General features: G+C 44.1%; 5 protein-coding genes across 12 annotated transcripts in view; 1 reads left to right on the forward strand and 4 right to left on the reverse strand.

Annotated features, from left to right (window-relative positions):
• The window catches only part of LOC120921142 (cytosolic phospholipase A2 delta-like), a 90004-nt gene extending 42067 nt beyond the window's left edge, over window positions 1-47937 (reverse strand). The window contains exons 1-10 of one of the 2 annotated variants that reach the window (XM_040333826.1): window positions 47792-47937; window positions 34262-34331; window positions 32088-32224; window positions 31249-31380; window positions 29721-29761; window positions 29588-29630; window positions 28331-28394; window positions 26910-27055; window positions 23889-23975; window positions 9048-9101 (exon numbers count right to left, since the gene is read on the reverse strand). In XM_040333826.1, the coding sequence (XP_040189760.1) occupies window positions 9048-9101; window positions 23889-23975; window positions 26910-27055; window positions 28331-28394; window positions 29588-29630; window positions 29721-29761; window positions 31249-31380; window positions 32088-32224; window positions 34262-34331; window positions 47792-47824 (807 nt within the window). In that variant the 5' untranslated portion in view covers window positions 47825-47937. The remainder of the gene's footprint in view (window positions 1-9047; window positions 9102-23888; window positions 23976-26909; window positions 27056-28330; window positions 28395-29587; window positions 29631-29720; window positions 29762-31248; window positions 31381-32087; window positions 32225-34261; window positions 34332-47791) is intronic. The other variant, XM_040333827.1, reaches the window with a different exon arrangement.
• Window positions 47938-68385: 20448 nt separating this feature from the next.
• LOC120921143 (acyl-coenzyme A thioesterase 1-like) lies at window positions 68386-92761 on the reverse strand. The gene is made up of 3 exons (XM_040333828.1): window positions 92172-92761; window positions 77567-77769; window positions 68386-69057 (listed from the first exon to the last, which is right to left on the reverse strand). Exons 1-3 carry the CDS (start codon window positions 92659-92661, stop codon window positions 68458-68460), a joined length of 1293 nt encoding a protein of 430 aa, XP_040189762.1. The 5' UTR covers window positions 92662-92761; the 3' UTR covers window positions 68386-68457.
• An 11622-nt stretch (window positions 92762-104383) lies between these two features.
• LOC120921145 (arylamine N-acetyltransferase 2-like) lies at window positions 104384-107718 on the forward strand. 4 transcript variants are annotated; one of them, XM_040333830.1, is made up of 2 exons: window positions 104384-104678; window positions 106827-107718. In XM_040333830.1, exons 1-2 carry the CDS (start codon window positions 104556-104558, stop codon window positions 107634-107636), a joined length of 933 nt encoding a protein of 310 aa, XP_040189764.1. In that variant the 5' UTR covers window positions 104384-104555; the 3' UTR covers window positions 107637-107718. The 4 variants fall into 4 exon arrangements, with proteins under 4 accessions (XP_040189764.1, XP_040189768.1, XP_040189767.1 ...); XM_040333834.1 differs by having other exon boundaries at window positions 104398-104762; XM_040333833.1 differs by having other exon boundaries at window positions 104399-104678; window positions 106821-107718.
• Window positions 107719-114666: 6948 nt separating this feature from the next.
• Window positions 114667-134456, reverse strand: JMJD7 (jumonji domain containing 7). The gene is made up of 8 exons (XM_040333829.1): window positions 134371-134456; window positions 131469-131622; window positions 129244-129497; window positions 126241-126297; window positions 123027-123122; window positions 120815-120891; window positions 118370-118529; window positions 114667-115086 (listed from the first exon to the last, which is right to left on the reverse strand). Exons 1-8 carry the CDS (start codon window positions 134426-134428, stop codon window positions 114953-114955), a joined length of 990 nt encoding a protein of 329 aa, XP_040189763.1. The 5' UTR covers window positions 134429-134456; the 3' UTR covers window positions 114667-114952.
• A 12843-nt stretch (window positions 134457-147299) lies between these two features.
• Window positions 147300-382416, reverse strand: MAPKBP1 (mitogen-activated protein kinase binding protein 1). 4 transcript variants are annotated; one of them, XM_040332104.1, is made up of 31 exons: window positions 382201-382357; window positions 361606-361987; window positions 289895-289986; window positions 247643-247705; window positions 242305-242362; window positions 234218-234388; window positions 230253-230390; window positions 223876-224058; window positions 222748-222908; window positions 214806-214995; window positions 204454-204600; window positions 202019-202203; window positions 201847-201938; window positions 199379-199504; window positions 195799-195869; window positions 194274-194398; window positions 193776-193851; window positions 191081-191192; window positions 190755-190818; window positions 190439-190561; window positions 186187-186281; window positions 185911-185978; window positions 178229-178432; window positions 177664-177821; window positions 167129-167256; window positions 164430-164609; window positions 160933-161017; window positions 157627-157907; window positions 154372-155256; window positions 150387-150472; window positions 147300-149203 (listed from the first exon to the last, which is right to left on the reverse strand). In XM_040332104.1, exons 2-31 carry the CDS (start codon window positions 361723-361725, stop codon window positions 148901-148903), a joined length of 4770 nt encoding a protein of 1589 aa, XP_040188038.1. In that variant the 5' UTR covers window positions 361726-361987; window positions 382201-382357; the 3' UTR covers window positions 147300-148900. The 4 variants fall into 4 exon arrangements, with proteins under 4 accessions (XP_040188038.1, XP_040188037.1, XP_040188041.1 ...); XM_040332103.1 differs by having other exon boundaries at window positions 190418-190561; XM_040332107.1 differs by lacking the exon at window positions 154372-155256 and having other exon boundaries at window positions 190418-190561; window positions 382201-382416.
• Between the last annotated feature and the right edge of the window lie 52470 nt (window positions 382417-434886).

A 434886-nucleotide genomic window follows, 5' to 3' on the forward strand; every position in this document is an offset into this window, starting at 1 on the left:
ACAAAGAACCTAGTCTGGTCACTGGAGCTCCTCATAATATAGTCTATGCATATTCTTTTAAGGTGTGGGGGGGCAAAGTTGTGTGAGCACTGGAAAATAAACTAAGTAGGGAGCCAACATGGACTAACCTTAGGCCTCCAGAGTCTTCGAGCTTTAAGGAAGATCATTGGTGACCAGCAACTTGGGGTGCTTTTAGCCTCAGTTTGGCTCAAAGCTGAAGATCCTCCTGGCTAAAAGTATGGGAAGAATAAGACAAGCTCGGATCTGCTAAATGATTATTGTATGCTCCATCTCTACAGATAAGAGTTAAGGCACATGGGCATTTTATTTCATTTAATAATTATTTCAAAAATAAGTTAGAGAGTGGACCCAGTCCGATTACCGGGCTCTCCATATAGTAACAGAGTGGGACTAAACATTTATCTTATTGTGTTTTACATTGCCTTGGTGAAATAAACCAATAAATGTGTATATTATGTCTCTTATTATCCACAGTTGGTCCCGATGGAAATGGGGGAGGACTCCTTAGTGCTGCTTATATAAAGAGCTATGAAGGGGGTGAGGAACAAGGTTCAACAAAATCTCAAAACTTTTACTAATGTTCATGTGCCAGGACTCTTATAACAATAGCATTACGGACAAATGTACAAACTTAACTAGAACTTACCCCCTTTCCTCCATAATGAAAATAATAGAACACTACACTACACGCTGCTCTTGGACATATAAAAGACAGCAAGCAGCTGTATCTTGTTCTTTGCTGTTACATTTGCTAAAAGTGTGTAAGACCCCTAAGCTCTCTCACCACACACCTATTAGAATTTTGAGGGGGCACACTTTCAGCACTGATGCTCAAGATGAAAAATAAATAAATAAATTTGTATGGTAAATATGAAGGATTGCATATTCACCTATCGCTGGCCAGAAGGTGGATCTCTAGGCTCCTAGTCAAATGTTTGCCAGGCTGATCTTGCCTGCTTTGCTGAAAACAACCTGCTGTTTACCTCAATCTCAACTTAAATAGCCAATTCCAATTTCTTTCCCCCTCTCTGGTCTGTAGGGTTTCATATAGACTTTCAAATATAGAAAGACTAGAGATAGTCTGAAGGCAAACCACTTCAACCATGAACTGGTGTTTAAAAAAACAAAACACATAGTGCTCTTTGAATCCAATGCCATGATTGTAGCTTATTAAATATATATTTATAAAATAAATATGTCAAGTAAATAAAAGAAAAAGATGTAAAACAATTTAGGAAGGCAAAGTTGAACAAAAACTATTAAAATGCAATGCAACAGTGTGTGATTGTCTTACAGTGGTTGCCTTGCCATTGAATGTTACAGTGTAGGGGAATACAGGAGGATAATAAAGGAAACTTGGATATTTTGTCAGGTATAAAAAAACAAAAGGATTTTTTTTTAATTATTCATTACTAGGTTAGTTGGGGTTTCCCAGTAGCCCTACACAGCTTAGAAACGTATCATCGTATCTTATGGTAAAATTAATGTAAAATCAGCATTAATTAAATTTAATTACATTTTTACTTTTGAATAAAGCAGTGAGGGGTAAGACTCTGTTAAGTTCTTATTGCTGTCTGTGTCCCCACTGGGGGATTGTCACAGCTCCATTTTTTCTGGTGTCTCTTGTTAGCATAACAGAAATCAATGGCCGGTCACCAGAGAAAGAGGTGATGGAAAATCCAACAATGGGTACAGCTCTTAATAAGGGAATTCCCCTCACTTTGGGGAAATTTCCTCTCATTTCCTGTTGCACCTCTGTGACCCGACGTAGAGTTAAATCTCCCTAATAAAAAACAGACCACAAATACTACCCAGACAATCAACCATACTCTACACAAAACAAAAACAGAAAAGGTTTGGCCATAGAAACACTAATATATTTTATTTGCTTTGGACAATACATTTTTTTTTCTGACAAATTTAGCTAAGGAAATGTTCTTATTAAAAAATATGCATGCCTCGGCTTCCCCCAGGGGGCAGCGAGTAAGTGGGAGTGAGACGTTGGTACCTTTGGAGATGAACAATGGGAGGAGGCCTTGCAGGCGATATAGACATGCTCCTTGAATGTAGCTCAGCGCTTGTCACAGCTGTACATAGTCCTCAGAGTGCACTTTAAACCAGCTTGTTTAGGATGGGAGTGAGATCAGACTCAAATTGTCCTAGATGCATGAGGGACCATGGGGACCTAATTCACCTCCTGTGGCGTTGCCCCAAACTACACTTGTTCTGGAGGGGGTATTGTCTATCATAAATAGGGTCTTTCAGGTCTCAATACCGACAGACCCCGAAAACCATGCATACTGGATATTTTGGACAATATCCCCGTCAATGACAATCCTAAACAGGCCATAGCTAGAGCCCTGTTTCAGGAACATTGGACATTGGAAGGCGGTTGACCCCCCAATGGTGAAAGAGTAGATTGGCCAGATGGGGGACACTATACGCTTGGAGAAATATATCTTCCAACATAGGGGACGCCCTGGGAAATTTGATAAGTTGTGGTCACCCCGGTTGGATACCCCGGGCCTCTCCCCAGTAGATCTTGTGATGGACAGATTGCTACTTTAAGTACTTATGCTAGGCTGAGAGAGAACGTGTGCAGAGTAACCGCTGTCTAGTAAGGTGCAGAGGGGTAAGTCACACTGTGTATAGGTGATGTATAGGACTGAAGTTACCCACACCTAATGCTGATGAGAAGTGAGCATTGTTTGTGCTGACCATGTCTAATGTACTGCCTGTAAATGGAATTTATGACAGAAGATGTTGTCTTTACATGCGCTGTAATGTCTTTTTTTTTCTATGTTTGTTTTCTAATACACTTCTTTGAGATAAAAAAAAAATATATATATGCATGCCTATCCTGATGCATAGTATCCTAAAGACCATCAGGAATATTCCAAAGTAAAGGAGTAAGCCACGAACTTCATGCAGGTGAAGTGGCTATATTTTATTATCGAAGGACACATTTAAATCCCTCTAGTACCCTAAAAAAGATTTTGTATGTTTTCTCCACCCCCTAGGTGTTCTGGTTTTCTCCCATATTGCAAAAAGAAAATAGAAAGCTAACAGCCTAAAAAGCACCAGCTGAGGGAATGACTTGCACTTCTGTTGAGAAATTTGGGGATGAATTTCCCCACAGTGCTTGTGTCACAGAGGTTAGTTATGGCTTGTTTTAAAATGGAATTAAAGTTAGTAAATGAAAATATGCTAGAAGTTAGGGTTTTGGAGCAGAAGGGACATGAAAAGTCTCTTCTGCCTAAAAACATCATCCACATCAAAAATTTTACTAATATTAAGTAGCCAAAAAATCTGAGTCCTCTTTTACATCAGGGTCCCTATCATATTTTCCCTTTACATAAGGGTTTCCATCAGAGTCCCCCCTTACATCAGGGTCCCCATTGAAGCCCCCATGCATCAGAGTTCCCTGTTACATAGGAGGGGGAGAAGTGAGAGATGATACTGCTCTAAAAACTGCTGATCCCTTGGCTTTGCTTCCGTCCCACTAAACCAAAAGGGTGCTGGCTATGCACAGGCGCATTGGATAGAAGAAGATCCTGGACTGCCGCACTCCTTAAAATGATTAAAAAGGTGGCTATGAGTAAGCATCACATAATGTGAAACATGTCAGCCACCTTTTTCCTGTTGTTCAGTTCATTTTGACTGCATCGCTTTGGTTGTTCTTTGGATTTCATTTGTACAATAAAGACATTGTTTTAAGGCGTGCGGCAGTCCAGGATTTTCTTCTATCCGATACACAGGAGGGGTAGTTGAAGCAGAGACCATATGCAGCCTCTACTGACCTTACACATTAATGTGTGAACAATAAAGACACGCCACTGACCCTAGCTGCAGGCTAGATAAAATCTTGTTTCAGGCTGTATATTGCCTGAAGACCAGAGTTTGGAGTCCCCTGGTGTATGGGAATTCCTCCCTTCCAATAGGGAACCCAGGAGAAGATTCCAGCCACTATAGATGGAGGGACCCGGGGAAACGCAGACTTACATCACTGAAGGACACACTACTAAATGGTGTTTTGTGATGTGCACCACCAACATCCCCCGGGCAGGCAAGCCCCACTTTACAGCATATTTAATGCATGTTAAAAATGTCTATAGTCTATAGCCTGGCCAGATTCACATAGAGCAGGGATATGCAATTAGCGGACCTCCAGCTGTTGCAGAACTACAAGTCCCATGAAGCATAGCAAGACTCTGACAGCCACAAGCATGACACCCAAAGGCAGAGGCATGATGGGAATTGTAGTTTTGCAACATCTGGAGGTCCGCTAATTGCATATCCCTGACATAGAGTGTAAAGCTGACAGTAAGTTTGTAAAAATATTAAAAAATAATCAATATAAACAGTAAACTAAAGCATTAAAAAAACATATTTTAGGCAAAAACCTAAAATAACGTGTTATCACAAGCATTGGGTACCATTTGTTCACTAAGCCAAGTTAAGCAATGTTAATGAACAGGTCGGGTTGTGAAATGTTACAAAAATACTAAATATTTTCCAAGTCTCTGGTAGTCCCTAAAATTATAGAATGGCTACTGAAGGTTCAGGATATAAAGGAAGCTGAGGAATGGAGGCACCAGTGTGCAGATACCAACACCAAGTTCTATAATATTTAGGCTTTGTGGTTAGATTTCACCTCCTCAGACATGTATAAACAATTAATACATTAATTTTAGGCATTAACTCAGATGAGTATTGCTCCTTTTTCTTTTATTTATGTGACTGGTCCACCAGGGAACAGCTAGGATGTTTTTGATCCTGTTGATGGTTTTTCTTCTGAACTGATAGGGATATTTTGCTCTCCCCACTCCCCGTAGTTGTGTATATCCCGGTATTTCTCTGTATCTCCATTCTCCATACCCTTTTCCTGGCTCCATCTCCCTTATTTCTTTACCCTTTCCCTCTACCTTACATTCCCTATGGCTGGTCCTACAATTTAATGTGTGCTTTCAGCATTATTTTGTAAATCTGTTGATGAAGAAAACCCTTTAATGTGGATTGCTTGCCTTTAAAATTATTGTGTAATAGTTGATCCTAAAATCTTATGTCGGGAATATTTGTCCTGTCCTATCTTTTTTGAAAAAATAAAGATTTTACAAACAATAATACTAAATAATGAGGAGAACGGTTACAATTACAAACTTTAAAAATAATTATAACTGGTCTGCCTATTACGTGGCCATGTATGCAAAATCACTTTTGATGAGTTACTCACTTAAAAATAATTATAACTGGTTTCCCTATTATTTAGTATTATTGCAACAATGTACATACCATAATTACCTCCTTTCACCAATATGACTTATCTCTTTTCCCTATTATGAGTGTTGAGATAAATGTAACATAAATACATTACATCACACAGGGATTACATTTCCGTGTAATTAAATATAATTATTTCCTTTAGTGTTTAGTGTCATGGAAATAGTTTTCAAATGAAAATAAAAATAAAATTAAAATATGAAATAACCTTTGTTAATCTCTGCTAAGAAATCATAAATTACAGCAACCATCAGACTGATAATAGCTCACGATCAATGCCTGAATATTTTGAATTTTTGAGTACCTGTCATCCACAGGTTACTTACTAGTGCAGGCAAACCAATCATTCTGTGGACCTGTCCTTGGAATGGCTAGTTAGCCCTCATTCTCACTTGAGCGATTTGAAATACATTTCCAGAAACACTTCAACGCTCAACACCAGATTTACATGTTGTTCTATTTGGCCCATTCACATCTGAGCAATATGCTCAGCGCTAAAAAGTACAGGATCACCTTTGAGGCATAATCACACATTTAGGATGTCAATGGGAGCACATAAAATATGTTCTTACCCCCTCCCTTTATCCACCCATTCTATAATCTATCAATAGTAAATAGGGGGAAAATAATTTTCCTGTTCTGCTTCCACCATTTAATTTTTTTTATTGATACTGGGCAAGTGTAAGACGCAAGTGCATGATGTCATGTTCTTCAGCTTGTGCATGTACTGTATGACACTACATGTATCTGTTGAAAAATAAAACCTTCTCCAAAATATCACTAGATCTCCGGGAGAAGCTTTCTTACCCCACCAAATGAATAGCATTTCGTACAACGCATGTGCAAAATGAATACATGAGGTCATACACTTCATCTTGCACATGTGCAGTAAAACAGTACTTTGAGATCTTGCAGTGTAGGTGTGAATCTAGCATAAATGGTATATATGGGAACCAAATTTGCTCTGGGTTGGGCACCTATCAACAGGGACATTGTGGGACTTAGGGCCATGTGTTTCATATCCAGACATTTTGTGATGCCCGGGAAGCACAGGGGCATCATGGAGCCTTGCTACAAGAAGCCTGGTAAAGTCTATGACAGGTTGAAAGGAATGACTGGATGCTGTACTAAGTGGTACTCACCTTTAGGGCTGTATGCTTCCAGTAATGTATACAGCCCTGAACACACAATTGCTGCATTCTGGGTGTACATCCCTGAAAGCATACAGCTGAGCTGATCACTGTACCTGTGCCACCTGGGGCATGAAAACACCAGGATGTGATGCACACGGGCCTAATCACTGGTGTTCACATGGCCTAACACAGTGGTTCTCAACCTGGGGGTCAAATGGCAATTTGCCAGGGGTCACAGAATCCTGGGCTGTTCCTGAAGCCCGCACCTCTCTCCCAGCCTTTTCGCGACCGAGCCAGAAACACAGCAACACTACCTGTGATTAGAGTTGTCATTAAAATTCCCCACTACAGTTCTCAGATCAGCAGATGACCTTGATCAAGAGCACCTAAGTTGGCCGATCAGAACTCCCCCCAGCACTGCCACTCATTTAATTCCCTCCACCAAGGAGTAAGAGAAGGAATACAAATAGAGAATACATGGAAAGGAGAGAAAAAGAGGGGGAGGAACAAAGAAAAAAGGGAGAGAAAGAATAATAGAAAGAACAAGAAAGAAGGCTAGAGAGAGGGATGGGAGAACAAAAAAAAATTAGAATAGAGACAGATAAAAGGGAAAGAAAGGAGAACAAAATTAAAGAGTGGTACATTCTAAAATGTACTATAAAGCCTTGTACACACGACCGAGTTTCTTGGCAAAAAACAGCAAGAAACTTGCTGGGAGTTATTTTTTTGACGAGGAAACCGGTCGTGTGTACATTTTCGTCGAGGAAACTGTCGAGAAACTCGACGAGCCAAAAAGAGAGCATGTTCTCTATTTTCTTGACAGGAATAGAGAAAATTAGCTTGTCGAGTTCCTCGACAGCCTAACAAGGAACTCGACGAGCAAAACGATGTGTTTCGCCTGTCGAGTTCCTCGGTCGTGTGTACGAGGCTTAAGGGGTTTTAATACTGTGGAAGGGACTCGGGGAGCGCTAAATGTCCGTAGGTTAGGGGCGCAAATTACTTGTCTTGCCTTGGGTGCTGACAACACACGCTACGAAAATAATTTTACTGTTGGGGGTCCCCACAAATTTGGAAAATGTATCAAGGGGTCACAGGACTAGAACGGTTGAGAACCACTGGCCTAACAGAACAACTGAACAGCCATAGGAACAGAAGGAGGATAATAACATTCAAATCGTCACAACTAAGTCTTGTGAATCACACTGATCATCATGACTAGTCAATGCAGCATCAAAAGCTGAACTGCTATATAACTTGCATGTCACATAGTTAAAGCTTTGTAGTTTTCAGGCTGATACAGAATAAGCTTAATAGAGCGTCATACTACTCAGTGCAGGATTGTGAACACCTGAGGAACAAGGGAAGAGAGAGCAACCAATCATGCCCCACTAGTCATTGTTCAGTGCAGGTTCAATCTCACTGGTGGTTGTGCGGCACTACAAAATTATATGTCGCATTGGATATTACACTGATCAGCCATAACTTTATGACCACCCACCTATTATTGATTAGGTTCCCCCTGTGTTACCAATCCAGCCCAGACCCATTGAGGCATGGACATCACTAGACCTCTGAAGGTTTGCTGTGGTATCTGCCACCAAACCATCAGTAACATATCCTTTAAGTCCTGTAAGTTGTGAGGTGGGGCCTCCATGGATCGCACTGCCTTTTCCAGCACATCCCACAGATGCTTGGTTTGACTGAGATCTAGAGAGTTTGGAGGCCAAATCAACAACTCAAACACGTTGTTGTGTACCTCTAACCATTCTTGAACCATTTTTGCAGTGTGGCAAGGCGCATTATCCTGCTGAAAGAGGCCACTGCCATCAGGGAATACTATTTCCTGAAGAGGTGTATTTGGTCAGCAACGATATTTAGGTAGGTAGTATGTGTCAAAGTAACATCCACATGAATGGCAGGACCCAAGGTTTCACAGCAGAATATTACCCAAAGCATCACACTGGCTTTGCCAGCTTGCCTTCTTCCCATACTGTATTCTGGAGCCATCACTTCCCCAGATAAGTGATAAACACACACCTGGCCATCCACATGATGTAAAAGAAAACATGATTCATCAGACCAGGCCACCTCCTTTAATTGCACTGTGGTGCAGTTCTGATGTTCACGTGCCCATTGTAGGCACTTTTTGGCTGTGGATATGGGTCAGCATGCGCACCCTGACCAGTCTATGGCTACGCAGCCCCATACACAACAAACTGTGATGCCCATTTTTTATGCTTTTAGCACATTAACTTCAGGGACAACATGTTTAGTTGCTGTCTATATCTCACCCACTTTCTAATGCCATTGTAATAAGATATGCAATGTTATTCACTTAACCTCTCAGTGGTCACAAAGTTAGGTCTGATCAGTGCATACTACTTATAAGCAGCCTGTGCCCCCATGATTGTAAAATGACCATGTATTTACAATGAAATAGCTGCCACCTCTTTATTTTCTGCTGCTGTGTTTTGTGTGACTGGAATGTCCATCATTTATAAAAACACAATCTGGTGGAAAATGTCATTGCAGTAGATAGCACGGCATCTCATGCATTTTTTGCAGAGGCAAAGTAAAAATTAAAGGTTTAAATGAAGAAATAGGAAACTGTACCTGAATCCAGCGCAGTGGAAGGAAGCAGCGGAAGCACCAGCAATTTGCATAAACCTAGTTGAATTTTTTAACAATTAAATACGGTCTCTGGACTGCCATAACAAAATAATAAATTAAGGTTTAAAAAATGTGTAGTTCTAGATGTCAGTTATATATAGAAAGATATGTTTGGACATTTTTCTTAATCCACCCAAAAGTATTACTTTAGGTGTAGGTGGAGCCTGCCCCACTCTAAACACCGTGGGGAACCTTTCCATTTTTCGAGCCTGACCTACTGGCCTTTAAATATAGTGGATTGTCCAACAGCAAGATATCCCTGCTAATAATCCTGACTGGTAGTAATTTATTATAAGTTGTTCCTGTCCACCTTTGTGTGTCCCAGCTCTCTCTCTCTGTTACATTTTCATAATAAAGAACAAAGTTCAGCAGGAAAAATAAGAACCCCTCATAAAGGCCATAGCATGCATGCACACCCAGGAACTCAAGAACAGAGATCTCACCAATAAAGTCCCTAAGAGATTGAGAGACTGTCACATAGATTTAAGCTGAAATCCAGGCAGATGTAGGAAATATAAAAAAATGCAGTTATGTATTCATATGTATCGTCGCACCGATTAGGACAGTGCCATTGCCGACAATTGCCGGCAAATGCCGCCGATTTGAGATGCGATTTGACATGTCAAATCACATCTCAAATTGTACCAAATCGTACCCAGTGTGAACCAGGGCTCAACAGAGAAACGTTTCATGTTCACTGATAGGCACCAAATTAAAAAGTATTTTAATTTCCAGCCTGAACTTAGCAGCATTGTAAGCAGTAAGCTCTGGAACAGTCTATGTTAACTACTTTGTAACACACACACAAAAAAGAAGTAACATGCAAGCAGTAGTTAATCCAAGTGAAACCAATCAGCTTTTGAACTAATAAATCCATTTTTCAATATAAAAATAAGCAAATACCACACAGTAATGGAAATACCGCATTTGTAATGCTTTAGTGGATTGAGCCTACCTTGGTGTTATCAAGAAACATGCAGTACACAAACACTCTCAGATTTAATAAATGTTATGAATATTCGCTTCAATTATCTAATAATGTGAAAATAAAATTTTGTTTACCTATTTTATCTACACAATTGGGTATTTAAACAGAAATTAGCTTTTCGCATGATTGGGCAGTTAAAGTGCATATTCAATCAATCTGTTAAATATATATACTCAATTCCTTCTTTCATTCTAAACATTACTTTGGGGATCTTTAGTGCCGGCTTTCTTTACTGTGCAGCTCCTAATCTCTGCACCCAATGCAGAGATACCCCCTGCCCCTACAAAGCAACAGCACACACCACAACCTCTTAGAAGAGCCCACAGCCCATGTTCCTTCTTAAGATTATGACATGCAATGTACCTCTTGGAGGAGCTATACTTGATGTATACCAACAAAAAAGACTGTAATTTACAAATTCTCTGGCAGCTATCTTATATCTATGGCATCTGTGTATTTAGCGGTTTGCCCAGAGTTCAGCTTTAAGGCCCCTTTCACACGGTCGGACTGTTCAGGTCCGCCTGTCAGTTTTGAGCTCCATGCATGCCTATGGAGTGTCGGATGTCAGCGGAGACCTGTCTGCTGACATCTGACCCGATCCACCAAAATCAAATGGATGGCGATACGTCTCCATCCGTCCATGGCGGATCGGATCGGGTGAGATCTGATGAAAACGGACATGCTGTCCGTTTTCATCAGATCTCTCCATAGGAGTCAGCGGTGCTGCACAATCCCCTCCCTGCTCAGTGAGAAGAGAGGGACTTATCATCCACCGGCTCAGCAGAGCTGGCAGGCTCCGTAGTGGAAGAGGCCTAACTCTCCATTATCTTCAGTAAGAACAACTGAGTACTGTCCGTCATACTTTTTATATTTTGCACTAACATCCAAATGTTAAGGAAAACTTCCAGAAATACTTCCTTCTTCAAAGACCTTGAAGAAGGAGGTACACCCCAAAAACGTGTCCTGAAAATATGGTTGTATCACAGACAGTACTCAGTTGTTCTTCAAAACAATGAAAATAGTACAGCTCAAATCTATATCAATTAGATCAGCATGTGGATAGACTGGTGCAAGACAGACAGGATCAGCTTGTCAGGCTCAAGTGGACTTCAACAAAATGGTGTACGTCTGGACATTTCATCCACATTCATGCAACAGCTAGTCGATGTCTGTGTGCAGATGGCCACCATTTTGTTGAACTCAATTGTTCTTGTTGCAAGGGCACTAATTGTAGTGGGTGATTCTATAAAATCCCTATTTTCAATTTAGGCTAATTCTTTTTATTATTAGAATTACTGAAATGTTCCTCTTTTCCTTATACTGTTTATTTGTTTTTATACGCATTATGCATATGTATGTATGGGAATGATCAATACTGCTTATTTTCCTTGATAAGATTTGTCAGATATGTTTTTAAAGTATATTTCAACTTGGATGGATATACAAAAGGGATAAAGGAAAAGTTCAGCTTCCATTTTCTCCTTCTGCTTCTCATCTTTCAAATGTGTGCTCCGGCCCATCCCCCCCACTGCATTCCTAGATGGCTTTTATCCCAAAACCCCCTTCTTGTTCCTTGCTCTGTATTGTCTCAGTTGTAAGCAGAAAACCACCCCTTCCCCCCTGTGTGAAGGTTGTGGAGGAAACTTACTGAGCTGACAATGAACTTTTATGTCACGTGGACTTATAAAGAGGATGTGTGTGCAGCTTTCCCAGGAATGGACTTGTGAGAAGAAACCATCCCCTATATGAACTGACCTATGAGGGTGCCATGTGCTACAGACGTCACAGGGAGAGGGGAGGGTAGAATGGGTGAGGGGTGGGTAGAGTGGGTGTGTCTGTATGATGTGAACCAATCAATGCATGTTTTGTGATTCTATGCTTTTAATAAAACTGTAGGGGCCATAGCTCAGGCTTTCTTTTGGCTGTTGAACGTTGGAAGGTGAGCATGTGAAAACCATCGGCCCGAAAAATATCCGCGGATAAATATCCGCTGGGTTGTACACACCAGCGGATTTATCCGCTGAAAGTGATCCGCGGATAAATTCCAGCGGATAGATCCTCTCGTGTGTACGGGGCCTTAGTGGCTCCCTTGTAGGCATCTATGTTACGGTCTGTTTTACATACATCCATGTGTCCATCTTATAGACATCGACCACATTAGAAACAGTCCCAATATTCACTGAATTTAAGTCAGAAACTGGGAATTTAAGATCTCTCTTTTTACAGATGTCATACTCTTAACTCATATTCACAATTGATTGTGTAAAGTTTTTCAAGTTCTGTAGAAAATTATGCCATATGTGTCTTACATTAATGTATGTGTTTATCTTATAGACATCTATGTTATGTGTCTTTTTTAATATCCATGTGTCTACCTTATATACATATATGCTCCTACATAACATACATATGTGTGTCTATACCTTATATACATCTAAGGTATTCTTTGGATCTTGCTGTGTAATACCTTACAAATCATTCTGCATATCTGTATCACATGGATAAGGTGTGTGATTGCCTCAGGCAATTTTTACAGCTAGTTAAGGAATCCTAACACTGAGTAAATGGCACAGCACGTGCGGAGAATTTTTTACACATGAGGAAACTATGTTAATTAGGGTGCAAATGAGTTTCATGAACTAAACAATTATTTTGTTTACCTCCTGTAGATGATCATCTTATAGAGAAGCAGGAAGCTATAATGATAATTCTTTGTATCTTTGAGCAGTTCTATTGACAGTACGAACCAAGGCAGAGAAAAACGTATTCGTAGGTTAATTGTTTTCCCCATTGTTCTACTATCATTATTATAGAAAGCAGCACCGGCATATGCTATATGGGTTTATCAGGAAAAGTCGACATCCCCTATGTGATCAGAGCCCCCCCAGGTCGTAAAAAAAGGTCTCCACCTCCCACATCCTCACTGTTAACAACAAGGCCACTATCCCCCTATTGCTTACACAACTTGGTAGACTGTAGTCTGACCAATTAAAGACAAAACGTCCTCCCTTTTCTATAGTAAAAAGGCGGATTCCAGATGTAATTCTTACAGCGCAAATTAGAAAAAAAAATTCTGACTAATTATTCTGAACAGCTCAAAGTAATTTTTTTTTACCAGTCTAATAAATAATACCATGGAAGATAGCAAAATAATTGAGTGTCAATGCTATACTGTCATGACACACACCAATGGGCAAATAATAAATAAATAAATAAATACAATAGATGAAATAATCTTATGTCATTGAAAAGATTGACAGCTGCACACCCAGATATGATCTCTACCCATATAAATTGTTGGATTCTGGGTAAATTTTTAGTGCTTTTAACATCTTACTAAATGAGTGGATCAGAGGACAAGATTTGTCATAAGTATTTATTATTTTTACCGTATTGAAAGGTAGTTTAAAAAAGTAAGAACTAATGACATGATATTTTTAAGGGCATACTCTACAGTTAAGCCCTTGAGGCAGTGGAACCAAAACTGCACCTTTTACCTGTTGTTTAAGACACTATGCCCCACACTGACACCAATGATGGGGCACTATTTCTACAACTGCCATCAATGATGGGGCTTTATTCTTCCCATTAACAACATACTTGGATTTTGCAAAAGCACTTGACACCGTTCCCCACACATGGCTGATGTGTAAGGTAAAGTCTATGGTCAAAACGGTCAGCTCCGGTCAGAGCCGCTGTACTAGCGATCTGATGTTAGTACCGTGATCTCCCCTGTTAAGCTGTTGTGTTCAGACAGAGGGCACGCCCACCGCCCCCTCCCCCTCTGTCAGAACACTCCATTGGCTGAGAGCGCTGATCAGCAGCCGGTCTGCTGCTGGTTTTCCATCATGCTCATCTGACAGAACGGCCAGCTTCTGCCGGACCGGCTGCCATAAACATGGGCCAAATGTCAGCCATTTTTTATTGAACCAGCCCATGTCGACCGTCATTCGGCCTGTGTGTACTAGGCTTTAGCTGGAGAGGATGGAGCATAACTGTGCCTGAAGCAGCATCAGTATTGTGTATATTACTAAGTCATTGTCCTATGCCTATGCTATTGCAGGGACCACCATATTCGCAGGAGTGTTTAGTGCTGGATAAGCACTAATTGTATGCAAAATGGTATGTAACACTTTTATAAATACCTGTCACTGCATACAATGGAATCAGTATCAAATGTATGTTAAGAAAAGGATGTCAAAATCCCAAGTCCCTAGAAAAGGAAAGAAAGCTGATTGCATATACTTATGGTACACATTTCCTCAGATTGAACACTGGCATTATATGGTAAGGTACCAGGTGCAGATTCAACTTTGCAAATCGATATTTTGTTCTGAGATATATATCACAACTTTCTCTCCCAATATAAAATGGCCATCATTCAAGGACATTAAAGCGGAGGATCACCCTAAATTTTCACTTTGGCTGAAGTCAACTACTAGCCATAGACAAGAAATAATTTGCTGTTTGTTTTTTTTTAATCGCCATCCTTACCTTTGTATTGCTGCCATTTGTGTCCTGTCAATCAACATTCCCCGCGGGGAGTGGGCGTGTATGGTCCTTTTCCCCCGACCAGCGCTATGTCTCCTGGGAGTCATGAGAATCCCAGGAGACGCGCTGTGCTTGCGGGTCACGTGACTCAGCAAGCGGGCACTATCTCGTATTGAGGGCACAGTGGAAACTCTATCTGCTTACCTTTCCTATCAGCTGCTCAGTGACCGTTCTGAGCTACAGCTAATAGGAAAGGTAGGAGTCTTTACAACGGGGCGTGAGCTTATTGTGCCGGCCGTTGTTATGGCAACAGTGTCGTGTTGACGGCGACGCTCGCTGTCAGCACTGCACATGCGCGGGATAGAGCGGTGAATGCTGGGAGGTCAGCATTCACCGTATCCCGGAAGACTACCCTGTGGGCTTCACAGTGCCCACAGTTAAAATGGAAACGACCATCGCTCGTTTTTATAAACTATCGTTTCCTCGAGAAGACAGATTACGGCGGCTAAAGGAGTGGAACACACTGGTGGAGGGGTGCTAAAGGTAAGAGCGCCAGAAGAATGCAAAAAAAAAAAAGGATAACCCGCGGAACCCCCGCTTTAACAACAACAAAACACATCTATATTATACAAAAAGTCTTTAAAAAGTCAATCCACTCAAAACTGATTTTCCAGTGTCTGACAGATGCTGGAGAGTTAAACCACCTAACAGTGTCTTATATCTCTCAGGGACCCTATTGGTGAGATATCTGTACTGAGTTATAGTGTCGGCAAACTTATTGTGGCCTTTATGTGGGGGTCCCACTCACCCCTGTTCGATTTTATAATTCATTTTATGTTCAGGAAAATGTAACTTTTAGGATATTATATTTTGCCATTTTATTGGTTGAACTAGATGGACTTGAGTCTTTTTTCAACCAGATTAACCAGGGCTGCCATCAGCGGGGTACAGGCATTACACCTGTAAGGGGCCCGAATGTCCCCAGGGGGCCCCCACGTAATCGTCATGATGCAGGAGAGAGGGGTAAAGAAGAGGGAATTACACTTTCAGTCTCTCGGGTCCCCCCCCCCCGGTAATTGGCGTGATGCGGGAGAGAGGGGAGAAGAGAAGAAGACACTTTCAGTTTCTCAGCAGCACATTCCCCCCCCCCCGGTTCTCAGCTCGTGGGTTGGAGGTCGGGGCCCAGGCCTACAGCTTAAAAAAAAGTGTAAGGGGCCCCAAAATTTCTGACGGTTGCCCTCAGACTAACTATATAATTTTGATATAATTATGTAACTGTAACTGGAGGAGAGGGAAAATGCAAAGGTGGGCAAGAATAGGCAAAACCCAGGTAACAGGAACAGAGCCTACCACTATAACAGGGAGCAAACAGCACCACTCTAGTGAGTGAGTGAGAAACTTATATAGCGCAACGTTTGCGAACTGAATCGCCTCTGGGCACTTAATATCCTTTCCCTGGCTGAACTTTTGCCCTCAGAAAAGATGGGTTTTGATTTTTTTTCTGAAGGCCAGGTAATTCACCTCCGAGCGGATGCTGGTTGGTAGAGCCTTCCATAGTCTAGGTCCTTGGACTGCAAATCTACGTTCTCCTTTGGACTTGTATCTGGCTTTGGGTATCTGGAGTAGATTTTGATTGGTGGATCGCAGAATGCGATTGGGGTTGTGAGCTTTTAGTTTTTCGCATAGATATTGGGGGACACACTTATGCGTTAGACAGAGTGCCTTGAAAGTGATTCTGTCTTTTACTGGCAACCAATGAAGGCATCTCAGTGAAGGTGAGATTGATTCCCATGTTTTTTTCCCAGTCACAAGTCGAGCGGCCGTATTTTGAACGACTTGCAGACGAGTGATTTGGTACTTTGGGAGTCCGAGATAAAGGGCATTTGCATAGTCAAGTCTGGAGTTGATAATTGTTCCCACCACGACTGCTATGTCTTCTTTCGGGATAAAGGGAATGAGACTGCGTAGCAGGCGCAGCAAATGGTGCGATCCGCTGACTACTGACCCTATTTGTGCATCCATTGTCATGTGGGTGTAAAAAATGACTCAGAGACTTTTGACTTTGGTGCTAGGGGTGATAGTTTGTCCCAGAATGGGCGGCGGTGTCCATATGGTTGTGGGAAGTCTCTTTCGATTGGCGTGTAACAGGAGAAGTTTTTGAACCGTTGAGTTTAAGGTAACTCTTCGTCATCCAGTTTTTTATTAAAGTAAGGCATTTCTCTAGTCCGAGATAATGATCCTTTTTGTTGCAGATGCGAAAATACAGTTGTGTGTCATCAGCATAAGAGTGGTAAACTTCTGATTACTGCACCTGCACCTCTCCTCCACTGTGGCCACCCGGATGTCAGCACAAGGAGCTTATCTTCACAACTTTAAGGTACTGGTAAATGTAAACTGCACACCAATGTCAGCGCTTCCAAATGTTTTTTTTAGTTTACAAGCGGAATAGTAACTTACTAAATGTCCCTGCCCCTCCTTCAAGCTTTCCATCACAATATGCTTAGTCGCAAGGAGAGAGGTAGCCAGGGAAGGGGGGTGACTTATATACTCAGTTCCATTAAAGCAACAACAATGTCATGATGCTTTTGAAAATGCTCACACTTGTATTGCATTACATTGTTTTCAGTATCTTCAGTTCAAATGTCATCATATACTAGGTGAAACTCCTGCGCTGTATAGGATATAAGTGAGGGGGAGTAGGCCGGAAAGGGGGTGATGAGGTGAGTGAAATACTGCAGCAAACAGAAAAAAATGTCCTCTCAAGACAAAGAATGATACTGTGAAGATGATGGGAGTGTCTGCGCTGTGGGAACCTGGAAAGGGAAAGGGAAGGGAGGGGAAGGTGGACAAAAGAGTGTGGACCAGTGAGGTAGTGGGGTGTGCTTGACAGAATGGAAGTGACCTACAATTGGAAATGAAATGGGTGTGATCTGACCCAGACTGTGTAGAAGGAAACACACATAGAGGTCTACAAATATAAATAATGAGTAAACCAGGGTCTCACAAAAGGACTCCTGTGATGGATGGGGGAGTAGGCAAAAAATAAATAAAAATGGCAGGACTTGAAAAAAATGTGATATGAAATCTTGTGGACAATAATGGAGTGCAATCCAACAAATATAAAGTGACAAATGAGTAAAAAGGTGTTTAAGTGTGGGAGATAACAAGCTCAAGTGAGTGAAAGTGTGTGATCAAGTAAAGTCCACACACCGTGCACCCTTCACCGATGGTGAATGAAACAGCTTACCTCCCTGTTCTTATACAGACCCAGATGTATCACTGTGCCAGCTAGCTGTTAGATGGATATCTGCTTGTCTGATCTCAATCGCGGTACATACATAAAAGAACAATGGTATAGGTGTTGTAGCTATGTCTTCTTATAGGCAAAAAGGAGACAAAATACTCAAAATAAGAGGTGGTTGGCTGTCCACTTACACAACTTACAAGAGTGTGTAGGGAGCGTGTGCCTGTCTCCACGAGCGCCGCGCTCGTATCCTTATCCACTTCCAGCTGTCAGTTTCTCCACTTAGTATCACTCGAGCCGTATGGGGCAGTCTAAAGGCGGTCACGTAGCCACGAACACCGCGCTCGTCCACCGTCCGTCAGGTGCTGCTCCTAGTATGTACTCTGTGTTCCCGACGCGTGTTCGTCACATCATGTGACTTCATCAGGGGCAAAGGCAAAGGCAAAACTTATTTTCTTTAGAGTGGAGATGGATTAGAACACCTGTCAGTTTTTATTGCTGTCTGTGCCCCCCTCGTTAAGGAGATTCTCCCTCTCATTTGTCCTGTCCACCATTATCATTGAAAGTAAAGGAAATTACCCAACTTTTGGGTTGCCCCAGAAAAGTAATAGAGGGGAAATCTTCCAATAGACACACTAGTTCTGCTGACCTAGGGGTCCCCAAGGAATTCCCTTAAAGCGGAGTTCCACCCAAAAGTGGAACTTCCGCTTAATCCACTCCTCGCCCCCTTACATGCCACATTTGGCGTGTAATTTTTTTGGGGGGGGAGTGGGGGCTTCAGGAGGAGTGGGACTTCCTGTCCCACTTCCTCCTTCCGCCGAGGGGCTGCAAAGGCGAATAGTCTAATCGCCTTTTGGCAGCCCCTCCTGTAGGCGATCGCCTGGGACACGTGACAAGTCCCAGGCGATCGCCTGTCCAATCAGATGGCGCAGCGCCGCTCGCGCATGCGCAGTGAGTGCCCGGCCGTAAAGCCGAAAGCTGTCACGACCGGGTGCCCACAATTATGATGGAGACCTCGGCGGAGAGGGGGGGAGAGGAGCGGAGCTCCGTGCGGCGCTGGATGGTGGAGCAGGTAAGTGTATGTTTATTAAAAGCCAGCAGCTACACTTTTTGTAGCTGCTGACTTTTAATAAACATAAAAAATGAGTGGAACACCCCTTTAATTTACAGCTATTCCCTCTCACTTCCTGTTTGGCTATGGGACAGGAAGTGAAGATACATCTCTGCAATGGGACACAGATGGCAAAAACAAATCTGACAAATCTAACCCTATCCTGCTCTATCCAAAATGAGAACAAAAGTTTTGCCTATAGTTCTACTTTAAGTATCCAGGACATACAGTATAAGATGTCAGGGATTGCACCAGCCACCCAGGATCCACCTCAAACTAAAATAACACTTTGGGGTGGACTGACCTTTTAAAGCCTCATTGTGCTGAGTGTCCTTCTAAGCGCTTTCCATTCCATCAACAAATTTTGCTGTGTTTAACCTACTACATAGAATAAAGCTTATACATCCATGCTGCACAAGGAGCTAATGTTCCCAACATAGTCATTCAGATACATGCACATCCTAGCAGGTCTTTGGTAGTACCCGGTTATTTTCCAGCAGGAATTTGCACTGTAGAATGTAATCAAGGCACGTGGAGGAAATCATACAAAAAGGTATGAGAAATAAATTCAATATAAACAAAGAGGAAACATTTAGTACATTTGCAGACAGTTCTAAATACCGTATTTATCAGGGTATTGCACGCTCCGGCATATAGCGAGCACCCCTAAAGTGGAACCGCATTACTGTAAAAAAAAAGATTTTAGTACTTACAGTTTTGGTGTCTTGCCCGGCTTCCATCGGCGGCCTCGTCGGGTCCGGCGTCCGTCTGCGGCTTCGGTGGTGTCCTCCTCGTCGGGTCCGGCGTCCTTCTGCAGTGTCCTCCCCGCTCGATCCCCGCTTCCCGTGCTGAGTTTGAACTACTGCGCCGGCATATACCGAGCGTAGTACACTCGTGTATAGTCGGGCAGGCTCGGCTCCTCTCGCGGTCACGTCCTGTGCGTCCTGTACGTCCAGGACGTGACTGCGAGAGAAGCCAAGCCTGCCTGACTATACACGAGTATACTGCGCTCGGTATATGCCGGTGCAGTAATTCAAACTCGGCGCGGGAAGCGGGTATCGACGTATATTGCGCACCCACGATTTTGCCCTGAATTTCAGGGTAAAAAAGTGCGCGGTATACGCCGATAAATACGGTACCACCCAAGGCATATATGCAAAGTAACATTCAGACATTATATATTTAGATAAACAGCATGGCAAAATATGTGGTCCAAGAGGTGATACAGGAATACCAGGGGCAGTTTAATGGTGAACCATAATGAGAAACTTTGATGAACCACAGCAGGAGCAAATGTGTAAAAAGTATTACTGGGCTTAGAAAAGCTTAATTAGGAGCAAAACAAAATCTTACTTTTTATTAACTGATTTAGCTTTGCTCGACTCTTGCTCAAGCCAAAATCATATACATAGTGTGACAGTACAGTTCCCTGTCCTGGTAATTGTCGGGTTCTCAAATAGGCTGGTTGAGGGGCTCCAGGGTTATTTAATGTGGAGGAATCTGTTTGATCAGTTTCCTCCGAAGTTTGTAAAATCCACTTGGGGACCTGCAGCCCGGAGATTCCATAGCGATATGGGTGGGATGGAATCTCCAATCCTGGGACCGGGTTTTGGAAACAGCCAGGAGTCTGGCTGGTTGATTGAGCAGGTGGGTCCTGGGCTTATAGCAGAGTCAGGAATAGGGTTCTGGGCTCCACCCTCCCAAGGAGTCCAGGCAAGCAAGGGAGAAGCATGCACGTCTGCATGGTGCAGTCAGAGGGCCCAAGGCTGTGGGCTGAGCAGCACGAAAGCTGAAAAGAGGTACAGTGGTTGTATAGGAACTTTGTTGTATGGCCAAGAAGGCTGCCTAAGCAGCAGTATTTCTGAAGAGAGCCAGGTGGCTCTGCATTTTCCATTGATTATTATTTCACTGCTGTAGCAAACTGAAACCCCCTGCGTGGGAATTCTGGATGGACGTTTTTTTCTTTCTTTAATAAAAGTGGGCCAACAAGCCCTTAAAAAGCACAACTGGTGTGGGACTCTGCTCACTGGTATGCTCTACACAGAAGCTAAACAACCCCCAACTTTACAATAGTTACATAGTAGGTGAGGTTGAAAAAAGACACAAGTCCAACCTATGTGTGTGATTTTATGTCAGTATTACATTGTATATCCCTATATCTTGTGGTCTTTCAAGTGCTTATCTAATAGTTTTTTGAAACTATCGATGCCCCCCGCTGAGACCACCGCCTGTGGAAGGGAATTCCACATCCTTGCCGCTCTTACAGTAAAAAAAAACCTCTACGTAGTTTAAGGTTAAACCGCTTATCTTCTAATTTTAATGAGTGGCCACGTGTCCTTTTAAACTCCCTTCTGCAAAAAAGTTTTATCCCTATTGTGGGGTCACCAGTATGGTATTTGTAAATTTAAATCATCTCCCCTCTCAAGAGTCTCTTCTCCAGAGAGCATAAGTTCAGGGCTCGCAACCTTTCCTCATAACTAATATTCTACAGACCCTTTATTAGCAGCTTTGTTGCCCTTCTTTGTACTCTCTCCATTTTCAGTACATCCTTCATGAGGACTGGTGCCCAGAACTGGACAGCATACTGCAGGTGAGGCCGGACCAGAGTCTTGTAGAGTGGGAGAATTATCATTTTATCCCTTGAATTAATCTCCCTTTTAATGCATACGAATATTCTGTTCGCTTTGTTACCAGCAGCTTGGTATTGCATGCTATCAGTGGTGTGCGCAGACTATTGCATTAGGGTGTGCACCCCAAAGCTTAAACGCACATGTGTGTGTATAAACTGTATATACACTGTATGTATGTATGTATGTATATATATATATATATACTGTATATACAGCGTCAGCTGCACTGGACAGTAATTGAATGAGAAATGCTCTGTACTGAGTTGCTTCCTATTCATTCACAAACTGAAGCCTAGTAAACACAGTTTACTAGGCTTCAGTTATGAATGAACATAGTGAGTGATCTGTACCAATCACTCACTGTGCTCATTCAAAAAAGGAAGTGGACAGTAAATGACATGAGCCCAGGCAGCAGGGGGAATCTACTCTGCACGGGGTGATTAGGGTGTGCCTAGGCACACCCCCTGCACACACCTATGCATGCCATTAATATATTAATTATGCTGCAAAAGCATGAAAGGCATGCTAAAGAAGTATACGTATCAAAACAATTACAGGTCATAATGGTACTTGAGAGAACACTTTGGTATGTGTTAAGCGTTTTACTAAAGAATTAAACTACAATAGAGAAACAAAGCAAGATGACAACCATTGTACGAAACAAATGTAGGCATTTAGAGTATGTCTCTCTTTTCTTATTTTTTTATTTTTTTACAGCAGTGATCTCTTGGGCACCAGTATTTGGTATTGTAAAAAGTTGTATGCTTGAAAAAAAATGTAACCTTCTTTCTGCTTACTGCTTTTAAAAATTATTTTACCAATGTTACATTGTTTATCTTGCTGTGCTATAACAGATGTTAACTTTAGACAACAGTACATGGACAGGTCTCTCTAGCGCCCAGGGCAAGGATGCAGAACTAGGCCCCCTCCCCCAGGGTTAGAGCATGTCGTAGAAGGGGTTTACTACCCTTTGTCCAATATCTGCCCCTTTGCTCTGCTATGTCCAGGGCATCTGCACCTCCTGCCCACCCCTTGCCCCGGCCCTATTAGGTAACCATTTCCACCAATCATAGTATTATGTGGAGTTTTTAGGTGTAAAATCATAACCAGCAAGTACCACATTTTACTGACTGGTGACTTCGCATTATGGTATGTGCTTCAACTCTAAGCATATACTCTCTGACAGAAGGGTGTAAAAATGTCAAATACTTACATCAGATGCTAAAAATATTTGGAGATAAGCTTACTTCACTTTTGAGTTGTAATTGAACCACTTAAGGACTGGAAGGATTTATCCCCTTAATGACCAGGCCATTTTTTGCAATATCGCACTGCGTAGTTTTAACTGACAATTGCGTGGTCGTGCTATGCTGTACCCAAATAAAATGTATGTCCTTTCTTTCCCCCACAAATAGAACTTTATTTTGGTGGTATTTGATCACCACTGCGGTTTTAAATTTTTGCGCTATAAACAAAAGAATTGTGTCAATTCTGAAAAAGAAGCAATATCTTTTAATTTTTGCTATAATAAATATCCCCCAAAACATATAAAAAAACAAATTTCTTCCTCAATTTAGGGCGATATATATTCTTCTACATATTTTTGGTAAAAGAAATCGCAATAAGTGTATATTGATTGTTTTTCACATAAATTATATCATCTACAAAATAGGGAATAGATTTATGCCATTGTTATTATTATTTTTTTTACTAGTAATGGCAGTGATCTGCGATATTGCGGCGGACAGATCGGACACCTTTTTTGGGAACCAGTGACATTATTACAGTAATCAGTGCTAAAAATATGCACTGTTATTGTACTAATGACACTGGCAGGGAAGGGGGTTAACGTCAGGGGGGATCAAGGGGTTAAATGTGTTCCCTCAGTGTGTTTACTAACTGTATGGGGGATTGTGTGACTGGGGAAACACACAGATCTGTCTTCCTGCATAGCAGAAAGACAGGGTCTGTGTGATCTCCCCTGTCAGAACGGAGATCTGCCTTGTTTACACAGGCAAATTACTGTTCTGTCACTCCGGGGAACGATTGCGGGTGACCAGCAGACATCAAGTCTGCCGGACCTGCTGACTGGCTCCCCCCGCTGGTCAGTAGGCACGCGCGCGTCCACAAAATAGAGTCCCTGATCTGACATACAATGACGGCGATTTGCGGGAACGAGCCGACCTGATGATGTACAATGACGGGGCTGGTCGGCAAGTGGGTAAAGTACACTGGTAAAGACATGCAAATTATTTTACCAATTCTCTGGTCTTTATCACTATTACTTTTAGTAGAAGAACAGAATAAAGAAGGCCCTTACTTGTACTGTAGAAAGGTGGATCTTCTGTTCCTGGCCCAGAGGAAGGGTCTTCACTGGAACCACTTGAAGACACTGATCGTCTGTGCCCTGTATCGGATAACAAGAGTTCATTACAATGCTAATGGTTCAAACATTTAGATGGTTCAAAAAAATATAAAGAACCTCAACTACTAAATGATATATTGCTTTGCCTACTCTCTACTGGTTAAAAACGAAGCCTGAGTAACACTAGAATGAAATTAAAGATAAGGGCATTTTCATGAGAATGCAGGATGATCCAGTTATATAAGAATGTGCACTTCTGCTGTTCAAAGCCAATATATTACTTTAGGTCTTAAATAAGTGAGGGTGTGCAAAGTCCACAAAACAAACGAGCATCCCAATGCACCATGTACACACAATGGTGTCCTGTGTGCACCTTTCAATAGTATTATTAGAAAGGGAGCATGAAAAACATAAAATATTCATGTGAATTGGTTTTAGTAATCTGTCATGGGACAGCAGATGGGAAATAACACCTAAACCAGTGTTGGCGAATCTTGGCACCCCAGATGTTTTGGAACTACATTTCCCATGATGCTGAAGTACACTGGAGAGTGCATGAGATAATGGGAAATGTCGTTCCAAAACATCTGCGGTGCCAAGGTTCGCCATCACTGACCTAAACCTTATTTTAAATAAATAGCCAGCAGACAAGTGTTGGATATTAAAGGCCGCAGTTGTTTATTTCTGGTTTCAAAAATGTAAAAAAACATTTATTCAATCAAATACAGATAGATATATATAAATACTATGGGCCAGATCCACGAAGCGTGGCGCTTCTATCCGTCCGGCGTAGTGTATCTCTGATACTCTACGCCGCCGTAACTTACAGCTTTTTTTTTGTATCCTGAAAGAATTTGTGCCATAAGTTAAGGCGGCGTAGTGTAACTTTGGCGGCGTAAGGGCGCGCAATTCAAATGTATGTGATGGGGGCGTGTTTTATGTTAATACGTCTTGACCCGAGGTAAATGACGTTTTTTTTTTAACTGCGCATGCGCCGTCCGTGGAGGTATCCCAGTGCGCATGCTCGAAATTAACCCGCAACAAGCCAATGCTTCTAGGCAAAGCCCTATTCGCAAACGACTTACGCAAACGACGTAACATTTTCAAATTTCGACGCGGGAACGACGGCCATACTTAACATAGGATACGCCTCATATAGCAGGGGTAACTATACGCCGAAAAAAGCCTTACGGAAACGACGTAAAAAAATGCGCCGAACGTACGTTTGTGGATTCGCGTAGCTAATTTGCATACTCGACGCGGAAATCGACGGAAACGCCACCTAGCAGCCAGCGTAAAAATGCACCTTAGATCCGACGGCGTACTAAGACGTAAGCCAGTCGGATCTAGCACAGCTTCAGGCGTATCTTGTTTTGTGGATACAAAACAAAGATACGCCAGAGCAAAATAGAAGTTACGCGGCGTATCAATAGATACGCCAGCGTAACTTCTTTGAGGATCTGGATATATATATATATATATATATATATATATATATATATATATATAAGCTTTGCGCTAACCTAGCCACTACAAAATTCCCAACTGCAATAAACCTAATCTTCAAAAACAAACTATTTTTATTTGTATAGAACATATCAAACAGCTAGTCCCCCTTTGTTTAAATGTTAATTTTTTATTTATTTTTTATTTATTTTTTATTTATTTTTTATTTATTTTTTAAACAAAGGTGACACTACCACTCACAAGTCGAATCCTATGTCGCATCAGTGTGAGCTGAGCCTAATGCGATTAATAAAACGTACTCTTCTGACCCTTAGTTAAAAATCAAACACTAATTATACCAAAAGATTGGAGCCACAGATACCAGGGCCTGGACAAGACTGGTAAAAAGTAACTTTTTGTCATAGTGCGCCTCCCCCAGACCGGATTTTCTGTTTTCTACTCGGGATATCATGGAGGAGTTCTGGCTATATCTAGAGGATTCCCTGCAGAGGTCTAAATCTGCTGGCCAGACTGACAACTCATGGGGCCCCCGGGCAATAGAAGATTATGGGGCCCCCGGGCTTACAGATGGCCACCACGACAGGAGGCAGTGCAGAGGCGGAGCAGCTAAAATCTCTGGATTTTCACATCAAAAGCATGTCAGTTTCGGACATATCAGGGACAGATGTAAAATAAACACAGATTTTTACATACTGTCCCTGGTTTTACTGAGCCTGGCAACCCTGATGGGGCCTCCTAGTGGCATGGGGCCCTCGAGCAGTGCCCGAGTGACTCAATGGTCAGTCCGCCCCTGCTGCTGGCGTATACGAACTTGCTCTTTTTTACCAGTTGGGGTAAGGGTCCGACTCCCCACAGTTTGTTTTTTTTCAACTCAAGAACTCCCTCTTCTTCTCTTCAGGGCCGTCTTAATAGCATCATGGGCCCCTGGGCATCATGGGGCCCCTTCAATGATGACAGTGCAGGTAAACAGACATCAAGTAGGTAGGAGGCAGACTGCCTCCCCTGTGTATCTATCACTCTCAATGCCATTATGGGGCCCCCAATTTTGGGGCAGCATGGGCTCAAGGACCAGCTGCTTTGGGGATAGTGCAGGGGCCCCCCATGCAGCTGGGGCCCCTGTGCAGTGCCCAGGTGTGCCCTCTCATTAAGACAGCCCTGCTTCTCTTTCTTGGTGAAGGTGGAAGGAATCTGGATTCGATTACTTCATTGAAATTAACATTTTTCAAATAATTGTCTTTTCTTTTTGATATGTGGACATAATTGTGTGTTTTTTTTCAATGTATTTCATTTTTATTGATGAAGTCTTTCTATATAGATTTTTTTCTATATAGATTTCCGTATGCAATTCCTTTTAGTTCCTCACTTATTATTTTTTTATTCATTTAAAACTTTTTGTATTTTTAGCACTATTATATTTCACTATTTGTAATCATTCACGTTATATAAGCGCAACTTATTTTTATATACCAAAAGATTGTCTGTGGAAAGCTACTTAATGTTTTGCTTTACCTCTAACTGGGCTATAAGTTCAGGGTCCCACTTCCTGATACAATGAAATTTGCATTTATATGTGTGATCATTGCCTGCCGCAGCCCGCAGTTCCACTCTGTCTTTCTTTTCACAAGAATCCTTCACAGATAAACAAAGATGGCCACCTACATGCATAATAAAAAAAATGTAAATCTGCAGCATTTTTTGAAAGTCCTACATTATGCATTGCTTTTCAAAAATTACATTTCAATGTAAACATAAAAATCTAAATTCAAATTGGTTTAGAGAACACAGGGCCAGATTCACAGCCGAGATACGACGGCGTATCTCTGAGATACGCTTGTCGTATCTATGCGGCTGATTCATAGAATCAGTTCCGCATAGATGGCTCTAAGATCCGACAGGTGGAATTGAATTACACCGTCGGATCTTAGGATGCAATTCTAGGCCGGCCGCTAGGTGGCGATTCCATTGCGGTCGGCGTAGAATATGCAAATGACTACTTACGGCGATTCCCGAACGTCCACGTTACCCGTCGCTCTAACTTTACGTCGTTTACGTCGAGATGCGCTACGTAAAACTAAGGCTGCCCTCTAGGTGGACTAGCCAATGTTAAGTATGGCCGTCGTTCCCGCGTCGAAATTTGAAAATTACGTCATTTGCGTAAGTCGTCCGTGAATGGCGCTGGACGCCATTTACGTTAACGTCTAAGCAAATGACGTCCGTGCGACATCATTTAGCGCAATGCACGTCGGGTAATTTTCCCGACGGAGCATGCGCAGTACGTTCGGCGCGGGAATGCCCGCCCCATTTGAATTAGGCGGGCTTGCGCCGAGCGCATTTACGTTACACCACCGCAAGTTTACAGGTAAGTGCTTTGTGAATCAGGCACTTACGCTGCAAACTTGCGGCGGTGTAACGTAAATGGATTACGTTACGCCGCCGCTGCTTATCTGAAATCTCTGTGAATCTGGCCCACAGTTTTTCTGTCAATCTCAATATTTACATTTCCTAAAGCTGAAAACCCCAAATGCTAATTTTCTTATACATGCCAGTATTTACATTTTTTCCCTAAATCTGAGAATGTCATCCGTGTGTTTTTTTCCCTGTACAGAATCCAGTAGTTAATATTAGACCCCCTCCCCAGCACCAAAATACCCCCATCCCCAGCAAAAATAGACCCCTCTCAACAATGATTTGCCCCCTGCCTGCAATAATACATCCTCCAGCAGCCAGTAACAAAAAAACCCTACCCTCTGCAACAGTTGTTCCCCCCCCCCCCCTTCTGACCAACACCACACCCCCAACAACAACAACAGATCCCCCCCAAAGCCAGCATCAATGGACCCTCCAGCACCCCATGCCAATACATTAATTCGGTGCTGGAGAACCATCACGTTCCCACTGAAAAAAAAGCCCTGAAATTTATGACAACCCACCAAGTAAATTCTCTGGAATCCTCTGCTTGTCGACAGATATTTCAAGACAGGACATCTCTCTGCACTGCAACATAAAAACAAACAAACAAAAAACATTGCAGCAAATATTCATTTTACATACAAAAGTCTTCACATATTTGACACAAGCCATCTGTAGACGATTCAAACCTCGGTGTCATGGATATGCAATAAAGTCTGGCAGATTACCTGTCTCCATCTGTTCATTAGAGGCCTGACTCTGTTCTGGTTGCCTTTTTATCACCTCTCCTTCCTGTATGGCCCCACCCAGGCCATCCCAGAAAGTCTATATTAATTGTTGCACTACAGGTCTGCAGTGCTGTTCAACCGTGTTAGCTTAAGTTCCTGTCTGCAGTGTGCTACGATTACCTTCCTGTGTAACGTTTTTGGCTCGTCCCTGACTTCTCCTGTTTGCCTGTGACCCTGACCTTTTGCCTGTCCCTCGGTTACCCTTGTCTGCCTGTTGCCCTGACCTCGGGTTACCCATTACTACCGCTTGCCCTACTTGCTGCTTCCCCTCTCTCCCTGCGGAGCGTGACCTAGGGGATCCCAGGGGTCGCAACCTGGATCCAGCTGCGCTGATGGCCATCCTCACCACTAGAGGCTCTGGTGAACACAAAGCTGGGTCTTAGACTCCGCACCCTGGGGGATCTTAAGTTTGCACTTCCTCTCTGATAGCAGCAGTCGGCTATAGGGTTCACTACCCTGTGGTGCATCCCTGAACCCAACGGGGTGCACTTGTCACCTGGCCACAGGTGACCTGACACTTGGCCAGTTCAGCAGGTACCAGCCAAGATTCAAACCATGTATAGGCAGGCTGAATGTACCCAAGTTGATCCATCGATCAACTTGGATACAACCAGCCTGTCGGATTTAGCATGCGATTATTGTTAGCGGCTATTATAGAGAGTCGACCCCACCGGGAGAACACAATGGCTCCGCGGGAGAGATATCCCCATCAACACTAACTGTGTTGATAGGGGAATGAAGTGATTTTTCTTTCCTGCAAACCGTGGTTACCAAGGATGCTACATACTCATCCCAAAAAACAAGGACACATGCATAGGATCTAACTATACACAGTAGACTTAGATGAATGACATTATATTCTGCCCCTGCCACCTCAAAATTGCTTCCAAGATGAACGTGCCTTTGCTGTTCTTTTGCATGGTAAGGTAGAAAAAGCCACTCAGGGGCTGAAAATCTGCTAAACCACTGGCATTTATTGCTTATACTTACCACAAGAACTCCATTTGTCACAATTTTCTCATGACTATGTGGTCTGAAAAAATAAAAATAATCTTTTGTTTAATTTAATATTTTTTTGTATTATAATATACAGAACTGTAAAATAAATTAAACATTTACTTACATTTCCTTTACAGTGAATTCTACTTCCAACGTCTGTTCTCCCTGAAGGGTAAGAGAATATTTAAGTATGTTAGTGATCACCAATCACCCTTCACTGAAACTGTCTATGGATACTTTAATTATTTATACAACTCAAAAATAACTTGAGACTCTGTTGATATTATTGCAAGTTAATACAGTTCAAAGCAACGTGACAAAATTCTGTACCATAATCCAAAGATATTAAAATTGGAACATTTTCACAGTTTGACAACCTGAGGTTAGCAAAACAATTTATGAATTTCAAACTTTGCTGCAGATTCCTACATTTTGTTTTTCTGAAGGAATAGCTGTTTGTTACTCTGTGTCCATGTGATGAGTGAATTTGTATGGGTGTGTCTTAATGATTATCAATCAGCTGCTGTGCCTGCAGGGCTCTAATGAGGAAAGCTGCTGTGCCTGCAGGGCTCTAATGAGGAAAGCTGTTGGGTCTGCATCCCTTTAGACATGATTTTCTAGAAGGAAAAATGTCCCTGCACCTGTGGCATCACTGAAAGGAAACATTTTTCTGCGTCGGTGGTGTCACTAGAAGGAAAAATGTCCCTGCAAATTTGGCATCACTGAAAGGAAAAATGTCCCTGCGTCGGTGGTGTCACTAGAAGGAAAAATGTCCCTGCACATTTGGCATCACTGGAAGCAAAAAATGTCCCTGCAGTGGTGGTCTCAGTTTGAGGAGGACTGATTTGGCAGTGGCATGAAGGTGGGAGGGGAGCTGGGAGGATGGGGGCTCTTGACGATGCATTTTAAGGGTCACTAAGGGAAAAATTTAAGCTAAATAGCTTCCTTTACCTTACTGCAGTCCTGTTTTCATGTGCTCACTGTTCGTTTTTGCTCTGATGTTGCTGTAATCCTTCTCTGTTCTGAACAGTCTGTTTCCTGATGAAAAAAGTCATGGGAGCTTTCTCTCTGTGGCACTAATCAAGGAGGTGTAATTACTGTGTGTCTAAAACCCCTCAGAACCAATCACTTTCGTTTTACAAACCATCACTGCCCTCTATTGGCTCTGTGTCTCTGTACTTCACAGAAACATGAAACTAGATGCATAAACGAAACTGAAACTACAGGTACATTATATGATTGATTTTTAATCATTTTTAAAAGGAATCAGTTAACTATTATGTCTCTATACCCTGTAAACAGTCATTTCAGCAAAAAAAACGTTTTCCTTTAACTAAGGGTCCCTGTGTGGCTCTGAGGGCTAGTTTGCATTACCATTAGTCCTCTGACGGGTTGATCGCTTTTCAGAGGGCTTTTGAAAGTTTGTTTTAATCGCTAAAAGTCGGCACCACTGCCCCACAACCACAAGCATCAGTTGAATGGTTCAAGTTCTGTGGGTGGTACTGCCTGCTGAATGTGACAAGGGATATAAGCCTTGCCAGGGCATGTATTTTACAACCCCATCAGCTCCCTTTTCAGCTTAAGGGAGATCACTTAGGGATAGGTAAAAATGTGACATAAACGCATGTGTTTGAGATGTGTTTGCGACTTACGGTAGGGTCCAAACAAAAAGACTTTGTCTTAGTTTCTCCAGGGTTGACATTCCCCACATCATAAGCGACAACAGATAACAGATCATTCTTGGTGATCGCATCCTCATCATGAAGCGTCAAATGTATCACGTTCTGTAAATATAAATCTCAGTATATAAAGATCAATAAATTATAACAAAAGGCTTTTACAAAACTATTTCTTGAATACAATAATCATGATTATATAATTAATATAAATAAGTGGAAGCCTTATGCCCTGTACACACGATCGGTTCATCCGATGAAAACGGTCTGATGGATTTTTTCATCAGATATCCGATGAAGCTGACTTTCATCAGTCTTGCCTACACACCATTGGTTAAAGAAACTATCGTGTCAGAACGCGGTGACGAAAAACACTACGACGTGCTGAGAAAAATGAAGTTCAATCCTTCCGAGCATGCGTCGACTTGATTCTGAGCATGCATGGATTTTTAACCGATGGACGTGCCCACAGACGATCACTTTTTTTCTATCGTTTTGTTAACCATCAGATAAGTGTAAAAAAAGTTCCTAGTTTTTTCACCGATGTATAAAAAAACAATGGAGCCCACACACGATCGGTTCGTCTGATGAAAACGGTCCATCAGACCGTTTTCATCAGACGAACCGATCATGTGTACGCGGCATAAAGGTATTGTGGAAAGAGAGGGGAAAGATTTTGCCGACTGTGGTGACCAGTCAGATTTTTTTTTAGACTTTTACCACAGTATGAATAGATAAATCGGATTGGTATAAGGGCATTTCTTTACATACTTTCAGGTAAAGGCCTACAGTGAATTACTGTATATTTAACTTACCTTGACTTTATTGCTGATGGTGAACTCAAATGTTTCATTCCAGACAGGACAACTGTTGTTTGATATGGTGCTGGTGTTTGGCACACTATTAGTGGCAGTTGGGAGCCACAAACACACGTAACAGTCAGCATTGCTCGCTGTAAACAACAAGACAGCAGTGTAAGTACATACAGACTATGTACAGACAGAGTGGAGACTGCGAGCCAACATCAGTGCCTGACCACACAAATGCACTTCTGGAAGAATAGACACACTCCTAAACCTTGTGGACAGCCTTCCCAGAAGAGTTGAAGCTGCAAAGTGTGGGCTAATTCAATATAGAACCCTACAGACTAAGACTGGGATGCCATTAAAGTTCATGTGCAGGCAGGTGTCCCAATACTTTTGACAATATAGTGTATCTTTAGGACCATATATTTGTGAGACTTCTGCACTTGATTTACTGGGTCTGAACACATAATGCAGCTATTAAAGAGAGGTTTATTCTCTACTGGTTAGACTTTATTATTTATTTTATCCTCTTTATATTTATTTTGTGGAAATGATGCTGGAATATGAAAGTGGGAGATAACACCCAAAACTCCCAGATGGACAGGAACAGAAACTGGAATATCCAAGATTTAAGAGAAACCAGAGTCAACCCTCCACACTCCGCATATAACTACATTATGGGCCAGATTCTCAGTCAGCGGCGTATCTTTGCCCGGGCGTAACGTATCCGATTTACGTTACGCCTCCGCAACTTAGACGGGCAAGTGCTGTATTCTCAAAGCACTTGCTCCGTAAGTTGCGGCGGCGTAGCGTAAATCGGCCGGCGTAAGCCCGCCTAATTCAAATTTGGATCAGGGGGGCGTGTTTTATGTAAAACTACTGTGACCCGACGTGATTGACGTTTTTGCGGAACGGCGCATGCGCCGTCCGTGGAATTTCCCAGTGTGCATTGCTCCAAAGGACGCCGCAAGGACGTCATTGGTTTCGACGTGAACGTAAATGACGTCCAGCCCCATTCACGGACGACTTATGCAAACTACGTAACTTTTTCAAATTTCGACGCGGGAACGATGGCCATACTTAACATTGGTACGCCGCACTTATGCCTTATATAGCAGGGGTAACTATATGCCGGGAAAAGCCTAACGTAAACGTTGTAACTTTACTGCGTCAGCCGCGCGTACGTTCGGGAATTCGCGTATCTAGCTAATTTGCATACTCTACGCGGAATTCGACGGAAGCGCCACCTAACGGTCAACAAAAAAATGCAGTTAAGTTCCAACGGCATAAGAGACTTACGCCTGTCGGATCTAATGGATATCTATGCGTAACTGATTCTAAGAATCAGGCGCATAGATACGACGGGTCGGATTAGGACTTACGACGGCGTACATGGAGCTGCGCCGTCGCAAGTCCTTTCAGAATTTGGCCCTGTGACTTTAAACTGGATTGATCCTTAATGCAGTTGAGTTGAGTTTAATGTCACTAAACTGCTTGGGGCTGCCTGCACATGAACTGTGTAGACACCCTAGTGCAGGCAAACTGGCTAAATGCTTTAGGAAATGTTTTATGGCCACCTTATCTGGGATTAAATATGATAAAATGCATAATTTACATTTAAAGTGCCATAACTTTTTCTGGAATTAAGTAGGCATGGCATGGCAAACTCATCTGAGCCATACCTGACCTAATGTGTCTCACATAAAATATATACTTATCTTAAAAGAACTGGCAACATTTCAAAAAACCTGAAAAGGGGATTTCTAATAAATAAAGCCTATCCACAGTCAACAGAGTACAAGTCTAATAATTTATAGATATATTGCAGCTGTATTTGTTACAGAGTCACAAAAGCTAAGTCTGTTTGCATTTAGCAGCCAATAAAACTAAATTACAACTTGGTTGTAGAAAACACTATGGCCCCACCTGCAATGACTGACAGCAATAAACAATATGTTGCAATTAAATGCACAATAAAAGGAACAAATAATGCAGTAGTAAGATCCAAAGTGTTAATATTACCCTAGAAAACAATACATCTATTTACATTTTATTTTATATTCCATTCACTTGCTGTTTATGTGGCCCTTTCTCCCCCATGCCTCTGAAAGTCATAGGCTCGTGGAAGAATTTAGGGATACTACTTCTCTGTATGTTTTAAAAGTAGAATATAGTATACTTACTCCAGTCTGCCCATGGGATGTTTGATGCTTTTATGATTTTAACAGTTAATTGGCTGAGCGCACTCTCCTCCTGTGAAAAGATGGCATGTTAGATGTGGCCCAAAAATTGCACCACTAAGCAAATTTTTTTTTAATTTAATACGAAATATTTGATTTATATTATATTATATTATTTATTATTATTATTATTGTGAGACATATATTCTGTAAGAAACAGGGTACTGGGCAAGGAATGTAGGGCCTGACACTTAACACAGTAATAAGGGCCAAAACACATTATAATTTTATTTTATGTTTATTAATTGTTAACACTGTCAACTTTAGGTAAACGACTAAATAGAAATCCTACCCACTGGGACATTGTATTCTAAAGCCTCGTACACACGACCGAGGAACTTGACGGGCGAAACACATCGTTTTCCTCGTCGAGTTCCTTGTTAGGCTGTCGAAACTCGACAAGCCAATTTTCTTCATTCCCGTCAAGGAAATAGAGAACATCTTTTTGGCTTTTTGGCTCGTCGAGTTTCTCGACAGTTTCCTCGACGAAAATGTACACACGACCGGTTTCCTCGGCAAAAAAATATCTCCCAGCAAGTTTCTTGCTGTTTTTTGCCGAGAAACTCGGTCGTGTGTACGAGGCCTGACTCTCTGCTGTCAGAATACACTGATCAGTGGGTGTAGCCAACTGGCTGCTGATCGACAAAAGTTTTGCAACATTCTCATTTGACAGTCAAATTTTGATCAATCTATGGCCAGCTTAAGTCTGCTGACATCTCATGAAGATGGCACCAAGCAGCAGTCTCGGAGCTTTTCAATGTCTACACAAACGTGGCTAGAATTAGTATAAAATATGTTGAGTACTGTCCGTGATATTTTTTTTATTTGCACTAAAATACAATTTTTCAGGACAAGCTTTCGGGGTATTGTCCCTTCTTCAAGGTCCAAGCAGTACTCGAGTACTGTACTTGAGTACTGCTTGGACCTTGAAGAAGGGGACATGAAAAATTGTATGTTGGTGCAAATAAAAAAAGTATCACGGACAGTACTCAATTTTCTCTGTCACAATTTCACTAATACGGCTACAATCACGTCAAGCATAAAATATGTTAAGACACACATAGTGCGTCAGATTGAAAAAAGAAACAAGTCCATCTTTTTAACAAAAAAAATGAAAATTTCCTATCAAATACTTCCCGTAATTTTCTTTTCCTGATAGACTCCATGGCAGCAACGCTTGGGTTAGCCTGCCTCCGTAACTACGCTATAGGACACCTCACTCATAAATCTTTGCTCTAGGCTGCTATCCCTGTTCCGTAACTAGTCTACTCCAGACATTTGGGAGGGAAATCCTGCTGCCATGGAGTCTATCAGGAAAGTATTTGATAGGAAATTTTCAGTTTTCCTGACAGACTCCATGGCAGCAACGTGTGGGAAATAACTGGCCATACACACCTGGGTGGGCAAAATGTTGAGCAAAGAACCAAAAATGTATTTAACACTGTCAACCGACAGAACTTGTAAACCAAAATGAAAGGCAGCTGGTTCAACACAGTAGTGAGAAACAAAAGTGTTGATAGAGAAGACCAAGAAGACACATAGTTTTCCTCGTCGAGTTCCTTGTTAGGCTATCGAGGAACTCGACAAGCCAATTTTCTCCATTTCCGTCAAGGAAATAGAGAACATGCTCTCTTTTTGGCTCGTCGAGTTTCTCGACAGTTTCCTAGACGAAAATGTACACACGACCGGTTTCCTCGGCAAAAAAATATCTCCCAGCAAGTTTCTTGCTGGTTTTTGCCGAGAAACTCGGTCGTGTGTACGAGGCCTGACTGTGAAGAAACCTTTCCATATTTGGAGATGAAATCTCTTTTCCTTTAGAGGTAAAGAGTGCCCCCTTATCCTCTGTGATGACCTTAAAGTGAAGAACTCAACACTATATGGACCACTTATATATTTATACATGTTGATACATAGTCTTATGGGAAGTTTTAAGATTAAGGCTTACCTGTAAGTACAAGAAATATCTCCTGAACCTACACGGTTTAGGAGATATTTGCAGAAAAGCCTGCATCGATGTCTACAGCGCATGCGCGCCTTAGACAACGGCGCAGGCACACTGAGTGTGCCACTAGTGAAGGCGATCATGCCGTCACTGCCGACTCCCGCTCATGGGCGGGAGAGACGTCATTGCTGCTCCGGCCAGTCACAGCGCCGGAGCAGCAATACCTGGAAGTCACTCCAGGTATCATGGCGGCGACGGAGGAGGTGAGCAAGGGTCACTGCAGGGGCTTCGATCTCAGGTAAGTAATTCATAATGAGCTAGTATGCTATGCATACTAGTTCATTATGCCTTTTTCTTGCAGAGTGTTTTTTGTTTTTGAGAGGGTTTACTTCCTCTTTAATAGTCTGGCAAATAGTAGGTATGGGCTTCCAGTCAATGTTGGTAAACTCTTTTTATTGCATACCCTTCAAGTAGTTTGTGCTGTTTTTTCATTTTGTTTTTTCTTTTAACATCATAGAGGGTAACTACACTCATCTAGATATAAAATGTAAACTTTGCATAACAGACACAACTTAAAGATTGGCATATTTTCTATATAAAATATATGCAACTGGCAAGTAGTAATTACTTTATGCATGAAACAACCTCAACATTTTGTGACATGCGATTCACAAGAAACATGTGATGGGAGGATGATCTTAATGGGTTATCAAACCAGTCTTACAAGAAGTATGTTGGTTTTTCAATGCAATGGAGCAATACTTTCCCGTACTAAGCCACTCCACCTTATAGCTGTAGGTGGTGAACTCCTTAATAGTTAACAGGATATCCTACATATTAATTGGAGCTTATAAAAAAAGTATATTTATTCAACAGAGTTCTATATTATGATGTTGAAATGTCATTTTTAGTTGCAATACCTATTATAATTCTATAATGAATGTAATTGTATACACAATATATCAACATAATTTCATTTCACAATTACAGAGACATGGTTCATGGATTGACTGGGAAATAATTAAATCAGGGTACACGCTATATAGAATAGACAGAGTAGGAAAGAGGGGAAGTAGAGTTACCATTTATGTCAAAAATAGCAAAGAAACCAACATTAATAAAAATAAATAAATAAAAATTACCTACTTGAAACACCTTGGTCTTTCTACAAACCAGAGAGGGATCTACCCTTAGAATTAGTGTAGTATACAGGCCCCCAGGACAGTCTGAGGGTTATTATAACCTGTTAAATTACAATATACCGCAAATGACAATGAAGGGTGAGGTTTTAATGATGAGTGACTTCACCATGCCGAACAGTGAAGAAGAACTATGGCCAAAGCTAATTTGGCCCTACTTCCCCTATGGATCACAGAAGTGCAGTTAGGCCCACACTCCCGTGACCCCTTTTCAGCCGACAGCAAACTTTAGCCTGCTGTCAGCTGACGTCACTCAGCCGTTCCAAGTGCTGGATCAATCATGACCTAAAGTCGGGATCCACCCAGCAGCCTGGACCAGCAGCTAGCTCAGCCTCTCAGTGAGCCACTGGGAGACTGAGCCAGCCGCTCCCACCCCCTCCATAGCCCAGTGCTCCAGTGAGCACTGGAGGGGCCGAACAGAGAGCCAGGGACTGACAGTCACCATGCTCTGCACAGAGCAGAGGGGAGAACTGAGTGAGCAATCTTTGATTGCTCAGTTCTCAGTGCAGATCCGGTGGGGGACAGATGCTGCATCGGATTGATGCTATCTTCACCTAACTGAGTATAAATGTTTTTGTTTTCAGCCCTTTACTTCTCATTTAACTGGAGTTTTAAAACTGTGCTTACAAGTACCAGCAGAGAAATGTTGGAGGCATTGAAAGAGGTTTCTCTAAAGAAAAAAGCCCAACCAGGGGAGAGGATCTAAACCTGGTACTGACAAATGGGGATTGAATGTCTGAGTCTGATGTACAGGTGACGGAAAATGTGGGTTCTAGTGATCATCAATGCTTTAGTTTAGTTTTAGAACAAAAATTAATACATACAAAGACTAAAGTTTTAGGGCCAGATTCACATATACTTGCGGCGGCGTAACGTATGGTCTAGTTTTCAGCGCAAGTGCCTGATTCACCAAGCACTTGCGTGTAAACTTACGGCGGTGTAACGTAAAGGCGTCCGGCGCAAGCCCGCCTAATTCAAATGGGGCGTGTGCCATTTAAATTAGGCGCGCTCCCGCGCCGGACGTACTGCGCATGCTCCGTTTTGACATTCCCGCCGTGCTTTGCACGAAGTGACGTCATTTTTTTGAACGGCAACGTGCGTAACGTACTTTCGTATTCCCGGACGTCTTACGCAAAATAAAAAAAAAAATTGAAATTCGAGACGGGAACAACGGCCATACTTTAACATGGCTCGTCTAAAGTTAAGCCATGTTAAAGCAGGCTTAACTTTGCGACGGGAAAAAACGACTAGCGACGACGTAACGAACGCGAAAACCTTCGTGGATCGCCGTAAAAGCTCATTTGCATACCCGACGCTGGAAAACGACGCAAACTCCACCCAGCGGCGGCCGAAGTATTGCATCCTAAGATCCGATGGTGTAAGTCAATTACACCTGTCCGATCTTAGGGCTATCTATGCGTAACTGATTCTATGAATCAGTCGCATAGATACTCTCAGAGATACGACGGCGTATCAGGAGATACACCGTTGTATCTCTTCTGTGAATCTGGCCCTTAGTTTACAAAAGGATAAGTTTTGCTGATGAAATGGGTGAATTATTGGAAGACAAGCATGACGGATTTAAAAAAATCTGGACCCCCGTGGATAGATCACTCCCAGCCCAACCACAGGGCGATGCACCTTTTGATTTTTACCCCTATACTGGAGCTTGAAATAGGGAAACTAGGCCCATTGTGGCATTCCGAGGCTCCTCTTATTTCCACACCTTTTTTCCTTCCCCCTCTTTCCTGCTCTCTCTGCTTTCCTGGTACCTCCACTTCTCTCCCCCATACCTCCCAACATTATGAGATGGGAACGAGGGACACCTATTAGAAAAAGTATGTAGACATAGGACACACCCCCTGCCACACCCCCTTAATTGAGAATTATACAAAAAATGATTAGTGCTTTTTTTTTTTTTTTTTTACCACTACCCTTTATACTGGCTTTTGAAATGTACAAATGCAGAAATTTAGAGATTGGATAAAAGGTTTAGCACTGGGGAACACTTTTTGAAAGATAAATAGTGCATTTTATATACAACTATATAGATTTTGCCCCTGTTCAAATCGTTAGTAAGACCTCATCTGGAATATGCAGTTGAGTTTTGGGCACCAGTTCTCAAAAAGGATATCAGGAGCTGGAGAAAGTGCAGAGAAGGGCAAGCAAACTAAATAAGAGGCATGGAGGAGCTCAGCTATGAAGAAAGATTAGAGGAACTGAATTTATTCTCGCTTAACTTAATATTTGTAATTAACATGTTACAAATATATAAGGGGTCCATATAGTGAACTTGGTGTTGAGTTATTCACTTTACGGTCAACACAAAAGACAAGGGGGCACTGTTTACATCTAGAGGAAAAAAGATTTCATCTCCAAATACGGAAAGGTTTCTTCACAGTAAGAGCTGTGAAAATGTGGAACAGACTCCCTCCAGAGGTGGTTCTGGCCAGCTCAGTAGATTGCTTTAAGAAAGGTCTGGAAACTTTCCTAAATGTACATAATATAACTGGGTACTAACATTTATAGGTAAAGTTGATCCAGGGAAAATCCAATTGCCTCTCGGGGGATCAGGAAGGATTTTTTGTCCCTGCTGTAGCAAATTGGATCATGCTCTGCTGGGGTTTTTTTTTTTTTTTTTGCCTTCCTCTGGATCAACTGTGGGTATAGAGTTGGGTAAATTGGATTGTACGATATTATTTTTAATTTTTTTATGGTTGAACTGGATGGACTTGTGTCTTTTTTCAACCTGACTTAGGCCTCGTACACACGTCCGAGAATCTTGTCAGGAAAACCCCGTCGTTTTCCCTGACGAGATTCTTGGCAAGAAACACTTGCCGCCGGAGTGTACTGACTTTCATTTCAAAAGAACCGCGGTTCTCTTGAAAGGAAAGAACGCGGTGACCTCATCGTGTACGACGAGCATGCGCTCGTCACATTCGATGCCGTCGCCGCCATCTTGCTTCACCCTACCTATGCCGTGGAAGCTACCGTCAAAGTCATTTCGAGCATGCACGGGTTTCCACGGCGACAGGTAAGTATACACACTCTCCGGTTTCTCGTTGGGAAACAGGCCGACAAGAATCTCGATGAGAAATAAGAGAGCAGGTTCTCTTTTTTTCTCGTCGAGATTCTGGCCAGATTTCCAGACGAGAAACCTGAATGCCTCGTACACACGAATGGGAATCTCGGCAAGAAGCAGTTTTCATGCTAGTTTTTGTTGAGAAACCCGGTCGTGTGTATGAGGCCTAACTATGTAAGATCAGACCAAAATGAGGGACAAATGAGGAATGAGGGACAGAGGGACTTTGTTCCAAATCAGGGACAGTTGGGGGCTATGCTCCCCCCTATTGCTGAACCGTGAACCCTGCTTCCTTCCTCATTGCTTACTGTTTATGCCTGGAAATGTGAATCGGGGCTAGGCAAGCCTCGTGGGCTCTAGCCTTATGTCTGAGGGGCATTTTTTTTTACAGCCAAGTAGCCCTCTCATGCAGGGATGGACTGGCCATCTGGACTACAGGGAGTTTCCCGGTGGGCCGATGGCTCAGTGGGCCGGCTTCAGTGACAGCGGACCGCCGCCCCTCCGCTCCTCTGTCTCCCCCTCCCCGCAGCATTCGCCTCCTCTCCCTCCCCGCAGCATTCGCCTCCTCTCCCTCCCCACAGCGTTCACCTCCTCTCCCTCCCCGCAGGGTTCACCTCCTCTCCCTCCCCGCAGGGTTCACCTCCTCTCCCTCCCCGCAGCATTCGCCTCCTCTCCCTCCCCACAGCGTTCGCCTCCTCTCCCTCCCCGCAGGGTTCACCTCCTCTACCTCCCCGCAGGGTTCACCTCCTCTCCCTCCCCGCAGGGTTCACCTCCTCTCCCCCCCCGCAGGGTTCACCTCCTCTCCCTCCCCGCAGCATTCACCATCTCTCCCTCCCCGCAGTGTTCACCTCCTCTCCCTCCCCGCAGCGTTCACCATCTCTCCCTCCCTGCAGTGTTCACCTCCTCTCCCTCCCTGCAGCGCTCACCTCCTCTCCCTCCCTGCAGCGCTCACCTCCTCTCCCTCCCTGCAGCGTTCACCTCCTCTCCCTCCCCGCAGGGTTCACCTCCTCTCCCTCCCCGCAGGGTTCACCATCTCTCCCTCCCCGTAGGGTTCACCTCCTCTCCCTCCCCGCAGCTTTCACCTCCTTTCCCTCTCCCCAGCATTCACCTCCTCCCCCTCCCCGCAGAGCTCACCTCCTCTCCCTCCCCGCAGCGTTCACCTCCTCTACCTCCCCGCAGCGTTCACCTCTTCTCCCTCCCCGCAGCATCATGTAATAAGGTAGAATGGCTAATGGCTAGTGAAGGGGGAGGGGGGCTTGGGGGGCCATTAGGGTTGGCCAACCGGGGGGGGCGGGTTTGTCTGGCTGCCCACATTAGAGAAACCTGTCAGTGGGCCGGACTGGATGAAGTCCAGGGCCAAATTTTTGTCCCAGTCCAGCCCTGCTCTCATGAATGGTAGAGATTAACATCTTCCAGCATTGGGTTTCTTTGGACATTCCATTTTCAGATCACATGACAGTTCAGAGTTGCAGAAGAAGTTGATACTGTAAAACCTCCCTCTGCCAGACACCAGAGTTAATTTAGTCGACTAAAACAACTAAAACATTTTAGTCAACTAAATGAATACTATTTTAGTCGACTAAAATACGACTCAAACTAAAACAATTGAGATGACTAAAATACGACTGAAAATAAAATGGCATTTTAGTCAAAAGACTAAAATGGGACTAAAACTAAAATGCCATTTTAGTCAAAAGACTAAGGCCCAGATTCACGTAGATCGGCGCATCTTTTTGCCGGCGTAGCGCATCTCATATGCACTACGCCGACGTAACTCTGAGAGGCAAGAGCAGTATTCACAAAGCACTCGCTCCCAAACTTGCGCCGGCGTAACGTAAATTGGCCGGTGTAAGCCCGCCTAATTCAAAGTAGGTTGAAGGAGGGATGTAAATGAACCGTGACCCCATGCAAATGAATGGCCGAACGAACGGCGCATGCGCGCGCATGCTCAGAATCAGGTTGCATATACTCCCTAAGATACGACGGCTCAATGCCTACGATGTGAACGTAACCTACGCCCAGCCCCATTCACGTACGACTTACGTAAACGACGTATAATACGACAGCTGTTCTGTCGCTGTTCCGTCGTCCATACCCTAACATAACTTACCCTGCTTTAGGTGGAATAACTTTACGCCGGACGTACGCCTTACGTAAATGGCGTAGATTACAGGGACAGGCGCAAGTACGTTCGTGAATTGGCGTATCTAGGTCATTTACATATTCAACGCGTAAATCAATGGAAGCGCCCCTTGCGGCCAGCGTAAATATGCGCCCAAGATACGACGGCATAGGAGACTTACGCCGGTCGTATGAAGCCAAAATTCAGGCGTATCTTGTTTGCTGAATAAGGCGCATAGATACGACGGCGCATCCGTGGACTTACGCGGCGTATCAGAAGATACGTCGGCGTAAGTCCTTTCTGAATCCGGGCCTAAGACTAAAACTAAATTGAAATTTGACTTCAAAATGTTCATACCTAAATACCATAAATAATAACCTATTCAATTCTACACTCCAGCAGTATATGAGTTTGGAAATTGTAGAGAAATGTTAACTAATGCATTACAATTTAATTACACCCATTAGATTTTAGACGACTAAAATCAGTTTTAGTAGACTAAAATGTACTGGAGATTTTAGTCGACTAAAACGTGGGACATTTTAGTTCACTAAAATCTACTGGAGATTTAGTCGACTAAATATGACTAAAACTAAAATAATCGCAGAAGACTAAAATGGGACTAAAACTAAAATGCCATTTTAGTCCTAAGACTAAATCGACATTTGCTGCCAAAATGAACACTGCCAGACACTGTAATCACAGCTCTGAACACGGAAGTAGCTCTCACTAACTGTTGATGGTATTCTCATTGAAGTCTGAATAGTAAAGTGTCTCCTCTAGGGGCCACTATCCCAACATATCTTCTAAGCACTGTCAAGTGGGAAAGAAATACCCTCTTGTTTTTCAGCCTAGTCCTCCCTTGATAGCAACAAAGAAAGAACTGGATAGTGTGTGGGATCCTCTGGTCCAGATTCTGAAAGGGCTTAAGACGGCGCAACGCCATGTGCGCCGTCGTAAGTCCTAATCTGGGCCGTCGTATCTATGCGACTGATTCTTAGAATCAGTTACGCATAGATAACCATTAGATCCGACAGGCGTAAGGCTCTTACGCTGTCGGATCTTAAACGCAATTTTTTTTTTGCCACTAGGTGTCGCCGACGTCGTTTTCCTGATAGAGTATGCAAATTAGCAAAATACGCGAATTCCCGAACGTACGCCCGACCGACGCAGTGAAGTTACGACGTTTATGTAAGATTTGCGACGCATAAAGTTGCCCATGGGTATATGAGGCGCAGTCAATGTTAAGTATGGCCGTCGTTCCCACGTCGAAATTTGAAAATTTACGTTGTTTGTGTAAGTCGTCCGTGAATGGCGCTGGATGCCATTTACGTTAACGTCGAAACTAATGACGTCCTTGCAACGTCATTTAGCGCAATGCACGTCGGGAAATTTTAGGGACGCGCATGCGCAGTACGTTCGGCGCGGGAACGCGCCTAATTTAAATGATCCACGCCCCCTACCCGAAACATTTGAATTAGGCGGGCTTGCGCCGGAGGATTTACGCTACGCCGCCGCAACTTTACAGGCAAGTGCTTTGTGAATCAAGCACTTGCCCGTAAAACTTGCGGCGGCGTAACGTAAACGAGATACGTTATGCCCGCATAGTTTTACGCCGAGATACGAGAATCTGGGCCTAAGTGCCTAAAGTTAGTAGAATTATGTGCACTTGTACAAGAATCAAAGAGATCCTCAGGAGTATTATACAAATATGTGGAAACTCACTCTCACTTGAGTCTGCTGACTATACAAATTCCTTTACTGGCTGCTTTCCACACGTGGAATACCCTGTCACTTTAATCAGCATGATATTAAGTATCATAAACAAAGGCCAAGCATGTTAATTAAAGATGATTATTATTCATTTAGAATAGAATATTATACAACATGTTTTAAATTCTAAGCAGCAATCAATCAAAACCTACTAAGGTTAGAGAGGATTGTTGTAAAACATTCTTTTTGTACTGATTTTTTTATTGTGACTTTATCAATTCAAGCATACATTTTAATAAAATATTTCAGCACATACAGTATCTCACAAAAGTGAGTACACCCCTCAAATTTTTGTAAATATTTTATTATATCTTTTCATGTGACAACACTGAAGAAATTACACTTTTCTACAATGTAAAGTAGTGAGTGTACAGCTTGTATAACAGTGTAAATTTGCTTTCTCCTCAAAATAACACAGCCATTAATGTCTAAACCGCTGGCAACAAAAGTGAGTACACCCCTAAGCAAAAATGTCCAAATTGGGCCCAATTAGCCATTTTCCCTCCCCGATGTCATGTGACTCATTAGTGTTACAAGGTCTCAGGTGTGAATGGGGAGCAGGCATGTTATATTTTCCTGAAACTGAGCTGCAGCACAGAGAATTTTTGAGGCGATTGCGAGCCATGCCTTTTTGTCCAACATCAGTGCCTGACCTTACAAATGCGCATCTGGAAGAATGGTCAAATACTCCCATAGACACTCCTAAACCTTGTGGACAGTTTTTCCAGAAGAGTTGAAGCTGTTATAGCTGCAAAGGGTGGGCCAACTCAATATTGAACCCTAGGGACTAAAACTGGGATGCCATTAAAATACATATGCGTGTAAAGGTAGGCATCCCAATACTTTTGACAATACAGTGTATATTAAATAGTCTATACAAAAAACTAATTAATTGTACCATTGCACTAAAACTTATCAATAAAGCAGCCTCCTAGTTGGACTATAGACCTCCAAGGACCCTGTTCCTATGCAACTAGTCAGAATCAAATCACTGACATCCAACCTAAGTTGAGTAATATTTACAAATGGCACATTTTGAACACATAACTGCAGGCATTTCCATAAAAGATAAGCTCAACTGGAAGGAGACTTAAAATGTTATGACCAAGGTATGTCTCCAAGAAACAAAAGATTTGATGATAAAATCTGATATTGTTAACTATTGTAAATGCAGACTTTTGAAATAAAAAAGTACAGTAAAACCTTGGTTTGAGAGTAACTTGGTTTGAGAGCGTTTTGCAAGACAAGCAACATGTTTTAATAAATTTTGCCTTGAAATACAAGCGATGTTTTGATATAAGAGTATTTTTATGTCACAGCTGGGTATAAAAAAGAAGAGAGGAGCCTCTAAGTGTAGCAATATGGTTACAATAATGAAGGTCCAACATTTAGCAACTTATTGCTACACTTAGAGGTGCCTCTCTTCTCTTTTATACCCTGTAAAAAAATGCTTTGATATACAAGTGCTTTGGATTACAAGCATGTTTCTGGAACGAATTGTGCTCGCAAACTGTATTAAAAAAAAAGTCTCTCTCCAAGGTGGTCTGGATGCAGTAAGGCCTCATACACACGATAGGTTAACCAGAGGACACCGGTCTGATGGACCATTTTCATCGGTCAAAACCGATCGTGTGTCGGCCCCATAGGTTATTTAACCATCGTTTAAAAAAAAGCCAACTTGTTATAAAATTAACCAATGGATTCCTAACCGATGGGAAAAAAACGATCGTTAGTAGGCACAACCATCGGTTAAAAATCCACGCATGCTCAGAATCAAGTCGACGCATGCTTGGAAGCATTGAACTTCATTTTTTTCAGCACGTCGTTGTGTTTTATGTCACCGCGTTCTGACCCGAATGTTTTTTTTTTTAACCGATGGTGTGTAGGCGCGACAGACCATCAGTCAGTTTCATCGGTTAACCGATGAAAACGTTCCATTGGTCCGTTCTCATCGGATGGACTGATCGTGTGTACGCGGCATTAGAGTTCAGCCAGCTTGGCTTGCAATTTTTAGACAGTGTAATTTTCCAGTGGCTGGAAAATGATAATTCCCCTATCAAGTCATGTATGAGAAAGCTTTTGCAGGTAAGGTGGTTTTGAAAACAGTTACATAAAAGTTGTATTACTCCAAAGACATGATAGGTTAATTGTCTTCTGTCTAAAATTGGCCCTAGTATATGAATGTGAGTTAGGGACCTTAGATTGTAAGCTCCTTGAGGGTAGGGACCAATGTGAATGTACAATTTATATGTAAAGCGATGCGTAAATTGACAGCGCAATATAAGTACCTTAATAATAATAATAAAAATAATAATGTAAAATATGGTTTTAAGGGAACCTTTAGATTGTTTTTTGTTACACATTTACTTTATATATTATATTTAGGACTACAAAAATATTTGTTAAAAAAAGTCTGTGTATATAGTTAAATAGCTCAAGCTGAATTTTATACATTGAGTGAGAAATAGCAGAGACTCATACCCTTCTCCCACTCTACCTCAACTGCTCCGTCAGATCTTTCAGTGATCGACACATAGAGGTCAGTTTATATTTTTTTTCACACAAGAGAAATACAACTGTCACCCAGGATTCACACATTTTTGTAATTGGATTAGATTGGAAAAGATGTGAATCATGGGGCAACTTTAAATGAAAACATGTATAAATAGACCCCTAAAAGGACACAACTATTGCTTTAGTGCCGTTTCTCACTACAGCGACTTGGGATCCGACTTGTGTCGCCCCAAGTCGCTCGACATGAGAAGTGAATGAAAAGCCGTCTTATTGTACACTACTGAAGTCGCTCCAACTTCAGAAAAGGTTCCTGTACTACTTCAAGGCGACTTCTATCCGATTTGTACCCATTGATTTCAATGGAAGTTGCCTACAAAGTCGGATCTCCATCCTAACTGAAGCAACTTTACAGGAAGAGAAAATAGTTCACTCAGGCAAACCCCTCCGTCCCACAGAGCTGATTATTCTGTGATTGGCCACAGCCAAAGTCGCCTGTCCTGGAGGCAACTTTAAGTCACGTTGTAAGTTGCTCCAAGTCGTGCTGAAGTTGCCTTGCAAAGTCGCCCTGTAAGTCGGGTTGCCCCTGTGTGAACCGGCTGACTTTAGATGACTCCTATTGCTCATAACATAAACTTAGAAAAATAAATGAAACAAAACTTGGCCAAAATGATAGTTCCTATTACTGATGAGGTTTGTTTTTATGCCACCCTGTGCATTTTGGAAGTCCAAGCTGCCCAATTGTTTCAGGCTGTTCATAAGTTTGTAAAGACTTATTTTGCAGGAAATTGTGACTTTACTAAAGGTCTCCAACCAAAAATGTAACAAAGTAAATGAGACTTGCCTGGTAGGAGACAGCAGATTGTCTTCGAGCCATCCCAGTCCGGTGAGAGTATGGTTTATCACATTGGAGTCAGATGTATTAAAAAGCATTCATCCACATGTCACTCCCAGTAAAAGATGCAACTTCAGACTGTAAGGAAGAGTAAGATGTAAATAAATGTTCCTCGCCACGCCTCTTTCAAAATTATAGTCCCCAGTACATAAGGACACCTCCTTAATTCTATTCTTCTATGGTCATCACTCAGCTATGGATGGGAGGAGGTGTGAGAGCACATATATTAACACAGCTAATTGCGACAGGAGGCCGACATGTTTTTCTATTGTAGTTTCCAAGTAAAGAAGGAAAACTTTATTTTAAGTACGGAGACAGTCACATACAATGAAACTGATTATAATGCAAAAATTCATAGCACAGACTTTTTGGCCTACATTTTTATTTTTTTGTCACTGACAGGTCCTCTTTAATAAAAAAAAATAATTCCATGCAATCTTGCAGTCAGGTATGACTTTCTAAAACTAAAAAATGTCTTTCTTTTATCCATGGCAACCGATGCAACCACTGTGTGAAATGTTTGCTTGCCCCATAAATATATTATTCTGCTTATATGATTGCTTTACTACATTTCCCAGCAGATTTTCTCTAGCCACTTAAAGGGATTGTAAAGGTTCGTCTTTTATTTTTCTAAATAGGTTCCTTACTTTTTCCTACAATTTCCCTTCTAAATGTTTTTTTTCTTTGTTTGAATTTCTCACTTCCTGTTTCTCCTAAGTAAGCTTTCCACCATCATCCGAGCGGTGGAAAGTAATTTAGAACAGCTTACTGAACACCTTACTGAGGAGGAACAGGAAGTGAGAAATTCAGACAAAGAAAACAAGAAAACAAAGAAAAAAAATATTTAGAAGGGAAATTGAAGGAAAATATGAGTGAACTAACAATGCACTAGCTTAAAGGGCCAGATTCACGTAGGGGAGCGGCGGCGTAACGTATCGTAGATACGTTACACCGCCGCAAGTTTTCATCGCAAGTGCCTGATTCACAAAGCACTTGCGATGAAAACTACGCCCGCGGCCTTCCGGCGCAAGGCGGGCCAATTTAAATGGGCGTGTGCCATTTAAATTAGGCGCGCTCCCGCGCCTGACCTACCGCGCATGCTCCGTTTCCGAACTCCCACCATGCTTTGCGCGAAGTGACGTCATTTTTTCGAACGGCGACGCGTGTACCGTAATTCCGTATTCCCGGATGGCTTACGCAAACAACGTTATTTTTTAAATTTCAACGCGGGAATGACGGCCATACTTTAGACAGCAATACGATTGCTGTGTAAAGTTAAGGCACCTAAAACGACGGCTAACTTTGCGACGGGAAACTAGACTAGGGGCGACGTAGCGAACGCGAAAATCCGTAACTCCTAATTTCCTAAAGCCGTAACTCCTAATTTGCATACCCGACGCTGGTTTACGACGCAAACTCCCCCCAGCGGCGGCCGCGGTACTGCATCCTAAGATCCGACAGTGTAAAACGATTACACCTGTTGGATCTTAGGGATATCTATGCGTAACTGATTCTATGAATCAGTCGCATAGATAGAAACAGAGATACGACGGCGTATCAGGAGAAACGCCGTTGTATCCCTTTTGTGAATCTGGCCCAAAGTAACCTATTTAGAAAATAAAAAACGAACCTTTACAACCCCTTTAAGCCCCGGACCATGTTGTTGCTAAATGACCGGGCCACTTTTTGCGATTTGGCACTGCGTCGCTTTAACTGACAATTGCCTGGTCATGCTACGTGGCTCCCAACCAGCCTGCTGGATTATCTTGTGATTATCACTAGTGGCTGCTATAGCTGCTAGCATTAATCACTGTCTTCTCCTGTTCTTCCCCCACTCATCCCCGCCCGCTGGGAAAAGACAATTGCTGACTCCCCTGTCAACACTGTCTGCGTTCTGTGTTGATGAGGAAATCCCAAATTTCTTTCCTGCAACCAATGTAATTTGCACAGTGTATGGCCAGCCTAATGTGGTGTACACACTATGGCCCGGATTCACAAAGCACTTACGCCGACGTATAACAAGTTACGCCGACGTATCTTGCTTACGCCGGTGTAGGGTGGGAGTACATTTAGGCTGGGTGCATGGTGCCGCTCCCATTGATTAGCCATTTAAACATGCAAATGAGGGAAATACGGCGATTCACAAACCTGCGTGCGCCTGACGCAGGCTACGCGAGGTGCGCGTAAGTTGTACGTCCGGCGTAAAGTTATTCCCCATAAAGGAGGCGCAACCTAGCAGCAGACATGCAAAGGTCTGCACCATGGAACACAAGCCGGTGTATTTTACATTGGACGTGTGTCTGGCTGGGAGTAGGTTACATTCACGCCCTACGAAGTGATACGGCGTAGTTTAGGCAGTTGTTCCGACGTGGTTGTGAGCAGGCGCAGGGGGATGCGTCCACGTCACGGCGCATGCGCAGTTTGTAATACGTATCTGTCTGGCGCTCGGCCCATCATTTGCATGGGATCCCGCCTCATTTGCATGGGTCACGCCCACTTCCACCTACGCCTTCGAATCCTACGCCACGCTAGCGCAGCGTTGGTAGCACTGGCTTGCTGAATGCAGTGCTTGCCTCTCCACACTACGTCGGCGTGGCGTACAGCATTTGCGTTACGGCGCGTAATGTGCGCCCACCTCTCTGTGAATCTGGGCCTATAAGCCTACTTGCCTGAGCAAAAAAAAAACTGACAGTTCGCTATACTAACACAAGCGATGTTAGTACTAGTGCTATTGTGTTCTGACAGGGGGATTTCCCCCCCCCCTGCTTGCAGCCATTGACCAATGTCAGTCTGTTGCTGGTTTTTCATCATGCCTGTTAAAAAGAAGCCGGATATTAGGCCAGCTTCTGTACACATTGGCTGAATGTTGGTCGGTTTCTGTTGTGTTGAGCCAGCTAATACCGGCTAATAATAATGGACTGCTAATAATAATTGTGAACCAGCCTTACAGCTGATCATGTGGTTTTGGTGGGCACTCCCTCCCACTCAGCACTCGGGAATTGAACCTGTCACATTTAACAGAAGAAGCAGTAATGTTTGCCAAAGTCCTTTGCTCAATATAACATTTCTCGGAAGAGATTGTTTTTCTCGATAAAAGGGCGTTACATTTCTCTACCTTGAACTAAGTCAAAAGTCCATCAACCTGTTAGAGATGTGTTTGTATTAACTGCTTCAGCAAATCAAAACCATAATTAGCATAATGGGATCTAGTACTGGCAAAATATGCATATTTTGGGCCAGATTCACAAAAGAGATACGACGGTGTATCTCAGATACACCATCGTATCTCGGATTTTTACTAGTCCTATCTATGCACCTGATTCATAGAATCAGATACGCATAGATAGGGCTGAGATCCGACAGTGTCACACTGTGTGACACTGTCGGATCTTTTTTTTGATTTAAAAATGGCGCCGGGGGCGTTCCCGCTGATTTACACTGAATAATATGTAAATCAGCGAGATACGCGAAATTCACGAACGTACGCGGACCCGACGCAGTGTTCTTACGTAGTTTCCGTAGCGCGGTACCCGTCGTATACTTACCCCTGCTAAAAGCAGGGGTAAGTATTGTTAAGTATGGCCGTCGTTCCCGCGTCGATTTTGAAATTTCCTACGTCGTTTGCGTACGCCGATTCACGAACACGCGCGTCGCAAGTCCCGCTCACGTCGCAACCACTGACGTCCTATTGACGTCAGTGGGAGCAATGCACGCCGGGAAATTCCCCGGATGACGCATGCGTATTTAAATCGGCGCGGGAGCGCGCCTGATTTAAATATGACACTCCCCTAGCCGCGGAATTTGAATTCCGCTGGGGGAGTTAGGATCCGCCGTCGCAAGTTTGGAGGTAAGTGTGTTGTGAATTTGACACTTTCCTCACAAACTTGCGAGGGCGGATCTTAAAACACATAGGTTACACGGATCTAAAGATCCGCTAACCTTTGTGAATCTGGCCCTGTAAGTCCATTGCACCTGTCGAATCTTCTGGCTATCTATGCGTAACTGATTCTATGAATCAGTCGCATAGATACTCTGAGAGATACGACGGAGTATCTGAGATACTCCGTCGTATCTTCTTTGTGAATCTGGCCCTTTGTCTCTTAACCACTTTAGCCCTGGAAGAATTGGCTGCCCAATGACCGGGCAATTTTTTGCGATAAGGCACTGCGTCGATTTAACTGACAATTGTGCGATCCTGCGACGCTGTACCCAAACAAAATTTATGTCCTTTTTTTCCCACAAATAGAGCTTTCTTTTGGTGGTATTTGACCAACTCTGCTTTTTCTTATTTTTTGCGCTATTAACAAAAAAGAACGACAACTTTTTGCTATAATAAATATACCCCAAAAATATAAAAAAAATAAAAAACATTTTCCCTCAGTTTAGGCCGATACGTATTCTTCTACATATTTTTGGTAAAAAATTTGAAATAAGCGTATATTGATTGGTTTGCGCAAAAGTTATAGCGTCTACAAAATAGAGGATTGTTTTATGGCTTTTTTTTTTTTTTATTAGTACTGGGAGCAATCAGCGATTTTTATCGTGACTGCGACATTATGGTGGACACATCGGACACTTTTGACGCTATTTTGGGAGCATTATCATTTATACAGCGATCAGTGCTATAAAAATGCACTGATTACTGTGTAAATTACACTGGCAGGGAAGGGGTTAACCAGTAGGGGGCGAGGAAGGCATTAAGTGTGTCCTAGGGAGTGATTCTTACTGTGGGGGGGTGGGCTACATGTGACACGACACTGATCGCTGCCCCCGATGACAGGGAGCAGAAGATCAGTGTCCTGTCACAAGGCAGAACAGGTAGATGCCAGGTAGATGCCAATATACTGTATACTCCTGCCCCAGCATTATCAATGTGAAAGCCAAATATATAAGGGATCCATATAGTGAACTTGGTGTTGAATTATTCACTTTACGGTCAACACAAAGGACAAGTGGGCACTCTTTACGTCTAGAGGAAAAGAGGAAAAGAGTAAGAGCTGTGGTTCTGGTGAGCTCAGTAGATTGCTTTAAGAAAGGCCTGGATACTTTCCTAAATGTACATAATATAACTGGGTACTAACATTTATAGGTAAAGTTGATCTGGGGAACATCCGATTGCCTCTCGGGGGATCAGGAAGGAATTTCTTTCCCAGCTGTAGCAAATTGGATCATGCTGTGCTGGGGTTTTTTGCCTTCCTCTGGATCAACTGTGGGTATAGAATTTTGGTATATGTGATTGTATGATATTATTATTATTTTATTTCTTATGGTTGAACTTGTATCTTTTTTCAGCCTGACTAACTATGTAAGCTGGCCATACTGTACAGTAGATTAATTGAAAATCAGCTGGTTCAGCAGGGGCCAGGCGAATTCTGATCCATCTATGGTCGACCCCACTCGAGAGAAGTTGATCTAAGGCCTCGTACACACTACCAAGGAACTCGTCGTAAATGAAACATCGTTTTCCTCAACGAGTTCCTTGTTAGGCTAGTGGAGGAACTCGATAAGCTTGCTTTGCATACACACGGTCAAGACAAAATCTCCTCGTTCTCAAACGCGGTGACGTACAACACATACAATGGCAGGGGCAGTTCGATTCCACTGGCAGAACCCTGGGGGCTGCTTTTGCTAATCTCATGTTACTGCGTGTTAAGTAAAAGTTTGTTAAGGGACGATTTGCACTTTTCAGTCTGTTACAGCGTGAAAAATGTGTTATCTCCATTACAAATGCTACTTTTACTCCCGTCTCATACTTTATTCTGAGCATGCGCGGGTTTCTTAGCATACACACGCTGGAGTTTCACGTCAAAAACCAGCCCGACGAGGAACACGACGAGGAAATTGAGACTCCCGTTGAGGAAAAGGAGAACTTGTTCTCTTTTTTTTCTTGTCGAGTTCCTCGACAGTTTCCTCGAAGAAAAACGGACACACGAAAAAAAAAAGCTCTGCCACCAAGTTTCTTGATGGATTCTGTTGAGTTTCTCGGTCGTGTGTACGAGGCCTCACATTTTGCTTTGGCCGCATGTACACTGGGAATGTAGCCCTGATGCATGAGGCTCTGGTGTTTAAAGCAGAACTTTTTCCATAACAACTTGATATAAATAATGTGCTTTAGCAAGAAACATACTCCACATTAATAATTATGCTATAAAACTTGTGCTGTATATTGCCCCTTGCATTGTTTCTGTTTCTTCTTGGTGGAGACTGCCATTTTGCCGAAGCCCAGAACCCCTGAACAGCAGGAGATCTTTAGTTTGTCAGCAAATTGGCTTTACAAATTTGACAGTGCCTAAAAATAGAGAGCAACTAAGCATGTGCAGAGCAGTGTGAAACAGTGTATTACTGCATTTTACACAGTATAGGCACTTGTTTTTTAGGTTATACATAGATATACCTGCCAGCATGAAGTGATCTAACAGGACTTAATTTTCTAATTAACGTTCCACTTTAATGCCGCGTACACACGCTCAAAATTTCCAACAACAAATGTTCGATGGGAGCTTGTTACCAGAAATTCCGACCGTGTGTAGGCTCCATTGGACATTTGCTGGTATTACCGACAACAAAAATTTGAGACCGATGTAAAGGTAAGCCAATGTGGTAGGAGTTGCTGTAGTCGAGGCGAAAGATAACTAGGGAGTGAATTAGGAGCATTGTGGATTCATTGGTTAGGAAGGTATGTATTTTGGAGATGTTGCAGGGGTTGGAGGCAGCAAGCTTTGGAAAGTGATTGGATGTGGGGACGAAAGGAGAGTTTAGAATCCAGGATTACAGTTGAGCCATTGATTTTGACATCAGGGTCAGAAGTGGATGTGTAGATTAAGAATAGAAGAGGTCCAAGAACAGAACCTTGGGGGACTCCAATGGAGAAAGGAAGGAGAGGAGGAGGAAGTAGAATTGTACGTGACACTGAAGGTGTGGTGAGATAGGTGGAATGAGAGCCAGTGAAGAGCGCAGTCATGGAGACCAAAGGAGTAAAGTTTTTTTTTTGAGTAGGGGGTGGTCAACCATTTCAAAGGCAGCCAAATAAGTAAGAGTACAGAATAGAATCAATTGTTTTTTGCTGTTAGTAAGTCATTTGTGGGTTTTAAAAGAACAGTGAAGTGTTGAGGGCAAAATCACGACTGAAGGGGATCAAGAAGGTTATTCTTAATGAGGTGGTCGCTCGGTTGGTTGTAGACCAGGCAGTAAAGGAGTTTGGAGGAAAAGGGGAGCAAGGAGATAGCATAGGTTGGTTTTAAGGTTGGTGTAGGTTGTTAAAATTGGTAGGGTCCAAGGGTAGGTTGTTAAAATTGGTAGGGTCCAAGGAAGGCTTTTAAAGTATGGGGGTGACTAGTGCATGTTTTAGAGAGTTGGGGAAGATGCCAGAAGAAAAGGGAGAGATTGAAGATGTGGGTTAGGGAGTGTAGGATAGAGTCAGAGGATGGCCATAGTATTTGAAAATGAACTGAGTCTGGGGGACAGGTGGTTAGGTGGGCATTAGAAATAAGTTTAGCAACCTTGTCTATAGAAACAAGGTTGAATAAGGGGAGTGTTTATTGTACCTGTTGACATGGAGTGTTATGTGGGGGGGGGGGTAGCTGTAGAGTGGGGATTTCATCACAAATTCAATCAATCTTATTTTTTAAGTGATTGGTGATCTTGTGGGCCGCAAGTGAGTTAGTGAGTGGTATATGGGTGTAACATGTAACGAAAACGTGAACTTATTCAAATCCCCCCCATCCCTAAATCCAAATCCCACCTTCTTCTGTAATTATGTCATTGGTGTCATAGACAGATTTTTTAGTTTTAAGAAGGTTAATGTAAAGTGCTGCATAAATTGTCGACACAATATAAATACCTTTATTAAATAAGTAAATGAGGACGATAATGAGATCAGTAATCTGACAACAGATGTATGGGGACATTATTTGACAATGCACTGGGGGTAATCATAAAAAAGTAAAGAATCCTTGCCATAGATAATCTTGTCAATCAAGATTGTGACATGAAATCAGAATTCACCCACAGGTTGTAGACAGGGCCGGACTTACCATTGGGCTTGACTCAAGCCCATGGGCCCCGCCCAATAGGGGGCCCCTGGAGGAGGAAGCTGGAAGAGCCACTCTTAACAAATACGACCGCCCCCCCCCCCCCCCCCCCCGCTCAGCTACTGTGATCACGCCATGGCCACCCCCTGCTCAATAACTTAGATCTGTCCCGTCCCCCCCGCTCAACAACTTAGTCGACCCCCCCCGCTTCTCGGCTACAGGGCACACCCCCCCTCCCGCTCAACTAAAGCCCAGGGGCCCCCACCACCCCCACCACCCTAAGTCCTGCCCTGGTTGTAGTGAACTGTTTTATGTCAGGACATTTAAACAAATGGGGACACCAAGAATTTTTGAAATGGGCTCATCAAAAAATGTAAATAAAAAATCTTATGATCTGTGGTCTAAGTAACATATAGGAGTAGTTCTATCTTTGTTGGACAAGGATCTGCATTATCATTATGAGACATCATGATTTACGTATTATTAGCTATAGTGTACACAAATACGGTTACTGTGTGTAGTTTAATTGAGCATCTAAATTACGAGTCACCCTCGTGCCATTAAACATCGAACTTAAGCTCAATCAAGACTATTTCCACAGGCTGGCCGTGTGAATAGGTCAAACATGTTCACACTGGAATGTCACTTCCCTCATACAGGGCAGAATGCTGACGTTACAAGTTTGATATCTCAGTGTATTAGGAACATGAATATTTAATCAAGTAATTATGTGCACTTATCATGGGCGTCATAATGCCTGGCACATGGAAGGCTGGTACGAGCCACATGGCACAGTCTTGTCAAACGAATCTGCATGCATAATAGAAACCTGTAATGAGAACATTTCTTTTTGCAGAAATCGAAAATTCGTTTTTTTTTAATCTTCAGTACGTTAAAATGCTGGGATGGGGCAATCAATAAAATAATTAAAAGTAGAACTTCACACTCTCAATGAACATTGATTATTATTAACCACTTGACCTCTGGAAGATTTACACCCCCTTCATGACCAGATCATTTTTTGCGATACAGCACTCTGTTTTTTTTTAACTGACAATTGCGCGGTCGTGCACACTGTACCCAAATTTAACGTATGTTATTTTTTTTCCCCACAAATAGAGCTTTCTTTTGGTGGTATTTGATCACCACTGCATTTTCTATATTTGTACACTATAAACAAAAAAAGAATGAAAATTTTGAAAAAAAAATGCATATTTTTTTACTTTCTGCTATAAAACACATCCAATACAAAAATGTAAAGAATCAAATTTCTTCATCAATAGAAAGAAATGTGATTTCTTCATCAATTTAGGTCAATATGTATTCTGCTACATATTTCTGTAAAAAAAAAAAATGTATATTGATTGGTTTGCACAAACGTTATAGCATATACAAACTTTTGTATTTTTTATTTTATTTTTTTACTAGTAATGGAACTGCGATATTGTGGCAGACAGTCTGACACTGACAGAACAGTGATCAGCCTTGTTTACATAGGCAGACCTCTGTTCTGTCTCTGTACTGAACAATCTGCAATGCTGCCGGACATCAAGTAGGCGGCACCCGCCGATCAGCTCCTGTTGCATTCACGCCTGCTACCCAGAGGAGGCGAATCACGTATATATTTGTGATCCAGGACAGTGCGCAGAGGTGCCACCTGTAGCAGTGAAACTGCTATAGAGTGGACCTTAAGTAGTTAATCCTTATGCTGCTAGCATTAGTAAATCGATAGAAAAGTATATCATATTTACTTGTATTAAACTTTTCTTTTACATTTGTTCAGTTACTTCCTGGTTTCCAGGCCTAGGAAAATGATGTCATACATCCCGGGAGGCTTCGGGAGAAGCAGAAATGCTAGAGGGTGATTTTTCAGAAAAATAGGCATGAATGGATGGGGGAGTTTGCTTTAAATATTAAAAATCAATTAAATAGCGTTTCTGGTTTGTGATGCTCAGATGCAGAGAGTCACGCTTTAATGTCAATGCATCTTGATGCAAAAAGTCCAAAAAAAATATGTTCAGAAGATTTACCTGGTGTAACTGATATTCGTACGGCACACAGATCAGTGAAGATGTTGATTAAAATTGTCTGACAGAGGAGCAAATAAGGGGTTGACCTGAAAACGAACAAGGTCAGGAGTCAAATGTCAATTATCAATAATGCCGCGTACACACGGTCGGACTTTTGACCGGGCAAAACTCCATCAGAATTTCCAACGGAAAAATAGAGAACCTGCTCTCTAAGTCAGTCGGAAATTCTGTCGGAAAAAGTCAGATAGGGAATATCCAATGAAAAACTCCCATCTGACTTTTTTCCATCGGAAATTCCCACCGTGTGTATGCGGCATAACTGTTTTCAGAAAAATTTCTCTAGAGCAAGCCTTAAAAAAAAAAGACTGTAAATATCTACCTCTTGCTGTCCATGCCATTGAACTCCTTTTCATTGCTGTGAAACTGAGCAATAAATTAAAGTTTAGTAAGATATTTTTCTTGACAGGGTCACTTTAGTGGCCCCGAACCTGGCCCCCGTCTCCTTGTCAGGAGCAATCATGGTTCCTCCTCTTCTTGATTGGCCCCCATAGCAAGCCGCTTTCATCCACTGAAATTCTGCCAAAGCCAGAAGATTAGGAGGTAGGACTCCCTTGTGATAAGGGAAGGGGGAAACTGAAGGCACAGATGTAAAAGCGTAAAGGGGGACTAAGGACTATGATCGGAAGGTGGGGAGGAGGGGCACTTAGGACTTTCATTTAAAGGGGAGTGGCCCGAAGACTCTGATCTGAAAGACAGGGGCAACTGAGGACTCGTATGAAAGAGGACTGAAGATGTCAAAGGAGCACAGGGAAGGGGGGGGGCCAGGCCCGGACGGCGGTTAAGGATGGGATGTGGGGTTCCAGCACCTTGTACCTCTGGACCCTTTACATTACACAGCACCTTGCACCTCTGGACCCCTTTACATTAAACAGCACCCTGGACCCCTTTACATTACATAGCACCGCACCTCTGGACCCTTTTACATTACACAGCACCCTGCACCTCTGGGCCCCTTTACATTACACAGCACCCTGCACCTCTGTGCCCCTTTACATTACACAACACCGCACTAGACATGTGCACAACAAACATTTTCGTATTTTTTTAGTTCCGTTTCGTCTGCACAACAAAAAATTTCGTATTTTTTTTGTTCCGTTTCGTCTCGTTCCGTAGATTCGTAAAGATTCGTAATTTCGTAAGACTTAAGTTTTCCTATTCGGACCCGTTCGTATTTTCGTAACAGTTTTATTTTCGTTTATACTGAATGATTCGTAATTCTGTCTAATTTATTTTCGTTGATTCGAAATTCGTAATTTTGTTAGATAAGAAATTTTGTTTAATGGATTCGTAATTTTGTACTTTCGTAAATACATAGCAACACGGGGCTAATCCATATTGAGATATACTTTCTCTTAAGCTCCGTACACACGGTCGGACTTTTTGCCAACAAACGTCAAAATAAGCGTTTTCCAAAAATTCGGACCGTGTGTACGCTCTATCGGACAAACTTTTTCGGTTTCAAAAGTCCGGCCAACTCCCTTCAGACAAAAATCCACGGAAAAGTTTGTTTGAAGTCCGATCGTGTGTACGAGGCTTTACACTGTACAATGTGACTCAGCACAAAAGAGATAATATGATTGGCTAAGATATAAAGTAATCACTCACTAACTACACTGCCCAGTGCCCATTCGAAAGAACGATACAAGTACACAAATTTACGAACGGACAAAGAAACGGATTTACAAAACACATAAATGAAAATACGAACATATGAATGAAAATACGAACAGACAAAGGATTTAAAATACGGAATGCAAATCGTTCGTTATAGATGTAATTTTCGTTCTTTTGCTTTTTCGGTGTTTCGTATTTTAGTAAGATCATACGTTCGTATTTTCGCTTGTTCGTTATTTTGCTTATTAGTAATTCCGTAATTTTCGTATTTTGGTTCTTTCAGCTTTTCGTATGCTCGATTTCTAAAGGAATGTACGAAAACTAACAAATTCATACGAAAATCCATTCGTTATGAACGGGAACGCACATGTCTACACCGCAGCTCTGGACCCATTTATATTACACAGCCCCCACAGTTTGTTACACAGACATCCCCTAACAGTTCTGGACCCCCTGCATGTTACACAAACCTCCCTACAGTGCAGACTCCCTCCCTACAGTGCAGACCCCCTCTACATTACAGACCCCTCCCTACATTACAGCCCCCTCTACAATACAGCCCATACAGACCCCCCCCCCCTACATTACAGAGACGTGACCTGCGGCCCGCCACCCACCGGGCATATGTCCTATTTGCCTGTGAAATTGAAGTGAAAGTGAAGGGGAAATTGAGGATTCTTATGTGAAAGGCGGGGACTGAGCACTCTAATGTGAAAGGGAAACAGCATTTTAGACTTGGAGCCTTGAGATTTTCCATCATTTTAAAGGTTACTGGAAAATAAAAAGGTTAAGAAACAAAAGCATAGAGAAGCACAGAGACCCAGCGAAGACATCAGTGGGACTAAAAAGTTATGTTATGAAAATGGAAACGTTCTATTTAAAAATGTCAATAACGGGTTGATGAGCTGCGAAAAGAGGGATCAGGAAACACAAAATATAAGCAGATTAAACTTCAGCTTTAAATTTCTTTGTATTGACTCATTGATACACAAGTACATCTAAAACGTAGACTTCAAAGGATTAGAAACTCGATCAAGTTTGAATAGGCTACAAATGGACCGATGCTGCTGGATTCACAGATTTTCTAGGTTTCGACCTAAAATACTAGGTAGGCAGCTTTGACAAACCCAAAAGGCCACTCTAGGCCAAGACAGAAGTGAACAAGGTCTATGAATTAGGTACACATATAATCAATTTATAAATATTGTCTGTGTCCCTAGACGTACCGTCTCCATGACTAAAAGTGAGGTAAAACCCAATATTGTCCCCAGAAAAGGACAGAAAATATTTTTTTTAAAATATAGACAACAATTCAGGAGACAGCTGTTTAAAATGGGATTTCCTCTCTCGTTCTGTAGCGTCTACAGAAAGTGAAGATAAATCACCCCAATGGCTAAATAAAAAAGTCAGGGTTTTTCGGCTACTCCATGGAAAATAAAAAAATGGCTTTATAGTACAGGCACACTTTAACCACCTCAATACAGGGCACTTTCACCCCCTTCCTGCCCAAGCCATTTTTCAGCTTTCAGCGCTGTTAGCTTTTTGCACTATAAACAAAAGAAGAGTGACAATTTTTAAAAAAAAGCAATATTTTTTACTTTTTTCTATAATAAATATCCCCCAAAAATATATAAAAAAACTATTTTTTTCCTCAGTTTTGGACGATACGTATTCTTCTACATATTTTTGGTAAAAAAATCGCAATAAGTGTTTATTGATTGGTTTGCACAAAAGTTATAGCAGCTACAAAATAGGGGATAGATTTATAGCATTTTTATTTATTTTTTTACTAGTAATGGCGGCGGTCAGTGATTTTTATCTTGACTGCGATATTGTGGCGGACACTTTTGACACTATTTTGGGACCATTCACATTTATACAGCGAACAGTGCTATAAATATGCACTGATTACTGTGTAAATGTGACTGGCAGGGAAGAGGTTAACATTAGGGGGCCATCAAGGGGTTAAATGTGTACCCTAGTAAGTGATTCTAACTGTAAAGGGAGGGGACTGACTGGGGGAGGTGACCGATCTGCGTCCCCATGTACAAGGGACACACCATCGGTCTTCTCCCCTGACAGGACGTGGATCTCTGTGTTCACACACAAAGATCCAGGGTCCTGCTCAGTTACTGGGCAATCACAGGTGCCCAGCGGACATCGCAGCCGCCGGGCACATGCATCTGGTTCCCAGTGACGTGGCGGCGTGCACGCCTCCTAGTGGCTCCGGAAGGCGAAGATGTCATATAATGTCCTCCCAGAACGAGAGGCTTATCGTCCTGCCGTCATTTGACAGTGGGCGGTAAGCTAGCGGTTAAAGGGGTTGTAAAGATTTTTTTTTTTTTTTCTAAATAGGTTCCTTTAAGCTAGTGCATTGTTGGTTCACTTACCTTTTCCTTCAATTTCCCTTCTAAATGTTTTTTTCTTTGTCTGAATTTCTCACTTCCTGTTTCTCCTCAGCAAGCTTGCCCCCATCATCCGAGCCATTCTGGCTGGGGGTTAATCAGCCTGCTCCCCGCAGGGTTGTAGTCTCAATGGAGAGGGCGAGCACACTGACTAACCCCAGGCCAGAACGGCTCAGATGATGGGGGCAAGCTTACTGAGGAGAAACAGGAAGTGAGAAATTCAGACAAAGAAAAAAACATTTAGAAGGGAAATCTAAGGGAAAAGGTAAGTGAACCAACAATGCACTAGCTTAAAGGAACCTATTTAGGAAATAAGAAATTAACCATAACAACCCCTTTAATGTGTCAATTTAATTAAAAAGCATTCTTTCAGGCCTGGTGTTGGACCTTCTCTTGTTACCAAACCCATTCACGGTCATCTTGTTCATATGACCATGGTTGACTGTGTGTGCATGTGTATACACATTATAATTCACCTGGATCTAGAATTCTATCACTGATAAAAAAGATTAATTTATAAAGCATAATCCACATAACTGATATACAGAGGATATGGTTCCATGACAAAAGATAAAGTATTTTAATAACAGCAATTATAACTTTATCACAACTTAAAATTCAACCTATGACAATTAATGAAATGCACACGGCATGTCTCCATAAATGTATACACTGCCCAATGTTGCATATGTTGTGATGCAGTAACTATGGCTCTAAATTAGTTACTGCAATATATATTTTGTTTAACACATATCCATTAATCTCCTGTAGAATCAGATAAATGGAAGCCTCCGTCACAAAAATAAACGCAATAAATAATCTCCCAAATACCACTGGCATATTGTCAAAGATTTTATCTTTTTTTAATAGGACCCTACACTATACTGTCTATGCGAGTCTTATTCATGTCTATGGGTGGCTGTATGCTGGATCTAGGCTTTCTGGGCAGGGGAAATACACTGGAATTTGCGATAAAACAATATTTCAGATGTAATTTACAATGAGAGTGAGCGCTGTGCATGATGTCATAAGCCTAGGCTTTTTACCAGACAAACAATACACAAGATACCAGCTCTCATGGGGCACAGAGAGCAGACAGTCTCATAGTTATGCCCTGTACACACGATTGGATATCTGATGGAATCTAATCCGATGGATTTTTTCGTCGGATATCCGATGAAGCTGACTTTCATCAGTCTTGCCTACACACCATCGGTCAAAAGTCCAACGCGGTGACGTAAAACACCACGACGTGCTGAGAAAAATGAAGTTCAATGCTTCCAAGCATGCGTCGACTTGATTCTGAGCATGCATGGATTTTTCGCCTATGGAGTTCCACACAGACGATCGTTTTTTTTCTATCAGTTTTTTTATCCATAGGAAAATTTTAAAACATGTTCTATTTTTTTTCATCGATGGAAAACAAACCGATGGGGCCCACACAAGATCGGTTTGTCTGATGAAAACAGTCCATCGGTCCGTTTTCATCAGACAAACCGATCGTGTGTACAGGGTTTAACTGTCTCATAGAGATTGTCTGCTCTTTGTGCCCCATAAGACGACAGTGTCCTGGACGACGATGTGCTTAATCTTGTCCGGGGCTGTAGCTGGTTGTCGGGACGCAGCCGCTAGCGTTGTGTGGATTGTATCCTGATTACTTATCTGAGAACTGCGGACCTGAAGTCTGCGATTGGCTATAGGTAGGAGCACTTCCACGAGGACCATCATTCTGCTGAGCCTGTTTGACCCCCCTGAGAAGGGCGGTCACTGGCTAGTTGGTAAGCCTTCATTTCTTCTCTTGGTGGCAGGACTCTTCACACATTGGATTCCATGTATTCATCTTCCATCAGTGGAGGTCTACATGAATTGATTGAACTTTCCTTCAATTTTTTCTCTTCAGGAGTTATTCACTTATGAACTTTGTTTCACTGTTGATTATTCATGTAGTTTTTATACTTTTATCACTTATTTATTCATAGAATTTTATGGTTGCATATTATTCATTATCCAGCACTACCCTTTTATTGTATATATTTTGTTGTGCCTTATATCAAGGTTGTGGTGTTTAGCGGCAGGATATCCGTTAAGAATACATTTATTAATTTATATATTTATTTTTCTTTTGCACCTAGCGTGAATCCCCCCCCTCCCTTTTTACCCATTCAGAAGATTTATTAGATGGAAAGTTGAAAAAATTACTGAAGGTCCGCTTTAATTTTAGTTTAGAAGATTGAGCTTTGCTACCAGTCTTTCAAGAGTGATGGGTAGCCTCAGTGACCAACACAGAGGTGCAGGGTGAAGAAGAGTTGGGTCCTCTCTTGACTTTCTATACTTAGCACAATACCCGTACAGGGTGCTCTAGCAGGTATCAGAGGCATGCAGGCTTCAAGTCAATTTGCAAGTGGAATCTATATGGAAAAAGACAGCTCCCAGAGGCAGCCATGACCCGAATATATACATCTAAAGACTTAAGGAAGTGGTACAATGGAGTGAAGGCACCTCTAGGTACCTGCTTTTGAAACTTGCTGCCAGTGTAATGTAATAAGTTTAATGACATGAGGATTTTTTTTTTAAACTAGGGAATCTGGAAAGCAGAATTAAATGGTCAGTCTAGACCAGCTTTTTCAACCAGGGGACCTTCTGGGTTCTTCAGGGGTGCCTCTGTAATATCCTTAATTATTGGCAAAAAAATTGTCAACAAGCCGACGGGTGGGTCAAGCCTGCTTTTTTTTGTTACACAAAGCCTCAGGTTTTTATTGTGTAGCATTACAACCCTAGACACCATGTGGGTCTGTGACTGACTTCCTAACAACCAATGCCATCAAAGGTTGATAAGGAGGATGTCGGGTGCCTGAGCACGCCCTTGTTTGCCCCTCCCATACCCCTCTCTGTCATCACTGGGGTTATGTTGGCTGAAAAATGGTGAAGGCTATTATATCTAAGGGAAGTTCCAAAAACATGGCCCTTTGGGGGTACTTAAGGACTGAGGTTGAGAACCACTGGTCTAGACCAGACTTTTTCAACCAGGGGGCCAAGGCACCCTGAGGTGCCTTCTGGTTTCTTCCAGGGTGTCTTGGTAAAATGTCTAAAAATTTTCCCAAATATCGTGTTCAAGACATTTTTTATTACACAAAGCCACAGGTTTTCATTGTGCAGCATTATAACCTGCGGCACCATGCAGTCCAGCCGTCGGTGTACTAACAATCAATGATATTGGTTGATAAAGAGGACATCAGGCGCCTGCATAACATTCTTGTTTGCCTCTCCCCTGTCTCTCTCCATCAGCACTGGGGTGAGATTAGTTGTGTGAGGGAGAGAAACAGAGAGAAGGGAAACATTGGTGTACTAGTCAGTACCGGTGTGCAAAGGTATATTGCCTTGTAAAAATAAATCACCTCTAATGCCGCATACACACGATCAAAATTTCCGACAAAAATTCGATGTGAGCTTTTGGTTGGAAATTCCGACTGTGTGTAGGCCCCATCTGACTTTTTCTGTCGGAATTTCTGATAGCAAAAATTTGAGAGCTGGTTCTCAAATTTTCCGATGGGAAAAGTTCTTGTCGGAAATTGCGATCGTCTGTATGCAACTCCAACGCACAAATAAACACACATGCTCGGAATCAATTTGACGCATGCACAAAATCATTAAACTTAATTTTTCTTGTCTCGTTGTAGTGTTGTACGTTACTGCGTTTTTGGTGGTCGGAATTTCAGACAACATTTGTGTGAACGTGTGTATGCAACAGTTTGAGCCAAAATTCAGTCGGGGAAAAAATCCACGGTTTTCTTGTTGGAATCTCCAATAGTGTGTATGCGGCATAAGGTTGGGTGTTCCTATGTATGTGGATGCTCCTGCATTATGTAAAACTATTTGTTTCGTTTTTTTTTACATTTTTGGATGGAGTGCCTTAAGATTGTGCAAAATGTTCAAGGGTGCCTTAACTGTACAAAAGTCTAGACTACCCCTTCCATGGCTGAGGCTGGGTTCACACTACTACACTACTTTGATCCTACTTTGCTCTGTGTTCAATGTTTCCCTATGAGAGCGTCTTGTAGCATCCTACACAAGTCGGTCCGACTTTGAAAATGCTCCCTGTACTACTTTTGGTCCTACATTGATCCTACTTCAGGCCCATTGAATATCATTGAAGTCGGACCAAAGTAGTATCCTGTTCATGAAAGTAGGATGGATGTAGGACCAATGTAGGATAAATGTAGGACCAATGTAGCAGAGCAAAGTAGGATGAAAGTAGTGTAGTAGTGTGAACCCAGCCTCAGCCTTTGAATTCAATGTTCCCAATACAGATCCAGTGGTAGCTAATCTACAATCATCTATACAAGATGACTAATCCAGATGATTTGTTTTGCTTCATTTAAAGGAGCTGAGACAGCCCCCCACATTCTGATTGCTGAGCATACCACAGACAAATTTATCAACAGATTTTGATTTGATATCTGGTATACAGAGCAAATCCCACCATACATCATTTTTACTCAAAAAAGTCTAAAATAAAAAGTCCTTAAATAAAAAAAAAATGTTGTTGTGTGTTTTTTTTTTTTTTTACTTGAACCGGAAAAACCCAACAAACTGATTAAACCGCCCAATGACCTTCTTTTCAATTTATAATTATCTTGGAACTTCACATACTTTTTGCTCATCAATGATCAGGTTTATAAACTATTACTCAATAAAAAAAAATGTTTTGACTCACTGGTTAACTATTTCCCTCAAAGCACCTAAAAGTGTAGCACATACTGCTCAGTCTAGTACATAATGTTCGTAGCAATCGGTCCCAGGTGCCTATGAATCATGTTTGATCACCCATACAATACCTCATAGCTTGCAAAAATGCAAAGAGTGGCCACCTTGGGATCGGCCTTGTCTCGCTATTGGTTGACCAACACAATGAGCAGTCTTCCTAAGGGAATGTGTTGATGGGTTTTGGGCTTGTGTTGATGGCATCAGTTTGAGATGCTTCTGAAATCATTCAGAATTCATTGTCAGGAGCATTTGACCTGTGGTTGTTCTCCTTCTGACCTGCTTCAAGCATAGATATTTGTATGGAAATGCAAAATCCTCTTAAAACAATCAAAAAACCCATCGACATGACCCAATGGTAAGTACTGAAAGCAGGAACATGTTTTTTGTTAGAGTTCTTAAGGTTGACAACCTCTAAGGGGCTCTAGTCAACATCTGGCAGGGTCTGTTGGTACCTGTTGTTCAAAGTACCGTATTTATCGGCGTATACCCCGCACTTTTTTCCCCTTAAAATCAGGGGGAAATCGTGGGTGCGTGATATACGTCGATACCCGCTTTCCGCGCTGTGATTGAACGCCGCCGCCATATACCGAGAGCGGTACACTCGGCCAGGCTCGGCTCAGCTCGCGGTCACGCCCTGTGCCCCCTCCTAGCCTTTATGCGAGAGGAGCCGAGCGATTCAGATACATTGGCGTATCTGTCCGGCCCGCGTAACGTATCTCCGATACGTTACGCCGCTCTAACTTTGGGCGCAAGTTCTTTATTCACAAAGAACTTGCGCCCTTAGTTAGAGCGGCGTAGCGTATGTGTTGCGGCGTAAGGCCGCGTAATTCAAATGGGGATGTAGGGGGCGTGTTTTACTTAAATTTCCCTTGACCCCGCGTTTTTTACATTTTACTTGAACGGCGCATGCGCCGTCCGTAAAAATCTTCCAGTGTGCATTGCTCTAAATGACGTCGCAAGGACGTCATTGCTTTCATCGTGAACGTAAATTACGTCCATCCGTATTCGCAAACGACTTACGCAAACGACGTAAAAATTTTAAAACTCGGCGGCCATACTTAACATTGGCTGCGCCTCATAGACCCAGGGGTAACTATACGCCGGAAAAAGCCGAACGCAAACGACGTAAAAAAAAAAGCGCCGGGCGGTCGTTCGTTTCTGAATCGGTGTAACTCCTCATTTGCATATTCGTCGCGTAAAAAAAAACGAAAGGCCACCTAGCGGCCGGCCTGGAATTGCAGCCTAAGATCCGACGGTGTAAGACACTTACACCTGGCGGATCTTAGGAATATCTATGCGTAACTGATTCTCTGAATCAGTCGCATAGATACGACCGGCAGGACTCAGAGATACGACGGCGTATCAGGAGATACACCGTCGTATCTCTTTCTGAATCTGGCCCTATGTGTGCATGGACACATAGGATAACATGATGGAGAGTTTATTGACAGTAGAAAAAAACTACAGCCAAAAACAGCTGCTGTAAAAACGTCCAAAAACGTCCAGTGTGCATGAGGCCATTTTAGAACCACCTAAAATAGCTTCCAGCATACATTGGGCAGATATAATTGTTGGGGGAAAAACTGGACACCCCAGGAGATAGCAGATGACTTGCAGACAAGAACAATCAAAATAGCAAATTACTTAAAATTGTATTTATTCATTGAGCATATCACAAATTGTACATTTGAGATCTTATTGACATCGGGTATTTACAGGTGGCTGTGTGCTGCAGTATTGGCTTTTAGTTGCTTTGAGAAAAATCTTAGGATCTTTTTCCATGCATCTTCTTGTGCTTTAGCATGTGCTCTAAGCTGACCTCCCCATAACATAGACATTCCCAATAGCTTGTGATAGGAAGCCTTGCACAGAGGAAAATAAGGAGGCTCCAACAGATGGCCAGCCCCAGGATAGCAGTATGATTCAACTTCCTTCTTGTGCTCTTTGAGACGTGCAACAAACTGCTTACTATATAATGCGCTGGGCCAGTTCTTGTCATCGAGACCGGATAAGAGGAGGAAGGCAGCAGAGGACCTTTCAGCCGGGATGAGGCACTCTTGAAACGCAGGGTCCATAGGGTCACACGTAGACTCTGAAATATCCACAATTCCAGCTTCTGTAAACTTAATCTTCTCAGGACTGAACCCCAAGCATGGGAGCACAAAGCCATCACATGGTAATGGGGCCATAGTGTTTGCATTGCAGCCACATATACTGACAACTGCCTTTATTCCAGGTAGGAATGTTGCCATTGTGATTGCTAGGTCAGCACCTTTAGAAAGACCTATAATTCCAATTTCTTGTTTTTTAACCTACAAAAACATTAAAGACTTTGTTTTAGTATTCCCTGTTGTACCCAAACACTTTCATCGAATTTTGAATTCTACAAAATCAGAACTAAAAAAAAAAAATAATAATTCATGGAATCACTTATTCACAATGCAAGCCTTTTTCATCACCAAGTACCGTATTTATCAGCGTATACCGCGCACTTTTTTCCCCTTAAAATAAGGGGGAAATCGTGGGTGTGCGATATACGCCGATACCCGCGCTGAGTTTGAACTGCGCCGCCGACATATACCGAGCGCAGTACACTCGGGTACATTCGGCCAGGCTCGGCTTCGCTCGCGCTCTGTGACGCCTCCTAGCCTTTATGCCTGAAAAGCCGAGCGTGCCCGAGTGTACTGCGCTCGGTATATGTCGACTCAGAGACAGCGCGGGAGGACACCACCGAGGCCGCAGACGGACGCCGGACTGGACAAGACCGCCGATGGACGCCGGGCAAGACACCGATGAGGGGCATTCAAACTGTAAGTATTTTTTTTTCTGAAATTTTCCTTCCAGGTTGGAGGTGTGCGCTATACGCGGGTGCGCGCAATACCCCGATAAATACGGTATGCTTTTTCCAGATGAATGAGGCACTGGTGATACAGCTCCGGCCTCACAGAGGCATCCTGGGAAGACTACATCATCAGTAATCCCCCCCCCCCCCCTTAAATGATGTTCCCTGTCATATGTTCTGGGATGCAGACCCAAAGTTCCAGGCAGAAAAAGGGAGGTCGCCACCATAAAAAGTATGGAGAGGAAAAGAAGAATAAGGTATGCAAGAATAAAAAGCCTGCATTTACAGTATCTCACAAAAGTGAGTACACCCCTCCCATTTTTGTAAATATTTTGTTGCATCTTTTCATGTGACAACACTAAAAAAAATAACTGCTACAATGTAAAGTAGTGAGTGTACAGCTTGTATAACAGTGTCAATTTTCTGTGCCCTCAAAATAACTCAACACACAGCCATTAATGTCTAAACCACTGGCAACAAAAGTGAGTACACCCCTAAGTGAAAATGTCCAAATTGGGCCCAAAGTGTCAATATTTTGTGTGGCCACCATTATTTTCCAGCACTGCCTTAACCCTCTTGGGCACCAGAACTTTACAGGTTGCTACTGGAGTCCTCTTCCACTCCTCCATGATGACATCACGGAGCTGGTGGATGTTAGAGACCTTGCGCTCCTCCACATTCCATTTCAGGATGCCCCTGAAATGCCCCAGATGCTCAATAGGGTTTTGGTCTGGAGTCCATCACCTTTACCCTCGGCTTCTTTAACAAGGCAGAGGTCATCTTGGAGGTGTGTTTGGGGTCATTATCATGTTGGAATACTGCCCTGCGGCCCAGTCTCTGAAGGGAGGGGATCATGCTCTGCCTCAGTATATCACAGTACATGTTGGCATTCATGCAGCCCCAGATCATGACACTCCCACCACCATGCTTGACTGTAGGCAAGACACACTTGTCTTTTGTGCTCCATACACGCTTGACGCCATCTGAACCAAATATGTTTATCTTGGTCTCATCAGACCACAGGACATGGTTCCAGTAATCCATGTCATGTGCATCATCTTTAGAAGAGATTTCCTTCTGGGACGACAGCCATACAGACCAATTTGATACAGTGTGCGGCGTATGGTCTGAGCACTGACAGGCTGACCCTCCACCCCACCAACCTCTGCAGCAATGCTAGCAGGACTCTTGTGTCTATTTCCCAAAGACAACCTCTGGATAGTGATGCTGAGGACGTGCACTCAATTAGTTTGGTCGACCATGGTGAGGCCTGTTCTGAGTGGAACCTGTCCTGTTAAACCGCTGTATGGTCTTGGCCACAATGCTGCAGGTCAGTTTCAGGGTCTTGGCAATCTTCTTTTAGCCTAGACCATCTTTATGTAGAGCAACAATTCTTTTTTTTTTTTCAGATCCTAAGATCCTTTTTTGCCATAAGGTGCCATGTTGAACTTCCAGTGACCAGTATGAGAGAGTGAGAGCTATAACACCAAATTCAACACACCTGCTCCCTATTCACACCTGAGACCTTGTAACACTAACAAGTCACATGACACCGGGGGGAGGGAAAATGGCTAATTGGGCCCAATTTGGACATTTGCAATTAGGGGTGTACTCACTTTTGTTGCCAGTGGTTTAGACATTGATGTCTGTGTGTTACATAGTTAGCCAGGTTGAAAAAAAGACACAAGTCCATCTAGTTCAACCATAAATAAAATGAAAATATATACAATCCCATGTACCCAAATCTATACCCACAGTTGATCCAGAGGAAGGAAAAAACCACAGCAGAGCATGATCCAATTCCTTCCTGATCCCAATCGGATACTCCCTGGATCAACTTTACCTATACATGTTAGTACCCAGTTATATTATGTACATTTAGGAAAGTATCCAGACCTTTCTTAACCACTGAACAACCGATGGCCGTAAATTAACGGCATGGGCTTAGTGCAGTGATATCTGAATGATGCCTGCAGCTACAGGCATCATTCAGATATCGGCATTTTCTGCTGGCGATTCTGCACACCATAAGAATGATTATAGCAGCTGTTCCGCCGCTTGATCATTCTTATGGGCGGCGAAAGGGGACGCCCCCCCCCCCCCTCCTGCCGCTGCTTTTACCAACTTACCTGTGCGATCGGTGAGTCAGTGACAGGATCCGCCGGCCCCGCTTATTGACCATAGAGATTTCTGGCGGACCAGATGGTCGCCGAAGTCTCTATGATCGCCGGAGGCGATGTTATGATGTCACGCCCGGCCTCTGCATTAAAAAAACGGCGCCGCCTCGGCTGGGAAGCCAGGATTGTTTTTTTTATTATTTTAGGCTTCCCAGCCTAGAGGTGAGATGTGAGGTCTTATTGACCCCATATCTCACTGTAAAGAGGACCTGTCATGTCATATTCCTATTACAAGGGATGTTTACATTCCTTGTAATAGGAATAAAAGTGATCACATGTTTTTTAAAAGTGTCAAAAATAAATAAATTTTGGTAAAATGAACAATACATTTTTTTTTTTTTTAAAGTGCCCCTGTCCCCGTGTGCTCACATGCAGAAGAGAACGCAAAGGTAAGTCCCGCCCGCATATGAAAACGGTTTTCAAACCACACATGTAAGGTGTTGCCCCGAACTTTAGAGCGAGAACAATAATTCTAGTCCTAGACCTCCTCTGTAACTCAAAACATGTAACCAGTAAAAAATTGTAAAGCGTCGCCTATGGGGATTTTTAAGTACCGAAGTTTGGCGCCAATCCGCGAGCGTGTGCAATTTTGAAGCGTCACATGTTAGGTATCCATTTACTCAGCGTAACTTCATCTTCCACGTTATGCATTATTTTTTTTTAAAGCATGAAACTTTTTTCCAAAAAAAACATGTTTGAAGAATTGCTGCGCAAATACTGTGCGAGATAAAAAGTTGCAATGACCGCCATTGTATTCTCTAGGGTCTCTGCTAAAAAAACATATATAATGTTTGGGGTTCTATGTAATTTTCTAGCAAAAAAAATGATGATTTTCACATGTAGGAGCGAAGTGTCAGAATTGGCCTGGTTGTCAAGTGGTTAAAGCAATCTCCTGAGCTGGCAAGAACCACCTCTGGAGGGAGTCTATTCCACATTTTCACAGCTCTTACTGTGAAGAAACCTTTCTGTATTTGGAGATTAAATATTTTTTCCTCTAGATGTAAAGAGTGCCCCCTTGTCCTTTGTGTTGACCGTAAAGTCAATAACTCAACACCAAGTTCACTATATGGATCCCTTATATATTTGTACATGTTGATCATATCCCCCCTTAATTTCCACTTCTCAAGAGTGCACAATCGCAAAAAGGGGCAAGGTCCTTAACCTGCATAATGGTCCGGGTCTTAAGTGGTTAAACTCTCCAGTTGAGTTATTTTGAGGGGACAGCAAATTTACACTGTTATACAAGCTGTACACTCACTACTTTGTATTGTAGCAAAGTGTCATTTCTTCAGCGTTGTCACATGAAAAGGTATAATAAAATATTTACAAAAATGGGAGGGGGTGTACTCACTTTTGTGAGATACGGGGCCAGATTCACAAAGAGATACGACGGTGTATCTACAGATACACCATCGTATCTCTGACTTACACTGGTCCTATCTATGCGCCTGATTCATAGAATCAGTTACGCATAGATAGGGCTAGATCCGACAGTGTTACAATGTGTTACACTGTCGGATCTTATTTTCGATTTAAAAATGGCGCCGGGGGCGTTCCCGCTGATTTACCTTGAATAATATGTAAATCAGCGAGATACGCAAATTCACGAACGTACGCGGACCCGACGCAGTCTTCTTACGACGTTTCCGTAGCGGCTTTCCCGTCGTATACTTACCCCTGCTTTTATCAGGCGCAGCCAATGTTAAGTATAGCCGGCGTTCCCGCGTCAAATTTGAATTTTCTAACGTCGTTTGCGTACGCCGATTCACAAACACGCGCGTCGCAAGTCACGCTCACGTCGAAACCACTGACGTCCTAGTGACGTCAGTGGGAGCAATGCACGCCGGGAAATTCCCCGGACGGCGCATGCGCATTTAAATCGGCGCGGGAACGCGCCTGATTTAAATAGTACACTCCCCCTAGCCGCGGAATTTGGATTCCGCCGGGGGATTTAGGATCCGCCGCCGCAAGTTTGGAGGTAAGTGGTTTGTGAATTACCCACTTGCCTCTCAAACTTGCGGGAGCGGATCTTAAATCACGTAGATCGAGCGGATCTATAGATCCGCTGATCTACATGAATCTGGCCCACTGTATTTAAACGTGCCTGTTTGTCATTAGCATTTGTAAAGGTTCTTTTTGTGTTATTTTATTATTATGATTATGGTGAAGTTCCTCTTTAAAGTGGTTCTAAAGCCTTAAAGTGGAGTTCCACTCTGTTGCGGTGTCTTCTGGTGAATGAGCGGCCCTGCCTTCTGTGTGTATCCCAGGAGGCAGCCATTCATAAAGCGATGCGTGAGTCGCGCATGCGCAGTAGGAAACTGGCAGTGAAGCTGTAAGGCTTCACTGCCTGTTTCCCTTAGTAAGGATGGAGGTGCCAGGACCGAGCGATCAATGAATGCAGCAGCGGAACTTGAGAGCGAGCCCATTTCTGTGGGGGCACCCTATGAAGAGGGAGGGGCCTGAAGTGCTGGCATGGGACCCCAAAAGGAGGAGGAGGATCAGGCCTGCTCCGTGCAAAACCACTACACAGAGCAGGTAAGTAGAACATGTTTGTTATTTCGAAAAAAAAAAAAAAAAAAAAAGATTTACAACCACTTTAAGTGCATTATCCACCAGTATGGCTATACCATGTGGGAAGTAAATATGCCTTTTTTGGAGGGGCAATTATTAATCATCTCAGGATTTGGCATCACTGCCTCATCCCAGATGACATCTATACTAAAAAAGGGGTTAGTGTATCTAGGGTAACAAGACCTCGGCGACTTCTCAGCCTGACTCAAAACCAGACTGTTATATCTGCACAACGACACATATACAACTACATCCAATGTTCATGGGCAGGGCCGGACTTACCATTGGGCTTGACTGGGCTCAAGCCCATGGGCCCCGCCCAATAGGGGGCCCCCTTTAAAAAAAAAAAAAAAAACATTTTTTTTTTTTTTTTTTTTTAGGGGTCCGGAGGCCCCCCGGGCCCCGGACGGCATCCCCCCTTTTTTTATTTATTTTTTATTAAAAAAAATGTTTTTTTTAATATATTTTTTATATATATATAAAAAATATATATATATATTTTTTATTATTATTAAAGGGCCCAGAGGTCTCCAGGGCCCCTGGATGGCAACCCCCTTTTTTTTAGGGGGTCCAAAGGTCCCCCAGGCCCCGGACGGCAACCCCCCTTTTTTTTTTCTTTTTTATTAAAAATTTTTTTTATATATATATATATATATATATATATATATATATATATATATATATATATATATATATATATATATATATAGGGCCCAGAGGTCTCCAGGGCCCCCGGATGGCAACCCCCTTTTTTTATATATATATATATTTTTTTTTACAGAGGTCCCCAGGGCCCCATGTGGCAACCCCCCATTTTTTATTTATTTTTATAAATGTTTATTTTTTTATTTTTGTTTATATATATTTTTTTTTTTATTAAAAGGCCCAGAGGGGCCCAGAGGCCCCAGGGCCCCAGATGGCAACCTCTCTTTTTTTATGTATTTTTTATAAATGTTTTTTTTTTTTTTTTTAAAGGGCCCAGAGGTTTCTTTTTTCTTTTTATTAAAGGGCCCAGAGGGACCCATGGCCCCAGATGGTTACCCCCTTTTTTTTACAGACCAAAAGTTTGGACACACCTTCTCATTCAAAGAGTTTTCTTTATTTTCATGACTATGAAAATTGTAGATTCACACTGAAGGCATCAAAACTATGAATTAACACATGTGGAATTATACAGAACAAAAAAGTGTGAAACAACTGAAAATATATTTCATATTCTAGGTTCTTCAAAGTAGCCACCTTTTGCTTTGATTACTGCTTGGCACACTCTTGGCATTCTCTTGATGAGCTTCAAGAGGTAGTCACCTGGCGCAGCGCCCCATCACTCTCCTTCTTGGTCAAATAGCCCTTCCCCCGCCTGGAGGTGTGTTTGGGGTCATTGTCCTGTTAAAAAATAAATGATGGTCCAACTAAACGCAAACCGGATGGAATAGCATGCCGCTGCAAGATGCTGTGGTAGCCATGCTGGTTCAGTATTCACTTTTGAATAAACCCCCAACAGTGTCACCAGCAAAGCACCCCCACACCATCACACCTCCTCCTCCATGCTTCACGGTGGGAACCAGACATGTAGAGTCCATCCGTTCACCTTTTCTGCATCGCACAAAGACACGGGGGTTGGAACCAAAGATCTCAAGTTTGGACTCATCAGACCAAAGCACAGATTTCCACTGGTCTAATGTCCATTCCTTGTGTTCTTTAGCCCAAACAAGTCTCTTCTGCGTGTTGCCTTTATTTAGCAGTGGTTTCCTAGCAGATATTCTACCATGAAGGCCTGATTCACACAGTCTCCTCTTAACAGTTCTAGAGATGTGTCTGCTGCAAAAGGTGGAAGAACCTAGAATATGAAATATATTTTCAGTTGTTTCACACTTTTTTGTTATGTATAATTCCACATGTGTTAATTCATAGTTTTGATGCCTTCAGTGTGACTCTACAATTTTCATAGTCATGAAAATAAAGAAAACTCTTTGAATGAGAAGGGGTGTCCAAACTTTTGGTCTGTACTGTATATATATTTTTCTTTATTTCTTCTTTTTTTTTGTAAAGGCCCCCCCCCGCTTCTCAATTTCAGGCGGAAGGACCCCCCCGGTTCTCTGCTCCAGGGGGCCCATGCCTTAAGCCACACCCGAACACTATAGCGGCACAGGGCACATTCTTTTCGTAGTATACACAATAGGATTATAAAAGACCTGGGGCACCTTTGGGTGCCTCAAGGAGAGTGGCAATGCAGCGCGCTGCGGCAAACAGTGGGTGTGGCCAAACTGCTCTTGCTGACATCATGGCTCCCCCTCAGTGATGCCAAACCTGCCCCCAGACATCGGCCCGCATCTCCCGAATGGAAACAGATTTTTGTGTGACTACCTCAGTTACTTGGGGAGCCACAGCCCAGTCTAAATAATGTGTCCGGGTTTCAGGCAGACTGAAACCCGGACACAAGATCCCAAACCCGAACTGTCCGGGTGATTCCTGGACAGGTGGCAAACCTAGCAAGGGGCCCCAAAATTCCTGATAGCCGCCCTGCGCATACCTCCCAACACGCACGGATTCTGCGGGACTTTCCCACACAGACAGCTTCTTCCCGCAGTCCCGCGAAAGGGTTAATTTTCCCGCACTGCAAGAGGAGGCAGCACGGAAGCAGGAGGAACCGGAGCGGTGTGTGGAGGACTGTGACTGCTGAAGGGAAGAAAGCCGACAGCCGGGCTAATGACAGTCTGTGGCCCCGGCTGTCGGCACAGGTGAGAGGCACTCCCCCCCCGCTCAACAACTGCAAAACCCCCCAGGAGGAACCGGAGCGGTGTGTGGATGTCTGCTTAAGGGAAGAGAGCCGACACATTCCGTGCACAGGTGAGAGGCACCCCCCCTGCTCAACAAATTTAATGCGCCCCCCCGCTCAACAACTTCAATTCGCCCCCCCGCTCAACAGCTTTAATGCTTTAATGCCCCCCCCCCCGCTCAACAACTATGATCCCCCCCTCGCTCAACATCTTCGACCCCCCCCCAATTCTCGGCTCCAGGGGGCCCCTTCAACACTCAAGCCCAGGGGCCCCCACCACCCTAAGTCCTGCCCTGTTCATGGGGATTAAGGCTCTATTCACATCTTTTTAATTGGCTTTTTAACACACTTTTTTGTGTGACCAGCATTGCATAAAAGCAGCACATCTATTCTTTATGGTGCACTGGAGAACCTTCAAAACCGGGTCATATTATTTAGAGATTGTATAGGAATACCTTTGGTTGCTGTTTTAAAAACTCCAAAGCTTCACCAAAGTAGTCCAGACGAAGCCCACCTAGATGGCTGGGGAGGTCGTCATAACCATAAAAGGCGAGTGCCATTGTCACAAAGCCATGATTGGCTAAGAGGCTGGCTCTGTGTTCCATGAGACCTCCCCCTGTTCCATACAGATCTATGATGCCAGGAAATGGGCCAGGTCCTATACAGGAGACAGAAGACATTCAACATTTATAAGTGTTTAGTGTAATTCATCTAGCTGGAAACAAATACCGTTGCGTATACCGCACACTTTTTTGCCCTGAAAATCAGGGCAAAATCGTGGGTGCGCGATATACGCCGATACCTGCTTTCCCGCGGCGAGTTTGAATACTGCGCCGGCATATACCGAGCGCAGTACACTCATGTATAGTTTGGCAGGCTCGGCTCCTCTCGCGCTCACGTCCTGGACGTACAGGACGTGAGCGCGAGAATAGCCGAGCCTGCCGACTATATACGAGTGTACTGCGCTCGGTATATGCCGGCGCAGTATTCAAAGTCGCCGCGGGAAAGGGGGGATCGAGCGGGGAGGATGCCGCAGAAGGACGCCGGACCCGACGAAGAGGACACCCGAAGCCGCAGACAGACGCCGGACCCGACGAGGCCGCCGATGGACGCCACGCAAGACATCAAAACTGTAAGTACTAAAATCTTTTTACAGGAATGTTGGGTCCACTTTAGGGGTGCGCGCTATACGCTGGAGCGCGCAATACCCCGATAAATACGGTAGATTTGATCAAGAGTTTCATCTACTAAATGTTCCTTAATATCGTTTTCTAACAATAATTAAAGCATACTAGGACAAAGGTAAAGATCCCCATGTCAGGGGGGGCGTGGCCTGGAGCGGCATGTAAGCGGACGTCTTTCCTAGCAGCTCCGTGATCCCTCTGTACAATCCTGCACCATCCTGCCATCCTGCCCCTATACACCGTCGGGTAACCTTGCTAATCCCTCGGGGGACCCCTTGGGATACTTTTCGGAGGAGTCTGGTGGATGGGAAAGAGGAAAAAACAGCCCGCGGCCAGGATGAATGTCACCACGCGCTCCGGCCATGATGGCCGCCGCAGCATCGCGCCACTCTCCTCTTTGGCATCTACGCCGGAGTTGTTTGCAGACGACCCGGAATCATCTCCCCCACCCTCTCCCAGGTCCTCCACCACGCCAGTGCTGCCTGCCCCTGGGTCGCCCAGCGAGGATGGCCTGGAGGAAGGCCCGGAGCCGGAGCCTACGCTGCTGGAGGTCCTTAAGTTACTGAAGGTAAACCATGCTGATACTATGGGAAAGATGGAGGAACTTAAGCTGGACATAACTATTATGCGCCAGGACATGCACAAGATGCGGGACCGCGTTAAGGAGACAGAGCGCCGTATCAGTGACCTGGAGGATAATGTGGGCCCCGTCCTTCCTACTGTTAAAGCCCAGGGTGTAAAACTTCGCGCAATAGAGGACAAAATGGACGATTTGGAGAATCGTTTACGCAGAAACAATCTGCGCTTGGTGGGCCTTCCTGAACGGGTCGAGGGATCCGACCCGGTGGCGTTCCTGGAGAGCTGGTTTACCCAGGAATTTGGGAAGGACTGCCTATCCCCCTGCTTTGTCCTGGAACGGGCCCACAGGGTGCCGGGCAGGCCGCTGCCTGCAGGAGGCCCCCCTCGTACTATGGTAATGCGCCTCCTTAACTACAGGGACCGGGACTCTATCCTGAGGGCCGCCCGGATTAAGGGGAGCCTAAAGATTAACAACGCATCGGTGTCCCTCTTCCCGGACTACTCCCCTGCGGTCCGGACCGCGAGAGCCAAATATCAGCATGTCAAGCAGAAGCTGAGGGAGAAGACCATCCAGTATTCTATGCTGTTTCCTGCTACGTTGAGAGTGGTACACCAGGGCCAGGTGAATTTCTTCCAAACCCCTGCCAACGCCTTATCCTGGTTTGAATCCCTGCACCAGCCTGGCCGTGCCTCGGACAGGGCATCCGATGGGTGATTCCTCTACTTTTGCTGTTTTATTTTCCATATATTCGTTTTTCTTACATGGGACAGCCCCCCTTGGGGCTTTTTTCTTTTGTTGAACTCCGCTCCACCAGAATGCCTCCGGGGCAGGAGGTTTTTCAGATACTCATCGTTACAAGAGGACTAAGGTCTCCTCAAGGTGACTGTGCTGCTATTATTCAGCCTAATACCGTTCTGTTTGAAACACGTTTATGTCAGTTAAGTGAACATTGACTGTTTCTAACTCGCTTGCTGGCGTGCCTGCGGCGGGCCATGTTCCCTGTGTCCACAGGTAGTTCGGGGTTAAAGCCAGCCCCGTGTTTTTTTGGGGGCCTGGCAGGGGTTAATTGTGAAGGGTTGCTGTTTAAGATGTGTACGTTTGGGAGTGTGATTGATTTCCTGCATGTGGTGTTGCGTGTTGTGTGCTTGTGTGTGTGGGTTTCTGGTCCTCTCGCTCCCCCCGCCTGTGCCCTGTCTGGGTCACTGTCACTTGATCCGCCTTGTGTCCCACTGTATTTAAAGCTTTAACATGTCTGTTGTAAAGTGTATTTCATGGAATGTTCGGGGGTTAAACTCTAAATTTAAGAGGGCTTTGTTGTTTGATTTCCTTAAGGCATACAACCCCCATATTTTATGTCTGCAGGAAACGCATCTCTTGGGTTCAAAGGTTATGGCATTGAAGAAATGTTGGGTTATGCATGGTTTCCATTCCACCTATTCTAGCTATGCACGGGGGGTTTCCATTTTAGTGAGGAGGGGTCTCCCTTTCTCCTGCGAACGGGTGGTGCTAGACCCCAAGGGTCGGTATGTGTTCCTCCAATGCACAGTGCATGCCACGCCACTACTGTTGGTAGTGGTATACGCCCCCCCCCCTGTAACGGCAGACATTTTTACAGACTTAAGTGTGCAATTTGCTACCTTCCCGGTTATGGCTGCCCTTATAGTGGGTGACTTCAACTCGGTGCTCGACCCTGTGCGGGACCGCCTGAGGCCCATCCCCTATGACTCTAAGCTGTTTAGTCAGTGGTGTGACTCCTTCGGTTATGTAGATCTCTGGAGGCTCAGTCATCCAGGGGCTCAGGAATATACATGCCAGTCCCGGACGTACCGTACTCTTTCCAGGCTGGACTATGCTCTGGGGACTCCGGATTTGATACCCAGTGTACAGACAGTTTCCCATTTACCTCAGACGTTGTCCGACCATTCCGCAATGACTGTGGAATTGGTGATGGGTCATAGACCCTCCTTTCGGGTGTGGCGGCTCAGTCCCTTTTGGGTCTCCGCGCCTGAATTTCAGGAACAGATCAGGCAGGATATGTCCCACTATTGGGGGGATAACGCTGGGTCGGCCTCCTTTGGTCCCACCTGGGACGCCTTTAAGGCGACGGTGAGGGGTTCATACATTTCTAACATCTCCAGTCATAGGAAATCCTCCCGGGCCGCTCTTTTGGCCCTGGAGTCCTCCCTGGAGAGGGCCAGGGCTCAATACTCTGCGCACCCCACCCCGGACTCCCACGGGGCCCTGGTGGGGGCGCACAGAGCCCTTGACCTTCACAGGGTGGATGTGACGCGGAAACAACAGCTATATTTGTCAGCTAGGATACTTGAGCATAGTGGTAAGAATGGCAAGATGTTGGCATTTCTGTCCCGCACGGAGTACGTGGATCGGACGATACCCCGTATTCAGTTGCCGGATGGCTCTGTCGCTTCGGACCCCATAGCAATAAATCAGGCCTTTAAATCCTTTTATGAAAATCTGTACGCCGCCCCTCCCCCCCCAGAAGAGGAAGAGACATTGGGATTCCTAGAATCTCTTCGGTTCCCAGTCCTAGAGGAATCACATGTTTCGATACTGGACAAACCCCTAACGGTAGAAGAGGTCACTGAGGCTATTCATTCACTTCCCCCAAATAGGGCTCCTGGGTTAGACGGCTTGCCCGCCGAGTTGTACAAAAACTACGCAGAAGAGTTGGCACAGAAGTTACACTCCTTGTTTGGGCAGGCCCTGCAGGAGGGTGAGCTCCCCTCCTCCATGTGTGAAGCCCTGATTGTGGTGCTCCCTAAGCCTGACAAGGACAAGTTGCTATGTGGGTCGTACCGCCCCATTTCGCTTCTAAACAGTGATGTGAAGGTGCTAGCTAAAGTTCTGGCCCTAAGATTACAGAAGGTCATTCTCCATCTTATTCACAGGGATCAGGCGGGGTTCATGCCTGGAAGGTGTACGTACGACAATATCCGGCGACTCTATTTGCACATTCACCAGGCTGAGGCCAAGAAAATGGGGGGTTTGGTACTGTCTTTGGACATACTAAAGGCCTTTGACACCGTCAACTGGTCGTTCCTGTGGGAGGCCATGCACCGAATGGGCTTTAGTGCCCGATTCATCAAGTGGGTCCGCTTGCTGTACACCAATCCCAGAGCCAGGGTTAGCACTAATAAAGATGTTTCAGATGTTTTTACTTTGCAGAGGGGTACCAGGCAGGGCTGTCCGCTCTCGCCACTCCTGTTCGCATTGGCCATTGAGCCTTTGGCTCTGGCGGTGCGACAGACGGCGGAGGTGGCTGGGATCTGTTACGGTTCCCTCTCTGAAAAGATATCTCTATACGCAGACGACGCCCTGATTTACCTCGACGGAACGGAGCGGTCCTTTGTCTCCCTGATGAGGGTGGTGGAGGAATTTGGGAAGGTCTCCGGGTTGAGAGTTGGTTGGGAAAAATCGGTTGCATTCCCTATAGGCCCTACGCTCGATTATTCCTACCTCTCAAGGTCCAAATTGTCCATTCAACCTACCTTTAAATACTTGGGGATAAATGTTAACGCAGACCTGTCTTCCTACGAAACTCTAAATGTTACCCCAATTGTTACACACATGGAGACTAGGCTCAAAACCTGGACCTCCTTGCCACTTAACCTTATTGGCCGGGTGAACATTTTCAAGATGATTTACCTTCCAAAATTTTTGTATGTGTTTCGGGCATCCCCAATTTTTTTGTTAAAGAAACTTTTTAAAAAACTTGACTCGATCCTTTTCACCTTTTTATGGCAGGGATCGAGCCCTCGCATGGCCAGGGCCTCTCTCCAGGCGCCTAAACTGGAGGGGGGTCTGGCTTGCCCTAACCTACGTCGGTATTTTATAGCCTCTCAACTAACGTATGTCTATGATTGGTTCCTGGAGGCCTCCCCATCATGCTCCACTGCTCTACTGACTGCTCAAGTGGGCTCCAGGGACTCGTTGGTCGACGACCTCCTCAGGTCGAGGGCAGGACGATGCTCCCGTTATGCTCCGACAGAGGTAGGCTGGTTGGCGTGGCACGAGGGCAATGACTTGCTCACTGACTCAGGCGGGGTATCTCCTAAGGCCCCCCTATGGTATAATGCAAATTTCCCTGAGCTCCTGGACCATCCCGACTCTGGGTGGTGGACCCGGGTTGGGATCACGCGTGCTTCCCACATTTTTATCAATGATCGGTTTCTCTCATTTGAAGAAATGCGGGCTCGCAGTGGGATACAGGTGAAATTTCTATTCAGATACATTTCCCTCCGCCATGCGGTTCGGGCACAGTTTGGGGGTTTGGCCCAGGGGCTCACAGAATCGCCTCTGGAGGCTCTCATGTCATACTCAGACATAGAGAAATTGGTCACAGTGTTCTATACACGCCTACATTCTGTGGGGGTTGAACCTTTTCAAATTGCCCAAAGAAAGTGGGAGGTGGATATTCCGGGGCTGTCCGAGGAGGGATGGGAGGAGGCTTCGGAGGCGTGCTTCCTTGATCTCATAGGCTCTAATGATCAATATATACAATTTAAGTTCATCCACCAATTGCACTATACCCCTGCCAGGTTGGCCCGTATGGGTCTGAATCCCAGTGCTTCCTGCCCCAGGTGTGACTCCACGGAGGCCAACTATTCACATATGTTTTGGTCATGTCCAGCTGTTTCACTATATTGGAAGGATCTATTTTCTTTTTTTAAGGACACTTTACACATCTCTGTTCCCCTCGCCCCGGAGACCGGATTGTTGGGGGTGCTAAATGACTCTGTACCTTCCACCCATGCTCGAACTTTAATACGAACTGTTCTATTCTATGCCAGGAAACTGATTTTGTTACATTGGAAAAGTGCCTCGGCCCCGAATATCCAAATGTTGTATCGTATGGTGAATAAGGTATTACCTATGTTTAAGTGTATATATAAGGGAAGGGCCTGTCCCAAGAAGTTTTACAAAATTTGGCAGCCCTGGTTGGACATAGCGGACTCCTTTTGGGGGGACACCCCTCTCTCTCAGCCATAACTGGCTGTGGGCGGGGGGGGGGGGCTCCGGGCGGCCTGGGCTGGGGGGCATGGGCGTGGGGGGTGAGGGGATACGAGGTCAGTATGGATGTATGAGGGTGTGAGTTGGAGTGAATGTCGGAGGTGTATGGTATGTTATGTTTCTATCTGTTCCTTGGCTGACAGCCAAATGTTTGTGCCGGTGTACCAGCTTGGGCTCAGGCTGGGTCACCTGGTGACAAAATACCCCTCCGTTGAGGGATGGTGCAGCTATGCCCGGGAGGGGATGGGGCATGGGGGTTTGGATTGTTTGTTTCTATGCCACCTAATGCTGACTTTGTGACAACTAATGTTCCCTTTCTTCCTTTCCGGAAGTGTATGTCAATGTAAAACCAATAAAAATTGTTTTAAAAAAAAAAAGATCCCCATGTCACATTTAAAGGGTCACTAAAGGAAAAAAAATTTTTTAGCTAAATAGCTTCCTTTACCTTACTGCAGTGCTGGTTTCATGTCCTCATGTTCATTTTTGCTCTAATCCTTCTCTGTTCTGAACACTTCCTGGTTGTCTTTTTCCTGATGAAAAAAGTAATGGGAGCTTTCTCTCTGTGGTCACTAATCAAGGAGGTGTGATTACTGTGTGTCTAAAACCCCTCAACACCAATCAGTTTCGTTTTACAAACCATCACTGCCCTGTATTGGCTCTGTACATCACAGAGCAGGAAACGGCATGCAAAAACTAAACTGAAACTGTAGGTACATTATATGATTGCTTTTTATCTATTTTTAATCATTTTTAAAAGGAATCAGTTAACTATTATGTCTCTATACCCTGTAAACAGTCATTTCAGCAAAAAAAATGTTTTCCTTTACAACTCCTTTAATGAAACAGATCCATGTGCATGACGTGAGATGAATGTTAGCCTCAGCCCAGACTCCAGCCAGGCTACGGCTCCAAGCCTCTAACGCATTTTGCTCCACCATTTGGAGCTTAATCATGGGGTTCCCCATGATTAAGCTCCAAGTAGTGTAGCGGAATGCGTTGCTGGAGTCTGGGCTGAGGCTGCCATTCATCTCACTTCATGCACATGGATCTGTTTCATGAATTGCGACATAGGGATCTTTTCCTTTAACACTGCTGCAGCTTGGAGCTAGGACACGCTCCTTATCCCTGGCTGCAGCTGTCTAGTTGGACTTTACCTCTCTACCTAAGCGGCACCTAAATTTTGTCTTTTTAGGTCATACTTAGAGCTGCACGATTAATCATTATCGTGATTTTTTTTTCCACCTTGCAATCTTAACAAAGCATTTTCCTGATTCTTTCTATACAGAGAATTCTCTGCTGAAGCCAACAGCTGTAAAAAAAACAAAAAACAGGCAGTCTGCCAAGTATCACAACATTCCTCAGCCGCTGAGATAACTATAAGCATTGTAACATTTTGTTCTTTAGATCAAATGAATGAACTTCGGTCTGTAAATGAGAGAAGTTTAACCACTTAAAGACTCAGGGCTAGATTCAGCAAGAATTTACGCCGGCGTATCTATTGATACACCGCGTAAATTCAAAGCTGCGCCAGCGTATCTTCTTTCTGTATTCAGAAAGCAAGATACACCGAAATTAGGCTAAGATCCGACTGGCGTAAGTCTCTTACGCCGTCGTATCTTAGTTGCATATTTATGCTGGCCGCTAGGTGGCGCTGCCGTCGATTTCAGCGTAGAATATGCAAATGAGCTGGATACGCCGATTCAGAAACGTACGTGCGCCCGGCGGATTTTTTTTACGTTGTTTGCATAAGGCTTTTTCCGGTGTAACGTTACTCCTGCTATATGAGGCATAGCCAATGTTAAGTATGGACGTCGTTCCCGCCTCTAATTTTAAAAATTTTACGTCGTTTGCGTAAGTCTTTCGCGAATAGGGCTTTGCGTAAATTATGTCCACGTCGAAAGCATTGATTATTTGCGACGTGATTAGGAGCATGCACACTGGGATACGTTCACGGACGGCGCATGCGCCGTTCGTGAGAAATGTTATTAATGTGGGGTCATGTTTTATTTGCATAAAACACGCCCACCTCTTCAGAATTTTAATTTGGCGCGCTTACGCCGGCAGATGTACGCTACGCCACCGAAACTTAGGGCGCAGGTTCTTTGTGAATCCAGCCCCAGCCTCACTAAGTTACGGCGGCGTAGCGTATCGATGCAGCCTTAGACACGGCTCCTTTACTTTCTAGAGCCTCAGTCTCTGCTGTGGTGCTGAGTCGCCTGATTAGGCTAAAATGCTGGTCTAGGGACCAGGCATCTAAGAAGGCTCTGGAAGATTTGCCCTTCCAGGGGGAGAGGCTATTTGAAGCCTCGCTGGATGACATTATTAAGAATGTTACTGTTGGTAACAGTAAGCTGCTCCCACAATCCAGAAAAAGTAAGGAGCCACGCTGTAGGCCAGGGACCTCCTTTTCTGCTCAGAAGCGATTTTTTTCATCCGCCCGGGTCCACAGGTAAGCGTTCCCAGGCCGACAAGGTGCCCGCTGAGGGACAGAAGCGTCCCTGGTTTCGCAAACCAAACAAGTGTGCAAGCAAATCTACGGCTGCATGAAGGTGGGGGACGCCTTCGGGAGTTTGCAGCTCGATGGACCTCCCTCCTTTCAACCAGTGGGTTTGCGAGGTGGTGTCATCAGGATACAAGATAGAGTTTCTTTCTTGTCTGCCAAACAGGTTTTTTCCCTCCAACCTTCATCTTCTTCCGGCGCATCGGGACGCCCTGTTTGGGGCAGTGTAAGACCTGCTGAGGCGCGGGGTGATAGTACCTGTGCCATCGCCCGAAAGGTTTCAGGGATTCTACTCCAATCTGTTTGTAGTCCCAAAGAAGGATGGGGTCCGTCTGATCCTGAATCTCAAGGCCCTCAACTGCTTTGTAAAAGTTAAAGGGTTCAGGATGAAATCAGTTCGCTCTGTGGTCGCTGTACTCCATCCGGGGGATTTTCTGGCGCCCTTGGACAACAAGGACACATACTTGCATGTCCCCATATGCGTCAGGCATTAGAGGTTTCTGCGGTTTGTGGTCTGGGTCGACCACTACCAATTTGTAGCTCTCCCTTTTTGGCCTGGCATCGGCACCAAGGGTTTTCACCTAGGTGCTCGCCCGATTCTGCCTTTACTGAGACAGCGAGGAATCGTAATCATGGGCTATCTGGACGATCTCCTTCTGAGAGCAGCTTCTGCTCCAGAGGAGAATGTGGCGATAGCCAGTCAAACTCTTTGGGAGTTTGGCTGGGTACTGAACCTCCAGAAGTCGGTCTTGGTGTCGACTCAACGCTTGGAGTACCTGGGCTTGATTCTGGACTCCTCCTTGGAGATTCTGTCCAAATGAGACAAGTCTCCGTTGTCTCTGGCTTGTCAGATTCGGGTGAGCCAGCTAGTCAGGGATTCCCTGGTCTGGTGGCTGAGGTCTCCTGCCCTTCAGTCCGGGAAGTCGTTTCTTCCTCTTTAGTGGATGGTGATCACGACGGATGCCAGCCTGACCGGTTGGGGGGGAGTTTGGGGCGTACAGTCGGCACAGGGTGGCTGGATGCAAGAAGAATCCCGCCTGCCGATCAATGTGCTGGAACTTCGGGTGATCAGGTGCCTCTCCACATGATCACGGAGGCTGCAGGGACTCCCAGTCAGGATCCAGTCGGACAATGCCATGGCGGTGGCGTATGTCAACCATCAAGGAGGAACGAGGAGCTAGGCTGCAGCGTTTGAGGTCGCTCACATGCTGCGGTGGGCAGAGCGACGCATGCCGGCTCTATCAGCTGTGTACATTCCGGGCGTAGAAAACTAGCAAGCAGACTACCTAAGTCAGCAGTTGCTAGACCAAGGGGAATGGTCGCTACATCCGGATATATTTTGACTACTTTGCCTGAGATGGGGCACGCCAGATGTGGATCTCCTGGCTTCTTGACTTGAATCGGAAGGAATTGAGGTCCGTGGCCAGGTTCAAAGATCCCTGGGCGGATGCGGCAGACGCATTGGTGGCTCCATGGGGGCACTATCGGCTGATTTATGCCTTCCCCCCCGCTTAAACTTCTCCCTCGTCTGCTTCGCAGAGTGGAGACCGAGGGGATTCCATGATTCTAATTGGCCCAGATTGGCCTCGGCGTCCCTGGTGTACCGACATAGTTCGGATGGTGGCGGATGTTCCTTGGCGACTGCCAAAGCAAGAGGAACTTCTGTCGCAAGGTCCTATACTCCATTCCGCTTTACAATCGCTGGCTTTAACGGCATGGCGGTTGAAAGTCAGATGCTAAGGGACCGAGGTCTGTCAGATTCGGTAATCTCCACCATGCTGAGGGCACGAAAGTCAATTTCTCTGAAGATTTATCATCGCACGTGGAAAGCCTACATCTCTATGTGTGAGGAGATGGGGTGGCGTCCGCGTACATATTCGGTTTCCAGGGTCCTGCTATTTTTTGCAGCGGGGAGTGGATCAAAAACTTGCCTTAAGCACCATTAAGGGACAGATACCAGCCTTGGCTGTCTTTTTTCAGCGATTTAATAGTTCATATTAGTTATTATTCGAATTTTACTGATTTTCTTACATTTTTTTTCCGATTTTTGGAAATTCAAAACTCCAAAATTCGAAAATCTAGAATTTAAAAATGGGAAATTTGGAAGATTTGATTCCAAATTCCGAATTTTTTGAATTTCCGAATTTTTAGAATTCCGAATGAAAAAACGAATGAAACGAAAAAAACTATATTTTTGGCAGTTCACATGTCTACTGGGGAGGAGAAAACAGGGGGGAGGGGAGCACACAGGGGGAGGGGGAAGCACACAGGGGGACACTGGGAGAGGGAGAGCACACAGGGGGAAGAGCACACAGGGGGACATTGGGGGAAGCAAACAGGGGGGCACTGGGGGAGGGGGAGTACACAGGGGGACACTGGAGGGGAGCACACAGGGGAGGGAGCACACAGGGGGGGAGAACACACAGGGGGACACTGGGGGAGGAGGAGCAAACAGGGGGGACACTGGGGGGAGCACACAGGGGGACAACACTGGGGGGAGCACACAGGGGGACAACACTGGGGGAGGGAGAGCAAACAGGGGGACACTGGAGAGGAGCACACAGGGGGACACTGGGGGGGAGCACACAGGGGGACACTGGGGGGGAGCACACAGGGGGACACTGGGGGAGGGAGAGCACACAGGGGGACACTGGGGGAGGGAGAGCACACAGGGGAACACTGGGGGAGGGAGAGCACACAGGGGGACACTGGGGGAGGGAGAGCACACAGGGGGACACTGGGGGAGGGAGAGCACACAGGGGGACACTGTGGGGGGGGGGGGACCAGAAGAGATGGGCCTTCCTCCCCGGGCCCATGGGGGGGCCCCAATACATCTGTACCCGCCCCCCCTCCCTCCAATGACAGCCCTGGTGTCTATAAAAAAGCTTAACTCACCCGATAATAATACCGCTAACGGTGCGTTGCTCCCGCCAGTCCCTACTCTCTTCTCGTCCGTCCCAGGTGATGTTGCGATGCGTACAGTACAAGCACCTGCGGCGGACGGGAGGGAAGGAGGGGCTGGCGGGGAGCAGTGCGCCATTAGCTGTATTATTACAGCCGCTTCACCACCGCCACTATTGCCGCCACCATCATTACCACCACAGCCACCATCATCATCGCCGCCACCACCACCACCACCAACACCAATGTTAGGGGTGCATCAACTGACATCAATGTTGGGGGTTGCTGCTCCATGTCATACCTGGTGACCCCAATCTGTCATAATGTCACACCTAGTGACCCTGATGTTCTTCCGTGTCATCCTTTGTGACCCTGATGTTCCTCCGTGTCATCCTTTGTGACCCTGATGTTCTTCCGTGTCATCCTTTGTGACCCTGATGTTCCTCCGTGCCATCCTTTGTGACCCTGATGTTCCTCCGTGTCATCCTTTGTGACCCTGATGTTCCTCCGTGTCATCCTTTGTGACCCTGATGTTCCTCCGTGTTATCCTTTGTGACCCTGATGTTCCTCCGTGTCATCCTTTGTGACCCTGATGTTCCTCCGTGTTATCCCTTGTGACCCTGATGTTCCTCCGTGTCATCCTTTGTGACCCTGATGTTCCTCCGTGTTATCCTTTGTGACCCTGATGTTCCTCCGTGTCATCCTTTGTGACCCTGATGTTCCTCCGTGTCATCCTTTGTGACCCTGATGTTCCTCCGTGTTATCCCTTGTGACCCTGATGTTCCTCCGTGTTATCCTTTGTGACCCTGATGTTCCTCCGTGTTATCCTTTGTGACCCTGATGTTCCTCCGTGTCATCCTTTGTGACCCTGATGTTCTTCCGTGTCATCCTTTGTGACCCTGATGTTCCTCCGTGCCATCCTTTGTGACCCTGATGTTCCTCCGTGTCATCCTTTGTGACCCTGATGTTCCTCCGTGTCATCCTTTGTGACCCTGATGTTCCTCCGTGTTATCCTTTGTGACCCTGATGTTCCTCCGTGTCATCCTTTGTGACCCTGATGTTCCTCCGTGTTATCCCTTGTGACCCTGATGTTCCTCCGTGTTATCCTTTGTGACCCTGATGTTCCTCCGTGTTATCCTTTGTGACCCTGATGTTCCTCCGTGTCATCCTTTGTGACCCTGATGTTCCTCCGTGTCATCCTTTGTGACCCTGATGTTCCTCCGTGTCATCCTTTGTGACCCTGATGTTCCTCCGTGTTATCCTTGGTGACCCTGATGTTCCTCCGTGTCATCCTTGGTGACCCTGATGCTCCTCCGCGTCATCCTTTGTGACCCTGATGTTCCTCTGTGTCATCCTTGGTGACCCTGATGTTCCTCCGTGTCATCATTTGTGACCCTGATGTTCCTCTGTGTCATCCTTGGTGACCCTGATGCTCCTCCGCGTCATCCTTGGTGACCCTGATGTTCCTCTGTGTCATCCTTGGTGACCCTGATGTTCCTCTGTGTCATCCTTGGTGACCCTGATGTTCCTCCGTGTCATCATTTGTGACCCTGATGTTCCTCTGTGTCATCCTTGGTGACCCTGATGCTCCTCCGCGTCATCCTTGGTGACCCTGATGTTCCTCTGTGTCATCCTTGGTGACCCTGATGTTCCTCTGTGTCATCCTTGGTGACCCCATTCCCATGTCATTCTTGGTTTCCCTGATGTTCCTCCAGGTCACACCTGATGAACCAGGGGTGGACTGAAAACTCATGGGGGCCCCCGGGCAATAGAAGATTATGGGGCCCCCGGGCCTACAGATGGTCACCAAGCCAGGAGGCAGTGCAGAGGCGGGGCAGCTAAAATCTTAGGGGCCAGATTCAGAAAGCATTTACGTTGGCGTATCTCCAGATACACCGCCGTAATTTTAAATGTGGGCCGTCGCATCTTTGCGCCGATTCACAAAGCGAGATACGTCCAAAAATATGGCTTCAGCCGTCCCAAGTAACTTGCCTACGCTGGCATATCGTGGGCGCATAGTTACGCTGGACGCTTTTGGCGTTCCCATTATAAATATGCAAATGACCTAGATACGCCGATTCACGAACGTACTTGTGCCCGGCGTATTAATATACGCTGTTTACGTAAGGCGTAACTTTACCCCTCATAAAGCAGGGGTAAGTCATGTTAAGGTATGGACGTCGGAAACGACCGTCGAAATTTACGTTGTTTACGTAAGTCATACGTGAATAGGGCAGTGCGTTGGTTACGTTTACGTCGTAGGCAGTGTTCGACGTATCTTAGGCATTCTAGCCGACGTGATTTTGAGCATGCGCACTGGGATACGTCCACGGACGGCGCATGCGCCGTTCGTTCGGCCCCTCATTTACATGGGGTCAGGGCTCATTGTAATACAACACGCCCACTGCCTTGATAATTTGAATTAGGCGGGCTTACGCCGGCCCATTTACGCTCCGCCGCCATAACTTAGGGCGCAAGTTCTTTCTGAATACGGTACTCGCCTCTCTAAGTTACGGCGGCGTAGCGTATATGAGATGCTCTACGCCCGCCGAAAGTTACGCCATTCTTTCTGAATCCGGGCCCAGGATTTTCACATGAAAAGCATGTTGTTATCGGACATATCAGGGACAGATGTAAAAAAAAAACACAGATTTTTTACATACCGTCCCTGGTTTTACTAAACCTGGCCACCCTGATGGGGCTCCCTAGTGGCATGGGGCCAACGGGCAGTGCCCGAATGGTCAGTGCGCCCCCTGTGATGAACTTGATCCCCCATGTCACACCCAATCACTCATGTCACACCAAGTGCCCCCGATCCCCTGTCCTGGTGACCCCGATGCCCCCCTGCCCAGGGGGTCACTCACCAGGCGGTATGAAGAGAGTGGCCCGCACTCTGCCCTCCCTCACCGGGATTCTGCTGACTCCTTCCCTCAGGAAGCTCCTCTCCTGGACGGCAGTGCTGAGCACATCTCCGGCCGGCTCCTGGTGGAGGGAGAAGCGGACAGTCAGGGGTCTCCTCACGTCCTTCTTCGCCATTCTCCTCACACCATTCCGGGGCTCCAGAGCCCACAGGGGCCCCTCCGCTTCTACTCCGGTGAACGTGCCGCCCTCCAGCGCCGGGCTCCGGCTCAGCTTCAGCTCCCCTCCGCTCCCGGCTCGGTACCGACCCAGGGAAGTGAACGACTCCCCGTCGTCATCGGTCAGCTCGGTGCGGAGAGACACCTCCTGCCCGGGGATCAGCCCGATCACTTCTAACCGGAGAGGATCATCGAACAGGCAGCGCTCCGGGGACACCCGCAACTTTACCGAGCCGGACATGGAGCACCGAGCCTGGGAGAGAGCAGAGCCGGACATGGGGCGGGAGAGCCGCACCGTACACTGAGCTCAGAGCCGACTTCAGCATGGTGCCCTTTGCCCGGTGTAGCAGTAAAATCAGTATCCAGTACGGGGCACACTCACACCCCCGCCGTTGTGTCACTACAGGAACAGGGCATGGACAATGATCGCTGTCCCCAGTACAAGGGGGCGCAAACAAACTAAAGAATAACAAACATCAATTGGAGCTCAATTTTTTTTGGGGGGGGGGATTTGTTGGGCGCAAACAAACTGAAATTTTGGGGGGGAAAAAACATCAATTGCAGTCACTGTGCCCATCAAACGCAGCCACTGTGCCCATCAAACGCAGCCACTGTGCCATCAAACGCAGCCACTGTGCCATCAAACGCAGCCACTGTGCCCATCAAACGCAGCCACTGTGCCATCAAACGCAGCCACTGTGCCCATCAAAAGCAGCCACATTGCCATGAAACGCAGTCACTGTGCCCATCAAACGCAGCCACTGTGCCCATCAAAAGCAGCCACTATGCCATGAAACGCAGTCACTGTGCCCATCAAACGCAGCCACTGTGCCCATCAAAAGCAGCCACTATGCCATGAAACGCAGCCACTGTGCCATCAAACGCAGCCACTGTGCCATCAAACGCAGCCACTGTGCCCATCAAAAGCAGCCACATTGCCATGAAACGCAGTCACTGTGCCCATCAAACGCAGCCACTGTGCCCATCAAAAGCAGCCACTATGCCATGAAACGCAGTCACTGTGCCCATCAAACGCAGCCACTGTGCCCATCAAAAGCAGCCACTATGCCATGAAACGCAGTCACTGTGCCCATCAAATGCAGCCACTGTTCCCATCAAAAGCATCCACTGTGCCATCAAATACTGCCACTGTGCCCAAATGCTGCCAGTGTGCCCATCAAATGTTGCCAGTGTGCCCATCATATGCTGTCACTGTGCCAAATGCTTCCAGTGTGCCCATCATATGCTGCCACTGTGCCAAATGCTGCCAGTGTGCCCATCAAATGCTGCTAGTGTGCACATTAAATGCTTCCAGGGTGCTCATCAAATGCTGCCAGTGTGCCCATCATATGCTGCCACTTTGCCAAATGCTGCCAGTGTGCCCATTAAATGCTGCCAGTGTGCCCATTAAATGCTACCAGGGTGCCCATCAAATGCCACTGTGCCAAATGCTGCCAGTTTGCCCATCAAATGCTGCCAGGGTGACCATCAAATGCTGCCACTGTGCCAAATGCTGCCAGTGTGCCCATCAAATGCTGCCAGTGTTACCCCCACCCGCTCGCCGTCTGCCTGGCCCTTACCCTGTCTTGGTGGGGTCCTTCATGTCTCCTGCGGGGCCAGGCACTTCTCCACACTGTCCTCGTCAGGCGTTCAATAACGGCGCCTGTTTCAACCAATCAGGTGACAGGGTAACCAGACCCGGTGCACCTGATTGGCTGAGAGGTGGGTCAGTGTTAGGGAAGCAATGTATTTGGTTCCCGAACACAACACTGAGAAGACAGCGAACGCACAGCAGTACGCCTGCTGTTTACCCTTTTGGAAGCCTATTAGAGTCTATGGCTCTAATCAGGTGCTTCCAAAACATCACCGCCACTGTAATTCATATGTCCGGCGGCCGACAAGGAGTCGGGCACATGAATAGGGTGCGGCAGCGGCGACCATAGATAGATTCATGCAATGCATAAATCTATCTATGTGAGAGCAGGAAAGGGGGGGCGAGCAAGAGAGGGGGGCGGCGCTCCTGCGCCCATATGGACGCACCGCCACTGCTTTAAAACCTGCCACTGTGCCATCAAACGCTGCCACTGTGCCATCAAACGCTGCCACTGTGCCCATCAAACACCGTCACTGTACCCATCAATTGCCGCCACTTTCCCCAAAAGGCTGCCACTGTGCCATAGAACGCTGCCACAGTGCCCATCAAATTCTGCCACTGTGCCCATAAAACGCTGCCACTGTGCCCATCAGACGTTGCCACTGTGCGCATTAAACGCTGCCGCTGTGCTCAAAAAAAGTGTCACTGTGCCCAAAAAAAAGGTGCCACGGTGCCCATCAAACACTGCCGCTGTGCCCATCAAACACTGTCACTGTGCCCATCAAATGCTGCCACTGTGCCATCAAACGCTGCCACTGTGCCCATAAAATGCTACCACTTTGCCATTAAACTCTGCCACCCTTTCTTTCTCATGATATTTAGGAACACAGTAATAGTGGTATTTTCACCAATACAGAATACCCACAATGGGATTGAATGGACAAAAAAAGTGAGGGGGGAGGGATAAAGGGGAAGGGCACAGGGGTATGATGTGGGAAAGTCAGGGAAGAATTATGGAGGAAGTTGTGGTCATCTTCCCCTATTTCTTCCCCTTAAACATCACAAGTAGATTGAATTTGGAACGATTTTGATTTTTGTTTTTCGCTATGTCACAAACACATGTTGCAAGGGGTGGGAGGGATTAAGGGGAAGGGTTAGGGAGTATGAAGTAAGAATGTAAGGGAGGAATTATGTAGTAGTAAGTAAAGGAGTAAGGGCCCTTTCACACGTGCGGACCGTTTTTTAGATCAGTTTTTTATCATCAGTTGATTCGTTTTTCATCAGTTTTTCATCCGTTTTTCATCAGATTTTCATCCATTTTTTTTTTGTTAGAACTTTATTTTTATTACATATTTTGATGAAAAACGGATGTTAGCGAATCGGATGTTAAACGGATCGTCCGCTAACATCCGTTTGTCATCCGTTCCGTTTTTTTGACGGAAGAAAAATAGGGTTTTCTTCCGTTCAAAAAAACGGAGCTTGACGGAGACGGATGCAAACGGACGTTAGCGGATGCTCATCCGCTAACCCATAGGAAAGCATTGCGGTCCGTAAACGGACGTCTAAAAAAACGGACGAACGGTCCGCACGTGTGAAAGGACCCTAAAACAAAAAACAAAAGTGAGTCTATGAGTCACACAGCTGACACAAATATAGATTGAATTTCTTGATTGTTGATAACTGAAATCTTCCACCATGTGATAAACTACCACCAATAAAGGATGTGTTCTTACCAGAGAGCATTGACCACCTATTATGGGGATCAAAGATGGCTTAGTATCTCAAATGCTCTATCTCCATTTGTAGGTCAACATACGGAAGATGGGGAGGATCATTCCAGGCAGCCAATGAGTAAATCACAGGTCCTCTTCTCCTCATCAGACAGCTGCTCCTCCACCAGATGCGTTTAGCTGGCATAACGGGGCATCCAGGAGGCCCACACTGGATGGACGGCCGAATCCTTGATCCAGCAAGGTAGGAGAATGCACCAGGTCCTGACCACATAGAGAAACGTCGTTCAGGACGTGGGGGTCAAATTTTTTGAGTTAGATCCTGATTGCATGGGGGTGGGCGGGGCCTTCGCCTAAGTAGACAAAAATCCTTGCGCCACCCCTGAGCTCATTGGTGTAAAAAAGAGTTTGGAGTTTGGGTAGAGATTTAGGGGCAGATCCACAAAGAAATTACGCCGGCGTATGTATTGATACGCCGGCGTAATTTCAAAATTCCCGTGTCGTATCATTGTTTTGAATCCTCAAAACATGATACGACGGCATCTCAGCTAGATCCGACAGGCGTACGTCTTAATCTTTCGGCGGCCGCTAGGTGGCGTTTCCGTCAAAATCCGTATCGAGTATGCAAATTAGCTATTTACGGTGATCCACGAACGTACGTCCGGCCGGCGCATTTTTTTACGCCGTTTTCATTCGGCTTTTTCCGGCGTATAGTTAAAGCTGCTATTATGAGGCATACTCAATGTTAAGTATGGCCGTCCTTCCCGCGTACAATTTTGAATTTTTGACGTTGTTTGAAGTCGTTCGCGAATAGGAATTTGCGTAGAATGACGTCACCGTCGTAAGCATTGGCTGGTTCCGGTTTAATTTCGAGCATGCGCACTGGGCTACCCCCAGGGACGGCGCATGTGGTTTGTGGTTGTGGTTGTGGTTGTGAATGTGGTTTTCATTTCTGAATACTTTGTAACAACTGTAATACCCTCCGAGATAGTTGCTAGGATTAGGTACATTTTGGTTTGGCTCACTGTAACCAGTGTGGCTGTGTTGATTTTTCTGGTCTGTTCAGTGTTCCACCTGCTGCAGGTTTGATTACTCTCTCTGCTTTCTGGAGAACTGTGGGTTGTTCTGGAACATAGGTGTGAAGCAAGGCAAATGGGAATCATGAATATTTATACCGGCCTGACCAATCCCAGAGAGGGTGGCCCAGATGACCACTGGGAGTGTGTATAAATACTCAGAGACACGGCGCTTCCAAGTCTTTTTCCTCGCAAGGCGATCACAGTCTAAGAGGGTCTGCTGGCCCCCTTAGGCCACCCTGCCATGTGCTTGCAGGGTGTTGAGACCTTAGATGGTTGACCTGAGGCCCTAGTTTGCTGGAAGCTGCAGAAGGCTGATCGAAGGAGTGTCGTCTGAGGATCTAGTCTGGTCAGTGGCGGCTCGTCCATAGGGACGCACGGGAGCCGCCCCCCCCCCCTCCCACAGTCACACACAAAAAAAAAAAGGGCCCTTTAAGAACTTTTATTCGGCTAAAATGTCATTTTGACATTTTAACCGCAGTTCTGGCGGCCGTCTATAGAGGGCGCTGCAGCGCCACCCCTTCTCGCAAATAACACACATACGAATGTATGTTATTGGTTGGTTGCCAGCTGCCTGGTCTATTCATATAACCGGACGTGGGACGCCGGTTACCCGAATAGCGGCAGCTGGTTGGCTGTGGGGAACTGCCTATCAAAGCCAGCGGCTCTGATAGGCTTTTCTCCGGGTCTCGGATGTCTATACTCGGAGCGCAGGCAATCTGCGCTCCTTGCATAAGACAAACGGCCGTTTCAGCCAATCAGATTCCCGGATTCTGGTTATCAGGAACCTGATTGGCTGAAGCTTCACCACAGCGGCAGAAGACATCGAGGGAGGACATGGAATCCTCAGGTAAGTGCTTTTTACAGGGAAAGGGGCACAGTGACATCATGGGGCACAGTGGTGACAAAGGGCACAGAGGTGACAATTGGCACAGTGGCATCATGGGGCACAGTGGTGACAAAGGGCACAGAGGTGACAATTGGCACAGTGGCATCATGGGGCACAGTGGTGACAAAGGGCACAGAGGTGACAATTGGCACAGTGGCATCATGGGGCACAGTGGTGAGTGACAATGGGAACAGTGGCATCATGGGGCACAGTGGTGACAAAGGGCACAGAGGTGACAATTGGCACAGTGGCATCATGGGGCACAGTGGTGACAAAGGGCACAGAGGTGACAATTGGCACAGTGGCATCATGGGGCACAGTGGTGAGTGACAATGGGCACAGTGGCATCATGGGGCACAGTGGTGACAATGGGCACAGTGGCATCATGGGGCACAGTGGTGACAATGCGCACAGTGGCATCATGGGGCACAGTGGTGACAATTAAAGGGGACAGTGGCAACAATTGAGGGGCACAGTGGCTGCGTTTGATGGCATGGCACAGTGGTGACAATTGATGGAACAGTGGCTGCGTTTGATGGCATGGCACAGTGACTGCGTTTGATGGCATGGCACAGTGGTGACAATTCATGGCAGTGGCTGCGTTTGATGGCACAGTAGCTGCGTTTGATGGCATGGCACAGTGGTGACAATTGATGGCACAGTTGCTGTGTTGCATGGCACAGTGGTGACAATTAATGGCACAGTTGCTGTTTGATGGCATGGCACAGTGGTGACAATTGATGGCACAGTGACTGCATTTGATGGCATGGCACAGTGGTGACAATTGATGGCACAGTTGCTGTGTTGCATGGCACAGTGGTGACAATTGATGGCACAGTGACTGCATTTGATGGCATGGCACAGTGGTGACAATTGATGGCACAGTTGCTGTGTTTGATGGCATGGCACAGTGGTGATAATTGATGACACAGTGGCTGCATTTGGTGGCATGGCACAGTGGTGACAATTGATGGCACAGTTGCTGTGTTGCATGGCACAGTGGCTGCATTTGATGGCATGGCACAGTGGTGACAATTGATGGCACAGTTGCTGTTTGATGGCATGGCACAGTGGTGACAATTGATGGCACAGTGACTGCATTTGATGGCATGGCACAGTGGTGATAATTGATGGCACAGTTGCTGTGTTGCATGGCACAGTGGTGACAATTGATGGCACAGTTGCTGTGTTTGATGGCATGGCACAGTGGTGACAATTGATGGCACAGTGACTGCATTTGATGGCATGGCACAGTGGTGATAATTGATGGCACAGTTGCTGTGTTGCATGGCACAGTGGTGACAATTGATGGCACAGTTGCTGTGTTTGATGGCATGGCACAGTGGTGACAATTGATGGCACAGTGACTGCATTTGATGGCATGGCACAGTGGTGATAATTGATGGCACAGTTGCTGTGTTGCATGGCACAGTGGTGACAATTGATGGCACAGTTGCTGTGTTTGATGGCATGGCACAGTGGTGACAATTGATGGCACAGTGGCTGCATTTGGTGGCATGGCACAGTGACTGCGTTTGATGGCACAGTGGCTGCATGTGATGGGCACAGTGAGGCTGCAAATTTTTTTTTTCCCTTTGCGCCCCACCAAAAATTTTGAGCACCAGCCGCCACTGAGTCTGGTATCACATCAAGAAATTGTCACATGTAATGTACATGATTTTTGCCAGATGTACAAACCAAATATGTTTAATTTTTTTTTAAACAAGGTTAAACAAGGTTAAAAATTAGAAAAACAATACAGTAGGTGTTTGTGATAATGTGCTTTTAGCAGGACAGCGTCGCGCTGATACTCGGCGACAGGGTGCCGAGATCTCGCCGACATCTCACACTCACTGGAATAGTGACAGCACATCCCAGCAAGCGCGTCATAGAAGCGACGGGAGATCCGACTTGGATTCCCGCCAATTCTACACGTGTGCGGCGTTTGTTATGAATCCTGAGGGGGAAGTCCCCGCCGGATTTTAAATAAAAATCCGGCATGGGTCCCCCCCTCAGGAGCATACCGGGCCCTTAGGTCTGTTATGGGTTGTAAGGAGAGCCCCCCTACGCCGAAAAAAACGGCGTAGGGGGTCCCCCTACAATCCATACCAGACCCGTATCCAAAGCACGCTACCCGGTCAGCCAGGAAGGGAGTGGGGACGAGCGAGCGCCCCCCCCCCTCCTGAGCCGTACCAGGCTGCATGCCCTCAACATGGGGGGGTTGGGTGCTCTGGGGCAGGGGGGCGCACTGCGGCCCCCCACCTCAGAGCACCCTGTCCCCATGTTGATGAGGACAGGGCCCCTTCCCGACAACCCTGGCCGTTGGTTGTCGGGGTATGCGGGCGGGAGGCTTATCGGAATCTGGGAGCCCCCTTTAATAACTGTGAGGCCTATATAGGTCCGATGCAAGGCGCGCATCCGTCATTTCAGCGAGGAGGACCGGCGAGTCAACATCGGGAGAAGAAGAGAAGTGAAGAACATGACGTCACAGCGCGGAAGAAGACGTACAGCACGGAAGAAGGGACCGGACTGCGAGACGAAGAACCGGGGTGCGACGAGTCAACAGCGGAGAGCGGCGAGACCCCCCGGATAGCGGAGAAGACCCGTCGGGATAGCGGAAAAAGAAGAGCCCCGCCGAAGACGCCGGAGGAAACCCGCCGGGGGGGTGGGGGCTTTTTTAAAAGCCACCCCCCCCCGGCGGTGGAAGAGAACCAGACGGCGGCCCCCACCCACCCGAAGACGTCAAAGAAGAAGCCCCCCCTGGTAAAAGAGCTAATAAAGAAGACAGGGGGCGGCCTCCGGAGCAGAAAAATAAAATATTTTAATACACTGTGTGGTTTATTTGTGTTTTTACCACTTTTCTTGCAGGTGAATGGGTAGGGGTACGATGTACCCCATACTCATTCACTTAGGGTGGGGGGGCCGGTATCTGGGGGCCCCCTTATTAAAGGGGGCTCCCAGATTCCGATAAGCCTCCCGCCCGCATACCCCGACAACCAACGGCCAGGGTTGTCGGGAAGTGCGCCCCCCTGCCCCAGAGCACCCAACCCCCCCATGTTGAGGGCATGCAGCCTGGTACGGCTCAGGAGGGGGGGGGGCGCTCGCTCGTCCCCACTCCCTTCCTGGCTGGCCGGGTAGCGTGCTTTGGATACGGGTCTGGTATGGATTGTAGGGGGACCCCCTACGCCGTTTTTTTCGGCGTAGGGGGGCTCTCCTTACAACCCATAACAGACCTAAGGGCCCGGTATGCTCCTGAGGGGGGGACCCATGCCGGATTTTTATTTAAAATCCGGCGGGACTTCCCCCTCAGGATTCATAACAAACGCCGCACGCGTGTAGAATTGGCGGGAATCCAAGTCGGATCTCCCGTCGCTTCTATGACGGCTCTGTCTCCATCGCGGCAAGCCAGCTCGGCGCTGGCTCCCGCGATGGGGCTCGTAGGTGCTCAATCTCGCCGAGAAAGAGAGCGAGATTGACACAAAATCGGGTTCACCTACTGTACATTTGATTGTAATCAAATTGTATAATGTATGGGATACAAAGCGTTGGAAGATTGGGTCTAGCAGTAACAGATATTTCTTTGGAGATCATTACATGAAAGGAATGTGTTCCCAGAAGAGAGATCAGATTACACAGCCTGACACGCTATGATAATTTTCCCTTCTGTAAACTTTGGAATAACATTTTTGTGGAATGAAGTTCACAGATGAGGGAAAATATATTTCGAAGGAATTACGGGACTTACTAAAGTAGTTTTAAAACATTTTTGAGTCTAAATAACTTTTCTTGAGAGTTCATTGAAATTTTTGAAGACTAAGGGGCAGATCCACAAAGATCTGCCCCGGCGCAGCGTATCTGAGATACGCTACGCCGCCGTAACTTCCTTTTTTTGGTTTGAATCCTGAAAGAATTTGCGCCGTAAGTTGCGGCGGCATAGTGTATCTCTCGTGGCGTAACGGCGCCTAATTCAAATCGGCGAGTAGGGATACTGAGATACGCTACGCCGTCGTAACTTACTTTTTTTGGTTTGAATCCTGAAAGAATTTGCGCCGTAAGTTGTGGCGGCGTAGTGTATCTCTCGTGGCGTAACGGCGCCTAATTCAAATCGGCGAGTAGGGGGGCGTGTTTCATTTAAATGAAGTGCGTCCCCGCGCCGAACTGCGCATGCGCCGTCCCTAAATTTCCCGCCGTGCATTGTGCTAAATGACGTCGCAAGGACATCATTGTTGATGTCCCTCTCATCTATCCCAGTGCCCTGTCCCTCTCGTCTACCCCAGTGCCCTGTCCCTCTCATCTACCCCAGTGCCCTGTCCCTCTCATCTACCCCAGTGCCCTGTCCCTCTGGTCTTCCCCCAGTGCCCTGTCCCTCTCATCTACCCCAGTGCCCTGTCCCTCTCATCTACCCCAGTGCCCTGTCCCTCTGGTCTTCCCCCAGTGCCCTGTCCCTCTCATCTATCCCAGTGCCCTGTCCCTCTCATCTATCCCAGTGCCCTGTACCCCTCATCTATCCCAGTGCCCTGTCCCTCTCATCTATCCCAGTGCCCTGTACCTCTCATCTATCCCAGTGCCCTGTCCCTCTCATCTACCCCAGTGCCCTGTCCCTCTCATCTATCCCAGTGCCCTGTACCTCTCATCTATCCCAGTGCCCTGTCCCTCTCATCTACCCCAGTGCCCTGTCCCTCTGGTCTTCCCCCAGTGCCCTGTCCCTCTCATCTATCCCAGTGCCCTGTCCCTCTCATCTACCCCAGTGCCCTGTCCCTCTCATCTACCCCAGTGCCCTGTCCCCAGTGCCATTTCCCTCTGGTCTGTCCCCAGTGCCATGTCCCTCTGGTCTTCCCCCAGTGCCATGTCCCTCTGGTCTTCCCCCAGTTCCATGTCCCTCTGGTCTTCCCCCAGTGCCCTGTCCCTCTGGTCTTCTCCCCAGTGCCCTGTCCCTCTGGTCTTCTCCCCAGTGCCCTGTCCCTCTGGTCTTCTCCCCAGTGCCCTGTCCCTCTGGTCTTCTCCCCAGTGCCCTGTCCCTCTGGTCTGCCCCAGTGCCCTGTCCCATTTTGTTAAAGTTGTAGTTGGTAATATTTAATTGTGTAACTTGATTCTGCATACAACATTCAACAGTGTCATTCCATGAGACAATCTATAAAGGCATGTTTAGGGGCGCAATTTGGTGCGGGACATTGTGTGGATTAGGTGGGGCAACTGGTGGCGAGTAACTCTTGAGGCCTGGCTAGTAGCTCAGGGCTTGAAATTTTGAGCCCTGCTTTATTCTGCTCTGTATACTGCTCTGTGTACTGTATACTGCTCTGTATACTGCTCTGTATACTGCTCTGTGTGTACTGTATACTGCTCTATATACTGCTCTGTGTACTGTATACTGCTCTGTATACTGAATACTGCTCTGTATACTGCTCGGTGTGTACTGTATACTGCTCTGTATACTGCCCTGTGTACTGCTCTGTGTGTACTGTATACTGCTCTGTATACTGCTCTGTGTGTACTGTATACTGCTCTGTATACTGCTCTGTGTGTACTCCTCTGTATACTTGTTTCAAGGCAGGGTCTGGGGAGGGGCCAGAGGCGGGGCCAGGGGTGGGGCTGAAGGAGGGACCAGGGGTGGAGCTGAAGGGGGTCCCGTCAGGTAGGCTGTACGGGGCCCCATGATTTCTATCAGCGGCCCTGGCTGGGGAATTTATTCTAGTTGGAGAGGAACGATTTTCTTTAGGGGTGGGGTATCTTGTTGCTGAGGAGGTCAATTGTTCCTGGAGGGGGACCTACTGTTTCTAGGGTGGGTCTTATATTGCTGGGGGGTCAGTTGTCGCTGGGAGAGATGTACTTTTGAGGGAGGTGCTCAGAGGTGGGTAGGGGTGCAACCAAGGATTGGTGCTCAGAGGTGGGTAGGGGTGGAACCAAGGAATGGTGCTTGGAGGTGGGTAGGGGTGGAACCAAGGAATGGTGCTTGGAGGTGGGTCGGGGGTGGAACTAAGGAATGGTGCTTGGAGGTTGGTAGGGGTGGAACCAAGGAATGGTGCTCGGAGGTGGGTAGGGGTTGGAACCAAGGAATGGTGCTCTGAGGTTGGTGGGGGTGGAACCAAGGAATGGTGCTTGGAGGTTGATAGAGGGTGGAACCAAGGAATGGTGCTCAGAGGTTGGTGGGGGGTGGAACCAAGGAATGGTGCTTGGAGGTTGGTAGGGGGTGGAACCGAGGAATGGTGCTTGGAGGTGGGTAGGGGTGGAACCAAGGAATGGTGCTCGGAGGTGGGTAGGGGTTGGAACCAAGGAATGGTGCTCTGAGGTTGGTAAGGGGTGGAACCAAGGAATGGTGCTTGGAGGTTGGTAGGGGGTGGAACCAAGGAATGGTGCTCGGAGGTGGGTAGGGGTGGAACCAAGGAATGGTGCTTGGAGGTTGGTAGGGGTGGAACCAAGGAATGGTGCTCGGAGGTGGGTAGGGGGTGGAACCAAGGAATGGTGCTCAGAGGTTGGTGGGGGTGGAACCAAGGAATGGTGCTCGGAGGTAGGTAAGGGTGGAACCAAGGAATGGTGCTCGGAGGTGAGTAGGGGGTGGAAAAAAGGGTTACTTGAGGAAATAAGCCCCATTTGTTATTGCATACTATATTAGAACCTGTTTAATATGTCTGGGATTCCTATCTGGATGACTTAGATGAACTTTCGAACAAAAGTAGTTAACTCAATATTAACAAAAAAGAATGTTCTGACTAATGATTTTTCAGTGAACGCTTGTATAAAAATCTAAGCATGTCTGGCCAGCATTTCACGCAGATGGTTGTGGATTTCAGCATGGTTGCAATAGATCATGTTTCAGTCAGTGGAGCAAAAAGGAAAAAAAAACACTACAAGTACTGCGGATGTTCTTGCTGTGCTGCAGAATAAATGACTTCAGCTCTCTGTACATTGTCCCGGAAGACATTAGTGGCTGGAATGACTAGATGTCACATGACTTCTCATCGTCCTGTTTCACTTTGGAAGTTGATTTGGAGACAGTCCTTCCAGAAGGTGGGTTAATGATTGGTTTCTATTTAAGAATTCAAACTTTGTAAAAGAAACGTCTGCATACTTCTCGGTGTCGCACTGATTACGGTAAGATGCGTTTAGCAAACATTTACACTCCATTTCAGCCTTGTAATAATGAGTGAGAACAGTTCATACACCGCAGAATAGAATGGAAAAACTGCCACAGAAGTTAGCACTGCTCCGTATAATGCTATTCGGAATTGAAATGCTGAAGTCCAGATTTCAAGGGCTATTTAACCACTTCCTTACTGGGCACTTAAACCCCCTTCCTGCCCAGAGGACTTTTTGCGATTCGGCACTGCGTCGCTTTAACTGACAATTGTGCGGTCGTGCGACGTGGCTCCCAAACAACATTGACGTCCTTTTTTTCCCACAAATAGAGCTTTCTTTTGGTGGTATTTGATCACCTCTGCGGTTTTTATTTTTTGCGCTATAAACAAAAATAGAGCGACAATTTTGAAAAAAAAAATTTTTTTTTACTTGTTGCTATAGTAAATAGCTCAATTTATTTTTTGATTTTTTTTTTTATCCTCAGTCTAGGCCGATACGTATTCTACGTATTTTTAGTAAAAAAAAAAAAAAAATCGCAGTAAGCGACTGGTTTGCGCAAAAGTTATAGCGCCTACAAAATAAGGGACAGAATTTTTTTTTTTATTTTTTTTTTACTAGTAATGGCGGCGATCTGCGATTTTTATTGCGACTGCGACATTATGGCGGACACATCGGACACTTTTGACACCATTCACAATTATACTGCAATCAGTGCTATAAATATGCACTAATTACTGTATAAATGTGACTGGCAGGGAAGGGGTTAACACTAGGGTGGTGAGGAAGGGGTTAAATGTGTACCCTAATATTAGTGTTCTAACTGTGGGGGAAGGGGGGTGACTGGGGGGGGGGGTGACCGATCTGTGTCTCTATGTACAAGAGACACAGATCGGTCTCCTCTCTCCCTGACAGCACCGCTGTCTGTGAGAGCCGGCAATGAGAAATGATCTCATATGTAAACATATGAGATCATCTCTCATTGGCCGCACAGATCGCCTAGGAAACGGCCACCCGGATTGGCCGTTCACGGCGATCTGTGATTGGCTGTGTCCAAGGGACACAGCCAGCACAGCAGTTCCCCGCTGCGCGCTCGGGAGCGCGCACAGGGAACGAGCAAAGGGGCGGACGTCAATTGACGTCGTCTCAGAGAAGTAGAACCACCCTGCGGCCGTCAATAGTCGTACGGCCGTCGGGAAGTGGTTAAAGCTAAAGATTACGTTTTATTTTTATTTTTTATGAATAAAAAAACTTACATTTATTCAGGTAAGCCTTATTATAAGCTTACCTGTAGGTAAAAATGAAAGCAGAGGGTTTACTACTTAAAGGGGTTGTAAAGGTTTGTTTTTTATTTTCTAAATAGGTTCCTTTAAGCTAGTGCATTATTTATTCACTTACCTTTTCCTTCAATTTCCCTTCTAAATGTTTTTTTTCTTTGTTTTCTTTGTCTGAATTTCTCACTTCCTGTTCCTCCTCAGTAATCTGTTCTGGCTGACTAACCCCCAGCCAGAAGATGGTGGAAAACTTACTGAGGAGGAACAGGAAGTGAGAAATTCAGACAAAGAAAAAATAAAATTTAGAGGGGAAATGGAAGGAAAAGGTAAGTGAACCAACAATGCACTGGCTTAAAGGAACCTATTTAGAAAATAAAAAACAAACCTTTACAACCCCTTTAAAGTGGTAGTAAACCCTCTGCTTTCATTTTACCTACAGGTAAGCTTATAATAAGGCTTACCTGAAGGTAAAATTAATGGGCCAGATCCACATACATTTCGATCGGCGCAGCGTATCAGAGATACACTACGCCGCCGTACCTTACCTGGAGTATATTCGAATCCTCATCGAGTTTCGCGCTGTAAGTTACGGCGGCGTAGTTTATTTCTGGCGGCGGATTACAAAAAGTGTTCGCGCTTTGGGGTACACACCCTACTGCAATATGCTGCGCAATCCTTTTGGTGAGGGGTGTACTCACTTTTGTGAGATACTGTATATTGTAAAGAAAAAAGCTAGCACTGTGGGCTTTGAAATGGTTGAAGACAAGCATAGTAGCATATCACTAATTTTTTTATTGCTCAGTTTTAGATGGACCTGAAGGCATATTTCAAGCGGGTCAATATGGCAGACCCTGGGCCACCTTCCCTTTCAGCACTGCGGGAGTTACACCGTCATCACGTCCTTTCAGTGCCAACTGAAAACCTGGATATTCACAGTGGGGAAAAAATAATCCTGGAAAAATCATTGATCTATAAGAAGATTGTAGAAAGAAAGCGCGGCGGGTTCTGTTATGAGAGCAATGGTCTTTTCTTGTGGGTTCTGGAAGAACTGGGGTACAAGCCCAAGGTGTTATCAGGAAGCGTTTGGAACAAAATCTACGGTGTGTATGGACCTAAATTTGATCATTTGATAATGATGGTAGAGCTAGAAGGAAAAAAATGGCTTTGCGATGTTGGGTTCGGAGAGGGTATCATTGACCCAATTCCACTGGAAGATGGATGGGAAGAGGAGCAGGAAAATGGAGTGTTTCGGTTACGGGTGGAAAGAGAGACATGGTACTTGGAGAGAAAAGATGGTGACCTCTGGAGAAGTCTTTTTAAATTCACCCTTGAAGAATGGAAGTTCGAAGACTTCAAAGAGATGTGTGAATATCACCAGATTTCACCAAGTTCCCTATTTACCTGCAAGTCCCTTTGCTCCCTTCATCTCCTGGGTGGCAGACTGACATACATGGGGCACAGACTAATAACTACACAATTTACCAGAGGGGGTGGGTGTGTGAAAACTACCCGAGACCTCTCTGAGGATGAGATTCCCGATGTGCTAAGAGACCGGTTTGGAATTGTCTTGAAGGGAAAACTTATACCAAAGGATGAAGGCATCAAACCTCCAAACTGAGGCTAAAAGTAATTGCTTTTATTTGTACCTTTGGTTGTTCATATGGCTGTGACCTATAAAATAAAGTAGTGTATTATTACAAGTGAAGTTTTAAAATGATTGCTGTATTTTACAGTTTTTAATTATACTAGCAACTGTGTTGCCATTCATGATCATCATTTAGGGAGAGGATACATCTTCTGATGCACAGTCCTTTTATTTAACATTTAAAGTGATACTAAACACACACTTACATTGTCCCTTCTCTTTCTGTATGTGAATGATGGCACTGTAATTATTTTAATAAAAAAACAGCCTTTGGAATAGAGAGTAAAAATAAATAAATACTATCAATAAACTGTTTTAAATTGGCATACAAACATACACTAAATTACCAAAAGTATTGGGACACCTGTCTTTACATGCACATGAACTTTAATGGCATCCCAGTCTTAGTCTGTAGGGTTCAATATTGAGTTGGCCCACCCTTTGCAATTATAACAGCTTCAACTCTTCTGGGAAGGCTGTCCACAAGGTTGAGGAGTGTGTCTATGGGAATGATTGACCATTCTTCCAGAAGCAGCCAGACCTTATCGTCCACATCAGTGCCTGACCTCACAAATGTGCTTTTGGAGAAATGGTCAAACATTCCCATAGACACACTCCTAAACCTTGTGAACGGCCTTTCCAGAAGAGTTGAAGCTGTTATAGCTGCAAAGGGTGGACCAACTCAATATTGAACCTTACAGACTAATACTGGGATGGCAACAGTAGCGTCTGGTTCTCCATCATTCGGAGGGGGGGGGGGGTTAACGGACAGACCTGACCACAGACCCCCCGTCATGCCATTCAATTGATGGGCACAGTGGCTGCATTTGATGGGCACAGTAGCTGCAATTGATGGCACAGTGACTGCAATTGATGGGCACAGTGACTGCAATTGATGGCACAGTGGCTGCAATTGATGGCACAGTGACTGCAATTGATGGCACAGTGGCTGCATTTGATGGGCACAGTTGCTGCATTTTATGGGGCACAGTTGCTGCATTTGATGGCACAGTGGCTGCAATTGATGGGCACAGTGGCTGAATTTGAGACTTCAATTGATGTTTTTTTTTTGTATTTTTTAGTTTGTCTGCCCCCCCTCCCCTAAATTTTTTGAGCACAAAATGTTGAAGAACAATCACAGAGAGGAGGATTGTGAGAATGGATGAACATTTTGAAAAACCATCATAGAGAGGAGGCAAGTGGGAATGGATGAAAATGTTGAAGAACAATCATAGAGGGGAGGAGAGTGGGTATGGATGGAAGTAGAAGGGGTTTATGTAGTGAGAGTGGGTATGGATGGAAGTAGAAGGGGTATATGTAGTGAGAGTGGGTATGGGAGGGGAGAAGAGTGGGTATGGATGGAAGTAGAAGGGGTTTATGTAGTGAGAGTGGGTATGGGAGGGGAGGAGAGTGTGTATGGATGGAAGTAGAAGGGGTTTATGTAGTGAGAGTGGGTATGGATGGAAGTAGAAGGGGTTTATGTAGTGAGAGTGGGTATGGATGGAAGTAGAAGGGGTTTATGTAGTGAGAGTGGGTATGGATGGAAGTAGAAGGGGTTTATGTAGTGAGAGTGGGTATGGATGGAAGTAGAAGGGGTCTATGTAGTGAGAGTGGGTATGGGAGGGGAGGAGAGTGGGTATGGATGGAAGTAGAAGGGGTTTATGTAGTGAGAGTGGGTATGGATGGAAGTAGAAGGGGTCTATGTAGTGAGAGTGGGTATGGGAGGGGAGGAGAGTGGGTATGGATGGAAGTAGAAGGGGTTTATGTAGTGAGAGTGGGTATGGATGGAAGTAGAAGGGGTTTATGTAGTGAGAGTGGGTATGGGAGGGGAGGAGAGTGGGTATGGATGGAAGTAGAAGGGGTTTATGTAGTGAGAGTGGGTATGGATGGAAGTAGAAGGGGTTTATGTAGTGAGAGTGGGTATGGATGGAAGTAGAAGGGGTTTATCTAGTGAGAGTGGGTATGGGAGGGGAGGAGAGTGGGTATGGATGGAAGTAGAAGGGGTTTATCTAGTGAGAGTGGGTATGGATGGAAGTAGAAGGGGTTTATGTAGTGAGAGTGGGTATAGATGGAAGTAGAAGGGGTTTATGTAGTGAGAGTGGGTATGGATGGAAGTAGAAGGGGTCTATGTAGTGAGAGTGGGTATGGGAGGGGAGGAGAGTGGGTATGGATGGAAGTAGAAGGGGTTTATGTAGTGAGAGTGGGTATGGATGGAAGTAGAAGGGGTCTATGTAGTGAGAGTGGGTATGGGAGGGGAGGAGAGTGGGTATGGATGGAAGTAGAAGGGGTTTATGTAGTGAGAGTGGGTATGGATGGAAGTAGAAGGGGTTTATGTAGTGAGAGTGGGTATGGGAGGGGAGGAGAGTGGGTATGGATGGAAGTAGAAGGGGTTTATGTAGTGAGAGTGGGTATGGATGGAAGTAGAAGGGGTTTATGTAGTGAGAGTGGGTATGGATGGAAGTAGAAGGGGTTTATGTAGTGAGAGTGGGTATAGATGGAAGTAGAAGGGGTTTATGTAGTGAGAGTGGGTATGGGAGGGGAGGAGAGTGGGAATGGATGAAAGTAAAGGAGAATGTCCCAAGTGCCGTAGGCTTGGATAGACATGGAGGGGAATGGTTATAGAGGAGAGGTGAGCAAGCTTGGAAAGAAGGAGGAGGAATATGATGAGGGAGAACAGCAAGCATGGATGGATACAGAAGATAGTGGTCACAGAGGGGAGGAGCACACAGACAGGGATAAAAGTGGTGAAAAATGGGCAGACAGAAGAGCAATCTTGAATGGAAATGGAGGACAATAATGACTAATGCCCCGTACACACGATCGGAGTTTCCGCCAGCAAAAGATTGAGAGCTGGTTCTCAAATTTTCAGACGGAAAATCTGATCATCTGTAGCAATTCCGACTCGCAAAATTCCGACGCATTCTCGGAAACAATTAGACGCATGCTCGGAAACAATTAGACGCATGCTCGGAAGCATTGAACTTAATTTTCTCGGCTCGTCGTAGTGTTGTATGTCACTGCGTTCTTGACGGACGTAAGTTCAGAGAACTTTTGTGTGACCGTGTGTATGCAAGCCAAGCTTGTGCGGAATTCCATCGGAAAAAAACATCCAAGGTGTCAGTAAAACTACAGTTATCTCTGCAGCATGATGTCCACAAACAGTACCATCTATAAGGCCGGGTTCACACCTATGCGAATTGAGTGCGGCTTAAACCGCATCTAATTCGCAGAACATTTTTAAATACATTAATTTCAATGAGGCTGGTTCACATATGTGCGATGCATTCGTGTGCGTTTTCTAGGCATTGCGGTGCGGCTCAGGTGCGAATTCAGGCCCATTGTCTTCTATGGGCACGCATCTGATTCGCAGATGTGTTCATTTCTCTTCAGGATTTCTCTCATTCTACTCAATACCCTTCCCCCCTCCCCCTCCCCTCTCCCAGGTCTCCAAATTCGCAGCTAAAACAAAGATGATCTGCAGAACAGCTCTCTTATCTTTTTGCAGAAATAACAGAGCTGGAATTTGCACCGCACAAGTGTGAATCCAGCCTTAAATTAAGAATCTCAAGCAGATAATGCCAAACATTATCATTAACCTGTATGCCACGTGTTCAGAATCAATAAACTGCAATCTGGGTTCAATGCCAAAATAGCTAACCAAGTATGTCAACACAACACAAGAAACAGGAGCAATGCTGGAGGCAATATACAGCGCACACTCATTTTGGTATCATAATCATTAATAAAGAATGTATGTTTCATGCCAAAGAACATTATTTTTTATCAAGTTGGTATGGGTAAAGTTCCACTTTAAGTAAGTCAGCACAGGTCAATCAGGTTTAAACTGCTTACCCTGAAAGGCATCTAGTGAACTCTATATAGTGAGAACAGTAATGTGCAGGTCCAGCAACATTCGGTATATACAGTGTACTGTATACAATTATACTATAAGACAGTGTTTCTCAATTCCAGTCCTCAAGGCACACCAACAGGTCATATTTTCAGGATTTCACTCAGATGAAATGGCTGTGGTAATTACTAAGGCAGTGAAACTGATCAAATCACCTGTGCAAAATAATGGAAAGTCTGAAAACATGACCTGTTGGTGCGCCTTGAGGACTTTGGGGACAGAACTTTCCCTGCCTCCCCAATAGATCCTCCAGCCACCACCTTGTCCTGAGCCCAGGATCAGGCCCTTTAATTAAAAAAAAAAATATATATATATATATAAAAAAAGTTTTTTTATAAAAATAAATTACAAAAAAAGGGGGGTTGACATCCGGGACCCTGAGTGAAAGGCAGGTTCTAGCAGGGAGAAAGAGGCAAGCTGCAGGCAGTGGTATTGCAAGGGGGGGCGAGGGGTGGGACCACTGCACCTGACCAATCATCCCCTTCTCTCGCGGCCGCGGGCTGTCTGAGTGGTCCCAGTCCGGATGGCACACAGGCACAGCCGAGCAGAATGAAGCCGCCTCCCCCTCCAGTGTTTATGTGTACACAGGGGGAGGGGACCCGCTGTGCCTGTGCCGCACTGATCTGAGGTACTGAATGGGATGGGGGTCTGTCTGTGATGAAGGGGGGGTCTGTATAATGTGAAGGGGTCCAGAGGGCTGTGTAATGTAAACGGGTCCAGAGATGCAGGGTGCTGTGTAATGTAAAGGTGTCCAGTGATACAGGGTGCTTTATAATGTAAAGGGGTCCAGCGGTGCAGGGTGCTGTGTAATATAAAGGGGTCCAGTGATAAAGGGTGCTGTGTAATGTAAAGGGGTCCAGTGGTGCAGGGTGCTGTGTAATGTAAAGGGGTCCAGTGATAAAGGGTGCTGTGTAATGTAAAGGGGTCCAGTGGTGCAGGGTGCTGTGTAATGTAAAGGGGTCCAGAGATGCAGGGTTCTGTGTAATGTAAAGGGATCCAAAGGTGCAGTTGTGGAGAGGGGGTACAAAGTAGTGACAAAGAGATATTGAAGGATGCAGAGGGCACAGTGGGGTGTTTTTACATTTTAACGTGGGGGGGTGTCAGATATGGGATCCGCCCCGGGTGCCAAATGCTCTAGGTACGCCTCTGATTGTGCAACAAACTTGTGAAGCCTGGCAAGTCTAGCAATAGCTTAGCAAGTCATTTCCAAACTTGCAGCACAATTGGGGTCCCTTGTTATTGTGTCCACCAGCACAGGGCCCCCTTTATTCTAAGCCCTCCAGTGAATGGATCGCTGTGCCCTCCATTACAGGAGTCTCCTAGTTTAGAAGGGATATGCTGATCTGGAAATGAGGGGGGCACTGCCCAGCCTGGGTCTTGTTAGCAGAATGAGCATATACCATAGATGCAATGCTCTTATGCAGAGGGGGGACAACCATTGGCATTATTTTACCACATGCCATAACCATTAAAATAATTTCAGCACTGCACACACTTATTAGCCCCACCCACTAACCTACCTGGGGGGGGGGCACAGTTTGACATTGTTGGCTTTGACCTGGGCACTGGATGACCTTGCCTTGTGACCCGGTATGCTGAGTAGGCTGGAGTATCACCAGAGCAGCTGAAAGGGACTGGTTGCAGCATTAGCGGGAGCCAGCTGGAGCAACTAGTTAGGTAAGCATATGTTCCTTAATCCTGTACCCCAGACTAAATGAGATGCCCACTTTAAGGGTACATTTGTTTATCTTTTTATAGTTGGGCATTAGGCCCGGTTCACACTGCCGTGACTCCGGAGTCAATGCGACTGTAGCGCAACTTTGAAGCCGACATCCTAGCGTGGCTTCGGCACGACAAAAGTCATTGCAAGTCACACCAAAGTTGCGCCAAAAGTAGCACAGGAACCTCAAATCGCTCCTACGAGAACGGTTCCATTGCACTTAATGGGACACGGCTTTGGCATACATCAGTGGCCAGTGATAAATAAAAGCTTTATGTCAGCATATATTATATATATAAAATGTTGAACGGGACATAAAGAGGGATTTTAATTACGTTTGACACATAGGCCCGCATTCACAGACATCGGCGCATTTTTATGCCGCTGTAGCGTATCTCTTTTACGCTACGCCGGCACAACGCACAGAGGCAAGCACTGGATTCACAAAGCGCTTGCTCCCACTCGCTGTTAAAGATATGCTGGGTTTCCTCGGCGTAAGCCAGTGTAGGTGGAAGTGGGCGTGAGCCATGCTAATGAGGCGTGACCCCATGCAAATGATGGGCCAAGCGCCATTGAAGTACTTAAAATGAACGGCGCATGCGCAGTCCCGTGGCCGCATCCCAGTGCGCATGCTCAGAAGCACGTCGAGACAACTGCCTAAGATACGTTGAATCACTGCCTACGACGTGAACGTAACCTACGCCTAGTCATATTCACGTACAACGTAAACGACAAAAGATACGACGGCTTGTGTTCCCTGGTCCATACCTTTGCATGACTTGCGCCTCCTATATGGGGAATAACTTTACGCCGGACGTACGACTTACGCAAACCGCGTATATGATGCGCCGGGCGCAACTACGTTTGTGAATCGGCGTATCTCCCTCATTTGCATAGAAAATCTATGGGAGCGGGAAATGCGCCCGGCGTAAATATGCGCCCACGATATGACGGCATAGGCAAGTTATGTCGGTCGTAGGAAGCCTTTTTTCAGGCGTATCTAGTTTTGTGGGCACATCGCATAGATACAACGGCGCATAGTTACACTTACGTGGCGTATCTCGAGATACGTCGGCGTAAGTGCTTTGTGAATCCGGGCCATTATATCTGACTTCCGCAAGGCTTTCTCTGCAGTGCATAACAAATATACTGTATGTGGCTCTTTAACCCCTGTGCTGTTCCTAGTCACTTGTGATTTCAGGAAGTAACCAGACCTGCAAGAACATGTCTATTCTGGAGATCAAGCCAACATCATCTGGGCATAGGCACTGCGCACATCTCGGCATACCATAATGCTAAGTATATGAAACGATCTGCGCAGGCGTCCATGATGTCATCCAGGAAAGAAAAATAATAACTTGCATAGGAAAAGGTTTTTGTGGATGGAAACAACAACATTTAATAATATGTACAGTATGCTTTAAATAATGACAACTTTCTGACTTTACTTTTGGGTTAAACTGGCCACACAAGTTACAATCTGACTGTACAATCAGTAACATCTGTAGCCAGGTTCTGGTGTAATCCTCCACAACCAAGATCTGACGTTGGAATTCAGTACTGTCCTGCGGTGCTCAATACGTCGCAATGTCTGCTTTTTATAAGACAATTTACATAGTCTTCCCTTGTGCTGGTATTAAATAGAGCCGTATCAGACAGTCATGTCATCTTTTCTTTCTGGTCAGCTTCATGATTTGTGTTCAATCCAGAGTTTTTCATGACGTTAGAGAGAGAGTCAAGCAGCTGGAAATAATGATATTTGATGTCGTACTCCATGTCATACCAGTAATTCACTGTTCAAAGGAGAAGAGGAAAACAGAGTTATAGTATACTGTATTTGTAAGAGGCAGACACATTAGATATCATTAAATATATATATATATATGCCAGGTCTTTTGACAAATCTCCAATACAAAGTCATCGATCTGACACACAGGTTCCATTTCCCGGTGTTCCCTATAATATATATGGGTTTTTTGTGAGTGTCATGTTTGTTTTCAGCACATCTGTGGTGCTTTAACATGCGTTGTGCCTAGGAAAATGTATTTTAATGGTCTGTCCAATGCACCAAAAAAAAGGAGCACTTTTTTCCCCCTAATACAGCACTTTACAATGCATGGTAGTGCATTACAGTGTGTTGTGGTGCGCTATAACACTCATCCATTGGAAAGGTGTGTTAGGGTGCCATTAAGAATGAATGTTACTGTAGCACACCTAAGCACACCTTCCTGTGTTACCACAACACAACAGTGTGAACCCAGCCTAAGAGGAAGGAAAGCGCACCATTTCAGGGTAAACCAGACCTCTGCCACAGTCATCACAGCCACTGTACAGTGTCCACTGACAGCAGGAATGGAAGGGCTCAGGATGTTGACATCCATTGACTCAAGATTTGCAATGGCTACCATTATCCTAACTAGTCTACGCTTTATTAGTGATGAGAACATTTTATATCAAAACAAGTAAAAAATGCGCAGTAAAGCCAATGCATCAGGCATCAAATGAGCACCATAGGTACACAAGATGGACAGTGTCAGCAAGCAATACATTACAAGGTCTGACAAGAGGGGTAAAAAAGTCTGTAAAGTTTGATGGGGGTACACACTCTCAGGGCTGCCATCAGAGGGGAACACAAACCATGTTGCAATTCTATAAAAGACAACAAGGGAAGAGGCGCCTCTGGGTGTAGTAGTTTAAAACATAATTTATTATAAGCACAGGTAATGGTCACTTACATTTTAGAAGTGACAGGTAGGCATGTAAAAAGTTCCCAGGGAGGCAAGGGTGTCATCCGGCCGTCGCTCACTTCCTGGTCCTGCTGGAGCGCTATACGGTGAGGTTATCTTTCCATCGCTGGTGAAGAAAGCTGGCTGCGATAGGCGATCCTCAAACCGAGGCTTGGAACGCTGGTGGACAGCAGGCGTAGGATGATGACGTCACCGGGTATGCACCCCGGCCGGATGACACCCTTCCCTCCCTGGGAACTTTTTACATGCCTACCTGTCACTTCTAAAATGTGAGTGACCATTACCTGTGCTTATAATAAATTGTGTTTTAAACTACTACACCCAGAGGCGCCTCTTCCCTTGTTGACATTTTATAGCAAGATTATTCCACACCAGAATCACAGTGTTGATATAAGCAGTTACGTAGTCTCAACACATTTTAAAAGTGATTATTGTAAGTTGCCATCTCTGTACAGAAAGGTTAACATGATGTCACAGGGAATGGGTGGAAAAAGTAAGCAGCTCCAGACAAATTTAAGATGAGGATTCTATTTAAGAAAAAAAAGAGAAAAGAAATAAAAAAAGAAATAAATAAAGAAAAAGAAAGAAAGAAAGGTTATTTTATCAAGGTTGCGAGGAGCACCTGGTCGTGGCCCATTTATGGTGAAATTATGTTCTTTCCACTTCCGGATTATGGCCACAACAGTGCTCACTGGAACATTCAGAAGTTTAGAAATCCTTCTGTAAGCAATGCCATCAGGTTTTGCAACAATAAGGTTGCAAAGGTCTTGAGAGAGTTCTTTGCTTTTGCTCGTCGAGATGTATCTTGTGTGACACCTTGGTGATGAGACATCTATTTATAGGCCATCAGTTGAGACTGAACCGGCTGATATTAATTTGCACTGACAAGGGTCAGGATTGCTTTCGAATTACTGATAGATTTCAGCTGGTGTCTTGGCTTTCCATGCCTTTTGTTACCTCCCTTTCTTCATATTTTCAATACTTTTTCCCCTGTATCATTCCATTTTATTACGCATAACTAAATTTCTGAATGTATTTGTTTTAGTTTCTTTGTATATATGAATTGCATGGGTTGTTACCAACATGTGGTGAAATTTCATGCCAATAGCACATTTAAAAAAATATTTTTACCTAGAAAAATGTGACATGTTCAATACTTATTTTACCCACTGTGGCCCGGATTTACATACATTGGCGCATATTTATGCCGGCGTAGCGTATCTAATATACGCTACGCCGACATTACGCAGAGAGGCAAGCACCGAATTCATAAAGCTCTTGCCTCCCAAACTGCGCTGGGTTTCCTCAGCGTAAGCTGTGGGAAGGTGGACGTGGGCGCGAGCCATGCTAATAAGGCGTGACCCCATGCAAATGATGGGCCGAGTGCCATACAAGTACTTAAAACGAACGGCGCATGCGCCGTCCCGTGGACGTATCCCAGTGCGCATGCTCACAATCACGTCGGAACTACTCCCTAAGATACGACGGATCACTGCCTACGACGTGAACGTAACCTACGCCCAGCCCTATTCATGTACTACGTAAACGACGTAAAATACAACGGCTGTGTTCCCTGGTCCATACCTTTGCATGGGTTGCGCCTCATATATGGGGAATAACTTTACGCCTAACGTACGACTTACGCAAACCGCGTATATTATTCGCCGGGCGCAAGTACGTTCGTGAATCGGCGTATTTCCCTTATTTGCATAGAAAATCAATGGGAGCGGCAAATGCGCCCAGCGTAAATATGTGCCCACGATACGACGGCATAGGCAAGTTACGACGGTCGTAGGAAGCCTATTTTTAGGCATATCTTAGTATGTGGGTCGGCGCATAGATACGACGGCGCACATTTGTACTTACGTTGGCGTATCTTGAGATACATCGGCGTAAGTGCTTTGTGAATCCGGGCCTGTATGTTTATTTCTTAAGATCATCAGCTCCATCTAGTGACCATAATGCAAAATTCACCCGATTGAGGTATTTCAGGAAAATGACACATTATGGCCACTTGATGAAGTGGACAATTATAGGAAAAAAACATATTAGGCAAAATACAGGATTATTAGTGACAGCTAAATTAATGTTTGAGACATTTGCGCAGCAAATCTTTAAAGATCCCTATTTCTACTAAAATCTTGTCTGTGATGGCAATTCTAATCTGTGTTATAACAATTTCTACCGATCCTGGTTCACAAGAAAGGACAATCAGTATTCAAAGTCACCATAGTCAGTGATCCCTGTGGCGTTAATATACCACTTGAAGAAATGAGGGGGGCCCTGTCACAATTGTACATTTGATCCCTAAACCTCTCCTATACCTTACCTGCAATGCAGCCATGGGACTGGCGCACGTGGTGAAACCACAGAGAAGGTAGATACAGCATTTCTCCAGCCCTAACAGTGACGTGCAGTGGCCGCGTTTGACTGTATGCTGGGTACATACTCAGATCTGGATCCAGTGGATCAACAGGGATCCAAGGCACCTGTGAAAAGGCCAGATGTCATATTTTTTTTTTTTTAAACATTTTATCTAGTTTTACCAAAATGAGACCCCTTAACTAATTCAATGCAGTTATAAACTTTGGGTACCTGGATTACTTAAAGCAGTTCTAAACAAAAATGTTTTAAAAATAATAAACATGTTATACTTACCTGCGCTGTGAAAAAGTTTTGCACAGAGCAGACCTGGACCTTCTCTTCTGAGGGCCACTGTTGGCGATCTTGGCTCCTCCTCTTTTCCGAGGTCTAATATAGCAAGCCACTTGCTATGGGGACACTTGTGCAGGCTTGATCACCCTGTGTGCGCTCACACATACACAGTGCGGCTCGGCCCTGCCTCCTCCCCACAAGATTTGACTGACAGCAGCAGGAGCCAATGGCTCCCGCTGTTGCCAAGTCTCCTGTGAGAAGAGGAAGAGGGAAGGAGAGCTGCTATAGACAGGCACAGTGCTTGAACGAGAAATGGCCCAGGTAAGTGTTTAAAGCGGAGCTCCACCCTAAAGTGGAACTCCCACTGATCAGAACTATCCCCCCCCCTCCAGTGTCACATTTGACACCTTTCAGGGGGAGGGGGTGCAGATACCTGTCTAAAGACAGGTATTTGCACCCACTTCCGGCCACACAGTCTCGTGCAGACTGCGGCATGACGTCACCTCCCGTCCCCCCCCCCGTTGTGTTCTGGGAACACTCGGCTCCCAGTACACAGCGGAAGCCAATCGGCAGGCGTAGCGCGACTCGCGCATGCGCCATAGCGAACCGGGCAGTAAAGCCGGAGCGCTTCACTTCCTGGTTCCCTCACAGTGGATGGCGGGGGGGGGGGGGCATCAGAGTGACGAGCGACCGCTCGTCCTCTGCTGCGGACGGCGCTGGACTCCAGGACAGGTAAGTGTCCCAATATTAAAAGTCAGCAGCTGCAGTATTTGTAGCTGCTGGCTTTTAATATTTTTTTTTCAGCAGACATCCGTTTTAAGGCAGGGCTGGGGGAGCCGCTTTTTTAAAGGTTTTTTTACCTTCATGCAGAGAATGCATTATGGTAAAAAAAATAAAAATAATAACAAACTTTTGCCCTTATAACCATTTGGATTTTGTCAGATGCAAGTTGGCAGAGCATGAATTGCATTGACTGCCTGGCTAACCCTGTCTACGGTCATTCCACGAACTTAAAGTGATACTAAAGTCTTGTTTATTTTTCTTTAGAAATAACGAACATGTTATTCTTACCTGCTCTGTGAAATGGTTTTGCACAGAGCAGTCCTGATCCTCCTCTTCTCGGGTCCCTCTTATGTGCTTCTGACCCCTCTCTTCTGTCAAGTGCTCCCCACAGTAAGGAGCTTGCTATGGGAGGCACCCAAGCTGAGCCGCAGCTCCGTGTGTCCATTCAGACATGGAGCCATGATTCGGCCCCGCCCCTCTCTCTTCCGATTGGCCACCTAACTGATTGACAGCAGCAAGAGCCAATGGCGCTGCTGCTGTGTCTCAGCCAATCGAGAGGGAGAGTCCCAGACAGCCGAGGCACTCGTGCACATAGCTGGATAGAGATGGGCTCAGGTAAGTATTAGGGGGGCTGCTGCACACGGAAAGTTTTTTATCTTAATGCATTAGGATAAAAAACCTTCTGACTTTAAAATCACTTTAAGAGATGGTAAAAGGCACTCATTGGACAAGAAGGTGGCAGTGGGTGGAGCTCATCTATGAAGTCAGGGCCCAATATCACAGTAAAATAAATAGGCAAACAGTCCTATTGATGTCTATTGGGACACAGGGGCTGTGCATTTGCTGGGTCCCAATATGATATCCATGTGGGTTCAGGTGCATGTCCCTGAACTCGCCCTATGTGTGTGAGGACATGCACCCACACAGATGTCATATTGGAACAATGCAGCTGCTGTATCCCAAAAGACATCACTGGGACTGCCTGCACAAAGATAAACAGAACAATTGTACATCCTTGTGCAGGTAAACTCGGCCCTGCATGGGCGTATGGCATTTATTCCCCGCTTGAAAGAGGCCTAATGTGCAACTGCTCCACTTCCATTGTACCATGACCTGCCCCTACCCCCCTGTGAGCTTTATACTCACCTGTCTCTCATCCAATGAGATTTTACCCACAAAGTTGCACAGCCCCTTGTCAAAATGTTATATGTGGGGCCCCAACATATGCTGTACATTCAACCCTATGATGGCAGCGCAATGCTATGAGTGCGGTGACACAGACGTTTGCAAAGCTTCCAATTGCCATTTACATTCTGAAAACAACTAAATAGGTTACCTTTTCTGCAGACTCCTGATCAACTACCACAAATGATCCATCTTCATTTACCTGGTATACTGCTGGCTGGTATAATTCTGAAACAAATTGCAGACACAGTTTAAGCTTTAAATAAAATAACAGAAAAACGTTCAACATTACAGATTCCCGTACAAGGAACTGAACACTTCCTATCCCAATTCACCAAGGTGTAGAGGCTGTTCACTCTGAAAGGTGAATGTTCACTTTGAATAATGAATGAAAGCAAATAATGTCAACCTGTGTTGACTTTGAATACCCAATCCTGTGTGAGAAAAAAAAAAAAAAACAGGATTACTGCCAGCATGTGATTGGTTGATTGAGATGATAGGGTATTACCCCCTTTTTTTTATATATATATTGGAAAGCAATGTTTGTAGGTTCTGGGCCCCGCACTCTTGGATGTCTGATCTAGGTAGGAATGATGCCCTGCCCAAAGCCCCCTGGGAGGCTGATGCCACACATCTCAGGATGCTTCGGACAATTTCTGCTACACTGCACAGGAGCCTAGCAATTTCCCTACCAAACTAGGCATGCAGCACTTTATCAACGGTCAACTACAAGAACCAGGAGACAGACAGCTGTCCCCCTAATGACATGAGAAGAAAGATAGCGGTGCAGGACACATTGTGCTGCAAAGAAGGACCGGCTTAAACAAGACAATGCACAAGTCATTGGTCATGTGGGTACGTTTTTTTTTTTTTTGGAACAACCCAGCAAACAAAGGGTAAGAGGGGAAAACAAGTTTGCAAAAAGGGGATTAGAATTCCTCTTTAAAGTGATACTAAAGTCACATTTTTCTTTCTTTAAACATGTTATACTTACCTGCTCTGTGAAATTATTTTGCACGGAGCAGTCCAAATCTTCCTCTTCTCTGGTCCCACTTTGGTGCTCCTGGCCCCTCCCTCCTGTTGAGTGCCACCCACAGAAAGCAGCTTACTATGGGGACACCCAAGCTGATCTGCAGTTCCTGTGTGTATTCAGACATGGAGCTGTGGTTCGGCCCCACCCCCTCTCTCTCCTGATTGGCTAACTGATTGACAGCAGTGAGAGCCAATGGTGCCCCTTCTGTGTCTCAGCCAATCAGGAGGGACTGTCCCAGGTAGCCAAGGCACTCGTGCAACATCGCTGGATAGAGACGGGGCTCATGTAAGTATTAGAGGGGCTGCTGCACTTACCTTTAGTAAATCACTCCCATCATGTGTCAGGGAACTGAAGGGAAACCTCCCCAGCAGGGACACAGACAGCAATATCAACCAGACCCTTCCCCATTCCATCCAGCATTAAAAAAAAGTAAACACAAATGGACAGCTGTACTGTAGGTGACCACGATATTGTGTCAATCTCGCTCCCTTTCTCGGTGCCCCGTCGCGGGAGCCCTCTCGCCGCGATAGGGAAAAAGCCGCCATAGAAGTGACGGGATCCGACTTGGATTCCCGCCAATTCTAGCCGCGGCATTTGGTATGAATCATGAGGGGGAACTCCACGCCAAATTTTAAATAAAAAACCGGCATGGGTTCCCCCCCAGGGGCATACCAGGCCCTTAAGTCTGGTATGGATTGCAAGGAGAACCCCCTACACTGAAAAAACAGCGTGGGGGTCCCCCCACAATCCATACCAGACCCGTATCCAAGCACGCTTCCCGGCCTGTAAGGAAAGGTGTGGGGACGAGCGAGCGCCCCCCCTCTCCTGAGCCATACCAGGCCGCATGCCCCAGAGCACCCAACCCCCCCATGTTGAGGGCATGCGGCCTGGTACGGCTCAGGAGGGGGGGCGCTCGCTCATCCCCACTCCTTTCCTGACCGGCCGGCGTGCTTGGATACGGGTCTGGTATGGATTGTGGTGGGACCCCCACACCGTTTTTTCAGCGTAGGGGGTTCTCCTTGCAATCCATACCAGACCTAAGGGCCTGGTATGCCCCTGGGGGGGAACACATGCCGTTTTTTTATTTAAAATTTGGCGTGGAGTTCCCCCTCATAATTCATACCAAACGCCGCGGCTAGAATTGGCGGGAATCCAAGTCGGACCCCGTCGCTTCTATGACGCGCTCGCTGGAATGTGCTTTTTCTATTCCAGCGAGTGCGAGATGTCGGCACCATGTCGCCGAGAATCAGCGCGATGCCGTCTCGGCGACAGGTATTGTAGGTCTTTATTGGAAGAAAGATTTAGATTTTTTTTATCATACTTGCCATACCATATGGGATAAGAGGGCGGTCAGTTGGTGGGTGAAGAATAAAGTGCTTCTCTCCCGAAATGACACAATAGAGGTTCTCGTAGTGGTCTTTATGCACTGTAAAAAGAAAAATCTGCTGATTTAGCTATTAAAGAAAAACAGATATCCTTTACTGTCTCCCTCATTAAAGCTCTGTACATACTGACAATGATTTATGAAAACTAGAGGAAAGGAAAGATTGTGCTGGAGCCCAGATCTACCAGATCTTTTTTCCTCTTTGACTTAAAGTTCCTCCTTAATGCTGGCCCCTGCAGTACCCTAACTTACTTGTCCTTCACTTCCTCCTCTCTGTTCATCCGCAGGAACGAAGAGAAGAAGCCATGTGTAAGCTCCAAGGCACAATTAAGGGCTTACACAGGATTAAAGCGGGGGTTCACCCTAAAAAGCATAGTAGCGCGAGCTACAGTATGCCTCTATATATTTTTTTGCGCCGTACTCACTGTTTAATCGCATAGTAAAGTTTCAGGGGAATGGGCGTTCCTATGCAGAGGGAACGTGATTGACGGCCGGCTATGGCGCGTCACGCTTCCCGAGAAGAGCCGAAATAGGACTTTGCTCTTCACGGCGCCTGCGCAGTCAGCTCCGATGTCTGTGCGCAGGCGCCGTATATCGCCGTGAACAGCCGAGTCCTACTCCGGCTCTTCTCGGGAAGCGTGACGCGCCATAGCCGGCCGTCAATCACGTTCCCTCTGCATAGAACGCCCATTCCCCACGGGGAGTCTGAAACTTTACTACGCGATTAAACAGCGAGTACGGCGCAAAAAAAATGTAGCTCGCGCTACTATGCTGAATGGCATGCTAGAAACTTAAAGCGGAGGTTCACCCTATTAGGTCACTTTGTTTAATATAATACTCCCCCCGCTGTACCTGACGATTTGGCGGTTCAAAAAAAATATAAAAATCTACATACCCCCTTTGCAGCATCTCGAGCAGGCACATCCGGGTTGTAGGGGTTCGGGAATGGGCGTGTCGGTTAGCTCCGCAAAGGATTTTGGGAGCTAACACGTGTGTCTCTGGACGGTGACGAGACACAGCAGGCAGAGGAGCAATCTCGCGATATTTCGAACGTGACGGTCATTTATATGCTAGGCACAGCGGGGAGTGTCCTTTTCAGGACGCTGCCGGCCGTTGTCCTAGCAACTCTGCAGTGTTGACGGCGCGCCTCGCCGTCACACTGTGCATGCGCGGGATAGAGCGGTGAATGCTGGGACAGCATTCACCGCATCCCGGAAGATACTGCAGGAGGGCTTCAGAGTGCCCTGACTAAAGATGGCAATGTCCATGAGAATATTTTATAACTCATCTTTCGGAGGGATATCGCCATGCCTGCGGCTATGAGGATTAGACTGGTGAGTACTAATTACTTTGTACCACCAGCGTTTCAAAATGCTCTTTAAAAAAAACTGTTTTGCCGCGGAACTCCCGCTTTAAGAAAGAATAATAAAATATTGTGTTGCGCTGATAATCAAGTAAAAAATTGCATACACATTATATATATATATATATATATATATATATATATATATATATATATATATACACACCATATACATAAATAAGAACCCCCTACACCTCAAATCAGGGAGGTATATGTGCAAAAGATAAACAAAAACCACTAAAAAACTATAATGTGAAAAAGTTCTAATAGAACCAGCAAAAATAGTTCATGGAAAAAACACAGTTCAGTACATAGGCTAATAGGAGACAGGTGTGAGATCCACAGTCCTCTGGTGTGCAGCTGTCATTATAGAAAAAAAAAAAATATATATATATATATATATATATATATATATATAAAACCTTTCCCTTCTGGACTCCTCGATTAAACACAGGATATCAGCCGCTCATAAGGAGAAAAGAAAGATATATGGTGCAAATAACGTAATAAAATGGGAAATGAACCCTGCAATACAATGATTGCACTCACGGAACCTCGATGGTAAAAAGGCTCAACTGCAATCAGTCATTGAACGCCGCTCAGTGCTACGATCTCCTCAGAAGGACGGATTCGACCGTCGATCGCATCACTCGGCTTCTCCCCCACGTGTATCGTCAATAGCCACTTGACTTATTCATATATCAGCGCAACACAATATTTTCTTATTTATTCACTTTGGTTTTGTGCACCTCACGTGTCTGCAGCTTATCTTTAGTATTTTATATGGTTTTAGTAATAGCGCTGTAGTACCTTTTTACATGCTAGAAACTTGTTTTTCAGGGTGAACCACCGCTTTAAGGACTCTCCCCCTGACCCAAATATGAAAGCACTGGGTGCCTGAGAGGCCAACCACCAAGCATCACTGCTGTCATGTGGGGGGAAGTGGAGCGAGTGTCATAGCCTTATACCCAGAAGTTCTGGGTGCGTCACTTTACTTCCTGCGACAAATAAGTAAGATGAGTATGTGCTACTGATAGGGCTGTGGTGTCAGTGAACCTAAGGCTAACATGGGCCCACCACAAGTTCACTTTATATCCAAACTTAAAAAAACAGATCCACTTTTCTGCTCCATTAAAGAAATCGCCCCTTTTTACTACATCCAAGTTAAAAGAGAAATATGGGAAATAATTTTTCCCCAGAATCATGCTTACCTAGGTCTGAGGCTGCATCTGTGCCCCGCCGGCTCCAACACTGAAAACTGAGCGATCAAACACCATTGATCACTCAGTTCTCACAGATCCGTAAGTAAAGAGCTGCTCACCAGCTCTCTGCTCTGCCCCCTCCTAGCTCACTTGAGTGCTGGGGTGTGGAGGGGATGGGAGTGGCCAGCTCAGGCTCTCAGTGGCTGACTGAGAGGTTGAGCCAAATGCCGTTCTAGCCATGTGGGCGGATTCCGACCATATAGTCAGATCTTTCCTGAACCTGGATCTATGACGTCAGCCGACAGCAGGCTTTAGCTCGCTGTCTGCAGAAAACGGATCACAAGAGTGCAACACAAACGGCACTCCAGTGATCCACAGGAGAAGTACACCCAAACGAGCTTTGGCTGTACTTCTTTTTTAAAACCATAGAATGTCTCAAGTTCATGACATTACAATAAAGACTTCACCGTTTGGATTTTCTTTTTTTTTTTCCAATGTAGGAATTTTAAAGCAACCCTTCTTACACCACTACAAGGATATCTCTATCTATTTGTCTGCCTGACTGGAACTATAACATTGGAATGACGTCACTCACATGAAGTCACTGCTGCAGACTCTCCCAGCCAGAAATTTACAGCATCTGGGCGCCTTCCTAATGGTGGGGAAAAAAAGACGGCATTATTAAAGTCAATTTAGCTTTAATGGAGTTGTAAAGTGAAAAAAAAAATGTCACCTTAATGCAATCTATGCATTAACCACTTGTCCACCGGAGGACGTCATATGCCGTCCTTGAATTTGTGCGGTGATATCTGAATGATGCCTGCAGCTACAGGCATCATTCAGATATCGCTGTCTTCAGCCGCCGATTCTGTGCACGATAAGAACGATCAAATCGGCGGTTCCTCCGCTTGATCGTTCTTATAGGCAGCGGGAGGGGACGTCCACCCCTCCCGCCGCCATCCGGTGCTTCTCCGGGCTCTCCCGTGCCCGGAGAGCTGCCTGGAAAGCATAGAGATGACTGGTGACCAGATGGTCACCAGTCATCTCTATGACCGTCGGAGGCCCAGGCGCGACGTTATGAAGGAATTAAGCCTGGAGGAGAGATGTGGGGTCTTACTGACCCCACATCTCTCCATAAAAAGGACCTGTCACACTCATTCCTATTACAAGGGATGTCTACATTCCTTGTAATAGGAATAAAAGTAATAACAAAAAAAATGTAAAAAGTGTAAAATAAAAATAAAATTAAAATATTCGTTATAAACGATCATTGAAATTTGCTATGTCACGCAGTATTTGTGCAGAGATTTTTCAAATGCAATTTTTTTTTTATTCACTTATTGAATTTTAATGCAAAAAAACAAAAAAAAAAAAAATATACAGTTGTGTTCAAAATTATTCAACCCCCCAATGCTGTAAAGGGTTTTAGGGAATTTAGTGTACATTTGTAATTGTATTCAGAATGAAATCCTACAAGGACTTCTTAAAGAAGCATATGCAACTAAAATGACATCAATTGGTTTTGTAATACAGTAGTAAATATTTATTTTGTGAATTCTTCATTTACACAATTATTCAACCCCTTAAAGACTACCACTCTGAAGAACAGAGGTTCATTGAAGTGTTTTCAATCAGGTATTGAAAACACCTGTGGATGTCAGGGAGCAGCAATAAAGCCTAATAAGCATTAATTAGGCAGCTTTAAAATGACTGTGATACTCAGCTCCTTCTAGACATTTACTGGTGTGGTTACAAACATGGTGAGGTCAAGGGAATGGTCCAGGAAGACAAGAGAAGAGGTGATTACTCTTCACAGGAAGGGCAATGGCTATAAGAAGATTGCAAAGATGTTAAACATACCAAAAGACACCATAGGAAGCATCATTCACAAATTCAAGGCAAAGGGCACTGTTGAAACGCTACCCGGTCGTGGCAGAAAGAAGATGCTGACTTCGACTGCTGTGCGCTACCTGAAGCGTAGAGTGGAGAAAAGTCCCCGTGTGACTGCTGAGGAACTGAGAAAAGATTTGTCAGATGTGGGTACTGAAGTTTCTGCTCAGACAATACGGCGCACACTGCGTAATGAAGGCCTCCATGCCAGAACTCCCAGGCGCACCCCCTTGCTGTCTCCAAAGAATAAGAAGATTCGACTGCAGTATGCAATAATCATGTGGACAAACCACAGAAGTTTTGGGATTGTGTTCTGTGGACTGATGAAACAAAATTAGAAGTGTTTGGGCCCATGGATCAACGCTATGTTTGGAGGAGGAAGAACAAGGCCTATGATGAAAAGAACACCTTGCCCACTGTGAAGCATGGCGGGGGTTCAATCATGCTTTGGGGCTGTTTTGCTTCTGCAGGTACAGGGAAGCTTCAGCGTGTGCAAGGTACCATGAATTCTCTTCAGTACCAGGAGATAATGGATAACAATGTGATGCAGTCCATCACAAACCTGAGGCTTGGGAGACGTTGGACCTTTCAACAGGACAATGATCCCAAGCATACCTCCAAGTCCACTAGAGCATGGTTGCAGATTAAAGGCTGGAATATTTTGGAGTGGCCATCGCAGTCACCAGCCTTAAATCCGATTGAGAACCTCTGGTGGGACTTAAAGAAAGCAGTTGCAGTGCGCAAGCCTAAGAATGTGACTGAACTGGAGGCTTTTGCCCATGACGAACGGGCGAAGATACCCGTAGATCGCTGCAAGACACTTGTGTCAAGCTATGCTTCATGTTTAAAAGCTGTTATAACTGTAAAAGGATGTTGTACTAAGTACTAAGATTGAATGTCACTTGGGGGTTGAATAAAACTGATAATGATGTGAGCACAGAAAAGACATTTGTGGTTATTTCATTATAAATGTTATGTTATATTTATCTGACCTACACGTGCCTCTTTGATTTAATTGTAAGCAGGATGACTGAATGATCAAAATCAATGTCAAACTGGCCAAAACAATCAATTTCAGTGGGGGGTTGAATAATTTTGAACACAACTGTATAACCAATTTTTTTTTGTAACATATAAAAGATGATAGTAAAAAATAAACCTAGGATATAGATGATACACTAAGGGTGCTGCCCCCCTAGATACAATCCCCCAACTGAGGTATGTAAAGTGTGAATAAAGTAAAGAGGAAGGGGTGGTGGCGCTACCTACCCTATATACAGCACAGGTAAGTGTTAGGGTCAACCTCTGCAAAGAGGTCTAATAAAGACAAAAAGTGTCAAACGTGCAAGAGGGGGTAAGGGCATTAATTTACACTTTTTGAGTAACAATTGGGATTAATACAGGCATTAATGCCCTTACCCCCCTCTTGCACGTTTGACACTTTTTGTCTTTATTAGACCTCTTTGCAGAGGTTGACCCTAACACTTACCTGTGCTGTATATAGGGTAGGTAGCGCCAAGTAAATCGAAACCTAACATGTCACACTTTAAAATTGCGCATGCTCGTGAAATGGCTCCAAACTATGGTACTTACAAATCTCCATAGGCAACGCTTGAATTTTTGTTACAGGATACTTGTTTAGAGGTACAGAGCAGGTCTAGCACTAGAATTATTAGGGTCCCCCCCCCCACTGATAACGAGGACTTACCTAGAGCCTCGCTCATCCATGGTATATTATTCTCCACGTCTCCGATCAGTTCTGGGAACTCCTCTGTCAGATTGGAGCACTGTTTCTGGATGTAATACACTCCTGGGCTGCTGGTTTTCTTCTCAATGATATCCAGAAAATGTGCCAGCTTCATGGATCTCTCCTCCGGCATGACAAACTTGTCCTTGTATACGGCATCAGCATAGCCATTGGGAGTCACAGCCACACTCACATTCTTGGATCCTATACAGGTCCTGAATATAGAAACATGGATACAATGGACAGTCAGGACTGGGGTTAGCACAGCTGTCGGTTGTTTATCAGCTGCTTGTCATAAATAAATGAATACTTTTTACTCATTACAGGGACATAAGATTACCCTCAATGATTCATTTGGCTAAATTCACGTACCTGTGCCTAACGTTAGGCAGGCGTAGCGTATCTCATATACGCTACGCCGCCGTAAGTTAGAGAGGCAAGTGCTGTATTCACAAAGCACTTGTGTCCTAAGTTATGGCGGCGTAGCGTAAATCGGCCGGCGTAAGCCCGCCTAATTCAAATTGTGAAGAGGTGGGAGTGTTTTATGCTAATGAATTGTGACCCGACGTGATTGACGTTTTGAATGAACGGCGCATGCGGCGTCCGTGGACGTATCCCAGTGCGCGTGCGTCGGATAGAATGCCTAAGATACGTTGAACACTGCCTACGACGTGAACGTAACTTACGCAAACGACGTAAAAAGATACGCTTGTTCCGATGTCCACCTAGAGACCAGCTTTATCTTTACGCCGGGGTATGTCTTACGTAAACGGCGTAACTAATTGCGACGGGCGTACGTTTCGTGAATCGGCGTATCTTGCTCATTTGCATATTTGACGCGGAAAACTACGGAAGCGCCACCTAGCGGCCAGCATAAATATGCACCCTAAGATACGACGGCGTAGGAGACTTACGCCGCTCGTATCTTAGCCTAATTTAAGCGTATCTGGTTTCCAGAATACGCTTAAATTTACGACGGCGCAGATTCAGAGTTACGACGGCGTATCTACTGCTACGCCGACGTTACTCTTTGTGAATCTGCCTAATTGTCTACAAACACAATACTGTTTGAGTGGCGGGATTTAACTGTTGAGTGACAGATGTCACACTCTGAAAGGTTGTCACCAGGTTAGAGACTGATGTATGCCCTACATATGCCTCATCAGTGTCTGCGTGTCACAAACCAACATAAATGCATGCACCCCAATAATATGCTGGATGTACTGAACCCAGATCTAAGCCACCAGATGAACTCTCTGTTGAAAATGTTTCCTGGGCCCAGATTCACAAAGGACTTACGACGGTGTATCTCCAGATACGCCGTCGTAAGTCTGAATGTGAGGCGTCGTATCTCGGCGCCTGATTCAAAGAATCAGATACGCCAGAATTTGTCTAAGATACGACTGACGTAAGTCTCTTACGCCGTCGTATCTTAGGTGCATATTTACGCTGGCCGATAGGTGGTGCTTCCGTTGATTTCCACGTTGAATATGCGAATGAGCTAGATACGCCGATTCACGAACGTACTTGCGCCCGGCGTATTAAAATACGCTGTTTATGTAAGGCGTCCGACCGGCGTAACTTTACCCCTCATAAAGTAGGGGTAAGTCATGTTAGGTATGGACGTCGGAAACAGCGTCCTATTTTACGTTGTTTGCGTAAGTCGTCCGTGAATGGGGATGGGCATAGGTTACGTTCACGTCGACTAAACATTGAGCCGGGGTAAGTTAGGGAGAAAATTTGACGTGATACTGAGCATGCGCCGTTCGTTAGGTGCGTCATTTACGTGGGGTCACGATTCATTACCATACAACACGCCCCCTACCAGCCTAGTTTGACTTAGGCGGGCTTACGCCGGCCCATTTACGCTACGACGCCGTAACTTAGGGCGCAAGTTCTTTGTGAATACGGTACTCGCCTCTCTAAGTTACGGCGGCGTAGCGTATCTACGATACGCCTACGCCCGCACAAAGATACACCCTCCTACGTGAATCTGGGCCCAGGTTGTTACTCGTGACCCGTGAATCGTCCAGAGTGCTTCTTTGCGCTTTTTACAAAGAAGCACTCGGTTTATGTTACCTAATGTGCTGACACACCTTCCATATCACACAAATTTTCTGCTCATATATATAATACTCAAGAATATCACCTATACCTGAAACACGTCAGAGCTACAGCTCCCGTACCGAAGGTAATCGAACGTCCACTTGTGTAGGGCTGGCCAGTGGTTGAAGGCGTTGCGTATAACACATGGTCTGTTTGGGCTCAGCCAATCCCGATGAAACTGCAGCGCTGTCGGAGGATCCTCCAAGTAAGAGATATCGTCTGATCCATGGAGCTCTAAAGAAGACAGTAATATCACACATGACATTTGCTTTATCTCATTTTGCAGGTTGGCATGAAAATGCAATGTCCTCTTATCTGCAAGCATCACACCTCCTGATTAAAACTAGGAGGTAAAAGCCATAGAAAATTTAAATAAAATAAAATTAATGGATTCACCTAATTACCAGGTTCTCTGGCACGGCATTGACATTATTGGACTTCACAATTGGACTCCCCAACACTGTACATAAGCATATCTTTAGCTTTCCCTGGATCTGGCAAGCATGCCCACTGATGCCACCCTCCTACATTCCCTTTTTGTTTGTTTTTTTAAGCGGTAGTAAACACTGCTTGATCACTAGTTCCTCCCAGCAGGCTTATAATAAAACTTGCCTGTATGTACAAGGAAAAGGCAGGTGGGATGGATGGATTCTGTGTTCCTGCAAAGAAGGGATCCATGCCTAGAAAGAATCTATTCGGTGCCCCCCCCCCCCCCATGGGACAAGATTAGGCAGAAGTGAGAAACTCCCAGGCCATAGCTGTTGAGTCAGCTGTCTGTCTCCTCCCCCGTGCTCCTTCTGGTCCCCCATGCTCCTCTGTCACCCCCCCTGCTCCTCTGGTCTTTCCCCTGCTTCTCTGTCCCCCCCCCCCCAGGTGAGCACTGCGGGGAGGGAGAGACAGAGGAGCGGAGGGGGGCGGCGGTCCGCTGTCACTGAAGCTGGCCCACTAAGCCACCGGCCCACCGGGAAACTCCCTGTAGTGCCGATGGCCAGTCCCTGATGTTTAACCCCTTTTTAGTCAGTGTCATTAGTACAGTGACAGTGCATATTTTTTTTTACCATCGATCACTGTATTAGTGTCACTAGTTCCCACAAAGTGTCAAAAGTGTTAGGTGTCCGATTGTCCACTGCAATATCGCAGTTGCGCTATAAGTTGCTGATTTCCGACATATATATATATATAAAATCCATAAATTATCCCATAGTTTGTAGACACTATAACTATAAAAAAAAAGTTTTTCAAAATAGTTTTTCTTTATAGCGAAAAAAAATGTAAGACACAGAGATGATCAAATAGCACCATAAGAAATCTCTATTTGTATAGAAGAAAATTCCATCAATATTATTTGGGTACAGCGTCACACAACCGCGCAATTGTCAGTTAAAGTAACGCAGTGCCATATTGCAAAAAATGGCCTGGCCATAAATTGGGGGGGGGGGGGTAAATCTTCACAGGCAAAGTGGTTAAAGCAGATCTTCATTTTTGGCATCGCCTCCCCTGGGCACCGCTATTTTGGCGCATGCTCACACTGGTTCTGCGCAGCCTTTGGGTCCTGGCAGAGCCTGTCCATGCATGTGCCATGGAAATGGCACGCATGCACAAAGGGTAGGTCTCCAGCTTTCCCATTAGCGGTCTCTGCGTGTGCACGGCAAAAAACACACGCATTGGGCAGATATTCTGCAGGGCTCTCTCAGGATCTGAGCAGTGGCGGCTGGTGCTCACATTTTTTGGGTGGTGCAAACAAACTGAAAAATTCTGGAAAATACTGAAAATAAAAAACATCAAATGCAGCCAATGTGCCCATCAATTCCTGCCAATGTGCCCATCAAATGCCAGCCACTGTGCCCAAATGACAGCCACTGTGCCCAAATGCTGCCAATGTGCCCATCAAATGCCGCCAATGTGCCCAAATGCTGCCAATGTGCCCATCAATTGCAGCCAATGTGCCCATCAAATGCCAGCCATTGTGTCCATCAAATGGCAGCCACTGTGCCCATCAATTGCCGCCAATGTGCCCAAATGCTGCCAATGTGCCCATCAAATGCTGCTGCTGTGCCCAAATGGCAGCCGATGTGCCCATCAATTGCCACCAATGTGCCCATCAAATGCCGCCAATGTGCCCAAATGCTGCCAATGTGCCCATCAAATGCTGCCGCTGTGCCCAAATGCCCCAACTGTGCCCCATCAATCGCCGACACTGTGCCCCCCACCGCCCGCCATCTGACTGGCACTTACCCTATCTCGTGGCGGGTCAGGCATGCAGGTGACGGCGGGGAGCTGTGGGACCTTGCACGGGTCAGACAGTGGTGAGCTGTGTCCTCCATGCGTCTCCTCTCCTCCACCTGATAGGCATCCAATAGCAGCGCCTGACCTTTCAGCCAATCTGGTGACAGGTAACAGACCCGCACTTCCCGATTGGCGGTTCAGTGTTAGAAAAGCGAAGATTCATTTGCTTTTCTAACACACCTGGGTGGACTCCGAGCCTAATGGTCTGGGCTCAGAGTCCACCTCTTTTGAAGCCTAGTAGAGCCTCTGGCTCTAATCAGGTGCTTCAAAAATACACCCCACCGCTGTGATGCAGGTGCCCGGTGTCCGAAATGGGGCAGGACACCTGAATAAGGGGTGGCGGCCATGGACAGCTTCTGCAATGCATGAATCTATCCATTATTCATAGAGGGGGTGGCACCCGTGCGCCCTTAATGGATGCACCGCCACTCTGAGTCTGCGGCACGTGTGCGCACAAGCCAGGGGCAATGACAAAGCCCCACCTAGGCAAGAAGTGCTGCTTCACTTTTATTCAAGTGTTTCAGCAACATAAATAAATGAAATAAAAAAAACGGGAGGGGGGGGGATATAAGATTACAGTTATTAGGGCGAAGGTCTGCTTTAATAGAATGTGATCATCATCATCTTACACAGAGCGGTGAGAGATATTCATACACAGCAGCCTCGGGTTTCCTCAGTCACATGCAGAGTACTCACCCCGGACCTCCTGTGCCAGATCCTGCACACTCCTCCATACCGCACATGCAGCTGCCATCTTCCAACATGGCCGCGCTGAACACCTTGCTTGTCACGTGGTCTTTGTCACATGACAATGCCCAAAGTGCTGCAGCAGTGCCATCTATGGGATATAAAGAGATGGCAGCCTGTGTATCGAGTCCCTGTGACGCTGTACTGTATATTTATGTTAACCCAAATACGAAAACTTTATATAAGATTTAACATTTTTAACCATTTGACCTCTGGAAGGTTTTTATCCCCTTCATGACCTTTTACCCCCTTCATGACCTGGGCATTTTTTTTTTGCTATTCAGCAGCACTGCGCTACACTTCAATACTGGGCACATTCCCCCTTCCTGCCCAAGCCAATTTTCAGCTTTCAGCGATGTCGCTGTTTAACCACTTCAGCCCCGGAGGATTTGGCTGCCAAATGACCCGATCAATTTTTGCAATTCGGCACTGCGTCGATTTAACTGACAATAGCGCGGTCGTGCGACGTGGCTCCCAAACATAATTGACGCCCTTTTTTCCCCCACAAATAGAGCTTTCTTTTGATGGTATTTGATCACCTCTGCGGTTTTTATTTTTTGCTCTATAAACAAAAATAGAGCGGCAATTTGAGAAAAATTCTATATTTTTTTACTTTTTGCTATAATAAATATCCCCCAAAAATCTATAAAAAAAACTATTTTTTCCCTCAGTTTAGGCCGATACGTATTCTTCTACATATTTTTTGGGGTAAAAAAAAGCAATAAGTGTTTATTGATTGGTTTGCGCAAAAGTTATATCGTCTACAAAATAGGGGATAGATTTATAGCATTTTTATTAATATTTTCTTTTTTTTTTACTTGGAATGGCAGCGATCAGCGATTTTTATCGTGACTGCGACATTATGGCAGACACATCGGACACGTTTGATGCTATTTTGGGACCATTCACATTTATACAGCAATCAGTGCAATAACAATGCACTGATCACTGTATACATGTGACTGGCAGTGAAGGGGTTAACTACTAGGGGGCCAGGAAGGGGTTAAGTGCCTTCCTAGCCCCCTAGGAAGTGATTCTGTGTGGGGGCGGGGGTTGCAGTGACAGGACACTGATCACTGCTCCCGATGAGAGGGAGCAGACGATCACTGTCCTGTCACTAGGCAGAACAGGGAGATGTTAACACAGGCATCCCCCCCGTTATGCCGTTCCGTGACCCGATCACAGGACACCGGCGGACATCGAGTCCGCGGGTCCCGCGGTCACGGAGAACTGGCAGGCACGCGCGCCTGCTAGGCGGCATATTAAAAGCAACGTATATATACGTTGCTTTGCCTGACCGTGCCATGCTGCCAACGTATATCTACTTGAGACAGTCGGCAAGCGGTTAAATCACAATTGCGCGGTCATGCTACACTGTACCCAAACAACATTTTTATAATTTTGTTCCCACAAATAGAGCTTTCTTTTGGTGGTATTTGATCACCTCTGCAGTTTTAATTTTTTGCTAAACAAATAAAAAAATAAAAAGATCACATTAAAAAAAGTTACGTCCCATTCAATGCAATGGAACCGGTCTAATAGGAGCGACTCAAGTCGCTCCGACTCAGAAAAAGGTTCCTGTACGACTTCGGGGGCGACTCGGGGGGACCTGCATTGACTTCTATACAGAAGTCGTTTTGCAAATCGCCTCTGAAGTCGTCCTCAGGACAACTTGCAGAGTCGTCCCAGAAGTAGTGCCACTGCAATGTGAACCAATGGGCACTTATATGCGACACTGATAGGTGGCACTGATATGCAGCACAGATGGGCACTCATAGGCAACACTGATGGGCAATGAAGGGCTGCACTGATGGGTACTGATAGGTGGCACTGATTGATGGCACTGATGGGCATCACTAATTAAAAGGCAATGGCAGGTATTGCTGGTGGGCACTAATAGGCATCATGTGTGGGCACATATTGTCACCCATGGCCACCAGGGATGCAATACCCGATGGTCATCAGTGGTGGCCATCTCTGATGGTCCTGGGTGGGCATCCGCAGGGGGGGGGGCTGTTCTGATAAACAATCAGCACAGACCCCCCCTTGTCAGGAGAGCAGCCGATCTGTAATAGGACGTCCGATCAAGATAACACAACCACTTTGCCGCCGTCATTTTGCTATATGGTGGGCAGCAAGAGGTTAAGGACCAAGCCTATTTCTGAAATTTGTTGTTTACAAGATAAAATCAGTATTTTTTGCTAGAAAATTACTTAGAACCCCCAAACATTATATATTTGTTTTTTAGAAGAGATCTAAAGAATAAAATGGAGATCGTTGCAATACTTTATGTCACACCATATTTATATTATTGCAGGGCGGAAGAGACGTCAAAACGCCACTTCCGCCCAATGCTCTTAAACGGACATTTTTTTATTTTATTTTTTTAAATTACATTCAATTTATTTTTTTATTGCATTTTAGTGTAAATATGAGATCTGAGGTCTTTTTGACCCCAGATCTCATATTTAAGAGGTCCTGTCATGTTTTTGTCTATTACAAGGGATGTTTACATTCCTTGTAATAGACACAGAGCTTCATTGGGGACACAGAGCTTCATTGGGGACACAGAGATTCAATGAGGACATAGAGCTTCATTGGGGACACGGAGCAAATGAGAATCATGAGGTCAAGGGAACTGCCTGAAAAGCTCAGAGACAGAATTGTGGCAAGAAACGGATCTGGCCAAGGTTACAAAAACATTTCTGCTGCACTTAAGGTTCCTAAGAGCACAGTGGCCTTCATAAACCTTAAATGGAAGACGTTTGGGATGACCAGAACCCTTCCTAGAGCTGGCCGTCCGGCCAAACTGAGCTATCAGGGGAGAAGAACCTTGGTGAGAGAGGTAAAGAAGAACCCAAAGATCACTGTGGCTGAGCTCCAGAGATGCAGTCGGGAGAAAGTTGTAGAAAGTCAACCATCACTGCAGCCCTCCACCAGTCAGGGTTTTAGTGGCCCGATGGAAGCCTCTCCTCAGTGCAAGACACATGAAAGCCTGCATGGAGTTTGCTTAAAAAAAAAAACACCTGAAGGACTCCAAGATGGTGAGAAATAAGATTCTCTGGTCTGATGAGACCAAGATAGAACTTTTTGACCTTAATTGTAAGCGGTATATGTGGAGAAAACCAGGCACTGCTCATCACCTGTCCAATACAGTCCCAACAGTGAAGCATGGTGGTGGCAGCATCATGCTGTGGGGATGTTTTTCAGCTGCAGGGACAGGACGACTGGTTGCAATAGATGGAAAGATGAATGCGGCTATGCACAGGGATATCCTGGCCGAGAACCTTCTCCAGAGTGCTCAGGACCTCAGACTGGGCCGAAGGTTTACCTTCCAACAAGACAATGACCCTAAGCACACAGTTAAAATAACGAAGGAGTGGCTTCACAACTCTGTGACTGTTCTTGAATGGCCCAGCCAGAGCCCTGACTGAAACCCAATTGAGCATCTCTGGAGAGACCTAAAAATGGCTGTCTACCAATATTTACCATCCAACCTGACAGAACTGGAGAGGAATGGCAATGGATCCCCAAATCCAGGTGTGAAAAACGTGTTGCATCTTTCCCAAAAAGACTCATGGCTGTATTAGATCAAAAGGGTGCTTCTACTAAATACTGAGCAAATTATTTATTTTTTCTTATTTAACTTAAAAAAAAATCTTTTTACACTGTTTTTAAAAAAAATTTAATATTTTGGGTCACTTTTATTCCTTATTCCTGTCACTTTTATTCCTATTACAAGGAATGTAAACATCCCTTGTAATAGAAAAAAGCATGACAAAAAGACCTCAGATCTCATATTTACACTAAAACGCAATAGTAAATAAATTTTTTTTTATGTCATTTAGAAAAAAATATAAAAAAATTCACTTTAAGAGCATTGGGCAAAAGTGAAATTTTGACGTCGCTTCCGCCCTGCAATGATAAGGAGATGGGTGGGGGCCATCTTCCCCTCTCTCATCTCCATGTCAGCCCAGGGACAGCATCCGATCGCCTCCGCCATTTTGCAGACAGCTCCAGTAAGCGGCGGAGGGCCCTCTCTCACTGCTGATAAAAGTGATCATGCGGTGAATCCGCCACAGAGACCACTTTTATCTGAAAGCGGCCCACCTGCTGAATAAGAGGATACCGGGGTTATGGTAGCTAGCTGCTACCATAACCCCGGTATTCCTCTTGAAAGTAGCAACATATTCCTGCGGCGGGCGGTCCGTAAGTGGTAAAAAAAATTCTATAGGTTGCATGTTTTGAGTTACAGAGGAGGTCAGGGCTAAAATTATTGCTCTCACTCTACCGATCGTGGAAATACCTCACATATGTGGTTTGAACACTGTTTTCATATGCGGGTGCTGCTCATGTATGCATTCACTTCTGCACGCAAGCTCGGCGGGACGGGGTACGTTTAAAAATGTATTTTTTTCTTATTTATTTTCTGTTCTTTTAAAAAAATAGAAATAGAACACTGTCTGATGACAATATGTAAAAATATTTAAAAAAAAATAATAATTTTTTTATTAAAGCGGAGGTTCGCCCTAAAAAAACATCTATATACCATTACATCCAGCATACTTCCGACATCTACAGTATGCGTTTTTTTTTGTTATATTGTTATTTTCCCCCTGGCTTCCGGGTTCTGGCTCCCGCGGGAGTGGGCGTTCCTATTCAGAGGTTAGATGATTGACGTCTGGTGAAAAACTTCCCCTGGCGCATAAGGCACGTCACCAGTTTTCCGTAAATAGCCGACCTGCGAGTCGGCTCTATATGGCGCCTGTGCAGTCAGCTCTACACGGCGGGCACAGGCGCCGTATAGAGCCGACTCGCAGGTCGGCTATTTACGGAAAACTGGTGACGCGCCTTATGCGCCAGGGGAAGTTTTTCACCAGACGTCAATCATCTAACCTCTGAATAGGAACGCCCAATTCCATGGGAGCCAGAACCCGGAAGTCAGGGGGAAAATAACAATAAAACGGTATGTACGAAAAAAAAAAACTGCATACTGTAGATGTCGGAAGTATGCTGGATGTAATGGTATATAATTGTTTTAGGGTGAACCTCCGCTTTAAATTGTAACTTTTTTTTTTTTTTTTACATACTTTTATCAGAGTAGTTCAGTGTCCCCATAGTGACCATGCAATCTGATTCCAGTGGGGGGGGGGGGGGGGGGTCCCTGCACCTCTTTTTCTCCTGGGAATCGAACGCAAGTTCAGCCATAGAAGTGTATAACTGAACTTGCTTTGCATAGACATTGCATGTGATGACGATGTCTGAGATCACTAGTGGGCTTAAACAAGGCTCAGTCAGACAAAGAGATATCTTTATGTATGCAGAAAAACATATGTATTTGAATAATTTAATTGTTTAAAAATGATCCTTTGTGCTGAGGTTTATGTATGTCTGTGAGACTTGTGGCACAGTAACTAAAAGTATTGTGTAATGTATACAGTGACTAGGCTCAGGTTCTATTTATTCATCCCACTTTAAACCAAACCCAACGTTAGGTGCATTAGCACCTTTTGCCAGCATGCAGTATTTGTTTACCAAAGTCTTTCATAATCCTAGTCATTCTCACATTTATCAAATTTTTTTTTTTGTAATTGTAAAGCCAGGCAGATTACTTTTGTTATGGGTTTTATTAATATATTGTTATTTTTTTTTTAAATATCAATTCACTTAGTCTCTATTTAGGCCATTTTCACATTGAGGCGCTTAACGGGGCACTATAGCACTAAAAATAGCACTTCCAGAGTGCCTTTCCTGTAATTTCAGTGTGAAAGCCCGAGTGCTTCCACACGCTTGCGGGACGGTAAAAAGATATATGTATACACCGCTCCTTAAGTGCCCCTGCCTATTGAAATCAATGGGTAGTGCCGCCGTGGCAGCAGCACTTTAAACCCTTTACCGCCAACGCCCCCAACTCCCCAGTGTGAAAGTCCCCTTATGCCCTGTACACACGATCGGTTCGTCTGATGAAAACAAACCGATGGATTTTTTCATCAGATATCCGATGAAGCTGACTTTCATCAGTCTTGCCTACACACCATCGGTTAAAAATCCGATCGTGTCCAACGCGGTGACGTAAAACACAACGACGTGCTGAGAAAAATGAAGTTCAATGCTTCCGAGCATGCGTCGACTTGTTTCTGAGCATGCATGGATTTTTGACCGATGGATTTCCCCACAGACGATCGTTTTTTTTTTTTTTTCTATCGCTTTATTTACCATAAGAAAATTTTAAAACCGATTTCACCGATAGGAAAAAAACTGATGGGGCCCACACACGATCGGTTCGTCCAATGAAAATGGTCTATTTTCATCAAACGAACCGATCGTGTGTACAGGGCATTAGAGTGTCATATTACAGGTTGTCAGTTAAAATTTGTTTTTAAAAAGTGCTCGTCAGTAAATTTTTCATTTTTTTTTTTAACTGACAAAAGTTGTGTGGGGTCCAACAGGACCACCCACAAAGTGAATTTTGGCTATTACATCAAGAACCAGTCAAAATTTTCACATTGCACAGCCAGCTTAAGCAGCCTCAGGCTACATAGTCCAGCTACTGTAATGCATTTACAGACAAAAAAGTCACAGTTGTGTGCATGTACGTAGCACAGAGGCTCTAACAGCTAAGGAACAAAAGTGCAGACAAAGAATGGTTGGAACTCATATGATTGATGGATGAATAAAATTGTTTATTTCTCTGTATGTATGAAAATTAAAAAAAATAAAATAAAGAAAGAAATAGCTTGAGGAATACCACTCATGCACAGAAACTGTACATAACTTTATTGGCATGAGAGGCCTGGGACTACTGGGGCCACTGGCACCAAATCCAAAATGCTGGCAGCCAGCAGCAGACGAAGAGATTATTCATCATTTGCAAAGAATTAAAGCGTATCTAAACTTTAAACCCAAAACCAAAAAAGTGATATTTCAGCTTAATAGGCCCGTTTTGGCAGCAATAGTTTCTTTTTACTTCACTTTCACCTTTTGATATTACTCAGGACCGGTGCTACCACTAGGCAAACTAGGCAACCACCTAGAGCGCCCAGACACTGGTGTTCCCACTCTCTTCTCTCTGCAGCAAGCAACCAAGTCTCAGCATCAGCAGGCAGGCACCGCTGCATAATGTCGGAGGTGCAACGGCGGAGGACTGTGTCCCAACTCTTGAATGAATGGAAGCAAGCAAACATTCATTGTGGGGCACTGGTAGGCTCCATTTGATGGGTCACCGATAGGCTGCATTTGATGGGAGCTGGTGGGCTGCATTGATGGGACGCTGGTGAGGCTGCATTTGATAGGACGCTGGTGAGGCTGCATTTGATGGGACGCTGGTGAGGCTGCATTTGATGAGAGCTGGTGGGCTGCATTGATGGACGCTGGTGAGGCTGCATTTGATGGATGCTGGTGAGGCTGCATTTGATGAGAGCTGGTGGGCTGCATTGATGGACGCTGGTGAGGCTGCATTTGATGGATGCTGGTGAGGCTGCATTTGATGGGCGCTTCATTCAAAAGGTGGGGTTTACATAGGCAGGGAAAAGGAGGTGGAGTCAGGGGTGGAGTCAAGCAAAATTAGGTTTCGCCTAGGATGTCAAAAATCCTTGCACCAGCCCCGATTCTACCATTAAATCATTTCCAGTCTGAACCACTTCAATACTGGGCACTTTAACCCCCTTCCTGCCCAGGCCAATTTTCATCTTTCAACGCTGTCACACTTTGAATGACAATTGCGCAGTCATGCAATGCTGTACCCAAATTACCAAAAGCTTTCTTTTGGTGGCATTTAATCACCAGAGTTTATATTTTTTGCTTTTAAAAATGCAGGAGGATAGTTGGATGCGTGTGCGTCACTCACCTTGGGAAGAAATGGCACCAGGATGCACAATGAGAAAAAAGGCAAGCCAGCGGAGGGAGTGTGGTGCTTTGGGCAATGTTCTGCTGAGAAACCTTGGGTCCTGACATTCATGTGGATGTTACTCGACATGTACGACCTACCTAAACATTGGTGCAGACCAAGCACAACCCTTCATGGAAACGGTATTGCCCAATGGCAGTGGCCTTTCAGCAAGCAACTTGCTATGGGGCATAAGAAGGAAAAGAGGAACAGAGAAGAAAGAAGGAAGTAAGGGACTGCTACGTGCAAGAGCATTGCACAGAAAAGGCAAGTATAGTATCCCTTTCATTTTAATAAAAAAAGGCTTTACAACTTTAATCTCTTAGAAAAAATATGGTGAAAACACAAATGATTTATAAATAGACCCTATAATCTTTATGGGAAGAGTTTTGCTGAACTATATGGTCTAAAAACAGGGTCTCCAAGCCTGTTCTTGGGTAAAATGCATGGGAAGGAAGGTCCCAGACAGGACTTCTTTTTGCATGTATCCAGAACAATATCATTTTATTACAACATTGGAACACTTGGGGGCAGATCCACGTACTTCTGTGCATATTTGCGTCGGGCGTAGTGTATCTAAGATACACTACGCCGCCGAAACCCTTTTTTTTTTTCCGAATCCTCAAAGAATTTGCGCCGTAAGTTACGGCGGCGTAGTGTATCTTTGGCGGCGAAAGGGCGCGGAAATCAAATGGATGTGATGGGGGCGTGTTTTATGTAAATACGTTGTGACCCGACGTAAACAACGTTTTTTTTTTAACGGCGCATGCGCCCTCCGTGGGGGTATCCCAGTGCGCATGCTCGAAATTAAACCGGAACAAGCCAATGCTTACGACGGTGACGTCATTCTACGCAAATCCCTATTCGCGAACGACTTACGCAAGCGACGTAAAAAATTCAAAATTCGACGCGAGAACGACGGCCATACTTAACATTGAGTACGCCTCATAATAGCAGTGGTAACTATACGCCGGAAAAAGCCGAACGCAAACGACGTAAAAAAATGCGCTGGCCGGACGTATGTTCGTGGATCGCCGTAACTAGCTAATTTGCATACTCAACGCGGAATTCGACGGAAACGCCACCTAGCGGCCGGCGGAAAAATGCATCTATGATCCGACGGCGTACTAAGACGTACGCCTGTGGGATCGATCCGAGATGCAGTCGTATCTTGTTTTGTAGATACAAAACAAAAATACAACGCGGGAAATTTAAAATTACGCGGTGTATCAATAGATACGCCTGCATAATTATTTTGTGGATCTGCCCCTTGGTGTGCAGCTCTGGTGCTGACACTCAACAGACAGGATTAGGAGCTGTTGTGGGGCTTCGGAATGGCAATCATTTCTTTAAAATCCTTGCTAGCTGTTGTGTAGGGTTCTTGAGTGCTTCCAAGTTTACCTCCTTCAGGCACATGTGGCATCTTTCTCTCCATCAGTATCTTTGCTCTTACACTTCCATTTTCTTACCCCTTTGCAAAGCCAAAAAGCTATGTGTATAGACCAGTAACCCACAGAAAACACTCCACAGACTGCAATCTGATCGGCTGCTAGGGCTTACTGCACTTTCATACAGAAATAGAACATTATTAGATTTTTTTAATAGCCTTACAATTGAATAAACACATTAAGCACAAACCTCTAAAAGAGTCACACTTTTATTGAAATTAAGACATGAAGTACAAAGGAACAGTTAAAAAATTGCCTCGGCCTCCTTTTAAAGAAGAAGAAGAGGCAGATCACAGTGCAAAAAACACAAACATAACAATTGCTCCAAACAATTAAAAAAACTCTTCAAAAATATGACCTCCTCCCCTATATCAAAGTATAAAAGTTGTACTTTCAGAATTCTGGTGTATGTAAAGGCTGTTCTATAAACGGTAACCATAGAAGTGAATAATGGAGCATTTGGGGCGATGGGTTGGTAGGTGTGGCTTGATACAATAATAGAAACTATGGGACCCCATCTAAGCATGCTGGAACACTATTAGGGCATTGTACACACAGCCTTTAGTCTGTTCAAGTGTAGAACACGTTCAGCAAGCCATTAATATTTTTCAACAGTTTGAAACTTGTTGAAAGTCTATGGCTAGCTCATTTAAATTGACACCAAGCACTCTTATGAGTCTTTTGTTTAACATTCCCAAACTATTGCTAATGGGCAATATAAAATCGGGGAAAAAAAATAAAAAATCTCTCTTTGCAGTGGGGTTACTTTGGGTATAGGGGGCCCATTTAGATATAGGGTACTTGGAAAAAGCAAGTTTTACTTACCCAATACCCTGCTCCTCCAACAGCTGGCGCTCTCCTATACCCCTACACTCCAGCGGTGAACTGTCCCCATATCCAGTGCAGGGCCACAAACCCTGCGTTGTACTGGGTGAGGTCAGGGGCCTGCAACTGCTGGAGCATAGACGGGAGGGGCTGCGGTGATCAGGCTAGCAGCACAGAGACAGTATGCAGGAGAAGAGGATGGGATAAGTAAAAATGCTTTTTCCGGTACCCTAGACCAGTGGTCATCAACCCAGTCCTGCAAGGCCCACTAACAGGCCAGGTTTGCAAGATAACTGAAATACATGACAGCTGATATAATTTGCTCCTCAGTGATTGCAGTATTCTAGCCTGCATCTTCCCAAGGTAATACATAAAACCTGGCCTGTTAGTGGGCCTTGGAGGACAGGGTTGATGACCACTGCCCTAGACCACCATTCAACCCTTTCACTGCATATGTGGCCCCACTGCAAAGGAAGATTTTTTATTTTTATTTCCTCAGTCAGCCCTAAAATGTTTGAGAAGGCTGCTTGAAGCTTGCAGATAGCTTTGCAAAAGAAGTTGTAAAAGTTTTATGTGTACACTACACTAATACAAGCTGAAGCTCATGTACAAATCCTAAAGGAATGATCAGTGCCTCAGATGGAAGATTCATTTTCATACTCACAAACTGTGCATAAAAATCCATGATAGTAATCTGACTCAAAAGGTCCAACTTCTACCCTGGAACTAGTATGCAGTCTGTGTGGTGGAAAATGTCTACTTCCACCCAGGGACTTCCGAACACAGATGCTTTGCTTCCCTTTAGCTGGGGTGTCACAGATTGCCCATGACTGCTTTGGTGCTTAAGATAAATGAAGTACATGCAATTTGCTCATGAATTAAATATTTCTCAAAAGACATCATGCATGTTTTTCCATGCTCCAAGCTGTATATTCACATCTGCTCGACAACCTTTTATTTTTAAGAGAAGCTTATCTTACATTATGTACATTGCTAATACAGTTATTGGCATCAATGACCTCTTCCATGTAACAGACGTGACCTTTAAGCCATGTTTTCCATATCATCTTTTGGTGGTAAACACTTATCAACCAATAGCTCTACACTCAAGTCAGCCATGTTGGATTGTGAAGAATGTTTGGAAAACATGAAAAAAAAGCCATTGCCTTGCAAAATAAATATACACCGGGCTGCTGCCACATGGTTTAGCCTGCAATACTGTAAATATATATATATATATATATATATATATATATATATATATTTTGTCTTCCCTATTATTTAGAGAAGGAACCGGGGACATTGCCTGACATACCACAGACATAACCATTCTAAAAGCTTATTCTTGTTTGCATGGGTCGGGGAGGGAGTTTCTATATACAGTAAAATGGCTCAGTTTCCTGATAAGCTCAGGGCGATCGTAAACTAGTACAGATTAATTCCAAGAGAGAAAGTAGCAGAAAGATTTGTATTTCTGAGGACACTGCTCTTTTAGTCAAAAGACACTTGGGACTCTCAAACATGGGTAAAAGCTTGAACTATGTCATGGCAACGAGACAGGGTACACATGTGCCATTCTTATCCAGTTTTCCATTGTCTGGAGATGTAGGCTGGGTTCACACTAGTGCAAATTGGATGTGGGTTTCCCCGCAACCAATTGGCATGACATAAGATTGTGACCGGCTCTCAATGGAGCCGGTTCACACATCTCGGGAGTGGCTGCAGGGGTCCTGTGCATCTTTGGCTCCGTTTCAGGTCCGAATTCAGGCAAAAATCCAGACCTGATTTGTTCCTGAAACAGAGAACAGGGGCGCACCAAACCCCTGCTGCCAGCCGCATTCGTCTGCAGTGTGAAACCAGCCGTAAGCATTATGGATCTGGTTACAATAACAAGGTTTTAATTGCATAGCAAATAGTAGCAACTATGAGGACACATCCATTTAAGAAAAATTCCTAAATATTCAACTCCTTTCACACTTTTACTCTAATTCCCTCTAAAAAATCTGGGACCCAATAAATAAAGACGAATTAAAATTAGTTTTACTCTCTCCAATTTAAAACCACTCTGGGATAAAAGGGGTTCAAAATGTAAAAAAGAGTTCACACACACACAAAACAAAAAATTCTTCATGACCTAGAAACCCACCCCTACTGACTTGTTAGAGGACCAGCCTCATTTGAACCCTTTCAGACCAGCAGAAGTGATATTACGCCAATTATGCATAGTACAGATTCTGGAAGCCGCAACCTATTATGAAACCATTGCACATACCCATACACTTTCTTAGAAAACAACATCTGATAATACAGTCGAACACTTACTATAAATCACCTAAAGTGTAACATCAACTTTTCTAAAAAACATACTTAGAATCGCAACTAAATTTACCAAAATTGACCCGGGTACCTTTTTTTTGGACCGTTTGTGTGCTGTTTAAATAAATTCAATGGCAAGATGAATATGGGGTTTGAAAAGTTAATACGAATCTCTTCCCTGGGGCTCCTAGAACACATTTTCCTTCTGCCAACATTAAGCAGATTGGTTATGAGAGGAAAAAACAACATGATGGTTTAGCCTCATTGATTAACAACCACTGAGCGGACTTTATTCATCCTGCAGGACTTTTCATTTTCCATAAGGAAAGTGTTTGTGTTATATTCAGAACAGATGCAAAAAGTAGTATTATAAAATCCTTGCTAAATGTTGTAGACTTTTTTTGAACAAATTAGGACATTTGACTTCACAGGAAGCCAGCAAAGGATTCTGGGTCCATCCTGATACTGCTCCTGGAAAGATGAGGGATTGACCAACAGAATTATAGCATCCATCTATAGTATGGATGCAATTGTACGATATAAGCCTCACCAAATCACTTTGCTGGATTTTAACCTCTCAAGTGGCTGTATATACAGCAGGAAAGACAAAACCCTTATTATAGAGAGAAGGAGAGAAAACTTCAATATTACTTACCCTATGGAATCCTGAGCAGGGGATGACATTTTTGATATAGCCTATAAACCCCTACATTCTTTGAAATAACCTTCCACCTCGATGTTTTGTGCAAATACCCTTAAAATAAGGTGTAAACATGCAGAGTTTAAATTTTTAGCAGAACAGGTTAATTATAATAGTTTTAGATTGGAAAAAAATTAATAAAACTGGAACCAAACCGTAGCTGGAACTGTGTAAACTGTCAGGTCACAAAATGAGAAGGGAACAAAAAAAAAGAAAAGAAGAGGCCCCAGGCTAAAGCTAAAAGAAATTGTAGGCCTGTCTATACAGGTCACAGAGAATACAATTATTGCCATAAGGGTTTTTACTGCACAGTTAAGTTAATCAATTTAACTTTACTATGCCTGCTATAACAAAAAAAAAACACAACATGGGAAAACGGGAAGCATTAAAATGGTAAACAATGTAAACTCTTTTCAGCCAAGTCAGGGGTTTTCAAACTACGGCCCTCCAGTTGTTCTGAGACTACAATTCCCATCATGCCTAGTCATGTCTGTGAATATCAGTTTTTTTTACAATGCCTCATAAGACATGTAGTTCAGCAACAGCTAGAGGGCTGTAGTTTGAAGATCCCTGAGCCAAGTGATTGATATTGTAGCGATAGCACATAGTGATCTGTTGACACACAGCCGGGCAGCCATTTTGAAGATCCTGAGAATATGTCCATCAGCGACATTCTGGTTAACTGCTACATTGAAAACAGTCTGGGGGAGCATGGTCTTCTACAAAATGGGCACCTCCGCTGTGGGCAATCAGTCGTTTAAGGCAGAAGAAGACATCTTGTGCAACTCCTCCCACGATCCTTTGCCAAAACAGGTTGTAACAAAAGGTTGGCTTCTGCCCACACACAAATAAAAGAAATAAAACAGTATCACGAGACAAACTCTTGAGGGAGCAAAACATATGAAACATAAAACATTTAAATCAATAACTTAAAATATATAAAGCAAAGAATATAATACTCAGTTCAAGGATTTTTTTTTATAACAGGGTTAAAATGATCCTTAAAAGTTCTGCACACCTGCAAGTGACTAGAAGCAGAAACAGAACATACAACTGGCCCAAGCCAAAATGGGACCATTACTAAAGACCTCAAGTGCTGCTGGTCTGAAGGGGTTGCTGGAACAGATCCATACCAGCATTAACCCCCGGGTTGCTGGTTTTGTGGATTTAAAAGACAAAATGTACACCTTAAAGTTTATGGTAGTGTTTCAAAGTCTTTAAAAAAAAGCTTTTTGGCTTGCAGTGCATTTGATGCAGAACGCCCTTCTTGAACACTGACCCAAAACTCTGCAACCTAGAGGAAGCTTAGAGTTTCTTATCCATCCTCTTCTCTACTGCTTGCAGTAAAAGTTCTGAGTATTGCTGCAACAGGGCAAGAGTCTTATCATCCCCCAGGTGCTGAGAGCCATGAACAGCTGAAGCGTCACCATCCACCTGAAGTTCAAGGTTTTCTCTGTACTCCTCGAGTTGTGGAGACGAACCTTCACCTATATCCGTTTGACTCTCTTGCAAGGAATCCAACTCTCTCTTCACAATGCCAAAGGTTTCCGTCAGAAGACCTGCCATCTTGCATCTGTCCTGAGTTGTTTTAGGGTCAGCGGTTTTCACCTGTGGGAAGCAGACAAACCATATACATTATATAGGAGTCGCCAATTTGTTTTAGCACTGTAAAAGGTCAACATCAGACAAAAGTGATTTTATATGAAGTGGGGAAGGGTTTCAACTTGTTGATGTCTGTGATAACAGTTAAGAAAATGTCTCCTCAATTCTTATTAGCCAGAGATAACGACTAACAAAGCAGGAAGGGAAGAAAAACATCCCCAATGGGCCTCCACAGAACAATAACCACACAACAAAGGGGTAGATTCAGGTAGGGCTGCGCACTCTTACGGAGGCGCAGCGTACCCTTTTAACGCTACGCCTCCGTGAATTACTTGCGCTACGCTTCATTCACGAAGCAGTAGCTCCGTAATTTGTGCGTGCGCTCCGTAAAACTGGCCGGCGTAAGCGCGCGTAATTTAAATGATCCAGTAGGGGGCGTGGATAATTTAAATTAGGCGCGTTCCCGCGCCGAACGTAGTGCGCATGCTCCGTCGGGAAACTTTCCCGACGTGCCTTGCGGTAAATGACGTCGCAAGGACGTCATTTGCTTCAACGTGAACGTAAATGGCGTCCAGTGCCATTCACGATTCACTTACGCAAACGACGTAATTTTCAAAAATCATGACACGGGAACGACGGGTATACTTAGCATTGGCTGCTCCTGCTAATAGCATGAGCAGCCTTGCGCAGAAACCGACGAACGCAAACGACGTAAAATGCGAACGCCAGGCGCGCGTACGGTTGTGAATCTGCGTGAGTATGCAATTTACATACTCTACGCTGACCACTATGGGAACGCCACCTAGCGGCCAGCGTAAGAATGCAGCCTACGATACGACGGCATAAGAGCCTTATGCCAGTCATATCTTAGGCTACAGTCGGCGTATCGAGCTTTCTGAATACAGAAAAGTCGATACGCCGGCGCAAATTAGCAATTACGCTGCGTATCTGAGGATACGCAGGCGTAATTGCTACCTGAATCTACCCCAAAGTTTCTAATCCTTCCCTACTCTACACAAAACTCAATAAAATTATTTTGATTGGATACAAACTTTGGTTGCCACTTTGGATTAATTATTATATATTATTCATGAGTATTACATTATTGCCATGTTATTTGTAGTTGCATGTATTATGTATTTCTACAACCATACAAAAATGTGTGAGGAAACAGAGGATAGTCACCTACCGATCGATAGAGACTGAGGGCTCTCTTTAAGCTGTCCTGTAATTCTGAAACAATTATTTCACACTGCTGAAAGCTGACTGGTTGTGCTGAAAAATAGAAAAAAGCAATGCGCGTTATTATATCATTTTCAACAGCGCCGTCTATAATCCTAATCTATGCACAACGTAACTAGAATATACTGTATATAAAGTATACATAGAAAAAAAATGAAAGGGTCAGTCTACCAAAGATGTATACTTTAGCTCTGAACAGTCGCTGGCAGGCCGTATCATACTGTCATCTCGGGTATCTTAGGGCTAGTGCATATGGTTTTGAAATGTGTTTTATGCATTCACACTAGTTTCCATAGAGGAATAAAAGGAAAGCACAATCTGATCTCTATACGTAGATAACTGTGCTTTGCTCATTCAGGGCAAAGCAAAAGGTTCACTTTAAATGTTGGGCCACCCTCCTGCATATACTTCCCTGACATTCACTCCCCTGATAATCTATACACCACTAGCAACAGAGAGTAATACTGATACTTTTGGGTATAAAGGAGCAAATGAATAACTCCCCTTCCTCCAACATGACAGCACTGGTGCTTAGTAATTGTTGCTCGGGCACCAGCACTGTCACATCATATGGGGGTCAGCAGAGTCTCCCCAGCTCTCCGAGTTAGAATTGACTGGGCTAAATATTGGGCGATATTGGCCGATTCAATAAAAATTTGGCCCGATTGTATGGCAGCTGATCCTACAGAATCTGGATGAATGTCTGGCTTTTGTTGAAGGGGCATGACGGAAAAGGCTCTGCCAATCAGCTTCCAATGCGTTGACTGATGTGTTCTGATAGGGGGCATCCCTTGTCAAAATGTAATAGCTTCGCGGGGGAGATCACTGTACCAACATCGAAAACTTAGTACAGAGGCTCCTCCCGAGTTTTTCGTTTTTTTTTTTTCAGCCTGCTGAGTTGAACATAAAACAAATAAAAAAAAACTGCTAGTGTGTACCAGGCTTTTAAGTTTACACAGGGCCTCTTCTCTGTGCTCCTAGCAGCATATAGAACTGCAGGGGGGGTGAAAGGATGTCAAAGTACAAGAGGATGCAGAATCCAGCTTTTAAGTGAACCAGTTTCACCCTGCATGGTCGGAGCACATGTCCACTCTGAATGATCCAAGGCCTTAATTGGGGTCCTGCGCTCCTTGTTGGACTTTTCACATATTTACAATTACATAGAATGCACTAGAAAGAGTGAATTACCACCATGAAATAATTAGGGTGAGGGGGACTCTAGTCAGTCTTGAGGACTCGATTTCTAGTCTTCAACAAATATAAGAAGTCGTGCTCAGATTCAGCCCAGCACTTTCCACTTATAAATAATATATCATTTTTGGTGACATGACCTTTTAGCAGTTTGACAGGTGGGCACATTTCCTCCACTTACAATGCACTTCTTTCTATAAGTTTGGTCACTTTATTTCAAGTAAATTTGACTTGCTGCATTTTTACCCCTATTTTAATTGTGGCTGCCAGCTACAATAATCCTATAGAAGAAGTGTGCACACATACACTCGAGACCCAACATCTGTGCAATACATCTTCTTCAAGTACATGCACAAATCCTTCTAGTATAAAACACAAGACAATATTATGACACAAATGATGACAGAACCAAACAAACCATTAGACAGATATGTTAAAAACACAGTGAGAACTAGAGGTAGTTACAAGAACACTATAAATGAAGAAAAAGTCTAATTAGAAAATATTAATTCGTTTTTCAGTAATTACTCCGCTAAAGTGGAACTTTACCCATATCAGCTGGATAAAAATAATGTTCTTTAGCAAGGAACGTACATTCCAATGATATTTTAATCATTATGTTACCAAAATGAGTGTGTGCTGTAAATTGCCTCCAGTTTCTTCTTGCTGGAGGCTGCCATTTTGCTGAAGCTCAGAGCCCCTAAACAGCAGTAAATGTTTAGGCTGTCAGTAGATAGGCCTTTACAAATTTGGCACAGTGCCTAAAAACAGAGAGCAACTGAACATGTGCAGAACAGTGCGAGTCAGTCTATTACTAAATTTTAAACAGTATAGGTGCTTATTTTTTATGTTTTACATAGCTACAGTGCCTTGGAAAAGTATTCATACCCCTTGAAATGTTCCACATGTTGTCATCTTACAACCAAAAACAAACGTATTTTATTGGGATTTTATGTGACAGACCAACACAAAATGGCACATAATTGTGAAGTGGAACAACAATGATAGATCAATTTCAATAGTTTACAAATAAATATCTGAAAAGTGCAACATGCATTTGTATTCAGCCCCCTTTACCCTGATACCCTTAACTAAAATCTACTGGAACCAATTGCCCTCAGAAGTCACCTAATTAGTAAATAGAGTCCAAATGAGTGCAATTTAATCTCAGTATAAATACAGCTGTTCTGTGAAGCCCTCAAATGTTTGTTAGAGAACAGCATAATGAAGGCCAAAAAACACATCAGACGGGTCAGGGATAAAGTTATGGAGAAGTTTAAAGCAGTGTTAGGTTATAAAAAAATATCCCAAGCTTTGAACATCTGAGGGGGCAATTTTAAATCCATTATCTGAAAATGGAAAGAGTATGGCACAACTGCAAATCTACCAAGACATGGCCGTCCACCTAAACGGACAGGTCGGGCAGGGAGAGTATTAATCAGAGAATCAGACAAGAGGCCCATGGTAACACTGAAGGAGCGGCAGAGATCCACAGCTCAGGTGGGAGGATCTGTCCACAGGACAACTATTAGTTGTGCACTCCACAAATCTGGCTTTATGGAAGAGTGGCAAGAAGAAAGCCATCGTTGAAAGAAAGCCATAAGTAGTCCCATTTGCAGCTTACGAGAAGCCATGTGGGGGACACAGAAAACCTGTGGAAGAAGGTGCTGTGGTCAGATGAGACCATTATTGAACTTCTTGGCCTAAAAGCAAAATGCTATGTTTGGCGGAAAACTAACACTGCACATCACCCTGAACACACCATCCTTTTTTTCGGGAGGGACAGGGAAGCTGATGGGAAGGTGAATAAAGCAAAATACAGGACAATCTTGGAAAGAAAACCTGTTAGTGTCTGCAAAAGACTTGAGGCTGGGGCAGAGGTTCACCTTTCAGAAGGACAACAACCCTAAACACACAGCCAGAGCTACAATAGAATGGTTTAGATCAAAGCATATTCATGTGTTAGAATGGCTCAGTCAAAGTCAAGACCTAAAGCCAAGTGAAAATATGTGGCAAGACTTTAAAATTGCTGTTGACAGATGCTCTCTGTCTAATCTGGCAGAGCTTGAGCTATTTTGCAAAGAATGGGCAAAAATCACTCTAGATGTGCAAAGCTGGTAGACATATTCCCAAAAAGACTTGCAACTGTAATTGCAGCAAAAGGTGGGTCTACAAAGTATTGACTCAGGGGGGCTGAATACAAATGCACGCCACACTTTTCACATATTTGTAAACAATTGAATTTAAATAATTCTCAATTATGTGCCAATTTATGTTGGTCTATCACATAAATTTAATTTCCGTTTTTGGTTGCAACATGACAAAACATGGAAAATCACAAGGGATACAAATACTTTTTAAAGGCACTTATACATTTCAAAAGGGGCCAGTCTGAAGCGATCTAACAGGACTTTATTTTTTTGACTAAAGTTCCACTTATATATTATTACACGCATATTATTGGCACAAACATCACACTTGGATAACAGGTCTGGAATGCACTAATAAATACAAAACTGTTGAAAAAGTAATCCAATATCCCAAAGTTAACCAAGGAAATAAAGGGATATTAAAATCACACGCCTCACCATTTTTGGGATGGCTTATGGAACAAGACAGGAGTGAACAGGACGAAACAGGCCAGAGACTGGACGAAGAAAGATGAGATGGAGCAGGGAGGTCACCCACACAAATAGGAGAAAGAAAGGGAGATACCACCAGGGGTGGACCTCTTTGCCCACCTGAGTTCAGAGTTGATGCTGCATTGAGTGAGGGAGATCTGGGTCTAATGGTTTCAACAGGACACAGTCCTGAATGATTGTCTGGAGTGTGGCCAATAGTAGAGGCTCTACCTCTTGTGATAGGTTTAATGATGTCTGAGGTGAAGTCTATTTTGTCTTGAGTTGGGTTCATCTTAGTGTTAATGGGGCCGACGTCTTCAGGACTCCCTTTCGTATAAACAGGGCTTTCTAACAGACCTTGCTCACTTCCTCCAGAAACTTGATTGTCATTACGACAAGCTATTTCTGTAAAAGATAATCTAGGTTTCCAGCTACACCCTGGTGATCTCGGTGATCTTGGAGACTCCATATCCAATGTGCTTCTGCTTCTACTAAAAGAAAGCAATGGTCGATCAGGTAGAGGCTTTCCAATATCCAAAGTCAAATGTGCCCGGTTCTTTGACTGAAATGTCTTTGGTAAAGTGTTGTTTGCACTAGGCTGCAAAAGAGGTTTACAAGCTGCATTGTCCTTTATTGCTGGGTTGTTCTTCTCAGCATCTGTGTTAGATACAGTGCCCACATCTGCTTCACAAAGGATTTGCTTTCCATCTGAACCAACTGATGGCTCTTGTGTGTCCCCGAGGTTTAAGTTTTCTCCAACAGAGACACTCCTGGAGATCTTGGCCATTGAACTTGTTGTTGGGTTCATGTAGGACCTGCCTCTAGATGATTTTACATCCTTGACCTGGAATGGTGAAGGTTGACACTCCACTTTCATCAGTACATCCTTGACCTGGAATGGTGAAGGTTGACACTCCACTTTCATCAGTGTAGCTGGCAAGGTCCGACGATGACTGGCTTTCTGCTCCTTTTCTGCTGCAGTCTGAGTTTGAGGACGCATTTTTACTGCAAATATATTAGAGCAAAAAAAGAAAAGTTATTAACCAGTTAACGACCGCCCTATTGTAGCTTTACTGCTACAGGGCGGCCGCTTTTGTGCAGAATCACGTATATATACACACACGATTCTGCACTTCCAGGTAGGGGGGCGCACCCCACTTCTGCTGCGATTAGTCAAGCAGAAGCCGATCAGCTAGTGCTGGCCAATGAATGACCGCCGGCAACCGCTGATCGTCGAGAACACACACTGGGCGGAGCTCTGCATAAATAAATAATGCTGAGCTCCGTCCTGTCAGCAGGGAATAAAATCCAGCACATCCCTTAGTGAAAGCAGCACACTGTACATTTTTCAGTGGTCAAGGGGTTAAAGAAACCATATTTTTATCAACATTTAGACGTTCCTGTTGCATGATTAAAGCGGTATTAAACCCCAAATCAAAAGTGTAATATACTGCAGCCTGCTAATCATTAGATATGGTGGCTGCATTACTTTTCCATATTTTAAGCTTTCCCCCCCCCCCTCTGGTTTCACCTGGTGATCTAGCCAGTAATACACTTTGGGGTTGATTTACTAAAACTGAAGAGTGCAAAATCTGGTGCGGCTCTGCTTAGAAACCAATCAGCTTCTTTTTTTTTTTTTTTTGTCAAAGCTTAAAGCGGGGGTTCACCCGAAAAAAATGTTTTAACATTAGATTGAGGCTAATTACGGGAAGCAGAATCGGGTGTTTTTTTTTAAATCAATGCAGTACTTACCGTTTTAGAGATAGATGGCCGCTTCCAGGTATGGTCTTCGGGACTGGGCGTTCCTATTTGATTGAAAGCCTTCCGAACGTCGGTGTGGCTCTATATGGCGCCTGCGCACCGACGTTCGGCAACTCGTGACGCGCTGTATGCGACGGTCGGAAGTCTGTCAATCAAATAGGAACGCCCAGTCCTGAAGACCATACCTGGAAGCGGCGGGAGAACATCTCTCTCTAAAACGGTAAGTACTGCATTGATTTAAAAAAAAACACCCGATTGTGCTTCCCACAATTAGCCTCAATCTAATGTTAAAAATTTGTTTTTCGGGTGAACCCCCGCTTTAACTGAACAGTGCCTACATTCTGGATGAAGGAGCAACAGAGACACTTTTGGATGGCGGCATGGTTAGTCTTGGGGGAGGGAAGTGTTGGATATACTATCAGATTTAGACGCACCAAACAAGTTGAAGCCACACTCCAGCTAACACTTTATAAGCAGTTACAGCAAACTGATTTTTTTTACAATAAAACCGACCATGTAAGCAACCCTGTCTGTAGTAAATAATGTCTCACTGCTCACACTGTTACATCAACAGGACAGCTTGTTCAACAGACCTACTGGCCAGATCATCAAGTAAAAATAAAGGAGAGAAAGCCTAAAAAGAAAGCCAATGCAGCCACCACATCTAAGAATTGGTAAGCTGCAATATAATAAATGTTTGCTTTCAGGTTTAATACTACTTTAAGTGTTCACATGTTGGGCATTTAGATAAAAGCAGCACAGTAAAGATGTCTTAAAAGTTAAAGAGGGGGACACAAACAATCATTACCGCTGTTGCATTCTAGGCTTTAAAAAAAAAAAAAAAAATGGTCCTGCAGCCTGGTTACAATGAGGAAATGCAACATTACATGACAGAATTTTCCACCGAAAGGCACAATATTTGACCTCTTCTTTGAGAATGCTAGTTCCCTGGCTGCTAGTATGATGCTTTGATTTCAACGCTGTCCAAGTCACTGACGTGAAACAAGTATAGCTAGAAGATGTTATGATGCTCATTTACATTATTCTTGTTCCAGGACTGTGACTGAAACATCCTCGAGTCATATACAGTCAGGCAACTAGTATTTTTTAAATATTCTGCAATATTTTTAAAGGTATGGGCAAGCGGATGTTGACGCAATGTGTAAATATCACTGTGTTCCACACCCATTTTTACAGACCCAATCTTAAAATCCTATGCAAACTATTTTGAGGCTGCAATTTCCTTCGGCTGTATTTTTGGAAGTATTATTAATTCTCCAAAAACGGACAGACTAGAACCCTTCCCAGGAGGAGCTGGAAGATGACAGCACTCAAAAGTGCCTTAGACATTGGCGTATCAGTGGTAGGGGGCACTGGGCTCAGGCATGTTTATGACCCACAACCCTTCTGCTATCGCCATACACATAAAGCAAAGTATTTGAAAAGTGCTTCAAGTAACTTGTTTATAGTTTACTACAGCATAGTGTAGAAGGTGCCTCCATATGCGATTAGTAATTTAACCAATATTGGCAATTCTTTCTTCGCAAACTAATAAATGTTGAAAACCTTAGAAAGAACATGTGAATATTAAGATATTTTTATTTGGGCGTTTACCTTCATTCACAAGATCATGTACAGACTGTGTCTTCCTCATGTTGGACACCACCGGTGAAAACGGCCCTACTTTTCCCATCTTGACTTCTGCTGGCTGTTTCCGCTTTCTCTGATAGGTTGGTTTTAAAGGGCTGGAATCTTCTTGATCTGCTATGTTGCGATTTCTTGCTTGATTGTCCGATCCATTGGCTTGTGTGGTGTACATAAATGGGTTCTGGTTATTACAATCTGGACTGATCTCCTGATCAGACATTTCTGTGGCACAAATTCCAGGCTGGTTCCTAAGAAAACAAAAAAAAAAAAAAAAAACATATTTGAATTGGCTTTGCTGTTTAAAGAGCCTTGAAAAAGAGAACATTTACTGGAAATTATTTTTTTAACTTTGGTTCCTCCAGAAAACCCCTGTCATGGTGTGAAAAAAATTACCCATTTGAGTCAATATAATTAAGAAAAAGTCTGAGAGGCAGTAGAAATGTGAACAGATTTCTGAAGGACATTTTTCGCAGCCTTGACATGAAGGTCCAATTGGGGCGGACCTTCACCCTCTTCCACTACCACTCCTTCCATCGCCTTTTGGTATTGCGCTGTATTTTGTTTTTTTAACCTTATTTTTCAGCTTACAAAGTCCTACCCCAACTCCCCATTCAGGTCATTCGTCATAGGTGATTGACACGCACACTACCTGCGATTTGCAGGTTACATATCCCAGGAGGCATGGCCTTTCATTCAGAAAAGGAAGAGTGGGCAGGCCTATCGGCGTGTCATCTGAAGGCCCACCCTCTGAACCAGGAAGAGCCAACGGGCTTCTCAATGACAGAGAACATGGCAGTGTGGGACGGAGCTCTTTCTGGGCATGAGAGGATCCCAGCGTGACATCACTGGATGTGCGATTATCTGAATTGTGCGGTTGAAATACAACATATACATATATACACACACACACAGTTGTGCTCAAAGTTTACATAGAATTTAGGATTTCTTGGGCATTTTTCAGAGAATATAAATGATAACACAAAAACATTTCTTTCACTCATAGTTAGTGTTTGGGTGAAGCCATTTATTATCATTCAACTGTGTTAACTCTCTTTAAATCATAATGGCAGCAGAAACTACCCAAATGATCCGGATCAAACGTTTACATACCCTGGTGTTTTGGCCTGATAACATGCACAAAAGTTGACACAAAGGGGTTTGAATGGCTATTAAAAGGTAGCCATCCTCACCTGTGATCTGTTTGCTTGTAATTAGTGTGTGTGTATAAAAGGTCGATGAGTTTCTGGACTCCTGACAGACCCTTGCATCTTTCATCCAGTGCTGCACTGACGATTCTGAGTCATGGGGAAAGCAAAACAATTTCAAATAATCTGCGGGAAAAGGTAACTGAATTGCATAAAACAGGAAAGGGATATAAAAAGATATCCAAGGAATTGAGAATGCCAATCAGCAGTGTTCAAACTAATTAAGAACTGGAAAATGAGGGGTTCTTTTGAAACCAAACCACGGTCAGGTAGACCAACTAAAATTTTAGCCACAACTGCCAGGAAAATTGTTTGGTATGCAAAGAAAAACCAACAAATAACTTCAGGTGAAATGAAGGACTCTCTGAAAACATGTGTGGCTGTTTCAAGATGCACAATAAGGAGGCACTTAAAGAAAGATGGGCTGCATGGTTGAGTCGTCAGAAGAAAGCCATTACTACGCAAATGCCACAAAGTATCCCGCTTACAATACGCCAAACAGCACAGAGACAAGCCTCAAATCTTCTGGCACAAAGTCATTTGGAGTGATGAGACAAAAACTGAGCTTTTTGGCCACAACCATAAACGCTACATCTGGAAAGGAGTCAACAAGGCCTATCGTGAAAGGTACGGAGGTGGATCGCTGATGTTTTGGGGATGTGTGAGCTACAAAGGCACAGGAAATTTGGTCAAAATTGATGGCAAGATGAACGCAGTATGTTATCAAAAAATACTGGAGGAACATTTGCATACATCAGCCAGGAAGCTGCGCATGGTATGTACTTGGACATTCCAACATGACAATGATCCAAAACACAAGGCCAAATCGATCTGTCATTGGCTACAGCAGAATAAAGTGAAGGTTCTGGAGTGGCCATCTCAGTCTCCTGACCTCAATATCATTGAGCCACTCTAGGGAGATCTCAAAACGTGCCGTTCATGCAAGACAGCCCAAGAATTTACAGGAACTGGAGACTTTTTGGCAAAAGGAATGGGCAGCTTTACTATCTGTGAAGATAAAGAGCCTCATCCACAAATACCAAAAAAGACTTCAAAGCTGTCATTGATGTTAAAGGGGGCAATACACCGTATTAAGAACTGGGGTATGTAAACTGTTGATCAGGGTCATTTGGGTAGTTTATGTTGCCATTATGATTTAAACAGAGTAAACACAGTTGATTGATAATAAATGGCTTCAGTCAAACACTAACCATGAGTGAACACATTTATATTCTCTGATAAATGGCCAAGAAATCATAAATTGAGAACCCTAAGGGTGGCAGATACCCAATATATATATATATATATATATATATATATATATATATATATACATACATACATACATACATATACACACACATCTTTTTGTAGGTAAAAAAATATGTGCATTTATTTTTTTTATAAAGCATTGTACCCATGATCAGCAGACTGCGGGTGCCATGCAGGCTGTTAGTGTATCTGTCTGCTTGTACCTCATATGAGCAGGCAATTACACACCGACAGGACTACCAGAGTTCTCAACGGCGCCATATTTATTGAAAACTAAAAGGTCGACAGCTGCAAATGCTGTTGGTACTTGTTGTTCTCCCATTCACAGAACTCTGTTGAATGGACGATGTGGCTGAGCGGGGAGAAAATCCCCAACTTGCTGTCACTAGAGGCAGCAGATCAGGGATTGGCTGTAGAAGTTGGAACATGTTACACTTTCCCCAAAAGGTGAACTTATCCTTTAAGGCTACATTCACACCGGCAATATAGGCCGGTAAAAATTGTAACTTGGATTTTGCTCTACTGCAGATTTTAAGCAACAAACTGTACATGTGCACGAGGCCTATAATCAGCAACATGTAGCCATATACTCATTTATGAATTAAAATTTTGCTACAAATTAAAAAATGCTACATAATCTTGGTGGTGCCAAACAGCATAAACTGGGTTTATTCTCAGGGCCTACTCTTTCAGGACCTGCTCATCTTTCAATGTCTAAGTCTTTCTATGGATTATTTTACCTCCTTTCTCACATACACCACAATGGATCGGAGTATAAGAGATAAAAAATACAAACCTGACAGCTGGAATCTGGGTCATAGCTAAAAACCGTGATGAGATGCTGGCATTTTCTGTTCTCACCAAATTCAAGACTGGTTCCTCTGTGGATATAAATTAGCAAGTCACTAAACATACAGACCTGTTTTTAAATGGCAGACTGTTTAAAAACCTGTAAATACCAGACACGTTTGAAAATCACCAAGCACGAAAATCTGCTCACGTTTGGAATGAAACTTTTTATTGCTTATCACAGATAAGTAAATCTAGATTCAACCTGAATAATAATGTATGTACCATAAAATGTAAAAAAAAAATGAATATTTAAAAATGCAGATAACCATAAATTAGTATTTGATATAATCAGACATGCTGTATTTTACTGGGTTTGTGAAGATGAGTGGATTACCTTCTGGGTCTCCAGTTCTGTTATGCCACACTGTAGGTGTTCGGTATGTATCCCCAAAAATGTTATATACTTAAGCCTGCTTTCCCCCTGAATGTTTCCATCCCTAGCAGTAGACTAGGGGTTGATTTGCCAAGACTGGTGCAGCTCTGCATAGAAACCATTTTATTGCCAAAGCTTAATTGAACAAGCGGATTGGCTACCTTGCACAGCTGCACCAGATTTTGCACTTTCCAGCTGTAGCAAATCAACTCTTAGGTCTCCATAGATCTAACTGAGAGCCATAGTTGTGTTTGTATACTGGACCCCGAAAAAGCTTGACAAAAGACTATGGGCCATGCTAATGTTGGTCCTACACTAATCAAAATTTGGAAGCCAAATTTTGATAAGTGTGTGGGCTCCCCTGCTCAGCAGAAAGAATTTCTTCAAGCTACCTCTGTCAAAGAGACATGTTGAATTTTTTTTTTATCATTCAGTGGCTGCAGCCAATCAACAGTATATCCCTGTGTTTGTGTGGATGGAGGAATCGACTTGTTTTTTTCAGTCTGCAGTGTCTTCACCCCAACATCTCCCCATGGTATGTGATAGAAGGCATCAGAAGGAAGAGAATATATGCTCACGTTCACAAACCCATACAGCAGCAATGGCAATCCTTGTAATGGCTTGTGATTAGAACAGAGGATTCACACATATGGGTTATCATTGACTTGAGTGATGGATGCCATGAGAGAAAGTGTAGTAACAGTCAAGTGCAGAGGAACACACACAGGAGCAGGCAATGTGAGACTGGTGCAGGGACAGAAGAAAGGCATACATACAAATACTAGAATACTGGAGCTGAACTGTGAAAACTTTGCAACCCAAAATGGTGCATCACATCCTTTTATTTTCAAATCAATATAAATAATTGACATCTGGAATCTGATTTGCTGTCGGACCATGTAAAAAAAACTTCTTCCAGATTTTATAAAGCTGTCTAATGTTAAAATATATTTAAAGAGAACCAGTCACCAATTAGCATTTGTAATAATCTGAATCTCCAACATTAAACTGACACAGTAGTGCAGCCTTATCCCTTAGGTGTTACTTGAGTTTGATTATTTTCTTTAATTTTCTCCCTGTCGCAGCATAAGGGTCAGGCTGAATATAAGGCTGCAAGGTAATCCTACCGCCTTAAAGCGGTGGTTCACTCTAATAAAACATTTGTTTTTTCTATCATTAAATTAGGCATAGTAGCGCGAGCTACAGTATGCCTGTATTTATTTTTTTAGCCCGGTACTCACTGTGCAATCCTAGCGAGACGATTCCGACTCCCCGCGGGGAATGGGCGTTCCTATCCAGAGGCAGCATGATTGACGGCCGGCTATGGCGCGTCACGCTTCTCCGGAAATAGCCGAAATAGGACTTGGCGCTTCACGGCGCCTGCGCATAGTCTGTGCGCAGGCGGCGTGAAGAGCCGAGACCTACTCTGGCTATCTTCGGGGAGCGTGACGTGCCATAGCCGGCCGACAATCATGCTCCCTCTGGATAGGAACACCCATTCCCCGCGGGGAGTCGGAATCGTCTCGCTAGGATTGCACAGTGAGTACCGGGCTAAAAAAATAAATACAGGCATACTGTAGCTCGCGCTACTATGCCTAATTTAATGATGGAAAGTTGTCAATAAGGGTGAACCACCGCTTTAACAAGCTTAATGCCAATACAGGTGCTTGAAAATTGTAACAAAGGTGCTGTCAGGATGATATTAAAGCAAAATGTGTCCTCATGCACACAGGTGGTTTGAGGCTTAAAATCTGCTGTAGCATAAAATAAAATCCAAACTTTTTTCCCCACCCAGGAAGTTGCAGGCAATGTGTACAGCTGGCTATAGAAGTGAATGTCTGTAAGCGGCCATACTCTGTTATAAGCAGAATCTTTTATGCATGAACCTATGATTTATAACCTGAACGCAGAAATTCTGCACTTGAGGAATACATACATGCGTGTGTGTGTGTGTTTAAATCAAGGCATGAAAGTATCTGCTTATACCCAAGTACTTCTGCATTCAGTCATTAATGTTTTAGTCTGGCTGTACATGCCACATGCGGCTCCCTGAGTGTGTGAAAAAGAAAAGCTTACCGCAGAAAATAGACCACAAACTGTACATGTGCACAAGGCCTATAATCAATCATGTAGCCAGATACTCATTTACCTACGAATTTTGTTTTTGCTTCAAGGAAAAAATGCTGCATATACTTGGTAGCATGAAAACAGTGTAAACTGGGTTTCTTCTTAGGGCCTACCCTTTCAAAGCCTGCTCATCTTTCGATGTCTGTCAATGATGTATTATTACCTGAATGCAGAAATTCTGCGTTTGAGGAATACATCTTATACACATGTCTGTGTTTACGCCAATGCATTAAAACATACTCGAGTACTGCCGCATTCAGCCATTCATGTCTTAGTCTGGCTGTACATGCCACATGCAACTCTCTAGGTGGGGGTAAAAAAGCGTGGGCTTTGCACTATCACAGATTTTAGGCCACAAACTGTATGTGTGCATTAGGGATGAGCTCCGGTGTGTTCGTACAGTCCATGTGCAGATCCCGCCAGGATGTCGGCACCGCGCTGCGCTAACCACAAGGCAGGGAGACATTTCCCAATCTCTGCAGCCGAGCATTGGGACAATGTCTCCCTGCCTGTGATTAGCGCAGCGCCGTGCAGACTTCCTGGCGGGATCTGCACATGGACTGTGTGAACACGCCGGAGCTCGTCCCTAGTGTGCATGAGGCCTATAGGTTTTGCTGTATGTGTGCATGAGTCAATTATCAGCCCTAAGCTTCAGTCAGCCTCCATTGGGCACTGGCATTACATTATGCTCAGACAGGGAGAGAATGCAGCTAAATAACAGTACACACTCATCCCTGCAAGGTAAGGCTGCTTACATTAACTAGAGTGAATATATGGATATGTACATTCTTTACAGGGTTCGCTTTAAAACACTTTGCAAACCAGTTTCAGTAACACTCTAATGTATATGCTGGAATTCTCCATCTCATTAAAGAACGATTAGTATCACACACAGGACTACAACATTAGTGAAAATAAATTTAGCTGGGAATTCAAACAACCTGGGCCATTGTTGGTGGACAGATTTCCAAAGTGCTGTTTGAGGAACATTTCCTGATCGGGTGTCTGTGGGATATCACCATCTAAAACCAGGCAGGGGGTGTCCAGCTCCTCAACCTCTGCTTGCTCTTCTAGATCTGACGAGTTCCCATCTACACTCAGGGGCTCTGTGCTTTCCGAATCTTCTCAGCACCACAAGTAAAATAAAACATCACGGTAAGTGGCAAGAATTGGAATGCAGAATGGTATGATGATAAATTCTGAAATGAAGGACTCCAGATCTTCTATTGACCAGTGCAAGCATGGTGAGCATACAAACGGGTCGATTAACGAAGGTGCACAACTCAGCGCAAAATTATGTTTTATTAGTCACATTAAATGTGTCAACTATTGCAAGATTTTATTTTTAAAAAATCTGAATTTTTCCTATTTCACAAAACGTTATTTTACCTCCAGCTCAAAATGGCAAAATTTTCCCATACCAAGCAATATAATAGGTATGCTTTACAGAAGTTCCCAACCCTCTGCTTTAATCTACCACTGTAGCTCCAAGAAACAGTAGTATTGATGGTAGTTTCAGGTGTGGAGAAAATGCCTCTCCTGAATAGTAGCAGTGCGCCACTGGCTCCCACTAATGTCAATCAAAGCCAATGAGGAGAGAGAGGGGGTGGGGCCGGGTCGCGGGCACAAGGAGCTGCAGCTTGGCTCGGGTGCCCCATAGCAAGCTGCTTGCTGTGGGGGCAGTCAGCAGGGGGGAAGAGGAGAATCCGGGCTACTCTGTGCAAAACCACTGCACAGAGCAGGTAAGTATGAAATGTTTTTTTTTTTTTGTTCATTTAAAAATAACAAACACAAGGCTTTGGTATCACTCCAAGGATTTCTTTATCAAAGAAATTAAACCCTAAATGATGTTGTTGTGAGACGGATATAACGATGGACGTAGTGTCAATTTGTTGACTTTTGTCCTAATGCATTAAATTACATATATTTGCTTTTAAATGTGTCTATGTATTATGCAAGACCATGTCTATCATGGAGTCTCCGTTTCATGTAGGAAATTCCAGGCACACAATGACCATATCTGCCGGGTTTTTTTTTTACAGTGCAGATTTTGGGTTATTCCAAAGTAGAAATGTATCAGATCAAAATGTTGGGAACATTTACATCTGGTCAAAAAGGATACCCAGGTTTGAGCATAAGCCAAGTTGGGAATCATGTTCATGTGTATGGTCAGTTGAAGACCTGATCACTTCAAGAATGCTCCAGTACAATAGTTTTGGTGAAGCCCCATGCTATTACAATATTGGACTGACAAGCAAATTCTGAGACACGTAAAGGATCAGTAAGGAAAAGAAGACAAACAGTTCTACAATGATTTGTGAACAAAGCAAGGACACACCTTCCAGAAATAGGTTCTCATATTAAATAATATTTATCATATACTAGGTATAAATGATATAAAGAAAAACCTTCATCCAAATTTGTCCATTTTGTTGTGATAGAGGTTTGTGTACAATGACTTGCCTTTCTATCATTCATTTAAAAAAAATCGAATTTCTCCTTGCCTCCCTGCACTCTCTATTGATGGCATTTGTGTTGTCTATAAAAGACATGCTCCCCACACTCCCCAATGCCAGGTGGACCGACAGCAGATTTTGCGTGGCAAGAATAAATGCTTTTTAGATGAGTGCTATGGGGCAAAGTAGATCTTTACACATTTTTACACCATAATCCACAAAAAAACAATATGGGCTGGATTCACAGAGATACGCCGACGTAACTCGGAATCTAAGCCCGTCGTAAGTTTAAGTGTATGCTCAAACTGAGATACACTTAAACCTAGCTAAGATACGACGGCCTGCGCCGTCGTATCTTAGGGTGCAATTTTTCCTCTGGCCGCTAGGTGGCGCTTCCGTTGATTTCGGCGTAGAATATGTAAATGACTAAATACGCCGATTCACGAACGTACGCTTGCCTGTCGCAGTAAAGATACGCCGGCGTAAAGATAAAGCTGCCCCCTAGGTGGCCTAGCCAATGTTAAATATGGCCGTCGTTCCCGCGTCGAAATGTGAAAAATTTACGTCGTTTGCGTAAGTCGCCGTGAATGGGGCTGGACGTAATTTACGTTCACGTCGAAACCAATACGTCCTTGCGGCGTACTTTGGAGCAATGCACACTGGGATATGTATACGGACGGCGCATGCGCCGTTCGTAAAAAACGTCAATCACGTTGGGTCACCAATCATTTACATAAAACACGCCCCCTCATCCTCATTTGAATTAGGCGCGCTTACGCCGGCCCCATTTACGCTACGCCGCCGTAAGTTAGGAGGCAAGTGCTTTGTGAATACAGCACTTGCCTCTCTGACATAAGGCGGCGTAGTGTAAATACGATACGCTACGCCGCCGTAAAAATGCGCCGATCTACGTGAATCCAGCCCTCAATGTTTTATTGCAATCGTTTTTAGTGCTGGTATACTCTAAAATTAACTAAAGGAAAATACATGTGCAGCTTTTCATATGCCTGCTATATTTTATTGCTAAGGGAGTAGTAACACTGACCCATTGAGTGTATAGTTCTTGGTTAGTGAAACTGAGCCTTTTCAGAAAATTGCTGGTTTCACCACAGCCTAATTACACAGGGGTTTTACTATCTGAAAGAATCTGTAAACTCAACTACTTACATAAAGCCACTACTGACCTTCATTGGGGTGATCGGGGCTAGACAGGCGGCTGCTACTGTAATCCACGGAACATGCACTATCTGGACTGTGCTTCTCTTGTACATCATCATATCCATCAAGAGGTAAACCTCTTATTCTAAATTCACTAAAAAAAAAATTATAAAAAATAAATCAGTACATAGCTGCACCAGGAGTACAGTATAGAAAGCATAGTACCTGTACAGCAGAGGGTATGAAAAAGAAAAAATACTAAAATGACACAGATAAGCAGCTAAGACATTGTATAGCACACTACAAGGTACAGTGTACTATTATTTACCACCATTATATGTGGTCTAGATTTACCTCCAGCCAGGGTATCAGCAATCACATGTCATTCAGAGTTGGCTTGGAAGAGTGCAACATTTTCACCATCATAGCTAGCAGTACACCAACTGCACATATCAGGTGATCTGTGCTAAAATTAACATACACTGAATTGAAGACCATGTTAAAAAAAAGAAAAAAAAAAAAGCTATCTGTACATGGACACATTCTAAAACATCCATTTCATCTTAATTATTTGTTTCAAATATAAACAAACTTCTCATTAAAAGCTATAAGTACAGCATTCGTGCTGTTGCATTACATAAATATATGCTTTAGCTCTACAGTTCTCCGCTCTACCAGCTGAGCTATCAAATGAGCGGTGCTTTCATGAGCTTGTACATCACACGTCCTTTAGCACATTCAGTATCTCACAAAAGTGAGTACACCCCTCACATTTTTGTAAATATTTTATTATATCTTTTCATGTGACAACACTGAAGAAATTACACTTTGCTACAATGTAAAGTAGTGAGTGTACAGCTTGTATAACTGTGTAAATTTGCTGTCCCCTCAAAATAACTCAACACACAGCCATTAATGTCTAAACCGCTGGTTAAAAAAAAAAGGGAGTACACCCCTATTTTTTTTCAAAATTCTTTATTTACTCACAACAAAAAGCGCGTCCACATGGACCACATCAATGCAATGTAAACAGCAACATCTTCATACATGCCCGTTCATATCAGTACAACACAGTAAAACGTTGGATATAACAAAATCCGCGGTTGTGCGGCATCATGCCCTGAAGACCGAGTTTCCCCAGTCAGCCCCTGGTGGGCTTGCCCACCAGTGGGCATCTATCTACAAGGTGCATTACGGTTTCAGTGATCCGTTATCCAAAAAGAGAAGGTGGGGGAGAAGAAAGGAAGACAGAAAGAGAAGGAAAATGAGAAAAGAGGTGGCAGGGGAAAGGGGGGGGGGAGGGAGTGGGGGGGGTATCCGCGAGCATGGAGCTCAGCATCTTTCTGATTTGTTTTTACTCTACAAAGTGGTCAGGTTAATCTTTCCCTATTAGGGGGGGGGGGGGTCCAGGGTGGGCAGTCTATGTCGGTCTCCTAAGTGCTTGTCCTTCGTCGGAGTAGGTAAAAACGTTCCACAGCTGCCATGTCTGCTTGTACGATTCCTGCCTATCACGATCTGTAAGGATGAGATCTTCCATCCTGTTGATATCATCAACCCTCCGGAGCCACATTGCCACCGTAGGTGGGTGTGTAGACTTCCAGCAGGCGGGGATGCACGCTTTGGCAGCGTCCAGGAGATGTCGGACAACCGATTTTTTATATACGCGTGCGGGGTAGGTATTGGCGTGTAGCAGGAAGTATGCTGGGTCATTTGGAATCTGGCGTTCGGTAAACATCTGCGATATTCTCCTAACCTCCGACCAGTAGGACTTCAACAGTGGGCAGGACCAGAAGATGTGGGTCAATGTTCCCACATCTCCCTGGCAGCGCCAGCACACTTCCGACGTGGACCCAAAAACTTTGTGGAGCAAGGCTGGGGTGCGGTACCAGCGGGACAGGATTTTGTAGTTAGTTTCTTGTATTTTGGCGCAAATAGAGGATTTGTGTGTGAAAGTCAGGATCTGTTGCCTTGTTTTAGCTGAGAATGTGCATTTCAGTTCCTGTTCCCATTTCGCAATACTGGGGATCATATACCCCTCTTTTGGTGTGATCAGCGCGTTGTGTAGGATGGATAGTGCGTGTGGCAGTGTGCCCGTCTCTGAACATATCTCCTCAATCGGCGTGAGGGTCGGGTTTCCCGTCTGGGGGGGGGTCATGGTGCTTAAGAAATGTTTAAGTTGGTTTGCTCGCATAAAATCTAGTTGGAATCTCCCTTCCTGATCCATTAGTTCTGTGAGTGTCCTCCAGCGGCCCGATATGCCAAAGTGGGAGGCCTGATATACACCCGACTCTCTCAGGGCTCTAAATCTACCGTCATGGACTCCTGGGTCGAACTTCGGGTTGCCTAGTATCGGACGTAAGGGTGAATTTCCCGGCGATGACCCTAGTTGATGCAGCATCTTCGCGCAAATTTTGGTTGTTGTCCCTATCAATGGGTGGGACCTCAAGGCGCTAGGCAGGGTCGTATCACACCATGGGGCTCTCTGTAAGGGAATCTCGCTTTGTGCCTGCTCTATGTGTGGCCACAGTTTGGTGGTCCCGTGTCGGCACCAGTCTACCAGCCGGTTTAAGTGTGCCGCGTGGTAGTATGTGCGGATGTTGGGCAGGGCTAGTCCCCCGTGTGCCTTGGGTAGAGATAACACTGTCCTGTGTATCCTGGGGTGCTTCCCGGCCCACAGAAAATTTTTGAACATAGATTGCACTCGGCTGAAGTAGTCCGCCGGTATGTGTATAGGGAGAGCTTGGAGTAGGTATGTAAATTTAGGAAGGATGGACATTTTAAGTATTCCGCACCTCCCAAGCCAGGAGTGGAGGCCGGATGTCCATTGGTCTAATAATTTCTGGGCACTTTTTAGTAGTGGCGGAAAGTTAAGTTTGAAAAGTTGAGAGAAGGTCGGAGTAATGCGGGTTCCTAGGTAGTTTATGGCTGTGTCTGTCCATTGCAGATTAAAGCCTTGGCGCAGACGGTCTAAACGGGGGTTCTGGATTCCCACCCCCATCGCTACTGACTTTCCCATGTTAATTTTCATATTGGACAGTCGTCCATAGACCTCAAACTCTCTCATCAGACTCGGCAGAGACACCTCAGGGTTCGTCAATGAGAACATCAGGTCATCCGCATAGGCGGAGACCTTGTACTCCCTGTCCCCCACAGCCACTCCCGCAATGTCCTCATTCAGGCGTACGTGTCTCAGAAAGGGTTCGAGGGTCAACGCAAATAGTAGGGGTGACAGGGGGCATCCCTGTCGCGTTCCGTTTCTGATTTGGAAGGCCTCTGACACCACCCCGTTAGCCCTAACCCGAGCCGTCGGTTCTGTGTACGTCGCCGAGATCCAGTTCAACATTCTGTGTCCCAGACCGATGTGTCGTAGTGTGTCAAACATAAATTGCCAATTAACGTGATCGAACGCCTTCTCGGCGTCTGTGCTCACCAGGACACACGGTGTTTTAGTGGTGTTCACCACGTGCAACAGGTTGAGGACTTTAACCGTGTTGTCTCTAGCCTCCCTAGTAGGGACAAACCCCACTTGGTCTAGGTGGATGAGGTCAGTGAGATGTTGCTGGAGTCTCGTCGCCACAATTTTAGTCAAGAGTTTGAGGTCTACATTAAGGAGTGAGATAGGGCGGTAACTACCGCACTGGCTTGGGTCTTTCCCCTCCTTAGGGATGACGGCTATTTGTGCTTGCAGGGTGGACCCGTGTAGTTTCCCCCCCGTTCCCAATCCATTAAACAGCTTGACCATATGTGTGCCCAGAACAGGGAGCACTGCCCTGTAGTATGCTACCGTCAGGCCATCCGGGCCCGGGGCCTTGCCTGGCTTGGTAGTGCCTAACGCTGCTTGGAGTTCCTGCAAGGTAATGGGGTCCTCTAGGAGGTTTCTGGCGTCGGCAGATAATGTTGGCATTGTCGAGGTTGTTAGGTAGTCATGAGAGGGGTCTTCGTCCGGGTTCAAAGCTGTCGGGGGTATGTTATATAATGTGTCGTAGAAGTTCCTAAATTCACGGGCGATCGCTTGTGGGACCGAAACTTTTTGACCACTTTTAGTAACAATGTGGGGTATATACGCTGCACTATTTTGTGTACGCAGTGATCGGGCTAACATCCTCCCACACTTATTCCCCGATTCATAGACCTTACGCCTGCAGATCTGAATGTCTGCCTTGGCCTTGTACGTAAGGACGTCCGTCACCTGTCGTCGCACTGTATCTAACTCCATTCCCACCTGTACGGTCGGCGTCTGTTTATGTTTCGTCTCTAAAGCTTTCAGTCTGGTTAGTAACGTCGTCAACCGTTCTGCCCTAAGTTTCTTTCGTCTGGCTCCATGTTTAATAAAGATGCCCCGTATCACCGCCTTATGGGCCTCCCACACTACCTCCGGTCTACTGTCTGGGACGGTATTGGTGGTGAAATAGTGTCCCAGCTCCTTTACTACATCTGCCAGTATGTCCGGATCTTGCAATAAGGATTCGTTCAGTCTCCATGGGTGTTTCCTTTCTATCTCCGCGTCCGTCAGGGCATATATTAAGACTATTGGGGCGTGGTCTGACCAGGTTATTGACCCTATCTTGGCGTCTTTGACCGCGATCAGGTTCCTATGTTGGACCAGGAGATAATCAATCCGGGAGTATACCTGGTGGGGTCTGGAGAAAAACGTGAAGTCTTTTTCTCCTGGGTGGAATAGGCGCCACGTGTCTACCAGCTGGCAGTTGTGAAGTGCCGTCTGTATGCGTCCCCGCATTTTCCCCGAGGACGAAGAGGTCCCCGAGGAAGTGTCCTCTCGAGGGGACAGTGGGACATTAAAGTCCCCCCCTACAATCAGTTGTCCGGTAGTAAATTTCGACAGTTTTTCCAGATGTTTCGTCAGGAAGCTGTCTTGATTCTCATTTGGGACGTAAAAGTTCGCCAAGGTCACGGTCGTCGAGCCTACCCGTCCTTTTAAGAACAGGAAGCGTCCCCCTGTGTCCCTCTGTATGTCGACTAATGTCCAGGGTACCCCGGCCGCTATCAGGATAGAAACCCCCCGAGATTTCGCCTCCGAGTAGGAGGAATGGTAAACCGTAGGGTAATACCTATTTTTTAGGATTGGGAGCTTGTCCTCTCTGAAGTGTGTCTCCTGCAGCAGTACAACATTCGCTTTCAGGCTGCGCATCTCACTGAGCAGCATCCTACGTTTCTCGGGGGTGTTCAGACCCTTAGCATTCAGTGAGGCTATAGTCAGTGTGTCCATGCTCGCGGGTGGGCGGGGGTGGGTGTACGGGCAGAGAGGTTGGGGATGGTAGGGGACAGGGAACAGGGGATTTTCCGGAGAGGTCCGGTTGTGGGGAAAGTAGAGAGGTAGAAAGAATAGAGTGTGAGTTAGGAAGCCAGCACTAGGGAGTGTGGCTAGAAGAGAAATCTAAGTTAGCTTAATAAGCTAAAGCGCTCACCAGAGCTAGTCCGGGGCACGAGCGCGGTCCTATGTGGGTAGGTGGGTGGACAGAGCCAGCACTGCGAGCTCCCGACCCTGCCCATCCCCCCCCCCCCGACCATAGATATCAGTAAAACATAGATATGGCAATGCAATCTGTAACAAAAATACCCATAATATACAGTAGAATATAAGCAGAGAACAATTCCCTCAGGTATCGAACAACTAATTTCGGACGTCTCCTCTGAAGGATCCCATTCAACCTTGAGGGGTACAACTAGTGGAGAGGTCTAGTAGTGTACAACAGAGAGAGAGAAAAAAAAATCAACTGTGAGGTCTCAGGTTCCCGATCTCCCCTCCCTCCACAACCGTAAAAAGCTCCCCCTACACCCTCCCCCTCCCCTCTCCTCCAGCTCCATGCGGGTGGCCCCTCCTCCCATAATCGTCCAGGTCTGTCTGGCTTCGGTCACCATACAATTTCAATGCCAGCTAGTGATAACACACTCTCGTTCCCCCCCCCCTCCCCCGATCCAGCGCCGTGGCGCACACAGGATCCCACCCCGCTCCCGCTCCCCCCCTCCGTGTATGTCCGGCAGCCCAGTAATCACCTCTCTCCACGGAGCCATAAAGAGGGGCAGTTGTCTGTGGCAGCGACAAATGTGATCACATCGCGAGGTGTGACCGTATAGGTGTCCCCAAACAGCAAACAAAAATTGGGAAATAAGTGGAAGAGCGGGAGCACTCCGGTTCACGGGGGTAGCTCCGCTCAATGAAGCTCGTCAAAAAACGAAAGTGTGGGTGAGCACTTATCATCTGGGGGGGAGTGTGGGGGGCCCTGAGATAGTTCGGGGCGCGCTCTAACAGCGCGGGTGCCCCATAGGTGAGCTGGACTGGCACAATCAAGGTCAATGTTCCCAGGTGTCCCGAGCCGTGCCTCCTGGGCCTCTCAAGGCGGGGTGCGGGCGGGGGGCCTACTAAATAAGGAACCTCGGTGTAGGTTAGAGGATTGAAAGTAAAAAATGAAAAGAAAAATAAGTAAATAAAGAAAAATCTTCGGGTCTTGGGGGCCGGTGGCCTGGGGTCTATAGAGGAGCAGGGAGGTCTCCGGGGCAACGTAGAGAGGGACCGGGGAGAACTAAAAGGTTCAGTCTAGGGAGCATTATGGAGATCAGGAAAAATGCGGCCCAGGGCCTACTCACGCTGCCCCTCTCCTGAGGGGTCTCGTTGTCTTCTCCGACCGCGTCCTCTTTGCCGGTTCTCCAGGCCAGGTCTGTAGGTTGCGGGTCCTGAACGTCCCATTGTGCGCGGTAGTATCTGCAGCCAGTCGGGGATCTGTATCGGCTCTGCACCCAGGAATCGAAAGAGGGCCGGCAGGTCTGCGGGTGTCTGGACCGTGAAGGCCGCACCAGCTTTCTTAAAGGTGACGGCCAGCGGATATCCCCAGCGGTAGGTGAACTCTCGTTGTCTGGCCAGGTCTAGGGCAGGTTTCAGCATCGCCCTCCGTCGGAGCGTTGCTCTGGAGAGATCCGGGAGTACCTTCACCGATGTCCCATTCAGGAGGATCTCACCTCGGTCCCATGCTCCTCGGATGATGCGCTCCTTTTGTGTGTAGCGCAGCAGCCTGCACACTACGTCTCGCGGTCTGTCTGGGTCTGCTGACTTCTGGCCTAGGGCGCGGTGTGCTCGGTCGACCTCCACCGTCTCCGTCGGTTCTCCCAGGACCTCGCGGAACAGATCCCGCAGCGTCTCGTCCAGCGCCTCAGCCTCCACCGTCTCCGGGATCCCCCGAATCCGTAAGTTGTTGCGCCGACTTCTGTCTTCGACCTCCTCGAGATGTAGCTGGAGCGCACTTGCTGTCTCCTTCTGCCGGTCTCTTTCTCGCTCTAGGTCAGCCACTCTTCTCTCCAGAGTCGCCAGCGAACCTTCCCCGGTAGAGACCCTATCCGACAACGTGGAGACCTCCGCGCGTACCTCCTGGAAATCCCTCCTGTGGGTCTCCTCCAGCTTAAGGATGAGGGATTCGATGTCGGTTCTCGTAGGGAGGGCCTGTAGGAGCGCTCGTATGTCTTGCTCCGCCGACATGCCTCCAGCCGGAGGGGTCTCGATCGACATGTCCGAGCAGCCTTCCCCCGAGGCGTCCGGTGCTGCGGGGTAAGTTGTATTGTCCTCCGGTTGGAAGGTCCAGAGGCCCTGTTCTGCGTCCTCTGGTAAGCTGCCACGTGGGTTGTCTCTTGGCGCCGCCACTCTCGCGCCCGGGGAGATCGCTGCTGAGGGGCTGAAAAAGCGGAGTAAGTCCCCTGTTTTTGCGCTGGAGCGGGTGTTTCGGGTGCCTGTTCTGCTCTTGGGCTTTCCGGCAGATTGCATGCCGAAGATCATAGGATTTGGCCGGTAAGAGAGGGGTCAAGGCCGGGAGCTCCAAGTTCCTGCGTCCTCACTCGGCCATGTCCAGGCCACGCCCCGTACACCCCTATTTTGAGGGGACAGCAAATATACACTGTTATACCAGCTGTACTCTCACTACTTTACATTATAGCAAAGTGTCATTTCTTCAGTGTTGTCACAGGAAAAGATATAATACAATATTTACAAAAATGTGAGGGGTGTACTCCCTTTTGTGAGATATTGCAATTCTGAAATGCTAACCTTAGTTAGCCTGACTGTACAGTACCACAATAAAAAGTCAATATTTATCAACTTGCCTATGGCTGTACAGTACCACAATACACAAAGTCAATCTTTATCAACTTAGTTGATGGAGAACTTCTCAACATGTTTCCCTGGTTCTTCTGGAGCGCTTTATCAAGAGATCTTTAGAGGGATAAGTATTTTGTACAGCATGTTGCAGCAAGATTTTCGTAAACTCTTTAAAATGGCAGCCAGATTGGCGAGTACATCTCCATCCACAAAAAGTAGATGAAGGAGAAGGGAAGAAAGGGAGAAGGGAAGAAAGGGAGAGGGGAAGAAAGGGTGGGGGGTGAAGGCAAGAAAAAAGCGGGTCGCATAAATAAGGCAGAGATCAACCTTCTAATTTTGCCCTCAAATTCTGAAAACCAGTTGGGCTTTGGTCTATGTTTTGGTGGATGGAGACTTGGTCTCTAAACTTAATTTTAAAGCTATTATGATGTGTTGCTGTAACATTTGTGCTGTCCAAAATACTTGCCTCTGTACCTCTCCTTAGGCTCGGTTCCCACCTATGCATTTTTTTATGCTTTTCACAGAAATGCAGTACAGTCCATTTAACATGGTTTCCTATGGGACATGTTCCCATCTATGCTTTTTTCAGCGCTGTGTTTTTGGAAAGGGTCAGGGACTTTTTAAGAAGGCAGCCAGCTGGCCTGGTCAAGAACTACCTCCATCAACATAGTTGATAAGTGTTGACTTTATGCATATTGTGATACTGTACAGCCATAAGGAAACTTGGGTTGATGTTTAGGATCTACTAGAGGACATGTGATGTACACGTTCATGAAAAACATACTGTATTTAAACACCAGGAATACTGTACTTAAAGCTTATAAAAGTTTTTATATTTGAAACACAAAGATTAAATAGATTTCTTAGAATATGTTCATGTATGGATAAGTGGAGTTAAAAGCCCCCAAAAAGTTCTTCCTTCTGTGGTGGGTTTTTATTCTAGTTAAAGAGATGTAGGTGCACTCCTTGGAGGAGATGTATTTAAGAACTTCCGCTTATCCGGTTCCTCTCTCCCCTCCGGGGTCACATTTGGCACCTTTCAGGGGGGAGCAGATACCCGTCTAATACAGGTATTTGCTCTCACTTCCGGCAACAGACCTATGCCATTTTCGGATATTGTTCTTGTACTACATTTGCACCCAAGTGTGCTCCATAGCCTCAATCTAAAGACTCCCGCTAGGTGGCAGAATAATACATGGAAAAAAAGGTCATCCATGACAGCCCAGATACTGGCTTTTGGCTAATTGCACATGCTGGACTCTACCATAAAAGGTCTTTTGTCCAAGTATGGACATCCCCTATTTTTTAGGTATGAGAAGTCAATTAGTTACAGTAAGTCCCCTACATATGAACCATATCCTTTCCGAGAGCTTGTTTGTAAGTCCAACAAAGTGCTTAACCAAAACAATGGGCCCAATAAATTACTGTAATAGATTTAGAACACATTTCACACAAATAATACATGGACAAAAAGGTTGAAATAAAGATACAGTACAGTATTCAGTATAGTACACAGAAGCACAACCACTTGTAGAGAGGATGCATGCATAAGAATGTATGCTGGAAATGTCAATTAACTCACATGATTGGACATGCAAACGCATGTTTGTATCTTTAACAGTTCATAAGTAGGGGACCAAGTGTAAATAGGCTGAAGTGAATCAGTAGAATAGCCTGAAGGAATTAATTCTTCCAACTTTGTTTTTTTTATTTACTTTATGTCCTCAAAAGTGTTTAAGGTATGATCATTCAACGCATACTATATAACAATTGTGCACCACAGTCAGAGTTTTTTCCTTTAAGCAAAAATAAATCGACAGTTGTGGTGTTCACCTGACAGTCTGTGGAGGGCAGTATTGCCATGCAGGACTCACTTGTGAGCAGTCTTTTCCCTATGGAAAGTGTGTCTGCATTACTGAAGTCATGTCTGGTACTGCTGGTGCTGTTTATTGGTTCACAGACATAACTAGTTCAAATTCCCAGTCCTGCTTTCAGCAGAAATACAGATTAAGTTTGTTGTTCAAAAAACGGCCAAAACTAAGCCTATTTTAAAAGAAAAGAGAAAGACTGCACGGTAGGGATAATATATCGACTGCCGAAAATTATCAGGCAAAAAACAGGTTATTGGTGTTTTGGCGACAGAAAAAAAGGTGCCGATAATTTCCAGCTGAAAATGATCGCCTGAAAATAGAGTTATCGGTGCTGATAATAGCCGAAAATAGGGTCATCTGTGCCGATATTAACCAAAAAATAAGGTTATCTGTGCCAAAAATTTCAGAAAATAAATGTATTAATTGAAATTAATCATATTAATTAAAAAGTAAAATATAATGCAAATAAATATAAATTATATATTTTTCGGCAAAGTGAATTTTGAATTTTCGGTTTTAGAATTTTCATTTCGGAGCATCACTACTGCATGGGAGGAAAAATAATAAAACTGGTTTCAAACAAAGTTACCTGCAAGTATCTAGAGCCTGCTCTTCCCCTGTATCAGGGTAGATGACGCATTCCTTGCCCTCTGGTGTATCCAATTCCTGTTTGAAAACTCCATCCTCACATGACATTAACCGAATAACACGAGGACGGGCAGGGCCACAATGAGGAACAAATGGGTCCTGCAATAGCAAAAAAAAATTGAATTAGAAAAAAACTGTAAAGATTGTTTAAAAGTAGCTAAAGACAAATTAGTTTTGGACAGAGTGGCAAAGTGTTAGTTAGCAACCTCTGTTTTTTATTACCATTTGTGTCCTCATTGGGAAGATTCTTTGCACTGGTAACCAATTTAGCACTAGATCTGCAGTATTCGCCTTATGTATGTGAAAGCTTCTTTATATACACTTATGCATTTAATACTAATTTTCCATATAAAGGAGGACTTTCCCCCCTTCTCCCACTTAATAAACTGCCAGTACATGATATAAAGTTTCCTCCGATGCCATTTTAAAGAAAGCTTGCCTACTATATACATACACAGCACTATAATAGGCGTGCTACACCTGTGCACATTTCACACCATACTAGCCTGTGCATTTGTATCAAGTAACATTGCCCCCTGTTCCTCGTGGTGTCCTAGGAGGTCGTCAGATGGAGAGAAAGACTCAAGCTGGCGGAGATCGAGCATCGACTTCACTGTCATTTCAAGGTTTCCAGGCTGGGACCAGCGGACACGTTGTCTGCGTGTCTTTTCAAGAGAGTCTGAACGCTGGGCAATGCAAGCCTCCTTCTCCTTAAGATAGAAAAAATTACTAGCAACTTTCAAGCACTTAGAAAATTTTGACGATTTGTAATTAAACAGTTGCATAACAAACAATGAATATTACTTTTGTGTATTACAAAATCACCATTAAAAAAAAAAAAAAAAATAGTTACAATATACTGTCATTATATCCAGCCATAAAAGAAAAAAAAAAAAAAAAAACATTCGCTGTAAGTACAATATAACATGCACAATCAATCTAGAGGGGTATGGCTAGGGCAGTCAAAGATGGAGAAAGATCTACATGTCTTGGTAGATCATTGACTTGCAATGCCAATCTGCAGTGAGCTAGACTTTTTTTGTATTAAAAGAGAAATAGATTTAAAGAAGCCAGAAAGAGTGCTAGGAATTGTAGCACTTTTAAACAAGCGCTGGATTATAAGGGGTCAAGTCCAATGAGGTGTATGCCACTTGATGAGGTTGGCAGCCGCTTTGCCTATTCTTCCCTTCCTCTTGTCCAATCATGAAAGGCTTTGAGTTTTATTAACCCATTGACAAAATACAATGTGTTCTGTGAATGGACAGCAGAGAGAAGGGGCGGGACAGAGCAGCAGCTGGGTAGCAGAGCGCATATTCCCGACACTCAATAAAAACGTACCGTATATACTTGAGTATAAACCAAGTTTTTCAGCACATTTTTTTGTGCTGAAAATGCCCCTCTCGGCTTATACTCGAGCCGGACTTTGGGGACCCGGTAATGGCCGGCCGTAGGTCCCCTGGACCCAAAGCTTGGTACACATATAGCCCCACTTGACACATATATAGCCTCTTCCTCTACAAGTGTGCAAAGTTTGTTATCCGGGGGACCTACGGCTGGGGAGCACTGATTTTTCAAAGTTTGGCACACCTTCCATAGACTCCCATGTTAAACGGTAATTTCTCCGATAACTTTGGGGACCCAGTATCGGCCGGCCATAGGTTACCTTGGCACACATGTAGCCCCAGTTCTCCTCTACAAGTGTGCAAAGTTTGCTGTCTGGGAGACCTACGGCCAGGGAGCACCGATTTTTCAAAGCCGTGCACCCTTTCTATATACTCCCATGTTAAACGTAAGTCTAGTCATGGACACAGTGAGGCACAGTGAGGCATGGACACAGTGAGGCACGGGCACAGTGAGGATCGAACGTGGACACAGTGAGGCACATTAAGGCATGCAAATGGACACCATAGGCTTATACTCGAGTTAATACGGTTTTCCATTTTTTTGTGGTAAAATTAGGTGCCTCTGCTTATATTCGGATCGGCTTATAAAAGAGATGAGGCTTAAACACTAAAGTCAGTAATTAAAGAGGGGCGTGGCCTGGCAAGCGATGGAGTAGGACGTGGGTGGAAGGAGCTCCTCTGGCAGATACTCCTGTACAACATCCTGGCTGCCTATTTGAGTTGGTGAAAACTCTGGAAACTAGCCTGGAATCAGTGGGAAAGGTGTGAGACATGTCCCCACCGAAAAAAATCGTCTGCTGCGGCGGACAAACTGGCCAAGTACCGGCACGATGGGGGAGAGGAGCAGGCCAAAGATGGCGCCAACGAGGCCTCGGGAGACGGCCAAAGTCCTGGAGGCGATAGCGGTGCTGCAGGGAACGCTGACGACAAAGATAGACGAAGTGAAAATAGACATTTCACTCATGAGGCAGGATCTATCTGCGGTCCGGGAGCGGGTGAAGGAAACGGAGGAACGTATAGGGGCAGCGGAGGACGTTCTCTATCCCATGCAGAGGGCGGCGGAGGGTGTGCAGCGCCAACTCCAACAATTACACGCGCACCAAGATGAAATGGAGAACAGACTCCGCCGCTGCAATTTGCGCTTTATTGGGATACCGGAGCGGACGGAGGGCAGAGACCCAGCTGACTATCTGGAGCAACTCCTGATCAAAATCTATGGAAGGGAGGCGTTCTCCGCCATGTTTGCGGTGGAGAGGGCACACAGGATCCCAGCAAAACCCCCTCCTGAAGGGGCCCCTCCCCGCACGTTTATTGCTAAATTCTTGAACTTCCGTGACCGAGATAAAATCATGCGATTGTCCCGGGAAAAGGGGAACATGCGGGTGGAAAATGCGCAGATAGCGGTGTTCCCGGATTTCTCTACAGACGTACAGAAAAAGAGGTCTCAATTTCAAGATGTAAAACGTCGCCTGCGGGTGTTGCACTTAAAATATGCCATGCTGTTTCCTGCCAGATTGCGGGTGGAAGAGGATGGACGGGTGCTGTTTTTTGACACCCCGGCCGCAGCTGCTGAATGGCTGGATCGGAAGGGGAGACAGGAATAAGGCCTGCTATGGAAATACGTGAGTACTTTACTTAGGGGGGGCAGGGGACAGACGGTACGGGGTTCGGAGGGGGTCTCCCTTCCCCCCCCCCCCCATCCTGCATAAAGGTCTGCTAATAGTTCTGTCTGCTAAATAATATGGGATCCCCAGAACATGACATTGCTGCTATATCCTGCCATACCCCCCTAGTGGGGTGGTACCCTCCCCTTTTTTCGTTTATCTGTGGGTCTGGAGCATGGGACCCGGGAAATTATGTGGGATAATCGCGGAAGAGGCCTGCGGACTGGCTTGGACCCCCTCCGGGGCTCCGGGGGGGGGGGGATGGAGCTCCCCTTTTCAGCGATACTGGTGTGCCGCAGTGGAAAAGAACAAGATCCTGAAGCAGATTTGTTGTAGCGGTGGGAACGGATGAGAACACAGACTTTGGTCAGCCAGAGGAGCGCACACGAAACTACAATACTGGGGATATGTTGTGTTTTCCCCGTATCGAGTCCACGTGTTGCTCAGTGAACAATCGTCCCGTTAGACGAGTGTATAATGGTTTCGCCATGGTACACACAGAACCTAAGATCCGTGCCTCCAGTCAGGTTTTCCTGCTGGATGATGTGTTATTTCGTTTTTCTTTAAGGGTTCTGCTAGTTGGGGTTTGTATGCTCACACCATGTTTGGGAGGTGCTGGGCTGGGTGGGGGGAGGGGTGTTGAGAAAATATGGGACCACGGTTGGGACCCCAAACAGTTGTGGAAATGGTATATGCATTGTGGAGATGGGAAATGGCAATATGTATATGCAAGAACAGAAGTATTGGAAGTACAAGGATTAATGAAAAATGCACAGGTGTATAGAAATGTGGTGCTGCAGATCCGACTCCGAAAGTTTAATTTAGATTTGACATGACCTCTATTAAATTCCTAACCTGGAACGTGAGGGGAATGAGGAACAAAATTAAGCGCACGGCGGCCCTAACATATCTTAAAGCGCAAAAGGCGAATGTCATGGCATTGACTGAGACGCATGTTACCGGCCATTTACAGTCCGCATTGAAGCGCCCTTGGATTGGATGGGCATATCACAGCACCCATTCCAGTTTCTCCAGGGGAGTATCACTGCTGGTGTCAAAGGCCACCCCTTTTGAATTGTATGCGCTGGAGTCGGATCAGCAGGGGAAATATCTATTTTTACATGCACGCATTGGGGGAATGTCTGTGTTACTGATAGCCTGCTATATCCCTCCTCCCTATAGCTCGGAGGTCGTCACTCAGGGACTGGCATTTATGGCTAAATACCCGACGATACCGGCAATATGGATGGGAGATTTTAACATGGTCATGGATCCCAGCCTGGATAGACCGGCAATGCCGGGGGGACCCATCGGGACCCCTGGTTTGTCCAGACTGGGTCGCCTGATGGCAGAATTTGCCTTGGTAGATGTGTGGAGACATAGGAATCCTACGGTCAGGGCTTTTACATGCCATTCAGCCAGTCACGATACAATGTCCCGCATTGACTATGTTCTAGTATCAACTGCATTACTGCCCAAGGTGGGGGGGGCTGGATTCGCACCTAGGGCCATGTCAGACCACTCGCCATGCTGGGTACAGTTATCTCTGCTAGATAGGGCTCCTGTGAGGGGATGGAGGCTTCATCCCTTCTGGCTGACGGCTCTAACTGACCATGACAAAATCGAACGAGAACTCCAGTTTATACTCCCTGAGGGACAGGGGTACACGGATATCAATTCTAGGTGGGATACATTCAAAGCTCAGGTGTGCAGGGTGTTGGACACGAAAATACGCAGACTTAAACAGTCCACCAAAATAGTTGTAAATAGCGCGGAAGACGCGCTGCAGGACCTTGAGGCAACATTTAACACTCAGCCCACAATAGAAAATCTGACCAAGCTGAGAATGCAGACTAGGATGGTCACACAGCTACATCTGGAGAAGGCCAAGCAGCGCATATTTTTTAGCAAGACGCGAGTGTATGAACATGGGGAAAAGGCGGGGAAGATGTTGGCATACCTGGCGCACTTGGAGGACAGGCCGCCAGTGGTGGTTTCACTGATAGAGCCGGACGGCTCGGTAGTCACGGATCCTCCAGTGGTGGCAGACAGGTTTAGAAACTTCTATGAGGACTTATATAGATCCCAAAGTAGACATACGCAACAGGAGGTTCAGGCATATCTTCACACACTACAGTTTTCCCGGCTGAGTCGGGAGCAGGTGCAGATGTTGGAAGCCCCGATCACTACTCAGGACATAGCCACGGCAATATCGCAACTGGCCAAGTCTAAAGCTCCTGGCCTAGACGGCCTCCCGCTAGAGTTTTACTCCACGTATTCAGAGACGCTGGTCCCCAGGCTGAGGGCGCTATACCTTTCTATATTTGATGAGGGAACTCTCCCCCCCTCTATGCGAGAAGCTCAGATTATTGTACTTCCTAAGCCGGGCAAGGACCCTCAATACCCTGAATCGTATAGACCAATATCCCTGCTTCCAGTGGACATCAAAATTTTAGCTAAGGTTCTGTCGACTAGGCTGAACTCCGTGATCCTTTCGCTGATCCATGGAGATCAAACAGGGTTTATGCCAGGGAAAAACACCGCCATGAACATCAGGAGGTTATTTATGAACATACAAGCACAGCATGATAACGTGGGGACTCGGGTGGTAGTTGCTTTAGACACAGCTAAGGCCTTTGATTCTGTCGAATGGTTGTATCTGTGGGAATGCCTGGGCTGCTACGGCTTTGGCCCATGGTTTATTAAATGGGTACAGCTATTGTATCAGTCCCCCAAGGCCAGAGTGTTCGTGAATGGGTGGCTATCGGAACAGATCTCCCTGGAAAGAGGCACGAGGCAGGGATGCCCCCTGTCGCCGTTGTTATATGCATTGGCGGCAGAGCCGTTGGCAATAGCCATTAGAATGAACTCAGAGGTAGTGGGCCTCAGGAGGGGAGACACATGGGAAAAGATTGGTTTATATGCCGACGACACCATACTGTATCTGGAGGATCAGGGCCCCTCATTGCGGGCAGCCTTAAACATCATAGAGGAGGTGGGGAAATATTCCGGCCTGCGGATTAATTGGGAGAAGTCCAAAATCCTTCCACTGGATCAGTTCCCCCCCCCAGCAGTGTCACAAGCATTACCATTACAGAGGGTGGCGGAGGTTAAATATTTAGGGGTACGGGTCACGAGGAACCTTAGAGACTATGTCCCTCTGAATGTGGAACCTCTATTTGCAGTGATTAAATCTAGAACGCAGGCGTGGGCGAAGCTACCCCTGGGAGTGATGGGCAGAATAAACCTAATTAAAATGATCCTATTGCCCAAAATTCTATACATGGTATGGCATGCTCCCCTTTACATACCCATGAAGATTTTCAAACAGTTTGAGGCTATTTTAAATTCATTTGTGTGGGGCTCAGGTAGGCACAAGCTGGCATGGCGTATACTCCAAAACCCGAACACGGAGGGGGGGTGCTCTCTTCCGGACATACAAGATTATTACATAGCATCGCAACTGTCTCACATCTACTATTTTAATACGTCTGAATCGCAGAGGTATAGATCGCTAGTCTGTAATAAGCCGGATAGCCCTTTCCACACTCCAGTGCAGGCAATCTTTAGGAGAGGGCTGGGAGGATGCAAGACCCCTAGATTCGGGGCGGAAATGCTGTCACACCACCAAAAAGTGTGGGATGTTGGCCTTAAAAAACAAGGCAGGAGCCACATACACTCACACACCCCGCTATGGAAAAATAATTCCCTGCCTGAGCTAGATACGGTGCCCGATCCGGGGATATGGGCATCGTACGGGATATTATTCCTGTCCCAGGTCATGTCAGCAACGGGCCCGAAGCCATACATTAGACTTAGGGAGGAGTTTTCCCTCCCACCACAGCTCCACTTCAGATATTTGCAGCTCAGGCATGCCCTCAGAGCCCAGATGGGCATGGACGGTATGGAGGTGAGCGCCCCACAAGTGCTGGATGTGATATTTGGGAAAGAGTCGGCTAAACTCACTTCCAATTGTTATTATGTTATCAGGAGGCGCAGGACCAGCAGGATAGCGCAGGTAGCCAAACAAAAATGGGAGAGGGAGCTGGGCCCCATAGATAGCACTGAGTGGGATGAAATACTGGAGGGGGTTAAGGCTGCATCCCCCAAACTATCAGACAGGTTAACCCAATTGTATATAATACACCAGGCATACATTACACCACAGAGAATGGCTAAATTTCAAACCACGAGAAGCCCTGGGTGCCCTATGTGTGCAGCTGAAGAGGGCTCGTTCTATCACATGTTATGGCACTGCCCGGATATACAGGCTTACTGGTTGCAGGTGACACAATTCCTTCATGACAATATGGGAACCCCAGTGGGCATGGACCCAAAGTTGTGTTTGCTGGGACTGCTGCCCGATGTGGATATAGAAAAATATCAAGCAATCTTTCTGTGTGAAACGTTATTTATGGCTAGAAAGACAGTAGCGAAAGTATGGATGCAACCTGTGGCACCGACACTGAGGGACTGGAAGAGGGAGGTGAATGCTATTCTCCCATATAGGAAAATGATCTATAAACATAGAGGGAGACCGCAAAAATTCTCCAATGTATGGGACAGGTGGCTGGAAGATGGAGAAACGTGTACTGTCTGAGAGTGGAGGGGCAGACCCTCGGTGAGAGCCAGAGGGGGGTTAACAGGGTGGGAGTCATATGGGACCTAATGAGTGGTACTGTCGATCAAAATGTTTTGGTTTATGTTATACATGGTCGGGGACGTGCTTATTTCGGTTTACTTATGCCAGGGGATACACCTGCGGAAGGGAATGTAGTCGCTATGAATACAAGTAACTGTTTTTGCCATGGACTGTATGGGGAATGTTGAACCATTGTTACAATTGTCTGTACGCCATTTTTCTACATTTTAATAAACTTGGATTTATTGGAAAAAAAAAAGTCAGTAATTAAAAACAAAACAAAAAAAGTAATGTAATTCCTGAAGTTGCAAGAACTTAATCAAGGTAATTAAATTAGCCACTTTATAGAGAATATTTGATCACTCCAATCGAACACACCGATACATTCTTACAGAACAAGCTATTATTACAATAAGCACAATTCTACTACTCACTATAACTACTACTTAATTACTAGATAACAAAGTCTGGAGACTTACCCTCTTCATTTCCCAGTAAGATCCACTTCTTTTAAAGGAGTCAGTAATATTTGGGGGCTTATCCAAATCTAAAACATAAAATGAATAATTAAAAAAAAAATATATAGTCTCAAACATTGTATACTGAGACAATTTAACCTTTCTCCACATAATCAAAAACTATAATTTTTAGATTTCGAGACACTGGATGCGATTAAATCCTTAGTGTATGTTAGAGGACAAAAAAAAACAAGGAAAACTTAACATGGTCTAACTAAATTAAACTTGTTGCCTTACTTGTGATCTCCTCATCGCTTCCTTCATCAATCCCTTCTTTGTCACTGTCAGATGACAGTGCAGGAATTGGACACATCACCGCAATGGTCTCCCTTCTGGGAATATAAAAAGACTCTGCTTACCCAACACATCTAGATTAGGAATAGAGGATGTACTATATCTGCAGCAAACGTTCAAAAACATACTAAGAATATCAAAGGATGTAGAGCAGGGGTATCAAACAGGTGGCCCTCCAACTGTTGTGAAACTACAAGTTCCATGAGCCATTGCAAGGCTGACAGTTACAAGCATGACTCCCACAGGCAGAGGCATTTTTCGCAACAGCTGGAGGGCCGCCAGTTTAAGACCCCGGATGTAAAGAGATCATTGAAAGGTTTGCTCTAAGTTCGCTTTAACCACTTAAGCCCCGGACCATATTGCTGCCCAAAGACCCAAGGTGTTTTTACAGTTTGGGACTGCGTCGCTTTAACAGACAATTGCGCGGTCGTGCGACGTGGCTCCCATACAAAATTGGCGTCCTTTTTTCCCCCACAAATAGAGCTTTCTTTTGGTGGTATTTGATCACCTCGGCGGTTTTTATTTTTTGCGCTATAAACAAAAATAGAGCGACAATTTTGAAAAAATGCAATATTTTTTACTTTTTGCTATAATAAATATCCCCCAAAAACATATATAAAAAAAAAATTTTCCCTCAGTTTAGGCCGATACGTATTCTTGTACCTATTTTTGGTAAAAAGAAATCGCAATAAGCGTTTATCGATTGGTTTGCGCAAAATTTATAGCGTTTACAAAATAGGGGATAGTTTTATTGCATTTTTATTAATTTTTTTTTTTTTACTACTAATGGCGGCGATCAGCGATTTTTTTCGTGACTGCGACATTATGGCGGACACTTCGGACAATTTTGACACATTTTTGGGATTTTTGTCATTTTCACAGCAAAAAATGCATTTAAATTGCATTCTTTATTGTGAAAATGACAGTTGCAGTTTGGAAGTTAACCACAGGGGGCGCTGTAGGATTTGGTGTACACTGTGTGTGTGTTTACAACTGTAGGGGGGTGTGGCTGTAGGAATGACGTCATCGATCGAGTCTCCCTATATAAGGGAGCACTCGATCGATGCAGCGCCATAGTGAAGCACGGGGAAGCCGAGTTTACATATGGCTCTCCCCGTTCTTCAGCTCCGGGGAGCGATCGCGACGGAGCGGCTAGAAACAAATAGCCGCGCCGTCGTCCCGGATCGCTCCCCGAGGGGACCCGACCGCCGCAAGTCGCGGGGGGGGGGTCCCGATCGGACCCCCGACCCACGTCTAGGCAGGGACGTACAGGTACGCCAATGTGCCTGTACGTGCCATTCTGCCGACGTATATGTACATGCGGCGGTCGGGAAGGGGTTAAAGTGGTTGTAAACCTCTGATATTAATTATGAACAAACCATATCATTCTATAGTGTGTCCTCAAACCAGAGCACTAAGTGTCATTTCTGTCAGCTGCCTCATTCCTCTGCTATCTGCACAAGTCACTTTTGACAACTTTTCCTGACACCAGGAGGTGAAACAAATGACAGGGGAGGGAGTTGCAGCACACAGCCAGTGATTGATAGCCTTAACTCTGTCCCTGTGCGATGTGTGAAAGGGGGAGGGGGGTGTTTTTTCCTCCAATCAGCTCTCAAAGCTCCCTTCACTGAGCTCTGCAGAGTGTAACTTCAGATCTCCATCCCTCGCTTTTTGAAAGCTTAGACAAGTTGTATAAATTCTAAACTTTGAACAGATGTAGAAGAAAAGACTGGCGATAAACAGGTACAGCTTATGTGGAATAATTGGTTTCATCTCTGTGTATCATCTGAAACCAGTCACTTCACTGGGTATACAGTATGTAAAGGAAAAACTTAAAGGAGTTCTCTAAGCTAAAACGTTTAACCCCCGCTGTGCCCGGGCTGTAAAACTATACAAAATAAACTTTCACTTACCTGCCTACGATCCCCCGTTGTTCCGATATCGCCGTCCCGTTCTCCGGTCCCGGTCTCTTCCACTTCCTGCGGGTCGGTGACTCACAGTGCGCTCAGCCTATCAGCGGCCGCGACGGGACATTGCTGCGGCCGCTGATAGGCTGAGCGCACTGTGAGTCACCGACCCGCAGGAAGTGGAAGAGACCGGGACCGGAGAACGGGACGGCGATATCGGAACAACGGGGGATCGTAGGCAGGTAAGTGAAAGTTTATTTTGTATAGTTTTACAGCCCGGGCACAGCGGGGGTTAAACGTTTTAGCTTAGAGAACTCCTTTAAGTATTTTAGCTAATCTCCCACAGTCTCCCTGCTTGGAGTATTAAAATGATAACAAATTGGATGCAATAACTTTCAAAATGGAGAGTGGAGGATATTTATGAAAATTGGAGCAGACAGAATTTGAAGCAGCTGTGCATGGCAACTAATCAGTTTCCATCTTCAGCTTGTTTAGTTAAAGGCTAGGTTCGTCTTGGAATAGGTTACTTGTTTCACCCGTATTTATAGTGAAACATGTAAGAAGTTCCAGCTCCTGCCTCCTCTTCCCCCCAATCCCTCATTCCCTGTGACAGTGTGCAGGAGATCTTCTCCCCGCACCCAGTGTCACAATTTAAAAACAGAGCGGCCATGCGAGGCTCCACTCACATGACCGTGTCCTTCATTCACAGAGTTCTGTCTCCATTGTTCTCATGACAGGTTTAAGGGCCAAGTTCACCTTTGGAACATGTTATGTGTTTCACCTTAAATATGGGTGGAACATGTAACATGTTTCAGCTCCTGCATCCTTTCCCCCTTATCCCCCCTCTTCCTGTGACAGAGAGCAAGGGATCTTTTCCCCACCCTTATTGTCACAAATTAAAAACCGCATGGCCATGCGGAGCTGTGCCCATGTCATTTATTCACAGAGTTCGAATGACCTACAAGTAACATTGTCCATTGTAGCTGATGGCTTGTAGTTCTTAATGAACTGCGAGGGCACTGGTGAGCGTCCTCGTAGTGCATTGATTCTTCCTGTAATGAGTAACTGCCTGCCTGTATCAGAGGTATGGGCAGACAGTCTACTGAGAGTCTGAAGAATCCTGGCATTAGCAGATCGCAGGTGCAATGCTTTACAGCAGGGATCCTCAAACTACGGCCCTCCAGCTGTTGCGGAGCTACACTTCCATGAGGCATTGTAAAACTCTGACATTCACAGACATGACTAGGCATGATGGGAATTGTAGATCCTGAACAACTGGAGGGCCATAATTTGAAGACCCATGCTTTACAGGCTCCAGTTTAAAAAATATTAAAGCGGATCTCCACTCTAAAGTGGAGTCCCGCTGATCGGCACCCTCCCCCCTCCGGTGTCACATTTGACACCTTTCAGTGGGGAGGGGGGTGCAGATACCTGTCTACAGACAGGTATCTGCACCCACTTCCGGCCCTACGATACGGGCAAAGGACGGGTTTTTTCCTTACCTTCCGTCCGTCCCCCGTTGTATGCTGGGAACACTCGGCTCCCAGCACACAGCGGGAGCCAATCGGCGGGCGCAGCGCGACTCGCGCATGCGCCGTAGGGAACCGGGCAGTGAAGCCGGAGCGCTTCACTTCCTGGTTCCCTCACCGTGGATGGAGGGGGGAGCAGCAGGGTGACGAGCGATCGGCTCGTCATCTGCTGCGATCACCGCTGGACTCCAGGACAGGTAAGTGTCCTTATATTAAAAGTCAGCAGCTGCAGTATTTGTAGCTGCTGGCTTTTAATATATTTTTTTAGTGGCACATCCGCTTTAAATGCAGATTTTATTTTACCTGCAAAAGGAAGTGCATTTATTACTTTCTTTTTTAATAAGGTGAACTCATCCTTTAAGATATAGCTTTTGCTCCTGGAAATAAAAATTGGGAGCTAACCTGTTAACTAGGATGAACTGATAATTATTTATATTATGATTATTATTACTATTTTATTATTATTATTATTTCATCATCATTATTATAATTATGTTTTTCTTATATTATTTTGTATCCCCTTACTACCAAACCACATTATTACTTACCTTGACTATTCTATGTAAAAAGCCATGTATATCCAACATGCCCTAACTATATGCATTGATTCCACTTTGTAAACTGTCATTTACTTTCAATTAAACTTGATTGTGAAAAAATAAATCAAAAAAATTGAAAAAACGGAATAGGAATGCAAGCCAACATGAACATTCAAGTATAAAATCCTAATTAGCAAACCTTCCAGTTCCTGACCCATACCGTGCATTAGTTGTTTTGTTGGGTGTTGCTTTCTCTACCACCTTTCCACGCTGTCTCATTTCAGGCAGTCTTTGGCGCATATTGATGGTCATCTCAGAGCTGAGGCGCCAAATAAAAACGCAGCTGCAGAAATAAACCATTAATGGGCTTTAAGTAGTAAGACAAAGTAAAGCATGCCTCTAATGTATGCCAGTGCTTTTCAATACAATGGCCCCAAGGGTCAACATGCATTTTTTTTTGGGGCCTCAAATACAAAAAGTTCCAACTAAAAGACAATATGTACAAAGGCACTATGAAATCCCAAAGACCTCCATACCTGTCTCCAGACACAGATATAAGGTGCTTGCAGTCATTGGTGAATTTCATTCCAGTCACAACCTCTGTAAAGCAATTATAAACGGTTTAGTTGAAATTATTGCATGCATTATAGGTTTATTATTCAAGTTAAAATAAGAATTGATAATTAAACCAGCTCTGCATTTTATATTTTTAAGCAGATTATCAGTGACAGCTGGGATTGAGAACAATCAGCCATGCAAGGTATCAGCTGATTGCTCTAAAAAAAAAACGATATTTTTCATGTATCTGCATTTATATACTGTGGTGGGTAGGAAGAGGTTAAATATATGAAAATGTTATTACCTGAATGTCCAAACATGGTGGCCACACATTCCCCGGTATAGAAATCATAGATTGATAAGTTTTTGTCTGAACAACTAGTAGCAATGTAAAGTCCAGATGGGTCAGTCTGAACCTGGAGGAATTTAGAAGATTGCAGTTAAAAACACCCGCTAAAAACCCCAGCTACAGAAAAAGATTTGTGGGGTGTATGTTATATATATTGTTTTTAAATAACAAACATGTCATACTTACCTGCACTATGTAATGGTTTCGCACAAAGCAGCCCCGTTCCTCCTCTTCTTGGGTTCCCTGCCAGCTCTCCTGGCTTGCTTTCAAGACTCGCTGTGTGTGTTCATAAAAAGGCACACAGAACGGGTCTCAGCCCCGCACCCCACTCCTTCCTCACTGGCCATGATCGACGGCAGCAGGAGCCAATGGCTCCCTCTGCTGTCTCTCAGCCAATGAGGAGGCAGAGACCCAGGAGAGCAGCTGCTCTCGTACACAACGCTACATTGCGATTGGGCTTGGGTAAGTATTCGTGGGCTGTGGGTGGAGCTGCATACTGAAGGTTTTTTACCATCATGCATAGAATGCATGACAGTAAAAAACCTTCAGCCTTTAGAGACATGGTGTACCTACAACAATCATCGCCACCCTGGTAAGGAGGGCTATTTAGGGACTAGAGAACATAACCACTCAGCACCATAAAAAGCCCTTGTGCTGACTTTTTAAAGCTAGGGGCACAAGGACATAACACCTAATTAACACAATTAAATAACAGAAACCAATGAGTAGTTTAACATGGTGCAGGGGCAAGGCCTCTTACTTATTCCGAGGAACCTTATTCGATCCACTACAGGACTACTCGATCATAAGCGAGTCAGCCAGCCTGTTAAATACATACCGTAATATACAGCGGGTGCAAAGTGACAATTGCAACTTAAATAAATTGTGCTGCAAAGAACAAAAAAGATTTGGGGAGAGTTGAGGAAAAAATAGTTGACCAAATGCTGACCAAAGAGAAAGCGATAAAACCACAAAGAGACAGCTGTCATTTTATCCCTATATTGAGGAAACACAACATTCCAACTTGACCATGTCAGTGGTAGTCAGATTGATCCTTTGGTCAATTATTCCAGGGGTGGAATCTAAAACTAAGCTTAAAGTGAACCTATGAGAGTAAAAATACAGACGTTATGATTGCCAACTGTAGAATTTTAAGTTTGTCAGGCAGTCATGTCTCAAAAAAGACTCAACTCCTGCCAGCCCTGGCCCCTGCTATTGAGAGGAAAAGTGAAGACTTATATCTCTCTTTTCTTAGGTTTTCATTAACACATACAGGAGTCCCTATACATGTGTGCTGGTCATGGGATCCTTTTATATGGCTCTTAGTGCAATTTATAGAAGTAAAAGGTTTCGTTTGTTGCATGCCAGGAATAGTAAAAATCCTAGAGCCAGATGAGAGAGAAAGAGAGCGAGAAATGTACATATGCACACTGCATGCAAAGCACAGCTATCATGGAAACAAATCATTACTAGAGCTTGAAATTCCCTGCAGATTGGTGTCCGCTTTGCTGACTGTGCTTTAATGTCAGCAGTAAATAATGCTGATTAGCATTTACTACTATGCAAGGAGCCAAAAAATCTATGACTGTCCTGGAAAATCCACTTAACTCTTTCATACTTGGTCAGTACACATACAAACCCTGGCTTGGACATACAAGAATCTTTGTTATAGGTACTGAATGACCTAGTTCATAATAGGAACAATTTTATTACAATTCATTACATATCTTTCCAATAATAAGTAGCTACCCTAAAAGTGGTTCTAATGGCTGAAGTTTATTTACCTTCAAGCATTCTATGCATGAGCCCCCACCCCAATCCTTACCTGAGCTCCCTCCGATCCAATGATGATGTTCACGATGGCCTCGGTTGTCCCGAGACTCTCCCTCCTCATTGGGGTAGACGACAGCAGAAGCCCATTGGCTCCCACTGCTGTCAATCACAGCCATTAAGCCAATGAGGAGAGAGTAGGGGGCAGGGCAGAACCATGGCTCTATGTGTCTTATGGATGCATAGAGTAGCGGCTCACTGCTTTAGGGTGAGGAGCCAGAAGCGCCAGCGGGGGACCCAAAAAGAAGAGGATCGGAGCTGCTCTGTGCAAAACCATTGCACAGAGAAGGTAAGTATAACATGTTTGTTATTTAAAAAACAAAAAAAACAAACACAAAGCTTTAATACCAATTTAAGAAAGACCGTTTGGAAAATGGTATAATTACAGCAGGGAACAGGACACCTTTCAGACAAGACCAAAAGCTGCCTTCCAAAATCAGTGAATATATGGCATAACTGACATGGTTTCAAGGAACATGACTATTTTAAATGGGAAAAATTGAGGAGAAACTAAACTACATAAGTGCATTGCCTGATGTTATACAGGAAATTACTGACAGACAGGAATGCTTGTATGCAGAATCTTGCTGTCAGCCTGAATGAGCCCTAACCAGGGTATTATAGGATCTACTTGACTAGCACTTCAGAGGAATGGCAGTATTAAAAATTAAATAGTTGGGTATGTAGGCTTTGGTTCCTGTATCAATTTCAGCAATTATCTACTGGAAAGTTTAATCAGGTTATGATGGACATACGAGTATAAATCTGTCCGACACTCTGATGGGTAGTAATACCCAGTGACCCAGCAGGATATACTTACTTTAATAAGAGTCCCGTCTTCACTCTGTGAACCTTTGTACAGCTTCTTCTGCTTCCCACTGCTGATGTTAAATATCCTGAAGCGCAAAACAAGAGGGTCACAATAGGACCATTAACACTCATATTCAAAAAATAGATCAAGTAGCTTAGGACTTGGATAAATATTAGGCTGATTAAGATGGTATAAAAAAAAGTATTAAGGTGTTATTAAAATGTTAGAACACTAGAAGGAATATTCAATAAAAAGAACAAGGGAGCATACAATGGGCAAAGCGCAGTAATTCACAGCAAACAGATAATAACTTATTATTGTCAGATCAATGAAGACAACTCTGTGGCTGAATAGGGTTCAACTAGTAGTTGTGACAATGAAAGCAATACTTAGCTCTGTTTTGTTCTACATGAACAAGCTAGAATAGTTTCCTTTCAATTTTATTCTGATCTTAAAGATATTTTACATATAGAAAACACAAAACTACAAGCAAAAGTTAGACCCTACCTGATATTTCTGTCCTGGCAGCCAATGGCTGCATACTTCAGGCCAGGATCTACGTCCATATCATACAAGGTTGTTTTACGTACAATGTGGTGTGTGCGAGTGAAATGGATCGCCCCTTCTCCAGTCTGAAAATAAAAGTCACAATTATCAAACCGTAAAAGGCACAAAAGATTTTCCTAAGAACACATGAATTAATGGAGACCTACTTTCTTACAATTAATCTTTGAAGCTTCACCCAGCCCCCATATTTCAACCACCCTCCAAAGCTAGAAATTAAAATTTGGCCAGTTCAGCAGGTACTGGCTGAATTTCAATCCATTTATGGGCATTCCATTCCAACAGGACTGTTGGAAAATGTTTGTGGATCACCGACTTGCAGCCAAATCCCGCTGTCAAATATACAATGGCACAGCAGGGAAGATTACTCCCATCCACCTTGCATGTATAGATGAGAAAAGCCGATTGTTTTTTTTTTTTTCTTTATCCCACTGGCTGATCGGGAAAAAAAATGAAGAAAAAGAATTGTCTATGAGTACTTTATTTTTTTCTATGACTAGCTAGCAAGCTGATCGATAAAAGCTGAATGGATGCCCTCATCCACACATGCAAGGTGGATGGAGGAATCCTCCCTTGTATTCTGACAGCAGGAACTTCTCCGTTCTCAGAAAACACTGATCGACCAGCACTGCAGCAGAGAACAAACATTTTCCAACAAGTCCATTTTTGAGAAGCGATCATTAGATTGACTTTTCACAAACTGAAACCGCCACAGGTGGATCAAAATCCAGCCAGAGCCTGCTGAAGCAGCTGAATTTCGAATAATCTATGGCCAGTTTAAAGCAGGCCATACACGGTCGAATTTCGAACAAATTTTCTTTTCAAAATCAGAAAGTTCGTTTTTTTTGTGATCCGATGATGCCACCATTGATTTTCGAAATTCGGCCGACCAAACTTTCATGTTGCCGAGAAATATTCGTTTCTCTCCGGGAATATTCTTTTCTTGCACATTTTTTTTTCTATTACATTTCTCGCACGATTCTCCCATCATTGATCAGAAAATCGTTTGTTTTTCAAAAAATGTACAACGTGTCGGATTTCTCAAATTAGTTTGCCGCACGAAAATCGGCTGTTGCTGCAGCCCACTAACGGTGCAAAATTTGTACGAAAATTCTTTGATACGATTTTCTAAAGAAAATTCTTTCGAAATTCGAACCGTGTATGGCCGCCTTAAGTCTTCTATTAACAAGTTAATGATCCATGCTCTGCGAGCCACAGGGAGCAGAGGGGGTTGCAGACATTTTTATTGCATCCACAAACAAAATACGCATCATACATAACATTTGAAAGAGTGCATTTAATAGAATTGTTAAAAGAACCGCAGAACAGCTACTGTGCAGCGTTCATACGACTCATCACAGCGTCAGAGGGTCTGGTTTAATAATAAGACAAGGTTTATAGACCTTTTACTGCATTTGGTCATGGATGAGTTGTTTGCACTTGTGTAAAGATATCGGAATTCACGTACCTGTTCAGCAGTGCGGAAATAAATGCTCTTATCGGCTCCACAGCTGATCATTCGTACTTTGCCATCGTTGGCTAGAAAAGTAACATTTAAAAGTGGTTTAAAACAGACACGAGGGTTACATTATTAGGCATTGTGGCACTTTGTGGAACTGGCATTGCTGCAAATTTACAGCTCTCCATAGAAGCAAAACGTGATATCACAAAAATCTGAATTCCCCTTACACTGTACAATGGGATTATGCTTTAATAAGCAATGCAAGGAAACTAGTTAGATCGGTTTGTGAGCTAATGATGCTATCCAGGAAACTAACTTAGGATTTGTTACTGTGTTCCTGTGCAGGACTGGAGTCTTTTATAATAGGATATTGTGTTGTGTGTCCTCTCCAAACAGAAAATTAAACAGGATAGAGATTGAGCATTGAAACTAGGGCCGAAACAACTAAATTGATAATCAATTATGAAATTAATCGATTACTATTTTCATAACCGATTAATCGGCCAGTAACATAATGGGGTTAAAAAAACGAACATAGCCCTTTATAGCACAAAAAGAGCAAATAATCACTACTGTAAATATTACTTTCACAGTTCTACAGTAAAAAAATTAACCCCTTACAGTAGTGATTATCTGCTTTTTGTACTATAAAGGGCTAATTTTAGATTATTTTTTTTTATTCAAAATATTTTAGTTTTTTTTAACCCCATTATGATACTAAATCATCTTAGGCCTGGTTCACACCTATGTGTTTTTTGGTGCTTTTTGCAGAAAACGCACTACAGTTCATTTACATGGTTTCCTTAGGGGAAAGGTTCATGTCTATGCTTTTTTAAGCTGCTGCGTATTTGGAAAGGGTCAGGGACTTTTTTCTAATGCAAAACTGTGGTTCAACATACTTCAATGGAGAGGCCGCATGTAATGCTTTTTTTGCAGCAATTTGTGTTTTTTATTCTGCCCAACAACAAATCTGCCCAAAAAAAATGCAGAAATCGCAAATCACAGCAAAAAACTAAATGCACAGCAAAAAGCACCGCATAAACAGTTTATAAGCAAACTGCATAGTACGAGCCTTATGCTGGCCACACGGATCAATTTTCAGACGAGAATATTCATACGAAAAATCCTTGTACATTCACTGAAGAATGTTGTCTGAAATTTTCACTTGTTTTTAACATTCTGTTTTTAAAATGAATGTAATTTCTGAACAAAAAACAGATACACTGTCTGAGAATTGCTTAGACCAAGAAGTTTTCTATTATTCCTAAATTTTCCGGTCACTGTGGTTGAAAATGAACATCAATTTGACCCCACTAATAATTAGAAAATCGAACGAACGTTCTTAAAATTAATTTGATTTTTTAAGGAAGATTTTTATTTTTTATAAAAAAAAATTGATCTCCGAGTCTGATGATATTTACCAGATTCACTCTTTAAATAGTATATACAGTTTATCTCTTCCTTCTGTTATTCTCAGAGCGGATTAGAGATTTTGCTCCCTAACCATATAGTTGGTTATTTATATTTACCATTGCACTTTTTTTTATGGTTATTAACTGATTAATAATCGGCCAACTAATCAATTATGAAAATAAACGTTAGTTGCAGCCCTTATTGAAACATTTTATTGCACTGTTCTTGGGGTTTTAAAAATATAGAGGTCAGCAATCATATGAAATTGGCAAGAGGAGTGCCAGCAGCACAATATTAATGTGGTGCTCAAAAAAATAGAGCTGCTTTTTGAAGGTAGGCTGCTGGCTGGTAGACTTCTTGACCTGTTCAAAACGTTGTCACTGGGACAGGAAATCAGAGCAAATTTCCAACATTGCAACAATAAAATGTTTTAACCTCCCCTCAACCGAAACGAGCAGTAATAAAAATTTGACATCCCCTCTCCACGTTATCAGAAAAAAAAAACGGTAAAGCCCAACTCTGGGCAACTAAGTTGGGCTGTGCCTGCACTGCAAGGGTAAATTATTTATGTTTAGGGGAAAAATAAAAGGAGATCTACTTAGCCAATACTTTGCTTCTCCCCGCAGAAAGACCAGTCCTTCTGCACCTCCAACCAGTCTAGGATCCTAATGTTATCAAGACCCGAGCAGGCTGCATAGCCCTGGTGGTGTGGGGGGTTACGGAGTATCAGGGAGGTAAAACTGTTTCTCTGTTCCCCTAGAAAAAGCGTTCCATTACCCTTGTCATATGGGCACAGCCGCACTGCAAGGGATATATATATATTTTTTTTTAATCTGCCTGGAGTTGGGCTTTACGTTTTTACAGGGCCCACCTTCCGACACACTTATACATACCTTGTCATTGCTACTCTTTCCTCACAGTCAGCTTTAAAGTCCCCAATGTTGGACATGAGGGGGAGCAGTGATAGCCTCTCTGTGATTGGCTGATAGATCATGGAACTCACATGGGAGGTGGTCACATGCCCCCCATACCTGGAAGCACCAGGCATTGTCACTGGCTGTGGCAGTGGAAAGAACAGTTAGGGAGTGCTGACTAAGAAGATCAGATGGTCATTGGGACCTCTGAAGACATTGTCATTTTGCCATGAATGGACATGGAGACAGTGTTTCATTAAAGTGTAATGTTTACAGGCTTGTTCACACAGACACTGAGGCCAGTACACCATGAATGGGCCGTTTGTTTAGGAGTCCCTATCCAGCAGGTGCCCTCCACAGGCAGCCCATTTATGCCTATGAGAATTCAGTGGCTGCCCAGACACAGCTGCTCATCCTATTGTGGTGACAGGTGTACACGGCACGACCATATGTTTTTACCACCCAACCACAAAAGAAAATGAGCCCCAACAGTGCTAAAGCTTAAAGTTACTCTCTTGTAAGAGACATATGGGGTCCATCCTTACTGGCCTCCTTGAGAAGATGATAGTTGCCTAGCTGTATCTGATTTTGGTACTTTTGAATCACAGGCATGAAACAAGCATGCTGCAAATGAGTAAGAGAAATGCCAATTTCTATTTGTTTCAGATCAACTTATCAGACAGCACTGAAGCTTTAGAATGACAGCCAGGCATCTAGCATTCGCAAAAAGAGAATTTAGCAATGGCAGCCTCCATTAATTCTCTCATCAATTCCTTATAAGAAAGATGGGATGGAGCAAGTTTACTGAATCTGTTGAGCAGTAAATCCTTTAAAGGCCAGTCACAATGTTAAGGCAGGCCATAGAGGAGTCAAAAACCAAACGAACATTCTTGGCCATTCGCTTTTCACATCATTAGTGTGTCAGCTGCGACACGCGATTTTTGCGGTGCAATCAAACGTGCCTGATCCAACATGCTGCATTTTGTTTCGAAAAATAAAAAAAGATGATGACACAATCACACGCGCCAATTTTATCTTTCAATCAACAGAACGTTTGGCTTTTGACTCGTCTATGGCCTGCCCTAATCTCCAGGGTAATTTGGGAGCAACACCAAAAAATTTAAATCAGAAAAACATATACAAGAGAAAGAGGTCATTGGCTACACATTCATACAGCAGAACATCCTGAGTACAATTAACAACATAGTGCCATCATCTTTCAGATAATATTGAATTGTGTAAAAATCAACAGAAATTACCAGCAAATTTCACAGCAGTGATCGATGAAGAATGATCATCCAAGGTTTGCTGGAGGCTGTAATCCCTAGAAGCGTCTAAAACGTGGATAAGTCTGTCTCGGCTGGCGGAAGCCAGGAGGTTTAATCCTGATAGCAGGAAGAAAAGGATTAATGAGGATACATGTGTTTACTGTCAGATGTCACTAATGGATTTAGGAAAGCACACATTGTCAAGGTAAAACACTTTCTAGAAACTTAAAGATGAATCACACTTTAAAAAAAATTGTGGGGGGGGGGGGGTAAGGTGAGTGGGAGGTTCTGTTGTGGGGGGGGGGGTTAAAGTGAGTGGGAAGTAGTGTTGTGGTGGGGGGGTAAGGTGAGTGGGATGTAGTGTTGTAAGGGGGGGGGTAAGGTGAGTGGGAGGTAGTGTTGTAGGGGGTCAGGTGAGTGGGATGTAGTGTTGTTGGGGGGGGGGTCAGGTGAGTGGGATGTAATGTTGTGGGGGTGTAAGGTGAGTGGAAGGTAGTGTTGTAGGGGGGGTAGGTGAGTGGGAGGTAGTGTTGTAGGGGGGTAAGGCGAGTGGGAGGTAGTGTTGTGGGGGGGGGGGGGTAAAGTGAGTGGGATGTAGTGTTGTAAGGGGGGGGGGGGGTAAGGTGAGTGGGAGGTAGTGTTGTAGGGGGTCAGGTGAGTGGGATGTAATGTTGTGGGGGGGGGTAAGGTGAGTGGGATGTAATGTTGTGGGGGGGGGGGGGGGTTCCTCAATCCACCTCGTTTGTGTGGATAGTGTAATCTATTGGCTTTATTTTTCACCCAGCGGAACAAAAAAAAACAAAAAACAAAAACAATGTATTGCCAGCTTAAGGCCTCGTGCACACTGAATGTTATAGCATTCGCTGCAGAATCAGTTTTTCAGCGTGTTTGCAGTAGCGTTTTTTTTTATCAATTCTATACTCTCACAAAAGCTTATGGCTAGGAGATGCTAATAAAAAAAGCTGAAAACGCGGCTTTTCGTGTTTAATTTTTTGGCTTTTTTTTTTTTAGTTAGAGCGTTTTTACAGCTGAAAAACTGCTCTGGAAACCCACTAGTTCCAGCCAGAAAACGCCCCTGACAAAAATGCTGATAACTGACTGTGTGTACATGGACACATAGGATAACATGCTGGGGAGTTTACTGGCTGCAAAAAAAAAATTCCAGAAGCCCAAAACAGCAGCTGTAAAAACGTCCGGTGTGTATGAGGCCTTATAGCTAGATGCTGTCACCTAAGCACCTGGGACTCAAGTGGATAACAATGAAATACCAAGACAAAACCTAATACACTAAAACATGCATATCAGACCTTCCTTTTTTGCAATTGTGTTTACAGTCTCTAAAACTCCACTAACTCATAGGAGACACAGGCAGCAGTGAGAGCCATAGTATCCTGCTGCTGTCAGTCAAATCCTGTCAGGGGGGAGCGGGAGTTGTAGCCGAGCCACGTACGTCTATGGACACACCCAGCCTGGCTCAGAAGTGTGGGGGCACTCGGAATAAGAAGATGGCAGTGTCAGCGGGCGGACCACCAAAGAGAAGGTAGGCGACTGCTCTGAGCAATATCGTTGCACAGAGCAGGTAGGTATAAACATCTTTTTTTATTTTAGGCCAAAAAACAGCGCTAAAACGTTAATATGATTTACTGGCTTACTTGAGTTATTTAAATATACAAGCTTATGGTATAAGTCCAATCCCTTTGTCAGGCTTCATACAGAGAAGCCAGACAAAGGGATCCGAGTTTCTCCCAACATTTTCATAAGTAAAGTCTCCTTAAGAAAAAAAAAAAAAAAAAAAAAAAAAAAAAAAGAACATTTTATACTTGCCTCCCTTGTGCAGTGGTTTTGAACTGGGCAGCCTGGATCCTCCTCTTCTCGGGTCCCTGTTCGCTGCGCCTAGCCCCTCCCTTTGAGTGCCCCCACAGCAAGCAGTTTGCTATGGGGCACCCAAGCCGAGCTGCAGCTCCTTGTGTCCATTCAGACACAGAGCTGCCATTCGCCTCCGCCCCCTCTCTCTCCTGATTGGCTAACTAACTTTGATTGACAGTCGCTGGAGCCAAATGGCGCCACTGCTGTCTCTCAGCCAATCAGTAGGAGAGTAACGTATGGACTCGTGGACATCACTGGCCTGAGATGTGGCTCAGGTAAGTATTGGGGGGCTGGGGAAGCTGCTACACACAGAAGGCTTTTTATTTTAATGCATTAAGATAAAAAACCTTCTGCCTTTACAACCACTTTAATAACTGAAGTTCGCTAATAAACAGAACAGCTGGCCATAGTTGGATTAAAATTTGGTCAATTCAGCATAGACTGGCTGAATTTAGATCCATCTGTTGATGTTTGACAGAAGTCAATCGTTAGGTTTACTTACACACAGTCACTGCAGTATTCATTTGACGTTTCCCCATTTAGAGACATTTACAGTACAAGACAGTCAGACTATAAATGCAGAAGATTCTTACCAATCTCTGGCTTTGAGTACTCCAGACACAGAATCTCGGAGTCGTGGGCTTCTACTTTCAACAGCTCTGACAGAGATTGGAGTTCATGTACCCTATGGCATAAATGTAAATGTCAAATTTGCAATATAAATCTATGCACTGTAACACCATAAATAACTTGTAATGCCATTACCTTAGAGTACCTGTCCTGTCCCCTGATGCCAAGTGCTGGCCATTGGGACTCACACACACAGAGCGAATGCCAATCTTGGTGTCTAATAATTGAGAGTCCACTTTATCTGCCAGACCAGCAGTGTTACAATCAGTGTCCAGCAAGGCCTGCGTATTATTGTCTATCAGAATGATTTTCATCAGATCCTGAAGAGAGGGTTAAGGTACATTAACAAGACATTAAACTGGTTGTAAGCGCTTACATGTATCCACTGAAGTGACTTGCCTCAACCGATACACAGAGATGAATCAACTCCTCCCACATCAGTTGTGCTTGTTTATCTGTGGCCCTCTATCTTGTACAGCTTTCTAAAACACACTGATCAAAGACTGTTTCTTAGCTCTTGCAGACAGGGGGCATGGATCTGATGTCACACACTGCACTGCATACAGCAATGGGCTGAGTGTAATCAGAGATCTGAGGGAGGGAAAGGGTACTCCCCGCTCTACACAGTCTCATATGGAAACATGCAAAGCTTAGGCTGTCAGTCACAGCAGGGCCACCTCCTGAGATTCCGTGGTGTTGGGATAAAGTGTAAACACTATAGAGGGATATGCTCTGGTCATTTTTCATTTCAGAGTTTACTCGTCATAGTGCAGTGAAGGAAAGGGGAATTTTTTTTCCCCTTAAAGTGGTATCAAACCCAAAAGCAAACCGTTATTATATTGCAGCTTATCATTTCTTGGATGTGATGACTGCATTAATTTTTGTGTTAAAGTGGATGTAAACCCACTCTCATCCTTTCTAAACTACTGCCATAGTGCTGATCTATAAGGATATAGATGCCTCCTGCATGTATACTTACCTGTCAAATGTTTTCCCTCTGTCTGTTATAAGAACTGAAAAACTGCAGATTCTGTGGGTGGGTCTGTTGTCTGGAGCTCGGTGGGTGGAGTCAAGATGTCAGTAGGCTCCCGCCCACCTCTGCACTCCCCTTACACTAAATTCTGCTATGATCACTAACATCCAGTCAAAATCCAGAAAAGTAACCACATGACTTCAGAAAAGGAGTGGGGGTGGGAATTTAAAAATAATGCCCGTCTCAGGCTAGTGCATGAGATATGTAAATAACATAACATGTCATTCACAGCAAGGGGGAAGAACGGACAAAAGTTTTCTCCTGTTTATCCGTTTATCTCACCGAAAAAAGAAAAGAGGATTGCTCAGAGCTGGATTAATTCTTTGTGGCAAGACTGGGCACAGATGAGAGGAAACCGTATACTCTACATCAGTGTTTCTCAACTCCAGTCCTCAAGGCACCCCAACAGGCAAATCAGCTGGTGTACCTGTGCTTTATAAAGAACATAGTAGCTAAGCTTACCTTTTCTATATGTTATAGAAAAACTGAAGGAGAACATCTGCAACGGTCAGTACCGAGTTGAGCCCTTTGAGGACACTGTTATAATGGTTTTAATCTAGGTCAGTATACCAAAAAATATACAAAGCACGGTCATTGCTAAATAACTACAAGTCAGTTGTAATATAAATTTGTATTTTGGAGTGATTTGAATCTGGAATGAAAGGAAATCTCTGAATGGAGGACAGAAAAAAATGACAGGGGTATAACTATTCCATATTTTATTTAACTGGAAAAATAATGTTTTTGGCTTCAAGTAGAAGTACAGCCAAAGTCAGTGTGGTTGTACCTCTCATGTGGATCACAGGAGTGCAGAACGAAGCTGAAGCCTCTGCCGACATCACAGAGTCAGTCCAGGCTGTGGCAAGATCGCAACAATAAAGTTGGGATCCGCTACTTTCTTGGACCGGCACCCTGCTCAGCGAGTCGCTGAGAGCCTGAGCCGGCCACTGCCGCTCCCGCCCCCTCCACAGCCCCACGCTCTGGGGGGGGGGGGGGGTTTGAAGAAGTGCAGACAGCGGTGACCGACAGTCACTAGCTCACTGCTTAAAGAACCAAGTGATAGGTGGTGTTTGATCGCCCAGTTCTCAGTCTTTGAGCCAGCAGCGGACCAATGCTGCATCCACCTAGGTACCGTATTTATCGGCGTATAACACACACAGGCGTATAACACGCACTCTAACTTTAAGAGGGAAGTTTCAGGAAAAAAACTTTCCACGGCCCCCTGCGTATAACACGCAGGTACAGTTTACCCTCTATTTTTAGGGTAAAAAAGTGAGTGTTATACGCCAATAAATACAGTAAGTATGATTCTGAAAAAACAAAAAACAAAACATACTTCTCTTTTAAAAAAAAAAATATTGTTTTAAAACAAAAAAAGGGACCACTCAAGACAGTACTTTCATCGCTTTAAGAAACAAGATTTTGCAGCGTTATTTAAAGACTACAGGAGCATGCCTATCCAACCACTTTAAACATATTCTGGGTCTCTATGTGGTTCAGAAACATGAAGTCATACCAAAGTTGGAAAATTGCTTACATTGCTGAGGATATTTCGATGTAATGCAGTTCCATGGATGTTTGAGGTCTCCATATTCCAAAGACGGATGGTACTATCAGAGGAACATGTTATGAAAGAGTTGGGTGGTAACCAGGCCTGGTTACTATCCTTCATTTCAGGGTATGTCTGTATAAACAAGAGTTACAATAATAGTGAAATAGATGTTTACTCAGGTTAAAGATGACCTCTGCTAAGTAAATTTACTACAATGCATAACCTATATATTTTTAAATAAAAATAAAACCTTACTAGGAGTAGAAAAAAAATTGTAGATCGTAAAAGGGCTGCTTGTGTACCGTGGTGCCCAGTGCTGTATATTGGAATTTTCTCATCCAAAGTTGTTTTTTTTTTTTGTTTTTTTAACCTACATGAATTCCTAAAATGTGTGTCGGAATGCTTCACCCATAGAGCCACCTCAGAAACAAGAAGAGGGGTATCCTGGTGGCAATTGTGCAACTATTACTAGTGCCAAGTACCACCTCCTAAGGAGCTTATAGTTTCATTTCATGGATTAGAATTAATTGAGCATGTCCCACATGTGATGTCCCACATTTGTTGCCAGTCTTCGGTCTCCCAAGTATGGCAATTTGGAATGGCAATGTTTTGGCCACTAGAAGCAGCTTGCAGTGACTTTGTGTAATTACATTGTCTCTCCTAATAGTTGCCGAATTAGGACAGAAACACACATTTCTAATATGCTGAACAAACAAAGCAACACATCCAGGAATGAATAGCATGTTTGTATTCTAGTATGAGAATGAATCTACAGAAGCAGTTGTATGTGCATGGTAAAGTCTTGCATTCTATGGCTCTCAATGCTTTTACATGGATTCAGCCAAAGCTAAAAGTCAGTACCTGGAGTTAGTTTAGAGGTAACATAGCTAGGTACACTTTGCAGGACAGGGGGAAAATAAAGCACTTAAAGACACCATACACAACAGATACAGAGGCTCTATACCAGGGGTCTCCAAAATGAGGCTCTTTGCTTGCTTTAACCTGGACCTTGTGGCCTTATTCCCCCCTCCCCTCCCTGGTCAGCAACAGTGGAGCATAGTGCCTGCCAATGATACCAATGATGGGACACTATTCCTCCCACTGACACCAATGATAAAGCACTATTCCTCCCACTGACACCAATGATAAAGCACTATTCCTCCCACTGACACCAATGATAGTGGGAGAAGTAGTGCCTTATCATTGGTGTCAGTGGGAGGAATAGTGCCCTGACTTTAACCATGACTATGAACTATTCTTCCCATTCATACCAATGATGGGGTACTAATGGGGTACTATTCCTTCCACCGACACCAATGATGGGGCACTATTCCTCCCACTGACATTAACTATGGGAGCAGTGTTCTTCTCATTGATAACGATAATGGGGCAATTATTACTCCACGTAATACCAATGATTTGCCATTTTTACTCCGACCAATGTCAAGACCCTTTTCTTCTCCCTCTGGCCACAGTCCAGGGCCCGCCTAAAGTTTGAAGGACATTAAACTGGCCCTTTGTTTTTAGTTTGGAGACCCTTGCTCTATATGTAGACCTCAATGCTTATATATGGATCAAGTCAAGGCTAAACATCACTACTAAGAGTTATTTATTTAGGGAATATAGTTAGGTACTGTTTGTAGCACAGGGAAAAATACAAAGCACTGAAAGACGCCATGAATGACAGCTGCAGAGGCTCTATGAGTAGGCCTTTATCCTAGAGGCAGCCGTTTGTAAATCCAAGGCTCTAACAAAAATGTCATGAAAATGTTAAACAAAAGCTTTCTACAGCCTTACTGAATGATCAAATGACAATTCTGGTCTTACAAAAATGGGCTGTTTCAAAATGAAGGTTTCCCTAAATGATTACTTATAACTTAAGATTTTGCATGCAAAGAAGCAGCAAACATACAGTCTAAACATTGTATAAAACGCACACTGAATTCAAAGGGGGGTGCTTGACAAGCATATTCCACACCTGCCAGGCACCTCTAAATACTGCATGCATGGCACTAGAGGATTGACTTGTTTATCCATTCTTGGACGATTGGTTGAAAACCGTTTCCCAATCACCAGTATTCCTTTTAAGATAAGCCAGCCAGAGGGGAGAAGAGTCCTCCTCTATCGTCCTCTTACCTACATAGCATAACAGTAATGATTAGCTCAAGTGACCTAAACATGTATAATTATGTACCAATCCATCAAGAAAGACCTCTTCTAAGGGTCAGCCCATATCTACACTATCACCTGGATTTGAGTTAAATAGTAAACTTGATGAAATTGGTGGTGGTGGTGAGGGCGTTGGTGTAGTGGGTAGAAGGCCCTGCAAAAGTTTAAAAAATGTACAACTGGATTTTATGATTAATAATGCTATTTATTAATAATGCTGTTCTCGCATGGCTGATCTCTTATATTTTATACAATCAAAAACATAGAACAAGCGCATAATAATAATAAAAAAAAAAAAATAACAAAAAAGTCACTGTAAATTGTAGTACACTGCAATTAAAACTCAAAATACAGGTTCTGTTATAAGACAGGTTCTTGGATTTTAACTAATTGTGCAGTTTGTGAGGGATGACACAAGACTTTACAGTGAAAAAGCAAAAAACCCTTTCAACCTCTTAGCTTGTTAGACAATAAGAGGGTCCCCTGAAACTTTGCAGCATTTCCGAAATGTATTAGCTTTTTGCTGACGAGGAAGTCAACTCAAAAATGCTGCAGATGTCATCGGCTATAAACAAATGGAGCATAAAGTGTAAAAATCCTTACTCCTAATAAAAACAGCTGATCAAGATTACTTTCGTCTTTCTGCTAACAGGATGCCAAGAAAGAAATTATGTGCCTGCTTAAGCAGACATGCTTCTTGAGCCCAGGATTTGGCTCACACACAGAAAGAGGTCGATATGTGAATGTACATTGCATATGTAAAGTGTTGCGTAAATTGGCGGCGCTATATAAGTACCTAAATAATAATAATAACATGTACAAAACCTTACAAGTCAAAACCAGTGTCGGCTGGTGCTCAAAACTTTTGGGGAGGCGCAAACAAACTGAAAAATTCTGGAAAAAAAAAAAGGGATTTTTATTAACAGCTTACCTGTAAAATCCTTTTCTTGTAGTACATCACGGGACACAGAGCAGCATAGCCATTACATATGGGTTATATAGTGTACCTTCAGGTGATGGACACTGGCACTCTCCGACAGGAAGTTCCCTCCCTATATAACCCCCACCCATAGTGGGAGTACCTCAGTTTTGTAGCAAGCAATATGCATCCCAAAATTCCCCATAAGAGGGGTGGGAGCTCTGTGTCCCGTGATGTACTACAAGAAAAGGATTTTACAGGTAAGCTGTTAATAAAAATCCCTTTTTCTTTATCGTACATCACGGGACACAGAGCAGCATAGCCATTACATATGGGATGTCCCCAAGCAATGCTCCATGAGGGGAGGGAGACAACCAGAAAAAACCAAACAAGAGGTGCCACCGGACAAGAGGAGATTAAACTGCGGCCCGCAGTACCGCCTGCCCAAAGGCTGAGTCAGCGTTCCTCCTAACGTCCATTTGATAAAATTTTGCAAATGTGTGGACAGATGACCAGGTTGCTGCCCTGCAGACCTGAGCCATAGGGACCTGGTGATACGCTGCCCAAGAGGCACTTATAGCTCTAGTGGAATGAGCCTTAACCGATAAGGGTGGACTCTTCCCCTTCAGGCCATAGGCCTGAATAATCGTCTGCCTAATCCACTTAGCAATAGTGGCCTTAGACGCTGCCTGGCCCTTCTTGGGCCCTTCCGGCAGAATGAATAAGACGTCCGTCTTACGAATCTGGGCTGTAGCTTCCAAGTAAATCTTTACAGCTCTAACTACATCCAAGGAATGTAGTAACCTCTCTTCCTTAGAAGAAGGCTTTGGAAAAAATGATGGAAGAATCACATCTTGATTAAGGTGAAAATTTGATACCACCTTAGGCAGGAAGGACGGAAGCGGCCGCAAAACGACCCTGTCCTTATGCAATAATAAATAAGGTGCCTTACATGACAAGGCTGCCAACTCCGACACCCTTCTGGCGGATGCCATGGCCACCAGAAACACTAGTTTCCTAGTCAAAAGGACCAAAGGAATCACGGACAAGGGCTCAAAGGGCTGCCTTTGCAAGGCCGATAGAACCAAATTTAGATCCCAAGGATACAGGGGAGCTTTAATCGGGGGATTCACCCGAATAACACCTTGTAAAAAGGATTTCATTAAGGAATGGGCAGCCAACGATCTCTGGAAGAAGACCGACAAGGCAGACACCTGCCCCTTGATTGTGCCGACCGCCAAACCTTTTTCCACTCCCAACTGTAAAAACTCCAGGATTCTCCCAATAGTATATTTGCGGGGATCCCATTTCCTGGTTTCACACCAGGTAATATAGGCCTTCCACACCCTATAGTATATTAACCTGGAAACTGGTTTTCTTGCGTTTATAAGGGTAGAAACGACCTGCCCTGAAAGGCCTCTGTTTCTGAGAATCAGGGACTCAGCCGCCAGGCCGTTAAATTTAGGGCCTGTAAGGCAGGGTGGTAGAATGGCCCTTGTGAGAGGAGGTCCGGACGTAGAGGGAGGACCCAAGGCTCCTCTACGGTCATCCTTTTTATCAAGGAGTACCAAGGTCTTCGGGGCCACGCTGGGGCCACTAGAATCGCTGGCTTGCGTTCCCTTTGAATTCTGTGAAGAAGACGGGGTAGCATCCGTATTGGAGGGAAGGCATAGATCAGCGCAAACTGATGCCAAGGACACACCAAGGCATCTGTCCCGCAGGCCAATGGATCCCTCGTTCGAGAGACAAAGTTTGCTACTTTGGCATTGAATCTGGACGCCATAATGTCCACCTCCGGAGTACCCCACTTCCGGCAAATGACCTGGAACACTTCGGGATGGAGGGACCACTCCCCTGGGGACATCTGTTGGCGGCTGAGGAAGTCCGCTTGCCAATTGTCCACCCCGGGGATAAAGATAGCTGAGATGCAGGGGACATGGGCTTCTGCCCATGAAAAGATCCGATCTACCTCCCTTTGGGCTGCCTGACTCCTGGTGCCACCCTGGTGGTTTATATAAGCTACGGCAGTGGCATTGTCGGATTGTACCCTTACTGGGGAGCCCTGCAGAACCTCCGTCCAGCCCAAAAGAGCCAACCGAGCTGCTCGGATCTCTAAGACATTTATGGGTAGGGCTGATTCTGCCCTTGACCATTTCCCCTGTAGGGTTAAATCGTCTAGGACTGCACCCCAACCTGATAGGCTGGCGTCCGTGGTTACTATCCTCCATGAGGGGGGATTGAACGATCTTCCTTTCAGAAGATTTTTTGTGACTAGCCACCAACACAGGCTCTGCCTTACCGCATAGGGAAGGGAAATGGGAAGATCCAAGGCCTGGAGTCTTTTGTCCCAGGCCGCGAGAATTGCTCTCTGTAGCCTCCGAGAATGGATCTGGGCATAGGGCACTGCCTCGAAGGTGGCCACTAGCTTTCCCAACAGGCGCATGCAGAGGCGTATAGATGGCCTTGTGCTGCTTAGGACTATGTGGATTAACTCCCTTATCGAGTCCACTCTGGACTGGGGCAGGAAGATCCGTTGTTGTCTTGTATCTAAAATCAGACCTAGATACTCCAACCTTCTTGTGGGCTGTAAAGCCGATTTGTCCCGGTTTAGAACCCAACCCAGGGACTCTAGGCAGTTTACTGCTAGCAACACTGCCCGATTTAGACCGGCCGCTGAGTGGTCGACTACCAGAAGATCGTCTAGGTAGGCCATGATCAGAATGCCCTGTTCTCTTAGGATGGCTAATACGGGGGCCAGGATCTTCGTAAAAACCCGAGGGGCCGTGGCTAGTCCGAACGGAAGAGCCACGAACTGATAATGCCGATAGTTTAGGGCAAAACGCAGATACCTGTAATGGCCTGGGAAAATCGGAACGTGCAGGTATGCGTCCTTTATATCGATGGAGGCCAAGAACTCCTTTCCTTGGAGGGCGGCCACCACCGAACGAATGGACTCCATTCGAAAAGACCGGACTCTTAAAAAGCGGTTTAATAACTTTAGGTCCAGAATAGGCCTGACGTCGCCGTTTGGCTTCGGGACAACGAAGAGGTTTGAGTAAAACCCTTGTCCTTGCTCCCCTACTGGTACTTCCATAATCACTCCTTGAGACAGGAGTCGCTCTAGGGCGGACAGAAGCGATGCCTGTCTCTGAGGGTCGCCTGGAAGTCTTGACATTTGAAAGTGAGGAGGGGGGAACTCCCGAAACTCCAGCTTGTACCCCTGAGTTACTGAGGACAGAACCCATTGGTCGGTAACTTGGGCCCCCCACAACTCCGAGAACAACCGGAGTCTTCCCCCCACTCGAGAGAGTGGGGGCGCCCCTTCACAAGGCTGCCTTAGGGGCAGCCTTAACCGGCTTACGGTTCCACGGTCTCTTGTTCCCTGCAGCTTGCCCCTGGGGCCTGTTTGCAGCTGCGCGTCCAGGAGGCCGTCGATACTGCCTAGAGAATGAGGGCCCTGGAACTGGAGAGGTTGGGCGCTTAAAAGAGGGACCTCGGAACCTTTTCTTAACCGGCAAAAGGGTGCTCTTACCACTAGAGATCTTTTGAATATATTTGTCAAGATCTTCTCCAAACAATCTCTCTCCTTGAAAGGAGAATCCTGTAAGGAGTTTTTTGCAGGGGGTTTCTGCAGACCAGTTCTTTAACCAAAGTAATCTTCTCATGTGGACAAAATACAGGGATAGGCGGGACGCCTGTTGGATTGAATCCTTGATAGCGTCTACCGCGAAACATAAGGCTCTAGGTAGATCGGCTAGGTCCTGAGCCTGTTGAGCCGGGAGGTCCTTTAGGGCCTGCTTGGCCTGGTCTTTTAAAGCCTGGCAGACGCCAATGGCAGCTACAGCTGGCTGGACCACTGCCCCCGCCGTGGAAAAGGATGCCTTTAGTAAGGTCTCAAGCCTTTTATCCACAGGATCTTTGAACATGTGAATATTGTCCACTGGACATGTTAAAGCTTTATTGACACATGATATGGCTGCGTCAACAGTGGGGACAGCCCATTTTTTTGAAAACTCCTCCTCTAAAGGGTACATAACTGCGAACCTTTTAGGAGGCAAAAAAAAATCCTGTCTGGCTTAACCCAGTCCTGAAATATCAGGTCCTTTAACAAAGGATGGACCGGGAACACCAGGTTGGCTTGGGGCGCTTTTAGGGAGCCCAATGAGGACACAGCGGAGGCCAGAGGCTGAGGCAAAGGCATTTTAAAAGCTGACCGTACCATATCCGTTAAGGACTGAACCCACAATTTTTCTGCGTGAGAAGCTGAAAAAGGTTCTTCTATAGTAGAATCTTCAGAACCCAAATGGTCCAGATGATCCTCAGCCTGGTCTCCTGTATCTTCCAATTCCTCAGTGGAAAGGACATCTTCCTCAGGAGATTCAAACCTGGGAGACGGGGACCTAGCCCGCTTCTTCCCGGATAAAGAGGCCGTAATAAGAGCGGCCATCCTCTTTTCAAATCCACCCAAGGTGGAGGCTAACATCTCTTCCGTGACATAGGAAGGAGTTGGTTGAATAGGGCCCGCCATAGCACCTAGCAACCCCGATGGCTCACCCAGGGCAGCAACCTCCGGATCCTCCGGGGAGGTAGGGGCAGGTGGATTCTGGGAAATATCCTCCGAGCCCGATGGGGAACCCTTCGGCTTTTTAACACCTTTAGCATTTTTAGCGTTCCCTGCACCCTTAGGAGCCATAATAACAAATCTGAGATACTCCGCTAATATACAACTAACTGTAATAGCTGGAGAAAAACACACATTTAAATAAATGAGGAAAAAAATTTTAGGCTAGGGTAATGTTAGACAGAAACTAAACTTCCCAAAACCTAACAAGAGATAGCAATATTGAGCCCCAAGGGCTTAATCATATCCTAATATTGCTTCCCTTAATGCTGGGCTAAGAGAGTACCAAATACTAAGTACTCTGACTGCTACTTAGTACACCGGCTTTTCAGAGAAAATATGAGCTTAAACAGCTCTTTAGCAAGGTGTGTACAAAAAAACGGCCACTAGGTGTCACTGTGTCAGCATAACATAGGCAAACCTATCCTGCTCAGCTCAGCATCGCTGCTCCGTGTCCCTTCACAGCCTTCAGCAAACTGACAGGCTAAGTAGAGTTTTTCCCTCTGATGTACAGAGGGGAGGGAACTCCCTGGGCGTCCCCCGCCCCTCCACGCAGCGTCGGCGCCTATAACAGTGCGTGCGCACGCGCGCGCGCGCGCTCCCGACGCCGCTCTCAGGAAGCAGGAAGCAGAATCCATGTGGGGAGAGGAGCCCGGGAGCTGCTGGAGACACACAGACATCAGGAAGTAAGTAATTTAAACCTGACATGCTCCCTTTTACATTTCATGGAGCAAAACACCTTGTAGCAGCAGCAGCAGTCTATTAGCCCAGCCAGAGGAACAGTATACCTGGGTGTTTGAGCCATCCAGTCATGCAGACTTTGTGGTTTCTCTTTTAGCCCATGCACAGAGGCATAAAAAAGGCTTTTCCTCAGAGTCCCCTGTGGGGAGCCCACTGACAAACCAAGTTCCGTAGGCCCCCCGCTTACCTTTCCACGCCGCAGGGTATTGCTCATGCAAGAGGCCCAATCTTCCCCCTTCACCGTGGGTATGGTCATAGACCTTCAGGGACCGGGGTCCAAGTCAGGAACACCACACACCTGGACCTATACAGCACTACTGGCAGCAGGTATTCATAGGTTAAAAAAACCCAGTCCTGGAACCCAGAGTCCAGCCCTCCAAGGAGAGGCATTATAGGCAAAACCCCATCCACGAATTGGGGCCCGGGTACCGTCCACTTTGGCTATGAAGCACCTTGGACGGATCCGGTCGGCTGGCCCTGGTCCCAAGGACAAACTGCAGGCACAACCTTCAACGTGCACCAACACCTAAGACACTGGCGAAAAAACTGAGGTACTCCCACTATGGGTGGGGGTTATATAGGGAGGGAACTTCCTGTCGGAGAGTGCCAGTGTCCATCACCTGAAGGTACACTATATAACCCATATGTAATGGCTATGCTGCTCTGTGTCCCGTGATGTACGATAAAGAAAACATTGATTGCAGCCTCACTGTGCCCATCAAATGCCGCCACTGTACCCATCAAACGCCGCCACTGTACCCATCAAATGCTGCAACTGCGCCCATCAAATGCTCCTACTGTGCCATCAAATGCTCCTACTGTGCCATCAAATGCTCCCACTGTGCCATCATTGATTGCAGCCTCACTGTGCCCATCAAAAGTCGCCACTGTACCCATCAAACACCGCCACTGTACCCATCAAATGCTGCAACTGCGCCCATCAAATGCTCCCACTGTGCCATCAAATGCTCCCACTGTGCCATCAAATGCTCCCACTGTGCCATCAAATGCTCCCACTGTGCCATCAAATGCTCCCACTGTGCCATCAAATGCTCCCACTGTGCCATCAAATGCTCCCACTGTGCCATCAAATGCTCCCACTGTGCCATCAAATGCTCCCACTGTGCCATCAAATGCTCCCACTGTGCCATCAAATGCTGCCAGTGTGCCATCAAATGCTGCCAGTGCGATTCCCCTCCCCCTGCCATCTGCCTAGCACATACCCTGTCTCGGTGGGGCAGCGAGTGGCGGCAGTGGGTGGTGTCCTCCTTGCTCCTCGAAGTCTTCTCCCATCCTCTCTTCTCATCCTCTGCTATGATTGGATGCCTAATAGGATGCGACCAATCACAGCGCCTGTCTTTTCAGCCAATCAGGTGACGGGTAACAGACCTGAGCACCTGATTGGCGGAGAGGCGGTTCAGTGTTGGGAAAGCAAATATTCATTTGCTTTTCTAACACAGCTGGATGACGCCTATTAGAGCTTATGGCAAGTGCTTCAAAAGCACCCCCTGCCACTGGAATTCAGGCACCCGGCGCCCAAAAAGGGGCCAGGCCCCTGAATAGGGGGGTTGGCAGCGGCAGCCATAGATAGATTCATGCAATGCATGAATCTATCTATCTATTAGTGCTACAAGGGGTGACAAGAGAGAGGGGGCGGCACCCGTGCGCCCTTATGGACGCACCGCCACTGGTCAAAATACAAAAGTATCCTACTCTACACTACTATAAAAGTTGGCATGTTGCAAACTCAAAAAAAATCTAATCATAAATGTGGTCATTCTGTTGTATTTGATGTACAGCAAAACGGTACACAAACTAGAGCTAAAATTTCCTTTTTGCTGTCTTAAAACTAAAGGACAAAAATAAATGTATGACAGTATCTCATACCTCAACGCTCCACACACAAGAAGAATGGTATAAGGCCGAGTAGACTTTCCCAACTTTCTTCAAGTCTTTAATATCCCATACATACAGACTGTGGTCATTGTACACACAAGAGAGCCACTGGTTGGCAGGGTCAAAGGTCATTCCCACAGTGTCCGGGTACTTGGCATCTGCAGCGCTGGAGAAGAGGCGGCTGAAAGGTAGTGAATAATAAGGGAATTAATGAGGCTTTCCATATATTATCACACTGCTGCATCTTTCTAGTTCGAAGCAGCTGGCCAGTTCATGTGGTCAATTTACTGTTAACAGCTTACAGGCACTTTACAAATAAGAAAAAAAAATTAAGTTAGTTAATGAATGTCATGCACACATGTGCGGCTACTACAAGAAATAACAACTGCACACTCTCATGAGCTCTAAGATTTCTAAAATACTCACTTATATACAGTGCCTTGAAAAGGTATTCATACCCCTTGACATTTTCCACATTTTGTCATGTTACAACCAAAAACGTAAATGTATTTTATTGGAATTTTATGCGATAGACAAACACAAAGTGGCACATAATTGTGAAGTGGAAGGAAAATTAATGGTTTTCAACATTTTTACAAATAAATATCTGAAAAATGTGGCATGCACTTGTATTCAGCCCCCTTTTCTCTGATACCTCTAATCAAAATCTAGTGGAACCAATTGCCTTCAGAAATCACCTAATTAGTAAATAGAGTCCACCTATGTGTCATTTAATCTCAGTATAAATACAGCAGTTCTTTTAAGCCCTCAGAGGTTTGTTAGAGAATATTAGTGAACAAACAGCATCATAAATGGCAAGAAACACACCAGACAGGTCAGGTATAAAGTTGGAGATCTTTAAAGCAGGGTTAGGTTACAAAAAAAATATTCCAAGGTTTGAACATCTCACAGAGCACTGTTCAATCCATCATCCGAAAATGGATTCCAAAAACAACTCGTCTATTATCTCACCACATGCCTGTTTGAGGTCCTTGCCTCCCCCTAACTTTTAGTGCATCATATCCTGTACTTCCTCTGCTGGGCTCATAAACCAGTCCAACTGGTTCATTTGCATACCAATAGGGGGAGTCTTAGTTTCTTAAAAAATAGCACATGAAAGCGTATGGCACAACTTCAAACCTACCAAGACATGGCTGTCCACCTAAACTGACAGTCTGGGCAATTAAGAGAGCATTAATCAGAGAAGCAGTCAAGAGGCCCATGGTAACTCTGGAGGAGCTGCAGAGATCCACAGCTCAGGTGGGAGAATCTGTCCACAGGACAACTATTAGTCATATACTCCATAAATCTGCCTTTATGAAAGAGTGGCAAGAAGAAAACCATTGCTAAAAGAAAGCCATAAGAAGTCCAGTTTGCGAGAAGCCATGTGGGGGACACATACTGAAGAAGGTACTCTGGTCAGATGAGACCAAAATTTTACTTTTTGGCCTAAAAAGTTTTTCGGTGACTAGTGGTTTGGCAACTGCAACTCACCCATAAATGTTTTGTTTATGGAGTTCCCTCTGCACAGTTTTTGTGGACACGACCTTTGGAAGACCTCTGCAGTCACTTTTGCAGCAGTTGTTTTCTTATCCTTGCCCAATGTCCTTTTGTCTCTTTCGGTATATGCCATCATAACCTTTGATACCGTATTTCGTGACACAGTCACAGAGGCACCAGTTGAGCGGGCACCAACAATTTGCCCTCTTTGAAAGGGGGAGGGGGGATAAGCAGAGCTTACACTTTTTTGTGGAACTCTGCTTTAAGGACTTGCTTTTAGATTCCCTTCAGCAGCATACTCGCCTTTATTCCACTTCCCCGCCACTCCATATATCTATTGGGAGGGAAAAAGAATACTAGTACTTTCAGGTATGGAGAAGCATGGACTCAATCCATGTGATAGTGCTGGTGCTTTGTGCTTGGTACAGAGATATCACATGTGGACAGGTAGATTACCCAACCCTGGGCAAACTAACTAGATGGTTTCAGAAAGTTACACAGGGCTGTCTGGGGAGTTGGGCAATAAAGGGAACATGGTATCTGCTCAGCAAGAGCAAAGCACAGGTTCAATTTAAAGCAAATATAAACCGAACAACTAAGATCTAGTCTATTGCAGCTTACCAGTCCTTGAATGTGGTGGCTGCATTAGTTTACTCTCGACAGTTTTTTCCCCTTCTTTTACTGTTACTAAATTAGAGCAAATAATGAATGTACATCTGAGTTACTAGGGCCTTTATGTAAAAAAGAATAGTGCAAACTGTAGAAACGCTTTAGGGGAAAAAGCGTACATAAATGCATTTTCAGTGTCTTTTACCTTACCATGCTGACTATGCATGTTCTATTGGCCTTTCAAGTCAAGGGCTAGGTGTGGTGGTTTCCATTACAGAAATAATGTCATTGCTCCTCTATCATTTACTTAAAGCCTATGGCAAAGTATTGACTTTTCCTAGATGTGAAATACCGTACTTTTCTAAAAGATCTTTACACTTGTTATACTAGAGAGGAAAGAAATCCAATAGGATAGATGAACTGCCTGTATATGCAGTTGAAAGACAAGCCAGCAGAAATACAGAGGCCAACTGAATAATTAAAAAACACCAGAGGCCTAGTGACAAACACATGATCTATTGAAAGTCAAACCATACAGCTGTGGGCTGGGGGTCAGGAGAGAAGGAACCCACAGGCAGAGACATGGATCAAAAGAATGACTGTTCTTATGAAAACTTCAGCAGGAATGACTGGCCTGAATTCCATTCATCTGCTCAGTGTTTGAGCCAGCGAATGCATTTATAATATATGCAAATGAATTGTAAAACAAAAACAGAATGCAAGAATAGTGAATATCATGACTTCAAGGCCTGGGAAACCGCACTGCTAAGGCTTCTTTCACACTATGGATTGTATGTCCGTTTTATAATATCCGTATTACACCTATTAACGGACGTTTATTAACGGATTTAATAACGGATACATACGGATAAATATTTTACCATTCTTCCTTTATTGAAAACGGATAATGTTTATCCGTATATATCCGTATACATCCGTTATATCATTCCTTTCTAACGTCCGTTAATAAAAAACATTTCACCCTTTCTTGAAGTCCAGCTCCAGAAGTCGCATGGATATTCAGGGGAACCCCGCCGTCAATTTAAAACAAAAGTGACGTGCGGTTCCCGGTAAATATCCATAACCAGACCCTTCAGGTCTGGTATGGATATTCAGGGGAACCCCGCCGTCAATTTAAAACAAAAATGACGTGCGGTTCCCCCTAAATATCCATAACCAGACCCATTATCCGAGCACGTTAACCTGGCCGGCCGCAGAAAAGAGGGGGGGACAGAGTGCGGCCCCCCCTCTCTCCTGAACCGCACCAGGCCACATGCCCTCAACATGGGGAGGATGTCCCCATGTTGATGGGGACAAGGGTCTCATCCCCACAACCCTTGCCCGGTGGTTGTGGGGGTATGCGGGCGGGAGGTTTATCAGAATCTGGAAGACCCCTTTAACAAAGGGCCCCCCAGATCCTGACCCCCCCCCCCCTGTGTGAAATGGTAATGGGGTACACTGTACCTCTACCATTTCACGAAGGAAGTAAAAAGTATTGTAAAAAAACACACTGACACAAAAGAATAAAGTCCTTTATTTAAAAAAAAAAAAAAAAAAAACTCCAGCGCTGAAAAATCCACTCGTTCCCGGCTTCCAGCGTTATCCTGATCCTGCGACGGGTGCGGGTGATCTCCCGCGATGAGAAGATCCAGCGTCGGGTGATCTCCGCTCCGGCGATGTGAAGATCCATCCATCCGGCGCAGCAGCATCCCGGACCTCCTCTCACCGCTGGGCACAGCCCAGCGAATGAGCGGCTGAAGCGGTGACATTTCTTATATAGAGGAGGCAGAGCCACCCGTCACGTGACCCTGCCCCCTCTGACGTACCTCTGCTACGTCACTGGGGAAGACCATGAAGAGGAAAGGTCTTTCCTCTTCATGGTCTTCCCCAGTGACGTAGCAGAGGGTACGTCAGAGGGGGCAGGGTCACGTGACGGGTGGCTCTGCCTCCTCTATATAAGAAATGTCACCGCTTCAGCCGCTCATTCGCTGGGCTGTGCCCAGCGGTGAGAGGAGGTCCGGGATGCTGCGCTGGATGGATCTTCACATCGCCGGAGCGGAGATCACCCGACGCTGGATTTTCTCATCGCGGGAGATCACCCGCACCCGTCGCAGGATCAGGACAACGCTGGAAGCCGGGAACGAGTGGATTTTTCAACGCTGGAGTTTTTTTTTTTTTTTTTTTAAATAAAGGACTTTATTCTTTTGTGTCAGTGTGTTTTTTTACAATACTTTTTACTTCCTTCGTGAAATGGTAGAGGTACAGTGTACCCCATTACCATTTCACACAGGGGGGGGGTCAGGATCTGGGGGTCCCCTTTGTTAAAGGGGTCTTCCAGATTCTGATAAACCTCCCGCCCGCATACCCCCACAACCACCGGGCAAGGGTTGTGGGGATGAGACCCTTGTCCCCATCAACATGGGGACATCCTCCCCATGTTGAGGGCATGTGGCCTGGTGCGGTTCAGGAGAGAGGGGGGGCCGCACTCTGTCTTCCCCTCTTTTCTGCGGCCGGCCAGGTCAACGTGCTCGGATAATGGGTCTGGTTATGGATATTTAGGGGGAACCGCACGTCATTTTTGTTTTAAATTGACGGCGGGGTTCCCCTGAATATCCATACCAGACCTGAAGGGTCTGGTTATGGATATTTACCGGGAACCGCACGTCATTTTTGTTTTAAATTGACGGCGGGGTTCCCCTGAATATCCATACCAGACCTGAAGGGTCTGGTTATGGATATTTACCGGGAACCGCACGTCATTTTTGTTTTAAATTGACAGCGGGGTTCCCCTGAATATCCATGCTCAGTAAAATTAACGCCCGTTAACATAACGGACATTTACGGAGACATTTACTAACGTCCATGTGCCATAGACTTCAATGTTAAAATATAACGGACGTTAATATATCCGTTACTTGCAACGGACAAATAATTTACAAAAAATAGTGCAAGACCCGTCACATATTCCGTTATAACTAACGTCCGTATGTTATAAACGGACTATTACGGATCTTTACGGAACATAAAAAAATCCCATATACTTTAATGATATTTTATAAAGGACGTATAACTTCCGTTTTTTAACATTATCTGACGGATTTTAAAACGGATTATTAAAACGGATTTATTTTGTAGTGTGAAAAGGGCCTAACAATACAGAATGAGGTTATGCACGTCCCCGTCAACATTACACAGCAGTCCATCAGCTTGAAAGTTGAACCAATTTTCAGTAGCATCTAAAATCGCATGAATTGCAGCCTCTTACGTCCTTCTTTCCCATAGTTTCTCATTTTGTCTTTTATAGCTTTTTGCTCCCATTTATTAATTCCAATCCAGGAATCTATTGCTCAACTTAACATGCAATAACAATGTATTTGTAAATGGAATAATAACTTAAAGTGGAGTTTCCATCCCCAAATTTTTTTTTCCATTATTGTGCTCATTAGACCTAAAAAAGTAAAAAAAAAATATATATATATATTTTTTTTACTCATCTGGAAATGCCTGTTGCTATGCAGTCCCACGAAATCTGCCTTTGAAAGCACCTAGGATTCTGACATCATCTCCCTCTAATGCTCCTGGGAAATGAGTGTCATAATTTCCCAGGATGCAGTGCGGTGTCCAATTATCACTCCCCATCCAAGACTTCCAGGAAGTAAGTGCTTGTAGGCTTCACAATGCCCAAACCAGTGTAATCCTTCCTGTTCCCCATTTTATCAGAATTTACAAACTACCATAAACTTATACCTGTCCCTCAAAGTTCAAACATTCCTGCTATTATGGACCACTGGGATTCCTTTCCCTGTGTGTGATCCAGGATGAGACATTTGTGGAGTCATGATGGACATATCTTCTCACTTTCTACCGATCTGATGTGGGTTAAACAGAATATGAAGTAAGAATAAATCTGTTGAGTAGGGACACAGATTAAGGGTCCTTTCACACTAGCGGACCGTTCGTCCGCTCATTACAAGTCCGTTAACGGACTTGTAATGAAACCCTATGGGAATGCGTCCGTTAGCGGATGGAGCATCCGCTAGCGTCCGCGTCAGTCGGGATCCGCTTTTCCGAACGGAAGAAACCCTATTTTTCTTCCGTTCGGCGGAGCGGAACTGATGCAGACGGACAGACGGTCCATCTGCATCAGGTTCCCCATAGGGCAGAGCGGAGCAGAGACAGGGCGGTCCCTGCACTGTGTGCGGGGAACGCCCTATCCGCCGACAGCTGAGCGGGGACCCCTGCTGAGCCGACGGAGACACACGGAGCGGACCCGGAAACGGTCCGCTCCGTGTGAAAGAGCCCTAAAGCCTGACAGAGGTTTTATTTCCACCCTCCCTTACTGTTGAGCTTTGAATCAGCAATGAGTGTCAGAAGATATGGAGACCAGGGTACACCATAGTGTACACTTTCACATCATACAACTGGATACTTAGAATTTAGGAGCACCCATACAGCTCCTTCTGCATACATAGGCACAGACTCCTGAATAAGCCCCACTAAAAGGTCAGACCATCCAAAACATGAATTGCCATTTCTAGTAGATTTATGGTTGGTTTCACTGCCTGACAGCTTCCTATAAATCTGGGGACTTTACTGGTTCATTATCTGTTCCGGGGTCTGCACACTAGTGCCAGTATCAGAGGACCCAACCTTTAAAATAGTTTTTTTTTTTTTTTTTTCAGTAATACCATAACACAGAGACTAACAGGAGAAGCCGGATCATCAAAAGGTAAGCAGGAACACCCATCCAAAGCTCCCAAATAGCTAGGAACTAAGGGCCAGATTCAGGTAGAATTGCGGCGGCGTAACGTATCGTAGATACGTTACACCGCTGCAAGTTTTCATCGCAAGTGCCTGATTCACAGAGCACTTGCAATGAAAACCTACGCCGGCGGCCTCCGGCGTAAGCCCGCGTAATTCAAAGGGGCGTGTGCCATTTAAATTAGGCGCGCTCCCGCGCCGGACCTACTGCGCATGCTCCCTTTTGAATGCTTTGTGCGAAGTGACGTCATTTTTTCGAACGGCGACGCGCGTAGCGTAATTCCGTATTCCTGGACGGCTTACGCAAACAACGTCAATTTTTAAATTTCGACGCGGGAACGACGGCCATACTTTATACAGCACATACGTGTGCTGTGTAAAGTTAAGAGTTAAGGCACCCAAAACGACGACTAACTTTGCGACGGGAAACTAGACTAGCGGCGACGTAGCGAACGCGAAAAACCGTTGTGGATCGCCGTAACTCCTAATTTGCATACCCGACTCTGGTTTACGACGCAAACTCCCCCCAGCGGTACTGCATCCTAAGATCCGACAGTGTAAAACAATTACACCTGTCGGATCTTAGGGATATCTATGCGTAACGGATTCTATGAATCAGTCGCATAGATACTCAGAGATACGACGGAGTATCTGAGATACTCCGTCGTATCTCGGCCCTAAGTTAGGCTACAGATGTCTGAGCACTCATATGGGAACAGCCATCATTGAAATACATGGGGTTTAGGATGTTAAGCAGTTTGAAGCTTCAAGCTACAAAAGCTCAGGTGTGAATTAATAGGAGGACTTTAGGGATTATAATAGGGAGATCATCACTGTTGGAATATCCAAAAATATAGGAAGCAAGGAGCCGACTCAGCCTACCCCTATAAATAAAATACCTTTTTGCTGGACCGATTTTTTTATCGTGTGAAAAACAAACTTGAACTAAGCAAAATTCCCAGCAGCATAAAACAATGCCTAAAGAAAAATCATAACCAATGTTAAACACTAAAAAAAAAAAAAAGTCTGTTTAAAATGTATGAATATTTTTATTTGTGCTCACCTGGCTTCAGTGATAGTAGCAATATCTACACCCAGGCAGTGTGGCTTTGGCATAGTGCTAAGAAAGTGTAGGTTGCTTGGGTTGAATATGCGCACCGTTCCATCTGCACACCCACAGAAAATATAGTCCTGGCTAACCAATATGCAGCTGGCTATGGTGGTCTGTTTGGAAAAGGCACAACAAATTTACATGAATGAAAAACATGTAACAGGAACTGTTAGCATTCACAAATCATGCATCTAGGCTAGATCACCAATGCTGACAGACCTAATATATACGAATCTTGTCTTTTACCTATGGAATTCACAATTAACTATCTATTGCAAAGCAAATATTTTGAGCATTACCATTCGCATTTAGACCTGCCAATACTTATTGAATGTCTGAAACTACAAATGCTGCCATCACAAAATGCAAAAAATTTGCTTTTTTTCTTTACCTACATTAATTACTTTTCTGTGGAGGTTGCCCAGGCCCCCCTGCTGGCCAGGCACGGTACAACAGGGCCAGTTGTACTGGCCTATCCGCGGCACCGGGTGGAGGAATGGGGTACGGTACAACTGGGAAAAAATCTTGAAGTTAGTTTCCTGCACTTTCGTGCAAATGGAAGATTTTAAGTCAAAGTGTACTACCCAGGTCAGATTCCCATTTTTGCAGAAAGGAAGTCCTCCGGGGTTGTTCCCCCACCCCCCCTTTTTTTTTTTTTTAATTATCATTTTCCCTCTGTTCCCAGCTGCATAAGAGCTGGGGGGAGGTAAAGCAAAAGTACACTGAGCTTCGCAGTGAAAGGCTGTACACAGGGGAGGTGTGTCAGGACAAGTCTGATCATTTGTGGAGAGTAGGCCGAGTTCCCAACACAGCTAGAGAACTGACCACAGCCCATACTTCTGCATAGTTTGATCAGTTTTTAATAGTAAAGCAGAGGGACTGGCAGGAAAACAAGGGATTTCACACAATGGAAGCAATGCAACGAGAACAGGACTCTTTTGCAAACAAGTGCATGGTAGCTGTGTGTAGCCTTAGGCAAAACTGTTCCAGCTCATTTAACTTAGACAGGTTGCATTGGTGTAGAGTAAGCTTTGAATCTGGTGTATTTCTGTAAAACAAACACATACTGCACACACTCACCCTGAGCTCCACCCACTTGTCCAGCAATCGACGATCATTGAATTCACATAGAAGGCCAGAAGATGTTATACAAAAAGTACTGCTCGATTTTTTGCCTTTTCCACATGCAACATCTGTGAAGAAGTTGTTCCTGAGCTCACCCAACAAGCCAGAGCGCCCCAACAGTGGAATGGTAGAGTTCACCTGAAAGAATAATTATAATGACAATAAATATTAAGAAATTATATATGATATATTATATATACATATATACAGGGCTCAAAATGTCAAGTCCTGAGCTACTAGCCTTAACGGTTACTCGCCACCAGTTGACCCAACCAATGCAATTGCAATGTAAACTCAGCTGTAACAGTGGGCTATCGGCTCTGTAATCCCGCAGCTTTTCTCTTCCCCGGGGTGATCGATGGGAGAACGGCTCCCGATCAATCCCCACTTGCCGGCGGTACCCGCGCTCCCCCCCACTTGCCAGAAACAATACACCTATATGCGTGCACACATAAAAAAAGAGTGGCTATGGGCGCAAAATTCTTTATCGGAGAATGGGAAGACAAATGTTTTCGGAAAGGATGAGAGATAAACGGATCTTTTACAGACGGTTCATTGAGGACTTGTGTTCTTCATATGGGCAGGATCAGAATCCTCGCTCCGTGAATTCATGGAATACTTGAATAATAGTAAGAATAACATCAAATTATCAAGTCAGTGGCGTAAAGATCAGATCAACTTCTTGGATGTAAATGTGTACAGACATGATGATAGATTAGAGACTAAGCCCTGGTTCACACTGGGCTGCGGGAGTGAAGCTGAACTCGCACGATTTCACTCCCGCTGGCAGTCCAGATTTCGGCCGCGATTTAAGAGACATCTGTGCAGGTTTCTGTACAGATGTCTATGTAAATCGCGGCCCGAAATCGCAAAAAGTAGTACAGGAACTACTTTTTGAAATCGGTGCAGCGCCGCAGATGCGGCGTCGCACCGATTAGGACAGTGTCATTGCCGACAATTGCCGGCAAATGCCGCCGATTTGAGATGCGATTTCACATGTGAAATCGCATCTCAAATCGAAGGAAATCGTACCCAGTGTGAACCTGGGCTCAGGTACATTTCAAGCCCACCGACCATAATAGCTAGCGGTAACAAAATAAAAGGGGTTTTGGGGGAAGGGGAATGCGCAAGACTCCACTAGTGTGTAGGTGGTGAATATCGGCACCTACAATGGATCATATGTCCTGTATGGGTATTATTGCCGTAGCCAAAAATATCATTCAAGAAAAAGGGGTGAGAAGGGGGGGGATGGGGATACGGCCAACAGGGGGACCGAAAGGGGCTACTTTAAGCAACAATGAATGATCGAGATACAAAATTATTTATTGATAGTATCAAAAGATAAAATATTTATGAAAAAAGTTCAGCAACAAAAGAACTATGTGAAATAATAGCTAGCTACCTTTAAATAGTGGACATCATCCCCTTTGGTTAAGAAATATCCCCAAAGGCCGAATTATGAGAGTAAAAAGAAACCGTTCCACCACTAGTGACTTTATAACACAGTCCCAAGTATTAAAAAATATATTTGTGGATAAAGGATACAATACACAGTATTTGGATAAAGTGGTAGATGAAGTATTGGTACTCCCTTGAGAAGCCCGTTTAAGTGATGTAGGGCCTCGTAGGAACAACGAAAGTCATGAGTGGGGTTTCATTTCAGGTTTGCACTCACAATATAAAGAAGTAGAAGCGATTTTTGGGGCACACTGGCATATATGATGTCTGTATAAAACACTTAAGTCTGTACTCCCAGCTACCCCTAAATTTATCTATATAAAAGGCACCTAGTTTTGGGGATAATGTGGTAAAAAAAAAAGCATTAGATCCACCTACCAGACCCTCATCCTTTTGGGATAGGGATGGGTTCTTTGTGTGTAGGGAAGTGTAAGGCATGCAGAGAAGTTACTATGACAATGAGAGGTTTGGAGAGGTTCACTTCTACTTCCAATAATAGGGAATTTCAAATTAGAGAATTTATTGCATGCAATACTATATGCCTTAGGTTGCACTTGTGGGCTCATATTTGTGTATTAAATTCGCCCGTTTTGCCGCGAATTTCGGGGCGTTTTACCGCATTTGCGTTTATAAGCTTTTAGTTAAGAAACATCATAAGACTCTCCCTAAGCTCAAAAAACAGTATTTAACCATTTCAGCCATTTTGTGAGACCAGAGTGAGTAGCAGCTGAGAGAGCAGCAGTGTACTTGTATTTAGCGTGTCACTTGCCACATCACCTGCCACAAGCTGCGGATTGTCCACTTGCCACAAGTTGTGAATTGTCCACTTGCCACAAGTTGTGGATTGTCCACATCACCTGCCACAAGCTGTGGATTGTCCACTTGCCACGTCACCTGGCCACATTACTTGCCACGTCACCTGCCACAAGTTGTGGATTGTCCACTTGCCACGTCACCAGGCCACATCACCTGGCCACATCACCTGCCACAAGTTGTGGATTGTCCACTTGCCACATGACCTGGCCACGTCACCTGGCCATGTCACCTGCCGCAAGTTGTGGATTGTCCACTGGCCACGTCACCTGGCCATGTCACCTGCCACAAGTTGTGGATTGTCCACTGGCCACGTCACCTGGCCACATCACCTGCCACAAGTTGTGGATTGTCCACAATGCAATGCAAGCAATTACATTTTTTATGTTTTTTTTTAATGTTTTTTCATCATTTGCCATAATTTTTGAGATTTCTAATGTAAAAAAATAGGTCACCTTTGCCGCGTTTTGCGTCTGAAACGTGGAAAACGTTTGCGTCTGAACCCATTTTTTTGCTTCTGGAAAAATGAGGTTAAACGCAACTGCTTAAAAATGGCAATAAACTAGACTGTGTGCATGGACACATAGGATAACATGGAATGTGTTCAGGGGCAGTTGAAAAAGCTGTCCAACTGCCTCTGAACACGTGTTTACCAGCATTTACCAGCGTCTCGTGTACATGGGGCATTATATTTTAAACTTTTCCATAACCAGGACACTTGGGGTGTGGATCGGGTTAAACCAGTGTGGAGAGGTTCCAATACAGTGAGGGAATTATCTAAACATGAAACACTCAATTTACCTGACAGATACACTCACGCCTAAAGGGTTAAATTTAGAACGTGACATTATTAGTGATTATTGACATTATTTATTATTATGATGATACATTTAATAAAGCTCCAAGTATACAGGATTAATTTAAAATTGTAAATTTTTTAGTTATAGCAATGTATTAATTTAAGTACGATTACGAGTCAATTATAGGATTGTTAACTGTTACGGTGACCGAAGGTGACATTTGCATCTCACCACCAGGAAGAGACAACCACGATGGATTGACATCTGTTGATTTAACCGATATTTATTTGCCCTCATTTCAACAGATTGGTGAAAACGCTTTCTATTTTATATGCTTACTGACGTTTTAATGACTCCAAGTGCAATTTTAAGGATGTTGGGATTGCAATAAGGGTACTTTCACACTTAGTCACTCTTCAGGCGTTTTAGCGCTAAAAATAGCTCCTCTCATGCCTCCCCAGTGTGAAAGCCTGAGTGCATTCACACTGGGGCAGTGCGCTGGCATGACGGGGGGGGGGGGGGGGATTCCTGCAAACAACATCTTTGGGGCAGTTCGGGAGCTGCCTGCACCTGCCTGTTGAAATGAATAAGCAGTGCTGCCGAAGCGCCTGCAAAGCAATTTGGCAGTGCCGAAAAGCGCTGCTATAACCGCAGTAAAGTCCCACGAAGAATAGTGGCGCTTTACCTCTAGCGCCGGCACTGCCCCAGTGTGAAAGTACCCTAAATGCCGAAACGGGATCACGGTATGTGGAGTTTTTCTTCCTATGTTCCACTACCCATGGGGTGATTTGCAGCTCTAGACCATGCCTGTTCTTTGGATGATATCTGAGTTTCTCAAGGCTTGTGTTATATCGATTTCTGATGAGTTTGAACCCCTATGGGAGTGTGAAACACGCGGTGTGGAGCTTGGTGTATGGTACACACAGATTAACATCTACTAGGATCACCACCTGCATTCAGAACTTTCATTCACCAGTGTCCTCCATTTTGTTGCTCATATGATCAGAACATATGAATGCTGGTCACAAATAATGATGGACAAGAGCGCTGCTACAGTACTGGATGTTACACAAGACTGATTTCTTGGAATAGTTTCTGTACTAGAAGTTTATTTTATGTGTTGCTTTATATAGCGGCTGCTTTCATGCAAATTTTATGCAATTTTTCTTTTCTGCATGTTACGATTTTTGTGATTGATAACAGTGTTCTTTATTTTAAAAGTAACTTAGCGCTGAGTGGTGCGAGTAGGCCTTTAGTTTACACTAAGTTTTTTTTATATATCATACGACTTACCCATATTTTGTGGACATATAGGGATTATAGAGATTTATAAGACAAAATAATGTATTTTCAGTATATTAAACTCTAAAGCACTAACTGTAAATACTTTGAACAGTCAATCAGAATAATTTTATCAACCATACAGCCACTTACATATGCACAGCATGAAGAACAGCAAGGAATCACTGTGCTCATTTATTTTACCATTTCCATCTGTACCAACATCAATAGGCTCTTAACAAATATTATCCAAATGTTCTAAAGCCCTGTTATGTATTTTAAGAAAATAATTTCATCAGTTTTTCACTGTTAAGCCAGAAGTGATCACACCCTCAAAGTTTCCTACATTGGCTGGCATGATTCAGCTGGCAAGAGGAAGACCATGAAATCACACGGCTCTTGTGCCAGCTTAGAAAGCAAAGAAATAAACACAAGGCAGGCTACAATAAAAGAAGTGTCTGTAGTCTTCTGTGTTATTCTAAAATAAACACACACACACATTAGTAGTGGTGGCAGAAGCATGGAGGCGCACGTGAATTAGTAGTGGTCTACAGCAGCATGGAGGCGCACGTGAAGCTGCTTTCATAGTCCTTGAATTCAAAGCAGCTAAATGGGCCATTGATGCTCCCAGGCAGCCCCAGTTGTAGCAGACACTGCTATATTGCTTGTCACTAAAAGAACCACTGAAACGTTCCACATGTGGGTGGGAACTGCTATTAAAACGAGTGAGAGAATAAAACAAAGAGGCAAGCTATGGAAGAAACTAGTGTCTAGTGGAGAGCGATTCTCAATTTGTTATAAATGAACCTAAGAGATGGAAACAAACAGTTTTAGACTTTTTTGGTGGCACTTGAGCTAGGTCCTGCGCCCTTATGAGTCTTTATTGGCGCCTTCGTGTGACAGGTGGGCCTTTTAGCATCTGGGCGGCAGGAGTGGATGAAGCAAAACTTTAATATTGAAATTTGCCTAAAAATTCTAACTATCTAGACCCCTAAAAGCTTGCCATACACTGATCAAAACTCAGATGATCCATCAAGTCCTGGCTAAATTCTGATTAGTGTGTGGGCTCTCCCACCCAACAAAAGCAGATTAAAGTGATACTAAAGGCTTGCATATTTTTTTTTAAATAGCAAACATGTCATGTTTACCTGCTTTGTGCAATGGTTTTGCACAGAAAAGCCCCAATCCTCCTCAGGTTCCCCACTGGCTGTCTGGGCTCCTCCCCCCTGCCGAGTGCCCGCTCCCTACTCTCGGTCCTACCATAAAGACACACAGGGCTGGGCCCCGCACACCCTCTTCACTGACTGTGATTGACAGCAGCAGGTGTTAATGGCTTCCACTGCTGTCTCTGAGCCAATGAGGAGGCAGAAAGCCAGGACAGCAGCTGCTCTTGTACATATTGAGGGATCAAGATTGGGCTCAGGTAAGTATTAGGAGGGGGAGCTGCATACTGAATGCATGAAGGTATAAAAAAAAACCTTCAGCCTTTACAACTACATTTTATCAATTTCTGTTGAAGGTACATTTGCCAGTGTGATCTGTGGCTGCAGCCTCTGATCAGTTTGTTCTGACAGCTGCTGTCAGAATATAATATCATAGCGGGGGGCATTCCTCAGTCCACCTTGTTTGCGAGGATAGAGGAGTCTTAGTTTTGGTTTTCATTCAACCCTCTGACCGCATAAAAAATAAAAAAAAATAAAGTGTATAGCAAGCTTAAGTATGCTCATCGATTTAGCAAGTGGTTCTTACAGAATATTACCTCTACTCAGGTAGTTTATCACATGCGCTGTGTGAACCGCATATATTTAGGTATTTGAGTTTTTTTGCACATATGAACATGTAAATTAGTAAAAAGGTGCATATTGTGTTCCTCCTAATGAGGTCAAATACAGATAAACTTTGAGCAAGCTGTCCTGATACAGAGCTGCATTCACTCATTCTTCTATAGTCACCCATCCAGTCCTATACCCTTCAACTCACCTTTGATGACTTTGCTTCATCCAGATACCAGAACTTGACATGTCTGTTTCCAGCAGTAACAAAGTAGCTGCTATCCTCCGAGAATGATACCGCCGTTACTTTACTAGAGACCTTATTGGCTGCCACCACCACATTTTTCTGGAGAACATAAAGTCAGACATTGTAACAAGAAAAATGCATTTTAAAAGTATTGAAAAGACAATGCCAAGACATGGTCATGAAAGACTGTTCTATATATAGTGCCTGCCCTCAAAGAGCTTACAATCTAAGGGCCTGACCTCAAATGCATACATATAGTAGAACCAATTATTAAAAAAATCAATTATATATATATATATATATTGAAGTTTTTGCATATATACAACAAAACAAACATTAAGGAAGAAAATAATAATAAATAAAACACCAACCAGATATTCACATGGCAAATATACAAAACTCAGAGAAGATATGCATAGGTTTTCATAATATCATATGTCAGGTAACATCTCAACTGTCATTTATGTCATTGTAAGCCATGGGAAAGCAGTAGCACTACTAAATATAGAAGCCAGAGCATTCCTTAACAGCACATAGGTGTGACTGCCCACTTTCTGTTTCTGTGTGAACCAACATAGTATCTGGACTAACCGTTTAGAGGCCAGCCAGTACTTATGCTGTTTCTTTAGAGCCTGTGCTGTGACCAGCGGCACCCGCACACATGCGCGGGAGTGACGTAATAGCGGCTTCGGCCAATCACAGCACCGGAGCCCGTGAACCCGGAATTAACTCCGGGAAACACGTCAGCCGTGTGAGCGGTGTACCGGGGCCAATCCAGGGCATCATTCTAAGGTAAGTATTTCATAATGAGCTAGTTCAGCTCCGGGGACCGATCGCGGAACTCCAGCGGCGATCGGGTCCCGCGGCCGCAGTCACTGAGCTTCCGACCCACGGTTGGGCATTTAACAATCACGTACAGGTACGTGATTGTGCCCAGCCGTGCCATTCTGACGACGTATATCGGTGTTAGGCGGTCCTTAAGTGGTTAAGCTAGTGCACTGTTGGTTCACTAACCTTTTCCCTTGATTTCCCTTCTAAATGTTTTTTTTTATTTGTTTTCTTTATCTGAATTTCTCACCTTCTGTTCCTCCTCAGTAAGCCGTTCTGGCTGACTAACCCCCAGCCAGATGATTGGGGCAAGTTTAGGAGAAACAGGAAGTGAGAAATTCAGACAAAGAAAAAAAACATTTAGAAGGGAAATCGAAGGAAAAGGTTAGTGAACCAACAATGCACTAGCTTAATGGAACCTATTTATAAAATAAACAACGAACCTTTACAACGCCTTTAAGGTAAAAAATGTTAAGACATTTATTTTGGCCCCTTGGGGGGCCTTCATTTATGCACAGAGTGGTGCTGATAAGCCAACATCTGTGGTTACATGTAGTCGGGGAAAGATGAGCGGCCCTGGGCACAAACTGTCTGCTTCCATGGCTTGATATTTGCCCCCCCAACACACATAACCCACTTGTGATTTCAGCCAAAGATTTATGCCGATACTTGCTGTACCATGGTTCTAATCAGCCATGTAAATGAGGCCTACAAGTATGTTATACTGCAAGAAAGGGGACAATTGTAAATAGACCCTACAGGAAGGCTGACGTTCTGTGAGGTTAAACCATACTTGATTCAGGTCTCTTTATCCAAAGGGGTACTTTTGCAGTGAAATGTAGATAAAAAAACAGCACTGGATAGTGGATACATCTGTCTAAACATACAATTCCTGGTATAATCGGGGAAGCCATTCCCAAAGTATGAGGAATATAAAACTCTCTAACCCCTTAAATGGCAGTTGGATGACTTCCCTAAAATGACGCAATGTAGAAACAAAAGAAAAAAAAAGGCAGGCACACTAAATCTCATGTACAAAAAGTGTCTGAAAGAAAAATTACAATCCCTAACAAACCAATCATATTCTTTCCTTCTCCTAACTTCACAACTGCCAGGATCTGACAAGCTGTTACAAGGCTCACTGCGGGTTTACTGCCAACACCGAATCAAATGGGAAACAGTGGACTGCTGCCCACAACATTCACGGCTTGGTTTGCCTTCATTGTGCCACCCAGATTATACAAATAAAGTAGAGGATCAGCTGAACCAACCTCAATAATACATTTAAAAGCGATACCATTTAATCACGTCCCTCTTCTTGCTTTATTCAGTTATGGAAAAAAGGTGGACCCCACTTACAGAATTGCTAGAGAGACTATGTATGCTTGAGCCCTTGTTCACACCAATGCGATTTGTCAGGCAACTTGACAGTTTAAAATCGTATGACAAGTCACACCCTATTTGCAGCAATGGAATCGGTCAAATTGTTGCGACCCATTTGGGTTACTGCACTACTTTTCTGAGATTTCATTGTGACTTGCATTGACTTCTGTTAAATTAGGCTGCAATGTAATCGGAGATTGCACCAATATGCGGCTTTGAAATTAAGCTGAAGTAGCCCAATTTCAAATGGTGGGAAATAGGGCTTAACAAAAAAATATGTACCGTATGTGTTGAAGTGCAGTAAGCTAAAGGATAAGTTCACCTTTGGATACACAGGTCACATATTCCACCTGTTTTTAGGGTGGAACATGCAACATGTTCCCAATGCTTTAGCTGCGTGAACTTATCTTTAAGGCATGGGTAGGCAACTTCAGCACTCCAGCTGTGGTGAAACTACAAATCCCATCATGCCTCTGCCTCTAGGAGTCATGCCTGTGATCGTCAGGGTCTTTCAATGTATCATGGGACTTGTAGTTTCACCGCAGCTGGAGGGCCAAGGTTACTTACCCCTGCTTTAGGCTCCATTCACACCTAGGCGTATTGTCGCCTGTAGCACAACGCTATTGCAGCCTGCAATACGCTGCAGGGGTGATTTAACATTGTCGGCTATGGAGATGGTTCACATCTCCACGCCGAATGCCGAAACTCCGTACGCCTGAAGCTCAAAACAAGTCCCGGACCTTTTTTTCAGGCGGCTTTCGGCATAGCCGACAATGTTGATCACCCCTCCGGCGTATGTAGGCTTAAAAAACGCAGCGTTTTGTCGCAGCAAATAGCGGAACAAAACGGCGCAATTTATCGCGGCAAAATACGCCGCGTTCAGGTGTGAATGCAGCCTAAAGGCCTCATGCACTCTTGTTTTGCCATCTGTGCTAGACTCCATTCTTCTGGGCAGCAACCTTTTTTTCAGAAAAAAAAAACACTTAAAGCACGTTAACTTGTGTAATGTGTTTAGGTGCATCAAGCACTTGGGGGTTAATTCATTTCATTGGCCAGAATAAGAATTTATTCTGGCCACTGAAATTAATGAATGCTCAAGCACTAAAAGTGTCTAGTGCTTAGGCATGTTTAAATGTGTTTAGGGGTGTAGAGTGTTTTTTTTTCTGCCAAAACTCTGCTACTCCTAAATGCCTATGTGTCCATGCACACATAAACCAACATGCAGGGGCATTTAGAGGCAGGAGAAAAAAATGCCAAATACCCCCCTTGGAACAGCATATAAAAAAAATGACCAGTATGCATGAGGCCTGAAGCAGCCATTTATTGTAACTGAATTATCAATGCTTGAAAAAAAAAAAAACACCCATTATATTTTTTTATAATGCAGCACACCAAATTATGGAGTATATGCACCTGTGCATTGTTCTGTGCTATAGCATAGGTATCCTTTCTAAAGAGCACTTTAAATGTGTGCCAAAATGGTTTATAAAGCCTGAAAACACCAACAGAAGGCCTGTCTGCGGTGTCTTCAAAAACAGAGGACAGACTCCCATCTGATAATGATCTTTTTCTACAAGCAAGACTGGACAAGTGAGAAATCAAACATCTAATATCTAAAATAATCTAATATCTAAAAATCATGACACTGCTGTGTATTTATATAATATAGTATATATATTCCGAACTTACTCAGAGAGAGTGAAACCAGGACTCACCTTCCATGACCACACATTAACAATCATGTCATGCTGGTATCCCACTGATACAATGTATTTGGAGCTGGGAGAGAAAGCCACACAGGCCACCCCATACTTGTGTTCTTGAAGTTCTGCCACCTGTGTCCTTTCAGACACATCCCAGACCCGTACTGCTGGCATGTGTCCGCTCTGCAAGCAAAGTTAGAACAAAGTTAGGACAATAATTTTCCTACTGACATACAGAATACACTAAACCCAAATTATTATAAAATGGTCAATACATGATATATTGTTAATACTAATTTTTCCACTAGAGCATTTGTTTTCTGTAGATTGCAAAAAAAAACTGGTTGATCCTGCTGTTCACTGCCCCACAATCCTTGTCTGTGTCCCCACTGCAGCCTGAGATTGTGTAGACCAGCCGTTGCCAAACCTACTGAGCATGCTCCAGATTCAGTTCCCTTCTAAATTGGTAATTTCTTCTTTTTTCTGTGCAGCCCACATAACTATAGAGTCACACATGTGGAAGTACACAGGGGTAAATTTAAGTCCCTTCCCCTCCCTCTCTTCCATGTCCTTATATTGCTAAACACTATGGGGGTGGGATATATGATGTTGATTGATGGAGGCTTCATCTCCCTGTTAGTCCCAGCACATACACACAGGCTAGAGGGGCATGACACAGCCTGTGATTCGCAGAACCTCCTCCAGATATCTTTATAGTGTTAACATATTGAAAGCTATGGTAAGTCAATGTAAGTAAACTCCATCTACACCATGCTACTGCAAAGAAATTATAAAAATGTCCTTTGAAATAAAGATTTGTACTAAGATATTTAAAAAAAACGTTGTTGCTATATATTTGTATTCTCTACTCTAAACTCTGAAGCTGTATTTTTTTATGTCATGTGACCAGCACAGCACCAATTAGTGCTATGCAGACACAGATTCATAGTCCAGGCATCCTCTTCTACCATGAAAGATACATCAGCAGAGTACTATACACCCCTCCCTCAGATCCTTCCCTGAGGATGGAAAAGACCTGGGAAACATGTGACTGCTGAACCGCAAGGATTAAGGCAGTATTAAACCCAAAAATGTGAAATATTGCAGCTTACCAATTATTCGATTTGGTGGCTGCATCAGTTTTTTTTTATTATTATTATTATATTTTTTATTGATTTTCAATACACAAATGTACATATAAAAGCTTTACATAAATGAAAGCTCTTAGTGTTTAAAAACAACAGCACCAACATAAAATAAAAATATATTTAAAAAAAGAAAACAAATGGAGCCATCACATCTCAGAATTGGTAAGCTGCAATATAAAAAATGTTTGTGTTCGAGTTCAAAATTGAAGTAAAGTAAAAAAATAAATAAATGTGCCGACAGGCAGGGTATTTATGACCCCATCGATCTCTTCTGCCTTAAATGCACCCTCCTGCCTGTCAGCTGCCATGTACACTGAGACGCGCATGTGCAGCTCAGCGAGCATTTATGGCCCTGAGTAGTGTCGCGGCAATGTGACTACCGAGCACATGCGTGGGAGTGACGTCATCGCGGCAAGGCCTATCAAACGGACGAAGGCACGGAACCCGGAAGGAAAACCAGGAAAAGATGGAAGTGCTGGGGGCCAGCTGGATTGATCCCAGTGCAGTGCTAGAGGGCACGTTTTGACAGGCAAGTCAGTCATAATGTACCAATATACTTTGCGTACTAGAAAATATGGCATAACCCACCTTGTGGACCTTAAAATGTAAATTATATAGCAGAGTTTACTGCTGCTTTACATAAGGTACTGAGATGCTTTTTTAATATTAAATACAGGAATACGGTCTTCATATATAAATAGAAGGGGTAATGAAATCACTTTAAAAAGTAAGCATGCAATACAGCATTACCATGAAATATAAAGATACTCAAAAACACACAGATGGAATAATGTCAGGGAGTAGTATAACATTTATACATAAAAAAAAAATACATAAAGTGGTGGAAAAAGGAAAGATGTTTTATATGAAAACAAAGACGGTCCTTTTCCATTTTTCCAGACCTAAATGTGACAGGTATCCTGATACAAACAGACACAAGTCAATTTACACCTGGCCGCCCACAGAGACATTACAGGTAAAGAGCAATAAACAGGCGCAGGTGTCATGAAAGCGACATCCGTCTTGTTCAGCTCTGATTCAGCAGGAGATCCATTCACAAATTCTATGCTGAACGTGCCCCGTGAAAGGATCCTTACATGTTTATATATAAAAAAAGGAAGCATAACATACGGTATGTTGATTTAGTATATCTTATCATTGCCCCACTATGGCAACCATTGACTGCCACAAAGCAGCTCATATGTGGAATAGTCGCATGAACCTTCATTCACCTTAGCAGTATCAGAATTCTAATTTGTAAGCAAATAACATTAAAGAAAACTGTACTAATAGAACCTGAAGACTGTCATGGCTAATCTATTCATGAAAATAATAGCTGCCAGGTGATCAAGCTGATCCAATAGCGTCAACATTGAGGCACAAATCTGAGTATCCGGATCAGGATTTGACTTCACTCACTTTTTACTCTGCTCTCTTATGCCGCGTGCACACGATTGGAGTATCCGATGGTCTAAAATCCAATGGATTTTTTCATGTCTTGCATACACACTGTCAGACTAAATTCCGACAGTCCAAAACGCGGTGACGTAAAACACTATGAAAAGCCGAGAAAAATGAAGTTGAATGCTTCTGAGCATGCGTCGGCTTGATTCTGAGCATGCGTGGATTTTTCTCCGACAGAATTCCACACAGATGATAGGAATTTTCCATCGGAAGAATTTAAAACATGTTCCATTTTTTTACTCCGATGGAAAAAAAGTCTGATGGGGCCCACACACTATTTGGAATTTCCGATGAAACAAGGTTATCTGACTTTTTTCATCGGAAAATCCGATCGTGTGTACGCAGCATTAGTGCTAGTTCACCCAAGATGCAGTCCAGTGCATTTTTGTTCTGCATGAAAAAATGCATACACAGCGTTTTCCATGTATTCCAATGGCCCTAGTTCACATCGGTTCAGTCAGTTCCAGTCTGTTTCCAGTGCAGGAAAAAAGTAGAACATGCTGCAAATGCACAGAACTGAACTGGAACACAGCAAAATTTATCAAAAACGCACCCGCAATGCGTGTGGTGTGAACTGTAAGCAAAAACTGATCCGGAATGTATCCAGAGTACATTTTTGTGGTGTGAACTGGCCCTATTACGATTTCCAGGTCAGTGTTAGTAAAGTACTTTTATACAGAAGAATCATAGTAGTGAGCCTGCAGCAAGCCTACCACTACCCCAAATAAGTGACCACAAAGCTGCACTCTCTGCACCCTGTGGTCACTTTTAAAAGTTAAATAAGCAGATAAAATTAAAAACAGGAGCCTGTGTGCATGTTCATGAACTTTATGGAGTTTCTATGGAGGCCCAGAAGCCAGTCAGCGTCAATATGCAAACTTAGACCAGTTTTTAGAGTCAAATCTCTAGACCGGCCCCTTGCTGCATGTCACAGTTTTTGAGGTACAGAAGGGGGCTTGCGAAGACCTGCAATAACAAATTGCCTTGTATTTCAGGCTTCGTTAACCCTAAAGGAGAAGTACATCTTTAAAAAAATATATAAAACTTTAATGTTAAAATAAATAAATTAATAAATGAATGCACATTTTTTTTGCAGGGGGGCAAATTGTTCATTTTGTTTTCTTAGAAGCCTGTAAGGCCCCTTTCACACATGCAGACCGTTCAGATCCGCCTGTCAGCTTTATCAGGCGGACCTGAACAGGTGCTCCATGTACCTCTATGAAGCGTCGGATGTCAGCGGTGACATGTCCGCTGACACCCTACCACCCCCGATCCGATCCTCTCCGCTAAAAAGTGTGATGGATGCAAACCCTATTTTGGATGAAAAACGAACCATCTGTCCGTTTTCATCCAAAATAGGGTTTGCATAGAGAAGAGCAGAGATCTGACTGGTCCGTCTCTGCACATTGTGCAGATATGGACTAGTCATTCGCCGGCTCAGCGGGATCAACAGAGCGATCCCCGCTAAGCAAGCGGATGCCTAAAACCAGATCCGCACATGTGAAAGGGGCCTAAAGCATTGCATCCACGATCAGCAGATCACAGGTGCAATGTCAGGCTCTTGCAGACTGTCAGTACCTTCTGATATAGGAAGGAAGCTCAATGGACCAAGAGTACTCATCAGGCACTCTCACAATTTATTCAAATCTACAATTTGAAAGCTGAAATGGTTATTGGTAGTAGCCTCACTTTGTTCTTCTTTATCACTACCTTCACTGGAGAGTTTACATTGACACTCCTTTTCAACACTGCACTCTATTTTGGCCCCACCAGGCTGGGCTGTTTATTACTATTTATCACATTCTCTTACAGAGAATCCTTTTTGCTGGTTCACTTAATTGCAATTCCCACCTGGGTGCCTTAGATTCGCAGCCACCTGGGATGCTGTCCTTCTGTGGTCGCCATCACTGGACATCCCCCCACTACAGCTTCCAACCATGGTGTCTTGGACGGCCTGCAATGGCTAGCAATATACCACCATTACATGATTCCTAAGTAATATGTGGCAGGTGGTACCCTCTCCCATATTGGATTATCATTACAGAATACTTAGACCTTTTTTATATTCTTTATTTTTAGACCCAAAACATGCCTGCTCCTGAACAGTGGCTATAAGCACACGAAACGCGTAGAGAGACTAGATGTCATGTTTTGTATCAACCATGTGGTTATTGGTTTTTATGCACTCATGTCAAACCCTTATCAACCATAGGTAACATCAAAGTCATAGGCCATGCAGGTTTTACCTTATAAATTATTGTGTGCATACATACCAATTTGGTGGATTCTGGAAATGTATTATGCAACTTGAATTTTATACATGTTAGTATTTGTTTATCATGTGGAAGTTTACTTCCAACATTATGTATATTATATATATTTACCTATGTTGTGTACCAATTTATTCCACATATCCACACATCTATTCAATTGCTACTACGTGGTTCATGTAAAGTCCCGCCCTCTTGACCCCCTTTTTTCTCTCATATTGATAGGGAAGGAAGCACAGGAACTTGCCAGGCCCTGGCTTCATTTAAACTCACAAAATACCGCCCCCCCCCCACCTCCTCTCCTTGTATTACTAACATATGTGAATGATTTCCAATATTGTTTTTATCATGTTGTTCTCGATATATGATGATGGTTGGTAAACATCCACACTAAACTGTGACCTTTACCTTTTATTATTATTACATTAATTGTCCCCACATGTTCACCTCATATAAAGTCAGATGGGCAAAATTCCGTTTTTATTTGCAACCAAGTCCTCTTTCAAATAAGAGTTGTAGCGGCTTGCTCTGGATGGGTTCCAATTTAATATACATCCATGTTTTTTGCTCTAGTTTCCAGTGCCCAGCCACAACAAGCTACTGATCACTTCCAGTGTACATCGTATCCCCAGGACACAAACTTAAAGGAGTTGTAAAGGAATTTATTTTTTTGCCTATTAAATTCCTTCATCTATATCACCTCCGGCATTCTAGTTTCTGTTCTCTCATTCACTTCCTGGTTTGCATCGCTCGTTCATGCAAGAACTACATTTCCCAGTATGCATTGCGGGACACGCCCAGTAATTCACACCTCCTTGAAGTCTCTAACACGTAGAGAGCGTCCTGTCGCACAGATGTAGTTCCCAGGAGGGGGTGAGCATGTCACTGACCACCGCAGTAGACCCTCCCGTCACGGTGGTAAGTAAAATCAGACAAGCAGGAAGTGAACAGAACAGAGAAGAAATAGAGCAACTTCTGAGCAAAAACGAACAATGAGGAAGTGAAAAGAGGAATGTCTGCAGGTAAAGGATGCTTATTATGAAAACATTTTTTTCCTTTACAACCCCTTTGAATGTTTTTAATGAGGAAAAACTGAATACAGAAGTGGAATCAGGAAGCTGGAGAGGTCATCTGTAATTTGTGGATGACCACTGGAAGCAGATATAGCTTCACTTAATGCTGTGTAAGTACCAGGGAATTTTGGCTTGTCAGAGTGGACACATCTCTATACAGATGAAAAAAAAGCCCAACATCTGGGTTGGACTATAAATAGATGTCCTGCATAAAACCAGGCAACGACGAGATGGAAAGAAACTGCCAACATCTGTACAGCCTAATTATGGAGGACAGAACACAGAGGGGATGGTGGTGTGAGCTGCACCAGGACTACTCACATCGCCTAACTTTTGCTAAACAGGCCAAACGTGTGACTACCAGGTATGCAGTCCAGCATCTTCCTCCAAAAGAGGGGACGATGTCGTCTTTGGGCAGCAGAGCCGTGGTTTCCTAATCGGGGTAATTGTCTATTTCAGTCATGCCGCAGTGTCCCTAAATGACTCCGCTGCTCAATCAGGCATCCAGGCACAGATGGCTTCGGAGCTTTTGTTTAGAGAGGACTGACCCACATGTACTGGAAGCGACTGAACATTTTAGAAGACAGAATGGTGAGAAGCTCATTTACACAGGCATGGTCAGACACCCTTTATAATGAATGGAAAATGGACTTCTTTCTCACATCAGAAGGGATCTATTCATGTTTTATTTAAACTGGGTATATGTAGAAATACAGTATCTTACAAAAGTGAGTACACCCCTCACATTTTTGTAAATATTTTATAATATCTTTTCATGTGACAACACTGAAGAAATTACGCTTTGCTACAATGTAAAGTAGTGAGTGTACAGCTTGTATAACAGTGTAAATTTGCTGTCCCCTCAAAATAACTCAACACACAGCCATTAATGTCTAAACCGCTGGCAACAAAAGTGAGTACATCCCCAAGTGAAAATGTCCAAATTGGACCCAATTAGCCATTTTCCCTCCCCAGTGTCATGTGACTCATTAGTGTTACAAGGTCTCAGGTGTGAATGGGGAGCAGGTGTGTTAAATTTGGTGTTTCTCTCTCATACTGGTTACTGGAAGTTCAACATAACATCTCATGGCAAAGAAGTGAAAATGTCCAAATTGGACCCAATAATTTGTTTGGCCACCGTTGTTTTGCACCACTGCCTTAACTCCCTTGGGCATGGAGTTCACCAGAGCTTCACAGGTTGCCACTGGAGTCCTCTTCCACTCCTCCATGATGACATCACAGAGCTGATGGATGTTAGAGACCTTGCCCTCCTCCACCTTCTGTTTTGAAGATGTCCCACAGATGCTCAATAGGGTTTAGGTCTGGAGACATGCTTGGCCAGTCCATCACTTTTACCTTCAGCTTCTTTAGCAAGGCAGTGGTCGTCTTGGAGGTGTATTTGAAGTCATTTTGATGGAATACTGCCCTGCTGCCCAATCTCCGTAGGGAGGGGATCATGCTCTGTTTCAGTATGTTACAGCACATGTTGGCATTTATGGTTCCTTCAAACTGTAGCTCTCCAGTGCTGGCAGCACTCACGCAGCCCCAGACCATGAAACTCCCACCGTCATGCTTGACTGTAGGCAAGACACACTTGTCTTTGTACTCCTCACCTGGCTGCTGCCACACACGCTTGTCTCCATCTGAACCAAATAAGTTTATCTTGGTCTCATCAGACCACAAGACATGGTTCCAGTAATCCATGTCATGTGCATCATCTTTAGAAGAGATTTCCCTCTGGGATGACAGCCATGCAGACCTATTTGATGCAGTGTGCAGCGTATGGTCTGAGCACCGACAGGCTGACCCCCCACCCCTTCAAACTCAGCCACCACATCTAATGATTGGTAAGCTGCAATAGAATACATTTTTGGTTTTGGATTTAATACAGTTTTTTGTTTTTTTTTGCTTTGGTACATGTTCTTCAGGTTCTTCTTGCATCCCACACCATTTGTTTTACAACCCCTATCATAATAGCCAAAAATGGTCATTACAGTTTAACATTTGGCTACCTTTGACTTCAGTGTGGTTCGGATACAGCCCTGTGAACCCGGTTCAAACAGAACCCAGGTATGCTCTGCTCATCACTACTTTGGACCTATAGTGAATGGAGGGAATCTCAATTCACACTACAAAATACATACCTCTCCTGTGACCAAGAATTTTCCATCTGGGGAAAACGCAAGTGCAGTGATTGTTTTCCTGAAATATATACACAAAATAAAATTTTAAAACAGAAAAGAAAAAAGTCTGAAAAACAGGTTAAGTTGTAGAGCAAAAAAAAAAAGAAGAAGTAGAAAACCAGCATGTTGGCTATACAGACACAATCACCCCAATGCCATTCCCTACTGCTTCCTATGGGTCCATTAACACTTGTGTGACTTATCATGCAACTTTGGACATCAAAGTTGCATGACAAGTCGTTCCCCATGTTTTTCAATGATACCCATTCATATATGCGTGACTTAAAGTTGCAGCAACTTCAAAGTAGTTCATGCACTACTTTGGTCTGACTTTAATGCAACTTGAGGGCCATAGACTGCAAGGTTAACCCTCAGAAGTTGCATGGAAGTCATACCTGAAGGTTTTACAATGCAAATTGCGTGCAGCAGTTGTCCATTGTCACTGGTCAAAATCAAAGTCAGATCCAAGTTGCACCCATCTAAAGTTGCATCAAAATCGGAGCAACTTTGGAGTCGTACAAGTATGAATGGATCCTTATGCCCACATTAATGGACAAAACTCTTGGTGGCTTAGAGCCATTAAATCTGTAGGCACACAAATCAGTTAAAAATTTGGAAATCTGGTCAAACCAATTCATTTTTCTGTAGCTCATCACAAGGTCAGCAATTGAACGTGGTCTACCACCAATATTTTTGCCGTTATTTAGGGTTTATTTATTGAGGCACATGAACCAGCTTAGACTTTACTAGATAACTGTAGTTTTGGTAATGTTAACAACAAATAGAACCCATTGACAGCTTGGTGTTTTAGGTTTATTTTTACCCCAATGCCTTTTCCTTAGAAACCAATGGAAATGCAGCAAAATAAATGTCACTGCCATAGGATATGCATTGGAGTGTGTTTTAATATGCGTTGCAATGGACTTTCAATGTCAGTATGCATTAGTGTGCATCATTTTCAATAACAATCCACCCTGTGGTGTAGTCATTTTCTCAATATGCTTTGGCTCTTTACACTCTAATTTCCAGATGGGATATGGGGAGGTGTTGCCAGAATCTGTTTCTGTCCACCTAGTAGTTTTAGGTGTTTTCACCTATATTTTCACCTTCACCTAGTGCGATACAAAACCTCCAGTTGTACTTTCCATAAAAAAAAAAAAAAAAAGAAGATTGAAAACCCAACAGGTAGAATGACACACACTTACAATAACCACTTCTAAAGAAAAATTTAGAGGTGTACCGAATAGAAATGTTGGTGCCGAAACTGAAAATGACAGCTTTTAAAAAATATAGAACACATACATATACACAGTGGATATAAAAAAAGTCTACACACCCCTGTTACAATTTCAGGTTTCTTTGATGTAAACAAATGAGACAAAGTTAAATCATTTCAAGACTTTTTCCACCTTTAATGTGACCTATAAACTGTATGGCTGCATAAGTGCGCACACTCTTAAACTAATACTTTATTGAAGCACCTTTTGATTTTATTACAGCACTTTTTGGGTATAAGTTAATCAGCACTGCACATCTTGACTTGGCAATATTTGCCCAGTCTTCTTTACAAAAACACTCCAAATCTGTCAGATTGCGAGGGCATCTCCTGTGCACAGCCCTCTTCACATCACCCTACAGATTTTCAAATGGGATTCTGGTCTGGGCTCTGGCTGGGCCATTCCAAAAATTCAAGCTTTTTCTAGTGAAGCCATTTCTTTTGTTGATTTGGATGTATGCTTTGGGTTGTTGTCATGCTGAAAGATGAAGTTCCGCTTCATGTTCAGCTTTCTAGCTGAAGCCTGAAAGTTTTTTGCCAACATTGACTGGTATTTGGAACTGTTCATAATTCTCTCTACCTTGACTAAGCCCCTGTTCCAGCTGAAAAAACAGCCCCAAAGCATGCTGCTGCCACCATCATGCTTCACTGTATGTATGGTATTCTTCTGGTGATGTGCAGTGGTGTTTATTTTGAACCAAACATATCTTAATAAATAAAATGACCCTTTCATCAGACCATAACACATTTTCCCACATGCTTTTGGGAGACTTCTGATGTGTTTTTGCAAAATTTAGCTGGGCTTGGATGATTTTCTCTCTCGGAAAAAGGCTTCCGTCTTGCCACTCTACCCCATAGCTCAGACATATGAAGAAAACGGGAGATTGTTGTCACGTACCACACAGCCAGTACTTGCCAGATATTCCTGCATTTCCTTTAATGTTGTTGTAGGCCTCTTGGCAGCCTCCCTGACCAGATTTCTTCTCGTCTTTTTATCAATTTTGGAGGGACATCCAGTTCTTGGTAATGTCACTGCCGTGCCATATTTTCGCCATTTGATGATGGCTGTCTTCACCAAGTTCCATGGTATATTTAATACCTTGGAAAGTCTTTTGTACCTTTCGCCTTACTGATACATTTTAAAAATGGGATTCCCCTGATGCCTTGGAAGCTCTCTGTGGACCATGGTTTTTGCTGAAGGACTAAGAAAATGTCAGGAAAGACCTACTAAAACGGCTGAACTTTATTTGGGATTAATCAGAGAGACTTTAAAAGATGGCAGCTCCTATTTAACATGGGTTTGAATGCAAGTGCTTAATTCTGAACACAGCTAAAGGTGGAAAAAGTTCTGAACTGATTTATCTTTGTCCCATTTTATTACATAAAAAAAAACTTAAAAGGGGTGTGTACACTTTGTATATTTACTTTAATTGTATTATATACGATTTTTTAATAACATGAATTTAAATGAATATTAATTTGTCGCCCATTATCGGCACCTTTAGTGTAAAAATCTATTTTGCATTAAAATTTCAGCAAGAACGCATCTGTAACACACTCGTGTTAAGTTTTTGATGTGGTTTTTGAGTCACGTGATCTATGAAAAATACATAGGTGCGCAGCAAAATCGTGGTAAAATTGCTGCAAAATCGTGTGCATTTTCAGGACCTTATCGGCACCTTTTTCTTTAATAAACAAGTGGCCACCGAAATTTTTGTGCATCTCTAGAAAAAAAAATTTAACACTGCAATCCAAAGCGTGGTTCACACCTATGTGTTTTTAGTTCTTAGTGTTTTTAGTGTAGAAACACACAACAGTCCATTTAACACAGTTTCCTATGGGACATGTTCACACCTATGTTTTTTTCAGCCGCCATTTGAAAAGGGTCTGGGACTTTTTGGTTCAATAGATTTCAATGCAGAAACTGCAGGAACGCATATAATAGTGCATCTTTGCTGTGATTTTGACACAAATTGCATTTTTATTATCTGCCCAACAACAAATTGGTTAAAAAAAAACATAAAAAACATAAAAATTGCACAAGGCATCAAAAAACATGTCAAAAACGTGTGTGCAAAAAGCACTACAGAAATGGATCAAAAGCAAACTGCATAAGGTGTGAACCAGGCTTACCATTCCCTTTTATAATATATATAAAACCACCTTCATATTTTTCAAAACTATAGTATGTAATATGGAGGGTCTAACAATTCGTAGAGGACAAATCTTTGTCTAAGGGATTTGATAAAACGCCATTTGTATCTTTGGTTTTATGGATCAAAAAGATACAAGAATCTTAAGTAACCAGAGCAAGCATCCTCAAACACCATCCTTCCTAATCTTACATTAAGAGTCCTTCATGCTTTGTGTCAAGGACAATTTAGTTCCAGGCTCTGCCGTTTAGATGCCCTCTCATCACCCAGAAGTGTGAGGGAGAAAATAGGAGCCCCCCAGGTCAATTATTGGATAAAGGAGGCGTTAATAGAGCTGGAACTCCGAGAGGGAGACAGCGCAAAATAGCAAGACTAGCCAGGCTGGAATAGGAAAAGGATCAAATGACCAGAAAGAGAATGTACACAAACAAGTGCCAATTGTGAGGGACCAGCAATAAATGTAGTGCATGTGAATACATAGGTTACAGGGCAGGGAACATTGCACAAACCATTCTTCAAGTAACTCTGAACAAATGCATTCTGTGAAGGTCTAAATATATATATTTTTTAATTAGGTTTTTGGTGCTGCCTGTGTCTCCATTGTTGCTGAAGTTACTGGTGTCTGCATCCAGGTTTGGGAGATTTCAAACAAGCCAAGATAACATTCACATATAAATGTACTCTGGCTGAGATTATATGCGAGAAACCTGCTGGGGTTCCTGTAATTAGCGGTGAGTGGCAGCCTCAATGAAAGCAATGGGAGACTGTTGGCTCTCATAGCTAATCACGCACCTTTATGCCCCGTACACACGATTGGAATTTCCGATGGCCTAAAATCCGATGGAATTTTTCGTCGGAATTCTGTTCAAGCTGTCTTGCATACACCCGGTCAGACCAAATTCCGACCGCCCAAAACGGAGTGATGTAAAACACTACGACGAGCCGAGAAAAAGTAAGTTCAATGCTTCCAAGCATGCGTCGACTTGATTCTGAGCATGCATGAGTTTTGTCTCCGTCGGAGTTGCGCACAGACGAACGAAATTTCCTATCGTTTTTTTTTTCCCCATAGGAAAAAAACAAAACATGTTCTATTTCTAAACACCAACGGAAAAAAGTCAGATGGGGCCCACACACGATCGGACTTTTTTCATGGGAAATTACGATCGTGTAGCATCACATGTAATCCATCATTCTATGATCACATGGAAGTGATCAGCCCTGGATGCTGTACCTCGGTATAGGCAGAACTGTAAGTGAAGTTAATTTAAGACCCACAAGCCATCTGCTGCGGTGGCAGACAGCACTTGTAGTTCATTTATTCACAAATCTCTGAATAAGGCAGCTATTAAGGCAAAGCCAAGTTTTTAAAATGTGACAGTGGGAAGAGGAACCTAATACAGCAAGTGCCTGCACACACCTTACACACCCTGTCACGGTGGTGATGGGGGGTGCGGGCACTTACTGTATAGTAACATGTCACACCATGAATACAGGTGTTAGTAAAGGTAAATGTATCCTTTAAATGTAAGTATCATACCTTTTGTGGATTTAAAATAAATAAAAAAGTTTTACCTAAACTTAAGTTTGAATATGAAGGCTTTTTTTCAGACCAGAACTCCAACAAACCCCTATGTACACAAGCCTCAGGTATGAAATCAGTTTTTTTCAATGAATTATAGGGGCATATTTGTGAATTATTTCTGATTAAATGTGATCGTGATCAGAAACAAAAAGTTATTGTTATGGTATATGGTGGATCACGCAATCAACTGTGATGGATCAGACTTGTGCAAAGCATCAAATCTGCTGACAGTCATACATTTATCATTGTAAGGATTTACATAGATTGTACACACAGTGCGACACTCACCTGGAACTGTTCAGAATATGATACTGTTTGTTCTTTCTGGGATTTAATAACACTACAACACACCTAGATGAAGAAAAAAGAAAAATAGCATACGATGTTTATTACCACAACTGGCACTTCTTGATTTAAAAAAAAATGTAGCTTTTAAAGTTTATAGATAAATAGAAGCTTCAGGAAATTATCATAAAAAATATTTAAAAAGCTAACACAGCAAAAAATTATATAACTTCCTGCCCAGTTATGCCAAAACGACAGAACTACGAGAGACCTATTCTGTCACCATTTTTCAAAACTCATCTGTTAAGAAAACAGTACTTACCAATATACAATGTATTATCTTTCACATTTTATAACTTAAAGAGGAATTGCAGTTTGCTCACATAATCTGTAATGAAAACATCTTTGCCATTCTGAAGCTTCCCTCCAACCACTTTGCATATTATTTTATATATACTGCAATTCTGTACTTGTCAAATATGCTGCAGTAATCTCCCTCCACCAAGTACACCTAAAGCCCTGCAGCTTTCGTTGGCCCACTTATGACTCATCCACCCTAGGCCTAGGCTAATGACCAGACAAGAAACAAGGAAGTGGGCTGTATAAGGTATTTACTGTAAAAAAAATATGTTTTACTACAAATTTAAAACAACAAGGGCAGAAGATTTAATAAATAGAAAGCTAAATTTTTTTTACCAAAGGTCCACTTTAAGTGGGGTGCACACTATAAGGAAATCAGGCGAATGATCATCTAATTCTCCTTGTTGTTTTACAGCACGTCGGAACCAAGGAAGAAAATCTACGAAAATTCTCGCACGGCAAAGGCTTTTTGTTTATGGTTTCTGATCATGATTCAGATTTTTCTCATACCAGTACACATTAACCACTTAAGCCCTGGACCATTTGGCTGGCCAAAGACCAGGCCACTTTTTGCGATTAGGCACTGTGTCACTTTAACTGAAAATTGTGTGGTCGTGCAAAAAAAAATTGACATCCTTTTTTTCCCACAAATAGAGCAAAAACATGTTTTCTCCTCAGTTTAGGGCGATACGCATTCTTCTACATATTTTTGGTAATTTTTTTTTAAAAAATCATCACAATAAGCGTTTATTGATTGGTTTGCGCAAAAGTTATAGCGTCTACAAAATAGGGGATAGTTTTATGGCATTTTTATTAATATTGTTTTTTTTTTACTAGTAATGGCAGCGATCAGTGATTTTTATTGTGACTGCGACATTATGGTGGACACATCGGACACTTTTGACACCATTTTGGGACCAGTCATTTTTACAGCGATCAGTGCTATAAAAATGCACCGATTACTGTAAAAATGACACTTGCAGTGAAGGGGTTAACCTGTAGGGGGCGATGAAGGGGTCAAGTGTGACCTAGGGAGTGCTTCTAACTGTTAGGGGAGTGGCTTGCCGTGACACGTCACTGATCGCTTTTCCCAATGACAGGGAACAGACGATCACTGACAGTTTCACTAGAAAGATTGAGGAGATGTTGTGTTTACACTGACATCTTCCCGTTTTTCAGCTCTGTGACCCGATCGCGGGTCCCGCGGTCACGGAGCTCACGACAGGGCGCACGTGCTACCACGCAGCCGGCAAATTAAAGGGGATGTGTATATATATATATATATATATATATATGCCCATTTGCCCAGCCGTGCCATTCTGTCGACGCAAGTGTGTGCGGCGGTCGGCAAGCGGTTAAAACAAGACGGTACGAGAACATTTTTGGAGTTAGTCCCTTTAGAAATTTTCGATCAGAATCGGCTGTCGAAAGTGGTGTACACAAGATCAGAAAATCGCACAATCGTTCCATCGACTAAAATTTAGAGATTTAGAAAGCAGTTAATCTGACATTCAAACATTCACTGCAGACAAATATTTCTAGTTGCATGTGCGGTAAATGATAGATTCACAGCAAGTGAATCAATCAGTGCTTTATAAACATGAGCTTTTGAGAAGAAAAATAAAAAACAACATGTGTGGGTGATGAGCAGTCAGTGCCCACCCAGTGGGTTCGGGGATCTGAAATTCTCGCTCTTCTCCCTCTCTTTCTGCAGCGGATCAGAGCGATCCGAATGGTCTGCGCCAAAACAGAGCATCACCCTTTCATTTTTTTATGCTGCCTCCCTCCATTTTAGCATAAATCACAATTTAAAAGGCTTCCCCTTGCTTTTCTATACAGTCATGTGAACCCAAAGCTCCAACTCCTCTATGCATTGTGAAGGGCTGACAATGGGGGTGAATGTCATAGGGCAGTGACACCACCATCCACTGTTCTAGAGGTTAGAGAAAATGACAGTTCTTTCACCAGCGACACATTATACAGAGGACACAGAGCTTCACAGTCACATAACCATATAGAACATTTCACAAATTGCATGTCTTGACCTGTACATCAAAAAGAAAAAAAATGACCGATCTTTAAAATGCTGAGATATTTTTTACTTTAGAGTAATAGTAAATTTTGTCATTTTCCCCATTTATAAAGATGTGTGGTGAACTTTACTCCTGAGTTTGCGTTGCTTTACTGGCAACAAATGTACCTGACTGTAATCGGTTTGGCAAATTATATAAAACGACATTTCACATGGGTTTGTATGCCATCTGTAGTAATGCTATACAAACTGCATCATTTGGATTCTCTTTTTCCATTGAATTTTTAGACTGGCGATTCTCACCTTTTCTTTATGCTGCAATGCAACACTTCCTATTTTTGGCATCTTCACACCAGCGGGTGTGCGTCCTGGTTTGTAAAACGCACGCCTGCTGGTGTGTGTTGTGTTGGGGAGGTGCAATGCATTGTAACAACCCATAATACGGTTTACCTTTTTTTCTAAGTTTTAAACTTTATTGAAATAAATATATTATATATATATTATATATAAAATCTATAACCGTATAATGAATATGATAAAATAATATATTGAATATACTGTATATAATAATATAATCTATAATAATAAAATAATATATTGATTACTTTAGGAAATATAAACCGAATAAGAGCAACTACTAGATACAGGGATGTCAAACTCAATTTTATCGTGGGCCACATCAGCATTATGATTGCCCTCAAAAGGGCCGGTTGTATCCGTAAGATTAGATGTCCAGCGAATTCCCTCCCCTTTACATTAGATGTCAAGAGCCACCCCATCATTAGAAGTTGAGTCCCCCACTCTCCCTGACATCACAGTGCACCCCCCTTTCCTTATTCTGCTGCTTGGAATAAAGCTGGATGCATTGCTTATAAGCAGAAAGTAAGGGTCTGGAGTAGGACCAGAGGAGGGCTGGAGCTCTCCTGCAGCTGCAGGAGAGGTGCGAGGGCCACATGAATTGGCCCGGAGGGCCGGATCAGGCCCGCGGGCCTTGTGTTTGACACCTGTGTAATAGAAGATGCCTCCTACTACTTTTTCTTGGAATAAAACCCTCCTATGTGTGCTCTAGGGCCGAAACAACTAATCGATTAATCGACAACTAATCGATTATGAAATTAATCGATTACAATTTTCATGATCGAATAATCGGCCAGTAACATAATGGGGTTAAAAAAACTAAAATTAGCCCTTTATAGTACAAAAAAGCACTGTACTACTGTAAATATTACTCACTGTCCCACAGTAAAAAAAATTTACCCCTTACAGTAGCGATTATTTGCTCTTTTTGTACTTATATTGTTTTTTTTAACCCCATTATGTTACTAAACATCTCAGGCCTGGGTTTTTTGGTGCTTTTTGCAGAAACACACTACAGTTCATTTACATGGTTTCCTATGGGACACGTTCACATCCATGATTTTTTTTTTAGCTGCTGCGTATTTGGAAAGGGTACGGACTTTTTAACGCAAAATGGTGCCATTTTGTTTTTATTGGGTCAATATACTCTAATGGAGAAGCTGAAGAAAAACATGTAATGTGTTTTTACGGCAATTTGTGTTTTGTAATCTGCCCAACAACAAATTGGACCAAAAAAAAAAAAAAAATGCAAATTTTTTTTTTTTTAAGGCCATTGTCCGATTAATCGAAACAATAAATCGGCCAACTAATCGATTATGAAAATAATCGCTAGTTGCAGCCCTAGTGTGCTCCTTTAAAGTGGGGTAAACGCCAGTCTCTGACTTTTACCTATAGGCAAGTCTCATTATAGGCTTATCTATAGGTACTGTAAATATATCCTAAACGTGCGCGGTTTAGGAAATATTTACTGTACATACAGCCGGTTAAATCACCAGGGCATGCGCTCTGCAGGAACCGCCACCCGGGTGACGGTGCTGGGACAGACATGTCAGAGTCCCGCTCTCTATGGGAAGATCAGATGAAAACAGACCGCCTGAGAGCAGGTTCACACTGGGGCGGCACGACTTTGGGGGCGACTCGGCAAGGCGTCCAGAAGACGGCTTCAGAGGCGACTTGCAAAATGACTTCTGTATTGAAGTCAATGCAAGTCGCTCCCAAAGTCGTAACAAGAACCTGTTTCTTGCGTCGCTCCTATAAGAACGGTTCTATTGAATAGAATGGGACGCGACTTGTCAGGTGGCTGAGTTGCCTGACGAGTCGCCCCAGTGTGAACCGGCTCTTACGGTTTTCATCCCATCCGATTTGATCCACCAGATGGATGGAAAATAGGATCAGTATCCGTCTGAATTTGGCGGACAGGATCGGACACCGGTGATGTCAGGGGACATGTCACCACTGACATCCACCGCTCCATAGGGGTGAATGGAGGGTCCGATGAGGTCCACTGACAAGCGGACCTGATCGGACCGCCCGTGTGAAGGGACCCTTACTGGGCGCTGCCATCTTGGATGCGATGTCAGCCGCTGACCCAGAGCCGTCACTTAAGCAACATTCAGAAGTATTCCCCTTTACTCCTCCCACAACCGCTAAACAAGAGGTTATGCAGGGAGATAAAGAGGGGTGGAGGAGCTGGGCCAGCAATGGCAGTAGTTTGACACTGCCAGAAAAAGAGAGAGGGATTTGAAGTGCCAGGAGGGAAGAGGCTGTGCTACAAAATGTACTGTTCCTGGAGTAGTGAAATGTTCTGCCAAGTTCAAAAGGTACGCCGCAATGAACTAGAATTAAAGAAACAGTGCAAGTAAGCAATCAAACCACATTTAGGCTTTTATCTGCAATGTTTTAGGTTGGCCTTATTAATAGCCAACAGGTTCGTTAAAGTCTTTTCATTTCATTTAGGCTCTTCTTCAAATTAGAACTACTCATTACCCTAATTACACTGTAAATTAAGGATTTCACAACACAGGCAATTGGTAACCACTGGCATTGCCAACAATCTAAAGAAGAAATTACACAGACCATCTTTAATATGATATCCAAGCACGCAGATTTGTAATATTGCTGCCAAAAGTTAGAAATGAGAACATAACACATAAGCAATCAATCACAGCATTATCAATCTGCTAGACCAGCGCACAGATATATTCAAAACAGCAGATACAGGCAGCCAATGAAAAGAGGACTTCACTACGCCTACTGCCAGAGCAGACGTTACAGTACAATTCATCCCAGGGAAGGCTTTATCATTTTATAGATACAGCACATAAAACTGCCTTGTGACAGACCCAGTGTTGGCTTTTTGGGAACATGTTAAATCCTCTCTCTTATTATACCAAACAAGGCAAATAGGAAACACAGACAGGGAGCCCCGGGCTCATCACAGCCCGTCTGCCCCTGTCAGGATGTATTAGTTACATTAGCGGATAGACCTGGAGGCCTTCGAAATGAACTTGAAAGCCCAAGCACTATTAAATACACGAATACAAGTGGGCCTGTTATAACATCAGACCAGAACCGCTTCTGGAATATCTGGCTCCTGTATAGGAAGTAGAGGTAATGATTCCACCTTCAATGAAAAAGGTTGCTTGCTATTAAAGTTATGTAACTGAAAGACTGAACATGTAACAGAAGCCTGTCATTTTGACAACGAATATCAATCAGTACATTTCAAATGTTAATAGGGAATATAAAAGATAAAAAAAAACAAACAATGAAAATAATGTATTATTATTATTCAGGATTTATATAGCGCCAACAGTTTTCCCAGCACTTTATAATATGAGAGCAGACGGTACAGTTACAATACAATTCAATTCAATAGAGGAGGAATCAGAGGACCCTGCTTGTTAGAGCCTACAATCTGTATTAACCACTTGTCGCCCACCAATGACAGATTGACGGCGGCAAAGTGGTTTCAATATCCTGACAAGACGTCAGTCTGACACCCCGCAACACCGATCTAGTCTCTTTACCACGTGATCAGCCGTATCCAATCACGGCTGATCACGATGTAAACAGGAAAAGCCGGTAATTGACTTTTCCTCACTTAGCCGATCGGCTGCTCCTCTGACAGGGGGGGTTGCGCTGATCGATTATCAGTGCAGCCCCCCCCCCCTGGACCACCAGGGATGCCACTAGACCACCAGGGATGCCCACCACAGATGCCACCAGGGATGCCCACCACAGATGCCACCGGGGATGACAAACACAAAAAAAGGATGCCAATCAGTGCCCACAATGGATACCAATCAGTGCCCAGAATGGGCATCACTGATTGGCAGGCATTGTTTGGCACTGATTGGCATCCTTTAGTACAACACATACATTAGTGCAACACATTAAAGTGCCCATCCATGCCGCCTATCCGTGCCCATCCGTGTCGCCTATCCGTGCCCATCCGTGTCACCTATCCGTGCCCATCCATGCTGCCTGTGCCAATCCGTGTCACCTATCCGTGCCCATCCATGCCGCCTATCCGTGCCCATTCGTGCCGCCTATCCGTGCCGCATATTAGTGCCCATCATCAGTGCCCATCAATGCCACCACATCAGTGCCACCTCATCGGTGCCCATCAGTGCCGCCTTATCAGTGCCCGTCAGTGTAGTACCATCAGTGCCCATCAGTGAAGGAGAAAACGTACTTATTTACAATGTTTTATAACAGAAACAGGGAGAAAGCCTTGCATTACTGTGTGGAGTGTCGTTCTCGGCCCCTCCCTTGGACTACAAGAGAGTCAGGACACCCACTAACACACAGCTCCTTTCTCTATCTGCAACGTAGAGAGCGTCCTGACTCTCCTGCAGTCCAAGGGAGGGGGCGAGCACTACACTCCACACCAGGAAGAAAGCCTTGCATTACTGTGTGGAGTTACAGACAGAAGAACAGGAAGTGAGGATTTCTCAGAAGAAATAAGGACATTTAAAAGCAAAAATCAAAGGATGAGGTAAGTGAAGGAGGACTGCACTAAGGTAAAGGAAGCTATTTAGAAAAAAAAATTGTACCTTTACAACACCTTTAAGTGTTTCGAGGTGCTTGAAAGGATATGGAGTAAGCAGTCAGGTATCTGAAGTGTCTGATAATGATTGTAAGCGATGCTTCACCCTGCACACTTTCCAGTATAAATAAATTCATCATTAAAAGGATAAACTCTGGGGGGAAGAAAATTCATGACATAGGGGGGGGGCTGCCCCTGCACGCCAAGGGTTAAATGCTTGTTTAGGTCTAGGGGGCTGCAAAAAGCAGTTTTACTTACAAAGGACATCACTCCTGCAGGTTCCTTTTCAGGCAACAAAGCTTGTTCTTGCTGGGTCTACAGCTTTGTACTTTGGCAGTGGAACATCCTCTAGCATTATCAAGCCCATTGCAGAGCACACAGCCCTTCCGGGATCGGGTAAGTAAGGGCTCCTTCACACAATGTGCAGCGACCTGTATTTTGCCGCTTTGCAGTGTCATGAATGTGTAAACCATGAAGTGGTGCATATACTTCAAATAAAGTAAGGGAAAAAAAAGCTGTGTGATACGCTGAAATGTGCATTGCCCAGCACCCTGCCGGAGCGGGCACAGTACTAGCCTGCATGGTAAGGGTGCTTTCCCACCATAATCACACTGAAGACCTCACGTGTTGATGTGCATTTAACTTGCATGTACATGGGCATTGTGTTGCATTTTTATGCATATTGGAATGCCATTTCATATCATCTGTTGTGAAGTGACAAGTCCCAGGAAGGGTCAAAATACTATTTTAATATCTTTAATTTTCCGCTGCGCAAAATGCAGACAGGTTACTTAAAAAAGAAAAAAAAAACACATTACACAACATTATGGTGTGAATGAGGCGCATAGAAATTCATTGCTTTCTAGGTGCCCATGTAGTGAACTGTGTTGATCTGGTGCAGAAAAAAGCAGGTCACTGTGCATAGAATGAACAAGCCCTCAGGAGGTGCAAACCCGATATGTACAACATTAGATTGCACAACCAAAAAACAACTGGGCAAACAAAGGCTGTCTATCGTGGAATATATCACTACCCCGCCAGACTGGTTTGTAGTGTTTGTCTTCAATTATGCCGTCAAACTACAGGCAGTTATAACAAACATTTGTTTTTATAGATGAGATATTGACATACAACCACAATAGGAGATAACTAATAAAATTCCCACACATTAGCAAACGCTGAACAATCAACATCTGGGGCACAAACAGCATATGGAGTCAGGTGCTTGGCACACGTATTAGACCCCTCTTGTCCAATATCTCCAATTCTGGCAGGATGACGTGACCATTGGGAAATATACTGGGCATTGTAGATCCCAAAGCTCTGCAAGGGAAAAAGCCCTCAATTAGATGAGAAATTTTAGCCTCAGTCTCATTCCTTTAACACTAGGATGAATGAATGAATGAATGAAAAACTTATATAGCGCGACGCATGCGAACTGAATCGCCTCTGGGCGCTAGTTGTTGCCGTCTTTCCAGAGCATCAAAAAAGCAGAGTTTTGATCCGTCTTCTGAAGGTCAGGTGGTTTTCCTCCAACCGAATGCTGGTTGGTAAAGCGTTCCATAGTTTAGGACCTTGTACCGCAAACCTTCTTTCTCCCTTGGATTTGTATCTGGCTTTGGGTATCTGGACCAGATTTTGGTCGGTGGATCGCAAGACGCGATTGGCGTTGTGGCCTTTTATCTTTTCGCATAGATATTGCGGCGCCTTTCCGTGGATGCACTTATGCGTCAGACAGAGTGCTTTAAAAGCAATCCTGTCCTTTACTGGCAACCAATAAAGGATTCTCAGCGAAGGTGAGATTGATTCCCATGTTTTTTTCCCAGTCACCAGTCTGAACATGCATGTATGCTGGTACAAAATGATGTCATAAAGAATGAACACACATACTTGTCAATGAAGAAAGATTATTCAGCAAACTGACCAAGGAATCCAACCAACTGCCAAGATCTGGTTCAACTGCAGTAAGACCCCTTTCACACTGGGGCATTTTTCATGCGTTTTTTAGGCGCTTTGGCGTTTAAAAAAAGCCTGTAAAGCGCCTGAAAGAAGCCTCATCTGCAATCCCAATGTGAAAGCCCAAGTGCTTTCAGAGGCCTTTCACACTGCCAGCGCTCGAAAAACGCTGGTAAAGCGCTGCTAAGACCCCTTTCACACTGAGGCGCTTTTCAGGCGCTTTGGCGTTAAAAAAAGCTTCCTCAATGGGAAGGGGGCTTTAGGAGCGGTGTATTAACCGCTCCTAAAGCGCTGCAAAGAAGCTGCATGCAGGACTTTTTTTGACGCCCTGCCAGCTCAGCGCCCCAGTGTGAAAGCACTCAGGCTTTCACATTGGGATTGCAGATGCAGCTTCTTTCAGGCGCTTTTTTTTTAACGCTAAGACCACTTTCACACTGGGGTGTTTTTCAGGCGCTTTAGTGTGAAAGCACTCGAGCTTTCACATTGGGATTGCAGATGCAGCTTCTTTTAGGCGTTTTACAGGCGCTTTTTTTAACGCTAAAGCGCTTGAAAAATGCCCCAGTGTGAAAAGGGCCCTAATGCTAAAAATCAATTTAAGGTCAGATTTAACAGAGTGCTTCAGTCTTAAAGGTCTCCCCTCCATTAGAGCAGGGGTCTCCAAACTTTCTAAAAAAGGGGCCAGTTTACTGTCCTTGAGGCTGGGTTTACACTAGTACGAATTGGATCCGGATGTTTCCCTGCATCCAAATCGCAGGAGAGTATGCCCAGCTCTCTATGGAGCCGGTTCACACATCTCTGTGATGGCCGCAGAGTGATTTACATGGGAGTCCTGTGCGTCTTTGGCTCTGTTTAAGGTCCGAATTCAGGCATAAATTTGGGCCCGATTCATCCCTGAAACAGAGAACAGGGACACACCAGACCCCCTGCTGTGAGTCACATCCGATCTAAGTGTGAACCCAGCCTCAAACTTTAGGGGGACAAAACTGTGGCCAGTGGGAGTAGAAAATGTCCTGTGTCAATGGGATTTAACAATACCCCATCATTAGCATTAGGGGGAGTAATACAGCTCCGTCAGAATGACAGCCAGGTAACTAGCATTCTCAAGCAGTCAGTAGCAGCAGCCCTTGTATTACAACTTACAAGTGTTTTGCCTGTACAAGCAGATCAATGTTATTCTATGTGTCCATGCACATTAGGCTAAGAGGCATATTTTAGACCTCATGCACACCGGACGTTTTTACAGCTGCCGTTTTTGGCTTCAGACGTTTTTTTTCTGCAGCCATTAAACTCCCCAGCATGTTATCCTAAGTGTCCATGCACACATAGGCTGTTATCAGCAGTTTTTGGCAAGGGTGTTTTCTGGCTGGAAAAAAAAAAAAACAGAACTAGTGGGTTTTAAGAGGAGTTTATCAGCTGTAAAAACGCTCTGATAAAAGCTTAAAAAAAAACGCTGAAAAATGAAGCTATTCTGCGGTTTGTTATTTTTGGTTTCCTATTTGTTTTTGAGCCATAAGTTTTCATGGGAGTACAGTTTTGCTAAAAAAAAGTAAAGAAAAACGCTGAAAAACGCTACTGGCGTTTTTAGAACGTCCAGTGTTCATGAGGCCTTAAAGGGGTTGTAAAGGTTCATGTTTTTCACCTTAATGCATTCTATACATTAAGGTGAAAAAACATCTGATGTTTGCCAGCCCCCCCCGTTTACTTACCTGAGCCCTCGAGCGCCCTGCGTCGTGAACGAGCAGGCTTCTCGACCAGGCTTTTCAGCTCATTCGTTGATGATTGATAGCAGCGCAGCCATTGGCTCCCGCTGCTGTCAATCAAACGAATGATGCGGCGCACCAGAAGGGTGGGGCAGAGAGATACATTGAGCGGCTATAGGCACCAGCTGTATCACGGGAGCGCGCCTGCAAGCTAACCCCCTTGAGAGAGCGCTTCCCATGAAGGGGGTTAGCTGATGCGGGGAGGAGCCGAGACAGCTGCCGAGGACACCCCAAAAGACCAGGATTGGGGCCACTCTGTGCAAAACTAGCTGCACAGTGGAGGGAAGTACAACATGTTTGTTATTTAAAAAATAAATATAAATTTGATCCTTTACAACCCATTTAAGTCTAATGTTTAGAGGCATGAAGTTTTCTAGCATACAAGCACAAAACTCGCCCAAACTGTGTACAAAAACGCTCTACATGAGCTTTTTTTCCTGCCAGGGTAACTTTTAAGCCCAGTGTGCATCTAGCCTTAAAAAAGGAATAAAAAAAGAGAGGGCGTACCAGCCTTGTGCATTATCCTTAGATAGATTTTATTGAGGTTCTGAGGAAGAAGGTTATCCTTCGAAACACGTCAGCCAATGGTGGTCACTGCATCCTCTCCATCTTCTGGAGACGGTGGCCATCAGACCGATATCCACCTTTTAAAGGCTTTTTATAATGAAGTTTCTTTTACATGCTTGTGAGTAGTTTTTACATTGTTACTCAATAAAATCTATCCAAAGATAATGCACAAGGCTGGTGCGCCCTCACTCTTTTATTCCTTTTTTGATTGTTAGGATATCCTCATCCTTGAGGGCAGCAAGGCCTGAAACATTATCCTTTTTGAACTATAGATCACCAGATTAGCATACTTGTGCGCCAGAGTTTTTGTTTTCTGCATCTAATCTCAGTGGTAAGGAAACTAGTCTCACCTCAGTTCCCTCAATCCATAGGACAGCAGATTACGTCAGAGTAAACTTGCGGTTGGGGGGCGCCTAGAGTTAAACGGTCACACACAAGACGCAGCACTGTAGGTTAGATCAGTCTGGAACAATTCCCGCATCACCTGCTGCACATGACAACACAGGAAGTGGCACCTCATCAGTAAACCTGGCCTTATCCTGGAGCAGCTGTGGATATACAGGTCTGTGTGATGGAGACCTAGCACATTGCTCTTCATTGCGTCACCCTTGTGTCTGTAACCGTAGCATATGTTTTCCATGTGTCCTACTTAATAGGGGCCTGTTAGAGGTTTCTTATATGAAGAATGGTTTATGGGATTTAAATGCAACTGGTTGGAATTATATATTAATGTATAGACAAAGACCTGTGTTTACCATAGTAACCAATTCTCCCCATTCTGTCTACCCCACGTAAAGGAGAATGTGACCCGATGCTGCCAGCAACACAGATCTTTCTGGTAAATGTTAATCATGAGGCCAGTTTTACACATACCAAGCCTGCTACTCATGCTGGTTATGGAAGGTAAACTTACATTGTTATTAAAACCCACAGTAAAATCGGTCTGCATAAGCAGTACTGCATGTGTGTTATACTCACTGTGGAACCTAAGGGGTTAATCCTCCACAGGGCTTGACAAATTTTCTATGAATCTAGGAGCCAGCTTTTTTTTTTAATGTAGCATGGGTAGTCACGGGGCAAGGCAAGTATTTTGTGCCGCCTAACTTACGGCAGAGCAGCAAGCCAAAAACCTTGGCACAATGCCAACTCAGGGTTATACGCTAGCTGGAAAGGATGACAATAAAACCCTATTATAGGGGGAAACGCCTTTTTTTTAGGGTGGACCTCAGGTTTAAATTGTCAGGGTTTATGATTGGTACTTAAAATATGAAAACTATGTTTTTAGGACGCAACAGCACTGTCTGCTGCCCACTTTTGCTCTTCAGGTTACCCGATGTCTGTGTCAACTGGGCCTTGGACAAGACAATAGTTACTCTACTAGCACAAGATTATCTAAAGTTTGAGACATGCTAAAGTCATTCTTTCTACAGCAGTAAAAGTTCAATATTTGATGCATTGAACTTCACTAGGGCAGCCCCTGGAAGATCTGTACTCTGAAAATGCTGCCCCCATAGGAATTCAGGGCAGATATGTAATCAAGAGAGTGAAGGAGCAATCTTATCTCTGTCATACACATCTGCCAGGAATTTAGCTGTCTGGAGGTTATGGGATCAAAAGGCTTAGCATGTCAGCATGCTCTTTTTTAACCACATCACAAGAAAATTTATTAGGGGACCCAGCGGAAAAAAAAAAAAAAATGAACACACACATCTATAGACTTAATCAGCTTGATGCGTGGGGTGCTTGGCAATACAGCCAGCATGTAATAATGGAGTAGTATGATACAAACACATGGAATTAAAGTAGATTTTAGATCGAGCAAAGGAGGGTTAGGCCAGCCATACTTGGAGCAAATTTATTTTCTGCAACCACGGTTTGGTGAGGATTCCCTCATCAACACATCAGGAGAAGACAGTGATTATCGGTAACAGCTATAGCAGCAGCTAGCGATATTTATAGGAGACTGCAGCAGGCTGATTGTACCCAAATTGATCGATCAATTCACTTGGTACATTCACCCTGCCCATCAACACTTCAAATCTTAGCCAGTTCCTGCTGAACCGGCCGAGATTCAAACAGTGCATGGCTGGCCTTATAACCAGTCAGGTACGTTTTTTCTGAATCCATGCAAGTTAAAGAAAAAATCCCTTGCCCCCCCCCCCCCCCAGTTCACCAAAACTAGTGTCCCCATAGAAAGATTTCCCTTCTATTTAAAAATTGGGGATTTTCTTTAAGGTTGGGTTTGCACTGTGTGGCGTAGCTTTCAGCAGGAGGTCCAGTGTGTGCCCTTTCACCATTTCAGGTCCGAATTATGTCAGAATTTTGGGCTAAATTCAGACCTGAAACGGGGCCAAAGACACACAGGACTCTTCTGCAGCGGCCCAGAGAGCCGGCCACGCTCTCCACCGGAACAAGTTATAGGAAAATGAAGAAAATCAAGATTCACAATTACTCCCCATCTGTAACCATTGTGACCATTTGATGAGCTTAGATGGTCTGGAATTTAAATATGCTCTTCCAGTAAAAACCAAAGAACTGCTGTAGGTATAAAGGGTATGTTCCTCAGCGTTCTCGTATATACCAGCAGCAGCCTCCAAAACCTTCTTACCAACATTTTGACAGTCAAAAGGTTTGGCAGTTCCTGATAGCACCAAAGCTTTCCGCCCTTTTCCTGATTTTTGCACTTTCGAATTGGACATTGTGGCAGTCCATCATAATGAAGGACCAAGAGTGGGGACAGTAAGAAAGGCTCAGTTTTTAAGATACTCTGTATTTGGTTGTAGAGGTTCCTGAAGATATTACTCTGTATTTGGTTGTAGAGGTTCCTGAAGATATTACTCTGTATTTGGTTGTAGAGGTTCCTGAAGATATTACTCTGTATTTGGTTGTAGAGGTTCCTGAAGATATGCTGAATGTGCAAGAACCTTGAAGTATCTGGACTTTATCCACAGCAGTTTAATTTTTGTTTTTAAGGTAGTCTCTTTTGTGCCTCATTTATACAGGCTTCAAACAGGGTGCTGGTATAGGTTCTCGAAGATCCCATTAAGTATCAGGCCTGAGTGCAACAGCCCCAGTACACGCAAGCAACCAAGTAAAGCATTTGTAGCTTTACACTGCAGCACCTTAAAATGAAAGTGCCATGCAGCATTCACACCACACCTTACACTGCCCAGCTAGCAACTAATACTTGTCAACCCTGATGGTCCCTCACTATTGGTATGCCAATTGGAGCCCATCTGCAAATTCACACAGGTGATGGATGCATTTCTGCATGTAAAGAGCCAATGTGAAAGCTGCACAAAACAGGACCAAAGTAGACTGAAGAGGGTGAAAAAAAAAGCTTTGCTCAGTTGTTCTAAAGCGAGAACATTTGTGTAAACCTTCCTGTAGAATTAGATGGAACGCGGCCAGCCAGAGCTTGTGAGGACACAATGTTGTACAAGGACAATGGAAGAGAAGGAGCATGCGGTGCATTGGACACTGAAGGAGTTAAGAATATGATGCAGATGTTTGGCGTGACGTGGTGGAGCTGCTCGGGTCTCTGACACACACGGCTATCACCTAACAGGCTGACAAATCCGGCTTCTCTCCAGATACAAACAAGAACAATCCAGAGGAGTCGATTCAGCTCTTACTACACAAAATCACAGTTAACCCTGCAGGCACAACATTTTCGAACTACATGTTAACTTAAAGGGTTTAAAAAAGTGTGTGTGGGAGGGGGGGGGGGGGGGGGGGGACGTATTCATCGTAGTATACTGCAATCTAACCCTACAGTTAAAAGTTTGCAATAGAAAAGCGAAGGATGAAATTTCCAACCAAATTTACAAACCACAAGAAACTTGTCAAAGGACAGGTATATACAATCTTTAAAAGGCCTCCTGGCCATGTCCAATGTCGTCATGAGGTCATCTGCCCACCTTCAGGCAATACACATAATGCATACCTTCAACATTACAAGTTTTAGAAAATTAATGACATCTTTTACCACAATGTATGTAAAGCAAAGCCCCGACACCCAATCCCCCAACCGGCTATGTACTTTGCCCATAAATAATTCTAAATAATTGCTTAAAGTCCAAGTGCCTTTTTTTTACCATTACTGGTCATTTATACTTGCTTTTCGAAATAGAAATAGAAAAATGCAGTAATTTAGAATCTGGATGAAAACGATAATGTTTAACACTTTTGTTAGTTAAAAAATGAAAAAGAAAAAAATCTGAACAGAGATTTGCTTCCAAAAGAGGAGTTATTCACTAGAGAGGACCATAATTGATATACCAAATTGGTTGTTTTATGAAAAGTAAAATCTTAACAATTATAAAATGTTGAATGTTTGTATTGCCATCTAGAATTGTTGTGGTCTGGCTATGGGTAGACACCTAATGTAACGCACCTCATCCCAATTTTTAATTAAGAAACAACAAAGAAGAGACGGGACAATAGCGGTGCTGTTAGACTAAATATCAAACACAATGGAAGACTCAAATACCAATTAGTGAAAAATATACAATAATTTTTATTAATGAGTTATACAAAATTAATAAAATTAGAGCAAGATCACTAAATCAATTCGCAATAGGGTGATTCCAGAATGGTGGTTGCATCAGTTATGGGCTGAGAAGATCATACGTAGTCCCAACATGTTGCATAAGTTGTGGGCTGAGAAGATCATACGTAGTCCCAACATGTTGCATCAGTTGTGGGCTGAGAAGATCATACGTAGGCCCAACATGTTGCATCAGTTGTGGGCTGAGAAGATCATACGTAGGCCCAACATGTCCCAACCCCCCTTTGAATGGGTCCAGACTAAGAAATGCTGGCCACACAAATGGCGATTTTTATAGCCAGTCAATCTCAATCAATTTTAATTAATTCACTGGAATTTAAATGTAAGATAGCTACCAGAATCTAAGCAATCTACCACCTTTGACTGACCACCCGAGTTCTGTTAATGGTGACATTTAAACTGGTCTTGTATCAGTTCAATGCACATTTTGATGCATGAAAGTTTAATTTCATACATTGCTTATAGACTTATAATTTGAGAAACATGGTCAGCTATCCTCATTGTTTCTATGAATACAGTTGGAATCACAACTTTTTTACTAATAAAAAATAAAAGGTTGTAGAAAATTGCAATTAAATTGATATAGAAAAATACACAGCAATCCCATAGAAGGCGACCTATTTTTGCATTGCATTCAAATAGGGTAGTTTCAATTGCATTGCCTTGTGGTTAATCAAAACCACAATTTTATGAATTGATTCCTTTGTGATTGCAAGAAAAAAAACATATCAAAATGTATAATGGATCAGCAGCATTGTTTTTTGTGCCACTCTTCTGTTGGGTGGCGATCCCAGTGGGTATTGCGTCTGTGATGACTCAGGTATTATTGGGAATATATCTTGCCGCCTGCCATTCTATGAAGATATTATATAGCTGCCCATAGGCGTGCGCACAGGGTGTGCCAGGTGTGCCTTAGCACACCCTAATCACCCCATGTGCATTAGCATTATCAAGGGACAGCACCAGGTGGGTGGTTGGGGGTGCCAGTGTAAATTCCCCCATCATATTAATGGCTAGGTTCAACAGTAGGAATACATTACATCCGTATTTAGGGTGTAATGTAATATGCTCCCAATCAACTGTCTCCCACCACCAGAACCTCCTTTCTGTGACAGCAGGTGGCGTTCACGTGTGCTTGACATTTGGGGTGCACACCCTAATGCAATTGGCTGTGCACACCTATGTAGCTGCCTGTCCATGACCAAGCCCTCAGTGTAAACATATCATGGAAGGACATCTACATACTAAATAAGCAATTCAAGATTCTGGATGTCAACCCCATAAACATACAAATATCACTGAATCACCATGGACATACAATTGCATTTGATTAAAACTTGTATAAACCCAAAAGAAAAATAATCACCTAGTACACACTACACAAAGCCATTGGTAATTTAAAATGTATTGAGTTTTCAATTAAACTGTAACATAGAAGCATAATAGATGTGTGAAAATATTTCATAAATTATAAGCACCTACACACAGTTTACATATTCACTATAATCAGAGGAATTTCTGCCACTCCCACAGGATGTACATTAAAAGTGACATCTATAATAATAGAGTTTATGGTTGCAAATATACAATCCCTGGTAGTTTATTTGAAGTAACACACTCATGATACCATAACATATAATATTTATAAAGTAGGATTAACACACCTCTAACTGAACATACCACTTATGCATGGAGCACAGTGCATTAGGCATGGGAAACACAGCGCCCCATTCTCCTTTTGCTCCAAAGTACAAACATCAAAAACAATGCACTCTCACAAACCCCAGAATCTGCTCAATAATCCGCCTCATCACAACAGGAAAAATACGATAAAGATTAAAGCAATTACGGGATCATCAAGGTGATGGGGATTAAGTACCCCATTGGCTTTCAGCTGAATTGGACAAACAAAGATGCACTTGTTGCGTCTCAAATTGGAATTATTATGCAGGAAAATTTGAGGGGTGTTTTCAGAAGAGTTTTTTTTTTTTTTTCTTACGGGATTGCAAATGCAGAATAGTAGGTTTCCCCAGCTGACTGTTGATGTTTAACCATTAATGCCCGGTACACACGATCCGATTATCGGACGAATGATCGTCCGTTTTTTTTTTTTTGTATGCTAATCTCACGTCGAATCTGATGAGTTTACTAAAGTAACGAAAATTCTCGTACGTGTTGTAATGCATTTGTATTGCTTTTTTGAACGACAGCTGTACTGATTAAACGAAAATCGTACGATCTGGCATCGTACGGAAAAAAAATCCGTGCATGTCCGATAGAATGAAATCGGATGAACTGTCCTGATCGGCTCTCGGAAGCTCTGTACTAACGATCAGATTATCGTACGATCATGTCGAAAGCGGCATTTTCCGTACGATTTTCGGATCGTGTGTACGGGGCTAGTTTTAGTCAACTTTTTTTTAGTTCTCATATCAAGTTCATCAGTTTTCAAAACACTTTGTATTAAATATTTTTATTTTGAAATTTATTGATCTGCAAAAATTTAGGAAAAACATTTATTATATTATACTCAAACAATAAAAAAAACAAAAAACAAAACCACTATACATTCCCTTTAAAAGGGAAACCAAGTGTCGTTTCACACCAGAACTCTGGTGTGGTCTGGTTTTGCCATGAAAAGAGAAGTATGGGAATAGTTTTTTTGCTCTTTTTAAATCATATTTACCTAGCTGGATGCAGCATCAGTGCGATACTGCATCTGTCCCCCACAGACTCTAACACTGAGAACTAAGCGATTAAACACAGCCGATTGCTCAGTTCTCACAGCTCTGTGAGCAGCTAACTGGTGATTGTAGTCACCGCTGTCTGCTCTGCCCCCCCCCCCTCTGCTCACTGCGGCGCTGTGTGTTGTGGAGGGGGCAGGAGCAGAACCCAGCTCATGCTCTCATTGGCTCACTGAGAGGCTGCACCATGTCCCAATCCAGGCATGTGGGCAGATCCCAACCATATGGTCACAATCTTTCCTGAGCCTGGACCGGCTCTGAATGAACGGCAATCCTGTGATCCACAGGAAAAGTACAGCCAAACAAGCTTTGGCTGTACTTCTCCTTTAACCACTAGCCGACCAGCCGCCGTATAACTTTAACTTTGTTACAGCGGTCCGCTTTCAGATAAAAGTAGCCTCAGCTTATCGGTGGTGGGAGAGGGCCCGCCACTCTCCGGTGCCCTCCGCTACTTAGCAGGGCTGCCGGCAGCAGCAGAGGCGATCGCGTCCTCTCCCCTGCTTGGCATGGAGCCAAGTAAGGGGAAGATGGCCCCTGCTCGGCTCCATACGTCAAACTGTCACTTCCGCCCATAGCTCTTAAAAGGGAATTTTTTTTTTTAAACAACTTTATTTTTTATTGCATTTTAGTATAAATATGAGACCCGAGGTCTTTTTGAGCCCAGATCTCATTATTTGTGAGGTCCTGTCATGCTTTTTTTTTCTATTACAAGGGATGTTTACATTCCTTGTAATAGAAATAAAAGTGACACGTCGTCTTTTTTTTTTTTTTTTTAAAGAACAGTGCAATAATAAAAAAAAAGCTATAATGCGCCCGTCCCACCGAGCTCGTGTGCAGAAGCGAACGCATACCTGAGTAGTGCCCACATATGAAAATAGTGTTTAAAACACACATATGAGGTTTCGCCGCACTCATTGGAGCGAGAGCAATAATTCTAGCCCTAGACTTCCTCTAACACAAAACATGCAACCTGTAGAATTTTTTTAAAACGTTCCATAGAGATTTTTAAGGATAAAAGTTTGTCGCCATTCCACGAGCAGGCGCAATTTTAAAACGTGACATGCTGGGTATGAATTTACTCTGCGTAACATCATCTTTTACATTATAAAAAACATTGGGCTAACTTTACTGTTGTCTTTTTTTTTATTCAAAAAAGTGCGATTGTAAGACCGCTGTGTAAATACGGTGTGAAAGAAAGTATTGGAACGACCGCCATTTTATTCTCTAGGGTGTTAGAAATGGTAATATCTATACATGATAGATAGATAGATAGATAGATAGATAGATAGATAGATAGATAGATAGATAGATAGATAGATAGATAGATAAGATAGATTAGATCATGGGTCTTCAAACTATGGCCCTCCAGATGTTCAGGAACTACAATTCCCATCATGCCTAGTTATGTCTGTGAATGTCAGAGTTTTACAATGCCTCATGGGAAGTGTAGTTCCGCAACAGCTGGAGGGCCGTAGTTTGAGGATCCCTGGATTAGATAGATAGATTAGATAGATAGTTTGGGAGTTCTAAGTAATTTTATAGCAAAAAAAATAGGATTTTAACTTGTAAACAGCAAGTCTGAAAAAATAGACCCAGTCTTAAAGAGAGTAAGGGGTTACAGATATTTAGTATTTGGGTAACTGAACCATTAAAAGCGGTGACCTGTGACCAGGACACTCTAACCCGTGGACATTACCATGCCATATGATAAAATGTGCCATCAGCCGAGGAGCACTTAGATCAGGCAGCAGAGGGCAATCTATTTAGCCAGAAAAGGAGACATGGAATATAATAATTTGGTCTGGTTAACTAGCCCTAGAGGAGATAACCATAGGGATTTGTATGGGGTTGGTGAGCTTTCTGAAAACGCACCAAAACGGTAGGACCTCATAGAAGTCTATGGGAAAGTGCTGCTAACCCACATGAAACCAGCAGGTTAGCTGCACTTTTCCCAAAGCACAGTGGATATACACCGGGTCAATGTTATAGGTTACCTCCATTCTTCCTTGCTTTATTAACAGAGATAAATAGATCATGCATTGGTCCATTCCTACACAGGACTCCTGAACTTGCAGCCACAAGCGAAAACGATCCGAACGCCTCATCCAATCTAGACCTTGCTATCTAAGCCCCCTTTCACACTTGTACGACTTCAAAGTCGCAAGATTTTACCGCGATTCCGCGGCCGCGATTTTGCCACGATTTCAATGAATGCCTGTGTAAGTGGCATCAAAATCAGACCAAAGTAGTGCAAGGACTACATTGAAGTAGGCACAACTTAAAGTCGTGTCAGTATGAATGGTAGTCATTGAAAATAATGGAGAATGACTTGTCATACGATTTTGCAGTCCAAAATCGTGAGACAAGTCGTATAAGTGTGAAAGGGGCCTAAGGGTTAACCCGCGACACAATAGAGTTCCTGTCAGTAACTACCTCACAGCAATGTGTTATCGTCAGTTCTGAGGTGCCAGCTTCCCCAAATCACACCAAGCACAACAGAATTCACATCCTTCCTGGTCAACTGGAGCCAAAACAAAAACTGGAATTTAGCTGTAAAAATAAATAACATAAATCCCCCATGGCGAGACAAGACAATGAGATTTTTCACATCACCAAGAGCTGAGGTGAGGGCTGGGAAAGCTGGAAATTGTTTTTCTGCAGAGTGCTCCTTGCGGCATTGACAGGAGAAGAAACATAAAGCAGAGCTGGAATTTACAGCCGCTCGGCTATGAGAAAAGCAATGGAATGTTGTAACAGGTGAAAAGGAGCAAGACAAGACAAGAGTCTGATTTGATAAGAGTCCAGCACAAGAGATAGAGGTTTGTGTAAACCAAAATCAGTGCTAAAATATTTGGTCATTTGAAGCTGAACTCCAGCTGATATAAAAGGAACAAAATAAAAGCAGCCCTGTAATCATGACTACACTGTGAAATGTCATTTTTAAAATGCAAGTAGTGTTAAGCCTGCCAGACAGTTCCAAACTCCGCTGGTTCAGCAGGGACTGGCTAAGATTCAACCCATGTATGGGCAGGCTGAATGTACCCAAAATGATTGACCATCTTGGGTACAACCAGCCTGTCAGATTTTTTCATGCGATTACCAACAGCAGCTACAGCTGCTAGCAATAATCACTGTGCCCCCCCCCCAGGAGAACACCACGGCTCCATGGGAGGGTTTCCCCCTCCATCAACATAGTCAGTTGGTTGCAGGAAAGAATAACGCTCCATCTATGACCAGCTTTAGTATCTGAATTTGGCGAAGTATTAGTCTGTTACAGTCCCTTTACAGCAGGGCTGAACTGTGAAAAGAAGCTGTACAAGCAGCTGATAAAAAGCATGCTGAAAAGAGGAGACGGCATGATTTAGAGATGAGCTCGTCTTTGTGCTACTTCTCCTTTCACTGTCCAATCGAATATTGCAGCAAAAGGTGCTTTTCATATTTTATCTTATAATGAGCTATTTATTTTCCTTTTTGTGGCAGGGGGTCCTGCTTTAACAGAATGGTAATCCATCATGCATACAAATTGCAAACAGAATGGCCATGCCTTAAAGATATCAGCCGCATTAGATTGCGATTCTTCCTCTATAAAGTTAATCCTTTAAAACTGGTTTCATGTAGTCAGTCCCCAAGCTGTTAACACTGGCCCTCTGTTTAGAAAGTTTGAAGACCCCTTGTCTATACTATATACTAAAAAAATACCCTAAAACAAAAAAAAAAAAACACATCACCATGTTATACATTTATTTAGGATTGTCATAGGTTGGTCATGTTTGCAAGCTCTAAGCTCCTATGCAAATAAATAAATAAATAATAATAGCACATTTTTTTCTCCTGCAAAAACATGTGCTTTTATTATTGTTTTAAAAGGTAGACTTGGCCTTTAAAGTGGAGTTCCACCCAAAAATGGAACTTCCACTTTTTGCAATCCTCCCCCCCCCCCCCTCCCGTGTCACATTTGACACCTTTCAGGGTGGAGGAGGGAGCAGATCCCTGTGTAATACAGGTATTTGCTCCCACTTCCGGGCATAGGTCGCCTCGCAACCACTTACAGCGCCTACTCTGTCCTCCCCCGCTGTCTTCTGGGAGACACACAGGTCACAGAAAACAGCAGGGAGCAGTAGGGAACCAGGAAGTGAAGTCGCAAGGCTTAATTTCCTGATTCCTTTACCGAGGATGGTGACGGGGAAGTCAAGAGCCGAGCGCCAGAACAGCTTTGGCTGCCGACATCGCAAGCACCCTGGACAGGTAAGTGTCCATATATTAAAAAAGTCAGCAGCGGCAGTATTTGTAGCTGCTGGCTTTTAAGATTTTTTTTTTTTTTTAGGCAGACCTCCGCTTTAACATATGCCTCGGATACCCAAATTGGTGGCCTATAACAGTACTGGACATGAGACGAGGTCTTCTAAAGCACACGAAAGGCCTGGGTGAAACTTGCATTTCAAAAAGTATTATTCTTCAAAATCCATATTTTTTGCTAGAAAATTACTTAGAACCCCTAAAAATTATAACATTTCTTTTAGCAGAGACCATAGAGAATAAAATGGTGATCACTAATATTTTATGTCACACTGTATTTGTGCAGCAGCCTTTTAAACACATTTATTATTTTTTGGGGGAAAAAAAAAAGAGATTTTTAATACAGCTTACCTGTAAAATCTTTTTCTTGGAGTACATCACGGGACACAGAGCGGCATATTCATTACTATATGGGTTATATGGAGTACCTTCAGGTGATGGACACTGGCAATCTCAAAAACAGGAAGTGCCCCTCCCTATATAACCCCCTCCCATAGGAGGAGTACCTCAGTTTTGTAGCAAGCAGTATGCCTCCCAAAATGGTCCCCAAAAGAGGGGTGGGAGCTCTGTGTCCCGTGATGTACTCCAAGAAAAAGATTTTACAGGTAAGCTGTATTAAAAATCTCTTTTTCTTTATCGTACATCACGGGACACAGAGCGGCATATTCATTACTATATGGGATGTCCCAAAGCAATGCTTACAATGAGGGGAGGGAGAACATCTTCCTAAGACAAAAGGATTTAATTTAGAGATATACTCAAATCATAATAAATCCAACTTATTTGAGAAAAAATAATTTTAAATTTTAAATTTAACTCAAAAGGGAGCCCCCCGGAATCCGAGGGTCTCAAACTGCAGCCTGCAGCACTGCCTGCCCAAAGGCTGCATCAGTATTCCTTCTTACGTCCAACTGGTAGAATTTTGTAAACGTGTGGACAGAAGACCAGGTTGCCGCTTTGCAAACTTGAGCCATAGAGATCTGGTGGTGTGCTGCCCAGGAGGCGCCCATGGCCCTAGTAGAATGAGCTTTTAATGATAACGGAGGAGGCAACCCCTTCAAGCCGTAGGCCTGAGTGATTAACTGTTTAATCCACCTCGAGATGGTGGATTTTGCAGCTGCCTGCCCCTTCTTGGGCCCATCCGGTAAAATGAACAACACATCTGTTTTTCGGATCTTCTCTGTAGCTTTAAGATAGGCCTTCATGGCCCTGACAATATCCAAGGTATGCAGCAACCCTTCCTTTCTGGAAGTAGGTTTAGGAAAGAAGGATGGTAATACCAAATCCTGGTTTAGATGAAAACTGGATATAACCTTCGGTAGGAAGGAAGAATGAGGGCGGAGAATGACCTTGTCCTTATGAAAAATAAGATATGGTTCCTTACAGGATAAGGCTGCCAGTTCCGATACTCTTCTGGCGGAAACTATGGCGACCAAAAATACTAACATCCTTGTCAGTAAAACCAAAGGAATTTCAGCCAACGGCTCAAAAGGTTGTTTCTGTAAACTTGACAGAACAAGATTTAAATCCCACGGACAAAGCGGGGATTTAACTGGAGGATTAATACGTAAGACCCCTTGAAGGAAGGTCTTAACTAGCGAGTGGGTGGCCAGCGGCCGCTGAAACCACACTGACAAAGCTGAAATCTGTCCTTTGATTGTGCTTAATGCCAGTCCTTTATCCACTCCTAGCTGGAGAAAACTTAATACTCTATCGATGGTAAACTTGCGAGAAAGCCATCGCTTGGACTCACACCAGCCTACATAGGCCTTCCAGACCCTGTAATAAATCACCCTAGAGACCGGTTTCCTGGCTCTGATTAGGGTAGAGATTACTTTCTGAGACAGACCTCTACCCCTGAGAATCAGGGATTCAGCTTCCAGGCCGTCAAATTTAGATGCCGTAAGGCAGGGTGGAGGATCGGACCTTGCGATAGCAGGTCTGGCCGTAGAGGAAGAGTCCAAGGGTCTCCCACTACCATCTTTAGGATTAGTGAATACCATGCCCTTCTGGGCCATGATGGAGCTACCAGGATGACTGGTATGTGCTCCACCCTGATCCTGCGTAGTAGGCGGGGTAGTAACTGGAGCGGGGGAAAAGCATAAAGTAGTTTGAACTGATGCCAAGGGCAAACCAGCGCATCGGTTCCGCAGGCCATCGGATCCCTTGAGCGGGATATGAACCTGTCTAGCTTCTTGTTGAGTCTTGATGCCATGACGTCCACGTCCGGCACTCCCCATCTCTGGCAGAGTGTCTGAAAGACCTGTGGATGTAGAGACCATTCCCCCGGCAACAGAGTCTGGCGACTTAAAAAGTCCGCCTGAAGGTTGTCCACTCCTGGAATGAATATTGCCGATATGCAGGGCACATGAGCTTCTGCCCATAGGAGAATCAAGCTCACCTCTCTCTGAGCGGCTTGACTCTTGGTTCCCCCTTGGTGATTTATGTATGCCACTGCCGTGGCATTGTCCGATTGAATTCTCACCGGGAACCCCTGCAACTTGGACGTCCAAGCCCTGAGGGCTAGTCGAGCAGCTCTGAGCTCCAAGATGTTGATGGGCAACTGCTTCTCTGGCTTTGCCCAAGTGCCTTGGCGAGTGCAACCATCCAAAATTGCTCCCCAGCCTGTTAGGCTGGCGTCTGTGGTTACTATCTTCCAAGCCACTGGGCTGAAAGACTTCCCCTTCAGTAGATTCTGAGGGTCTAACCACCAACACAGACTTTGTCGGACTCTTGATGAGAGCGGCAAAGGGATATCTAAGGCCTGTGGCCTCCTGCTCCATGCTGACAGGATGGCTGCCTGCAGGATGCGAGTGTGGCTCTGGGCGTACGGTACCGCCTCGAATGTGGCCACCATCTTGCCTAGTAACCGCATACATAGGCGAACAGTTGGTTCCTTCTTGCTTAGAACCAGTAGGATTGATTCCTTGATGGCTTTGACTTTTATCAGAGGCAGAAACACCCTCTGTTGTTCTGTGTCTAATCTCATGCCGAGATATTCCAACTGCCTTGTGGGCTGGAATGCTGATTTTTCTCGATTTAGGACCCAGCCGAACCTCTCGAGGTACTGAACTGTGAGGGCCACTGCTCGTTCCAAGCCAGGAGACGAGTGATCTATGACTAGGAGGTCGTCCAGGTATGCTAGGATCGTGACCCCTTGAATCCTTAGATTGGCTAGGATTGGAGCTAGGACCTTCGTGAACACCCGGGGGGCCGTAGCCAACCCGAAGGGAAGCGCCATGAATTGGAAATGACGTAGAGCCACCGAGAAGCGTAGAAATCTTTGATGTGGCTGGAAAACTGGAACATGAAGGTAAGCATCCTTTATGTCTATGGATGCCATAAAATCGTCCTTCTGAAGTGCGGCGACTGCTGACCGCACGGATTCCATCCGAAATGAGCGGACCTTTAGGTATGCATTCACCATTTTTAAGTCCAAAATTGGCCTGACATCGCCGTTGGGCTTTGGGATGATGAATAGGTTGGAGTAGAAACCTAGCCCCTGTTCTTGGACTGGTACCTCTACTATTACCTCCTGAGAGAGTAGATGATTCAATGCCGCTATTAATGCGGCTCCCTTCTTCGGATCGTTTGGTACTCTTGACTCCTGAAAATGAGGAGGAGGAAACTTTAGGAAGTCTAGTTTGTAGCCTGTAGCCACGGAGGACCGTACCCATCTGTCGGGAATGCTGGCCTCCCAAACCTCTGCAAAGAGACGCAGCCTTCCCCCCACCTTCGAGGGTGGGGGCGCCCCTTCATAAGGCCGGCTTGGGGGCTGGCTTTGCTGGCTTGCGAAACCACTGCTTCTTGCCTGCGCCGGCCTGTCCCTGCGATTTGTTAAAATTTGATCTTGCAGGAGGCCGTCGATACTGTTTGGTATTGGAGGGCCCCTGCCCAGGGGAGTACTGTCGTTTAAACGCAGGCCCCCGAAACTTCTTCTTGGTGGGCAAGAGAGTACTTTTTCCGCTTGAAATGGTCTGGATGTATTTGTCCAGGTCTTCTCCGAAGAGTCGTCCTCCATGGAAGGGGAACCCTACCAGGAGCTTCTTGCATGGGGGCTCTGCCTCCCAGCTCTTTAACCATAAGAGTCTTCTCATATGGATAAGGGATAACGATAAACGTGACGCTTGCTGGATCGAATCCTTAATCGCATCTACCGTAAAGCGTATGGCCCTAGGGACGTCCGAAAATTCTTCTGCCTGCTGGGCAGGAATAAGTTTAAGCATCTGCTTAGCTTGATCCGATAATGCTTGTGCAACCCCAATTGCAGCCACAGCTGGCTGCACTACTGCCCTTGCAGTAGTGAAGGAGGTTTTAAGTAGCGTTTCCAAGCGTTTATCAACCGGATCCTTGAACACCTGTATGTTTTCTACAGGGCATGTTAAAGATTTGTTAACACATGAGATGGCTGCGTCTACAGCCGGGGCTGCCCATCTCTTGGAAAATTTCTCTTCCATAGGATATAAGGCAGAGAATCTTTTTGGTGGTACAAAGATTCTATCTGGCTTGGCCCAATCTTGGAACATAACCTCCTCTAATAGAGGATGGATCGGAAAAACCGCATTGGTTTGAGGCGCTCTTAGTGAGCCCAAAGCTGAGACCGTTGATACTTGGAGATCTGGTACTGGCAAGTTGAACGTCCTATGGACCAAGTCTGTTAAAACTTGAACCCACCAGCTCTCCCCTTGGGAGGCTGCGCCAGACTCCTCCGTACCCGGATCCTCGATCCCTGAACCTACTTGGTCCTTGTCCAAGAGGTCTTCCCATTCCTGTGCGGAAGGGACCTCCTCATCTGAGGGTTCACGCTCGGGCGACGGAGATCTATTCCATTTTCGGCCCCGCATAGCCTTGGCTATCATTTTTTTCATTCTTTTTTCCATCTCCTTTAGAGAGGTGGACAGTACCTCGTCCGTGACCACCCTAGGGTTGGACTGACCCGTGCCAGCTCCAGCTCCAGATCTCGATGGTCCCACCAAGGTTCCCTCTGGGGAAAGTAGCGGCATGCCTTTGTCTGAGACCTCAGACCCTCTGGGGGAATCCCCACCTCTTGTACCCTCTAAGCCAGACGCCATGGTACAATACTGAGGTACGCCCGCTACTTAACGGTGTTTGGGAAAATAAATAGTTGTTGCTCAAAACCTTTCTGGGGAAAAAAATGCCTTCTTTCTTATTAACTTGGTTTGTTTTTTTTTTTTTGTTTTTTTTTAAACCAAAGAAAGAAAAACCATTCTGTCCCCCTTTAGTAGTATTTGCCAAACAAAAAACTGCTGAAAAAGAAACCCTATCTTTAGGGTAAAAGACAGTCTTTGGAGACTGTAATACTTTTCTTTGGCCACTGTGTGTCCTCGGCGCCCCACGCTGCCGCTCTGGTCCTTCCTCTCTCAGTTCCACACTTCACTGAGCTGGGAACCTTTGGAAGGGCCGCCCCTTCCTTTTACCTACAGGCCCGCCCTTCCCCTTCAGAAAACGGCGCAAAATTGCGCCCATATCACGGGGAGGCGCGCGCCCGCCGGCGGGGGGGTGCAGGGGGCCCACGAGGAGGTCAGAGGCTGATCCTTCCGTCCAGGCCAGGATCCACAGAGCAGCATCTTTTCCTGCAGCAACCGCCTGGACCTCTCTGAGCAGGCTTGCAGGTAGGAGCATTCACTCCCTTTCATAAGAAACCTCAATAGATTCCCAGGGGCTTCTCTTAAAGAGAATTGTCACTAAACACACAGGCCCTTTTTCAATGCTTTCTAGCACAGTTGCAATACTACCAGGGAGGTCACGATTATGGGGAATATATACATACAGTCATCCTATCCTAAGATATGTGACTCACCTTGCCAGATGCAGCGCATAACCATAGGCATGTCCCACTGTGACCTTCCCCCAGGAAAAAACCTGCTGCGAACCAAGTTCCGCAAGTTTCCCTTCACTTACCTGCTCCATGCCGCAGGACTTTGCACAGCAAGAGGTCCAATCTTCCCCCATCTCCGTGGGGCGTCTAGACCTTCAGGCCCTGGGTTCCTATGAAGGATCCACTGTCCTGGGCCCATATAGCACTCTGGCAACAGAAACATTAGGCCCCCAAAGGTTTCTAAGTTCTGGGCCCACAGAACCGGTTAGCCCACCTTAATCCCAAGGATGTGAAGGCAAGCTAAACCATGACCAACACCTAAGACACTGGCGTAAAAACTGAGGTACTCCTCCTATGGGAGGGGGTTATATAGGGAGGGGCACTTCCTGTTTTTGAGATTGCCAGTGTCCATCACCTGAAGGTACTCCATATAACCCATATAGTAATGAATATGCCGCTCTGTGTCCCGTGATGTACGATAAAGAAATACACTTTAATTAATTAAGAGAAAAAAACAAAAGCTAGCCCATTTTATGTATAAATGTAAAAAATGATGCAACAAGTAAATAGATACCCAACATGTGAGGCTTTAACATTTTGCACACTTGTGGAATGGCGACATAAAATTGTTAAAAATAAAATGTCCATAAAACCATTTTATTCACTAGATATGGTTTTATGTACATTTTATTTATAGCGCTGCTAATGTTTGAGTGAGTTTTTACTTATTTATACCCTATTATAGTAGCCGCTTATTTCGATTGCTAACAATTTCCTCTGAGTGCTGAGGGAGAGATATACAGCTTTGTTTTAGAGTTTTATTATTTCTCATTTTTTGAGATAAAATTGTTACAGCTTACCACTTTAGAGATACAGAGGTGATCCTGTGCTAGAACTATTGCTCTCGCTCAAACAATCGTAGCGATACCTCACATGCGTGGTTTGAACATCGTTTACAGTTTGGGCACGACTTACGTATGCTTTCGTCCACGGAGGGATGGGCCGCTTTAATAGAAATAAGCTTACCGACAGCGCAGGGGGGAAAACATACACCTCTCCTGCCGCCTATAAAAGTGATCTTTGCGGCGTATCCGCTGCTGGAACCATTTATATCTGAAAGCTGCCCGCATAAGGGAAAAAACAATACCGTTATTATGGCAGCTAGCTGCCATAACAATGGTATTTAACGTCAACAACATGACGTACATTTGGCCATACCCTACTGTACGCAACACTAATGCCCCTTTCACACTGGGGCGGCATCAGTGGTAAAGTGCCGCTATTTTTAGAGGTGCTTTACAGCCAATTTCGCTGCGCCATTTGGTTTTACCCCCGCTATCGGCCGAGCAAGGGTTAAAAACCACAGAGGCGCATTGCCGGCGGTGTAGCCGCCGTTTCCCACTGATTTCAATGGGCAGGAGTGGTATACACACCGCTCCTTCACCGCTCCAAAGATGTGGCTAGCAGGACTTTTTTTTTAGCGCAATGCAGCGAGACACAGCAGCGGCTGTTTAGGGTCGGTTTGCAGGCGCTATTTTTAAAAGCAATAGTGCCTGCAAAACGCTCCAGTATGAAAGGGGCCTAAATCCAAAAAAATAAAAGATTTTGGCTTTAGAAAATTTTGATTTATGCATAAACTCGGTCATGACTGGTCCTCTTGGAATTCAAATTCAAGCAGATGGCAGAATTTTCAATCACAAATTGTCCCTTTAACATGAAGTACACTAAACTGCACCATTAAAACAAATACTTCAAATATTTGAAGTAAAAAGTAAATGCACAAAGGTTTGAAAGGAAAAACCGCCGGTGACTATGCTACCATATGTTTCATCCGGGAAGTAAGATGAATTATATTCTATAGAAAACAGAAGGGATTTATAATGCAATCCATATGAAGCAACAAGGCTCACCCCCTCCCCTCCACAGCAGCACAGAAAGTACATATGTATTCATGTGAAGAAGTCAGAATTGGAGAGTTAAAAGTAGCTGGGGACTGACTTATGCTGGGTATACAGGGGGAAGATTTTCTAAAACTGGAGCACACAAAGTCTGGTGCAGCGCTGCATAGAAACTTCCAGGTTTTCTTTTCAAAGCTTAATTGAACAAGCTGAAGTTAGAAGCCGATTGGCTACCATGTACAGCGGCACCAGATTCTGGGTGCTCCAGTGTTCGTAAATCTCCCCCACACACTGTCCAAATCGGCCCCAACTTTCATTCAGTGTGTACAGCAGTCCGTCCCACAGGGAGAGACATGCTTGAAAACCAACATCCAAACAGCGCTGGGTTAAAAGAAAAAAACTTGAAGTGTGTAGCGGCCATTAATTACCATGCATGGTGGAGGCTTTGAGCCCGGGTTCACACTATAAAAACGTACACAGACATTGCATGTGATTCGCACCCGCACTGCTGTGCTGATCACATGCAACGTCTGTGCAATGCGAGTTCAGTCATTCAGTTGTATGGCTGAACTTGCATAAAAAAGGGACATACTGGAATCGGATCGGATGAGATCTGATTCCAGTCTGAATCCACAGTTCGCACTGCCATCTGTGAACTGATCTGGGGGTGTCATTAACATTGTATTGACACCTGCAGCGGTTCGCAGAGGGCAGTGTGAACTGCCTGCGGGAGAGATGCGGGAACCGGCGCTGCAATCGCACTGGTTCCCACATCACTATAGTGTGAACCCAGGCTGAAGCACCAAGAAATCAACATGGGGTATTTTTAAAGAGAAACAAAGCAAAACGCAACGAGTAAACAGGACGGGTGCTTTAACCGATATTCAGAGTGCCTTAAAGGGGTGTTCCAGGCATTTTTTTATGTTTATTAAAAGTCAGCAGCTACAAAAAGTGTAGCTGCTGGCTTTTAATAAACATACACTTACCTGTTCCCTGGTCCAGCAACGTGCCGCTGGGAGCTTCGTTCGGGTCCCCCCCTTCACCGCCGGCGCCTCCACTGCAACTGTGGGCACCCGGCCGTGACAGCTTTCGGCTTCACGGCCGGGCACCCACTGCGCATGCACGAGCGGCGCCATCCGATTGAACAGGCGATCGCCTGGGACCTGTCACGTGTCCAGGCGATCGCCTACAGGTAGGGGCTGCCAAAAGGCGATTAAGTTATCCGCCTTTGCAGCCCCTCGGCGGAAGGAGGAAGTGGGACAGGAAGTCCCACTCCTCCTGAAGCCCCCACCCCCCCAAAAAAATTACATGCCAAATGTGGAATTTAAGGGGGCGAGGAGTGGATTAAGCGGAAGTTCCATTTTTGGGTGGAACTCCGCTTTAACCACTTTCTTACTGGGCACTTAAACCCCCCTCCTGCCCAGACCAATTTTAAGCGCTGGTGCAATTTGAATGACAATACAATGCTGTACCCAAATGAAATGTTTATTTTTTTTTCCACATAAAATAGAGCTTTCTTTTGGTGGAATTTAATCACCGCTGGGGGTTTTTACTTTTTGCCGAACAAAAAAACCTGGGGAAAAAAAAAAAAATCATGTTTCATAGTTTGTTATAAAATTTTGCAAACAGGTAATTTTTCTCCTTCATTGATATGTGCTGATGAGGCGGAACAGATAGGCTGCACTGGTGGGCACTGACAGGCACAGATAAGGTGGCACTGGTAGGTGACACTGATGGGCGGCACTGGTAGGCAGCACTGTTGTGCACTGGCAGGTGGCACGCAGCTGCTCTCCTTGATCGGGAACGGTGTCCCTCTAACAGTCGCTGGTGATCGGCTTTTTTTTTCTCCTCACGCTATTAGCGTGCAGACAAAAAAATAGCCGATTACCGGTTTTGTTTACATCACATAATCAGCTGTCATTGGCTGACAGCTGATCACGTGGTAAGGGGTCGGGATTGAACCCTTGCTCCGATCTGTGATCCTGCGACTGATCACAGACTCGCTGATCACAGAGCGCGCCATGCGCAACCTGCAGGGGGCACGCAGGCTGCTTAAGAACAGAAGGACATCCATGGACACCCTCCTGGCAAATTAGGTCTGCACGGGAGCCGTCTTTCAGCTATAGCGCGGATCTGAAGTAGTTAAAAAAAGCGTGCCCAATGCCACATTTTGAAGCAAGTATAAACAAGCCCTAAAGGTACTACTGATATCAAAAGAAAAATCTAATATAATTTCAATGTTCATTAATATCTCATTAAATAGTTAAGCTGATGAAAAGGGAAGGGCTGGTAGAGATTCTCACATTATAAAACCAGTACACATAAAAATTTAGCCCCATCGTAGGACATGAAGAGAACCCATAATTTTCCTGGTGGGTCCTGGTGTACTAAAGCCCCGGCAGAATGACCAGAGACATTTGCCAGCTCAAAAAAAAAACACGGCCGACATTCTGCCCGTGTGCAAGTCGGTCTGTCCGAGAGGCTTCTGTTGGACGTGCATGATGGAAAACCGACAATAACAGAGGGCGCGGAGCAGAGTGTTCCGGCGGGGGGCGTCCCCCAGTCAGTACACAAGAATCAGCGGGGGAGATCGCTGGACTAACCCTGTGGGGTTTGTATGAAAAAAAAACTGTAGTGTGTACCCGGCTTAATAAGAGAGTCTTGTTTATCCCGATTCCATGTGACATGGACAGAAAAAACACTAATGAGGTGTTTTATTCACACTGCATAACACAAAACTACACTCGCAGACTAAATGGAGACAAGAGTGTTTAAAGTGTTTATCTTCATACATAAAATATTATCTGTGTGACAGGTAACAGAATAAATAGAATATTTTGTAGATTTTCATTTTAAACTGCATTTAGTAGGAATCTGTCAGAATATAAATAAAGGAGCTGCTAGTGCCATCTTGTTTTGATGAGTCAAACTGAGGGGCCATCAAGCCTGATCAACAAGGTACTATGTGGCAAGTCACTGACCCAGACACTTTGCTGGCTGCATACTCATACTGAAGAATAAGGATACCAGCGACAAAAACGTACACTTTTAGTCTAGGTTCACACTTATGCGGTGTGATTTGAGGTACGTTTTTTAGTGCGATTTGAAGTATCATGTCCATGCAACTTGATACGGGTTCAGCTGCAATTCCAATGCGTTTTGCATTCGCTCGCTCCAGAACAGGTCAGAAACAGCACAGAATTGTAGAAATTAGATTGGAATGTACTGCATATATGTGAACGGCTTCCATAGAAAATCATGTTATTTCACGCGTTATGGAACCAGGGCTCAAAATCAAGCTGGCAATTATATTTGCTGTCAAAATACACAAATCAGTGCTGCAGCCTATCACAGCTGATCGAGCAAATATGCCAACACAGACATCAATTGGTCTGTTAAACCAAAGTGGCCACACACGGGTCGAAATTCATCTGGTTCATGTATGACAGCTTAAAGGGGAGTTCCACCCACAATTTCACTTTTTAAATATAAAATACCCCTGTAATACACAAGCTTAATATAGTCTAGTAAAGTTAGTCTGTAAACTAAGGTCCGTTTTGTTAGGTTGTTAGAGCATTTAGTTAGTTTATAATCTAGAAATAGACCGTGGCCATCTTAAGTGTGGGCATCATGAAGCCAGACTGTATGACTTCCTGGATTTCAGCCTTGCAGATCTCGCACATGCTCAGTGCTGCACAAGCGATGTAATAGGTTTCAGTCAGGTTTCCATAGCAACGGGAGTGTCAGAGGAAGTTGCCGCCCCTTCTCTATGCAAATAGGCTATTTGCAAGGACTACTGGGATACATGATGCCTATCCCAGAAACCCTTGCGAATAGCCTTGTGACTTAATAGCCTAGGCTAATAAGGAGGAGGAAGTAATGAAGGACTACAAAATAAAGGTATTTACAAGCAACAAAATAAATAAAAATTGTCCATTCTGAACACTATGAGATTAGGGCATGCAGCACAGACAAACATAAAAAAATGGGTGGAACTCCACTTTAAGGGATGTGACAAACTGTTCAGCAAAAGTGACAGTGAAAGGGATTGGGCCAAATTAGAATACTGCCAGTTGGGCCTGAACAGTTGCAGATGGTTTAACTTGCAAACAAGTCCTCAGAATACAAGATATTTTACAATAGTGGTCACTTTAAGTGAACGTGTGATTAGCACAGGCTGGACAAAACAGATTCATTGTAATTATCCCACATGGAGCGTGTACTTTCCTTCCTCTCACTATCCTACCATTCTGTTTGGATGTCATGAGTGAAGAAGGGTCACGTGTAAACTCCCAGTTGTTGCAGAAAGATTAGTTCCTGTTGCTTTGCCCTGAGTTTCTTATGAAGTAGTACACATAGAAAAAACATTTATGTATATTACAAGACAACTTTCTGTGAACTTCTACTGTACATAATCCTCCTCCCCCACCCCCGTTCCAGTGATCTTCACTGTGTGGTCCTGCTAGGTGCCACACAGCTTTTCTAGCTAGAATGTGCCACACGGCTTGTTTTCATAATAGGCATGTACGTCACAGTCCTATTCATTCTCATTGGTCAGCTGGAAAATGGCTCATCCAAAATAATGAATGGGGCTGTGGTACATATGTGCACTATGAAGAAGGGACGCTGAAAAATTCTGGCTTGAAGGCTGTGCAATCTTGGGCACGACGAATGTTGAACATCGCCGAAGAAGCAAGGTCATTTTCATTTATTTCCAATTTTGAGTTATAAATCCTGTTGATTATTTTACCATCTGTGTCCTATAGGGGGGGGGGGGGGTTCCCTTCACTTTCTGTCCCATAGTCAAAACAGGAAGCAAGAGGAAATCCCTCTAAGGCTCCCTTCATACTTGGGCATTTTGAATCACAGGCAGAATCAGCGTTATTCTGTCCATTTCAAAACGCTCTGCTAAAATGACAAATCGCACAATGCGAATTTCAGATGCCATTCATTTTAATGGCGCCTAGAAACTTTTGGGCGACAAGCTTTGCGCGATGCAGTGAACAAAGCCTTTAAGTGGTTCTAAAAGGCAGAAGGTTTTTTTTTTTAATTTTAATGCATTTTATGCATCAAGATAAAAAAAAAACTTGTGTGCAGCAGCCCCGATAATACTTACCTAAACCCCATCTTGATCCAGCGACGTTGCACAATAGCCTCGACTGTCCGGGGACTTTTCCTCCTCATTGACCGACACAGTGCCATTAACTCCTGCTGCTCTCAATCAAAGTCAGCGAGCCAATGAGGAGAGGGGGGGGGGGGGCTTGGGTGCCTCAATAACAAGCTGTTTGCTGTGGGGGCACTTGCCGGGAGGGAGGGGCCAGGCGCGCCAGCGAGGGACCCTAGAATAGGAGGATCTGGCGGCTCTGTCCAAAACCACTGCACAGAGTAGGCAAGTATAACAGGTTTGTTATTTTTAAACAAAAAAAAAAGAATTTAATATCACTTTAAAGAGGAAGTAAACCCTGATGAGTTTTACTACCTCTTTATTTCCCTGCAAAGGTAAAGCATAATGGGCTACTATACATCGCATAGTAGCCCATTATGTGTCACTTACCTGAAACCGAAGCCTGCGATGTCACCACTGTCCCTGCTGGCTGGAGGCGCCCATCTTCACCCCTCTTCCATCTGGGGGCCGCAGACTCCGGCTCTGTGACTGGCCGGAGACGTGTGACTTCACTCCCACGCATGCACGTGGGAGTCGCCAGTCACAGCATGATCCCTTTAGAAACAGTACAATCGCGCCCTTTCTAAAGTGTGCATGCGCCGAAGACATCGGCGCACAGGTACATTATAAATATCTTCTAAACCATTTGGGTGATATTTCCAGCACCTACTGGTAAACCTTAATATAGGCTTACCTGTAAGTGAAAGTGGTTGTACCGAGTTTACAACCACTTTAAGGAAACCCCCGATTATCACCAGAAGAGGAGGATCTGGGCTGCTCTGTGCAAAAATTGATTTCTCCTCCATTTCAGTTCTCGTGACAAACCAACATTTTGGGATATTCTTTCACGTTCACTCTTGGTGAGAATGGTGAACCATATAAATAGAGAAGGTGAATCTCTCCAACGGGGACACAGACAGCAGGTTTTTTTTCTAAACCCTTTTCACTCTATCCAAAAGAGAAAAAAATAAAAGTTTTGCCGTTGGTTATACTTTACTGTGGCAAGCTGCATTAAAGCGGGAGTTCACCCTAAAAAAAAAAATTAACCTTATATTGATGCTCATTTTGTCAAGGGGAATCGGGTAGTATTTTTAAAATCGAAGCCGTACTTACCGTTTTAGAGATGCATCTTCTCCGCCCCTTCCGGGTATGGTCTTTGGGACTGGGCTTTCCTATTTTGATTGACAGGCTTCCGACGGTCGCATACATCGCGTCACGAGTAGCCGAAAGAAGCCGAACGTCGGTGCGGCTCTATACGGCGCCTGCACACCGACGTTCGGCTACTTTCGGAAAATCGTGACACGATAGATGCGACCGTCGGAAGCCTGTCAATCAAGTAGGAACGCCCAGTCCCGCAGCCCATACCCGGAAGCGGCGGAGAAGATGCATCTCTAAAACGGTAAGTACGGCTTTGATTTTAAAAAAACTACCCGATTCCCCTTGACAAAATGAGCATCAATCTAAGGTTAAAAAATTAAATTTCCGGGTGAACCTCCACTTTAAGGGAACTCATGTACAGTAGAGTTTTTTTTAGGATATATACATGAATGTGATCAGCTTAATCAGTTTAAAATTTGTTAGCAAACATTGGCAAGTCATTTTGGACCTTCATAGACAGACACTATGGCTGGCCACAGGTGATCCATTTTTTTTTTTCTTCGATCAACCAGCCAACCAAAAAAAAAAATGATCAGAGCTGCAGTTGATTGGCTAAAAGTGGCTGATCGAACCCAAATTTTTCAACAGTCCTGTTCCAGAAGAGTTGATCACTAGATGGACTCCTCTCGAAAAAGGAATGGCAGTCTTGGCACACTGATCCACCTATGGCAAGCTTAAAAGTCCATGGAAGCATATTGTATACATTAAAGTGTAACTACAAAAACAAAAAGGTGCAAGCACCAAGTGCATTAACACAAAAAAAAATAAAAAAAAATAAAAGGCTCTAATAAATTTGTTTTGCGGTAGCGCACTTGGTGCTTGTGCCTTCCTGTCTCCTTGTTTTTGTAGTTCCACTTTGGATTCCCTTATGGAAGGCTGCATCCGCCTAGCATTTGAAATAGTAGCAGTCAATAGTGAAGGACCTCTGAGCGCTGGAAGTGATTGTTTTGTACTACAGTAAAGTGTTATAAAAAAGAACCTAAAAAACAGGTCTAAAATTGTAGGTTTCACCAACTATTAAAGGCAACATCTTAAAAGAAGAGCATTTCACCTTTCTGTGATTCATACAGCTGTATGTTGGGAGAGCGGATCTTGGAGTCAGATTTCAGTATATCATGGATAATTATGGGGTTTCGTAACGTACTGCAATCAAAAAGGCAAAGCAAGTAAAACCGCAGGAAAGAAGTCCTTACTATGACCCGAACTTGGGAGGAGAAAAACAAATGCTACAGAGAGCTGCAGGCCTGCGGGCAATGTGTAATTTACAACACCTGGCTCAGATATGCCAAGACTGCCAATGACCTCCCAAATCACCCCGAAGCATAAATAACACCTACAGAAGAGAAAAAAATGGCTACAAACTTCAAAAGCAGCTGAAAGACACAACACTGGCTTATTAGCGGTTTTACTGCTCAGAAAAGAGCAAGCATAACCAAATAAATTTGTTGGAAACACAAGTGTAATAAACAGATAAGCAAAACGAACAACCAAAAAAAGCAGTAGTCCTCATGTACACTGCTGCTGGTAAACGGACGTTTAGGAGCAGTTGGGCATTTATTTTTTGGCTGCCCCTGAACTCTCCTGTTATCCTATCGGTACATGTACAACAGGGTCATTTTGTTTCTAGGCAATTGGGTTTAAAGGCTTTTTTTGGATCGCAAAAAAATGGGTTCAGAAGCTGTGTTTAGAGGCATTTCAAGCGCCAAACGCGGCTAAACGCGGCATAACTGACTTTTTCAAATGTGGGTTACTATCTGTCAAGTTGAATTGTTCAGGAGAGGTTGTAAAAACGTCCCGTGTACATGAAGCTTTACAGCCGTTTTTCATTTTAACAAATATATATATATATAATTTTTTTAAATGCTTCTAGATGCAAAACGCGGCTAAACGCGACATGTAAAGCATTGATTCCGAGCATGCGTGTTTGTACTTTTGTGTGACAGATTTGTATACCGACCATACGAAAATCTGACGTCAAACCGATGTCCGCCAAAAATTTACTAGCATGTCATTCAACATTTGTTGGCAGAAAATTGGACAACAATTGTCAAAAGGAGCGTACGAATGGTAAGATTATAGGTCAACAGACAATCCCCTGCCAACAATCTGTGTGTACGAGGCTTTAGGCTCAGTTTACACTCGTTCGACTTGTCATGTGACTTTGGCCACTATGGCCCTTGTCACATGATCGGACTGATCGTGTCTGCCCGTCCATTTTTTAGGGGGACCCGATTAGGCCACCCATTGCCCTCTATGGAGAGGGGGATGCCAGCGGATAAGTGTTCGCTGACAGCCGAACTGACAAAATCCAATGAAAACAGACGTATGACAATGCGGCCGCCATCCGTCCTGCAGGTCGGATCGATGAAAAACAGACAGGCTATCCGTTTTCATCCGATCTCCCCATAGAGGAGAGCAGGACTGACAGGTCCGTCTCCACACAGTAAGCAGAGATGGACCTGTCATCCTCCTGCTCAGCGGAGTGATCCCTGCTGAGCAAGCGGAGTCCATCAAAACTGATCTGCCCCTTGTAAAAGGGGCCTAAAGTCCCACAACAAGTCATACCTCACCCTTCTATTTCTCTAAATGAATGCAAGGCCTTCTCTGATTGTTTAAAGTGGTTGTATACCCTCCGGTTCTAATTTAACCATGCATATGGTTTTGAATATCAAACAGTTCTAAAACGATCGAGCGCTATGGTTTGAACTACATTCGTTTACTCACTGTTTTAGAGATGATCGTGTAAAATCATTTCTGCTGTTATATCCGCGCCATGTTAGTTGTGGTCTTCCTTGTTTAGTTCCCTTTCTACTTCCGCCCACAGTTTCTTCTGCGCTGTGTAATCCCGCGCGCGTTTATCTGGCACTTCCCTTTAGTTCTCCTTATTTGATAATCGCGCCGTCTGTCTCCTTTAGCCGTGTGACGTTGGAGTCACATGGTAACCATGATCCTCTTGGGGGTGAAGATAGCTGCCTAACCATCGCAGGATTTCGGGGCCGACATCAACAGGAAATGACGCAGCCCCGACATAAACAGAGAATGTATCCGGCTGGGTCTCGGCTTGCCAGATTTAACAACGATACGGCGCCTACGCATGTCTACGTCATACAGCGATTTATAGGGAAACAATGCAGGTAGGCAAAAATAACACATTGCATGTGATTAAGGAGATTAATAGACATATTTAAATGTAAAGTTAAATTTTTGGGTATACAAACGCTTTAAGTTTGAAACATGGGCAGTAACATCATAATCTCTACCTCATTCAATAGGAGAATGCCTGTAACTCATTCTGGAAAATGCAAAGCGTTCTGAGAATGGGAGCCCATTCCAAGAAGACAATCCCCCTTGTGGTTAATATGATGCAAGGCAGCCAATCAGCACAGGACCCAGAAGACAATGTAGTAGCAGAGGCTACTATAGTAATTTCCAGCTTTCATAAGCAATTCACAGGTATGGCATATGCATACATACATTGGTCCAAGCTGGACCAATAGAAAAGACTCACATATACATAGTGCATTACAGCACTATATAATGCGTTCAAGCACCAAGTAATGCCTAGGTAAAAAGGTTTGACACAAGCAACAGGTGCATCCTATGCAAAAAAAGCTTCTTAGTCTTCCTCAACACAAATGGACTTCCTCAGGGGCTCCCCAAGAAATATTTTCATCAATAGCAATTTGTTTAGCAATGATGCTTCTTGATATTTGTAGAATATGAAGGTCAGTTTTGCTTGATTAGTCCCTGTCTAAACTTTTTCACTTTAGGCCTGGTTCACACCTATGCATTTTTAGTGCATTTTGCAGATTTGCACGGCAGTCCATTTAGCATGGTTTCCTATGGAACACGTTCTGTAGTGCAAAAAACAGTAAAAATGCATATGTGCAGGGCTGGTAGATGTTTACTTTTTTTCTATGATACCCACCCTGCGTGGCAAAGTTGTTTACCTTTTTTTCTTTTTGTACTATGCAAACATTAATAAAAATAAACTTACAAAAAAAAATAAAAAAATGCATAGGTGTGATCAAGGCCTTAAAGTGAAGCTGGGGAAGTCACACTGCAAGTCTATGGATTGTTAATTGTTTTGGACTTTATATAGATCTTTACACTATAGAAGTTGTGTTAAAATGGAACTTACTCTCCCAATCAACATTGAATATGTTTAAGCCTTGTGCTGCTAGCATCAGTAAAATAGACAGGAAAGTACTGTATATCATATTTACATGTTTTACACTTTTATTTAATTTTTTTATTCCTTTAGCAACTTTCTGGTTTCTTGTCAGGGCAAATGATGCCAGACGTCCCAAGAGTATTCAGGATGGGGGGAGAGGAGAAGAAGTTTTCTCAGCGAAGCACATTCTCCTTCATTCATGCTTGAGCTAAGGGCAGATGGATTCCAGGACGTAAAATGCTACATAAATTATTTGCCCTTACTCAAGATGGCCACAACCAGAAATGCTAGGGGGGGGGGGGGGTCAAAGTGATTTCTCAACAAAATAAAGCATGGAATCATGGATGGATGGGAGAGTTTGCTTTGAATATTAAAAATGTATTAAAATTATTATTATTATACAGGATTTATATAGCGCCAACAGTTTGCGCAGCGCTTTACAACATCAGGGAAGACAGTACAGTTACAATACAATTCAATACAGGAGGGATCAAAGGGCCCTGCTCGTTAGAACTTACAATCTAAAATAGTGTTTTTGGTTTGTGGTGCTCGGATGCAATGAAAGTCTGCTTACATTTTGTGTACACAGCATTGCATAGGATTAGATTAATGAATGCTACCTTTTTCACGCTTTGGATATATATTAATAAGAGTTGGCAGCTGATTTTTTTTTTAAAGTGTATTATATTTTTTCCCCAAACTCTTTCTGCAGCATGTTCTATGAATGAGTTACAAACCAGACCAAGCAAAACACTTTCTAACATGTCACCATCAGACCTATGTCCAGCATCAAACCCCAGAGAACGAAATGAAAAAAGATCAACTTACCCAGCTGGATATGCAACAAGGCCGGTCTTCGGGTCACAGGAGAGACTTCTTCCAGCTGACACCGTGATACCCAGGACCTTCTCCAATGTCACCTGTCACAGACAAATCAAAGTTACAAGCTTAGCACACCGACAGCTGGACTACTTGTGGGAGAGAGCCCTGTACACACATCAAGACAAAGAATCACTGTTATATTCTGCAACTACTAAAACGGAACTGATGAAATGTTAAAACTGAACTCTGGCATCTCTAAAAATGTTACCTTGCTGTGTACCCCTCCCCCCCCCCCCCCCCCCCCGGGGACAAATGCACATTTGTCTAGGAGGTAATAAATCAGTTGAATTAATTAGCTTTATACACATTTGCATGCTTCCACCTTTCTTTATGCCAGATCCTCTAAGGCTTCTCTTCCCTTGCTTGACTGGTCTCAACTTTCCATCATCTTCATGTACAATGCAGGGCGAGCGATCCTGCTTTGTAAATGAAGACGTTGAGGGTCAGCCCATATTCCAGGAACGTCAGAAAAATGCCAGGGGAGCAAGGAATAAAGTATTGTCCCTATTCCAATCCCCCAGACAACATTAATGTGTATCCCTTGACATTCTTGTGTGTGTGTGTGCGCGCGCATGACTTTGTAAGGGGGCGAGAGTTAAAGGGGTTGTAAAGGAAATTTTTTTTTCCCCCTAAATAGCTTCCTTTACCATAGTGCAGTCCTCCTTCACTTACCTCATCCTTCCATTTTGCTTTTAAATGTCCTTATTTCTTCTGAGAAATCCTCACTTCCTATTCTTCTGTCTGTAACTCACCACCGCAATGCAAGGCTTTCTCCCTGGTGTGGAGAAAACCTCTTGAGGGGGGAGGGGGCAAGCAGGAGAGTCAGGACGCTCTTTACTTTGCAGATAGAGAAAGGAGCTGTGTGTTAGTGGGCGTCCTGGCACTCCTACTCGCCCCCTCAAGAGGCTTTCTCCACACCAGGGAACAGGAAGTGAGGATTTCTCAGAAGAAATAAGAACATTTAAAAGCAAAATCAAAGGATGAGGTAAGTGAAGGAGGACTGCACTAAGGTAAAGGAAGCTATTTGGGGAAAAAAAATGTTTTCCTTTAAAACCCCTTTAAGGTCATTTGATGGGGTGGGGGCACGGTGTGAATTCCCACTATTAAAGCGGTTGTATACCCGCTGTCTTTTTTTTAAACCTGAAAAGCAAAAGCCATTATCAGCTAGTATGCACTGCATACTAGCTGATTATGAAATACTTACCTTGGAACAAGGTGAGAGGAACCCACCTGGTCCACGCCGAGGGAGATGTCATCTTTCCTTGGCGTAAGGTTTAGGAGATATTTTTTATACCTACAGGTAAGCCTTATTATAGGCTTACCTGTGGGTTAAAGTGGTAGTACAGAGTTTACTACCACTTTAATTGAGTTACCTGTTTCTGTCTGTTGGCTACTTGTGCTAACTCTGGGAGGTCCCTATGATGGGATTAGCTTTGTGTCAACTTTAGCTAGTTCTCTAACCATTGTGTGATGTTTTGGGTAAATATTTGGTTTTATTGTTCATTTAGAGACTGGCCTACTTTTGAAGTGTATAAAAAAAACTGTATTTCTGTTCAATAAACCGTCATTTGTTTGGATTTAACCTCAACATCTTGTCTATGTACGATGCTTGGGGTAAAAGGGCTGGTATTAGATCTCGGTCTGCCAGAAGGGTTTGGAGAGCAGGAGGCACCGTTTGGCAGTAGCACCTAAGCAGGGTACAAAGCGTTCCATCACAGTTTATGTTCCCCAAAATGGCAGGGCTTCGTTACGCAATAATCTTATACACATTTAGCACACAGGCTCAATTCACTATGCTGCAAAGGTTGTATAGTTTCCCATAACTGTCCTTATTTTCAGTGTCAGGATTGCTGCTCCCATTGACTGTCATTGCTGAAAAGAACTGCTATTATAGCAAATAACAATCCTCATAACTTCATTAATTTAGTCTAGTGGTGGTTACTGGCACAAGGTTAGGAAGTTTACAGATAAGTAACCACAAGGTACATTTTAGCACTGTGTTACATTTTTAAAAAGTAATGGGAGCACCCAACCAGGCTCACTCCCTAGCCGCTGCTGTGTGTGTCCATTCACATACAGAGCCACGGTTCAGCCCTGCCCCCTCTCTCCTTATTGGCTCACTGGTTGTGATTGAAAGCAGCCAATGAGGTGGGAGAGTCCCTGAAGAACCAAGGGTCTTCTGCACATTGCTGGTTCGATAAGGGGCTCAGGTGAATAATAGAGGGGGCTGCTGCACGGTGAAGCGTTTTTTTTTTTATGCATAAAGGAAAAAAAACTCATGGAATTAATAGTGACATCTGAGTGAAAGGGTGTATATACACACACACACACACACACACACACACACACACACATTATTGCACTGTGAACAAACCTGACTGAAAGCTACACATTGAAACCCAATGTGCTCTGACTAGCCTTAGGCATTCCGAATGCCTAGTTGGTCCATAAACATGAAATGTTCTGCTCAGCCCAAAATTCCTGATTATTATTATTATTTTTTAGGTACCGTATTTATCGGCGTACACCGCGCACTTTTTCCCCCTGAAAATAGGGGGAAAATCACCGAGCCGTCATCTACTCTCGGCTCTCACTCGGCTGTCACGTCACACACGCACAGTCCCACCTCCGCCACCAGCATTGGACCAGTGTTCTGTCTGTCACAGGAGATGGACCAATGGCGATGGCGGAGGCGGGACTGTGCGTGTGTGACGTGACAGCCGAGTGAGAGCCGAGTGGAGATGACGGCTCTGTAAATTCACATCAGTCCCTACCCTCAAGGAGCTTACAATCGAAGGTCCCTAACTCACATTCATATACTAGGGCCAATTTAGGCATGAAGCCAATTAACCTATCAGCATGTCTTTGGAGTGTGGGAGGAAACCGGAGTACCCGGAGGAAACCCACCCAGGCACAGGGAGAACATGCAAACTCCAGGCAGGTAGTGTCGTGGTCGAGATTCGAACCAGCGACCCTTTTTACTGCTAGGCGAAAGTGCTACACAGAAGAGACGGGTATGACCAGTCAGTTGTATCACCAAACAGCAGACCTTCCATAAACAGGATATTGTTGCTTGGCCAGACCAAAGAACTAATTTTGGTCTACTGGTAGCTTGAAGAGAACCGGTTAACTATTTTAAGGTGGAACTTCACTCTCCCATTAACATTATTTTGAAACTCATGTTGCTAGCCTTAGTATATAGATAGGAAAGTACATCATATTTACTGGTTTTAAACTTTTTTTTTCGTTTTTCAGTTACTGGTTTCTTGCCTAGGCCAATAAGGCCATACATCCCAGCAGTCTTAAGGAGAGGAGGAGGGTTTTTGTCAGCTATGAACATTCTCCTGAATTGCATGCTTGAGCCAAGGGCAGATGGATTCCAGGAAGAAAATGCTACATGAATCATTTGCCCTTACTCGAGAAATGCTAGAGGTTGTTTTTCAAAGTGATTTCTCAACAAAATAAAGCATAGGGACATGGATGGATGGGGGAGTTTGCTGATTTGTAGTGCTCAGATGCAGGTTTTAAATATTAGAAATGTCCCACCCAAGATCAAGTTCCCAGAGATGCCCATTGTGATCTATTCTCTATGCTCCTCTCTGAAACCAGCTTGATGTGGTCAATAGATATAAGACTTCTGGACCAGGGCTGATCCTAGGGTCACATGCGTCTGGGTGCAGAAATATTTCTGGTGCCCCACATGGGCGTAGTCATTTTACTAACTCCTCCCCATTTACCACCAGCGCCCCAGCACTGTCAGTGTGACACCTCTTGGTACATCTCATTATACATGACATCTGTAGCTGCACTACTGAGGCACAGAAATGGGCAGGGGCTGTGTATCCCATGCAATCCATCATGCCATAAAACATCTAGAGCAGGGGCAGCCCAGAGCACATGTAAAGGGATGCTGGGGATGCCCTCCTCCTGCACACAGCACAATGAACACTGTGACTCACCTCGGTTCTATCTCTGTGCTACCCGAGATAGAGATGGGAGGGGGAGGCATTCCAACTGGAGTTGGTGGAGACAGAGCGGGATCCAAGACTCCCAGTGTGAGGAATTCATTCCTGCACATCAGCACTCAGCAGCCACTGAAAACTAGAACCCTTGTGTCGGGAAGAGGAAAGGCCCCTCCCCCGAGCACTGCCAGGCTGGACGGGCTGCCCTATGCTCACACATCAGTTCTGGATGGACACACACCTATGCTCAGAACACTAGTTCTGGATGGACACAAACAAGGAGAGAAGGAGGGAGGGGAGAGCTCTGGCACTACGGCACCCCCACTTCTGCAGGCGCCTGGGTGTAAAGCACCCTGTGCACCCTGCCTAGGATCGGCCCTGCTTAGTACCACCAAATGCCATCAGCTTGTTCTGTTAGAATGCTCTCATTGGACACTGAAGCACTCTCACTGAACAGGCAAAAGGCATTTATTACCAAAATTAGAAGGTCGGGATACAATATGGAACCAAGTAAAGCAAAAGCCGAACTCTTGAGATTGATTCCTTTTTACATCTATATACAGTATATAAACAGGTGACAGGTTCACTTTGAAGTAAAATATTAAACACAAATGCGTGTTTATCTGGTCTTTGCATCTCCGATGACTCCTTGACTGACATCTCTACTGATATGAGAGACACCCAAAGTAGATGATAGGTTTTATTATCAAGTTTAAACTTGGACGTGTTTATACTAGGAAGGTGGATCGCTGTTTTTAGGAGAGGATTCTTTTGAAATCCTATCGTCTCATCTTTGGATATATTCCAGACAACTACGCCCTGTGTCTTCCCACTTGGTATCTAAAAATCTATCCTTCTTGTGACCTCCAGGCAAATGTCATTTCAACAAACTGTGAAGCCTCAAAATTGTAGATTTCAAACAACTTTCTGAATCATCTCTTGAGGGCTCTAGTGTTACCAAAGCAAGCTTTTTTTCTCTAAATTATGAAGTTGTCAAAACAATAAAAAATAAAATAAAAAAAGTAAAGCACTTATCTATAACCCAGAGGCAACCTGACCAATGCAGCGTTGCTGATGACTACAACCGTTTAGCATGCTGTCCTAGAACTGATCCCCCAATGGTCAGAACGTATTTCAGCCTGCTTGAGAAACAATGCTGTACCAGGGTATAAAACAGGTTTCCTGGCAAGTCACATCTTGTACAGATGGCAGAACAATAAGGCTTCATTTCCATGGACGCATTTAAAGCCACTTTTTTTGCCTTTTTTACAGCTTAAAAACGCCTGTCCATGTTTTTTTTTTTAGCTGGAGCTCAAAAACGCAGCGGTAGCGTTTTTGCGCGTTTTTTTAGCGTTTTTGAGCGTTTAACGTCTGGCGTTTTTACAGCTCTAAGGCTGGAGCTTCAGAACGCACCGGTCCTGTTTTTTTTTTGCAGCTTAAAAACGGCTCAGCCATCTACAGCTCAAAAACTTCATGGTGGGCATGAGGCCATAGACTAACATGGAGAGCCGTTTTTAAGCTGCCAGAGAAATGATCAGTCTAGAATTTTAATGGTAGGTTTATTTAACCACTTAAACACAGGGCACTTTCAACCCCCTTCCTGCCTAAGCCATTTTTCAGCTTTCATCGCTGTCACATTTTGAATGACAATTGCGCGGCCATGCAACACTGTACCCAAATGAACTGTTCATAATTTTTTCCCCACAAATAGAGCTTTCTTTTGGTGGTATTTGATCACCTCTGCGGTTTTTATTTATTGCGCTATAAACAAAAGAAGAGGGACAAGTTTAAAAAAAACAAAAAAAATTAAAACAATATTTTTTTACTTATTGCTATAATAAATATCCATTTTTTTTTTTCAGTTTAGGCCGATACGTATTCTTCTACATATTTTTGTTTAAAAAAAAAAAAGCGCAATAAGCGTATATTGATTGGTTTGCGCAAAAGTTATAGTGTCTACAAAATATGGGATAGAATTATAGCATTTTTATTATTTATTTTCTACTAGTAATGGTGGCAATCTGCAATTTTTATCGTAACTGCGATATTGCAGCGGACACATCGGACACTTTTGACACATTTTTGGGACCATTCACATTTATACAGCGATCCGTGCTATAAAAATGCACCGATTACTGTATAAATGTGGCTGGCAGGGAAGGGGTTAACACTAGGGGGCGATCAAGGGGTTAATGTGTTCCCTAGGGAGTGATTCTTACTGTGGGGGGAGGGGACTGACTGGGGGAGGTGACCGATCGGTGTCCCTATGTACAAGGGACACACCATCGGTCTCCTCTCCCTGACAGGACGTGGATCTGTGTGATTACATACACAGATCCACGGTCCTGCTCAGTTACTGGGAAATCGCAGGTGCCTGGCAGACATCACGGCCGCCAGGCACGCGCATCGGGTTCCCAGTGATGTGGCGGGCGCCCCCTAGTGGCTCGGGAAGGCGTAACGTCATATGACGTCTGCCCAGAACAAGAGGCTCATCGTCCCGCCGTCATATGACGGTGGGCTACTGGTTAAACACTGAGAGACAGAAGAACAAAAATATCCAGAAAAACGCATTTCAATAAAGTTATAAATTGATTTGCATTTTAATGAGTGAAATAATTATTTGACCCCCTATCAATTAGCAAGATTTCCGGCTCCCAGGTGTCTTCTATACAGGTAACAAGCTGAGATTATTCGCAAATGGAAAAAAAAGAAAAAAACACAAAATAACTGTCAATCTCCCTTGGTCTGGGGGCTCCATGCAAGATCTAACTTGGTGGAGTTTCAATGATCATGAGAACGGTGAGGAATCCGCAAAAAAATACACGGGAGAATCATGTCAATGATCTCATGGCAGCTGGGACCATAGTCACTAATGGCCCGTACACACGATCCGAATCTCGGGGCGAAAACGGTCATCCTAGCAAGAATGGTACGATTTTCAGATAGTGTGTACACTACTTTCGAGAGCCGATCAGGAGAGTTGATCCGATATTATTGGATCCGACAAGCTTGAAAATTTTCCTTGTACGATAGCAGATCGTACGATTTTCGTTTAGTCAGTACAGTTGTCATCCGAATTACAACACAGCATGACTTTCAATTTATCTTTCTGTCGTACGAGAATTTTCGTGACTTTAATAACCTATTCAATTTCTACTAGCGACTATTAAGCGAAAAAATGTCGTACGATCTGTCATATACGATATTTGGATCGTGTGTACTGGGCATTAGAAAACAATTGGTAACACTACGCCGGGAAGGACTGAAATCCTGCACTGCTCAAGAAAGAACATGTACAGGCCTGTCTGAAGTCTGCTATTGAACATCTGAATGATTCAGAGGAGAACTGGGTGAAAGTGTGCCCAGACGAGACCAAAAATCGAGCTCTTTGGCATCAACTCAACTCGCCGTGTTTGGAGGTGGAGGAATGCTGCCTCTATGACCCCAAGAACACCATCCCCACCGTCAAACATGGAGGTGGAAACCTTATTCTTTGGGGGTGTTTTTTTGCCAAGGGGACCTGACAACTTCACCGCAGTTGTAACACTAATGCTGGCCATACACTCCACGAAAAATTGTCCGAACGAACTTTCGAAAAACGAACGTTCGGTCGTGAGCGCAAACGATAGTGCCATCATGTAATGACCGATAAATCGTTCAGTGAACATAAATAAAAAAATATATATATTTTTTTTACATATACCTAGTGCAGAAAGTTTGGACGGGAAACACATTAACCTTCCGATTTATCGTTCGTTCGGCAGAAAATTTCCAAACTTGTCCTTCGTTTTTTGGGCTCAAAAACTTCCCAACGATTTTCGATTTTGTGCCCATTAACTGTTCGAAAGACGAAAGATCTTTCTGAATGACCGAATTTCGGCCGAAGTTTCGTATAGTGTATGGACAGCATAAGAGTTTCGCTTGTCTCCTGCTGCTGCCCAGAGCCCTGAGAACATACGCCTTATATGATGCACCATAACACGCGTAGGTCAAGCCAAAGATCAAAGCAACGCGCTACTCCATAAAAACCAGCTAGACTATAGTAACTCATTAAACATAAGCCAACTGCTCTCTCCGAATTCACCTCTTGCCATTTGTGACCCTACATCTCTGGCATCAATTTATTTTAGAGCTCAATATTCAAAAGGACACCTGGTTTTAATCTTGTAAATCGGAGCTTGAAGAAAAGATGCACAGAGAAAAAAAAAAAAAAAATATGCAAGCGACTGCTGACCTCTTACTGAAAATGCAAGTGTTCTGCTTGTCCCTGGCTTTAATAGGAGGTACTGACCCAAAAAAATATGCATATATGAAAAGTATGTATAAGGTCAGAAGTCCATCTATGCATACTGGATCAGCATAACAACAGCATTTTTAGTAGGAGGGGTCATTAATAACCGCATTCATACTTAATGTGACATTATGGGGGTTATTTACTAAAACTGGATAGTGCAAATCTGGTGCAGCTCTGCATAGAGACCAATCAGCTTGCAGGTTTTTTTCATTAAAGCTTAATTGGACAAGCTGAAGTTAGAAGCCGATTGGCTACCATGCACAGCTACACCAGATTTTGTACTTTCCAGTTATAGTAAATTAACCCCTAGGACTCAGAGCCACGGTATCACTGCGCCTGGTAATGATACAATGGTTTAGGTGATATTACAATATGTACTTATTTATGAAAGTACCCTCGCCCCTTTAGGTGATGGTGGGGACTGCCAAGACTGTACTCTTAATAGATTGGACAGTATGTCTAATGTTTATTAGACATGTGCATAACAAAAAATGTATTTTTGTTTCGTTTCGTCTCGTTCCGTAGATTGGTAAAGATTCTTAATTTCGTAAGACGCAAGTTTTCCTATTCGGACCCGTTCGTATTTTCGTAACAGTTTTATTTTCGTTCATACTGAATGATTCGTAATTCTGTCTAATTTATTTTCGTTGATTCGAAATTCGGAATTTTGTTAGATAATAATTTTCGTTTAATGGATTCTGTGACAGACTCACCCGGGACAGAGGCTTTTGGAGGGGACAGAATGCTCGCCTCTTGCCTTGCGATCATGGGCCCTGGCATTTGGGTCGTAATTTTGTACTTTCGTAAATACTTTGCGGTGCGATCATTCGCAATCTTGTATTTTAGTTTCATTTTCAACACGTGGCTAATCCATATTAAGATAGACTTTCTCTTAAGCCCCGTACACACGGTCAGACTTTTTGCTAACAAACGTAAAAATTCGCATTTACCAAAAAATCCGACCGTGTGTACGTTTCAAAAGTCCGGCCAACTCCCTTTGGACAAAAATCCACGGAAAAGTTTGTTTGAAGTCTGATCGTGTGTACGAGGCTTTACACTGGCCAATGTGACACAAAAGAGATAAGCTGATTGGCTAAGATATTAAGTAAGATACATCACTCACTAACTACACTGCCCATTCGAAAGAACGATACGAGTACACAAATTTACGAACAGACAAAGAAACAGATTTACAAAAACACACAAATGAAAATACGAACATACAAATGAAAATATGAACAGACAAAGGATTTAAAATACGGAATGCAAATCGTTCAGTATAGATGTCATATTCGTTCTTTTGCGGTTTCGATGTTTCGTATATTAGTAAGATTGTCCAATCGTACATTCGTATTTTCGCTTGTTCCTTATTTTGCTTATTCGCAATTCCGTAATTTTCGTATTTTGGTTCTTTCAGCTTTTCGGATGTTCAAATTTATCCGAATGTACGAATACTAACAAATTCGTAAGAAAATCTATTTGTTACGAACGGGAACGCACATGTCTAATGTTTATGCTAGTGGGAGTTGAGCAATTAGCAGTTTCACATTTTGATTTTTGACTCGCGTGAGTAGGCGGTGCTGGTGGTGACGGGGCAGGTTTGAAGTTCTCCTTGTTTATTAGAGCAGTGTTTCTCAACTCCAGTCCTCGGGGCGCACCAACAGGTCTTGTTTTCAGGCTTTCCATTATTGTGCACAGGTGATTTTATCAGTTTCACTGCCTTAGTAATTACCACAGCAGTTTGATCTGAGGGAAATCCTGAAAACATGACCTGTTGGTGCGCCCCGAGGACTGGAGTTGAGAAACACTGTATTAGAGCATAACTTTTGTGCCATATGCAACATGGAAATCCTTGGCTGGGAACGGGTTACGAAAAGAGACAAGGGGAGGGGTGGACGGTAAGAGGGAGGGGCTCTCTTAGGGCGGTATGGTCTTGTGTGACTTTAGACCAGCCTTCGGGATTTAATATTTCTGTACTTTTGTATATCTCTTGTTTTTGTCACTTAATAAAACAGAATAAAAAAATAAAAAAAAAAGCATGCTGAGCTCCCTTATAAAAACAGTCAGCCAAACTGATCATCTCACAGTGAAAGGCCTCCCAGTTGGACTCCGGCTTTTACACTGTGCAGAGAATTGTAGGAAAAAAATGTAGGTAATTAAATTGGCAATATCTTTTTAAACAGGCACATCAAGTTTCAATGCATATGCTAAAATATTATAGATTTTTTTTTTTTTTTAATATCCCAACGTTCTGCTTTAATATGGAAAAAGGAAAATACTGAATAGCTATTTTGCTGACTAAGGAATCCCTCTGCGCTCGGCCAGTCCTGGCAGTAGTGAAGAAGGAATATGATCTCCAGCTGTACAGATTCCGAAAACAGCTGCTCTGATCCCAATCTTCCTCCAAAATATACACAGAGGTCACTGTGAACACACTGCCTGCCATGTTCAAAGGGTTCCAGCCATTTTATTTACATGCTGGGCTCATTCGTTCTCACATCAAGTACATGTGAATAGAGCCTGGGCTCTTCTCCTATCCTGTGCCTTGGAGGTGTACAGTGCCATCTCTTCGGTATGTTGATGTGGCTTGCTATATTAAAAATTATAAAAGAACTTAAAGTAGTTGCAAAGACTAAACTTTTACCTTAATGCATTCCTTGCATTAAAGTGGAGTTCCACCCATAAATATAACATTACATCAGTAGTTTTAAAAAAATGTCAGTCCTTTAAGAATTTTTTTTTTTTTTTAGATGCCTTCAAAGTGTTGTTGCTAGGCAGAATAGTTAATCTTCCCTCTTCCTGCACCTAGGTGCTTAATGCTTCCTAACCTACACCGCACAGACTCCTGGGAATGTAGTGGGTGTAACTTTCTAGGAGTCTGTGCACTCCCCAGTCTCAAAGAATCATGTGACTTGGACAGTACAGGTGCTGAAACCTGATCTGACACTGCTTGTGCAGCACTAAGCATGTGCGAGATTTGCAAGGCTGAAATCCAGGAAGTCATACAGTCTGGCTTCATGATGCACACACTTAAGATGGCCCCAGTCAATTTCTATTTTATAAAGTGTCTAAATGCTGTAACAACCTAACAAAACGGACCTTAGTTTACAGAGTAACTTTACTAGAATACATTAAGCTTGTGTATTACAGGGGTATTTATGTTTAAAAAGTGAAATTGTGGCCGGAACTCCGCTTTAAGGTAAAAAAAAAAAAAAATTAGGCATCACCCCCCTCACCCCCTTTTACTTACCCTGAGACATCATTCGACCCAGCACCGTGCACATCTGCATATCTTGTCTCCCCTCACTTCCAGGTCTCACTGGCTTTGCTGGGGCACCTGGCTCTCAGTGCTGTCAATCAAAGCCAGTGACGAGGGAGTGGGGGGGGGCGAGTCCCAATGTGTGTCTAAGGTCGCAGCAGAGAGATGCGAGCACACGAGAGCCCCAATGGGAACCAGCTTCCCATGGGGGCACTGGCCAGAGAGGAGGGGCCAGGAGCCCTGGCAGGGGACCACTGCTCTTTGTGATTCCATTGCATAGAGTAGGCAAGTATAGACATGTTTGTTATTTAAAACAATAAATAATAATAATTTACATTTACACTCGCTTTAAACAGGATCTTCACCGTAGAAAAAAAATCTGTTGCTGATTTAAAAAAAAAAAAAAAAGGACATTGACCTAGTGTCCAGGGAGCCAGAGCTGTCCTCACCCGGGCCGATTCTTCACCAGCCTTTGAGTCCCCAGTGCTGGCATGTTTACAAAGGGAAGCTGGCTGTGACTTCTTGCAGCTTTTACAGCCGGCTTCCCACTGCCCCCTATAAATGCACTTTGTGAATTGTCCCTCAACCTTCTGGAATCTGTGACATGTCCCAGATGGCTGTGCATAAAGAGGGAGGAGGAGGCCTGAACTTGGGAGTGGGTACTTATCAAAACGAGGTTCCCCCCAAAAAAACGTATTGTGCGAAATGTGGTAGAAGAGTGGGGGAAGAGGGCATTACCAAACGTAAAATCAGGAGCAATTGTGGTATACAGCTTAGTACAATAAAAAGTATAATAAATAAGAATTTAAACGGACCTTTGACTTGGAGGCATTTAGCTGGTCTCCTCACTAAAAAGTAATAATAATATAGTACTATGACGTCCAAGATCAAAAGGAGATACTTTAAAAAACGTACGTTATCTCATACAGCGGGGTTATTGCATGCATTAAAGCTGTAATAAACCACAAATGTCATCTATGGCAGCTTACTAATCAGTAGATATGGTGGCTGCATTTGTTTTCTTTCAGGCTTTTTTCCCCCTCTGTTTTCACCTGGTGATCTGACCAGTAACACACCTCCTATATTAGAGTGCCCCCACTGTGGATGAATTAGCAACAGATAAGAGGTTTACTGTTGAGGTTGCCATACACTTTAAGAACAAAGTACAGTAGGCTCAACAAGTATTGCAAAGTGGATCAATGCTATTGTCAGACCAATACAAAGCGCATTGGGTCTGCCCACACACAATAATTCAGTTGAGTGTGGACATTGGTAAGCAGAATCACCCACTGCTTCTCACCACTCCAATGATAAGACCTCCTTGATAAAGTTTACAACTCTACTCCCCACCCTAGTAATTCCTCTTGTTGCAGCCGGAGTGGTGTCCATCATCCTGTTGGATCTCAGTTTTCCTCCGATTGTGTAGAAAACAACAGGGCAGGTCTGACCCCTATTAACAGGGCTGGACTGGGACAAAAATTTGGCCCTGGACTTCATCCAGACTGGCCCACTTTAAAAGGACTCTCCCATGGTGGCCGGACCACTCCCGCACCCCCCCCCCCCCCGGCCACTCAAGCCCCCTCTCCCCTTTCACTAGCCACTAGCTGTTCTACTTTATTAGAGTAGAACGGTTGGTACTGGTACTATAGGCAGTACCAGTGGGTAAGCTAGACATTATTTTACCCGAGGGAAAGAATCAGTTCAGTGCCCCCCCTATGGGACAAGATTAGGCAGAAGTGAGAAACTCCCAGGCCATGTTGAGCTGTTGAGTCAGCTGTCTGTCCCCTCCCCCATGCTCCTCTGTTGTCCCCCCTGCTCCTCTGGTCCTTCCCTGCTTCTTTGTTCCCCCCAGGTGAGCGCTGCGGTAAGGGAGAGACAGAGGAGCAGAGGGGGGACGGCGGTCCGCTGTCACTGAAGCCGGCCCACCGGGGAACTCCCTGTAGTCCCAATGGCCAGTCCATCCCTGCCTATTAATGACCATGGCAATGGCCCAAGTAAAGACAAGAAGGACCAAATACAATAATATAAATACAATACTCTGGTTTGATATTCTGCACTGTACTAAAAACAAAAACTAGTTTAAAACTTTAGCAGCCCCTAAAAATACTATGCCATTAATGGGCAATGTGGTGTCAGCGAAGAGGCCAAGATTGCTGTAATGAGCTCTGAATCTAGGTCATGCCAATTAGCGCAATGAATGTTGTTGTGGGCCAAGTTTGGAGTTATTGTTCTAAAGTTAACAAAGAAAATAATATAGAAAAGCTGATTAGTAACACAACATAGTTGATGACCAGCATTTGTCATTATTCCATATTAACAAGCCAATGCCATGCAAATATTCATAATACAAGCACAGAGATACACAAGTGACCTCAAGGAAAGCCACGTAATGGAAGACAAAGCCTTGCCATGCATACAGAGAATAACTCCGACTATACAGGGCTTTAATTTTTCACCCAGGTATTGCTGGGCTTCCATACTCCAACCCACTATAGTTACATTTTGTAAACTGGGAATCCCCTTTAGTTACGCAATTTTAATTCAGAGACAAGATGCAATCCCCTACCACTCCCATAGGGGACGCTTGATTTTAGTGACGATTAGGTTTTCTCCAAGCTGAACTCCGGCCTTGCCTTCAAGTCTTGCACAGTTTGATCAGCCCCTCTTCCTCTCTCTGGTTTCTTTTCACACTGGCAGCTTCTCACAGTGTGCTTCAGAAGCTGAACCAAGTCAGACAGAACTCACCTTATCCTGTCTGGAGGATGTCCATCATCATTTAGCTTTCTTCTCCATTCTTAGGACTTTTCTACACAAGCTTTGTTCTCTGAAGAGCAGTGTTAATTTCATCAACTAAAATATTTTCGTCTACTAAGCCAACACTATTTTAGTCTACTAAAATACAACTAAGACTAAAACAATTCAGATGACTAAAATATGACTAACACTAAAATAACATTTTAGGAAAAAATGACCGACTAAAACTAAATTGAAATTTACATCACAGCGGCTAAATCTGCGTCTGTAGTGCATGTTCAAACCTTAAAGCGAAGTTCCACCCAAAAATAGAACTTCCTCTTTTCGGAACCCTCCCCCCCTCCGGTGTCACATTTGGCACCTTTCAGGTGGGTGCAGATACCTGTATAAAACAGGTGTTTACACCACTTCCGGGTATTGACTCCCGTGGGAGTCACTCCCCTTTGCGTCCCCCCTTCGCTGTCTTCTAGGAAACACACAGCTCCCAGGAGATAGCGGGGACCTGCGAGTGCACGACTCGCTGCTCACGCATGCGCAGTAGGGAACCGGGCAGTGAAGCCGCAACGATTCACTTCCCAATTCTTTCACCGAGGATGGCGGCGGGGGCAGCAAAGAGACGAGCCATTGTTCGGCTACAGCTGCCGACATCGCTGGACTCCAGGACAGGTAAGTGTCCATTTATTAAAACTCAGCAGCTGCCGTATTTGTAGCTGCTGGCTTTTAAAAAAAAAATTTTTTGCGGGACCTACCATAAATAATAACATGTTATTTCGATTTTTTACTCCAGAAGTATAGAACGTTTGGCAGTTCTAAAGAAATAAATGCATTCAAATTTAACTAAACTCATTCGATTTTAGTTGACTAAAAACTGTACTGGGGATTTTAGTCTACTAAAATATGACTAAAACTAAAGTGGCATTTTAGTGAAAAGACAAACTAAATCGGAAATTTGATGTCATAATTAAAGGAGTTGTAAATAAAAAAAAATGTTTTGCTGAAATGACTGTTTACAGGGTCTAGAGACATAATAGTTAACTGATTCCTTTTAAAAACGATTAAAAATAGATAAAAATTAGTCATATAATGTACCTGTAGTTTCTAGTTTCGTTTTTGCATGTTGTTTCCTGCCTTTGTGCTGTACTGAGCCACAGAGCCAATACAGGGCAGTGATGGTTTGGAAAACGAAACTGATTGGTGCTGAGGGGTTTTAGACACACAGTAATCACACCTCCTTCATTAGTGCCACAGAGAGAAAGCTCCCAGTACTGAGGTTATCAGGAAACAGACAACCAGGAAGTGTGGAGATCAGAGAAGAATTACAGTAACTTGAGAGCAAAAACTAACAATGAGGACATGAAAACAGCACTGCATTAGGGTAAAGGAAGATATTAAGATAAAAAAAAAAAAAAAAAAATCCTTTACAAACCCTTTAACACTGCTGAAGAGCAATCAATGTTCAGATTGCTTCTCAGAGTGCATTTGACAGGCAGTGAGGAGGCATTGTATCAGCTCCCCACCGCCTGCGTTACCCCTCGAACTCCACACTAGCATTCTGCAACCAGTTGCAGAGTGGCCCCATTCACATGAATAGGCTGTGCCTGGAGGGCAGTAGCGCCTGCTTAAAGTAACACGTGGTATATTTCCTGCTGTAGCCACGGAGAAAAGCATCATGGCCGTAGCCTCTGCAGCTAAAGGGAAGTAGCAGTTGGGAGGTGGTAAAAACATGGCACAACCACAGGGTTTTACTTCTACCAACTGCTAGTGTGAATTAGCTGCAGAGGCAGTGACGTTGGAAGAAGGGGATAGGATCAGAGGCGTTGCTACGGGGGTGCGGTCCGCACCGGGTGACACCCGCTAGAGGGGTGATAGCAACCGTTTTTTTTTTTTTTTTTTTAGCTGACATGCCCAGCCTGCCCTGTGCAACCCCAGCCTGCCCTGTACCACCCCAGCCTGCCCTGTGCCACCCCAAACTTTCCCATGCCACCCCAACTTGCCCTGTGCCACCCTAACTTGCCCTGTACCACCCCAATCTGCCCTATGCCACCATAACTTGCCCTATACCACCCAAACCTGCCCAATGCCACCCTAACTTGCCCTGTACCACCCCAACCTTTCCCATGCCATCCCAACTTGCCCTATGCCACCCTAACTGCCACCATGTTTTACCGCTGCGGGTGACACCAACCCTAGTGACGCCACTGGATATGATCAGCATCCTGCTGGCACCTACTGCCAGAGAAACAGAGACCCAGGGGGAAGCAGGAACCAGGGAAGGTGAAAAAATAAAAATAAAGCTTTAAAGTTTAGCTCAGACTGTAACACATAACTTCAATACAGAGCTGTTCCTGCAATAGAAGTCTCCAAAGTTGAAGTGCCCAGAGCAGACTGTGTCCAGGGCACGCGGTTTTAGCAGAAGCTTGTGTATTTTTGCATAAACTTGTAACATTTGTCATCTGTATGACAATTCCAGGAGTTTTGTTTTTTCTTAGGAAACCTGCACAGATGAAAATGTGAATACTGCCACCCTTGACCTCTGGGGTTGTACTGCAAACATGCTAATCCAATGGGTTCAGTACGTCGAGTTACAATTCAGGATTCTCTTTGATTTCGCTGCCTGCCCCTATAATTCAGGCTAGCACTGAAGCCAGAGACAACCAGGCACCATAAGCAACAAATCTAATGCCGCGTACACATGATCATTTTTCAGCATGAAAAAAAAATAAAAAGTTTTTCAGCATGTCGAAAAAACTATATTTTCCCAACTTCATCATTAAAATTATGTTGCCTACACACCATCGTTTTAAAAAAAATGATCTAGCAAAGCGCGGTGACGTACAACACGTACGACGGCACTATAAAGGGGAAGTTCCATTCGCCTTTGGGCTGCTTTTAGCTGATTCCGTGTTAGTAAAAGACGATTCGCGCTTTTTTTGTCTGTTACAGCGTGATGAATGTGCTTACTCCATTATGAACAGTAGTTTTACCAGAACGAACGCTCCCGTCTCATAACTTGCTTCTGAGCATGCGCAGGTTTTTTACGTCGTTTTAGCCCACACACGATCATTTTTTACAACTCGAAAAACAACATCGTTAAAAAATGCAGCATGTTGTAATTTTTTTTTTGGTCGTTTTTCAGAACCTAAAAAATAATGTGAAGCCCACACACGACATTTTTGAAAAACAATGTTTTTTTCATGCCGAAAAATGATCGTGTGTACGCGGCATTAGGATCAATTGTAGTGGACAGAAGTAAAAGCAAGGTGACAGCAGACACCGTTTTCAGTACCAACTCTATATTGTATGTTGCTGCCCGCTTTAATCCTGCAGATATGAATTATTCAAGTCTTCCCAATTACATCAGTCATGGATGCAAAATCTAATTATACTGGAATAAACAAGCTCCCAATTATATTTAACACTTGCAGATTTAATAAGAGAAGAACATTATTTTTCCTATTATATTAGAGCTCGTTCACACCTGCCCCAATGGACTGTGTTGGGCAAAATTGCCCAATGCAGTCCCAACTCTAGGACAGGGCAATTTGTGCCTTGCTAATGTTTTAATGCAAGAAAAACAAAAAACAAACCCAAACCGGGACATGTATTTTTGCTCAGCACATTCGATTGCACTGCAACACATAGGATTAAATATAAAAAAGGAAAAAGCACTTGCGGTATGCGCATATAAAACACATCTGCTAGTGTGAATACACCCCTACAGCTATACGGACCCCCTTTTGCCTGCCCAGCTATGATCAGAGCATAGGGCACCCATTAATGCATATACATCACATTACCAAAAGTATTGGGACACCTGCCTTTACACGCATATAAACTTTAATGGCGTCTTAGTCCGTAGGGTTCAATATTAAATTGGCCCAACCTTTGCAGCTATAACAGCTTCAACTCTTCTGGGAAAGCTGTCCACAAGGTTTAGAAGTGTGTCTATGGGAATGTCTGATGATTCTTCCAAAAGTGCATTTGTGAGGGAAGAAACTGATGTGGAGGAGAAGGCCTGGCTCGCAGTCTAATTCATCTTAAAGGTGTTCTTTCGGGTTGCGGTCAGGATTCTGTGCAGGCCAGTCAAGTTCCTCCACCCCAAACTCACTCATCCATGTCTTTATGGACCTTGCTTTGTGCACTGGTGTGCAGTCATGTTGGAATAGGAAGCGGCCATCACCAAACTGTTCCCACAAAGTTGGGAGCATGAAATTGTACAAAATGTCTTGGTATGCTGACACCTTAAGAGTTCCCTTCACTGGAACCAAGGGGCCAAGCCAAACCCCTGGAAAACAACCCCACACTATAATCCCCCCCTCCACCAAATGATCTGGATCAGTGCACAAAGCATGGTCCATAAAGACATGCGTGTAAAGGCAGGTGTCCCAATACTTTTGGTAAAATAGTTACCTATAACATCATCACAGTGAAACGTAAATAAAAATGTCAGTTTAGTCCATATGCATATTCATAAACACATTACTACTGTTTAATGTGTTATTTATTGTTCTCAATTGCAAGTTCTTATATACCATCATAGTCCAAGGTCTCATGCACATGGCCATATGAGTTTAGGCTGCATTCACACCTAAGCGACAGCCGCGTACGCGTGTAGCGGCAGATTTGCCGCGATTACAAATGTTTCTTTTTTTTTTCTAAAGTATTCCCATTGCTGTCTATGGGAAAACGCGCCTGTCGCGTGAAAAAAAGGGTCCGGGACTTTTTTTCAGGCGACAGGCGTTGCGCGTCTATGAGATGTGAACCATCTCCATAGACGGCAATGGGAATTCTCCCCTCTAGCGACAGAAGCGTCCCGCGTCGGGCGTTTTGTCGCTTAGGTGTGAATGCAGCCTTAGACTCCAAATATGCTGGATTCTTTTCTGCCAGAACTTGGCAGGTAAAATCTCTCCAACGTTGCATATGTATGTGCATTTATGCCAGAATATTCATTTATTCTGGCCATTGAAGTGGTAGTAAACACTCTTTTGGAACTTGTGCCTACAGGTGAGCTTACAATATGGCTAACCTATAGGTACAATGAATATCTCTTAAAATGTGCAACATTTAGGAGATATTGACATTAGCAATAGCTAATGATGTCACCGGGGAATGCGTAGTGAGGCTCTGCATTCAGGACATACAGTATCCCTGCTCCATGGCTAGAGCCCCCGTGCACATGACTGACATCATTGCAACCCCGACCAAACGTCAGAGCCTGAGAACCCGGAAGGAAGACTGGGGGAGCAATGACAGCACTGCGCTGGAGGTAGGTCTGCAGGTAAGTCTGTCATAATGTGCTAGGTATGTGGAACATACTAGTATGTGATATATTAAACATGCAATTGCCCAAAATAATTTTTGTTTTGGTGGTTTACCACTTTAACCACTTGCTTACTGGGCACATATACCCCCCTCCTGCCCAGGTGAAATTTCAGCTTCCGGCACTGCGTCGCTTTAACTAACAATTGCGCGGTCGTGCGACATGGCTCCCAAACAAAATTGACGTCCTTTTTCCCCCCACAAATAGAGCTTTCTTTTGGTGATATTTGATCGCCTGTGCGGTTTTTATTTTTTGCGCTATAAACAAAAAAGAGCGACAATTTTGAAAAAAATACAATATTTTTTACTTGTTGCTATAATAAATATCCCAATTTAAAAAAACAAAAACATTTTTTTTCCCTCAGTTTAGGCCGATACGTATTCTTCTACATATTTTTGGTAAAAAAAAAAAATCGCAATAAGCGACTGGTTTGCGCAAACGTTATAGCGCCTACAAAATAGGGGACAGAATTATTATTTGTTATTACTTTTTTTTTTTACTAGAAATGGCGGCGATCTGCGATTTTTATTGGGACTGCGACGTTATGGCGGACACATCGGACACTTTTGACACATTTTTGGCGCCATTCACATTTATACTGCGATCAGTGCTATAAATATGCACCAATTACAGTATAAATGTGACTGGCATTGAAGGGGTTAACACTAGGGGGTGAGGAAGGGGTTAAATGTATTCCCTGCATTGTGTTCTAACTGTAGGTGGAGGGGGGGTGACCGATCTATGTCCCTATGTACAAGGGACACAGATCATTCTCCTCTCTCCCTGACAGCACGCTGTCTCTGTGTAAAACGGCAATGAGAGATGATCTCATATGTTTACATATGAGATCATCTCTCATTGGCCGCACAGATCGCATCGCAAACGGCCACTCTGATTGGCCGTTCGCGGCGATCTGTAATTGGCTGTGTCCAAGGGACAAGGCTAACACAGAGTTTCCCCGCTGCGCGCTCTGGAGCGCGCACGGGGAACGCGCAAAGGGGCGGACGTCAATTGACGTCCACTTGGATTTTGGGATCCGCGCTGTAGCCGTCATTTCACTATAGCGCAGGTCCCAAGCGGTTAAAATGATGTGCGTTTACATATGTTTATGTGTAAATTATGCTCAAGCTCCCTGACGCAGCTTTGATGGTTTTTATGCCTCTAAGGCCACATTCACGCTGGGGCGGTGAGAGCATTGGCGGTAAACCCCCGCTTAGCGGCGCTTTAACATTTTTAGTGGCTCTTTTCAGCCGCTAGCGAGGCGCTTTAAACCCCCGCTAGCAGCCGAAGGTGTTAATAGCACCCATGTAGCGCCACTGCAGAATCGCTTTGGCAGCACTGCCCATTCATTTCAATGGGCAGGGGCGGTGTAAACACCACTTCTCCACCGCCCCAAAGATGCTGCTCGCAGGACTTTTTCTAGCATCCTGCAAGCACACTGCTCCAGTGTGAAAGCCCAAGTGCGTTTACACTGGAGAGGTGCGCTTGCAGGACGCTAGAAAAAGTATTTGGGGCGGTGGAGGCACTTGTGCTTTCACACTGGAGTGACAGGAGAGGCGCTTTGCAGGCAAGGCGCTAAAAACACCTGTAAAGTGCCTCGGTGTGCAAGTAGTCTAAATTCTGCTCTTAAAATCCTGACCTAAACGCTTGACATACAAAGCCATATAGGCCAACATAGAACTGTGTTTAGAGTAGAGCTGCACGATTAATCGTCAAGAATCGTTATCGCGATCTTTTTCCCGTTGTGATTCTTGACACAGGGTTTCACAATCTTTGACATGAAAATAATTTTCTCTCTGCACTTTAGTATGGAAAGAATTTCCTGTCTGCTCTCAGCCAAAAGTCAAAGTCTGGGCAGCCTGCCAAGTTTTGAAAACATTCTTTATCAGTGGAAAGTTAAGTCTAAACATTGTATCACATTGACTTCTGTATGTAAATTAGGAACGTTTAACCGCTTAAACACCAAACCTTTTTCTGACAGCTCTTTTCAAGTTAAAATCATTGGCCCAGATTCAAGAAGCAATTGCGCCTGTGTAACCATAGGTTACACAGCGCAATTGCTTACTTGCCCCGGCGTTACGAATGCTCCCGATTCAGGAACATCGTAACGCCGACTGCAGCCTAAAATCTGCGTGGCATAAGGCTCTTATGCCACGCATATCTTAGGCAGCATTCTAGCGATGACCGCTAGGGGGCGCTCCCATTGTGCTCAGTGTATAGTATGCAAATTGCATACTAACATCGATTGACAATGTTGCGCGAGCCCTGCATACGCAATTTACGTCGTTTCCGTTCGTTTACGTCGCTTCTAATAGCAGGGGCAGCCAATGCTAAAGTATACCCGTCGTTCCCGCGTCGCGACATTCGAATTTTACGTAATTTGTGTAAGTGATTCGTGAATGGCGCTGGACGCCATTCACGTTCACTTTGAAGCAAATGACGTCCTTGCGACGTCATTTGCCGCATTGCACGTCGGGAAAGTTTCCCGACGGAGCATGCGCACTACGCTCGGCGCGGGAGCGCGCCTAATTTAAATGATTCCCGCCCCCTATGGGATCATTTACATTAGGTGCCCTTACGCAGGGCAAGTTTACACAGCGCACACGCAATTTACGGAGCTACTGCTCCGTGAATCGCGGGTAGCGCAGTAAATTTGCGGGGGCGCAGGGCAAAAACGCTGCCCTGCGCCTCTGCAAATAAGGGGCAAATCTACCTGAATCCGGGCCATTATTTTTTTTTTGCTAGAAAATTACTTAGAACCCCCAAACATTATATAATTTTTTAGTAGAGACCCTAGAGAATAAAATGGCGGTTGTTGCAATATTTTATGTTGCACTGTATTTGCGCAGTAGTCTTTTTAAATGCAATTTTTTTGGAAAAAATTACTTTAATGAATTAAAAAAATAAATAAAATAGCCAGTAAAGTTAGCCCATTTTTTTTTTTATAAATGTAAAAGATTTTACGCCGTGAGAATCGTGAGAGAATCGTGATCTTCATTCTAAGCAAAAAAAATCGCGATTCTCATTTTAGCCAGAATCGTGCAGCTCTAGTTTAGAGGCATAAAAATATATTATACATATACAAACACACACACACGCATATATACGGTATGCCTGTAAAATGCAGCGCATTAGTTTTTTTTATACCCGTCCACATAAGACCTAACCAAACTAGAATTACATTTCATGCTAACTCCTTGGGTTTTATTTACATCCTTTGTTGCATTTCAGTGCTGCTAATCTCCTGAAGTCGTTTTCTGTATACATGTGTTCCGCCAGCATTTGCTGCATGTTATTTCCCAGAGTACTACCTGATGGTAAAAACCATGGCTATGCTGTTCAGACTTACAGTCTGTCTCAGAAGCGCATTTGACAGGGTGACACCATAGTACAGGGGTCTCCAAACTTTTCAAACAAAGGGCCAGTTTATTGTCCTTCACACTTTAGGAGGGCCGGATTGTGGCCAGCAGGGGCAAAAAATTTCACGGGCTCAGCATCAGTGAAAATAAATATGGCCTCAGGGTTAGTGGTCAATAATAGGAGAAGTAGTGCCCCTATTAGTACAAGGAATAGTATCCCATCATTGGTATCGGTAGAAGATATAGTGCCACATTGTTGGTGTCGGTGGGAGGAATAGTGCCTCATATTAGTGGGAGGAATAGTGCCCAAGGGCCGGATAAATGCTAACAAAGGGCCACCTCTGGCCCTCGGGCCGCAGTTTGGAGACCCCTGCCATAGTAGAACACCTGGGAAGCAGAAACAGCACGGTCACCCTTTAACAGGAAGTGCCTGAACAAGATCCTCATTGTTTTAATAAAAATCTATATTTAAAACAAAAAATAATGTAAACCTGCTTCGGAAATTAAATTAACGTGTTGAAGCTTATGAGATTTTAGTGATTAGGCTTAGAGCTACTTTAACGCCAAATTAAACCCTCATGATTTATTAGGAGCTACACTCTGCCTCTAGCTCGCTGAGCAGCCTTGTTCTTGGTCATGTTGGACCTCGAGAAAATCGGGACGCTGGTTTGTGTGAAAGAGTCGCAGACCAACTCTCTGGAGTGTTGGAACATTGGGTAATTTATAGGGCTGTGAAATTAAAGATTAATTCCTTGATTAATCGTAAATTTTTGTTGATCGATCAAAATTCTTTTGATCGGTACTAGTGGTGCAATGGATCGTAAATGATCCGTGATCCGAACGGGTCACCACATGCGGATCGGCACACCATGTGATCCGCAGAGCTCGGCTGCTGCCTCGGCCATAAGATAGGCCGCGGCTTCGGCCTAGCTTCCGGAGCGGCAGCTATCTTGGTCCACCCGGCGGCAGCCTAGACGCGCTGACATCATCACAGGCCCCGACTGCTCGTGTTGGGCCGGCTTCTCTGGTAAGACCAAGCAAGCACTAATCTTCCTATACAGTGGGGGAGATGTGGACCATATTACAGTCGGGGAGATGTGGACCATATTACAGTGGGGGAGAGGTCTGTGGATATTACAGTGGGGGAGATGTCTGTGGATTTTACAGTGGGGGAGATGTCTGTGGATTTTACAGTGGGGGAGATGTCTGTGGATTTTACAGTGGGGGAGATGTCTGTGGATTTTACAGTGGGGGAGATGTCTGTGGATTTTACAGTGGGGGAGATGTCTGTGGATTTTACAGTGGGGGAGATGTCTGTGGATTTTACAGTGGGGGAGATGTCTGTGGATTTTACAGTGGGGGAGATGTCTGTGGATTTTACAGTGGGGGAGATGTCTGTGGATTTTACAGTGGGGGAGATGTCTGTGGATTTTACAGTGGGGGAGATGTCTGTGGATTTTACAGTGGGGGAGATGTCTGTGGATTTTACAGTGGGGGAGATGTCTGTGGATTTTACAGTGGGGGAGATGTCTGTGGATTTTACAGTGGGGGAGATGTCTGTGGATTTTACAGTGGGGGAGATGTCTGTGGATTTTACAGTGGGGGAGATGTCTGTGGATTTTACAGTGGGGGAGATGTCTGTGGATTTTACAGTGGGGGAGATGTCTGTGGATTTTACAGTGGGGGAGATGTCTGTGGATTTTACAGTGGGGGAGATGTCTGTGGATTTTACAGTGGGGGAGATGTCTGTGGATTTTACAGTAGGGGAGAGGTCTGTGGATTTTACAGTAGGGGAGATGTCTGTGGATATTACAGTGGGGGAGATGTCTGTGGATATTACAATGGGGACTATATATGGTGGTGATCCGAAAAATGTATGTGCGTTATAATTAATCGAAATTAGTTGATTAATCGTTAAAAAAAAAAAAAAAGAAGATTAATCGAACACGAAAATTGTAATCAGTAACAGCCCTAGTATTTTAACTGATCCTGTAAAAAAATAGCAAATTCTTTTTTTATTTATTTTAATTTTTTACCATAAATGCAGCCTGGCTGGATTACAGTATTAAACCATGAGAGTTTAAATGGGCTTTAACAGGAGGAGGGAAAAAATAAAAAAAACCCTACTGGAAAATATATAATTTTTTTTTTGTACAAAAATAACACACAAGCTACTACTTTATGGAAAGCAACTGGATATTTCCAAGAATACACAAATCACAGAGAATATGTACCTAGGGACACCGTTTTTTTTGGCACAATTCCAGGCATCAAATGCCATTATATTAACTCCATGTGGTCGGACACACCATGTTCTGCTCTTGCAGGCCAAACAGAAGGATAGCACTGGAACAACCCGGCTAGGACAACACCGCACAGATCGTTTTAGAGATTTCATTAAATGCATTAAACTGCTGAAACTGATCACATGGATGAAAGGTTTCAATTAGAACGGTCTTTTTGACCTTGACAGATCGAACAGACTTTCAGCATTTTGTACAGATAAACAGCTGTACTAAAGCAGGACAATAAAAGCACGCTGGAATAATTCCAGAATACCCCCTCCCATTTTCTGGCGGAGATGACCTATATACTGTATATTACTCTCTGGTCCATACACCAGAGGAAGGAGGAGGAAAAACACACGTGAACATTTTGAAATATCTTTATAAAAAGGGGCAAGGGACCAAAAAGGTGATCAATCTGTTTACTTGGCCAGGATCCCCTTAGAATGAAGATGAGCCAGGATAATTAAAAATATAGATTGAAGGGAGATGTTATATATCTTGACTAGCAACACAAGTAACCCCATCAGTATTGGCACCAGACTGCACATAAGACAGCCTCCTACAAGACTTCATTATTGAGTTGGCTATAAAAAAAATGTAAATAATTTTTTTTTTTTTACAGATGATTAAATGCAAATTTTCAATGAATAGCAGAAGTTTTAATCAAAATGGTTACAGATGAACGAAGGGCAGATCCAATTTGTGTCACTCATAAAACGTTGGGGTAACTGGCTCCATCGGATCATTCACAGTTTGAACAGCAGCAATTGCCTAGTGTGCAAAAAGTAAGGCTGCATTCACACCAAGGCGATTTGCGGTGTTTTTTACCGCGATTTGCCGCGACAAATTGCGGCGATTTTCCCCGCGATTTGCTGCGACAAAACGCGGCGTTTTTCCCCACGGTTTTGTACAGGTCATTGGCATCAATGTAAAACTCCCAAGTCGCCCGATTCGCGTGTCAAAAAAGGGTCCGGGACTTGTTTGAAATTCAGGCGTTCGGCGTTCTTTCTGCATTCGGCGTTTTGCGTTGGAGATGTGAACCATCTCCATAGAGAATAATGTTATTTTTCCCCTCTAGCGTCTTTGAGCATTGCGCTTCAGGCGACAAAACGCTCAGGTGTGAATGCAGCCTAAGCGAGCCCCCACAGGCCTTGACCTCTAACCTTAAAAGTGAAGTATGGATCCCCCCCATCATACTGACCTAGAATGATGCAGCATCGATCTGTTGCTGCATCTGTCCCCCGGAAGCCTCTACCCCGAGAACCGATGCCACGAACAACGCTGATAGCTTGGTTCTCACAGCTCCCCAAGTAGAGAGCTGTTGACTGTCAATTAGAATCTCTCCGCTCTTCTCCTCCAAGGTCACTGGAGCGCAGAGCTGTGGAGGGGCATCTCAGGTTCTCAGCTCGCTGAGACGGCCATCAGTCTAGGCACCTGGCGGATCCAGACTTTCTGGATTGTAAGCTTGGCACATGATCTGAAACGCGTTGTGTTTCTTCCTTATACCCTGTTGACGTCACAGGCCAGCTAACCTCCTTTCAGCACGGAGCTCCGCCATTCTCTCCCACACACAGAGACTAACTGTCAGTTTCTTCCACCGGAGATTGCGGCCACTTTACCCAGTGGCTTCCACTGTACTGGATACCAGGTTTTGCATTGTGATAGACTCAGGAGGCTTCTCCCCCTTCATCTTCCTGGCGCTTGTCATCCCTTACTTAGATGTAAGTGTGGGATTACATGTTGCTGTACCCATTAAATACTTGCACTCAGAGGCGCTTTTCTTTGTTTTTTTGCCTTTTTGGAAAGTAGACATTCCAAGGTAATTAGTAAGAGGCATGGAGAGTTTTTTTGAAGTTGTAATTTTTTCCCCACAATTCTTTACAAAATGAAGATTTTTTTCCCCACAAAATTGTCATAAGTTATTTCTCACACGCAGCATATGCATACCACAAATTACACCCCAAAATACAGTCTACTATTCCTCCAGAGAATGGCGATACCACATGTGTGAGACTTTTTCACAGCCTGGCCACAGAGGCCCAACATGCAGGGAGCACCTTCAGGCATTCTAGGGACATAAATTACACATTTAAAGGGTCACTAAAGGGAAAAAAAAAAAATCTTTAAAATAACAAACATGTTATACTTACCTCCACTGTGCAGTTCGTTTTGCACAGAGTGGCCCCGATCCACGTCTTCTGGGGTCCCTCGGCGGCTGTCTCTGGTCCTCCCCGCAAGAACTCATCACCTTTATGCGAGAGAGCTAGCATGGTGATGAGTCCTTGCGGGTGCTTGGGGGGGGGGGGGGGGGGCGGCACCATCAGATGTTTTTTCACCTTAATGCATAGATTGCATTAAGGTGAAAAAAAAGATTCCTTTACAACTCCTTTAATTAAGTTAGACTACCTATTACAATTTTAAAAGTCCTGGAGCACCAGGACAATGAAAAAAAAAAAAAAACTAAAAATGACACCGCTTTGTAAAACAAACATCCCAAGGTACTGGGCACCGTAGCGGCACGGATGTGGCATGGATGAGCACTGATGTGGCACGGATGAGCACTGATGTGGACCTGGAACGTGTGAATGTGTGAGGAGCAATGCCTCTTGGGACATGTAGTCCTGGGCAGGAGAAGGAAGCGAGTAATTCTAAATGTAGGAGTTTTCTTTAACTTGCTATAAAAACACTCTGAAGGCAGGGAGGAGCCAGAACCGTCAGTTGGGGACCCCAGAAGAGGAAAGTCAGGACTGCTGTGTGCAAAACCATTACACAGAGCAGGCAAGTAGAACGTGTTTGTTGTTTACTAAAAATAAAAATTGATAATTTACAAGGGCTCTGTGCAGGGAAGATCGGCATCTGAACCCAAAGTAAAAGTTTACCAGTATTGTGCATTATATTAAAAATAATAAAATCCATAAAAAAAAAAAAAAAAAATCTCAGCCTCTAGTACTACTTTAATATAAAATATTTATTCGTACTCCTGCAAATGCTCCGATACCTAAAGCGGATACCTTTGCGGTGCGATTCGAGCCCGTACAAAAGGAATTTGCTCAAATCGCACTGCAAAGAATCACATGTGATTTGAACAGGAATGCATTGTGATTCCTGCCTAATTCACACGTGGGTTCCCACCCCCACCCCGTGTGAACCCAGGCTTGTCAACTTTTATGGGTTAAAATTGCACCACACGTTATCAGTAATTGGTATAGGCAATACACACCAAACTTTCAGGTTTCTATCCAATTAATCAAAACAATAAAATCGGCCAACTAATCGATTATGAAAATAATTGTTAGTTGCAGCCCTAGTGTAAATTGTAGGCAAAAATACATTTTCTCCAAAAACATCAAATTCTTAATCCATCATCATTCTTGGATTTTAAGCACAAACTAATAATCTTGTGCAAATCTAGAAACCTGTACCAGTCTACTATACAAGTCTACAAATCTGATAGTACTGGAAATCCGTATGTCAACACTGCAAGAATAGAATGTCATGTCTTATGTCGCTGCCACGTTAATTCTGCCAGCTGGGAATGTATTGTTCTAAGACAGGAAGGGTTCCCTTACATGTACATCAGCCCATGTACATTTTCACAGCAATAGCACCATCACCAGAGCTGCTGTGATCAGAAGTGCTACTAGAAACAAAGAAAGCATTGATATTAGGTTCACACAGCAGCTTTAACTACAAAACACTTTTCTGCCCTTTGTATTTTTTTTGAGCACTGTGTAATGTGTAGCGCAAGTTAGTAATCACAGGAAAGCAAGCATATGGCTTAGGCCACTTTCACACTGGTGCGACTTGAAAAGTTGCATAACAAGTCGTACCCCAATGATTTCCAATGAGTACCATTCATATCTGAGCGACTTCAAAAGTAGTCTCTGCACTACTTTGGTCCGACTTTGATGCAACTTGAGGTCCATAGAATTAAAAAAAAAAAAAAAAGAATCGGTGTGATGTCATGTGTTGTAGTGTATTTGTATTGTATTTTCAGATGAGAACTGTACTGATTAAATGAAAAACGTACGTTTTTTTTGTGTTTGTCCGATTGGATAATATCGAATGAACTGTTGTGATCGGCTCTCGAAAGCTCTGTGCTTATGATCCGATTATCGTACCATTGCTTCGAAAGCGGTATTTTTCATCCGATTTTCGGATCGTGTGTGCGGCCATCAAAAGGAGTAGAAAGAGCTGTGAGGCGTCCACAAAAATCATACAATCAAATGAGTATTTCTTGCTGACGTCTGATCAGTTGCGATCAGTTTTTGTATTTGGGGCATTACGTTTTAAAATAGGGATAATATACCATAAATACAAACATTTTACAGAAACACAAGTTTTACAAATAAAGCAAAACTGTACAATGCTCATTTAATTGTACTTTCCTCTCCAGCACACCATCCTGAAACTCTGCCGAAAAACATCTAGTACTTCCAGGTATGGGAAGCATGTACATTCCCTCCTATGATGCAGGGCACTGGACTAGTGACCAATTACGAGACCAGAACACTGTCCCATTAATATTTTGGTTGGGGCAGTGACAGAGAATGGAGTGAAGGGGTAGTATTAGAGTGGCAAATACAAAGGGTCACTGTCACTTTGTCCTGAATGGGTTAGAGCAGGGGTCCCTAACCCTTGGGTCACAAACCGGTTCCCGTCTGTGGCCTGTTGATGACTGAGGCCGCACAGAAGAAGGTGAGTGGCGATTGCCGTCCAGACAGGACTATCGCAGATCACGGTCGCTGCTCAACTCCCACTGTGTGGCATGCCTTTGTGTCCTCTCCCTTATCTCTCGCCCTGCCAACAATGTCATCCTTATCAGCAGGGCAAGGCAAGCGGGTAATCACCCTCTTGTATACATAATAAGCTGGGCACCTCTGTCCAGATCTGCAACACCTCCAGTCTGTGGGATGGGAACCTTGGCAGAGGACACGCGGGTTGATAACTGTCTCTACCCTGTCAAAGGTAGGACTATGCAGGGGAGGCAGAGAGTGAAAGGGGGCACTGTGACTTGAGAGAAAAGGGGGAGGGGGCATGACTGCAAGGGGCACTGTAATATAAAGGGGCACAGTGATATAAAGGGGACTGCACTGTAAAGAGGCACTATAATGTTAAGGGGGAACTATGATGCAAAGGGGAACTGATGTAAAGGGGGACTGTGGACACTGATATAAAGAGCGAACTGTGTCCTAAAAGGTGGGTTGTGGTGTAAAGGGGGGCTGAGAAACAACTACGTGAATATCCCGTCGCCCACCCCCTGTCCCTGGAAAAATTGGCTGTTGTGAAACTGGCGCCTGGTACCAAAAAGGTTGGGGACCCCTAGGCTAGAGCGAATCCTCAGAGCACTATGGTTAATCTAAATACAGCATAGCAGTAGCTGTATGGCAGCTCAGGAGCCCACATGCCTCTAAAAAGGGAAACACTGTATTTTAAAGTTTTAAAGACAATGTGAAATATCAATGTAATGTAAATCTAATTGCATTAATTAAAAAAAAAAAAAAAAAAAAATCATGTTTATTTTTTTAGGTTTCATAAGCATGATCCTAAGCCCTGGTTCACATTGAAGCCATTTCACTTGAAGTAGCACAATTTAAAAGTAGCAAGATCAGCGCGATTTCAGGTGCTACTTGATAGACATCTGTGTGGCTTCGTGCACCTGAAAAATCGGCAAAAGTAGTGCAGGAACTACTTTTGCAAATCTGTGTTGCACCGATTGGAACAGTGGCATTGCCTCAAATAGGCTGCGACTTGTCATGCGTTTTGATCTCCCAAATTGCATGACAAATCCCTCAAATGTGAACCTAGACGAATGAGGTTGTCACCAAGTAGGCCATCAAGAGCAGATTTAGGCAGCATTAGGCACTTACAACCCCATAACGGGGCTGAGGGTTTGGATGGTATGGTTGAGTGCCAAAGAAAGAGGGTAAAAAAGTGAACAGATCAGCATCAAGTGTTGGAAAAGAGAAAAGGGCATAAGAGTAAATAATTAACAAGGGGAAGTGGGGGTAAAGAGGGTGGGGGTGTTCCATCATGGTTTAGGTGGTAGGTAGGGGCAACATCCCAAACCCAGCTGATAGTCTTAACACAGACCAAGAAGACCAGGTTTTATTAAATTGTTAAACTAGACCATGTGCCAAAAGATTGGCACCATAGTACTGTACCTCTATCATCACTGTATTTTACATGCCAAATCACCCCCAGTAACTAGTTTCAAGTGTCGACAGCCAATCGCAGTAGGCTTTGCCAAGCACGTGATGGGAGAACCTGACAAATAAGAGTGCAGAACAAATACATTGCGCAGGATGCAGCAGAACAGAGAAAAAAAAAAACAATTAGACCCTCAAAATGTACAGCTGGTGTTTTTAAACCATATTTCCATCCTATCCAAGCATATAATCGGTCTGCCCTGAAACCTGAAAGGAAGCCAAAAACCAACAAAATAAGTATGGAAGATCTAAATAAAAAAAAAAATTCTTGGCATCTCAACAATCCATATGAGAGTTCCAAGCTTGCCATTTTCATCTATCTGGATGGAGTATATGTTTTAAAAATAAATATTCTAACTATGTACATCTTGGACATTCCAGTGATAAATCAGGCTAACTGCACACTATAGTTGTTTCCTAGAAGCAGAACACAACAACAGGGGAAGCAGAACACAACAACAGGCAGGAGGATGTAGTTCTTCTCAATGGCCCTCTGGAGGTCCAGTATGATATTATGCCAACTGATAAACTACAAAGTGCATAAGATGTTTTGTAAGGAATTGTCCACTTCATTCAATATTGTTGGGGCAGCACAGTGGCTAAGGCCTCATGTACACTGCGGCTAATAAATGCACGTTTAGGAGAAGTTGGGCATTTTTTTCAACTGCTCCTGAACTCTCCTCCATATTATCTTATCTGTCCATGTACAGCGGGTCATATAGTCATTTCTAGGCAGTTGAGTTTAGAGGCTTTTTCTGAAACCCCCAAAAAATTTGTTCAGAAGCTGAGTTTAGAGGCATTTCAAGCGGCTAAACGCGATAACTCACATTTCGCAGCATTTCATTTGCAGACATTTTTCATTTTAACGGAAAAAAAACACTTCTAGACGCAAACGCGGCATGTAAACGCAGCTAAACGTTTTTAGCTGTCAAGTTAAATCGTTCAGGAGACATTGAACAGTGTCCCGTGTACACGGGACATTTTTACACCCTCTCCTGAACAATTTAACTTGACAGATAGTAACCCACGTTTAAAACGTCCATTTTTCTCAAATTAAAAAAAGGAGTTACCACATTTAGTGCTTGAAATGCCTCCAAGCACAGCTTCTGAACACATTTTTTTGCATTCCAAAAAAAGCCTCTAAACTCAACTGCCTAGAAACGACCTTGTGTACATGTACAGATAAGATAACAGAGTTTAGCAGTGAAAATTGTTGACGCTATATACACACACAGGGCCGGATTCCAGACAAGGCCACCGAGGCCAGGCCTCGGGGTGGCAGGGGTGCAGGGGCGGCGACACAGCAACAGAGGACGCCGCATTTACTATTACTACGGATTTCGCCCACACATTAGGAGCCGCCCCCGGGCCAAGCCGCCCGCCTACTTACACTCTCTCTGTTACACATAACCGCCCACCCATTCACCACCCAGTCTGCTCCTGTGTCAATACAGCGCATCCTTGCCACGCTCCCTGTGTCCTCTGCCACCAGATGCTGCATTCTCCAATTGGTGGATTTGAACCTCCTAAAGGTCTCCACGACAACGCACGGCGCTCTCCCCTCTCACTGGCCGGCAGCGGGGACCAATAGGAGTGACCGGAGACAGGGGAGAGCCGGACCCGACCATCCGATCCATTAAGAGGGGAGAGCCCGAGATCCGGACCATCCGATCCATAGAGAGGGGAGAGCTGGGACCCAACCTACCGATCCGATCCATATAGAGGACTGAGCCCGAGATCCGGACCGGACCATCCGACCAATTTGGAGGGGAGAGCCTGACATCCGGGACCCCACCGTTGGCTCGTAGGTGAGTGCTGAGTACCGGGAGACCTGACCCTCCTCCATCCATCATACACTCTGAATATCGTGTAAGGGGTGAATGGCTACAGAAGAGGGCACATTTTAAATTAATGGCAGAGGCATCCCCTGTAGCCATTCTATAAGCATAATAACAATATACTGTGACAACTATTAAAAATGCCCATCAACATTTTTATCATCTCTATCCATCATTTTAAAATGTGCCCTCTTCTGTAGCCATCCACTCTTTGCACGATATATAACGGTAATAAACCCGCCCCTTGCACGACATAACATTAACACACCCGTCCCTTGCTCTGCATGAGCATCGGAAGCGTGCCGCTGCATCGTGGTCATTGCGCAGGCGCCCTGTAACAATGGACTCAGTTATTCATCTTTGGCTATTTTCGGAGGCTCCGTTGTGGTTCGTACTGCGCAAGCGCTGTGCCTGCGCAGTACAGGGAGATCAAAATCCGCCGGGGGATCTTACTCAGCAGGACACCGGCCGGTGTCCCCCTGTACTGCGCAGGTGCAGCACAAACCACAACGGGGCCGACAAAAATAGCTCAGTCAGCTGAACACGGCGCCTGCGCAATGATGACCATTTTGTGACAGACGCTGCCGCACGCTCCCGATGCGCATTCTACTCTGCAAGGGGGCAGGTGCATTACTGTTATATCGTCTAAGGGGCGGATAGCTACTGAAGAGGCCGAGTTTTAAATTGATAGGCAGAGCTGATAACTTGGGGGTGGTATTAGCAATATACTCGTGCAAAGCCGCCCAACAACATTGCAAAAGCCGCCTTTCATTTGTTTAAACACGCCCGCTAAAACATATAGTATATTGCCAATACCACCCATCATTGCGCAGGCGTCGTGTTCAGCCGACTCTGAGCTATTTATGCATCCTCATTTCTATCACATGGGGAGGGGGGGGGCTCAGAAACCCTCTATGTGATGGTTTGTGTGTGTGTGTGGGGGGGGGGGGGGGGGCGGCGTTGAAGGGCCCGGCCTTGGGGCGGCAAAGGGAGTAAATCCGGGCCTGTACACACACACACACACACACACACACACACACACACACTCACACCTGTAATAAATAAATAAATAAATAAATATATTTCCTATATCGCAATCAGCCCAGATTTAGGGGGGTTCTGCTTGCATATAAGCATACAATACAAATTCACATTAAAACTTCCCACCTTTGCTGCAATGGATACAAAAGCAAAACACAAAATTTACCCCAAATTTATGATGCAACAGACCTGGGAAAAGAGCAATTCAAACCAAATATAAATCACAAATCTGAGTGTTCTGAGATTTTTTTCCAGTTAAACAATGGACTTCATTGCTACTCAATGAAAGAACAATTAAAAAAACTGAAAAACAAATAGGATTGCAAAGAAAAGTTATTTGGAGTAAAGGGTGCGACGCCCTGGGAGGCACCAAATCGTCTACATTGCCTTATTAATCCAGTAAGCTCAATTCCACAGTCTGCAATTCTCTTTGTATTACTGTAAAGGGACCTAAAACAATTGCACAGCAACCCGAGCAAGTGCCACGAGCCTGTTACCGTGGTAACATAAGTCTAAAAAGAAACGGGATGTCTGCTCATACGCCATAATTATAAAAAAGTGCAGAAATGTGAACACCCACTAGGATATTTCCGTAGATTTAAGATGTTCTAAAAAAGAAAAACAAAACAAAACATTTCAAATAAATTTAAAACAGAAAACAATGTTTTGAATGGAGCCAGCAAAGATGAACTCATGCTCTATAGATGATGGCACTAGAGAACATCTGTATGCCAGGGGTCCTACCATCCGCCGCATGCGCCTACTGCCACCATAAGATCATAAGGCAGCATGCTGTGTTAATAAAGAGTAGATGTACAGCTATAAAAAAAAAAAAAGCAGAGGAGTAAAGTCAACTTATAGATTTAGCCCTGGTTCACACTAGGTACGATTTGAGATGCGATTTGACATGTCAAATCGCATCTCAAATCGGGGCATTTGCCGGCAATTGTTGGCAATGGCACTGTCCTAAATCGGTGCGACGCCGCATCTGCGGCGCTGCACCGATTTCAAAAAGTAGTTCCTGTACTACTTTTTGCGATTTCGGGCCGCGATTTACATTGAACCCTGCACAGATGTCTCTTAAATCGCGGCCGAAATCGCGGCAAAATCGCAGCCGCGAAATCGCGGTAAAATCGCGATTTTACCGCGATTTTGAATTCGCAGCAGTGTGAACCTAACCTTATCCTCTTTCTGAAGCATTGTTAAAGGGGTTGTAAAGGAATTTTTTTTTTCCCCTAAATAGCTTCCTTTACCTTAGTGCAGTCCTCCTTCACTTACCTCATCCTTCCATTTTGCTTTTAAATGTCCTTATTTCTTCTGAGAAATCCTCACTTCCTGTTCTTCTGTCTTTAACTACACACAGTAATGCAAGGCTTTCTTCCTGGTGTGGAGAAAGCCTCTTGAGGGGGCGAGCAGGAGTGTCAGGATGCCCACTAACACACAGCTCCTTTCTCTATCTCCAAAGTAGAGAGCGTCCTGACTTGCCTGCTCGCCCCCTCAAGAGGCTTTCTCCACACCAGGGAGAAAGCCTTGCATTACGGTGTGGAGTTACAGACAGAAGAACAGGAAGTGAGGATTTCTCAGAAGAAATAAGGACATTTAAAAGCAAAATGGAAGGATGAGGTAAGTGAAGGAGCCCTGCACTAAGGTAAAGGAAGCTATTTAGGGAAAACATTTTTTCCTTTACAACCCCTTTAAAGCTGAACTCTGGAAAAAAAAGCATCCACACTGCAAGGGTTAATTGCTTGTTTATGTCTAGGGGACCAGGTAAAGCAGTTTTACTTACAAGATCCTTCACTCCCCTTAACTGCCCGCAGTTATTAACAGAAGTCTATGGCTCAGTGCAGATAACCCGCAGGTAAACTGCTTTGCATCTGTGGGTCAGTTTGAAAGCAGCCCAGTAACCACTGCAGAACAGATATGCCCATATATACTCTGATTTTAGTAATAAACTTACATTTAATAACAGTATTCTATTCCATCCCATCGCGGGCCACATCAGAGGGCTCTGCGGGCCACATGTGCCCCCCGGTTGGGCACCCCTGCTTTACTGCATATACAAACAAATTTTACTGTTGTGGGTTTAGTAACACTTGAAAAGTTGGAAGACAGAGAGACCTCAACAAGAGCAAGAAATGTAGACATATCTGCACAGTTGTATCTACAACGCACTAGCGCCGCAACCTTTTTTGATCTGATGGAGCCGATAACCAAATAAAGAAAATCTTGCCCCCTTTTCACTGCAAAGGATTTGATGGCATTCATTAGCCATCTTGCTATTCATGGAAGCTAAAAAATCAAAAACAAAAATATATATACCACCAAACTCGCGTTTTTAGGAGGAGCGGACGAGCAGAAGACGCCCAAGTGCCTGAAAAAGTGCAAAAAAAAGCATGGAAAAGTTTAAAGAAGCTTGAAAAACACACAAAAAAAAAAGAAAAAAAATAGGCAAAAAGAGAGGAGAGTTTACGAAAAAAAAATAAAAAACAGCAGATTTTTTTAAGCTGTAGTACATGAGCTCTAAAGTGATAAAAATAATAAGGAGAAAGTGCTCCTTCATGGTCCAATCAGCCATTAGTGCTAGTTGGAGACCAAGCTGCATTACCAATTGCAATGGATAAATGTGGCTGTGCAAAACACAGGACTGGCTGCACAGAATTACAAATCCTTAAGACAGTACAACTATTCACCTATGACGTTTTCACCTTTTTTCCCCCCTATTGAGTCCATCTTTAAGGCTTCATTTCCACTGGCGTTTTTACAGCCACTTGTGTTAGCCTTTTTTACAGCTTAAAAACGCCTGTCCATGTTTATTTTGTAAAAAAAGCTGCGGTAGCGTCTTTGCGCGTTTTTGAGCATTTTTTAATGTCTGGCGTTTTTACAGCTCTATTGCTGGAGCCACAGAACGCCCTGGTCCTGCGTTTTTTTTACAGCTCAAAAACGCCTATGCCATTTGCAGCTCAAAAACGCCTATGTGGGCATGATGCCATAGAATAACATGGACAGGCGTTTTTAAGCTGTAAAAAACGCTCAGAAAAGTGGCTGTAAAAACGCCAGTGGAAATGAAGCCTAAAAATGCGTGCAAAGAATACACTGTCCAACACATTAAAACATACAGTATGCATGAAACAACCATCCAAATAAACTGTCCCTAAATCTAAAGATCAAAAAACACACAAATAGGAAAAAAAAAAAAAAAAAAAAAAGCAATAAAACAAAACCCACAAAATGTATGCAACATAATGAAGAACAAAATCCAGGGGGTACAAATTCTGCTCAACCAAAATAAACAAGGAAATGTGATTTGCTTTAAAAAGGTTAATTTTAAATATCTTTCATAAAAGTAACTTTTTTTCAAAAAAATAAAAAAATTAAGACTAAATCTGAACATAACATTCATTTATAATTAAACAAAATGCCTAAAAAAAAAAAACACACATGCAAAACCCAATCTTCCACATTTGCCACAACAGAAAGCTGTGGGACTCATCATGCCAAGTAGCAGAAAACACACACTTACATTCACACACGTTTTCCTGGGAGCTGCCATGTTGATTAGTGAAAATGCACAATTCTGACTACACGCCAATAGTGGTGAGAAGAGATCCACCCATTGTAACCCGGAACACAAGTCCTCAGTGCCTTGAAAATTCCAAGTAACTCAAGCCCCTGCTTGTAGGTCTGCAGGCTTCTTCTGCACAAGCCCAGCTCTGCAATTATTATTCCAAGTGTCCCAGACTGCTGCCGGAATACACTGCCTCTTTATAAATAAACAGTCAACTGTAAATATATCTGGACACGCTGTTAAAGGGGCGGCTGACAAACTGCCACAGGAATCCCACAGAGTTTAAAGAGCGTGTGATGACTTTAATGATGGTGGGAGTGTAGAGTGTTAAAAGCTTCGAAAAGCCTTGATAATCCTTCCAATTTCTGTTTCACCAAAAAACTCCCCTTTCATGTAGTTCAAAACAATTATTTAAAAAGGTGATGGGAAAAGCTATGCCTGGCCCTTTAAGTGAACAAAGTGTTTGGATAACCTGAGAAGTGGGCAAGTTGGCCCTTGGACAAAGATAAAAGAATAGTTAAGAAGGGGGGAGGGTGGGGTTCTGCACAGAGGGGACTAAACATCAACCAAACAATCAATATAGTCTAATATGACCTTTAAGGCAGGTCACAGAATGTGCAAATTTCTTTCCTGCAACCACAGGTTGCAGGAAATAAATTTGCACGATTTCCCTGTCAGCACTTTCAAGCCCTCCTGCCAAGCAAACGGAGGGAGGGAGTGGGCAGCCATTATCGCTAGCAGCTATAGCAACTTACAATAATCACAAGCAAATTCAGCAAGCTGGTTGCACCAATGGTTGCTCAATCAACTTGGCACATGCAGACTGCCCATTAATGATTCAAACCATGTATGGCCGGCTTAAGACCCCTTTCACACTGAGGTGCTTTGCAGGCGCTATAGCGCTAAAAATAGCGACTGCAAAGCGCCCTGAAACAGAGGCTCCGGCATTCACTCCAGTGTGGAAGCCCTCAGGCTTTCACACTGGAGCGGTGCGCTGGCAGGGTGTCAGAAAAAGTCCTACCAGCAGCTTCTTTGGAGCGGTGAACTCACCACACCTAAAGCGCCCCTGCCCATTGAAATCAATGGGCAATGCCGCCGGAACCAGTTAAAAGCACCCCGAAAAAACGACGGTAAAAGGCCGGATTTTTTTTTACTGCAAACGCCCAGGCGCTTTCAGTGTGAAAGCAGCCTAAGGGCCCTTTCACACAGGGCGGATCAGTAATGAACATTTTCCAACAAACCTATTATACAATTGCTATAGGTTAAACACATGGTTATCCCACGGGTCATGTGTGAGAGACAGAAAATAAAGGATCTGAAAAAAAAAGGGGGGGGGAATAGAGCGCAAATGTTTTTATTTAGTCTGATTTGCCTCATCCAAACCATGTGTGCACCAAGCATACTCCATTGAGCTAGCGTCATGCTTGAATATATGACCAGCCTATGTCTAGCTGTCCAAGCAACATTCCACGCTGTGCATTGAATAATAAACTGCAAGCCCAGTGGAGGGATTTAAAAGGCATAAATTACACTTGAAGGTAAAGCATTCTTACAGGACGGTCTGTGACCAGAGTTGGAGTAGACCTGCGATGCTACTTGGACAAGTATGAGAACTTCTGACATACAGTATGATGTATTGGTAAGAAAGGGTACTAATTAATGTGTCTCTTACGATGGGGGCCTCCCGCGCCATTCTCCTGTGAATAGACATTGTCCATTCACAGACAGAGCACAGCTCAGCCCTGCACTCTTCTTACTGGCAAACTTGCTGCGATTGACAGCCAATGGCATCCGCTGCTGTGTGAGCCAATGAGTAGAGAGAGACCCGGGAGAGCTGCTACTCTTGTACACATCGCTGGATCGAGATGGGGCTCAGGTATGTATTAGGGGGCTGAGGCTGCATCTAGAAGATTTTTACCTTAAGCAACTACCTTTGAAACCACTTTAAGAATTAAAAATGCGCGGTTCTGCAGAGCCAGCCAGTCACATTCAAGTACTTTGTACAATACTGTCTGTTGGTGCTATGGGAGGTACTTGTATATTTGGAACAGAAAGACCACAAAAAGGGTAGGGTTGATACTTATAATCCAAAGACTAAGAAAGAAGCAGGGAGATGACACAGAAAACTGCACACATTGAAGGGTTCTTTCCTGGTTGTACTGTGTGGTAGGAGTTTGCAGTAGGGCTGCAACTAACGATTATTTTCATAATCGATTAGTTGCCCGATTATTGTTTCGATTAATCGGATATTAGCTTTAAAAAAAGAAAAATTAGCATTTTTAAATTTTTTTGGGCCAATTTGTTGTTGGGCAGATTACAAAACACAAATTCCGCAAAAACACATTACATGCTTTTCTGCAGCTTCTCCATTGAAGTATATTGAACCAAAAAAAAAACATAATGGCACCGTTTTGCGTTAAAAAGTCCTTGCCCTTTCCAAATACGCAGAAGCTAAAAAAAAAAAAATCATGGATGTGAACGTGCCCCATAGGAAAACAAGTACATGAACTGTAGTGTGTTTCTGCAAAAAGCACCAAAAAACAGAGATCTGACCCAGTCTGAGACATTTAGTAACATAATGGGGTTGAAAAAACAAAAATAAGTACAAAAATAGCAAATAATCGCTACTGTAAGAGCTGGTTCACACAGGGGCGACCTGTCAGGCGACTCAGCCGCCTGACAAGTCGCAGTCCGCATTAGTCAATGGAACCGTTCAAATAGGAGCGACGCAAGTCGCTCCGACTTAGAAAAAGGTTCCTGTACGACTTTGGGGGCGATTCGGGGCGACTTGCATTGACTTCAATACAGAAGTCATTTTGAAAGTTGCCTCTCAAGTCGCCTTGAGATCGCCTTGCCGTGTCGCCTCCAAAGTCGTGCCGCCTGTGTGTGAACCGGCTCTAAGGGGTTAATTTTTTTACTGTGGGACAGTGAAAGAAATATTTACAATAGCGATTTGCTTTTTTGTACTATAAAGGGCTAATTTTAGTGTTTTTAACCCCATTATGTTTCTGGCCGATTAATCGATTATGAAAATTGTAATCGATTAATTACATAATCGATTAGTTGTCGATTAATCGATTAGTTGTTTCGGCCCTGGTTTGCAGATAACAAAATGAGCGCAAAAGAACCACAGGATTTGGCAGTTGAACAGTCTAAGATTTTTGATATATGTGGGCATTTACTATACTGAATTTATTGACACCCAAGGACTTTCTTGTGCAGTTTTACAACTGGGGAAGTGCTTTGAAGCGGTTGTTTAAAAGCCGATATGTGGTTGGCTGCAAATATCAAAAAATGCTGAACCCAACAGATTTCACATGAAAACCACAGACCATTTTTGACCTGCTACGTCCAAATAAAGCATTTTGTAAATAGACCAAGTCTTACAATTCTAGTGCCTGGATACCTTATGAGCAGGCTGAATGCCACTACACTGCATAGTAATCACTGAAGCCTCGTAAACACGACCGGTTTTCCCGGCAGGAAAACTGCCAGGAGAGCATTTGGCTGGGAATAGACAGTATAATAGAGAACCCCGCTCTCTATTTTCCCGTCGGGATTCCCAGCAGAGTGTTTCCTGTTGAGAAAAATGGTCGTCTGTATGCTTACCTGAGTGTAGAAAAAACGTGCATGCTCGAAAACACTTTGACACATGGGCGGTAGCATACAACGTTAGTCTGGGGTGTAGCAAGATGGCGGCGACGGAATCTAATGTGACGAGACACCGGCTCGTCGTAGTCTATGATGTCACCGCGTTCTTGCCATTCAAAAGAACGGCGGGTTTTTGTGTGGCCGTGTGTATACACGGCTTTTCAGGGCAAGCCTGCCAGAAATCCTGTTGGGGTTCCCCCCCCCCCCCCCGACGGGATTCCTGGTCGTGTGTACAGGGCTTAACAGTAAAAAGGGACGCAGAGCATCATGAATATATACTGTACAAATGTGTGTCCAAGGAAGAAACTTTATTTTAAAGACATGAAAATCCTCATGTTCCAACACGGTTATATTCTCTTGAAATCCGATAACATAAATGTTCCTCCTTTCACCACATACACCATTCCCAGTTGTACCTATTCCCATTCTAAACTAAAGCAAAAGCAAAGGAATGTAACTTCCCTAGGTGGAATGTGCTAATAAAATCCCAATGGACCTTAAGGTCAGACCCTTGTCTCCGCTAGCTGTGATTTGTACAACACTGGTGGTCCACGGAGTCTTCAAGTGAACACGCAACATCCGTGTGTACAATGATCTGCCAGATACTACAGAAGGTTGCTTTGAGCCACTACAAGAGACAGCCAACAATTACACAGAGCCTTGCAAATCAGATATGAAGGTGACATCAAACAGTCTTCTAATCCAACCTCTCTCACAGATTAGGATATGGACCTAAAAGTCACCATGACCCATGGCTTAGGGGTCATCAGCAGACATTGCCAGGCAGAGTAGCAAGTGGACATCTGTAAAATCCCTACACTCTCTATTGATTTTACTCTTAACCACTTAACCCCCGGACCATATTGCTGGTCAAAGACCAGAGCACTTTTTGCAATTCGGCACTGCGTTGCTTTAGCTGACAATTGCGCGGTCGTGCGATGTGGCTCCCAAACAAAATTGGTGTCCTTTTTTCCCACAAATATAGCTTTCTTTTGGTGGTATTTGATCACCTCTGCGGTTTTTAGTTTTTACGCTATGAACAAAAAAAGAGCGACAATTTAAAAAAAAAAAAAATATTTTTTACTTTTTGCTATAATAAATATCCCCCAAAAATATATAAAAAAAATGTTTTCCTCAGTTTAGGCCGATACGTATTCTTCTACATTTTTTTTTTTTTTTTTTTTAGGAAAAATATCGCAATAAACGTTTATTGATTGGTTTGCGCAAAAGTTATAGCGTTTACAAAATAGGGGGTATTTTTATGGCATTTTTATTAATATTTTTTTTTTACTAGAAATGGCGGCGATCAGCGATTTTTTTTCGGTACTGCGACATTATGGCGGACACTTCGGACACATTTTTGGGACCATTGGCATTTTTACAGCGATCAGTGCTATAAAAATGCATTGGATTACTATAAAAATGCCACTGGCAGGGAAGGGGTTAACGCTAGGGGGCGGGGAAGGGGTTAAGTATGTTCCCTGGGTGTGTGCCAACTGTAAGGGGGGGTGGCCTCACTAGGGGAAAAGGACTGATCGCTGTTCATACATTGTATGAACAGACGGTCAGACATTTCTCCCCTGACAGGACCGGGAGCTGTGTGTTCACACACACAGCTCCCGGTCCTCGCTCTGTAACGAGCAATCGCGGGTGCCCAGCGGCGATCTTGCCTGCCGGGCACGGGAGTCAGGGATGAGGGGGGGCACGCACGCGCTCCTAGTGGCCGCTTAGAGAGCCGACGTATAGCTACGAGCTCTCGCGCAGGGGAGCCGACCTGCCGCCGTATAACTGTGGCGGCTGGTCGGCAAGTAGTTAAATTATCCAATAGCGAGGCACAAGACATGTCTGAGATTGGCTTTCAGCGACGTTACATAGTGTGGCTAGCTACGTTTAGAGATGGGTTGTCCCCAAGCCTGTGATAACTAAATAGGTCCATCTTTAAAAAAAAAAAAAAGGACTAGAAACCACATGACAATTTGGCAATATTATATACATTCACCGGCCACTTTATTAGGTACACCTGTTCAATTGCTCGGTAACACAAATTGCCAATTATTCAATTACATGGCAGCCACTCAATGCATTTAGGCAACTAGACATGGTGAAGACGACTTGCTGAAGTTCAATCCGAGCATCAAAATGGGGAAGAAAGGGGATTTAAGCGTCTTTGAACGAGGCATGGTGGTGGGTGCCAGACAGGCTGGTATGATTATTTCAAAAACAGCTGATCTACTGGGGTTTTCACACATAACCATCTCTAGGGTTTATAGAGAATGGTCCGAAAAAAAAGAGAAAATATCCAGTGAGTGGCAGTTGTATGGAAGAAAATGCCTTGTTAATGTCAGAGGAGAATGGGCAGATGATAGAAAGGCAACAGTAACTCAAATAACCACTCGTTACAACCAAGGTATGCAGCATGCCATCTCTGAACGCACAACATAGGGAACCTTAAAACAGATGGGCTGCAGCAGCAGAAGACCACATCGGGTGCCACTCTTGTCAGCTAAGAAAATTCGCACAGGCTCACCAAAATTAAACAATAGAAGATTGGAAAAACCTTGCTGGTTTAAAGCGGGAGTTCACCCATTTCTAAAAATTTTTTTTTTCTTCCCCTAGATTCCTGCTCGTTCGGTCTAGGGGAATCGGCTATTTGTATTAAAATCGGTGCAGTACTTACCCGTTTTCGAGCTGCATCTTCTTCCGTCGCTTCCGGGTATGGGTCTTCGGGAGCGGGCGTTCCTTCTTGATTGACATTCTTCCGAGAGGCTTCCGACGGTCGCATCCATCGCGTCACTCGTAGCCGAAAGAAGCCGAACGTCGGTGCGGCTCTATACTGCGCCTGCGCACCGACGTTCGGCTTCTTTCGGAAAATCGTGACGCGATGGATGCGACCGTCGGAAGCCTCTCGGAAACCTGTCAATCAAGAAGGAACGCCCATTCCCGAAGCCCATACCCGGAAGCGACGGAGAGGATGCGTCTCGTAAACGGGTAAGTACTGCACCTATTTTTAAATAAATAGCCGATTCCCCTAGTAATAACGAGCAGGAATCTAAGGGGGAAAAGTGCCCTCTAAGGGTGAACCCCCGCTTTAAATGTATATATTTATTGGTGTGTGTGTAATAAATTATATATATATATATATATATATATAGATATATATATATATATATAGTTTATGTGTGTATGTATATATATATATATATATATATATATATATATATATATATATATATATATATATATATATATATATATATATATATATATATATATATATATTATATATTTTTTTTTTTTTATTTATTACACACGCATTATATATGATTTTATTATTATAAAAATATAATAATTTATTTTATTTTTATTTATTTTTTTACCCCCACCTCATGGGAAGGGCTTAAAAAACAGAAAATGTCTATTTAAGGTAAAAATAAAAATATACAACCAAGGCTAGCGAAATAGAGATTAGCAAGTCACAAATCTAGCTACCCATCTAACTGCTGAGCACTCATCCAACTTTCTATGCTCAGCCAAATGGGAACAGTGATGCTCCAACTGGTTGCATTGTTAGTGAATTCTGGGCAGCTTATGTAGATGTAAGGCTCGCCATACTGATCGATAGGTCTCAGGAATGACAGGTGGAAAGATAACTGCCCTTGCTATGCACTACTGACATTTCTTATGTTTTTGTAATTAATGGGCATCTACTTTCTGCAATCAGGAAATTATAAAGTGCCTTTTAATATGACATTTGCCTGGATTTATCAATGTCTTTAGATGTCATTTTTACTAAAGTAGATGTAAAGTCGAACTGAATGACATTTAATTTGCGAAGGTATTAACACCTTGTGCAAAAATCTGACAGAGGTTCTTCTCCACTCTTCAAAACGAATGTCTCGTGCACAGGAATGGTAGATTCACTCACTAAACTGAATACGGCAACAAAGGCCACACTGTGCTTGTAACCCTGCCCCACTATAAAAACCAAACAGGGGACATGGCTAGGTACAAATGTAATGTAAATATACAGCCCGATCTGGGAAGGATTAGAACATTAAAGCATATTGTATTATGATCTTTGATGACAAAGAATTATCTGCTGCCTTCATCCACCCTGTCACTGAAAGAGGAACGGGGGCTGTTAGACAATTTAAAAGGGAGCAGCAATAGGAAATTAGACCCCTCCCATTCATATTACAAGAAAACAATACACAACTGGCATACTGTCCTTGTCAGAAGAATCACATATGAATGATTGTAGGGCTAACAAGACACCATTTCCCCAATAGAAAAGCCTGGGATATAAAGCGTAAAGGTTAGATCAGCTTTATTATTAAAAAAAAAACTATGCAGTCACACAACATAGGCCGATCAGGTATTCCTCTTCTCTGGCTACATACCTGTGGGCATTATCACAATAACAGAAGCCCGCTGGGGGAAAAAACCTACACTGCTCAGCATGGCTCCATCCCATCTTAGCAGCCGTTTGAACAAACGCCCCCTAGTGTTATATGAGGAAGTGCTGTCCTTTTCCCGCAGTATGCTCCCTCTCATCTATAAAAGCAAAGAAACAGGAAGACGCAAGCACCTAGTGCATTACCAAAAATGTGTTTGAGCAAATAAAGTGTATGAAGATTAAACAATTACAAAAATGCTCAGTTTGGCTCTGAAGGGAGTTTGCCCCGAAACGCGTCAACTTGGCTTTATAGCGAGATAAAATTGGAGTACACATATCCTACACTGAATGGCATCTTGTGGCTTATGCGTTTTTAACAGTTGCATTTTTGTAAATATTCGTCCATTTTATTTGCTCAAATACATTTTCACTAGGTGCTTCCGTCTTCCTGTTTCTTAGCTTTTGAAGTTCCACAATGGATTCCCCCATCCATAGAAGGCTGCATCCGCCAAGAATTTGGATTTGTTGCATAGCCCCATTCAACAGTTGAGGACCTCTGAGTGCTGGAAGTCATTGTTTTGTGTCGAGTTTGTCTCACCTATAGCAAAGCTTATCCAATCTGACAAGGGAGAGAGCACTCTGTGCATGCGTGGCCCTTGGGAAAAGGATGGCGCACCTTCCTATGATTCTCAGGTGCCCACAGGTATGTACAGATTGTGTGTGTGAACTAACCCTTGGAGATGCTGCATTGATCATCAGATTCGTTATTATTTTTTGTATTTCAAATAGGAATCCAGTAGGGACTTCTGCCGCTAGTGACAAATTGCCAGGAGCAGGATCACTAAAACAAAGTTTGCCTATGTGACCATAACAAATCATACCCTACAAAACCAGATGCAATGAGATGTCGCCCTGTTGCAGGCCCGGACACTGCAGAACCGAGTGATGGAAGAGACATCCAGCTGCCTCCTCTGCAGAGGAAGCGATTCCATAGGGACAAACAGACAGCCTCTCAGCAATCGTGCTGCACCAGGATGCCATCAGCCCAATACAACAGACAAAAATAAGCAGCTCATGTCAAGCACGGACATAAAAATTTTACTTTGCGCCCACCAGTCAGGAGGGATCGAGAATAAAAAATAAAAACAGATGCAATTTTAGAAAAAAAATACAAAAGTAACATGATTACTTAAATTTCGTTCATATGAAGACCAAAGGAATTGCCATTAAAGCCTCTTTTTTTTATTAAAATAACAAACCTGTCATTCTTACCTACACTGTGTAATGGTTTTGCACAGAGCAGCGATTATCATCCTCTTCTGGGGTCCCCCACCGGCGCTGCAGGGTCCTCTTTAGCAAGTGCCTCCCCATGGAAAGCGGCTCTCCATCGGCTTTCCATGGGGGCACTTATTTAGACAGAGCAGGTGGCTCGCTCCGCCCCCCGAGGTATAGAAAGATCATGCAAACTCCATGCCACTTTAATCAGCATATGTCAGTTAAAGCATATTACCCCAACATTTCATATTCCTGCTAGTCTGCAGTAACTTGTGCTTGTGTTAAAAAGTATTCTGTTCTCTTTGTATTCCTTTGTGTTAAAATACCCGGTGATCCTGCCAGTCCCCCTGCTTTCCTATTGAAAACTGACCACACTAGGCACAAAAGATAATCTATCCCAACCCATTCAATGGGGAGATCAGTGTCCTGCCGTTTCGGCACCCCTAGCTCTTTAAGCTCCGTATGCAGCTGAGAACAGAGATTACTCCTGTTACAAACGGCCTCAATGCTGGCTGCTTGTGCTCCACGAGCAGCTATCTTACCACATTCCACACTGCAGTACTTAATGTATGCATGGCCAGAAGAGCCCCAGAAGCGCTTGGAACATCCCACATCCCTGCACAGGCAGAAGATAGACTTACAAGCAGTGTTCCGACTTACGAACAGCTTCCACTTAAAGCGGTTCTCCACCCTAAAGTGAAGTCGCGCTGATCGGCACCCTCCCATCACATTTGACACCTTTCAGTGGGGAGGGGGGTGCAGATACCTGTCTAAAGACAGGTATTTGCACCCACTTCCGGCCCGGCATTCAGGGGCAAAAGATGGGCATTGCGTCACATCCCGTCGCCCCCCCCCCCCCGTTGTGTGCTGGGAACACTCGGCTCCCAGCACACAGCGGGAGCCAATCGGCGGGCGCAGCACGACTCGCGCATGCGCCGTAGGGAACCGGGCAGTGAAGCCGGAGCGCTTCACTTCCTGGTTCCCTCAGCGTGGATGGAGGGGGGAGCAGCAGGGTGACGAGCGATCGCTCCTCCTCTGCTGCGGACGCCGCTGGACTCCAGGACAGGTAAGTGTCCTAATATTAAAAGTCAGCAGCTGCAGTATTTGTAGCTGCTGGCTTTTAATAATTTTCCTCATTGCGTTCGTAAGTCGGGGACTGCCTGTATATGAAAAAAACTAAAAGAGCAAACATGGGAGGTTTCAGGAAATATCAAAAAGCTGTGGTGTGTTACCGCACAAGTGCGTGTCCAGGAATACCATTAATTTCGAATACGCAGCCAACGAACCCCCAATGCAGGCAAAAACACAACTTACATAGTTTGACAGGTTGAAAAATGACCATCTAGTTCAACCAAAAGAAAAAAAGTATAGAAAATATATATATATATAGATTTTAGAAGGCAAGGCCAGCATTAGATGGCAAGTACTCCAGAGACAGATTGATGGGATGGATGGGAATGGCCCTATGTACATATAAGAAAATAGATAATAGCTTCTCTTTTCATAGCTATTAAAGTAAAAAAATAAAAGACACTATTCAGAAAAGGAAGAAAGTTTTAAGTCAGAATACACCAGGTACCCCCCCTCCTCCCTCTAATTCTACAGCGTGACTTCACATGTGCTACATCTATTAGTCTACAATAATTCTTCACTAACAGAATGGCTGATTCAGGAAGAGCAATCCTGTCATCCCATTACCAAAGCTCTTAAACCAACCTATTAAAATAGACACTTGTGTCTCATGGAACTAAAACTGTAATAAAAGAAGGTCAAACGGAGGGCTTTAGAGTAAAAAAAAAAAAAAAAACTCCCATGCATGCAATTAAGGATGAGCTCCGGCGTGTTCGCACAGCCCACGTGCAGCGCCCGCCAGGAAGTCGGCACTGCGCTAATCACAGGCAGGGAGATATTTCCCGATCTCTGCAGCCACGCCATCTGGACAATTTCTCCCTGCCTGTGGTTAGTGCAGTGCCGACTTCCTGGCGGGCGCTGCACGTGAGCTGTGCGAACACACCGGAGCTCATCCTTACATGTAATATAAGATTGACCTGTTCAAGCTTGAGTAATTACATGAGGCAGTGATGGTGCGAGGTCCATCGACACCCAAGCAGAGTATGAAAGTTCATCCCTTTCTTCTAAATTGGGTGAAGTTCACACATCTGAACATTGGGAGGGCAGCCTGGCACATGGTATAGAAATGACTCCCGAGTTTGGCCAGTGATCTTTTTAAAATAATAAAAGTTACTACAGATGCGGCGGCCCAGAGGCTTGCTCCTCTCCCCCTCCTCTCCTTGGCGTCTTCATAGTAACTGTGGGCACCCAGCCGTGACGGCTTACGTCTTCATGGCCGGGGCCCGCACTGCGCATGCCTGAGTCGCCCTGCGCTCTCCTATTGGCCAGCCGATCTTCTGGGACATCAGTTGTGTCCCCGAGGTTCACTGGCAGGGAGGGGCCGCCTAAGGTGAGAGGAGTCATCGCTTAGGCGGCTGAAGAAAGGAAGCAGGAAGTGGGACAGGAAGTCCTACTAAAAATAGGACACACACTCCCCCCCCCCCCCCCCAAATGACATGTCAGGGGGCGAGGAACGTTTAAATACTTTAGTCCAAAATCTGCTAAGCATAGGACAGGTCCACCAGATTTACATTACATCTCTTAATTCATTGCAACCTCAAAAGCACATATTGGTAAGTGAAGGTGTGCCAGTCAAGATGAGACCATGGAGGTCATGTTTGTGCTACAACTCAGATAGTTCGTATATACATTCCTCAGGTGCCCCGTTACTTCAGCCCCTTCCTTATCAGAGCTCCACCTATGAGAGTCCCCCCCCCCCCCCTCCGCGGGCTAAACCATGTCAAAGTACACTCTTACATCAGGTCCCCCTCCAACAGAGTGCCACCTTACATCAGGTGCCCACTATCAGAGTCCCAGATACCTCAGGTGCCCCCAGAGTTCCCCCTATTGGATTACCCCCCTACTTCAGGGCCCCAATCACAATACTCTGGTACTTGTGCATAAATCATTATGGGTGGTACAGGAAAACAATAACTGTTGTGGATGGGTAACTTGTGCTGGAGGCAGGCAGTCTGGATAAATTTGTCACTGGAACCTGGTGTGCCATTAAGGCTGGGTTCACACTCATGTCAAGCAGAAACCACAGTGATTCCTGCATTGCATCTGAATCGCAGGCAGTCCGCACCACTCCCTGAACCACTGCAGTTGTCAAGAACACTGTGCGAACTGTAGACTTGGATCGCACGGGTCTGAACACCCATACGATCCGATCCAAGAGTCATTTTTGTGTGAATGCGATTTCAGATAAAGAAACAGGGTCTCCTTTTTAAGAGAACGGTACAGCTTTCTTGAAAATTCTTACGGTTGATGTATATTATCACATTAGGGATTTATTCTTGAATTTAAAGCCCATCCTCACCCAAAACCATTTCAGTTTTTCATGACTACGAAAGTTTACCCGATGCCAACTTCTTGCATCGCTCAGAGATTCTAGCAAAGGTGGAGATTTCCAAAGAATTCCAAGCTCTGACCAACACCAGCATTTCATAGCCAAGGAACGTGTCATTCTCCCCCCGATATATAACATAACAGAACAAATTCAGCTGCAAGAGCGCGACACCTTTGACGGGTAGGCAAAGTAGGATATTCTGCCATTGGCCACTATAAAAAGAGATACAAGAAGCTTGACCTACACCTACCCACAAGTGCCCACCTAAAACATTATCAGGCTGGGACTGAGGTGGCCATTACAAAAACAAAATATTACCAAAATAAGAAACTTGACAGTGTTATTTACAGATCCGGAGCACTGGCTGAGCTATATTTTGAACAGTCACTGTTGTCTGCATGTCTCCTTAGTTACTTGTCAGCAATCTCTGGGGAATAGACGCAGCATAAGGTCTGCATAGGAACGCCAAGCGTTCCATTGCACAATACAGTGAGAGGAGAGAGAACCCACAGCATGGTGACTAAGGAAAAAACATCTGCACTGATTGTACACAAAAACCAAAACAAGGCTGGAAGCAACATTGAAAAAAGCAGTGATCGCAGCAACCAAAACCTATGTATATGACCTTCCTCTATTGAATAAAATTGTTTGATAGACATTACTGCAGTTTACACCGTGCAAACCGATAAAACGGAACCAAGTCATGTACAACCACTGCAACACTTCCCAACAAATAATTACACAGGCTTAGAGTGAGGAAAAGCAACTTTGTGGGGGGGGGGGTCTCTAAATCCCAATAACAGGAGACGGTTGCCAAAATCTCGGATTGTAATCACGCTGGAAAAAAAAAAAAAATCATTAACCACTTAAAGACCAGACGTTATCTGGCACTTGTTGTTTACATGTGATAATCAGTATTTTTTGGGCTAGAATTTTTTTTAGATCCCCCAACTTTTATATTTTTTTAAAGCAGAGGCATAGAGAATATGTTTTACGTCACACAGTATTTGCACAGCGTTTTTAGGGGGGGGGGGGTGCACTTTTTGGAATTTCAATGCAAAAACAAAAAAAAAACGTTTTTTGGGTAAAATATAAAAAATTATGTTACGCCGAGTAGTTATCAAACATGTCACATTTTAAAATCGCACACTCCAGTGCAACAGGTAAAGTTTATGGAGAGATCTGGGGTCTCTAGAAGACCCTGCATTCCTCCTCTGCCCTTAAAAGCATTTGATCAGTGTGAACAAATGCTTTTCATTTGGCGCCGTTTACATCGGAAATGATGCATGTCATTGCTTCCAGTTTCCTACATCAGCGACGAACAGAGCGTATCCAGTCTCTATGACAAGCTGACTGAAAAGTCGGCTGGTCAATCAAGTATGGGACAACCCGATATAGCTGTGGAGGGAGGGAGGGGGGGGACCTTTCCTCCTACTGCATGTAAGAGCAATCCAGTGGCTAGTTAGCCGCTGAATTGCTTTTACAAGAGAGACATTTCCGGTATAACCACTTGGAAGTCCAGAGACCTACCGGTATGTTACTGGTCATCAAGTGGTTAAAAGGTCCAGTTCACTTCTAATCAATTTATATTGTTTTCAAACTGGTGAAGGTGGCAGTTTTGGACCCCCAAACTGCACTGGATACTCATTTGATTATTACAGAACATGCAGACAGACATTTTTAGATTATGTTCAGAGTGGCAGTGGATGCAGAAAACCATTAAGCGCCGGTGGTATTCAGGTCCATATACTTAACACTCTCCCACTGAGGAAAGCAGTGAAAGTCAATGCCCCGTGGAGATACATTTTTTGTCTCCCCCACAAGTGGCTCAGCTGTTTAGATCTATAAATATAACCTAAAAGTTTTGTCTCACATTCTGAAGCTGGCAGAGCTGCTAGTATGAAAATTAGTCAAACCATTAGTCAAGCGCGTGTGTGTGTGTGTGTGTGTGTGTGTGTGTGTGTGTGTGTGTTTTTTCACCCTGCGGGAAGACCACCAAAGCAATGTTTGGCATCTCCAACACCACCATTAGAGCACCATCCAGACCATTATTGGTTATTATTGGATTCTTTTTTGTTCCCGATGTATGCCTATCCATCTAGTATGTGCTCAGCTAAAGCAGCTACACACAAAAAAGCACAACATCTTTTATTGACTTGTTAGAATGAAAAAAAAAAAAAAAACACATCCAATAACCTTTAAGGGGCATACATTGTGGCCCTTGCCATTATGGGGCCTTTGGCACCCCAGATAGAAACAGAGAATTTCTGATTGAAACCATCGAGTGGCGTTAAAAGGGACCTGGATCGGTAAAGTACAGAAAAAATATAGTAGCCTGGGCAGGATTGTCATTTTTACAGAAGCAATCCCACCCCATCCATTACAAATTCATGTCTGACCATGCCTTAATGTATTTTAATAGCCTAGCAAATAAAGTAGGGTAGTTGGGCTTGTAAAATGGAGGAAATGCTGGGGGTCATCAGATTCCTAAATAGGAGAGGGATGTCTGCTGCCACTGAAATTAGTATGGACGATTGAGACTGGATATTCTGTAGAGTCGGTGGTGGCAAATTAACATTCATCGCCTCAGATTTATCGTGATTAACTTTACGCCCCAAAACTCTTCCAAATCGGCCCAGAAGAGGCAGTAAGTTTGCCAGAGTAGTGTAAGGAGAGGTGATGAATATCACACGATCATCTGCGAATAAAGCACACTTATGGCTCCTCCCCCCACTTTCTATCCCCAAAAAGTCTGGGTTCTGACGTATAGCTATTGGAAGAGTTTTGATTGATATGATGAACAGTATGTATAGAAGATAACGGACATTCTTTCCGAGTTCCAAGTGTCTGATCTGTGGCCCCTCAGAACTATCTGAGCTGTGGGTGAGCTATATAAAAGGAGTGCGGCGAGGTCAATAACTTGGGGGCGAAGTTCCATCTCGACAACATCCGAAAGAGAAAAGGCCATGAGAGGGAATCGAAAGAGTAACAGATGTCAAGGGACAGCAGCATCCCAGTCCTATTCGTTCCGCTATTCCAGGAGGAGTGTAGTATGGAAATAAGGTCAATTGCTCTACGGCCCTGGTCAACATCCTGTCTGTGTGGCAAAAATCCTACCAGCTTATTTACCAAAATGTTTGTAAATAGTTTCAAGTTAGTCTTAAGGATATTGGACGGCATTTAGCTACGTCACTGTGGTCTTTATGGGGCTTAGGAATGAGAGTAATAAAATGCTATTAGAATCCATGTCGATTGGATCGCCCTTTTGGATGGCTTTAAAAAATAGCACCAAGGATGGGGCCAAAAAGGGAGCAAACCGTTTATATTATAGAGCTGTGAACCCATCCGGGCCCGACGATTTGCCCAGTGGGGCGTGGTTTAATGACCGCCAATACCTCCTCCACTAATTTCCTTATCCAAGAGGTCCTTATGTTCGTCTGTTAAGAGTTGAAATAGGGAGCTGGTCGACTAATTCATCAAACTCTGACTGACCAGTATCGTTCCTGCTGTCATATAATTTCTTATAGTAGGCATGAAATTCCCGCAAAACCAAATTAGAGTTTTGGGTAAAGGTGCCGTCAAGATTTCTAAGCTTGGGAACGTGAGGGGGAGGGGGGGCGAGTTTACCCGGTTTGTCCACTTGGAAGTAGAACCTGGCCTGTGTTCAGCGTAATTGTTTATCTGCTTTTGTTGTAAGACAAACATTTAATTGCCATCGAGCGGCCTCAATCCAACTATGCAAGTCCAACTGGGGGTTGCGTTTATGTTCTTTAAAATGGCTGCTAGGTCATCCTCTTTTTGCTTCAGCACAGTACCATAAATGTCTGTGGGCTTCAAAATTTGAGATCCTCAGGGGCGAGTCTTATCCAAAGAGAAGTCTAGAGTTATATCTGAGCCACCACCCATCAAAAGTGTACCCTCAAAGAGGGTGGACAGTTCTTGGAAAAGTTTGTTGAAAAAAAGTCAACTGATCCTTATTTGGAGCATAGCAAGTAAGGAACGTCACTAGTATGATCTGTACTTCTTAAATAGTTCAATATTTTGTCTTTAAATTAAAAAAGAACAAGTATTACAAATACCTTTAGAAGCCCACAAGGTCAACTAACCCAAGAACTTCTCCCAACACCGACATAACCACAATTAGTACACAACCCATGCAGCTGACATGTAACAGTCCACAGATGCCCCCTCCACCTCCAAACCAGTGGTCACACACTAAAGAATCAAAGAAATCCACTAATCCGAGTTGTGGAATTTTGAAAAAAGAAAAAAGTAGTCGGCCTCTGTTAAAGGTAAAGCCCAACACCAGAAAAATCCCAAACCGCCAGACATGATTTAACCCACATCACTAAGCTTCATAAAAAAATATAATGATGATGATCTTGTATTACACACTCTGCATCATAGCATAGCTCTAGTGACACACTCAGAACCACCTGTATTACAGTCCTTAGGGTATTTGCTATACTAATTTATTACACATTAGCAGAAGAGCATAATTCTGTGTTAATAAACTCTTTGGGAGTTTTTAAAGAGATTGTACCACCAGATTGTACTCAGCATAAAGTTCATGCAACATTATTGACCATCATCACTAAACCCAAATAAAAATACCCATCACGGTCTATTTTAAGCCTTGGATCATCTAGACTTGCATTTTTATAGGAACACAACGTATGACGATGTTACCTTAGGGCCAATTTAGACCTGTACGTTGCAGAAACCCATAGGTAAACTAAATGTGCATTACATGCATTAACACATAGCATGACCATTCACTTCGAATAGTACCCCGATGCACATGTGCCGAAACACAAACTGCATGATACTGCTTTTTTATATATATATTAAACCAGAGCTCCACCCAAAAGGGGAAGCTCTGCTTGTTTGTCTCCTCCCCTCCTCTGCTGCCACATTTGGCACTTTTTAGTAGGGAAGGGGAAGCAGGTACCTGGTTTTGACAAGTACCCACTCCCAGCTGACTTTACCACGGAGAACTCAGCCGGAAGTTCAGGCCCCCCTCCTCGTTCCCCCACCGCTGGATCATTGACAAAGTGCAATGTGCTTCATGCATGCGCAGTATGGAACCAGCTGTGAAGCCGCAAGGCTTCACTGCCAGTTGCCCTTAGCCAAGATGACGGCAGCGCCACCCAAAGTTGTCGAATCAACCTCAACTTTATAGGAATGGTTCAATTTGTACTTCTTTGAGGCCGCGTACACACGACCGGTCCACCCGATGAGAATGGTCCGACGGACCGTTCTCATTGGTTCACCGCTGAAGCAGACGGATGGTCTGATGTGCGTACACACCATCAGTTCAAAAACCGATCGGGTCAGAACGCTGTGGCGTAAAACACACGACGTGCTGAAAAAAGTTCAATGCTTCCAAGCATGCGTCGACTTGATTCTGAGCATGCGCGGGTTTTGAACCAATGCTTTTATGTACTAACCATCGGTTTTGACCGATGGTCAGCCATCCATCGATTCGATTTTAATGCAAGTTCTCTAATTTTTGTCCGAAGGACAACAGACCGATGGGCCGCACACACGGTCGGTTTGGACCGATGAAACTGAACTTCAGTCCGTTTTCATCGGTTTGGACCGGTCGTGTGTACGCGGCCTGAGGTGTGGCGTTCACTGAAAAAGTTATCAATTTTTTACAACATGTGTTCAGTTTGAACTGCCCAAGTCTGTGAGAAATTGACTTTAACAGGATTCCAGTACAAGGATTTGTGGAAGACTGTACTGTAAGATCAAACAGGACAATACAGTACAAGGTCGTTTTTATTATGTGTTAAAGTCTTTGCAGGCACTGGAACATTTTTATAGCGGGCTGCCAAATTCTAACAGTATTTATGCTAAAAAACAGAACAGCTTAAATCTGAAGAGAGAATCCAGGATCCGCTTATCTGATTGACTTCTTCGGCTTTATCGGTTGTGCTCAACGTCGTTTGGCTGCACATAGCCGTTAAAGCTTAACTCCAGGCAAACTGATAAATACATAGATAAAAAAAAAAAAAGAATCAATAAAATGACAGCTGTTTAACCTGCCAAAGCATTTGGATTTATACTTGTCCATCTGAGTACTGCTCACAATACTTTTATATTTGAACCAACATCCAAATTTCCAGGACAAGCTTTTGGAGTGTACCCCCTTTTTCAAGGTCCATGCAGTACTAATACAAAGTTTTAGCAGAATGGGAATACTCGCGTGTGATCGTCACATGACAGATTACATGCAAGGAGCCACAATAAGCTGTGCGATCCATCGGCCTCCCACTGATTTCAATGGGGCTGCCTCCCTCAGTTAATCAGCAGGAACCCCATGCTGCTGAGGTTCTCGTATCTAATTGGAGGTAGGATGCATTCACAGGTGTGAATGTACCCTTATAGGTCTTGTGCCCATCCCAGCCTAGGTAGTGGAACAAGAACCTGCAGACCGATTGACTCATCGTTCTCACACCTATCCCCAAGTTTCTTGTTTGCACAGCCAACTAGCTTTGTTTTCTTTCTCTCTCTCCCAATCTGCCTGGCGGCACTGTGATCGTCGCTTCGAATCCCAAACATGGCAATACCTGCATGGAGTTTGCATTCTCTCTGCTCCTGCATGTGTTTCCTCAAGGTCCTCCGATTTTCTCCCACAATCCAAAAATACATGCTAGTATGTCAAATGGTTCTAGTATGTGTATGTATGAATGTGAGTTAAGCTCCTTGAGGACAGGGACTAATGTGAATGTACAACATATATGTAAAGCACAGCATCAATTGTTGGCGCTATATATGAATAAATAAAATCTGAATGCTGCTGTATAGTGGATGGCAAGAGGCAGACACCAGGTCAAACCCAAGTACTTGAAATGAAGAAAATCTCATCTTTAAAGAGAATGTTTAGTTTTAAAAATATATATATAAAAATGCAAAAAAGTCAGCAACCACAAATACTGTAGCTGCTGACTTTTGTTAAAGAACACTTACCTGTGTCCAACAGTGTCCTCACCCAAACTGGTTCCTTCCTTCTTTTGGCTTCACAGCCGAGTTCCCTCTACGCTATGCTGTATGAATGGTCCCACAGCCTCCTGGGACCTATGTCGTGTACCAGAAAGTTGTGGGCAGGGAGAACACAAAACCTCCAAAAGGAGGAGAAGGGAAGGAAGGCTGTTTTAAAGCAGAATGTCCCCTTTAAAGGAGTTGTAAAGGTAAATGTTTTTTCACCTTAATTAAGGTGAAAAAACATCCGACGGTACCGCCCCCCCCCCCCCCCCCCCGAACCCCCGTTTTACTTACCTCACCCCTCGAAAGACCCGCGCGCGTCCTCGTGATCCTCTTCGGTTCCCAGCCTGGCCGTTGATTGGCTAGGCTGGACAGATTGATAGCAGCGCAGCCATTGGCTGGCACTGCTGTCAATCACATCCGATGACGCGGCGCACCAGGGGGGCGGGGCTGAGTGATACAGTCGGCGGCTATGCCCGCCGCTGCATCACGGGAGCGCACCCGCAAAAGCTTTCCACCATGCGAGCTCGCTCGCATGAAGGTGGAAAGCTTTTGCGAGGAGGAGCCGAGACAGCCGCCGAGGGACCCCAGAAGACAGGATTCGGGGACACTCTGTGCAAAACAAGCTGCACAGTGGAGGTAAGTATAACATGTTTGTTATTTAAAAAAAAAAAAAAACATTTTTGCCTTCAGTGTTCCTTTAAGGTGAAGCGCTACTTAAATACTCACAGTTAAAGTGGTTGAAGAGGCAAAACTTTTTTTTACTTAGAAAAAAAGTAAGACATTTTGTCTTTATAAAAAGTTTAGGCTTTATAACCACTTTAACTGGGTATTTAAAGTGGATCTTTACCTTTAGGCTCTGTTCACATCTCAACGTTCCGAATCAATGCGATTAAAAATAGCGGCTAATCGCGGGACGCCTAAGTGTTCCCTGTCACTTTCAATGGCACGCCAAACGTGCCTCAATTTTCCCACGATTCGTTGTGCGTCAATCGCAGGAAAATCACGCAAACAGAATCGCAGGATGCCGGTCGCCCAAAAGAAGAGCTTCTTTTGGGCAACTGGCATTCCACGATTGTTCCTGCGATTTTACCAGAATTGTCGCCTGATACACCAAGATGTGAACGGAGCCTTAAATAGACGTTCTGGTTTAACACATGCTTCGTCCCCCCCCCCCCCCAATCCGAAAACACTTACCGGACACCACTCTCCGTCCAGCACTATCTCTGCTGGCAGCAAGCTCTGCTCTTTCTCGAGTAGGACAGGGCTGTGTGCATCTATGAACACACACAGCCTGGCTCAGAAGTGTGCCCACACGGAAGTGCCCCCATATCACACAGCTTCCTAGGAAGTAAATTTAAGAAGAGGAGGACAGTGACAGCGGGGGGGCATCAAAAGAGGAGGTAAAGGGGAAGCAACATGTAAATATAAGCCTCTTTTTTTGATGACTATCCCATTAAGTTGCAAAATGCTTCATATACAGGCAACTGTAGGCTCTGTTTTTAGGCAGATAGGTTCACTTTAATAATTGTTCAAGGAAAAAAAAAAAAAAAAAAAAAAAAAGACACACGCTTAAGTGTAACAGCAGTGTTCTAAAGCACACATTTCTTCTAAACTCCAGCTAATCCTTTGGATACCAGTTTGCTAAAGTTCTAACATTGTAGCTTAACAACTGCCAAAAAAAAGCATAACAGAAAAATATCCTGTAAAATCAATGTCTAAGCTTAGAGAAAGCATTGGCTGCTCTTTCCTGACGAGTTATGTTGACATAAGTTTGTTCCATCTCTAAGGCTTCACAGTTAAGCATCCTGAAGGTCATTCCTTTTTTTTTTTTTTTTTATTTAAAAATAGTCATAAAAAAAGTTATAAATACATGCCTTAATAATAATAAATTATAATAATAATGTTTAAACTTATATAGCGCCAATTACATCGTTGCCGCTGTGTCTAAGCGCTGATAATGGTTGTCATTATTACCCAACTCAATGGTACTCGGGTGGACATACATTATAAAAATTTCCTTTAAATTTACCAAAACCATAAAATATGAGGTCAGACTTAAAGCAGAGTTCCACCCAAAAATAGAACTTCCGCTTTTCGGAATCCCGCCCCCCCTCCGGTGTCACATTTGGCATCTTTCAGAGGGGAGGGGGGCAGATACCCGTCTAATCCAGGTATTTGCTTCCCCTTCCCGGACATAAATCACTGCAGGCTCCGTGGCGATCTATGCCATTTCCGGGACCCCCTTCCCTCGCTGTCTTCTGGGAAAAGAAGACAGCAGGGACCAGTGAAAACATGCAGCGTGACGAGTTCCCTTAGTGAAGATGTCAGTGCCTCCACCCGAGAGACAGATCGGATTCTGGCAAGGACATCGCGGGCGCCCTGGACAGGTAAGTGTGCCTATTTTAGAAGTCAGCAGCTACAGTATTTGTAGCTGCTGACTTTAAAAAAATAAATAAAAAAATTGGCAGAACGCTTCAACCACTTGACCACTGGGCACTTAAACCCCCTTCCTAACCAGACCAATTTTCAGCTTTCGGTATTTTTACATTTTGAATGACAATTACATGACATTTTTGTCCTTTTTTCACACAAATAGAACTTTCTTTTGGTAGTATTTAATCACCGTTGGGTTTTTTATTTTTTTGTGCTATAAAAGAAAAAAAAGACTGGAAACTCTGTAAAAAAAAAAAATTAAATTTTCTTCACTTCTGTTATAAAATTTAGCAAATTAGTAATTTTGGCTAAAATGTATACTGCTACATATCTTATATCGTAAAAATAAGTACAATTGGTGTATATTATTTGGTCTTTGTGAAAGTTATAGAGTCCACAAGCTATGGTGCCAATATCTGAAAAATCATCACACCTGAAGTACTGACGACCCATCTCATTTCTTGAGACCCCAACATGCCATAAAAGTACAAATACCCCCCAAATGACCCCTTTTTGGAAAGAAGACATTCCAAGGTATTTAGAAAGAGGCATGGTGAGTTTTTTGAAGTTGTCATTTTTTCCCCACAATTCTTTGCAAAATCAATTTTTTTTTTTTCCACTAAATTGTCATATTAGCAGGTTATTTCTCACACACAGCATATGAATACCACAAATTACACGCTAAAACACATTCTGCTATTCCTCCCGAGTATGGCACATCCCTTCAACAGAATAGACATCTGTTTAGCAGTAGGGCCAATGCACTGATTGCAATTTGGCTGGTGCCTGCTGGATCGGCTGCATTTCAATCAAAAATCAGCTTTGAGGTTCTGCTTGTACCTTCCACAGTACAGGTCTGCAATAAACAAACATGCTGTACTTTGTTAGATCCATGCTTCAGCTACCTGCCAAGACCAAGGACCTTTCCTAGGATATTAACCAGCTTCTATTGAACGTGACCAGGAGAATTACAACTTCATTTATTGTCCCCTATGAAAGGAGGAGTGTTTCTAAAATACACTGATAATCCCACAAGAGCCATGTAATGGCCAGGCCCAAAAACCTCTAAAGGTTATTCTGCATCTGGTGCAGGGGCCGGGATCAATCCCAGATGACTGATACTAATCATGTCATTCTGTCTACAAGATACAGAATTGGACAATTCTCTGTTCCGTGCAAAAGCATTCTATACAAAACATCTGCGGGAAAATAAATCCTTTTCCTAAAGGAAATCTTTGCTTTATTCACCTCAAACACTCCAAGCTGAATGTTTGGACCGAGTGAGGGTGAATCCCTGACCACAGAGCAAAGGGTTTAATGTGCACAAGGCATGATGGAGCCAACAGTTCTGCAATGCACGCTGTTCACATAGTAGTGAAAAGTGTGCGTTTTACCAAAACTTTGGTTTGGATATATTAGGAAAAGCTTAAGGGGATAGTCCACCTTTCATACCGAGTTTCATGTTACCCTTACTCTATGTTTAAGGCAGGGATCCTCAAAACTACGGCCCTCCAGCTAGAACTACAGGTGCTATATGGGCCCAGGACAGTGGATCCTTCATAGGAACCCAGGGCCTGAAGGTCTAGACATCCCCACGGAGATGGGGGAAGATTGGGCCTCTTGCTTGGCAAAGTCCTGCGGCATGGAGCAGGTAAGTGAGGGGAAAACTTGCGGAACTTGGTTCTTAGCAGGTTTTTTTCTGGGGGGTCACAGGGGACATGCCTAAAGTTATGCACTGCATCTGGCAAACTAGTCACATATCATAAAGATAGGATGGCTCTATATGTATTATTCCCCATAAGATGTGACCTCCCTTGTAGTGTTGGAAAAGCATTGAGTGGGGCCTGTGTTATATAAAAATATATGTGTGTGTGTCAGAGAGCTGTGCTTACCTGCAAGCCTCCAGGCGATGCTCCATTCAGTCTTCCTCCTCAGAGCCTGCAAAGCAGGCAAAACGCTGACCTCCTCATGGTTCCAGGCTGCAGGCTGCAGTTTGCTGGAACAGAGAGGTCCCTTCCCCCCAAACCCCCCCCCCCCCCCCTGTCGGGAGGGGCATTTCCTGTTTGAGATTGCTGGGGGGGGAAGGGCGGGTCAGTGGCTTAAGGAAGGGGCGGCCCTTCCTTGTTTGTTCCATTCAATACTTTGGAACGGGGGAGGAAAGACCAGAACGGCAGCACGGGGCGCCGAGGACTCACAGTGGCCAGAAAGGATATTGCAGTCTTCAGAAGACTGTTTTTCAAGCCTAGAAATTGGCTGTTTTCTTTTCCATCTCATAGTTTTTCTTTGCAATACTACTCAGGGGGACAGAATGTTTTTTTTTTCTTTCCTGGATTTGAAACAAAAACGAAAAAAAAAAAAAAAAGTCATCTAGGGGAGAGGAAGCATTTTTTATCCCCCAAACAGGTGTTTGGGCAATTAACTTTTATAGTTCCAAATACCAATAGGTAGCAGGTGTACCTTGGTATTGTACCATAGGCATCCGGAGAGTCTAAGGTCTCGGACAAAGTTATGCCGCTGCTTTCCCCACAGGGAGCCTTGGGGCCATCGGGATCTGGGGCTGGAGCTGGCGCGGGTCAGTCCAACCCTAAGATGGTCACGGACGAGGTATTACTCACCTCTTTAAGAGAGATGGAGAAAAGAATGGGAAAAATGATAGCCACAGCTATGCGGGGCAGTAAACGGATTAGATCTCCGTCGCCCGAGCGCAGACCCTCAGAAGAGGAGGTCCTTTCCTCAGGGGAATTGGACGACCTCTTGGACAAGGACCAAGTAGGTTCAGGGATCGAAGATCCGGATACAGAGGAGTCTGGAGCAGTCTCCCAAGGGGAGAGCTGGTGGACTCAAGCCTTAACGGACTTGGTCCATAAATGCATTCAGCTTGCCAGTACCAGATCTCCAGGTATCTACGGTTTCAGCTTTGGGCTCACTGAGGGCGCCTCAAAGCAATGCAGTATTTCCGATCCACCCTCTACTAGAGGGAGTTTTTGTTCCAAGATTGTAACAAGCCAGAAAAATCTTCTTACCACCTAAAAGATTCTCTGCCCTATATCCTATGGAAGATAAATTTTCCAAGAAATGGGCTACTCCTGCAGTGGACGCAGCCATCTCATGTATTAACAAATCATTAACATGCCCTGTAGAAAACATACAGGTATTCAAGGATCCAGTTGATAAACGCTTGGAAGCACTACTTAAGAACTCCTTCACTACTGCAGGGGCAGTAGTACAGCCAGCCGTGGCTGCGATTGGGGTTGCTCAAGCATTATCGGATCAGGTTAAGCAGATGCTTAAACTTATTCCTGCCCAGCAGGCAGAAGAATTTTCGGATGTCCCTAAGGCCATATGTTTTACAGTAGACGCAATTAAGGATTCTATCCAGCAAGCGTCACGTTTATCGTTATCCCTTATCCATATGAGAACACTCTTATGGTTAAAAAGCTGGGAGGCCGAGCCCCCATGCAAGAAGCTCCTGGTAGGGTTCCCCTTCCATGGAGGACGACTCTTCGGAGAAGACCTAGATAAATACATTCAAACCATTTCAAATGGCAAAAGTACTCTCTTGCCAACTAAGAGGAAGTTTCAGGGGCCTGCGTTTTAAACGACAGTACTCCCCTGGGCAGGGGCCCTCTAAATGCCAAACAGTATCGACGGCCTCCTGCGAAAGCAAACTTCGGCTTCAACAGCAAATCACAAGGACAGGCTGCTAAAGGCAGAAAGCAGTGGGTTCGCAAACCAGCAAACCCAGCCCCCAAGCCGACCTTATGAAGGGGCGCCCCCACCCACGAAGGTGGGGGGAAGGCTGCGACTCTTTTCAGAGGTTTGGGAAGCCAGCATTCCCGACGAGTGGGTACGGTCTTCCGTGGCCACGGGCTACAAATTAGATTTCCTAAGGTTTCCTCCTCTTCATTTCCAGGAGTCGAGGATTCCAAACGATCCGGAGAAAGGAGCCGCATTAATGTCGGCATTAAATCATCTACTTTCCCAGGAAGTAATAGTAGAGGTACCAGTCCTGGAACAGGGGCTAGGTTTCTACTCCAACCTATTCATCATCCCGAAGTCCAATGGAGATGTCAGGCCAATTTTGGACCTAAAGATGGTAAATACATACCTAGAGATCCGCTCATTTCGGATGGAAACCGTGCGGTCAGCAGCTACCACACTCCAAAAGGACGACTTCATGGCGTCCATAGACATAAAGGATGCCTACCTTCATCTTCCAATTTATCAGCCACATCAAAGATATCTACGCTTCATGGTGGCTTCGCGTCACTTCCAATTCGTGGCGCTTCCCTTCGGGTTGGCTACGGCCCCCCGGGTGTTCACGAAGGTCCTAGCTCCAATCCTAGCCAAACTAAGGATCCAAGGGGTCACGATCCTAGCATACCTGGACGACCTCCTAGTCATAGATCACTCGTCTCCCGGCTTGGAGCGAGCAGTGGCCCTCACGGTCCAATACCTCGAGAAGTTCGGCTGGGTCCTAAATCGAGAAAAGTCAGCTTTCCTGCCCACAAGGCAGTTGGAATATCTCGGCATGAGATTAGACACAGAACAACAAAGAGTGTTTCTACCTCTGAGGAAGGTCAAAGCCATCAAGGAATTAATCCTACTGGTTCTAAGCAAGAAGGAACCGACTATTCGCCTATGTATGAGATTACTAGGCAAGATGGTGGCCACATTCGAGGCGGTACCATACGCCCAGAGCCACACTCGCATCCTGCAGGCAGCCATCCTGTCAGCATGGAGCAGAAGGCCGCAGGCCTTGGATATCCCGTTGCCGCTCTCATCAAGAGTCCGACAAAGTCTGTGCTGGTGGTTAGACCCTCAGAATCTACTGAAGGGGAAGTCTTTCAGCCCAGTGGCTTGGAAGATAGTGACCACAGACGCCAGCCTGACGGGCTGGGGAGCAATTTTGGATGGTTGCACTCGCCAAGGTACTTGGGCAACGCCAGAGAAGCAGTTGCCCATCAACATCTTGGAGCTCAGAGCTGCTCGACTAGCCCTCAGGGCTTGGACGTCAAAATTGCAGGGGTTCCCGGTGAGAATTCAATCAGACAATGCCACGGCTGTGGCATACATAAATCACCAAGGGGGAACCAGGAGTCAAGCCGCTCAGAGAGAGGTGAGCTTGATTCTCCTATGGGCAGAGGCTCATGTGCCCTGCATATCGGCAATATTCATTCCAGGAGTGGACAACTTTCAGGCGGACTTCTTAAGCCGCCAGACTCTTTTGCCAGGGGAATGGTCTCTGCATCCACAAATCTTTCAAGCACTCTGCCAAAGATGGGGAGTGCCGGACGTGGATATCATGGCATCGAGACTCAACAAGAAGCTAGACAGGTTCACGTCCCGCTCAAGGGATCCGATGGCCTGCGGAACCGATGCGTTGGTTTGCCCTTGGCATCAGTTCAAACTTCTTTATGCGTTTCCCCCGCTCCAGTTACTACCCCGCCTGCGGCGCAGGATCCGGGTGGAGCACATACCAGTCATCCTGGTAGCTCCAGCATGGCCCAGAAGGGCATGGTACTCACTAATCTTAAAGATGGTAGTGGGAGACCCTTGGACTCTTCCTCTACGGCCAGACCTGCTATCGCAAGGTCCGATCCTCCACCCTGCCTTACGGCATCTAAATTTGACGGCCTGGAAACTGAATCCCTGATTCTCAGGGGTAGAGGTCTGTCTCAGAAAGTAATCTCTACCCTAATCAGAGCCAGGAAACCGGTCTCTAGGGTGATTTATTACAGGGTCTGGAAGGCCTATGTAGGCTGGTGTGAGTCCAAGCGATGGCTTTCTCGCAAATTTACCATCGATAGAGTATTAAGTTTTCTCCAGCTAAGAGTGGATAAAGGATTGGCATTAAGCATAATCAAAGGACAGATTTCTGCTCTGTCAGTGTGGTTTCAGCGGCCGCTGGCCACCCACTTGCTGGTTAAGACCTTCCTTCAAGGGGTCTTACGTATTAAACCTCCAGTTAAATCCCCGCTTTGCCCGTGGGATTTAAACCTTGTTCTGTCAAGTTTACAGAAACAACCGTTTGAGCCGTATGGCTGAAATTCCTTTGGTTTTACTGACAAAAAAGTTAGTATTTTTGGTCGCCATAGTTTCCGCAAGAAGAGTATCGGAACTGGCGGCCTTATCCTGTAAGGAACCATATCTTATTTTTCATAAGGACAGGGTCGTTCTCCGCCCTCATCCTTCCTTCCTACCGAAGGTTGTATCCAGTTTTCATTTGAACCAGGATTTGGTATTACCATCCTTCTTCCCTAAACCTACTTCCAGAAAGGAAGGGTTGCTGCATACCTTGGATATCGTCAGGGCCATGAAGGCCTATCTTAAAGCTACAAAGAAGATCCGGAAAACAGATGTGCTGTTCGTATTACCGGATGGGCCCAAGAAGGGGCAGGCAGCTGCAAAGTCCACCATTTCTAGGTGGATTAAGCAATTAATCACTCAGGCCTACGGCTTGAAAGGGTTGCCTCCTCCAGTATCATTAAAGGCTCATTCTACTAGGGCCATGGGCGCCTCCTGGGCAGCACACCACCAGATCTCTATGGCTCAAGTTTGCAAGGCGGCAACCTGGTCTTCTGTCCACACGTTTACAAAGTTCTACCAGTTGGACGTAAGAAGGAATTCTGATACAGCCTTTGGGCAGGCAGTGCTGCAGGCTGCAGTTTGAGACCCTCGGAATCCGGGGGCTCCTCTTTTTTGAGTTAAATTTAAAATTTAAGATTATTTTTCTCAACTAAGTTGGATTTATTATGATTTGAGTATTCTCTAAATTAAATCCTTTTGTCTTGGAGATGTTCTCCCTCCCCTCATTGTGAGCATTGCTTTGGGACATCCCATATAGTAATGAATATGCCGCTCTGTGTCCCGTGATGTACGATAAAGAAAAAGGGATTTTTAATACAGCTTACCTGTAAAATCCTTTTCTTGGAGTACATCACGGGACACAGAGCTCCCACCCCTCTTTTTGGGGACCATTTTGGGAGGCATACTGCTTGCTACAAAACTGAGGTACTCCTCCTACATCCCACGAGGCATTGTAACACACTGACATTCACAGACATGACTAGGCATGATGGGAATTGTAGTTCCTGAACAACTGGAGGGCCGTAGTTTGAAGACCCATGGTTTAAGGCGTAACAATAAAGCAGAACTTCACTCTCTCAAACAACATTGACTATATTTAATCCTTATGCTGCTAGCATTATTAAATAGATAGGAAAGTATATTATATTTACTTGTTTTACCATTTTTCTTTTTACTTTTCTTCAGGTACTTGCTGGTTTCTTGCCTAGGCAAATGATGTCATACATCCCAGAAGTCTTCAGTAGGGGAGGAGGGGCTCTCTCAGCCAAGCACACGCTGCGGCCTGTGTTTCATCAGATTAGGCGACCCGGCAGAAAGTGTAACGGAAGTGCCACCATCTTACTACACCTCACACGCGTCCATAGTAAGGATACAGTGAGAAGGGGGTAAGCGGACATCTTGTTACACCCAGAGTTTTGCATTTTACAAGTTTTTAAAGTGGTTATAAACCCTTTACAACCACTTTAACCTACAGGTAAGCCTAGATTAAAATTTCAGCCCCGATTAAAATTTCAGCTCCGATATCTACGGCGCATTCGCGCACTGAGCGTGCCGCTACTAACAGCATCATGCCGTTCATGGCAGGTCCTGAGCGCATGTCGCGGGAGTGACGTCATCGCTGCTCCGGGCAGTCACAGCACCAGAGCAGCGATACCCGGAAGTCACTCCGGGTATCATGGCGGCGTCGGAGGCGGCGAACGAGGGCGGCTGCTGGGCTTCGATCACAGGTGAGCAGTTTATAATGAGCTAGTATAACAGTTAACAGTAAACCGAGTTTATATAGTGAAATACAGTACTTGCAACTCCATCTTACTGTTTACATGTAAAATTTTAAAAGCAGCAAACTTCTGTCAGATTGACAAACCTGTAAGAACAGCAGGCTTGCCGCAGCTTTTAAAATTCAACATCTAAACACTAAGACGGAGTTCCAAGTACTGTATTTCACTATATAAACTCAGTTTCCTGTTAAAAAAAAGTGTGAAATGCAAAACTCCGGTGGGTGTAACAAGATGTCCGCTTACCCCCTTCTCAGTGCATCCTTACTATAGACGAGTGTGGGGTGTATCAAGATGGTGGCAACAAAACGTCACTTCTGTCACACTTTCCGACAGGTCGGCATATCCGACGAAACACCTGCATGCCTATGCTAAGGGCAGGTAGATTCCAGGAAGTAAATGCTACATGAATCGCCTACCCTTAATCAAGACGGCCACAGCCAGTAATGCTAGGGGGTGTCAGATGAAGTGTAGTTCAGCTTTAAAATAGTTGTGCTCCTCAGTGAGCGCAAAACACCAATTTAAAGAGCAGGTTACACCTGCCTGCAAAGAGGAGTTTGAATTTAGCATAAGTGTACATGGCTCTGCCCACACAGTTATGTCATTCTCTTCACTTCCTCTTACAGAGAATTAACAGGAAGTTCTTGTGACATATTTTGGATATCCCATCTATTATTGTACGAGAGACAAAACGTCACCAGGACAAAAAGGGAGGAAAAAAAAAAAGGCATCTTTTGGCTTTTGCTTTTCTAAAGCCAATTACGTTTGTAGAATGGAATGGAAAAGTTTTCTGTTTTGGATAAAAGTGGTCTCTGCGGCAGATTCCCCGTGAGATTGTTACAGTGAGAGCAATAATTCTAGCACTAGACCTCCTCTGTAACAGAAAACATGCAACCTGTAAAAAAAATGTAAACATCGCCTGTGATTTTTAAGGGTAAAAGTTTGTCGCCATTCCATGCGCGGGCGCAATTTTGAAGTACGAATTGGGCTAACTTTACTGCTGTCTTGTATTTTGTCCAAAAATAGCGCGCTTGTAAAACCGCTGCACAAATACGGTGTGACAGAAAGTATTGCAACGATCGCCATTTTATTTTCTAGGGTGTTAGAAAAAATATACAATGCTTGGGGGTTCCAAGTAATTTTCTAGCAAATAAAACTGTTTTTAAATTGTAAGTTTGTGTACCAAAACTTGGCACAGAGCAAGGAGCGTTTGGTGTTGCACGACAATCACGGCACAAATAGCACCACGTTTGGGTTGCCATTAGGAAATAAAATGGCACTGCAACAGCATCCCGCGTTTTTTCTGCGATTCACAGGCAGAATTGTGCGAATCTGCCTGCAATTCCAATACGCTCAAGTCTGAAAGAGGCCCGATAGCCAGACAATGAACAATGGTCGTTTTAAATACATTAGATGACAAAGTCTGGACGAAGTTCATGTATTTCCAGTGAAGGGTACTTTTAATGATCATTAATACAATTGTGTGCTTCAGCCTTGTGGCAACAGTTTGGGAAAGGCCCTTTTCTATTCCTGCATGCACCCCTGTGCAAAAAGCATCGTACAAATAATGAGATTATTGGACAACTGATCGTCCGTTTTTTTTTTTGTTTTTTGCATGCTATTCTCATATAAAAAAAATGAAGAGGTTACCAAAGTTACAAAAATATTTGGAGGACAGAATGTAATGGGTTGTATTGTATTGTAATGTGTTCTATCGTTTCCGTGCATGCGTGGTCTCGCTCTTCTAATTTTTTTCAGATGAATACCGTTTGAATAATTTCAGACAAACTGTCGCGATCGGCTCTCGAAAGCTGTGTACTAATGATCAGATTGTTGCAAGATCGCTTTGAAAGCATATTTTCCATCCAATTTTCTGATTGTGTGTACTAGGCATTAGGGCATGGGTCTTCAAACTACGGTCCTCCAGTTGTTCAGGAACTACAATTCCCATCATGCCTAGTCATGTCTGTTACAATTCCTCATGGGATGTGTAGTTCTACAACAGCTGGAGGGCCCTAGTTTGAGGATCCCTGCATTAGGGTCATCACACACACATTAACATCTAATGTCCACATTAACCATTACAGACCACTTTAGCCTACAGGTAAGCCTAGATTAAAGCTTACCTGTAGGTGCAAGAAAAAACTCCTTAACCTATACGGTTAAGGAAATATTTTCCAAAAAACCGGCACTGATGTCTACGGCGCAAGAGTGACGTCATCGCTGCTCCGGCCAGTCACAGCGCCGGAGCAGCGATACCCGGAAGTCACTCCGGGGGAGATGTCGGCGACCAGGGAGGTGATCGAGGACCGCAGTGGGGGCTTTGATATCAGGTAAGTAATCCATAATGAGCTAGTATGCTATGCAGGTTTATTTTTTTATGGGTTTACCCCCTCTTTAAAATGTAAATTTACCAAAGCTATGTAATATGAGGACCTACCTAATCTACTCAATCAACTTGCATCCAGTCAGGTAGGCCCTATACAACAGTTGTTGGTAGATCTAAACAAGATTATACAATCAGGTTGTAATGTGTGTGGCAAGCTTAAATCCAGCTCCATAAAGACATGGTTTGACCAGTTTGGTGTGGAGAACTGTGGTGTCCTGACCTCAATCCTTCTGAAAACCTCTGGGATTTAATGGAACATTAGTCACAAGCCATGTCTTCTCATCCAACATCAGTACCTGACCTCACAAAGGGCATCACAGAAACAAGTCTTTATATAAACCTTCCCAGCAGAGCAGAGGTGGTGAAGCTCATACACACGTGATGGTCAGGTGCCCACAAACTGTTGGCCAGATTCACCAAGCGGCTTCTGGACTTGCATTAACTTTTCATTCATTTGTCTACCTCTATATATGAGCAGCAGTTGATAGACTTTTACAGGTTTTAAGCTGGCTACACACTATACAATTTTTATACAAACTTTGCTTTAGATCAAACCTAACACACTTTCAAAAATTGTATGCAATCATGCAGGTAGTTGCACTAAAATTAGTTGACGGCAACTCTAAGAGCCGGTTCACACAGGGGCGGCATGACTTCGGGGGCGACTCGGCCAGGCGACCTGAAAACGACTTCTAAGGCGATTTGCAAAATGACTTCTGTATAGAAGTCAATGCAAATCGCCCCGAGTCGCCCCCGAAGTAGTACAAGAACCTTTTTCTAAGTCAGAGCGACTTGCGTCGCTCCTATTAGAACGGTTCTATTCACTAGAATGGGACGCGACTTGTCAGGCGGCTGTGTTGCCTAACGAGTCGCCCCAGTGTGAACCGGCTCTTAGAGTCGGTTCACACAGGGGCGACTCAGCCGCCTGACAAGTCGTGCTCCGCTCTGTTCAATGAAACCGTTCTAATAGGAGCGACTCAAGTCACTCCGACTTAGAAAAAGCTTCTTGTACAACTTTGGGGGTGACTTGCATTGACTTCAATAAAGAAGTCATTTTGCAAGTCGCCTCTGAAATCGTCTTGAGATCGCCTTGCCGAGTCGCCTCCAAAGTCGTGCCGACCCTGTGTGAACCAGGTCTAAAGGAAATTGAACAACAAAAATTGTATAATGTGTATTCAGCTTAAAAAAAAAAAAAGGGAAGGAGGACACACAAACATCTGCAGAACAGTTGGTTAGTCCAATGCCTTTGATCGCTGCACTGACATATGACAAAACACAAGTGAACAGGTCAGACACATGAACCCACCTTGCTGCCAATGTCTTCCTTCTTAGCTCCTGGCTTGTGTCTTCGCAGCTTTATCGAAGGTGAGCGGAGCAGGTTTTTCAAGCGACTGGTTATGGTTGTTCCAGCTTCCATCGTTGCCATTATATGGGGTTAAAAATTCCTTTGTGTAAAAAAAAATAAAAGCAATAAATAAAAAATGTATAAGTTCCTCCGAGGGGCCGTAGTGCTACCAGTCAGTCCCACTGCATTGTTACATAGTGCAGGGCTCAGGTACAGAGAGCCCACTGCCGTCAGCATATGCCGATGCCACCGTGACTTCCCATGCTCCTGGGCTTTTGTTACCAAGTAGAAAAAAGAAGGCTGGGCCGCGGGGTGGAGGGAATCGCTGTCAGATTTTCACAACCTGGAATAACAGAAAGAACAGCCAGCATGAGAGAGCAGCAAACAGTAAAATTTATGGCAGTGCAATGCAGTGCTTGCTGTGTGCTCTGCCGACACACACAGGGATTACAGGGGATAGCACCGGCTTTCCAATACATTTGAAAAATGCAACAATAACAGTTTCACAATGAAGGCAGTAAATACTAGCTCCCAGTACAGAGTGCCGTCATGTGCTGCGCTGTCACTTCTTTGTTAGCTGGGACACAGCGTGAGACAAGTGAATGAATGCACATTGGGGACACTCCTCCCAACTGTCCAGACGCAGGCCTGAAACCTGCCCATTATCTCTGCTCTGCTTTGTATTTGGAGGATAGAAGTGCCTTTTTTTTTACATATTTGCAGTTTCTTCACCCTCACAAGTAGGTTCAGATTTGCCTGCATAATTAGGAGCTGCATTCATGTGTGGAAAAAGATTTGCATATTTATTTATTTTTTAATACCCTAAAAGCTGGCAAAACTGTGCATGCCGATATCGATTTCTGCAATGCGCAGGAAATTAGCAACGACATTGCATAATTAACATTTTACATTGCATATTTTTAGTTTTCCATTATTTTGCATCATTTTAATTAGGGTTGTCCCGATACCGATACCAGTATCGGTATCGGGACCGATACCGAGTATTAGCGGGAGTACTCGTACTCCCGCCGATACTAAAATAGTATACTAAATACTTCCCCCCCCCCCCGCCGCCACGTTAATCACCGCGGCGCGGGGAACATTACAGCCAGCGTTCGTTTGAATAGCTGTTTTTCCCGCCGTGCATAGACACTCCCCCTTGGACGGATCTGTCCAATCGCGAGCAAGGGGGAGTGTCTCTATACACAGCGCGGCAGGGAAAACAGCTATTCAAACAAACGCTGGCTGTAATGTTCCCCGCGCAGTGATTAAGGCGGCGCCAGGGGCATCACAGTAGGTACCGGGGACATGGCTGGATATACAGGGGGACATCCTGGATATACGGGGGGACATGGCTGGATATGTGGGGGGACATGGCTGGATATACGGGGGGACATGGCTGGATATGTGGGGGGACATGGCTGGATATGTGGGGGGACATGGCTGCGTATATGGGGGGACATGGCTGCGTATATGGGGGGACATGGCTGCGTATATGGGGGGACATGGCTGCGTATATGGGGGGACATGGCTGCGTATATGGCTGCGTATATGGGGGGACATGGCTGCGTATATGGGGGGACATGGCTGCGTATATGGGGGGACATGGCTGCGTATATGGGGGGACATGGCGGCGTATATGGGGGGACATGGCTGCGTATATGGGGGGACATGGCTGCGTATATGGGGGGACATGGCTGCGTATATGGGGGGACATGGCTGCGTATATGGGGGGACATGGCTGCGTATATGGGGGGACATGGCTGCGTATATGGGGGGACATGGCTGCGTATATGGGGGGACATGGCTGCGTATATGGGGGGACATGGCTGCGTATATGGGGGGACATGGCTGCGTATATGGGGGGACATGGCTGCGTATATGGGGGGACATGGCTGCGTATATGGGGGGACATGGCTGCGTATATGGGGGGACATGGCTGCGTATATGGGGGGACATGGCTGCGTATATGGGGGGACATGGCTGCGTATATGGGGGGACATGGCTGCGTATATGGGGGGACATGGCTGCGTATATGGGGGGACATGGCTGCGTATATGGGGGACATGGCTGCGTATATGGGGGACATGGCTGCGTATATGGGGGACATGGCTGCGTATATGGGGGACATGGCTGCGTATATGGGGGACATGGCTGCGTATATGGGGGACATGGCTGCATTTGGGGACACATTTAAAAAAAAGTATCGGTATTCGGTATCGGCGAGTACATAAAAAAAAGTATTGGTACTCGTACTCCGTCCTAAAAAAGTGGTATAGGGACAACCCTAATTTTAATAATTAAGAACTCTAGTATAACTGAAGGGGTGCAGTCTAGGGCAGCCATTCTCAACCTTTTTACTCCAGGAGAATCCATGAAATAATTGTCAGGTCTTGGGTAACCCATGATAAGAGTATGGAAACCCAACACTTCATATTCCTGATATATGCCTGCTGTGCGATGTACTTGTATGAGAAAGTATCCTGTTCTCTTTGTATTGCTTCCTTTGTGTGAAGTCCCTGGTGTTCCTGCCAGTCCCTCTGCTTTCCTATTAAAAACTGACCACACTAGGCAGGAGAACACACTGTGGTCAGTTCTATAGCTATGCTGGGAAGGCAGCCTGCTCTCCTCCAATGATCAGACATGTCCTGACACCACCAGCCCCGCACACAGCTTTTCACCTGGAAGTTTAGTGCATCGCTGTTTCTCCTCCCCAGTTCCTATGCAGCTGAGAAAAGAGGGAGTGTGATCATTTATAAGAAAGGGGGGGGGGGGACACACACACACACAAATGTTTTTCCTTTCATTTCTTTTTTAAACCGAATAGGTTGTTTTACAAGCTAAACATTTACATGTACTTTAAAGTGGTTGTAAACCCACTTTTTGGACTTCTGTTTCAATGGTTTTTATTCGTTTTTCAAGTAAAAAATATATGCACCAACAAAGAGTAGCGAACAAACCTTGCATGCTCTGCACATATTAAGTCGTAAAAAAAAAAAAAAAGAAGGGGAAACAAGCTCACTTTTTGGACTTCTACCTATAGGAAAGCCTAGAATAAGGCTTACCTATAGGTAGTGGAAATATCTCCTAAACGTGCACCGCCTAGGAGATATTTTACTTGTAGTCCGCCGAAAATTCCCACGGCGCATGCACGGGGAAGAAACAAAACTAAGTGCCGTTTCCTCCCTAGCCTGTGCTGTGAATTAAGGCTCCCGTGTGCATGCACGCGAGTGACGTCACGCGGTCCCGGCGAATCACAGAGCCGGAGTCCGTGGCCTGGAAGGAAGAGGGGCCAAAAGATGGACGCTGCCTACTCTGGGAACATCGCTGGATTCTTTTGCAGGAAAGTGGCACATAATGGGCTAGTATGCGATGCATACTAGCCCATTATGCTTTTCATTTGCAGGCTTTGCAGCTGGCTAAAGAGGAAGTAAAACCCACCAGGGTTTACTTCCTCTTTAAAAGGGCCAGTTCACACCAGATGCAGTTCAGTGTGCTTTTTTTTGCACTAAAAATGCATTCAGTGTTTTCCATGTATTCCAATGGCTCTAGTTCACACCAGTGCAGTCAGGTCCAGTCAGACAGATTCCGGTGCAGAAACTGACTGGACCGCTGGGACCACTAGGAAGTTAAGCCAATAGGTTGCTTGTAGTAGGGTAGCAGAGAGATTGGCCCCTTACGGTAATAGGTTGCTTCTAGTATGGTAGCAGAGAGATTGGCCCCTTACGGTAATAGGTTGCTTCTAGTATGGTAGCAGAGAGATTGGCCCCTTACGGTAATAGGTTGCTTCTAGTATGGTAGCAGAGAGATTGGCCCCTTACGGTAATAGGTTGCTTCTAGTAGGGTAGCAGAGAGATTGGCCCCTTATGGTAATAGGTTGCTTCTAGTAGGGTAGCAGAGAGATTGGCCCCTTACGGTAATAGGTTGCTTCTAGTAGGGTAGCAGAGAGATTGGCCCCTTACGGTAATAGGTTGCTTCTAGTAGGGTAGCAGAGAGATTGGCCCCTTACGGTAATAGGTTGCTTCTAGTATGGTAGCAGAGAGATTGGCCCCTTACGGTAATAGGTTGCTTCTAGTATGGTAGCAGAGAGATTGGCCCCTTATGGTAATAGGTTGCTTCTAGTATGGTAGCAGAGAGATTGGCCCCTTACGGTAATAGGTTGCTTCTAGTATGGTAGCAGAGAGATTGGCCCCTTACGGTAATAGGTTGCTTCTAGTAGGGTAGCAGAGAGATTGGCCCCTTACGGTAATAGGTTGCTTCTAGTATGGTAGCAGAGAGATTGGCCCCTTACGGTAATAGGTTGCTTCTAGTATGGTAGCAGAGAGATTGGCCCCTTATGGTAATAGGTTGCTTCTAGTAGGGTAGCAGAGAGATTGGCCCCTTATGGTAATAGGTTGCTTCTAGTATGGTAGCAGAGAGATTGGCCCCTTACGGTAATAGGTTGCTTCTAGTATGGTAGCAGAGAGATTGGCCCCTTATGGTAATAGGTTGCTTCTAGTAGGGTAGCAGAGAGATTGGCCCCTTATGGTAATAGGTTGCTTCTAGTATGGTAGCAGAGAGATTGGCCCCTTACGGTTCCCCATGCTACACATTGGAGTTCATCTCTGTACTATCCGAATAGGTTTGACCTTTTCATGTAAATCTATGTGGATGAGGATACATAAAGCTTCACATAAATATAAGATTGTGAGTGATGTAACTGAATCCTAACCAATTTGTTCCTGTACAATTACTTTCTATTACAATGATAAATGCTGATCTTGTACTTGTTAAAAAAATTCTGAATAAAAATATTGGAGAAGATACGGACTGGAACTGACTGCATTGGTGCAGAAAAAACGCAACTGCACGGAACTGCATCTGGTATGAACGGGCCCTAAGGCATCAGGAGTTGGTGGAGAACACCACCACTAATATTGGGGGACAATGCAAAGATCATTGGTCTCATGCCACCGGCTCTGCCAAGTGACACCAGACATGAAACTATATAGACTCCATCGGATGAAGGACAATGAGCCACAGCTGGAGGAACCCTGGTTGTGAATGGCAGGTCTAGTGGCTTATTCACACAATGAGGCCTATTTGTAAAAAATGTGCATAGCCATTCGACCACAGAATCTGTAAGCACATTAGTTCTGTGCTAACTGGCCCAAAAAAAATTATTTTTGGCATTTTCTTCTTCTGAACAAAAGCTCTTTAATTATGGGCAGTAGTAAAATACTACATGGCCACTAGATGGTGCTGAGAAACATGGGAAATACATGTATCTTTTAATGGACATACAATGTAATCATTTTAAGGAACGTTTTTAGGAATTTGCAAACCGATGGAAACAATGGTTACATTTGTTTAGCTCTTCACTGGAGCATCTAGTGGCTATAATGTTGTATTTTCCCATCATCCATAATAAAAAAAAAAAAAAAAAAAAAAAAAGAGAAAATAACCTGAATTACATTCGTTTCTGCCCAATTAGCACAGAAGTACGGCGAATACAGCTTCGCTGGACGAATAGCTTTTTTTTTTTTTTTACATTTCAATATATAAATAGAACCCAAAATGCGCTTCATCGATGTGTGCATTCTGAATTGGGGTGGCAGCACAATTTAATGCACAAAAAAAAAAATGGTTATCCATTTATGCAAAACACCAAGATGCACAACACGTGTCTTGCGATGCACCGCAGTACATTACTTACTACCGCAGTATTGCATCACACCCCACCGCAAATTATGCATTAAAACACAGATTCTTTTACCATGGGATTACACATTGTGTCAATGGGCCCTTAAAGAACCTGTAAATAGTAAACTCCTCGAGGGCAGGCCCTGATGTAAAGGTGCATTTTGTAAAGCGTTGCAAAAAAATGGTCTACGCCATTTAAATACTTGAAATAAATAAAATTACACTTTTTTTTTTCTTTGTGATGGGAAATGGCAACATGCAGTCGATGCCAGCATCCTCAGAAGTCTGATGTCTTTGCCCCCCAATTTACTAATATATTGACCAAGGACACAAAGCTGTATCATGGATCTGAATGTTTATTTTTTTTCCTGGTTCAAACATACTTAGCACTATGGCATACTGAGGTGAGAACCCAAGCCAAGACCCTTCTTATCAGTTTTACGCCTGAATGACAGATTTTTCATGCCTACAAGTAAATTGGCCTGATGTGTAAAATGTGTCACTTTTCAAGGCTTAGTCATCAGACATGCCGACAATGACGCTAAAAGCTTTGTCACATTGTGTGAAGTAGATGCATAGTTTATGTGTTCATTTAACCCACGCTAAAGTAAATCTTTGCACTAATCTGAGGAAACAAAAATAGGCATAAGAGATGTCTATGCGTACCTTCCCTCATCTCCGAGGGCACCCGCTCTCAGCTTTTATTACAGAGGAGCCCTTGAAATAACTTTCATGTATCCAGGAACCCCTGCTTTATATTATATTTCTCTCATGGCACATTTGCGTGGTCAGTAAGTTGTAAATAAAAGAATGCATAAAAGAATAAAGAATGTAGTGTATCTAGCACATATGCCACCCAGAGCAGATTTTTTTTTTTTTTTAACTCTATAATGGAACAAATAATGGCCAGAAAAGAAACACGAACAGTGAAAATTGTTATTCCCTTTACATTAGTGGACAATAGAAATGTGGCTTATTTTATTGATAGTTATTGTAGTAGTCCTATACATTTGTGACCAATGGGAGAAGAGAGGTGTACAGCCAAAGCTGTATCACAGGAGTGCAGTTCGTTCTGCACGTCCGCTGGCAGCGGACATCACAGAGCCAATCCAGGCTGGGGAGAGATTGCGAACATACACGTCAGGATCCACCCAGGAGCCTGGACCGGTGACTTGTCCTCAATGTTCCCCTAACGGGGAAGTTCCTTCACTGACTGCGCAGGCGCAAACTTCCCGATGGAAATCTCCGAACCTCACCCGGCATCCAGGCTCATTCTTTAACATCCCTGTGGATTGGAGGATGTTAAAAAAAGAGCCAGGAGGCCGAGCGAGCGAGGACGTGAGACCGACTGGCCACTTACCTCGAAATCCATGTCGCCCTGGATGTCGGCCGCGGTTCGGTGATTTCCGTCAGCAAGTTTGCGCCTGCGCAGTCCTTGAAGGAACTTTCCCGATAGCTGGAACCATCTCAGCACATCAGCTTGCGCATGCGCTGGAACTTCCACGATAGCTGGAACCAGCACGGCAGATCACCAGCACCTGGCTCAGCCTCCCACCCCTTCCACAGATCAGCACGTCAGTGAGCACAATGGGGGGGGGGCAGAGCAGACAGCGATGACTGACAGTCACTAGCTCTCTGCTGGGAGCATTGAAAACTGAGCGCTCAGCGGTCTTTGATCGCTCAGTTCTCAGTCTTAGACCCCTTTCACACTGAGGCGTTTTTACAGATGCTTTGGAGATAAAAATAGCGCATGTAAAGCGCCTAAAAAACAGCTCCCCTGCAGTCTCACTGAGGCGATGCGCTGGCAGGAGGTTAAAAAACTCCAGCAAGCAGCATCTGGAGCGGTGAAGGAGTGCTCCTGCCCATCGCTCGTCCCCCTCCCGTTTCCTGGCCTGCCAGCTGCATACTCGGATAAGGGTCTGCTATGGAATTTGGGGGGGGGGGGTGCCATTTTTTCTTTCTAGCGTTCCTCTTAGATAGTGTGGATTGGGGGCCCCCCCACGCGTTTTTTTTTTTTTTCAGATTAAATTTGCGTTCAAAACCGAGCAGATGTGCGATTCAGATGCGCTTCCATAGAAGGCAATGCGCCTGGAACCGCAGTGCTCAGAAAACACACAGAACTCTCTTTAAATTTGCATTGCCACTGCATCGCATATATGTGAACCGGCTCCATAGAAAGCCTGTTTGATTCACATGCTATGCGAAGCAAATGCATTTAAAAAAACACCCAATTCACATATATGTGAACAGAGAGGGAATTTGCATCAACAGCACAGAGGACTTTAAAAAAATAAGGCCATACATCTGCTAAATATCAGCCAGTGTGCAGTCACATTAGGTCAAAATCACTCACCAATAACAAACACACAAAATCTGATTCACAACATTGGATTCATCAGAATATTATGTAACCATAAATACCTGAGCTATAGTTTAATACCGCAAGCATGAGCAGCTTACAATACAAGAATGTAATGAGGAACACACATGGCAGGAAAGTGAATCACCTGTTTTATCATGTTCCGTCGCGTTCCTTCAGGAAGTACCGTATTAAAAACGTGACAACACTGGCAGGGCTTTTAAGCAATAGGACTGACATGACTGTCAGCAGATCATTTATTTAAAGCGGGGGTTCTCCCTAAAACATTTTTTTTGTTTTTCTAACATCTCATTCAGCATAGTAGCGTGAGCTACAGTATGCCTTTATATATTTTTTTGGGCGCCGTACTCACTCTGTAATCGCGTAGTAAAGTTTCAGGGGAATGGGCGTTCCTATTCAGAGGGCTCGTGATTGACGGCCGGCTATGGCGAGTCACGCTTCACGGAAATAGCCGAAATAGGTGTTTGCTCTTCACGGCGCCTGCGCAGTCAGCTCCGATGTCTGTGCGCAGGCGACGTATAGCGCCGGGAAGAGCCGAGACCTACTCCGGCTATTTTCGTGAAGCGTGACACGCCATAGCCGGCCGTCAATCACGAGCCCACTGAATAGGAACGCCCATTCCCCGCGGGGAGTCTGAAATGTTACTACTCGATTAAACAGTGAGTACGGCGCCGAAAAAAAATATAAAGGCATAATGTAGCTCGCGCTACTATGCTGAATGAGATGCTATAAAGTTGTTTTTTAGGGTGAAACACCGCTTTAACTTGTTTCCAAGTCCACAGCTTTTTCTGAAATGGAATACAGAGTAACCTGTGTCTCCCAGATGTGCCAATCGCTGAGAGAAAGGAAAGGCCATGTTATCTGAAAAACCTGTCCAATCTAAACCGTCACTACTGGGCATAGCTCACCGGTACATAGGGCCCAACTCAAATTTTAGAGCTGTCACCCAAACAGGAGTCATACTACACAGGGCCGAGACATGGAAAGAAAAGGGAGGCATAGACCCAGGATGCCAGACTACAGGGTTTGACAAAATTAGTTTGAATCTAGGAGCCAGCTAAAAAAGTTAGGAGCCAGTTTTTTTCCCTTTAGAGAGAAGTGAGGGGAAAATTCCCCAATTAAAATGAAAGACTTCCTTGTAGTGGCGCTGCCTCCGCACTGCAAGAGTTAAATGTCTGTTTATATGTAGGGAGCCAAAAATAGCCGTTTTAGTTACCCGGTCCTCCATTCCCCCCGGCAGCCCACACTCTCCTCTACCCCATGCGCAGGTTCCTTGGCACTCCCATGTCCGATGAAGGGTTATGGGTTCTGTACTGGACCTGATGACATCAGAGGACATGCAACCGCAGGACCATAGAGGAGAGGAGGCTGCGAGGACCACTTTTACAACTGGGAGGGAATGGTAAAACTTTGGTCTCCTAGACCTGAATGAGCATTTACCTTTCCCTAGAGTTCAGTTTGAAGGATTTTAGATTTATTTTCTATTTTCTAGCATTATGTTTGCCAACATAATCAACAGTGGGTAAAAAATAAATACAAATCAGTCAGATTTTTGGACTACTACCTGAGGGGTGGGAAAACACCTACTGAGCTTTACGTAGGGAAGTTCAGCTATACCTTAATAGCTATCCTCGAAACTGCCAATTATAAATTTGCATTGCCAATGGACTATTAACTTTTGAAATTTCTAACTTTTATATCTCCTCAAAATAAATTCCAGTTGCACACAATACCATGTCTATTACATGTCAGATGACTGATAAAATGTCTTTGCTATGTGGGGACTGATGTAAATTGCCTTTTATATACATCATAAAACACTGTGTGTTAGGTCTATAAAAATGCAAATTAAATAATCTAAAACAAACAGTTGAGAAGTTTCCCAGCCAGAGAATGATACCTTGTATAATGTCTTATACGAGATTCACTAGGAAACAAAATCCTACTACTGGTGTCTCAGTGGTGCCTACTCAAGACTGAATCAACATTTTGGGAGTGAATTGGCCCTTTTATATCTTCTTGCACCAAATTTGAAATTTTGGCAAAGACAAGTACTACAGTTGATAATGAACTGAGAGCAATGCTAAGAGAGAACACGACCGCAGAGCTGAAACAGATATCAGCATACAGACCAGTCCTCTATTGTTTGGGAAATGTGACCTTAGACATCTCTGAAAACAAGACCGCCATCTCAGCTATCCCATATCGGAGATCACAGTAAATAATGAATAATAAGCAGACCACACACACACACATATTATGTCCTGCCATAGCCGTCCTATCTCATATGCCAAGTATGAAATTTGATTGTACACAATGAGCCCGAGCCTCTGTGCGTTACCCATGACCCTGCACAAACAGTACTGTATCCTTGAGTAAACACAGTCAAGTCACCGTCTGTGTACACAGTACTTTAGTATCCAAAGGTCTCACAGACATTCCATTTGGCCTTCTACAGGGCATTCTCTATTCCATCCCAAAAGACAACCAATTGGCATTTCAATAAAGAAGGTCTATTACACATGGGCAAAGAAAATTAAAAATGCAGCGTTTGTAGCTATGTAGTGTTTTTACTACGGATCTGAACACAGACACATTGTTGTCTAAAGTTAGCCATAGACTGTTCAAATCTTGGCCAGTTCAGCAGGGACCGGCCAAGATTCAAACCATGTATGGGCAGGCTAAATGTACCCAAGTTAACCACTTGACCACCAGGCACGTAAACCCACTTAATAACCAGACCAATTTTCAGCTTTCGGTGCTCTCACAATTTGAATGACAATTACTCAGTCATACAACATTGTACCCAAAATGAAATTTTCATCCTTTTTTTTCACACAAATAGAGCTTTCTTTTGGTGGTATTTAATCACCGTTAGGTTTTTTATTTTTTGCGCTATAAGAGAAAAAAATACTGAAAATTCTGTAAAAAAAATGATTTTTTCTTTGTTTCGGTTATAAAATTTAGCAAATTTAGTATTTTTTTTCTACATTCTTTTGCATAATGTGAAAAATGAAGTTACGCCGAGTAAATAGATACCCAACATGTCACCCTTCAAAATTGCACACGCTCGTGGCGCCAAACTTTGCTACTTAAAAATCCCATAGGCGACGTTACAGGGTATTGTGGGGTATTGCAGAGTAGTGTGGGGTATTGCAGAGTAGTGTGGGGTATTGCAGAGTATTGCACAGTTTGGTTATGTTGCAGAGTATTGTTATGGGGCAGGGATGGCTGAGCAGGGATGGATGGCTGGATCTGTGACTGCATTTGTCACAGATCCAGCCCACAGCACTCGTGCTGCATCCGCTCTCTCCCCTCTCCTCTCACACTGTACCGTTCGCTACAGAGAGGGGAGGGGGGAACGGCGTCATCACAGACGCCGGTTTGTTTACAAGTGATCGCTCCGTCATTGGACGGAGCGATCAAATGGTAAACTGCCGCTATCAGCAGTGATTTACCGTGATCCGCCGGGTCCTCCGGACCCAGGGGTCACGGACATTCCCGTGTGCGCGATTCTGGGAGGACGTCCATGGACGTCCTCCCAGAGTTAAGGAACCGCCTTGTAGACGTCTTTCGTCTATAGGGCGGTGATTAAGTGGTTATTCAATCAATCAACTTGGGTACAACCAGCCTGGTTTAGGTATAGAGTTACAGCAGAGTTTTCATTATTGGGTCACACCAAGTGATTGGATGTTGTAGCAATGCAATTTAGCAGACTGCTTTAACTTGATTTATATAGGAATTTAATGTGCACTATGTTAAAGGTATAACCCATGAAGCCACATTACTGTTTTCTACACCGTCCATACATTAGTTTATTATTAGCCCATTAGTACATAAATATTAGTTAGAGTGTGTACCCATTACACAGCAGCTGCTATGCACATCTCAGGAAGCGACATTTGGAACTACAATAAGATGGTGCGGGTTTAGACTACAGAAAAATGGCCGCCAATACTCTATATATTTTTCCATTACTATCCGTCAAATAGCAATCCCCCCGAGGAAGACATGTGATCACTGTGTCGACACGCGTTGGGGAAGGGATTGAACGGTGTAGGCAGCAGCCTTGCTAGGATGAGCAGCTGCAGATAAAACAAATGGCCCTGCGGCTCCATTTGGGATTTTATACAGATCTGTCTGACAAAGTGGTGCTCTGCAAGCACCTTGAATGTGTGAGCACCCCGATAAATATTTTAATAAAATTGTGGTTTTAAATGATAAAGCACCATGTAGCTTGTCTTTCATGTACATGCACCGAGGAGAGCGATGCATAGAACGGCTCAGGAGCCTGAAGATTCCACATACAATAGAGCCCAGTGGTGGCTCAAAAGCGTTGATTGACCAAACTTAATTGTGTGGTCACACGCCGCCTAAGGTGACCACACAATTAAGGTGTACATAATATAACTGGCTACTAACATTCAAAGGGAAAGTTGATCCGGGAAAATCAGATTGCCTCTGGGGGGGTCAGAAAGGAATTTTTTCCCCTGCTGTAGCAAATTGGATCATGCTTTGCTGGGGTGTTTTGCCTTCCACTGGATCAACTGTGGGTATAGAATTGGGTATATGGGATTGTACGATTTTTTATTTTTATTTTTTTATGGTTGAACTACAATGTCTTTTTTTTAACCCAACTATGTAAGGTGAGGGTAACAACAGGGGGGGGGGGGGGGGGGGGCACGAGAGTGTTGGCACTTTGAATAAGTTTGGAGCACCATCACAAGAATCAACTTGTATTGAAAGCCACTAAGGACACATTGATGGACTTGTATATTTTAGCACATAAGTGCATGCACGGGACAGTAGTATCATATATTTAAAAAAAGTTTGTTTATTTGAAATTAATATGCACTGTATGCAATTGTTGTATATATGAGCACTTCCGTGTACACACGTGATAGGAAACACATCTTATATGTATAAATTTGTTTATATAACATTATGCACTGGATATTAATTTTGAACTACCGTAATTCACAGGATATAAATTGGTGCAGAGAATAGCGCGACACTTGTATTGTTCATCAGGTACAACCAACCTGTCAGATTTAACATACGATTACTGCCAGCGGCTATAGCAGCTTCTAGAAATAATCATTGTGTTCTCTGGGCAGAGATGGCTTCCCTTGCAGGAGGGATTCCCCCATGAACACTAACTGTGTTGGTGGAGGAATCAAGCGATTTTCTCTTTCCTGCAACTCGTGGTTGCAGGAAAGATAACCGCTTAGTCTATGGCCGGCTTAAGGCTAGGTTTACATAAGCACAGTACTGCATGCCTTGTTTGTGCAGGCACCACAGCCCATTTATTTGAATGGGCTGTGGTGCCTGCATTTTCATGCAGCAAAAAGGTTCCAGCAAAAACAGGGCCGCATGGAAACCACACAGTGCTTTGGCACAGGGTTTGACAAATTTGCTTGGAATCTAGGAGCCAGCTAAAAAAGTTAGGAGCCAGAAAACGCGCCCCGTCCCGACGAGCTTGCGCGCAGAAGCGAACACATACGTGAGGAGCGCCCGCATATGTAAACGGTGTTCAAAACACACATGTGAGGCATCACCACGATTGGTAGAGTGAGAGCAATAATTCTAGCCCTAGACCTCCTCTGTAACTCAAAACATGCAACCTGTAGATTTTTTTAAACGTCGCCTATGAAGATTTTAAAGGGTAAAAGTTTGTCGGCATTCCACGAGCGGACGCAATTTTGAAGCACGACATGTTGGGTATGAATTTACTCGGCATAACATTATCTTTCATAATATAAAAAAAAATGGGGATAACTTTACTGTTGTCTTATTTTTTAATAAAAAAAAAGTGTAATTGTAAGACCGCTGCGCAAATACGGCATGACAGAAAGTATTGCAACGATCGCCATTTTATTCTCTAGGGTGTTAGGATAAAAAATATATATAATGTTTGGGGGTTCTAATTAGAGGGAAGAAGATGGCAGTGAAAATAGTGAAAAATTACATTAGAATTGCTGTTTAACTTGTAATGCTTAACTTGTAATACCAACGGCCACCACCAGATGGCGCCAGCTCACAAAAAAATTCTAGGTCGCCATGGCGACCTGGCGCCCGGGATTTGTCGAGCCCTGCTTTGGCACCATGCCATTCCACGTGCCAGAAACTGTACTTCATTTTTCAGTGCAAGGGGGTGCTTTTAGTTATTGGCACCCTTGCACTTTTTTTTTAGAGCATCACATTTTGTGTGTGGCTGCATGCAGATATGCATGCAATTTACACACTCGCACTAATGTGAACCTGGCTTTAGAACAATGCACACAGCTGTGTGATGGTATGTAATGCAGCCATGCGTTCAGGGCACTAAATAAAAAAATAAAAAGACAAATTTACATGTACAGAAATACATGCAAAGTATATATGCAACACTGGCAGCTAGGATAGGATGGAGAAGAAATGTGTCATGTATATATACACACACACACACACACACACACACACACACACACACTTTACAGAACATAACCTGCAATTTTTGCTCCGGCTCTAACCAGCATCTTATAGCAAGATCCTGTGTATGAACATCAGTAATTAATTCCATCCATTCGTGTGCAAGAGGCCTATAAAATTGATAAGGCTTACTTAAAAGGAAACCTGTCAGGAAAGAAATATGAGAACTATTGTTGCCGACCTGCTTTTGATGGTGCACACGCTAGGGCAGAAGGCCCTTAGGCTGAGCACAGATGGGTCTTGTTTTTTTAATCAGAAGTGGGCTGATAAAAAATAAAAATAAAATAAAGTGTAAGGCCTCTTGCACACTGCAGCTTGAAAAAGCTCAGTACAGCTTTTTTTTCTCTTTTAAACCGAGTAAAAATACAGCCCATTAACCACTTGCCAACTGCCGCACGCCGATTTACGTTGGCAGAATGGCAGGGGCAGGCATATGGCCATACCTGTACGTCCCTTAAAATTTTCTGCCTAGTGCAGTGGAAGTGCGCCCGCGAACTCGATGTTCGGGGGTGGCCCGCGATCGTGACACGGAGAGGCAGAACGGGGAGATACCTATGTAAACAAGGCATTTCCTTGTTCTGCCTAGAAACATGACAGGGATCTACTGTTCCCTGTCATCGGCAGCAGTGATCTCTGTCATGTTCTAGTGAGACAATCTCCCCTATAGTTAGAATCACTCCATAGGACACACTTAACCCCTTGATTGCCCCCTAGTGTTTAACCCCTTCCCTGCCAGTGTCATTTATACAGTATTCAGTGACTATTTGTAGCTCTGATCGCTGTATAAAATGAAAATGGTCCCAAAATAGTGTAAACAGTGTCCGATGTCGCAGTCCCGAGAAAAAAAAAAAAAAAAAAAAATAGTAGATTGCCACCATTAATAGTAAAAAAAAAATTTCAAAAAATAATAAAAATGCCATAAATCAATCCCCTATTTTGTAGATGCTATAACTTTTGCGCAAACCAATCAATATACACTTATTGCAATTTTGTTTACCAGAAATATGTAGAAGAATACATATACATGGCCTAAACTGAGGGAAAAAAATATTTTATATATTTTTGGGGGATATTTATTATAGCAAAAAGTTAAAAATATTGCTTTTTATTTCAAAATTGTCGCTCTTTTTTACTTAAAGAACAAAAAAAACAAAAAAGCAGAGGTGATCAAATACAACCAACATTTTGCTTGGGTACAACGTCGCACAATTGTCAGCACAGAATCGCAAAAGATGCTCTGGTCAGGAAGGGGGTAAATCCTTCCGGGATGAAGTGGTTAATTATAATGTGCCTTTGCACACACGCGTGTAAATAAGAGCTGTGCATGCTTTATTAAAAAAAGAAAAATTAAAAATCTGCATTTTTGGGTAGTCATGGGCACACCTCATGGGTACAAATATGCAAGATTGTGCACAAATTTATGTAGTCTGCAGAACAAAAACCCGAGAATACGTTTCCGTATGTGCGGGAATTTACACAAAAATTGCACGCAATACATGCAAAAAAAACATGCAAATTCATACAAAAAAAATTGAAAAAAGTATGCTCAAACAAGAGTATCATGTGCAAGAGGCCTTACCACTACAACACAAGCTAGGTGGGTGGAGGAATCCTCCCGGCTGTGCTAATGGATTCTTACAACATAGAATACACTGATCAAGCACAGCAGCCAATTTAAACTTTTCCAACAGTCCTCTAATGCCCCGTACATACGATCAGACTTTTACCCGACCAAACTCGCATCGGAATTCCGACGGAATTCCATTGGAGGAAAAGAGAACATGTTCTCTATGTAAACTCCGATGGAATTCCTCGGAATTTCCGATGGAAAAACTCTGATGGGCATACACACGGTCAGAATTTCCGATGGAAAAAGTCAGTCGGACTCTTTCCATCGTAAACTCTGATCGTGTGTATGAGGCATTAGATAGAATTGGATCGCTAGATCGACTTGTGCTGAACCAAAACAGACATAGATGAATCCAAATTAGTCTAGATCCTTCTAAACTGGTGACATTTTGATCCTTCGATGACTAGCTTTAAATGAGAGCTCCCCCTTGAAGGTATGGGAACAGATTTCAGAATAAGGTCAAAATAAATGAATTTTCTATCAATCTGATTTGAGGCAGAATGGTTGCTAATCAATCTACATTTATAGCTGGATTCAAATAGACCGCCGCATCTTTGCGGCGGCGTATCGCTATTTACACTACGCCGCCGTAAGTTAGCTAGGCAAGTACTGTATTCACAAAGTACTTGCCTGTTAAGTTATGGCGGCGTAGCGTAAATGCGGCCGGCGTAAGCGCGCCTAATTCAAATTATGCTGAGGGGGCGCGTTTTATGTTAATGGGGGTGACCTGACGTGATTGACGTTTTTTACGAACGGCGCATGTGCCGTCCGTGTACATAGCGGCAAAGTACGCCGCAAGGACGTATTGGTTTCGACGTGGACGTAAATTACGTTCAGCCCTATTCACGGACGACTTACGCAAACAACGTAAAATTTTCAAATTTCGATGCGGGAACGACGGCCATACTTAACATTACTAGTCCAGCTATTTGATGGAATAACTTTACGTAAATGGCGTATCTTTACTGCGACGGGCGCGCGTACGTTCGTGAATAGGCGTATCTAGTGATTTACATATTCTACACCGAGCGCAATGGAAGCGCCACCTAGCGGCCAGCCTAAATATTGCACCCTGCAAGCTGTCGTATCTTAGATAGGTTTAAGTGTATCTCTGTTTGAGAATACACTTAAACTTAGGACGGCGCAGATTCCGAGTTAGGTCGGCGTATCTACTGATACGCCGGCCTAACTATGTGAATCTAGCTATTAGACCGCTCATTGATGAGGTCTTCCTATTTCTCAGCCTTGTCGGGGGGATATGTTGGTATGGCTGGAGATAACATGGGCTGTAACTAAACCTCAATTCCATGCTCTGACTGCATTAAAATTAGCAAATACATCGGTGGGGCTAGCTTGTGCCTTTGTGATTTTGTTATGAACTGGGTGAACCTAGGTCATGTCTGTAGGCATGTTCATGTATAAGCAATAATCACAGTGAGCTGCAAAGACTTCCTATTCTGGGAAACTTCTCTGAATCATCGTTCTTTTTTCCAGGAGGAAACAGGACATGGGTTTTCACTGAAAACACATAAAAAAGATCACAGACAAAACTTAAACTGGCACCTCTCAATCATTTAAAAGGACAAGGGCATCTTTTAGGGCCAGATTTGAGCACATGCATTGCGCCCCAATATATATGCACATGTATGACATGTATGCATGACACACCTGGGTTATGCCACAAATATGAAGTACTGCACTGGGAAGGAAGAAGAGGTTTTTGTTTTTATCTACACTGTGATATATATATAAAAATGAACGTTCTACCTGAATACAAAGCACATACAGCAGTGGAACCAAGACTCCTACAAGGGGTGCAATTGTATAATGCATGTTTCTGAACAGCTATACAATACAGGGTCCGTGGCCACTGTTCCAACATCAAACCAGCTTTCTATGAAGCCAGTTCACATATGTGCAGCGCGAATTTGCTGCAAATTTAAGAAGAGTCCTGTGCGCTGAGCACTGTGGTGCGGTTCAGATGCAAATTCCAGGTTCATTGCCTTCTATGGGAACGCATCTGATACGCACATCTGATCAGCTTTGAACACAAAATCGATCCGAAAAAACATACCAGGCCCGTTTAAAAAATCCATACCAGACTCTATACCCCAGCATAAGGGTTATGGGGCCTCTTCCCCACAACCCCTGCACCTTTTTTTTTTTTACAATTTTTTTTTTCTTTACATTCATTGTTAAGAACGTGGCGGCCGGCTTCCTGGCCTGCACCTCAACAGCCAGCCAACGTTAAACAGGCGTTATGTGCATCCCTTTTTTAGCCGTCCCATAGCTGTCTATTGGGATGCAGCCGCTGCTCCCAATGTGACGTCCACGCAAGGCGAGTACACCCAGAGAAAGTTCAGAGACACGTACCTGCATCCATAGGTCTATCATATTGGGAGCAGCAGCTGTGTCCGTGCAGCTGCTGCATCCCAATAGACAACTATGGGACTGCTGGCACGGGGATGCTTGGAACACCTATGAATCCCTGTGCTGGTATACACAGCCTTGCATCGGGCATGGATCAAATTGTTCTGTGTGAACAATGCCTACTGTAAGCCTGCCATTGCTGTCCTCTACTAATAATTAGGGATGAGCTCTGGCGTGTTCGCATAGTACACGTGCAGAGCCCGCCAGGAAGTCTGCACAATGCTGCGCTAATCACAGGCAGGGAGACATTTCCCGATCTCTGCAGCCAAGCATCGGGAAATGTCTCCCTGGCTGCGATTAGCGCAGTGCAGACTTCCTGGCGGACTCTGCACGTGGAGTATGCGAACACGCTGGAGCTCATCCCTACTAATAATGCCAACATGAACTTCTGGAATCAATTCTTTGATTTAGGGTGGCCATAGGAGCATTTTCCACAATATGCAAGTGTGCATAGCAGACCTACACTTGGTGGTGAACTCACCTTTCAGTTGACCCACCTCCAGGGCACGGGCAGGCAGCTAAGTGCTCCACCCTGCTGGAACCTTTACTGGATCAGATGTCTTCACTCAGTGTGCCATCCATTCAGAAGGCAGCGCACTGTGCGCATGCATCGTCCATTCAGAGGGCAGTGCGCATGCGTCAGTGACCTCACTGGCTGCTACAAATGTGCATATCTCCTAAACTAGACTTTACTACCACTTTAAAGGTTAGACATACACACATAGGTCAGGAAAAAAAAAAATCCAATGGGTTCCCTTAGTCCATGTTTTGCAATGTGGAAAGACAAATCTCCCGCTGCGGGTTTTGTATTCTGACAGCCAGCGCTACAACAGCTGCACCGCATTGCAATTAACCGCTGTTTGGCTGACCGTCTTTCACTCAAGGGAAATCAGGCAGGAGGGAGCCGACAGGGCCACAAACTGAGCGCATTTCAGTCAGTTCATCGATACGTCTGTAGTTTGGAAAGAACACCAGGCAACTAGCATTTTCAGGATCTCAGTAATAACCCCCACGCTTCTCTCTCAGGATAGGTTTCCTTTAAGCCCACAATACAACCACATACCCACAGCCAACCTCCAAGTCTGACCATCATCCCCAGCCTGCCCATCAGCCAACCTCCAGTCTGACCATCATCCCCAGCCTGCCCATCCTTTAATAAACTCACTACAACTTTCTATATTGACAAACAGGTAACTGACTCCCGGCATCCATAGATACACCGAGACACAAAGGATGCATTTATCCAAAGCAGGGTGTGCTCACATCACACTCACCCAACGGCAACTCTGTGCAGAACACAGCACATGGTGACTGTATATAACAGAGTACAAAGCCATCCACGGTCATAGTCACTGTATAGTACAAAGCCATGATCATAGGCACTGTATAGTACAAAGCCATGATCATAGGCACTGTATATAATACAATGTAGTGATCATAGTAAGTATATATAACAAATAAATAAGGAGTATGAAGCCATGATCATAGTCACTGTATATAACAGTGCAATGCAGTATTTGTAGTCAGTGTCTATAATTAATGAAGCCATAATCATAGTTATTGTATATAAGGTATACAACCATGATCATAGTCACTGTATATAACGTTGCAATGCAGTGGTCATTGTATATAAAATGATAAAGCCATGATCATAGTCACTGTATATAAGAATACAATGCAGTGATTATATATATATATATATATATATATATATATATATATATATATATATATATGATAAAGCCATGATCACAGTCACATAAACAGCACAGTAAAGGGAACACATACGTAGATATGAGGAACATAAGTTGTCATCCACAAATAACAGAAGATTGGTGGGGGGGGTTTAAAGTCCAGCTGTGGCCCCACATTGTTGTGATGATGAGTACAGTTGTGGGATGACATCTCTGAGCTCAGAGTCTATGACATACATACATACATAGACCCCCATGTCTATACTTACATTGCAACCATGGCAGACAACAGTCAGCATGCAGCCAGTGTTTCCCTGGAGCGATCAGTGAGTGTCATCCTCTGGATCCATGCAGAGTCCCCGCACACACATACCACCTCCTCCTCCTCCTCCTCCAGCCGGGCACAGATTGCTCGCAGTCTAACTGAGTGTATTGGGGAGGAGAGAAGTACGGCGGCCCGGGGAGGACAATCTAGTAATAGTGAAGTGCTGTGTGAGGAGGGAGCTGTGCTCTGGATGGAAGGATCACTACACTTCTGTGTCTATAGAAGGACAATGGAGATCATCTCAGGATTATGTACCTTGGTGATCTCCAGGGATGTGCTGGGACTTGTAGTTACAAAGCTTTGATGTATAAGAGCCTCATGCACATGGGCATTCAGATCTGTACAGAGTCAGACCAGAGGCATAACTAGAACCTTCAGGTAGGGTGACCAGACATCCCCAGTTTCAGGGGACAGTCCCCTGATTGAGGACACTGTCCCCGGACCAAGTCTGTCCCTGGTTTTGTCCCCAGATTGCATTTAATAGGGGGCAGGGGCAATTGCAAAGACAATCAGTGCAGAATTAAAATAACAAAAATTAGAATTACACCCCCCGCTCCGCCGTGCCTACTAGCATAGGGGAGTTGTATTTTTCCCATTATCTGTGCCCCTTTCTGATGATCATGTGCTGGTCGGAGCGGAGGGAATATTTCTTTAGTGTCGGGCGCATGCCCATTTAGCTTCGCTCGCATGTTCTTCTGCCTTGGCTCAAATCCTGGCCAGCCACCTGCCTATTTCCTTGCCTTTCCTGGCGGAGTGATCTTCCTCTGCTCCCCATCCAGTAGTAGCCGGGGCCCGAAGAGTAAGACTTGAGAGGCGGGCGGTGACGGGCAGAGAGTCGCTGATTGTTGCCATTACTAGTAAAGAAAAAATATGTCCCCGGATTTCATTTAAAAAATCTGGTCACCTTACCTTCAGGGCCCCCTATGCAAGAAACCATGAAGGCCCCCCCCCCCCCCCTAACCTCTGATCCTGGGGCCCTTTCCAATGATCCTGGGGTCATTTTCTCCCATTGCAGGCCCTTGATTATGGTCTTGGAGCAGGACCCCTTCCTGACATCTTTGGTAGAGTTGCCACCTTTTCTTCAAATCAAACCCGAAGACTTCAGCAGCGCACAGATAATTATTTTTGTTGTATACACTAAACATATATTTTGTGATTAAACAACACTTCTAAGAGCCGGTTCACACAAGCGGCACGACTTTGGGGGCGACTCGGCAAGGCGATCTCAAGATGACTTGAGAGGCAACTTGCAAAATGACTTCTGTATTGAAGTCAATGCAAGTCGCCCCCAAAGTCGTACAGGAACCTTTTTCTAAGTCGGAGCGACTTTAGTCGCTCCTATTAGAACGGTTCCATTAAATAGAGCGGAGCGTGACTTGTCAGGCGGCTGAGTCACCTGACAGGTCACCCCTGTGTGAACCGGCTCTAATTGTGTGTATTTAATCACAAGAGTCACCCCTTACACCAGAGTCCACGGAGTTGTGCTTTACATCTGAATACGCAGAGTTTTCCCTTTTACATCTGAACTTGCAGAGTTCCCTTACACGGTAAGGGGGGACTGTGCAGACTCTGATATAAGGGAGAACTCTGGGGACTTTGGAAGAACAGTGAGAACTCTGATGTAAGGGGGAACACTGCAGACTCTGATATAAGGGGCTCCCACTTACATTATTATTCTCCTTTAATCAGGGTTCCCAAAACCCGTTACTTCAGAGCCTGCAGAAATTCCACTTGCACTGTAAGGGCCCTTTTACACCTGTGACCTGATTGAACCACCCATTGTTCTGTATGGGGAGGCGGATGTAAACGGCATGTGTCCATTTTAATTTACCTGACCCCAATCCAGCGCCCCAGCCACTGTCACTCTCCTCAATCCAAAGCTGCGACACAGGAATAGGGCCAAATCTCGCTGTCTGTGTCAAAGGACACAGCAGCGCGACTCAGAAGCAAGCCCACACACGTGCCCCCATGGAAAGCAGCTTCCGTGGGGGACCCGATGAAGAGGAGGTGCCAGAAGCGCCGGCAGTGGACCTCAGAAGAGGAGAATAAGGACTGCTCTGTGCAAAACCATTGCACAGAGCAGGTAAGTATAACATGTTTGGTATTCTTATTTAAAAAAAAATTAAAGGTTTATAATCACTTTAAGTTAAAAAAACGAAACAAAAAAGGGAGCCTTGTCATCTGTTGAAATTCCACACACTAAACAGCTGCTGTTAAGTGTGTGAACTTTGTCATGGCAGTGTTAACAGGCCCTGACTTTTGTTAGCACTCTAGCACACAGGCCTCCTGAGCCCAATCAGCACAAGACCACATTCACACCTGCAAATGAGTCCAGCACAGATCACATGCGATAACCCCAGCGGGCTTCTCGGTGATTAGCTGCGGGCGGCAGAACCATGCAGTGATCACCTGCAAGTGATCCACCCTGGATACAGACAGTCATTCTCAGGTGTGAATGTGGCCTACCTGTGTGAAAGCATGTACACACACCCAGGAGATAACACAGGTGTTGTGTACATCCCAGTGCAGGCAGTCCCATAGCTTTCAATTGGGATGCAGCAGCACAGCCACAAATGTACCATGGGTGCATTCAGGGCCGTGCACCTGCACAACAATGTCACATTGGGAGCAGTGTCTGTGTCCATGCAGCTGCCGCATCCCAATAGACAGCAATGGGACAACACATCCCATGTTGGTAAATACGGCTTTGCATGGCTTGAAACTCCCTATGTGAACGAGCCCTGATGTCATATTTCCTCTGCCTAGGCAGCCCAGGTGCAGTGTCCAGCCTGTCACTGACATAAATATCTGTACACCGCTGTATTCCAGTCTATGTGATGGTGTAATCAAACACAAGTACAGCATTTGTAGAAAATGTATTTTTTTTTTCAAAAGCTCATATGCTGTATTCGTGTTTTAAAATAGCACTTCCGCATACAGGAGTACAGTGGTGTACAGCCATTTATGTCAATGGCAGGCTGTATACATCACCTGGGATGAGGAAATACAGCCGCTGAATGGGGCCAGGCAGCCCATATACTGTATCAGTGGCAGTGAGTCCATAGTGGGCACCGCCCCCTCTCTCCTGCACCCGTCAATCAAAAATAGATAGATTCATGCTTTGTATGAATCTATCTATTGTCACCGCTGCCGGCCACTGTTCAGGTGTCTGGCCCCCTGTCGAGCACCAGCCATCTAAATTACAGCGGTGGGGGAGTTATTAGCTCTAATAGGCTTCCAAATTGTTAAACAGTGCTGTGTTAGGGAATCGCTTCCCTAACAATGACCTGCCTCTCAGCCACACTGGCGGCAATTGATGGGCACACACTGGCAACAATTTATGGTTACAGTAGCTGCGTTTGATAGGGGTTTTTTTTTCAGTTTGCTTTCGCCAGCCGCCACTGTACTGTGCAAGAGCCCCCTCAAACCTGAACACAGCAGTAGTGTATCTTATGTGTTGTGCTCAGGTCTGAGCTGTGTTCAGCTGCATAAAAATAAAGTCCACAATCAGTATTTCTGCATAATATATACATATAAATCTATGTGTATATATATATATATATATATATAAGAAGGCCAGTATGGTGGCCTGAGTTTATGGGAGGAGCCCGGAGGGTATTTAAGCAGCCCACTCACACATGCTCTTTGTCGGTTCAGTGTGCAGTACTACACGTCACTGGGCCGACTCTTCCCAGCTCACCTCATGTCCGTGAGTCTGCGCATTCAATCGCATTCGACACCCTCCCACCCTTCCCTTTTTCAGGGCACTTCTCAGCATGTCCTTCAATTAACTACCCATTACTTACCTTGGGTATGCCCCCTTTTCTTGGCATACTGACCAGACCACCAAGGCACACTTCAGGTCTATTTATGTTGTAAGTCTTGTCGCGTGTTTATGTGATCCACATCTCTCTCGGTCAGAGGGTAACGACCATAAATATATATATCTACATACATACATTAAAAAATTATTTTAGCTCTCACTTCTCAACGCCCCAATTTTTGCGATGGGTCTCTGTATTTAGCAATAACTTTGTACTTATTTATTCCTATTATATACACATCCCTTGTAATAGAAAAAAAGCATGACAGGACCTCTTAAATGTGAGATCTAGGGTCAAAAAGACCTCAGATCTCACATTAAGACCCCTTTCACATTGAGGAGTTTTTCAGGCGGTACATCGCTAAAAATAGCGCTGCTATCCCGCCTGAAAAACTCCACTGTAGACTCAATGTGAAAGCCCGAGGGCTTTCACACTGAGGCAATGTGCTGGCGGGGGACAAAAAAATCTCCTGTCAGCAGCATCTTTGGAGCGGTGAGAGGAGTGGCATGTATACCGCTCCCTCCCATTGAAAACAATAGGAAACCGCGGCAATACCGCCCACAATGCGCCTCTATAGAGGCGCATTGCGGGCGGTATTAACCCTTTATCGGGCGCTAGCGGGGGTTAATACCGCACCGCTAGCGGCTGATTCCCGTGGCAATCCCGGCGGTATGGCGCCGCTATATTTAGCGGCGTTATACTGCCACCGCGGCTCCCGCCCCAGTCTGAAAGGGGCATTACACAAAAATGCAATAAATAAAAAAAAATCCCCTTTAATGCCAATGTCTGTGGATAAAAACAAACTGGACAGCTCTGACTAAAGTCTAATAATACCCTTGCTATATGTGTAGGTCATTTATGTGCCCTGACTGGAAATTTCCAAGGATGTTGCTAAACACTTACCTAATGGCCCGTACACACGATCCGAATATCGTACGACGGATCGTACGACTTTTTTCGCTTAATAGTCGCAAGTAAAGTGAAATAGGTTATTAAAGTCACGAAAATTCTCGTACGACCGAAAAAAATAATCGGAAGTGATGTCATGTGTTGTAATGTATTTGTATTGTATTGTCGGACGACAACTGTACTGACTAAACGAAAATCGTACGATCTTACATCGTACGAGGAAAATTTTCGTGCATGTCCGATCGAAAAATATCGGATGAACGGTCGTGATCGGCTCTCGAAAGTAGTGTACACACGATCCGAAAATCGTACGATTCTTCATCGGACGATCGTTTTCGTCCGATATTCGGATCGTGTGTACGGGCCATAAGAGAGGCTCAGCTGTCACTCCTCACCATCACAAGCAAACCCCCTCACATGCAATTTCTCTCCCTATGCAATAGCTTTGAGAGCTCACTTACTGGAATGGTGGAGGTAGGCAGTAACGACTGCAATGTCCTAGAAATTTTCCAGTCAGGCTTCATAAGTAAGGATGAGCTCCGGTGTGTTCGCACAGTCCATGTGCAGAGCCCACTAGGAAGTCGGCACGGCGCTGCGCTAATCCCAGACAGGGAGACATTGTTCCGATGCACGGCTGCAGAGATCGGGAAATGTCTTCCTGCCTGTGATTAGCGCAGCGTGGTGGCGACTTCCTGGTGGGCTCTGCACGTGGACTGTGTGAACACGCCAGAACTCATTCCTATTCATAAGATATGTAAATGGCCTACACCTATACCAAGGGCATTATTCAACTTTGGACAAAGATGCACCGTTTGTTTTTAACTGCAGACGTCCCAAATCTGTATAGGAAGGTTTGGTAAATGTGAACTAACCTTTTAAAAAAAGTTAAAAAATATGGGGCTTAAAGTGCTGACGGAAAAAATGTCTCTGCATCTGTGGTGTCACTGACAGGAAAAAATGTCTCTTTATTGGTGGTGTCGGTCTGAGGTGGACTAATTGGCATGAGAGCTGGATTCTGTGGGGTGCATGGGACTAAATGGATATGGGGGGCTCTGAGGGAGGATGAAAAGGCCCTTGTGGGGTTCTGTGGAGGGAAGGAGACGTCCAAGCCCCCGCCCTCTATGTACTTACTCAGTTCCCTGTAGATTTTTTCAGCTTTGCATTTGCTGGGGAGTAAAGGTAGTCTGTCCTTCTTCCTGTCTCTGGTCATGTGATATGTCATGAGACAGGAAGACAAACAGTCTGTGCCCCCACCCCAAGCAGCGCCACACTTATGCCCGGTACACATGATCCGATTATCGGACGAATGATCGTCCGTTTTATTTTGTATGCTAATCTCATGTCGAATCTGATGAGTTTACTAAAGTCACGAAAATTCTCGTACGGCAGAATAAAAAATCGGAAGTGATGTCATGTGTTGTAATGCATTTGTATTGCATTTTCGAATGAAAGCTGTACCGATTATACGAAGATCGGACGATCTGGCATCGTACGAAAAAGATTTTCGTGCATGTCCGATAAATAAAAATCGGATGAACTGTCCTGATCGGCTCTCGGAAGCGCTGTACTAATGATCCGATTATCGTACGATCGTTTTGAAAGCGGCATTTTCCGTACGATTTTCGGATCGTGTGTACGGGGCATAAGGCTGGCCATAGATGAATCATTTTTTATTTTTATTTTTTAAAGTGGGCTGGGGAGCACATAGTAACGATCGCACAGATTTGAAGACCTGTGTTTCTATTGGGCCTTGTTTACACTTGTGATTTAGGGGGTGGTAAAACCATGCAGTTGAGCCATATTTATACTGCTCCTCAACTGCTCCCAGTGTTACTGCTGAGAGGTGTACACATGCTGCGGCTGGGATGCTTTTCTTTACCGCAGAAATGATACCCTGTCTCCCTCAGTGCGCCAAACGTGACCAGTTCAAATGAATAGGGCCACCCAGCAACCGCCCCACAGCCTAGGGTTGCCACCTTTTCTATATGCCAAACCCAAACACTTTACGCCAATTTTGTTTGTAGTATACACTAATATTGCAAAAGACCTTAAACAACCTTTGGGTGCCCCAGGGAGAGTAGTAATATGGTGCGCTACACATGCCAAGGTGAACAGTGGGTGTGGCCAAATTGAGTTAACAGATGACAACAGATATGTGTGTGTGACTATCTCAGTTACTTGGGGAGCCACAGTTCAATCTGAATGTGTCCGGGTTTCACGCAGACTGAAACCCAGACACATACATCAAAACTTGGACTGTTTTACATACATCAAAACTTGGACTGTTTGGGTGAATCTCAGAGATAAGTGGCAACCCTACATGGTGCTCCAACCTCCTTGGGTCGCTCTAATATCCATGGGTTACCCTGTTTATTGGGGCACTCTATACTTCATGGGTCACTCTAATATCCATGGGTTACTCTGCCTATGGGACATTCTAACCTTCAGGGGGGGGGGGGTGTCTATGGAGTGCTCTAACATCCATGGTGTAATCTGTCTATTGGGTTACTGTAGCATCCATGGGGTGCTCCAAAGTTTATGGGGCGCTCTAACCTCCATGGGTTGCATTGTCTATGGGATTCTCTGTCTATGGGTTACTCTCTAGTATCCCTGGGGTGCTCTAATATCTATGGGGCACTCTAACCTCCATGGGGTGCATTGTCTATGGGATGCTCTGTCTATGGGTTACTCCAGTATCCCTGGGGTGCTCTAATATCTATGGGGCGCGCCAATCTCCATGGGGTACTCTAATATCCATGGAACACTTCAACCTTTGCTTTGTCTATGGTGTGCTCTGACATCTATTGGTCACTCTAAGATCTGTAACCTCCGTGGGGATGCTCTAATGCATGGATCTTTAAACTACTGCCCTCCAGTTGTTTAGGAACTACAATTCCCATCATGCCTAGTCATGTCTGAATGTCAGAGGTTTACAATGCCTCATGGGATCTGTAGTTCCGCAACAGCTGGAGGGCCGTAGTTTGAGGATCTCTGCTCTGAAGGTCCCTGGTCTGTAGCTGGATAACCAGCCATTCCTACCAGCTGTTTTCACTTTTTGCACAATACATAATTTATTATGCAAATATTTATCTAAATGTCTAAGAAACCATAAACGTGGTTGAGTTTATAAAGATTAATAGTGCTGAGCTCAGTGGCATCTTAAGAGCATTATAGGCCCCCGGGCAATACAGTGCACTGGGGCCCTGTCTACACAATCGTGCACGAGAATTTACTGACAAAAATCATGAAATTTACTGGCAGAACCACATTTTTTTTACTGGCACTGCAAAAAAAGTACCTAAAATTACAGTTTTACAAATTTCTTCATTGACATGAAGGTTAGGTTACTATAACCCAGCCTTCTCGGAGTTTCCTCTTACATCAGAGTCTGCAGGATTCCCCCTTACAGTGAAAGGGAACTCTTATGTAAAGGGGAACGCTGCAGATCATTATGTAAGGGGGAACTCTGATGTGGAGGGGGACTCTGGTGACCAGAGACTACCTTATATCAGAGTTCACTGTTTTCTCTTTACATCAGAGTTCCCACTTACATCAGGGTCCTTGCACTGTAAGGGGTAATCCTGCAGACTCTGATGTAAAGGAAAACACCAGGAACTCTGATGTGTGGGGCACTCTGGTGACCAGAGATCACCTTCCGTAGAGTAAATACACTAAGGTAAGGGGGGGGTCACTAATATTTTTGTATTCACTCCCCCCTTACATCAGAAACCACCCGCCCCTTAGACTGGCCTGGCGGCGCTATCACTGACCTCCTCTCAGGTGCAACATGCACGGCTCAGTCAGATGGCTCCAGCATGGCTGCTCTGGTTTTATCCTACTGTCTCCTCATGTCTGACTTCTCCCGTGACCCCCATCCCGGAGGCGCTCCCACTCTTGACTCCTCTTCAGACTCTTCCTCAGAGACTGTAGACACGATACAGTTCTACAGTTCTGACCCGCCGCTCTCCACCATTTTTTACTGGGGTTGCAGGCAAGTGGGGCCCCCGGGCAACTGCCCAGCATGCCCAATGGAAAAGACAGCCCTGGCTGAGCTACTGTTTTACCATGTGTAGAAACAGATATTTTAAATAGATAATATAAAAAAAAAAGTGGCAATTGAATCCACAATCCCAGTGCTGCAAATCTATAAATACCAATACAAATATACTCCAAAGTATTATCACATATATTGAAATATAAATAAACATGTTAAATACATATACCACTGTTGTAAATTGCATAAAAACATCCAAAATAATTAAATGCAGTGAATCATCAATATGTAAAGTGCATGCTACAAATTTGTGGTTGCACACATTTTTATTTGTAGAATGCAGCTTGCTTATTATTATTGATTCACTGCACCGAGATTGCGGATCTAATTATTTTGGGTGATCTTTATGAAATATACAACATTGGTATATGTATTCCACATGTTGGAGCACATTTTATTGGTATATTCTAATAAGTAGATTTGCAGCATTGGTATAGTATATTCAATTACCATTTTTTATGCCATTCATTTATAATATTTTGGAGAATATTTCTTTTGGTATTTATAGATTTATTGGACTGGGACAGCCGCACACAAAGCGTGCATTTAGGGGGTTGAAACATGCTCGTGGGAGACTTCTTTCTGGCAAGGTCCGGCGGCTGCCGGGCCTTAAAGCGGGAGTTCACCCGAAATTTTTTTTTAACATTAGATTCATGCTCATTTTGTCAAGGGGAATCGGGTAGTTTTTTTTAAAAACAAAGCAGTACTTACCGTTTTAGAGAGAGATCTTCTCCGCCGCTTCCGGGTATGGTCTTCGGGACTGGGCGTTCCTATTTGATTGACAGTCTTCCGACAGGCTTCCGACGGTCGCATAGATCGCGTCACAAGTAGCCGAAAGAAGCCGAACGTCGGTGCGGCTCTATACGGCACCTGCGCACCGACGTTTGGCTACTTTCCTAAAATCATGACGCGATTGACGCGACCGTCAGAAGCCTGTTGGAAGACTGTCAATCAAATGCCCAGTCCCGCAGCCCATACCGGGAAGCGGCGGAGAAGATCGCTCTGTAAAACGGTAAGTACTGCTTCGTTTTTTAAAAAACTACCCGATTCCCCTTGACAAAATAAGCATGAATCTAATTTTAAAAATTTATATTTCCGGGTGAACCTCCACTTTAAGCCAAAAATCCAATGTGCGCATGCGCTGCTGGATTCAGCGGCTCATTGCGGTTTAGGAGATTTTTTTTTACCTACAGGTAAGCCTTATTATAGGCTTACCTGTAGGTAAAAGTTCAAAAAATAACTTTACAATCACTTTAAGTGTAAATGAGCCCTAATGCCCCTTTCACACTTGTACAACTTGTCCCACGATTTGGGACTGCAGAGTAGCATGACAAGTCATTCCCCATGATTTCCAATGACACCCATTCATATTAGTATGGCTTCAAGTCGTTCCAACTTCAAAGTAGTCCCTGCACTACTTTGTTCCAACTTTAATGCCAGTTACACAGGCATTCCCTGGAATCGCGGCAAAATCACAGTAAAGTTACGCAACTTCGAAGTCGCATTAGGCCACTTTCACACTTGTGCTACTCCAAAGTCACGCGATTTTGCCACGAATTTGAAAATGTTACGTCGTTTGCGTAAGTCGTCCGTGAATAGGGCTGGACGTAATTTACGTTCACGTCGAAACCAATACGTCCTTGCGGCGTACTTTGGAGCAATGCACACTGGGATATGTACCGTTCGTAAAAAAACCTCAATCACGTCGGGTCACGTGTAATTTACATAAAACACGCCCCCCCATCCTCATTTGAATTAGGCACGCTTACGCCGGACACATTTACACTACGCCGCCGTAAGTTAGGAGTTAAGTACTTTGTGAATACAGTACTTGCCTCTCTGACTTAAGGCGGCGTAGCATAAATATGATACGCTACGCCCCCTTAAAGATGCAGCGCCGTATCTGAATCCAGCCATTAGACTGGGATGCCATTAAAGTTCATGTGCGTGTAAAGGCCGGCGTCCCAATACTTCTGGTAATAAAGTGTAGTTTAATTCATTACTAGTGCCTCCTGCACCCACCTACGTAGTCATTTTGTCTCATAAATAGTGAGTTAAGCTGTATAATGTGAAGCACGGCGGCTGGTCTTTGTGCAAAGTCTCAGGGTCACAATGTTCTCCATTGAGCAAATACAAACAAATGTTCCAAGAACAAGGAGAGACAAAAAGTGAGACACAAAAGACGTGGGCCTCACACAATTGCAGCTTCCCGTGACCTGTCACTTGAGGATACGATCAATCTCAACGGAACTAAAGATGTTTAACTCCACTTAAACTAATGCTATAAATCTGTATGGTGTAAACACTAGGAGCGTATAAAGGGAGTGACAGCCTGTTCAGACCGAGTGGTCTTCTCTAATTGTCTGCACTGTTCCCTGTCACAAATATAGTGTGTTTTATTTATTATACAGGATTTATATATCACCAACAGTTTGCATGGTGCTTTACAAAATAAAGGCAGACAGAACAGCTACAATACAATTCAATACAAAGGGATTAGTAAAGCCCTGCTCATGGAAGCTTGCAATCAAATGCACTGTACTGAATAATCATAGCATCATAATCAAGATAATTTTTTTAGATACAATAAAAAATAAAATAAAATGCAGCAACATGCAAACTGACAAATTTAAAAAATGCCTTAATATCACTTTAATGCCGCGTACACACGGTCGTTTTTTGTGATGAAATAAAACGACGTTTTTAAAAACTTCATTTTAAAATGATTGTGTGTGGGCTTCACATCGTTTTTTGTCTTCTAAAAAACGACCAAAAAAAATTCCGAACATGCTTAAATTTTTTATGTCGTTTTTCAAAATGTCGTTTTTTGTGTCATAAAAAATAATCGTGTGTGGGCTAAAACGACGTTTCAAACAACGTTTTTAAACCCGCGCATGCTCAGAAGCAAGTTTATGACGCAAGCTTGAATGGAACAGAGTGCCGTCGTACGTGTTGTACGTAACCGCGCTTTGCAAAAGCATTTTCAGAAAACGATGGTGTGAGGGCAACATCGTTTTTAAAAATGAAGTTTGGAAAACGTTTTTTTTCATGATAAAAAAACGTTTTTATCCAAGACAAAAAACGACCGCGTGTACGCTGCATAAGGATAGAAGAAGGCTCTCCTGGGGAATCGTCGTAGCTATAGTGCGGCCCTTTAAATAGCTGCAGCAGGAGCGCAAGTCTCCACATCGACGTAGCCAATGCGTGTGGCCGGCAGCTGCGATGTCCACCGGCCACCTACGATTGCTCCACAGAGAGCCAGAACAGGGATCTGTCAAGGTAAACAGACAGATCCCATTCTGACAGGGTAGAGAGTGATCTGCTTTTCCTAGTGATTAGGAACAGCGGTCTCTCTGCTCCCAGGCAGCCCATACAGTTAGAAACACCTGTCAGGGAACACACTTAACCCCTTGATCGCCCCCTAGTGTTAACTCCTTCCCTGCCAGTGACATTTATACAGTAATCTTTGGATATTTTCAGCTCTGAGTGCTGTATAAATCTCAATGGTCCCCAAAAAAGTGTCAAAAATGGCCGCTCTGTCCGCCGCAATGTCGCAGTCCCGCCAGTGTCACCACCATTACTAGTAAAATAAAAATTAATAATAAAAATGCCATAAATGTATACTCTATTTTCTAGAAGCTATAACTTTTGCGCAAACCAATCAATATACACTTATTGCAATATTTTTTTTTCTTTTAGACCAATACATATCAAAACAGTATCAACTCTTCTAGGTACACTTGCACGCAGATTTTAAAGGAACTCGGTAGGTAGGTTGTTCCAAACATCTTGGACGACTAACCACAGATCGTCCTCATTGTTGCCCGTTTCTTTGTGCTTCTTCAAAAGAGCTTGAACAGCACATCTTGAAACCCCAGTCTGCTTTGAAATGTTTGCCTGAGAGAGACATTGCTGATGCAGTATAACTACCTTGTGTCATGTTACTGTGCTCAGTCTTGCCATGGTGTATGACCTGTGACATGAAACTGTCTTCCACAACCTCAACTTAGTAGCAGAGTTTGGCTGTTCCTCACCCAGTTTTACGCCTCCTACACAGTTGTGTCTGTTTCAGGTAATGACTGTGCTTGACACCTGCTTAGTATAATTGGTTAATCATACACCTGAATCCTACAGAACCCCTGACTTTGTGCAAGTGTACAAAGTTTGCAAGTGTAACAACTGATGCTTGTTTAAATCCAAAGGTTAGTCACCATACCAATATTGATTTAAGATAATAATAATAATAATAATAATAATAATAAAAACAATATGTATATATAAAAATTGTACACATTTTTCTTTTTATTATTCACTTTATTAGTTAACATTTTAAAGCAGTTTTTGAAGATAAATATAAAGGACAGGTATGCATTTTATAAACTAACTTCTTTGCCTGTCTCAGTTTCTACTGTCATTTTCTTAGCTGCACGTTCTCTCATACAAATGCATCAGTTTAAGTTGTCTCACTGGATTTTTTAAACTATGGTCTGCTATAACAATGGGCAACCATTTCAGACACCACCATTGAAAACCAAGTTGCAAAGGCAGTTGGATATTGAAAAATGTACTACAGAGATTAAAACAAACAGTATTTTGGGGAAGTGAAGTTTGCAATGTAATGGGAATTTCCTCCTTTTTTTTCTTTCAAATGTTTTTATTAAAACTTTTAGACAATACAATAATACATGAGAAATACACAAGTTAGTTCCCATTATTCATAGCAGGGAAAATGTGGTTGTCACAGTGACTTGAGCATGTTTAATGTGGAGGTCCGCCAATTTTTTAAAGTCAGCAGCTACAAATACTGTAGCTGCTGATTTTTAACATAAGGACACTTACCTGTCCAGGGCACCCGCGATGTTGGCACCCAAAGCCGTTCAATCCCTCGGCTGTCGAATGCTGCCGCTGCCATCTTCAAAAGGGAATCAGGAAATGAAGCCTTGCGCTGCGGCTGTCAGAGTATCCGCCCGCGGCGCTGAACATTGACAATGTAGCAGTAGTGAGTCAGACATCAGGTGACGTCAGTGAGACGGCCGCCGCTAATGCTTATGCTAATGCTAATGCTTATTGGAGCTGTAGTCCATGAGCGGCTAAGTGCTGAAGCTCCCTGCTCCTGGGGAGGTGGAGTCAGTCACTCTGAGGAGAGGAGAGCGGCACAGCTGTGGTGACTGTCAGATTTTATTTTCCCTGCCAATGCCTTTTGGAAATGGTAGGACTAGGAGGTGAATGTTATATGTGTAAAAAAAAAACCTGAATGTTATATGTGTAAAAAAAAAACCTGAATGTTATATGTGTAAAAAAAAAACCTGAATATTATGTGTGTAAAAAAAAAACAAAAAAAAAACCCTGAATGTTGTGTGGTAAAAAAAACCCTGAATGTTATGTGGTAAAAAGAAAAACCTGAATGTTGTGTGGTAAAAAAAACCCTGAATGTTATGTGGTAAAAAAAAACCCTGAATGTTATGTGGTAAAAAAAAAACCCTGAATGTTATGTGGTAAAAAAAACCCTGAATGTTATGTGGCAATGGCAAATGGTTTACATAGCTCACGGTATCAGGGGTCAGATAGAGGGCCCCTTAGAAGAATTGTGCTTAGGGCCCCAGAGAGGTCAGGATCGGCACTGTCTAACACTACCATATGGAAGTGTGTTACTGGACAGATCACTAGGTGACAATAAAGGGAATAGCTTTAATATTAAAAATGAATGGTGCCAACACATTCAAGGATTGTTAAAAATAAAAAAATGTGTTTTTGGATTTAATACCGCTTTAAGCCTGATGCCTCGTACACACGATCGGTTTTCCAGACGGGAAAACTGCCATGTTTTGTGTGTATTCTTCATAGCAGTTTTCCCGCCAGGAAAACTGTGAGCAAAAAAATTGTTCTCTTTTTTTCCCGCCGCGATTCTCTGCGTTTTTTTTTTTTTTTTGCTCTGCAGTTTTCCTATAGGAAACACTGCAGATGAGCATACACACGGCCGGTTTTTCCGACCAAAGCTGTCATGGCAGTTTTCCTTTTGGGAAAACTGGCCATGTGTACACAGGAAAAGCAACCGAGCAGGTTCTCAGTTTTCCCCGAAGACTTTTGACCGCCGTGAAAACCGATCGTGTGTACGAGGCATCAGAGATAGTGGGTGGAAAATTATTAGAGAGGGACTACAGGAAATGGCAGCCTTTACTTGAAATGGTGAATCAGATACACAAATGCAGTTCATACACTGGGCCCCAATGTCAAGATTTCCCCTCAACTGTAGATGTGTCACCGCTACAGGATATACATGAAAATGTCTGTGACAGAGACCCAGAAAACAATAAGAACAATAAGAACTTGCCAAAGGTTTTACTTTTAAATTGCTTCATGAATTTTCTATGGAAAAGGTGATAATTAAACCTGAATCCCAACTCAACTTAAAAAAATACAATGAAGTTCAATCTGTAATACTTGCTTTCAATCCAAACTTTACGCTCACAGTACATTTTGCCACAAGATTTCCTCAGTCTCATCACTCGTTTTGCACTCTATTTTATTAAATTACAAAGTTTAACTGTAATTCTAAAAATGTAATAAACAATTGAAACAGAAAACTTAAGGAGCTGGGTGGAAATTGTCAGCTGACCAGTGACTATCTAATCAGATGTGGTCACTGTTCGGGTATGCTGTGGGTGCTGCACATGTCTATATACAATAGCTGGCAGAGAAGATACTTGCATTCATACTGTTTAGCACAAGGGGCTAAATGAGAGACATCTTGATGTGTATGGCAAGCCCTAGGTTTAACTCAAGCGGAGAAACATATTTTTCAACCTGTGTAATTATTTATTTGGCCAACACGTACCATAATCTTATCAGGTCAAATCGGACAAGTACTCATTTTGTGAAACAATGGAATATTTATTTACTTAGTCTACCAATAATGGTTACGGTAACTTAAATGACTTGCCCTCATGGCACAGAAAACTAGTAAAATAAATAGTTTCAAAAGTATGGGGTAATTACCGTAATACATCACATTGGTGCTTAGGACCTATTGTATTCTTTATTATAGTCCTTGTATATTCCACGATGCCTTATATGCACTTGCACAGGATTGTTTTATCTTCTTCTAGTTTCCTTGCATCTCACAATATAGGGGTTAAGAATATCAATTCCCTGCTGGTTGTCAGGAACCTTTCCTGTGATTTGGGAAGACAAAAGCAGTGAGTGTCCAACCCCTACACAGCAGTTTATGTAAGAAGAGCTGGGAGTAGAAAGGCAAAAGGAAACCACAATTAAATTCATAAAGTGAATGTCTTCAGTATAATGCCCTTGTGGCCACATAGCAGATACCATAAAGATGACAGATCACAGAACAGGGAACATAAGGACCATTGTTACACTACCACAGGGAAAAAAACAATACAACATACTGCTGTACTTTCATTTGTTGCTAATCAAGGCAAAACATGAAAGTTATTTTAAAGCAATAAATGTGTCTTTACCCATGGAACACATAAATGATATTAATAATGCATGTGTAATAATGAAAAACATCAACTGACATTTTGCATTCAAATTAGTAACAGTCATCAGTTATTGAAGCTGCACGACTATTCAACATGTCCATTCCGAGAGTAAATTTATATGACATCATTATGATAAAGGGCTCAGGGACTCTGATTTTTGTTCACCAAAGTCCATTTTGTTGGTGTTTTGGTACTTTGAGAACGCCTGCTTGTGATTGGGGTTAGAGTAGGGTGACCAGACATCCCCGGTTTCAGGGGACAGTCCCTGGATTGAGGACACTGTCCCCAGACCAAGTCTGTTCCCAGTTTTGTCCCCGTATTGTATTTGAACAGGGGCTGGGGCAATTTAAAAGACAGTCAGTGCAGAATTAAAAAAAATTATAATTCTTAATTACACGCCCCCGCTCTGCCCCTCCTACTAGCTTAGGGGGTGTATTTTTTTTTCCATTATCTGTGCCCCTTTCTGATGATCATGTGCTTGGGGCGGAGGGAATATTTCTTCAGTTTCGGGTGCCCATCCAGTTCCGCTCACATGTTCTTCTGCCTTGGCACAAGTCCCGTGTCGTTTTCATCAAATTTACAAATTTCTACAAATGATCAGGAAGGAAAAACCTCTTCCCCCACAATTTACAAACTACGAGATGTGGTGTGAAAGAGCTGAGGGACAGAGGGGGGGTATTTCGGTTACATATTCATGCCTCACTCACCCTACAGCAGAGGGTGCCCAACCAGTGGCCCGGGGGCCACATGTGGCCCGCGGAGCCCTCTGATGTGGCCCGCGACCTCCTGCTCTGGGATGGCTGGTTGGAAAGCCCAGATTGCCGACCTGCCATCCGAGAGCATCAGTATTGTAAATAAAGTTGGCGGTAGAGGAAGCAAGCGGCTTTTCACCACACCTGCAGGATATAATTGACATCTATGGCAAACTGCAGCTAACCGGCGGGAAAACCACAGGTACACTGTGCCGCAATAGACTGCAAACCATCAGTGTTAAAGCAGCCTTAGGCCCCTTTCACACGATTGGTCCGACCCAATTAGACCCTCCATTCACCTCTATGGAGCGGCAGATGTAAACAGACTTTTGTCTGTTTACAACTGCCTACCTCCAATCCGATCTGCTAAAAAAAACAGAAGTGGATCTGTCCCCTTCCATCTGATTGGATCAGAGGGCCCATAGAGTAGATTGGGCTGCGTCTGTTTCTGCTTTGCATATGCAGATTACACAGACCTGTCATCTGCCCACATCGCTTCTTGTGGCCCGCGACTGGTTACTAAGTCACTTAAGTGGCCCTTGGCCTGAAAAAGGTTGGGCACCCCTGCCCTACAGGGAAAGCTTCTCATATGGAGACATGGGAAAATGATCTTCAAATTAGTTGGGACTTAGACACCTGGCATAGATCATTTACAAAATCCTTTAAGGGGATTCAAAACGTTTCAGTGATGGAGGCCAATGTTAAAGTAATAACCCAGGTGGTATTTATTTCCCTCTAAGCTGGCTTCTATTTTCCCTACAGTAGATCCGAATTGTTTTAGGGGATGTCAACTCCTGGGAACTATGGGCCAGATTCACAAAGGAGATACGACGGAGTATCTCAGATACTCCGTCGTATCTCTCAGAGTACCTATGCGACTGATTCATAGAATCAGTTACGCATAGATATCCCTAAGATCCGACAGGTGTAATTGTTTTACACTGTCGGATCTTAGGATGCAGTACCGCGGCTGCTGCTGGGGGGAGTTCGCGTCGTAAACCAGTGTCGGGTATGCAAATTAGGAGTTACGGCGATCCACGGCGGTTTTTCGTGTTCGCTACGTCGCCGCTAGTCTAGTTTCCCCTCACGAAGTTAGTCGTCGTTTTGGGTGCCCTAACTTAAGTCAGCAAACGTATTGCTGTCTAAAGTATGGCCGTCGTTCCCGCGTCGAAATTTTAAATTTCACGTCGTTTGCGTAACACGTCCGGGAATACGGAAGTACGCTACGCGCATCGCCGTTTGAAAAAATTACGTCACTTCGCGCAAAGCACGGCAGGAGTTACGAAACGGAGCGCGCCTAATTTAAATGGCACACGCTCATTTGAATTGGCCCGCCTTGCGCCGGACGTATTTACGATACACCGCCGCAAGTTTCCAGGTAAGTGCTTTGTGGATCGGGCACTAAAACTGGAAACTTGCGGCGGTGTAACGTAAACGGGTTACGTTACACGGCCGCAAAAGTATGTGAATCTGGCCCTATGACTCATATCTGGTGGGAGTGTCCTAGAATTAGATAATTTTGGAACAACATTTTTCTATGATTTTCAAGGTAACAGGTTGCCAGGTCTCGAGATCTCTACCAATAGCTCTCCTGAATGTGCATATATCTCAAATTCCAAAACATTCTCAAAAATTTATTCACTTTATTCTTTCAGGAGCTAAGCTTACAATTGCCAAAAATGGGAAAAAACCTAAGCCCTCTTTCTCGGAATCAAAAAAAAAATCTCTCTAAAGGAAAGTTAGGTAGCATCTTGAATGATACTGTTTTGAAATTTGAAACGATCTGGGAACCTTGGGCCAGATATATAGGTATTTCTCTTACTCAGGATGCCTCTTCGATTCCCGCAAACACTGTAAATTAGGTATATAGCTTGTCTTAACCTCTTTCCTCCCTCTCTTCTTTGTCCCTTTTTTTTTTTTCCGCCGACTTTTTCACGCTTTTTTTTTTTTTTTCTCCTCTTCTTTAGGGGAGCCTAGTGATGTTTTGAAGGTGATTTATCCTTATTATTATATAGATAATTTTTAGGGTTAGAAATAATAACCTTTGACTTTAGATATTAAGGCCTGTTTATTTTAATCTAGCAACATAGGGTTTGGTTCTGAGTGTAATTCAGTATGTCGAAAGGATTCTGCTCCTGGTGCAGTTTGAACCCAATAGGGGCACCAGGAGATTATAAGTATCCTTATTTTTATTTAGTTGGCTTACATAAGGAGTCATTTCTCTCTCTTACATCAATATAATATATATATTTTTTAATTGTTTAACTTTTAATACTCACATATTTTATTACAATGTATGATCTTTTTTTTAAAAAAAATTCTCTCCTTCTCAAATCTGAAGGGGGAGATTTTCTATTCCCCTCTCTCTGAAAAAAAATTTTTTATTCCTGCTGACATTTACTAGGTCATGTCCATATTAATATGTATTGTGATTTATTGTAATTTTTTTTTAATTTCTGAAAATAAAATAATTTGAAAGAAAAACAGCACATACTTATTGACTATTGAGTCAGTCAGCTAACCTATGGATAGGGAACCCCAGCCCCGAAACATCCTCTGTTCCCCCGTTCCACACAGGCAGCTCTCCCACCCATGACATGGATTAGTCTCATTCCTGCTACACTTGTATTCACCATAGAACTGTATACAGCAGTGATCGTTCCAGTATATTTACTTTGTGAAGCAGGTAATTCTAGATAAAATGTCGGTGCAACTGGATCTGGATTTTTCATGCATGCATGAGACTTTATTTTCCATCAGACTGCATTTTTCAGCCTGGTTAGAGTTTCTTGGGCTATTCGCCCCCTTTTGAGTGTTTTTTAAAGGTTTCCATCGGCCGGTGAAGGGGAGGATGGGGTTTTTGAGGGGAGATTAGGTGTTAGGATCCTCTTTTGGGACACTGAAGTAGGGTGAGGGTTCTCTGGGTGGAAGACTTGCTTGGGTGGGACAAGGGTTGGGGAATGTTTGGGGGCTGGGGTTTCCCCTCCATGGGTTAGCTGACTGACTTGGTCCAATGAATATGTGCTGTTTTTTGTACTTGGCCTTTTAGGTGTTTTATCCTGGTGGGGTATTTTTTTTATGCTAACTATGACCAAACTCCTGGAAAAGCCCCCCTACATCTAAATACCCCAGCTAGGGAAACCATAACAGGCCAAATGGTAGTCACACAAAAGAAAGTGAACCCCAACAATATTAGCAGTAATATTAGCAACATTATTGCAACTGGCACCTGCCTACACTGTGGATTCTTTTTTTTTTTTTTGTCCAAGCTTGAATTAAATGCTTCTCTGCATAATGAGCAAAACTACATGGGCTTAATTAATTTAAATCGCAATAATAATAGAATTTTTTTTTTTTTTTACTTGTGTACAGTACTGTGCAATTATAGCCAGGTAATTCTGAAAGTACAGTGTTCTAGGTCTGTATTGAGTATAAAATGAGTGTATTATGATCCTGCTCAAAAGTCAGGTCGTTTGGGAGAACAATGTCCTTGATCTGTATACAGTCAGGCTGAATAATACTTGTCACGCAATGGAGCGTTCTTTTTCTAGAGTGTAATGGTCATAGTCATACGCCATGTCCTGATTTCTTCTAAATGCGTAAAGTGTAATAGAATCATGTTCAATGTCATGTAAATCTGCAGAGTCTTCCATCGCAGAGTGGGCAGCTGCATGCACATATACATGAAGTGCGCTATGACACTTTCTGTATTCCAGTCCCACGCTAAGCACTAATGGCACTACCCTAGTCACACAAATGTAGTTTAGAAACACATTTCATTCATGTACTGGCTTCCCACAGGCCATTCCCCTCTCCAACAAGGCTTGGCCCTTTCTCATACTGTGATGTGGATTGTCCCAAAAGCTAAATCACCACATCACACATATTGAGATATATGAGCTGTCATTTCTCCAAACATTAGTTATAAGCACTGATACTTTGGCGCTGGTAGTTTTGATTGTGAGGCTCTAAACCGAGAAGTAGCCTGAAGAGTGTAGCTGGCCAGCATGTTTAAAATCAACAGTGTGTCCCTTACACTAAAGCATCACCTAATACATCTGCCCACACCTACAGGCTAGGGGACTATGCAGCCTGCACCTTCCTACAGGCCATGTGGCATTGGCGCCATTCAGACAATTGCTTTGCACCTTCAGAATAAATGCAAAGCGTTCTCTGATAGGGTGGTGATGCCACTCTCTCCTCCTTACCCAATCTCCACCTCCTCCAACCAAAGAACACTTTGCATTCATTAAGAAAATGAATGGCAGCTGTGCTGAGTAGCCAACCACCGGGTTTCAAAATGCATCAAGCCAGCTGCTCAGCACAGAACCCTGAAGCAAGTGGAGATTACTGGAGTAGCAGTGTATACTTCAATGAATTCCAGCTTCTAAGGGCATTGGACAGGTATGGTATTTACAGTACATGGTTACCAATGCACCTATGTAAAAATATACCATGCCAGGAATCCTCTCCTTATTTTTGGGATTTTTGTGTAAATACCTTCGGCTCTAAGGAATCCGTACTGGACTTGGCACTGGTTCAGTGTTGGTTTCTCAGTTCCTCTTAGCCCACGTCACAGTAAACTGTCAAGTTATACTGCCAAAGAAAATATAAATAGAGGGAACCCCTTTGTTCAACTTGGGTAGCCAACCATACACAAGAGATAAAAAAAAACGTAGATTATATGTGATCACAGCTTCACCTTATTTAAAGCGGGGGTTCACCCTAAAAAAAAATTCTAGCATTACATTGAGCTCACTTCCGACATTGACAGTATGCTGATCTTTTTTTTTTTTTTTGCCGTACATACCGTTGTATCGTTATTTTCCCCCCAGCTTCCGGGTAGTGAATCACGCGGGAGTGGGCGTTCCTATGCACAGGCTAAGTGATTGACGTATGACAAAAGCTTCCCCCCGGCGCATACGGCCGCATCACGAGTTGCCGAAAGAAGCCGGACTGCGAGTCGGCTCTATACGGCGCTATACGGCACCTGCGCACCGACGTTCGGCCTCTTTCAGCAACTCGTGACGAGCCCGTATGCGCCGGGGGGAAGCTTTTGTCATACGTCAATCACTTAGCCTGTGCATAGGAACGCCCACTCCCGCGGGATTCACTACCCGGAAGCCGGGGGGGAATAACGATACAACGGTATGTACAGCAAAAAAAAAAAAAGACCAGCATACTGTCAATGTCAAAAGTGAGCTCAATGTAATGTTAGAATATTTTTTTAGGGTGAACCCCCGCTTTAATAAGCTCAGTGAACATTTACTTTGCACAGTGAATGATGTCTACTCTACTAAGTCTGTGTGATCATCATTGACTTTACTAAGTCAGATCCTGACCTTTTGACTTTACTAAGCAGTTATACTCTGTATAAGCTGAGAAAGACTGCTTAGTAAAGTCAAAGGTCTTGATTTTAGACTTAGACGATACAATGATAGACTAACACGGTGTACATTTTTGTTTATTAAAAATCTTACAAACATAAATATGTTTTGTTTATTAAAAATAGCTTACATCAGTATAGCAAAAACATAAAGAAAACAAAATATAGCAAGCTAAACAAAGCCATAACCTCCACCTAAACACCCCCTCCAGGCCATGCTTGCCAAGAAGCAGCCATAGGTACTCATGATTGACCCAAAAGCTTTGGGCTGATTTAATTCCAGCAAGTACTTTCTCCAGCCTGCAGCCCTGCACAGTTCCAAGGCCTCCTGAACAGCTAACACCGCTGAAAAGGTGCTTCTACTCTAAATCAAACAGTGCTGTTGGCTGAAAAGTAGCTCAAATGTACTATACTGAAGACACAAACAAAATGGGAAGGGCGGATGCAAATCCAATGGTGTCATTGCACCTGGAAGGACGGTTTCGGTAGTGACTACGTCGAGCTGCCCGACCGATACTGGGGGCTGGCCCATGGTCGAGTCTGAGCTGTCCAGAAGGGTTCTCCTGGTGAGGATGGGTGGCTATACCTGGTCTGGCTAAAGGGTTTGGTTTCTCTGGCCTTCTGACTGGTGTCGGTGTGGGTGCTGTTCCTATCAGCGTCCGGTGGAGGAGCTGGCCTAGCCCTGTAGAAGGGGCGGGGCAAAGCCATGCAAATCCGCTGGATGAATTGGGGCCTGGAAGGGTTAGTATCGGTGGAGGCTACTGAAGTAAGCGGTGGCTCTCCCTTAGAAAACCTAGAAAGGCCCTCTATCTGGTGGGGACGGAGGGCTGCACTGATCCGGTTGGGGGGTCGTATAAGAACTAGAATGCCTATGGTGCATGTGCCCCTGGAGTGGCAGGCCAGGGGTGCCATACAATCAGGGTCACTTTGGTTTATGGCACCACGGACACTGCACCAATACACTTTTTTAGCACCTGCCTCCTGGGCCGGTCCTTTTGGCTGGGACCGGAGGAATTTTTAATTCCTGGCCGGAGGGCCTGGCCATTGTATTGCACAATGGCCACCTTTTCACTCTCCTCTCCACTTATTTCTCCCCCACTTTATTTTATTTATTCCTTTTGTTTGTCATGTTTTTGTATTTTTTTGTTTGTACACGGTTTGCACTGTGTGACTGAAGTCGTACAAGAACCTTTTTCTAAGTCGGAGCGACATGCGTCGCTCCTATAGGAGCGGTTCTATTGACTAGAATAGGACGCGACTTGTCAAGTGGCTGAGTCTCCTGACGAGTCGCCCCAGTGTGAACCGGCTCGTAGGGTGTAGGTCCTCAGGCCTGCCCTGAATGTCTTGTGAGGGGGTGGACATGGCCTTCTGGCTTAGTTTGCCCTCTCTCATGGGGTCTCCCTTCGGGGAAGCCCCACCTAGTACTTGGGTGGGTCTGTTTCGGCAGACCCTCCAGAGAAAGGGGTCCATCTGGTTTCGGACAGATGGACCAAAGTGCTAGTACCCTTGTCCCTGTCTGTCTAACGCCCCGGGGGATTCAAGGCAAGGCCCTCTGATTTTAGAGGGCTTGTGTACACCTTTCGCACGTTTTTGTGTCACCTCTTTATGTTAATACGACTATAGAAACTAAGTAAGCAATAAATAATGACAATTACAATGAGTGGTTCCCATCATTAAACGTTTTTCAATTAAGAACTCTAGGCAATAATTGCTTGGATTGCACAGTCAATACAATGAATGTCATAATTGCATCCCTAATGATATAACTTGTTTGCAATACATGCTGGCAGTAGTAGGAATTGTGTAAAACTCAAAGAATCTCCAGATGGTTTTTCAGGCTGTAATTTATTATAGACTCCAGAAATGCAAAGCTTTTATCAAAGACTGTGTTTTTTTTTTTTTTTTTGGGGGGGGGGGGGGTTAGTTGCAGCTCTTGGGGATATCTGAACATCTGCTGATCTGCAATTGTTAATATATACTGTAGTTGTATAGTAAAAGATACAGGAATGATAAAGACATTGGGGGTAGATCTGAATTGAGGGGAAGCTCTGCTGATTTTATCATTCAATCATGTGCAAGCTAAAATGCTGTTTTCCATTTTCCTTGCATGTCCCCCTCTGATCTTTAGCGACTGCACTTCCAAGTGCACTTTCAGTGCAATTTCAAGTGCACTTTGCATTTATAGTGCAAAGTGGATTTGCCTTTAGTAAATAACCTCCATAGTGTATACAGATATACTTTGCATTCTCTGCATAAACAAGGATCTTAAAGTGGACCTTCAGTCATTTTTTCAACTTTCCATCTATTAAATCTTCTGCCCTTGTTGTTTTAACTTTGGATAGCAAAAAAAAAACGTTCTGCTAGTAAATACTCACTTCATTCTTCTTGTCTGGTAAAAAGCCTAGGCTTATGACATCATGCTCAGCTCTCACTCTCACTCTTGTGAGAGTTTGCCAGTAAGGGAGGGGGAATGAGTCATAAGACTGCCAATGAGAGCTGCAGGGCTACATAGCTGGAGGTGTGTCTGTGTAAATCCAGGAAGTGAACAGGCAGCAGCTTCAGCTGCCCACAGTTAAAATGGATGCAGCCAGACTCGGTGGAAGGAGATTTCTGCAGCATATTTGGCAAGTACAGAATCACAGTATATATAAGATAATATGCAAAGTGGTTGGAGGGAAGCTTCAGAATGGCAAAGATGTTTTTATTAAAAAATATTTGAACAGACTGCAGTTCCTCTTTAAGCATAAGGGGCCAGATTCAGGTAGAATCGTGGCGGCGTAACGTATCCTAGATACGTTACACCGCCGCAATTTTTCATCGCAAGTGCCTGATTCACAAAGCACTTGCGATGAAAACCTACGCTGGCGGCCTCCGGCGTAAGCCCGCGTAATTTAAATGGGCGTGTGCCATTTAAATTAGGCGGGCTCCCGCGCCGGACCTACTGCGCATGCTCCATTTCGTAACTCCCGCCATGCTTTGCACTAGGTGACGTAATTTTTTCGAACGGCGACGCGCGTAGCGTAATTTCGACACAGGAACGACGGCCATACTTTATACAGCAATACGATTGCTGTGTAAAGTTAAGGCACCAAAAATGATGACTAACTTTGCGACGGGAAACTAGACTAGCGGCGACGTAGCGAACGTGAAAATCCGTCGTGGATCGCCGTAACTCCTAATTTGCATACCCAACGCTGGTTTACGACGCGGACTCCCCCCAGCGGGGGCTGCGGTACTGCATCCTAAGATCCGACAGTGTAAAACAATTACACCTGTCTGATCTTAGGGATATCTATGCGTAACTGATTCTATGAATCAGGCGTATAGATACTCTGAGAGATACGACGGAGTATCTTTTGTGAATCTGGCCCAAGGTTTGCAATGCTTACTTACGAAGGCTTCATCATCCCAACATTTGAGATCACCATCCAGAGTAATGGAAATCTTTATTAGACAACTTTAAAGATTTTTGGGCATTTTTAAAATATATTTATAAACTGATATTTAATGTGTAAACACTTAATTTGCTAAATGGTTAATTTTCCTATTTAGCTGGAAGCCTGCTTCTTCCAAATCTTCTTTTTTTTTTGTAGCATTTGAACAGTAAGGCCTCATGCCCATGGACGTTTTTACAGCCACTTTTGAGTGTTTGAGTGTTTTTTGCAGCTTAAAAACGTCTCTCCATGTTAGCCCATGGCCTCATGCCCACCATGACGTTTTTGAGCTGTAAATGGCTGAGCCGTTTTTAGGCTGCAAAAAAACCCAGGACCAGTGCGTTCTGAAGCTCCAGCGTTAGAGCTGTAAAGATGTCAGACACCGGCTAAACGCAATTTAACAAGGCTTAACGCTGTGTTAAGCCTAGTCCGACGTTTCTTTCTCTTTTTAAAATCAATGGTTCCCTATGGGAGCCCATTGATTTGAATAGAGGTCGCACCAGAAGTCGGATCAAGATGATCCGACTTGCGGGGCGACTCGTGTGTGTGGAGAATCTTGAAGGGGAACCCCGTGAAAATTAAAAAAATAAATTGCGTGAGGTTCCCCCCACAGGATGATACCAGACCCTTCGGTCTGATATGGATCTTAAGGGAAATCCCCCACACCGAAAAAAAACAAAACGGCGTGGGGATTCCCCCAGGATCCATACCAGACCCTTATCCGAGCACGCAGCCCGGCAGGTCAGGAAGGGGGCGAGCGAGCGCCCCCCCTCCTAGACCATACCAGGCCACATGCCCTCAACATGCTTTTTGATGGGAGCAAGGGCCTCTTCCGGACAACCCTGGCGGTTGGTTGTCGGGGTCTGCGGGCAGGGGGCTTATCGGAATCTGGGAGTCCCCCAGATACCGGCCCCCAACCATATGTGAATGAGTATGGGGTACATCGTACCCCTACCTATTCACCTGGGGGAAAAAAGTGTCAATAAAAAAAACACACTACACAGGTTTTTAAAATAATTTATTAGGCAGCACCAGGGGTCTTCTTCCGACTTCTCTGCTCTCTCCGGCATCTTCTCCCACTCTCCGGTGCTTTCTCCCACTCTCTGGTGCCTTCTCCGCGATCTGCGGTTCTTCTCTCGCTCTCCGGTGCTTTCTGCCTTCTGCCAGGCAACGCTGTCTTCTTTCAGCTCTTTTACCAGTGGCGACCCTGTCTTCCACGGCGTCCTCTTCTCTTCTTCCGATGTTAACTCGACGAGCGCTCCCCCTGTAATGCCGGGCGCGCAGTCCGCAACGATTTATATAGGCATGGGGCGTGGTCACCGGGTGATGCCTCTTTTGACGTCACAGTCCCATCATGCTCCGGGCCGTGTACCCCATACATCAACATGGGGACAAGGTGCTTTGGGGTGGGGGGTGCAGTGCCCCCCCTGCCCCAAAGCACCAACCCCCCCATGTTGAGGGCATGTGGCCTGGTATGGTCTAGGATTGGGGGCGCTCACACACGAGTCGCCCCGCAAGTCGGATCATTTCGACGGAAAATTACATCAGATTTTATCCCATCAGACATTCCGATCGTGTGTACAGGGCATTAGTCAACCCTGATAATACTTGCTTCTTTTCTTTTTAGCTATTTTGCTAATTTGGCAGATTTCTTTTTTCTAATGGGTGTGAAATTCTTTTTTTTCTTTATTTTTTTGCTTAGCTGTTTCCTTTCTGTAGCATCATACAGTATAAAAATAGTCAATAAAAAACGTATTTTGAAATAAAGGAATATATTTTGTACATAAAGTGTCAATATAAAACCACAGCGCTATGAGAATAAATTAATATTCAAATCTAAATATGCAAACACAAGTGTACAATGAGATATCACAATATTAAGTAAATAACTTATAAACTTGTAAACATGCAAAGTAAGTGAAAAAAAGTGAGAAAAAGTTCGTGACGCTACAGAATACGTAACGTATTCAAACAAGAAAATTCATGTGACTTCAAGAGTAGTTGATCCACTTTCCAGGACTTCCACCACACCTCAGTGTTCAGTGCTCCAATCCCCCTCACAGTGGACACTCACCACAATCATATGCCTCCCACTCTCGTGTTTGGCTAACGAGCTTGTAATAAGAGTATCTCCAGGGTATCACCAATATATATCCAAATGTTAATTCCGAGAAGTTTCCAAAGTGATAATGCAAAACAAGAGAAAAAATGCACAATAGTGTAAAAACGTAAGACCAGTTTATTAAAACACTCAAATGAACCTTCAAAAGTTGCACTCACAAATCAGAATCACAAAAACAGCTTTGTGTGATAGCAGATCACTGCACACTTCAAACTCCTTAACTGTAGATAATAGTGGTCACGGCGGACCCTCGATTAACCGAATGATCTCACCGCAATCCTTGGCACAGCACACCACCTCAAATGATAACTCCTTCACTCGATAACACAAAAACAGCTGAAAGATGGCTGCAAATACTCCTAGATGTAACTTGGAACTTCTTTTCTCTCTTTCCTTTTCAAACATGGATTAGGCCACGCCCCGACATGTTTCGACTTCCTGTCTTATTCATGGGTATGGCCAAATCCCCACTTCCCTCTTTTATATATACCTGGGGTTATATAGCAGCGAATCAGAGCAGGGAGTGACGAGACGCCATCCTCTGCTTGTGTGTATCGCTCTATCTGGCAGCGAATACGTCACCGGGTCACGTGCAATGGCGCGTCCAATAGGGTGAAAGCATCGCCGTATCTATGGGCGGGAGCTGTGTATGACGTCTCACTTGTCAGTCCAGCAGCACTGAGCGCAGCCAATCATGCTGCGTATCTCTTGTGACACGTTACCTTGCCGGAAATGACGAGTGAGTGTTGTCTATCGTCAAGGTGCCGCGTTGTCCTAGCAACGGGGGACGCGACCAGCTGGTCACATGCACGTCGCAGCCAATAAACAATTAATCGCAGCAAAAGCCCAGACGGAAGTGCAATGTACATATGGCACATTAGCATATCACACAGCGGTTTACTAATTGTTAAAGAAGGACCATACTAGCAGATCAGTATTATAATTATTACTTTTTTTGTGTGAGTGTAACAGTAATTTTTCAAAAACTAGGGGGATTTAATCATAAATCAGGGGACGGTCTCTCGAGAGTCCCCATGACCACCAATCCCCAGTTATTACACACTAAAAAAATATATAAAATACAATCAATATTTAAAATCAAATATAAAAATTAGCACTATAACTTCGATCTGATATACAAATACCACTACTATCATTATCTTTAATAAACTAATCTAGACTAAATCAATTCATCAAACACAATGTATACATATACTCACTATTATAAGAGTATTGGGCATCATGCATGTGTATAAGTACACAAATTAACTGCATATAAATTAAAAATACTACTTAATTTAATCAAGGAATGAATGGTTAATGGTGACTATTGATCACAAATGATCCAATAATTCATGGGTGGAACATTTCTGACATCACAATAGTGAGACCATTTAAATAAACAAACATTTGAATAAACATACAAGATGTATGAAAATATAAACTAGATATCTGACCACATACTGACAATTGCAGAGACAAGGGTTTAACTGGTATCACCCATGCTATTTAGCTAATAGTCCTGCATATCAGTAATATGGTACAGTCCAGATACGAACTATACGACACATTGTATATTGAGGTCAGTGTTCACCTATAGCATATATCAATAACACAGTTATACAATAAGATCGAAAAAGGAAAAGAAAAAATTGGAGAAATTGAATCTGTCAAGAGTTGTTAATAAAACAATTGAGGTCAACCTCTATGTTTAAACCCCTAGGCTGAAGACATCTAAGCAGGTATATCCACTGGGTTTCGCGTTGTGAGAGGTCCCTAATTCTATTTGAACCCCTCCACCCGAAATATACCACATCAATACCACAGAATTGAATCAAAGATGGATCCTGCTTGTGTCTTTTCTTAAAATGCATTGAGACGCTATGATATTCAAAGCCCTTTTTAATGTTCGCCAAATGTTCAGCGATTCGCACCCTAAGCAATCTCTTTGTCCTCCCCACATAAAGTAGACCACATGGACACCATAATAGATACACCACGTAAGAGGAGTTACATGTGCTAAATTCTTTGATCTCAAACGGACTACCATCGCTTCCTCTTACTTGACATATTCCCCTGTTGTGTATCTTGACTGTTCGACAACATATACATCTTCCACAGGGAAAAAAACTTTTCAAGTCAATTTTAATGGAGGGAGTTGGGGGGTCCAGAATTTTCCGGACAACTTTATCTCCGAAATTTGGTGCCTTTCGGTAGATAAACCGAGGATGATCCGGTATTATAGTACCCAAATGTGTGTCTCTGGCTAGGATGTGCCAGTGTTTACGAAAAATCGTTTCAACATCCTTGTATTGGGAATGAAAGCCTGTTAAAAAACCCCATTGATGCTGGCTGTTAGACTCAACAGATGCCCTCTTCTTTAAACATTGTTCCCTCGGTACTTCTGCTACCTCTCTTATGATGTTATTCAATTTCGCTTCATTGTATCCCTTCTGTACAAATCTCTGTTTCAACAAAGTTGCTTGTTCTAAATAGTCTGATTCCTCAGTACAGTTTCTCCTTACTCTTAGGAACTGTCCTTTCGGGATATTGCTTATCCACGCCGGATGATGTCCACTCCGGATCGACAAGTAGCTGTTACGATCGGTTGTTTTGAAATGTACTTTCGTCTTCAATTTCCCATTTAGATGTTCAATGTTGACATCAAGAAAATCTACTGAATTCATACTAATATTGTATTCAAGCTTGATGTTATTCTTATTGTTGTTGAGATCTGTCAGGAACAATCTGAGATCCACCTCCGATCCCTCCCAAATTAGTAAGAGATCGTCGATGAATCTGCGATAGAAGATGAGCTGTTGTCTCTGATTGCAGAAGATATATCTATCCTCCCACTCCGCCATAAACAGGTTGGCGAGGCTGGGGGCAAACTTAGCCCCCATAGCCACGCCAACCTGTTGCGAGAAGAAAAAGCCATTGAACCAAAAATAGTTGTGCGCCATGCAGAACTCCAGAGCTTGGCCCAAAAATTTCTTTTGGACATGAGGGATGTCATCCCTCCTACTCAATGCCCAGTTTAATGCCAGCACAGCGTCCTCATGCTGGATTATAGTATAAAGGGACGCTACGTCCGCTGTTACCAATATGATGTTGGACCCAGGGTTGATATTTAATAACTCTAAAGATGTTAATAAATCCGTTGTATCTTTCAGGAACGCCCTAGTATTACGAACACTCGGCTGGAGAAACTTATCTAAGTACTCTCCCAACCTAGCAGTCACAGAGCCAATCCCATTTACAATGGGTCGGGCTGGTGGGACTGTTGGGTGTTTATGAATCTTAGGTAACGTGTATATCACTGGAGTCCTGCATACAGAGGGGGCTAAATAAGCCTTTTCTTTGGCATTAAGAGCCTGCGTGCGGTATCCCCAACAAACTAGAGCATCCAATTGCGATTTGTAGTCCTCAGTAGGGTCTGAACCCAATCTTCTGTAGGTCACAGGGTCGCTTAACAGTGTAGTCACTCCAGTGATATACACGTTACCTAAGATTCATAAACACCCAACAGTCCCACCAGCCCGACCCATTGTAAATGGGATTGGCTCTGTGACTGCTAGGTTGGGAGAGTACTTAGATAAGTTTCTCCAGCCGAGTGTTCGTAATACTAGGGCGTTCCTGAAAGATACAACGGATTTATTAACATCTTTAGAGTTATTAAATATCAACCCTGGGTCCAACATCATATTGGTAACAGCGGACGTAGCGTCCCTTTATACTATAATCCAGCATGAGGACGCTGCGCTGGCATTAAACTGGGCATTGAGTAGGAGGGATGACATCCCTCATGTCCAAAAGAAATTTTTGGGCCAAGCTCTGGAGTTCTGCATGGCGCACAACTATTTTTGGTTCAATGGCTTTTTCTTCTCGCAACAGGTTGGCGTGGCTATGGGGGCTAAGTTTGCCCCCAGCCTCGCCAACCTGTTTATGGCGGAGTGGGAGGATAGATATATCTTCTGCAATCAGAGACAACAGCTCATCTTCTATCGCAGATTCATCGACGATCTCTTACTAATTTGGGAGGGATCGGAGGTGGATCTCAGATTGTTCCTGACAGATCTCAACAACAATAAGAATAACATCAAGCTTGAATACAATATTAGTATGAATTCAGTAGATTTTCTTGATGTCAACATTGAACATCTAAATGGGAAATTGAAGACGAAAGTACATTTCAAAACAACCGATCGTAACAGCTACTTGTCGATCCGGAGTGGACATCATCCGGCGTGGATAAGCAATATCCCGAAAGGACAGTTCCTAAGAGTAAGGAGAAACTGTACTGAGGAATCAGACTATTTAGAACAAGCAACTTTGTTGAAACAGAGATTTGTACAGAAGGGATACAATGAAGCGAAATTGAATAACATCATAAGAGAGGTAGCAGAAGTACCGAGGGAACAATGTTTAAAGAAGAGGGCATCTGTTGAGTCTAACAGCCAGCATCAATGGGGTTTTTTAACAGGCTTTCATTCCCAATACAAGGATGTTGAAACGATTTTTCGTAAACACTGGCACATCCTAGCCAGAGACACACATTTGGGTACTATAATACCGGATCATCCTCGGTTTATCTACCGAAAGGCACCAAATTTCGGAGATAAAGTTGTCCGGAAAATTCTGGACCCCCCAACTCCCTCCATTAAAATTGACTTGAAAGGTTTTTTTCCCTGTGGAAGATGTATATGTTGTCGAACAGTCAAGATACACAACAGGGGAATATGTCAAGTAAGAGGAAGCGATGGTAGTCCGTTTGAGATCAAAGAATTTAGCACATGTAACTCCTCTTACGTGGTGTATCTATTATGGTGTCCATGTGGTCTACTTTATGTGGGGAGGACAAAGAGATTGCTTAGGGTGCGAATCGCTGAACATTTGGCGAACATTAAAAAGGGCTTTGAATATCATAGCGTCTCAATGCATTTTAAGAAAAGACACAAGCAGGATCCATCTTTGATTCAATTCTGTGGTATTGATGTGGTATATTTCGGGTGGAGGGGTTCAAATAGAATTAGGGACCTCTCACAACGCGAAACCCAGTGGATATACCTGCTTAGATGTCTTCAGCCTAGGGGTTTAAACATAGAGGTTGACCTCAATTGTTTTATTAACAACTCTTGACAGATTCAATTTCTCCAATTTTTTCTTTTCCTTTTTCGATCTTATTGTATAACTGTGTTATTGATATATGCTATAGGTGAACACTGACCTCAATATACAATGTGTCGTATAGTTCGTATCTGGACTGTACCATATTACTGATATGCAGGACTATTAGCTAAATAGCATGGGTGATACCAGTTAAACCCTTGTCTCTGCAATTGTCAGTATGTGGTCAGATATCTAGTTTATATTTTCATACATCTTGTATGTTTATTCAAATGTTTGTTTATTTAAATGGTCTCACTATTGTGATGTCAGAAATGTTCCACCCATGAATTATTGGATCATTTGTGATCAATAGTCACCATTAACCATTCATTCCTTGATTAAATTAAGTAGTATTTTTAATTTATATGCAGTTAATTTGTGTACTTATACACATGCATGATGCCCAATACTCTTATAATAGTGAGTATATGTATACATTGTGTTTGATGAATTGATTTAGTCTAGATTAGTTTATTAAAGATAATGATAGTAGTGGTATTTGTATATCAGATCGAAGTTATAGTGCTAATTTTTATATTTGATTTTAAATATTGATTGTATTTTATATATTTTTTTAGTGTGTAATAACTGGGGATTGGTGGTCATGGGGACTCTCGAGAGACCGTCCCCTGATTTATGATTAAATCCCCCTAGTTTTTGAAAAATTACTGTTACACTCACACAAAAAAAGTAATAATTATAATACTGATCTGCTAGTATGGTCCTTCTTTAACAATTAGTAAACCGCTGTGTGATATGCTAATGTGCCATATGTACATTGCACTTCCGTCTGGGCTTTTGCTGCGATTAATTGTTTATTGGCTGCGACGTGCATGTGACCAGCTGGTCGCGTCCCCCGTTGCTAGGACAACGCGGCACCTTGACGATAGACAACACTCACTCGTCATTTCCGGCAAGGTAACGTGTCACAAGAGATACGCAGCATGATTGGCTGCGCTCAGTGCTGCTGGACTGACAAGTGAGACGTCATACACAGCTCCCGCCCATAGATACGGCGATGCTTTCACCCTATTGGACGCGCCATTGCACGTGACCCGGTGACGTATTCGCTGCCAGATAGAGCGATACACACAAGCAGAGGATGGCGTCTCGTCACTCCCTGCTCTGATTCGCTGCTATATAACCCCAGGTATATATAAAAGAGGGAAGTGGGGATTTGGCCATACCCATGAATAAGACAGGAAGTCGAAACATGTCGGGGCGTGGCCTAATCCATGTTTGAAAAGGAAAGAGAGAAAAGAAGTTCCAAGTTACATCTAGGAGTATTTGCAGCCATCTTTCAGCTGTTTTTGTGTTATCGAGTGAAGGAGTTATCATTTGAGGTGGTGTGCTGTGCCAAGGATTGCGGTGAGATCATTCGGTTAATCGAGGGTCCGCCGTGACCACTATTATCTACAGTTAAGGAGTTTGAAGTGTGCAGTGATCTGCTATCACACAAAGCTGTTTTTGTGATTCTGATTTGTGAGTGCAACTTTTGAAGGTTCATTTGAGTGTTTTAATAAACTGGTCTTACGTTTTTACACTATTGTGCATTTTTTCTCTTGTTTTGCATTATCACTTTGGAAACTTCTCGGAATTAACATTTGGATATATATTGGTGATACCCTGGAGATACTCTTATTACAAGCTCGTTAGCCAAACACGAGAGTGGGAGGCATATGATTGTGGTGAGTGTCCACTGTGAGGGGGATTGGAGCACTGAACACTGAGGTGTGGTGGAAGTCCTGGAAAGTGGATCAACTACTCTTGAAGTCACATGAATTTTCTTGTTTGAATACGTTACGTATTCTGTAGCGTCACGAACTTTTTCTCACTTTTTTTCACTTACTTTGCATGTTTACAAGTTTATAAGTTATTTACTTAATATTGTGATATCTCATTGTACACTTGTGTTTGCATATTTAGATTTGAATATTAATTTATTCTCATAGCGCTGTGGTTTTATATTGACACTTTATGTACAAAATATATTCCTTTATTTCACATACTATTTATTTAAGCAGCAGCTAGGCGCTTCAACTTCTTTCCATCTGGCGCAGTAGTGGGTTATCATTCGGGCGCAGTTTTTTGATACCCCAATCATCACAAAAAAACGTATTTTGTTTGTAAATCCCTTGGTTAGGCTTTGTACTATAATTCATCTTGAGCATAGAGTGTGAGCATTACTAAATGGAGAACACAATCACATGAAAAATAAAAATAAGACCTAATGTATGATTTATCACACCCACCTTTTTGTATTTTAGTTTAAACAAACAATTGAATGTCTCTTTTTTTTCGAGTGTCCAATTACTGGCCCAATTGTTGGCCCAACTCCTTCCCTACCACCCTACACAACTTTTTATACAGGAATAATATAGATTGTGACTTGAGTGCCAATAACGGCACCCATTGGCAGGGTTTTGGGTGTCTACACAAGGGAGGCTTTTACTGGGAAATAACATGCCTAAAATATGGCCTATTCCTTGTGAAACAAGATATGTGTGTGAGCTGCTCAGGCTGTATGGGAATGAAGTCCTGTGCCCTCCATTGTGAGTGCTGGCCGGGAAGGGAGCTTGTCTATGCTCCAGGCTATAGTAGACAGTGATAGGTGCCCCGAAAGCCGCACATCGAGTCAAAGCCTGCTGCGTGACAGTGAATGGCAGGCTCAGCCTAGACCCCTGCCTAGCCATGCCTCCAAGAGTTTTCACTCCATCCACTGGAGCTTATTCATGGGCTATGACTCTCTAAAATATGGCCTGGGCAGTGCACATTGCACTGCCACTATTTATTTGTTCTCCCTCACAGTTATAACTTTTGTGTGTGTGTGTTTTTTTCACTTGATGGAGGGTGTGAGTCCTCGGGCTTACCCTCAAGTCTGGGAGGATGTGTGACCATCAGGTTCCATCCTCCCCTGAACTGGGGGGGGGGTCTCTCTTCGGGAGAGCTCCTCCAACTAGTATTCATTGGTTAGTTTGGGTAGGCCATGAGAGGAGGAGGCTGCCAGGCCTTTTGGCTGGGTGGATCAAGTTCAAAATCTTGTCCTGGTCAAGAGCCTTGCACCTCGGGGGTTCAGGGTGAGCTCCTACCTCTTCGGGGGGATGGACAAAAGCACACCCTTAAGTGCACCTTTTTTGTGCGCGTTTTCACATGTACCCCTTTTGTACAATTAATGTTTTTTTTTTTTTGCACTCCACCATGTATTTAAAAAAATATGTATTCCTAAATGATTTTAAATGCACATATAATATTATGAGAAGAATGTTGCTGAAATTAGTAGTCTTGGAACAGGTTCTCTTGAAGAAAGATGGAAGTATGAAACCTAGAGAAAGGCTTGGCTTATGTCAGATCTGTTTCCTGTACTTACATATAAAACTGATGCAATGAAGAAAAGCAGGTTTAAAGTGTTTTAGAAGAACAGCTATTTGTGTGACAATTCCTCATTTTCAGAATCTTCTTCAGAGTTCCACAGCAAGTAAATCTTCTTTGTAATCTTCACTGTTCTGACAATGTTGCGATTGTGTCTAAGAAATAGTTTCTGAGTTAACTTTTGATTTATCTGTCACAACTTCCAACAAGTGAGACATGTTGATGAAATCACATTTTAAAATGTATAGGTTTATTTTACAAAGCAGAAGGTTCTCACAAATAAGTAGCAAACGCTGCCCTATGCCTCATGGTCACTGTGCATTTAGCCCATGAGGCACAGGTGCAGACAGTGCCCAGCCACCACTGGTATCAGCTTCTTAAATCTACGACAGACTGAAATAAGTGGCGGCTGGACGCTGTACCGATTGGTATTTGCGTTTAGGACCATATGCCCAGAATGCAGATATTCTGCATTCTGGGCATACATTCCTGAATACATACAGCCATAAACGTGAGAACCGCTTAGCAAAGCATCGAGCCGCAACTTACTTCAGCCTGCCATAGATTTTTACAGGCTTCTGGTGGTGGGGCCGCATGCTGCACCTGTGCCTCCCGAGTGCAGAAAAAACCTCCACAGATTTAAAGTGGTTGTAAAAGCTAAAGGTTTTTTTCTTGCATTTTCTGCATTAAGGCAAAAAATTACTTTTAGGTGCAGCTCCACACCTGTCCACCCTAAATACTTATCTGAGCCCAATCTCAGTCCAGCGCTGTGCCCGAGAGCAACGGCGCCCCTCTCTCTCTCCCTCCTCACTGGACTATAACTGCTGTCCAGTGACAAGGAAACGGAGGCCCCACTCTGTGTCTGTCAATAGACTCACACAGTGCGGCGCAGAAACAAGTCCACATGAATACCACCCCCCCTAGCAAGGAAACCACAAAATATTTCCTTTTAAAGCAGAGTTCTGCCCCCCCCCATAGCTGCTGACTTTTAATATTAGGACACTTACCTGTCCTGGAATCCAGTGATGTCGGCACCACAGCCGGTGTTTCCATGGTGGTGCCGCCACCATTTTCTGTAAGGTAAACCCTGGAGCTTCACAGCTGGTTCCCTGCTGTGCTGGCAAGATCTTTCGGAAGTGGGGACATGTACCTGTCAAAAATAGGTACCCGCTCCCCCTTTCAAAAGGTGCCAAATGTGACACTGTAGGGTGGAGGAGTCAGATAAGCGGTACTTCCACTTATGGGTAGAACTCAGTTTTAAGTTAAAGCTTCTGAATGTGTTGCTCTGGTGCTCCTAAAGTAAGGGCTTTACTGCTAAAATGCCCCCCCTCCAAGCCAAGAAGGTGGGCTAAACTAAGACAAATGAATTTGCTTACCTGAAAGTAGAGTAACCGGTTCAGTGCAGGGTACAGAACTTTTTTTTCCCCCCAGTCTGAGAAGGGATCTTTCTAAAATAGTGTTACTACAAATATAAAGTGCTAATTGTTTTTGCAATTAGTCGTGGTTATTTTAGCACCACAATAATGTTTCTAGCACATAGCATGGGAAAGTTATTTCCAAACAAAATAAAAGCTTTTATTAAATAAGCTAAATGTATTTTGCATTTGCAGAAAAAAAAAGAACAGGGAGAGGGGAGATTTATTTAGGGCCAACAAAGGGGTTAATAAAAGTATATAGGAAATACTTTTGTTTAAAAACAAACCTAAACCTTTTTTTATATACAGTACATGCAAGATTTCTTTAGCAACTTCTGTTTATTTATGTTTTAAATATTTGCATTCTAATCTAATAACTGATTGAAACATTGTATCAGTGTTTGTTACAATTTGTATTACTTCTACTTATAAAAGTTATGTATAAATAATGTATTAAAGCAGAGTGCCAGCTTGTATGAAAATAAATTCAATGTCTGCAGCTACAAATACTGTAGCTACTGACTTTTAATATAAAAACACTTACCTGTCAAGGTATTCCGCAATGTCAGCACCCCTAGCCGATTTGTCCATTGGCTTCGGGTGCAGGCACCAGCGTCCTTACTAAGGGAACCAGCCAGTGAAGCCTTGTGGCTTCACTGCCTATTTCCTACTGAGCATGCACAAGTTGCACTGCGCTTTCTGAATGGCCCCGCTGTCTTCAAGGACCTGTGTGTCTCCCAGGAGGCAGCATGGGGGAAGGAGGAGGGGCCAACATGTGGTAAAGCATGCTTCCCGTATGCGTACGATACAGTTGACTTCTCTTCTAAGAAACTTACATGCACTAGAATTGCGTCACAAACATGCCCCATCACTAGAGGGAGAACTCATGACTGTCCACAAACAAATATATACTAATGCTTCCAAGCAATTCAGAGGCGTTGCTAGGGGGGTGCGGGGGGTGCGGCCCGCACCCGGGTGACACCCGCTAGAGGGGTGACACCATCCCGCCGATGAGAATTTGTATTTATTTTTTTATCCAGCGCCGCCGCGTGTCTGACGACTCCTTCTTCCTCCGATCCCCTACTGAGAGACCGAGTGGCGAGCCTCAGCTCAGCCTGTGCCTGTTGCACTGCACTGTGTGATGATGTGACGGCTCAGCGGCTGCACCTGTGATAATTGCTGCTGCCCTCCTCCTGTCTCCTCTCCAGACGGTGCCGCGGCAGGCATATTCGGCGGAACAGGTGCGGGGGGGTGTTCAGAGTCCACCGCCGGCTGGAGCCTAAAAAGTGAGGTGGAGGGGGGGGGTGTATTCATTGTACTGCTTGTGTGAGTGGGACTGGGAGGACTGTGTCTGGCACCCCCCCTGTTCAAGTAGGTATGGTAAGGAGGGGGTGTGCAAGGTACACAGCTATTTATAGATAATATACCCACCTGCACCCACCTAAACTCTGTGCCCACCTGCATTCTTCACCCTGCACCCACCTGCACTCTGTACCCACCTGCCCTCTGTACCCCCCTGCACCCTGCACTTTGTACCCACCTGCACTCTGCACCTACCTGCACTCTGCACCCACCCTGCACCCCCTGCACTCTGTACCTACCTGCACCCACCTGAACTCTGTGCCCTGCACTCTGTACCCACCTGCCCCCACCTGAACCCTGCCCTCTGTACCCCCCTGCACCCTGCACCCTGCACCTACCTGCACTATGCACCCACCTGCACCCTGCACCCACCTGAATCCTGCCCTCTGTACCACTCTGCACCCTGCACCTACCTGCACTCTGCACCCACTCTGCACTCTGTACCCACTCTGCACTCTGTACCCACTCTGCACCCGCCACCCCCCTTCACTCTGTACCCACCTGCACCCACATGAACTCTGTGCCCACCTGCATTCTTCACCCTGCACCCACCTGCACTCTGTACCCTGCACTCTGTACCCACCTGCACCCACCTGAACCCTGCCCTCTGTACCCCCCTGCACCCTGCACCTACCTGCACTCTGCACCCTGTACCCACCTGAATCCTGCCCTCTGTACCCCCCTGCACTCTGCACCCTGCACCTACCTGCACTCTGCACCCACTCTGCACCCTGCACTCTGTACCCCCTCTGCACTCTGTACCCACTCTGCACCCGGCACCCCCCTTCACTCTGTACCCACCTGAACTCTGTGCCCACCTGCATTCTTCACCCTGCACCCACCTGCACTCTGTATCCTGCACTCTGTACCCACCTGCACCCACCTGCACCCACCTGTACCCTGCCCTCTGTACCCCCCTGCACCCTGCACCCACCTGCACCCTGCAACTACCTGCACTCTGCACCCACTCTTCACCCCCCTGCACTCTGTACCCACCTGCACCCACCTGAACTCTGTGCCCACCTGCATTCTTCACCCTGCACCCACCTGCACTCTGTAGCCACCTGCACCCTGCACCCCCTACTTTGGGGGAAGGTGTGGTGCGAGGTTGAGTTCCTGCACCTTTTCCCTGAGAAGAATGCCCTGGGTGACACTATCAATTAGCACTGCGGCAGGCTGGGGAAAGACGACGTGAGAAGCGCGTAATGGGAAGGGGAAGGGAAGGGGTTTAGGGAAGGGTTACCCCAGGCATGTGTGTCCCTTTGATCGGGGAAAATGGCATTTTATGTTCTCAGCCTTACGGTTTGTAGGGTTCGGCAATATCATGCTAAACTGGATCTCTAGGATCTCTTTGCTAATCCTACTGCACAAATCAAAGCCAATAGAACCCTGTCTGAGAACTTTTCAATTACCAATGGTCCCTTGTCACCCCTCCTCTCTGCCTTATCGCTGGAACCCTTTCTATGCAAAAAACGTTCACATCCTGATATTAAGGGTATTGATCTCGGTGGGACTCAACAGAATGTATTTGCATATGCCGACAACATGTTATTCTCTCTTACCAACCCCCAATCTCGCTTCCGAACCTCCTCTGTGAATTTGAGATATATGGTATAATATCAAATATTAAAATTCATTTTACCAAGTACGAAGCAATGGGAGTTGGCGTAACAAAACCTCTCCTTTCACATTTGAAATCGACTTTTGAATTAAAATGGACAGATTCGTCATTAACCCCCCTGGCGGTATTCCTGAGCGTGACTCGGGGTGGATTTTTTTGTGCTAAAATCGGTATCCCTGAGTCAAGCTCGGGGTAGCTATGCAGAGCCTGCAGCGCACGCTGGCTTACCTTGTTCCTGGATCCAGCGATGCCACCGCGCTGTGTGAGCGAGCGGGACTTCGCTCGATTCACACAGTGTCCCCGTGTGCCATCGATCTCCGTTCCCTGCGACGTTACGACGCACGGGGGCGGAGATCGGCGCCAAATTAAAAAAAGTAAACAAACACTATACATACAGTATACTGTAATCTTATAGATTACACTACTGTATGTAAAAAATACACACCCCCCTTGTCCCTAGTGGTCTGTCCAGTGCCCTACATGTTCTTTTATATAATAAAAACGTTTCTTTCTCCCTGCAAACTGTATATTGTCCATAGCAACCAAAAGTGTCCCTTTATGTCAAAAATGGTTTTAGAGCAGCTAGAAAACAGCGATAATAAATTATAACCACTTGCAGAATTGTGCTATAGCGATTTGTGGGGAAATTCGTCATAAAAAGAAAAATGACAGCAACAATTCTGCAACTGAGCATTTCAGTGATTTTGAGTTGATTACATTATTGAATAATTTTTATTAGAATTATATTATTATTTGTTATAATTATTTATAATTATTTATTATATTATAATTTTTGTTTTAAAAAAAATGTCATACCCGGGATGCCTATTAGACTCTTGTTTGGTCAGATTTAAGTGAGTTATTCCTAAGAATTACAGGCCTACAGTATAAAACGCCAAATTTCCTTGCAAAATAATGGTACCGCTTTCAGCACCTTTTTTCTGAAATAATCATACCGCCAGGGAGGTTAAAATATTTCGGCACCTTCTTCCCCCCCAAATTCTCAATTGTTTTTACCTTCATTTAACTCCACTTTTAAAGTGAATGCATGTTTTACTAGACAAATGGCAAACTGGCCTTCACTCATGGTTTGGTCGCTGCAATATAATTAAAATAAGCATTCTAACAAAATTGTTATACCTGTTTCAGGCAATGCCAATAGTTATACCACTGTGTTACTTCAAACAGGTACAATCACTACTTATCAATTTCATCTGGGCCCACAAACTTGACTTCACAGACAACAATTCTCATTGCCCAAGCAACATGGGGGTTTGGCCATCCCAGACATATGCAGATACTATCAAGGTAGGCTAGAGGATTAGTTTTGACACCAGGGCACCAAACTTTGGTCCCAATTGGAGCAAGCTCAAAATGAAATACCTCTTTGTACCAGGCTCCTTGAAATGTCATCCTCTTATTGGCCCCACGACACAAATCTGTTTGCAACTCTTTATCCATAAGTCACTCTCTTCTTTAAACTCACCATTATTCCCCACACTGGGGAACACACACTTCATGCCAGGTTACCAGAATAGAACTTTCTGTACTATGTTGGACTTGGGCCAATTCCAGGCCTCTCATTTCCTGACATCCGAAGGATGGCCTTCGGTAACCACCCTTACAAACCCTACAGGTCTTTTGGAGAGCCCTCCAACTCCATCAGAACGTCCTTACTACCCCCGACCAACTATCGTCAGCTACTCACAACCCTTGAAGAATACTGCTCTGAAGGTGGCACGCTACCACACGGCAATTTTCAGCTACCTTGCCTAGTTAAATGGGAGCAGGATCTCAATTGTACTTTCTCAGTTAGCCAACGAACCCACATCCTTGGCTTCTCATATAAATCCTCTATATGTAAGAAAATTTAAGAAACCAACTTAAAAATCTCGACTAGGTGGTATTGTACACCATCACAGTTGCATAGATGCTGGAGATGCCAGGAGGGACAGGGGACACTTCTGCAACATTTTTGGTCATGTCCAAAACTCAAACAATTCTGGAAGGTGGTTAGAAAAACTATCCAAAAATTTACGGAACATCAATCCCGGATGATCCAGACTTTTTTCTCCAATATTCCAGCCAAAATCTACAAGAAATGTATTATCCGCCATCTCCTTGATGATGCCAAAACTTGCATTCCCCCTTAATTGGAAGTCTACAGCCACCAAACATTGGCTTAAGAAAGTTGAAGAAATAAATAAGATGGAGGACCTTATTCTCTCGTCCAGGCATCAACATGAACAATATTCCAAATCTTGGACTTTATGGAATATGTTTGTCCTCTCTGCAGAGGGACACACATGCCTGGGGTAACCCTTCCCTAAACCCCTTCCCTTCCCCTTCCCACGCTGCCCTTCCTCACCCTCTTTTTCTTTCTTCCTATTATTTTGCTCCGTTTCAGCCACTTCCTACCTTTCTCTGTTTCTATCTCTATCTTGAAAAGGAAAAACTGAGCTAGACAGTTCCTGGTGTTTGCCACGTTTCATTATACGTGGGACTCTCTACACCTATAAGGTGACGGGACGAATTGTAACGCAACTCTAATTCTACAGATGAAACATGTATTGTACAGATTATATTCTTGGTTCTGGTGTATTGATTCTGTATCTCTCATTCTCTCATAAAGTTATTTTGTGTCATGTTATATAGCCCCTTTACCATTGCTACTCTGATGCCATGGAATTTGTCTTTTGAACAGATAAAAGATTTGTAAAATCCTGGCTGGCTGGGGAAATCGCAAGCTGCCCCTCCCCCCCAAGAAAATTGGTGCCTCTTCTGCCTCTGCCTAATCCTTGTCCCTGACAGACTGTAAAGTAACATCTATTAAAGTAGTTAATAAAAAAGGATTTTGCCATAATGTTTTTCCAGAATTGTACACAGATTTTGCCATGGTATTCTGAGATGCTCTATATTACCTATTTAAGAGACCAATAATAATCTTTGCGGTCCCTGATCCCTTCAAGTTAATAAATAACATTTTTTTTTTCTTTTTAGCCTGCTCGACTAATGACATTATTCTATAACTGCAGTGTAGGCTGAAAACAATGTTAAGTGTATTTTGGATTTAATACTCTAATACAGTAATGGATATTGGCTGCCTCTTGAAACAAGTAATACACTCAGCAGGTTTAGAACAAGTGTCTAAAGATGGTGATAAATCTAACTTTACTGTAAAAAAAAAAAAAAAAAAGATGGTGATAAATCTAGGCCGGCTCCTAAAAACCTCAATTAAAGGGAACCGCTCATGAATCGAAATATCGGAGCTGTCATTGCTCACTTGATTTTGGACAATGGAAAACTCCATGTCTGTCATCTTGGTCCATCTTTATCTTCTGGTGAGTCCATGGGCGTCCGCTCCATAGGGCAAGGGGGGTCGTGGAATCACCAGGGAGAGCCAGGAGCAGGGCCGAACTGGCCCTGGGGCCGCTTTAAGCGGCGACTGCAGCGCTCCCCTCCTTCTGTCCTCCGGCACTCGTATCATATTTCATGGAGCTGGGTCTGTGTGCAAGGTCTCGCCCACCTAGGTCGGCTCCTCTGATAGTCTTCTAGTGTTCTGCCTATCACAGGAGCCTAACTAAGGGGGCGGGACCTTGCACACAGACCCAGCTCCGTGACATACGATACGAGCGCCAGAGGACAGAGGTGGGGAGCGCCGTTTTATATAGTTTACCAGGCCTGTGCTTTGGTTGTTCCAACATCTGTTGCCACAGGTAAAACTAGACTATTTTCTGATGTATTTTTAGCAAGTCTGGAAAAGCAGAGCAAACACAACACAGTTGAGTTGTAGCCTACGACATAGTTTCTAGTTGTCCCTTATTTAGAGTGCCTGTCCCTCTTCTGGAATCAAATCCATTTGTCCCTCATTCCAAAAGGTTCCTCTTTTAGACCTGAAATAAATATACCGTCAATATAGTGTAGTGTTTCAGTCAAGGGAAAGGGGTGCTGTGTAATGTAAAGGGGTCCATAGGTGCAGTTGTGGAGAGGGGGTACACAGTAGTGACAGAGATATTGAAAGATGCAGGGGGCACAGTGGGGTGTTTTTACATTTTAATGTGGGGGGGGGCTTTTAACCCCCACTAGCGGTCGAAGAAAGGATAAAACGCGACTCTGTATCGCTGCTGCCGAAGCAGCTGGAACAGGCCATTGCATATGAAGGGTTGAAATATCAGATATACACATGCTCGTTCCAGGTCAGTGACTTATAAAGTAGTAAGGATCGGGATGACAGCTTGGGAGCCCCTTTAAATGCTAGCTCCACCTTTAGCAACGTGTTACAGCAATATTCAGGGTGTAAAATGTTGTGAAACACCCCAACTCTCACCTACTCGTGGTACTGCCAGGGGTTCCTCTCCCCCGCAGACACTACCAGCAGTTGCTAGAGATCTGTAAATAAGTTAACTACAATTTCACATAAGGACCGATCAGTGCACTCCTATTCCATTGAAACTTCCTGCAGCTTAGTAACTAAGGGCCAGATTCACGTAGAATCGCGGCGGCGTAACGTATCCTATATACGTTACACCGCCGCAAGTTTTCATCGCAAGTGCCTGATTCACAAAGCACTTGCGATGAAAACTACGCCGGCGGCCTCCGGCGCAAGGCGGGCCAATTCAAATGGGCGTGTGCCATTTAAATTAGGCGCGCTCCCGCGCCGGACCTAATGCGCATGCTCAGTTGCGCAATTCCCGTCGTGCTTTGCGCGCCGTGACGTAATTTTTTCGAACGGTGACGCGCGTAGCATAATTCCGTATTCCCGGACGGCTTACGCAGACGACGTTCATTTTTAAATTTCGACGCGGGAACGACGGCCATACTTTAGACAGCAATACATTTGCTGACTAAAGTTAGGGCACCAAAAACGACGACTAACTTTGCGACGGGAAACTAGACTAGCGGCGACGTAGCGAACGCGAAAATCCATTGTGGATCGCCGTAACTCCTAATTTGCATACCCGACGCTGGTTTACGACGCGAACTCCCCCCAGCGGCGGCCGCGGTACTGTATCCTAAGATCCGACAGTGTAAAACAATTACACCTGTCGGATCTTAGGGATATCTATGCGTAACTGATTCTATGAATCAGTCGAATAGATAGAAACAGAGATACGACGGCGTATCAGGAGATACGCCGTCGTATCCCTTTTGTGAACCTGGGCCTAAAAGCTCATACAGAGGAACGGATAGAGATCTGTAGGAAGTGTCAGAAGGAGCCTGGCATTGCATTCATGATCCACTGATCTTGGGTGAAATACTTTTCAGACTCCTATTTAAAAAATAAAATAAATGCACAATTTTTTTACTGTGCATTTTTTTTTTAAAGGTGAACTTAAAGACTGTTAACATTTGTGCTTGTTAAATGAAAATGAAGATATAACGAAGATAAAACCAAATTCTGACATAAAGGAACAAAATCTTCTGTCTGACAATACTGGAACAACACAGGCAAGTAGCAATTTGAATTCAGTTTAGCCTCCAGTATCTGTGCGTTGTTAATATGTCTCTAGAGACTGCATTTGTTTGCAAATGTTATCAAGCAGAACTGTAAAGATAGGGGCATAACCTCAAAAGCCATTACGAATTATTTGTATTATGTTTGATTTTTTTTCTTTTGTTTAACCCTGTTCATCACATATAGTAAATATGTATATAGCAGAACCTGTAATCTGTGTTAATTTTAGAGATGTTAATCCCTTTGCTGAGTAAGTACGTTTAATAAATTGGATTTTCCTGCAGGCACTGCTGAAGCATAGGGATGAGATTTGAGTTTGTGAACATGTGAAGTGTAACCTGAACTTTACATGTTTGTAGTTCATTAATAGACTTAATGATCAGTTCACCTGGCCAATAACTTCCAGAAGTCATTCGTTTAGTGGCGGTATCAAGGTTTGGATTTTTAGGCACAAGTCGCACTGCACTTTCTGATGGACCTGCAGCCTCCTGGGACCTGTGATGTATCCCAGGAGGTTGCAGGTGGGGGGGGGGGGCAAATTTCTACCCTGATCGCCTAGGGTAGGGGTCTCCAAACATTCTAAACAAAGGGACGGTTTATTGTCCTTCAGACTCTTGGAGGGCCGGACTTTGGCCAGCGGGGGTGGAAATTTTCCTGGCATCAGTGGGACAAGACATATGGAATTAGTGGGAGAAATAGTGCCTCGTCATTGGTATCATAGGGAGAAATAGTGGCCCATTAGTGGTGTCAGTGGGAGAAATAGTTCTCCACTGTCGGTGTCAGATGTCAGAATAGTGTCTCGTATCAGTGGGAGGGATACTGCCCCAAGGGCCGGTCAAAGGCAAGCAAAGGCCCTTGGGCCGCAGTTTGGAGGCCACTGGCCTGGGGTGATCTGAGCGGAAGTGCCAGGAAAAAGGTACCTGCGCATAAAAAAAAAAAAAAATCCAAAAATTTTAGGGTAATAGAAAAAGCATGTGGGCGGGGCCTCCACGCCTATGCACACAGGGTACCTCTCCTCTCATGTACGCACTTATCAATGCCTGCGGCCAGGCTGGACCATTTTCATGTGAAAGTCAACATTAAGGCAGAACTATGGCTTAGAGATGAGCCATACACTGTGTGCAGTAGTGCAATGTAAAGAGTCCCTCTGTAAAACATTCTGTCCCATGTTACTGCACACTTTTGCTGGATGAATGTTGCATTAGAAGGAACACTGCTGAGCCCATGCTCTCTCCACCAGTCCAGCATATCTCTGCCATCTTGCTCCCAGTGACAGAATGGAGTCCCGTTGCGCACTAGCGCAGATCTCATGCGTGCATATAATAAACAAATTCACTCTCCTGCTGTGGGATCATACATGGGGTCTCTGTACTGTGGGTTTGGTCCCATTTACTGTTTAGGAAACCGACTACTAGGAAGGGAGCCAGAGCACTGACCCCCTCGCTACCAGAGGACCTGTCACCTGAGCCTGGTACCGCTTCTTACTGTCTGGCTGCTATTTATTATTACCAGTTCATGGTTATCTGTGACATCTACTCACCCACCCTCAGTGGTGAATTTTGATTTTGTGAGTCCTTGACAAGACTAAAATCGAGTGTCCTCATCCCCATCTTAATTTGTCCCAGCCGCAGGATACTGTTCTTGTCTTGGGGTCTGATGAGGAAGATTCAGCCATTCACAGTGAACAGCTGTGGCCTCCTCATCAGACCCTGAGACATGATTTGTCCAAATGCCACATATGTGCTCAATGGAACAGAGGATAGGGTCAGTGGGACATAGGAGGGGGTCAGTAGGACAGAGGATAAGAGGGCACTGATGAAGCAGCACTGATGAGGAGGCAGCGATTGGCAGCAGTGATAATTAGGATACTGATGATCAGTGCCCTGATTATCAGTGCAGATGTCCCCTTTTACACTTGCCGGTTACCAGCTCTCCCCTCGCTGTGACAGTGTGAGTAAAGGAATGCCAATAACCGGTAAGTGTGTTTAGAGCATGATCAGCTGTGATTGAACACAGCTGATAACGTGGTAAAGAGCCACTGTGATTAGATTGTGATCTGCCTACAAGTGGTATTTCCTTTTTCAGGTGAAGTTCCACTTTAAATGGCTTTTTTCATTGTAAATGTGACTCCTACTCCTAGCATATTATACAGGTGTGTCATGTGCAGGTTTCTGGCATTTCCCAAGCATGCTATTTAGAAGAATTTCGAGTACTTTTTAATGTTGTGACAACTAATTCTGGTCTAGTGGATCAGTCATTCTTGACCGAGTCTTCAGGGCCCACACATACAGATGGCTAAATGGTCCACCACTGACAATGACACCACTATTGGCTCCTTCTCTCACAGTATGACATCTAAGCCACAGCCGGGCTCAAACTGACTCACAGACGGCGCACGTTTAGGAGATATTTTCAGTACATATAGGTAAGCCTTCTTATAGGCTTACCTATATGTAAAAATGTCTCAGGGGAGTTTACAACCAATTTAAGGCTCAGTTCACACTATGAACTGCATGTCAATTGCACAGGTACCACACCGCATGTCATTTTGAATGGTCTTAAATCGCATCACATTGCACCAAAGAAGTACATGGACTGTTTTGGAGCCGAACCGTAACCAGTTTGCATGGTAGTATTGTACCATGCAGTCTGGTGCGATCCAGGACAGGCAAGTTCTCTGAATTTGCAAACTGCGTTTGGGGCGTCATTAATTTGTATTGACACCTGCAGCAGATAGCAAGGGCAGTGCACTTTGCATACAGTGCTGGAAACACGCACAGATCATGGTGTTTCCCGCAACGCATAAGTGTAAACCTAGCCTAAACCCATCATGAGTGAAATGCATCAGAGAGGTTGGAGTCAAGGCAGGGTGTGCAATGTGAACATTAGTTGCTGAATAAATCTCTTGTTGGATTTACTGGCGTGCAGCTGTTACATTTATGGACACTGCATTACTGAGTTCCCTATTCCATGGAAGGGTGTAATTAGTCAAATAGTACCACACATTCACAATATAGTTGTTTTGCATGGATCCCTTGTGGGGGAGGGGTATTCCATGAAAGTTGTGGATAGAATTTTTTTTTGGATGTCCCTGTTTTTCCATTCTTTTTGTGTTGCGCAATGCTTATGTTTTTTTTCCCCCCAGAACTAACAACTTTCACTAATTTTCCACTCTTTGTAGTTCCCCATGAAAGGAGCAGAGTAGGAAATACAGTGGAAAGCAGAGATAAGGTAACGCATGAGAATCCAATAACAAAGGATGCAGGGCATATGTGTTGATAGCGCAGGACATTCCTACCTTTTGTTATTTTTATTATTATATAAGATGTATAAAGTGACAACATTTTGTCCAGTGCTTTACAAAAAAAAGGGGGACATACAATACATACATGTGGTCATGGAGTACAAATATATAGAAAGGTCATATGAAAGGTGACAGCTGGGGGATGCATCTTCCATTTCACACCTTCCTCTCCGCAACTGCTGACCATGCACAGATAAAGTTTCAGGTTTTATCAGATCAACATGATTGAAGCTGTGAAGTGCAAGGACCTCCCTAAATCCATTAAAATGACATCAAGTCACACAGATTCCCATGCTACAGGCAAAATTGGTTTAACCAAAAGACACAGATTTGAAACAAAATCAAAATGTGGTGAGCATTGTAGAAACAACCCCACCTCCTGGAAGGAAATGGGCTATTAGCCTGGATGCAGTTCACATTTTCCTTGTGACTCTGGACATTTAAATTGAATTTGCAAGCTTAATGAATATCACATTTTCCTGCAAAGTTGATTATTCATTATTTTATTCAGGCTACTTGGCTTAAGTTAACACCAGAGTGGAATGGTCCTCAGCACTGTAAATAATTTACTGGACCCTATAAAGGGACTGCAGTGGAAAATAAACTGGACAGTTTAGATTGTGGGAGAAAGAACTGAGACTATTTGATGAATAAATAGCCCCACCTGCTGGCCAACTACTATAATAACTGTGCAGATAAAAGCCCAGCAAAATTATTATTATTATTATTATTATAATACAGGATTTATATAGCGCCAACAGTTTGCGCAGCGCTTTACATCAGGGAAGACAATTCAATACAGGAGGGATCAGAGGGCCCTGCCAGTTAGAGCTTACAATCTAGAAGGGAGGGTCAAGTGTAAAAAAGGGTAGTTAGCTGTGGGGAATGATCAGATGGACTCAAATGAAAATACTGTACAGTTGTTAGGTGTGGAAAGTAGGGTTGTCCCGATACCAGTATCGGTATCGGTACCGATACCGAGTATTTGCGGGAGTGCTTGTACTCCCGCAAATGCCCCCGATGCCTGAATAGAATTCTTAAACCAACCCCCCCCCCCGCATACCGCCGCGTTAATCAGCGTGCGGGGAACATTACAGGCAGCTTTCGTTTGAATAGCTGTATTCCCCGCCGCACCGTGTATAGACACTCCCCCTTGCTCGGGATTGGACAGATCCATCCAATCCCGAGCAAGGAGGAGTGTCTATACACGGCGTGGCAAGGAATGGACAGCTATTCAAACGAAAGTTGCCTGTAATGTTCCCCGCACGCTGATTAATGCGGCAGCGGCATCATCATCTACTAGGTATGGGGGACATGGCTGCAATATATGTGGGGGGACATGGCTGCAATATATGTGGGGGGACATGGCTGCAATATATGTGGGGGGACATGGCTGCAATATATGTGGGGGGACATGGCTGGATATATGTGAGGGACATGGCTGCAATATATGGGGGGACATGGCTGCAATATATGTGGGGACATGGCTGCAATATATAGGGGGACATGGCTGGATATATGTGGGGACATGGCTGGATATATGTGGGGACATGGCTGGATATATGTGGGGGGACATGGCTACAATATGTGGGGGGACATGGCTGCATTTGGGGACACATTTAAAAAAAAAAAGTATCGGTATTTGGTATTGGCGAGTACATGAAAAAAAAGTATCGGTACTTGTACTCGGTCCTAAAAAAGTGGTATCGGGACAACCCTAGTGGAAAGGATAGGCTTCTCTGAAGAGGAGGGTTTTCAGGGATCCTCTAAAAGCTAATAGAGAAGGAGGTAGACAGATTGGGGTAAGGAGTTTCATAGGCTTGGAGTGTCTCTGAAGAAGTCCTGGAGATGAGCATGGGAGCAGTAGACATGTGTGTTCCCGTTCGTAAAGAATGGATTTTTGTACAAATTTGTTAGTTTTCGTACATTCGTATCAATTCGAACATCCGAAAAGCTGAAAGAACGAAAATACGAAAATTACGGAATTACGAATAAGCAAAATAACGAACAAGCGAAAATAAGAACGTACGATTGGACAATCTTACTAAAATACGAAACACCGAAAAAGCAAAAGAACGAATATGACATCTATACCGAACGATTTGCATTGTAAATCCTTTGTCTGTTCGTATTTTCATTTGTGTGTTTTGTAAATCCGCTTTTGTCTGTTCGTAAATTTGTGCACTTGTATCGTTCTTTCGAATGGGCACTGGGCAGTGTAGTTAGTGAGTGATTACTTAAAGCGGATGTGCCACCCCAAAAATATATTAAAAGCCAGCAGCTACAAATACTGCAGCTGCTGACTTTTAATATAAGGACACTTACCTGTCCTGGAGTCCAGCGGTGATCGCAGCAGATGACGAGCCGATCGCTCGTCACCCTGCTGCTCCCCCCTCCATCCACGGTGAGGGAACCAGGAAGTGAAGCGCTCCGGCTTCACTGCCCGGTTCCCTACGGCGCATGCGCGAGTCGCGCTGCGCCCGCCGATTGGCTCCCGCTGTGTGCTGGGAGCCGAGTGTTCCCAGCATACAACGGGGGACGGACGGAAGGTAAGGAAAAAACCCGTCCTTTGCCCGTATCGTAGGGCCGGAAGTGGGTGCAGATACCTGTCTGTAGACAGGTATCTGCACCCCCCTCCCCCCTGAAAGGTGTCAAATGTGACACCGGAGGGTGCCGATCAGCGGGACTCCACTTTAGAGTGGAGATCCGCTTTAATATCTTAACCAATCAGCTTATCTCTTTTTTGCTGAGTCACATTGTACAGTGTAAAGCCTCGTACACACGATCGGACTTCAAACAAACTTTTCCATGGATTTTTTTCTGAAGGGAGTTGGCCGAACTTTTGAAACCGAAAAAGTTTGTCCGATAGAGCGTACACACTGTCGGATTTTTTGGAAATGCTTATTTTGACGTTTGTTGGCAAATTGTCAGACTGTGTGTACGGGGCTTAAG

The sequence above is a fragment of the Rana temporaria genome, chromosome 13, assembly GCF_905171775.1.
Source record: "Rana temporaria chromosome 13, aRanTem1.1, whole genome shotgun sequence".
Lineage (NCBI taxonomy): Eukaryota > Metazoa > Chordata > Amphibia > Anura > Ranidae > Rana > Rana temporaria.

Coding starts and splice junctions, on each gene's coding strand:
- LOC120921143 (XM_040333828.1), bottom strand. CDS start 92,661: ATGTCCGGCTCTGCTCTCTCCCAGGCTCGGTGCTCCATGTCCGGCTCG. Junction 77,770..92,171: donor CACTCTCTTCATACCGCCTG/GTGAGTGACCCC, acceptor TCTCCTGTATAG/GACCTGGCCCATTTCCTGGC. Junction 69,058..77,566: donor TTTTAAAACAGCAACCAAAG/GTATTCCTATAC, acceptor ATGTTTTTGTAG/GTTAAAAAACAAGAAATTGG.
- LOC120921145 (XM_040333830.1), top strand. CDS start 104,556: ATGACTTCAGCTCTCTGTACATTGTCCCGGAAGACATTAGTGGCTGGA. Junction 104,679..106,826: donor GGAGACAGTCCTTCCAGAAG/GTGGGTTAATGA, acceptor GCTCAGTTTTAG/ATGGACCTGAAGGCATATTT.
- JMJD7 (XM_040333829.1), bottom strand. CDS start 134,428: ATGGCAGCTGCATGTGCGGTATGGAGGAGTGTGCAGGATCTGGCACAG. Junction 131,623..134,370: donor TCTGGCACAGGAGGTCCGGG/GTGAGTACTCTG, acceptor TGTCTTCTTTAG/AGCTCCATGGATCAGACGAT. Junction 115,087..118,369: donor GTCCCATGGCTGCATTGCAG/GTAAGGTATAGG, acceptor TCCTTTGAACAG/TGAATTACTGGTATGACATG.
- MAPKBP1 (XM_040332103.1), bottom strand. CDS start 361,725: ATGGCAACGATGGAAGCTGGAACAACCATAACCAGTCGCTTGAAAAAC. Junction 234,389..242,304: donor AATTCTTGGTCACAGGAGAG/GTATGTATTTTG, acceptor CTTTGCTTGCAG/AGCGGACACATGCCAGCAGT. Junction 202,204..204,453: donor ATCGAAATATCCTCAGCAAT/GTAAGCAATTTT, acceptor CCCTCTCTTCAG/GATCTGATGAAAATCATTCT.